The sequence below is a fragment of the Lissotriton vulgaris genome, chromosome 3_1 (genome assembly GCF_964263255.1).
Source record: "Lissotriton vulgaris chromosome 3_1, aLisVul1.2, whole genome shotgun sequence".
Lineage (NCBI taxonomy): Eukaryota > Metazoa > Chordata > Amphibia > Caudata > Salamandridae > Lissotriton > Lissotriton vulgaris.
The window spans coordinates 1221448955-1222025670 of record NC_141689.1 but is presented as its reverse complement, the minus strand read 5'-3'; the positions used below and the strand labels follow the sequence as shown (position 1 = coordinate 1222025670).

General features: G+C 44.0%; 1 protein-coding gene and 1 pseudogene across 1 annotated transcript; both read left to right on the top strand.

The window, feature by feature from the left end:
* The first annotated feature begins 112682 nt into the window (after nt 1-112682).
* Nucleotides 112683-495466, top strand: LOC147727675 (uncharacterized). Its single transcript, XM_086963156.1, has 7 exons — nt 112683-112778; nt 118211-118277; nt 226010-227364; nt 258563-258732; nt 441524-441650; nt 480325-480433; nt 494378-495466. Exons 3-7 carry the CDS (start codon nt 226226-226228, stop codon nt 494750-494752), a joined length of 1920 nt encoding a protein of 639 aa, XP_086819282.1. The 5' UTR covers nt 112683-112778; nt 118211-118277; nt 226010-226225; the 3' UTR covers nt 494753-495466.
* Nucleotides 157118-157720, top strand: LOC147727676 (zinc finger matrin-type protein 2 pseudogene; annotated as a pseudogene).
* Nucleotides 495467-576716: the final 81250 nt, after the last annotated feature.

Here is a 576716-nt window from a genome sequence, read left to right as displayed (position 1 = left end):
ACACCTTGCTATCCACTTATACATTGAAGACACTCAACTATACCTTAAAGTGTTATTGCCTAAAGACATCTCTAAACTCAGGCCCTGCTTGGATTCTATTCAAACTGTTATATCTGCATTGTATGTTATGTTATGTTATTGGCATTTGTAACGCACGCGGCTACTCAAGAGTGTCCCAGCGCGGCAGCAAACATGCAACATGAAACTGAGAGAAGCTCAGCTTAATTAAACAGCAGTCTTTAGATGCTTCTTGAACAGCCTGAGGTCTTGAGTGTTCTTGTCAGGTCCATGCCGGGCTCCATTAAGAGACCTCTTTCCGTCCCTACGGTTAAAAGAAGATTTACTGCATGGCAACCATTTCCACTCTGGGGCTCCATTCAGAAATTAGTTCATGTCCACAGTCAGAGGGAGGATTAGTTGCGCTTCCTGATTGTGCCACCGATTGGTAGGGTTAGCGTTCTAGTCTTTCCTATCAGTCCGCCATTTCCTTATCCCGCGCGTTCTATGTGGCGCACTTCAACTGTTCTATTCAGGCAGTTCGACGCCCTGATTTTGGCTCCCGTCAAATCACCGCGTAATTTCCAAGTTTTGCCCTATTCCCAGTCAGAATCCTTTGATACTTCAATTCGGGACTTTGGGAGCGTGTTTCGTTCCATTTCCAGTCTGATTCCAGCATTCCGGTACTTCAGCCGCAGCTCCGCTTTTCCAGTGTTCGGCGGTGTCGGCTCAGTTCTTGACAGCGGCATTCTCCAGAGAACTTTTCCAGTTGGCAAGTAATTCTTCCGCATCTCCTCAGACTTACGCGGTAAGAATATTCTATCCTCAAAGACTTCTGGTGGCGCTATCCTTGTCCAATGCTATTGGGTTTCTTCAGCGTCAGAGTTTCCTTGGTCTGAAGTGTAGTCTGGTTTCCAAAAAGAACTGTACATTTGCAAGGACATATTCTGTGCTTCAGAAAAGACATTTCAGACACTTCTGAGATTCAGTCCGCTTCAGTGTGATTCAACAAGTAAATGAGAGTATATATTATATGCATATGGTAATACTGTTGTCTACCACCTCTACTCTTCTCATCTCAACATTCCACCAATCGACACAAACAACAACAAGAGTCCTCAATCTCCCATATGAACCTTTTTGGGCTCAGCAAGAGAGCGGCAATTTCCACATAGAACCAGGTATGAGAGAAGTGAGCTGAGAGAGTGTGTGATGGTAATTTCCCCAAATAGGTTTGAACGTTAGTAATGATCTGTTAACTGTTTCAGGTGTTCCCCAGCTACTCATCCCAGAGGTAGTGACGAAGACACCAGTGTGGAAGCCTCTCTTTGTTGTTTGTTATCCACTTCCCCTTTCCCTTCCATTCCTGGGCTTGGAGCAATCCGGGTGCAGGGGTGATTGGGAATTTGGAAATAATCATCGTAGAAGCCTTGGCCACTCGCTCCCACGGAAATCAGGACAATTCAGGTACTGCTTCTGACAGTTATGTAGTTCGAAAGGGAGAGCATTCCAGGCTACAGCGGCCTTAAAAGATCGAGAGCTGCCCCCGTGCGAGAAAGACAAAAGCGGGGAACCACAACTAAATGTTGCGCAGCTGAGCGCAGTTGTCTGTTGGGCTCATAAAAGCTAAAGCGTCTTCTAAGGTAAGGCAGACCGTTCCATTCAGCGCTCCATGGGCGAGAGTGAGGGCCTTAAACTGGAAACGACTGGCCACCGGAAGCCAGTGGAGGTCCCTAAGATGTTGTTTCATAATGGATCTTACGGGAATTTATTTTATTTTAGGAGTTTTATATAGCGCTGACCTGACCCGAGGGTATCGGAGCGCTTTATAACAGTGTGATTTCAGAAATTGCAATAGTAGAGGAGTCTTAATCATAGAGATTCTGGATTCAACGAGTGCTGTGGATTCATGAGGTAGTAGATGGGTCCTGAGGTAGCTTCATTGAATGCATTCTTGAGGCAGTGCAAAAGTTTAGCAGCAGTCTCGCCTTCCCGGCTTATTTGTCTGGTGGTGGGCTTTCGTGGGTCAGTACGATGCAGGGTCAGAAATCAACTGGATCACGGTTGGCTTGGAGGTAGCAGCTATCCGTTTGGGAAGGATTTTAGAAGTTTTTTTAATTTTGTGAAGGACGGGGTGGTCCTGATATGTGCTGGGATGGAGTTCCTGATTTTGGGCACGTTTCCGCCAAATGATCTGGCCGCGTTTTTTTGTTTGCGTGCTTTCATGGGGATGAGAAGGAGGGAGTTGGAACTCCTGAGGTTCCTTGTTTGGCCAGCCCTCTTTAGTTTGGCGGCCAGGTAGTCGGGTGTTTCTGTGTGTAGGGCTTTGTGCGTGAGGCAGGCAGTTTAGAAGTTGCCCCGCTGTTCCACAAGGAGCCATCTTAGTTCTCTAAGGGCTGGTGAGATGTGATCATATTTTCTGATTCCGGTAACCATTCTGGCTGCCGCATTGAGGGTTGTTTTGAGGGGAGCTAGGTGGGCTTTACCAGTGCCGTTTAGGGTTGTGTTGCCATAGTCTGGTCTTGATAGCACCAGTGCCTGTGTAGCTTGTTTGAGGTGATCGGTAGGGATGAATGGTTTAATTTTGTGGAGAAGTTTCAGGTTGAGGAAGGCAGTCTTAGCAGAGTTTTTGATGTGGTGGGTCATTTCCAGTTTTGGGTCAAGGAGGATTCCCAGAGATTTTACTGAGTTAGCCATGGTGGGAGTGCTGCTTAGAGCATCCATATCCTTGAGCCATTCTGCAATTTGTTGGTTTTCTTCCTTGTTGGTGATTAGGAGGAACTCTGTTTTGATTTGATTGAGTTTGAGGCGGTTTTGAGACAGCCATTGTTGAATTTCTTTAATGGCCTTATTTAGTCTGGAAATGTCGTCTCGGGAGGTGGTTTCTAGATAGATCTGAGTGTCATCAGTGTATAGGTGGAAGGGGATTTTCCCGTTTTTGAGTATAGTGGTGATGGGTTGTATGTAATGTTGAACAGTGTCGGAGAGAGCACTGAACCTTGGGGTACACCCCTGCTGATAGGGCGAAGGTCAGATGCAAAGTCTTTGATTTTTATCCTTTGCGATCTGTTTTGTAGGAAGACTGTGAACCAACGGAGGACCTTCTCATCTGTGCCAACCCATTCTTGTAGGGCCTTGATGAGGAGCTGGTGATCAACCATGTCGAAGGCAGCCGACAGGTCTAGGAGAATCAGTAGGCAGCTGTGATCAGTCTCCAGTGACTTACGGATGTCATCTGTGATGTTGAGGATCTCCGTTCCAGTGCTGTAACCTTTTCTGAAACCTGATTGGTGAGGGTCAAGAAGGCTGATATTGTCTATTTGCTGAGTCAGTTGAGAGAGTGCGCATTTTTCTAGGATTTTGGATAGGAGGGGGAGATTGGAGACGGGTCTGAAGTTGTTTAGGTCTGTGCAGTCCAGGCCTCGTTTCTTAATTATTGTTGTTACTTGGCCTACTTTAAGGCAGTCAGGCATGCTTCCGGTTCGCAAGGAGCTGTTGATGATTCTGCACCAGAACAGGGCTATAGAGAGTTTGAGTTCTTTGGTCAGTTGGAAGCAAGCAAGACTCTTGCAGCCACATTTTGTATTGTTTGTAATTTTTTAAGTTAGTAGCCCGGCAAGCCAATGTATAGTGCATTGGCATAATCAATGCACGACAAGATAAGGGCTCGTGTCACCATCTCCTTTGCAGATCTGGGCAGAAGAGGCAAGAACTTTCTGAGAGATTGTAATATGCCGAAGCACATACCAGCAAGTCTCTTTATCTGAGAGGAGAACTGAAGGTGCTCGCTGAACCACACGCCCAGATTCTTAACTGGATTGGCGGTAGATTTTGGCATGGGGTACTCTGTAGGCCAGATTGACTCCCTGTAATGTGGGGGGAAAGCCGTACAGTAGTATCTCCAACTTGTCCTTGTTGCACTTGAGCTGAGCAAGTGCAAGCCATTTAAAAACGGGGGAGACAGCTCTTAGCTTCATCTGGGGACAAGTCATTTTCCTTCCAGGTAAAAAGAAACTGGGTATCATCAGCATAAGCTGTGTTCTTCGCTCCCAGTTCTTCTGCTAAGTAAATCAGAGGCGTAACATAGAGGTTAAAAAGGAGTGGACTTAAAGTAGAGCCTTGAGGAACACATTTGGTCACCCTTCTGGGGGCGGAAGAGAATGGAGGTACCCATACCTGCTGAGTTCTATCCTCAAGAAATTATTTAATCCAGCCCCAAACCAGACCAGAAATGCCAATAGTCGAGGAACGAGCAAGTAGTTGACGGTGGGGCACCGTATCGAACGTCGCAGAGAGGTCCGACAAAATAAAGGCCGCTCTACTGCCAGAATTCATAAAGTCTCTAATCGCCTCCGATATTTCAACCAGGACCGTCTGCGTACTATACGTTGCCCTAAATCACAACTGAGCAGGATGGAGGGCTCCGGATGTCTCCACAAAAGTGGGCAACTGCTTGTAAACTGCTTTTTCGCACACCTTTGCTACAGCCGGAAGAAGGGATATGGGTCGATAACTTGCTGGCGTATTGGGGTCTAGGGTGGCCTTTTTTAGTAAAGGTAGAAATTTGGCCTGCTTCCACTCAGGTGGAACTGTGGCGGTCTGAAGTGACATGTTTACGATGGAATTAACTTCAGGATTAAGCACCTTGGCAACTGTTGCAAGCAACCTTGCTAGACATGGATCCGCTGGGGAACCAGACTTCAAGGATTGAAGGATTGACAGAGAGTCCGGCAAGCCAATACAAGAAAACCCCACCAGGAGGACACCCGTAGATTGGACCCTGTATAGTTTATACAGGAAACAGTACCTGTTCAGGTGAACTAGATCCGAAGTTGTCCTGAATCGACTGAATCTTGTCGATGAAGAAGCAAGAGAGCCTTTCGCACCAGGTCACAGAGGAGGGTGAGACAATGCGCTCCGCTTCAGAGGTCAAAAAGCTATGCGCAATAGAGAAAATTTCCTTTGAATTATTTTTGGAAATAGCAATCTGTTTCGGGTAATAGCTGCCTTTAGCCTCCCTAATGGCAGCATAATGCTCTCTCTGGGCCTTCCTCAGCGCTGTTTTGGCCAAGGGACAGTAGGCCAATCTCCAGCTACGTTCTAGCTTTTTACAGAGCAGTTTTAGCTCCTTCAGCTTGCCAGTATACCAGGGCTTTGAGGGGGCATTTCTGACTCGTCTATTGGCAAGAGGCGGAGATAAATATTCAACTGCCTGAGAAATCCAATTACAAAGGCTCTCTAGAGCTCCCTAAAAATTTGTGGCATGGGGGGGGGGGAATGTCTAACAGAACACTGCTCAGAGCTGAAGGGTCAATTTTTGGCAAAGGTCTGCTTTGGAGATGTCCCTTTGTAAAGTGCGGCGTCTGAATGGTCCATGAAAATTGGATCAAATAATGATCCGACCAGTATGTTTGAATGGGTTCTTTGACATTGAGTGGAAAGTTGGAACGATTCAGGTCTAAAATATGCCCCCCACTATGAGACGAAGAGCTAGTCCATTGTGCAAGTTGAGCCAGGTTAAGCGAGTTCCGTAAATCCCTAGTATCACTTGCCTCCCCACGATCCCAGTGGATATTGAAATCACCAAGGAACAAAACATTTGAGAAGCGTAGAGCCCTGGGGACTATTACCTCGTCCAGAGCTTTCAGAAAGGCTCCCGAGGGGCCTGGGGTCTATACACCAGTGTGCCACCCATTGTAAAATGGGGCGATATGATGATGGAAAAATGTAGTACCTCACCATCACCGATTGCGTGGGAGTCCTCTCGGGTATCAGAACTAGCCCAATACAGACTGAGTTTTTTCCCCATAAATGGTGGAACCCATGAGCCCATCATCTGGGAGCAGCCTACCATTATGGACTTAGATGGTTTCTCGAACAACTTTCATTCCCCAACAAATCTTGGCATTTTTGGGGTGTTCCCACATTCAGACTTACTGGTCCGAGATTATTACAGAACTTAGCGTTATCCTCGAAGTAACGCTTCCAGCAGACCCTAACTATGTCTTACTGGGTATTCCGAACGATGTTGATGTTTCACGTCCACAGCTCATTTTCAGTGCCTTGGGGCTAGTCATCACCAAATGAGACACTACCAGGCAGTGAGGGGACGGTGGAAACTCCCATTATACATGAATGGAGGAGGGGATGGACCTCTACATGGCCGCTGAAAGGGTCACATACCACAGTCAGGGTGCCCACGAAAAATCTGCAAGGTATGGGGCCTCTGGATAGATTATCATAGACTGAGCCTGCTAGAGAGACTCAAGACCCCTCTACACCTATACAACTCCAAATGACTTGAGAAGGTGTGGGCCCTGACTGCCAGGTACAGACCACTTTGGAGGCAAATATGCTGATGATTTGGTCTATGATACAGTGCTTCATTCCAATTGTGCTCTTTTTCAGAAATAGAATTATTGCTGTTTCCATTACTCTGTACAAAGTAAATGTCCTCCATGTATTTGTGGTTAATGTTTGCAACACCCATTGGGTGTTTTTATACATGATAAAATAAAACATCTATTTGGTTTTTAAAAATCTTGACATTTTTTTTTCTCGCTTTTATCTAAGGACTGTATCGAGAAAAGAGAATAGCTTATACTGCTTCACAAAATTAAGCACATCCTCTCATCTGAGGTACTTCCAGTTGGCATTCCAGACCCTCACCTTGTCGTATATACACAGTGGTAAAGTTCTATTCAGTGGTCTTCAGGGATCGACACTGATGCCAACAATAGCAGTTCTTTATTCTGTGGCTCGACTCATGACCAAATAAAGAACATTTGAGCATGTCTCACATACTTTGAAATAACTGCATTTATGACTTCCCCGTCTCACAATCCACTCTGAAGCATTGCCTCACATAGAAAACACTCAACTTGAGAACACCTGACCATTTTACCTCTGCAATCAATGATCCTTGATGTAGGTGCACTACTAGGACACAGGTTAGAAATTCAAAATTCACAAACCGAACACATTTGCCAAATTACTTTGCAGTGCAAATCCCAAAACCAATCTCTTCAGAATATTCCAAACGTTTTAGTTAGTATCTCTTTCCTACCCCCACTGTGATATTCTGTATTCTTTTGCATAGGTCACTTATATTGTATTGATGTCCTATGGTTTGTGCATGTTGTTACAATGACCATGTGTGAGACAAATGTATGTAAACTTCACTCTCTAAAAACAATCAACAGAACATATCCATGAGCTAAGTGACTTACAGAAGATTGGTGGAACTGTGTTGCCAGTTCAGTCTCCATAGTGTTAAGTACATGAGAACAACCATAGGACTAATTGCATTTGTGAAATCTGAGGTCCCCTAAGATGTCTCTAAATTCTTGGTTTTCTTTTCATTTAGAGACACCTTAGGGACCTTAGATTTCACAAATGCAATTAGTAAACCTGAGCGTAAAATCTGCTCTGCTTGCAGTGTTTGTGGATTTTTGGCAACTCCGCGTTCCTCGTAGAACACTTAGTTACCAATGCCCTCCGCAACGGAGCAGAGTTTTTTTTGTGTTTGCGCACTCAAATGAGTTTTTGCGCGTGCGGCAGTGACATACCGGGATGCCTGTATTTGCCTACGTGATTTCCTATCCCTTCGCGAGCGCCACAAGATTTGGTAGTCGGCCGCACGGTCCTGTGAGAGTGTGCGATCGTGAACAAGTCATTCGGGCGCGTCATCGGACTGTGGAAGTTTTGTGAAGATCGCAATACCGACATGCAGAATTTGCAATCTGGAGAAGATATCTCTTGAGCAGCATCAACACCTTCTTGAAATGAAGATTTAGATTAAAAAAACTCCTCAGATTGACATTTGGGTGTACTTTTCTGTGCAAGGAGTCCTTTTTTACTTTTTTTTAAGAGGAAGGAAGTGCCCCAGAGTCTCCAACCTCCTGTTCCTGTCCAGCAGGCTCCTCCCAGTACTTTGTCTATCTCCTGTTCACTTTTCATTTGGATTTAGAGCTGGAAAGATCACTCTTTGTGTCTGCTGCATCATATATCATTGGATTTGAGGACTTTTGGATTTGAGATTTCACAAGTAAGTTGGAAAATTGGTGTTGTTTGTTTGATTGGGACATTGCACCTACATTTCTTTTTACATTACATAGTTTTAAAAAAAATGTATTGTTGTGGCCTGGATGGCCTGTAGTTTCAGTAGGGGCCTAGTTCGTTGTTTCTTTATATGTAATGTTGTAAAGTTCACTTCATTTTCTCCAACTTTTGCAATCAATCTGCAAAATGTATTTCACTAGCCCAGTAGTCTGCCAATAGGCCTTTCAGCCAGTAGGCCCAGAGCTACTCATGGGTGCATGAAAAAACTGTTTCTGTGGTGTCTGTTGAATTTAAATCATTTAGGGCCCGGATGGCATTGTCTTGAATTACAAAATGTGTTTTTTGGGGTATTTCAAGTTTTTGGTGTGTGTTAAATAAATGCCTTTGATGAATGTGTGCGTGTGGTTAAGGGAGAATTCCCTAGTTTGTCTGGCCATATAGGCCTGTTTGAGTTCATTGCTTTACAGGCCCCCTGCTTGTTGTGACTGTGAGTGACCATGTGGCTGGTGGCCATTTTGTGGTGGTAGTTAGTGTGCTGCTTTTGCCATAGGTCTGCATGTCTTTCCTTTGTTCCTCTTGTCTTATTGCTTCTTGTTGTTGTGGCCTGGCCATGTGGCTGGCAGCCATTTGTGAAGGCAAGCAGTGTGCTTTTGCCATAGGCCTGCATGTCTTTCCTTTATTCCTCTTGGCTTACTGCTTCCATCCCCATTACCAGCTGCAGCTCCATGAATGCTGCATCCCACGTGATGCACAATGCCAAACAGGTTCCATTACATTTTTGCTCTTTTTCTTTGCTATCCTTCCTGAGTGTACACAGTAGACCATGAAAGCCCTTGTTGTCAAAGTCTCACAAATAGCTACACTGTTGTTATGTTTTTTGTAATAACTGAACTGAGTTAATAAAATGTAATAATATTAATAATTACACTAACAAGTGTGACCACACACTAAGTTATATATTATATTTGTTTGTACTAGTAGTAATTGAACCACAACAACAAGTGCCATGTTTCACTGATGTTCTCCTGGCTACTTTGCTTTTAGGTGCACAAAAGACTGAGGAGGAGGTGTCATCATCACCCGTTGTACTGCTAGACATAAGTCCTGCGGCGCACGATGTCACATGACATGTGAACAGAGACAGATATCTCTTCAACTTGTGTCACTGCGTGCTGCTGACATCTGAAGAAGATGGCCCTCTAAGAAAGGTGCCAACCCCACTAAACGTCTCAAGAAAACCATCACGGGACTAGTTGAATCTTCAGAATGTCAAGAGTGGGTAAGCAAGATGGAAGCAGTCTTCCTTGTCAAAAAAGACCCAAGGACCCCCTATTGCTATGTACTCCCAAAGATCCATAAGGGGGTAAGGCCGGTACCAGGCAGCCCTATAGTCTCAGGGATAGACTCAGTCCTAGAACCACTGTTACAATTTTGCGATCATTTTATGCAACCACCAGTCAAGCACATCCCCTCATATATACAGGAAATAACAGATGTTCAACGCCTGTTTAATCAGTTCCAAAACACCAATCATATTGACTTCCTCATCACCCTAGATGTGGAGGCCCTCTACACCAACATCCCCATCCCACAGAGGGCCACACTAGAGGAGATTGAGGAAGTTCTCAATGCTACCCCTTGGGAGTCAATAACACCGCCTGCATTTGTTATGGAGTGTGCAACATTAGCCTTGACCGAAAAAAAATTCAAGTTCAAAGGACAATCTTACCACCAGACGCAAGGTACGTCAATGGGGAGTACCTTCGCCCCTAGTGTGGACTGCCTTTACATGGCAGAGTTTGAGGGAAAACACATTTTCCATGACACCAATCCATACCAGGCCAACTTCAGATTATGGAGACTTTTTATAGACAACATCCTGATCTTCTGGAAAGGAAATAGCGAGTCATACAATGAGTTTTTCCAATGGATTAACAATTTGAATCCACATCTCAATTTCACGATCACAGAATCCCCATCGCAAATAGCCTTCCTTGACCTGACCATCATGATTGAGGGGGACAAACTCACCACCACGATGTACAGAAAGAGTACTGACTGCAATAGCCTCCTGCATTTCACCAGCCACCACCCAAAAGCACTGAGAGAAAATCTGCCCTTTGAACAGTTTTTAAGGGTAATAAGAAACTGCAGCACCACTGAGAGATACAAATCTGAGTCTGCAACCCTAACTAGCAACCTCACAGCCAGAGGCTATCCCCACAGAAATGTTTCACTAGCCAGAAAACGAGCACAGAATAACCATAGAGAGAGCCTCCTGAAGCATAGAACACAGGGACCGAAAGAAAACGAACTGATGACATGTGTGACTATCTTCACACCAGCCTCTGACAAACTGAAGAAAATACTGATGAGACACTGGCATATCCTGAACACAGGAGTACTTAAGTTTGAACAACCAAGGTTTGCATTCAAACGCTCTAAGAACATCAAGGATATTCTTATCCAAACCAGGCCAAAGAAAAAGACAATGAACCACCAAACAACTTTGTGGCAATTACCTGCAGTCAATGGACACTACCCTTGCGGGACATGCAGCGCCTGTGCTTTTACTACGACACACAAAACTATCAAGCTAAACGACTCTTTCACCTGGGAAATGAGAGGTACTTGCAATACCACAAATTGCATTTATCTTCGGACCTGCCCATGTGGTCTGTACTATGTGGTCATGACAACACTCCCCATAAAGATACGGATTTCAGAGCATCGCAGTAACTTTCGCTGTAAAAAGAACAATACAAAAATGTGTACTCACTTTCTAGAAAAAAGCCATTCAGCTAACTCGGTGATATGGCTAGTTCTTGAAGCAAATCCCAAAACATCCAAACAGAACCTTTTCATCAAAGAGCAAAGATGGATACACCGTCTAGCCACAGATAGCACAGGCCTTAATGAGGAGATACCGTGGAGTGCCATTTAATCCTGATATAGAAAGGCCGTGCACCTTTTGTACTCACAAAACTCTACAGATTTGTTGAGGTAAACTATGGAATGACGCTCCCCACACATCACGTCCAGAGAGGCTACCTACACCTGGGTAAAACAAGACTGGAAAATATCTCAACAGTCATATTGAGGCAAATTATGGGATAACGCTACCCACGCATCACATACAGTGACACACATACATTATGTCCAGAGACACTACGTATATCTAAGTGTAATAGAACAGACCATAAGCCTTGTGGTCTGGGTGCACTACAACTCCCAGTTCCAACGCACATTGACAGTGGACACCAATTTCTGGGAAATCGACTTGGCTAATAGTGAGCCCTTGACTAAACATGAACCCCCATACATTGTGTCCAGAGACACCACATATATCTAAGTGTAACAGACATGCCAATAAGCCCTGTGGTCTGGGTGTACTCCTATTCCCAGTTCCAACACACATTTAGACAGTGGACACTAATTTCTGGGAAATCGACTTGGCTAATAGTGAGCCCTTGACTCAACATGAAATCAAGATAAGAAACCTCAACATGGGAAACAGTCGGGTAAGACATCTCCCCACACTGGGTCAGTACCGCTATTTTCTGTTTTCTGTTTACATTCAGGCCCACATTAATGTCATAGACTATCATCAGGAGCAAGATTGGTTACCTGCGGCAACATTATAACACCACTATGCGATGGTTGCATCATTCGCCATAGGTACAGATGTGACTCTGAACCCGTGACAAACTAGATCTAAATTTGTTGCCGGTAAAGCCTACAATATACCACGATATCAAGTTGTCGAGAGAATATGGTGATCCCCAGGGCATGAGTTAATTATATACGGTGGCGCCCGACACTCTGTGGTTTTACTTTTGGAGGGTTGTCGTGTCGTACACAGTGGACGCGCCCTATCTTTGTTTGTTGGGGATCTTTTCCGGGCCGCTGACAGAAAACACCGTTCTGTTATGGCCGCTCCATTCACTACAGTAATCCAAGTGACCTTCTAATAGAACACTCTCCTGGTCACATGATACAGGTTTCTGTTCAAATTCATGGCCGCCCTGGAAGCCGATACCTCCTGGACTCGGCGGCGTGGGTAGGTCGTAGAGCATCACACACGGCAGCTAAAATGTGAGTGATCAGATCCCGATGTATTTTTGGGTTAATCCTTACACCACGCGATGTCATCTCCGAATACGGACGTGTTTTGGGGTTTACTGTCCTCATCTTTACATTTCTCAATTTAACTTTGTTTTAATATACTAGCCCAGACTTAGATTGGTTAGCGAGTAGGTGACTTATTAAACCGATCGAGCGGCACCATTCTTTGAATAGGCTACATGCACGCTTACAGTTCATGTTATGTTATGTTATGTTAAATTTTATTTATTCAGTGCACGTACGCCCGTAGGCTTCATGGCGCTATCGGAAATTGTGGGAGCACAACATAACACCTAAAAGTACATTAGTGCAAGGGCACATGTTCCACCTATTTAAGAATAGGCTTGTCTAAACAGCCATGTTTTAAAGGTTTGTCTAAAAGTGAGAAGAGTATCACTCTGTCTTAAGGAAAGTGGAAGGGCGTTCCATAGAGAAGCGGCGAGATAATGAAAACCGCTGCCTCCCTGACGCTTTTTCTTAAATATTAAAACCCTTAATAGTTCTTGATGGGCTGAGCGAAGATTACGTGAGGGGGTGTATTTGCATACCAGATTCTTTATGAATTTAGGGCCCTTGCCCTGCAAAGCTTTAAAAATAATGCAGCCGGCTTTAAATGCGACTCTCTGGGCTACCGGCAGCCAATGTAGGTTTTCCAGTACTGGCCTAATGGATTGCCTTTTAGGTTGTTTGCTTATGAGCCTGGCTGCCTGATTCTGGACATACTGTAATCTCTTAAGCTGACCTGCTGGAAGGCCTAAATACAAACTATTTGAAAAATCAAGCCGAGATAGAACCAAGGCAATGGTCACTTGAATCAGAGCTGAATGAGTTAGGAAATGGGCAATTTTCTTTGTTTTTCTCATTTGGAAGAAACTGGGTGAGACTACCGTGCCAATATGGCTTTTAAGCGATAAATCCTCACTAACAGTTACCCCCAAGCTCTTCACAGTGTGGGATTTAGTGGGAGGAGTTCCCATGTCAGATGGCCAGAAGTGGGGTCCCCAACTAATTTCACTTTTCCCGGGCAAGATAAGTTCTGTCTTGCCCGGGTTGAGCTTAAGATGGTTCAGATTCATCCATCTCTGGATATGGGACATAGTTTTTTTAAATTCAGCCACTGCATCCGAAGAGTCCAATGAGAAAACAAGTTGCAGGTCGTCTGCATAATTAAAAATTGTAACCTTGTGGCTTCTCAGAGAATACAGTAGAGGGTGTAAGTATAAATTAAAAAGTAATGGGGACAAAGACGATCCTTGCGGGACTCCACAGATGGAAACAGTTTTTGGGGCTTTGAACGTCCCCAATCTAACAGATTGAGAGCGTACAGAGATAAAAGATTTCAGCCAGCTCAGGGCAGGACCCCTGAGGCCGGCCTGTTCGACACGGTTGACAAGAATGGAAAAGTCAACCGTGTCGAACGCGGCCAACAGATCCAGGAGCACCAGTGCTTGGTGAGCGTCTCTGTCTGCATTAGATCTCAGGGTGTTCTGAACCGCCAGTATCACTGTCTCGGTCGAATGACAAGGACGAAAACCAGCCTGATTCGGTTCCAAGTATTCAGTAGATTCAATAAAGTTTGACAGACAGATGGAGACATGAGCTTCCAGAATTTTTGATAACTAAGGTAAAAGAGAAATCGGCCTATAGTTCGTAAGGTCATAAGGGTCAATACCAGATTTTTTAGTTAAAGGGATCAACAAAGCGTGCTTGAACCCATTAGGTACCTTGCCTTGTGCGAGTGAGTCATTCAATAAAGTGAGAATGCTTTGAGGGATGGCAAGTCCTATTTCTTTAAAAATATAGGGCGGGCAGATATCATCAGGTGATCCAGATTTGACTCAGGTAAGAAGATCAGTCAGGGTTTTGAACTCAATGGGTGAAAAAGTATGTAGTGTAGAGGGATTATAAAATATATCATCTATTGGGATTGGGGTGGGATAATTATGTTCTGTTTTATACTGATAATTTTTTCCCCGAAAAAATCGTTCAATGAATCACACAGTTTTTGAGTAGGAATTATAAGAGGCGCTGTCCTATCATCATTGCAGAGATTGTTCACTGTGTCAAATATCTCTTTAGATTTATTCACAGAGTTCATCATTTTCGATGAGAAGTAGTCAGTTTTATGTTGTAGGATGGTTTTTTGGTATATTTTCCTAGCTGAACAGTACGTTTCTTTATCCTGTGGTAAATAGTTAGCTCTCCATTTCCTTTCTTTTTGTCTGGTCTCAAGTTTTAATTTCTTCAATTCTGGAGTGACCCATTTATGGGCCTCCCTCCCTCGTGATCTAAGAAAGTTTACTAAAGGGGCATGGGAGTCTGCGGCTTGATGCAACCATTGTGAAAATATCTTTTCACTGGACTCTATGTCCTCACTATGAGAGGGAAGGGTGGTAGCTAAAGTATTTAAAAATGCCGGTAAATCTAAAGATTTCCATTTCAGGATGTTCTTGCCAGCCTGTGATCTAGGTAACCATCTCCGTAACCAGGGATGTTAACCTATAACATCAGGAGCCATGAGATTAGGATCGACGGCCACTGGTTGTATCTCCGCCAGGGCTCACCAGGATACATGCGCCGGACAGAAAGCGGCGTTATTTAAAGCACAACGCGGCATTGCGCTAAAAGGTCACTGTGACAGCATCTGTTAACAGTTAACACCACTGATACCAAAGGAATAGCTGTATATTATAAGGCGCCAAAATCCTTTGGTTAAACTCAACATATATTAAGAGACTAATAACCTGTACTAAAGAGGACATGACATGAGGGGCTGAATATTTTAGTTATAAACTAATGTAACACCTGACTAGAACACTCTATACAGCCAGTCCAGGCAGTCCGACAAGAGAAAAACCTTACACCAGGATATAACTTTCAATTGAACACAACTCCAACTAGCTAGTACACAATAGCCAAACCTCATTAAGGAAAGATACAGACTTTCCACAGGTCACCACGAATATAATCTTCTTAAAGTCAGTGGTATTTTAGGCAAAATGTCTTTCAACTAGAAAGAAACCCCCTCTTTTCTCTAATGGTCTTTACCATCCCTCCATGCACAGCCTTAATATATGGAAGCAAAAGCCTGATGTGCTGTCCACCGGGTACTGGTTTTGCCTGAGAACTAGACCTATTAGGCAAATCCTACGTTTTTTAATACCATTATGTTTTCTGCGAATGACATTAATTATCCACAGGGGCAAGCAGTCCACCTTTGCTCACTGAGGATAGTTTGTCACTATGGTTTTAATCTCTTTTAATGTGTCCAAAACATTAATTGCACACTGAAGGGCATATTTCTGAATGATGTTAGAAGTCACTACATTCATTGTTTTTAAACCCACACCTGTTATGTATGCCTTTGTGTCTCCTTATTTTAGGTAGATCCAGCGCATCACAGGTACATTGACACATCAAGCACCTTCTTTTTGTGACACTTTGTGTAACCTTCTGGATACTGAGATAGATCCTTTAGTGTAGACAGTTCCTGCTCCTTTTTGTATGGTCCTGAAAAATCGCGAGTCATTGAACACTAACGCGAGAAACATGTTGAAAGTTAAATACACACACTAACTGACACATAAGCAGGAAACATTATATTCCATTAAGTATCGGTTTTCTTTCTTTTAATTAAGGCAGGAGACCCCCCGAATAAAATTTCATTCAGGTATTCCCAGCCTTATTTTAACTCACTATAACGTCTACACACTTCTGGCCCCACACCCGCACTTCACAAAACGGCTGTTGGATAGAAGATCTCGGGTAAAGTGCCCCTCTTGAGGTGAGCTAATTGGGTATTGCACCGCCGACCCAACGAGGAGCAGCCCATATGATGAAGCATGACACCTGAAAGGGTGTGTGAGGGCATGACATCCAACAAATGGATGCCCAACTGTAGATCTCAGTGAGACCCAGTGGCATCCAGACATTGTGTGACTTCTGCATCCCTCCTCTGAGGAACGGCACAGCACTCCATGCTTTGATGACTTGATTGGGGCAACCGCTTGTGTTGGACCTCCCACTCCTGAGCAGTGGAAGTTGCCCCCCTTCTCTCCCCCTTGTTGAACACACCCCTAAGAAAGGTACCAGGTCCTCCAGTACCAAGAAAGTTGCCAGTGTGAAGAAGGAACTGCTACTTACCAAAACTGGTGTGCCACCCAAGATGTTTTTTGGGAAACAAACAAATGTGCCTGCAGCAGCGGTGTCTGGGGAGCAAGCTGGGAGCAGCACCCCCAAATCAGTGGACCCATCCCTCAAACCTAGGCCCAAGCCCATGTCTGTCACACAGGCAGTCAGTCTAATCACGACAACGCCGGCGAGCAGTGATGTTGAAATTGACTTATCATTATCGCAAAGTAGTACCCAATCAACGCAGGAAACTCAAATAAGTGGACGATAACAGCCGCAACCACTGCCCGCAATAGCAGTGGTCCTCCCGAAGTAGGGGCAGTTCAGGAGATCGAGTTTCCTGCAGAGGAAGAAGGACAAGCCACTCTTTCAGAAGATCCATTGTCTTCCAGATTCCCAGCAAGGAAAAGGAGGGTTAGTCCATCAAGTTCTTCTGCAAGCCCCCCTTCTGATGATCTAGATGCCAATTGGAAGCCACCACCTCATTCTGAGAGTGAGGCACGCCACGAGAGAAGGCTAGGGAAAAGGAAGGTTCCAGAAAGCCTTAGAGTTATGAAGGTAGATGTAGAAGAGGAGGATGATGATGAGCCAGTCATCATGGACATTAGTCCAGTGGAGACCGACATTACCCCATCGCAAATTGCTGTGAGGGATGTGGCACAGATACCACCAAAACAGATAACACCAACACCACCTGCAGCTTCCATATCTGCATTTGCAGCGACCTACATCCAGCACAGCCACCTCAGTAGAAGTTGGTACTGCGTTTGCAGAGAGTCAAACTCAACAATGCCCACCTTCCAGTTCATCCGGCATTGCAAGTACCACCTCCAGCAGCACCAGAAATTTCACCTCCCCAGTTTGGGACTTCTTTTCGGTTAGCAGTAAGGAGGAGAACGTTGCTATATGTTCCATTCGTGGACAAGGTGTTAGTCGGGGTAAGCATGGTACAAACTATGGTACCAGAGGCCAAACAACCCATCTGAAAAAACACCACTTGATCCAGTCGGAGGCGCACCCTAAAGACCAAAAAACTGTACCCATTGCTGTTGGTGGTGATGAAGAAGTAGAAGATACAATCACGGTGGAAGGTGAACTAGAGGGAGACATTTTCTCTGGTACACAAAGTAGCCCTATCCCCAGCAGTGAAGTGGTACTGCCCACATCCTCATCAGCCTCAGCAACATCTCAGTGGCACAAAAAGTAAGAGTCAGGCAAGAAAGTACCACAATGAAAAAACATGCGGCATTGAGCCTAACAATATCTGGTGCCAAGAAGTCACCTGCATCAGTGGCACCAGAAAAGAAAAAAATACAGCCCACCATTCTCAGCATGTTTAGGTCGAAGGGGCAGTACGAATGCAACTACCCAACGGCAAGTTTGTACAATGCGAAGCTGGCTAAAATGTTAGCGCTGGACCTCCTCCCTTTTTCTTTTGTGGAAGGGGTGGGTTTTCTTGAATCTGTGACAGCCATCTGCCAAATATGGAAGGTTCCCAGCCGGTCCTATTTTGCCAGAGTTGCCAAGCCATTGATTACATGTGCATCACTGCACACTGGATCTCTTTTGTGGGGGTTAGAGAAAAGATATCTGCAGGTGTTGACACTGCTGTTATTTTTAATGCCACTTGGAAACATACAACCATAGCCATGTTCACCATGGAGAAATCTCATACTGCTGCAAACATTTTGGAAGAGTTTACCAGCAAGGTCTTTGAATTGCTGCACCCAAGAGGGCTTAACATTGGTTTTGTTGCCACGGACAATGGCAGTAATATAGATAGGACCATGTACGATGGTGACTATTTCCGGGTCCTGTGTTTGGCACACTGCATTAACATTATTGTACAAGACTTTCTGAAAAAAGAAGACCAAGTCAGCAACTTACTGACCACCTGCAGAAGTATTTTGCACACATTTCAGCCATTTTCTAAAGCCCTGAAGCAGCTGAGGATCATTCAACATGATCATAGAGTGCCAGTTAAAGCACTCATCCAGGAGGTGCCAACACATTGGAACTCAACTTTTGACATGCTTGAACATCTGTCTGAGCAGTACAGGCCAATCAATGAATATGGCATGCACAGAGGGGATGCTACTGTGAAAGGCATGACCATTGAGATGGACCAATGGGGCCTAGTTAAATGCCTGACAGAAATGCTACTTCCTTTCGAGCTCTTTACAGGTGAAGTAAGCAAGTGGGACTGTACAATGGGCCACCCTATCCCATTGTTGCACATGCTACAGGAACAGCTGAATGGGGTGTCTGCAATGTATGTAATGTGTGGAGGAAAAAAGAAGCATAGGAGTTGGTGGAGAGCTCAACCCTTCGCTTATCTGAAAATACAAGGGTGCAAAGAGACATTGTGTCATCCAACCATTACATTTCTGCCACAATTCTGGATCCACTGTACAAAGCATTGCTGAACACTAACACATTGATTCCTTTCTCAGAAGTGGATGTTTCCAAGTACAAAACTTGGATAGCTGCGGAAACCAGTCGCTTAGAAAAAGAACGTCCTGCAATTAGAGGCCCACTACTCCAGACCACAACAAGTACTGCAGGGCAGCCGGCATCAAATTCAACTTCGGAGCCTGTGGGCCATGAGGACCAACAGCCCCAAGAACATCAACAAGAACAGGAGCATCAGCCCCACCAAAATAGGCACAGGAATGATTTCTACAGCATGGTCTTGTTACGTTCAGTGCTGAAGCTAAGGCAAAAGAGGCCGAGCAAAGCGGAGCATCCCTGAGAATTGAGCGGACAGTCTAGACCTATCTGGATGGCCCAATAGAGGTCTACATTGATCAAAATTAATTGCTGTATTGGTATGGGAAAAGGCGCCAATGGCCAGTGCTCAGCATGCTGGCGATAAACTATCTGGCTTGCCCTGTCACAAGTGTCTCTTCTGAGCGTCTTTTCAGTGCTGCTGGTGCCGTTGTAACAGTGAAAAGGACCAGTATCTTGCCCCAAAACGTGGAGAGGTGAACCATGATCAAAAAGAATAAGCACTTTATACCACCGGATTACACTATACCTGAAGTAGCACAGCATGAACATGATGACGGCGACTTAGGTCATGGAAGTAGTGTGTTAGATGACCTACTTTGGGGTGAACCACCAGAGTTTGAGGACAAGCTCTACTTCCCTGACAACTAGGCTTTCAACTTGTTACTTTCTTCCTTATATACTTTTAATATTTGTTTGTGTCTCTGTCTTCCTGGTTCAAATCCCAACGAATCCATCACCACCGTCTTACTCTTTTTATTGCTGTATTGGAGTTGCATTGGTGTGCCTTTATTAAAGAAGTAAGTCCACTCCTCCGAGTCCTGCTTCATCCTGACTCGCAATAATTCCATTTCCCTCAAACCAGACATTGGATGGAGAATAGTACAAGAAATGTGTGACTGCCTCGTCGAGTCCCTCCAAAGAACATGACTATAGCTATCCTCCTTTCCGAGCAGAGAGAGACTGCCCCTTAAGAACAACAGGTAATGATGGATGGCATGCATTGGATGCTGATTCTGAGTGATTGGTGTCTGTGTTGTTGTGCATGAAGTGTGCTAGTATTTAATCTACACACTAAAAGTGACTCAAGTCAATGTTTCCCTTCTTGTTGTTTAATAACAAAATTGTACTTCTACTTCAAGCTGATCCATTGCATTTTTTTATATGGAATCTGGACTCACTCAGTACACTACAGAGTGAGTTGGACACCATGATGATGATGGCCATACTATACTCATCACAGTCAGTCAGTAGGATCGGAGATGATTGATGGAATAACTCTGGGCATTTCATGTAGTGGCCCAAAAGGTAAACAAGTCAACAACAACTACAGCAGACTACATGTCTGTGTAGTAGTGGAGTCGAGTGTAGTGGTATGACTGACAGCGCTGCATTGATTTAGTTACTTAATTTGGAAAATGCTATGTAGCTGTATATGTGTGCTCTGTCTGGCTCAAAATCTAAGCTAAGTGGAGGTTGGGTGGGCGCCGTGGGCCTGCTCTGTCCTGTTGTAGGTTAATACTCGAAACAGAGTAGACGTGATTTAGCAATGCTGCCTCTGATAGTGTTCTTGTTGCTCTCCTCCATGATTTATGCATTTCTTTTCTTCTTGATTTTTCAATATCCCTTTTGATTTTCCATCGACACTTGCAAGCCGGCCTTTACCCTGTGCTTACTTTACCAATCCACATCCGCCAGGCAGGCAGTGGCACCCCAGATTGACGGACGGAGCGTGCATGGTAGGGGGGACCAAGAGGAATGCCGAGATGCAACTCCCCAATTAAACCATGATAACATACAGTAACTTAGTATCATTCGTCATCTTTTAGTTTGATAAATGTTTTCTCTTCAATCATTACGACTGTGTTGTTGTTTATTATATTTTCTCTTTGCTTATAATTGATCCCTACAGCTATTTTTTAATTTTCTTTGCTAGCTTTAAAAGGAAGCCCAGTACAACAGAACATAAAATGTATGTAATTTGGGTCTCTGTGAGGCCAGACAGGCCAGGCAATTGCATAATAATAATTAATATTATACTGCTGTTCTGAAATGTCCACTAGTCTAGTTAGTACTACTTATCATTAACCATCAAGTCATCATCATTCATGCATTTCCTTTTTCTCCCTTAACAGATTTATGGATATGATGGTCGTCTACCAAGATTGTGTGTTGTCCAAGTGTAGTGTTTGTCTTTGTCAAACCTTTCCCTCAAATACCCCTTCACAACCATTCATCAAACACTAACCCTCTTCCCCCCGGCTGTGTGATTTATATTGAGGTGTGACTAAATTAAATTCATTTACACCAATAATTAATAATACACTTGTTGGGACAGATGTGGTAAAAGCAACACTAACTCAAGGCAGGGCGAGGATCTTCATCTGCTTGCCCAACCATGCTCAGTATTTACAAGGCAATTTTTTTTCCAGAGGAACATAATCAATCATAATTAATTTCCGGCATCGATCGATTCAGCATCCTTACAGCACTAAAGGTTACGCTTGTCCAATTCATAGGTCGACTCAACTACAGTTTGTAACTTGTACTATGATATGCCGACCACCAAAATGTTTTATTTTACTTGCGGTAAAAAGACATAAGGCCAGATGTAGGTGGCTAAATACCGATCGGTAACGCCGAAATTCAGTAAATTTCAGCGTTACCGACTGGTATTTAGCCATGTGCGATATAGGTATTACCGAATGCCATCGGTAATAAGGAACTGGTAAAAATAAGGGAAACCAGTTACCGATTCCTTATTTACCGATCAGCACATACCGAAACACCAAAGTACCAAATCGGTAAATAAGAAAATCGGTAATAAATCGCAAATGCAATGTACCAAAAATCGGTAATACCGAATTTGCTAAAAATCGGTATTTAAGAATCGGTAATTACCACTGACTCAAAGCAGGTGGTAATCAGGTGCACTGCATAAAAACAGCCCCAAAATGCAACAGTGTGAACACAATGGCGGCCCTCTACGTTATAGCAAGGCGGCTACGTTTGCGAGCAGCAGGACTGAGGGTCTGGGGATGGGAAGAGCAGGTGTACAGACTGCGTGTCACACTGTTCCAAATGACTGAGGCAGAAATACATGAGAGGTACAGGCTACACCCAAAAACCATCCTAGACCTGATACGGGACCTGCACCCATTCCTGGAGCATCAGACACCAAGGCCGCATGCCATACCAACACATGTGCAGGTGCTCTGTGTTAGATTTGGGGTCTCTAGTTGGCACAGGTAGGTAGGTGTGACAAATAGGGACCCTCTCCTTAAGTCAGGATATGGGATTATACTCCTAAAATAACCCCTACTCACCCCCTTGGTAGCTTGGCATGAGCAGAAAGGCTTTACTTCAGAGGCGTTGTAAGTTAAGCAGTTGTGACCACATACAGTAACCCAGTGACAACACTACAAATGGACCCCACACAGGTTTTATATAAAATATAAGTAGACTTTATATAATTACCACAAGACCATAAACGACAAAAATACACAATATGCTTACTTTAAGATGGTACATTTAAGCTTAGTTCAGTTCAGTTCTTAGATGCGGCACTCTGAGTCAATGTACCTTAGGTTGCGTTGCGCTTCCACGACAAGCAATGTCGCAGCGATGGAAAATGCAGCAAAGTTAAGATACAAAGAAATAAAGACGTGAAGATCTTCCAGATGCGGCACGCTTCTCGGAGAAGCGAGAAGTTTTCGGTTCATTGCTTGGACTGCAGCGGCGACACCCTTATGATGCGACGACAACAGCTCCAGTGGCAATGCTCTTCTCCCACGATGCGTGAAGTTTCCACTCGATGCGACAACGACAGCGGTGACATCCAAGATGCGACGGCAGCAGCTTCGACGGCGGCGTGCTTCTCGGGGATGCGAGGTGCTCTTGGTCGATGCGGTGCAATGTGACAGTCCCAGCGGCGACACTCTCCTTCGGAGTTGCGACGGAAGGCACAGCGATGGCCACACGCTCCGACCTCGTTGCGAGATTCTTCTCCTGACGCGGTGCAGTACGACAACTACAGCAGCGACACCTTCCTTCGGAGTTGCGACGGCAGCAGCGCGAAGGGGACACGCTTCCTCTTCGTTGCGGCACGCTTCTCTCTGATGCGGTGCAGTGCGACAGTTCTAGCAGCGACACCCTCCATCGGAGTTGCGACGGTAGGTACAGCGACGGCAACATACTTCTTTTCGTTGAGTCGCGCTTCCAGCTCTTGCAACACGCAGTTCCTCAGAAGGCCCAACAAAGCAGCAGGCACTTCCAAAAGAACTCTGGGGAGCTGGGGGGGTGAAGTATGTTATCCCTGAGACTCCAGCAGGAGGCAAGCTCTTTTCCAAGCCCTTGGAGATCCTTCACAAGTTGAAAGCAAAGTACACAAAGTTCCTTTCTCCTTCCTTTGGCAGTAAGGCAACCACTGCAGGCCAATCCCCAAAGCAGCACTTCCGCTTGTGAATAGTCTCTCCTCAGTTTCTTCAGGTTCCTCTCCTCAGTAACGTTTTCTTCTTGTAGTCCAAAAGTGATCTAATTTCATGGGATCAGGGTCCCAATATTTATACCCCAAAATCCTTTGTTCTCTGAGGGGAGAGGGGCCTTTGCCCAGTCCAAACCAGTTCTGAAGCACTCTGTTTACCAGGCTTCTCCTTTCCTTTCACAGTGCAGGGCATTCACATCAGACGCCCCACAGGAGGTGGAGCCAGCATTATGGAAGGCAAGTACAGTCCTGGAGCACTTTGTTTACAGGACTCCTTCTCTTCTTTCAGTGTGCAGGGCAGAAACATCAGGCGCTCCCCAGGGGGTGGAGCCAGCATTGCGGAAGACAGGCACAGCCCTAATCAAGGTTCAGGTGCAACTCCTCCCTCCCATTTAGATGCAGATCTCACTATTCACCACCGGGTGACTCAGCCTGTCTCCTGGAATTCCCCAGCCCTGTCTCTCACAAAACCATACATAGGAATACACAACCTAGCAGAGGCAGGTTTGAATGGTTAAACAAGCAAATACCTACTTTTTAAAAGTGGTATTTTCAAACACAGAATATTAAAACCAACTTCACTAAAAGATGTATTTTATTATTCTGAGTGCAGGCATACTAAACTCGAATTTCTACCAAGTTCTCCGAGACAGTTAGGATAATAAAATGTAATAACTCCAACAGCTCATTCTGGCCTATGGAGAACAGGTAGCCTTGCAATAGTGAAAAAAGAAAATGGCTGTAATTCACTATTAGGATATGCCACACACATCAGGGATTGTCCTACCTTATACTTACAATGCACCCTGCCCATGGGCCTACCATAGGGGTGACTGATATGAAGAAAAGGGAAGGTTTAGGGACTGGCAAGTGGGTGCACTTACCCAGTCAGCATGACAGTACCAGACTGCACACAGGCTCTGTAATGGCAGACCTTAGACACATTTTACAAGGCTGCTTCTGTGGGTGGCACAACCAGTGCTGCAGGCCCACCAGCAGCATTTGGATTTACACGCCCACGGGCACACTCAGTGCACTATACCAGGGTCTGACAAGTAAACCAAATAGCCAAACATGGAACCACTGATTAGTACATCAATTTACAGTAGGTAGCACTTGCACTGTGGCACTGGATAGCAGTGGCTCAGTGCCCAAAGCATCTAACACCAGCAAAAGTACATGAGGCAACAGCAAAAAAATGGAAGGGAGACCCACACCAATGGTGCCAGGTCTAACACTCTGTAGCCTGCACCTACTTGCATCAGGAAGTTACCAGGGTGTGATAGCTGTGGCAGGTGGTGTGTCACAGAGTTGCCTGTCCCGTTTCTTCAGCTCCTTTTTGGATGCCATGATGCAGAGAATGCATCTCTATATACGCTTCCCCAGTACACAGGCGGAACTGCAGAAGACAAAGCTGGATTTCTACCAAAAGGGACAGTTCCCACATGTAATAGGGTGCATTGATGGGACACACATACCAATCTGCCCACCTGCTGCTAATGAATACATATACCGCAACCGCAAATCCACACATTCCATCAACGTGCAGGTAATATGTGATGCAGACAACATCATTACTGACATCGTGGCCACATTTTCAGGGAGTACCCATGACTCCTACATATTCAGGAACAGTGGGATCTACACACCTCTGGCTGGTAGTGAATTCGGAAAAGGATATCCTGCTAGGTAAATCAATGTGACACACACTGATGTATACCTTGGATGAATGTATTGGTGACTCCAATTAATGGCACTTTCTTTCCCATTTAGGTGACAGCGCATATGCCGTGCAGTCATTTATCCTAACTCCATACCTCTACCCTTCCACCCCAAGTGAGAGGAGATACAATGTGGCACATAAATGCACACGCAACGTTGTGGAGCGCACCTTTAGACTCCTAAAAAGCAGGTTCCGTTGCCTCCACCAAAGTGGGGTGCACGTCAGTACCGCCCCATCATCTGCTGCAAAATAATAGCAACATGTGCAATGCTACATAACCTTGCCACAATGAAAGGAACAGCAGTGGAACTAACTGACTCTGAGGAGGAGGGTGAGGACTGTCCACAGCCAGAGCACAGCGCAGCAGGTGTGGCAGCAGCACCGGATGGGAGACACAGACGGGATGAGATAACATGCAACTATTTCTGAGTAAGTAAGGAGACATAGCCAGTTACTGTATGTGAGTGATGGTGTTTAATGATCATAGCACACCACCACAACTTGAAATGCATCACGTTAGGTCTAAATCGAATGCAGTGTCCTAACAAAAAATGGGTTACATCACCCAATTGAGTAAAACCATGTTATGGCTGTCTCTCATTCCTGCGCCCACGCGCTGCAATGCTGTGTTCCTTCTCACCACTGTCCGCACTGCCAGTCTGTCCAGTGGCAGCGCTGTGGCATTCGCTGCGCCTCCTGCACTCTGTGGGAAGGGGTGTGATGCTACTGCGGCTAGTAGCCTCTTCACTTTCACCCCCATCACCTGTAGTGGCCATCTTGTCAGTTTTAGCACTTCAAGTGTACTGGTCACTGTGACCAGCCGCCTTGCCACTGTGACCAGCCCCCTTGCCACATCACTGCTGCAGTGTGCCATCTCCTCCTGCATGGCCACCAAGTACCTGCACTTTTTATCAAAAGAACAAAGGTCCTAAGCCTAGAGCAGTATAGAAAACACAATGTAATATAGACCACACTCGGAAACTATATCTTCTTTTTCCTAAACCCAGCCGGGTAAGGAATTTATTTGTTAAATGTAGCAAATTTAGGTTTGAGATACAGTTTCACAACAAACATTACTGTGTGAAGTAGAGCACAAGCCTGTGGTGTACTAGAGGTTGAAGAAAAGAATGTAGAAAAAAGAATGTAGAAAAAGGAAAAGCAGTTTGCTTCAGGCAAAGGAGTGGAGCAAGACTGGATACTGTTTTACATTAAAATTGACAGTAATATCCAGAGTAGTTCATACATAAAAAATTCACAAGTTTCGCTGTATGTCTACTACAGAAAGTCGACGGCGTTTCGATCCTGTGCTCTGAATTTATAATGGGATCATCATCAGGACTTAGAATATGAATTGCCTGGTATTACAAATTAATTTAGCCTGTAGGAAAAAACAAGGAAGAAACAGAAAAGCAATAGATTTGATCACTATTCTGTGAAAAAAGTTCGAGGTCAACTTAGCCATATATAATACTTACAGTAGTTTTCGAAATCGCAGTGCAGTGGTGGTGCCAAACAGTGCTTATTTAGCTTATTATCCGTGTAGTGCCGTGCGTAGTACCAATGATTAAGTGGGCAATTTGGGACGGTGTGAGGAGTTCAGCAGACATGGATGTTTTTGGGCTTGTGCTACTGTGAGAGCGAGGTTGAAACGCTGCCGCCTCCGTGAAGGTGAGGAGGCAGAAGCCCGTGTTCGTATCGGACAGTGAGTGAAGATTCAGGCAATCTATTCGTTACGTGCACTGAATTGGGGGGGGGGGGGGCTTATGGCAAACCGCCTGGTGGTGGAGGGAGGGGTGTATTGAGAACATACCCGCTTGTAGGGGGGTTCTACTGGTATATGCGTACTGTCTTGGATCGGCGATATGGAAAGACCAGGGTGATCACTGGAATTCCGGGTCATTCTGTGGAAAAAAATGACGTGAATAGAAGTAGGAAACATGGTGAGCCCAATTTCCACGTAGGTGGTAGCTTACCGATTGGCGAGTTTATGCAAGGCTCGGTTAGGTGTACCGTCCTGTTGCTTTAGGTTTACGGTCGATAATTTATTCGATCCGTTAAAAGATTGAGAAAAAACTGGAGTGAGGAGCGTGCTCCATTAGGAAAGCAAGCTCAATGTGATGCCTTAGCCGGGGAGTCTCTTACCGGTATTGGTCGAAGCAGTTCGTGCGTCGGTCGGTAGAATACTCGATCCGCTGTCAGGGGGAGGGGGAAAATAAATTAATGAATTGCGGGTTGCGCTTGTACTGCAGCGAGAGCTGAGTTCACGCTTTTAAACCGGGCAGTAAGTTAGTTGGGACATAGTCCTTACCGCTGGTTAAGTCCGTAGGCGAAGTGCCGATCCACTGGTGCCCGTGGCTTAGGTTGCTTCTCGTGTTGTGGAAGCGCAGTCATTCGATAAGGCTGTTTGGTCAGGTGACACGAATCACGTGGCTCCGGACTGGCTGTGGGTAATGTGGCGAACATCTTGGAACGGGCCATAGTAATATTCGTGATGTGATAGGGACGACGCAAGTAAGGTGAAGGAATATACAGTGAATCAAGATCTGTTAAAACGTCGCATGCTGGGTGGTGACGGTGATTAAAAAGTGCAGCTATTGTGATACAAATCTTCGACAGATTACATTTACACAACTTATGCTCTATTAACCATAAGGATTAAATGCAAAATATGTTGATACGCACTTTCAATACTGGGTTAATGTTTCAGTATTACAAGACATATTCCTCTGAATTATCTGATCATTGTTTGAATTAGAGTAAATTAGTCCAGTCCTCGCTTTTGTTCAATTCCGTCCGGATAGTATTGAATTGGATTATGGACTTAAGTTCTTCTCTATTCAGAAGTTGAGAAAGATTTCCACCTCTCTGTGGGAGCTTGACAGCTTTCAGAATTGTCCATTTGATGTCATCCACTGTATGGTTCATCTCAACGAAATGTTCCACCAAAGGTGCATTGGGCGTTTTGCACCTGATTCGACTGCGATGCTGGCAGATGCGTGTCTTCGCCTTCTGACTAGTTTGGCCTATATACATTTTCTGGCATGGGCAAAGAATCGCACGTAAATGACATTACATGTATTACAATTCGTAGAAGATCTCATTTCAAAAGTGATGCCATTGTGACAGATATTCTGTGCCTCTATTGTGAACTCACAAACAATACATTGACCAAATTTTTCATGTCCCTGTAATGGTGGAAGCCCCCAATTTGAGTCTATAGTGGTTCGAGGGGTAGGGACTGGTAGAGCTGCCCTGACCAAATGATCTTTCAAGTTTTTGTTTTTTCGGAATGCGAAAAGTGGTTTCTCTAAGTTGACAAGGCCTGCATTTATGGTGGGCCAATGTTTGAGGATTGATTTCCGAATCTTGTTGGACACTGGACAAAATGTGGTCACACAGGCTATTCTGTCTTTGCTGTCTCGAGTCTTGGGTGTTAGAAGGACATCCCGCGGGCAATACCAAGCCCTTTTAGATGCTGCTTTGACCAATCTTCTTGGATAGCCACGTGTCTTAAGTTTATTTGATAAGACATTGGCTTCCTTAAAGTAGTCTGATTTTTTCGAGCAGTTACGCCTTATCCTAAGGAATTGGGAGTAACGTAAAGAATCTTTAAGTGCTCTAGGATGATTGCTACTGTAGCTCAACAGGGTATTACGCTCTGTCGGCTTCCTGTAGAGGCGTGTTAGTAACTCACCTTCACAGTTGTAGATTGTTAAGTCAAGAAAGGCGATTTGGGTTTTATTATGGGACAGAGTGAAAGTCAGGTCCGCACAATTATTGTTGAGCCAGTGTAGAAACAGTTTTAATGTGTCAATGTCAAGATTCCAGACCATAAAGATGTCGTCAATATAACAACGCCACAAGGATATTCCTGTGAAAAAAGGATTACTGTCTGTTAGAATGCTGCCAGTTTCTAATGCATCCATGAACAGCACTGCCAGGTTGGGAGCACAAATTGCCCCCATGGAGGTCCCCTTTATCTGCTGGTAGTATGTGCCATCAAAGGTGAAAAAATTCTTGGAAAGACACAATTCAAGTAGTTGGAGAATAAAGATAGTTGGGACCCTGTGTGGGCAAGGTCGTGTGTCTAGAATTTTTTGGATCACCAGTAGAGCCGCTGTTTGTGGGATGTTCGTGTAGAGCGACTCTACATCCATGGTACAAAGTGTATTGATGGCAGGATCAAATGGGTAGTGCTCTATCAGATTTATCATTCCCATACTATCTCTCACATAGCAGGCTGTGGTAGGTACGAATTCTTTGATGAAAAAATCCACATAGGTACCAAGGGGTTCCAGAACAGATCCACAGGCTGAGACAATTGGTCTTCCTGGAGGTTTGCTGGCGTTTTTATGCACTTTGGGTAAGGTGTATATCACCGGTAACCGTGGGTTTTTTACATTTAGGAAACAATGCTCTTTTTTGCTCAGAAAACCTTCAGTGCGTGCGTGCGTTGTGAGTTCCAGAATAGTGGCTTGGATCTCTTTAGTAGGATTACGGGGTAAACGCTGATAATGATCAGTGTTGCCTAGTTGGCGTAATACTTCCATTCTGTAAGTTTCAATATCCTGCAGAACTATCCCACCACCTTTGTCCGCACTTTTTATTATAAGAGAAGAATTGTCTTTCGAAGTACTGATAGCATCTTTCTCTAGCCGTGAGATATTATATGGAATATAGAGTTTTTTCTTTTCCAATTCAACCACATCTTTTATGACAAGTTTCTCAAATGTTACAATTTCTGATGGAATCATGCTGGCTGTGGGTGAAAAGGTAGATGGTGGGCGGAAAGGGGTGTTAGAACAGATGGAGTGTGGTGGATGCAGCTGAAAAAAGGACTTCAGGCGAATCAGTCTGAAGAATTTTAATAATTCTGCCTGTAATTCCATGAAGTTTGGACGGATCGTTGGAACGAATGACAATCCTTTTTTCAAGAGTTCAAGTTCAGGGCCCTGCAGTGTATGTTGAGACAAATTAAAAATGGGAATCATCTCAGGTGCAAGTTCACTATTGGTAGGATGTTCTACCATTGGTAAAAGTTGTTGCGTGTCTTGCGTTCGCCGGGTGCATTGAACCATCGTTGTGGTTTCTTCACCCGTCCACGTTGTGGAGTGTTCGGTTGGCCCCTGGATAAAAAATTAGACTGGGCTTCACCTCCACGCCTAGAGTTACTGCCTCCCTCTCCTGGGTCTGAGCTGTCAGAGGAGTCTCCTGAAGTGTCGGAGAAACCAACAAGGTTTTGTCGCTTATTATATCTTCCCCAAGGTCTAGTATTGGGGTTGAAGTGGGGTTTGTTGGTATAGAAGTCCTTTTGTAGATAAGGATAAGTATTTTCAATACTGTAGCCTTTTATATCTTTTTTAACTTTATTAGATTTTTTATTTTGTTCGATTCTGTGGAAATCTGCCACTGTCTTTTCAACTTGATCAAGGAGTTTTTTGCATTCAGCACTGGGGTCAGAGTCGTTAATTTGTTTAAGAACCTCTGCTATTTCTTTTTCCAAAGATTCTAATGTTTCTGAGGCTATATCTATGCCCAAGGCAAGCCAATGCCTTGCGCATATGGTACCGATGTAACTGAAATTAGAAGTGTATTTTGGATTATCCGTAAAAATGCCTGGAATGTTACAGACCTGGAGCCCAAGTGGAATGACCTCGGCTTTTAGGTAATCTGTCAGCATTAACACCATTAGCTGTCGGCGAACCTGTTTCTTTTTTAGCTTTTCTAGTTGGTCAGGTAGAGACCTGGTGGACGTTGTTGGGACATCTGGGGTCTCAGATAAGAGAGAAGGCTTGGAGCATAAGTGTTTTATGTAATCAGCAGTGTAAAGTGGGACATGAGTTGACATCTCAGGAAAAAATAAACGAGTAATGAAATAAGTAAAAAGGTTTTAGGGATAGGTGTACTTTGGCACTAGGGTGGCCAACCTCGTATATTGAGGTATTAGGTTTACAAAAAACCCCTGCAATCCAGCGATTGCGCTCAAGTTTTAACAAAAAACAAGGGGGACCCACTAGGTGGCTTTGGACCATGGGTATCAGGTATTTTCAAAAGAACAAAGGTCCTAAGCCTAGAGCAGTATAGAAAACACAATGTAATATAGACCACAATCGGAAACTATATCTTCTTTTTCCTAAACCCAGCCGGGTAAGGAATTTATTTGTTAAATGTAGCAAATTTAGGTTTGAGATACAGTTTCACAACAAACATTACTGTGTGAAGTAGAGCACAAGCCTGTGCTGTACTAGAGGTTGAAGAAAAGAATGTAGTAAAAAGAATGTAGAAAAAGGAAAAGCAGTTTGCTTCAGGCAAAGAAGTTGAGCAAGACTGGATACTGTTTTACATTAGAATTGCCAGCAATATCCAGAGTAGTTCATACATAAAAAATTCACAAGTTTCGCTGTATGTCTACTACAGAAAGTCGACGGCGTTTCGATCCCGTGCTCTGAATTTATAATGGGATCATCACCAGGACTTAGAATATGAATTGCCTGGTATTACAAATTAATTTAGCCTGTAGGAAAAAACAAGGAAGAAACAGAAAAGCAATAGATTTGATCACTATTCTGTGAAAAAAGTTCGAGGTCAACTTAGCCACATATAATACTTACAGTATTTTTCGAAATCGCAGTGCAGTAGTGGTGGCAAACAGTGCTTATTTAGCTTATTATCCGTGTAGTGCCGTGCGTAGTACCAATGATTAGGTGGGCAATTTGGGACGGTGTGAGGAGTTCAGCAGACATGGATGTTTTTGGGCTTGTGCTACTGTGAGAGCGAGGTTGAAACGCTGCCACCTCCGTGAAGGTGAGGAGGCAGAAGCCCGTGTTCGTATCGGACAGTGAGTGAAGATTCAGGCAATCTATTTGTTACGTGCACCGAATTGGGGGGGGGCTTATGGCAAACCGCCTGCTGGTGGAGGGAGGGGTGTATTGAGAACATACCCGCTTGTAGGGGGGTTCTACTGGTATATGCGTACTGTCTTGGATCGGCGATATGGAAAGACCAGGGTGATCACTGGAATTCCGGGTCATTCTGTGGGAAAAAAATTACGTGAATAAAAGTAGGAAACATGGTGAGCCCAATTTCCACGTAGGTGGTAGCTTACCGATTGGCGAGTTTATGCAAGGCTCGGTTAGGTGTACCGTCCTGTTGCTTTAGGTTTACGGTCGATAATTTATTCGATCCGCTAAAAGATTGAGAAAAAACTGGAGTGAGGAGCGTGCTCCATTAGGAAAGCAAGCTCAGTGTGATGCCTTAGCCGGAGAGTCTCTTACCGGTATTGGTCGAAGCAGTTCGTGCGTCGGTCGGTAGAATACTCAATCCGCTGTCAGGGGGAGGGGGAAATGAAATGAATGAATTGCGGGTTGCGCTTGTACTGCAGCGAGAGCTGAGTTCACGCTTTTAAACCGGGCAGTAAGTTAGTTGGGACATAGTCCTTACCGCTGGTTAAGTCCGTAGGCGAAGTGCCGATCCACTGGTGCCCGTGGCTTAGGTTGCTTCTCGTGTTGTCGAAGCGCAGTCATTCGATAAGGCTGTTTGGTCAGGTGACACGAATCATGTGGCTCCGGACTGGCTGTGGGTAATGTGGCGGACATCTTGGAACGGGCCATAGTAATATTCGTGATGTGATAGGGACGACGCAAGTAAGGTGAAGGAATATACAGTGAATTAAGATCTGTTAAAACGTCGCATGCTGGGGGGTGACGGTGATTAAAAAGTGCAGCTATTGTGATACAAATCTTCGACAGATTACATTTACACAACTTATGCTCTATTAACCATAAGGATTAAATGCAAAATATGTCGATAGGCACTTTCAATACTTGGTTAATGTTTCAGTATTACAAGACATATTCCTCTGAATTATCTGATCATTGTTTGAATTAGAGTAAATTAGTCCAGTCCTCGCTTTTGTTCAATCCCGTCCGGATAGTATTGAATTGGATAAAGGGGACCTCCATGGGGGCAATTTTTGCTCCCAACCTGGCAGTGCTGTTCATGGATGCATTAGAAACTGGCAGCATTCTAACAGACAGTAATCCTTTTTTCACAGGAATATCCTTGTGGCGTCGTTATATTGACGACATCTTTATGGTCTGGAATCTTCACATTGACACATTAAAACTGTTTCTACACTGGCTCAACAATAATTGTGCGGACCTGACCTTCACTCTGTCCCATAATAAAACCCAAATCGCCTTTCTTGACTTAACAATCTACAACTGTGAAGGTGAGTTACTAACACGCCTCTACAGGAAGCCGACAGAGCGTAATACCCTGTTGAGCTACAGTAGCAATCATCCTAGAGCACTTAAAGATTCTTTACCTTACTCCCAATTCCTTAGGATAAGGCATAACTGCTCGAACAAATCAGACTACTTTAAGGAAGCCAATGTCTTAAAAAATAAACTTAAGACACGTGGCTATCCAAGAAGATTGGTCAAAGCAGCATCTAAAAGGGCTTGGTATTGCCCGCGGGATGTCCTTCTAACACCCAAGACTCGAGACAGCAAAGACAGAATAGCCTGTGTGACCACATTTGTCCAGTGTCCAACAAGATTCGGAAATCAATCCTCAAACATTGGCCCACCATAAATGCAGGCCTTGTCAACTTAGAGAGACCACTTTTCGCATTCCGAAAAAACAAAAATTTGAAAGATCATTTGGTCAGGGCATCTCTACCAGTCCCTACCCCTCGAACCACTATAGACTCAAATTGGGGGCTTCCACCATTACAGGGACATGTAAAATGTGGTCAATGTATTTTTTGTGAGTTCACAATAGAGGCACAGAATATCTGTCACAATGGCATCACTTTTGAAATGAGATCTTTTACGAATTGTAATACATGTAATGTTATTTACGCGATTCTTTGCCCATGCAAGAAAATGTATATAGGCCAAACTAGTCAGAAGGCGAAGACACGCATCTGCCAGCATCGCAGTCGAATCAGATGCAAAACTCCCAATGCACCTTTGGTGGAACATTTTGTTGAGATGAACCATACAGTGGATGACATCAAATGGACAATTCTGAAAGCCGTCAAGCTCCCACAGAGAGGTGGAAATCTTTCTCAACTTCTGAATAGAGAAGAACTTAAGTCCATAATCCAATTCAATACTATACGGACGGGATTGAACAAAAGCGAGGACTGGACTAATTTACTCTAATTCAAACAATGATCAGATAATTCAGAGGAATATGTCTTGTAATACAGAAACATTAACCCAGTATTGAAAGTGCCTATCGACATATTTTGCATTTAATTCTTATGGTTAATAGAGCATAAGTTGTGTAAATGTAATCTGTCGAAGATTTGTATCACAATAGCTGCACTTTTTAATCACCGTCACCCCCCAGCATGCGACGTTTTAACTGATCTTGATTCACTGTATATTCCTTCACCTTACTTGTGTCGTCCATATCACATCACGAATATTACTATGGCCCATTCCAAGATGTCCGCCACATTACCCACAGCCAGTCCGGAGCCACGTGATTCGTGTCACCTGACCAAACAGCCTTATCGAATGACTGCGCTTCCACAACACGAGAAGCAACCTAAGCCACGGGCACCAGTGGATCGGCACTTCGCCTACGGACTTAACCAGCGGAAAGAACTATGTCCCAACTAACTTACTGCCCGGTTTAAAAGCGTGAACTCAGCTCTTGCTGCAGTACAAGCGCAACCCGCAATTCATTAATTTCTTTTCCCCCTCCCCCTGACAGCGGATCGAGTATTCTACCGACCGACGCACGAACTGCTTCGACCAATACCGGTAAGAGACTCCCCGGCTAAGGCATAACACTGAGCTTGCTTTCCTAATGGAGCACGCTCCTCACTCCAGTTTTTTCTCAATCTTTTAGCGGATCGAATAAATTATCGACCGTAAACCTAAAGCAACAGGACGGTACACCTAACCGAGCCTTGCATAAACTCGCCAATCGGTAAGCTACCACCTACGTGGAAATTGGGCTCACCATGTTTCCTACTTTTATTCACGTCATTTTTTTCCCACAGAATGACCCGGAATTCCAGTGATCACCCTGGTCTTTCCATATCGCCGATCCAAGACAGTACGCATATACCAGTAGAACCCCCCTACAAGCGGGTATGTTCTCAATACACCCCTCCCTCCACCACCAGGCGGTTTGCCATAAGCCCCCCCCAATTCGGTGCACGTAACGAATAGATTGCCTGAACCTTCACTCACTGTCCGATACGAACACGGGCTTCTGCCTCCTCACCTTCACGGAGGCGGCAGCGTTTCAACCTCGCTCTCACAGTAGCACAAGCCCAAAAACATCCATGTCTGCTGAACTCCTCACACCGTCCCAAATTGCCCACTTAATCATTGGTACTACGCACGGCACTACACGGATAATAAGCTAAATAAGCACTGTTTGGCACCACCACTGCACTGCGATTTCGAAAACTACTGTAAGTATTATATGTGGCTAAGTTGACCTCGAACTTTTTTCACAGAATAGTGATCAAATCTATTGCTTTTCTGTTTCTTCCTTGTTTTTTCCTACAGGCTAAATTAATTTGTAATACCAGGCAATTCATATTCTAAGTCCTGGTGATGATCCCATTATAAATTCAGAGCACGGGATCGAAACGCCGTCGACTTTCTGTAGTAGACATACAGCGAAACTTGTGAATTTTTTATGTATGAACTACTCTGGATATTGCTGGCAATTCTAATGTAAAACAGTATCCAGTCTTGCTCAACTTCTTTGCCTGAAGCAAACTGCTTTTCCTTTTTCTACATTCTTTTTACTACATTCTTTTCTTCAACCTCTAGTACAGCACAGGCTTGTGCTCTACTTCACACAGTAATGTTTGTTGTGAAACTGTATCTCAAACCTAAATTTGCTACATTTAACAAATAAATTCCTTACCCGGCTGGGTTTAGGAAAAAGAAGATATAGTTTCCGATTGTGGTCTATATTACATTGTGTTTTCTATACTGCTCTAGGCTTAGGACCTTTGTTCTTTTGAAAATACCTGATACCCATGGTCCAAAGCCACCTAGTGGGTCCCCCTTGTTTTTTGTTAAAACTTGAGCGCAATCGCTGGATTGCAGGGGTTTTTTGTAAACCTAATACCTCGATATACGAGGTTGGCCACCCTAGTGCCAAAGTACACCTATCCCTAAAACCTTTTTACTTATTTCATTACTCGTTTATTTTTTCCTGAGATGTCAACTCATGTCCCACTTTACACTGCTGATTACATAAAACACTTATGCTCCAAGCCTTCTCTCTTATCTGAGACCCCAGATGTCCCAACAACGTCCACCAGGTCTCTACCTGACCAACTAGAAAAGCTAAAAAAGAAACAGGTTCGCCGACAGCTAATGGTGTTAATGCTGACAGATTACCTAAAAGCCGAGGTCATTCCACTTGGGCTCCAGGTCTGTAACATTCCAGGCATTTTTACGGATAATCCAAAATACACTTCTAATTTCAGTTACATCTGTACCATATGCGCAAGGCATTGGCTTGCCTTGGGCATAGATATAGCCTCAGAAACATTAGAATCTTTGGAAAAAGAAATAGCAGAGGTTCTTAAACAAATTAACGACTCTGACCCCAGTGCTGAATGCAAAAAACTCCTTGATCAAGTTGAAAAGACAGTGGCAGATTTCCACAGAATCGAACAAAATAAAAAATCTAATAAAGTTAAAAAAGATATAAAAGGCTACAGTATTGAAAATACTTATCCTTATCTACAAAAGGACTTCTATACCAACAAACCCCACTTCAACCCCAATACTAGACCTTGGGGAAGATATAATAAGCGACAAAACCTTGTTGGTTTCTCCGACACTTCAGGAGACTCCTCTGACAGCTCAGACCCAGGAGAGGGAGGCAGTAACTCTAGGCGTGGAGGTGAAGCCCAGTCTAATTTTTTATCCAGGGGCCAACCGAACACTCCACAACGTGGACGGGTGAAGAAACCACAACGATGGTTCAATGCACCCGGCGAACGCAAGACACGCAACAACTTTTACCAATGGTAGAACATCCTACCAATAGTGAACTTGCACCTGAGATGATTCCCATTTTTAATTTGTCTCAACATACACTGCAGGGCCCTGAACTTGAACTCTTGAAAAAAGGATTGTCATTCGTTCCAACGATCCGTCCAAACTTCATGGAATTACAGGCAGAATTATTAAAATTCTTCAGACTGATTCGCCTGAAGTCCTTTTTTCAGCTGCATCCACCACCCTCCATCTGTTCTAACACCCCTTTCCGCCCACCATCTACCTTTTCACCGACAGCCAGCATGATTCCATCAGAAATTGTAACATTTGAGAAACTTGTCATAAAAGATTTGGTTGAATTGGAAAAAAAAACCTCTATATTCCATATAATATCTCACGGCTAGAGAAAGATGCTATCAGTACTTTGAAAGACAATTCTTCTCTTATAATAAAAAGTGCGGACAAAGGTGGTGGGATAGTTCTGCAGGATATTGAAACTTACAGAATGGAAGTACTACGCCAACTAGGCAACACTGATCATTATCAGCGTTTACCCCGTAATCCTACTAAAGAGATCCAAGCCACTATTCTGGAACTCACAACGCACGCACGCACTGAAGGTTTTCTGAGCAAAAAAGAACATTGTTTCCTAAATGTAAAAAACCCACGGTTACCGGTGATATACACCTTACCCAAAGTGCATAAAAACGCCAGCAAACCTCCAGGAAGTCCAATTGTCTCAGCCTGTGGGTCTGTTCTGGAACCCCTTGGTGCCTATGTGGATTTTTTCATCAAAGAATTCGTACCTACCACAGCCTGCTATGTGAGAGATAGTATGGGAATGATAAATCTGATAGAGTACTACCCATTTGATCCTGCCATCAATACACTTTGTACCATGGATGTAGAGTCGCTCTACACGAACATCCCACAAAACAGCGGCTCTACTGGTGATCCAAAAAATTCTAGACACACGACCTCGCCCACACAGGGTTCCAACTATCTTTATTCTCCAACTACTTGAATTGTGTCTTTCCAAGATTTTTTTCACCTTTGATGGCACATACTACCAGCAGATAAAGGGGACCTCCATGGGGGCAATTTTTGCTCCCAACCTGGCAGTGCTGTTCATGGATGCATTAGAAACTGGCAGCATTCTAACAGACAGTAATCCTTTTTTCAAAGGAATATCCTTGTGGCGTCGTTATATTGACGACATCTTTATGGTCTGGAATCTTGACATTGACACATTAAAACTGTTTCTACACTGGCTCAACAATAATTGTGCGGACCTGACTTTCACTCTGTCCCATAATAAAACCCAAATCGCCTTTCTTGACTTAACAATCTACAACTGTGAAGGTGAGTTACAAACACGCCTCTACAGGAAGCCGACAGAGCGTAATACCCTGTTGAGCTACAGTAGCAATCATCCTAGAGCACTTAAAGATTCTTTACCTTACTCCCAATTCCTTAGGATAAGGCGTAACTGCTCGAACAAATCAGACTACTTTAAGGAAGCCAATGTCTTATCAAATAAACTTAAGACACGTGGCTATCCAAGAAGATTGGTCAAAGCAGCATCTAAAAGGGCTTGGCATTGCCCGCGGGATGTCCTTCTAACACCCAACGTTACAAAAAGGGGGGTTGAACCCATGCAGTCGCGGGGACCTGGGCGCTATATGGTATGTGTAAGAAGGGGGTCCCCGCAAGGGAAACGTGTTATGTACACACACACGAACACTAACACTAGTTTACACTATATAAACTATATAAACATCAATCAGAAAAATTGAGAAAGGTATTGTCCTTTATTTTACAATACCAGATATCAACCATTTATCAGTACATTTTAAACACTTTTTGAAAAGCCCCAGAAGGGGAGAGGGGAAAGTGAGGGAAGGGGGAGTGTGCTCAGGGCAGTGTAAAGTCAAAGAAAAGTAGACATAGTCAAAAATGAAATCAATCATGAAAAATATTTACATGTGGATCAAAACAGATCTAACACAAAAGCCTAAATAATTGAGGCATCCATTTGAAGGTTGTTACACTAAAGACCTTCAACGGTCACATATAAAAGTTGAAACGTTTTAAGGACATGTGCCGGTGGTCCGCATCAAAGAACAAGAACCGTCGACGTTTCGACCCCTGGCCGTAGGCAACGTTAGGTCCTTTAACTGGGTCTTCATCAGGACAAGTGCAGGAGAGGGAAGGGGCAAAGTTGACAGGGGCGGTAATATCTGTGAAATTAAAACAATTGGTCAGATCACTATTTTTAAGACCTATAGAACGTCATCCTATTTGACAGAACTACACTACATTAACAAGAATTTACCATGGAGTCAGGGCCCACCGGGCCTCTGAACGTGGGAATTTGAGTGAGACCAAACATTAGTCACGGTCAAACTCGGCGATATTGATTCGCACACACACAGAGGAAAATTAAGAACGTTATCTTCTTTGTGAGGTTAACCTCAAGAGATATGGTCAGTTACAGGATTAAAAATAAACAACTCAACTCACATGAGTTTTCAACCAATCAGCCGAATGGTGAAGATTTCTTGGGTTTCAATCCCAGTAGTCGATAAACACAGGGGATAGGGTGCAATGAGTATGCACCAACTGTGAATGAAAATAAGTTTAAGACTAATTTTAGTCGGGTACTACTTGTAATAGGGACCCACATAGGTGCTGGTGGAGCCATGCAATTACTTACATTGGACGAGCGAACCTGGAAGCCACTAGGGGTCTTTACACATGGAACTTTGTTCCTGGTCTGACTTCACAATGTAAGGGGTCACTGTGAGAGTGAAAAAAGGGACAGGTTGCAAAACGGCTACATGAAATTACTGGATTAATCAAAGGACATTCTTAACAAGGGACATACCTCCAAAGTGAAAATTAATCAGGGAGCCGATCTTTCTAAACTTGGATATCGGTCTGTCTACGAGTCACATCAGAATACAGCGAGGGCAAGGGTTGGTCTGCCGTTCCGTCAGTCTCCGTGAAGTAGAAACCTTACGGGGAAAATCAGAAGGCTTACAGCTCAGATACCCGAACAGTATCTGTCTCAGAGTTGACAAAATAAGAGCGTTATTCAGCAGGAAACTTACAGGTCTCTCAGAAGGGCTGCTACCGTCAAATGGGCTTTACTGCGGAGTCCGCATTGTTGCTTCGCGGAGTTAAGGCGGGAACCGTGGTTGACAGTTTCCGTGGGTATTACATCCTATGGAGTGGAGAAAACCATCGGATGTCAGTAATTGGGATAACTCACGTCGTGGTGTGACAGAGTGTGAATCGCTCGGTGAAGGAGAGGCGCATAGTACTTACAGGCACTGCAAGATACTGCTGCAATCAATGCTTGTCCAGGGCAACTCCGCAAGACAGCTATGCGGAGTTGGGGGCGGAGTCCGCATTTGACTGACTTGCAGGAAATAGAAGAGTTACTTAATGAATCACGGTCTCGAGAGGGTGCAGTTATTATTAGAAAACATGATATGCCTCTAAATAAATATTTCAAAAGTCCCCTCGGTTATGGTGCCGACTAACACATAGCATTATTGATAAATAAATACGAGAACTTGTGCACTTCTCTAACATGAGAGTGAAGACGAGCAACATCAGACATAGTATAGCAATAACATGATATCAACTCAAGCACTTCTCCAACATGAGAGTGTAGATGAGTCTATTCGAACGCATTAAATGTTATACAGTTCAATGTCTGACCTGTGGTTGGATGCGGTCACCTAGTCTGAATCTACAAAACTCAAATATTCAACCAAGCGCTGCCAACTGTGCCAGACTGCTGTCCTGTTCATTGAGACCATTTTTTATCGAATCTAAAAGGGACATCCATTTTGATTCTCGTGTGTTGAGAGCTACCTGCAGATTACCTCTTCTTTTCCCCAAAGATACTTTCTCAATGACCAGCCATCTTAGCTCTGACACCATATGTCCTGCCTTTTGCCAGTGTTCTACTAGGGGGGCACCCAATACTTTGCATCGCAGTCTACTACAATGGGAAGAGATGCGGGATTTGATCTTCTGCTGGGTTTGCCCAACATATACATGATTGCAAGGGCATTGTACAGTGTAGATCACACTACTCGAGTTGCAGTTCGTGTAATGTTTCAGGGTGTAGATATGTCCGCCATGGGTAAATGTCTTAGTCTGAATGGTGGTTTCACAAGCAGTGCCGGTACCGCATCTGAAATGTCCCACCAGGGGAGGTAGGTTCCATAATGTTGTTAATGTGGGATGACTCTCTGGTTCCAGGTAGGAATGGACCAACATATCACGTATATTTTTAACCCTTTTGAAGGAGTGAAGGGGGAGATGTAGTTGTTTAATCTCTTCTGCTACCAGAGGCCAGTTCTTATTGATGATCTGTTTGACCTCATTGCTCCGTGTCGAAAAGGTTGTGACACAGATAATGCGGTCTAGCTCTGTTGGATTGGAGGGTTCAGGGTTCAGCAGGCTTTCCCGTGGATTGTACCACGCCCTTTTCCTGGCACGTCTGACTATTCGCACTGGGTACCCACGTGAGATGAGACGGTCGTTTAAGATCTCAGATTCCTTTATATAATTAGTTCGAGTGGAGCAATTCCTCCAGATTCTCAGGAATTGCCCAACAGGCAAATTGTCCTTCAGGCCTCTGGGATGGTGACTCCCATACTGTAGCAAGGAATTCCGCTCTGTGGCTTTCCTAAAGAGTGTAGTCTGCAGATGATCCTTGTCTACATAGATGGAAATATCAAGAAACGGTATGGACTCATTACTGGATTCCATAGTGAATTGAATGTGGGGGTTTCTGGAATTGAGCCAATCATGAAATGCAGTTAATTGTTGTTTGCTGCCCTCCCAAATGCACAGAACATCGTCAATATATCTGACCCATAGGGTCAGCCTGGTATGAAAAGGGTTATTGGGTGAGAAGACATGCTGGTGTTCAAAATGGTCCATATAAATAATGGACAGATTTGGGGCAAAGGTGGCCCCCATGGCTACCCCCTTGGTCTGGACAAAAAACTCTTCTTGAAAGATAAAGAAATTCTGCTTCATTGCGATACTCAGTAGCTCAATTATGAAATCCGTGGGGACTTGTACAGGAGCCAGTCTTTTGTCTAGCACCTCCCGCATCACATCCAAGGCATCCTGTTGGGGGATGCTGGTGTAAAGCGATACAATGTCGCACGTCACCAGAAGTTCCTTTTGTCGGTCAAACGGTCTTTCGTCTATCAGATTAATAGTTTGTGTGGTGTCTCGAAGATAGGCCCTGGTGTTGAGTGCAATAGGCTTTAGGAAGAAATCAATATATTTACATAGCGGCTCTAGCATAGAACCACAACCCGACACAATCGGGCGCCCAGGGGGGCTGTCCAGGTTCTTATGTACCTTTGGTAAGGTATAGATTGTGGCCAATCTTGGAAATTTTTGATTTAAGAATTTAAATTCCTGCTCACTTAGGAAGCCATCGTCCAAGCCTTTCTGCGTGGTTGCCAGGATAGTGAGAGCCAATTCTCTTGAAGGATCGCTCTGTAATTTGCGGTAACTGACACCGTCTGACAGTTGTCTGTGGATTTCTTCCTTGTATTTACGTCAGGTCTTGCACGACAATTGCCCCGCCTTTGTCGGCGGGTTTGATGACGACTTCTTTATTGGTGCCTAGATCAATCAGTGCCTTCTTCTCTTTTTTGCTTAGATTAAATTTGACAAACTTTCTCTGATCCAGTAGTTGGTCTACCGCGGAAGTCACAATTTCTTCAAATGCCAAGATCTTGTGGCTCATCGCATAGGTAGGTGGGAAAAATGTCGAAGGTTCCCTCAGGCCAGTGATAGAGCTTTGTTGCCTAGTTGTTTGGTTGCGAAAATAGTATCTTAATCTGATCTTTCTGAAGAATCTGTATAGTTCTGTTTTAAGCAGAAATTTGTTAGCTAGAGCCGTAGGGACATAAGAACCAGGAATACCATGCTGACCCTATGGGTCAGATATATTGACGATGTTCTGTGCATTTGGGAGGGCAGCAAACAACAATTAACTGCATTTCATGATTGGCTCAATTCCAGAAACCCCCACATTCAATTCACTATGGAATCCAGTAATGAGTCCATACCGTTTCTTGATATTTCCATCTATGTAGACAAGGATCATCTGCAGACTACACTCTTTAGGAAAGCCACAGAGCGGAATTCCTTGCTACAGTATGGGAGTCACCATCCCAGAGGCCTGAAGGACAATTTGCCTGTTGGGCAATTCCTGAGAATCAGGAGGAATTGCTCCACTCGAACTAATTATATAAAGGAATCTGAGATCTTAAACGACGGTCTCATCTCACGTGGGTACCCAGTGCGAATAGTCAGACGTGCCAGGAAAAGGGCGTGGTACAATCCATGCGAAAGCCTGCTGAACCCTGAACCCTCCAATCCAACAGAGCTAGACCGCATTATCTGTGTCACAACCTTTTCGACACGGAGCAATGAGGTCAAACAGATCATCAATAAGAACTGGCCTCTGGTAGCAGACGAGATTAAACAACTACATCTCCCCCTTCACTCCTTCAAAAGGGCTAAAAATATACGTGATATGGTGGTCCATTCCTACCTGGAACCAGAGAGTCATCCCACATTAACAACATTATGGAACCTACCTCCCCTGGTGGGACATTTCAGATGCGGTACCTGCACTGCTTGTGAAACCACCATTCAGACTAAGACATTTACCCATGGCGGACATATCTACACCCTGAAACATTTCACGAACTGCAACTCGAGTAGTGTGATCTACATTGTACAATGCCCTTGCAATCATGTATATGTTGGGCAAACCCAACAGAAGATCAAATCCCGCATCTCTTCCCATTGTAGTAGACTGCGATGCAAAGTATTGGGCGCCCCCCTAGTAGAACACTGGCAAAAGGCAGGACATATGGTGTCAGAGCTAAGATGGCTGGTCATTGAGAAAGTATCTTTGGGGAAAAGAGGAGGTAATCTGCAGGTAGCTCTCAACACACGAGAATCAAAATGGATGTCCCTTTTAGATTCGATAAAAAATGGTCTCAATGAACAGGACAGCAGTCTGGCACAGTTGGCAGCGCTTGGTTGAATATTTGAGTGTTGTAGATTCAGACTAGGTGACCGCATCCAACCACAGGTCAGACATTGAACTGTATAACATTTAATGCGTTCGAATAGACTCATCTACACTCTCATGTTGGAGAAGTGCTTGAGTTGATATCATGTTATTGCTATACTATGTCTGATGTTGCTCGTCTTCACTCTCATGTTAGAGAAGTGCACGAGTTCTCGTATTTATTTATCAATAATGCTATGTGTTAGTCGGCACCATAACCGAGGGGACTTTTGAATTATTTATTTAGAGGCTTATCATGTTTTCTAATAATAACTGCACCCTCTCGAGACCGTGATTCATTAAGTAACTCTTCTATTTCCTGCAAGTCAGTCAAATGCGGACTCCGCCCCCAACTCCGCACAGCTGTCTTGCGGAGTTGCCCTGGACAAGCATTGATTGCAGCAGCATCTTGCAGTGCCTGTAAGTACTATGCGCCTCTCCTTCACCGAGCGATTCACACTCTGTCACACCACGACTTGAGTTATACCAATTACTGACATCCGATGGTTTTCTCCACTCCATAGGATGTAATCCCCACGGAAACTGTCAACCACGGTTCCCGCCTTAACTCTGCGAAGCAACAATGCGGACTCCGCAGTAAAGCCCATTTGACGGTAGCAGCCCTTCTGAGAGACCTGTAAGTTTCCTGCTGAATAACCCTCTTATTTTGTCAACTCTGAGACAGATACTGTTCGGGTATCTGAGCTGTAAGCCTTCTGATTTTCCCCGTAAGGTTTCTACTTCACGGAGACTGACGGAACGGCAGACCAACCCTTGCCCTCGCTGTATTCTGATGTGACTCGTAGACAGACCGATATCCAAGTTTTGAAAGATCGGCTCCCTGATTAATTCTCACTTTGGAGGTATGTCCCTTCTTAAGAATGTCCTTTGATTAATCCAGTAATTTCATGTAGCCGTTTTGCAACCTGTCCCTTTTTTCACTCTCACAGTGACCCCTTACATTGTGAAGTCAGACCAGGAACAAAGTTCCATGTGTAAAGACCCCTAGTGGCTTCCAGGTTCGCTTGTCCAATGTAAGTAATTGCATGGCTCCACCAGCACCTATGTGGGTCCCTATTACAAGTAGCACCCGACTAAAATTAGTCTTAAACTTATTTTCATTCACAGTTGGTGCATACTCATTGCACCCTATCCCCCGTGTTTATCGACTACTGGGATTGAAACCCAAGAAATCTTCACCATTCGGCTGATTGGTTGAAAACTCATGTGAGTTGAGTTGTTTATTTTTAATCCTGTAACTGACCATATCTCTTGAGGTTAACCTCACAAAGAAGATAACGTTCTTAATTTTCCTCTGTGTGTGTGCGAATCAATATCGCCGAGTTTGACCGTGACTAATGTTTGGTCTCACTCAAATTCCCACGTTCAGAGGCCCGGTGGGCCCTGACTCCATGGTAAATTCTTGTTAATGTAGTGTAGCTCTGTCAAATAGGATGACGTTCTATAGGTCTTAAAAATAGTGATATGACCAATTGTTTAATTTCACAGATATTACCGCCCCTGTCAACTTTGCCCCTTCCCTCTCCTGCACTTGTCCTGATGAAGACCCCGTTAAAGGACCTAACGTAGCCTACGGCCAGGGGTCGAAACGTCGACGGCTCTTGTTCTTTGATGCGGACCTCCGGCACATGTCCTTAAAACATTTCAACTTTTATATGTGACCGTTGAAGGTCTTTAGTGTAACAACCTTCCAATGGATGCCTCAATTATTTAGGCTTTTGTGTTAGATCTGTTTTGATCCACATGTAAATATTGTTCATGATTGCTTTCATTTTTGACTATGTCTACTTTTCTTTGACTTTACACTGCCCTGAGCACACTCCCCCTTCCCTCACTTTCCCCTCTCCCCTTCTGGGGCTTTTCAAAAAGTGTTTAAAATGTACTGATAAATGGTTGATATCTGGTATTGTAAAATAAAGGACAATACCTTTCTCAATTTTTCTGATTGATGTTTATATAGTTTATATAGTGTAAACTAGTGCTAGTGTTCGTGTGTGTTGTACATTACACGTTTCCCTTGCGGGGACCCCCTTCTTACACATACCTTCTAACACCCAAGACTCGAGACAGCAAAGACAGAATAGCCTGTGTGACCACATTTTGTCCAGTGTCCAACAAGATTCGGAAATCAATCCTCAAACATTGGCCCACCATAAATGCAGGCCTTGTCAACTTAGAGAGACCACTTTTCGCATTCCGAAAAAACAAAAACTTGAAAGATCATTTGGTCAGGGCAGCTCTACCAGTCCCTACCCCTCTAACCACTATAGACTCAAATTGGGGGCTTCCACCATTACAGGGACATGTAAAATGTGGTCAATGTATTGTTTGTGAGTTCACAATAGAGGCACAGAATATCTGTCACAATGGCATCACTTTTGAAATGAGATCTTTTACGAATTGTAATACATGTAATGTCATTTACGCGTTTCTTTGCTCATGCCAGAAAATGTATATAGGCCAAACTACTCGGAAGGCGAAGACACGCATCTGCCAGCATCGCAGTCGAATCAGGTGCAAAACGCCCAATGCACATCTGGTGGAACATTTCGTTGAGATGAACCATACAGTGGATTACATCAAATGGACAATTCTGAAAGCCGTCAAGCTCCCACAGAGAGGTGGAAATCTTTCTCAACTTCTGAATAGAGAAGAACTTAAGTCCATAATCCAATTCAATACTATTCGGACGGGATTGAACAAAAGCGAGGACTGGACTAATTTACTCTAATTCAAACAATGATCAGATAATTCAGAGGAATATGTCTTGTAATACTGAAACATTAACCAAGTATTGAAAGTGCCTATCAACATATTTTGCATTTAATCCTTATGGTTAATAGAGCATACGTTGTGTAAATGTAATCTGTCGAAGATTTGTATCACAATAGCTGCACTTTTTAATCACCGTCACCCCCCAGCATGCGACGTTTTAACAGATCTTGATTCACTGTATATTCCTTCACCTTACTTGCGTCGTCCCTATCACATCACGAATATTACTATGGCCCGTTCCAAGATGTCCGCCACATTACCCACAGCCAGTCCGGAGCCACGTGATTCGTGTCACCTGACCAAACAGCCTTATCGAATGACTGCGCTTCCACAACACGAGAAGCAACCTAAGCCACGGGCACCAGTGGATCGGCACTTCGCCTACGGACTTAACCAGCGGTAAGGACTATGTCCCAACTAACTTACTGCCCGGTTTAAAAGCGTGAATTCAGCTCTCGCTGCAGTACAAGCACAACCCGCAATTCATTAATTTCTTTTCCCCCTCCCCCTGACAGCGGATCGAGTATTCTACCGACCGACGCACGAACTGCTTCGACCAATACCGGTAAGAGACTCCCCGGCTAAGGCATCACACTGAGCTTGCTTTCCTAATGGAGCACGCTCCTCGCTCCATTTTTTTCTCAATATTTTAGCGGATCGAATAAATTATCGACCGTAAACCTAAAGCAACAGGACGGTACACCTAACCGAGCCTTGCATAAACTCGCCAATCGGTAAGCTACCACCTACGTGGAAATTGGGCTCACCATGTTTCCTACTTTTACTCACGTCATTTTTTTCCCACACAATGACCCGGAATTCCAGTGAGCACCCTGGTCTTTCCATATCGCCGATCCAAGACAGTACGCATATACCTGTAGAACCCCCCTACAAGCGGGTATGTTCTCAATACACCCCTCCCTCCACCACCAGGCGGTTTGCCATAAGCCCCCCCCAATTCGGTGCACGTAACGAATAGATTGCCTGAATCTTCACTCACTGTCCAATACGAACACGGGCTTCTGCCTCCTCACCTTCACGGAGGCTGCAGCGTTTCAACCTCGCTCTCACAGTAGCACAAGCCCAAAAACATCCATGTCTGCTGAACTCCTCACACCGTCCCAAATTGCCCACTTAATCATTGGTAGTACGCACGGCACTACATGGATAATAAGCTAAATAAGCACTGTTTGGCACCACCACTGCACTGCGATTTCGAAAACTACTGTAAGTATTATATGTGGCTAAGTTGACCTCGAACTTTTTTCACAGAATAGTGATCAAATCTATTGCTTTTCTGTTTCTTCCTTGTTTTTTCCTACAGGCTAAATTAATTTGTAATACCAGGCAATTCATATTCTAAGTCCTGATGATGATCCCATTATAAATTCAGAGCACAGGATCGAAACGCCGTCGACTTTCTGTAGTAGACATACAGCGAAACTTGTGAATTTTTTATGTATGAACTACTCTGGATATTACTGTCAATTCTAATGTAAAACAGTATCCAGTCTTGCTCAACTCCTTTGCCTGAAGCAAACTGCTTTTCCTTTTTCTACATTCTTTTTTCTACATTCTTTTCTTCAACCTCTAGTACAGCACAGGCTTGTGCTCTACTTCACACAGTAATGTTTGTTGTGAAACTGTATCTCAAACCTAAATTTGCTACATTTAACAAATAAATTCCTTACCCTGCTGGGTTTAGGAAAAAGAAGATATAGTTTCCGATTGTGGTCTATATTACATTGTGTTTTCTATACTGCTCTAGGCTTAGGACCTTTGTTCTTTTGAAAATACCTGATACCCATGGTCCAAAGCCACCTAGTGGGTCCCCCTTGTTTTTTGTTAAAACCAAGTACCTGCACAGCAGAGAGGTGGCAATGGAGAGGCGGTTCACCGCCTTGGTGTAATTATCAAGTTTCTGCCTCTCCCTGCACCTTGACAGGTGGTCCTCATCTAATTTGCTGCACAGCAACATCATAGCCTCAGACACGTTCCGCATGCCCTCAGCCATGGTATTGTTGATGGAACTGATGCCCTTCTCAATACGGTGCATGTGGGCATTCATGTGTGCCATCTCCCGCTGCACTGACCTAATTGCTCTTCCTTGCAGGCGCTGGACCTTCAACATGTTACCTTCAAGGCCAGCGAACACACTCTCATCTTCGCCCTGAGAATGAAGATTGGCTACCCTTGCCCTATGGCATCTAGAACTTGTGTGGGCGCACTCTGTGGGGGACTGTGACCCTGCCTCGTTGGCATCTTCAACCACCTGGGACTGTTGTTCTCCTGTGCTGTCCTCCTCGGACACCTCCATCTGCTGGAGGGTGGCCACTGGATGCCTCCTGCCTCTAGGTGCTGGTGGTGTGGATGGTGGCGGTGGTGATGGTGACGGTGGTGGTGATGTTGGCGGCGCTGGTGGTGGGGTGGTGTGCCCTGCAGGCAACTGGACCTCCTCCTCTTGTCTTCTCTCTGTCCTGGGTGCCTTTACTTTGCTCCCCTCAGCTGCCCTGCGAGATTGCTCGCCAGTGAAGACAGAATGTACATATGCTCACTTATCTGGCAGCATTTGCATGTAATAAATTTCCTGCCTGCCAATCAGACTGACTGTCTTCTGCTTGCTATTTGCTAATTGGTGTCACATGCCTTTGGGTTCAGTGGACTGACTGTTCTGACGTGTTACTCCTGACTACATCTCCCATAATGCATTGCAGGTTTTAAGTAAAACATGTACTGGAGTGGAAGTCCCTATGCCTCTTTGGGGATTGGGGGTAGAAAGTGGGGGCCCAGCATGCTGTGAAAGCATCTTACCTTGTTTGTTGGCAGCTCTGGCTGAGCTGTCTACATTGCCAATCCCACTCTCACTCTCCGGCTGGAGGGTGGACTTAACCAGGAGTTCAAGAGCAGTTGGTGCAGGTGCTGTGTTCCTCCCTCCTCCTGTACGGTCGGCCTGCTTCTGCCTCTCTGCCATCCTCGCCTTAGCAGTCTTCCTTAGTTCATACCATCTTTTTTTCAGGTCCTCAATGGAGCGCTGGGTGACTCCAATGGCATTTATTTTTTCCTTAATGGCAAGCCAGATCTGCCTTTTTCTTTGACTCTGGCATGCAGGGACTGTTTTCCGAATAAATTATCGTGGTCCTTGGACACATTCTCAATGAGGTCCTCCAGCTCCCTCTCACTGAATTTGTGCTTTCTTTTTCTTTCATCTGCCTCCTTCTCCCTCTCCTGGTTGGCCATTCTGCTAAGTATTGGTTGCAAAATTCAGTTGGTTTGCTCCTGGCTTCTATGCTCTGCTCCCGGCCTCACAGTCAGCTCCAGGTTCAGTGCAGCTGCATGGGTTTGGCCACTTCCTGTTTGGGAGGTAATGAGGATGCACAGGATTGGATGATTCCACAATTACTGATTTTTTAAATGACCAAATCTCTATTTACCGATTCAGTATTGAGGATTCGGTGATAACGAGTCTGTAACGGGGATTCAGTATTTATTTTTTACTGAATCTCATTCCGAATCACTATTTTTTAGCAATTTTTAACGAACTGGAAATTTTGACAGAATCATTACATACATCTGGAATACCGAGTTCTTAATTATGAATCGGTAAAATTCGCTATTAAGGACTCAGTATTTCTGGATTACCTACATCTGGCCCATAGTCTTGCTCACAAGAGTGAAAACATTTTAACATAAATTAACGTTACAAAAATAAACAGGAACCCCACCCTTACCCACCCCGACCCTCTTTCCTTCTGAGGATGTCCATATGGTTGTGAGCCTAAGATGGGGAAGCCGAAATGTTGCCAGGAACCATCCCACGGTGACCTGACTACTCCCTAAGAAGGTGATAGCAATTTGAGGATATGCAAGAATGCCGGGCAGGTCAATTCTATGAATTCTTTAGGCAGAATAGATATGAAAGAGAAGCATATTTTCGCGTAGGTTGAGGTCTCGGTGCTGGCTGGCATAGACAATTGTTCCATGTACAGCAATTTGCACAACTGGTGAAGCCATTGCCGGTGTTCTGGGATTTTATTTAATCCCCACTATGCCAAGAGGATCCTGTGAGCAGCATGAAGGGCCATGGCTATCTGTCGGCCCCTGATGGATCGTAGTGGGTAGGTGAGAGCGTTGGGAATACCCAAAAGTGTGTATGCGGGGAGGCGTGGGATCTCTGTCTGAAAAGCATCATCTAAATCGTCCAACACCTGTTCCCAGTACCTCGTTAGCGTGGGACAGTTCCATAGTAAGTTTATTAGTCACCCAGGGTTTCCATAACCCCTGCAGCACTGGCCATCACAGCATGCGTTCCACTTGTGTAGGCGTAAGAGGTAATTTTGTAAGCTGTTTCCGTGTGGCCTTTATTGAATGTAGTGTGGTGAGCCCTGTAAAATATATCCCCCCACTCTTTATCAGAGAGGTTGCGTCCCTGCTCCACTTCCCACCGTTTTTGTCCCGGCGTTCTTTGGGTATGTGATGTTTTTGTTAAAAAGAGGTAGAGTTCAGAGATGAGTTTCATGTCGTCCGACTTTAAAAACAACCATTTTTTGAAAGGGGTCCAGGGCCTACCTGCGTTGGAGTGTCCATTGGGACCGAGTACCCAATGGGTGAGTTGAGTGTGCGTGAACCTATCTTGTTCCGACAGTGAATGATGGGGTTTGAGCTCCTCAAAGGGGATGAGGCCATCGTTATTGAAGAGGCAGCCCACTTTCTTACACCCACCTGCCAGCCACCGCTTATCCACCTGGGGCAACTGGCCCGGTGAGAAATCCGGATTAGTAAACACTGGGGTCAGTGGTGAGAGAAATGACGAAAGGCCTGTTGAATGCATCACTTTATTCCATATCTTGAAAGTTGTGCTTGTTACCAGGGATGAGTATAAACCCCAGGATCTGTGGACTCATGGGAGCCAGGCTTCCCTCCAGATGTGAGGGCCCACAACGGTTTGGTCCATGGAGATCTAGTACTTTTCGGTCATGGTACAGTTCCATTCCACCATAAATCTAAGTTGGGCGGCTTAGAAATACTGCATAACATTGGGGACTGCAAGACCACCCTCCAGTTTTGTGCATTGCAGTAATGTTTCTGCAGTCCAGGTTTAGACCCATCCCAGATGAAGCGATCAATGCTCCGCTGGAGCAGCTGTAATTCTCTGGGCGGGGGGGGGAGAGAGGAAGCACTGAAAAGACATATAGAGCCCTTGGTAGTACATTCATTTTGACTGTGGCGAATCTGCCCAGCCAAGACAATGGCAATCGTCTCCAATGATCTAGGTCTTTACAGATCATGGCTCCTAGATTGGAGCAATTAGTCCTGGCTTTTTTTAGGAAGGGTCCTGTCTACTGTGATGCCCAGATATGGGAGCACTGTGTCTACCCATTGGAACTCATACTGTGCGCGGAGAGCTTGTTCTGTGTCTGTCTAGACGGTTAGATTCAGTATTTGCGATTTAGACAGGTTCATCTTTAAGCCTGACACCGCCCAAAAAGCCTCCAGTTCAGAGATGATCCTCGTAAGCGAGGAACGCGGCTGCACGACAGTAAACTAATATAATTCGCAGAGGCTGATGAGATGTTGGTCCGCCCCAAACTTGATACCCATCGCCCCTGGTTTGTCCTGTAACCTCTGAGCAAAGGGTTCCATGTATATGGCCGACAGAAGTGGGGAGAACGGACAGCCCTGTTGGGTGCCTCGCTCCACCCGCAGTTCCTCCGAGTTCACCCCATTCACCCGAACCGATGCCCTGGGTGCATTATATATACTACGAGTCCTGTTCAGTAACCGGTCTACCAGCCTAAAGTGCTAAAGTGCTTAAGGGTTGTGAACAGATAGGGCCAGTGCACCCTGTCGAATGCTTTCTCCGCATCCACCGCTAACAAGAGGGCTTCTTCCCGCGACTGATTGACTTTGTCTATGAGGTGGAACAGACGCTTGGTGTTGTCCCTGCATTGACAAGAGAGGATAAATCCTGCTTGATCAGGGTCGATCAAGCCCGGTTTCAGTGTGTTAAGGCAATGTGCCAGAATGCCAATGAATAGTTTCACATCGATGTTGGGATCGGGCAGTAGGAACTGCACAGCTCGGGTCTTTCCCTGGTTTCGGGATCACCAAGATGGACGCCTGTAGCATAGTTTTGGTTAGTGACCCGGTATCAGCAAAACAGTTGAAGAGGCAGGTCAAAAAGGGGGCGTGTTCCGCACAGAAAGTCTTGTAAAAGATTGCGCTGAAACCATCCGGGCCTGGAGCCTTCATAGGCTTTAGTCTGGCATTTGCAGCAATTACCTCCTCGATCCTAAAGGGTTGGTCGAGTGCCTCTGATCCCTGCAGTGGCAAAGGGGTGATCGCGGACGCCTGGAGGTAGGGAAGCAGGTCAGGTGCCGCTGAGTGATCTTTTGTGTTGGCATGCTGAGTGCTACGTAGACAGGCAGCTAGCATCCATCCCCCCATTGTTGGAGCCAAGTGAAATTTGGGTTTGAGGCGAAGCATCGCAAATTTTGTGCTATGTAGCGCAAGGCGTTTAAGTTGGAGCCGAGCCTGCTCGTGTTCACGCCATACTCGGGGAGCTCCTGTACGCTTGTGTATGGACTCAAGCTCTAGCACAGTTTTCCCCAATTCCTTTCTTTTGTCCTTTCTGATTTTGTTTTTGTGTGCTGATTGCGCTATGAGGGCCCCTCTGGAAACTAATTTAAGGGCTTCCCAGACTGAAGTAAGCAGGACTGCCCCAGTATAATTTACAGCCAGGTAGTCAGAGATCACTCGCCTAATTGAGGATACTGCATCAGAGGAGTGCAGCAGGGTTTTGTGGAGGCGAGAGGGAGAGGGGCTTAATGGAAGAATCTGTGTTGAGCTCCCAGGCCATTGGGGAAGCTAAGAAATGGTCTAGTCATGCGTAGGTCTTATGTGCTGTGGAAAAGAATGTGTAATCCTGTTCTTCCAGGTGTTGGAGTCGCCAAACATCATGTAACCCACCGTTGGCCAGACAGGCCAGACACTCTGGTGTAAATGCCCCCGTCTGACCTGCCCGTTGTGCAGAGCGATCTATTGCCCCATTCTTGACTAAGTTAAAGTCCCCACCCACAAAAAGGGCCCGATCTGAGGTCTGGAGCACCCCGCTAGCTCTTCAGTTATAACAGTTTCTTGATGTTCATTAGGGGCATAAAGCGAGGCGAAAGTAAAATGAAGTGACCCCAGCTGCACCCGTATGGCCAAAACAAGGCACTTTTCAAAGCAAGTGCCAAGGACTACCCCCGAAAGCGATAAAAGAAACTAACTGCCACCCTGCCCCTCTTCCCTTTCCCAGACGACCAGTACTGTTGTGGGAACTTCCTAGAGTGCATTCTGTGGGTGTCTTGTATTAAAAGGTGCGTTTCCTGAAGCAGATAGATGTCGCTCTGCGAATGTTCCAGGAGGGAGCGCATCGCCGCTCGTTTGGTGGGGAAAAGGCGTTTCACTATTATGCTAAGAAGTATGATCCCCATGAAGTAGGTTAACCGGGGAGCGACACTGGAGTGGGTAAGCTAGCAAAGGGTTAGCTGGATGGACCTAGGAGACGCAGGTGGAGAAGCAGAGACATCTGTGGACGCCTGCGCGATCCTATTCCTAAACATGTTCCATTGGAAGGAGAGCCCCAAAACATTACCCCTACCCCTTAACTAAATACAAAAAATACAACAAACCAACCGCTCATAGAATCTTTCATGAAGAGAAAGTCTGGGTCCATTGGGGCAGTCGCTGCTATGGCAGACCGCTCCATAAATGGTTGGGCTGGGCCTCCGCCCCTACCGGTGTGTCAACCACCCTTCTAGGAATGAACAGAACCTCAGGTGGGGGGGGGGCTCATGACTTGAGACTCTCCTACGGAAAGGGAGAGCAGCACTTCCGAGTGCTTCTTCGCCGTGGCTGCCAGATCTGGAAGGTGGGATGTGGATTTCAGACCCCACCTGTGACCACAGCTGTTCCATCTGTGCGTACTCTCCTCCATAGATGATCGTTGAGTGGGGGGATTCCTGGGGTGCAATCTCGAGGATCTTATAGGTCTCAGAGAGGGAGCATAGTTGTGTAGCCCTACCATTCAGTTGGAAAATGATGCAGAATGAATGGGCCCAGGTAGGATATTCCACGAGAGCGAAGGTGACTCGTGATCGGGGGAAAATCTTTTCTTTTCAACAGTGTGGAAGCTGCTAGGTCCTGGAATCGCTGGAGGGGGTGCCTGTGGAATTGAAGCTTCTGGGCTGTCCGGGTTGCTCTAAGGATCGCCTCTTTTTCTGAGAAGTTGTGGACACAGACCAGGATGTCCATTGGTGTGTGGGGCAGTGCCCTGGGGGGCTAACTCTGTGACATCTGTCCAACTTGATGTACCTGGGTGAATTTTCACCCAGGACGCACCCAAACAGCTCCTGTTCATAGCCCTTCAGATCTGTTCCCTCAACGCTAGTGGGGGCCCCCCTGATGTGTATATTATTTCTACGTGACTTGTTTTCCAGGTCCTCAGCATGGGCTTGCAAATCGAGCTGCTGGTCCTGTGGGCAGATGATTTCTTGTTGTAATGCCTTGATTTTGGTGTCCCTCACTAGTGAGCCTTCCTCCAACAACACCACTCTCTCCCCCACCTCATCAATGTCCATTCGCGCTTCCCTGATCTCTGATGTGAGGTCTTTTTTAACTGTCTGGAGATCTTCACGAAGTGAGGCAAACAGGGCTTCAAGAAATTCGCGAGATACCCCACCGTTACCACCCTCTGCTCCACTCTGCAGCTTGGGAACCTCCACAGGGGCTTTGTCTTATTGGGTGACCGCCGTGCCCTTAAGCAACATTTATTTATCTGATCTGTCTTTTTTAGCCTTGTCGGCTACCATAGCTCCATACTGTCACAGGAATGTATGTAGTAGTTGGAGGGGGACGCTGACTGGAGCGCTGCCGAGGTCAGCGCACCACGGTCATCTGGGGTCCAGGTGAATGAGGTAGGCCGCTGCAAACAAGATGCAGCCTGTGGGGAGAGGCAATAGTGGATTCCAAAGGAAGACTGCTTGTGTAGGTTAGGAAGGCCTCGCCGGTCCCCACTCCAGGGGCTGTGAATCAGGGGGGGGATCCCAGAGCCAGCAAGGATTCACCTCTGAAAGGGAGCGATGCCGGTCTCAGTCAGGGAATCCCGTTTGAGTCTGTAAGCCGGAGCAGGCCTCACTTACATGTGTTCCTTGAGAGTCTCTGAAGTGCTGATGAATCCCTGGGAGGCTCACACGGGTTTAACCAGGCCCCACCCCGGCCCAAGGCAGTGTCTCTGGGGCGTAGGCGAGGACCACATGCGGCCAAAACAATGCCCCGGTGTTGTGAAGTTCCGGATGCTGGAGGTATTTGGGGACCTCTGGAGAGAGCTCTGCAAAGGTTGCTGCCTACCCTCGCGCTGGAGGACTGCGGATCCGGCCTGACCGCACTTGTCTCATGGACGGTAACTCTGCAGTCCCGGGCTGGCCTTCCCTTTAAGTGACTTATGGGGTGCTAATTGGGAGTGGTGCAATATCTGGGAGCCCGCAGTGAGGTCACACACTCACCCAAGGCTGGGTCGATTTCTCCATGGCCCCTCTGCCACAATGTCGCCAGATCTGTGCAGGGCTACCGCTGGTAGGGCCTCAGTACGATGCTTTCATACTCCTCTTAGTACTGCCCTGCTGGTCACATCAACGCTTCTGAACCTCTTTGATACCACCAACACCGTCAACACTCCTGCCTGCCTGTAAAGGTAATCCCTGGAGTGCCATTTCAAATTCCCCAATCACATATACAGGCAGCTTAGCACCCCACACACTAAGTACCTGCAAGCCTGCCCGAGCACACAGAAGTGCGCTACACCACATCACTTTCAGCCATATCGGCAATCCTAATCCTTACAAGTGATAACTGTCATGCTAAATTACCTTACCAACACTCACCAACACAACACTCTCTCCAACTCTAACTGCGCATGGATCAGGAGTTAGCCAAAAGAAGCTGAACTCCTGACTAGTCTACTATATACCTAAACCCATCACCTCACCTACCCGTAAACTATACGCATCTGACCTCTGTGGCTAGTTCCACCGGCTCGAAATAGCCGGGAGGAGTGGAGCACTTAGGCCCTGGTGCCCCTGAGCCCCCTCTGGGTGTCAGATACCAACTGGAACAAGGATGGTTAATTTTTAGGGGCATATTACCAAGGCAGCGATATGAAATTATCGCCGCTTTTGCGTCCATTTTCGGCTGAAACGCGGCGATAATTTCATCGCCTTATCAGCAAAGACACGCTATTGCGTGTTTTGCTGATTTAGCACCCCATTCAACAAAGCCCAGCTTTGCATCTCTAATGAGATGCAAAGTGGGCGTATCCTGCCAAAATAACTGGAGAAATGTCGCTAACCAACATTTTTCCAAATATCAAGCTGCACGCTAACAAGCAGAGCGTTAAGAAAAGTAGCGCTAACCACAGTTTACGCTACTTTCCTAATGCCTGCTTGTTACTTGACTTAGCCATATAATCCAATGGGAGGTAGATAACATGGCTAAGATAACCCTGCCCTATCAGCAAGGTTTCGCTGGTAGCAGTGTGATTATCGCTGTGATTATCGCTGGATTTCCAGCGATAATCACACTGTTTTCCAGCGAACGCATGGATTCCTATAGCTTGGGAGATAAGCGTTGCTGATAGCACGCTATCGCCACGATGGAATCCAGCGTTAGCCTGCGATAATTATCCTCGCGCTAAAAGCGCTGAGCGATAATTATCGCAGGAGATTGTTAATATGCTCCTGAGTTTCTTTGGCAACAGGAACGTGGCAAGAAATACTTCCTGCCATAGTAGGATCTGGTTGTTAGTATCATAAAGCATGGGCGTGATTGTCTGAGTGGATGACTGAAGGATTATGCTGGAGTCAGCTGGAAAGTAAATGTTCTGGTGTACAAGGCAGCATTCTGGAGAGAGACATGAGAAAGAGAACGGCCAATCAGGACCCAGAGGACTGTTAACCCTGCGCAGAGATGGGAATCCGACAGCTGGGAAATTAGCTCTATTCTAGAGATGGTTTCATTGTTTTCTGGGTTGCATGCCTACCTTCCCCACACATGTGTTCCATAACCTGTGAAATGTACATGAGGGGACACTAGGAGCACACTGAGGGAAGGATTTGGGCAGTTGTTGCCCCTGTTGATAGCCGATTCCTCATAGTTGCGCCATCACTGCATTCTGTAATTTAAAAAAAACGTAAATCAGCATTTGTAACTCTACTTCACGAACAGCCAATAAAGGTGTAGTCTCTATCTTTGGAAAACTTACCTAGAGCACGATGCAGAGTTGGTTGGGAAACTCAGGCAGCAGATGACATTGCACGCTTGCTTTAGTGTAATGTCTTTGGAAGACTATACCTCGTAAATTAGTTGTCCGAGCTAGAGATGCCCACTGTGGGAGGAGCAATAAATCCAGGTTTAAATGCAATAAAAGTACAAGTGGGCTGGTTCTCACAGCATACATGACAACACACCCAATTCAGGAAGTAGACTTCTGATTTTTAAAGCCAAAAATCGCTTTATTCTTGCTGCCTTTTATTTGCTTCAATGGAAGTCAATGGGGAAAATAAAGTCCTCCAATGTTTTATTAACAAGCTCCCTCTTTCCTCTTCCCAAATGCTGGCATGTACGTGACAGCCACAGTGCATATATGCATTGTTGAGCAGTAGAAATTGATACAACAAATTTCCATGTCTTATTTTAAGTATGGAATTTGGAAATGTATTTAAAAAGTCAATTGAAATATGGAATAGTTAATTTTTGTACACAATACTAACATTATATTTAGAACTTAAACTTTTTTTTTTGCTAACCAACTTTAATTAATTTTGCAGAGTGAAAACACACTCAGGAGACACAGGAAAGTACATATTAATTATGCCATAAGACAAAAGTACAAGGTACCATTGGGCAAGTGCCACATAAAAGACACAAACAGTAGAATGACATACAAACTTCATACCAGTTGCCCCAACCACTTCCCCCAGACGCGACTGCTTCATTGGGCAACCCCTAGCTTCGTAAACAGGCCTCTCTTGTCGTGCACACCAGTCTACATATCCTTGCCATCGCCTTACCCGAGGCGGCGGGGGGGGGGGTAGGGAGCCTTCCATCGAGCTCCTATGTCTCACTTTGCCACCATTGTGGCCATTCCCAAGAACGCCTAGTCTGCCCTCCAGGTCTCCAAGCAGCAACAGCAAAGGTGAAAGTAGCATCTCCCAACCCAACACATCCGCCAGTTCCCACGTTATAGTTGTCCTGTAACTCTGAATCACTGGACGGACACAACCACACCATGTGGTAAAAGTCGGAAGAAGCATGGGAGCAGTAGGGATAGGTGGGATCAGGAAGGAGGTATGCCGGTGTAATCGGACAGGACTGAGGTAAGAGCAATAAGGATAGTACGTCTGAACCAAGCGGAGCATGGACGATATTGTGATAACTCTAGAAGCCATTATGGCATCTTAACAGTTGACTTTGTCCATGGTACCTAACCATCTGTCCCAGCGGGATCTAAGGTCGTCAAGTGTATGAGGGGCATTAACGACAAGGGTACGAATCTTGGAGATGCCTCCCCTCCCCAATGGGCCCATTAGCAGTTTAGCCTCCAGAGGACTAAATTCAGTGTCCACTCAGCCCCGGATCTGCCAGAAAGAGAAGGACATTATCAGCATAATGTGCAATGCACTCTTCATCTCCCTCGTCCCATCACCATCTTCTTTTCTGGGCATCACAGCGGAGGAGACATGTGAGCGGTTCAACCGCTAAGGCAAAGAGAAGGGGGGACAGGGGGCAACCTTGCAGAGTCCCACGCCTGTTAAAGAGCTCAGAAATTACGCCATTGATCTAGACACGGGCGGAGCGTGTCGAATATATGGTGCAGACTAAACCACAAAAGCGGGGCCTGAACCGGGCCCTCAACAACATGCACTCAATGTACGTCCAGTCCACTGTGTCAAATGCTTTCTTGAAGTCAACGAGAAGCAGAGGTAATCGGGGCGGAAGCAGGTGACAACAGGCCAGGGCATCATGGAGTTTGGGGAGGCAATGCTGTGCACTCCTGGCCTGCATGAAACCACATTGGTCAGGATGTATAAGCGTGTGGAGGACTGGCTTGAGGCGAGCAGCAAGGATTGCAGTGAAAATGTTAGCAATTGATAAGGGAAATCGGATGATAGTCGGAGCACGATGTCAATGCGGGTTGTGTCTTCAGGATTACCACGATGGTACAGGTATCTACCTCAGGTGGGAATGTACCCTCCTTTGCCACTTCTTCATATAACGATAGGAGGTGGGGAGTCAGGACCTCACTGAAGGCAGAATAGTATTGAGCTGGAAACCTGCTAGGGCCAGAAGTCTTGAAGGCCATTGCAGAAATAGCTGCACCCACCTCTTCAGCCGATATTGGCTGGTCCAGCCGCTGAGCCTCCAGGTGCATCAAGCGAGGAAGGGGACTTCGTGCAGGGAGTGAGGATCTGTTTCAGTGTTTTGTCTTGGGGTCGCTGTGTATAGGCGGCTATAGCAGTCTGCAAATGTTTGCGCAATTCCAGTAAGGGACCTGTGAGTGTGGCTGTTCTAGTCTATGATTTCAGGAATTATCTTGTTTGCCAGTAGTCACGAGGCGAGCCAGTACATCAATTTTCTGTTCTTGTTCCCCAATCCATAGAACCTGGCCAACAATGCATGCTATATCTACTTCACAGCTTCCAGCGACAAAAGGAGAATTTCTACACATACTAAATCTACTTGCCGAGGGATATTTCCCTGGAGGTCGACTGTAAAGTGCCCCTCTAGCGGAAAGGCACAGGCATCTTAATGAGTGAGATGCTGGGAGCGTGTTTGTTTTAGCTTCCTAAGTTGGCCCTTGGCAAACCCACCTGATAGTCTCCTACCTGGCAGCCCATAAAGTGCAAACCGATCTGACCCTTCCCTCGTTGGCCAGGAAGTATGCTCTTAACTCACCCTCCAGCCCCTGCGTATAGGTTTCATCTTTGAGGCACCAGGAGTTGGGACTCTACATACATGGGGTGTGGGCCACCCGTAGGGGATCAAAAGTGCAGGAGCAGAGGGGAGTCGTAGGATATTCCACGTCAAAGGATCTGGATCACCTTGCGGCAGCCAGGAGCTGGCAGGAATATGAGATCAATGCAGGAGTGGGTTTCGCCTGTAAGTGAAGTGTGGGTATAGTGACGTTGACAGGGGTTCAACACCCTCCTTAGGGCACAGAGACCAAGGTCAGAGGTCCAGTCCAAGAGATGACAGGCCGGTAGCCAGGTAGCAGAGGGAACGACTGTGACATCTACGTCAGGTGCGAGGACTGCATTGAAATCGTCCCCGATTACCGTCGGCTGCTTGGGAGGGCCAACAGCACCCTGGCAATGCCCCCAAGGAGGGCAACTAGAGCTGCATAAGCACACACAAAGTTAATGGCCGTCCCTCAGCCGCACCAGTAAGGGCCTTAACATTAACAAAGACTAAATATAATTCCACTGATAGCCAAAAGGAAATAATAACTAAGGAGACATGAAATGTGCCTCATTTAAACTTACAGACAATATGGAAACTGCCAATATCATGGAAAGGTGGGTGCAGGATGTTTCCAACTACCTAGAAGCAAGTTTTATGATGGTTTTCTGTTCAAATATGGAAAAGCATTGTTAATCACTAATTTAAGTACTGAAGGGGAAACAGCTTTCTGGTTTTATCACAAATTTCCGGATGTAAAAGGTAAAGAAGAGTTTTGAGGGTGCAATCCAGTGTCTCAAACAACATTATGCAAAGAAAATAGGGTAAAACGTAATCAGGAACATTTTTCACACAGGGTGGGTAAAACAGGCCAATGCATTAGGGCGCTTTAAGAATTAGCTGTTGTTTATGACTTCGAAGGAATGAAAGAACAATTCAAAAGGAATCATTCCACAATTTGTTGTTGAGAAAGAAGATACAGGAAAAACATTTGAGTTGAACATTGATGTTTTAAGAGGCTCCAATGATAGCTAAAGTACAAGAAGAATCAACCTTGTCCATGAGGAAACTAGACGAAAGGAAAAATTACTGAGAAATTAATCAATGATAAAATGAAACAGACTGCACGGCAAACAAAGAAATGGTAACAGAAATGGAAGCCGATAAGCTAGGAAAAGTGAGAAAAAAACAAAGGCAGTGTTACAGGTGGGGTAGCACACCACATTTAGCATACGGTAAACAATTGACAGCTTTGGATAAGAAATGAGACAAGTACAAATGCAGGGGACACTTTGCAGTTGTGTGTGGGTTTACAAGTAAAGAGTATGGTGTTGTGGCATGTGTGGAAGAGGACAAGGACCAGCATATGAAAAGGTTCTACATTACTGTATTGTGTGGGAATTAAAACATCCTTAATGACTGTAATGTGTGGGGATGAACATGACACCGCAGAGCAAGAAAAATATTTACAAAAACCAAGGTGTTTTGTAGATATAGATAGAAAACAATGAGTTAGGAGGAGACTTCAGCTTGTTATACACTGTGATCCTTAAAGATATATTCAACATAGTAGGCCCAAAACTGAAGTTTAATCCAAGTAGCCTTTGCTTAGATCAGTGCTTCCCAAACCTATCAGAAACACAACCCAATTTTTTATTTTTAGAAGATATTGTGCTGCTAGTATCCAGAGCTCTTACAGTGACACAGATGAGATACTCCATAATAGGGCAGACAGGCTTATCTCAGAGGCAATGTGTAAAGCATTTGTGAACACATACAGTAATACGGTGAGAACACTATAAATGGACACCACACCAGTTTAGAAAAATAAGTAATCTTTATCTAAGCCAAAACAAGACCAAACGACAAAAATCCACAGTACAGTTTTCAAAATATGGCTTTCAGGTGGTAAAAATAGTTCAGTACAAAGCAAATTACAGATGCAACACTTTTCTCACAAAGTACCTGGGATGTGTCATGCAAACAAACAAAACGGGCAGCAGGGAAGGTGATGTGTCAGTTCCTTACACTGAGGGAAGGTGATGCGTTGGTTCCTTGCTTCTGGAAAGGAGATGTGTCGCTTCCTTACTGCAGCGTAGGGGAGGTGATGCGTCGCTTCCTTACCGAAGAGGAGACGATGAGTTGGTTTCTTACTGCGTGGGGAGGTGATGCGTCCGTTTCTTACTGCGTCCCCCAATGATGCGGCAAACTTGGTGCCTTGATGCGATGCGACGATCCGGGACCATGCGTGAACTTGTGCAGCCGCACAGCAGGCCTTGCGTCGAACTCGTTGCGATGATCTCGGACTTCAGAGATGGGTGCACTCGATGCAGCGATTGCTCGAGACGCAGCAGGTGCTGCAACAGTTTCTTCGGTGATGCGTCGGAAACAGGTGCGGATGCGCCTAGCTTCTTCGAAGTTGCGTGTTTTTTCCAGCTCCCACCGGAAAACAGCCTCCTGGGGTCCAGAACAGCAGTAGGCACCTCTTTGCAGGTTAGAATTCTCAGCAAGGAAATTCAGGGGAGCTGGTGGTGAAGTCTTTGTGTCCCTGAGACTTCAGAACAGGAGGTAAGCTCGTTTCAAGCCCATGGAGATCTTCTTCTAAGCAGGTGACAAAGCAAACAGGAAAGTCCTTTTCTCCTTTCCTTGGCAGCAAGTAGCCATTGCAGGCCAACACCAGACAGCAAACAGCACGGGGCAGTATTCCTCCTCAGCTTCTCCGGCTCTTCTCCTTGGCCAAGGTCCTCTTGATTCCCAGAAGTGATCTAAAAGTCTGGGGTCTAGTCCTCTCTTTTTATACACCAAAATCCTTTGTTCTCTGAAGGCAGAGAGTGTCTGTACCCAGCCAAAGCCAGTTCTATCCTCACTGGTGCAGCTTCCTGGCAGGAGGTGGAGATAGCATTGTTGAAGCAGACCAGGCCCATTCAGGTGAAAGGAAATCTCCTCCCCCCACTCTAAATTCAGCCCAGATCTATTCAGCCCGTCATTCAAAAGCCAGACATGCAACACACAAACCTAGCAGAGGCACACTGGATGGTTAGGCAAGAAAATACCTACTTTATAAAAGTGGTATTTTCAAAAACCGAATGTAAAAATCACCTTCACTAAACGATGCATTTTAACATTCTGAGTTCAGGCATACTAAACTTTATTTTTCTACATTGTTCCCAAGGCCAGTTATGTTTATAAGATGTTATAAACAAACTCCCCATTCTGTCCTATGGGTACAGGTAGCCTTGCGATAGTGAAAAAAGAAATTGGCCGAATTTCACTATCAGGAAATGCCACACATATCAGAGCATTTCCTACCTTTCACATACAATGCACCCTGCCCACAGGGTACCTTGAGCCTACCTTAGGGGTGACTAATAAGTAGAAAAGGGAAGGTTTAGGGGCTGGCAAGTGAGTGCACTTGCCAAGTAGACATGGCAGTCCAGACTGCACGTAGGCTCCCCAATGGCAGGCCAGAGTTACATTTTACAGGCAGCTTCTGTGGGTGGCACAATCAAGGCTGCAGCCCAATAGCAGCATTTGATTTACAGGCCCTGGGCAGACACAGTGCACTATACTAGGGTCTGACAAGTCAATCAAATATGCCAATCATTAAATCATTAATTCATAACACCAATTTACAAAGGGAGCAATTGCACTTTGGCACTCAACAGCATTGGTGAAGTGCCCAAAGCATCTAGACCAGCAAAACGGAGTCCAACACACAGCAAAAACACAGGAGGCAAAGGCAAATATGCAGGGGAGACCCACGCCAATGGTGCCAGGTCTAACAGTAACCAATTGACAGCTTTGTATAACATGAGACAAGTACAAAAGCAAGGGATACCTTGCAGTTGTGTGTAGGTGTAGAAGTAAGAGTATGGTGCTGTGGCATGTGTGGGAGAGGATGAAGAACAGCATATGAAAAGTTCTAAATTACTGTATTGTGTGGGGATTAAAATTTTCTAAATTACTGTATTGTGTGGGGTTGAACATGATACCACAGAGCAAGAAAAATATTTACAAACACCAAAGTGTTTTGTAGATATAGATGGAAAAAAATGAGTTAGGAGGAATGAATGAATGAATGAGTACAGATTTGTATAGCGCTGGCTATCCGGGGGCATCCCAGCGCTTTAGACTCATCTCAGACAAATCACTCAGCAGAACAGGAAGGTCTTCAGCCGCTTTCTAAACTGTAAATGATTAGGCTCAAGCCGCAGGTAATCGGGCAGCTGATTCCAACTTTTTGCTGCCTGTACTGCAAAACGTTGGCCCCCTGTACGAGAACGCTTGATCCTCGGGACAAAGAGCAAATTGCGGTGGTTGGATCTAAGAGCTCTGGGCCCTTGATGGTGCCTCAGGAGAGGGCACAGAATGGCAGGGCCCTTGTTGATTATTGATTTGTGGGCCTTACACAAGGCCTTAAACTGGATCCTTTCCTGAACAGGTAACCAGTGTAGAGCCCGGATGGCCGTCTTAGCCGAGCTGTGTCTAGGGACATCCATAAGCATTCGGGCTGCGCTTTCGGGCAGAGGAGACTTTGGCTTGTTATTCACTATGATCCTTGAAGATATATTCAACATAGAAGGCCCAAAACTGAAGTTAAATCCAAGTAGCATTTGCTTAGATCAGTGCTTCCCAAACCTATCAGAAATACAACCCAATTTTTTATTTTTAGAAGACCATGTGCTGCTAGTATCCAGAGCTCTTGCAGTGACACAGAGGAGATACTCCATATTAGGGCATAACTGAAATAGAAATCTTGGCATGTATATAGGCCGCTGCATATTTTAGAACTTACTTGTGGGGAAAATGCTTGATATTATTATACTGATCATAAATCTTGTTAAGGATATTGGAACCAGGAGGAGCAGATACGGTGACCTACAGTTTAGCACGATTCGCTTCATGTCTACAACAGTATTTGAATGTTAGTATCTACTGGGATCTCTAATAAGCTTTGATGACTGTTTGTCATGTTTGTCTTAGAATTTTATCAATGAAGGAGAAACCTGTCTAGGACGTTGAACTGTAGTAGTAAACTTGGAAAACGTAGAAGCAAGCTTGAATTGCATATCACTGGAAGAATGAAACAACAAACTCTAAATTAATATGATTTAATCATCTGTCATTCTAAGAACTCATAAACACCCACAAATATAGTGAAAACACTTTGCGTCCTGTATTGAAAGGAAAGAGATAAGTAGTTTCACCAGAACTGCAAAATGCGTTACTGTCTATGGCCTACCAGAAACATTTGAGGAAGACTTTGTCTAAGAGATGACTAAAGGGAACATGTGAGGAAAGAGGTTTGTTATATGGGGTGGTTGTGCGACCGTGTAATAAATTCACAAACTCGTTTTGGGTCCAGTGAGACTCGTAGCCTTGTGCAGACAGACTTTATCAATGGAACAAGTGAAAAGCATTTAGAATTATCAAAACAGTGGAATAACACGACACAAAGAAAATCCAACACCAATTTATAAATTTTAAACACCAAAATTAACAAAATGTACCACAGTGTTCCAGAGATATAATTTATCAAACAGATAGTAAATCACTGCTTTTCTTTCTTTTTTTATTAATTGTTATTGATCAGGGCCACACCATATGCATTAATACATTAGAAGCATAAACACCCATCATTATATTTAATTAATTAGTGATGTGTAAAATTCTTATAAGCATTCCAAAATACTATATCCAATAAAAAAGGAAAGGGAAAAAAGAAGATGAAGAGGGAAAACCAGAAAGAGGTAAGAAGAAAAAAATTGAATCCTCCTATTCATGGCAACCTTCCTCTATGTTACCCTCTCTGAAAAAAAAACAATTTCCCTCAGTTTTCTTGAGTGTGCCTACCCTTTGGGCATATAGTTCCTCATGTTTCCTAACCCGGTTCATTTGTAGCATCCAGACTTCATATGATGGTGGGTCTAACGATTTTCACCTTTGCAGAATCAATGATTTGACTACTTGTGAACCAATATAAAAGAGCTGTTGTTGTAATGTTACAGAGCAATTTGAAGGCAAGATCCCAAATAATGCCCAGTGTAGATCAGACTCAATTTGGACATTTAGTTTTTTTTTCCCAAACAAGCCATGATCTTGACCCAAAAGTTATACAGTTTAAGGGAAATAAAAATTGCATGTGCTCAGTCCCCACCTATGTGCCTGCATCTAAAACAGCTGGCTGGTGGGATGGTTACATCAGATGTAAGTGATAAAGGGTGCAGCATAAAGCCAATTTTGAGAACAAATGCTGTGCAGTTAAAATTGGCTCCGGCACATCCTTTTAGGCCAAAAGGTTGTATCTCCCCCAGCTTACAAGATCCCACTTTCCTTCAGGACATTTGGAAATTGAGGAAAAGGGTGTCCGGCAGCTGACTCATAGAGATTCAGGTATAAAATTAGGTACCAACTTCCTATCCCTACTAATTTGACTACAAAGCGAGATTTACTAATTTGTTCCCCAACTGTGTCTACCATCTGGACATGAGTCTAAACTTTTTTTTCATGATTTTTCAGATCTGTTTAAATTAAATTACACTGCTACTCTTAGTAAAGTTTGTGGATTGATAAATAGGTGGTAGACTCTACTTCTGTCCATCATTGGACGAGAAGCGATTTTCAAAGTGTCAATTCTTCCTTTATTTACTTTTGGTTTTTCTAATGTGATAATCCTGGTTATGCAGCCTTTTTGGTAGAGGTGGACCAATTGTTGCGTCAATTTTTATGGCAAGTAAAAAAACCTACACTACATTTCTGACTTTTTCAGCTGTAGGTTGCCGATGGAGGGCAAGCACTTCCCTGCATACGTAATTATCAAGCTGCCATTCTTGACTGGCTCAATCAGGCAGCGGAGGGGGGGGTCCTTCTTCGAGTTGTTTTTATCTTCAGCAGATACTGGGGTAACATGGAGTTCAGCTACCTGTTTTTTTAAGATTCTTAAGCTGCCCAAGTGCTCTTGGTACAAACTTCTGTACATCATAGCCAGGAGATTCAGGCAGCTTCAATAAGAATATAATTTTCCCCTGACTCACGCCTTGCTATCTTTAAATGAAAGTAGATTCTAGGCGTATCCTTCCAGAACAGGGTTATTAGGAAGTGAGAGATGGCAGGGCGCTGTACTCTAGGCCAATTGCTATTGGGTGAAAAACTTAAAACCTGGGCACTGATAGCAGTAGTTAGGGAAACAGAACGTCCGATCTTCAATTTTCCTTTCTTATTCAATTCAGTGCTTTTCATTCAAATCGCAAACTAGCATTCGCACTTACCATGGTTAGTGGTTATGTGACACTTTAGTAAAGTTGTAAATGTCTAATCTAGCCCGCTTTGGTGGACCAACTCTAGCAAGGAGCGAGTCACAGGGCCCAATGACGCTTGACAGGACGATTACCTTGCAGTCAATGCAGTCTCCAGTCCATTTCCTATGGGCGAACCGCCATAGACATCAATGGAGTGGTTCTAAAGGAAGCTGATTATGCTGAAGGATGCTGAGTATGATGATTCGTTAACTGGAGTCTTCCTGGGGCCACCCCTCGGTCCATAAACACGGCGGGCCGCCTTTGGCCACAGACGTGGTCTGAGGTCTGGGTGCCAGGGATACCACATTTATGCCAAGAACTTGCCCGCAGGGGATGGGGTGGCTACTAGCCATTGGGCTACCCTCCCGCCAGATGATATCTTTTTCTGCCTGATGACAATTTACTGTCAAGTGCGGCATCTAATTGCCCCAGAGTTAAATATTCTGCCCACTCACAAGACTGCAGGACCCCTTTTTGTGTGTGTGTTGAGCTTTGTAGCCTACCCTAGAGGTGTGGCTACCTAACTGTTAGAAGCCCCGAGGAAAACTAGTTTGACAGCTGTTTCTCCCTGTCTGTCCTTGATGCCAACCTGTCTACCAAAACTAAAGAGCAGCCCCTCTCCTGTGTGTCTATCATTTGCCTTTCAAAAGTGACTTTCCCTTAGTAGCTTGACTTTTAGGCTCACACCGCATTTGGCCTTCCAGCCAGGAAGAGATAACACCTCCTGCAATGGCAGCCTTTTTGTGTACCTTCTGTGTCGGTCACATCTCTTCCCAGGAGGGCTGATGGCTGTCTCATGCCAGCAGCTATAGATAGTCACTGGAAAAGCTGGGCAACACAGTGTCAACTTTATAACATTGACATTAATTTAAGAGTTACATTAAATTTGACTTGGGCATCAAAGCTGGTTTAATGTAACAACTCTTTTGATACTTTGAAGTACCAACTTAAGAAGCTCCATTCAGAAGTTAGCACAGCTGAGTTGTCAGCATGTAACCCGGTATTCGCCAATCAGGCTATTAGCCTTTTTACAGCAAAAAACACAATTTGGGTTCTTCACTGTTAGGACATGTTAAAACATGTTTTCAACTTTTTAATATACAATACCCTGCCTAAGGGTACGACAGGCCTGCTGTAGGGATGACTCATAAATATTAAAAAGGAAGGTCTGGACTGTGTCATTAGTTTAAAGGGCAAGGTCGAGTTAGCAGTTCTGAAAACTGCTCTGCCAGCTAGCAATGGCAGGCTGGCAGTCTTGCTTTGCTTTGTCACACTTGTGGTGGCACACAAGTGCTGCAGTCCACGAGGAACACTAACTTACATGCCCTAGGTATCTCTGGTGCCAAATTCTAGGGATTTATAAGTAAGTTAACTTATGCCCATTGTAGGGGAGTCAATCAGAAACACGCGTTTTAAGGGTCAGACCACTGGCAAGGAGGCCTGTTTGGTGGGGCTCAGTGCAATCTACAAGTAGAAAAACCAGCAGCATCAGTCAAAAACTTTGGGGGTGATCATGCAAAAAAAGGCACTTCCTTACTGGACAAAATACTGACCATGGATGAACTATGAGGTGGACAATCAGGTAGACAAACGAGTGGAATGCAAGTAAAGTGAGTCTTTCAACATGTTAACCATGTCGAATATGGGAAAACCTGAAGAGGTTTGTGAGAAGTTGCTCTGGATTATATTGGGGCCATGCTTACGTTTCGTTTAAGCAAGATTTCAGATTTGCTTCAGTGCTTTTATGGGAGAGAGAAAGTAGGATGAACTTAAGTCTATGAAAGAAATAAATAGCCCGTTTACAATAGAATTAAAGCTGAAGTTTAAACAATAAAAACAAAACCTGGCGTTTCCTTCTTCTAATCTGCAGTAATCAGAAGCAAGGCAATATTTATGGTAGTATGCTTATTTTTTCCACAGTTTAGGGAATTTATAGAAAAGAGAGAATGTCTATGTATGCTTCTACACTTTCTGAGCTGCAGCATTGTTTTAAATCTGACTTTCATTAAATTGATTCTAACATATTTTAGAAACAACTATAAAAACGCTTTTGGTGTGTTTAATTTTGCACTACAATTCCTTCATGTCTGCAAACATCCTAACTCTTTACTATATAAGAGCATAACACTAAAGAATTAAGCAGTTTGTGGGAAAATTGATGGTGTGGCTATGACGGGAGTCCTTTCGGGGTAGCTGTGTGCTATAAAAGACATCTTGACTAGAATAGAATGTATTATAAGTAGGGCTCACTATATTCCGTTTTTACTGATTTTTACAGATAAATACAGGCAGAAAACATGTATTTTCGTGTCTGTATTGATTTTTAAATGTGAATAAAAACGGAAACTGGCTTCTTTTTTGGGAGTAATTCTAAATTCGGTCTTCCATGACCACCAAGCCAATATCTGTGTGGGTTGATAGGAAAGTAGGTTAAAAAAAGGGATTTTAGTAAAGAGGCTTTAACAGTAGTAAATATACATAAGGTTGATACTGAAATGTGCGTGTTTTCATATAAGTGGATTGATTTAACTTCAGCAGGTGTTCACAGGACTGGAACCTGGCAGGCAGGGGGAGAAGAGACGGCTCGTAAACGCTGGGCAGTGCGGCCAGTAAATGCGGAGCCTGCACGAGCCGGGCACCCGAAACTACAGTGTGCGCCAGAGATGCGGCAGGAGACTGAGGTGTCCCGCATAGCCCACCAACACTAATTCAATACCTTTCGGCGGGTGAGGGCCGCAGCCCCCCCCCCCCCCCCCACAGCTTACATAGGCGATCACGGAAAGACGCTCTTTGCCACCTCACGGCATCACTGGGGGACACAACTTGGGGCAAGGGAGGTCGCACACCACTCACTGAGCTGACGTGGGGGCGGGAACCCTGGAAGAACGTGGGTGAAGGTAACTACACGTCAGGCATTGGCGTCTACTGTCACCCGCGTGAAACAGCAATATAATTGGGTGTGAGAGCCGCAATGGGGGGCTGAGGCCCAAGAACTCAGTCAGCCGTTAGGTTGGATAAGTATGCATACTCCTAAGAAACTGAGTGCTCACAAAAGGACAGGGCACATGCTGCTGGTCCGGCTGCTGGTAAATCCAACGCTCCAGAAAAAGTCACGCTTAAAGACGTGATGGCGGCCTTAAATAATGAACAATTGGCTCGATATCAATGGACATCTCCCTAATAAGGGCGGACTTTTCCAAAATGATGGAGAGGCTGGTAGAGGTGGAAAAGATGACGGCTGCGCTAACCACTGACACAACTGCACTACAACGGCAACTGAGGCGCCTAGAAGCCGACAATAAACTGATCTTGGCGAAATTGGACGACCAAGAAGGGCGTTCGAGACGCAACAATGTGCGCCTGGTAGGAGTGCTGGAAAAGGCGGGCAGGGCAGCATTGGACCTATTTGTAGAAGACCTTATCAAGAGGCAACTGCAGCCCCGAGGACTGTCCAGTTTTTTCTCGGTGGAAAGGGCGCATCGGGTGCCGGGTGGCAAACAGCGCCTAGGGGCCCCCCCCTCGACCTATATTAGCACGAATTTTCAAACTTTTGCGACCGCGAGGCCATCTTGCAGGCGGCAAGAATCGCACCCCCCAATACGGATCGACAATGGAGTGGTTCAGTTCTATCCGGACTACACGGCGGTGGTTACCAAACAAAGACGTGGTTTTACGGAGGTGAAAAAGGAGCTGCGCACAAGAGAACTCAAGTACTCCATGCTCTTCCTGACCAAACTGTGAGTGGAAGCAGAGGGGAAGACGTGTTTTTTTGCTACACCTGAGGAAGCACAGGAATGGCTGGAAGGTTGGCGCCCGGCGAATGGCTCCAGAGCACGTGGCAAGAACCAGGAATGCCGAGTGACCGACTCGCAACTGTCTGGGACCAGAGAGCAGAGCGAATTTGAGGTCTGACTTTGCCCGGGACTCCAGTCCTTGAGGCTGGGTGTGCCCGACTAGGAGTGGATGCCACTGCAGCCTGCGTCTCCAGACTGGTAACATTGCAGGCAGCTTGAACTACATAAGGACCATCAAACACCGTAAAGTAATGAGGGCTTGGGTGGGCGCTCCATAAAGGTATGAATGGACTTTCATTATTACTTTCTGTGGCGACTGTTACACTCCTGAAGGGGACTTTTCAGGATCATGGATAGACTCACCCACCTTATATGATGCTGGTTGTGGAATCAAAAACAACAAGTGATGGACCGAATGTGGATCAATGTCACACATTCCCCCAGTCAAAAGATCTGGGCCCAAATCCATCGTTTTTTTGCACTCCACACCACCCTGGGTTAGACAATGGCGATATGCAAATCAGCTCTGACCCTGTTGCCCCATGGGAACAGTCCAGTCCGAACTACAAAAGCCATGTCCTTCCCAGAACGGAATCAAGCATCCGAGGACCGGACCGGTTTCGAGGTAACACCTCTCCTCAGCCCGGCTAGCTTGACTTCAAGTGGTGTGGAGTGCCTGGGACCCACGTCTGGGCATCCCCAGCGCACTTAGGGCGGCAATTGCAAAAACAACAAGTGATGGACCGAATGTGGATCAATGTCACACATTCCCCCAGTCAAAAGATCTGGGCCCAAATCCATCGTTTTTTTGCACTCCACACCACCCTGGGTTAGACAATGGCGATATGCAAATCAGCTCTGACCCTGTTGCCCCATGGGAACAGTCCAGTCCGAACTACAAAAGCCATGTCCTTCCCAGAACGGAATCAAGCATCCGAGGACCGGACCGGTTTCGAGGTAACACCTCTCATCAGCCCGGCTAGCTTGACTCCGAGTGACCGACTCGCAACTGTCTGGGACCAAAGTTGGGGAGGCGGGGAGTTCTAATACCGCCGGGCAGGGAGGCACGAACTCTCTGCTAAGTTGGGGAGGCAGGTAGTTCTAAAACCGCCGGGCAGGGGGGTTGGTAATGGGCAGAAGGGATGAGATCAGTTAATGTTTAAGTTACTGACTTTGTTGCCAGTTTTTTGTTGTAAGGTTATCAGAAGAATTCCTCTTGGGTATTGCATGACATGCAGATCTGAAATGGCCCGGGACAACTCCACTACAACCAATGATTATGGCAAACACACACCAAGTTGACACGAACAGGGCCCAACAAGCGCAATCCACCCAGCGACAGGGACTCCCACTGACAGTGATCTCATGGAACGTAAATGGGGTGGGGGACAAGATCAAATGGGGGTTGGTATTACAATATCTCAGGCGGAAGTCTCCAGAGGTGGTACTCCTTCAAGAGGCCCACCTGCAGGGGACAACAGTTAAAGCCCTAGACCGCTGGGGCTTCCGGATGGTAGTACATTCGGACATTACCTCTGACTCAAGAGGGGTTGGAATTCTAGTGAATACGCGCTTTCCCTTGATAGTAACTGGGTCCCAACATGATGATCAGGGTAGGTTTGCCGCACTCACGTGCCAGTGGGATGGCAGGAAATACAATGTGGTATCAGTGTATATACCGCCTACGCTACATCAGATCGCGTTCCCAGATCTAGGGAAGTTCCCACTTACACTTCCCCAGGGCAATCTAGTAATAGGGGGAATTTAAATGCCATTATGAACGCGGACATTGATCGACATCCCCCAAGAACCACAAGCAGCGCCACCAACAGACTCCGAGAATTTGTGAAAGCATTTGGGCTATTAGATATATACTAGACACCCAGAAGACAGACAGTTCACATTCCATTCAGGAGTGCACAATAGCTTATCCAGACTCGAATATATCTTTACCCTGGCCAGAGGGATACATGGTCTGGTGGAGATCAGACACTTGCCTAGGGGCATATCAGGCCACTCCCCAATCTTAATAGAATATGCACCATATACCCAGCAAAGCCAGAGGCTATTCCCGATTCGCCCAGGGTATCAGGGTATCTCAAGGACCGTAAGATAAGTAAAGTCCTAGTTATGGCGACGAAGTGCTATTTCGAAGAAAATCAACACTCAGTTACATCTCCTACTACGCTATGGAAGGCATACAAGACGGTGCTCAGGGGACGGGCCATCTCCCTAATCACGGGTCATAGGCGAGAGTGGCAGAAGCAGATTAACAAACTAGAACTGGAGGTCGTGCAGGCAGAGGCGACCCTGGCGACAAGCGCAACTGAGGAGACCATACACAGACTGCGCTTGGCACAGGAGGAATATAAGACATTCGCACATGAAGAAGCCGCCACTAGACTAACCAAGACACAAAATATGGTCAATGAGCAGGGGGACAAGGCTGGTTGGTTACTGGCCTGGTTGGGAAAGAAAGGGCACATAATTGGATATCTCAGATAAGATCCACGAAGGGTGGCCTAGTGACTACACTACACCAAAGCACTGAAGAACTTACATGACACTATAAGAGAATCTATATGCCCCTTGCTACAGCAATGGTAGACGAGAACATAGCATTTATTCAGGAAATTCGTATGCCTGCGCTAGATGAGGAGTCCATAGCGGTCCTAGAGGAAGACATTACACAGGAGGAATTACGCAATCCATCAGAGCGCTAAACACGGGAAAGGCTTTGGGGCCCAACGGAATCCCAATTGAGTTCTATAAGCGGGCTGCCCCGCAGCTTGTGCCACACCTACAAGCCATGTACAGAGAGAGTCTAGATAAAGGGATACTGCCTAAGGACCAGAGACTCGCCACCATCGTTGCGATACATAAGCCCGGTAAGCCCCCCCATGAGTGCACATCCTATCGGCCAATCTCCCTCCTCAACGCAGAGGCCTAAATACTAGCCAAAATGTTAGCAACCAGACTGCAGCCGCACTTATCAGCGGTGATTCGTCCGGCTTTATGCCCCACTGAAACACAGCGCTAAATCTCAGACGGCTTCAGGGTGTAATGGAACGTAAATCGGTCATTGCAGAAGATGCAGCTGTACTCTCTCTAGATGCGCGAATGGCCTTTGATTTGGTTGAATGGCCTTTTCTTTTCGCAGTGCTTAGGCGTATGGGGTTCGGACCGAGGTTCTGTACTTGGGTCCAGCTAATGTACACGACGCCCGTGGCATGGGTAGTGGTGAACGGCCATCTATCAATGGAATTCCAACTAGGTAGGGGGACGTGACAGGGCTGTCCTTTATCGCCGCCCCGGTTTGTGATAGTCCTGGAACCACTGGCGGCATGGATTAGGCAAGACCTGACCATACAAGGGATGAAGTGGGCCGATGGATGGGAAGACCGCATCTCGCTCTACGTGGACGATATACTACTATACTTAACGACCCCGGCACAATCCATTAACTGCCTCCTAAACATTTGTGCGGCCCATGGGAGCGTATCGGGGTATATCATTAACTGGGAGAAGTCGCTTCTATATGTCTTGCACGGCCCTCCTCCACGACTCCCGCGTGGATGTACGCTGCAGATAGTAACGGACGGGTTTAAATACCTCGGGATATTTATCACACATGACCGCGAGCAGTTTACGGAATGAAATCTGATTCAACCCCTATTGTGATTCAAAAACGATGTCAAACACTGGCGCACACTACCCCTGACTCTCCTGGGGAGGGCCGCTCTCTTTAAAATGATGGCACTTCCACGGTTCTTGTATGCACTGCAGAATACACCGTTCCCTGTCCCCGTGGCCTATTTCACCGCAATTAATGCGGAAGTGACAACCTTACTATGGGACGGGAAAGCGCCCGGCATAGCCCTGCATAAACTAACCAGAAGCTGGTACGATGGAGGAGTAGCTCTCCCAGACATCAAAGTTTACTATTGGGCATCCCAGCTCGTGGTTATCAATCAATGGCTCCACATCCCCCAAGAAGATACAGCGTTTCAGTTAGACAGGCACCTACTGGCCCCATTGGGAATCATGGGCGCACTGTACAATAAAAAGAAGAGACACAATATAACAGGTCTAATGTCGCATGCACTACACATATGGTTTGAGGCGCAGAGGGCAATAGGCTGGGAAGGGGTAGTGACGCAAGCGACACCGTTATGGCACACAAAGAAACTAGGGATCCTGGGCAACACCAAAGGCTTCCGCGAATGGGACCTAATAGGTATAACCACAGTGGGTGACCTGTGGCAGAAGGGAAAAGTGGTCACCTTTGCTCACTTACAGGCCACCTATGGCCTAGCACAGACTGAACAGTTTCGATATTTGCAAATTAAGCATGCACTGCAATCCATATTACCGCCAGTGACGAGACCTGAATAATCCTCACCACTGGAGGATAGACTTCTAACAGATCACCTACACACAAAAGCGATCTCATTGACCTATCACAAGATAATTAACAACTACTCAGATCCCACAGCAACACTGAAGGTTACATGGGAACGCGACCTAGGGGATATCGAGGAGGCTGACTGGCGGGAGGCACTTGCGTCTCCAAGAGAGGTAGCAATCCCTTCGAGGTTGAGACTGGTGCAACTTAAAATCTTACACCGCACCTATTACACTAGAGCACTCCTCCACAAAATCCACCGACCAGACTCCCCCCACTGCCTTAGACAGTGCGGTGAAGTAGGCACATACTTCCATACTATCTGGCAGTGTCCCAGGGTTGTCTCTTACTGGGCGCCGGTGATGTGCACAATTTCACAGGTTACACATGTCACGCTATTGCCAGATCAGAGATGCTGCCTGCTCAACATTTGGGAACCCACAGATCTCACTGGGATGGCCCAGGATTGGGTGACACTAAGCATGACAACAGCAAAACGTAATATTGCGCAGCGCTGGGGATCCAGGGCCTGCCCTACTCTCAGCATGTGGTGTAAGGATATGGACTCAGCAATGGTGGCAGAAAAATCAGTCTATACTCACTGAGGATATCCGAAAAAGTGGGCAAAGGGTTGGGGAGGATGGAACAGTTATAGGGGTAATATATGCGAACCCCCCTAGGTGGAGGAAGCGGAGTCGGATACCAGTATATGAAGAGAAAAGGTTAAAGGGTCCTCACCGAATGTATGACCAAAGGGAACGGGAAGAACACAAAATGTTATTCATACTTATTTATTTGACTAGTGAACATTGTAGAAAAGAATGTAAACATAATATTAAAAGAATATCTGTATGTCATGTATATATCCTGTCAATGCAATACCATGAGAACGGTTTAATAAAAATTGTTTATAAAAAAAATTGCAAAAAATAAATATGGATACATATGGAAATGTCAAAAAAATAAATATCATAAAACCGGGAGCCCTAATTATAAGGGATAATATACTCCACCATAGATTATATAGATAATACAAGTCACCTTAGAGTTCAATTACATTAAGCCTGGTTCCTCTATATGGTCATGGAACTCCGCAATGATTTGCAATATCCTTATAATGCATAACAGGGGATACTTTAGCCCAAGAGAATTAACAGGTTGATTAAAGGTGCCATATGATGGATACTCTATTTATTATGTTGGTATGTGTGCTATTGTGCACACTTCACATACATGCCAACAGGCCAATTCAGGCGGGAGACTCCAGATTTTTCAAGCCAAAAATGGCTTTAATTTAGTTGATGGGCTATAAGTTTGATGAAAAAACAGGGGGTGTTTTTTTAAAAGGGACGTGCCGATGTAATTAAGGGCATGGCTTAAAAGCATGTAAGCTAAAAATATGTGCTAGCATAGTGTGCCGCTGGACTGGTATTTAGCTGCTTCTGTCATTGCATCCAAATTTATAATACAAGTAACATTACAACTACAACAAGTCAGGACTATTGGCTTTCTCAATGAATTTTATTGTATTTATTTTAAGGAGTTTTATAGAGCGGGAACTTGACCAGAAGGTATCGGGTATCAGAGCGCCTTACATAGCACCAGTTGCATTACATGAGGACACAATCATTAGGTCTCGCCTACACAGCGCGCATGCGCTGCTTAGGAGACTTTTAGTAATCGATTTTGTTTTGGCCCCAAAAACGTGCACGCGTTGCATTGTTTTCAATGGCAACACGTGCATGTTTGGTGATTTCCTCGCGGGAGCGACATTTAAAACCATCTGTTTGTAATTAACAGAAGGTTTCAAAGCTCGCTCGCGCAAGGGAAACAGATGCAGGCCCCCTCTTCTCTCCCCTCCCCCTGCTGCCTCCTCCGAGGCGCGTGCGCTTGTCTTTTTTGGATCCATTTCACAGGGAAGCAACTAAATGAAAGAAGGATAGAGAGGTTGTGAACTGTTTCTTCAAGTCACGGTTTTCAGTACACCTTAGGATAACTTACGCAACATACTCCGTCCTTTTAATGATGCATTAAGCTCACTTCACAGATAGGAACGAGCTGAACAGTCGTTTGTTCATAATCGCAATACCGATAAAATAAAAAAGCTCAGAACTGTGATGCTCACACCTTAAAAACCATACCAAAATACTAAATTTTAAACATACCTACATTTTTGTTATACATTAAAATAACTTGACCCAAGTTACTCGGTCACCTCTACCAAAGTAAAGTTGACACTCCTAGCACAGAAATAAAAAACTAAAAGCTATTTCTTCCAACAGCGAAAGCCGTTCAGGTTTGCATTAACTCACCACAGGTGAAAAAATGCCGAGCCTGACCATCCTAAAAGGGGGCATGTGGAAAGCCAGGTGGAGGCCAGCTGCAGGAAGACCAGCACCAAGAAGCACCCATGGCATATTCATTTATTTACATCCACCTCCTCATAAGATCCCTTCAGTCCGATACACGGAGCCACAACCGTGTTTTGCAGCTTGGTAGGACACAACCTACTTTAGCTGCTGCACTAGCCGGTACGCGCCAGTTCACATGTACAAGGAGCCCCCGTATACTGACATATACATATGGGCTGATCTACTGCATTCGCTGCCATTCGGTGATAAACATAGACGGACGCAGACGTCTTCTTGAAAATCCCTAAGTAAGTTACACTTTTTAGGTTCTCGGGCAAACTCGAGTTTAAATAACTATAATTGCCAAAGCATGACACTGTGTGATATAATTTTCAGTGTTCAATCGCAATGCTTACAAATGTGTCTTTTTAACTGCACGATTACTGGGCAATACGTGACCTCCACCCGGATTTTCACCGTCATGCGACTGAGCGCGCAGCCTCCCCCACCCCTACCCTTGACTAGCATGACCTCCGGGCAATCTCTATCACCAGCACGTACATTGGCACCTTTCCGCTCCCCGGTCACAAGTCAGTCTTAATCCCGCACACGCCCCGGGTGTTCCTAAATCATTATCATTGCCTACCTCAGGCCATTGAGACCTGGTGCTCCAGCAACCCGACGCTCCTGTTTTTTTTCCTTTGTGAATACCTTTGCTCGCAGGGTAATTAATTACAACTCAATTATGTATCTTTTACCGAATGTTCCACACACACCACAATCCCTTTGACACTCCAAGTCATGCACTAATCATCGTCGAGTACACCATGACGCTCCGGGCTCCCACTGTTCACCATGCATGCGACTGCTGCTTCACCTAAAAAACATTTACTGTACAGCATCTAGCACTTCTGATTGGCTTATCGGTTGCCCCCTTTACAGTCTTTGGTGATCGCTATGCGGCGCCCCACTTTAATCATTCCACAGGCTGGTGAAGACCATTTCCAGTATCTGTCAAGGTATGTGCATAGTGAGGTGCCGGGTTTTTAGGAACCCGGTGGTGCCAGGGGATAACACCCGAAGACCTCTGAGTTCTCCCTGTTCCGGACGACAGAAACACAGAGTCTTCTAGTTGAAGTCAGGGATCGAATTTTATTGGTTGCAACCAAGTAACATGTGTCCTAGACTTATAACAGCATGGGTCATAAGCTCTCAGGAGACTGTTCGTTTTTACAGAACCAGCCTTCCCCTTATATACAGAAATAACAGCTGCGGGCAAGAATTCTTGAGTTTATGATATGGTTATACACATATTTTTACAATAATACAAAGAGCGAAGCCATGCTGGTCAACACATATTTTAGATGTCCGGATCGTGATGGATGACCCAGCTCGGCCCAGAACTACCATCAGATATCGACAAAACCCCAATAAAACAGGGCACCTCCTTGTCATAAAACTGGCCATAAACAAGGAATATGGCCAGGTGTATGTGTGTAGAAAACATGGTCTGTATGTGGTGAATGGTTTATGGCATGTTGTGCATTGATGCTATCTCATTCGGCCACTGGGCGAGGAGCTGCCCGAACAGGTTTGGCTGGAGGCAGTGGAGTCAGTTTGGCCAGGTCATGGGGAAGTCAGCTAAGGTGGACGTGTCCTTTCAGATCAAGCTCGACCTTAATCGAGTGACTTATATGATGGCAAGGCATAAGATGGATGCTGTTCACAAAATGGAGTCCGAGGGTTCAGAACGGAAATCATGATTTGAGGGTGTTGGCATCGCTCAATCATGACGCAAATACATAGGGATAATGTCCTAATCATTACCGGTCTGCCGATACCAAATTTGTCATGGTGCGATGACATTTTGTGACACGAGTGTTTGGACCTCGGTACCGGTACTACAGCAGGGTCCAGAATTTCAGAACCACAGACCCTCCTTTTGCCCTCATGTAAGGCAATAAACTCATGCTAATCTGAGTCCAAATCTGTATTAATGAATTCATGGAGATGCTGCTGTAGCATCATTCTGTTGCTCAACTCGTTCCTTGACACAGGCTTCCTTACACATGAAGTAGCACAGAGGCCACATATTGCAGGAGCGCACTGCACAAACAGGCAGAATATAAACAGAATGGCTAAGATCATCCCAATGAAGATCAGAGTTTTCCATCCCCAGGCAGAGATCAGTTCCCAAAGCCACCCTAGCAGGGACCAATCCCCTTTCTCCACTTGAAGGGAATCAGAGATTTTGTGTAATTTGGAGATGGCCTGGTACACTGTCGGAGCATTATCAGGGATGAAAATGCAGCAACTGGATTGGATCACTCTACATACACCACCACGGTCTGCCAGTATGACGTCTAGGGCAACCCTGTTCTGAAGGGTCATAAGTCAATCCGACTGAAGCTCAGCTGTCAAGTTGCCAAGAGCACCGGCCGTTTCGGTCACGGCAGACTCAACTATCCTCGTCAACTGTCGAATGTTTCTGCTGTTCACCATAGGCCCCCAAAATGGCAGAAAACCCTTCGCGAAGTCTCCAAACTCTTGACCCGCAGTGTCGTCTTGACTCAAGACACCCCTAACTGTCCTTGTCCGATGGTAATCTGCCCCGGCCGTGTAGGTGGGTGGCAGCAGAAACGAGATAAAGCATGTGCCCGAGAAGTCAGGGGGCAACCATGTATAGGCTTTGTCATGGCAGACGAAATAGGTGCCTTTAGCTGCCAAGAATGGAGGGGAAGTTCGGGAAGCGAACACATACGTTTCCGTGCATACGCTCTTCCCCAACTGTGCTTTGGGATCCCTGCCAATACCCTGCAGACATAAGTGACCTCGGTGGGGTACTATCCAGACTGGGGAGGATTTCTTTGTTTTCTGGCTTTTATTCAAAGAGATCCCATATTTAGTTACATTCCAACGACTGTAGGGAGTGAGTTCATCTTTAGGAATAGTTTGATACGTGTCAATATCCCTACTCATATTTCTTATTCCTGCCACTAGTGCCTTGTTGCTGGAATCGCTCTCAGTGGAACGGGGCGGGTATGGTTCTAGGGCGAACAGGAACATGGTCTGGAAAGCCCACAGAGAACCGTGATAACTGAATGGCAGGGCGAAGTATGGGATACCCTTATCTGTTGTGTGCGGCATGAGTCCACATATCCAACAATTCGATGTGTTCATTATAGACTAGTGCTGGTGTAGGAGCTGGATGAAGGAGTTATTTACAAACTCTAGTCTTCTAGCAGACTCGTGTTCGGGTAGAGGGTGAAAGGAGTGTGAAGAAACAGTGGGAGGAGGTGTGGGCTGAGTGTTGTTTACAAAGGTGACTCGAAATGTGGATAAGGTACAGCCAACCAAGAAAATCGTTATGCTACATATCATTAGAATATATATCATCAAGAATCTTTTTCTGGCCATCACAGTGCATATTTTCTTTTTAAAGTTCATATGTCTAGCAGGTCTCTCTACCCTCGGAAACTCCATCCTCTGGTTGCTGCCCGCGGTGGGAGGTTGCTTCTGCCAGGGAGTGCGCTCCGTTCAGTCAGGGGTAATTCCCTCCGACTGACCAGAACCGTTGACCTAAACGTCCCCAGCTGTACTCCCCAGACTTCAACCGCGGCTTTAGCAGCAGAACCGGATGGCGGTTCGAAAATCAAAAATGAGCTAGTTCCCTGGGCGAGAGAGCTGTAAAATCAAAAATAGTTCATGGGAAAAAGGGAAAATCGCGCTAATTTGCTTTGGTTAGTCCCTTTGCCTTGACCTCAGATTGTATCGTTCTTTCCCAGGTACGGTGTGGTCTTTAAACAATGTTTCATGTTCTGTAGTGTCCAACTGCATTGACGGAGGCACAGATCCTTGCAAAATACAATCACTCTCCTTATCGGTACCAGTTCCTTTTAATCGTGCATCGCTGAAGGGGACAAAACGAGGTATGGACTCTGTTTCAGAATCAGCAACTCCTTCCTGGACCCACCGGTCGTATGGAAGGGGCAGCGGGACCCGTTTGCAATGGGCGCCGTGCACCCAGTGTTTTTTCCCGTGGACACGTACTGCAGAACGGGTAGATAGTAGGACCTGGAAAGGTCCGGTCCAGCGAGGCTCCTCGTTCTTTGTTCGCCTGAAGTTCCGGACTAGGACCCAGGAGCCAGGTTTGATGGTGTGGCCTGGATCGTCAGACGCCGGTGGAGAGGAGCTGTGGACCTGTTGATGTAAAGCATGCAGTTTAGTTGTCAATTCGTGCAAATAGTCAAATAGTGCGGGGTACTCTATTTCACTCAGTCTCTTGGGTCTGGGCACACCCCAGATGTTAGCCGGGCGGCCAAACACAATTTCATGTGGGCTAAGCCCTAATCTGGAATGGACAGTCATTCTGGTTTATAGGAGTGCTAGAGGCAAGGCGTCTGGCCACTTGAGACCTGTGCTGGCTTGGATCTTGGCCAATTTCAATTTTAACGTGCCGTTATAGCACTCTACTAAACCTGCCGATTGGGGGTGATTCGCAGCGTGGAACTTCTGGTGAATGCCTAGACACTCATACACTCTCTTCATCACTCGTCCCACGAATTCACTTCCGTTATCACCCCAGACAATCCTAGGCATGCCAAATCTAGGGAAGAATTCTTTGACAAGTACTTTGGCAGTTGACAAGGCAGTGTTGTCCTTAAGTGGGTACGCTTCTACCCACCTGGAGAAGGCGCAAACGACAACAAGCACATATTTCAGGTTATTGCACCTCTCCATATGGATGAAATCGAGCTGTCAGACCTCGAACGGATACGTTGGAGGTGCAAAATGACCAGCTGGAGTTGGGGTTCCCCTACCGGGATTATACTTCAGACATACCATACAGTTTCTGACCAAGTTCTCCGCACATTTTAGGATACCCCTATTCTGCCATACTGGGGCCAACAGCTTACAGATTCCTTTCACACTGATGTGCGCCATTCCATGGGCCATCGTCACCACTGCAAGCACATAGGCGTCAGGTAACATCCATCGCTGATGTTCCGACAGTTCGACCCAACAACCATTCGCATCTAATCTACCCTTGCTTTCTCTCCATTCATTCACCTCTTTCTCGGTGGCATCGGCTTGTATAGATTTCACGCTTTCAATGGTGTCTTCACACACACCCACATCAGTAATCCATCTAGCAGGACCTACAACATACATCCGACTCATTGTGTTCCTTGCAGTCTCTTTCGCGACCTCGTCGGCAAATGCATTCCCTCGACCAACATCATCTTGAATCTTTCTGTGTGCACTGCATTTCACAATCGCAACCTGTAGGGGCAAGGTCAGTGACTCGAGAAGGTCGTGTACTAGCTGGCCGTGTTGAATTTTTGCACCATGTGACGTCAGGAACCCACGTTCACACCACAATCTTCCAAAACTGTGGGCTACGCCAAAGGCGTATTGGCTATCAGTATACACATTCACTCGTTTTCCTCTCGCCAACACACACGCTCTTGTGAGTGCGACTAACTCTGCTGCTTGCGCGGAATTGTGGGGGATGCTAGCTGTCTCTACAATCGTGTGTAATGTTGTCACGGCATATGCTGCAGTCGTATCACCATTTGGCAACTTGAAACATGAACCATCAACCCATAACACATCATTACACTCAGGGAGGGGAGTGTCCTGCAAGTCTACTCTTCCTTTTGTTTCTTCCTCTGTCCTGAAGCAGCAATCATGTTTTTCAACCTCATCTGTCTCGGCCGGAATGGGTAATAACGTAGCGGGGTTGAGTATATCACACCTCTTTATGTGAATGTGACTTGCTAACAGTGTCAGTTCATAGCTGGACAGTCGAGCGCTAGTTAGATGTTGTGTTTTCGTTCTATTTAGTAGGATATTTACTGCATGTGGGACCATAACGATTAGCGTATTATTCATGACTAACCCAGCAGACTGTCGAATACAGACAGCCGCTGCAGCACTGGCCCTCAAGCAACTTGGTAATGCCTTAGCTACAGGATCTAGAGTCGCTGAGAAATACGCACATGGGAGCTGTTTGTCCCCAAAGTGTTGTGTCAGGACTGATAATGCGCAACCTTCCTTCTCATGGACATATAATGTAAAGGGCTTACTGTAGTCGGGGTTGCCCAAAACAGGAGCCGAACATAATGCATCACGCAACTCATGGAAACTTGTCTGACAATCTTCAGACCAAGGCATAGGATTGGGTGTGTCTTTGCGGATTAATGCCAGCAAAGGTTTGGCCAATAGTGAGAAGTTTGGTATCCATTGTCTACAGTACGATGTAATGCCCAAGAAAGCACGCACTTCTCTTTGTGTCCTTGGGACACTCAATTCTGCAATTGCCTGTATTCTTTCTGGGGTCAGTCTCCTTCCCTCCTTCGATAATATGTGACCTAAGTAGGTTACTTCTTGTCGACAAAATTGTAATTTGGAAAGCGAGACTTTGTGCTTCATGTCACATAAATGAGGTAACAACGACAATGTCGTTCGCTTGCAAATCTCTTCAGTATCTGCAGCGATCAGCAGATCGTCTACATACTGAATCAGAGTCGCACCATCATGTAGAACAATCGTGTCAAGTTGTGTTTTCAGAGCCTGGCTGAATATAGATGGACTTTCACAGTAGCCCTGAGAAGCGCGTTTAAAGCGGAAACTTCGTCCTCCTAAATTGAAGCCAAAAATATCTCTGCTCTCCTCGGCAATCGGGATGCTGAAGAAAGCGTTCTTCAGGTCAATCACCGAAAACCAATTGGCCGAAGCTGGAACCATTGTCAATAAGGCTGTAATGTCAGGGACGACTGGAAACTGTGGTACAACGTTCTTGTTCACTTCTCTGAGATCAATCACAAATCTGTACACAGGGGGCTGTGAAGGATCGGTACACTTTAAGACAGGCAAAACTGGACTGTTAATAATGTTGCCTGTTGTCTCTTCGATGACATCTTTCTCGTTCAGATCGTAAACGATCGCTAACAAGGCCTTTTCACATTCGTTTGAGATTCTATATTGGGGAATGCGTGGTAACCTAACATTATCTCTCAATGTTATGACATATGGCGCTATTTCCAAACGACCTACATCATTAGAACCAGTAGCCCAAACTGTATCCGGAAGAGATGACAATTCGGTTGGAATATTTTCCTTTGCCAAATACATCAGAGAAATAACTTTCCTTCCTAGGGTAAGCTGTACTCCCGAAGGGGAGCAGTACAAAGTTGCATATAATCTTTTTAACAAATCCAAACCTAACAAGTTTTCGCCACAACCTGTTGTAAGAATGAGGGGTGCTTCTAATTCGCATGGGCCAACAGAAAGGGGCATGGGACTAGAGATCGGGTTTGTAACAGGGGCGCCAGAAAAACCTACTGAAACATTCATTTCGCCAGACAAAGGTGCGCCAGGAAGTTTTGAGTGCATGATAGAACTCTTTGTAGCACCAGTATCCAGCAGAAATGGCTCTGACACTTCTGATGTGGTCACCTCGACATAAGGTCCATTCTGATCTACTGGAACTGAAACAACTCCCTCTCTTTGTCCATGGCTGTCCTAGCAATTATTACCCTCATTCTCGTTTTCGGCGTAATAGTCATCAGCATAGTACTGAGCTGACCTGGAAGACGCATTATTCTGTTGGTCGAAGCTGTTCATAGAATTCTGAGGCGGAAATGAAGTTGTGTTCTGGGGGAAATTTCCACGGCCCCTGCCCCTAGGAGCATGTTGAACACCTCTACCTCTTGCACCGGAAACACCGTTTAAGCGTCGCGCAAGAGCTGGGCAATTACTTTTGAAATGACCCTCTTCTTTGCAATATGCACATTGATTCGGGCCATACGGAGAACGCTGATGGGAAAACTCGTTTCCTTGTGCGTTTCTCGAATACTGCTGTGGTTGCTGATAATTGGGCTGACTACGAGTGTGAGGCGGATAGGCCTGCTGGAGAAGAACTTTAGTTTTTAACTCTTTAGTCTTTTTATCTGCCTTATCTAGCTCGTCTTTGCGCCTATTTTCGTAGTACTGGGCTGTGGCTAAAATCTGCGCTGACGTGGAAACAGCCCAAGCGCTCTCTGAATCTTTCAATTTATTGCACAGTTCAGGAAGCAGATTATGTACAAATTTGTCTACGAACAATCTTTGACCACCTTCGGTAGCCATATCTTGACCACTATGATCGGTGAAAGTCTCTTCAAATCTCGTGAAAAGGTCAGACACATTCTCGTCTTTCTTCTGCTTGCACGCAGATAGCTTGTCCCAATTTACGCGCAATTCTGGCATTAATGTTTTCATGTACGCGATAATCCTACCGGGAAGTTCGGATATTAAAGGCTCAGGTTTAGAACCACCGATTTGTCTAGCATCAGTAGCAGTAATATTAGCCCATGAGTCACCTAGTTCTTGATCATGATCCGTATGACGAATTTTACTCCATAAAGGATGCGGAACAACATTCCCAAACAACATGTCTACGTCCGCTAAATTCATTATACATGAGCTGGCAGTCTGTGATAACTCCTTATAATACCCAGTTGGATTTTTACGTGGATCAGGTAATGTCTGTTTGAGTGCTAAAACTTCAGATCTTTTCCAGGGGACATGCACCCATACACGCTGAAAATGTGGTAGAATTGGTGGATTTACAGTTGCATCACCTTCCCTCCATACTGGAGGAACCTCTCTCATTGGGTACTGTCGCGCCTTTTTCCTACCTAACACGTTATCTTCATACAATGATCTAGAAACATTTCCCTTACTCCTATAGGACAACAACAGATCTATTGCTTTTTCAACATCGGCACCTACAATAATACCTTCATAGAACTTAAAACGCATACGGAATAATTCCTGCATTTTGCGTTTGGGATCATTTGTCTCCAAATCTTCACAAAGATATACACACATCTCTTCGAATACGTATCTTTGAGTGGGTGCATCCCATTGACGGAAAACTTCCATAACAGACTGAACATCGTATCTAACAGTGTCAGTAACCCATTTGCGTGCTAACTCATTCAATACTACTCTCTCCTCGTAATCAGGCAGTTGACTACGCAAAGGTCTACGTCCTGTTTTAGGGGTCGTTTTAGGCGACCCAAAGAAGGGTGAGAACGGACCAGTGACAGTACTTGCCACTCTCTGTCTGACAGAAGGAGAAGCTTGCGGAGAGGCAGATGTGCTAGAAAAGACAGGCTGATGTAAAGAGGAAGTTGAAGCAACAGCAGAAGAAGTCAAAGCAGTAGCAGAAGTAGTATCGGGATAAATAGTTGGAGCAGTAGGCAAAGTTGTAGAAGAAGTAGATGGAGTATGTAGCAAAGGCAGCGGCCCTTGAGAAGGCTGCGCCGGAGAAGTAGGAACCAGCTGAAGAGGAGCTGGTGCTTGTGCAAGAGCTGCATTTCGTGCACCAGGGCTTGGTATAACAAAACGCTTCGGGGGTCCAACAATATTCGATGTATATGGGGGTGGTGAATTCAGCAAATGGGACATTAATGAATCTTTGTCAGATGCTCCCTTCGAATCTTGTCCTTCATGGGGCAACATCGGGTAGCATTTATCTACTGCTAGTTTCTTGCTTCTGAGCGTTTGTTCACTTTTTTGCTCTTCCTCATTATCCCTGTATGCAACGCCGGCTTGCACCATCGACATACCGCTTTTATTTTTCTTTGCTAATTTTATTTCTTTCTGTTTGGCTTCTTTGCGCCATAAGCGAAAAGAGTCAAACATCGCCGGTCGGGCTTTCTTTTTAAACAGTTTGACCTCGAGGTTGTCTAAAATTTCTGCGTCAAAACTACCATATTAAGGCCATTTTAAAACACCATCTTTGCGGGTGTATTTTATCCACACTTCATTATACGTGATAGGACCTACTCCGTGCTTTATATATAACTCATATGTTGGAGTTCCAATCGGAGGAACTGGACAAGAATCCTCTAATCGGGAGTCCCTACTAAAACCAAGACATAACAAGTTTCCAAGTCTGCTAAGACCAGGCATCTTTGCTCACTAGTCTAGCTTCAAACTTCAAAGGATTATCGATTACGATATTTCTCGTGAATACACGAGTCCTTCGGCTTTGGCGCTTGCAAGTTCCAAATCAAAGCGTATCTCAAGGATACCAAAACTAAGGATCAAACTAAGGACTGGGAGACGCTCCACTTATACTTAACTGAATATTGAAGATCGGTGACGTCACTAGAAGACTCGTCTATCGTTTCGCTCTACCAAGGATCACTGGGTCCAAAACAGGGCGATAGTCAGGGCAGCAGTTCTTCGTAGCCGTCGGGACGTGGGGAACCTCGCAGCAAAGACCTTCGGAACCACGTCGACATGCAGGGGTCGCTGAAGTGGCTGGCCTCCCTCCGGAATTTTCACACGAAGCTCCTCACGAACATCTGGCTTGGACCGTCGCCGCTTGATACCGCTTCGAGTTGGGCGCCAACTGAGGTGCCGGGTTTTTAGGAACCCGGTGGTGCCAGGGGATAACACCCGAAGACCTCTGAGTTCTCCCTGTTCCGGACCACAGAAACACAGAGTCTTCTAGTTGAAGTCAGGGATCGAGTTTTATTGGTTGCAACCAAGTAACATGTGTCCTAGACTTATAACAGCACGGGTCATAAGCTCTCAGGAGACTGTTCGTTTTTACAGAACCAGCCTTCCCCTTATATACAGAAATAACAGCTGCGGGCAAGAATTCTTGAGTTTATGATATGGTTATACACATATTTTTACAATAATACAAAGAGCGAAGTCATGCTGGTCAACACATATTTTAGATGTCCGGATCGTGATGGATGACCCAGCTCGGCCCAGAACTACCATCAGATATCGACAAAACCCCAATAAAACAGGGCACCTCCTTGTCATAAAACTGGCCATAAACAAGGAATATGGCCAGGTGTATGTGTGTAGAAAACATGGTCTGTATGTGGTGAATGGTTTATGGCATGTTGTGCATTGATGCTATCTCATTCGGCCACTGGGCGAGGAGCTGCCCGAACAGGTTTTGCTGGAGGCAGTGGAGTCAGTTTGGCCAGGTCATGGGGAAGTCAGCTAAGGTGGACGTGTCCTTTCAGATCAAGCTCGACCTTAATCGAGTGACTTATATGAGGGCAAGGCATAAGATGGATGCCGTTCACAAAATGGAGTCCGAGGGTTCAGAACGGAAATCATGATTTGAGGGTGTTGGCATCGCTCAATCATGACGCAAATACATAGGGATAATGTCCTAATCATTACCGGTCTGCCGATACCAAATTCGTCATGGTGCGATGACATTTTGTGACACGAGTGTTTGGACCTCGGTACCGGTACTACAGCAGGGTCCAGAATTTCAGAACCACAATAGTAGAACCTTTCTCCACTCCTAATCACCTGACATGTTCGATGGGTTAGAGTTCTGACTTGTGCCTTGTTCCCTTTGCTTCTGTTACAGAACAGACCATTTCAGAAGCAATTGAAGGGTGTCGGCTGACATCCCTACAAGTAGGACTCACGGAAGCCAATCACCAAACTTACATTGTGTTTTTAGGTGAGCATTCATCGGCCACATCGTGTTTTTAATCTATTCTCCTTTACAAACACACACACGGTTCTGATTCAATTCTTGAATTCACAGGCTGTCCTACCCCTCCCAGTCCTGATGAAGACCCGCCACAGATGCATATGAATCTGCACTACTTTTTAGGGTTGAAACATCGACATATTTATTACAATTTCCCCATGCAACTCCTCAACTAGAATAAGGAAATATTGTATCCTGTTGTGGCTTTTGCATTTAAGAGTAAACACTCATGAAATATTTTGTCCAGACTTTTTAATATATGGTATTTTTGTTATTTTTGTACAGCACTATGTCACCAATCACGACCAGTCACTAATTGTTTCACAGTCCACGTGCTTTTCTGTTTCGGACAGCCAGAGATCTACTGATTTATTTGAAAAAAGTATATACTAAAAAACAGCTTATGCTTACAACTTAACTTAGTGTTGTGTGTTTCTTTGAGCTTTTCTTTTGATGTTTGAAATAATATTCGTGAACCGTATTAAGTACAGTGAAACTAAGTATTAGTGACTCCCAACAGAACCATTGTTTTTGTTTAGCAGGAAGACCTGCAGCGTACAAAACAAGGATAGCACCTCATTAATGCCAGTTTAATAATCATATACAAAAATAAGCACCAAAGATGATCAGTTAAACTTCTTGGGAAGGGCCTTTTTTCTCTTCGTGCAAACGGGTCACCATGTTTGTTGTAACTTTTGATGTTTGAACTACATTTTTTTCAAAAGTCTGCAGTTTTGATGTAATGTATGGAAATTCTTTAATCATGCACAAAAAAAGCCACGATGCAGTACAGAATAATTCCAATGGTCCTGAGTATACGTTAAACTTTCTTGACACACGAGTAAATACGTCTCCATAGGTTAGTCGGGGCGTGGTTTTGGGCGTGAAAGTAATATATTTTTGTTCGGCACTTGCTTCTGTAGTTTTGGTGCTTCGTGGCGCTGTAATGATGGGTATTGCTATTGCTCTGCGTTAATAGGAGTCCATGTATCCAACTTGAACCCTGCTCACATTAAAACCCAACTGTAGAACAAAAAAGGTTTTGGATCCTACGTCTACCCAGCCCGGATCTCAACAACAAAGTAAACAGAACAGAATGGCTGGATAGGGAAAATTAGAATCGTGAGTATCAGTCACGCAGTCAATATGTACTACGTAACCAAGGTCTTCTGTACCAAAACAAATTTATTTAATTTTTATCTGGTTTTTCAGATTTTTCAAAACGCATGGGCAAACCAAAGACTGTCACGACAGTGAATACATGAATACAGTATTTACATTTATACACACATACCAATGTACATTATTTACAAGGTGAAAGAAACACAATTGAATAAAGACAGTTGAAAATGACACACCAAAAAAGCGATAACGTTATTCAATATTCAAACATTAATTGCATTTATATACAATGAGAAAATTCATACAAAACGCAAGGGTACAACCAGTCCATGGGGATGTAAAACCAAGGGACAGGCGGGGACAGATGGAGTAGTACGCCTGCCTGCCTGACAACACTGTGGTTGAATATTTGTATTGGGTTGCACCACTAGGGTCCCAGGTGGTATATACTTTCTCTTCCTATGTGCACCCTTTTGAATGACCACAGGGTGGGAATGTCGACGCGTTTCGAACCGGATTATTGACGGTTCTCTTCAGGACGGGGACTGGGAACAATGAGTCTGTAACAATATACAGAGTGGGTGTCAGGGTTAAATACCATAGTTGTGTGAAAAAACCTTTTTCAATGACTCCACACCATGAGATAGACTTTTACCTGCACGTGGCAAAGAATGTGCCTTGGTGTCGGTAAATCGCCGGGGAAGGGGTTGATTCTGTGAAAACATACAAAATTGGAGCTTAGCACCCTAGTCCCTTCGTGAAACTATCAAGATCTATGCTGATACAAATCACCTAGTGCCATCAAGGATAAGAGCTCGTACCTGTGGTTAGCCAGTTCGGATTCTTTTAGATTTGGTTGTCCGCCGCGCGGTACAAACACGTGAGTGGAACTGCTTACATATTGACTATGTTTCGTTGTGCAAGCTGAAACGAACACACAGAAATCGGTGCGCGAGATTAGACCACTACTTCAGTGTGACACAAAATATGTGAGTTATGAAGCCGAGTAACAATTCCTACCTGAGTAGGTAGCTTGTGAAACGTGTAGCGTTTGATGTCAAAAATCACTTCAGGGCTGGTATATCAATGAGCCGCGACCTGCGTTACAAAAAAGCAAAGGTAATTAAACCAAGCTTTCCCGTGGGACGGGTGGTCATAGCGATAAGGCGCTTAGCGCGTTTTGCAGGGAACCTGCAGTACACTTACTTTGTCAGTAGGATTCAATCACTCGGAGTATCTCGAGCTGGAACACGCACAATCTGTCAGTGTGTCTCAGCGTTATCTTGATTATTTGAAAACTCCCGGGCCGGTTGGCTTGTGGGAGTGGCTAGGAGGCGGAGTGAGTGAAGAATCATGGTCCGTGTAGTTCGGGCCATTTTTTAATAAATATTAACAGGCTTTTGTTGGGCACTATATCCACAAGACATCGTGAATTCAATGTGTGATCGTGCCAGGGCATAGGTATTTACAAACAGATTTGCAACGAGTTGTGCACTATATCAACAAGACATAGTGAGTTTGGAATACTCAGAACCTGCCAAATGGTGGACAGGGTGCCGAGGCAGTGCAACAGCAATCATAAAGGTACAACAGGTGCAGAATAGTGTAGAAAATGAACAACCGAGTTAAAAACAGCAGCAGCACAACCAAGCTCAGCCGAGAAATTAAAAAGTGGATCACAGACTGGAAATTTCAGACATTTCGTTCAGGCCAGTGTTGGACGTGTCAAACTTCAGAATGAGGTACGCTTCTTTCTGAGCTAAAAAACAGCTTATGCTTACAACTTAACTTAGTGTTGTGTGTTTCTTTGAGCTTTTCTTTTGATGTTTGAAATAATATTCGTGAACCGTATTAAGTACAGTGAAACTAAGTATTAGTGACTCCCAACAGAACCATTGTTTTTGTTTAGCAGGAAGACCTGCAGCGTACAAAACAAGGATAGCACCTCATTAATGCCAGTTTAATAATCATATACAAAAATAAGCACCAAAGATGATCAGTTAAACTTCTTGGGAAGGGCCTTTTTTCTCTTCGTGCAAACGGGTCACCATGTTTGTTGTAACTTTTGATGTTTGAACTACATTTTTTTCAAAAGTCTGCAGTTTTGATGTAATGTTTGGAAATTCTTTAATCATGCACAAAAAAAAGCCACGATGCAGTACAGAATAATTCCAATGGTCCTGAGTATACTTTAAACTTTCTTGACACACGAGTAAATACGTCTCCATAGGTTAGTCGGGGCGTGGTTTTGGGCGTGAAAGTAATATATTTTTGTTCGGCACTTGCTTCTGTAGTTTTGGTGCTTCGTGGCGCTGTAATGATAGGTATTGCTATTGCTCTGCGTTAATAGGAGTCCATGTATCCAACTTGAACCCTGCTCACATTAAAACCCAGACACGTCACACAAACGTATCGTGACACACTCTAACTTCACTAGGCCTGTGGCCAGCCTCTGGCTCAGAGTGGGCTAATGTTGAACTCGGCCTCGAACAAAGTAGAGCTGACGTCAAACCGGGCGCTGAGAATGGCTGCCCCAATCTAGATTTGAACCTTTGTGGCTAGATGTGGAAGGCTGAACTACTAACTGCAACCCACACTGCTTACAACTCCGACCTGGGCATAAGGGGAGCAAGCTAACCCTTTATGGGAGAAGGGCGGATGGTTTCTCTGTCAGACGGACGGTCCCATGAGCCGTGCAGGCGCCATGTCATCACAAGCCTGCGCGTTGCATGTTGTGGGAGCTGTGGTGTTGAAGTGTATAAGTGCCTGCCTTCCCTATGTGTCGGGGCTTTATCTTGATGCATATGTCAGTCTTGAATGGATTGTCTGTACTATCCTGTTGACCAGTACATTACTGCTTATTCTGACAAGTGCTATAATTGGAAATATAGAAGTGAAATTACTCGCTATTTAGAGTATCAATCAATCAATCACAGACATTTATAGAGCGCACTACTTACCCGGAGGGTCTCAAGGCGCTTGGGGGGGGGGAGATGTGCTGCTACTGCTCGAATAGCCAGGTCTTGAGCTTCTTCCTGAAGGAGAGGTGGTCTTAGGTCAGGCGCAGGTCGGTCGGGAGGGAGTTCCAGGTCTTGGCGGCCAGGTAGGAGAAGGACCTTCCTCCTGTTGTCGTTCTTCGGATGCGGGGGACGGCGGCGAGGGCGTGGCTGGCTGATCGGAGATGTCGTTTGGGAGCGTAGAAGTTGATGCGGTTGTTGAGGTAGTTCGGGCCTTGATCGTGTAGGGCTTTGTGTGCGTGGGTGAGGAGACGGAAGGTGATTCTTTTGTTGACGGGGAGCCAATGCAGGTCTCTCAGATGTCCGGAGATGCGGCTGTGTCGTGGGATGTCGAGGATGAGTCTGGCTGAGGCGTTCTGGATCCGCTGGAGTCTCTTCTGGAGCTTGGCGGTGGTTCCGGCGTAGAGGGCGTTGCCGTAGTCCAGTCGGCTGGTGACGAGGGCCTGGGTGACCGTCTTCCTGGTCTCGGTGGGGATCCACCGGAAGATCTTCCGTAGCATGCGCAGGATGTTGAAGCATGACGAGGAGACGGCGTTGACTTGTCTGGTCATGGTGAGGGAGGAGTCCAAGATGAAGCCCAGGTTGCGTGCGTGGTCTGTCGGTTTGGGTGCGGTGCCCAGGGCGGGGGGCCACCAGGAGTCGTCCCAGGCGGAGGGCGAGGAACCCAGGATGAGGACTTCCGTCTTGTCTGAGTTCAGTTTCAGGCGGCTGGTCGTCATCCACTCGGCTACGTCTTTCATCCCTTCGTGAAGGTTGGCTCTGGCTGCGGCGGGGTCGTTGGTCAGGGAGAGGATCAGCTGGGTGTTGTCAGCGTAGGAGATGATGTTGAGGTTGTGTTGGCGTGCGATGGCCGCGAGGGGGCTCATGTAGACGTTGAAGAGGGTGGGGCTCAGCGAGGATCCTTGAGGGACGCCGCAGATGACTTCGGTGGCCTCTGACTTGTACGGTGGTAGACGGGCTCTCTGTGTTCTTCCGTCGAGGAAGGAGATGATCCATTCCAGTGCCTTCTCCTGGATTCCGACGTTGCTGAGGCGCTGCACTAGGGTGCGGTGGCAGACAGTGTCGAATGCCGCGGGGAGGTCTAGGAGGATGAGGGCCGCTGTTTCTCCGTTGTCCATCAGGGCTCGGATGTCATCGGTGGCAGCGATGAGGGCGGTCTCGGTGCTGTGGTTGGCTCGGAAGCCAGACTGTGAGGGGTCGAGGGATCCATTCGTCTCGAGGAAGGCGGCCAGCTGTTTGTTGACGGTCTTCTCGATGACTTTGGCTGAGAACGGGAGGAGCGAGATGGGGCGGTAATATTTGAGTTTGGTGGGGTCCGCTGTAGGTTTCTTTAGTAGGGCGCTGAGTTCGGCGTGCTTCCAGCTCTCCGGGAAGGTGGCGGTGTCGAAGGAGGTGTTGATGATGTCCCGCAGGTGGGGTGCGATGACAGCGTCGGCCTTGTTGAAGACGTGGTGAGGGCAGGGGTCGGTCGGAGATCCGGAGTGGATGGAGTTCATCTTGCGGATGGTGTTTTCGGTGCTGATCGGAGTCCAGGCGCGGAGGGTGGTGGTGGGGGGCGGTGGTTCGGTCGTGGCGTGCGTCGGTTGAGTGCTGAAGCTGTTGTGTATGTCCGCGATCTTGTTGTGGAAGTAGGAGGCGAGGGAATTGCAGAGGTCTTGCGATGGGGTGATGTCGTTGTTTCCGGCGTTGGGGTTGGAGAGCTCTTTCACGATGTTGAAGAGTTCCTTGCAATTGTGTGCGTTGTTGTCCAGCCGGTCCTTGAATGCAGTTTTCTTGGTGGCGCGGATCAGTTGGTGGTGCTTCCGGGTGGCGAGCTTGAGGGTGGTCATGTTGTCCGGTGTTGGTTCCCTTCTCCAGGCTTTCTCGAGGGCTCGGCAATTCTTCTTGGAGCTCTTGAGTTCGTCAGTGAACCATGGGGCCTTCTTGCTGCCGGGTCTGCTGGGCGGGGTCCTCAGTGGGGCGAGTTCGTCTGCGCAGTTGCTGATCCACTTCGTGAGGTTGTCGGCGGCCTGGCTGGGGTTCGCTGAGCTGGCGGGAGGTGCTGGCTCAGGGAAGCGGCGAGCTGGTCGGCTGTGATCTTGTTCCAGCTTCTTCGAGCAACCTGTTGCTGGTGGTGGTGGATCGTCGTTTTTCTGAAGGTGAAGTGGACGCAGCTGTGGTCCGTCCAGTGGAGTCCGGTGGCGTGCTTGCTCTTGAGAAGTGCCGGTACTCTCCCATTTAATTTTTTGCAGCAGGCCTGGAAAGTAAGTGTGGGAACTCCCCCATTCAAATGAAAGAAGTACCAGGCAGTACCTGCCCAGATGGTGCACTGGTTCTGACACCGACGTGTGCAGCAGCACCCTTGCTTACTGAAGTACTGTACGCATCAATGACTGGGGAGGTGCTGCTGGTCCTTTCATTGTGATATGTTCACAGCCACTTAAGGCAAGTGTCGGTACCATCCCCTACCGTGTATCAGTCGTCACCGGATATGGCTGTAATATCACGCAGAGGGTAGTAAAAGCACTTCTGAAAGGGGTCCATTTCATTGATAGGTGCCAAAGTGCCCTTTAAGCACGTCAGCCTAGGTCCTTAGTGGGATGTGTACAGAAAAGTGCGGAAACTTCCACACTGAAACGTGCAGCATTAAGGCTTCACCTCTAAAATGCACGAAATGCCTCTAAGTGCAGCCTGCTAGCATCTGCTCATGTAAAGCCATTGGTTTCCTGGCCTGTGCTCAGCTCGCGCTGTAACGGGAGCGGGCAGCAGCTTCCGGCCAGCCAGGCCAACCTGGGGTCATCGTGAGGTCAGTGTGGCTCCTGATCTGAGATCAGCTGCTCCCTCCCTCAGATGGCTCTGCTGCGTGAGGCCCTGCTCACTCAGATGTCCGTCTTTCATTTATGAATCTTTTAGCTGTCTCCTGGTAGAATCTCCGCCATCTGATGAGAAGGCCTGTTGCGTGCACTCTGCCGGCGCTGAGAAGCAGGGGCCTGGCCTTCCCTACTGCACACAGTTGATGACGGTGTCCTGTGTGCTAGGTTGTGGTCTAATCAATGCTCCCTCCGGGTGTCGAGGGGGTGACTGATAATGCTGTTGTGGGACTTTGTATAACTTGCTATTGGTCACATTGTCGGTCTTTGGAGATGCCAACAAGCCTCAAAGTCAAACCAAATAGACAATGGAGGATTGACAAGTTCCGTTATCCTTTATTCCAGACAGTGTTTCTTTACCTCCTGAAAGGTCATTGCTCCGGAATTTGACCTGAAGCCGCTGGAAGAGACCAGCTGGAGATCTCCACTCACAGCCTTCCAAGAACAACTTGAGATCAGCCGGTTCAAGGCACAGAGTGGGTTCATCCCCGCAACATTACTCCATTTTCAGGTTCTTGCCTGTTAAGTGACATAACCCAGCTAGGGCAGCCCCTCTGAATGGGAGGGGACCATCACACCGGACCTTATGCGTCACGTGAGGATGGTGCTGACGTGCTCCTTGTTCTCACTGTGCGGTTGCTGATAGTGATGAAGAACGTGTAGGCATCTCCAGCATTCATTCCGTTTGTGTCTCTGGCTCATAACTTCAAGCCAACAGGGACGACCTAGTGAACATTGGTGCCTGCTTTAGGGCTATCCTACTCTCTAATCTAGAATGACAGGGCCCCAGAGATGCAACAGCATTTCTCTGGAGATTGGTATAGAGGAGGATTGTCCACTTGGCTGTTAGGTGGATACAATTGGCTGAACACAGTGGTATTCGGGGCAGTGATCTTGGTACCTGTGGTAGAACATTTTTGCTAGACGAGCATCTGATGAGTTGTGTATACATGAAGAGCGATTCTCTGCCTCTCAGTTGGGATCATGATTCGGGATGGATATGTGTGAAAATTAAATTGCGTTGGCAGTGCCAGGGTGATCATCACATTTCTGTAGCATACAACTGTCTCCAGAAGGTACCTGGGGGCGTGTGTGAGGTGTGGGTCAAGGAACCAGCATCCAGACTCAGGGTTTCAACTTCTGGTACACGACCTGCGAATAGTGAGCGACGTTATGTAACTGAGGTCCTACATTAATTACAGAAATATTGAGGAATGTCTGGTACCTTATTGTAGGACTTGACCCTTTTGGTATGTTCACCCCTGAACTTTTTGCCTTTAATAATGACATGATGTTAGTTGATTTCTGGTCTCTGCGCACTTTAGCACTGTGGCCCAGTGTAAAGTGCGTACGCTCTGAGTATGTGTGTTAATTTTGGCCTGCCCTCCCATGGGAATGCATGGGGAATATGTGTGTCCATGGTAGTTCCTGATGTGTGGGGAGTGCAGGGTCGAGTTTGGTATGTGCAAACTCGTGAGGGTAAATGCTGCGCGACGGTGTGTGCAAATTTAATGTGTGTAGTGGAGAAGTGCCACTTTTAGAAGTTGGCATGTCTGTGCAGTGAATGTGAATTGACTGTCTGGCTTGTGATTGGCTGGAGCTGGCTGGTGTGCTTGGCTCCAGGAGTCAGGATGGGTCTGCCCGGTTATGAATGGGGAGATCTGCATGTTGATGGGAGGGAGGAGTTGCATCTGGGACCTGAGTAGTGCTGGGCCTTCCCTCCACAATGCTGGCGCCACCCCCTGTGGTGTGTCTGATGTCCCTTGCCTGTCCTGTGAATAGGGAGAGAGGCTGAGCAAAACAAAGTGCTCCAGAACCAGTTGCATCTGGTTCGCCCCTTGCCTGCACCTTTGGAAACAAAGGAAATCTGTCTATAAAAGAAGGGGCTGTGACCCCATGAAAATTTTCTTGTTCCTGACTTGAATCTACCAGGGGCGTGCTGCTGTTGGGACCCAGGGGAAGGCTTGCCTCCCTGGGCCCAGCCCAGCCCCTGGATGCCTGGAGGATTTTCCTTGCTGGGAGCTGTGTTGCTCCATCCTTTGATCTCCAGGATTTATGGGACCTTTCTGGCTGCTTTTGCCCTTGCCAGGACCTTCAGCAGCCTTCCTGTGCCTTATTTTGGAACTGGGCACGCTTTGATTCCCCCCTCCTTGTTGGCTTATTGCGGGTGCCACCCCGCTTCTTTAATTATTTATATTACGGGAGCCCACCCCGTTTTTCATGCCAGTGGTAAAGTGGGTGCCACCCCGTTGCGCATTTTTTAATTATAGAGGGAGCCTACCCCTCGTTTTTGCCCCTGAGAATCACTGCCGTGGCCCTCGCCGAAAACCGGAAGTCAGGCAGGCCGCCCAGGACGTGGGCGGGCCCTACCCCCCAACCGGTAGAAGCCGGCGTGAGCTGCTACGCCGGGCTCCCATGCGGAGGGGAGAGCCCCGCAGTTGTGGCCGATGGCAGGAAGCCCTGGGTCCCAGGAGGAGGCCCGGGTGAAGCAGAAATGGCGCTGAGGCAGCCAACAGCAAAGCGGGGCTCCCAGGAGTGCGGCGGAGCCCCGCAGGAGAAGTACTGCTGCCGCCCTAGTGGAGGAGGAGTCCCCCGTCAGCCCCGGTGAGTGAGGGCTGGGCGGGAGACGTAGCCGGTGCCGCTCTTCAGAGCAGCCCCGCTCGACAGAAGGGCTGCCCCAACAGTTGGAGTCCGGGTGGGGAGAGAGACAGTCAGAGCGGCCCCGTGTGCTTAGTGAGCTGCTCCAGAGTGGCACAAGTTGCTTTTTGTTGTTTGAGCGGACCCGCCGTTGCGGGCCGCACCACTGATGCCCCTCTTTTGTTTCAAGGGCCCAGTGGGGGCCCGGAGGTCCGTGTTCCCCCAGAGCCATTGCGCTCCACCGATTGGTCACTTCTTTTACTTAGGGGGCAGTGTCAGGCCCCACAGTTATTTCCCGATACCGAGGGCTCCACCGATGGCACCATTATTTTATAGCTGGCCCAGAGGGGCCCATAATTTCCTCATCATTTCCGGAGCCAGTGCGCTCCTTGGGGGACATGCTTATTTTCAGAGCCTAGAGGGCTCTAACGCGTGGCACATTTGTTCAAGGGCCATGGAGAGCCCATGCCGCAGTTTTCCTTTTACAGCTGCCCAGCAAGTAGTGGGCAGCTGCACCGTTTAGGCATTTCTTTTAGGGGACATGTTCTTTTGAACCTAGGAGTGAGTTGCACTCCTTCGACCTATCTTGGCCTGCACAGCTGGGCAGCACTTAGTGCCAGCTGCCACGTTTAGGCCCCATGTTATTGTTCTCAGCTGTCCAGCAAGTAGTGGGCAGCTGCAACGTTTAGGTTTTGGCGCAGAGGCGCAACCTTGACTTTCACTGCCTAGGCAGCAGCCCTGACTCTCTGGACATAGGGCGTTTGAGCCCCCTTTTTAAATGGCCAGTTGGCCAGGGGGAGGTTTACATTTATAGGGCACCAGGCCCTAAGGTGATTTATGTGCTAATGCTTTTGGGGTGCTAGGAAATGTATTGTGTATAGTATGTTTTGCGCACCCTGTTTGATACCTCTAGATATGGTTAATGCTTATGAGGAGGTTTTTTTACCTGTTTAGGTTTGTGTTAGGGGGATTATACTTCCCTGTGTGATTTACGCTCCTAGTGTAATTCTTACTTAGGTGGTTAGGGTCTAATGTATTTAAACTTGTGGGATATTGTGCCTGTTATGATTTATATTTCAGGTTGATGCTGAGTATAGTGTCTGCCAGTGATTACTGCCTGTGTTCTAAGTTCATTTATATTCTGGTACTATTTCTTTACCAAGTTCACTCTGTGATGATTTTGACAGTGGTCCAGGTGGCCCTGTCAGGTGTACATAATCCCTTGTAAATATTGCCCCATGCCAGTTGGCACAATGTACATAATGTGTTTACTATCTGATGTGGTTTGAGAATACAAAGGCTATTTTTGATATAACCTTGTGTGGAGTTCCTTTTGTGGGGGCCTGGGATGTTGTTGCAGGTGGGTGCCTACACAAATGCTTTACACATTGCCTCCGGGATAAGCCTTACTGCTTGTGTCACGTTGCCAAGGGGGTGAGCAGGGGTTATTCTTGGCGTGTAACTTCCTTGCCCTGACTAGAGTCGTGGTCTCTGCCTGGCTTTGGCGCAAGCCTCAGCCAACCAGAGATCCCATTCCTAACACTTATCATGTGCTTTTTTTTAAAGTCTATTCTACTTGACTCTATGTAGTGGCACGACCCTGAGAAGGCACTGAAGTGCATTAGCAGGCTGGTGGGACACTGCACTGTAGGTGTGCTTGGCTGGTAGAATGTTGCACAGCAGTGTGGCATGGGTTCGGAAGCATGTTGTTTTTGTGAATGATGCCCACAGAGGTGCATCTTATTCTGACATGTCCCTCTGTACCAATGCGATTATTGGAGCCAAGAGGAGCGAGGGAGAGAACACAAGCTCTATATGAATGTATTGTAGGTGTGCTGGCTTAGGATGGGTGATGGAGTATTGATTGTATTTACTCGGTTTATTTCACTGGTGTTCTTTCTGCTCAGCATTGGTGCTCTGCACCAGTTGTGAGGCAGCGGGTACTGCCCTTTCTACAAGGCTGCAGTTCAGGTGCCCTCGGCTAAGGTGCTTTCGTTTCTTATGGAAGCACAGGCCCCGAGAGGCAGCTTGTGGAGTGGATGGATGTTCTATTAAATCTAGTCTGCCCAGCTGTACATGGGGGTCGAGTTGTGCTTTCTGATTCATGGGTAACACGTCTGTGGAGCCCTGATGAGGGTCCTCTCAGTGCCACTGAGGCACCTGTCTTTGGAAGTGTTCTAGGAAAGATATTTTTGCGAATCTATTCAGGCCTGGAGGAAATGTTTGAAGGATTGAAATTTGCCACATGTACATGCGCAATAGAAGTTCGTTTGACATTATCGGTAGTACAATGAGCTGAACATTTTCAGTGTCGTAAAGAAAGTTAAAATCAAATAATAAAGTCAGGCGCTGTCCTATGCTGACTCATCCTGTCTGTATGCAGGGAGTTAGCAGTGTTGGTCAGAAATGCCACCGTCCGGTGCTTCAAGACGACTCCTGTAAAGCTGTACATTTCTGTGGCACTTTGAAGCTGGATGTTTGGTGCTGAAGTAAAATGGACCCTGTTGTTTGTGAGACTAGCCACTGCCTTTCACAACACTGTGACAGAAGGGCTAAAAGGAAGACTGCTAACCAAAATCTGTCTTGCTACATTATTAGCACTAAACAAGCATTGGCAAAGTCAATATGCTTCAGCCTTTGGGACCTATTGGCTTTGCCTATGTTTTTAGGTAATGCTGTACAGCACGACCAAAACAGAAAAACAATGCAAAGAAAAAGTATAAGGTGCAATGATATGGCTGCTTCCTTTTGTAGGCACGCACATCAGCGATGACCTGCACAGGCATGCGTCAATACTCGTACACCGCCTACATTCCAACAAAATCACGCCATCACCATTTTTTGTGTGTAATTCTGTGATCCAATATGAATCTGTGTTAAAAAGAAAGTATGAAAGCACTTTTTTTAGGTGGAGGGTGGGTAGCCATTTGCTACCTTTTCATCCCCCCAAATAAATAAAACAAAATTAAAAAATATTGTGCTAGGCAAGAGAGGAGTGGGTGAGAGGAAGCAACCGGGCGAGGTTCGGAGGAGTGGGGAAAGCAGCACATGAGGGAGAGCAATGGGGAGGGTTGAGGGAGAAGCATAGGAGTGAACAAGCAACACTTGGCAGGAGGAGAGAGATATTTGGAGGGTCGACCAAACGAGTGAGCTAACAATACCAGGGTACAGATGGGGGAGTGGGCATTTGGATGGGAAGGGGAGAAGGACATGAGAGAGAGAACTGTAAAACCCATGCTTGAACAAAAGGAAACAAGCAATGGCAAAGCCACTAGAACTATAGGCTTTACTAATATTTTTTAAGGCCTGCTGTACAGCATTGTGACTGCTATGCATTGAGTATTAAAAAAAGTACGACACCAAGATTTTTTTTTTATGCTTGTACATTTGTTCAACATGCATGTGTGTGCCCCTACAAAAGGACTTTTAAAATGTTTAATTTATTGGTCGAAGATGATTCGTTAAACAAGCATCGGCATAGCCAATAGGTCTCGCCTTTGGGACCTTATAAGTGTGTAGCCATGCAACACTTGATGTTGTTGCACCAAGGATATTGTGCTGGATAACTAAACACTTATAAGGTCCCAAAAGAGATACCTATTGGCTATGCCAATGCTTGTTTTTGTTAGGCACGGACAGATTAAGTGATTTGCCCAGAATCAAAGGATGTTGAGCGTCGTAGCCGAGGCTCAAACCCAGTTCCCCAAATTCGAGGTTGTCTGCCCTAGCCGTTAGGCCAACTCCTCTCCCCCCAAATAAACACAATGCTATGCTAACCAAAAAACAACCAAGCAATCAAGTGCACTGCACTACGTGTTCTATCAATGGGAGTCGGCGGGTCTACACCTGAGGGGCTGTCGCTTCCGGAACCAAGTGGTCGTGAGTTGTTAGTTACAGAAGATAAATGTGCAACAACTACCGCTTCGTTGCATATAATATTGAAAATGCTTTAGGTATAAAGCGATGAGACTGCGAAAGAACTATAGCAAGTCTCATTGAAGTTACATTAAAGGCAGTGCAGAGTAAGATTTTTTTTTTTCACCCTGAGAGTGGGGTGGTGTAGGTCTAGTTGTTATTGTTTGGTCCTCCTTCCGATTGGTTACCAGGCACGCTCCAGACATGGAATGTTCAGCATGCATATAAGTGACTTCACACCTATGCAACTGGTCTTTCCCCGTGACTCTGCGTAGTCACCACTCCTTTCCCACAAGCTCTTATATTTGGAATAAAATATTCTATTTAACTTACATGTTTCCGTAATTATTCTGTGCTGTGTCACTACAATTGGCGACGAGGTACGGGATCAACGTACATTCAGAGCTTGTTGAGGAATTTCTTCAAGAGGGAGATACTTCATTTCAAGGCAAGTGTCTATTTTACTTTCAATTAATAGGAGCATTTCTCATAAATAATTCTGCTTCTTTTCTGTATTTTGAGCCGGTCGTGATAGTAGCTGATGAGAACCTCATTAATATACGTTGAAGTAATACGTTGAGGAAGATTTTTTTTGAAGTCAGCGAAGCCGTCAAAGGAAATTTTCAGGCAAGTGTGGATATTTGCGTTTGTGTAGAAACGCTTTTCATATCTGTAAACTGTTCCACATTGTGTTGCAGCGTTGCTGTGCGAGTTGGCAGGTCGCCGTTGAAATTGTCGTGCTGAGAGAGTTGCTAATCGCCGTTGAAATTGTTCGTTGAGCGCCCTCCGACTGTCAACTGTCAAAACTCAGCTGACGCCTTTACGTCATCCGCAGCTGCAATCCATCTGACTCATCCACGAGTTACAAAGCTGCGTGAGTACGTAAGCACGTCACTGACGTAAGCACGCAACGCCAATTTGGATTGGCATTCTTCATAGCAACATCGCTAATGACTTCATGCGCACAATTACGAACAGTTCGCACAGCAAGTTGTTTTTCGAGTTGTCTGAAACTCGAAAAGGTAATCAAGTGTTTTTATAAGTAAAAGGATGTAATTACTGTTTAAGAAAGTGTAGAGAGTCAAATCGTTTTCTACTGGCTACTTCAAACGAGGCTCTCTCTCTCTCTCTCTCTTTGAGACATTAATGTTTGAACCCTATTGCTTATCGATTACATTTCATGCGTTCTATTAGTAATATTGGTTCATTTTGCTCTTGTCATTTTCCTGTATTAATCCTTATGGTATAGAGCAAAACCGGCGACAACATTGATTTCATATTTAAGAAAGAGACTTTTGATGAAATTAAAGTCATGGCCAGTGAGAATAATTTTAATGCACCAGTACATTTCCTTGATAATCTAGGTAAACCCGTGATGAAATGGAGGAACTGGTATAGGGCTTTTGAAAATGATCTAGTCGCAATTAATGGCAAAAAATATGAGCCTGAACGGAAAAAAAAGCAATTCTTTTTGGGCTTCATAGTATTGCAGGACAAGAAATATTTGACAGCCTACCAGAATACGAGCCTGAACCGGGACAGTTTATTCCCCTTGACGAATTTCAGGAGGCTGTGAAAAGACTAGAAAAGCAGTTTGACGAAGAAGAGAACATTATGGTTGGCAGACATCGTTTCGCGATGAGGAAACAGTCAGAGTCAGAAAACGTAGAAGAATACATTGGTAGTTTGAGGGTCTTAGCCACCAAATGTAATTTTGGTGACTTAGTTGATGTATATATGAGATCAATTCGTCTTTTACTGTTTTGAGCACAAAATTCAGGAGCGTCTGCTTGCCTGTAAAAATCCCACATTATCTGAAGTAATCGATATTGCCAAAGGTATTGAACGTTCACTTCAAGGCAGAAATGAACTAGCTAGAGCCAATGATTCTTCAATTTCAAATGTTTCATATGTTAATGACAAAAGAAAGAAAGAATTCGGATCAAGTTTTTTCTACAAGTCAAAATATAATTCTAATTATTCCAATTTTGTATGTTTTAGATGTGGTTCAAATAACCACAAAGCAGATTCTTTGAATTGTCCAGCAATCGGAAATAAATGCACAAGATGCCAGAAGGTAGGGCATTTCGCAGGTGTGTGTGGAAATTTTGGCTAAAAACGCATTGTTAGATCTAACGTTGATATTGCCGAAGATTTTAATGAGGATATGTGTTCCAATATTGTTTTAGCCTTAGGTGATTGTGATAAGGAAATTAAAGGTCCTTTAGGAGTTGCAAACGTAGGAGAAGTTGAGCTTAGTATTATGGCGGATTCCGGATCGCCCATCACAATAATTTCTGACAGAAATGACTTGAAATATTGGCCTAATGTTGATCTGTTACCTTCTGATGTAAACCCCAAAGCATTCGGGGAATTTGACATTAATATGTTTGGATATTTTGAAGAAGTTTTGAATATAAATGGAAGATGTATAAGTACAAAGATATACGTAGCGGAGCGAGGAAGAGATATTGTAGGATTGATTGATTGATTGATAAAAATTTATATTGCGCAAAACAATAACCCGAAGGTATCAAGGCGCCTATCAATAACATAAAAAGTCTGAATCAATCATCCTTACACATAGGCCTGTAGGAAGAGGCGGGTTTTTAAAACGCTGCGAAAGGTCTGCAGGGAGGGGAGGGACCTAAGATCCAAAGGAAGATCATTCCACCATTTAGGAGCTAAAGTGGAGAAGGCCCTACCACCCCATTTAGCCTTTCGCACTCGAGGGACTGAGAGAAGCAATTTCCCGGAGGAACGCAAATTCCTTCCGGGGATGTAGTGGGAAATGATTGAACCCACTCCAGAGTCACTGTTCCTTGCGATGGCTCTGTATATCATACACAGGACCTTGAACCGTACTCGGTACTCCACAGGAAGCCAGTGCAATGTTTTTCTGGCCAAAGTGGCCGAGGAGCGTCTAGGAACATCCAGAACAAATCTGGCCGCGGCATTCTGGACAACCTGCAAGCGCTGCAGGAGGGTCTTGTTTAGCCCCGCATACAGCGCATTGCAGTAGTCCAGGCGTGAGCCAATGAGCGCGACCACTATTTGCTTTCTGGACTGCACAGAAAGATATTTCCTGATCCTTCGCAGGGTGTGGATAAGGCCCCAACAGGTGGAGATGGTCCTACTCACCTGTCTACCCATATCCAGGGCAGGATCTATCATCACCCCAAGATTTTTTGCAGATGTAGTGGGGGAAGGGCACACACCTAGCGAGTCAGGCCACCAACTGGAGGACCAGATATTTTCGTTCCCACCAAACACCATCACCTCAGTCTTCTCCCCATTCAGTTTGAGGGAGTTCTGAATCATCCAGTGACCAACCGCCTCCATACAAGATCTAGATTTGTGAGGATGGAAAGATCTCACAAAATTGAAGATAATATTATATGAAGGGTTCATATCTCTTGTTTCTATTCCTTCAGAATCCAGAAATGATGTAACAACAATATTGAGTAAGTATAATTCACTATTCGAAGATCGGATAGGGTGCGTGAAAGGTTTTGTACACAAAATTATACTAAAAAAAATGCCATTCCAATCAGACATAAAGTTAGGTTTATACCCTTATCGGTTCGTGAAGAGTTGTGGGTTTTGCTAGAAAAACTCGTCAATGAAGAAGTAATAGAACCAGCTGATTCCGCTGAATGCATTTCTGGGATTGTTTTGATTAAAAAAAAATGGAGAGTACCGTCTATGTGCCGATTTAAGATCTTTGAATAGAAATATTTTAGTGGATTGTTTTCCCCTTCCCAAAATTCAGGAGATTTTAGCTAACACCGCTGGATCAAAATATTTTTCTCTAATCGATCTTAAGTCGCCATACCACCAGGTTAAACTGGATGATGAATCTAAACTGTTAACCACTTTCATCACGCCACTAGGTGCTTACAGGTATGTTCGCTTACCATTCGGATTGGCATCCTCTGCCAACGTATTTCAGAAACTCATGGAAAATATGTTTGGTGATATCAATGGAGTACAGAAATTCCAAGACGATATTTTGATACACGCATATACAGAAAGTAAGCACAATGACATTTTAGATATGGTGTTGCTTAAATTGCAAGAGAGAGGTATGACAGTCTCTAGAGACAAGTGCAAGTTTCTGAAAACAGAAGTAGAATATTTGGGCCATGTTCTTAGTGCTGAGGGAATCAAACCCAAGTTGAATTTGATAAAAGCTATTACAGATGCACCAAAACCCAAAGGAAAAGACTCACTGAGATCATTTGTAGGTCTCGGCGAGTATTATTCACGATTTATTGAGAACTATTCCGGTATGGTTGAGCCTTTGAAGGCTCTTTTGCGAACGGGTCAAAGTTTTGAGTGGAATGAACAGCAGGATAATGCTTTTAAGGAGATCAAAGAAGCAATTTTGAAAGCACCTACTTTGAAACCTTTCGACGCTAATGGTGCTAATATAATTACGGTTGATGCAAGTTAAGTGGGAATTGGTGCAGTATTCACGCAAAGAGTAGGTAAGCTCACCCACACTGTAGCTTTCATTTCTCGCAGATTAAACGACACAGAGAGAAATTACAGCACCATCGAGAGGGAAACTCTTGCCTGTGTATGGGCTGTAGATAAATTGAAAATGTATGTATGGGGTAAAGAGTTTGAATTGATTACAGACCATAAACCCCTCACTTTCATGTTTGACGGGTATGGCAGAGGAAATGGAAGGGCTTCAGCTTGATTGGTAAGGTTATTGGCTAAATTGCAGGAATTAAATTTTTCTATTAAACACATTTCAGGTAAAAGTAAGATCAGAGCATATTTTCTATCTCCCTTACCAACTGATAGTTCAGAAGCACAAAAAGAAGAGGATATTGAGTGTGTGGTGTCAAATGTTGATATTATACAACAGGCTAACACTGTTATTTCGGATAAAGAGTGGGCAGATGCAATGAGTAAAGACTCAGTAATTTTGAAAGTTAAAAGGTACATGTCTATTGCATGGCCTCCTGTTCGCAATCTACCGTCTGATTTGAGAACCTTTTTACATGTGGCCAATGAGTTGAATATTTTCAAAGGTTTCCTTAGAAGAGGAGATTTACTTGTTACCCCCACTATGATTAGAAGCAAATTATTTTCAGTAGCGCATAAATCACATTTAGGAGCTACAATGACCAAAAGAATACTGAAAGAGCACTACTGGTGGCCCGGCATGGACCTTGATGTTAATCTTTTTATCGAAAGATGTGATATATGTACCAAATCTGACAAACATTTGAAACTTAGGGCTCAAGAAATGCAACTTGTTTCCATTCCCAACTCTGAATGGTTCAAATTTGCCATTGATATGGCTGGACCATTTCAACTTCTTGAACATGATTCCAGATTTTTTATTGCAGTTAGTGACTATTACTCAAAATGGATATATCACAAGTTTGTCAGTACCATTGACTCTGATGCAGTCATAAACTTTCTACGTACTTGCTTCTCCATTGAAGGTAATCCTCGAATCATCGTTTCAGATAATGGGAAACAACTAACTTCAAACAAAATTACTGACTTCTTTACACGGTGTTCGCCAAGAGAAGACTTGTTATACTCCCCAAAGTCAAATGGACAAATTGAAAGAGTCAATTGCTTCCTCAAGGACGGCATTCAACTAGCTTTGGCGTCTAAATTACCAGTTAAAGACTTTGTTCAGGAAAGAGTCTTCTCTTACAATACCACACCCAACAGCACCACAGGTTTCTCCCCTTTCTTTTTAATGAGAGGAAGATGTGACAATGATATCGTTCCTAAGTTTGAGTTGTCAGAAGGCGCCTTGCCTTCAACTATCGTAGTAAATGAGGATCAGTTACAGGTCAAAAAGAAAATCACAGATTGTCAGTTGAAATCCAAAAAGTATCATGACAAGGTGCACAGGGCTATAAACAAGGAGTTCTGCAAGGGGGAATGGGCTTTGGTCACTAAACCTGGTCATCATCTCAAAGGGGAGTCTAAATTCCTCGATCCTGAAGAAATTGTAGAGGTCTCTGATAGCGCTGTTCACCTCAAAAATGCTGGTTGGCGCAACAAAAGTGATGCAGTAAGGCTTAACAAAAGTCAGGTTGATATATTGCACAAGGGAAAGAAAGGGAATGCTGATTGTAACAATGAGTTTTCTTGGTTAAATACTTACCCGTGTGAAAATGAACAAGACTGTTCTACACAAGTAGGTGAAATGTGTATACCAGTTAACCTTGTACGTGAGAAGGATAGCTCTGTTGAAAATAGTTGCACTGATACTAGTAACCACACTAACAAACTTCATGTTAACGATACAGTTTGTTTCCAGCACCGTGGTAGTAGTGTTGATCCTAGTCACGCATCCTCCACTGTTGCTCCTGAGTCCTTGAGTTCTACGTATGTGCAGGGTGGTTTGGAGGGCACCTGCACCAGGTTTGGCAGAATATCCAAGTTGCCCAATGCATTTAGAGAAAACGAATTGTTGTAAACCTTTTCCCTACAAAGGGAGATGTTGTAGGTCTAGTTGTTATTGTTTGGTCCCACTTCCCATTCGTTACCAGGCACGCTCCAGACATGGAATGTTCAGCATGCATATAAGTGACGTCACACCTATGCAACTGGTCTTTCCCCGTGACTCTGCATAGTCACCGCTCCTTTCCCACAAGCTCTTATATTTGGAATAAAATATTCTATTTAACTTACATGTTTCCGTAATTACTCCATAGCTGCCAATGTTTCAGATTGCTATGTGTGACATTTTCAAAGTTTGAGTGTAATTATGAGTGACATTTCAACAACGATGAGTGACACTTTCATTTGATCAAAATCAAGCAATGAATACTACGGAAACTTATAAATAACAGAAATTACACCCATTTGAGCAACAAGAAACTCTAAGAAGAACTTAAAACTGGTGCAAAGTGCCAGAAATGGAAGGGCACTTAGTGTGAGTGTGGGAGGTGCTCTGCTTCCAAGTGCCTGGCATCACACTTCCCTCGACGACCTACAGCCCTCCATGGGTTCTGGGGAACTCTGTCCGCCCTATCATGACTCTCTATAACTGCCATGTTTTCAGTTTGATTTTGTGGTATTTCCATGATTTCAGATTACTTGGGAGTGACATTCTACGGCCAAAGCATTGACACTTTGAGTGACCATTATATACTGTGCGCATTACAATCACGTTCTGCAGTGCACCGAGAGGAATAGTGTGTTTGCAGCCCTTGAGTGTCATGCTACACTGCAGGCTGTTTTCTAGCGTTGCTACAAGGCCCTAGTGAACTCACGGTAACTGCAGTGGCCGGTGCGCGCTTGAGATGATTTGTCAGCTGAACAGGCAGACTGGCCCCAAGTCAGTGTGCCGCCACTCGCAAGGGATGTACATAGCCCACACGTGACTGGAGGCAGGAGGGCAGATGAAGCCTAACCGACCGAGTCCCTGTCCTCCACACACGGGGATGGTGGTGCTGGGGGCTGTTAGGGCGGGCTGTGGCTACAGGACTGGCGGAAGGCAATTAGCGAGCCCACTACTGGCTGCAATTATGTGCGTGCGGACATTTGATAAATTGCGGCCGCCGCCTGCATGCGAGCTCTGCCATAATTATAAATAATGTTGCCATAACTGTACCTAAAACGCTGCAACTTCACAAGAAAGCCGGTGGGGTCTGGTCTATCGCGTCGGGATCACACAATGTGCGGCAGTCTATTTTGCGAGCTGAGCTGCCATACCCATTGCATAAGTTAGTGCAGTTCATAGAGAGAGACTGTAAGGCGCCCGCACGCACCGCAGGAGTCAGGAGGCGGACAGTAGTTCCAAAGTAAACTCCCCGCCTTCGGCAGGCGCAGCAGGACGTGACGTCACCCGGCGGCGCCAGGTATGGCTTTATGTCATTGGGGCTCCCCTGCCTGTGATGTTAGTAGCCTTTGCGCACTACCATGCGAGAGCGGAGAGACACGCAGGGACATCATTTTCATACTTTGGAGCTGCCTGCCAGCTTTCAGCCTAGCTCAGCAGCTACAGCACCAAACCGGCAGAAGCAGCTAGCGCTGCAGTGCTAGCTGCCACACTCCATAATATTACCGTTTTAGGCAGCGCTAAAGTGACGCTCATACACTATGCAAATGCGTGACAATGCATTTCAGTGCGGTGATGCGGATCACCACACTGAAATGCGTTAGAGTCACGTGTGATGCGTGATACTTGGCAGGACTGTTATTCTGTGCTGTGTCACTACATGGGGGTAAAAATGGAGAGGCCGATAGGGACCTGTCGCAGCACCTGCTTTTTAGAATTGCTTGTGCTCAGCAACGGAAAGACCAGGTCCACTTAACGCCCTATTCAGCTGCTTTCCGTCTAAGACCTCCGCAACAATACTAGTCAATGGGGAAAATACTTTTTCCTGTTTTTTATTTCAGAATCTCCCACCTGCCAGTTGTAAAATGTTGGCACTTATGACTTCATGCAATGGCTCCACTAATTATGAGTTTACACATATTGCACCTACTTTGCCCAGATTATGGGAATAGGAAGGTACGGTTCAATTCTTGGGTCTCCCTTTACAGTGAGTAACTGGTCGCTGCCAACACTACGTTTACTTTACTTTCTTCAACTACAGAGAAAAGGCAAGGTGGTTATTCCAAAGTGACCACTCCACCTTTCGAGAAAGTATTTTTTTAATTAAAATGCCAGTGCGTTTCTCAGACCACCATAAACTGCGTGGTGCCAGTCAAAATCTAATTACTGCAACCGACCGATCCCTCCCAAAGGCCAAAAACAGGAACACCGTTGCAAGATGGCCACCAGCGGGGAGCAAGAAGACAGTCCGTTTTCTGTTTCATTATGCTGCGCGTCTGGTGTGGAGGTGGAGGCAGTTGATGGAGTCGACGAAGTGCGTATAGCAGAGATTGTACCTGAGGTCGTACGGCAAAGAGAGATAGGTAGACAATCCATCACGTGCGTGCGTAACTGGTAAAAATATACCCTGACGATTAGTTAGGGCAGCGATCTGTGTTCTGGCAAGCTCCTGCGTTGGTGGCGGGAGTGGGACACGCCCCATCTGTGTTTGACACTGTCACAGCAGTATTGATTGGGGAGTGGGCATGGGGCGGAGCTAAAAATGGTTGTAATGGGCCGTCCGCGTTTCTCTGATTAGGTCCTAAAGGGTGGGTGGGGATCTTGTCTATTGAGTTTGTAGAACATTTTAAACCACTGCCCGGCTTTCCACGCCAGGATTGTTACATTATTATGTATTTATTTATTTAATACATAGCTGCCAAGGTTACAGATTGCCATGTGTGGCATTTTCATAATTTCAGCCTAATTATGAGTGACATTTCAACAACTATGAGTGACACTTTCTTGCGCGCAAAATCAAGCAATGAAGACGAGGGAAACAAATATCAGAAATAGCACCTATTTGAGCAAAGAGAAATTCTAAGAAGATCTTGCTTGCCCCAAGAATAAATTGTCCTATACCGAATCTGGAAACCTCAGTGTTCTAATTGTGGTCTCTCCACTTTTTAATATTGTGTGATCCTTGTCAAATCACCGATCTTCATGTACTCCTCTGTTACCTACAGATTAAGATTGCTTAGAAACAGTTTGCCTGCCTGCTATGTAAAAAACACACACCCTCCCTCGATTAGTTATAAATATTTCTGAAACGCTCATCTTTCTAGAACCACTTCTAGGGAACTGTATGCATGAAAATATTTTAAAGGGGCTACTGAGGAAACGTTTCTAATAAAGGCTATCTCACCAGGTTTCAAGGTGTGTTTTTCGTGAGCTACTTCATTCTGACCTGTGTTTTACCTCCATCCAAAAGTTAGTTAATATCATATGCAAGAAAGAGGCTCTTTGCTCACGCCTTGGAATCTCTACTTCATAACTGTTGCTGTTTTTTAAAGAAATAATTTAGATTTAAAATGGTTATGAAAGATCAAAAAAGTTTTAAGAAACACTACCTAAAGCAGAATTCATGATGCGGGAGTCCACGGTATTATATATACCTTTTATTGGACTAGTTAAAAATATTATGCTTTAACATACTGTATTCTCTTTTCTGATTATGATGCTAGGCACTAAATTCCAGGCCATGTCTAATGTATTTCTAGTTCTCACATGCATGTTTGCTATGTATGTCGTTCTGTGTGTGGGCCAGGAGGAGGCAGTGTGAAAACCATGAACTAGTTTTCCTGTTCTTTCTGGCTGCATTGCATCTTCTCATCTTCTAGAACACTGTACTGTTGTACCGTTTTCACACATTATTTACACTTTGTCAAACAAAAGGTTTAGCCTTGTGTGTTTGCATTTCTCAGTGCCAGAATATAATTACGTCAAAACATCAACACTTCTGGACTGTCTCAGCAGAGAGGCGCGGTATTAATAATGAGCAATATTATAGAACTACTTGTCCCCTACAAAGCTATGTACGGCCAGATTTACTAATGCTTTTGTGCCGGTACAAGCGCCATGGAAGTGGTGCATAGCAGTGCAAAGTGGCGACAGGTATTCCCTTTTATGCACAAAAGGTGTTTTGCTTTGGAAAGGTGGCCTTTTCTCAGAGGCAAATCTACTTGGTGCTGCTTGGCGTCAAAAAGGTGTGTAGGGGGATGAATCACCGCCTAGTGGAAACAATGCCGCTCCTCCCCTCACCCCCTCCGATTCACACACACTGCACGCTTGCTGCGGTGCACCGTGCACTTCCAGTGCATCGGACCCTTCTACGGGTGTTTTACATAGAAATGTGTACTGGAAGGGTTTGCTTCCAGTACAAACCGTGCAGTGTGCAGGGCCTTTGCACTATGGCGTGATTCTGTGCACGGTGCAAAGCTGCACCGCTCATCGGCAGTCAGCCTCCTCCCAAATGTATTGAAATACGATTTCATCACCAATATTGTATTGTAAAATTGTATTGTAAAATTCATAACAATAATAATAAATAAAACACCTAATGCACACTCGATTAAAAGAACAGCTAGCCAAGTTGAGTGTATTTGGCTATAGGTTGTGTTTTGTCATTTGCACAGCCCATCCCAGCAAATTCGGATGCCACGTTGCGTGGAATCTAAGTAAATCTGGCTGCAGATAGCAGCCAGCAAGACTAGCGTGTTGTAGCAGTCACTGCTGTGGAGGACTTCGGTTTCTAGCACGTATATTGTACTCCTTTTTGTGGGTCAAAATCAACAAATGCTTACAAATGTGAAGCATAATTTAGATTCCACACGGGCTCCTATTTTCAAATGCAGGTGTGGTAATAGCATATCTGCAGTTTGTGATACTGTCAGGTGCAGCGTTTTGCTTGTGCACTTTTTCTGAGTTTTGTACCTCCAAATGGGAGGTGGGGGGGAGGGGAAGGTGCTTGTTGCATTAACTTTCATTCATTCTGTGTCTCAAAACCTGAAATGTATGCTGTGTACTAGCAAACATTTCACAAACGCTTTGAGGTAAAACAACATGGGTTGCGGCAATAGTAAAGTGAATAATTCTGAATCAAGTGTGAACTTTCATTTGCTCCCGATTCAGAATTTGTGCAAGAGTCGAAGTGTATGCTGGAAATACCACCCTCTTCACTCTGAGCATAATTGATTGTTACGGCCAGCGATAGGACCTAATTTTGACCTGCGTCGAGTCAATAACTAGCGACGTTTGGTAGGCTCAAAAAATAAATTGGAAAGATTGCAGCTGACTAAGGTTTATTTTAAGGCAAGGGGAGATTAAGTGATCTGCCTAGAATCACAGGATGGTGAGCGGACGCTGGGACTCGAACCTGGTTCCCCAGTTTTAAAGGCGGCAGTTCAGGCCATTACACCACATATCCTCACATTCTATGAAAGAGCATTTCTGAAAATCCACAAAGATTTCTGTCAGGCCGAGTGATCTTTCGGCTCTCAGGGCATCAAGCAGCCAAAAATACCTCTCTGGATGGCCGTCTGTCAAGTTTAAAGCAGTTCAGGCCTCCACACCGGGCAAGGCTCTGAAATCAGCTAGGCTGCTAAAGATTGGCCACTCCCAGTCCCGCCAGGCATGGTGGCTTCGGAGAAGGCCCCTGTGATGAGAGACTCTTCAATACAATGGCCTGCCTGCAGAGGCCTAGCGTCAGGAGACCCTCTGGGAGTCTGTTTTACCTCAAGTGCCCCCGCACGGACTTGGACACCTTCAAAATCTCAGAAGATTAAGTGTCTGACCACACAAGAAAAGGGGTAAAAGAAAGGCAAAATATTCAAAATGTCCGCAATCGTTAAAAAAAAATGTGTGAGTAGGCTGATAAAAAAAAAGGCAGCCAAATTACGGTCTAGACGACATTCAGAGATAAGCGATGCTGGGTCCAAGTCACATGGGTTTTACACAAATATGTGGCGCTTCAGAGCGCTAAACAGGCAATACCATTTAAAAAATCCACGTTGTGACTCAAAGAATCATCATAAATTATTGCACTTAAGATGCAGTGAATGGAAGAGGTTTCTCGGCAGGTAGAAAAAATAAATAAATGTACAAATGCACATTACTAAATGAGCCAAGTTGTTGAAGTGTGTACATCCACTTCAGTTCTGTCACTCTTCTGTGAACAGGGAAGATTGTGTCCCTGAAAGTGTGTGATCCCCGTCATTTAGACAAATGTGAGGCCAGCCCTTGAAATGGTGATTCACTAAACAGACTAAATGAAATGAAATAATATGAAAGTGAGACTTATAGAGCGTACTAATACCCTGAGGTGTCTAGGCGCTGGACTCGGAGCAAACAGGTAACCATCTAAATTGGTAAGCAGTGAAGAAAGGAAGCTACTGATTGAAAATCCAAGTGTTAATGCTTTTCTGAATGCTAACAGATTTGTTATCCGTTCAGGTGAAAGTGGAAGGGAGTTCCAGAGTCGTGATGTTCTGCCTACAAAGTTTCTTACACCCCATTGAGACTTTTTAAATTCAGGGACTACCAGATTGTGTGCCGCAGCCGAGCGGAGTGATCTTGGCGGGAATTTGGGGGCATGTCCTCTCATGGATATTTGCTCACCTGTTTTCCATTCCCTCCTCTTTTTGTCCATGTTACTGATATCCACATTAGTTTCCTTCAGTGATGCCAAATAACTAAGATCAAAAGTCCTGCGAAGTCACTTTCTGTGCAATTAGAGGGGCCTCACATCTTCCCTTTCACCCGGGGCCTCAGAAGGCCTAGGACCGGCTCTGAGAAAAGTGCACTAGTGTTCCAGAAATGTTATTTCTGTGTACAGTTTTACCCCCTCTAACCACAGATATGAAGTAGCATGACCTTTCAACCAGACACTTGTAGTGAATTCACAGCCTTTTGGCTCTGATGAAATCACGTTGAGGCTGATGCACATAATCCACAATAGTTTCCCCAAACGTCACAAAATCAGACCTAAACCATGTGTGAAAGTTGCACAAGACAGCATATGGATGTTAGATCCGCCCCCGCTGGCATCCTAATGATGCTTCTGACGATAGTGTTGGGCTACAGATTGTCGGGGATCAGCTCTGTATGTTAGCTGACAAAAAATAAACTTGTAATCTTTACACATTTATTTTTCACCAGTTCAAATAGCTCCAACCCTGTCTGGGTATACAAACAACAGAGGTTTAATATATAGAGTCTCGCCCACCTTAAGAGAGCTCATTTACCCAGGCAAAGGGCTGATTCCGAGAGTCTCTGGGCTTTTACACCGATCTTTTTGTGTCATCCAGCAGATCAGGTTGCAGTCTGACACCCTGCTGCACAACTTATTTCAGGAACAAGAGGCTACAATCATATTGCCATATTTATAATTTCATTCAACATGTGACTATCACCGTTTTAAACAACAAAGTTGAATGCATTTCTCACAAAGCCATTAATCGTGGCACCCCAGAATGCCTGGCTCAAAAACTCACCCCTACTTCTGGTGGATGCTCGTTATAAAGAAACAATAAACTCCCTTCTACCACAACCTATAAGGTTTAATAAATAAAACTCAATCTCTATTCGGGAAGCACGCCCAAAATATAAAAGTTTATCTCTATAGGAAATTGACCCAACCGCTCGTTCTAGACTATCAAAACGGATCCAAAAAACTTCTGGATCAAGAAACGGCCTTTGAACAAAGCGCTGCATTGTAACACGTCTATATTTTACAAACATGATAATGTGATGGCACATAGTGAACACAGCAATGTGACCTAGTTTGTCTCTAATGTTCACCCTCTGGTACATATCACTCGAAACTGCTCTGGTATACTAGCTTTCGCCCTCACATTTTCTTCACAATATTTTGCTACTTTTGTTGTATGTAATTTAAAGCGCTCTGACACCCTGTTGTCTAGTTCACGCTATACAAAACTAAGCCAACAAAAAAAAAGTACATTGCTATTTTTTTCAGAAACAAAAAGAAGAATCAGAAGCCCAAATCTCTGTGGAATGTTGTCACGGTACAGCTGAAAATCTCGGTAAGCTTGGCATTATCTGATGTTTTAAAAAAATATATATATTTTATTGATTAAGAACAGTACGTAAAACATACACTGTAGCAAGCATGACAATTAGGGTATAACACTGGTCTGGCCAATCAGGCATCGCATATCACATGTAATTGAACATAATATCAAGCATCATCAAATTCGGCCTAAAACATACAGTTGAGCAATCATGACAAATAGAATGTACCACTGGTCTAATCAATCAGGTCTCTCATTCCATATGTAATTGTCCAAATACCTCTAGTTTTGGTTAGAAACTCTAAGCCTATCTACCCTGCCCCTCCCTGACTCACTCTTCGACATCGTTCTCATCAAAATCTGTTTGTTCGTCCTCTTGCAGTGGTCACAAATCTCCCCCTGAACACGTTCCACTGGGTCCAAATCTTGGTCCACCTGCGTGGGCTCGCCCTTGCCGTATAGACCGCCCTTTCTGTAATCATCACCATATCCATGTTCTTACACCACTGTGCTAACGTGGGAAGTTCTGCTGCACCCCATTTCTGAGCTATGTCTCTCTTCGCTACTAGCATGCCTACTGTAGACCAGGTTTGACCGTATCTAGTGAGGTCATTCAGCTCCCATACGTTTAGCAGGCATTTGCGTGGCTCAGGGACAAGGGACACCTCCAGCGTCTGGGGGATGGTTCGCATTACTTGTCTCCAATACTCGGCTATACGGGGACATTCCCACATGGTATGTATAAATGTTCCCTCCTCCCCACATCCGCAAAGACAGTAGGGGTGTTGGGCCCGTTGTATTTTGTGTAGAGTACTTCTCGTGTAGTACACCCGGTGCAGGATTTTGAGCTGCACTAGACGGAACTTAGCCGAGATGCCCACCTCTTTCGGAGATGCCAGCGCCTCGTTCCATTCGGAATTGTCCATGTCTCCTAATTCAACTTCCCATTTCTCTCTCAATTTTAATGTAGGATCTGGTAGGTTGTTAATCAATTTACGATATGTGAGGGATGTGGCGTTGCATATAGTCCGTGGTAAGGCAGTCTTCAAGAGGGTTTGCCTCCGGGACCTCTGTGTCTGCTGGTATGGCCGTAAGCAGAGCATGCCTAATCTGCACATATCTATATGATTCAGTCGTTCCTAATTCATATTGTTGTTGGAGCTGGGTAAAGAGAACCACTGTTCCCCTGTCCCATAAGTCTCCTACCGTTGATATACCGATGTTGTCGCATTGTGTGAAGCCCTTACTGTGTCTCAGTCGCCCCAACGCTTTGGTGTCCCATAGTGGGGTAAGTTTGGTGATTCTACCTTTCCACCCTAGTTTAGCCTGTGCTGTATGCCACAGTGTGGTCGTGATTTTTGTGAGTCCCACCATCTTCGTTGCCAGTCTTCTGTCGTATAGGGCTGCAAGCATATTGTTGGTGCCCATCTGCGCCCTATCAGCCCTATACGCTGGGTCAAGGATGCTTGTTTCCGGTCCAGGGAAGACTTGGCTTTGCAGTTCGGGCTGGACTGTTCCCATGAGGCACGGGGTCAGACTGATTTGCATATGGCCATGTCTGAACTGGGGTGGTGGAGTGAGCTAAAGAATGAAGATGGATTAAGCCCAGATCAGTTGACTGGGGGTGAGTCTTTGATTTGCTCCAACGCTCCGTCCATCATCCCCTTTGGTATCGCTTACATTAGAACCAAGTACATTACATAAGGAGAATTACACACTAACAAGTAACAAATGCAATCAGGCTAATTGAAAAGCTAAATATAAAATAGGAAGTGCAAAAAATAGGTTAATACTGGTATAAGAGACATATTTACAGTGTTGCGTTCAAATGACTGCCAAGTAGTCTTGAGGGACATGAGAGAGAGAGAGTTGAATTAAGCCTGGAAGTGTCTTCTGAAGAGAAGAGATTTAATATCTGTTTTAAAGGTCCGGATTGAGGCTGTTGTTTGGAGGGTTGGTGGAAGTGAGTTCCAGATTCTAGCTGCATTGCCTGAAAAGGATTGAGCCATACATCTTCCCTTTTGAAAGTAGGGGACTTGAGCAGTAGTTTTTCAGCATTGCGTGAAGGTCTAGAGCCGCCTGAGATTTTGAGTTAATTTTCCAAATAGTGAAGGGTGGGAGAGTGAAAGGCTTTGTGGGTGAGATAGATAGTCTTGTAAATTGGTCTTACTTTGATGGGAAGCCAGCAAAGAGAAGACATTATGAGAGTGATGTGATCATATCATTTGGCCCCATATACAAAGCGTGCGGCTGAATGGAGTATGGATTTAAGAGGGAAAGGTGGGCTTAGGGGAGGCCAGCAAGGAGAGAGTTGCAGTAGTCCAATCTGGGGAGAACCAGTGATTAGACCAAGGTTTTTAGGTCTTGCACAGGAAAGAAACACATAACCCTCCAGAGAAGGCGCAGTCGGTAACTTGCATTCTTGGCAATGGTATTGATATGAGAGTATAGATTGAGCCATTTGTCAAGTATGAAACCTAGGGATTTAGCGCTGTTGACAGCAATAGGTTTGTTGTTAAGTAAGTTCAGATTGTCCATCCAAAGTTGAACAGGAGGAGAATAAAGAGAGGTAGAGAGAAGAAGGAATTCTGTTTTGGAAGGATTCGAATAAATTGATGAGCTGACATCCAATTTTGGATGGAGTTGAGAGTGGTGTTGAGGTGAGGATTGAGATGTCGTGTGCGGAAGACACCTTAAGGTAAATTTGGGTGTCATCTGCATAGAGGTGATAGCGGATCCCAGCTTCTTTAAGGAGATTTCCCAATGGTTCCATGTGAAGATTGTACAAAGTGGGTGCGAGGATAGAGCCTTCAGGGACGCCTTGTCCAATAGACATTGAAGAAGAGCGAGCGTTTCCTATTTTGATCATTTGAGATCTATCCGAAAGGAATGAATCAAACCATTTGCGCACTGTGCCTTCAAAAATCATTCTTTGTTTTAAAATGTTCAGAAGAGTTTTGTGGTTGATAGTGTCAAAGGCTGCGGATAGGTCAAGAAGAATCAAGAGACGAGACTCACCAGAATCAAGTATACACAGGCCATCGTAGATCACTTGAAGCAGGGCAGTTTCAGTGCTATAGCCTTGTATGAAACTAGATTGGAATTTGTAAAGGAGGTTGTTATTCCTGATGTGAAGGGAAAGTTGCTTTGCTACATAGATTTCTGTGATTTTCACAAGAAAGGGGAGGTTGGTGATAGGGTGGAAATTGTTGAAGTCATTCACATCAGCAGAGGGTTTTTTAAGAAGTGGGGTAGCTTGTCCTGTTTTAAGGGCAACAGGAAGTGAGCCTTGGTTGAGGAAGAGGTTTATCAGTTTGGCCCAGTAGGAAAGAGTGTGGGTCTAGAAGTCAATGGAGATGTCACTGTGTGTGGGGTCAAAAGAATGATTTGAGGGTTTAGTTTCTAGAATGCTTTTGAGGAGGGCCTCCTCAGTGATGACGTCAAATTGCTGCCACGCAACTAATGATTTATGAACCTCAAGGGGGAGTAGGGCGAATAACTTGATCCACAAGCAATTTCACTTTCTCATCGAAGAGTAGAGTGCATTCTGCTTCTTTCTTGGGAGGGTCGTCAAATTTGATGATTGAGATAGAGATGTTGGTGCTTTTGATGAGGTTGAATAACTTTTTAGGTCAGTTTTGGGCTGCATTGAGGAGGGTACTGAAGTGCAGCGCTTTTTCACAAAAGATGTGTTTGTGGTAACTCAATCTTGCTAAACTTAGATTAGATAGGTTAGTGATGGAAGGAGATTGTCTCCATTGTTTCTCCAGAAACCTCAAATTCTTCCTTTATTCATAGAGGGATTTATTGAACCATGGGGCAGAAGGAGTAGGTCTTTTCTTTTTACTTTGTAGTGTAGCAACCTTATCAATTTTGATTGAAAGACCGGAAAGTCATTGGGAGGTGAGATCGTTGACATCAGAGTTGGGGTCGATGATTGGAAGTGAAAACATAGCTGAGTTGCACAGCGTGTCATTGTTGATGTTTTTGGAGTTTCCGAACCAGGAAGTAGACCTTTTAGGTTGGGCAAGGGTTAAAGAGTGGGATAGGTGCAGACAAAAAGGAATCAAGAAGTGATCAGACCAGTCTACTGATATAGGGTCAGCAGTAGTTAGCATATTTGCTTTGGATATGACAAGGTCAAGAATGGCAAAAGGCATTTTTGGGGCGTCTCCAACGCCATGACTGACTAGCAGCGTTTGCTGGAGCTCCACCCGCCCACTGTAAATCCTGGTCCTTATCCTGTCTTTTAGCCACAACTGAAGATTACAATTCGCTGGCTGACTACATACCAACCCCCGGCTCACAGGAGAAACACCACAAACCGCCACCACAGGTGGAGCGAAGAGGCCAGCACAGCCGAGGGGAAGACTGGGCCCAGCGCCAAGATGGCCGCCTGGTTCCAGTGTAGATTCCGGCCCTGTGAGGAGCCCACCCGGAGGGGTTGTCATCCCGGAGCTGATCTGCAGTGGCCGCCTACCTTGCCTTCTGGCTGGATCTGGCATTGGGTGTAGTCCAGAGGCTGAGGGGAGCGTGCTGAAAGCACAAGACTGGTGCAGCTGCCCGCCCCGGTTGGGAGAGCGGAGGGGTGTCGCAGATTGTGTGCCGAGGTGGGGCCTCCTCGTTCAGTTCCTGCTGCAGTGAGAGGGGCTGCGCCGAGACCCTGTTGGCACCTGTGGCCACGGCTGACTACTCCCTAGACGTCGGAGCTGCCCACACTCTTGTCTCGGGCCGGATCGCCGGGGGCTGGAGGACGGTGGGTGCGGAATGGCTGAGCCTGAAGTGTGTGCGGCCCAGAGATCGCCGCCAGAGTCACCGCTGCTGCCTCCCCCGCAGTGCGGTAGCGGTACGGGCCTACCCGCTAGAAGTTCTCCGGACGTGGACCCCCCGCCTCCTGTGAATCCTGACTCAAGTGGTCGTCTGGTCATGGCGCCCAAGGTACAGGCAGGGGTGGGGGCCAGCCAGGGATGTACGCCTCCTGATGAGTGTTTCCCACGATGTGGAGACGAGACCGGTAGGCCCAGGGCCCCTAAACACTGAACACTGGCTTGAACTGTGCCGAGTTTGTCTTGCCACTCTACACACGTTGGCCGGAATTGACCCCCTGGGGGCGACAGGGTCAGGTGCGCCCCGTGTGTCTGGCTGCCCCCCCCTACCCCCAGGGAATGGGCAGCTGTGGGGCCCTGCTGTATTGCACGTCTGTGGGGCAAGCATACCATTGGTACGCAGAGGGCGCTGGACCCTTACTGCTGAGAGACCAAATGCGGCGTTGTAGAGTCAGTACTGCTCCAGGAGTGGGCAGGTGGCAAGCCACCCTTCTGAGGACAACAACATCGCTTCATCAAATGCTATGCTCCCTGCAGCCATAAATATGTGTTATGAAATGGGAGGTCCCCGCTGACAGTTACATCCACATGCTGAGAAGGCCTTGTGGGGGCATGGCTCGTGAAGACGACACTGAACGGTGGGCTCTGTGTTTGCTTTACATAGCGGGGGGCATGTTGTAACTGCCCCCGGAGTGCATCCTCCTGTGATACTAGCCTCGACACAAGTTTGTGCCTTTCCTATTGGCGTTTCTACCCCCAGGCGGGGTTGCTGGCTGGAGTACTTTCTCCCAGACTAGAGATGGCAAGGGACAAGGAACCTATGACGCACAGCCAGGGGAAAATGGACAAATATACTATGGTGCTCCCTGCGCACACAGAGCCAGAGGGAGACGCCGCAAGCTCACCTGACAATGCAGCTATCCTTCAGGCGATTCATGCCTCAAGGGAAGCCCTTGAAGGCAAAATGGCAGAGATACGTACGGCAGGACGTTCGCAATATTGCAGATTGCGTCACTCAAACGGAAGCCCGCATATCCGAAGTGGAAGATGTAACGCGTACCTCCAGGGGCAATATCCAGGAACTACAGGTTACCGTGCGGGAGCTCTTGTGGAAGGTCGATGACGCAGAAAATAGGGCACGGAGAAACAACCTCCACTTTATTGGTATACCCAAAGGACAGGAGAACGTCGACCTCGTTGCTAACTTGACAACATGGTTACGCGATGCCCTCCCAGGAGCTAAGTTCTCCACCTGCTTTCTCATTTAAAGGGCACCTAGGATGCTGGCTGTGAGACCTTCACCCCAGGCTCCGCCCCGTCCCTTGATTGCCATTTCTTTGAACTATCAGGACCGAGATGTAATCCTAAGGGAAGTCCGGAAAATGGGTGAAATTAAGTTGGCCAATGCCAGGGTCATGATCTTCCCTGACTATTCCAGGGAGGTACAGAAAATGTGAAGGTCCTTCGACTCTGTGAAAGTCAAACTTCGGGCCTTGCGCATTCAATATATGCTTCAATTCCCAGTCGAGCTCAAAAGATCTTTCAGGACTCGACTCAGTTCTTCCAAATACCAGAGGAGGCTTGTGCCTGGATTGAGGAACGCCCAAGACTTGGACCAAAGGCCAGCGGTACCGCAGCTCACTCAGGAGCTTTGCAATCAAAACGGGAGCCTTCACCGCAGAGGATGAAACCGCCACGGCGTCTCACAGCATGAAACCCGAGATGCCTGGGGTCAATGCAGCCAGGGACACCGTATAGACGGAAGGGGACAAGAACGAAAGAGGATTCGAGGGAGGGGGGGGGCAGGGCTGCCACTGGAGACTCAACCCATGGAGACAGCACGCATGCTGCCCAATCTGACCAGGACTCCGTAGAGGATACTGATGGTGACCACCCTCTCCTCAAAGCCATACACCAGGCAGAAGGGTCCGAGACGGCGGCCTGGAAGTGGAGCCAGATCATCAAATACAGCAACACAAAAGTGTCGAAGAAATGTCAATCTTGGGTGAGACGGAAGAACCAATCGGCGATTCAGCAACTGCACCAGGCCCACCCTGCCCAGGCATGCCTGAGTCAAGGAAGAGACTGTGTTAACCATCTTCTGGGAACTAGAGACATATCCTTTATAGTTTTGGTTGTTATTGGGGGTAGGGGAAGGGTGGGAGCGACAGACACCTCAAGGACACCTATGCTTGTTATGTTGGTGATTGTAGGGTCAAGTGTAGGACATGTGAGGATGTGGGGGGAACGGAGACAGGAAGGGAGGGGAGTTTGTGGGGGAGTTTTGGGGTAAAGGTATTTTGTTTTTTTTTAAGGGACTGATATGGGGCATTTACAGCACTGATACTTGCCTTCCAAAATGACACCATGGCCGTACAGAACGATGACAGATACTCCGTCCTCTCTTGGAACGTCAATGGGTTGGGGGGCAAAGTAAAGAGAGGCTTAGTCTTGGCATACATAAAAGGTTGAAACCCGAGATAATTTTTCTGCAAGAAAGGCATCTGAAAGGCAGGCAGTGTAAGTTTTTGGGTAGAGGCGCTTACAAGACACTGGCGCATACCGGCTTCTCTTCCGGGACGAGTGGGGTTGCATATTAATAAAGAAAGCCCGGCCTTTTAGAACTGAACACACATGGACAGACCCAAATGAGACATATGTGGCAGTGAAAGGCATATGGAATAGGAGGGACATTACTCTTATAAGCGTATATGCTCCTCCAAGACTATAAAAGCAGAAGCTGGATAAATTGGCAGGTATCCTCTTGGAGGCAGGCTCCAGTACCCACCTAGTCGGAGGGGACTTTATTGACCTAATGGACCCTCGGTGCGATCGTACTGCGGTCCCTCTTACAGGTTCTAGCGAGACACAACTCAAGAGATTCACAGACACCCTAGCACTGACAGACCTATGGCGTAGGCACCACCAAGGTACTGGAGCGTATTCCTTTTACTCCGGAGCCCATAAAACCTTTTCGAGAATAAACTAAATCCTGGCCCGGCGCGAGAGGTGAAGGAGATCCAAAAGGCAGAATACTTAGCAAGAGGTCTCTCTGACCACTCGCCCCTCTGGCTAACAGTGGGAAGAGGTGGGAAACCTTTGGGTTGGGTAATGACTGGAGGCTTAATGCCTGGGAACTTAAGGATCCAAAGGTAGCTCAAGAAATTAGAGTGGATATTAAGCTCTATTTTCAAGAAAATGTGGGCTTGTGGAGTCTGCTATACCTATCTGGGAGCCATACAAGACAGTCCTAAGAGATAGGGCCCGAACATAATAGCACATAAAAAAGGCCAGGCACAGAAAGATATTTCGTGAACCGAAACTAGGCTCCCCCAGTTAGAAAAGCAGGCCCTCACAAGCGAAGAACCCATATTGCTACGTAGAATGAGGACTCTACCCCAGGAATACTTGGCTATGGTCAGGGATGATGCGCAACAGGCGATTCTGACTATGCATTGGCGCCTCTACGATGTGGGGGATAAGACAGGTAGGCTGCTAGCATGGCTCAGTAGGAAAGAACTGGACAGCAGATGGGTAACCCAGATAGAGACCGATGATGGCCAGAGGCACGTGACCCAAATTAAGATATCCGAGGCCTTCACTCATTATTATAAAGTTTTCTACGCCAAATATCCCCTGGTGGGACCGTCAGTGATTGAAAGCTATTTAGAGGCGATAGAGGTCCCCAGACTAGGAGAAGAGGAGGCTTGAGCGCTGGAAGCCGAGATAACTCTGGAGGAAGTAGGGGCAGCTATCAGTTACATGAAGTCTGGGAAAGCTCCAGGTCACAACAGACTGCCTCCAGAATTCTTCAAACAAAACGCTGCCTTATTGGACCCCTACTGTTGAACTTATATCTGGAGGCGCAAGACGTGGCAGTTTACCAAAAGACCTCTGCACTGCCACAATAGTGGAGATACCCAAAAAAGATAGACCGCCACAGAAGTGCAGCTCGTATTGCCCCATCTCGCTTTTAAATATAGAGACAAGGATACTGGCCCGTGTCCTCAACTGTTATATCTAGTCTCATTCACCATGACCAATCTGGCTTTATGCCAAGGAGGTCCACGAGATTAACCCTGCGAAGAGTACACAATTGGCTTGAGGTAACTAGCAAGAGGGCAGACCCGCATTTAATACTCTCCCTCGATGCTGAAAAAGCATTTGATACTGTTCACTGGCCTTATCTCATGTCCACATAAGAAAGGTTTGGTTTTGGTCCCAAATTTAGGCAATGGATGACTCTTTTATATGAGAAGCCAATGGCCTGGGTATGGGTCAATGGAGCATTCTATGGGGAATTTCCAATAGAGCGGGTGACTAGACAGGGATGTCCCCTGTCCCCCCTTCTTTTTGCTCTTGTATTGGAACCTCTTGCGTGCGTAATTAGAGCGCATCCGGATATGACCAGGTTTCGGTGTAACAACACTGAGATTAAGAACGAAGGAATATCGTTATTCGCTGATGACTTTCTTCTCTATGTCACGAATCCCGAGGCAACACTCCCACAATAACTAGACAGTTTTGACTGCTATGGTAGACACGCCGGGTATAAAATTAACTGGGAAAAATCTTGCTTATATTCAGCAAATTAGAGATGGGAACCTTTTGACTGTGTGAGTCAGCTCCAGGTGGAACAAAATGGGATGAAATACTTGGGTATTTACATGACCAATAGACTGGAGGCCATACGCCATAATCTCCACAGAGTCCTCAGAAAGTTCAAAATAGATGTTGAAAGGTGGAAGACGTTGCCTCTGACACTGCTAGGTAGGGCCGCCCTATATAAAATAGTAGTGCTGCCCAAATTCCTTTATATCCTTCAGAACACGTATTACCCAATCCCAGAGGACGTCTTTATCGAGATTGATGATGCTCTTTGTACAGTCCTCTGGGATGGAAGGCCTCCCAGAGTGGCCTTAGCCACCCTACAGCGTAATCAATATAGCAATGGAATATTGCTGGCAGATATTAGAGCCTTCTATTGGGCCTCCCATCTGATAGTTATTAATGACTGGGAACATATGCCTGGGGATCACCCAACCTATGTGCTAGAATGCACGCGATTTGGAAAACACCCACACACCCACTACATTTATGAAGGGAAGGGAGTCGCAAAATTATTAGCAGCCACCCAGGTGGTGCTGGCCGCCTGGAAAAAAGCAGAAAGGCAAATTAAATGGATCAATATCATCACTAGAGAAACCCCCCTTTGGGTGGGAGGGAGACTCAGAATTCGCAAAATTGACTGGGTTTAAACAATGGGATCTGCTGGGTATCTTCTGAATCAAAGACATACTAGATCACAACAAACTTGTCACCTTTCCCGCCCTCCAGAGGGAATACGTTCCCATGAGGCACAGGGTCAAGACTGATTTGCATATGACCAGGTCTAAACTGGGGTGGCACGGTGAGCAAAAGAATGATGGATTTAACCCAAATCTCTTGACTGGGGGTGAATGTTTTAATTTGTTTTGCATCCGTCCATCAATTGTGTGTCTTTTGCTTTCTTGCCCCAAGGGCACCAGGTATGCCCAGACGTGTGTCCTGGGCTCACTGTGCCACTGGAATCAAGCTATCCTGGCTGAAGAGGAGTGAAACCCTGGAACCGGTCCTAGAATGCTTGTTTTTGGTCCAGGAAGGACCTGGCTTGGCAGTTCGGGCTGGACTTTTCCCATTAGGCCTAGGGTCAAGACTGATTTGCATATGGCTAGGTCTAAACTGGGGTGGCATGGTGAGCAAACAAATGATAGATTTAACCCAGATCTCTTGACTGGGGATGAATGTTTTGATTTGTTCTGCATTCCGTCCATCAATTGTGAAGGTCAAGAATGGAGCCCTTAGAGTGTATTGGTTTCATGCTGTGTTGGATAAGATCATTTCCTAAGAGAAAAGTGCCCAGCCTGTTGGCAGCTGAGTCTTCTGGAGAGCCCCAATGCAGATTAAAGTCTCCAAGAACAATCTGGCTGTGTATTTGAGAGTATTGGTCTCTGGCAAAGTCAGTGATTTCTCCAGTGAAGGCGGAATAGTTACCAGGCTGGTGATAGATGGCATGAAACCTGAATGGGGAGCCGCGTTGTACTTGGAGCTCCAGAGAGAGACATTCATATGTATGGAAGGAGTTGTTGGGAAGAGCCTTGAGTTGAAGGGAGTTTCTGAAGATAAATGCCACGCCTCCCCCAACTTTATCTGGTGTATCAATTCTGATAATGGAATAGTCGGAGGGGAGCAGAAGATCAAAAGAGTATAAGAGGTGTCATTGAACGGGTCTCAGTTAGGAGAGGTATATCTAGATTATGAAGATTGATGGAGTCTGAGATTTCCAACTTGTGTTTGTTTGCAGATCTGCAGTTGTGAAGCAAACAGCTCAATTCTGAAATGACTGTTTGGGTGAAGCAGGAGTTAGGGCTTTTATGGGTGATAGGGATGCAGTTCCTGACTGATAGTGCCTGGGTAGAACAAGCCTGATATTTAGTTTGGGCAAGGGAGATGGTCGGATTAGTGCAAAGATTAGAATTACATGGAGAGTAGAGTGTGAGGGGGCTGGAATTGGAGGTCTTGTAGCCAGCCAATAAATTAGAGATGTCTGTGGGTGACAGATTGTATGTGGCTCTTTTGGTGCATGGGAGCAGGGTGCTCCTCGGGAGTTTGGGGAAGTGAATGTTCATCAGGGTGATTGGGTAGTTGGGTAAGGTAGAGAATTTAGCATTTAGGAGTTAGATGGTGGCTTCAAGCTGGGAGATATAGGAGATGAGTTAACCTAGTTTATTTTCTAAGGAGAGTAGGGCTGAGCTGTTAAGTGGCTCAACAGGTTCAGAAGGGAGATCAGATTTAGAGGGAGAGCAAGGAGAGGGGTGTGGGGGAGGAAGGAGTGTTAGGGTGTAGAAGAGTATAGTGGAGGGGGACTCGTGTGATGTTGCTTGGTAGTGATTATCGGTGCAACTGTGGTAGAGAGAAAATGGTCTGGGCAAACATTGAACAAAAAAGAAGTATGGGGTTCAGGTTTAGGAACAGTCGGGTGAGGACAGTGGTGGGAGGACGGAATGAGGTGAGGGGATAGAAGGGAGTCACAGAAGGGCAGGAGGTCGGGGGAAGAAAATGGAGGAAGGTCTGGAGAAGGAACGTGGCCTGGGAGAACTGAGTATTAGGGGGATGAAAACAAGCACAGACAGGAGGGTTGACCCAGATGGTGGTCAAAGAAAGAGTATGACTCTTCTAGGCAAGAGGAAGGGAGAGGGGAAAGGAAGAGATTGCCAAGAGAGGATAGTGGGTCAAGCAGTATTAATTGAGAGTTGGTTGGTGAGGAGAGATGAAGGGGGTTGTGTAGTATTCAGGTTAAAGGGAGAGGGGCAAAACGGGTAGGGTGGAAGAAAAGGGATAGCATGAGGTGGACAGGTTGCTAAGTGATTAGGTTGGTCAGGTTGTTGGAAAAGTAGATTGGATGAAGGGGTGTTTAGCCTGGTGGGGGAGGGCTTCTTTGGGATTCCAGGATGGTGTTGAAGGGTAGATGAGAGTGCTGTCTATTAGCTTGGCTGGAGTGTTGAGGGGGACGTCACAATTGGAGAGCGGGAGATTGGGAGATGGGGAAACAGGGGTGAAGGATGGAACAGGTCTGCTAGGGGGGAGGCCTAACTATCATCAGTTACCTGTAAGAAGGGAATCACCCATCCTTCTATACGTCAGCACCTGGCTAAGAAAAGCTCACTTATTCCCTCCCAAAGGAAAACATGCAAATGATACTAATGCACATTGGGGTCTCTTTATTACATGATATTCAGAGTGACAAAAAGTTAAATGGCTGCATATTATCACAATCATACAAACATTCATACATATAAAAGCTGAAAGAAAAGAATATGGTTATACACAATATACTAACATGAAAGACCTCACCAATATGCGGGGCATGGCGACTTCGTCCTCCTCTTTCCCTCTGGCGTGCCCTGGACTCTCTGCTCTACAGTCGTAAGTACACGTCTGCACCACGCTGCTTCAACAGACCGCCATCGACAAAATCTCTTGTCAGTGAATCTCTCCCTTCACTAATATATAATGCCATTTCTCATTGAAGCTTCTAGAAAACTCCTCCTATAGTTCCCACTGAATTCCTGTACCACCTGGTACCAAGGCCACTCCTCAGGGTAGCTAAGCCTTTGTTATGACCTCGGCGCAGAGTGAGCACATTCCTTCGATAAGAACCGGCCTGTTCTAGTTCATAGCAAGAGAATAACACTTTGTAATGAAAATATAACCGTTCACCTACAAGCTGTGCAAAAGATCGGGTTTGAGCAGAACATGGCGTCCCTCATGCATAGGCCTTTAGGCCCGAAAAGGAGCAAAGATCATGAAAAGAAGGCATAAGATCATGCCAAAGCACATAGGCAAGCTCTGCCAGCAAATGAGACAAAGTCGGAAATAAAGTGAGCACCACGCATTCATAGACAATGACAATGTATACTGAGATGGTGATGGGTACTTGGTCAACATCATGCTAATGAGTGCAAAACCTCTATCATCACAGGGGGGTGAGCAGGTTTGCAGAGATCTTGGATCGGATGACAGACGCTGTACCTAGGCAGGCGTTCCGGCCTGTATGCAGATCGGTAGTATGGTGGAAACTTCGCTACCATTGAAAGACCCCAGACCTTTTGATGATGGGTGCCAGACCTTGCTGATGACTCTGGACAATAACCCTAGGCCCTTAGCGAGATAAACAACTGCAGATGAGGGATGGTGATGATGACCGGCCAACACAGGGATATTCACTGAGAAGTGATCCCAACCCGGGAGCCACTTTGCGGCTCGACCATCCAGTGGCCATCTTGAATTAAAAAAAAAGTGATACTTTGCATGAAGCAGAAGAGGCCAGTGCACTGTTTTCTGTCAGTATTTCCTTAATTAGGCTCCATTGACATCCCGCTTCAAACATTTATTGGGGAGGAGATGAAAGTGTTCTACATGATCGTGCTGTCTAAAAAGGGAAAAAACAATATCCTTTAGGTTGTTAACTTAAACCATTCCCAAAATCACGCAGAGCTAGGCAACACAGAAAGTGAACATGGGCCTTACTCAAGTGTGCTGGCCATCTTAAGGTCAGGTACTTGGTACTGCAGAGCGTCCACACCCATTCCAGCTCTTGTGCCTCTCAGCTGTTATTCGGTGCAGTGCTCTCTCACCCACATGAGCAGCCGCCCGATCTTCGATAGTGGCTCCTGCCGGTGATTGCCAAAGCCTGTCTCCTGCACGCCTCCTCCCCCCCCCCCTGCTCGCACCAGCATGCATCCCTACCAGTATGACAGCCCGGATCGGGCCCCTCAATGGCTCTGCATTTCCTGCTTAGCCTCTGGATCCAGGGGCTCATTCAATTCAGACATAGTGTTAATCGTGGCCTCCGCAGGTTCGTCTCAGTTGGATGATCGCCAGCTTGTCCGCCCCAAGGCCCCTCCTGCCGCAGCAACACTCAACTGTAGGTAGGTTACATGTGATCTTACCTGTCAATTTACCACTGCACACGGGATAGCTTTTTTTGTAATGTGCAGCAAATAGTCATAGGGAAGAGGGAGTCTCAGTACCTCATTAGAGGGGCCAGCCAGGGATGTACGCCTCCTGATGAGTGTTTCCCACGATGTGGAGACGAGACCGGTAGGCCCAGGGCCCCTAAACACTGAACACTGGCTTGAACTGTGCCGAGTTTGTCTTGCCACTCTACACACGTTGGCCGGAATTGACCCCCTGGGGGCGACAGGGTCAGGTGCGCCCCGTGTGTCTGGCTGCCCCCCCCTACCCCCAGGGAATGGGCAGCTGTGGGGCCCTGCTGTATTGCACGTCTGTGGGGCAAGCATACCATTGGTACGCAGAGGGCGCTGGACCCTTACTGCTGAGAGACCAAATGCGGCGTTGTAGAGTCAGTACTGCTCCAGGAGTGGGCAGGTGGCAAGCCACCCTTCTGAGGACAACAACATCGCTTCATCAAATGCTATGCTCCCTGCAGCCATAAATATGTGTTATGAAATGGGAGGTCCCCGCTGACAGTTACATCCACATGCTGAGAAGGCCTTGTGGGGGCATGGCTCGTGAAGACGACACTGAACGGTGGGCTCTGTGTTTGCTTTACATAGCGGGGGGCATGTTGTAACTGCCCCCGGAGTGCATCCTCCTGTGATACTAGCCTCGACACAAGTTTGTGCCTTTCCTATTGGCGTTTCTACCCCCAGGCGGGGTTGCTGGCTGGAGTACTTTCTCCCAGACTAGAGATGGCAAGGGACAAGGAACCTATGACGCACAGCCAGGGGAAAATGGACAAATATACTATGGTGCTCCCTGCGCACACAGAGCCAGAGGGAGACGCCGCAAGCTCACCTGACAATGCAGCTATCCTTCAGGCGATTCATGCCTCAAGGGAAGCCCTTGAAGGCAAAATGGCAGAGATACGTACGGCAGGACGTTCGCAATATTGCAGATTGCGTCACTCAAACGGAAGCCCGCATATCCGAAGTGGAAGATGTAACGCGTACCTCCAGGGGCAATATCCAGGAACTACAGGTTACCGTGCGGGAGCTCTTGTGGAAGGTCGATGACGCAGAAAATAGGGCACGGAGAAACAACCTCCACTTTATTGGTATACCCAAAGGACAGGAGAACGTCGACCCCGTTGCTAACTTGACAACATGGTTACGCGATGCCCTCCCAGGAGCTAAGTTCTCCACCTGCTTTCTCATTTAAAGGGCACCTAGGATGCTGGCTGTGAGACCTTCACCCCAGGCTCCGCCCCGTCCCTTGATTGCCATTTCTTTGAACTATCAGGACCGAGATGTAATCCTAAGGGAAGTCCGGAAAATGGGTGAAATTAAGTTGGCCAATGCCAGGGTCATGATCTTCCCTGACTATTCCAGGGAGGTACAGAAAATGTGAAGGTCCTTCGACTCTGTGAAAGTCAAACTTCGGGCCTTGCGCATTCAATATATGCTTCAATTCCCAGTCGAGCTCAAAAGATCTTTCAGGACTCGACTCAGTTCTTCCAAATACCAGAGGAGGCTTGTGCCTGGATTGAGGAACGCCCAAGACTTGGACCAAAGGCCAGCGGTACCGCAGCTCACTCAGGAGCTTTGCAATCAAAACGGGAGCCTTCACCGCAGAGGATGAAACCGCCACGGCGTCTCACAGCATGAAACCCGAGATGCCTGGGGTCAATGCAGCCAGGGACACCGTATAGACGGAAGGGGACAAGAACGAAAGAGGATTCGAGGGAGGGGGGGGGGCAGGGCTGCCACTGGAGACTCAACCCATGGAGACAGCACGCATGCTGCCCAATCTGACCAGGACTCCGTAGAGGATACTGATGGTGACCACCCTCTCCTCAAAGCCATACACCAGGCAGAAGGGTCCGAGACGGCGGCCTGGAAGTGGAGCCAGATCATCAAATACAGCAACACAAAAGTGTCGAAGAAATGTCAATCTTGGGTGAGACGGAAGAACCAATCGGCGATTCAGCAACTGCACCAGGCCCACCCTGCCCAGGCATGCCTGAGTCAAGGAAGAGACTGTGTTAACCATCTTCTGGGAACTAGAGACATATCCTTTATAGTTTTGGTTGTTATTGGGGGTAGGGGAAGGGTGGGAGCGACAGACACCTCAAGGACACCTATGCTTGTTATGTTGGTGATTGTAGGGTCAAGTGTAGGACATGTGAGGATGTGGGGGGAACGGAGACAGGAAGGGAGGGGAGTTTGTGGGGGAGTTTTGGGGTAAAGGTATTTTGTTTTTTTTTAAGGGACTGATATGGGGCATTTACAGCACTGATACTTGCCTTCCAAAATGACACCATGGCCGTACAGAACGATGACAGATACTCCGTCCTCTCTTGGAACGTCAATGGGTTGGGGGGCAAAGTAAAGAGAGGCTTAGTCTTGGCATACATAAAAGGTTGAAACCCGAGATAATTTTTCTGCAAGAAAGGCATCTGAAAGGCAGGCAGTGTAAGTTTTTGGGTAGAGGCGCTTACAAGACACTGGCGCATACCGGCTTCTCTTCCGGGACGAGTGGGGTTGCATATTAATAAAGAAAGCCCGGCCTTTTAGAACTGAACACACATGGACAGACCCAAATGAGACATATGTGGCAGTGAAAGGCATATGGAATAGGAGGGACATTACTCTTATAAGCGTATATGCTCCTCCAAGACTATAAAAGCAGAAGCTGGATAAATTGGCAGGTATCCTCTTGGAGGCAGGCTCCAGTACCCACCTAGTCGGAGGGGACTTTATTGACCTAATGGACCCTCGGTGCGATCGTACTGCGGTCCCTCTTGCAGGTTCTAGCGAGACACAACTCAAGAGATTCACAGACACCCTAGCACTGACAGACCTATGGCGTAGGCACCACCAAGGTACTGGAGCGTATTCCTTTTACTCCGGAGCCCATAAAACCTTTTCGAGAATAAACTAAATCCTGGCCCGGCGCGAGAGGTGAAGGAGATCCAAAAGGCAGAATACTTAGCAAGAGGTCTCTCTGACCACTCGCCCCTCTGGCTAACAGTGGGAAGAGGTGGGAAACCTTTGGGTTGGGTAATGACTGGAGGCTTAATGCCTGGGAACTTAAGGATCCAAAGGTAGCTCAAGAAATTAGAGTGGATATTAAGCTCTATTTTCAAGAAAATGTGGGCTTGTGGAGTCTGCTATACCTATCTGGGAGCCATACAAGACAGTCCTAAGAGATAGGGCCCGAACATAATAGCACATAAAAAAGGCCAGGCACAGAAAGATATTTCGTGAACCGAAACTAGGCTCCCCCAGTTAGAAAAGCAGGCCCTCACAAGCGAAGAACCCATATTGCTACGTAGAATGAGGACTCTACCCCAGGAATACTTGGCTATGGTCAGGGATGATGCGCAACAGGCGATTCTGACTATGCATTGGCGCCTCTACGATGTGGGGGATAAGACAGGTAGGCTGCTAGCATGGCTCAGTAGGAAAGAACTGGACAGCAGATGGGTAACCCAGATAGAGACCGATGATGGCCAGAGGCACGTGACCCAAATTAAGATATCCGAGGCCTTCACTCATTATTATAAAGTTTTCTACGCCAAATATCCCCTGGTGGGACCGTCAGTGATTGAAAGCTATTTAGAGGCGATAGAGGTCCCCAGACTAGGAGAAGAGGAGGCTTGAGCGCTGGAAGCCGAGATAACTCTGGAGGAAGTAGGGGCAGCTATCAGTTACATGAAGTCTGGGAAAGCTCCAGGTCACAACAGACTGCCTCCAGAATTCTTCAAACAAAACGCTGCCTTATTGGACCCCCAACTGTTGAACTTATATCTGGAGGCGCAAGACGTGGCAGTTTACCAAAAGACCTCTGCACTGCCACAATAGTGGAGATACCCAAAAAAGATAGACCGCCACAGAAGTGCAGCTCGTATTGCCCCATCTCGCTTTTAAATATAGAGACAAGGATACTGGCCCGTGTCCTCACTGGCAGACTCACAACTGTTATATCTAGTCTCATTCACCATGACCAATCTGGCTTTATGCCAAGGAGGTCCACGAGATTAACCCTGCGAAGAGTACACAATTGGCTTGAGGTAACTAGCAAGAGGGCAGACCCGCATTTAATACTCTCCCTCGATGCTGAAAAAGCATTTGATACTGTTCACTGGCCTTATCTCATGTCCACATAAGAAAGGTTTGGTTTTGGTCCCAAATTTAGGCAATGGATGACTCTTTTATATGAGAAGCCAATGGCCTGGGTATGGGTCAATGGAGCATTCTATGGGGAATTTCCAATAGAGCGGGTGACTAGACAGGGATGTCCCCTGTCCCCCCTTCTTTTTGCTCTTGTATTGGAACCTCTTGCGTGCGTAATTAGAGCGCATCCGGATATGACCAGGTTTCGGTGTAACAACACTGAGATTAAGAACGAAGGAATATCGTTATTCGCTGATGACTTTCTTCTCTATGTCACGAATCCCGAGGCAACACTCCCACAATAACTAGACAGTTTTGACTGCTATGGTAGACACGCCGGGTATAAAATTAACTGGGAAAAATCTTGCTTATATTCAGCAAATTAGAGATGGGAACCTTTTGACTGTGTGAGTCAGCTCCAGGTGGAACAAAATGGGATGAAATACTTGGGTATTTACATGACCAATAGACTGGAGGCCATACGCCATAATCTCCACAGAGTCCTCAGAAAGTTCAAAATAGATGTTGAAAGGTGGAAGACGTTGCCTCTGACACTGCTAGGTAGGGCCGCCCTATATAAAATAGTAGTGCTGCCCAAATTCCTTTATATCCTTCAGAACACGTATTACCCAATCCCAGAGGACGTCTTTATCGAGATTGATGATGCTCTATGTACAGTCCTCTGGGATGGAAGGCCTCCCAGAGTGGCCTTAGCCACCCTACAGCGTAATCAATATAGCAATGGAATATTGCTGGCAGATATTAGAGCCTTCTATTGGGCCTCCCATCTGATAGTTATTAATGACTGGGAACATATGCCTGGGGATCACCCAACCTATGTGCTAGAATGCACGCGATTTGGAAAACACCCACACACCCACTACATTTATGAAGGGAAGGGAGTCGCAAAATTATTAGCAGCCACCCAGGTGGTGCTGGCCGCCTGGAAAAAAGCAGAAAGGCAAATTAAATGGATCAATATCATCACTAGAGAAACCCCCCTTTGGGTGGGAGGGAGACTCAGAATTCGCAAAATTGACTGGGTTTAAACAATGGGATCTGCTGGGTATCTTCTGAATCAAAGACATACTAGATCACAACAAACTTGTCACCTTTCCCGCCCTCCAGAGGGAATACGTTCCCATGAGGCACAGGGTCAAGACTGATTTGCATATGACCAGGTCTAAACTGGGGTGGCACGGTGAGCAAAAGAATGATGGATTTAACTCAAATCTCTTGACTGGGGGTGAATGTTTTAATTTGTTTTGCATCCGTCCATCAATTGTGTGTCTTTTGCTTTCTTGCCCCAAGGGCACCAGGTATGCCCAGACGTGTGTCCTGGGCTCACTGTGCCACTGGAATCAAGCTATCCTGGCTGAAGAGGAGTGAAACCCTGGAACCGGTCCTAGAATGCTTGTTTTTGGTCCAGGAAGGACCTGGCTTGGCAGTTCGGGCTGGACTTTTCCCATTAGGCCTAGGGTCAAGACTGATTTGCATATGGCTAGGTCTAAACTGGGGTGGCATGGTGAGCAAACAAATGATAGATTTAACCCAGATCTCTTGACTGGGGATGAATGTTTTGATTTGTTCTGCATTCCGTCCATCAATTGTGAAGGTCAAGAATGGAGCCCTTAGAGTGTATTGGTTTCATGCTGTGTTGGATAAGATAATTTCCTAAGAGAAAAGTGCCCAGCCTGTTGGCAGCTGAGTCTTCTGGAGAGCCCCAATGCAGATTAAAGTCTCCAAGAACAATCTGGCTGTGTATTTGAGAGTATTGGTCTCTGGCAAAGTCAGTGATTTCTCCAGTGAAGGCGGAATAGTTACCAGGCTGGTGATAGATGGCATGAAACCTGAATGGGGAGCCGCGTTGTACTTGGAGCTCCAGAGAGAGACATTCATATGTATGGAAGGAGTTGTTGGGAAGAGCCTTGAGTTGAAGGGAGTTTCTGAAGATAAATGCCACGCCTCCCCCAACTTTATCTGGTGTATCAATTCTGATAATGGAATAGTCGGAGGGGAGCAGAAGATCAAAAGAGTATAAGAGGTGTCATTGAACGGGTCTCAGTTAGGAGAGGTATATCTAGATTATGAAGATTGATGGAGTCTGAGATTTCCAACTTGTGTTTGTTTGCAGATCTGCAGTTGTGAAGCAAACAGCTCAATTCTGAAATGACTGTTTGGGTGAAGCAGGAGTTAGGGCTTTTATGGGTGATAGGGATGCAGTTCCTGACTGATAGTGCCTGGGTAGAACAAGCCTGATATTTAGTTTGGGCAAGGGAGATGGTCGGATTAGTGCAAAGATTAGAATTACATGGAGAGTAGAGTGTGAGGGGGCTGGAATTGGAGGTCTTGTAGCCAGCCAATAAATTAGAGATGTCTGTGGGTGACAGATTGTATGTGGCTCTTTTGGTGCATGGGAGCAGGGTGCTCCTCGGGAGTTTGGGGAAGTGAATGTTCATCAGGGTGATTGGGTAGTTGGGTAAGGTAGAGAATTTAGCATTTAGGAGTTAGATGGTGGCTTCAAGCTGGGAGATATAGGAGATGAGTTAACCTAGTTTATTTTCTAAGGAGAGTAGGGCTGAGCTGTTAAGTGGCTCAACAGGTTCAGAAGGGAGATCAGATTTAGAGGGAGAGCAAGGAGAGGGGTGTGGGGGAGGAAGGAGTGTTAGGGTGTAGAAGAGTATAGTGGAGGGGGACTCGTGTGATGTTGCTTGGTAGTGATTATCGGTGCAACTGTGGTAGAGAGAAAATGGTCTGGGCAAACATTGAACAAAAAAGAAGTATGGGGTTCAGGTTTAGGAACAGTCGGGTGAGGACAGTGGTGGGAGGACGGAATGAGGTGAGGGGATAGAAGGGAGTCACAGAAGGGCAGGAGGTCGGGGGAAGAAAATGGAGGAAGGTCTGGAGAAGGAACGTGGCCTGGGAGAACTGAGTATTAGGGGGATGAAAACAAGCACAGACAGGAGGGTTGACCCAGATGGTGGTCAAAGAAAGAGTATGACTCTTCTAGGCAAGAGGAAGGGAGAGGGGAAAGGAAGAGATTGCCAAGAGAGGATAGTGGGTCAAGCAGTATTAATTGAGAGTTGGTTGGTGAGGAGAGATGAAGGGGGTTGTGTAGTATTCAGGTTAAAGGGAGAGGGGCAAAACGGGTAGGGTGGAAGAAAAGGGATAGCATGAGGTGGACAGGTTGCTAAGTGATTAGGTTGGTCAGGTTGTTGGAAAAGTAGATTGGATGAAGGGGTGTTTAGCCTGGTGGGGGAGGGCTTCTTTGGGATTCCAGGATGGTGTTGAAGGGTAGATGAGAGTGCTGTCTATTAGCTTGGCTGGAGTGTTGAGGGGGACGTCACAATTGGAGAGCGGGAGATTGGGAGATGGGGAAACAGGGGTGAAGGATGGAACAGGTCTGCTAGGGGGGAGGCCTAACTATCATCAGTTACCTGTAAGAAGGGAATCACCCATCCTTCTATACGTCAGCACCTGGCTAAGAAAAGCTCACTTATTCCCTCCCAAAGGAAAACATGCAAATGATACTAATGCACATTGGGGTCTCTTTATTACATGATATTCAGAGTGACAAAAAGTTAAATGGCTGCATATTATCACAATCATACAAACATTCATACATATAAAAGCTGAAAGAAAAGAATATGGTTATACACAATATACTAACATGAAAGACCTCACCAATATGCGGGGCATGGCGACTTCGTCCTCCTCTTTCCCTCTGGCGTGCCCTGGACTCTCTGCTCTACAGTCGTAAGTACACGTCTGCACCACGCTGCTTCAACAGACCGCCATCGACAAAATCTCTTGTCAGTGAATCTCTCCCTTCACTAATATATAATGCCATTTCTCATTGAAGCTTCTAGAAAACTCCTCCTATAGTTCCCACTGAATTCCTGTACCACCTGGTACCAAGGCCACTCCTCAGGGTAGCTAAGCCTTTGTTATGACCTCGGCGCAGAGTGAGCACATTCCTTCGATAAGAACCGGCCTGTTCTAGTTCATAGCAAGAGAATAACACTTTGTAATGAAAATATAACCGTTCACCTACAAGCTGTGCAAAAGATCGGGTTTGAGCAGAACATGGCGTCCCTCATGCATAGGCCTTTAGGCCCGAAAAGGAGCAAAGATCATGAAAAGAAGGCATAAGATCATGCCAAAGCACATAGGCAAGCTCTGCCAGCAAATGAGACAAAGTCGGAAATAAAGTGAGCACCACGCATTCATAGACAATGACAATGTATACTGAGATGGTGATGGGTACTTGGTCAACATCATGCTAATGAGTGCAAAACCTCTATCATCACAGGGGGGTGAGCAGGTTTGCAGAGATCTTGGATCGGATGACAGACGCTGTACCTAGGCAGGCGTTCCGGCCTGTATGCAGATCGGTAGTATGGTGGAAACTTCGCTACCATTGAAAGACCCCAGACCTTTTGATGATGGGTGCCAGACCTTGCTGATGACTCTGGACAATAACCCTAGGCCCTTAGCGAGATAAACAACTGCAGATGAGGGATGGTGATGATGACCGGCCAACACAGGGATATTCACTGAGAAGTGATCCCAACCCGGGAGCCACTTTGCGGCTCGACCATCCAGTGGCCATCTTGAATTAAAAAAAAAGTGATACTTTGCATGAAGCAGAAGAGGCCAGTGCACTGTTTTCTGTCAGTATTTCCTTAATTAGGCTCCATTGACATCCCGCTTCAAACATTTATTGGGGAGGAGATGAAAGTGTTCTACATGATCGTGCTGTCTAAAAAGGGAAAAAACAATATCCTTTAGGTTGTTAACTTAAACCATTCCCAAAATCACGCAGAGCTAGGCAACACAGAAAGTGAACATGGGCCTTACTCAAGTGTGCTGGCCATCTTAAGGTCAGGTACTTGGTACTGCAGAGCGTCCACACCCATTCCAGCTCTTGTGCCTCTCAGCTGTTATTCGGTGCAGTGCTCTCTCACCCACATGAGCAGCCGCCCGATCTTCGATAGTGGCTCCTGCCGGTGATTGCCAAAGCCTGTCTCCTGCACGCCTCCTCCCCCCCCCCCTGCTCGCACCAGCATGCATCCCTACCAGTATGACAGCCCGGATCGGGCCCCTCAATGGCTCTGCATTTCCTGCTTAGCCTCTGGATCCAGGGGCTCATTCAATTCAGACATAGTGTTAATCGTGGCCTCCGCAGGTTCGTCTCAGTTGGATGATCGCCAGCTTGTCCGCCCCAAGGCCCCTCCTGCCGCAGCAACACTCAACTGTAGGTAGGTTACATGTGATCTTACCTGTCAATTTACCACTGCACACGGGATAGCTTTTTTTGTAATGTGCAGCAAATAGTCATAGGGAAGAGGGAGTCTCAGTACCTCATTAGAGGTGGCCTAGCCAACAAATAAACCGGGATAGTCGAGCCAAGGGTCTGGCTTGTCTTTGGAGCCCGTGCGCGAGCCTCGCCTTGAAAATAGTTGGCATCTAAACAGTGGTCGAAATGGGGGGGGGACGTAGGGGAACTGTGGGCGGAGATTCAGAGTGGGAGTAACCCAAGGATTGGCTCCATGAGGAGAGTCAGAGGTGTGGTTAGAAAGAGTAAAACATCCCAATTTTTTGTATTTGTTTGGCTTATCACTGACCAGTTACAGCTTGTTACGTTATGTAATTTAACCAATGGATACACATGTTTATTTAAGGTTTAATATGAGTTATTGACATTAAAATACATTCACAAAGTAGGTTACGCTTCCACTCACAGAATGTCCCAAATGCGCTTAAAAATGAAATAACAAGCCATTTGTCTACAAGCCATTCAGTTTCTGTCATCAGCACTTCCCCCTCCCTTTATCCACAAAAGCAGTTCAGACGTGAATGGCAAATTTTTTTCCACATAATTATGACTCCGCAATATTTGCCACATAATACATCTTCTGCTGCATAATCTGATGATTTTAACTAAATTGTTTATGACTCAAACGGATCAGAAGTTCCTAAAAAATGTGACTTGTGATGCTGCGAAGTAGAGAACCCTTTGCAAAGGTTGACTGGTCATCTTTCTCACTGCTGCATTTGTATGTTACACTGTTACTATTGAGGCAACATATTTGGAGAAACTGTTAGTATGTGTAAAAATTTAAAAATAATATAGTATCAGAAAATGTACCTCATTACTCTTGAGCCTTGTTTGCTGCACAATTTAGTCAACAGTGCATCATCATTTTCTCCTCCCTTATTGCATAATTCCAGTGGCCACACAGCAGGCAGCACATGTTAAAAAAGCTTGTCATGAAGCAGAGAGACCTTGAAGTTTGCAAACTTAGTTTGGTGTGCGTGTAAATCCTGCTTCGTCAATCTCTGGTGAGTTGCACTACTACAGCTGAAACAAGGCCAATGGGGGTCCAATGGGTGAGGTGTACTGGGCTCAATGGTCCAGTGACCTTAGTGACAGAGCCACTGTTGCTCTAGGGTGTGCTGCTTCACAGGCCTGCCCCCAAGACTGGAGGGGAACTTCAGTATGTATTGTGGTGGACAGGCCTTGAAGGTTAACCCACACTTGCTACCGCTAGGGTCCACCTGCTGGTGCTAAGATACCAGGACTTCTAAGGTTTAGCGGGGCCTTCTCAGGTCTAGTGGCTCTTGCCATAAAGCCACTTATTCCCCACTGAACACCATACTACCCCACTGAGAGAAACTTGCTCTGCCTTCAGCTACCACCCAATTGTGCCCCGCTATAAACCCCTGGATATGACTCAATTCAAATTGTGCACTAGACAAGAGTAATATGCTGCTTGAAAAAAAAAGTAATAATATCCTCGAAAAAGTAAACACTCATACGGAAAGTAAGGTTACGTAAAGCATGTGAAAGGTAAACAAGAACAACATGGTTACATTAACACTTTTACACTCATTATTCAGAAATTAATGAGTGTTTTTACATAATAAGCAAGGACATGACTACAGGGCCCTGAAGGGACCCTTTTCAATGGACATTTTTTATATCCCTGTACACAGCGCCACCATACTCATTTTATAAACTAAAATAAGGAAAACAGCTGATAAAGATCACATTAAATAGTTTCCTCTCCACGCATCAACCAGATATTGCAGTGCCTTCAGGAATGGTGCACTCAGGGAGAACCCAGGGAAAACAATGCTGTTCAAACAAAAACAAGACAACAAAATTAGCACTTCACTGGCAAATTCTATAGAGTGGAGCTAATGGGTTTGGGTGTGAATAAAACCAACCTGGCCAGTTTGCAACCACTCTGCCTTGCTTTATGTATTTATTTATTTTGCATATTTTTAACCTTTTTATTCTCTACACCAATAGGTTGCACTTTGGAATAGAAAAATGTCAGAAAAAGAAATTTCCTGCAAAAGTGTTTCTTTCTTTTTTAGATCCATTTCACAGGGGAACAAATTAAGGAAAGGAGAGGAAAGAGAGGGTAGTAGCTGTTTCTTGAAGTCACGTTTTTCAGCTAGTCAAGTTTTTTCAGAAAGAGAGGGAATACGAGGAAGAAAGAGAGAAGGGGGGCAGCTGCCAGCGGCAGAGCAAGAGAAGTGGACAATGTCCTTGTGTTCTCTGGATAAAAAGGAAAAGACAGAGTCCCTCTCTGCCCACCTTGCCCGTCCCTGAATGGCCACAGCCACCGAGCTTTATCTATCCTGGCTATTTCTGCCGTCCTGGGATGCATTTTAAAAATAAAAAAGGAGGGAATGGATTGTATTAAATTACAAAAGTAGGGCACGCCGTACCCTGCCGACCCCACCCACTTTGACCACTGTATGTAAATCATACCACAAACATTGTGGTAAATATGATAATTTCTTTAACATTAAAAAAATATTTCTTTTACAAGCAGAAACCTTTCACCTAATACATCAGTTTATTTTAGCTCAGTGCACACATTCCATTTACATATTGGAAGGTGCTCCTATGTTATCTATATAAATAAAAATGTAAATGTTTGTTTGTTCAAAATCGCGAATCTCCGAAAGTTCTTCACCGATTGCTTTGAAATTATGACAAAACGTTGGATTCGAATACGCAAGTGTTTTTATATACACAACGTTGGATTCCAATACTCACGTGTCGAATACCCGTGTGTTTTTAATCGAAAGCCCGAACAGACACATAAAAATGTCAATGTTCGTTTGTTCAAAATCTTGAATCTCTAAAAGTTCTTCACCGATTGCTTTGAAATTTTTACACTACATTGGATTCGATTAAGCACGTGTTTATATATAAACAACGTTGGATTCGAATACGTGCTTGTCCAAAACGCGCGTGTTTTTAATCCAAAGGCAGAACAGATCCTATCGATTTGGTTGGTGCGCAACAACTACAAGGGACGCATAGAGACAATAGTCTACATATATTAGGATGGACAGTTGGTGTCAGGATGGCAGACCGGGAAGTGGGTGGAGGGAGGGGGGAGGAGTTGGTTCAGTTTGCAACATTAGAGCGTGTGTATATATACACAAAGTTGGATTTGAATACGCGCGTGTACAATACGCGCGTATTTTTAATCGAAAGGCCAAACAGACCCTATCGATTTGCTTGCTGCGCAACAACTACAAGGGACGCATAGAGACAATATTCACAAAAACATATTGTATACCCACAAGCATTGTGAAATTAAACATATTAGAAATGTGCGCTTACTCTTGCCTTTCTCTTCCATTTAACCAGACTGAGCCACAGCAATGCGTGGCCGGGTACAGCTAGTAACAAATAAAAAGGAGACTTTGCAAAATAAAATATTTGGATAGGATCTTACAATTTAGTCAACCGGGGTAGCGAGGATTAGTTCCAGTATTTCTGGTTTAACATTGTTATATACTCCCACTAGATGGCTACTTATTTCTCACCTTTTTAACTCAAAAGGTTTATACATTGTTTTTCATTCTTGGCTCATGATGGTAGAGCCTGGGTGCGAGGCCGAAACCCTATTAGCGCGTAGCTGTTTTGGGCTAGAGAGTCCAAGAGGACTCGAGCTGAGAAAGAGCCAGGCTTCTGGCTCGAGCCTGGCTTGAATCTTAAGTGGCTCACCCTCGTCTAGGTAGCCACCAACTTTATAGTTAGTCCGGGAGGCAAGCAAGGGTGTTGCACAAGGCAACTTATGTGCTGTACATCAGAAGAATTTTATTGAAATGTTGTAGCAGTCCTTTTTTAAGATTTCACCTACAGACGCTGTTAGGTGTCTTTCGATATGTGATCTCATCACAGCAAACAACATGCATATACATTTAGGTAAAAAAAGGGGATTTTGGACAGCCCCTTGCAGCCACTTTCTTCTGCGGTTCAGCTGACTTTAGGTATTGGCTAACACCAGGGTTGCACATCAAGCTTGGTATTGACCAATGGCATTTTGTAGATTTACAGATGCTAAAAGAGTAGCCCACACACACTGAGTTATTTTCTTTTTAAACTTCTTTTTTATTTTAAGCGCCCCACGCCCATCCTGACCTCCTTTTTTTCCAGTTTAGATTGTTTTTGAAGGGCCTCACTGTTGTAACATGTTGCTGGGTCACTTGCTTTCCCTTTTGCACTCCTGTGTACTTTATTTTTTAGTTGTATTTTACTGCTCACACTTGGCTTAGCCATGTTCGGATAATAATGTAAAAAGCAAAATGGCTGGCAGTGCGTCATAATGATACATGCTTCTTGATGCATGCGCATGAATGTGCCAGCACACAGTGGCAAATGTTTTGTTTTTACTTTACCTTTTCTACATGACCATTTGTTGGAGATTGTTGTCTTTTGTATGGTACTCTACCAGATTTTTGCCTCCCCTACCCTATTTTTGATTGACCTGTTTTTGTTCGAATTAGGACTCTGCACACTTTACTCCTGCTAACCAGTAGTACATTGTTTGTGCTCTCCCTTCCATACATAATACAATTAATACAGACCTAAATGGCACATTTAATTCCCCTACATGTCCCTATTAAATGGTACTACATGTACTCAGGACGGTATACAACCGTTACAACGCATCTTTTACCACGTAATACTATTACCACGCATCTTTTACAACGTAAAGTTTTTTACCACGGATACTTTTAGAACGCATACTATTACAACGCAAGTACCTTTACAACGCAAGTACCTTTACAAAGCATTTTTGTTTAAATATGCAAAAATATGTTAAATGTAAAAATAATATTAAATTTAAATGATACTAAAGATTTGTTAAAAATACTTTGGTATTTATTTAAAAAATAAAGGAATTTATAAAACTTTTGTTTTTGGTTAAAAATTACTAGAGTATTATTTGTAGTAATTAGTAGTAATAGTATTAATGTTTTGGACACAAATACTATGTTTTTAAATATGTAAATTCTGTATATTAAAGATAGTTATTATTATTCTTTTTTTTGCTTAAATATTAATACTAGAGTATTTTTTTGTAGTTATTGTTTAGTAGTAGTATTACTGTATTGAACATCAATACATTTTTTAAAATATGTAAATTATGTATAAGTAGTATTAATTTAGAAATATTTATTTTCTATTAATTAATATTTAAAACAAAAATTGCAGTATTAAAAAAAAACTTTATTTATTTTTTAAAGGCAATGTGTTTAATAATTGAAGAGTTTTTTAAAACAGTTTTCATTGTCATTAATTTTAAAGTAATTAATTATTATTAATATTTACTTTGTTTAAAGTAAAAATTATTTTTAAAAGATTATTTAGGATTTATTTAAAATTAAAAAAATGGTTCCATTAAACATTTTAAAAATAATACATATTTATGTACCAGGTTAATATAAGTTTTTAAAAAATATAAACACATTTTTACAAAAAAGATTGTTAAAGATAAAATTAATGAGAGATTTGGTTCCCACATTTTATCATTGAATCAAATGGCAAACATTGTCCTTCTTTTATTTTCATGTTAGATGCTATGACTCCCGCGGAACAGAAAAAGAATGTCGGAAAGAAGAAGAAAGAAGATAAAAAGAAGGGAAAAGGAAACAGAAAACAGGTAAGGAGACAAATATATAAATTTACAAAATATATAATAAGAATAAGAAGTAATGCATGTGAAATAGATTACAAATAAATAAAGATAACATTGTTTCAAAGTTTATTTTTTTTATTTAAACACATTGAAAAATTGCTAGTATTATTCTGAATTTATTACATATTTTTACACATTTTTAAAAAAAGGGAAACATTTTGAAATAATTTAAAAAAAATGTATTATATATTAATAAATAAAATAGTCTCTTTTTTTCTCGTAGCAGCATCCAATTACGTAATGACGTAAACGTGAGCGTAAGCGGCCATTTTGAAGAGCATCCAAGGAGGAAGCAGCTGGAAACTGATCTGCGTCCAGGTAGGAAACATTTTAAACTTTATTTTAAGTAGTTAATTTAAAAAGGTATAGATATATTGTAAGGAAAGGATAAGGAGAGGTTGCGATATAAGTAATTTACGAAAAAAAGCATGTCGCCGATCGTATAGCTAGAGTATTCCTATGTCGGGTCGGGGAGAAAAAAAAAGAAATGTTTATCCTGTTTTGAAAAAGTTGTCTTTATTTTAAAAAATGACCTTAGATGTTTATGTATTTTACTTTTTTTATTGGTACGGAAGAAAAGAAAAAAAATGCATTTTTGAATTATCGATTGTTTTTGCATCACTTTAGAAAGAGACAAAAGAGGTTAGATAATTGTAGAAAAAAGCTTCGATGAAAGTAAACCGTTGTTTTCAAAAGTTTTTGGGTACGGATACTTTTTTTGGAATTGTTGTCTTGTTGAAAGAAATTCTAAAAAATCACGTGGTTTGAAAGGGATTTGTAGGTTTTTTCGACTTATGGTTTACCAAAAAAAGAGTTGGTATTTTGTTGGAAATATTTTGGAGAGTTATCCATTTTGGCTTTTGATGAGAAAGTCAAAAATAAGTTTATATGGAGAAGAAATAGTTCAAATATATAAGCAGAGCTCAGAGTGAAATTTTAAAAAATTGTCGTAATGTACAGAGTTGGAATTTAAAGATGATTTAAATTATAGTACTGTTATAACTTTGTACTTTGCCAAATGAGAATTTGAAGATCGAAGAACATTTTTCTTTACACATGGAGTGCTTTTTGATAAAAAAAACGTTTACAAGTGGACAATCAAAATGGTATGTGGATTTTTGGGCATAATTTAAACCAACAAAAGATGGTTCTTTCCATTTTAGAAATTTATTTTTGACAAAATAGTAATGTCGTGGACTGAAGGAAGATGCAAAAGGTATTGTGTTTTTTAATTAATATCTCTTCAAAATTGAGATGGATTTTTCCTCACATTTTGTAAATATTTGGATTTTTTGGAAAAATTTTGCAGGATAATGAAAAATGGAATGTGATTTAATGGCAAACAAAAAAAAAAAAAAAGATGGATCTCTTTTTTTTTCAACATTTTTTCCATTCTAACTAATGTTGTGGGCTTCTAGAATATGCAAAAGGAGATGGGTGAATTAAAAAAAATCCAATCAGAAAAATGATGGATCACTTTTTTGCATTTGGAAATAAATTATTTTTTTTAAACACATTTTCTGTAATGAAAATATTTTTGAAAAAACATGCTTACTCATTTGAAGAAGCTTATTTTCCACAATTTTAAGAAAAGAGAAGAAGAGAAGATTTTTACTATTTTTCAAAAATGCATTTCTTTAAAAATTAAAATTCTGGAAAATTTAAAGAAGAAGAGTGGATTATTTTTTTTATAAAAAGGGAAAGAAGAAACAACTTGGAATACTTGGAGTTTTGGATTGATTTGCAACTAAGGGTTTTTTAAAGTTGCAACAAGAAGAAAAAAGAAAAAAGAAGACAACTAAAGGTAAGGAGACCCGACTTCATTTTTTTCAAATTATACATTTAGAAAAATGTAATAGCCTATTAAAATTAGAGAGGAAATAAATTTTGAGCAAAGCAGGAAAGTAATGTGTAAAAGATGATTAAAAACAAAGAATGTTAGCTAGATTTTCCAGGTAATCTAGAGCCACACACAACGTAAACTGTTGTAAAAGTGCCAATAGTGTCTCGGACATTTCCTTTGGTTTTTGGGTTATTCGTGGGTTTAGACTACCTGTAAGAGTTTGGGAAATTCTCATTTCCTGAAAACTTTGCTCCTTCTTGAAAGTTTCCAAAAAAGAGTAGAAATTAGGGTGGGGTTTACCAATTGTATGGTTGAAGGAGTTATGCCATCCCTCAATGGCATTATTTGTTTTTGCCTCTCCCTCTAAGCAACTCGAATAACAGTTCCACCACTCCACATGGAAACGTGGCTTCCTCCTGCGACCCGATCTGCTTAGGTGTCCAATCCATGTATCTTCCATATAATTTAGAATGGGTGCCAAATTTTCTTCATTTGCCATGTAATAATCAGACTCTGTAATGGCAGTGTAGTACTCGTCTACACTTTCGGGAGGGACAAAACAAAGAGCAGTTAGTTTTTTTTAACTCTACCTGTAGTTTGCTGTCAGAGGAGTATTCTGTAACCAGGGGTGTTTTTTGTAACTTACGCCAGAATGCCTGGGAAAAATTGAAAAAACAGCCCTGAATTTGGGTATCCGTGTACGTTTTGGTGATCACATTGATCATGCTCAATTCGAAATCAATAATAATTTTCCTAGGGCTTTGGTTTGTTGTTGATTTTATAACTGATAAAAGTTCAGTGTAGGTTGCAGAAGTCTTATCAGGCAGCAAACTATATACTAGGGGATCACATTATTGTTAATTTTTGCATGTATAGTATAAATTTGGGTGAATGTATGGGGCGTACTTTTAAACGTCCCATCCATCATCAAAATTTCACTAGTTTCAAGTTTAACAAGGTTGCGGGTGTACTAAAAATTAATATACGTTTTTGAGGGTTTTCATTATCATGCAGAAGGAAAGGTTCATCAGCAAAAGAAATAGTGAGTTTGTGAGGAATAACTATGTATGAAAAGGTATGAGGTGTATTTGTTTGTGTATTACTTGCCTGCTTTTGACGTTGAATAATTCTTCTCAAATTATGTATGGTAGGCATATTACTAGCTACATGACTAGGGACATGCTGAGCAACCTCTCGTAAAATGGATCCTGTAGAATCATTGGAGGTGCTTGCAAGCTCCTTCATTTCATTTACAGTTTCTCTGACATCAACCTCCATTGCAGAGGCAGAGTGGTTATGGTCAGTTGTTTTTATAATGATATCATCAACCGTAACCGCTCTGCCGCTGCTACGGGTTGAGAAGTATTGCACGCACCTCCAATGATTTCTAGGGAAACTTATCCTTTCCTTACAATATATGTAACCCGCATGATTTAAAAGTCTGTTTCCTTTTCGGGATTTGATGTAGTTTGCTGTGGGTTGAGTAGACATTATCTGTAAAGAATTTTTTTTTATTAAGTTTGTGCTTTTGTTTACTTTAAGATTATAAAAAGAAACCAACACTTTCCCTAATGCTGCACCTCCCTGGAGTTAGAATACTAATTGATTCCCCTACACTATCCAACACTTTCCATACTGTAGCACCTTCCTGGAGTTAGAAAAGTAATTGATACCCCTACACTATCCTACACTTTCCCTACTGCTGCACCTTCTTGGGGTTAGAATAGTAATTGATACCCCTACACTATCCTGCACTTTCCTTACTGAAGCACCTTCCTGGAGTTAGAATAGTCATTGATACCCCTACACTATCCTACACTTTCCTTACTGCACCACCTTCCTGGAGTTAGAATAGTAATTGATACCCCTAAACTATCCTACAGTTTCCCTACTGCTGCACCTTCTTGGAGTTGGAATAGTAATTGATACCCCTACACTATCCTACTCTTTCCCTACTGCTGCACCTTCTTGGAGTTAGAATAGTAATTGATACCCCTACACTATCCAGCACTTTCCCTACTGCAGCACCTTCCTGGAGTTAGAATAGTAATTGATACCCCTACCCTATCCTACACTTTCCCTACTGCTACACCTTCTTGGAGTTAGAATAGTAATTGATACACCTACACTATCCAACACTTTCCCTACTGCAGCACCTTCCTGGAGTTAGAATAGTAATTGATACCCCTACACTATCCAGCACTTTCCCTACTGCTGCACCTTCTTGGAGTTAGAATAGTAATTGATACCTCTACACTATCCTGCACTTTCCCTACTGCAGCACTTTTCTGGAGTTAGAATAGTAATTGATACCCCTACACTATCCTACACTTTCCCTACTGCTGCACCTTCTTGGAGTTAGAATAGTAATTGATACCCCTACACTATCCAGCACTTTCCCTACTGCTGCATTATATTGAAGTTAGAATAGTAATTGATACCTCAACACTATCCAGCACTTTCTCTACTGCTGCACCTTCTTGGAGTTAGAATAGTAATTGATACCCCTACACTATCCAGCATTCTCCCTACTGCTGCACCATCCTGGAGTTAGAATAGTAATTGATACCTCTACACTATCCTACACTTTCCCTACTGCTGCACCTTCTTGGAGCTAGAATAGTAATTGATACCCCTACACTATCCAGCACTTTCCCTACTGCTGCACCTTCTTGGAGTTAGAATAGTAATTGATACCCCTACACTATCCAGCATTTTCCCTACTGCTGCACCATCCTGGAGTTAGAATAGTAATTGATACCTCTACACTATCCTACACTTTCCCTACTGCTGCACCTTTTTGGAGTTAGAATAGTAATTCATACCCCTACACTGTCCTACACTTTCCATACGGCTGCACCTTCTTGAAGTTAGAATAGTAAGTGACATTCCTACAATATCTAGAACTTACCCTTCTGATGCACCATCATTGAGTTACAATAGCAAGTGACATACCTACACTATCCAGTACTAACTTTACTGCAGCACCTTCTTGGAGTTAGGATAGTAATTTATGCTTATAAAATATTCTACACATTACTTACTGCAACATCTTCCTGGTACAAGAATAGTTATGGATACCCATTAAGTAATCTAAACTTATTCTACAGATGCTCTATAGTTTTTTTAATACAAAATGTATCTACAACTGTATTTTATCTTTCGTGTTAAGTATGTTTAGATGTACCAATGGCTATTTCAGAATACCTGCTTGTTGCTATGTTTACAAATAAGGTGTGTATTTTTCAAATACCTTTTGTTCGTGCTGTTCTTTGGTTTTCTTGGATTGCTGTGTTTGGAAATTATTTTATCTTGGTTGTTTTCGTTTGCTGATCTTCTTGTTTTTCTCTTTGGTTTGTGTTTATAACTAGATAATTTTGAAATTCTAGAAAAAAAAAAGAAAAATGAGCATTTTGAAATGGAAAGAAAAATCATATTGTGTTTTTTTTGCTAATTATATAGTCACTCACACTTTACACACTGTAGCCCTTTCCTCGGAGTTAGTATAGGAATTGTCACTTTTAAAATAACCTACACTTTCACTACTGCAGCACCATTCTGGAGTTAGAATGGTAATTTAAAACCCCTCAAACTTTTTCAGACTTTCCTCACTGCAGTATCTACTTGGAGTAAGAATAGTAATTGATACTTCTACACTATCCCACACTTTCTTTACGGCAGCACATTATTGGATTTAGAATACTAATTGATGCCTCTACACTATCCTACACTTTCCCTATTGCAGCACCTTCTTGGAGTTAGAATACTAATTGAAATCTCCACACTATCCTACACTTTCCCTACTGCTACACCTTTCTGGAGTTAGAATAGTAAGTGATACCCCTATACTATCCAGCACTTACCCTACAGATGCATCTTCCTGGTGTTGGAATAGTAAGTGACACCCCTACACTATCTAGCACTTACTCTCCTAATGCACTTTCCCAGAATAAGAACAGTAGGTGACATTCATACACTATCCAGCACTTACCCTACTGATGGTGTGGTTTGTTTTTTTCAAATCTGGTCTTTTGTTGAAATTTGTTCTTTTTGAAGTTTCCTGTTTTGGTTGTGAGATTTTACAAGAGTTACAAAATATTCTGAAACAAAAGAAATGAAAATCAATGTAAGTTTCAGATACAATACCTTTACACTATCCAGCATTTAATCTACTGAAGCACCTTTCTGGATTTAGAACAGTAAGTTACACCCCTACACTATCCAGCACTTACCTTACTGACAAACCATCTTGGAGTTTGAATAGTAAGTGACACCTTTACACTGTCCAACACTTACCTTACTAATGTAACTTTCTGGAGTTGGAATAGTAATTGATGCCCCTACACTATCCTACACTTTCCCTACTGCAGCATCTAATTAGAGTTAGAATAGTAATAGATACCCCTACACTATCCTACACTTTCCCTACTGCAACACCTTACAGGAGTTAGAATAGTAATTGATACCCCTACACTATCCTGCACTTACCCAACTGCTGCACCTTCATGGAGTGAGAATAGTAAGTCACACCCCTACACTATCCAGAACTTACCCTACTGATGCACCTTCTTGGAGTTAGAATAGCAAGTGACACCCCTACACTATCCAGAACTTACCCTACTGATGCACCTTCTTGGAGTTAGAATAGCAAATGACACCCCTACACTATCCAGCACTTACCCTACTGATGCACCTTCCTGGAGTTAGAATAGTAAGTGATACCCCTGAAGTATCCAGCATTTACCCTACTAATGCACCTAATGGGGTTAGAATAGTAAGTAACACCCATACATTTACTGCACATTTATTGAGTTAGAATAGTAATTTTTACTTTTACTGTGTCCTACAGAATTTGAACTTTTTTCGACAAATTTGATAGTTTAAATTTGAAATTTTGCTATTTGCCTTGCAGACTAGTTAGGTATGCTATTTGGGGCCAACCTTACTTTCAATTACCTTTTAATGTTGATGTATACTTCTTTGTCTGGATCCTGGACGTGTTTCTGGATTTTAGATGGCTTTCTTTGTTGTCTGCTCTTTTGGGTTTTTCTTTTGGTCAGAGGGCTGCAGAAGATCAATTTGAGTATCTTAAAATGGTTTAAAATAATTTAATGTCATTATTGATTTCAATGTTTGCGATGCAGTAGAAAGTGACAACATTACTCTGTTTAAGTTACATTTAATTTACTGTTCTGAAAATATCTCACCCTTTCCCTACTGCCTCACCTTACTGGATTAAGAATAGTAATTGCAACACCTATATTATCCATCACTTTGTCTTCTGCTGCACCTTCCTGGAGTTGGACTAGTAATTGATATCTCTACACCATCCCACCCTTTCCCTTCATCTGCACCTTCCTGGTGTTGGAATAATATTTGATACTTGTACATCATCTCACACTTTCCCTACTGCTGCATATTCATGGAGTTAGAACAGTAATTGATTACCTTTACTATCCCTCACTTTCACTTATTATTTATACATTTATTTAATGAAAAAAATATTTACCCTCTTTAATACGAGACGTTTGTATTTCAATGTTGAAATTATTTTGTTTCATCGTACTTTGTTTTCTGTGGAAAAATAGGAATAAAAAGGTATGCACTATTAAATGTTTTGATGTGTAAAATAATAACAAATGATTTTTCAAAAAAAGTTTAAAAGTACCTCTAAATAAATGTTGTAGAGGAGTGTGGCTCTTTTAACAAAATGCTTTATTTTGCAAAGGTGGTTTTATCGACACACTTTGTAGGATTTAAAAAAAAATAAAAAAATTAGTGCCTTTAAACGAAAATTACATTAAACTTTTGTTTCGAATTTAATTTAACTAATTATTTCATTTAGATATTAGTCGGGTTAAATTGTTGTTTGCATTTTTTGTGATATATGTAGGTATTTCGTATGTAAAAGGTTAATACTGTTTTCTTTTAAATAATTAAGAAAGTTATACTTATTATTTTCAGCGTTTAAAATGCTTTAAGCTAACATTTCTTTTATTCGTTTCACAAACTTACTTGTATTTCTGTGAAAAATGCTTCAAAGTAGGCTACAGCTGTTATCACGTTGAAGGGGTCAGAGGGTCAGCTTTTGACGTCTGGTCACTCTGGAGTTGATAATCAACTGATTAAAAAATGGTGTCTTGCTTGTATTTATAAGTTTTAGTCAGGCTCATCGTTTTTTGTAAAAAATACACCGTTGGTAATCTATTTAAATAATCTTTTAATTAATGAAGAAAGTAATAATTTAATTTGTCGTGTGAAAAAGTGTTGTTTTGACATTTTCGTCCCGTTTTGGCATCCATTTTGAAAGTATTGTTGTGGTATGATTTCATGGAAAGAGTTGAAGGACAAATATTGAAACTACACAGTTTAAAATGGCGACTCTGTGTATGTAAAATGTTTTTGTTTACGAATATATATTGCTATATTTTTTAACTACATTTCTAATATATTAATTTCAGTAATTCGTCGCCTTGGTAAAGTATGTCATTTTTTAATAATAGTAGTATTAATTTTAATACTTGAGTATTAATTGTAATACTTGAGTATTAATTAAAAAAAAACCTTAGCATTTCGTAACATTACGTTCAGTTTTTTACCACATTTTAATACACTTCCCCACCCAAAACCCCCTAATTTCCCTGCATCCCGTGCCAGGTTTTATTTAACACAAAAGAAATATATATATATTTGCGTTGTAATGGTATGCGTTTTAAAGGAATTAGTTGTAATGGTAGTTTTTCATTAAAAACACTATATTGCGTTGTAACAGTATTCGTTGTAAAATAATGCTTTGTAATGGTATTTGCGTTGTAAAAAATGCGTTGTAAAAGCATGCGTTGTAAAAGTATGCGTTGTAACGTCATACATCCACTCAGGACCTATATATATATATATTGGAAATGCTAGAAGTGGGCTGCAGCAGTCATTCTGCCAACCATTAAAGCAGCACTGTAGAACATGTGTTAGGCCTGCCACTGAAGTGTGTAGTGCAGTTTTGGAAACTGCTATTTCGATTTTGCCAGGCCTAAACCTTCTCATTTAATACACATAAGTGACCTGTAAGGTAGACTTTAAAGTCTTATAGACCAGGGTGCATGGTGTTTAGCAAGTATGTACTTAAGGTTGACGTGTCCTGGCAGTGGAAAAACCCACAAAGTGATTTTCACTACAGCAAAGCTAGCTTTCCCTTAGACTAACACTTGGTCACCTTAGTAAGTTTAATACATGATAACTTCAGTTTGGGAACTGCTAAAGATATACTGAGCCCACACATTTTAATTGTAATTTAAAACCAACCTTAATGGTAAAGTCTGATTTTAACTTACTATTTTGAAAATGTCACTTTAGAAAGTGGTCGTTTTTCAACCAAAGCTAAATGTGCCTTTCTGCCAGTGTCTATGATCATTTGATTGCTAATGGCATCATTAGTTCTTCCTTCCATTGGTGATTGTTTGTGTTAGTGCCAGTTACCCACAGCTTCAAGATGGCCTTGGGAAGCTGGAAAAAGAATTTGGATTTCAGGAGGAAGTGTAACAAGGATGAATATGAGAACCATGCACAGAAACGAATCACAGAAGAAAGAGAGAAAAAAGATGGCAAGCCGCTCAAGGACCTGATTAAAAGGGAAGTCCTCTTCCACAGAGAATACAAAGTGGACTTGGAGTCCCCGTTGGGGAAAACTATTGTCATCACCAAAACAACACCTCAATCAGAAATGTGAGCCTATTATTGCAACGTATATGATCATGTTGTGAAAGACTCCTTTGACTTCTTGGACCGCATAAATAGCAAACAACATCAGAGAAATCTGAGGATGTCTATGTGGGTGGAGTGTTCGACACTTGATCAAATACAGAAACTATTTGAGGCCAACAAAAAAATAATGTAAGAGAAATGAAAAGATTACAACTTTCAGGAGACCCTGAAGGAGCTCTGAGAGGAATAGGAAAAGGCTAAAGCTTACAAGAATGAGAAACAGAAAGAGAAAAAAAGAAAGGCCAATGAAGATTTATCCTTTGAAGATGACAATGTAATGCCGGCTGTGATGGGGTCCTCTGAGTTTGGCACAATGAATAAGGGCCACTGATGTTTTTGCTGCTTCATCCTCTCATAATTTTTACCAGCCTAATGTTATTTGACACAAGGAAACCTTGAGCGGGGAAAATCCTCAGCTTCCAACAGACTTGAAATTAGTGTTCTCTGGTAACAATTGACTGATGGTGAAGATTTTTGTACTATATAGTAAAGCAAGTTTGGACTATGTGTTTTTTTGCTATACTCCAGGTTCTGAGGGTATTTCATTTTAGTTTGCCATAAAGTGTTTTGAGCCGAAAACGAAAGAGAAATCTTTGAATTAGCTGGAAATGCCCCATTTCTTGTGTTTTACAGTGCAGGTCCTGCCCACGCACATGCTTTCTAAATAAATAAACTCATTATCTCTGCCTGTTAATGGCTCTCCTGAGGTGGGATGTGTATTTCTCACAGACAGTTTACAAAGAACCTGGGTATAGGGAAGGGTGTTCTCTCCTGAGCAGGATTGCCTTGGGGTTGTAGCCAGTCCTTTCTTGAGCTTCAAAGCATAGCCTGTCCCCAACCCCTTCCTGACTTCTGGAGGGACCTGTCCTGTCAATGGCAACTGCAGGCCACACCTGGGCCTGTCTGGACTTTGTTTCCCTAGACAGATTAGAGCCAAACCAGGGAAAAGGAAAGAATTGCCCAGAAACCATTTAGGGTTAGATGAAGAGGGTACCCCCACATGCAGGGTGGCACTTGATATAAAAGTGGCACCGTCAAAACGTCTCATTAGATCACTCCTGGACTTGTGGAGAGTCGTAAGGACTGCCTCCTGTCTCTCTGAAGCCTGACGGAAGAGTGGACCTGCTTGCTTTGAACCCAGGACTTCAGAAGTGACTCCAACGGTCAGTTGGCTGACCTCATGTTTGAGCTAAAGAGGACAAAATAAGCTTCCAGAGCCCTTTCCCTGAAACTGCTAATCTGACCAGTACCAACTGGACCTGCCTGAACCATGCTGCTGGCCTCTGCTGGAATGAGTCCTATCCTCTAAGAGGTGCCCCTGCAGGTTGTGAACCCTTGGCTGCTGTTAGTTTACTCCCTCATCTCTAAGACTGCCAGAACTAGACCCCAGGTGAAAAACCAGAGGCTCTTCACGTCAAAAGGAACCTAGTGAACGCTAGCAGACTAAACCGAGCCCAGTGTGTGAACCACATCAGACTCTTGATGGGTCCTTCCTTTATACAGAGCCTGGACCTCGCTGCCCGTGGATCTTCATGGTGAAACCAACTACACTGGTTCCCTGCCAATGTAAAGTTCTGATCATCACCAGGTCTCCAAGCTGATGAGGACTGCACTGCAAAGGTGCAGGTCCGACCAAGACCCAGGACTTCAGCAATCCGCAGTAGACAAGCACTTCTCTGGATTCAGGCTGCAGCCCAACTGCTGATGAACTTGTCTATGAGTGCTTCTCGTGGGAATCTGGACTAAGTTACAAGGTAAACTTTCCACAGGGATGAACGTGGTCCACGTATCCATCGTGGTCAGCCTTAATGTTTGATGCTGACCAGGTTAAGCCTGACCAGTTAACCATAAATGGCACTTTGTGCTTTTTGGCACTGTTTCTACTGCAAATTCATACCTCCGGTTCCACTTATTGGATTTCTGTGATTTTGGTGTCATTTTATTTTTTTAAATTGAGTCTTTTTCTAAATTGGTTTGGTATTTTTCTTGCGCTGTGTTCTTACTTTATTATTGGTTGAGTGTTGCATAAACACTTTACACACTGCCTCTGAGTTAGACTGGCTGCTTTTGTGCCAAGCTAAAAGAGTGTTAAGCACAGGTTTATTTACTTGCGACTTTTGTTGTCAACCCTGACAAGGATTATGATTGTTACTCACCCCTCTCAAGTACTAACCCAATTTCTTGCACGGTCAGAGTAGTAAAATAAAAAAATAAAAGTGTGCAGGACCGTAAATAGCGAAGTGAGCTGCCCTGTAGAATTTGCAGAGGCTTGGCCATCAAAATAAATAAAAGGCAACAGAAAAAGCCAATATATTGTTATTCGTCTGATAAATGCAAGCCCTATTGGCTTTGCCAATGCTTGTTTACACATTCATACATTTTCAGTTTAGTACCATACATCAGTGGTTCCCTAGCTTTTTAGAATTACAACACACTTTTTAGAACAGCAAACGTTTGTGACTCACCTAGCTGTAATGGACATGAGTCAGGCACATTTTTTAATGTAACTGAAGCACCATGTAGTAGCACACTGTCATTTACTCACAGCATGCTTTCTATAGTTCAAGTTCAGAGATTTATATAGTGCACTACTCACCCAGAGGGTATCAAGGCGCTTGGGGGAGGGGGGGTGTTTTATTTATCGAATATCCAAGTTTTAAGTTGCTTTCTGAAGGAGAGGTGGTTCTGTACAAGGCGGAGGTGGGTGGGGAGAGAGTTACAAGTTTTGGCCGCTAAGTAGGAGAAGGTTCTTCCTCCCATGGTGGATCTATGGATGCGCGGAATTGCGGCGAGGGCTTGATTGGATGATCGTAGTTGGCGGGTGGGGGTGTAGAAGGACAGTCGCGTGTTGAGGCATTCGGGTCCTAGGTCGTAGAGGGCTTTGTGTGCGTGGGTGAGGAGACGGAACGTTATTCTCTTGTTGACGGGGAGACAGTGGAGGTCTTTCAGGTGACCGGAGATGTGAGCTTGACGGGGGATGTCCAGTATGAGTCTAGCTGAGGCGTTTTGGATTCGTTGGAGTTTTTTCTGTAGTTTGGCTGTGGTTCCGGCGTAAAGGGTGTTTCCGTAGTCCAGTCGGCTTGTGACCAGTGCGTGGGTGACCGTCTTTCTTGTTTCGGTGGGGATCCATCGGAAGATTTTTTTGAGCATGCGTAGGATGTTGAAGCATGAGGATGAGACGGCGTTGACTTGTTTGGTCATCGAGAGGGAGGAGTCCAGGATGAAGCCCAGGTTACGTGCGTGGTCCGTAGGTATGGGTGCAGTTCCCCGGGCCGGTGGCCACATGAGTCGCCCCAGGCGGAGGGGGATGATCCTAAGATGAGGACTTCCGTTTTGTCCGAGTTCAGTTTTAGCCTGCTGTGCTTCATCCACTCAGCTACTTCTTTCATTCCTTCGTGTAAGTTGGTTTTGGCGGTGTTTGGGTCTTTGGTGAGGGAGAGGATCAGCTGGGTGTCGTCTGCGTAGGAGATGATGTTGAGGTTGTGTTGGCGTGCAATGGATGCGAGGGGACTCATGTATATGTTGAAGAGGGTGGGACTGAGTGATGATCCTTGTGGAACGCCGCAGATGTCGTTGCTGAGGCGTTGTATGAGGGTGCTATGACAGACTGTGTCGAAGGCTGCGGAGAGGTCAAGTAGGATGAGGGCAGCTGTTTCTCCGTTGTCCAGTAGAGTTCGGATGTCGTCTGTTGCTGCGATGAGGGCGGTTTCGGTGCTGTGTTTGGCTCGGAAGCCGGACTGTGAGGGGTCGAGGGATTTGTTGGCTTCGAGGAAGGCGGCGAGCTGACTGTTGACGGCTTTCTCTATAACTTTGGCAGGGAATTGGAGGAGCGATATGGGGCGGTAGTTCTTAAGTTCAGTGGGGTCTGCTGTGGGTTTCTTCAGAAGGGCGCTGAGTTCGGCATGTCTCCAGCTTTCCGGGAAGGTAGCGGAGTTGAGGGAGCAGTTGATGAGTCACGGAGATGGGGTGCGATGATGGAGTCTGCTTTGTTGAAAATGTGGTGGGGGCATGGGTTGGTTGGCGATCCTGAGTGGATGGAGTTCATCAGGCGGATGATGTCTTCAGTGGTGATTGGGTTCCAGGTGCAGAGGTTGTTAGAGGGGGTGTTGGTTCGGAGGTGAATGCAGTGGACCGGTCCCCGGACTGGTTTTCAAAGCTGTTATGTATGTCGGCGATTTTGTTGTAGAAGAAAGAGGCTAGGGAATCGCACAGGTCTTGGGAGGGAGTGATGTCGTTGGTGCCGGCAGTGGGGTTGGTAAATTCTTTGACGATGTTGAATAGTTCCTTGCTGTTGTGGGCGTTGTTGTCAAGTCGATCCTTGAATGTGGATTTCTTGGTGGATTGGATCAGTTGGTGGTGTTTGCGGGTAGCGTTCTTGAAGGTGGTCAGGTTGTCAGTGGTAGGGTTTTTTCTCCAGGCTTTCTCGAGGGTGCAACATAACTTCTTGGATTTTTTAAGGTCGGGGGGCTTTTTTGTTACCTTGCTTGATTTGATGGTTTTTCAAGGGTGCTAGTTCGTCTGCGCTGTGGGTGATCCATTGTGTGAAGTTTGTGGCTGCTTGGGTTGGGTCCGATGATTTGGCAGGAAGGTTTTGGTGTAGCGATGTGAAGAGCTGGTTGGTGGTAATTTTGTTCCAGTTTCTTCGGGGAATAGGTTGTGGGGGGTTGTGGGTCGTGGTCCTTTTGTAGTTGAAGTGAACCCAGCTGTGGTCCGTCCAGTGGAGAGCTGTGGTGTGATTGAAGGAGATGTGCTTGCTGGAGGTGAAGATTGGGTCGAGCGTGTGTCCGGCATAGTGGGGGGGGGTATTGACAAGTTGTTCGAGTCCGAGGTTGACCAGGTTGTCCAGAAGGGTGGTGGTGTTGGAGTCGTTTTTATTTTCCAGGTGGTAGTTGAGGTCTCCCAGTAGAATGTAGTTCTCGGAGGGGAGGGCGTGTGGGCTGATGAAGTCAGTGATGTCATCGCTGAATTGTGTGCGGGGTCCTGGTGGTCTGTAGATGAGGGTGCCTCTGAGTGTGGTTTTAGGGTTGGTGTGGATCTAGAAGGGAAGGTGTTCAGCGTTTGTGAGGTTGTCGTCGGAACTGGTCGTGATGCGGATGGTGTTCTTGTGGACGATGGCGATGCCTCCTCCTGTTTGCTTGGTGTGGTCCTTTCGGATGATCTTGTAGCCGTCCGGGATGGCTATGGCGATGTCGGGTGCTGATGAGGCGTTCATCCAGGTTTCTGTAAGGAAGGCGACATCCGGCGATGTAGTGTCGAGTAAGTTCCAGAGTTCAATGGCGTGTCTGTGGACCGAGCGGGTGTTGAGCAGGATGCACTTTAGTTGGTTAGTGTCGGAGTTCTGATTGGAGTCTGTGGATTTGGTGTGGGTCTTGATGCAGTTGAACTTGCAGGAAGGGCAGGTGAAGGGTCCATGGGTGTGTCCTGGGGCGGCTAGGTAGCAGTTAGGTGGGCGGCCGGGGTTAAGGGCTGAGAGGGTTGCGGCGTCGTATGTTATGCCGGCGTTGTGGAATTTGTGGGGGCCAGGGGGTCTGGCGCTGGGCGCGGACCAGGCGCGGACGGGCGTAGACGGGCTTACCTTTGGCGCACCTTCGGCGCGCATGGGGCGCGACCGCTGCGCGTGAATGCTGCACGTCAGCTGTTCTGACATAAGTGGTTATTGGGGGGGCGGAGCGAGGGAGGGTCAGCTGGGAGGCGGGAGCGGGGTGGAGTGGCGGGCTGGAAGGCACAACAACAAGATGCCAGCAAAACGAAAGCAAACAGGACAAGATTGGGGTGGGCAGAGGCGCAGGCACAATCAGGTACAGATTAAATGAGAACACAATGCGAGCCTTCAAAAGCGCTACGATGGCACACAAGCGCTACAATATGCACACAATCTAATCAACTCGATGTGGGCTGTGCAAAAAAGCGTTACTCTATAAACAGGCAATGCGGCAATTTTAAGTAATCAAGACGGAGCGCAATCAGTAATGGGAGCAATATTAAAGCAGAATACAATAGCGTCTGAAATGGGGGCAGTTGCGATGAAGCGCTACGATACCAGCTGGAGCAAGGGAGCGAGGGGAGCGACCGCTTCTGACGGAGTCAGGACGGTCACAGCGCTGTGGTCTGCGAGATCGCCCTTAACTTTTCTGTGGGAGGGAGGGTCAGCTGGGAGGCGGGAGCGGGGTGGAGAGGCGGGCTGGAAGGCACAACAACAAGATGGCAGAAAAATGAAAGCAAACAGGACGAGATTGGGGTGGGCAGAGGCGCAGGTACAATCAGGCACAGATTAAATGAGAACACAATGCGAGCCTGCAAAAGTGCTACGATGGCACACAAACGCTACACTATGCACACAATCTAATCAACTCGATGTGGGCTGTGCAAAATAGTGTTACGCTATAAACAGGCAATGCGGCAATTTTAAGTAATCAAGACGGAGCGCAATCAGTAATGGGAGCAATATTAAAGCAGAATACAATAGCGTCTGAAATGGGGGCAGTTGCGATGAAGCGCTACGATACCAGCTGGAGCCAGGGAGCGAGGGGAGCGACCGCTTCTGACGGAGTCAGGACGGTCACAGCGCTGTGGTCTGCGAGATCGTCCTTAACTTTTCTGTGGGAGGGAGGGTCAGCAGGGAGGCGGGAGCGGGGTGGAGAGGCGGGCTGGAAGGCACAACAACAAGATGGCAGCAAAACGAAAGCAAACAGGATGAGATTGGGGTGGGCAGAGGCGCAGGCACAATCAGGCACAGATTAAATGAGAACACAATGCGAGCCTGCAAAATCGCTACGATGGCACACTAGCGCTACAATATGCACACAATCTAATCAACTCGATGTGGGCTGTGCAAAATAGCATTACGCTATAAACAGGCAATGCGGCAATTTTAAGTAATCAAGACGGAGCGCAATCAGTAATGGGAGCAATATTAAAGCAAAATACAATAGCGTCTGAAATGGGGGCAGTTGCGATGAAGCGCTACGATACCAGCTGGAGCCAGGGAGCGAGGGGAGCGACCGCTTCTGACGGAGTCAGGACGGTCACAGCGCTGTGGTCTGCGAGATCGTCCTTAACTTTTTTGTGGGAGGGAGGGTCAGCTGGGAGGCGGGAGCGGGGTGGAGAGGCGGGCTGGAAGGCACAACAACAAGATGGCAGCAAAACGAAAGCAAACAGGACGAGATTGGGGTGGGCAGAGGCGCAGGCACAATCAGGCACAGATTAAATGAGAACACAATGCGAGCCTGCAAAAGCGCTAAGATGGCAAACAAGCGCTACAATATGCACACAATCTAATCAACTCCATGTGGGCTGTGCAAAATAGCGTTACGCTATAAACAGGCAATGCGGCAATTTTAAGTAATCAAGACGGAGCGCAATCAGTAATGGGAGCAATATTAAAGCAGAATACAATAGCGTCTGAAATGGGGGCAGTTGCAATGAAGCGCTACGATACCAGCTGGAGCCAGGGAGCGAGGGGAGGGACCGCTTCTGACGTAGTCAGGACGGTCACAGCGCTGTGGTCTGCGAGATCGTCCTTAACTTTTCTGTGGGAGGGAGGGTCAGCTGGGAGGCCGGAGCAGCGTGGAGAGGCGAGCTGGAAGGCACAACAACAAGATGGCAGAAAAACGAAAGCAAACAGGACAAGATTGGGGTGGGCAGAGGCGCAGGCACAATCAGGGACAGATTAAATGAGAACACAATGCGAGCCTGCAAAAGCGCTACGATGGCACACAAGCGCTACAATATGCACACAATCTAATCAACTCGATGTGGGCTGTGCAAAATAGCGTTACGCTATAAACAGGCCATGCGGCAATTTTAAGTAATCAAGACGGAGCGCAATCAGTAATGGCAGCAATATTAAAGCAGAATACAAAAGCTAATGGCCACTACATTTGCACAGACATACAGTTTTATTGATAAAACTAAAACTGCACAAAAATGATTATGTGTGGGAATCTGGTTTCATTGAATATGTATCGTTTGTGCATTACCAAGTAAACTGGAGATTTGTTTGCTCCTATTAAAATCTTTGTTTGCATCCCACTTCGGAATTACTATTTCTTCCTAACTGCTGTATGTGTACATTAATTTCCAGGTATTTACATTTTGTTGTGTGTTAAAAAAATGACACCCTTCAGCCTTTCCAGCAAGATTGGCACATATTTCACTTTACTTTTCTTTCTATGACTCCAAAGTGAATGGAGTTTGTAAACACCAATCCCCAGGGTAAAAAATAAGCAGCGATTTGTCAGAAGACATAGTCTGACATTTGACTTTTTTTTTGAAGCACAGCAAATGTGATAAGATAAATACTAATTAGAAGGCATCTTTATTGCGTGGACATTTGCGACCGGGGCATGACCCACAGTCTGAGAAACACAGCCAGAGATAATTTTGATACACTGAGTATCAATTTTAAAGACTAATCATTTTTCATTGGAAACCTATATCAAGTCTTAAAAGAATACTCTGACGACGTTGCCCTGAAATCTGTTTGAGATATCATAACCAATCACGTTGTTGATGCCACACAGCCAGTAACTCCATTTCTGGACCTTCTCTAATTTCTGTACAAAAGCTATGCTACCAGCCTCGGAGATGTGTACACAATAGGTACAAGCACTCTTGCAAAGCTCTCCAAGTTGTACTACTGACAGCCTTGTGTGTTCTACTCACAGAATTTCAATACTTTCCAAATATTTTAGCTTTTTAAACCATGCATGAATAAGGATTTTGCTTTTACAATTCACATTCTGAACTAAATCCCTTTGCCAGACTTGTGTTGAGCGGCACTGTGAGGGCTGCAGCATGTTTTATGCCACCATCACAGACCCCTCATTGTAACACTCACACACTGCCACTGCAGGCTGTGTGTTGTGGTGCAGACCAAACTGAAGAGTCGACATGGTACACATCCTGTGTGCCATACTCCCGAACAGGACCGGTGGCATGGTAAGTAACTCCTCTAGCAGGCCTTACAGCCCTAAGGCAGGGTGCACCATACCACAGGTGAGGGCATAGTTGCATGAGCAATATGCCTCTACAGTGTCTGTGCCATTTATAGATATTGTAAGTGCGGTGAAGCCATTTTGAGTACATGGGTTGGAAGTTTATCATTGTGATCTCCATAGCTCCATGATGGCTTTACTGAAAACTGGAAAGTTTGGCACCAAAGATCTCAGCATAATAAACCCACACTGATTTCAGTGTTGGATTTATTATAAAATGCACTCAGTGTCAGACGTGCCACCTCAAGAGTCCAGGTTCTTTCCGTCTTGGAGATGACTAATCCCAATACCTCCAGGAACCAACAAATGTGACAAGGAGTATAGACACTGGTCACAAGTGCTGACCCCTAAAGGGACAGGGAAAAGGGGGACGAAAAGGGTAGTGGAATGGGGGACGGAAAGTGAGAGAGAGAAAAACAAACACAGGATCTCTTCTTGAGATGACTGCCTCGCTCTTCGAAGTACTCTGGGCTTTTGCTGATCAGTAGAGTTTGGTTTGATGCTGAACTGTTTTTTAAAAGACCCACATTAATTAACATCATACCTTCCTATACCATATTCAATATTGAACAATTATTCGCAAACATACCAACTATTTGTTAAGCCCATTCCTGTACTTCTTGCACAAGGTCTAAATTAACATTTGCTTCGTTGAAATCTTTTGTCACCTTTAAAGAATGATAAATATGCTCAGTGAATGTTCACAGGAAAATGAGATACATGAATATTTCGAACAATCAAATAACTTGTTAGTAGAAACTGTAACCACACTTGCATGCAGTAACCTCCTCTTACCTTGTACTTATTGTTGTACAACCTTGGAGGGGGTTCTGAAAGTAAACAAGAAAGAAAAAACAAGCCCCAAAAGAATCTACTTCTTAATCATAAACTATTGCAGTTTAGTTCACTACAAAGAATAATATTAGAAGCAAGATTACATCCATAAATCTAACTTGGCCAAGGGTCCTTCTACAAATTCTACAAGGTTCGTTTTGGATTTGCCAAGGTTTGTTTCCTTGTTAAAAATCACTACTGAACACCAAGTTTAACAATGTTCGATTTGGAATTGCCAAGGCTTGTTTCTATACCCACAACAACAGAAAAGTCTTACTAATCTCCTTCTATGAACCGGAAACTCAAGTTCTGAAGCCGGGTGAGTAAACAGGAAGTCCGACTGCCGAGATGCTCCGATACAGAAAACTGAAGTCTGAAAACTCGACTCTGCCGATAGCTGAAAACAGAAGAGGAGTCCGTGAATGCTGCTCTCCCACGGAATCCGGTAGGTGCAGCCGCCGTGTCAGGACCAAGGGCGGGGCCGGGGTGCTGGAATCGGAAGCCTGGAGACTCTCGAAGCGACGCGTAAGCTGCGAAGCGAAGCGTCTTCCTGAGAGCCGGTGAGCTTTTTATTGGCTGTGTTTCACGTGCGCGGCAGCGCCGGTTGGGCGCACCTGTCCAACGTGAGCCCTAATGAATATTCATGTCTCTTGGAAGAACAACAAGCATTGGGCCAAACAATAAAACACTTTTGCCAAGAATCAATACCAGTGTTGGTAGAAGCTAAGAAACAAGCATTGCTACCTCCAAGTCTTTCCTATGATGACCCAGAGAGACTATTGTTTAGGTTTTCGTGACAGTTCCCCCCCCCCCCCCCAAAGGTCTTCTTAGAGGTCTGGGTTTACTGGGATTCAATGCATGGAAAGAGCGAATTAAACGGGGGGCGTGGACATTATTCTCTGGTTCCCAAGATCTCTCAGAACTATCGTAACCTTTCCAATCAATCAGGTAATACAACCGCCCCCTCAACCTTTTTGAATCCAGTATTTTCTTGACCTCATACTCCATATGATCTCCTACAACAATTGGTGGGGGCGGAGAATCGGGACGAGTGTCAGGATTTACAGGTTTAATCAGGGACACGTGGAATACCGGGTGGATCTTGTAATCGGGGGGAAGATGTAACCTTACAGAAACTGGGTTTACAATTTTTTCAATGGGAAATGGACCAATGTACCTTGGTTTCAACTTCTTTGGTCCCTCGATTTGTATATTTTTGGTTGATAGCCAAACCTGATCTCCTGTTTTATAAACTGGCGCTGGTATTCTATGTCGATCTGCATAAAGCTTCATCTTTCCTTTTTGTTTTATTAAAATCTGTTTCACATTTTCTTGGAATTTATGTAAACTGGCTAGCCTATCTGAGACTGCTGGCATCACTGTTCCTTTCTCAGGGAATATAATTGGTAGAGTCCTGGGATGTTGGCCTGTGAGGAAATAGAATGGGGAACAACCAAGGGCAGAGTGTACTGTGTTGTTGTAAGTGAACTCGGCTAAGGGCAGGGCGTCTAACCATTCAGTGGACAGAGTGGTAGTTAAACAACGTAGACTTTGCTCCAAGTATTGGTTGACCTTCTCAGTTTGACCATCAGTCTGGGGATGGAAAGCTGATGATAACCCTGAATCTATTTCTAGTTGCGTGCTTAGCTGTTTCCAAAATTTTGATAGGAATTGCGGACCTCTGTCTGAGATTATTTTTTGCGCAAACCATGCAACTTAACTATATTAGTTAAAAACACGTTACTGAACTCTACTGCCGAAGGGAGTTTAGGTAATGGAATGAAATGTCCCATTTTGGATAGCAAGTCTACTACTACTAAAACAGTAGTCATTCCTGATGATCTGGGCAAATCTGTTATGAAATCTAGACTGATAGTATGCCAAGGTGTTGGGGGGACTTCCATTGGTTGTAACAAACCAACTGGAAACGAATGTGAAGACTTTTGTCGAGCACAGACCGGACAAGCCAGAACATATCGCTGTATGTCAGATTTCATTCCTTTCCACCAGAAATACCTTTCACACAACTCTACTGTTTTGTTGATTCCAGGATGAGCTACTAAAGCTAGATCGTGATTCCATTTCATGACCAGTTCCCTTAAATCCTCTTTTGGAACAAATATCTTGCCTTTTAAATAAAAAATACCATCAGATATTGAAGTTTGTCCTTGTGAAAGCCAATCTTCTTTATTCAGATCCTTGGTCTGGTTTCTGAGTATTGATAAAAAATCTAACTGAGTGATTTCTGCACAAATTTTTTCAACAGGTATTATACTCTGTTGTTCTTTCCCTGTTTCCTTAGTTTTGTCACAAACCAAACGTGAGAGGGTATCAGACAGCAATTGTTTGGTTCCTGGTCTGTACGTAATAATAAAATCGAACTCGCTAAAGAATTGTAGCCATCTCATCTGTCGTGGTGTAAAAGCTTTCACTGTAGAGTAAAATTGTAAGTTCTTATGATCTGAGAATATGGTTATTGTGTGCTTGGCTCCTAAGAGATGGTGTCTCCATTCCTGGAAAACCGCCTTGATAGCCAGAAGTTCGCGCTCAGCAATTGTATAGTTCTGCTCGGCAGGCAATAGTTTCCGAGAGAAAAAGGCAATAGGATGGAAATTTCCAGAGTTAACATCTTTTTGTAAAAGAACTCCTCCAATTGCTGTTTGCGAAGCATCAGCTTCAACAAAAAATGGTCTGTCAGGATCTGGGTGTGTTAAAATGGGAGCTGAAGTGAAGGCCCTTTTTAATATGCCGAAAGCTTGTTCCGCTTCTGCATTCCATTGAAATTTCTTTCCTTTCTGTAAAAGGCTAGTGATCGGTACTACTATTTCTGAAAATTTTGAGATGAATCTTCTGTAAAAGTTTGCAAACCCTAAAATTCTTTGAACCTCTTTGACCGAGGTGGGAGTTGGCCAATCGAGAATTGCCTTTACCTTTTTGGGGTCCATGACTACGCCTTCAGGTGACAACCAGTAGCCTAGAAACTCAACTTTCGATGAGTTGAAAACACATTTTTCTAGTTTGACAAACAAGGAATTGTCCCGTAACTTTTGCAAGACTGATCTAACGTGAAGCACATGATCTTCAGGAGTCTTAGAAAAAATCAGAATGTCATCAATATATACAATGACGCAGACGTCCAACAGCTCATGCAAAACCTCGTTAATGAAATATTGAAAGGCTGCTGGAGCATTGCAGAGACCGAAGGGCATCACTGTATATTCAAATAGCCCAAATTTGGTGCGGAAGGCCGTCTTCCATTCGTCTACTTCTTTTACTCGGATCAAGTGGTAAGCCCCACGAAGATCCAACTTGGTGTAAATGGTGGACCCCTTAACCTGATTTAAAAGCACAGGGATCAGTGGCAATGGATATCGTTTTTTAATTGTGGCCTTATTCACTGCTCGATAGTCAATGCAGGCCCTCAAATCACTTGTCTTTTTTGCTACAAAAAATAACGGAGACGAGACTGGGGAGGTGGAGTGCCGAATAAAACCCAGTTCCAATAGCTCATCTAGATAAGTTCGTAGATACTGGTTTTCAGGTTCAGTGAGTGCATAAATCCGACTGCAGGGTAGTACTGCTCCAGGAATTAAATCTATCCTGCAGTCATATACCCTGTGAGGTGGTAGTTTAGTGGCTTTCACAGGGTCAAAAACATCAGAGAAATCTTGAAATTCAACTGGCAAAACAACAGACTCAGGTTGGGTAGTAGCACAGACAAGAGGCAATTTAGGATCTCTGTACTCCTGATAACAATGATTTTTACAATATGTGGAGTCTAAAGTTACAGTACGTTGAACCCAATCAATCTTTGGGTTATGAAGTTCCAGCCAAGGGATACCTAAGATTACCCCAAAAGCCGGAGTATCAATAAGATCAAACACTGTCAATTCAGTATGCCCATTGTCAGATAAAAGAAGCAATGGAGGAGTGTGGAATCTGATTAAACCAGATGAAAGTGCTGAACCATCTACAGCTCGCACTGGTTCCGGTTCTTTCTTAAGAATCCTTTCCAGATTTAATTTCTTAGCAAATTCTAGATCAAAAAAGTTTCCGGTAGCTCCTGAATCTATGAGCACTGGAATACTGTGTCTTTGTTGGTTAGTTAGGATTAAAACCATTCTTATGGTGAAATGGCGGGGTACATGATTTACTACACTGGTTACATAACGTGAGATCTCAAACGTATCTCCTCCCGAGAGATCGATCTCTGCTTCTCTCGAGATTATTAGTTTTCCGATTCCTGGTCTTGAATTGTGGCCATTAGTCTCTTTTTAGCAGGCCGAATTGGGCACTCTTTGGCGAAATGACCTGCCTTCCCACAATAAAGACACAAATTGGCCTTCCTTCTTCTATCCTTTTCATCTTGAGATAGAGGTCCTTTAATCCCTCCAATCTGCATGGGCTCTACCTGGGCATTCTTGTCCTCAATAACCTTTTTCTCAGTTTTAAAGTGTAAGGTCCTGAAGTCTGACTTCGATCTTTCAGTCCTTCTTTCACCTAACCTGTGATCTAACTTGATTACTAGGTCCTGAAATTCAGTAAAATCGTCTGGTAAATTTACTATGTGTGCCAATGAATCTTTTAATTCCTTTCTCAACCCTCGGTAGAACAGGGATATTCTTTTTTCATCAGGCCAGTGAGTTTCAGCTAACAAACGGTTAAATGTGGTCACATAAGTGAGTAGGTCTCGGGAGCCCTGGCGCAGATTTAGTAATTCATTATCAGAGGCTTGAAGGAATACGTGTTTCGCAAATAAACCTGACATGGCAGCCTTGAAATGAATTAAGTTGTGTAACAGTGGATCATTCTTGTCCACCAGGGGCATGGCCCAATTAGCAGCTACTCCTCCTAAATAAGAGATTATGAAGGCTACTTTGAGGTGTCTGTAGTGAAAACGTGAGGCTTACATAGAAAGTGTAACTGACATTGGCTCATAAACGTAGTGTAATGAGCACTTTCTCCTGAAAAGCGTTCTGGATTGGCTAAGGGAACAGGCTGTGGAGAAATTACTGTGATTTGGGCTGGCTGACCTTGACCAAAACCTGAGGCCTGAGTTTGATTTTGAAACTGAGCTCCAAATTTAGGTGGTGTTAGAATTGGTTTTTTAGACTCTCCTTTGTCTCTCCAAGAGGTGAAGCCTTCTCTTGTGTTCTCGAACTCATCCCTAGAGTGATCTAGTTCTTGCCTGAGGGCTTGGTTTTCTAAACGCAAGTCCTGTATTTCGTCGTTCATTTTACGCACTAACTCAACTAACTGGGTGACATCCATGTCCTCCATGAGATTAGTCAAATTCAAGAGGAAATTAAGACTGTTTTGTGGCTTCGCTTTCTGTCAGACGTGCCACCTCAAGAGTCCAGGTTCTTTCCGTCTTGGAGATGACTAATCCCAATACCTCCAGGAACCAACAAATGTGACAAGGAGTATAGACACTGGTCACAAGTGCTGACCCCTAAAGGGACAGGGAAAAGGGGGACGGAAAGGGTAGTGGAATGGGGGACGGAAAGTGAGAGAGAGAAAAACAAACACAGGATCTCTTCTTGAGATGACTGCCTCTCTCTTCGAAGTACTCTGGGCTTTTGCTGATCAGTAGAGTTTGGTTTGATGCTGAACTGTTTTTTAAAAGACCCACATTAATTAACATCATACCTTCCTATACCATATTCAATATTGAACAATTATTCGCGTACATACCAACTATTTGTTAAGCCCATTCCTGTACTTCTTGCACAAGGTCTAAATTAACATTTGCTTCGTTGAAATCTTTTGTCACCTTTAAAGAATGAGAAATATGCTCAGTGAATGTTCACAGGAAAATGAGATACATGAATATTTCGAACAATCAAATAACTTGTTAGTAGAAACTGTAACCACACTTGCATGCAGTAACCTCCTCTTACCTTGTACTTATTGTTGTACAACCTTGGAGGGGGTTCTGAAAGTAAACAAGAAAGAAAAAACAAGCCCCAAAAGAATCTACTTCTTAATCATAAACTATTGCAGTTTAGTTCACTACAAAGAATAATATTAGAAGCAAGATTACATCCATAAATCTAACTTGGCCAAGGGTCCTTCTACAAATTCTACAAGGTTCGTTTTGGATTTGCCAAGGTTTGTTTCCTTGTTAAAAATTACTACTGAACACCAAGTTTAACAATGTTCGATTTGGAATTGCCAAGGCTTGTATCTATACCCACAACAACAGAAAAGTCTTACTAATCTCCTTCTATGAACCGGAAACTCAAGTTCTGAAGCCGGGTGAGTAAACAGGAAGTCCGACTGCCGAGATGCTCCGATACAGAAAACTGAAGTCTGAAAACTCGACTCTGCTGATAGCTGAAAACAGAAGAGGAGTCCGTGAATGCTGCTCTCCCACGGAATCCAGTAGGTGCAGCCGCCGTGTCAGGACCAAGGACGGGGCCGGGATGCTGGAATCGGAAGCCTGGAGACTCTCGAAGCGACGCGTAAGCTGCGAAGCGAAGCGTCTTCCTGAGAGCCGGTGAGCCTTTTATAGGCTGTGTTTCACGTTCGCGGCAGCGCCGGTTGGGCGCACCTGTCCAACGTGAGCCCTAATGAATATTCATGTCTCTTGGAAGAACAACAAGCATTGGGCCAAACAATAAAACGCTTTTGCCAAGAATCAATACCAGTGTTAGTAGAAGCTAAGAAACAAGCATTGCTACCTCCAAGTCTTTCCAATGATGACCCAGAGAGACTATTGTTTAGGTTTTCGTGACACTCAGAGGGCACCATAGAGATGCCCCCTGATAAACAACCAACTTCTAGACTTTTTGGTCTCTGCCAGCAAGCCACCACCAGACAGGTTTCTGACCTCATAGGGTGAAAAGCCTTTTTGCTCTCTGAGGTGAGGAACAAAGCCTGCTCCAGGTGGAGGAGCTTCACACCTCCCCTTGGCAGGAGGACCAACCCTTGGTGGTAAGCCTCAAAGGCTCTCACCTTGTGATGTGCTGATTTGGGCTGCTCCAACTAGTGGAGATGCCCATCCTCTGTCTAGTACCCACTTTTGGTGGCAGGGCAGGCGGGAAAATTAGTCAGTTGTATAGGAGTGTCCATTTTAGACTGGCACACCCCTAGGGTTGCCATGAGCTGAGGGGAACCCCTCTCTTAGAAATTCTCCATCTTGAATTGGAGAATTTGGGCCAATAGGAGAAGGGATGTTCCCCTCTCCCCTAGGGGACAGTAGCCCTTGGCTACTGCCCCAACCTCAGTAATGCCCTTAAATTTAGTATTTAAAGGCTCCCCTGAACCTTGTTTCTCAGATTCGCTGACCTAAGAAAAAGGACCAAAGAGCCTTGAAGCAGTACAGAAGAAGACGACGACTGACTTTTTCCCAGCCCTACCGGGCTGTCTCCTCCAGCAACCCTGCTTCAAACAACCAGCGTGGCCCGCAGGCAGCAAGCTCAAAGACCCTGGAGGACCTGTGCTGTCTTACAAAAATTCTCTTGTCTCCCGTGGGCACCTGATTTGTCCAGCAAAGAAACCAATTGCTAGACTCCGGATCCAGGCGGACCTTCGACACTTGCACCACTCTACACCCGATACCCAGATGGCCCACCGAACCAGTGAAGTTTCCCCAGTGATCCTGGCCTGGGATCCAACGTTGGACGACCTCCCCCTTGACGTCTTGAGCCTCAATCTGAAGAGCCCCCACAACCGCGACCGGAGCTGGTGAGAAAACCAGATGCCAGAAGACACCCCTGAACCCGCAGCACCCCGGCCGTGGTGTGCCCAACCGACAGTGTCCCGACATCTCCCCACTATCCAACTTACCTCTCCAGTCTTGGGATTCCTTCAGCCAATCTTTGTAAGCAAGCTTGCAGCCCTTTTGCTTTACTGAGGATCTCTATAGGTTTCACCAGGGCTCCTGATGCCTCCTTTGCACTCTGCATCCAGCCGCACGCACCTGTGCCACTGGTGGTGTGGTCTTAGTGCTCTTTGGTGGCCTCTCCAGTGCTGATTTTCACCCTCAAGGCCTGTGTCCCTGAGCCGCAGGTACTTACCTATAACCAGTGCCTCTTCAAGGTGCCCCCAGCCTCCTTAGGATAATATTGTGCCCAGTGACTAATTCACCCGCCTACCCCAGTGCCGCTGGTGGTGCAGTACCTACATTGGTCAGACCCAGGCCCAACGTTGACCCAAACCCCCGTAGACTGAACTTGAGAATCGTTTACTTACCTGTAAGTTACTCACCCATATTTTCCCCCATAGGATTGCATTTGTCTCTCACTGCACTGTGCTAAGAGTGATCCTGAAAACAAAGTATCTCATTCTGTATTGAAAAGCATTTCCTGCACATGTACAGTATTGGTTAATGCTATACAAACCTATTGCCAGTAATTTGAAAGTATTACACAAAGGTACTTAATTGTACCTGGTTTCAACTTGGTTCCTAGAAATAAAAACAAAATTATTCATTTAGTTTGACAGCTTTTTATTAAGGAAGTAAACAAGGTCTATCTACTGCCAATAGGGAAGGCTATTGTACAGGGCCGGTTAGCTAACTGAAGACAAGGCGGCCATCGTGTTCTCGGTCTTTTCCATTCTTTGCACGGAATGCTGGCAAGGGTGATGGCACCCTTTGAATGTTAACAATATCCACCTTGTAAGCACTGTAGCACACCAAAGCAAAGTCACTTTAAAGGTTGTTTGAACAGTTCAATCGTTATGAATATAAAAAAAAAGTTCAATGTTGTACTGTCCATTCAAAAAGTGTGCTCAATGACACCGCAAACTTCATATAATGATCGAAACCCCGTCGAGATTTGAGTAATCAGTCTTTATTCCACATTTACGCAGCAGCCGACACGCGTTTCACCCAGCATGGCTTCCTCAACGCTTTTTGGAATGAATAATTCTTTTTTTTATATATAATCAATCTGTCTATTACAGTGCACCAGTCATTGTCGCGATCATAGTTTTAAAATTCAAATATGCAATATGTGGGGGGCGTGGCTTGCAGCCGAACAAGATGGCCGCAGCTTAAAGGAGCTCCGAGGGAGATGTAGGTTCCCCTTGTGATCTGACACAAATCCGTGCATTTATCCTGTCCCAAAGACGCACACAGTGAGCAGAGTACAAGAGGTATCAACCCATACGGCTCCCGGCATGAACCGATACTCGGCGCGCTGAGGAGAGCCTGGAGAAGGGAGCGGCCTAGTTACGCGGCCGCAGCAGGGGCCCATCTGAGTAGGGCGAGACCCGGCGAGTTGCAGGCTGCGAGGTGGACGGCTCCGAAGGCGAACTGAGACGGGAGCGGAAAGCGCCTACAGTTGCCTCATCCGGACATCAATCCTGCCCCGGAGACACACACAGTGTGCAGAGTCAACAGAGCACACACCGAGCCAACTTCAAGCCGGAATCAACGCTCTGCACGTCCCGGAGGAAGCAAAGTAGGGAGCGGCCTTGTCACACGGCCGGAGCCGGTGCCTAAAGAGAAGCAGAGCCCACCCAGAGACGTGCGCGGCCCAGCTTCTGGCCAGAATCGACATTTTACATGCCCTGGAGACCACAGAGAGGGAAGCGGCCTAGTTACCTGGTTGAAGCAGAGGACTCAATTGCAGCAGAGGCCCATCTGAGGCGAACGGAACAGTGGGTGGAAAGCGCCCACTATTGCGCCCTCAACTCGGCAGGAGATTGCAGCACCGGAACCCCCGTGGGTGGCATGGGGAGTTGAGTAGCGCCCAGGACAGCTCCTGACAGCCTATGAGCACGTGAATTTAACGCGAATCGGGGGGAACATGGCCCCAGGGCCCCGAAGGACTCACTTACTGGCACCTGTGGCAGCAGTGCTTACAGGCACCAATCATCGTCCGAGGCTGCACATATAGTCAAGCTCGGACCCACTAGCTGGAGGCCCCAAGAGTCAGAGAGAGTGCTCACGGGGTGAAACTGTGTCACAACAGCATGAAGGCAGCCTCACTGGACACGCATTACCGGTCGCAGGCCCCACAAATACATTTTTGAGGCACAGCGGAAAAACCAACAGACTGCGTGTGGCTTGAGGTCTCACGGCAGGCGGCGACCACCGGCTAGTGCTGCACTAATTGAACGAGGATGGGGGTCAGAGGCCCACGCATGACCTCTCAGGTCAAGCTGGACAAATACGCTTATGCAAAAGACTTTCCTGCCCTGCTTGAGCGTAAAGGTCTCTCAGACAAGGCCCCGGAAGTGGAGGGAGTGTGCAAGGTAATGCTGGAAGATATTATGTCCGCTCTTACCAATCTGCAATCAACGGTGGGATCAATCTCCACTGATGTCTCCTTCTGGCTGCAGGTAGACTTCCAAAAGATGACCGCCAGGGTCACAGAAGTTGAACAGGTGACGAAATCTCTTACTAAGGACACCACCACCCTGCTCAAAAAGGTCAGCCATTTAGAGGCAGAAAATAGACTCATGGCGGCAAAGCTGGATGACCAGGAAGGGCGCTCCTGGTGCAACAACGTCAGAATTATGGGCATTTCCAAGAACGAGGGGGGCTCAGCCAAGGACCTTAACATAGAAGACCTCATAAAAACTAGACTTCAACCAAGGGGGCTCTCAACTTTTTTCTCTGTGGAAAGAGCACACAGGGTGCCGGGGGGTAAGCCCAAGCCTGGGGCTCCCCCTAGACCCATCCTGGCCCGCATTTTCAATTTCCGAGACAGGGATGCCATACATCAAACAGCAAGGGTGGCTCTGCCGCTACGCATTCAAAACTCAAAATCCTTCTTTCCGGCCTATACGGCGGCAGTCATTAAGCGTCGCAGGAGCTTCCTGGAGGTAAAAAAGGAATTTAGACACAGGGAACTACCATAGTCAATGCTGTTTTCGGCGAAACTGCGTGTAGTACCGGATGGAAAAACGTGTTTTTTTGAGACGCCGGAGGAGGCCCACGACTGGCTCGAGGAATGGCGACTGGTGGAGGGATCCAAACGGTCGGAAAGACGCCAACAGCAACACAGGGTGGAAGAGGACTCCAGGGATCGTGGACAGGGGCAAGAGGAAGAACATCCGCAGCGGACTTTACAGAGGAGAGAGACTGTGCGCATCGGTCAGAGGCCGAGGAATGCTGACAAGTGATAGTACTCAACTGGAACTCAACAAAACGAGGAGACGATTCCACAGCTTTGGCATACAAATGGAGAGGACTTCATTACAAAAGGGACTTGGAGAACCTGATTTTCCCCCCTCTGCCTGGGGGTGAACCAATGTCCACGGCAGCAGAATTGCCGAAAAGATGCTGTAGAACTTTGTTGAAAGATTGTCTTTGGGGTGGGGAGAGACTACGGACTTCTTCTGACTTCTCACCCCCTACACGCAAGTACTGTTCATGGAATTGGGTATTAAGCACTCTGCAAAGTTGGGGTGGCGGGCAGTTTTGATTCCGTCGAGCAGGGAGGCAAGGTGGGGGGTGGAGGGGCTGGGATTGCTCTTATGGTTATGTTTTTTCCTTATTTCAGTTTCCAGAAAGGCACTCAGGTATGAAGCATTCTTTAGACATTGGTTTACAGGTACATTGCGCACATGACTCCGTAACACTAATTATACATTATGCTAGGTATGACGGCACGGGATCCAACAGACCCTGATCCAGGGACGTTTCCCATGTCCCAAGTGGCGCCCCTGTCCTTGATTACATGGATTGTACATGGCCTGGGGGACAAAATAAAGAGAGGCTTGGTTTTACAATGTTTAAAGCGGTGCTCTCTGACGGTGGTCCTGTTGCAGGAGACGCATCTCACCGGTACCACGTGTAAGGCGTTGGACAGATGTGGGTTTAAAATGATTGTGCATTTGGAGTTCTCTTCTGGCTCAAGGGATGTATTTATCTTAGTCAGAAAACAGTCACCACTAATAATACATAAAACAAAGACAGACGACTACAGCCACTTCGTGGCCATTGTGGATCAATGGGAGCGGTGATATATCAATATAGTGTCAGTCTACATTCCTCCAGCCCTTCATGCTGTAATGCTCCCAGCTCTTAGTGACTTTTTACTTGACCTTGCGGAGGGGGAACTGCTGATTGGGGGAGACTTTAATGCAACTATAGATGGGACCCTAGACCGGTACCCCGTGAGGGCACACATAGCTGGCATATCTCGCCTTGAGAGATTTTTGGAGGCGCTTGGGCTCACTGACGTATGGAGATGTCACCACCCCACAGCACAGCAATACACTTTCCACTCTGGGGTTCACAATAGCTTGTCCAGAATAGATTACTTTCTCGCTTCAGCAGATACCTTGAGAAATGTTGAACGTCTAGAGATTAGGCCCAGAGGTATCTTCAACCATTCTCTGGTGCTATTAACGTACACGTATCGCCACAGGATGCGGCAGCGTGTCTATCCCATATATCCTGGTTATTTGCAAGGCCCCAAGATTAATAAGGCTGTCAATACTGCGACGAAACACTACTTTCAAGAAAATGTCCAGTCGGTCAGCTGCCCGACTACCCTGTGGGAGGCTTACAAAACTGTTCTCAGAGGGCAGGTAATTGCTTCTACAGGGGTCATAAGCAGGAAAAGCAGCAGGAACTGCATGCTATAGAGTTAGAGCTACATAACGCTGATGCCCATCACACTAACAACCCCACGCCGGCTACGTCCCAGTGTTTGCGTCTTAAACAGCAGCAGCACAGGGAGTATCTTAGGGAAGCGACTAAGTTGCGACTGACGGCCACACAACATAAGCTATACGAAACCGGCAACAAGGCAGGAAAACTTCTGGCGTGGCTTGATAAAAGGGAGCAAGGGAAAAAATGGATAGCGCCGATCCGGACGGGGAGGAACAAGTGACAACTGACTCACGGACATTAGGACACACACTAGCACAACACTTTCGGCAGGTATATATGTCATTCTCCGCTATGACGGTGGAAGAGGCACTGACTTACATAAAAGATATTGCTATGCCCAAACTCACGCCGGAAGCGGCTCTTACGCTTGAGGCAGATCCTACAGTTGAAAAGCTGCAAGTGGCGATCGGTTCACTGCAATCTGGGAAAGCGGTAGGACCAAATGGTATACCTATTGAACTCTATAAAAAGACGGCGGGGACTATTGCCCCACACCTGCTGCACATGTATTCCGATAGTCTGCAGGCGGGTGAACTCCCACTAGATCAACGACTAGCCACCATATTGGCGATCCCAAAACCTGGAAAACCCTCTGAAGAATGTACCTTGTATCGTCCAATATCTTTAATCAATGCAGAGGCTAAAATCCTTGTGAAACTACTTGCGATCAGACTGACGCCACACCTTACGACCCTGATACTTCAGGACCAGTCTGGTTTCATGCTGGGCAGAAACACGGCTCTGAACCTGAGACGCCTGCACGGTGTGATGGCCCGTATCCCATTTTTTCAGGAACCAGCTGTCATACTTTCCCTGGATGCACGAATGGCGTTCGATATGGTTAAACGGCCCTTCCTATTCGCTGGGCTTAATCACTTGGGCTTTGGCCCTAAATTCTACGCATGGGTACGTCTAGTATATACTAAACCGGTGGCACATGTTACGGCCAGTGGTCACATTTCCAACGACTTTCCACTAGCACGTGGCACATGCCAAGGCATGGATTACGTGGGGGCCTATAATCCGAGGAGTTAGATGGACGGAAGGGTGGGAAGCCCGCATCTCACTGTATGCGGATGATGTAGTATTGTATATGGCCTCCCCTAGACACTCCATACTGGTACTCCTGAATATATGTGAGCTCTTTGGGCGGGCGTCTGGGTACACCATAAACTGGTACAAATCCATCTTGTTTGTACTACATGGCCCTCCACCTCAACTCCCAACAGATTGCCCACTACAGATCACGGAAGATGCATTTAAGTATTTAGGTATATTCATAACAGCTAACCCAGATAACCTCTTCAAAAGAAGTCCCATGCCTCTCCTGGAGCATTTAAAAAGGGATGCAATACATTGGGGGACATTACCAGTGACACTGCTGGGAAAGGCAGCGCTTTTTAAAATGATGACGCTCCCTCGATTCCTGTACGCACTGGAAAATACACCGTTCCCAGTACCACTAAGCTACTTCAAAACGATAGCAGCTCAGGTTTCTAGTCTGCTGTGGGGGAACAAACCAGAGCATAGCGCAGAACAAGTTGGTTAAAGGTTAGTATGACGGATGAATAGCCCTCCCAAACCTACAAATATACTATTGGGCAGCTCAGTTGAAGGTCGTTAACCAATGGATACATAGATACTGTGCATGGGTTTTTTTAGAAAAGTAGGACTACATGGGCGCACTGCCTTGGTTAAACGTTACAAAGTGTGTAAGGACAAATGTATCTTTGTGTAGTGCGTAAAGAGCAGACGGAAAAACACCCTTAACCGTCTCAACAGGTCAAAAGACAAGACAATAGTACAACATATAAGCTCTCGCAACTACAATTGTGCATTACAAAACAGGGTTCAATGACCAACAGTAAAAGGAAACGCAGACGCAGGTTCTTTGGTGTGAAATTTCTTATTACAGCAAGACGTTGGTTTTTCTCCAGACTTAAGAATGATATCAAACGCCGACACGTGTTTCGTCGTGTACGGGTGAGTCAAACACGACTCTTCAGGGCTGATAATACAAAACATTGTAGGCAAATTTTAGTCTAGGTATGCATAGGTTAGGTACTGCATATGGTGACAAAAGTGTAGCCAACATGCAGTTTGACGTGCGTTTGTGTCGCACATGATGGGTGAAAATAAGTGACAGTACTTGCATATTCAGTCAAGTGCTCGGTCTATAGTGCTAAAGTGTACGAGTAAGTGAGAGATAAAACATAAGACCTTGGTGTGGTCATGAGTCACTCGTACACAGTGGTCCTAAAATTATGAGGGTGTCCGTCGTGATGGTGAGTAAAAACGTGAGATGCACTGCTTCTATTAATATTGAGACATTAGTGAGGAGGTGTTGTGTGACCTCATAGCGTGGCAGTGGCAAGGTGCATAAACTGACTAAAGATCCAGAGAGCACAAGTTCATGCAAAGTCTGATGTTCTAAGGATAATATTTATTACCTTATACTCCCAATCCACAGTGTGGTTGGAGTAAGTCTGGGTCTTTCAAAGCTCAGTTATAGGCTATATTGTGAGAAAAAGGAAAGAAAAGCAAAAAGCAAAAAGAATCATGAGGAGGCTTCTAAAGGAAATAAAGGGGTATCCGGTTGAATATTGTTGGGGCCAGCATAAAATACTATTCCTTACCAATAGGATTTTATTGTGTTCATATATAGATGAAACTGGTTGAGTAGATGGTTATTTGCGGTAAGAGAATGGAGTTGTCCACTCCCATTGGTGGTCTTTAACAGATTGTAACAGCGCTACATGTAGGAAAAAGGAAAAATATGGACATCATGTGTCACCATTATATAGCGCTAAAGCATTTGTTTAAAAGCAGCTATTTCTGTCTGTGGATATATTGTACAGAGTCAGCCCAGCCGATCTTGTACAAAACGCAATGTTGCGGATAAAACTAGAAGGGGGAGGGATTTGTTGGGGATCGGTTTGTCTTACCTGACACCTGTTTTGTCGTCAGGCGGTAAGCCGGGAGGGGATTCTTGAGCAATGCCGGTTTGAGGAAACGAGTCTGTCTCCTCTGTGGCGGTGCGCTGTCAAGTGAAGACAAGGCATCGTAAGGGTAATCGTCCATAAGGACCATATGTTAGGAGCGAGTATGCTCATAAATTACTGCGCAAAAGACGGGTTAACGCTAGTGAAGCAGAAAAGTCGCTCTTACCCGCTCCGTGTAATCCCTCCTCTGTTTGTTCCCGGCGGTCGTCTCTCGTGTACGAACACGTGACCCCGGGAGAGGAGGGATTAAATGGTAGAAAAACGACATAGAAAAGGTCTCGGCGGCGAGGCAGAAACCAGCGCCATTGTTAAGAGGTAAAAAGGTAAAAATTGCATGGTGAGAGAAGGGCATCTATGTTTTTGTCCAAAGTTCGATTTAAGGCGATTGGTGTGTAAACACTCGCGTGTGTCAATTAGACCAAGGTCCCGATATTACCAAAAAAGGGGGCAGTTAATTGACAAGACAATTACTATTATCAGCAATTATATATAACCTCATTTCTTGTATCAGAATAAAGTTATTACAATGACACTAATAATGTGTGTCGGTTTCATGAGTCCATTGTAAACTGTTTAGGTCTATTGAAACAACGTATAAAAGAAAAGGTATGGCGTAGAGCATGCATAATCACCCCAAATGTGGCCGGATCATTCATACATATGGTGCGCGTTTAGGAGAAAGTGTGTATAGGCTCGTGTTCAAGGTGACAAATTGAGGAGGATATATCATGCCCTTGTACATTTGAATGTATACAAATGTGTCTAAACATTGTTTCAACATGTGAAATCTTAAAACATGTATGACTGATGGTCAGCAAGTCTAAAAACGATGGTCTGCAAGTCAAAGATTTTGTGACAAAGAGACATATAGCCCTATGTATTATTAAACAATACAAATATAAAACAAGATTGTCTTAATGCATTAAAATACAGTGGTGGGAAACATGTCACTCCTAGAGAGAGAGGTCATTTCATTGTTGTCCTCAAATGTTATGCTCTTGGAATTCAGAATTACGGAGTGTGAAGAAGATGTTCTCACCAAAACTGTAAGCAGTGTGCACCAAGGATCCCCCCGGTGAGAATCTAGTCTCCCAGGAAATATTGCAGCTCAGAGTCGTAGTTAAGCCCATGTTCTACGCTACGTAAGCGCATGATCCATGTCGCCTCCCTGCGCCTGAGCAGCAGTTCCCGGTTGCCCCCTCTAATATTGAGGGGAATTAAATCAATTCCAAAAACACGTACTATGATGTCGTCCTCATTGGGTTGACACTCTGCGATATGAAGGGCTACTGGGTATCTAGCGTCCCTCCTTTGTATAGCTCTCATATGTTCAGCTATCCTCTCTTTTAGGGCCCTAATAGTGCTCCCTACATATATCTTGCCACATTTACATTCAATGATATACACTACGAACTTACTGAGGCAAGTGATGTTGTGTTTTATCTGGTAGACCATTCCATCATGATTAGCAAAGTTTATTGTGCCGTGTTTACCCCATCTGCACATAGTACAGAATCCACATCTGTAGAAGCCAAGGCCACGTGTGGATAGCCAGTTCTGTGCCGTGGTGTTGCGGGGAACGGTGGGACTCAGTTTATTCCTCAAGGTGAAACCTTTCCTGTAAGTGATGGAGGGTCTGTCAGATAAAAATTCCTTCAGTGTGGCATCCTCTAATAGAAGTTTCCAATGTCTGTTGAGACTCTTCCTAGTAAGTTGGTTCAGTTCATTGAATTCAGTTATAAATCTAACTTTTGGGTCAGAGGTTTTCACCTCAGTACGTGTTTTGAGACAATCAGGTCTCGTGATGGCCTTTGTTTTTGTCTCAGCTTTTTTGAGGGTAGTTTTGGAGTAACCCCTGTTAAGAAATCTGTTATTCATGCTAGTGATACAGTTGTCCAGTTCGCAGGCTTCACTACAGTTTCGTTTGGCCCTGAGAAATTCCCCATAGGGGATTGATCGTATTTGGTGCTCGGGATGAAAGCTGGAAGCATGTAGTGTAGAATTACAAGATGTGGGTTTTCTAAAAAGTTTCGAGTGCAGATGATTGTCCTTGACATAAAACTCCAGATCTAAAAACTCGATATTGGTTAAGCTATGATGCATTGTGAAACTTATTTCCCAAGTGTTGGTGTTGAGGTGTTCAAGAAAGGATTGAAGAAGTTCCTCGGTCCCGGACCAAAGGAGAAAACAGTCATCTATGTATCGACCCCAGAAGACTATGGAGTCAGTGTATTGTATCCCTTTGGCGCCCCAAATAAGATCAGCCTCTAATGCTCCCATAAAGAGATTTGCAAAAGAGGGTGAAAATTTGGAGCCCATAGCAACTCCTTTCTTTTGCCTGTACCATTTTCGATCAAACATGAAGAAGTTGTTCTCCAAGATGATCTTCATCATTTGAATCAACATATTGGTGTGTGCCCATAGTGAAGCCGGTCTGTTAGAAAGAACCTTGGTAATGGCTGCAATTCCTAAGTCTAAGTTGATGCTGGTGTATAACGATACTACGTCCATGGTGACTAGTATAGTGTCCTTCTGCCAATCAATATCTGTCATGATGTTCAATATATGCTTTGAGTCCTGAATGTATGAAGGAAGGTTTCTCACTAGCGGTCCCAGAAAGAGATCTACGTACTCAGCGATCCTCTCAGTGGGACCCCCCATCCCTGAAACAATTGGTCTGCCAGGTGGGAATGGTTTGTCCTTGTGTATTTTGGGCAAGGTGTAGAGCCATGGATGTGTGGGTTTGAGAACCTTAAGATACAGATATTCATTGTCATCTAAAAGGCCTGATTGTTTCCATTGTAGTAGTTGTTCATTTATCAACTTGGTAAGAGGACCTGTAGGGTTGTAGTTGAGTGACTCATAGCAAAGAGAATCACTCAACTGGCCAAGGATCTCGTTATTGTAATCCACAAGATCCATGACCACCACATTACCCCCCTTGTCAGCCTCCCTAATGATAATACTAGGGTTCTTACTGAGAGTTGAAAGTGCTGATCGTTCACCTCTGGTTAAGTTGTCCTTATATTTGAATTTTGTGTTTAAGTTTCTGGTATTTATTCTGTCTAGGTCATCCAAGACACGTTTATGAAAGTTATCAATGTTGTTGCCCCCTGATAGAGTGGGTATCCACCTGGATTTGCTCTTGAGACCACTCGTTATGCTATAGTCTGTCTCTACATCGAGTTCTTCCAATAACTGTTCCATTTCCAATGGACTGTCTTCCCTGTCAGTTAGAGAAAGAAGCAGGTGTGTTGCTTGTACATCTTTAATAGTTAGCGGTACATCATCAAATACATTTTGAACAAGGGTAGGTTGTCTTCGTATCTGTTGTGCTCCCACAAAGTGTTTCTTTAATTTCAGATTTCGTGTGAACTTAAAGAGATCAATTTTGGTTTGACATAAGTCACCTGTGGCATATGGATTGAAATTAAGACCTTTGCTTAGTAAGGAAATCATGTCTGGTGTCAATGAGATAGAGGAGAGATTAATAACTTGGACACCATCAGCAGTTGTAGCTAGTTCCTCTGTGTCCCCGATCTTAGCTTCCTGCGATATTCTTCGCTTGTTGCCGCGTTTGCCCCTATGGGGTTTGGGTCTAACGCGGCCTTTGGAGGTTGGGTTCTGTTGCCCTTCCTCACTCGCTCTACTTCTAAAAAAAAGTTTGAGTTACTCGGTTGTGCATTGGCAAGAATCTCGTTTTCAATGTCACTGAGTCCGGTAGAACTCAGAGAAGTGGTACTGGAGTGGGCGGAATTGGAGGTGTCAGGTCTGACAGGTTGAGAACTATTTTTGGGTCTGGGAATCAGTGAATCGTATTTACGGTCAAAGGTATATACCCTCCCATTTTTGTAGTCCGCCTCGTCCCTCTTGATTTGGCGTGCCTTTCTATTTTTTATTTCTGTCTGGTGTTTGAGCAGAATTTCATCCAATAGGGTGTAATTCTTTACAGTGGCCTCGGGTTTATTAAGATCTTTAATCTCTTGTTCTATGTTAGAGATTTCTGTCTGTAGCTTGGCGGTTTTTCGGTCAGCACTTTCAATAAGGATGTCCATAAGTGTGGTAGAGTTCTGGTTAAGAGAATCCTCCCACTTGACCATGAGATCCCGATCGAGATCATCATAGGTGGGGAAAATGTGGGACCGTAAACCCCTCGGAACTATCTTTAGTCTCAAATAGTGTTTAAGGGTGGCCCCATCCCACCATCGGGAATTTTCTAGTTTTTTTAGTTTCTCTAGTTTTACGAATTTGTCCCTAAGACCCATAGACCGAGCACTTGACTGAATATGCAAGTACTGTCACTTATTTTCACCCATCATGTGCGACACAAACGCACGTCAAACTGCATGTTGGCTACACTTTTGTCACCATATGCAGTACCTAACCTATGCATACCTAGACTAAAATTTGCCTACAATGTTTTGTATTATCAGCCCTGAAGAGTCGTGTTTGACTCACCCGTACACGACGAAACACGTGTCGGCGTTTGATATCATTCTTAAGTCTGGAGAAAAACCAACGTCTTGCTGTAATAAGAAATTTCACACCAAAGAACCTGCGTCTGCGTTTCCTTTTACTGTTGGTCATTGAACCCTGTTTTGTAATGCACAATTGTAGTTGCGAGAGCTTATATGTTGAACCAATGGATACATGCCCAGCAAGCGGACCCTGCACTCAAAGCAGACAGATTTGGATTAGGAGCAGAACATATGCTGTCTGCCCTTTATAACAAGAAGCAAGCTACCTCATTACTAGGGGCCCACAAAACATACAGTTACCATAAGGCATACAGCACATACTAAATTGGGCTGGCAAGGGGTTATAACCCAACGTACTCCTCTTTGGGATACGCAGCGATTGGGAAGGCTTATGAATAGTAAAGGATTCGCTCAATGGGACGCAATAGGCATATCCACGGTGGGCGACATGTGGAGCAATGGGGAAGTAATCACAATTGAAAGTCTTAAACAACAGTATGAGCTGGCACCCTCCGAAATGTTTCAATATATGCAGATGAAACACACACTGCAAGCGGCTTTACCACCTGGTACAGAGGTCCCAGAGGCCACACCCCTAGAGGATAGGCTACTCACAGACTGCATGCATAAGCGGGCTACCTCTCTCACCTACCGAAAACTAGTTAACAACCTGGATGTTCTTACTGTGACACTCAGGGAAAAGTGGTCCCGTGATGTGGGGGAACTTGACAACACCGACTGGCAGGAGGCACTAGCTTCCCCATGGGAAGTGGGAATACCTTCAAAACTCAGGTTGGTGCAGCTCAAATTACTACATCAAACCTACTACACTAGGCCCACCCTCTATAGGATAGGTACAACATCGCACCCATATTGCCTTCGGCGATGTGGGGAGGAGGGTACATTTTACCACACTTTGTCGCAATGCCCAATGATGATGGAATATTGGATAAAGGTGGTGAGAACAATATCACAAACAGAGGAAGTGTCATTGGTGCCAGAACCCAAGAGATGTTTGCTAAATGTTTGGGAACCGAATGACCTTACTCATCCACAAGACAGGGCCATATTGGGGATAATGGTTGCAAAACGTAATATCGCACAAAAATGGGGCTCAGCAGAATTGCCGACACTCGCCGCATGGTGCAAAGAAATGGACACAGCTATGGTGGCCGAGAGAATGGTGTTCGTCAGTCGAGGCTGTCCCCGAAAGTGGAGCAGGATTTGGGGGGGGGGGCCTGGAATAAATTCAGGGGATACATTTGTGAGCCGCCGAGGATGCAGGCGGAAGAGAGCATGGATAAAGACTATGAGGGAGGGACACGAGATTAGTATAAGGGATGCTGTTGATTACTATGCTGTGATAATTACCAATGAGAAAATGTTACAGGAATGCTTAATGCTGAATTGCAATGTATTTGTATACTATCTGAATGATCTGTGCCTGGAACGTAATGAATATAATAAAAAAAGAGTTACAAAAAAAATGCAATGCGTGGTTACAGACCCAATCACCGTCAATCTTAGTATATCAGTTCTGAGCCCGGTTAGGGACATACGAAGATAAGCTGTCAGGACATGGGACAGCAGTGAGGACTTAACATGGTCCTAGGAGTGAGGATCTTTTCACTTCATAACGGCTCAGAACTGATATACTAGGATTGATGGTGATTAGATCTGTCACCACGCATGGCATATTTGACACTTGAATCTTAAAACTATAATCAGAACAGTGACTGATGCACTGTAATAGACCGATTGATTATATCAAAATAAAGAATTATTCATTCCAAAAAGCCTTGAAGAAGCCCCGACGGGCGAAACACGCGTCGGCTGCTACGTAAATGTGGAATAAAGATTGATTACTGAAATCTCGACTGTGATTTGGATTATTATATATACGAGGTGGATTTGGATTCAGACTACTTTGTATTTGGATTCGGACTACTTTGTAGTTCCAATGGTGTAATACTCTAGGTGGATGAGTATTTGGCGTAGGTTTAGCACCCAATACTAAATGTTTGGAGAGTGACATATTGTATTATACATGACCTTTGTACATATGATGATGTGCAGATCAAGATAGCATATCCCCCCATTTGGTTAATGTGAACGAATGTTAACAATATGTCAACAACAACAATTAAGGAGTGGATGGAAGGCAGCAGCCACAGCCCCTCTGTAGTGAGAGCTGAAGGGAAGCAACCAACAACAGGGAAGGAGTTGCACGGCACTGTGGAGAAAAAAAACTGAGCATGTTGAAGAGCAGTGCTCAGCTCTGTCCCTTAAATTTAAAGTGAAAGCCGCACTGTTGATAAATAAATAAGGGTGCTAGGCTACGTTGTGTCAGGAGGTGGAATGGGTCTGCTTTGGAGGAAATCCCACAAACAACACTCCAAGCAGATGAGCCCAAAGTGAAAGCGGTGCTGCTAATAAATAAATAAAGACGCACGGCCATGCTGTGTCGGGAGGTAGGGTGGGTCTGCTTTGGATGAAAGCAAACCAAAATGTTTGAAGCACATGAGCCAAAAGTGATTGCGGGACCGGTATTATATAACTAAAGGCACGCAGACATGCTGTGTTGGGACGTGGGAGGGGTCTGAACAAATAACATTCTAAGCACACAAGCCCAAAAGGAAGGCAACGCTGTTATCAAATAAAGGAGCGGGCCATGTTGTGTAGGTTGGTGGGAGGGGGTCTGCTTTGGAGCAAAGCCAACAATACATTTCAAACACACGAGCCTAATTTGATTACGGTCCGTTATTAAATAAATAAAGGTGGATGGCCATGCTGTGTCGGGACGTGGGAGGAGCCTCAACAAACAACATTCCAAGCACACAAGCCCAGGCAATGTAAACGAGAAAGGAAAGGCAGCCATCAGCTGAGCACGAGAGCTGCTTTAGAACAGCTAAAAAAATAGTGCTTACAAGTGTAATAAATAACATGCAGCGTAAGAGCCCACGTTACAGGGGCAGTCCGTATGGGAGGTTACAAAATTTGAAAAGGAGTGACTAGTAATTAATTTCACTAATGAAATACAGGTATTTACCAAGGACAGTAAGAGGAACCAATAGAAAAAGATGGGAGGGGCTTTAAACCCAAATTCTGAACACAGCGTGTCTCTAAGAGAGCGCAAGCCCTTCCTAGGAGAGCCCTAAAAACTGGTATTGCTAGTAAAAAAGGGCCAGATAGCAACTCTAGTAACATGCAGAGCTCGGAATGGAGTTGCCGTTTAAATGTAATATAAGGCATAGACTTGTATTCCGAAGATACTTTTAAAATTATATGTGGAATTCCAGTGCCAGAGGCAGCTGCTTATGTTTCCAAAGAGGTATATTGGCTCAATCTACTTCTAGATAACTACTGACCTCATCAAAGAGCTAACTGTGATGGTAATATTGATGACACAATATGAGCTTTATATACAAAGCAATATTACAGTCACAAAGGTTAAATCAGAGCCGTTGATACCGCAAAATTGTATTTTTCAATGTACAAAACCAAAATTGTGATTCGGCAAGACATTACCAAATTGCAATATGGGTTTGCGAGTAAAAAAAGAAGTCAGTTTTTGTAAGGGGCATATCAAGGCCCTTCCACATACTGATTCCTTAAGCTAAGTAGTAATGTTTTGCAACCCAAGTACAGACTCAAAGCATTAATCTTTTACCAAGCCAAAGAAAGTGGTAGCCAGTTGCAAAGGGGAATGGGTCCCCAAGGGACATGATGCAGTATCAAAAGCAAAGGTAGAAAAATAGTTCATGGCCCTTGATCAGGAACTTCAGTACATCAACAACTGAAGCTATTCACTACTAGTCATCACTTTGCGAAAAATGTCAGATTCAAACTAATGATAAACAGACAAAACAAATGTGTGCAATGTACAGTTGGTAGCATTGCCAATAAAACAGAATAAAGTTGCAACTTGCACAAAAACTTCTTAAGCCAGTATCTGTTTGAAGTAAATTTAGGTCCCCATGAAATTCATAAACTGCTAATCAATTACCGTAATCCATAAGGCTTCAATGTGGCAAACAATGTTTCTAATGATAAGGAACCAAGCACGAGAAACATGGCCTCTGTATTGTGCTTACACTTTCACTAAAACCCCAAAAAATCATACCAGCACTATTCTTACATTTTCAAAAATAGTCAAAATATTATGTAATCTATAAAATGGAGATACCATTTACCTAAACATTTGTCATTTGTGTCTATACTTACATTTCATTCGAACTGGCTCTCTTGATTTTTCCGATACTTTGCAGTCATTCACACAGCAGAAAATGTTTTGCTGTGAGTGCTCAAATTATATGGAAAAGCTCTTTCTCTCTCTGTCAGTGTGCTCCCTTTTTCTTACAGAACAAGAAGCCTTCACAAGGATTGTCTTTTTCAAATTGGAGTGCCACATCTGATTCTGTCCTACATCCATGCTCTGCCAGAATTGGGTAAATCGTTTGAAGGTTTGACACATTTGCCCAATATAAAAATTCACCATTATTATTCACATAAAGAAGCAACAAGTCCTAACCAGAGCTAAACTGCAGAATTATAAAGATGGTGACCTTATGGTGCAGGTGGGCAGAAAAGTGGTTCAATTACTCATTCCTCTGCCTAAGCTTAAACCTTACCAAACTACATGCATGCAGTTTAAGGAATATGCAAATCATACAAAGGCATGAAGAAAGTTGTAGGGATGATGAATGTCACATAAAATGGATTCTTCTGGTCCTTTGAAATTTAGACAAGTGTAGAATCAACTAATGGCCTATGATAATCAAAAGCAACCATGAGATTTGACAGAGGAAGCAGAGGTGAGCACGAGGAACCTGGATCAGACGACAATGCTAGGAAACACACCCAGAATGGCAGGATTAGTGGTAAGGAAAATCCTTAATCAGAAACACCCAAGCCAGGAGCAGAAGATCGGGAAATACTCAGTCAGCAGTGACGTTGTTATCTAATCACAGACTTTTTGGGGGCTCTTTTTTTCAAGTCTTTGTAGATCTGATATCACAATTTCAGCTAAGTAACAGTCTTCCAGAATATTTCCTTTTATAAACTTGATTGTCTGTATGATCGCATATGCCCTAGAATATCACCTCATTACCCTAAGTTGTTCAGACCACACCAAGGGCAATAAAGACCTCATGAGTTTGTAAGATGATGTACTCAAACTTAGCACAGATAGGCCAAATCCCTCATATCAGTGGGCAGGAGCCAGCTTATGTGGCTTCTCTGACTTACGAAAGTCAAAACGTCCACCTCTTACACCATACCGACTACATCTCCAAGGAGGTCCACAGGGAATCCCGCTAGCTGATGTGAGTAGCTGTTTCCAGTCTGGAGTAAACTAGAAATTGCCCAGGCTGTTTCTAAAATTCATATTTAGGGCTTTTTTACGAGTTTGGCAGTAAATGAACAACTGTACCGGAGGTTGCGATCTGACCGCCAGGATCTCGGCAGTCCGACCACTGTATTACGAGTTGGGCGGATTGCTATTCCAAAGATGGCAGCTGAACACCCGGCCGCCAGCACACCACAGATTTCCAGGGTCACGGTAAGGGAAAAGCAGCTACCATAGGGCAGTTGACAGGCATTTAACCACCGTCCATATTACAAGTTGGCTTTCCAAGAAGCGGACCTGAGCGATGGGACCGCCAGCTTCAAGTTCGCGGAAACAAAGGATTTAGGGTGTGTACTCACCCCTTTCCTTCTCTTTCCATCAAAGTTCGACGTGGATCCCTTTCTCCAGGTCCCTTTCAACAGCAGCATCTTCACCCCGAGGATTACAACCCTGTTTGCGGCGATGAGTCCTTTTTGAGCCAAATACCCATTGCCTTGAATGCCCACATATGGGCCAGACTCGGGCAATGGGTAGGTGGTATTTTTCCATATGTATCATGCATATGTGTGCATTTGACACATTGAAATCAATATATTCACACAGGTATCAATACATATGGAAAACTAATCACCACAACACAAGATCTCCGCAGCCACACCGCCGGCACCTGAAGAACACCAGCGCTGTGGTCTACTAGTGACCGCAGCTTTCAGGCAGTCCGAGCACCAAACTCGTAATTAGGCCTTTAGTCTATTCAGAAATTAAAAACTCTTTTTCTTTTCATACATCTCCTATCGTTTCACATCCACCTACAATCCATTTAGACAGGCGCACCTCATAACAAAATTTACACAAATGCATAACAGTCTATATTTCAATGTCAGCCATAAATGGGACGCATCTCCTCACTCTCTTCACCAACCAGTCCCAGGCCAAAAACGTCCAACCAAATGTGGCATGCCAGGTTACTTTGGCAGCACCAACAATTCACCCAAAGCCCTCTGGAGAGGAAATGTTTAGCCACATTGCCTGCTGTTGCAGATGAACCTCAAGTGAGTAACATTAGAAATCTGGAACAGCAAGCCCTCCTTTTCATATGCCAATTTAGCAGTATTCATTTTATTCCTAGTGGGAACAAGAACAAAGTTATCAATGATCAATCTTCTGCAATATTATTCTGGGCCAGAGACACTTAAAGACACCCATTCGGTATTAGCATCTTTATCAGCACCACTCATTTCAGCAGTGACCGTGGGAGTTCTGATAAAAATTAAAGCAAGCTGCGTATGTGTCTAGGAACCTACCTATACTGAGAGTTGTTGAAAGTCATTCCGACTCAACAGTCGTGAGTGATCTGGATTCCTGTGTATTTCAGAGTTGTAGGCTGCCATTTCCTGCAATAAGTCCTCTCTACCATCGACCATGCCCCCGAGGCTCAGTAAGTTCTTAGACTGAAAACAAAAATTAGAAAGACCTCAAATTTGTCAGAAGCAAGTTATAAAAATACGACCCACTGTTGCTATGCAACCAGCTTTTTCGTTTACTCTCTTCGTTTGGCTTAAGGTATATTTGCGAAACATCCCGTACAATCAAGATTAGAAATACTGAACATAAAAGTAACATTTGTCACATTTTGAAAACATCCAGTGTCTCAATGCAGTGGCAGGAATATAACAGCATAAGTTTGGGACCCCCTCTAATGTTAATTTATGACCAGGGAAAACAGAGGACAACATCTACAAAAACATAATAACGTTCTCCCATGGCCTTATCATACTTTCTCATAAGGCGTAGCTTATATATTTAATCAGTAAGCCTTCAGTTTTTTCTATTTTTACTATTTTTCCATGTGTGTTCATCAATTCATCAATAATACTTATAATCATTTAGACATTAAAATTCGATAAACAGTTTCTTTGTCTCTACAATTCAATATATACATAAAAAGGAATTTTTACAATAGAAAGTAAGCACCCTGTCTAACACACACTTATCAACATTCACACCTGCTCATTCATACAAATACACACACTACTTTTTACACCCAAAACTATTTCTAAGGTTAAGGTAACACAGATATTAATCGTGAATCTCCACGCCTGGTGTACGTGCTTTTCGGTGGGCTCGTACCACCTTCCTCAGGACCAACAAAGAAAAAGTTTTTCTCTTCAACGTGTGTGCACAGGGTACTTGAAATTACAAATATAATATAATGTACCTGTGACAAATCTCTAGACATCCATCACAGGATTGCCCCCGATTTGTGGCAACCATAGATGATGTGGATGATGCCATGCATGTGATGCTGCAATAATAATGGACTCAATGAACTTTAACAACACGCAGGTTAATTTAAAATCATTAACCAATTGCAGGAGTAGTAATGTCATTTACATCATCATATGTCCATGTGGCCTCGCATATATTGGCGAGACTGGGCGGGAATTCGGCACAAGATTCAGTGAACATAAGTCAGCAGTAAGAATGAAAAAAACCTCAGCACCAATTGTGCAACACTCCTTAGACTTCAATCACAATGAAGTGGAATTACGTTGGTGTATACTTGAGAAAGTGCAGTATAAAATAGGACAACTGATGAAACATACTCGCAGAAAACGTGAGAGTTTTTGGATTTTCCATTTTGACAGCGTTCGAAGGGGACTTAATGAAAATATAGCATGGTATGTCACAAAGAGCGTGTGACATATCAGGTATATATGCTTATACCTCTCGTTCGCGTCAATCCGTAGAAATCGCAGACATATTTCATCTTGGGCAAAGGGAACAAAGAGATAAAGAAAATTAGATGTGGAATCTATACATTAAAACATTATTACACAAGATCGAAATACAACATTTTTTTTTAGGTCTATGTCATGTCCTTAATTAATAACCAACAGCTAAATTATTTTGATGGTACTACTCTCGGCCATTCGAAGATGGTACTTTTGGTATGGTAACAATAATGGTTCTGTTTTTATTTCTTGATCTATGCGTCATTCCATCAGACGTGCAGATTTACCTCTACTATTAGACTTTGAATGATAAAAGATAGTGAGTGATTATCAACAACACTTCACTATAACCTTTTCCGATACTATTTGTTTGGTGTTCAAAAAAATCTTTGACCATTCTTGCATCAAACAAATTGAATAAACGTGGAGAAACTCAGAAATTTTAATAAAATCTTCTTCTAGTCAGAACCTATATTCTATTATTTCTTTCTCCCCTACTTTGAATGCATAATGTAATTTTACACCAGGTTGATAGATTATTTTTGAACAAACACTACATCGTAAAAAGTATTTGATAGCTTTGTAAACCCATTCAAAGATGGCACCCGTCTTCCCACAAGGAAATTAGCGCTACCGATACTATACCACTTCCGGGTTAGATCACTTCCGGGCCAGAGTACCCAGAGAGTAGGTTTTCGCACTTTCACCGGTTTATAAAATGGATCCTTAAAGGACAACAAATAATACAGCGTTTTTCGACCGCAACATACGGGGACTGCTGGCTATATGATTTCACCCATGATTAGAAAGGTACATGCAAATATGTCGGCGTATTAGGATAGTTTGTGGAGATCCTGAGTTTTGTATTTTTTTAAGTATTACTTCTAAATATAGCGTCTTGAATTTTTGAAGTAGTATTCCTAATTAGATCGTATCCGATTGTAGGCTATAGGACATTGCTACAAAGGAGAAAACTTTAACCTCACCAGTTTAATAAACGGTATCAATTTATGAAAAAAATAGTTACCTACCAACAACTAAAGGTTATTTTGTATTTCGTTCAGAATTGTAATATACATAACATTTTCTGCCCGTTAATGGCTGTTTTGTAATATGTAGACATGGACAGAGCTTAGTATCTAACATTACTCGATCAGAAACATAGATTTTGTGAGACTTGTAGGACAATGTTTCGAATCTCGTAGACATATATAAGAGTACAGGTGGGATAAAAATATATATGAAGTATGTGTGCAAATAGCACGACTATACACTCTAGCATGGTACTGAGTTTTGACCCTGATAGTGTAAACAAAGGGAGCTCCAAGGAGTTCCAAGGGCGTCATGCTTAGAAACAAGAGGTAGATATCCTTTAGATTAATCATTTAATAAATCAGTATGGCACACAATAAAAAGATACTGTGAAGCCTTGATAGAGAAAGGTGTAAAATTTAATATCAGCACTAAATACCAACACAATACCCCCCCCCCCCCCATTTTAGATTATCGTGACTGAGAAACGGGTGCGGAAATAAATGAACACATAGAGATGTCTGACAAAATTGAAGACCATAAGCTGTAGAGATCAAGTCAACAACGGACAATAAGGTCAGTTATAAATATACCAACAATGACATTATGATATAAGGTAGACATCTATCTGAGAATAGAGAAACGTATGTGATTTAATTTGACTTTCAGAATTAAAACGGAGTTACCTTTTAAAAAAAATCCTTCTTTTTCATATTCTACATGAAGAAAGCTGACAAGTATAGGCACTAAGTCTATTGATTTGACTCATCCCTGGGTAAGATGGAATCACTTAAACCTTATTCATCTACTCCCATAGAGATCAAGAATGAGCCCTAAAACTCTCATGATTTTCTTTTTAGGCACATAAATTCCATCTGCCTGAATGATTAAAACTACATGATCAAATTGTACAAGTGAACAAATAGAACCATATACGATACATTTGGTCATATCTACAGTAAGGGTGAGAACATATCCCTATCTCCCTTACATCTTCTTTTGAGACAAAGAGTCTCATACCTTAGATTAAATTAAATGTCTGATAAGACCTATCAGAATGCTTTTGATTAGGCATCTAATGCAGATAAACATGTCAAATGTGACACCTTTTCAACCTAGTGTCACTTTTAAATAAGGTTAAACTTTGCTTTCCCATTTATGAGAGTGTTTCACACCCCGGTTGTGTTGGAGACTTTGGTGTAACTTGATACCTCACAATAATCATTAAGTGTTATATAAAGGAAATGTGTTAGATTAATTCAACTGTCCTTTGGATTACGAGATTTGTCACAGGTACATTATATTATATTTGTAATTTCAGGTACCCTGTGCACACCCGTTGAAGAGAAAAACGTTTTCTTTGTTGGTCCTGAGGAAGGTGGTACGAGCCCACCGAAACGCGCGTAGACCTGGCATGGAGATTCATGATTAATATCTGTGTTACCTCAACCTTAGAAATTGTTTTGGGATGTAAAAAGTAGTGTGTGTATTTGTGTGAATGAGCAGGTGTGAGTGTTGATAAGTGTGTGTTAGACAGGGTGCTTACTTTCTATTGTAAAAATTCCTTTTTATGTATATATTGAATTGTAGAGACAAAGGAACTGTTTATCGAATTTTAATGTCTAAATGATTATAAGTATTGGGGGGGGCGTGGCTAGGACGCCGATGGTGAAGGCGGCGTGAGCGCCTAGCTCCGGGCCGGATCCTGCCAATTATCCTGCAAAATCGGCCTGTGGTGCGGCCGTTTTCACATCTACGGGTGTCTGAACACTCGGTGATCCTGCTGTCCGACGGTGGTACCTACTGAGGGACGAGAAGTGCAGTTACGGCGATTATTGCTGCGGCTACGCTCAATAGCGGAGCAGCAAGATGGCGGCGGGGCTTGGCGACTGAGGCCGAGACGGAAGGCCCTAGGGAGTGCTGAGTTTTCTATGCTTGCAGTGGATCTAGAGGTGCAGACCACGGTGGAATCGGCGACTGCGGAGCCCACGGCGGTGGGAAACCCATGTTGACTGGCTGCTACGCACTTCGAACTTCTCAACTGAAGGAGGCCCCCGAGCCCAAAATCCAATATGGCGTGGAGTTGATGGACGGCCTGAAACGAAGGGAAAGATAGTGCAAACAAGCGTGGATACAGAGTGTGCGGAGCTGCTACCCGACTGGGTGATTTGCCGGAGGGGCAAAACGGAAAGGATCCGGTCGGCTGCGGTTTCTAGCATCCGGAGGTGAAGCGGAGGGTGGCCATCTTGTGCTGTCGAGCGGAGTGCATACTTGCGTAACAGTGGCCTAGGGTGTGGTTGGTACACCGGAGGAGTCCCTGTATGTGCTGTGAAACGGCGGGTAAGCGGAACACTGCCGAACGGTGGAGTACTGGACCCACCGTGAATTTGGGAAGGGTGCGGATCGCAGACCGCGGAAGTTGAACCTGGGACTGAAACTCCTGCGGGCCGCTGACCTGCTCTCTCTTCTCTCCCTCTGGAGAGCGGAACAGTCGACGACTAACCGGTGGCGGCCGACGGCCTGTTTATATCCTGGTGACAAGCTTCGCTGCTATGAAGCCCAAAGGCAAAACTGAGGAGGCGGCGGCGGCGGATGGAGCCAGGAGTGGCGATGCAGACGCGGAGGCCACGCCGGCAGAAAAAAGACTGGCTGACCATTTGGATAAAATCCTGGAAGCCATTGAAGCGACGAAAGACTCCCTACATCAGGATATATCGCAAGTTGCCACCAGACTAGGGCTCCTGAGAGCGGACCATGCGAAGCTGTTTGACAGGGTCAAAGATGCTGAATCCACCATACTGGAGCTGAAACCGGCAGTAGTAACGGTGGAACGCAAGCTGGAAGATGCACTGCAACGTTTGACGATCCTGGAAAGGAGAGCGGAGGATTCTGAAAGTCGTAATCAACGAAATAATGTAAGGGTAGTGGGTCTGCCCGAGTAAATTGAAGGAACAGACATGGTGGCGTACTTAGAGGAGTGGTTCAAGTCACGAGTAGCACCAGAGGGCCTATCATCCTTCTTTACCCTGGAGAGGGCGCACAGAGTGCCGGCCAAGCCGCCCCTGCCGGGTCGCCCCCCTCGTCCTGTGGTGGCCAGGGTGCTTCATTACAAAGACCGGGACTTACTAATCCAGAATGCACGGTCGAACGGGACCTTTAAGGTAGAGAACTGCTCAGTAACAATATTTGCGGACTATACTCAAGACATTCAGAGACGTAGAGCTTCCTGCCTAGTGGTTAAAAAAGAACTCAGAGAGGAAGGAATTCAGTACTCGCTGTTATTCCCGGCAAAGTTAAGAGTCATCGTGGATGGGGTGACGCAGTTTTTCCTAACGCCGGATGAAGCTTGGTCGTGGCTTAACACATTGTAATGGCCGGATTTTCTGATTAGATGGGATCAGCCCCTAGGGGCCCCTCCAACCCAGCCAGAACGTAACCACCTCCCTCCTCAGGACAATCTATCCAGGCACCTGGGTACCTACCTGAGGATGGGGAACTCGCAATATACAAGCTCATATTATTAGAAACACCACTAAATCTATAGGGATACTAAGAATACTCACTGATTACTAAGGATACCTTATAGTCTCGCGGCCACTCAGACCCAGACTAATCTACCCCAGGGCAGATATGACACACAATCCGGTGCGTCTACACATGGGCCTGCAGAACCCAATGCTCTCTTTTCCAAACGGTTTACAATCCGGCAAACCTACACGCCAGTATCCCCCCTGGCGCTCTCACTTACACAAGCCACAATCCTGTGGGTATACACGCTGGTCATCCACCCCAGCGCTCTCACTAAAGCCGTATATCAACGACGACCACATTCCTATGAACACCTTCAGTTATATGTTGGGAAGTCTCTCTCTCCCTATTCACTAAGGGCTTGCTACTACAATATTAGGAGTTAGCCAATTAATATAATGTACCTCTTATTCTTGGCATCATAGGTCCACTCGCTCCCTATTTATGTGATCACCACTTACCTGATTGGGGTTACTCATCCATTCATATAACTAATAATCACCTAGGAGATACATTTACCTGGATTGAACAAGAATACAAGGCACCTTTCAGTTTACTACAAACTGGGGGTTGTTTATTGTAACAATAATAAAGTACACATATACAAAACTATGGGGTCTCTATAACTAGCAGTAACTTTAACACACCGCTGAAAGAAAAGGATTAGACATACAATAGCCTAGGGAATAAAGACAAGATTAAGATGCAAGTGTAAAGTAAACTAATGTGACGGAATCAATATCATCTGATTAGTGTGAAGTCTTGTTCTAGCTGTCATCTGGGTTCCTCTCTCGTCTGTGCCTTGGCTCATCTCGGACTCTCTCTCTCTCCTGCACTCTTGGATACACCTCTGCGCTGATCACTTTGCACTGGACTCCTCTCCCCCACGAACTGTCTCCACCTTCCAGCTTCAATCTAATGGTTCCTGCCGCTCTAATGCTTTTCATTCCACTAGCGTGTTCACTCTGTCTCTGCGCCAATGTTCAATTAACTCCAGCTGCTCCCACAGGTTAGTCCACGATCTCTCCTCCGTCTCTTCTAAAAGGCATTACTTCAGACTCCAGCTATTCACACCTCCTCCTGATAAGTAACTGCTTCTGACTGCTTCCTTCAGTTCCAGCTCACTATTCAACTCAGCTCTCTCCAGCTTGAACCCTCTCTCTCTCTCCTACTCCAACACCTCCTCACTCTTCTACCACTCCAGCTTGACTCCTCTCCGCTCCGCCACCTCCACTCGACTGCTTACCACTCCTCCACCTCAACACGACTGCCTGACTCCGCCTCTGCACTTCACTGATATAGAATGCTGTTTCCTCATGGAAAGTTCCAGCCAGCAGCTTCCTCCCACCAATCCCATGCACCAGGCTTCTTGCGCTAGACGCTCCCACAGTGACCAGTCTGCTTGTTTCGTCTAGAGACCTGAGCCCGGGAACAATTCCTGATTAGATTCAGCTCTGGCCGGTTCTCTCTGGTTCGCTTAGGGCGAACAACAGCTTTAACTATAAACTTTACCTTTACCCTGAAAAGCCTCTCAGCTCCATCAAGATGGAGTCCCTCTAGTTCTAGGCCTGTAGGCCTGAAAGGGATGAAATGCCCCTTAGCTCTGCCAGAATACCTACATAAACCATACCAATGTGTCAAGTATGTCAAAGCCAATAGGCAATAGACAGGTTAGAGTCAAGAATAAGGGATCTATCATCATATTAAGCAGCTATCCTCTTCTAGGTCTGGAAGAAAGGGCTTAAAAGGGCCAACACAAGTTAAGAATACCTATCCTAGATGTGAGCAAGACTAAGATCTATATCACTGCTAAATAGAGCCAAAAACCCTGCCATTACATTCCACCCTTAGATCCTTATCTTGCGAACATCTATAAACAACAACATCCATATAAACAAACATCAACACAATCTATCAACAAACCAAAAACCAAGAAAACTCTCTAAAATGAATGACAACTTAAGGAAATTCCACCTGAAACTCAATTGTAGGGAATACAAATCTAACAACCAACTGAAAACAAATCAAAGCACCCTTGACTTGAATGCTGAAACATATCTGAGATTGGATCTGATAACAACAGAAACTAACAAAAGCATCCTCAAACTAAATGCGCCTCAACTTCTAGTGATATCTGGTGAAATCTAGTGATGTAGGGACTTATGTGTTGAATGAAAACAGCAAGGGGCCTAAATGGGGCCTACCTACTTCGGAACTAAATGTGTTTCAACTTCTAATGAAAAAACAACAAAGGGCCTAAATGAGGCCTACCTACTATGGTCAACTTAAGCTAATGATGACACATGAAATCTATTGGTGTAGGGGCTTGTTTGTGGGATGAAAATAACAATGGGCCTAAATGAGGCCTACCTACTATGGTCAATTTAAGGAAACATTTTGGTGAAATCTGAGAAATAGACATGACAAATTATTTTCAAGGTCTGGGCAAACATTAATACATAATCATACTAAAAGACACACCTCCCAGGACAACCTAAAGTCTAGGGTAACCACCCCTTTGATCAATTAAGGTGAAATTGTAATAACCCCATTTCTACAAGATAGCTGGTGTATATATATAACACCTAGTTTCTTCACACTGTGGAACACATGTGTGCACCACCATTTTTTTTTCTTTTTCTCTTCATACTGTTTTACCATGATGACATATTTTTTTTTTAAAGTGGGGCCTGTTCGTAGTGGTCGCAAAGAAAAACATGGGAATAATGCAGGCCAAGGAATTACATAACATATTCCCGTTGTGGGAAACATTATCAAAATCCAATAAAAATGGGTTCATGTAGAATACCATTGGCTTTGTCAAAAATATATCCAATCTTATTTGTATGGTGTTTGAACCTGACCGCTGAGGCAGCCAACATAGAACCCCTTCCATGCTCATGACGAGCTTAGCCACAATTTGTAAGTCCAATGTCCTAATCTCGGGGTTCAAGGCAGTCAAATTTTGGGACATCAGTGTAGGTCACCACCCTGCATCTTCATAAACACGTCCTCCTCCGTTGATCCACCACCAATCCGGTCTGGTCTGGTCTGGTTCCTCCACCGTTGGTCCACCACCAATCCGGTCTGGTCTGATCTGGTTCCATCTTCCAAAAATAATAAACTAACATAAAAACATGAAAGTAAAAAACTAAAATAAGAAAGGAAGTGGGGGGGGGGGGCGACCCACGCACCAACACCACAACCCAGCAATCCTAGGACAAGAAAACAAGTATCATTATTCTTGCAAAATAAAATTTTCTATTTAAAAAGCACCCCCGTGCCTTTCATTTTTGAAAAGAAAATATCCTAATTAATTAAAAACATTAGCAAAATCTAATTTTTAAACATATCCAAAATGGTCTAGTCATACTCTAATCCTCTGTGAGACAGCCCCTCCCTTCAGAATACGCAGGAGCCAGGCTACAGTGTGAAGTAATTTGAATCACTGCCAAGTGATGATCTCACAGCAGGAGCAGGGCGCTGCAAGCCTCCCTTTCCCTGATCAGGGAAGCCTGCCCAGGCCTACTGTATCTAACTAACTCCAAGGGCCAAGAGTCTGCAAGAATCCCTTATCAGCAGGCAATGAAGCTGCCTGCGTCGACAGCCAGGAAGAGCGAGTTCACCCCACCCTTACATAAACATTCCATCCGCAGAACAAAATTGGATTATGGCCAATCATAACAGGACAGGCCGTGTTCGGAGCCCGCAGAGGAAAAAACCTGTCTTCACAAACCAGCTGGTCTGCCAAGGTCGACAAACAAATTCCTTGTAAGCTTGTTCCCAGGCCTGATTTCTCTAACTAACGAAAGCTAGCATTTAAAAAAAAAAAACAATTCTGTTACAATGTACTGCTACTTAAAAGCTCCACTTTCTAAAAAGACTTTTGTCTAACTAATTCAGCTAAAGGCAAGACATTAGAAATATGAGCAGTTATTGAGCATGCAGATCAACATACAAAAAGGGGCAATTTACTTCTGCACACAAGATTATGCATTCTGCATTTGAAAAAACGAATTATCATGGACTATTGAGTTTAATATTTCCCTGCACATATCATTTACCGTGCAAGGTATTACCTTTCCATCAACAGCTTGTCAAAATACATAGGCGAGCCTTATAACTAAATGCAAATTAAACTAATGTAAGGGAGATGGTAGTGTGTTATAGTTATCATATTTAATAATATATTCTGCTCCACCCTAACTATACACACTATCATCCAAAAAAATAAAAATATATACTGTCAGCTGTTGAAAGAGAAATAATTTTAAAACAACATAAAATGCAGACACAGCCTGGAGTGGATCTACCTGGATAAAGTGTTAGAGAAGTTTGGACTTGGGGAACAATTCAGGAGATGGACGGCCATTTTATATTCATTAGCGACGGCTAGGGTGCAACTGGGGCCTGTTATCTCAGCGCAATATCCGGTGCAAAGGGTCACGAGGCAGGGCTGTTCACTCTCGCCTCTGCTGTTCGCACTGGCAATCGAACCTCTGGCGGCCCGTGCCAGAACAGGGGAGCCCTATGGCGGCATACTATGTAGTGGGGGACCACATCATATCTCGCTATATGCGGATGATCTGCTCCTGTTCCTGGAAGACACGACTGTGGCACTACAAGGAGCGGTGACCCTGCTGACAGACTTTGGGGCACTTTCGGGACTTAGGGTTAACTGGGGTAAGACATGTGTATTCCCTCTGAGAGCTGACATGCAGCAACCGCCGCTGCCCCCTGGACTGATATGGGAGAGGTCGTGTTTCACCTACCTGGGGGTCCGGATCTATCATGACTCGGAAACCATGCTGGAGGGGAATGTAGGCCGCTGTATTAGGGCTTTGAGGGGCTGTATAGCGTTCTGGGCTACGTTGCCTCTTTCGGTGTTGGGGAGAGTAGCATTGCTGAAGATGGTGGCTCTACCTCGCCTCTTATATTATTTCCGTACCCTCCCACTCTGGAAACCCCCACGGTTCTTCCGGGACATGACGTTCACAATAGATTTTATATGGGGACATGGGAGGAGACGGGTAGCGCTTGATACACTACTGAGACCAAAACTGGACGGGGGACTGGCTGTCCCCAATTTCGAATTATACTACTTAGCAGCGCAGCTACAGATCCTCATGCAGAACATTGCGAGGGAGTTCAGGGGACCAGAGGAAGTCTGTGGGATGGGCACACAGAGGCATGTACTCTCTTACATTGTTATGCAACAAAATCTAGAATTGAAAGAGTTGACATCGGAAGAAAGAACCCTGAGGTTATGTTGGAACAGGAGTCAGCGGAGAGCAGGAGTGCTCCATCCGTATGCGCCTGAAATCCCCTTGGGCATGTTGACGGCGCTACCACATGGGGGGGACTGTTCGAGATTGATGGAATGGGAGGACTTGGGGCTTCAGGTGGTGGGTGACCTGTATGCTGCAGGGGAGTTGTTGTCCTTCCCGGTACTACAGGACCAGTTTGGACTTCCGAATGGAAGTTTCCTGCTGCACATGGCTGTGGTATCCGCCATGAAGAAACACTGGAAATCAGGGCAGTTGGAACCCAAGACCATGCTGGCCTGCCAATATGTGGTGATGGCGGCGGGAACCTTCAAGGCGGTTACCTGTCTGCAGTCGCGCTTGCTACAGGAGGGTCTGACACCATTGGAGGCACTTAAGCAGAAGTGGGAAGAGAATGTGGGGAAACCCATACCGGATGTGACTTGGGCCCAAATACTAAAAAGGACGTGGAAAGGGAGCAGAAATGCGCGTTTCCAACAGGTGCACTTTTTTGTGTTACACAGGGCATACCTCACCCCGGGGAAAATGAAGAAATATTTCCAAGTACAAGATGCCGCTTGCCCCCGATGTTTGGCACCCGAGGTGGAGTTGGAGCATATGTTTTGGGACTGTCCCAAATTGGGGCGCTACTGGGCGGAGATAGGGGAACTGCTGAATGAAGCTACCGACAGACAGGTGGAGTACGACATGGCGACTTGCCTGCTGCTTTGGTTCCCCCATATGAGGAAGACCAAGGTATCCAGTAAATGTATTGACCTGGGACTTATGCTAGCGCAAAGGGAGATAACCTGGCACTGGAAGTCAAAGGAGGGCCCCTCTGTTAGGAGATGGGCGAGTGAGATGTGCAAATGGGCCAGTAGTGAAGGAGTGCTTCGACGCCGGCAGGCAACCCGCACAGCTAATGACAAATGCTTAGAGATGGCGAGAGCGTGGGAAGACTTAGTACAGCCATTTAAGAACAGCTTGGAACCTGAGGACGAATGCGTTTGTTGGGTTCTGCATTGCACTTCCGGGGAATACACTATATATGGAATGAGAACAAGATGATCTCAGCATTGGATCAGATCTTTAGTTTAGTGAGGCCCAAACCAGTTGCAGTTGAGGGGGGGGTGGCATAGGGGGGGTAAGGACGAGACGCTGCTGTAAATGGTGTTGATATGAGGGGGCGGTGTGAGCGGGCACCAGGCTCGGGAGGAGGGAGATCGACGTGCTGATTGGGCCCACCTGGGGGTCTCGGTACCCCAACACATCTGTGAGACACTTGGGAGGGTGGAGATGGAGGGAGATGTTTGGAGTTTGTGTGTTAGGACCTGCAAGGTGACCTACAGCGTGGATTGCCCATAGTTTGGGAGTTGGGGGGGGGGGGGAAATATTCAAAAAGCAGATATCAGATACTTGACTGAATGAAAATCCTGCTATCCCCTGTGCGGTTGCCAGGGATGAGTGTTGCCGGTCTGTGCGCCGCCCAGCCTCCGGGATGTGGGCTTTAAGGCTGTGTAATAATTGTTGATGGGAAGTATATGGCTGGGAGGACGGGCAATCACATCGGTATGTACAGCTGTATGTTTTCTACTTTCTGTCTGCGATAAAAATTATTTAAAAAATAAAAAAAATGATTATAAGTATTATTGATGAATTGATGAACACACATGAGAAATAGTAAAAATAGAAAAAATTTATTTTTTGATAGACTACAGAAAAAATGAATAAAATACCAAAAACTAGATAAAAAATATTTGTGTACCGGTAATAATCTGAAGGCTTACTGATTAAATATATGAGCTACGCCTTATGAGAAAGTATGATAAGGCCATGGGGGAACTTTATTATGTTTTTGTAGTGGCAGGAATATAAACATAATGTAAGAAAGTTGCGTTTCCAAATTTTGGGGTTAATCACACCAAACATGGAACATGACATCAACAGAAAGCTATTACAAAGAGAAAACAGTTGGATAAAACTGCTTAACACACTGCAACCCTTAGTTAGCTAGTTCTCCAAGTTAAGAGCTAGCAAGATAATTACACATCTCAATAAATCGTAAGTAGAAGAAGTTGTATCTTTCAAATAAGGGTGGGGATGTGTTGTATGACATTGGACAAGAGATTTGTTTAGAGTAACAAACCAGCCATCATAACGAACCAGCCAACATGTGTTTCGCAGGAGGCTTCTTATTCCGCTACGTCAGGGCTGGATAAGGAAAAACAAAAGTACGAAAGGATGTAATATAAGCAGAGGAGGCAAACATAGCAAGAGCAAATAAACTTATATTCTAAATGAATGTGAAACAATATTGATTGTTATATGCTCTGATACAGTTACTTGATTGAGCTCAGCTAAATACAATGTAATGGTCTTAGTACTTCATCTATAACTAATATGGTACAACCAAGTCCTTGGCACTCACAAACAAGAGTAACTAGAACAATTCTCTAATTGTAAGTCCAATGGGAAAATCCATCAAATAAAATCGCAGAGGAGTTGTTTCTTATTTCTTTTAATTTTCTTTGTGTTATCAACCGATCAGCATAAAACAGCCAGCCGACACGTGTTTCGTCAGGGTAAGGTAAACCCCTGACTCTTCAGGGCTGTGCTGGTGTAAGCAAGGCGGTGTAACCGAGAAGCCGGTGATAATTCCAACCCAGCAGGTCTATACCGCTGGGTGTATGGGAACTAGCCCAGGATGTACGGTGGTCTATACCGCTGGTTGTATGGGAACTAGCCCAAGATGTACGGTGATCTGAATCTACAGTAACGTGTTTAGTGGAGCCACGGTAGTATACATGGGTATGTGAGAGAGGGAAGGTTTAAAACGATGACACGGATATGTGTCAAATTCGGTATTTGGAATGGTGCAGGAACGATCCTCCGTGGTTCACCTCCAGTAGCCCCACCAATACTCTCTGGAGGCGAGCCACGGAGGATCGTTCCTGCACCATACCAAATACCGACTTTGACACATATCTGTGTCTTCGTTTTAAACCTTCCCTCTCTCATGTGGATTTGACGTGAAAACTGGGAATACTGCACACCATTATACACAAATCTAACATTTTGGAACACATACCCATATATACTACCTTGGTTCCACTAAACACGTTACCGTAGAATCAGATCACCGTACATCTTGGGCTAGTTCCCATACACCCAGCGGTATAGACCTGCTGGGTTGGAATTATCACTGGCTTCTCGATTAGGCCTTCTTGCTTACACCCTCAAAGCACTTATGTAAGGTTGTAGCTTGTCTACTATGAGCTTGTGTGAAACTGATTCTTAAATTCCCCCAAGCTTTTTTCCACTTGTTTGCTATTTTTTCAAAATTATATATTTTCTCTGAAAATGTTAGGTGCTATTGATAATTACTTTTTTATTCTAATATCCAAGTGTTGCTGACGTGTAAGTCACTATGCCTCTGTTTATTTCACTTTCACCTCTACTTATCACATATAATCACCTCTTAAATATGGCTGCCCGATACACTCCGATTCACTATCAACACAGGTCACATGACCTTGCTGTAACGGCTTCGGCGTTTTTAATTCGGCAGTATCTCCTAGCTCCCCCTTTTAATACAATATTCCATTGCTTAATTGTTGTTTACTGCGTCCTCATTTTCCATTAAATTGCAGTTTTTATTTCACTTTTCACGCTAATTCACTCCTTTAAGATGGCCGCCCGATATACTCTGAATTCCTATCTACACAGGTCATCACGTGACTTCGGTCACATGACCATGTTGCTATGCCTCCGGCGTTTTAATTGAGGAAACACCAACTGCCCGAGACGGACCGAGCATTGACTCGCTCGCTGTTGCTGACTCCCATTACGGAGTTTATCTGCTGACTTTCTGGTAAGCCGTTTGCCTCGCATGTCGCCCTTCAGTCCTTTCGGCTGTTGCTATTATTCAGAGTGTTCGCTATAAATTATTTTTTGTTTTATTACGCAGGGATCCATTCAATTCCCTCGACCGGCAACCGACCGCGCTGTTGGTAAGTTACTTCCCACACTCACCCCGACTCTAGCATCTCTGAACACAACTTTTAACTTACAGCCCCTTCCTTTATACGTAGGTGGCTTCTTATCCTTGATGGTTCCCCGCTACTCTGTGGAACGTGTTAGCGGTAAGTTTTGTCCACCGCTGATATCCCTTTAATCAAGCTCCAGTAACGGATGGGTTTTAATCCCCTTCCTATTCCTTTAGGTTACCCTACGCATAGGCCCATGTGCCATGCGACAATAGATGACTTTGCCTCTTTTTTTCACACCGAGGTATGTCTCCTGAAATTATCCTTCTGCTCACATCACTCGGTTATAATCGCCGCACCCACTCGCTATATCACAACAGGGCCCACACTTGATCCTTCAATTTAATGGCCCTGTGGCACCCGGTATATATTACAGTTCTTTACTCGTTTTTCCATCTAAATACGCTGCATGAATTATTCACTTGCGCTGTTAAATAGCACTGGTCTATTTCCCCCAATTAAACAACCCAGTCACATTTTCTCGCCGCTAATCGCTCAGGTTCACTTGGGTTTTGTGTTTGTCCCACATTTCACCCTGGAATAGAGTCAGACAATTAACAGTACAGTGATAATGTTTGTAATCTATGTGTATTTTCTTTTTTCTTACCCCTGCCCTACCCGTTTGCTTTCTTATGTTGTACATGTAGTTTTTATGTCTTTTATTATGTTGGGCAATTTTCTACAATTAGTAAAGGCATGAATCAATATGTCCTGATGATTATCCCATATTAATTAGGGATCGAAACTTTGTCGACAGCTTGCACTTGATGATTTAAATGCTTTATTGAAAAATCACACAAAGTGTACTCTAATACCAATTGTCTGTTTTAATTTTGAATAATTTGCAGACTGCCCTTCATTGCCTCTCACTTGCATATATGTCATCTGTCCTCGCATATGTGGTAGTTGGACACAGGCTGTGTCCCGCGTGGAAATTGTCTAACAACCTGGCTTTATTTGACTATACATGCTATTAAACCTGTCCGGTTGGACAGTTAATATAGATTTCAATCTTGGTCTATATTTATTTTGCTTCATTCATTCGTGTAGATGTTTGGGACCATTGTCTTTTGAAACATCCTTGCTTACACCAGCACAGCCCTGAAGAGTCAGGGGTTTACCTTACCCTGACCAAACACGTGTAGGCTGGCTGTTCTATGCTGATCGCTTGACAACAAAAAGAAAATTTAAAGAAATAAGAAATAACCCCTCTGTGATTTTATTTGATGGATTTTTCCATTGGACTTACAATTAGAGAATTGTTCTAGTTACTCTTGTTTGTGAGTGTCCAGGACTTGGTTGTACGATATTGTTGTGGGATCTCCCACACAAATATTGGGGTTACAGGGGTCTCCCCTATCTGGCTAGCACCATATCTACTCATAACGTCATTTACTCACCTGCAAATTTGGCTGAGCGCCATAACTTCCTACTTACTAAAAACCCTCTTTTGTGACTATAATTAATATGGTTATGATGGTTGGCTTGTTACTCTAAAAACATCTCTTTTCGCAGTTATACAACACAATACCATCTTCATTTGAAAGATGCTTCTTCTTCTACTTTGGATTTCTTGAGAAGGTGAACGATCTTACTAGCCCTTAACTTGGAAAACTACTCTAAATGAAGTGAATAGGATGGGCTTTGCGCCTTGTAACGATTAGGATTGCTTCTCATTAATTTCCAATAAAAATTTGATTTTGCAAATGTGCACTGAGGTTCCTAATCCTGATATCTCACCATAAGGATCTACCCTTCAATCGATGTAACAACCCATTGTGGTTTCTTGTATCACTTTATATGGGGTTCTGTTAGGCTTAACACTCCAGCCCAGATCATTCGTCCTTTCATATTAATTTTATCCTCCAGGCCTGATTAATGTCTTATTTATGCTAGTTGACGTACTGGCAGCACTAGATGCAGTCCCAAATGGTAGAGCCTCAGGTCCAGATAGTATTCCCGCTGATCTGTTATGGCAGGATAGGGACTATTGGTCATTTTAATCCTTGCAAGCGCTCTAGCTAATGGTGTTCCAATCCCGGATTCCTGGCAGGCAGCAGAATTGATTACGATACACAAAAAGGGGAAAATCCCTCCCAGCAAATTACAGACCAATTAGCCTTAAAGATTCAATCCAGAAGATATTTGCTCCTATTGTCCTATACAAGATTCAGAAGTGGATATCGGTTAAAAACATATTCTCAACACTACAGGCTGTATTTTGTGAGCTTGTAAGCACAATAGACCAGGTCTTTCGCTTTCAGCTGCTTTATTGGCAGACAGTAACCATCGGCAAGGGCAGCTTATATGATGCCTTTGTCGACCTTAAATCCTCCTTTGACCTTGTCCCATGCCACAAATTGTGATCGGTCTCAACATGAATTGGTTATGACCGAAACTCTGCTACCTCTGCTAATGTGGTTGCACGATAATAACACTGCTAGGGTTCGCTGGGGTTCCCAAGGTGAACATTACTGATAGCTTTGCAGTGTACAAAGGGGTATGCCAAGGGTGCGTATTGGTCCGACTTTGTTTTTCTTGTTTTTAAATGACATTGTTCAATTTCTTTCCTCTTTCTCCACTTACGCCCCGTCACTAGTAGGAATGAAAATTCCGATTTTAATGTTTGCTGAAGAACCACTGTTAATTTCTAAAACCCGAGTGGGCTATAGCATGATTTGTTTAGTTTCAAGGAATTTTGTGAATTGCGGAGTCTTGAAATCAATACAGAACAAGCATTTCCAAGGCAATAAGTCTTGCATTTGTAAGAGTTTAAGCTGTTGGCATTGTAAATGACAATGCCTTTTAATTATGTATTTTTAAAAACAACACATATATAAAAGGCAGTCATTTCTAATGTCAATTGTCAGTGGATGAAGAACAGCCGTTTAAAACTTAACTCGGACAAAACAGAAGTCCTCATCTTAGGATCATCCCCCTCCGCCTGGGACGACTCATGGTGGCCACCGTCCCTGGGCAGCGCACCCAAACCGACGGACCACGCACGTAACCTGGGCTTCATGCAGGACTCCTCCCTCTCGATGACCAGACAAGTCAACGCCGTCTCATCATCATGCTTCAACATCCTACGTATGCTCAACAAAATTTTCCGTTGGATCCCCACCGAAACTAGAAAGACGGTCACCCATGCACTGGTCACAAGCTGACTAGACTACGGAAACACCCTTTACGCCGGAACCACATCCAAACTTCTGAAAAAACTCCAACGCATCCAAAACGCCTCAGCCAGACTCATCCTAGACATCCCCCGACAAGCTCACACTTCCGGTCACCTGAAAGACCTCCACTGGCTCCCCGTCAACAAAAGAATAATGTTCCGCCTCCTCACCCACGCACACAAAGCCCTCTATGACCTAGGACCCGAATACCTCAACACGCGCCTGTCCTTCTACACCCCCACCCGCCATCTTCGTTCGTCCAATCAAGCCCATGCCGCAATTCCACGCATCCAAAGATCCACCATGGGAGGAAGATCCTTCTCCTACTTAGCGGCCAAGACCTGGAACTCCCTCCCCACCCACCTCCGCCTCACACAGAACCACCTCTCCTTCAGAAAACAACTAAAAACTTGGTTATTTGATAAGTAAGCTCCCTCCCTCCCTCAAGCGCCTTGAGACCCTCTGGGTGAATAGTGCGCTATACAAATTTAAACTTGACTTGACTTGAAACTCTTGCAAATGCAATTCCACTTTAATGGGGGCCGCGTCCCTTTCTTTAGACACTGCTCGCCATATTCAGGTTACAGTGAGGGGCGCGGCCAACATTAAAGTGAAAGTGCGGTATGGGGTGCTTTCACCTAAAAAGAATAAATAAATAAATCAAGAAAGCTTCTGTAGCACGGCCACTATTGTGAAAGTGGACCGTGCTGTAAATTAAATAAATAAATAAGCGCGGCTGCTAAAGTGAAAGGGGACTGCGCTGTAAGTTAAGTAAGCGCATCCACTAAAGTGAAAGCGGACCGCTCCGTAAATTAAATAAAAAAGTGCGGCCACTATAATTAAAGCTGACCGCACTGTAAATTAAATAAATACAATACTAATACCAATATAAAAGCAGGCGACGTGGTGGGTGGAATAGGGGAAGATCATTAAAGAGAATGGTGCTCACCGATTACATAAAGCAGACCGTGTAACAACACAATTAAAAAGTCCAGTCCTTATGGGAGGTTACAAATGCAGGCAAGGCAATGCCAAGGAGGGTATTCACCAATGAAAAGCAACAATTTTGAAAGGACAGTAACAGGAGCCAATTGAAAAGGTGGGCTGGAAATGGGCGGAGATTTTATTCCATACCTCAATACAGCATGCCTCGCAGGGTAGCGCATGCGCTACCCAGGCGCGCCCTAAACAACTAGTGGGTTCTAGGTTAGACTTTATGTACTTTAAGAAAAGAAATACATAAATATTCATTTTGTGTGCATCTGATGCACCAGAAAGACTTTCAACCCTGCAGGAAGTTTTGAAACAAGCACTGAGGTATGAATGCACACAAATATGGGCCTTCCTATAATTTTATTTTCACATATTACATCATCTGTCCGTGCTTGTATTGGTTCCTATTCGTGTCAAAAGGCTGCGTCCACAGCTCTGATAACTTGGGGATATAATGACTCCCAATGCAAATATCCATTTTCTTTGCTGCCTCTGGGTCCTAAAACCCTTCATTTGCTAATCCTCCATCCTTCATGTGGCTTCAGTCTGGGTGCCTGGCTTCTTAGCAATGTTTTCGCCAGTACATAATCTTGTACTTCTAAGGCTCACAGTGCCCTTGAAGTCACTCAGCTGCTCCACTTTACAGGTTCCCTGACAGCCTGTCTATATTGACTTGTAAGGAAAGGAATACATGCCTCAATGCATTTTAACAGACATTTGGCTATTCAAGTCTTCCAACTTCCTGAACGTGCAGTACAGGCTCTACAGATGTTTAATGAATAATTTGAGTATCTTTGGGTTAAGAAGCCTCGTGCTTATGTCCCCTTCCTTGGCCAGCCGCATGGAATGGAAGACCTATTGATGAGAAGTCCTCTTATTACCAGTCAGATGGAGAAAATAAGGAAGATGGATGTATTTCGTAAAATAAAAATTGAATGCAGGGAATTTGTCTTTTCTCTTTTAGAAACCGTTTCAGTAAATTGTCGGAACCTTGATAAATCAATGTACATTTATTCTATCCCAATGATAATATATTTCTCCGATTATTAGTTTATTGTATTGTTGCAGTCATAGCTTTTACATTGAAATGTAATGCTAATATTTAATGGTAGTATTAGCCATCGGACTATGCCTCTACAACATATTTTGGACATTGTTTCGAACACTGACTTAGCTGAGGCCGGTGATGCTTTAAAGTGGAATAATGACGTTGATGGAAGTTGCTGAATATGCAGTTGTGTAATTGTAGTTTACCTCTTTTCTAATTTGGGAACATATGCTGTACTGTACCATTCCACAGATAGCACAAGACGTAAATCTTCACAAATAAAGTTCGACATTCTGTAGGAATATTTGGATGATTAGTTAGCAGAGTATGGAGTTCTACTGGGAATTCAATTTTTTTACCTTAAAATTTCAATATGAGTAAGATGGCTTACTTTTTGATCTCGCTGACTGATAACCAAGAAAGTTTCTGTGTCGAGGCACGGTTTAAGGGTGATAAGTTGAACCCATTTTAGGTCGGTTAGTTCTTACTTTGCGTCAGAGATTCTTGTTCATTGTATACCCCAACAGGAGGAGCACAAACATGGTCCAGTAACTGACTTGTATTCCCAATCATATAATTGTCACAATTATTTTTGGGGGAGGGGGCTGAGGGGTCTTGTTGCATGTATCCATTTACATGTAGGCAATTAGCATTGTGTTTCTGGTATTGCATTGGTATGTACAGTACCTAAACCTCTTGGGGATCTGGCACTTGAAGAACATCCAACAGAAGAACCAGGGTGCGTGGGCTGTCAAGTGAAAATTGGTGTGTATTGCAGGTTAATCTATATGGGAACTTCCATTTAAGCCAGCTACCTTGTAGCTTCTGATTTTGGTGCATATACTGATAAGTGGTGTGTAGTTCCCCAGTGACAGTGCACCTATCCATCTCTAAGGGAACTCTTGCCTCCTCCATCCTCCCCGTGAACAACATTGTTGTCTTAATAACTGATAGAAAAAGTGAAAAGCTTGTGGCAACACATTGTGATGTTAAGCATATAAAGGTTATGATTGGATCAGCACTTAAGAGGCCATGTCATTCTGAAATGCATGGAAAGAGATTCCTATAAAATGTGGGGGAAAAAATACTTTTTGAATTACTTATGCAACTCAAAACCATTTAAAATAAGTGTTATCCTGTTTATTTATAGGCCGGAACACCTTTTTTCAAATTTAAACATAATGTTATTGTTTTCATGTAACAGAAAACACAAAGGACATTAGTACTTCAGAGACAGCCGGGCAGGCTTTGCATAAGGTGTGGCTAGAAACTCATACCATCCTAGTTTGTATTAAAGGGTGCATTACTGATGCCAGATTTCCCCGCATATCGCCATAGGTGCTCAGCACTGCTGTGTTGCAGCCTCGATTTTTCTCGTGCCTCTCTAGTACCCATCGTGCAGGCTGCTCCTGGGGCGGCCTGGCACAATGCGGCCACAATGCAGTCGTATGTGAAGTTTTCGGAAGCCTCACCCTGGATCTTTTCCCAGCACCCTGAATATCAATAAAGTAAAATTCCCAGAACCTTTGAGTTTGTTTTTACGTTTCCCATGTATGGTGGAGCTGTAATACAAAATTGAGGCTGCCCTGTGGCTTTCTGGCCGCAGTTATGGGTCGGCAGAACGAGAGGCCCTTGCATGTCTGCTCTTCTACTGATGAATACGGTTAACATATTTTTATGTCTGAAAATCCATCCAAATAAAAAGCATTTTTGTGCTTTTATTTGTCCCGCCCCTTTTCGGTCCAGTCAAAGGCACAGTCTGGCAAGAAGGGGCAGGGTCTTGACAGCGCTTTCCTGTTGGCATGGCTAAGAAGCATTAGAAATCTGTGCTGCATTTCTGCCCTTGAAGCACCTGCAGTGCCAGCCTTTCGGACTTACATATAATTGATTTTTATGTTTTGTTTACTCTGTAGAGCTTATTCTAAACACAGCAAAGTCCAATCTTGTTTGTATTCAGAGTGGCACTGGGTTTTAATTGGTTACACAGCATTAAAGCGACGCTGGTGGGAACCACAAACATTTGTCAGCGCGAGACGTGCAATCATCTGTACAGAGCCTTGCTCCTCCCTGCTCTGTTGTGGTGTTTGTAGTCATAGACACAGCCGAGTCCCTTGGCAGAGCCACGCACCAAATGCTAATAAAGAAAACCTTTATGCAAGTTAAATAAATTGAACTACGGCACCGCGACTCGCTCAGTGAAAATTTCATCTTGGAAAATGAGCTCTTACTGCATTTCTGGTAACTTTTAATAAATCATTAGTGTGTCTCCTTTGTTTAGTTAGATAGCACAGATATTACTCTAAGGTGTCCAGAAATGGATGCACAAAGACATATACAAACTCTACTATAAATCCATTTCATTCTTACAGAAAGGTACAGAAAAACAGAGTGAAAGGCGGAATAAAAAAGAGCGAGGGTGAGACAGGCAGGGGAAGAGCAAGCGCGCGGCCATGCTAATTACAAGGTGGATGCCGCCACATGCACGAGTGTGTGGAAAAGAGCAGACCCATTTCTAAAGGTCATCTCCTAGAGCAGCGCATGCGCACAGCACTAGGCTCGACCTAAACAACAAGGAATATGTCTTTTAACCAACAAACCATTTAAGAACAGTGCATCACTGGGGGGCACATTTTGGAGCGCACTGAAGTTTTTAGCTATCTGGGTATAACTCTGGCTTCAAATTTGCCTTGGAGCCTGCAAATAGAAGTAATGTCTCTCAAACATTGCCAAATTACTGGAATTTTACTGAAGGAGCTTAGCAGCTCCTTTACCAGACCAATTAGCCCGGTCCTCAATATGGCTGATGGAATGGTAGAGGGCTTGATTCTTTATGGTGCCGAACTATGGGGGTACTCTGACATCACTGCTTTCACTGATGCAGAAAATAGGTTTCTGAGGTCTGCAACACGGACTCCACAAAGTATTCCTTTAAAGCCTTTGTTGTTAGACCTGGGAATTAAGGCACTAGCCAGTAAAGGCCCATACTCTGTTGGTGCAGGCTCTGGTCCACTCCAGAACTGGCTGATTATGCAATAGCTGTTAGAGATGTTATAGAATCAGATCGATCTAAAAAGATAGGTTGGCTGTAAAAAAAAAAAAATCCCAATTAGATATGGTATCAGGGAGCTATGAGATGACCTCTTGTGATCTCCCTTCCCCACAGCTGCCACCCTAAAATAACAGTACTGGCAAGAAAACTTTGCCACTGAGGTCCGAGCAGTGGACAGCTCATCCCTGACCGAAAGGTTTATGGAATTTAAATTCAGCTGCATATTGAAGCCTTATTAGGATGCCATATTGATCCCCCATGATCCCTCCCAATTAAATCCTTATTAAAAACTGGAACTCTCATAAGGATGATAAATGTACTCATTGTTCATCTAGTTACGAAACTATTTAACATGTCTTGTTTATTTGTCCAGCTTACATAAACCCTGAAGAAAATGGATCTCATCTATTTGCAGACTAATGGCGACCAGATAGATAGATAGATAGTTTTATTATGCATGACTAATTAAAACCGTTGCATACAATGCATTTAACAATAAGATCAATCACATTACGTTAATACAATACATTTTTTTAAAAAAGTTTAAAATAACGCAGTTTTATATATATATATACGTGAAACTTTTAAGATAATATCAAAAAGTGCATGTATCCCTAGCACAGACAGCACTGAGTCCATTAGATGGCAGCTCAATAGGGAATTTCTTTTTTTAAACTTGTAAAATATTCCCTTGCAGCAAATGGGCAACCTGTAGCAGCTATTTTTAGCATCCAGATTCCGTTGTGAGAGACCGGTGTTACAAGGTAGATCAAACAGTTCCCAAGGATGTAGCTATTGCAGGTAGGCGTTTCAGCTTTGTTGCAGTCAGTGCAAAAAATGTTATGAGGCGGCAGTTTAGCTGTACTAAGGATGGATTGAATGTAAATGTAAATGTTTTTGTACTTGTATAGCGCACAGCTACCCGCAGTGGGTTTCCCGGCGCTTGTACGAATACCGCAAGGGAACCCTTCCTGGCTTTCCCTGTGAAGTGTCCACTCCTGGGCACCCCCATGGTGCAGACCAGGCACCCCTTGCGTTGTGGGGGCCATTGTGGAGACTAAGCAAGCTATTGCCCAGAGTTGCAGCGTGAGACCCATGATCGGAATAGGCACTGAGGTGAGAATATCCGGTCAGGGGAATTAATGAGCCCGAGACCCGCCGAGGCAGGAATCGAACCCTGGTCCCTGGCCAGAGCTCTGCATCGAGGTCTACCTGCTCTAATCATTGAGCCACACTTCTCCACACAGCATAACTGCCTGCCTACAAGACCTGGCACCATACTGGTTGAAGAATGGCCTTAGTAAAATGTTCCATAGGTCTTTTAACTTCTCACAGATGCATATGATGTGAATAAGGTTCTCCATGCCACTAGCGCACAAGCGACACAGCTGGTCCCGACAGTTTTTTTCCCAAGGTGGTAAAAGCGAGTTAATTACTCAGACTCCCAGGAGGAACCTCAAAAATCTTGCCATTGTCACGATTTTTATGCCTGCCCTTAGATAGAATTAAGGTTTGAAGACATCATAGTTATTTAGCACGGCCCAACCATGAGCTCGTTTAGAAAGCGCATTCCTTTCCTCTATGGTTGATATTAGTCTTGTTGTCTTGGTTACTAATTTCTTAAAGGCTGAGTTGCACATTGGAATATTCCAGGAGTGTGCTAATATACTCTTGAAGATACACGTTGGCAGGGACTAGAAGTTGCGTTGTAGCTTTAAGAATCTTAGGGGCACATGCATCAATATTGCTTTTTGCGATTCCTTAATTGCGAAAAATAAGGAATTGCAATTAAGGAATCGCAAACTGCAATGCATCAAGAAATTGCTAACAAAATTGCGATTTCTTAAAATTCCTTAATTGCGATTCTCTAATTGAGAATCGCAATTAAGGAATACCTCCCCATCCATTCCTATAGGCCTAGAGGCCCATAGGAATGAATTTTTAAGACATTCTTAATTTGCGATTCTCCATTAGAGAATCGCAAATTGAGAATGCATTTTCAAGGGTGCAGGGGTGTCCAAAGGACACCCTGTTGCACCCCTGAAATCTGCCAATAAGTACATCTTGCACACACACATGCCCCAAGGGCATATGTGTGTGTAAAATGAAACTTTGAAAAATACACTTAAGTGCATTTTTCAAGTTTGATGCATTGCAATTAAGGAATCTCAATTTGAGATTCCTTAAATGCAATTGCAATTTAAGAAATCGCAATTTTGCGATTTCTTAAATTGCGAAAAAGGACAAAAATGGTGATGCATCCCAAAAATTGAAATTGCATTCGCAAACGGCCGAATTTTGCGATTCACACCATTTGCGAATGCAATTTACAATGATGCATGTGCCCCTTAATGACAGATCCTAGCCTCCCAATTGCATGTTCTGTAGCCAAGTTGCTGAGATGGATGTGGGCTATAAAACAAAAAATGAACATTAAACGCACTTTACAAAATCATATTAGCACTTAAACATTTTATGGTCATGTATTGGGCTTATTTTATTTCATGTGCATTAATGTATAATGTATTATTGCACCTTGTCTTTGTTTTTTATACTTCGTCAAAATGAACTTGCTGTGTCTATTAATATTTTTCATAGAGCGCTAAGTCACCCACGTTTTTCTATTTTTTACTATGGAAGCTTTTGTACGTTGTATACTGCGTTCCAATTTTATAGGATTTAATTCTACTCTTTGTATATGCTGTGTTATAAATGCCTTTATGTCATTCTTTTGTCAAAATAAAACTAATTGATTGATTATTAGGCTTGTTATGCAGGGCCATTTTTGGGCTGTCTTTCCAAAAGATGTAGACTTTCTTAATTTTTAGACTTTAACATTTAGTCTTAGATTTGCACTTAGAGGCTGCCACCTTTCCCAGTGGTAACCTGGGACTAAACATGTTGTCACGAAACATCAAAGGCCTGAATGATTTAACAAGAAGGGGTAATAGAGCTCTCAATTCAGCATGTCATTTGTGAGCTCTTCAGCCAGTTCCCATATCAATGTGTTTGGGTGTTCACCGTACTCCGTGCATCACTTTACAGTACCTTCACAAATAGCAAACAAAAAAGTAAGTAAAAAACAATAGCATTTACAGCGCCAATAGTTCTAACTTTCACAAATGAAAGACCAATTGTATTGCAAATGCTTGTTTAATGTCCTGGCTGGTACAAAGCTTAGGGAAATGACCTAGAATGTGAATTTTTCCCTTCTCAGTAAATATTAAAAGCTGCATATGTAAGTAGAAAACTCTTTCAAATGTATTCTAGAACTGCATTACTGATCCCTGATTGATAACAAAATTAAACAAAGACAGAAAAGCCATGTTAAAAATGATTTTAACGATTTTATATAACGTCCTATTTAAATATCATGTCTGGGCCTTTGTCGAATCTTAACGCATGAGCAAATGGCTTGTATTTTCCTCTGGGAAAAGGGGCAACGCTACATGTTACATTTACATACAAGTGAATAGTTAAGAGTGACTGAATCCAAGCCTCCTCGGTGTCTATGGTTGCATGTGGTGGATAGCAAAATAGTGAGAAATGTAGAACCGAGTGATGTTAAAGAATGTACAAGAGTTAGATAAAGAAACAGGATGAGAATGCAGTGGTGAAGGCTGGGAGTCATGGGTCCTAGTGTTAACAATGAAACTCGGTCCCCCAGCTGGTATTAAAATACTGCTATTAATGAGGTGCAGCTCACCCATCACACCTCTGGACTCTGCCGTGACTGCACATGCAACACAAATGGCATTTATGGATCTCCAATTTCCTCATTCGAATCGTCTTTCCTTCTCGCCTCCCTATCTCCACCCCACTCTACTATGGTCTACTCCGTCTGTGTAACGCTTTTCTCTTTATCGCCTTCCTCGGTCTCCCGCTTCCCCCTCTTCTGTCTCGCACTCATCCTCTTCTTCTCTCCTTATTTCTGATTCCATTCTCTTCATTTTCCCTTGCCCACTTTGCTCATCCTTTTCTCTCAACCTTATTTCCTTCTCCCATTCTGTCACCTTTATATGCCCTTTCCCCCGTTCTTTTCCCCTCTCCTTTTTTCTCATCCCTTTCCTCTCTCTTCTTTATTTTTCCCTTGTCCTCTACTCCCTATGTAACCTCTCCTTTTGAAACATAGCCAAGCCCCTGGCATGCACTGTGGCAAAAAAACACACAAAACGCAGCCTCTGAAATAACATCAGCTGGTGCAGAACAGCCTGGACCCCTTCCTACATCTGTGCCCCGGTGCATTGCACCAGCTGCACCACTGGCAGTTCTGCCCCTGGGAGGATGGTAGAAGAACGAGGCACAAGGTGGAATCAAGACTTGGTAGCCTTAGTATTTGGCATCCTGGCATTCGGCTCTGCAACTTGGACTGCGAGCTCCTAAGAAAGTCCTTGGGCCCTGCTCCCCACACTTTATTTATTATCATTAGTGTTCTTTTTACAAAATTAAATACTGTCTGAATGCACCGAAAAAATCTGGAAAGAGGATAGTGGGAGTGCTTCAGGCCTTTATGCACAAATAAATCTTTTTTTTATGGTTGTAAATACAGCCGGAAAATGAGATAGGAGGCGCCTTTGGGCACTTGGATATTATATCCAGTTAAGATAAGCTCTTCAAGCACCTTAATACCTGTGCCCTTCCACCCCAGTGAGAGTTGCTCTAGATCGCCGTTTGGCGGTAGTTTTATTTTCATACACATGATACGATAATACTAAGATCTTATTCAGTGTTTGTGTACGCTGCATTAATTTACAATAATCCCTGATGGAAATTTTGCAGACTTTTTTTGATTCCAGGTTTCTGTGCTGCTTGCTGGAGGAAGGAGATTAAGGGCTTGTTTTATTTCCATCGATTTATTTCAGTATTCGTATTTAAGAATGAAACTCGTGCAATTTCTCATGCCTTGTCTACTGATATCAATTTATTTGTGAGCTGATGAGTGATCTGTCATCAATTTTTGGTTGGTGTTAGACATAAGGTAGGATTAGATAAGCTTGCGTTTATTATTTTCAGTGCTCTGGGCCAGCTGTACTAACATACTGTTTGCAAAAAGTCCTTGATAATTCAGCACGTTTACTGTGCCAGTAGGTTGCTTTGCAAAATAAAATGACCTGCCTAAATATTATTGATTAGGCAAGCCACAAGTTGCAACCTCCTGAAGATGAAACCATTTTTATTGGTTTTTTTCTCCAACAGTAGACAATTGCAGAGATAGCATGATGAGGTGGCATTCTTATATAGACATTAGCAATTATAGCAGATAAGAAACAGGTAGCAATCTTTAGACACATTTCAATTACAGTATATGAAAGAAATGAATAATAGGGTTGGGTTACAAAACTTGAAAAAAGGAACTAGGGGGTGCACGAGCGATAATAGTGTAATGACGCGAAACAGAATTTGGGGGGTGGGGGGGAGGGGGGGCGTTCATGGACCGGGTGTGAACTTCGGTGTATTGTGATGGACAGGGATAGTAGTCGAGGACCTGAGGACTACAAATTTAACACGAGTGGGGGTGGATTCTCTTCATCCAGATCCTTTAACTGCATAAGCATAGTGTCCTATGCGTAACAGTAGGGCGCCGGCATTTATGACTGGCCTCCTCCTGAATCATTGCAAAGTAATGCATTAGGCCATAGGGAGAGAGGCGGGGGGTGATGGGCCCTCCAATGCATGGTTAGTAGACGCTTGGCCAACAGGAGGGTGAGATTGGCGGATTGCACCTGTACCCTGTGATTGTTTTGTCTGTGGAAAATACCTAAGGCAGTAGCCTCCCATGAATATTATGTGGTGAGTTCTGTGACTGTGCTCAATGAAGCATGTACTGCATGACACAGACTTGCTTTATTAAGGCAGGACCAGAGCAGGTGCCAGAAGTCAGCAACCTGGGTAAAACATCTAGGACAAGTGAAATTGGCTGTGAAGGATCATATGTTGAATATTTTTTAAATGAGACTTCTCGAAACAGTCTTAGGAGACTCCAGGGCTCCGGACCACTTGGTGTTGAGAGGAGGTCTTATTAAGTCCTCCTCCCAGAGGCGGCAGAGGTGAACTAAAGATATGTCTGCATGTTCCTTAATAGATGTGAAGCCATTTGATGAGATGCCGACCTCCCCCACACGAGGTATAGAGTGTGTATCACCACATAGGTAGGCGGTGCTTCGTCCAGTGCTTCCCATAATGATCAGAGTGCCACCAGCAATAGCCATTGTTCACTTGGAGGCCAGCTGCATCCCCAAAGTCCGCAAAAGTAGATGATATTGCGGACATGTCTGCTGACCCGTCTTGGATATGTAACAAGTCATTCGCATAGAGTGACACAGCGTGTGTGATTCCATCAAGAGGGATACCCCACTGCTGGCCCTTCAAGCGAAGGCGATGAGCCAGCTGATCCATGGCAATTGTAAATAGGATAGGGGAGAGAGGCCAGCCCTAATGCATTCTATGACCTATTGGAAAGGGGGGCTAAATCAAGCAACCAATGCTCACCCTAAATGACGGGTTTGTGTACAACAGCTTTGTGTAGGTCAGCAAGCGTTCATCCTGGCCTGCTGCCCATAGAACCTTGAAGAGGTTTCTCCCAAGATGAAGAATCAAAGGCTTTCTCAAGGTCCAGTATAAGGCATGCTACCTGTGGGTATCGCTGCAAGGCCTGATTCATCACATGGAAGAGTCGCATAATATTATTAGACGTATTGCGTCCTGGAGCATATCTATTCTGGTTGGGGTAAATGAGGACAGGAAGTACAAACAAGTACCGATTTGCTTGAGAAATGCATCTAACTGAAACAGTGGTAAAGTGGTCGTGCAGCAAATGACTGTATATGGACTGGGTTTATTTGCACAACCTGCTTTGGACCTCCTGTCAAGGTTTCCTGGAACAGTTCTTCAACAGATGCAAGAGGGCTCAGTACTAAAGCAGGACAATTTGATTTGTCTTAATGATAAATTCTAATATGTCCTCTAAGACTGATGCACTCTTAGTCTGCATGCAAGCCAGCCAGCTCCAGAGGGACAATGTATCATTGGTGGCATACAAAGAACAGAATTGCATTGGAAGAGTGTCATCCAGACAAGAAATTGAGTGTAAAAGCTTGTTGATTTACTTCTTATGATGAGCCATTTCCATCAGCTACCAGCATAGGATGCCTGGTGACTTTATGAGAAGCAGGGAGCCTCACACGCAACAACAGCCCAGATTAGTGCACACAGCATCGACCACAGGCACAGAAATGAATATGGGTCGTTGACGCCACGACTGGTGGAGACATGGTAATTAAGATGGGACGTGGAAGCCTCGACTGACGGAGGCACAGTAATTATTATGAGCTGTTGATGCCATGACTGACGTGAGCCGTTAACGCCAGCCTCCTAGTCCTGGGCCCATCCAATGGAGGCTGCCTTAGTAATGGGTCGCAATGACCCCTGCCGTCTTTACAGCTCACTGTGGCGAGAACGATGGCCCCCCAGCCGCTCTCCAACCCGCGTCCCGGTTTGGCGCAACATAGTAGGTAAATGCACCATCTGGGGGCTGGAGCTCCTCTGTCAGGTGTTCGCCATCCACGACTGTAGAACGCCAAACCTCCAACTATTGAGTGTAATGACAGTGATTGTGGTCTGCAAGGGACAGCAGACCACCATCCATGCTATTCCATTTCGAAATTAAAACCCTTTTTTTAAGCACCCAATTTCCTTAGAAGAAACAGGATTCCTTTTTTTTTTTATAAAACACTTTCCATTTTCAAAAACTTATGTCAAAGTTGGCAGTGGTCTTTAGAACCACCGCTTCACCCTGGAAGCTGACACCATGATTACCAAAGTGGAACTAATCCAGAGAACATTTTTCCCTTTGTGAATCATTTACCACACCAGTTTGGGAGGCCTTATCTGATCAATGGTTTGCAACCATAGTTACAGTTACCATTGAGTCATAAGATACCGATTTACATTTTGGAAGGAATACCTAAAACATCCCACTTCCAAGTTGTGATTCAGTAAATTTTCTAAACCCATTTTGCCATTCGAAAAAACTCCAGAATGGCAACATGGGTTTTCTACATATGTAGTTGCAAATACAGTTTTTTTCACCAAATCAGAGGGTTTGTGACCTGAAAATCCCTTTGTACATCTAGCCACTACGTACAGTGTTTCAACCAAAAAGGTAATAATTCGAAATCTATTTTCACATATTGTTTGCTCTTATGTTATGCGGAACTCTGCAAAAAAGTAAACAAGTGAAAATGGTTTGTCTATATTTTCAGTTGAACATTGCTTGCCCATCCCCAAAGAGAATGACTGAGGCTTGTAAGTTAAATCTCGTGGCAGGGAGAATAGAAGATATATTTTATTGACATAGTTATTTTAGGTGTGTCAGAACAAACTATTGAACTTGCCTGTGGAGGGAATGTGTAATGTATATAGTGTTATATCTTTTACAAAATAGTGTGTTGCTGCAGCTGTTGGACAAGAAATATACTTTAGTTCACCTTTCCTTCTTGCTGTTCTTTTACAGAACATATCATATAAAGAGACCTACTCTACACCGAACTCCAAGTGATGGTGAAGCTTTCCCAGATGTTTCTGCCTTGTAAAGTTTCAACAGCCTGGAATATGAGTTCCTCACTTGAAGTTCATTAATCTGACAACTTGAGGATCTAGCAAAGAGAGCAAACTAATTGAGGATTTAGAAATGATGGTGTGAAAAGTGAAAGGCCTGTTGGAGTTTTAGATGTGGTTGGTGCTTGTCCCTGGCCGTTTTGAAAAGACTATGGATTTCCCTTCCCATTCACCGGCAGCCCATGGCTGGGCTGTTCTCCAGAAGCTGAATGAGCAGAAGTCCATGGGCCTGTTCTGTGATGTGTCAGTTATGGTGGAGGGGAAAATATTCCTTGCTCACAAAAATGTGCTCTCTGCCTGCAGTGGCTACTTCTATGCAGCCCTCAGCCGGAATGAGCAGCAGCAGTTCCTAGTGCTGGATAACGTCTATTTGGAAGGCTTTAGCCACTTGCTGGAGTTTATCTACACATATAAGATGCCTACCTGCCATGTTCGTGACTTTCTGCAAGCCGCTCAGTCTTTGCAGGTGAGTCTTCCACACAACTTGCAGGTCAGCAGTGCCATCGCCACGCCTGGAAACCACCAGGCTTTAAAAGAAGAGATTAGCAGCTCACAAGATGATCCAGCAGTGGTACACGATAGCGCTGTGGATATGTCTGAAGATCTCAAGATGAAGTGCAATTTACCTGAGAACTTTCGAAATAGCACTGTGTTGGCTTTCAGTGAGGCTAGACAAAAGTATGACTCTGTCTCCCAAATGAAAAACAATTCCATACTGTGTAAAAGAGTCACTCATGTTAAAGAGGCCTTTGAGGACAAAAACTCAGTATTTTTTCTAAATAAATCTCTTCCACAGCGTGAAAGAACAGGCCGAGTGGGTTCCTCTGGAGAAAACAAGAATGCATCTCATCTGAGCTCAAGCTATTCCAATCATGTGATCTCTGTCGAAAGCCCTGATACCACAAGCGAAGGAGCAGAGGAAGATGATGACATTGTTCTCTATGAGGACAGCAAGATATGTGTTGCCCCGCAAAGCTTTGATTCTTTGGCCAATTTGATCCAATCCCCTACAACACTCAATGATCTCAGGATATACAGCAGAAAAGGAGGTCCCAAAAGTGCCCCAAGTGAAGCTAGACTGGAAGACGAAAGAAGAAGCGATGGTGATGAAGATGGTGAACCCAATGAGGCGATACATAGATGTGATAGGTGTGAGTTATTACTAACATACACAGACTATCTCCTTCACCAAGATGATCCTGGACTTAGTCTTCTGCAGTGTAGTTACTGTGAAACACAATTCAACTACAGGTAAGAAATAGTTTACAAAAATGACGCAGAGATCTAAGCAAAATATAATTTGTAACTGAAGGTGTAGCGTCACGGTGCTTTGGAAAATGAGCAGTGCCTAATTTCAGTTGGTGGTTGCGGAATTGGTCCACTGACACTCATTTTTGGGACCAGCACTTATTTTTCCACATTAGACTTTGACTGAGAACAAGAGAGGGAAAAACACATGGGAGGGAGGGGTGTTGGAAGAAAGAAGAGTACGACGGGAAAACTATTACAAAGAAAGAAAGCGGGGAGTAAAAAGACCCTACAAGAGTGAAAAAAGCGGCAGGGAATGTATGGTGGTAGATAATTGAGGCATGAGGTGGGATTAAGACTACCAAGCCTTTGTGTTCTGACCAAAAAATTGAGTACCAGAATTTATTCTTTTACAAATTAACCATTGAAAATAAGTATGTAAGTAAGTATGACTTTATTCCGTTTAAATAACCATAAGGGTGCACGAAAGAGGTCACAACAAAAAACAAATTGCAAAATCAAATAAAACATTAAGACGAAACATTGCTCAATAAATGAGCGGTTTTCACATAGAGGATTGGCAAAACTGTCAAAGACTTACATAAAATTTGAAGATGAGTTCGCAAAAGCGTTTGTTCAGTGTGCAAAATAGCTAATTCATTGAAGGAAACTATAATCACACAAAGTTAAAAACAAATAATAAATCACTGCCACCAACATAAAACAAAAAAGAGACACTCTTAAAAGAAATCCTTAGCTGCCATCATTGTGCAAACATATATCTTAAAAGTGAGATTGAAAGGCCATACGACTGTCTTTAGGGCCTACAGGATTAATGAAAATCCTCCATTTCCCTAAGGCAAATCTTATAACAAATAAAATTAAATAAGATAAATAAGTCATAAAAATGATTCAACACCACTAAAGTGCATAGGTTTAAAGACTATCGATCTAGACTAAAGTGCAAAGCATCCCAGCTTCGGTTTACCTATTAATGGAGACAAATCTATGTACATATAAAGCGAAGACTCCCCCATGACATGTCTAAGTAATCCACCACTACCAAAAGGGATAAAGGAAAAAGCAGGCCAGTAAAATTAGCCACGTTTTTTTTGCTGTTGTGGTCGAACTCCAGTGCAAAAATGTAGCTATGCCACAGACAATCGATTCTTTTGTTTCGGAGCACAACAATCTAAGCGTCACATAGCTTTGTCTGATTCCAAGTTGTCTGCAAATGGGTGAAATACATTTCTTCCTTGGACGCTCATATCCTGGGCAAAAGAATAAGATATGTAGTATGGTTTTCTCTGCCTGTAAGCAAACTGGACATGCATTATTCAAATCGGAACTAGATTTCCATTTTGAACAAAATAATCAAAAGGGAGAGTACCATGGCTGAACTTAATGTGCAGCTGTTTGGCAGTTGGGACCATAATAGAATCAAGAAAATGTTCATACCTACCATAGTTTTTAAAATCGATAACATCTGAGTTAAGAGTCCCTTGATTTTTATTACACACTTCCCACCCCCAATTATGAGCCCAAAATGCATCTTTGATACAGTCCCTAGATAGGGGTTTCTGATGCGCCCCACATTTCCAGTGTTCATCAAGACCTAGTTGTGACAAGGTTTCCTTAATATTAAATAGCCACTTTATTTTCATGTCCTTATCTTGACCTGCTATTTTCTTAAAAGCACTATATTAATCTCCGAGGGCCGGGGTATGCTTCTATCTCCGCCGGTCTTAATTTGGCCTTCCTCGTGATAGATTTTGTACCTGTATCTCACAGCAAGGGAAGCAAAGGAGTACTCTTAGGCAAGCCCAGCAAGGATCTTAAAAGTAGTTTTTGTCAGTTTCCAACATAGCCTGGAAAATCCCCACAACTCAGCCGCATATAGGACACTACCTACTGCCTTGGCATGATAAACAGTTAGGGCTGGAGATACCTGTCTTGCTTTTGTAGAGTTATATATAGCCTCTACACCCCTTAGGCTTGTTGGCAAATGATTCAGGCTACTTATTTTGACCTTGGGGGCTCCAGCACATATTCGATGTTGATGTAATTCCCAGATAGTCAAAGTCAAACACCCTTTTCAGACTGTTGCCGCCCAGTTTAGTGTATACTTTGAATAATTTGTGGGGGCTAATGGACATAAATTTAGTTTTGGCTTGGTTTATCAATGTCCGGAGGCCGACCGGTGTTTTAGACACCAACAAGGTGTCATCCGCAAGCAAATAAGAGTGAAGGAGTCTTTCGGCCATCGATCTTTGGAGTGTCATTTTTACAGTCCTCTAACTGAGCTACCACATCATTTAAGTTAAGAGTAAAGAGGGTATGGGCAAGCACACATCCTTGCCATACCCCATTTTGGATCCCTATACAGTTAGATAACTCGCCTTGCTGCCCCAGAGTACTTGCACATAAGTATCTTAATGTAGTCGGATTAGAATGTTTAGCAGGGCTTGGAAACCCCCATTTTTGGTTCAATACCTGCCACAGCTTGCTCCGAGAGACTAGATCAAAGGTAGATTTTAAGTCTACATATAGGTGAGATTTCTGGAGAACAACTGTCTTCCAATAGTTGGTTGAACATCTAAACACTTGGTCAATAGTACTAATATGTTTTCTAAATCCTGCGTGCCAATGTGATCGGGCATTTATGATCTTCAAGTTTGCCCAAAATCTTCCTGCAAAACACCTTCTGAGTGGCAAAACTGAAAATAAGTGTATGCTGAGTTTTCCTGCTTTATATGAGGTTTTAATTGGACTTTGCCAGAGGCTCACAATGATGTTTTACACACTAACTTTGTTGAGTCTTCCTTTGGCAGGCCATATGTTACTAAAGCTGCAGTGTCACAGCGCTCTTGAATGTAAATGCACGTCATCTTTGAGTGTTGCTAAAATATATATAATTTGCCAATAGGTAGTTAGAGTTAGGATCTAGTTTCCATAGGAAAAGCATTTATTGTTTTGCTAATAACTTTGGCACTGTTTGACAAAATGTCATGTAATTTTCAAAACTAGTGTGCCAGTCTCTTTAGCTGCGGTCTGGAAAGTTTGGGGGTGATTCCTCAAGCAGGGGCCGAGAAAAAAGGGGGGTCACAAAATGTGTTTTCCCCATGCAATTTCCCATAGGGATTTTACACATGAGTACAGCCCGAACCACTGACATATGCTACAACACTGTGCATAAAGAGCATCTTCCTGTTTAGATGGTCAATAGAGCGGTAACCATAAACTCAATTATGTGGCTCATGCAAACCTTGCTTAATGTTGGGTTGTGGTTGTAAATCCAATAGCATGCCTCAGCAGTTTCAAAATCTTTGAGGAAAAGGTGAATACAGCAGATACCATCTGCACATTCCAGTCCCCACCTCTTCATGAATCCTGTGAACCCAAATGACACATTTCCTGTTTTTTATTGGCTGAGGAGGTTGGAACCTGTGGAGTCATTAAGTTTTTTGACCAAGATGGTGCAGGGGACTCTATTTCACTGTATTGACTACTACATCGTCATCCTCCACACTGGTATGTTACACAGCATCTTACCATTACATAGTCAATTTATACTTGGCATATGGTTTACCACTACATCTATGTCATTATGGGCCCGATGTAGGTAAATCTCATTTACCGACTCCAGAATATCGAATTTTACCGATTCGGTATTCTAGATTCGGTAAATGAGATGTAGGAAATAATTTGGTAATTTTTACCAAATCGGTATGATTCGGTAATTACCGAATCGATATTTACCGATTCGGTAATTGCCATTGATTCCTATGGGCCTTGAGGCCCATAGGAATCAATGTCAATTACCGAATCGGTAAATACCGATTTGGTAAAATTGCCGAATTGTCAAGGGGGACAGGGTGTCACTTTGACACCTTGTTGTACCCCTGATTCTGGCTTGTGTGCCATGTGACACACATACATGCCCTTAGGGCATGTATGTGTGCCACATGGCACAGGTGTACATGCACAGATGTGCATGTACACCGGAATTCGTTATTTACCACAAAATATTATTTCGTGGTACATAACGAATTCTTAAGGGCCTGTGGCACTGTTTTCAGTGCCACCTACATCTAGATTTACCTTTTCGGTAAATTTACTGATTCAGTATTTTACCAAATCGGTAAATTTACAGAATCAGTAAATTTTAGGCCCCCTACATATCAAACACCAAATACCGGTTGGTAACGGCCGAAATCGGCCGTTACCGACCGGTATTTGGTGTCCTACATCTGGCCCTATGTTATCAATGCCTTTACATCAGAGGGGCCTGCCCTGACTTCTGTGCCTTGCCCTAAGCATAACAACATCTCCTTACCCTACCCCAATCCATAATTACAGCAGTTTCCCCAACCCCTAACCGAAACTTAAACCGTTGACCCTAGCCCTTAATGTTAAATGACTATGTACATGTTGTCCATATAAATGGTGGTGATGTGAAAGCAGAACACAATGTAAATATGACTTTCATAGTTATATTTACTTACTCAGGGACCCACATTCTGCCTTGGTTCCATGCCAATATGGGACCAGACCTTCTCTATTGTGGTCACCAGTGTCCAATAACCACTGATACAGAGGTCCTCTCAGTTTTGAAGAATGGTTGTGCTCTAATATTCCCATAGTGACACCGATTCAAGTGACCTTTGCCCCGATCAGCAGTCGAATAACTTTAGTACACTGTTGAGAAGCTTCTCATTTAAATAGAAAAAAAGTTGGTCTCATCCATATCCATACTAATATAATAAATAGAGAGCCCAAACCTTTGAGGCGGGTAATCTCAGGAACCACAGCAACAATCACAACACCCAATACAGCGTTGGAAAGGGCAGTTGCAGCAGAAGGACATACGCTATGCAGACACCCACGATATACATTTAAAAGGTAAAAGAACTGTGCCAGCAAAGTAGTCCCTTGTGGGCGTGTCTGCGTTGTGCTGTGGGTGTGTGCTGGGGGCTTGACAAATGCTTGGGGCGTGTGGTACGTTCCGCCCTTCATGCCATGTCTCATATCGTGTGCTAATCCCACCCTGCTCCCTTTAAATACCCCTGCACCCCATAATCATAACCCACCCTTACTTCTTAAAATACCCCAACACCCTTAAACACTAACCCATCTTGACCCTATAAATATACCCTGTACCCCAAAGCCCAAACCTAGCCCTGAACCCTAAAAATACCACAGTACCCCATAACCCAAACCTACCCCTGAACCCTAAAATACCCCTGTACCCCAAAACCCAAACCTACCCCTGAACCCTAAAAATACCCCTGTACCCCAAAACCCAAACCTAGCCCTGAACTCTAAAAATAACCCTGTACCCCAAAACCCAAACCTACCCCTGAACCCTTAAATACCCCTGTACCCCAAAACCCAAACCTAGCCCTGAACCCATAAAATATCCCTGTACCCCGAAACCCAAACCTAGCCCTGAACCCTTAAAATACCCCTGTACCCCAAAACCCAAACCTATCCTGAACCCTAAAAAGACCCCTATACCCCAAAACCCAAACCTAGCCCTTAACCCTAAAAATACCCCTGTACCCCAAAACTCATACCTATTCCTAAACCCTAAAACTACCCCTGTGCCCCATAAGCCAAAACTATATCTGAACCCTTAAAATACCCAAACACCCCAAAACATATACCTCAGTACCCCAAAACATATACCCCTATACACATACTTACCGTATCCAAATATTTAAAAAAAACATGTTTTTACCATTCATGCATTTACAACGAATTTCGTTGTAAATGTATGCGTGGTGAAAGCATATAAAATGTAATGCTATGCGTTATAACAGCATTGCGGAGTCATGGTACTTTCTTATGAAAGTATGCGGAGTGATGCTATGCGGAAAGAAAGTTGCAGAATAATGGGTGTTTACTCTCCCCCGGTAAGTACATTGGTGGCACGGCGGCCCTCATCTCCAGCAACATACTCATATTTTTTCACCACCCATTTGAAAAATGCACAGGTCTCTCTCATTGATGGCTGTACTGACGGAGCCACCTGGCCCGTCCATACACACATTCAAGCACGCACGCACTCTGGGGGCAGGACCGTCCTCAGGGATAAATAAACGGGCGCAAGACCGCTCGAGGTCTTCGGCCCATAACGGTAGTCAGAGTCTGCGTGTCTTTTCTCTCACACAAGTTAGGCCCCAATCTGCGGCTTAGGTTGCCACTCCCCTCAAAGCTACCGGCACCACATGTTGGCGATGGAGGGCGGGATCTCCCATGCCTCGCCCAAGAAAAAAAAAAACGAACAGCTGTGCCGGTCTCACGCCTATTAAACTCGCGCCCCGGCGCTCGAGCAAGCGGCGTGAGGAGAGTTGCTGCGGGTGTGTAGTCAACTACACCTATCCACCGATCTGACCACTGCGGCAATGATTATCTCCGTGCTTGCCTGGCGCCAAGGTGAACCCTTCACAAGGAATTATTATTATTTTTTATTTTAAAAAAAACGTTGTATGCCATAGTAGTGGCCAACGCAGACCAGGGACAAATGTGAGAGGCACAACCCAAGCTATACGTCAATTGTCACTCGAAGATCCAGGACCCTGCAGTGACTCATCACGGTCCGTTTTCCACCTGGAAGATGACGATGATGAAGTTTCCTTCGTTTCATTTGTAGGAACAGAAGGTTCCAGAAGATGACCACCGCCGATGTGCGAAATCAGCATAGCTGGATCTCCAATTCAATCATTGATTGACACAGGAGCATCTGTGAATGTGATGGACAGCATTTAGTATGAAAAGCTTTCTCCGAGTCCACCTCTTGCGCTGTCAAAGGCCAAAATCTACACATATGATAGCGATGAACCACTTCCCCTGTGTGGAGTTATGGAGGTAGCGGTGGCCTGCAATGGCCAAGAAGTGAGGACAAAGTTCCATGTGACTGGTGGGAAACGCAGAACTTTACTCAGCTGCCACACGGCAGAAGACCTCCAATTGGTGATTTTTGCAAATCAGGTGCATAAACTCCACGCTGACATGCTGTTGAGAGATTTTCCCACGCTATTCAAAGGGCTCGGATGCCTAAAAGGAAAGACTTTCAAACTACATATAGACCACACGGTGGGACCAACAGCGCTAAGGCACAGGAGGGTGCCACTTCACTTGCGGCCGCAGGTGGAAGAAGAGTTGCAGAAACTTGAAAAACTCGGCGTCATAGAAAAAGTATCAGGCCCAACGCCTTGGGTCTGCCCTCTTGCCAAAGCAAAGCAACCTGGCGCTATACGACTATGTGTAGACATGCGCCTTCCAAACAAGGCAGTCAAGAGAGAGAGACATCTGACGCCCACAATGGATGACATTATAGCAGACTTAAATGGGGCTCGGTCGTTTTCAAAGTTGGACCTTAATGCAGGCTACCACCAGCTTGAGCTGCATCCCGACAGCCACAATATTACCACATTTTCAACGCATGTCGGGCTCCGACGCTACAAACGCTTGAGTTTTAGCTTATCCTCCGTTGCAGAAATCTTTCAGAATGCCATAAAAGAAACACTTTCTGGGCTGCCAGGTGTCATAAACCTAAGTGACGATATCTTAATCTTCTCCAAAACACTCGAGGAGCACCACGTCCACCTCCGGGCCACTTTGAAACGCCTAGCCGATCATGGGCTCACACTCCATCGAGCTGCATGCTCTTTCTACCAAGAATCGGTAGAGTTCTTTGGATATATCTTTTTGAGGGACGGACTGCAGGTCGATCCAAAGAAAGCGGAGGCAATAAGAACCGCACCGAAACCAACTTCAGCAACAGAGGTCAGAAGTTTTCTTGGAATGGCCAATTATTGTGGTCGCTTGATTCCAAATTTGGCGTCCCTTTCGGAGCCTTTGCGCGTACTGACCAAGACAGGGCATCCATGGACGTGGACGGCGAAAGAAGACGAGGCATTTATGGCCGTCAAAGTTGCGTTGATCAACGACAAGATCATGGCCTACTTTAGACCTCATCGACGCACAGAAGTTGTCGTGGATGCGAGCCCAGTAGGACTTGGGGCCGTACTTATGCAAGAGACAGAAGCACACGAGTGGGTGCCCACTGCTTACGCAAGTCGAGCTCTGACCCCAACAGAAATGAGGTATGCCCAGATCGAAAGGGAGGCTCTGGCCATTAAATGGGCATGCCAGCATTTCCATTTGTATTTATATGGCCATGCCTTTAAAGTTGTAACAGATCACAAACCACTAGTGCCACTTTTCGCCGGAACGATGAGACTTGCACCGCCGGGCATAGAACAGTGGGCTGTTCAGCTACAAACATATCAATTTGAAGTAATTTACCGCCCCGGAGCAGACAACCCGGCGGATTTCCTGTCACGCCACCCAAGTACCATGTCCCAAATGCAGGACAGGGAAGGAATAGAGGAGGTCGAGGAATTCGTCAGAATGATAACACAAGAGGCGTGCCCAGCCACCCTCACGCTGGAAGATATTGGGAAAGCCACGGAGGGAGATGAATGTCTCAGTCGGGTAAAAACAACATTGATGAACCGCAGCTGGAAACACTTCCTTGATGGGGCTAGCGCACTCACGACTGCAGAAAAGACATTCCGGTAACAGATCTGGAGGGCTCAAAGTGAATTAAGCATAGGACCCCATGGTGTAGTTCTCCGAGGCGCAGCCATCATGATCCCGCCAAGCCTCCAGAAAGAAGTCGTACGGCTTGCCCATCAAGGCCACCAAGGAGCTTCTAAAACAAAAGCGCGTTTGCGTACCACGGTGTGGTTTCCCGGCCTCGACTCTGCTGTGGAAGAGGAAGTTCGCTACTGCCACTCATGCACCATTACGAGTCAAGACCCCGTACCACATCCAATCATCACTGAAGAACCATGCCACGTTCCGTGGTCCAAATTGAGCATTGACTTTGGTTCTTTCCCAGATGGACGGAACACCCTAGTGGCAATTGATTCCCATTCGCGTTTCCCAGTGGTAGAGGTGGTACCCTCCACCGCTTTCATGCATGTTAAGGTGGCGCTGGAGAAAATATTTGCAATGATGGGTCTCCCAGATGAAATACGGTCAGACAAAGGCCCACCTTTTCAGGGCAAGGACTTCCAAACTTTCCTGGCAGCCAGAGGCATCCGGCACAGAAGAATCACCCCGCAGTGGCCTCAGGCAAATGGTGAGGTCGAAAGGTTCATGCGAACAATGAACAAAGCCATGCAGATTGGAGTAGAAAAAGGGGAAGGGGCAGAAGAGTGCCTGTCTAAGTTCCTGGGAGTTTACAGGCAAACGCCTCATTGCACCACAAAGTGCGCCCCAGCGCATCTGATGTTCCGAAGGGTACAAAGAGACTGCGTGCCAACCGGCCCCTTGTGGCGTCCACCAGTCCATGACCAACACGCCACTCAAGAGAGGAGACGACGCACCATTGAAAGAGCCAGTCGGGCCCGAAGAGCAAAGCCAAGGTCTTGCTGGTCGGCGACAAAGTAATTCTCAAAAACAGGTATCCTAACTGGAAGTATCAAACGGTTTACGAACCTGAAATATGGGAAATCGTGAATGTACAAGGAACGATGATATCTGCGACCCGTGGCACGAGAGCAGTAACAAGAAATGTGTCATGGTTCAAGCGTGTACCCAGAGAAGGGGGTACTACCCAGCAGAAGTCGGAAGAAACAGAGTGCGAAGACTGGGACAGAAGGAATAACGAGATACCAACAACTCAGAGCACAAGAGAGGAACCCTTACTGAGGCCTGAAACAGAACAAAACATTCACAGAGACAACCCCCCTGAAGAGACTGGAAGTCCACCAAGCCAGTCTGGAGAAGAGGGACCAGTTGAGAGGCCACGGTGCCAGAAGTATAACCTCCAACCTAAACCAACTCCCAATCAGAGACTAAAAGACTATGAGTGGGGTCTCGGCACCACTTCTGAATCTCCCTAGGTTGGACTGTTTGATCCATGAGTTTTGAGGGATGTACTGACGGAGCCACCCGGCCCGTCCATACACGCATGCAAGCACGCATGCACTCGGGGGGCGGGACTGCCCTCAGGGATAAATGAACGGGCGCGAGACCGCTCGAGGTCTTCGGCCCATAATGGTAGTCCGAGTCCTTTTCTCTCACACAAGTTAGGCCCCAATCTGCGGCTTAGGTTGTCACTTCCCTCAACGCTACCGGCACCACTATGGCCAGCACCGACATACACTTTTAGACACACCTCCCGCCACAAGTTCTAGAAATGCGAACTTTAGAGCTGGGGAGCTACATTTGAATATCAGCATCAGCTCAACAACCTGTGATTCCAGGCAAATCGCTTTGTCTCCCCGAACCTACCACAAATGAATGTGTTCTTCTGTAATGTAAATTGTGCTCATGCCATGTTGTCGAGTTCGCGCTATATAATATTGCAAGGAAAAATAAAGTAGGGAAACAGGAGTTCACACACTACTGAACGCACACTCTTAAGTGCATCAGCAGTGCACTGTGAATCAGAGCGTTTCACAGGCATGTTACAGATGAGAAATGCTATCAAAACGAAATCCTACAAAACAATATACTACTGTCCGGCAGCAATTCATACCCGGACAACGTCGGGATGGGCTGCTAGTCCTCTATAAAGCGGAAAGAGATACGAATGTCACTACCTGCTTGAAAGAAAGAGGAAGGAGGGCTCCTCCCTTTTAGATATGTGTGATATAAATTAGTTTGTTATACTCCTGAAATTCAAGATGCTGACTTGGGTTCTTGTAGTATTCTAAAACAGTGGCTGACTATTATTGTCTTCTTGGCAGTGTAAAGTACGCATGGTATTGGTTCATAACAGTAATACCAGCACATCGTAGCCGGTTGGTTTCAGTACTTCTGTTCTCTATTTAGCAAGACCCTGGCACCCGTGTCACAGTTTCTGTAGCATCAGCACTGGTACCCCTGTCTGGATCATTGTCTTATCCAAGTAACTTCAAAAAAGGAGGCAGAGTACACCCTAGGGTTGACTTGCATGAACCGAAAGAATCTGGGATTCTCCTTGAACTACACCATATCCTCCATTGTCCTCTATAAGAAAATTCTGTTCATCTGTTCAATAGTACTAGACTCTAATCTGGTGAAGGTGTTTTCCCTGTCAGAGGGATAACTTCTCACAACTGAGACATCTAAGAAGTGTCTATGGGCCCGATTCACAGAACTAACTTAAGACAAAATCCTAAACTTACTACCATTTTTGTATTCACAGAAGGCACTTACCCATTTTGGTATTCACAGAAGACACTTACTCATTTCGGTATTCACAGAAGTTAGGAGTCCTAACTTTAGGACTCCTAAATGCCTTCTGTGAATACCGAAAGTCCTAAAGTTAGGATTTTCTCAGTTAAGGAGTAGTAAAGTTAGGACTCCTAACTTTAGGACTTTTAAATGCCTTCTGGGAATACTGAAAGTCTTAAAATTAGGATTTTTCTCAGTTTAGTAGTAGTAAAGTTGAAAAAAATCTTAATTTTAAGACTTTCGGTATTTATAGAAGGCATTCATGAGTCCTAAAGTTAAGAGTCCTAACTTTACTACTACCAAACTGAGAAAAATCCCAACTTTAAGACTTTCGGTATTCACAGAAGGCATTTAGGAGTCCTAAAGTTAGGACTCCTATCTTCTGTGAATACCGAAATGAGTAAGTGCCTTCTGTGAATACCAAAATGGTAGTAAGTTTAGGATTTTGTCTTAAGTTAGTTCTGTGAATCGGCCCCTATGTTCTTTTTTTCAGTGTCGGTAACACCAGCCTCTTTAATGTTATTTAGAGACAGTCCTTTCACATTTTCCACCCTTGATTGTCGGTCCTTGCTCTTCTTTTCTTTTTTATGTAACAATTTTTTTACATATTTTTTACTGGAGACTTCTTTGTTCACGTTCTTGACTCTTTCTTCCATCTTCTTCATGTCCTGTCTGATTAGAGCCAATACAGGTCCAGCAGAATTAATGCTTACCTCTAGCATTTCCCTTGATTTAGGCATAGCTCTCAATAGGTCTGCTGTTGGTACCTTTTCTGCTGAGTTTGGCCGTCATCTACTCTCAGATCCTTCTTTCTTGCCTACTGTGTGAATTTGTTTACTGCACTGTGCTGGTGGCTGGCTTTTCCTAACCCCTATGTCTGCTTATAACTAATTAACCCCTCACTTGCCTCATGCAGCAATCATTCTGGTATGCAGTCTTTGCCCCGCAGTCTTTACTCTGCCAGATGTTGCAAGGCAGGTAAGTGCCACGCAGGTCCCTTTTTGATATTTTAGTATGTCATAAAAAAAGATTGAGCGTTACAGGATGGGTAAGGGTTTAGGAATGGTTAAGGGTAAGGGAGGGTAGAGGTAAAGTAAGGTGAAGTGGTAGGTTTAGGGGTGGGTAGAGGCAATGTGAGGTAAGGGATTTTTAGGGCACAGGGGAGATTAGAGCTAAAGTAGGTTAGAGTTTTTTAGGCTTCAGAGATGGGTAGAGGTAGAGAGACGTAAAGGGTTTTTATGATTCAGGAGAGAGTAGAAGTAAAGTGATAAAGGTTTTTTAGGGTTCAGGGGTGGGTAGAGGTAAAGAGAGGTAAAGGGTTCTTAGGGTTCCGAGGAAGGTGGAGGTAAAGGGAGGTTGGTGGAATAGAAAAGGAGGGATTGTGGGATAATGCCCCCAAAAATGAATATGAAAAAAATAAGGGCTTAGGGGGTCACAGCCATAAAATAAAAATAAAAATAATATATAAACACACACGCACACACCCAGCAGCGGTTGCCACTGGGTAGCTATATTTAGGTCAGTGTCTTCATTGGAAAGGCCTGTTTGTTTTGCTCATAACTTTGGCACAGTTTGGAGAATGTTCACAAACCATTTTTAAAAAGCTGCTCTTTTTTACCTAGTTTGTGCATTGAAAGTGTCAAGCTAGCAAACGCAGGCCGAGAAAAAGGGGCAGTCCCATAACCAGCTCTACTGTGGTGTCCTGGGGAGCTCACCACCAGATCACAGTTTCCCTTCCTGCTTGTGGACATGGAAACTCAGAATGCTCTTACCTGGCAGAAATAGGCATAAACGGCTGCTCCCGCCGGGCAGACACAATGCCGGCTTGCACAGCACTCATTATGGGTACATGGGGAGCCGGCGGGGGTGCGGGGGACCTGGGGCTCCCCTTGCAGCCCCTGCATAGTGTTCTATGGGTGCCCCAGGTGGGACCCAAGGCTTCCACATAAGCTCCTGGGGGAAGGGAGGCTGCTACCCCTAATAAATATAAAGAGAGGTCTTCTGGGTGGGCACCAGGGCACCACAAGGAATAATAAATGAGTGGCAGCAGCCACACCTTTATTATTAACTGCTCCTTTGAAGGAGTGCCCAATAATGCCCTGCAAGGGCTTTTTGAACATGTATTTCAGCTTGGAGGTGCCCCTAGAATAGGGAGGAGCACCACAAAGCCTTTTTTAAATGTTGTTGGGGATGCAGGGAGTAGGAGTCAAGCACCCCTCAGCAACATTTAAAAGAAGACAATAAGTCTCCTAGGTCATTAAATCCATGACACCAGGAGAACTTACTATGTTTTTTCTAAAGAACTCTTTGCTGGAGCTATAAGCTCGTCAGCTGGAGAGCAGGGCCTTCTTGTGGTTGTATTTATGATTACGTTTTCTGGGCTGAAAAATGTTGAAAAAAAGTCTCAGAGACATGTTAGTTTTATTATTATTTAAAAAAAAAATAATAATATGACTTTGACTATTTATTTTAACATTTTTGACCAGCAGACATGTATTTGGCTCTTGTCCTTCTTTGGCCTGGTGAAATTCATGCTTCTCTATGCACAACTTTTTGAATAATGATATCAGTATCAGGAATTTGATAAGCATAACTGGTACATACTTAATATGTTTTCTAGAATATCAGTGATTTCTGGAATGCAAATTAAATGATCAGCAATTTCCGGAACACCCATAATAAAAGAGCGTATAGAGCACAAGACCATCTTTTCCCACACATGGGTTGAGAAACAAATTTCAGATGGTTGGTTGAGGATGGGAGATGAACATGTAGATATATTTTTTCTATTTTTAAAAAAAAGTTTAATACACTTTTTAAATTTTACCTATGCTTTACCATAGGGAAATCTCTGCCCCAGTGGCAGAGAGCTCCCTGCGGTAAATTACAAGAAAGGTTAAAAAAGTTTAATAAACTTTAAAAGTGGAGTCAAAATATGATTATGTTACTGTTAAGGTCAATGTTATGTATTTATTTTAAATGTAGAAGAAAAACAACAAAAATGCTACAGCACCTTTAACTTAAATTTAAAATCTATTTATTTTGAATACATTAAATTAAATGGAATTAAAATTATTTTTCTGAAGTTTAAATAAAAAAATCCCACATAATAGAAGTAATAAGTAATTTCATTTAATTTTAATATAAATTCTTGTTACATTATTTTTTATTTCAAAACAGTTTATTACAAAATATTTAAGATTAAACAATAAATATGAATGATATTTTTAGAATTTTTATATGTTTAACTAGTTTTAATAATGTAATGTAAATGAACATTATTTCCTATAGGGTTTTATTGTACGGCACTACCACTAATGTTTTCTATGGGAGTGTTGCAGTGCCATGTGTGGTGCTGGATTTACTCTAGATTTGAGCTTGAGTACAATTACTATTGTTTTGGGTCTTTTTTGTCTGTAGTAGATTTAGAAATACAGTTTGTGAATTGAAATTGCCTTTTTTTTGTGTGTGGGTGCACATCCCTCCCTAAGCCTACCAAAACGCCTTACTCTTCCTTAAACCCCTCCCGTTAAGTAGTAAGTATGCCCCATTTTCAAGCCACTCCCCCCTCATCTCTCTCAAATTTCCTACTGAGTAGTACATTTAGGGCCAGATGCATCAACCAAAAATGCGATCGCAACTGGTGCGAAGTACCAATTGCGATCGCAAAGTAAAGAAACGGCATGCATGAAGTGAAATCGCAGTAAAATGCGAAATCGCAAACGCAAAATTGCGAAATCGCAATAAAATTGCAGAATCCCCTTTAGCGACTCGCAAGTAGCGAGAAACCAATAAATTGCGAATCATATAGCGAAATCGCTACATCCAAATAGCGATTTCGCAATAAAATCGCTTTTCCCATGCATGTAAAATCGCTATTTGCGATTCTGTCATTAATCGCCATTTTGCAAGAGCAGTTTACAGGGAATCACAATCAGGTGGTAAAAAAAAAAACTTTTTCCTACTCACCTGCCTGCCATCAGAGGTGTATTTAAACAGACCCATGAGGCCCCAGTGGCCTTCCACAATGGCAGGACTCTACATATTTGCGAGGAGGAGGAGGATACTTGCAGCAGGCCAGGCCAGAAGAAGAATCCAGGATAGAATCTTCCGTCTGCGCATCACATTGTTAAGACAAACAGCTGAGCAAATTTATGATAAGTACAGGATGAATGCTGCAATGATACTGGACTTAATAGATGAATTGGACCCACTATTGCAGCGCCAAACACATAGGAGCCAGGCTATACCTACTCATGTCCAGGTGCTATGTAGCCTCCACCTCCTTGCCTCAGGTAGCTTCCAGGACATAGTGGCAGAAGCAGGAGGGGTATCACAGAGCTCCCTTTCGTGGTTCTTCAAATCCTTCCTGGCCGCCATGATGACTGTCATCAACAACCACATCACCTTCCCCACCACCCCACAGGAATTGAGCCAAACAAAACAGGATTTCTACCAAGTAGCAAGGTTGCCACATGTGATTGGATGCATTGATTGCACCCACGTAGCCATATGTCCCCCTGCCGTGAATGAGTATATATTCCGCAACCGGAAAGCATATCACTCAATTAATGTTCAAGCAGTGTGCAATGCCGAAAACATCATTACCGACCTTGTCGCACAATACCCAGGAAGCACTCACGATTCATACATCTTCCGCCATAGCGGCTTGCACACACGTCTGCTCACAGGAGATATTGGCAATGGACACCTGCTAGGTAAGTGCAATACTATACACATCACTGACTTAGTCATGGCAATGCATGCGTGACTCTGACATCTTGCCTCTTACTCTGTAGGTGACAGTGCATACGCGGTGAGGCATTACATCTTGACTCCCTACCTGAACCCAGCCAGCCCACAACAACAGAGGTACAATGCAGCCCACATCAGGACACGTAAAGTAATAGACCGGACATTTGGATTGCTCAAGAGTCGCTTTCGCATCCTGCATAAAACTGGAGGAGCTATGCTGTACCAACCGGAAACCTGCTGCAGGATAATTGCGGCATATGCAATGTTGCGCAACATAGCAACAAGGAGAGGCATCCCCATTGAGGAATCCGACACAGAGGGCAACCAGCCCCCAGCACAACCACGCCGTGCACATCTTGGTAGTTCAGCGGAGGGACAGAGGAAACGTGCTGACATCACCCAGCATTATTTCTAAGGTATGTAACAATGACACACAACACTCATTTGCATTTAAAGGTGAACTATTTATTATCACGGCTGGCGGTATGGGGTGTCAATACAACCTGAAATGGTGTCCATTAGCACATTTACTCCATGCACCAATGGACAGAGGAGACACACTAAGGACTTGTATTGCAGTCACAAAGATAGTCTTGTACATGGTTACGTCACCATGAGGTCTAACACCCCTCCAATTTGGTTTACCGTCTCCTCCCTCTCACACCCAAATGTCTTTCTCCTGCTTCAGCATCTGCATTCCTAGATGCTGCGGGAGGTGCCTGTCTACGGCTACTGCTCCTCCTGACAGTGTTGAGTGGCGCAGTGATGCTGCTGAGGCTGGAAGCCTCACTACCCTCTTCCCCTGTAACGTCGCCCTGGACACCAGTGCTAGCCTGCATCAGTTCAACGGCTGTTGTAATTTGCCCCAGTGCCTTGGACACATCCCCACAACAATGGGCCATATCAATCTGCATTCCCACAGACCGACGTGACAGGTGTGACACGCTAGTGCTGATCTTGTTGTTTGACTTGGTATAGGCGTCCATGCTTATGAGAAACTGGCGATGCCTCTTCCTCTGTGTGTGCATCACACGCGCAACCTCCAGCAGGGCGTTGTTGGATTCCCTGTGAGCCTCCACTATTGCAGTTGTGAGCTCCCTCACACTGTCAGCCATTGCAGTAATGTTAGTGTTCATTTTTCTCATCTGCAGGTTGATTGCTCCCATGTGCCTAGCTTGCACGCGCTGCACCCGCACCATCTGTGACTCCACGCCACCCCACTGATTGTGACTTCCTACTTCCTGTGACATAGTAGGCTTGTAGTAGGTGCAGTAGATGTATCCTGTTCTACCTCCATTGGCTGTAGTGGTGCGTTTTGCTGGTGCCTTGCCTTTGGGTGGTGGTGACACAGGTTTTGACACCGCAGTCTCTTGATTGGGCTGTGTGCTGTCTCCAACATCACTGTCATCAGTGTTTGCTTCAGCTGCATCTGTGATGTGAAACAGTGCAATGTTATATACATGTGTTTCAATAGTTCAGCAACCTTAATTAAATTATACTTTTATGTTATAACTGTCTCTCATCTGTCACTGTACTGCTTATTATTAGCATTTGGGCTTACTGTGTTGGATTCTAACAGGCAAATGGGTACTACTGACTACAAGTCCCATGATGCATTGGTCTCCCTATGTTAAATGTGTGCTGGACTATTTTTGCTGTTCTTTTTGCTGGTTAAATCACATTTGGGCACTATCAGTATGTGCTTTGTGCTGTTGATAGTCATGCATCTTACCTTGTGTGCTACAGCCTGCCCCAGATGTGTCCAGGATCGTCACTCCTACCACTGCTTCTGGCTCAATTGTGGCCTCAACCATGTCCTCCTGGGGTGTGTTGTCTGGGACTGTTGGGCCTCCTCCTCCAGTCCCCTTCGCCTCCTTCAGCCTTTCAGCAACCTTCTCCTTTGCACGACTGCGCAGGTCGTACCAGCGCTTCTTCAGGTCATCGATGCTGCGGTGTGTGACCCCCACAGCATTCACCTTGTCCCTGATCCTGGTCCAGATCCTTCTCTTGTCTGCCTCTGGCACTTTAAGGGAGAGCTTGCCAAATAGCTTTTCATGGTTGTTTGCGACATCCTCAATGAGGATGCCAAGTTCACCCTCACTGAACTTGATTTTGCGCTTCCTGCCCACTGCTCCCTCCTCTGTGGCTGTTTGGGACATGGCTGTCTCCACCAGTTAGCAACCTGCAGTTTGTTTTCTTCTGCTCTCACTCCCTGCACTCAGCTTCTGCCTCAGTGTTCCACTGTGCACAGGTGGCAGCATGGGCTGATTGACTTCCTGGTAGTGATGTCATCAGCCTGCTCCCAATGCGACTCTGTAGTTTTCACGCTCCCGCTTTTTGCGAACTCGCAATTTGCGATCTCGCAAATAGCGGGATCGCAAATTGCGAGATAGGAGTTATTTTACTATTGCGATTACTTTACATGGAATCGCTAAAGTATTTAGCGATTTTTAGCGATTCCTTGTTTTATCGCATTCCACATCATGCATAGCCAATAGCGAGTCCTTTTTTGCGATTCCTTAATAATCGCAATTAAGGAATCGCTATTTCTTTGCATGATACATCTGGCCCCTACATGTGTGCATATCTCCACATAGAAAAAATAGGAGAGGTTGAGTTGGGGGTTTATACTTGTAGATTTATGAATTGCATTTTGTAGTAAGTGAGCAGTACTACTGTTGTACTACGTTACGTACTACAAAAAGTAGTTTGGGACTCAGGCCATATATCTGGAATGAAAGTAGTAAAATATAATTTTGTTTTTTGATGTTTGCATTTGTATTTTTGTAAAATACAAATATATGTAACTAGGCGACATAAAAATAGACATGAATTGTGATTGTGCTTCCATCAACCTGTGCCCGTTGGGATGCATTAATAGATTTAAGGTGTTCGCGCCTTATCAAGTCCCATTAGCCAGAGTTGCCCTGTGCTGCCAGCACCTTACATTAATATTTCTGTGACTGGGATTTCCTATGCCTATTTTCAACTTCTGTTGTTCATCGTTAGACTCTTAGAATATTCCTTCCCGGTTTAGTTCAACAGCACCACTCTATAAGAAGGCATCCTACAACCACCGCTTTAAGAGCCTCCTAGGTAGGTTCCAGACTAATTTAGCCTAATAAAGAAACAAATGAACCCCGGGCATTTCTTAACCTGAGCAAGAACAATTGTTACTTACCTGTAAACAGGTGGTTCTCCAGTATTGGTGTCTTTCATAGATTCACATGCTTGAATATTCCCCGTCGTCGAAGTGGGAGTCCCACGGTACATAAAAATAGCAATAAATGCTAAAAATATATATATGTGAGAACATAACATAAGAAAACAATAGAAGTAAATACATAACTGAAACCTCTAAAACAATTCCTACATAGGAATGCATGATAGAGAGAGAAAACACTTGTAACATATCACTGTCATTATGTTAGTCCAAACTACAGCCAATCAGGCGCCAGCACCCTCTAGAACCTTCTCCTCAGAAGCTCAAGCCCTCAGATTTTCGTAGCACCAAAGTGACCCAGAGTGCATGAGGAGAAGAGAGCCTCTGAGGGGAGGAGGGTGGGTCGCATGTGAGTCTATTAAAGACACCAATACTGGAGAACCACCCTTTTACAGGTAAGTAACAATTGTTCTTCTCCAGTATTAGGGGTGTCTTTCATAGATTCACATGCTTGAATAGAGTAGAGAGCAGTAACTTCCAATGAGATTGCTAAGCACAGCATGGAAAAGCTCAAAGACCGTAATAATACAGTCATGGAAGCTTAAATAGCAATCATTGAAAAAATATAAAGGAGGAGGGAACAGAGGCTCACCTTATTTGAAAAGATGACGAAGTACTGCCTGTCCCACTGCGGTATCCGCCTCATTGATGGTGTCCAAGCAGTAATGCTTGGTGAAGGTGTGCCTGCTGGACCATGTTCTTGCACGGCAGATCTGATGAAGTGGCTCACCAGCAAACAGGGCGATGGATGAAGACATAGCCCTTGTAAAATGAGCCCTCACCGAAGACTGCAAAGGCTTGCCAGCCTGTTGATGGCAGAAGGCAATGGCAGAAGAAATCCAACGGGCAATCGTTGGTTTGGTAACTGGATGCCCCTTACGCAGTCGTCCATAAGCAATGAACAGTTGGTCGGACCTGCGGAAGGAGGCAGTTCTGCTAATGTAAAATTTAAGGCATCGTTTGATGTCCAAGGCATGCAATTGCTGCTCAGCCGGAGACTTTGGCTCAGCAAAGAAAGTTTTCAAGAACACAGGTTTATTTAGATGGAAGTCCGTAGGCACCTTAGGTAGGAAAGATGGGTTGGTGCGAAGCACCACGCCGTCAGGTTTGAATTGAAGATAAGGCGGTTTGATAGTAAAGGTGTGGAGGTCACTCATACAACGAGATGAGGTCAGAGCAAGAAGAAGAACAACCTTCCGGGTGAGGAACTTAATGTCCGACCTATGGATGGGCTCAAATGGTGATTTCATAAGTTGCGACAAGACAACATTGAGATGCCACGGTGGAGGAGGGCGCCGAATAGGTGGGAACTTCCGGAAAAGCCCTTTGAAAACTGGCGGATAATTCTGGACGAGCAGAGGGAGGAAGAGCCATCTTGCTGGAAGCGAGAGATTGCAGCTATGAAAACTCTCAAGGTAGCATGCGAGAGTCCAGATTGAGCTAGACTCAAAAAGAACGGAATAAGCTGCTCCGGAGTAGAATGGATTGGATGGACATTTGCTGCCATGCACCAATGACAAAATCTCTTCCACTTGAGTTTGTAAGTTTTGATGGTAGACGGAGCCCTAGCATGAGCGAGGATCTCTCTGCAGTCTTCCGAGATATTTAAGTTTGCGAACTCAAGGTGCTCAGGTTCCATGCCGACAATTGTAGAGTGGATGGATCCGAATGGCAAACCTGGCCCCTGTCCATCGTCAGGAGGTCTGGACGAGGATCAAGAGGAATGGGCTCGCACTGGGACAGAAGGAGCAACTACGAGAACCACGCCTGTCTGGGCCATCGATGGGCGATCAATGGAATTTGGCAGGGCTGCCTCCGATTCTTCCACAGCACCCGTGGCACTAACAGGATCGGCGGAAAAGCGTAAGCGAATAGATCGCACCAATCAATCAAAAGGGCATTCCCGCACAATCCGGGGTGGGGATGCCAATTTGCGTAGGACGGGCATTTCTGATTCTCTGGTGTCGCAAAGAGGTCTAGAGATGGGCGACCCCATCGGTGAAACACAAGATCGAGAGTCGGTTGATGCAGCTCCCATTCGTGTGTCGACGATGTGGACATGCTGAGGGAGTCTGCCAGGATGTTTGAAACGCCCGGCAGATGCACCACCGTCAAGGTTATCTGATGACGGAGAGCCCAATCCCAAATCGACTGAGCCAGTCGAGACAAGCGTTGAGTCTTGGTCCCTCCCTGTTTGTTCACATAGTGAATGCTGGTGGTATTGTCCGTTTGAATAAGCACTGACTCCCCTTGAATTACAGGAAGAAACAACTTGAGTGCCAGAAAGATCGCCATTAACTCTAGCCTGTTGATATGCCCAGAGCGTTGGGGTGGAGACCATTTGCCCTTGATGGAGAGGCCTTGAAGATGAGCACCCCAGCCGTCCATAGAGGCGTCTGTTGTGAGCGTGAGATCTGGCGCGTTGATGAGGAAGGATGTTCCAGTCGCCAGGTTGGTCGGCTGTGCCCACCAGCACAGACCCTTTCTCATGCGAGCTGTAACGGCCACCAGGTCGTTGAAAGATCCGGAGACCTGACACCATTATACGTCCAGTTCCTCTTGAATGGGACGGGTCCGCAGTCTGCAATGTGGGATCAGCGCAATAGAAGATGATGCCATCCCCAGAAATTACTTTAATGTCCGGACAGAAATGGACTGCCTTGATCGAATGAGAGACACCAGGCGGAGGATTTTCTGTTGTCGTTAGTGTGAAACGAATGCCTTTGAAAGCATTGTGTCTAAGATCGCTCCCAAGAAATTCCTGGTTTGCGCTGGTGCAAACTGTGACTTGTCGACATTGATGGCCAAGCCGAGGGATTGAAACACATTTTGACAAAGACGAGTGTCTTGGCTCAGTTGATGGCGTGATTGAGACTTGAGATGGCAATCGTCCAAGTATGGAAAAATTTGGACGCCTCTGAGGCGTAGGTGAGCCACCACAGGAGCCAACACCTTCGTGAACACACGAGGGGCGGATCGGAGTCCGAAAGGCAACACCTTGAACTGATAATGTGTCTGCTCCACCCTGAAGCGCAGGTACTTTCGATGCTGTTGGAGAATTGGGACATGAAAGTATGCGTCCTGAAGGTCTATGGTGGTCATGAAATCCCCGCTGGCCAGAAGACGCAGGATCTCCAGTAGTGTCAGCATGCGGAAAGATTGGCTCTTTAGGTATCTGTTGATAGCCCTCAAATCCAGAATTGGTCGCCAATCTCCTGTCTTCTTGAGTATGAGGAAGAAACGAGAGTAAAACTCCTCTCCTTTCTGAGACACCGGAACCACTTCAACTGCACCTTTCTGAACAAGAAGACGGACTTGATGGTAAAGCTCCTTGAGATGGGGAGGAGGCGGGCCAGACGGTGGAGTATGAGGAGGAATCTTGACGAACTCTAAGGTATGACCTTTCAGCACAATCTCCAAAACACAGCGGTCCGAGGTGATGGAAGACCACTGAGATTAAAACAGAGAGATTCAACCTCCATCACTTTGGGGATGACAAAAGTCATTGGCGTTTGGGAGTGGATCCCAGATAGGATGACTTTCCCCTATAGGGCTTTGAGGACTGTTGTCGATTTGACTGCTGTTGCTTGGAAGAGTAACGTTGGTTGCTCTGATTGTAGGAGCGATATTGAGATTGTCCTCCTCGAAAAGTGGAAGAAGTGCCGCGTCTGCGTGCACCTCGAAATGGCTGCTTCCGAAATTGCAAAATGCCCAGTGATTTAGCCGTATCAGTGTCCTTCTTAAAGGACTCTAGAGCTTTGTCTATGTATGACCCAAACAGCGATTCACCATCATATGGCATATCAAGGATCCTGGATTGAACTTCCTGCCGGAAGGAGGTGGCCTTCAACCAACCCTGGCGTCGTAAGGCAGCCGCACTAGCAAGCTGGCGGAAACCAGTGCCCGCAATATCGACTGCGCAGTCAATCATCTCCTCAGATGCTCTTTGTCCGTCCTGGAGGATTTGCAAAGCGTCCGCTTTGGAAGCGTCAGGGATGAGGTCGACTAGGGCAGATATGCCCAACCACATCTGCTGGTCGTAGCGGCCCAAGATGGCTAAGGCATTCGCCGCCCGTACTGTAGTGGAAGCCATGGTGGAGAATTTTCGTCAAATGGCGTCTAGGCGCCAACCTTCTCTATCTGGAGGTGCGGTGATTGGAGACGCTGGATTACGGGCCCGACGCTGTGCTGCCTGAGTTACAACCGAATCCGGCTTAGGGTGAGAGACCAGGCATGCCTGTGAACCAGTTGGGGCCTTATATTTCTTCTCAAGGCGTGGCATTTGGGCAGGTAACGAATTCGGAGCCTGCATGAGCTTAACTCCCTCCTTTCATATAAAATCGATTATTGGAATCGTGTGGACTTGTTTGAAAGGCTGATTCTTGAAATCGTAGAGGAAACAGTCCTCCTCTCTCTGTGTCATTGGTAATTTAAAGCGCTGGGCCGCTCTATCCATCAACAGATGAAAACTGGCAATATCTACTGGAGGGGAATCCCCAGATTCTCCTGGCGGAGGGGAGGGCGTCTGCATTTGGTAGTCGTCCCACTCTGCCATGCAGGTTACGGGATCATCATTATCCGTATCATCATGGACCTCTCCGTCCTCCCGTTCTGGAATCGCCTCATCATCCGCATCCTGTGGATACACAGTTGTGTGAATCTTGACTGACGTTTGAACCTGGGGTGAAGGCGTCGGTGGCAAAATTGGCGGAACAGATGGCGGAGCTGTCGCAGTCGCAGCAGGTGATGGTCTAGGAGTACCTTGTGGTGTTGGTGGAAAACGCCGGTTGTAGTCGTCCAGCATATGCTGGAGATTTGAAATCAAAGACAAAGGCAAAGTAGCCATTGGAACTTGGATGAACTGTTCCTCAGCTTGAGACTCCTGGTCCCCGCGGTTGTCGTCACTGCCGGAATCTTGACATTTGATGATTAGATCAGACGGACTGTGGGCCGCCCCGAAAGTGTCATCCGCATCATTACCAGAGTCCGAGTCGTGCTCAGAGGTAGTGGCAAACATAGGTGAAGGAGGCTGCGGATCTGGAGCAGACAACTGGTGGCATGGCGTTTGACGGCGATGGTGTGAAAGATTGGTGGCGACAGATGCAGAACCTGAAGAAGGTAAAGGCACTAGAGGCAATAAGGCAAAGGAAGATGGTGCCACAGTCGACGGTGCCGTCGACGTTATCGTTGACGGTGCTGAAATGGCCATCGATGAAAATGACTTTGATGAATCCATCGTCGACGAAGCCATCATCGACGGAGTCGTCGTCGACGGAAGTATTCTAGATGGCAAAGCCGCCGACGAAGTCGTCGACGCAGGAGACACCCCTGTAGACGGAGTCCTCGTTGACGAGGCTTTAGTCGACGGAGTCTTCGTCGACAAAAAAACATTTTTTTGATGGCTTTCGTCAACGATGCTGGTTTCTTCGTCGACGAGGTGATAGGAATCATCGACGAGACAGTCTGAAATGCCAATGAAACTCTCATCGACGTAGAGGCCATCGACGAGACCGTCGTCGACGAGGTAAAAGCTGACATCGTCATCGTGTCGTCGTCGACGACGATGTAGACACTGCAGATCTCGTCGTCGGAACGCTTGTAGACGCTCCCGTCAACGACGAAGCATGTTTAGGCATGGAAACACGCTGTGAGGCAGCAGAAGACGCCTGAGAGCCAGGTCTCGTGAGCGCAGCAGTAGTAGGAGCTGGTGGGGACACCACAGAGGCCAAAGGCAGGGCCAGGTTCTTCATATTTAGAAAAGGAGAAGGCATATCCTGCACACTACCACACTTAGAGGCTGCAGTGGAGGGTCCAGATTTAAAACTCTCAGCATCAGACAGAGCTGAATCCTTGTCTTTAAGACGTTGAAGCCAAAGGAGGAGACGGCCTTCTCTGTCCTTTAGAGTCTTGTTAGAAAACGTTCTACAAAACTTGCAGCTGCCAACTTCATGCTCAGGGTAGAGACAATAAATACATTTCTTGTGGGGGTCCTCTTTAAAAAGACGCAACCTCCCACAAGATGAGCAAGGTCGGAATAAAGACTTCTTACTTGACATGATGAAAGTTCAGGAAACAAGAAGCAGATGAGAAAAAAACTGAGCAGAGTTCAGGGAGACACCCTTCACACGACGTGCGGTAGAAAATCTGAGGGCTTGAGTTGCTGAGGAGAAGGTTCTAGAGGGTGCTAGCGCCTGATTGGCTGTGGTTTGGACTAACATAATGACAGTGATATGTTACAAGTGTTTTCTCTCTCTATCATGCATTCCTATGTAGGAATTGTTTTAGAGGTTTCAGTTATGTATTTACTTCTATTTTTTTCTTATGTTATGTTCTCACATATATATATTTTTAGCATTTATTGCTATTTTTATGTACTGTGGGACTCCCACTTCGACGACAGGGAATATTCAAGCATGTGAATCTATGAAAGACACCCCTAATACTGGAGAATCACTGCTACATTGACTACCAGGTCTTTTAAGTAGCCTCTCACTTATCTTCAAGGTTCCTCCACGTCTCAAATTCACCAAGTTCCACTAAAGAAAGCAAATCACCCAGGATGATCAGATAAGTAAACACTCCATTGTCCTAAGCCACCTATCTATCAGATTCATCTCTAGTTTAGCATAAGACTTATGATCTGCAGAATAGTGTGAAAAGTCTATTTTCCCCTGATGGCTTGTTCTCCACCTATAGGCCAATCCAGTATCTGTTAACCACTGGGACCTTCTCTCAATAAAATCACAGAACTGTCTCCTCTATATCCAACAGCAGATTACACTCACCCGCAATCATTGGGGATTCCAAAGCCCAAGAGAAATCTTATGGAAGGTTGGAATCAATGGTTTGGAATCAATGGTTGCCCCAAGATAAACAAAATTAGAGACACGCTCCAAAATTGCTCCATCCAGCTTTATATTATTCTTAAAACATTTATGGGGCCTTATAGTCATGTATTTAGTTTTTAGTGGGTTTATTTCCAACTCCTTTTGTTTACAATATTGATTGAGCGTGTTTAAAAGATTTTGCAGGCCCTTCGGCGTTTGCGACAACAAAATTGTGTCGCCCGAAAATGTTAGTGCGCAGATGTGGTTCCCTCCTAGTTTCGGGGAGTCATGATTATATTTTTGGAGGAACTCAACCATGTCATTAACATATAAAAGAAACAAAGTTGGCGCCAGGACGCCGCCCTGGTGCACACCTCTCTTGACTGGTATCTCGTCTGTGAGTTCCCCCCCTTTACCCCAACGCACTTTTGCATAGTTGTTCTCATGAAGCCTGACCAACTGGACTATAATATGTTTTGGTACCCCCTGTCGTAATACGTTTAGCCACAATAGGTCTCTCGGAATTGAATCAAATGCGGCCTTTAAATCTATAAAGGCCACATGTAAATGACCAGATCTTAGCCTTGTGTATTTCCAGGCTATAGTTATCAGCCTGAATACGTCTATAATACTTGTCCTCCTTCTAAAATCCGCCTGGCATTGAGACAGTACATCATTTACAAGCATCCAGTCATTTAACCTTTCTAGAATCTGTCTGGCAAAGGCCTTTTGCAATATGTCTATTAAGCTGATAGGTCTATAATTAGCGAGGTCGTCCCTACTACCCTTCTTATATATCGGGACGATCTCCGTGCCCTTCCAGGATTCTGGAATGGGCTGACCTCTAGCGATTGCATTGCATAGGAGATTTATATATGGTGCCCACACCTCAGGCGCATGTTTGAACAGATCACCCGGAATCTTATCAGGGCCATGAGCTTGTGATGGCTTAACAGCTGATAGGGCCAGCGTAGTTTCTTCTACACTAAATTGTAGTGGTGCAGTCTCATTTGATGACATAAGGTCCTCGATGCTACATGGGAGCTCTCTAGCCATTGAAGCTGGAAGGGCATCTAGGCGATTAAAATGTCCATGCCAAGTGCAGGGGTCCAAATTATAGTCCTGGGCTGGGTTATATGCCTTGCACGAGACGCGAACATCTGGATAGAAGCGAGGTGCCCGATACTAGCACACCCTCATGGACGCTTTCATTTGCTGTACCACGGGAGATTGAAGATTGATAATATTGGATGACGGACAGATAGATACGTTTGGATTATGGTTGGCGCCTCAATAAGAACGATTATTTCTTACTGAATACTTTGCGTGAATACAGCGACATCATAAAGAGTACATTACTGAGCTGTTGATTTATTCCAGCCTTTCACCTCCTAAATAGGGGTATTGTGACATCATATTGATACGGATATTATTTAATGACCTAGCCAATTGAGGCTGGGACGGAATTACAACCAGCCAGAAGGCTAAACACCCTTTTGTATCTGCCCACCAGCCCTGAGGAAGTCGTTGGTAACTCCAAACGATGAAACACGTGTTGGCGGCGAGAAATATTACAAGATACCATACATTAAAGATCTCATGAAGAAAAATGAATGTTTTGTTTCTGAAAAAATAGTATTACTGTAAAATATTTTGCTGTGGTGTGCTAGGGACTTGGATTTTGCCTTGCTACTATTTGCAATAATCTGCCAAAACAAAAATTGAACGCCTGGCTTTGAAGCTGCTATCAGTTCTTCCCAACTTGCATCTTCCCAATTTCTGCGAGCTGATTTTAAGACTTTATTATACATGTTCCTTGATTGTCTAATCATGATTATGTCCTTAATTTGCAAAGCCCTAATTAAGCTTTGTTTGCTCAATACACATTCTTTATTAAACCATAGGTTTAATGACCCAATCTTGTTGGGATGTTTGGTCTTCCCAGTCACTGGTTTGGTTAGATAGAGTTTTATACCTTGTAGCAGCTTTTGATGGATCAGTGTTATAGATAAAGTTTCAGGGCACTCTTTTAAAAAGAGCAGTACGAGATCACTAAAAATGTTATAAATTCAAGTGATGGATTCTACCTTTTTCAGTATAGATGGCAATTTTAGTGCCCTCCTATTATTACTAACTATAGGTTGTATGACCTCTAGGTCCAGTCCTACTTGTGTCAGTGAGTGTAGCATAAAATGTTCCCCTGCAAGATCTAAGCACAAAGGGAAATGATCACTTTTTCTTCTCCCATCCACTTTAAAGTCCTGCACATGATCCCAACGAGCAGCACTTAGCATGATATAATCTATCCGGGAAGAGGAAAGGCCTCTTGAAAAGGTGCTTGAACATTTGAGATCAGAGGGAGTTCTACCATTGCATGACCCTTAATCCTTTCTCTACAGTGAAGTTAAATAATTGTAGTGCTGAGACAGAGCATCCCATAGTCTTTTCTATCCCTAAGGACGGGATACCCATTGCTAAATCTTCTTCTTCAAGGATTGTATTCAATCCCGACAAAGGTTTGTAACAGCAGTTGAATTCACCTCCAATTACAATGAGCCCATTAGATTGAATAGAATCAAGGGCTTCTTCCAAATGCTGTATTATTGGTGATTCTTTTGAACGTTCTCTTGGTCTTATATATAAATTAAACAGGTGTAACCAGGATTTGTTTGGGAATTTAAAACTCAAGGCCAAGATGTCGTCATAACAGTAGGTAGGATGTCTATGGAAGTATTTATATTATTGTTTATCCAAATTAAGAGGCCCCCAGATGGTCTACCTCTAATTGATTGGCGGGCCCCTATACTGAATGTCCTATAGCCTACTTTAAATAATGGTTCCCTTGCCAAGGTCTCTTGAAATCAAAGGATTCAATATAGTCCTGCCAGTCTGGTTTTGCAGTTTTTTTGTAAGGCCAGCTTTATTCCAAGACACCATCGGCACTCGATTTTGAATTGAGCTTATTGGTGTGGTGTCGGGGCGATCACAAGTAGATGCTTTAATAATAGGAGGACCAACACTGAGGGCATAATCAGGCCCTTCTGGCTGTGCAATATTATATATTAATCGATCATCAAGACTTTCACCTTCATGTGGTATCTCCACATTTGATTGGTCATCAAAATCAGTTACCCCACCAACCTGAACCATTGGGGACAGAATCCCCCTTCCTGGGAGGCACAGATTTTGCTCATAATGAAATCAATCTATGGCTTCAAGATTACTTTGCCCCCCAGAGGTATATATGGCAAGATTACAACTGGCTATACCAGTTTTATTTTGCCTAATGCTGATTTTGGAATTAAAAAGTGAATGATTTCTTAGATTCATAGTTATTAAATTCTCAGCAATAGATTTGGAGTAGAATGTTAAACTAATATCGTCCAATTCCCCCTTATCCTGTTGGATCCATTCTGCATTTTTTATATCTGATCTTATTATGGAGGGACACTTTCGTTCCTTCCTAATCCAATATATAGCTTTATTTACAAGGGAATCCCTGTTTTCTCTACCACCCGGTTTTAATCTTGGAACATTGGTGAGAAACACGTACATGTTATGTTCCTCCCTATTCGGAAAGGAAAATTCCTGCTCTCAGCCATTTCTTCATTCGAATCCCCTATGTCAACCTCAAATCTGTGGAACAGGGTGTGAGTCTCGGCAATGACGCTGAACATCCTGTGATTCTGGGTAAATCACTCAATCTCCCTGTGCCCAAAGAAAAAATTAATGTGTCCTCATGTAATGCAACTGGTGCTATGTAAAGCGCTCCGATACCCGATTCGGATCAAGTTTGCGCTATATAAAACTCTGTAAAATAAAATAAAAATAAAAAATTAAATCTACAGGGCCCACTGATTCCTGTGATTTCAAACCTGACCCACGTGAGCACTACAATGGTGGGGCAGGAAGACATGGAAGAGTCCACACTCCTTTTGCTGCTGTCCCCAGGCAAGAAAATATTCTGTGTGGCTTCAGTACTATGATCCATCAGCCCTGAATCCGGATGTAGTCTTGCTACCCGCCAATAGTCCCGGGACCCTTGTTTATGTCTCAGTATCTGTCTCTTAAGGGAATGGGTCTCATCTTTGAGATGGGTCTCATTTTTGCAGCAGCAATATTGGCCAGAATGTTTCCTTACTGATGGCCTTCCACTCTTCCACTATTATGGTTCCAAGCTCCTTTGGGGCCCTCCCCTCTATCTGCTTGTGTACGCCTCCCTTGCCATCTACTTCACAGTTTCCCGCGGGACGCAGAACCTTCAGCAAAGAGCTGTCAAAATGCATGCTGGTTCCTCCACGTCTGGCACCTCTTAAAGCCATTGATTCTCACTTTTCGTGCAAAACAGAAATGGTGCAAAGCAATGGGCCGAGATGGAGGAGAGGAGTAATTAATCTGCCTACAATATTTTCCTGGCTGCTCTCTGGGAACCCAGTCTCAAACACAGACACCTGAACAAAGACATATGTTGGGCTCAAATTTCATTTTAGTAGGCCTTCCATATTGAGGACCTAGAATGTCACATCTGGGTGTAGGAGAGCCTCTTTTCCAGAGTCAAAAATGAAATATTAAATTCTGCCATTACTGGTAGGATGGACTCTCTCCCAGGCATAAGCAAATAGTTATGAAGTACAAGATTTTGAATCACTACTGAATTTTGAAACACTCCTCAAACTAAAGTAAGATTAAGGCCTTGGGTTGAGTGGCAGTAAGAAACGTCTCAAAGTCTTTTACCACAAGTCTGGAAGTATATCATTTTTTAGAATAGGGTTGAAATGTTAATTTCTACTGTTTTGTAAAACCTTCCTTTATTATGTAGTTTCACTTTATTTGGATATTTGGGTGCCATAAAAAAACTCAACGTTTTTTCTTAGTTAACAATGTTCCCATCCTTGCAGGTATGTGTGTGAATTGCCAATTTTTAACCATAGAATTGGTGTCGCTAAGAACACTTCTTTACCTTCTTCTAACCATTGGCACATCATTTTGAAAGTTTTGTCGTGTTTGAACACCATTTTATAATTCATTGAAAATATTTTGCCCTTACTTCTAAATCATCCTCTTTAGTTACTGATTTTAAGCTTACAGGAGTTTTCAGTGCATTTTTGTTTTTTAACCAGAGCAGTGATTGTTTGTTTCTGCTTTTGTGTATTTCTAGCTGCCAGCTTGCAATGCATCAGAGTAGCCATCATGCCAAGAAACTCTATCAGTGTGATCAGTGCAGGAAAGAGCTGAGCTCGTTGAAGAAGCTTCGGGACCACATGGCTTACCACTCGGATGATCGACCCCATCAGTGCCGACTCTGTGACAAGGCGTACAAGGTGAAAAGTAAGTACTTTGTCATACAGTCCTATGATAGTGCATAAAGACATGAGATTGAAACATTTGTATGTATAGCCCTGGCATCTGTGTTCTTCACGATTTCTTTCTCTGGCCAGTTTAATTGCATTCTGCTATGTGTACCAGTACTCCCTGTGGGCAGTTGTAACAAAATACTGATTGAACTAAACTAGAAAGTTTGACTGCTTAAACCTTTTACGCTAGCTAAATTATTGAAGCTTGGAAGTTTACATACTAATGAAAAGTTTGTGGAACCCTAAAACACAGTCATTTATTTGTTATTGTGAGAAGAGACATTAACCTTAAATATGTACTATATTCTGTGACGTTACAAAACTATATTTTCAAGTAGACCAGTTCTCCCACGCCTGTGGGAATCCAAGTATTGGTGTTGTCTTGGAGCCACAGATTAAGGTACTACTGCAAGCTCACTGAATTGTCAAGTATTTTCTGATGGGTAGCAAGACCCAACGAGTCAAAGATTATTCTTGAAGGTGGGTGTTGGGCTAGAGTATAAAAGTAAGCTAAAATATGTACTCTGCACAATAAATATATTGTCCAGTGTTATGACTTTTTGAAAGAAATAATAGTGATTTATTAAAAACATATTTTCAGCTGCACTACAATATTGTTCAGTCAAAGGGAACCCTTCTTCAGTCTTTCCTCATCTCACCTAGTAGATGATGTCATTCAGAGATGGATCTCTTTAGGGGGAATGTGGCAATATGTGAGACGTTTTCTCTTCTCTCGATACGAAATTTGAGTAGAGCTAAAAATCAGCAGTAATACTACGCAACTCCAAGCTTCTCCCAGCAAACCTGGAGCTCCTGCCTCGAAATAAGGTATGTCTCAGCACCCCGATACGTCAGCCTCCTTATCCTTTCATATCAAAACAATAGATCTTTTCCTCCGTTCCGGTGTATGTTCCCATCTTCAGGTGAGAAACTAAAGTTCCATGCCTTTGGTCAAGTCTTTTCTCTCTCTGCTGGTGCGCAAAGCATCTTCAAGTAAAAGGGTAAACTTTGACCTGGTTCATCTGCTCAGTTTATGCTCAGAAACAAATGTACTGACTTAGATTTTAACTTAGATCTTAACTTTTGAATTCCAGCGCTATTTTAATATACTTGTGTTGAACTGTATGTCCTTTATGACTAGTTCAGTCGAATAAAGCTATCTTGATGATGATGACAATGGCAGTTGGGCACAAGCCCAACTTGTTGAGTGAATACAATAAATGTTTAACATACCCTCCTGATAAGCCTAACTGCTCTACCAAACTACCACATATAGAGCTGTTAGTGATTATCTAATTTAGCCTCTGCTATACCTCTTGGGATCCACTGGACTCTGTACACATAATACCTTACTTTGGTATAGCATATACAGTGGCAGCTTCCTACACAAGTCCTTTAGCCATTCAGCTGCAGCGAGTGCCTCCAACAGCTCTTTTTCCCTCCTCTGTTGCTCTCTTTCTTCCTGCGACCACGCCAAACGTGGAAGATTTCACTCCTGTTTAGATGACTCTGTTTCTGTAATCCAGAAGGTAGTTGTTTCCCAGGTATGTATCGCAACTTGAAAAATAGAGGCAGTATAACCTAGAACATGCAAACCATTACATTTTTTAAGCACAATGATAACCATACAGTAACATTATTACCAATCGAAATGGAAAAAGAAAACATTACTTACATCCATAAGCTGCTCCAATAACCCGGTGGGTCTTGATTCATCAATGGGTGGGCTAATCCTTTTCTCCGAGTCCTTAATAGAATTGAAACTTTCCGTTAGGACAGCTAGGAATATTTTAATTCTTTGGCAGGACCCGGAGGTGAGGATAAAGCTTATCCACCACTAGAGCTGCAATGGAGAGACTGGTTTGAAATAAAACCTTTTGAAGGTCTAATCCGGGGACCAGTCTACTGCAGTCAAAATATGCTCCAAGCGAGCTCTTAGATCAAAGGCTTTTGAGGCCATCGCTCCTCAGGTATAGTGCGTCTTGAAACCTTTGGTATCAGTACCTGCTTCTTGCATGATCCACCACACCTATCTTACAATGGTCGGTGACAAGACATCTTGAATGGTTTCTTTAAAGCTACCAAAAGTTGCTTTTGCCCGTGGGGATGAAGGTCTTCAGTCATGGTCTCATAGGCCTTGATACATCGAAAAACACACAACCTGGGTGAGTCCAGAAAGGCTGGATGGGAAATCAAGCAGGAATTACCCTTAGTCCGTTGAGCGACATGAAATGCGACACCTTCCGTGCGTAAAGGTCCTTCTATTAATGTCCATGCCTCTAACATCTGATACCCTCCTGCACGAGATCAGCCACAAAACAATGTCCAACTTGACCGACAACTGTTTATGGGAGAAGTAGCTGTCATTTGGCCATGAGGTAAGAAGTTTCAAGACCATATTTTAATCTCAAAGGATCGAGTATCATGGTTCTGGCGGAAGAGACAATCTAATGCCCCGGAGCACTTTCTTAAACATGGGGTGCTTTCCGACCGGCAGGCCCGTAATCACGTTGTGCCCTGCAGAGATCGCTGATGTAAATGTATTGACCAAGCTATAGGCCATTCCATCTGAGGACAAGTATGCTAGGAAATTCAGTATGTGTACAATGACCTCACCCATGAGATTAAAGCTCTGTTGTAGACACCAACCCATCCATCAAGACCAGGCTGATCAATACCCCTTGACCGTACTATAAGACCATGCTCGAGAGAGAGATCTGCTGTATCTCTCAAAAAGCCTAGGACTTGCCATTGAGAACTGTAATCCTCCAAGCCATAAACTGGAGGCTGCCATTAGTCACCAGATGATGGGGATTCCCTGAGGGATCACTGAGGAGTTGTGGATCAAGTTGTTGATGGTTTCGAGACTCCCAGGAAAGTTTGATCAGAACTGGAGACCATAATTCCGACTTCCACATCGGTGAGATTACCACCTGATCTGCCCCGTGTCTGCGCACCTGAGCTCCCAATAGTATAATAATGGGGAAGGGGAGAAGGGTATAGCCCTTTTCTGTCGACCAATCTTGGAAGAAGGCCTCGGTCACCACTGCTCCAGGATCCGGCATCCAACCGAAGTACCGGGAAGGTGACGGTCGAAACTGGAGGCAAATAAGTTGATCATCAATGGCCACCAACAGACAGAGAGGGCTTGTAACAGTGTAGGAATTATTTACCAAAGGCTTGTGTCCCCAAGATATCAAGAGTCCCAACCCGCAACTTGGTTGGCCAACCCCAGGAGATGTTTGCCTTCACCGAAACGTGGTGTTCTAGGTAGTATTCCCAAAAGTTCTTGACCAGATCCGAAAGGGCCAGAGACTGCATGCCTCCCAGGTAATTGATGAACCGGACTGCCACCACCTTGTCCATTTTCAGAAGGACACAATATTGTACCTGGTCTCTGGTCCAGCATTGGACTACGAAGGACCAACCATCAGTTCCAACTGGTTGTAATGCAGGGACTGTTCTGCGATGGACCATCTCCTGCCGGTGGTGTACTCCCCACAATATGATCCCCAACCTGAGCCGCTGGCGTCGAATTCGATCACTAGATCCAGTTGTGAGTTGAAAAGGGTGTGACCGTTCCACGCCTCAATGTGGTAGAACCACATTTTGAGCTCCTCTTTGGCCTCCTCTGACAGAGGAACGTATTGGGAGTAGTTAAGACGCTTCTAATCATTGAATGGCCCGAAAGTGAAGGAGGCCTGGGAAAATGGAGAAATCGGCGATGCAGTGAAAAGATAGGGTCCATAAGATAAGCATCCTTGAGGTCCAGCCGGACCATCCAGTCATTGGGACGAAGAAGGTCACGCAGGAGATGGATGCCTTCCATCTTGAAGTGGTGGTAAACTAAGCACTCATTATATTCCCGGAGATTGATCACCGGGCGCTGACCTCCGCCCTGCTTCTGAACCAAAAACAGGTTGCTTAGAAATTCAGAGGGATGTGGGTTGGATGGGCAGATTGCTCCCTTGGTAAGGAGTTCCTAAACCTCCACTTGAATAAGTGTGGCCTCTTGCCTGGAAAAATGGAGAGGGTGAGGAGTTAAAGGCTAGAAAGTGGACCCGTGGAATTCTATGTGGAACCCTTGAACCATTTGGAGCCCTCAAGCATCGGACATGAGGGCCCGCCAGTTGTCTACTAAATGCATCTGCCGACCCCCTCCCAAGTGCTTGCAGGGAATGAGGGATAGACTCACCGTGTGTATTGGAGTTAGCACCTCCACCTTGGGGTCCACTGCAGGAACCTTTGTGAAATGACAGTACTCTGGTCAGGTAGAATCACCTGAAGCAAGAGGAGTCCTGCCATTGTCCTCGTTGGGATGGTTGGCCCCCTACCGGAGGCAGAATATTGGGATCAGACGGCCGAGCGCCTCCTACCTAGGCGCATCGAAAATTTGCTTGATTGATAACTGGGCCTTGTCTAGAGAGTTACTCAACACAAATTTGTCAAGTTCCTTGATGAAAGGCTTGCTAAAGAGCCCTTGTTGTGCCACTTGCCCTTCCTGTGAGGTTGCCAATTCCCCTAACTTGGGGTACATTTTTAGCAGTAATGACCTGAGCCTCTCAGTAGAGATGGCGCAGTTGGCATTGCCAAGGAAAATTACTGCCAGCTGAGCCCATCCGGAAAGAACCTCTTGAGATGTCATGAGTGATGTCACTGACCATGTCATGAGTGATGTAATATGTGGGGTCATAAGCAGTGCAATGAGGGGGAGCGAGTTATAGTGAGCTCAGCTAACTATAACTGCTGAATTTCTCTGGCTTCGTGTGTGTGAAATGTGAGCCTAACTATAATGTCCTTGTAACCTATTTTTTTTAATTCAATTTCCTAACCTTAACAGCCTTGTAACCTTTGGCTTTTTCATTGAATTTCTAAGTTTTTTTAAATGCTAATTCCTAACTGTAACATCCCTGTAACCTTAGTTTTTTTCAGTGAATTTCTATGTTTTTTTTAAAGTAGCAATGCTATTTGCATAGTGATGGGGAAAGGCAGCAGGCCCTCTGATCACCTCTCAGGAATCCCGCCTGTCCTACAACTTGCAGAAAGTACCAGGAGGGCTTCTTGATCCCCAAGGTCCCTTAGCATCCAAGAGAACTTCATTTCCCAACCAGTCGTGTGCCAGGAGACGTGTTTGCAGAGTGGTACAGAAAGGGGGCGTTGACTCCAAAGACCTCTTAGCAAACTGAATGTGTGGGACTTGCTGGAGGTAACAGGAGGGGTTGTTGGCCCCAACAACCCTCAATAGCCAAGGGGACTAAGTCCCACATCTAGTACTGTGCCAGGAGGCACGTTTGCAGAGTTGTGGAGAAAGGAAGTCCTTCTTAATTGCGATGGTAGTGTTTGTGTGATTATATGAGTGCCATTGCCAAAGACATACTGCGTATACCGGGTGTTTTTGACAAAGTGTAAAATACATATATAGACATATTTAACATAAAGGTTCAGTGTAGCTATTTATTAAGAGACTAATTTAATTTTCCCCTTTGTATACATTTATCGAAATACCTACATAAAAAATGCATTTTCCTTTTTCACAGCAACACCGAAGGTTGCAATGACATCAGTAGTCACAAATACAAATGACAAAATGTAAAGCAGATATTTTAACATATTTTACACAATGTTTGAGTCTAGCTTTTTAGTAACATAATTGTTTAACTTTATTTTAACAGCACTCACGTATAAAACTTAACTTCTGAACACCTATAAAACTACCCATTCTTATCCAAACTCAACAGGAATCAAAAACTGCTCCATAATTAGTACAATGCACACGCTGTGAAAAGTTCCACTCTAGAGGGGCGAATAAAAAATATTCATGGGGGATGATGCTCATGGTCTATCATCTTAAAACCTAACATAGAAAACATCTCTAACTGACAATCAAGTAGATAAAGCTGGAGGACCATCTACATCAGTGGCACCAGCAACAATTCCCACCCAGAAAGTCCTTTGAGAGGTACTGACTACTGCAAAAGATAGGGCTCCTGAGTTTTCAAGAATAGCCACATACAAACCCACAAAAAAATGTATTAAAAAACAAACCAGAAAATCATGTCATTGAGAAATAGAGGAATATCATTGGCTAATGCACTTTTCAACAAAAAAAATAAATGTATCTTTCTTGAACATTCTCTAAGAGGAGTTCATAGTGAGCAGACATTTGCAATGCACAATTTGTGACACATGACATTGTCAAGGGGAACAAATAAAAAATATTTTTGGGGACTACTTCCATGTTTTAAGCTCTAAAAACATACCAAAGCAATAGTGTAAAAGCAGCGAGAAGGCAACGCAAGGCTGAAGGACCCTGAACTTCAATACCAGCCACAACAACACTGGGTCAAAGATTCCATTCAGAGATCCAATCTCAACTTCTAGATTTGGCTCCACAGTTTTCCTGGATGGCATCATACTGCTTGGATTGTGGAGTTGTAGTGAGTGCTGGAGAGCTGTCCATAAGAGCCCTTCGCAACGCTGCAAAGAATCATAAATGTATTTTTTAAAGATGTTTAGCCCTTCAAAGTTTTTCTACATTAGCAGGCATTTTATTGTCCTACAAAATGGGTATCTAATAGCTATGTGTTGTTAATTTTATTATATCCTAATTTATTGTAACACAAGTTACATATAACTTGCCCTATGGACAAGTCAAAGAAGTCCTCTACAAATAAATACACAGCTAATTTTTGCCAGTTATCATTATTTACATTTTCACTTTTTAAATACAAGTCAACAGTCTGTGTTTAAATCTTCTAGTGAGTGTGTCGACACATATACAAACATACTCTGTTTTTTAGACCACACTGTGTACAATGTTGTAATCTCTTCTTTAAAACCATCAACTGTAATATCTGTGTCCTGTTCTACAACTCCTCCTCTTAACAGCTCTTTATTTCACCTAGAATCCTGCTGAGGACCAAAGAAACAAAACTGCACATCATCACAAACCTTGTCTACATCTACCACAGTACCATACTATTCATTGCTCCTAAGCCTAAAGCAGGAGTTTTCACATAGTATAGCCTCCTAACTAAAGTTTGCATTGTTGAGTGGTGTACAACTTACATCCTGAAATGATGAAAAGTGCTTTGGCACACTTTGTTTGATAAACAAGCTAGTGAGTGATCCTGCAAGTGTGTATGCTTTTTAACCTGGCAAGAATCCAATCCTTGTAAAGTGCTTTTTTCTGTTTTAAACTTTACCTTGGAGCGATATGTAGAAATATTCTTAATATATCAATGAACTGCTGTTGAATACTACAAACACTACTACAATTCCACTTCTATACAGGCGTCTGACTCCACCTTCCTTGTACCTGTTCTCCAATAACTTGTTCTACATATGTAGGTACCATCAGCTCTTTCGCTACAGGAATGCCATTCTTCATTTCATAACATTGTTAAGCATGGGCGTAAAATCCGTTTCGTTTGTGAAATTTGTGGATTTTTGGCAAATTCGCGGTCCACGAATCGCGCGAATTTGCCCAAAAATCCGCAAATTCGCACGCTGCGGATTTTTTTGCTTGGTCCCGCTTGAAAAATACAATATCGCGCTCACTGCGTTGACTTACCGTGATTCTGAGTTTGCCGAGTTGTTTTTCCTCCCGGTTTGCGTGTGCTGCGCCATTTTGGATCTTGCTGCGTGATCGCGCAAGAGTTTTTCGACCGCGATTACATCATCGCGGCCCGCCATCTTGCACAGCGAGATTTTGACAACGCGAGTACGTCATAAGGGCCTGCGATCACGCATCGCGGGAGTAAACAATGCCGAACACGTAGATGCGGTGCGCAGCTGACTTCCGGCGGGAAATTTGAACAGCTTGCTTTCCCGAAATTGCAAAAATTGCAATTCTGCACAAGAAATCCACTGCAGGCAGCATAAACCTTCTGAAAATGATGATTTTGATCACAATAACTCCTCAGATTGTCATTTGGCTGCACTTTTTGGTGCAAGGAGTCCATTTTTGGGGGGGGGTGGGAGGAAGGAAGTGCCCCAGAGTCTCCTTCCTGTTCCTGTCCAGCAGGCTCCTCCCAGTGCTTTGTCCATGTCCTGGTCACTTTTCATTTGGATCTGGAGCTGGAAGGATTACTTTTTGTGGCAGCTGCTGGATATTTGTATTTGAGGACTTTTTGTTTGGATCACTTTTGGATTACTTTTCGATTTGAGATTTTACAAGTAAGTTGGTGTTGTTTGCTTTGGGCACTGCAGTTGCTGCAACTACAATTGTTAAACTTTTTCACAACTTTAAAAAATATATATTGTGCGTAGCCACAGTATGCAGTAGGCCCAGGGTTAGTCATGGGTGCATGATACAACTGTTTCTGTGAGTTTTGTTGAACTTAAATATCATGTATGTCATGGAATTGAATAGCTCACTGTTATATGTGGATTTTTAAAATTTATTTTGGGGTGCGTGTAAAGCCACACTAGCCAGTAGGCCCGGGGTAGTGAGTGGTGCATGGACCAAGTCTTTCTGTGGGGTGTCTTGAATTTAAACATCATTGAGGGCATGGATGGCATTGGATTGTGGTGATTTTTGTGTGTTTTTCGACTTTTTGGGATGTGTTGGGGCCTGGCCTTGTGGGTGGGGGTCATTTTGAGGCCTGGTCCAGGCAGGGCCTGGCCATGTGGCTGGGGGTCAAGGGGCCATTTTGAAGCCAGGCAGTGTGCTCAGGCCTGCACCCAGTTTGCCTTGCTGTCATCCATTAGGCCCAGGGTAGTGAGTGGATCATGGACCAAGTCTTTCTATGGGTTGTCTTGAATTTAAACATCATTGAGGGCATGGATGGCATTGGATTGTGGTGATTTTGTGTGTTTTTCGACTTTTTGGGGTGTTTAACTGATGTTCCTCTGGCTTCCATTGCTTTTAGGTGCACAAGAGAACCACCAGTGCCAGGAAGAAGTCCTGCAGTGGTGCGTGCAGCACAACGTCACGTGACGTCACGTGTGGCCACAGACAAGACAACTCTGCAACTTGCGCAACTGCGGCCTGCTGTTCTGACATCTGAAGAAGATGGGCCCAAAGAAAGGTTGCCGTAGCGCCTCAGCGAAAAAAGTTGCCAGTGCCACTGCTGGTAAAAAGGAGCAGAAGAAGCAAGTGGCACCACCTACCAAGGAGATTGGTGGGCCCACCGACCCCTTTTTTGGTAAAAAAAAATACTACGCCTGCAGCAGCAGCGGTGTCCGCCGGGGACCAAGCTGGAAGCAGCACCTCCGCTTCATTGGGCTCAGTTCCACCACGCCAAGTTAGGTCCAAGACCATGAGTGCTGCTGAGACAGCCACTTTAGTTTCTCAATCACCATCGACCAGTGATGTTGGCTCATCACAAGAAAGTACCATCCAATCAACGCCAGGTGTAACTCAGCTGACGAGTGTTCAACAACCACAGGTGCAACGACAACCACAGGTGCAACTAGTACAAGCGCAAGTACATGGGCAAGGAGAGGCGCAAGTAGAGGCGCAAGTAGAGGCGCATGGAGAGACGCATGGAGAGGTGCATGGAGAGGTGCAACTAGAGGTTCATGGAGTGGCACAACTGCCTACAATGCTTGTTCCTCCAGAAGTAGGGGCACATCAGGAAATTGATATTCAAGTGGAGGTATCATCCGAGGAAGCCACTCCTCCTGATGATGATTCATTGTCTTCCAGATCCCCAGCAAGAAAAAGATCAAGGAGGGCTACTACTACTACAAGTTCTTCTTCAAGCCCCCTTCATTCTGATGACCTTGATCTTGATTGGAACCCACCAATGCACTCTGAGAGTGAGGCACGCCATGAGCCGACAAAGGTAGCTAAGCCTAAAAGGAAGGTTCCTGCAAGGCTTCCACTTATGGGTGATGACGACGAACAAGAAGTGGTGTCTTCTGCTGCTGATGAACAGTCTGACGACAACCCAGTCATCAAAGTCGTCACTCCAGCCACAGCAGGCATGCAGCAGACAGACATTTTCACCCTATCCCGAATGGCTGCTGAGCGGGATGTGGGCGGCGTGGCACTGGTACCACCACCAACACAGTTAACTACAACACCAACACGACCTACAGCTTCCATATTTTTAAGTCAGAAGGGCCGGCAGGGACCTCCATCCAGCTCGACCTCCATTAGCTCAAGTAGTGGTGCTGTAAGTGAACAACAGAAACAAATTCAGCCACGCCCATTCTCCACTTCATCTGGCATTGAAACTCAAGCAGCACCTGCACCACCAGCAGACATCTCCAGTCCCCAGTTTGGGACTTCTTTACTGTTAGCCAAAATGCGGAAAACGTGGTCGTTTGTTCGATTTGTAAAACATTAGTTAGTCGGGGGAAGCTTGGTACCAACTATGGTACCGGAGGCCAGAGAGGTCATCTCAAAAAACATCACACTATCCAGTGGGAGGCGCACCTAAGTAAGATCTAGGAAACCAAAAGAAAAACAAATCCAAATGTATCCATTGATATTGCATCTGATGATGACGAGTGGCTGATCGTGCAGGGGGGAAGTGAAGAAGCGACAGACATTTTTTCTGGTACACCCAGTACCCCTGGCAACAGCACTGCAGTGGTAGCGCCCACACCCTCTACCCCTGCAACTTGTATGAGGCACACTAAGAGTCTGGGAGAGACACCAATGCGAAAAAGTACATCACTGAGCCTAACTGGTTTGAAGAAGTCATCATCATCATCACGTAAAACGGTCCAGCCCACCATTAGTAGAATGTTTTGGTCGGAGGCGCCATTTGAACGCAACCACCCAACGGCACATCTGTATAACGCAAAGCTGGCTAAAATGTTAGCGCTGGACCTTCTCCCTTTTTCTTTCGTGGAAGGGGTGGGTTTTCGAGAATTTGTGGCAACAGTCTGCCCTAAATGGAAGGTTCCTAGCCGGTCCTATTTTGCCAGAGTTGCGGTTCCAGCACTACATCAAGATGTGCTGGAGGTGATTGGGGCAGCTTTGCAGAAGAGTGCTGTTCACACTATCCACCTGACAACAGACTTGTGGACCAGTTGCCAAACCCATCACTGCACACTGGGTCTCTTTTGCAGGGGTTAGAGACAGGTTATCTGCAGGTGTTGACAGTGCCACAATTTTTCAAGCTAGTCGGAAACATGAAACAGTAGCCATGTTTACCATGGAGAGAACTCATACTTCACCTAACCTTTTGGAGGAGTTTAATAGGAAGGTCTATGAATGCCTGCGTCCAAGAAATTGCATAGTTGGTTATGTTTCCACAGATAATGGCAGTAATATAGTTAAGGCCATGCAGCAAGGTGACTATTTCAGAGTGCCGTGGTTGGCGCACAGTATTAACATCGTGGTGCAAGATTTCTTGAAAAAAGAAAACACAGTCAGCAAGTTACTGACCACCTGCCGAAGAATCTGCACACATTTCAGCCATTCTTTTAAGGCCCGGAAGGAGCTGAGGAGCATTCAACATGAACGTAGACTGCCAATCAAATGACTCATCCAGGAGGTGGCAACACGTTGGAACTCAACCTTTTACATGCTTGAGCGTCTGTCTGGGAAGTGAGAGGTAATAAATGATTATGTCTATAAACTGGGTTCTACTATGAAAGACATGAGGCTAGAGTTGGAGGAATGGAAGCTAGTTGCAAGCCTGACAGACATGCTTCGCCCTTTTGAGGTCTTCATGCGTGAAGCCAGCAGGGAGGACTGTTCTTTGGGCCAAACTATCCCATTGTTAGTCATGCTAGAGCACCAACTGAAGGCTGTGTCTTCAACGTTCCAAGATGTTACTGAAAAACAAGACGCATATCAGTTGGCGGAGAGGTTATTAAGCCGCCTAGTTGCCAATGAAAGGCTTAAAAACATACATACAGAACAACATTACATTTGTGCCACTATTCTGGATCCACGGTACAAAAAGGCAGTGGCCAGCATAGCATTCATTCCTTTTGATGAAGCAGATGTTTCAAAGTACAAACATTGGCTAGCTGTGTGAGCCACTCGGTTCAAAAAAGAGCAGCAGAAAATTCAAGGAGCCGGCAGAAGTACAACTGAATCAGCAGGCCATCCGGCATCAAGTTCCACTTCTGAATCTGTGGCCGAAGGGGGTCACTTTCCCTCACAGCCGTTAACGACACCAGCAACCGTATCATCATCCTCACCTGCACCAGGCCCAGCCATAATATTGTCAGAAGTGGATTGGCTAACTCATCAAGGGTTTGCTCGTTCCAGTGCTGCAAAGGCCGCAGATGGTACGCAAAGTGGAGCAACCATGGAGGACCTTGAGCGACGGTGCAGGCCTATCTGGATGACCCAACAGAGGTCTTTGTTAATCAGAACCCATTGCTGTATTGGTATAGGAAAAGGCCTCTATGGCCACTGATCACTAACCTGGCTCTAAATTATTTGTCTTGCCCACTCGCAAGCGTGTCTTCTGAACGTGTTTTCAGTGCTGCTGGTGCCATTGTAACTTCAAAACGGCCCCGCCTCTCGCCCAAAAATGTGGAGAAGTTAACGATGATCAAGATGAATCAGCACTTCATACCCCCAGATTACAAAATACGTGAATGCACGCAGGAAGAAGAGGACACCGACTTAGGTGACGGAAGTTCTTCCCTGTTAGCTGACCCACTCCCGTCTCAATTCACAGAGTTTGAGGACGAGCTCTACTTCCCTGACACCGAGGCCTGAAAATAACTTCCTTTTTTCGTCCTTATTCACTTTTATTCCTCTGTGTCTTTCTTTGTTTTGCAACTTTTACCACAACAAAACTCTAATCACCTAATCACAATTAGTCCATCTGCAGCACTGTCTCCATCTTATTTTCCTTATTGATTTGAAGGTGCCGCAGTCTGCATTCCTGAGGGTTCACAAGTTCACAACTCAATCATGCTCCTCTATCCTCCTCCTCCAGACTCCCCCTATCCATTTCCCTCAAGGCAGATGGATGGATTACTAAGAATAAAGAAACTTTGTCTTCGTAGAAGAGTCCCCTCAAGTGGGACTGAAATTACTGACTGACTACATGCTTGCTGATTGCTGACAGAGTTACTTCTAAAATTGACAGGAGAGGCTGCCCTGTTGGCCCTCACTTTCCGAAGAAGATGCGGACAAAAAGTAGAACAGGTAATGAATAATGAGAAGATGGCATGCAGTGGACAGCAATGGCTATCTGGCTCTGATGAAACCAATTGCTGTTTGTTTTTTGTGCATGAAATGAATCATATGTCTTGTCTTAGTTATTATTTAATCTTTTACACAGTAATTGTAACTCATGTCTACTACTTTTTTTTTACCTTGTTTAATTCAAATTGTACTTCAACTTCATAGGCCACTATGTTCATTTTCCAATATGCAAAATGTCCTTGGAGTGGACTCACTTGCCAATATACAATGATGATTGATTAAATAATATATCTTTTTTCTTTACAGTCACTCACTGGGATGGATGGATCATCAGCGTCGGTTTACGGAAGAACTATGGCCAATTTGTGAGTGGCAAACAGGTAAACCAGTGTATAACAACTACTATAGCAGAACTACATGTCTGTCTATTCGTGGTATGTAGTGGTCGAGGGCGAGGCAGTGTACTGTTGTTGTTATGCCAGGCAGAGTCCACTCCCCTCCAGACAGCAGTTCATGTAAAATTGTGGCTATGTGGCTTGCTGCATACAATTAGATATGCTTTGTCTGTCTGACAAAGAGCCTAGGTATGCTACATCAGGTTGCTTCACTCAGTGGTGCCTGCCTTGACCGTCTGCATGGCCCTGCCTCAAGCTTGGGCCAAACATCCGTTATGTTTGCAAATTTGCTGTTTTCCGGTTTTTCGCGAATCTCGCAAAATTACCAAAAATTCACAAATTCTTGAGCTGAACGGATTTTTTGCCCATGCTTGCGGTAGGGCCATGCAGACGGTCAAGGCAGGCACCACTGAGTGAAGCATCCTGATGTAGCATACCTAGGCTCTTTGACACAGACAGACAAAGCATATCTAGGGATTAGGGTTCAGTGCGATTTACTTAGGTTTTTGGGTTTAAGTTGGTAGGGGTCCCGCTGAGTCTAGGGCTCAGGGCCTGATGCAGGCTTGTTCATAATGATGTTGGCAAGGTTTTAGGGGGGTTTGGCGTTCTTTGGTCCAGAATTGGCAGAATTTTGGCCTTTTTTGGTGTTTTTCTGGCGCGTGTGTTTAGGTGAAAAGTGAAAACTAGTGGTACACCTTCTTCTTCTACTTCTTCTTCTTCAAAGAGCGCAGTGGTTTGATTTTGTTCCACCTTGCTGAGATTCTTGGGAATCGCTGGAGCAAGTGTCCAGGTACGTTTGAAGAGGATCGAAGTAGTGGCAAGCTGAAAACAGCAATTTTTTGTGAACAGCGCAATTTGCCATGTTTTGGATACACCAGTATTGCATGTTTTTGGGGGGCTGTTTGGGGGTGTTATAGATTTGTGGGGGTGGGTCGGGGGGTCTTGGAGCACTGCTGGGAAAGTCTAGTTTTGATTGCAAGTGTTTTGAAGAAAATCCATTGTGCAAAAGGGGGGTTGGGCCTAGCTGCAGACAGCGTTTTGGCACAATTTAAACTGAGGCCTAGCAGTATTGCATGTTTTTGGGGGGCTGTGTTGGGAGGGTCCTAGGTTTTTGGGGGTGGTCTGGGGGGGGGGTCTGGGAGCACTGCTGGGATAGTCTAATTTTGATTGCAAGTGGTTTGAAGAAAATCCATGGTGGAAAAGGGGAGTTAGGGCCTAGCTGCAGAGTGCGTTTGGAGTGATTTTAAGGTAGGCCTCAAATTTTCTAGGTGCAACATTTTCCATTTTTGCTTATGGCCTGTTTGGGGGTGTTCTACTTTTTTGTAGGTGGGTTGAGAGGTCTGGGGGCATTGCTGGGAAGGTCTAATATCGGATGCAAGTGGTTTGGAGAAAATCCATGGTGAAAAGGTTTTTCCTTTCTAGCTCACTTGCGTGTTTTTGGGAGGCTGTTTGGGGGGTTCTAGGTTTTTGGGGGTGGTCCAGGGGGTCTGGGACCACTGCTGGGATAGTCTAATTTTGATTGCAAGTGGTTTGAAGAAAATCCATGGTGGAAAAGGAGAGTTAGGGACTAGCTGCAGAGCGCGTTTGGAGTGATTTTGAGGTAGGCCTCAAATTTTCTGTGTGACATTTTCCATTTTTGCTTTTGGCCTGTTTGGGGGTGTTCTACTTTTTTGCGGGTGGGTTGAGGGGTCTGGGGGCAATGCTGGGAAGGTCTAATATTGGATGCAAGTGGTTTGGAATAAATCCATGGTGAAAAAGCTTTTCCTTTTTAGCTTACTTGTGTGTTTTTGGGGGGCTGTTTGGGGGGTTCTAGGTTTTTGGGGGTGGTCCGGGGGGGTCTGGCAGCACTGCTGGGATAGTCTAATTTTGATTGCAAGTGGTTTGAAGAAAATCCATGGTGGAAAAGGGGAGTTAGGGCCTAGCTGCAGAGTGCGTTTGGAGTGATTTTGAGGTAGGCCTCAAATTTTCTAGGTGCAACATTTTCCATTTTTGCTTATGGCCTGTTTGGGGTTGTTCTACATTTATGCGGGTGGGTTGTGAGGCCTGGGGGCATTGCTGGGAAGGTCTAATATTGGATGCAAGTGGTTTGGAGAAAATCCATGGTGAAAAGGTTTTTCCTTTCTAGCTCACTTGCGTGTTTTTGGGGGGCTGTTTGGGGGGGTTCTAGGTTTTTGGGGTGGTACAGGGGGTCTGGGACCACTGCTGGGATAGTATAATTTTGATTGCAAGTGGTTTGAAGAAAATCCATGGTGGAAAAGGAGAGTTAGGGCCTAGCTGCAGAGCGCGTTTGGAGTGATTTTGAGGTAGGCCTCAAATTTTCTGTGTGACATTTTCGATTTTTGCTTTTGGCCTGTTTGGGGGTGTTCTACTTTTTTGCGGGTGGGTTGAGGGGTCTGGGGGCAATGCTGGGAAGGTCTAATATTGGATGCAAGTGGTTTGGAGAAAATCCATGGTGAAAAAGTTTTTCCTTTTTAGCTCACTTGCGTGTTTTTGGGGGGCTGTTTGGGGGTTCTAGGTTTTTGGGGGTGGTCTGGCAGCACTGCTGGAATAGTCTAATTTTGATTGCAAGTAGTTTGAAGAAAATCCATGGTGGAAAAAGGGGGTTAGGGCCTAGCTGCAGAGCGCATTTGGAGTGATTTTGAGGTAGGCCTCAAATTTTCTAAGTGTGACATTTTCCATTTTTTCTTATGGCCTGTTTGGGGGTGTTCTACATTTTTGCGGGTGGGTAGTGAGGTCTAGGGCATTGCTGGGAAGGTTTAATATCGGATGCAATTGGTTTGGAGAAAATCCACGGTGAAAAGGTTTTTCCTTTCTAGCTCACTTGCGTGTTTTGGTGGGGCTGTTTGGGGGGGTTCTAGGTTTTTGGATGTGGTCCAGGGGGTCTGGGAGCACTGCTGGGATAGTCTAATTTTGATTGCAAGTGGTTTGAAGAAAATCCATGGTGGAAAAGGAGAGTTAGGGCCTAGCTGCAGAGGGCGTTTGGAGTGATTTTGAGGTAGGCCTCAAATTTTCTGTGTGACATTTTCCATTTTTGCTTTTGGCCTGTTTGGGGGTGTTCTACTTTTTTGCGGGTGGGTTGAGGGGTCTGGGGGCAATGCTGGGAAGGTCTAATATTGGATGCAAGCGGTTTGGAGAAAATCCATGGTGAAAATGTTTTTCCTTTTTAGCTCACTTGCGTGTTTTTGGGGGGCTGTTTGGGGGGCTTCTAGGGTTTTGGGGGTGGTCCAGGGGGTCTGGGAGCACTGCTGGAATAGTCTAATTTTGATTGCAAGTGGTTTGAAGAAAATCCATGGTGGAAAAGGGGAGTTAGGGCCTAGCTGCGTTTGGAGTGATTTTGAGGTAGGCCTCAAATTTTCTAAGTGTGACATTTTCCATTTTTGCGTATGGCCTGTTTGGGGGTGTTCTATTTTTTGCGGTTGGGTTGAGAGGTCTGGGGGCATTGCTGGAAAGGTCTAATATCGTGTGCAAGTAGTTTGGAGAAAATCCATTGTGGAAAAGGGGAGTTAGGGCCCAGCTGCAGAGCGCGTTTGGAGTGAATTTGAGGTAGGCCTAAAAAAAAGTGTGACATTTTCCATTTTTGCTTTTGGCCTGTTTGGGGGTGTTCTACTTTTTTGAGGGTGGGTTGAGGAGTCTGGGGTCAATGCTGGGAAGGTCTAATATCTGATACAAGTGGTTTGGAGAAAATCCATGGTGGAAAAGTGGGATTTGGGCCTAGCCCTATTGTCAGAGAGCGTTTTAGCACTGTTGAAAGTTAGGCCTAGTACTAGCATTGCATGTTTTGGGGGGCTGCTTGGGGGGGTTCTAGATGTTTGGGGGTGGGTTGAGGGGTCTGGGAGCACTGCTGGGAAGGTCTAATTTTGTTCTAAAGTCGCAGTTTACACTTTACACCTAGCTTGAGGGGAAAGATCCGCAAATTTCGCCCACACTTATTTATCCTTGAAAAGGAGACTCAGAGTATGCACTTTCAAAATGATGCTTGTATGTATTGTAATACTGTCGACTCTGAAACTGAAAGTGTTATTTTTGCACCGCACAGCGTACCTTATATTTTTTCTCCATGGTGTTTTAATATCATTTCCTGTTTTTCAATCAACAATTACAGTCCGGCTTTTACCCTGTGCAATGGCAAAAAGGATGAACTCAGGCTTACAATTAGTGACCCGCAATTCAGCATCCGCCAGTCAGGCAGTGGACGAGGTGCCTTCTGGTCCCCAACATTGATCGACGGAGCGTCAGATGGAATGGAGGAGTACCGCGAAAAAGAGGAATGGCTGGATGCATGCAACTTCCCAAATTCAACAGGACAACTACAACAACATACAGTTACAGTATCCATCTTCATATCTACTTATATTTTAAGTAATGTTATTGCTCTGAACTTCTATGAGTGTGACTCTGTGCATTTGTTTGCTCTCTGCTTCAATTCATCCCTCCAGCCATTGTATACTTTTGTCTTTGCTGTTTGTTAAACTAATTTAATGTACTAAGTGGTTCTTCTCTCTGAGGGCGGATAGACAAGTGAAATTGCGTAATTACTGCAGCCCTGTACTGTCACATTGTTTCTTCATAGTTAGTACATTGTAGAAAGTACTACTTACTTTTCAGTAACCTATCCATTTAGCAAACAACTTCATGCATGCAGTAGTGCATGCACTTCCTTTATGTCCCTTAAAAGATTTGTGGATAGCTTTGTATCCAAAGATTAGTTTATCTTCATTTGTTGTTTGACCATGCTGTGTTTTTTTTCCTCTCTCCACAAAACTTTCCCCACAAACCCCATTCCCATCCAAGTTTCAAACCCTAACCCTCTTTCCCCGGGCTGTGTGGTTTTCATTGAGGTGTGAGTAAATTATAACAATAATTCCACACACTTGCTGGGGAGGATAAGGTGCAAGCAACCTCCTCAAATCAATTTTAAGGCAGCTAGATGAATCCCAGGATATTGTAATTCTGATGAAAAAAACAACAATGAGTATTTTAAAATAAATTCTGAATTTCATGCCCACCATCGATTGGGTCCATCGTCAACATCATCCTCCTACATGTCAAGAAGACTTTTTGTTACGCTGCTGTGTCACTGTTCTTGTTGTAGCCATAATCATCCATGCAATTCTTTTTTCCCCATACTTATCTTCAGCATTGCTTAGGCTACTATTCCTTCTAATACTCCTATCAGGCCACTCAATGTCTCATTTTTTTACTTTGTTTTTCATATGCTGCTACTGCTAGTGTTTTACCTCTCCTACTAACACCACAACAACGGAATTTCGGTCCGGGGTGGCGTGATCACCATTTGCCATGCAGCCAGCACTGTGCCTAGCTCTATTCTCAAACACGAAGCACAGGTAAGATAAGCATTTTGGGGAGGTAGAATAATGGGCTAGGACTCGGAGGAGAGACTGACAGTAGTACTAGTAAAGTACTAGTAGGCCAAGTGAATTCACTAACTCTGTTAGTGGCACTTTTGAACATTTTTGGTCGTTTTAGATCATTCATGCTGGTAAGTTTGAAGAAACCAAACGTGCCGTAACCCCTGCCCACCACCCCACAAAATAAGATCAACGCGTACACTATGTTGAAGTATGTAAAATGAATAATGATATATTTCCCCTAACAAAATAAACTAGTCCCTCCCCTCCCTACCCCAAACAATTGTCCATTTCAAATAGTCCAGTAGTCCCAAATAATCCCCAACTCCCGATTCCCACCCCCCCAACAGTCTTTAAAAAAGGGGCAAGGGACACAGTTACTTCCGGCGGTGTCTGGACAGGCGGTCCCGCCGCTCCTTGCGGAGGTCCCGGAGTTGTTTTTCAAGGTCGTCCACCTTGCGCTCCAGGTAGTCCACTCTTAGGCTTAGGCAGCGCATGCGTGCCGTCCAGGCTCTGGAGGGGCCAGCTGCTGGTGTTCTTGCAGCTGAGCGGCGGCGGGGGGCTGTCCGAGCACGGCGCCGTGCTGGAGGCTGCTGACTGGTGGACACGGGGGCAGTGCTGGAGGAGGTTGTTTAATGCCCCCTTCTCCTGTTCCCAAGCCCACAGCCTGGAATATTCCACCTGAATGGCCTCCAGCTTCCGGGCCCTGGCCCGGACAGCCATCTCCCTTCTGGTGAGCTTTTTGGGAGCATCTATATGAAGAAAGAAAGAAAAATAATGTAACCAATACTCTTTAACAATAAGACAAAATAATTCAACAGAAAGTTGTCTCACAGTAAAACTAGCAATTTGCAAGCACAGTATAACATTTTGGCATGTATCTTTCCGCCGTCTTTGTAGGCCTGTAACAGTCGGAGTTTCAGGAATTCTACTACCAGGCAGCACTATGGACTCAATACATAGTCAGAGAGTCAGAGAGTACACCAGTATTCTTCTATTTTTCTCTACTTTTGCAAAAGAAATTACTTGTACATGAACTTGTGGTAGCCGGCATAATGCCAGCTCAGTCAGCTTGCACCCAAGAAAAAGAGACACAAGCCATGATGACGCAGACTTGCATGCAATACTTTAAGCAGTACATGCAGGTGGGGATAGGGAAGCTCTTACTTTTGTATAGGGGTGGCACTGGCCATACTCAGTTACATCAAGGGATACTGCTCAATGTAATTTATATTTTGCACTGCCCCCCCTGGGCCTTCAGTACTACAAAAGGAAAATGAAGATTATTCATTTCTGATCATGTATCCAGCCGATCACATGATCTCTTTGCTTATATGATGGATGGCTTTAGGTGCTTTGTTGTGATAGAGTGAACAACAGTGATAGTCTACCCATGATTAACACAGCAGAAAGAAAATTATGAACATAGGGAGTGAGTGTGGTAACCATAATTGCCGGAGGAAGGGACTTGACTTGATATATTTGTCAACGATACAATACATACACAATATATGCTGTGCTTGCAGAGCAAACTACTTTACTGTCACTTTGGGCAAGGGTGAGTTTCTGAACAATCACAACATGTAGTATTTGGATTTCCTCTGCTTTGCTACTCTGGGACGGACATGCTGTTCGAACAAAGTAACACTCTTCATGCGCTGAGCGTCTGCTCTACATACACCTCTGCTATATATGAGGAAGAAGATACCATCCAGGCTTCCAAAGTAAACGTCTATCATTCTTCTTAATGTCTCAACTGTAACAACTTTACTTTTTCTCAACAACCAAATAACACCCTTTTCATTTTATTTGGTAAACCACCGTCTTGACTTGCATTTGAGGTTCACCAAAATTATATATTGCAATGCACACCATACATAAATTTTCTGATTGACCCACACAGGCAGTAATTTTTTCTTTTTCTCCTCCAACCATCCTTGCTTCAAGCAGCCATGCATCTGATTCCTTCGTATCAGCCACCTCTGCCTGCATTCAAAAACACGTATCATTCTTTAGTCATAAATGTTACGACTCGCTCGTCCTTCCATTGACCCTAAGTTCTTTCCCTTTTCGTTCATCACATCCCACAAGTTCATCTGATATGACTTGGCTTCACGATAAAAGTTTCCCAGCTGATTTGAAATCAAATAGAGGGGGCCATTGCTTACTCGAGAACTACCACCGCTAATGCTATTGCTAAGTCAAGGGTGACTGTCTTCTCCGTGATAGGCTAAAAAAATGTAGTTCTAAATCATTAACTGTTCTTAACAGTACAGTGTACTTGTAGTAGTGTACTGTCTACTGTACAGTACATCATAAACTCCTTTGCTAGCCTACTCTAAAATATCAATAAGTAAGGAGTATAATAATAACTTTACGCCGTCCGCCGCTGCTGAGCCATCCCCCTCAGCTCCTCCTGGTGGCGCCACCGCATCCGCCGCTTGAGTGGACCCCTCCGCGCTGCTGGGCCGGGCACTGGTGGTGGCAAGTGCTGCATCAAATGTTGTGACGCCTAGAAAAACCATGTCATATTTTTAGATGCCATACACCAGCCCCTACTTCGTCTCGTAATGGAAGAGAAAATGTTAAACAATTTTTAATTGTTGGGACTGAAGAGAAGTCACGGTTTTGGGGAGGGTGTTAACTTATATGCTTAGCCATAACATGCAACTCTTTTTGGCACAACTGATGAATGCTTGCTCTTTAACGTGCAACATTTTTATAATTACCGACAGAACCAACTACTCCTCATCACCACCAGGAGGACTTGAAGTTCCACATGGTGAGGTCTCCCGAGTCCCGCACAGTTACTTCTGACTGAGGTATGTGGAAAGTCGAACTGCACCTATCATCAACAATGTCCTATTTCTCTTGTCCATACTTCTGTATGTGCAGAATAGTCCCTGAAACACTAGCGGTATGGTATGTGCTACTATCAAATCAAAAAGCCAACTACTAGCCTATTCTTGGTGGACATAGAGATTTTGTTGCTGGAAATTGTCAAAGCACTAACATTAAGAAGACTGGAATAGACAGCAAGGGCAACCCAGAGGACTGCACTGAGTGCCTCTAGAGCTATTGCTGGATCAGAGTTTTGTTTAACACCGTTTGCCGACTGGGCAAGCTTAGCTACCTACACAGACTGACTCATAAATAATAGTAAATAGTAGTAGCACAGAGAGTGATGGTATAGAGGCAGGATAAGAAAGTAGAAACCGTCTACAAGAAGATCAAATACTATTTTGTAAAAAATAGAATTAGGCAACAGTTTGGAATGAATAGGAGGTGTAAAAGTTAGGGAAGTTTAATAATATTAACAACAGAACAAGTTACTGGGGCCAGCAGAAGAGCCTGCAGAGGACCGTTCCTGCCCACTCTGTTCCGCCGGAGTCTGGGATGTTGCTGCCTTGCCCCTGGGAGGTGCTGATGATCATGGAATAAACACAAACATGGATGATTGTTTTTTGGAAATATTTGATTTCTTTGACCACAATCTAAAATTATCTCGGGGAAACAAATTAGCAACAATTGCACTATATGTATTGACCTATCTGATCTTGTTGACTAGGAGGATACTAGTACAGTATTGCTGGATTCGCAGACCGCCTACTTGGAAAGTTATGTAAATCACTAACTAAACCAACAACAAAAATGTTCTTCTACAACTGCCAGCACTCAGCAGCACGTGACGTGACAGACACAGTCCATCATCATGATTAAAGAGCACCAAAAAATGTCCTACTACTAATAACAAGTCATATTATACTCAACCTATCAATCCATCACTATCTCTTCTTTTTAGTGGCAGCAGGAGTACAAAGGAAGGACTAGACTTGAGTCTCTAGTCTCTCTAGCATTACGCAGTTCTGTAAAGTACTACACTCATACATATTCAGGCCAAATGAACACAAAGTTGCAAACAAGTAGGCATAGTAGCAACACCACTGAGGAGGCGATCACCTGCAATCACAGAAGCTATTTAAACACTATTTTACCTGCAATGTAATCGAATAGGCAGCATTCTTGCTCTTCGGGAAAAACATACATTAGTAAAATAACACAGAGCAGAAGAATACAAAGTAGTTATTAAATAGCTACTCACCAAGGCCAGGGATCTCCACGCCTAGCAGGTTGAGCAGGTCCTGCTCCCGGTCGAGGACGTCGGCCCACCGGTGCGTCGATTGGTCGTAGGTGCGCCGGACCCCCGACTCCCTCCGCATGGCCCGGCACACCTTAACCCACCGCTGGCAACGTTCCCGTAGGCCATACCCTTGACCGGGCCTGCCCCCTGCTGCCACGGTCTGAGGGAGGTGGCGCAGAACAAAAAATATAAGGGCGGCCACCTCCACCACGGTGAAAATCTCCCTGGCCACCACTTGCACCCCCCGCTTGGGAGCCGGGTGCGGGGTGCGGGACCTTTCCCCTTACTCTTCCCGGCTCCCTTTGGCATGGTCCTGGACAGCTGAAGAAAAAAAATAGGAAACAATAGGGAAAAAGTAAGGAAAAGAAAAGAGTTTTAAAAAGTAGCTTTAAAAGTAACGAAAAGTTTTAAAAAACACAAAATATAGATGTAGAAAAATAGAGGGATAGATAATGAGTAAAAAAGATCAAAAAAAGTTCAAAGAAACAAAGGATTGCAGAGATTAGGGGAGGATAGGAAAAGCATGCCCAGAACCATACCAATGAATGTAAAACAAGATGGCCGCTCCCATTGAGGACCGCGTGGGTAAGTTCGTGTGATATTTCCCCCTGCGAGCACGCAAAAACTCACGCAAACTCGTAATAGCGCGCCGCACACAACGCAAGCTTGCCAATAGCGCCCGGAAACGGAAATACGCAATGCGCACAAGATGTCCGCGCCCATGTACGACCGCATGGGTAACTTCGCGGTCGGTGCACTGCAAGCGGCCCGCGAATACACAAAAAACCCCACGAACACGCAAAAAAAATCCGCAAATTCGCAGATTATGCGGATCGCGAATTTGATTTCGCGCAAATTCGCGGACCGTGAATTCGCAAATTTCGCCCATACTTAAACATTGTCCTCTGTAATCAATAACATGAAAAAATGTATTATCCTGGAGATAACTTACTTCATTTAATACATATTCTGTACTAGAAGTATGCATGCATTCTCCACTAAAAACTGTACAAAAGGTACTTCTATTCACACATCTTTTTTTCTGGTTTTGTCTCCTCAAGTACAACACTATTTTGTCAAGACTCTTCATTCTATTTATAATCAAAATAAAAACCTTCACCTTCAAAGCAAAGTCTTATCACCTTCTCTCTCAACTTGTTCTTTCTGTTTCACCTCATGTGTCCTTCTACTATACTTCTTAATATTTCTCAGTCGATTTATAACTACTCTACTAAGAAACATCCTAGCTCTGATTTCCTTAAACTGCTTATATCTCTTGGTTAAGGTGTATACATCTTTGTTACATTCATTACTGTTCATGCTATATAGATTTTGTCCATTGTTATTCGTTCTCTTAGTTTGAATTTTATTTTCATTATTTCATAATTGTTGGAAATGTTCACATATATTTTTAAGAAATGAGTTTGTCCTCTTACCAACAGCTCTTTTTTATCACCATTTTTTTCTTACTTTTGCCTATTTTGAGTCTCAGTTCTGCATAGATATTGTACTTACTTCTGTTCCTTTTCCCTCCAAGCTTTTGTATGCAACCTGTTTGTAATCATGCAGATATTGTTCTGTAAAAAAAAAACTATATTTGATATCTTTTTCTAGCCAATGTACCAGCTACTTGACTACTGACTTACAGATAATACAAAAATAGTTTTAATGGTATGTTGCAGTTTTAAATGTACACATCAATCTACCTACATAACTATAAGCAGTTACTTTAATGTATCAATCACAAATGAAAACACAAAACTTTAGGGCCAGATATACGACCATTCACGTTTGTGAGTTGCAAATAGTGTCAAATTGCGACTCGTAAAAATGAATGTACAACATTGTCTCAGACACTGTTTGCGATTCACAATAGGGTCGCAAATTGCATGCCTCAATAATATTCGTGACGCTGTCGCAATTTACGACCCCATTGGGAATTGCTCTCACTCACGGGGATGGTGGGCTGCTGGGGTCAGCAGACCTTCATGTCTGTTACTGCTTTTTCAATAAAGCAGTTTTTTTTAAATGCAGCCCGTTTTCCTTAAAGGAAAATGGGATGCATTTAAAAAAAATAAACTTTTCTGTTTCTTTTTCTAACCGGCAGGCAGTGGTCCCAGGGATCCCTGCCTGCCTGCTCTTAAAGAATATTTTCACACCCATCCACAAAGGGGAAGGGAACCACTGGCAACCCCTTTCCGTTTACTAATGGTTTACCCCCGTTTTAAAAAGGGTGATAAACTGCAAGTGTTTTGCGACTGGAAATGCGGTCACAAAACAATCGTACATGCCATTTGCATTTGCTTTTAGGAAGGGACGCCCTTCGCACGCCCCTTCCTAATAGCGAATCGCTATCCATATTTAGTTAGCCGCTAATAGGTAAGCGGCTCGCAAAATAAGGTTAGTACATTGGGCAGACCTTTTTTTGTGGTCGTAAACAGGCAGAATTCCCCTTTGCGACAGCAAAAAACGGTCGTACATCTGGCCCTAAATGTATTAGTTACCTTTTAATATTATAGCACCCTCTCCTACAACAAAGCAGCATCATATCTCAGTTCTCACTTATTTACGCTAAAAGACCATTTTATCCCTTATGTACTCAAATTTCAAATAAACATCAACCAAATTGTAAAAGTACATACAGTGTCTCAATACTGTAAATCCAAAAACACTACATAAGACCTATTTCTGTGCCTCTCTATAACTGTGTCACCGGTACATTTAGTGTTTCAAACAGTGTGTGACGGGTACATATATAACTCACCAGATGGTTCTAAAAGAGTACATATTCCTCAATAAAATGTGTAAATACATGTGTTTCTTGTTGAGTACAACAGCACTCCCTGGATGAGTGGATGAGTGCATAGCTAGTGCCTACGTAATTTCCTCAGAATGTAGGTAGTGCCTGCTTGATTCCCAGGCTAGGAAGGAACTACATCAGTGGCTTCAAATCTGCATAGTTAGTGCCAGTGTATTCACATAACTATATTGCTACTATCTGGGTGTTTGGATGAACGCCTGGGTGTTGCCATGGGTGTTTTCTGCATTGTTGAATGAGTACATAATTAGTGCTCGTGTGATTGGAAGAGTGCATGTGTAGTACCTGAGGGATTTAATAAGTCTAGATATCACACTTGATATATAATGCATACATGGCTCTCTAAAGAGTATACATTGCTCTGTTACTCAGCGTCCACATGCATCATTAAGTTTCTAAAACTCAAAGCAACAATTCTCAACTTTTGAAAGCACAAAACCTTTCCTAATGGCATACCTACAACATTTCACAAATATTTCTTATAGTCAGAATTTATCAAAGAAACGTTACATGCCAAGTGAAGCTAGCACACACACTCTCAATAGACATTCTTCACTAGTAACCCTCCCCAAGTTTAACACCTTGGCTGCTAGGTGTTTTCCCCTCCTGTGCTCAAAATTCTTGATCATTATCGTTTCATGACGAGCTCAGCTCTTCATCAGCACAGCTCAACTGTGCCTCATGACGAGCTGAGCTCGTCATGAGCATGAAAGGGGTTAAACAGTGCATGTTGAAAGAAATGCACCACCCTCACTATATACGTGACATTTTCAACAGCCTTAAAGAACATAGATCACAATGTAAACATGTATGTGATTTCATAAAAGATATACACCTTCAGACCATCTTTCCAAAAATATATAGTTCTCTGAATCCTTAAGTAAACTCAACTGTCTCATCGTACATATAATATCTGCAACCAGAAAAACCATATCTCACCATCTAAACATATGCAAAACGATCATACAAGTTAAATACCACATTGACAAACACTTCCTAATACATACCTAACAAATAATACGACTTTATAATTTATATACAGGCACAGCACATTTTCTTCTGTTTTATTCATGACTACAGTACTCTTCTTTAACCACATGGCTGCTGCGGGGATTTTTCCCCTGTGCTGCAGATTGCACTTTTGGTGCAGTTATGACGAGCTCAGCTCGTCATCAGCACACGACACCCGTGGGTGACGACGAGCTGAGCTCGTCATCAGCAGCGAAAGGGTTAATAATGTGACTAAAACTACTACAACTCCCAGAATGCAAATAATATAGATGAATCTATTCCGCACATAATGCTTAGACATTTAAAACATTGTGATTGTTAAAGGCATTGATCATGGTAATTTTCAACAGTACTAACATCTTAAACATATACCCTCGGTCAGATACATCTGATATTTTTGTTCACATCGCTGTGATACTCTTTTTAATCTCCCTTCCTGTGACACAGGCAAGGTCCCGCTCTCACTCCCTGAAACCACCCCGTTACACCATAGGAATCAGAACGCTATAACAAGAACAAATCTTCACCTAACTTTCTTGCTCCAGCACAATGGGCAGGACGGACAACGCCAACAACTCCTTCCCTGTGGAACAAAAGACAAAGAAAGAGTTAAGCCACCAATGAAAGCAGAGGTCGGGGCTTCTGATACCGAGGACCAATCACAGAGGAAAGCGGGGAGCCCGTGGCGGACAAAGGGGGAGGCACATGGAAGACGCAGAGGGGAGCAGCGTGGAGCCCGACGCAGAGGAGACAGACCGGACCAGAGTGGTGGAAAACATCAAAGGAGCCAAGAGAGGAGACGGAGAGAAGTGATCAATCCCTGAAGACAACAACACACCAGAAACCTGGAGTGAAGAGAGGTGGTCCTCCCAGGAAGCCTGACTCCCCGCCGCTACTCAGGAGAGTTGTGGCTTTCATGGTACTTGCGGGTACTGGGAGGGAGAAACTAAGGGAGCGGTCTAGGGAGGGAAAGGAACAGACTGAGACAGGTGGAAAACAAAAGGCCCGACAAATCACGAGAGTGGGGGTAGCTGGAAACTATGAGTACATCCCATAATTCCTTTTGAAAACACATTTCTTTTGTCTTCCTTGTTTTATTGTCCCGCTGGTTCTGTATAATGTTTTTTCTTCTTTTCTTTTTGACTTTGAAAGGGGCATAACGATAAAAGGGACAGCCTCTAAAAGGACAATAAAAGTGCTTAAAGAGCGCCAAAGAGAGGGATATCGGTGATGGCAAAACTGAAAGAGATGTTGTGGGATAGAGCACATAATCACTTGATCCTCTTGTGCACTTCCCCATCCTCACAAAACAGTAAATGCGAGAGAACCAGATTAGGTCCTGCAAGAAACAAGGGGGAGGGAGGGAGGGAGTCAGGGTCCATAACTCACACATGTGTAATTTCCTACAACTTCAGGTGTGGTGAAGGCCTACATCCCTTCTAAATTAAATCCTCCAGACCTTTACTTACCTTCCTCTCCCTATTCTCTTTCAGAAACAACAAGGGATGACCAACCACGGAAGCCTGTGCCTAAAAGAAAAGAGAAACAGAGAAGAAGGTTACAATTGAAAAGGAAGAACCCAGGGAACCTCAACGGCAACCTTCAGGACTTCTTACTTTTCTCGTAAGACCTACTACTTATATTATTGTTTCTTTTTCTTTTTGTGGTGCTAAAAGGAAATAAACATCGAAATAGATATGCGCCTCAGACCTCCTAGATTTTTGTTTCGCCCATCCCTCCCACACTCCCATATACATCATCATTTCTAATGCACATTTTTTATATAATTAAAAAGTTATATACATACCAGTGAATTGAGCTTGTAGATTATATTGTTCTTTTAGCTCTTTATGGATAGTTTTGACAGTGTTATGATTTGCAAAAAATAAGCACAATGATGGTACGCTACTCTCATAGAAAGCATCTATAAAATGGCAACCTCTTAAACTTTCTACTGTATGATCATGAGAAAGGTAGCAAACAAAATCATGTCTTTCTTTTTATACTACTCTAGCTCCACTTGTGAATGGTTAATCTCTGTTAACCCTTTCCCTCAGTTTCAAAACAAGGTTCCTGTGAGCGCATCATTTTTGCAATGTTTTTGCGATCATTACCTTCAAACCTATATGTCGCTTCAATTATTTTTTATTTAAATACTACACAACAGTTTATTACATAGTCCTGAAATGGAAATTCAAACTTGCCATTACTTAAAGTATGTCATTACTCCTCAACTGTAAAAAAAATGTCTATCTTTGCAACACCCTCCACCCCAATACCCTCTTAGCTCAGTGTACCTAGCAACCCAGTGGAACCCGTTAGTTACAAGTTCACTGCATACTCCAGAAGGAACATGCTACTTCCAAATGATATACAGCAGGTGTGGTTTACTCCACAGATTCAAAAGCATGTCTGTCTGTATTACATTTCTTTTTTAAACAACAGCCAATAATAAGACTTCTTCCTAAGGCATCCAGCACACTACCTGATTGTATTCACTTTCATGCTGACAGCAATATATATAATATTATTTTAAACACCTCTATTTTAACTGTGTTTCCTTTGGAAAGCTACCTCATTCAGCCCCAGGCTTCTCCTAACTACTATTGCTCCTTCACTTCAAAATGATTAGAGTAAAAAGGCTGAACTATTGACAGGGACCTGGAGAATTGACAGGGACTTGGGTTCGCCAAAAGTGCAGATTACTTGGTTTGCTCAGAGAGGGTTAAAGTTCCATCAGTTGCAAAACTGATATTGTTTTATCCTCACACTATCCTGGTGCACTCTAATATATGCCAAAGGCATAAATGGAAGTGGTCAAATCAACTCTGTCCACAGATTGCCAAAGCCAGGAAACATGTTAATAAAAACTGTTTCTTCATCCTCTGATACAATTGCATGGGCTGTATCTTTAACAACAATCTGAGTTTTGACATGCATGGAATTTATATAAATGATAGAGTGCATTTAACTGATGAAGGCAACAGGGTGTTTCTAAGTACCCTGAAACTCTGCATCCAGATTTATGTGTAGTAGCCATGTACACATAACAATGCAACGGCTCTTGTCAGAGCCACCCTAGTACCCGAAATATTGTGAAGTTTTTTTCTAAAGGTTTTAAAAAAAACATGTTGAGGATCTTTGCAACAACATTAGGATCCCCGACGATACGTTGCAAAAAACGGAAAAAGCAGGCATTCAATGACCAACAACACATCCAAAATAATATGTAAAGATATCCACTCTGAACATTGCACTACACATATTACTATATCCATACTTTCTGTTTTCGTAGTTATTCGGGGCGTCGTGAAGTCGTCATTAACCGCGATGATCATGCCTTTTCCATAAAGTGAAAACACATATATGCACACATATTGCAGTATTTTACACTCTATGGGTTTATTACTGTACAGTCCAAACTCATGTTTTTCTAGTATATTTCTAGAACAATCATCTCTAGAACCTATTTTCCGTTTAGCAGTGACTCTGGAGATCGCTATGACGCCGCTATTTGCTATCCCCATGGTTACGTCGCAAAAGCAGAAAGCAAAAGCAGGAATAAAAAAATTATAACTATATAATTAATTCTGACCATTACCGTAGATAACTCACTATATAAATAACTCTATAAAAACATTTATCAGAATCTCAATAGCTATAGTAATGCGTGTTAATGATTCACTGATATATTTTCACCAATATTTGCGATGACGTCGCAACGTCCCGTGTCGGTACACTGGGGGGCGGGGGCGACATGCTGGCTGTCACGTGAATAAAAAAATACATTTTAGACACATAACTTGTGTCACTAACTGTTATGGCTGGATTTTCTGATTAGATGGGATCAGCCCCTAGGGGCCCCTCCAACCCAGCCAGAACGTAATCACATCCCTCCTCAGGACCAACTATCCAGGCACCTGGGTACCTACCTGAGGATGGGGAACTCGCAATATACAAGCTCATATTATTAAAAGCACCACTAAATTTATAGGGATACTAAGAATACTCACTGATTACTAGGGATATCCATACCCTACACCACACTTATATTCACATCAGTTGGTCTCGCGGCCACCCCGACCCAGACCGGTCTACCCTAGGGCAGATATGACACACAATCCGGTGCGTCTACACATGGGCCTGCAGAACCCAATGCTCCCTTTTCCAAACGGTTCGCAATCCGGCAAACCTACACGCCAGTCTCCTCCCTGACGCTCTCACTTATTCAAGCCACAATCTTGTGGGTATCCACGCTGGTCTCCTAAAATGTAAATGTAAATGTAAATGTAAATACCCAACGTTCTCACTAACGCCGCATATCAACGACGACCACATTCCTATGAACACCTTTATATATATATATATATTGGGAAGTCTCTTCACTAAGGGTCTGCTACTACAATATTAGGAGTTAGCCAATTAATATAATGTACCTCTTATTCTTGGCATCATAGGTCCACTCACTCCCTATTTATGTGATCACCACTTACCTGATTGAGATTACTCATCCATTCATGTACCTAGTAAACACCTAGGAGATATATTTACCTAGATTGAACAAAAGTATGAGACACATACCAGTTTGCTACAAACTGGGGGTTATTTTATTAGAACAATATAAACATTTACACAGATCTGTACCTGACAAAGACTATAGGTAGAACACACTGCTGAAAGAGAAAAGATTAGCAATGCAAAAGCCTAGGGAATAAAGATAAGATTAAGATGCAAGTGTAAAGTAAATTAATATAACAGGAGCGCCTTCACCTGATTAGTGTGAAGTCTTGTTCTAGCTGTCATCTGGGTTCCTCTCTCGTCTGTGCCTTGGCTCATCTCAGACTCTCTCCCTCTCCTGCACTCTTGGGTACACCTCTGCGCTGATCACTTTGCACTGGACTCCTCTCTCCCACGAACTGTCTCCACCTTCCAGCTTCAATCTAATGGTTCCTGCCGCTCTGAAGCTTTTCATTCCACTAGCTTGTTCACTCTGTCTCTGCGCCAATGTCCAATTAACTCCCTCTGCTCCCACAGGTTAGTCCACGATCTCTCCTCCGTCTCTTCTAAAAGGCATTACTTCAGACTCCAGCTATTCACACCTCCTCCTGATAAGTAACTGCTTCTGACTGCTTCCTTCAGTTCCAGCTCACTATTCAACTCAGCTCTCTCCAGCTTGAACTCTCTCTCTCTCTGCCAACTCCACTCCACTGCTTACCACTCCTCCACCTCAACACGACTGCTTGGCTCCACCACCTCAACACGACTCACTGGCTCCGCCTCTGCACTTCACTGATATAGAATGCTGTTTCCTCATGGAAAGTTCCAGCCATCAGCCTGCCGCCCACCAGGTCTCTGCATCACCTCGCATCAAGGACACACACCCAGCCGGCCGGCCTTTTGTTGTGTCTTCCACACAGAGAATAATACAGCCTACCGATAAGGGCTGGCCCAGACCGGTTCTCTCCAAGTGAAAAACAGCCTTAACTATAAACTTTGCCTTTGCCCTGAAAAGCCTCTCAGCTTCATCAAGATGGAGTCCCTCTAGCTCTAGGCCTGTAGGCCTGAAAGGGATGAAATGCCCCTTAGCTCTGTCAGAATACCTACATAAACCATACCAATGTGTCTAATATGTCAAAGCCAATAGGCAATAGACAGGTTAAAGTCAAGAATAAAGGCATATTAAGCAGCTATCCTCTTCTAGGTCTGGAAGAAAGGGCTTAAAAGGGCCAACACAGGCTAAGAATACCTATCCTAGATGTGAGCAAGACTAATGATCTATATCACTGCTAAATAGAGCCAAAAACCCTGCCATAACATTCCACCCTTAGATCCTTATCTTGCGAACATCAATAAACAACAACATCCATATAAACAAACATCAACACAATCTATAGACAAATCAAAAACTAAAAAACTCTCTAAAAAGAAAGACAACTTAAGGAAATTCCACCTGAAACTCAATTGTAGGGAATACAAACCTAACAACCAACTGAAAACAAATCAAAGCACCCTTGACTTGAATGCTGAAACATATCTGAGATTGGATCTGATAACAACAGAAACTAACCAAAGCATCCTGAAACTAAATGTGCCTCAACTTCTAGTGATAACTGATGAAATCTAGTGATGTAGGGACTCATGTGTTGAATGAAAACAGCAAGGGGCCTACCTACTTCGGACAACTTAAGCCTAAATGAGGCCCACCTACTTCGGACAACTTAAGAACAAAATGTGTTTCAACTTCTAATGAAAAAACAACAAAGGACCTAAATGAGGCCTACCTACTATTGTCAACTTAAGCTAATGATGGCTCATGAAATTTAGTGGTGTAGGGGCTTGTTTGTGGAATAAAAACAACAATGGGCCTAAATGAGGCCTACCTACTATGATTAATTTAAAGAAACATTTTGGTGAAATCTGAGAAGTAGACATGACAAATTATTTTCAAGGTTTGGGCAAACATTAATACATAATCATACTAAAAGACACACCTCCCAGAACAATCCAAAGTCTAAGGTAACCACCCTTTGATCAATCAAGGTGAAAATGTAAGAAAGTAAAAAACAACCCCATCTCTACAAGACAGCTGGTGTATATATATATCACTTAGTTTCTTCACACTGTGGAACACATGTGTGCACCACCATTCAAAAAAAAAGTCCTTTATTGGCAAAAACTGTTTTGAAGAAAACAGGAAAACTATAACGGGTGACATGTTTTTGCTTTTAAAAGTGGGGCCTGCTTGTAATGATTGAAAACATGGGAATAATGCAGGCCAAGGGATTACGTAACCAAATCCTTTTGTGATTCTGTCACAAATAAAACATGTTTGTGGTTTTTTTTTTTTTTTTTTTTTAAAAGTGGGGCCTGCTCGGAGTGATTGCAAACATGGGAATAATGCAGGCCAAGGAATTATGTAATCAAATCCATTTGCGAATCTGTCACAAATTAAAAAATAAAATAAAAAAAATGTAATTGTGTTCTTCAAAAAAAAAGTCCAATGTCAATTTTGTTGATCAGTGTAGGTCACCACCCTGCATCTTCGGTATCCGGACACTTCCTCCGATGCGGCCATTCACCACCCTTCCGGTCTGGTCTGGTCTGGTTCCATCATCCAAAAATAATAAACTAACATAAAAACATGAAAGTAAAAAACTAAAATAATAAAGGAAGTGGGAGGGGGGGGGGCCCACGCACCAACACCACAACCCAGCAATCCTAGGGACAAGAAAACAAGTATCATTAATCTTGCATGATAAAATTTTCCGTTTAAAAAGCACCCCAAGTGCTTTTCATTGTCGGGAAAAAAAAACTTAATTAATTAAAAACATTCTTCTAAAGTCAAGACATAATTAAAATCATATATTTTTTATTATTAGTTTGGGCAAAATCTAATTGTTTACATACACAGCCAGAAGGGCCTATTTCATACACTAATCCTTTATGGGACAGCCCCTCCCTTCAGAATACGCAGGAGCCAGGCTACAGTGTGAAGTAATTTGAACCACTGCCAAAAGTTGATCTCACTGCGAGGGGAAGGCACTGCCAAGCACTCGATGCAAGCATCTCTAGTCTCTAATCAGGGAAACCTACTGTATCTAACTAACTGCAAGGGCAAGAGTCTGCAAGAGTCCCTTATCAGCAGGCAATGAAGCTGCCTGCGTCAACAGCCAGGAAGAGCGAATTCACCCCACCCTTACATAAACAAACCGTCCGCGGAGCAAAAGTGGCTGGTAGCCAATCATAACAAAACAGGGCCGTGTTCGGAGCCTGCAGAGGAAGGAAAAAAAAACTCGTCTTCACAAACCAGCTGGTCTGCCAAGGTCGACAAACAAATTCCTTGCAAGCTTGTTCCCAGGCCTGATTGTACTAACTAACGAAAGCTAGCATTTCAAAAAAAAACAATTCTATTACAATGTACTGCTACTTAAAAGCTCCAGTTTCTAAAAAGACTTTTGTCTAACTAATTCAGCTAAAGGCAAGATAATTAAAATAAGGGCACTTATTTAGAAAGGGGCAACTAAGTTTTGCACACAAGATTATACAGTCTGTATTTAAAAAACGAATTAACATGGACCATTGTCAGCTGTTGAAAGAGAAATAATTTTAAAACAACATAAAATGCAGACTTTGTTCAACCAGGGGCATCACGTAATTTTGCATTACAGTGTAATTAAACATGCAAGCTATTTAATCCAACCTAATAAAAGGGCCACATTCATACATTAATAAACAGCTATTCATTTTCTAACTGAGTATATGAACTGACATTTGCATATTAAAATGTCCACATTCGAAAAAAGGTTCAGCTTGCATTTGGGAAAATAATAATAAGAACACACACATTTTGTTTTTCAAAAGCACACGGTTGCCTTTCACTAATTAAAAGCACATGTTACTATGCACTGTCGGGCAAGATTGATAATTCTCAACCTGTGATCATTGCAACCAGCACATTCCTTTCTAGATGGAAAACCCTCAAAGAAATAATTAATGAAAACAGCCCGTAGCGTGCGCACACCAACTGGGCCATCTTCTAATATTTCACTCATTTTAAATCATGCATTCCAAAATAAGTCTCCACACGTCTGTGGGTGCATATTAAGAAAGCACACTTAAAAGAACACAGCTCTCTCCGTGCAAACCCTTATCTCAATCCGACTGGTTGATTTATAACCGCATCAGTTCCAAGGTAAACCCACACAAATTCGTAGACGCATTTCAAAAAGAATGTGAAATGAACAGAACCCTTCGCAAAGCACAAGATGTTACCTTTCCGGCAAGAAGCTGACAAAGCACATAGGCAGACCAAGGAATCAATAAAAGTCAAAATCAAACCATCAATCCTTAAAATAATACACTGACTTTTATAGTCAGGTCAAAATAACCATGCAAGGTAAAACAGCATGTTTAAAAATAAAGACTGCCATCTCAATTCAAGATATTAACCCTTTGGCAGCACAAGCACAATCATCCCCCAATGACTCCGGATACATGGGAAAATCATGAACTCATCTCTTCACGTTTACAGATAACACGTACACATATTTTCAAAACGTTATCCCCAAGCACCCGAGAGAGATCCAGCTCTCTCCTGCCAAACGTAATGATAACATGCTCCATCCAAGCCATGACCACATGGCGCTATTCACAAGCCATATTTACAAGACAAGCTCTTCACAAACAACACATCCAAGGCGCAATGCACAAGGAACACAGCAAATCAACATAAGAACATGCACCTCACAAGCCACATTAAAATGGCGCTATTCACAAGCCATATTTACAAGACAGTAAACAAACTCAAAAAATGACACGCTTTTCACAAGGAATATATCCAAGGCACCTTTCACAAGCAACACAGCAAGTCAAAATGAGAACATACACCTCATAAGCCACATTAACATGGCGCTATTCATAAGCCATATTTACAAGGAGCTATATTCAAAGAACTCCACAAATCATAGTACAATGAACACATTTCACATTGCACAGCATAAGCAGATGCAGCAAGCAATTTAATGGGCAATTTAAAAGCATTTTTTACACACATTTATACAATAGGACCATCACAAAGATGTAACTGGCTCCCTCATGTAATGCCATCCTTCAACCCTGACAGTTTAAACACCAAGATGAAAACCATTCCTTCCACCCTGAATAAGCCAAATGCCATGATGTAATGCAATCTCCTCACGCTGCAACTGTTCAAGCCCATAGGTCTCACAGGCTACATAAACTGCAACATTACGCCAGATGGAACCGGCGCTCAGGGCACTCCCTCAGAACACATGGGAAACAATCTAAGCACATGGCAAGGTCACACAGGTTTCGTAAACTGTTCGTAGACGCCAGATGTTATTGGCGTTTAGGGCACTCCCACACGACACATGGGAAACTATCTAAGCACATGACCTGGTCTCCTACCCAACGTTCTCACTAACGCCGCATATCAACGACGACCACATTCCTATGAACACCTTTATATATATATATATATTGGGAAGTCTCTTCACTAAGGGTCTGCTACTACAATATTAGGAGTTAGCCAATTAATATAATGTACCTCTTATTCTTGGCATCATAGGTCCACTCACTCCCTATTTATGTGATCACCACTTACCTGATTGGGATTACTCATCCATTCATGTACCTAGTAAACACCTAGGAGATATATTTACCTAGATTGAACAAAAGTATGAGACACATACCAGTTTGCTACAAACTGGGGGTTATTTTATTAGAACAATATAAACATTTACACAGATCTGTACCTGACAAAGACTATAGGTAGAACACACTGCTGAAAGAGAAAAGATTAGCAATGCAAAAGCCTAGGGAATAAAGATAAGATTAAGATGCAAGTGTAAAGTAAATTAATATAACAGGAGCGCCTTCACCTGATTAGTGTGAAGTCTTGTTCTAGCTGTCATCTGGGTTCCTCTCTCGTCTGTGCCTTGGCTCATCTCAGACTCTCTCCCTCTCCTGCACTCTTGGGTACACCTCTGCGCTGATCACTTTGCACTGGACTCCTCTCTCCCACGAACTGTCTCCACCTTCCAGCTTCAATCTAATGGTTCCTGCCGCTCTGATGCTTTTCATTCCACTAGCTTGTTCACTCTGTCTCTGCGCCAATGTCCAATTAACTCCCTCTGCTCCCACAGGTTAGTCCACGATCTCTCCTCCGTCTCTTCTAAAAGGCATTACTTCAGACTCCAGCTATTCACACCTCCTCCTGATAAGTAACTGCTTCTGACTACTTCCTTCAGTTCCAGCTCACTATTCAACTCAGCTCTCTCCAGCTTGAACTCTCTCTCTCTCTCTGCCAACTCCACTCCACTGCTTACCACTCTTCCACCTCAACACGACTGCTTGGCTCCACCACCTCAACACGACTCACTGGCTCCGCCTCTGCACTTCACTGATATAGAATGCTGTTTCCTCATGGAAAGTTCCAGCCATCAGCCTGCCGCCCACCAGGTCTCTGCATCACCTCGCATCAAGGACACACACCCAGCCGGCCGGCCTTTTGTTGTGTCTTCCACACAGAGAATAATACAGCCTACCGATAAGGGCTGGCCCAGACCGGTTCTCTCCAAGTGAAAAACAGCCTTAACTATAAACTTTGCCTTTGCCCTGAAAAGCCTCTCAGCTTCATCAAGATGGAGTCCCTCTAGCTCTAGGCCTGTAGGCCTGAAAGGGATGAAATGCCCCTTAGCTCTGTCAGAATACCTACATAAACCATACCAATGTGTCTAATATGTCAAAGCCAATAGGCAATAGACAGGTTAAAGTCAAGAATAAAGGCATATTAAGCAGCTATCCTCTTCTAGGTCTGGAAGAAAGGGCTTAGAAGGGCCAACACAGGCTAAGAATACCTATCCTAGATGTGAGCAAGACTAATGATCTATATCACTGCTAAATAGAGCCAAAAACCCTGCCATAACACTAACACTCCCATTTCTCAAACATGGTGTCAGAGTACCTCTATTCTGACCCCCTTATGTTAGCATTTTCAGAAATTTTCAGACCCGGGACCCATTCCCTTTCAATAAAATGACAGCTGCAACTTTCTGTTCAGGTTCCGTCCAGCCAATCAGAGCATTCCTGTTGGCGCGGGTATTTGCAACTAATTGCGAAACCACTGCGAAATATTCGCGACCACAGATATCACTATAATTTTCGGCTTAAATGTCTCACAAACTACTGAACATACTTACACCAAATAGGCACAAGGCACTTCCTTGAATCAACATCTACCTCTCTGCCAAATTTGGTGTTAGTCCTTTCAGAAGTACGGGCTGGACATGTGGCTAAAAGTTCCTATGGGATTTAACATTACAAACTCATTCTTATTTCACGCCCCAAATTCTCGTTCCCCACTGCACGATTTACCCCCAAACTAGAATCTACCTTGACACTTTTTGGGAAAATTTCATGAGTGGTCAAACAACAACAAAAGTAATAGCCAAGTCAAAAAATGCTTTTCCTTCGAAAACTAGATCCTAACTATAACTACCTACTGGCATCCGTCAGTAGGTAATATATATTTATATATATACATATATATAAAGGTGGACACCCACCAGGTAAGAGGAATAAGGCACTGTGGGGGCTTGGCCCCAGGAGTATGGGGTAGCAGACAAAACTCACCCTCAGTATTTACGGGCACTTCACGATCAGTTTTACCAGCCTGGGCAGTATCTGCCCTTATATAGGAGTCACTGTGCTCCTGTTACACTCCTACCCCGCAGGGTGCCAAGGCTCCAGGCTGCCAGGGCCACCAAGCTTGATTCTACTAAGGACAGAGGCGCTCGTCAATTCAGGGGAAGTCCGACGTGCTCTGCAGTAGAAGAGAGAGAGAGTGCACCCTCTAGCAGTGGGTGGAAAACCATGCGCCTCTTGCCCGAATACCTCAGGAATGAGGGAATTGATTTTGACAAACAGCCACAAAGGCGTTCCCGTGGTCACTCAGCACAAGGCTAAAGCGTCATCTCAGTTAAAATGCCCTGAAAACTACTAAATTGCACAATAAAACATCAAAGGGGACCAGCGTCCCGATACACATCTGGGGCGGACTGTGAGCAGCAAAGAAAGAGGGCTAGAGAAGAGTGACAGGAGTTGTTAGAAGCACTTGCTGCAGCTAACTGGCTAATGAATTTGCTTTACTGCAACTTTATATTTCCCTGGGTTTTATGGGAAATTTAGTTTTTTGTTGACATGTTGATGTGACTGCTGTTAAAATGAATGAAGAGGGGGCGTTGCCAAGATGGTGGCAGTTTAGGAGGTGTTCTCCGCTCCTCCGCTGCCCAGGCCAAACGCAGATGTCGCCCATAGCGTTCCTGAGCAGACATTCTTCGGGCAGTCAGCCCCCTGTGGCACGCTGACCACACTGACTCTACCTCAGTGCTGCTGGGGTCCCCGGGAACCTGGTTTGTGTGGCACGGCATAGGGCGGCTGACTGGCAGCATCGCAAAATGGCGGTGCGCCTGAGCTCTGGAGCTGCTGATGGTGCTACGCTTAGGCCACCCACTGGGTTGACACCTAGAGACCACTTCCTACATAGAGGTGAGGTTGGAGGTGTCAAAGGTGCATCTGCTGCCCCAGAGACATCACCAAGTACTGCAGCAACCTGGGCAGCCTAGCAAGATGGCAGCCAGATAGGCACTGGAGTGAACGACTGCACTGCCTTACCTGCCATAGTGGTGCTGTGGGCTCCACGGGCAGCAGGTAATACTGGACTTAAACACGCCTTAATGCCCTGAAGTGCCTGTCTGTCCCCTCGCTACATACGTACATCAGGTCTACATCTGGTGGGCCGGTGCCGCAACACACTTGGCCCCAGATAGGCTGCCTCCAATGGACCTGCGCTGCTAACACCTGGCCTCCCTGCACCCAGGGGACGAAAGACTATGCGGTGAGTTAAAGCACTGCCAAAGCGACGACCCTAATTTGCTACTACCTATACATCTCCTATAGATCCCATTTTGGGTGCTGGAGGTGACCCTCTGGTCCTTGTGGGGCTGAGTGCAACCCGGGGCATACCCATGCATCTGATTGGCCTTGGACTGGACGCGTCACCGGGGGGTTTGGAGACCTGTGACCTGGGGTGCCTAGGAGTGGCTGGTACGACTTGTGGCCATATTGGGAGTGGCTCCCTCACCTTTGCTCAAAGGGGGTCCCTCTGCAGCGCCAGCATAGGGGTTTCCTTAACCCACTTTTCCCCAGTTATTGGAAAAGTCATGCAATGTAGTGAGTACAATGGCTGGGGACCCAAGGAGTGGGCCTTGAAGTGTGTCCTTACTGGGGTGGGGCAGACAGCCTTGCTTAACTCTCTAGTGTCTCCCCTGCCCTACATTAGTGTCTCATCCCCACAGGGCTCCTATTGTCTGCTGTGGTCATGGCCCCCACCTGCTTGGGTCCTCGAACCCACTAAGGAACGACTGGGTAGCGGCCATGTCAACGGGGCGGCGCCTTTTGAAATTCACCCCACGGAACCCTATAGCAAGTATTTAGGGGCCTGCTGGATGGCGCCTGGCCTCCCAGGATCTGGCTGCAGCTAAGGGTAGGCGCGACCAGTCTGTACAGGATATGCTCACCTGCTCTATGCCAGCTGCTTCCAAGGCCTCAAACCTGCTTTCATAGTGGCCCCCACAGCTGAAAACAGAGGAGACTCCCTGCTTGACTCTCTTAAAGATGACATAGAAGACCTCAAAAGAGACTTCTCAAGACTTGCGAGAAGTGTGGCAGGACGTGTTTTTATTAGGTGACCAGGTCTCCTTTCTGGAAGACAGCGAACAGGCAAGAGGCGAAGAGGTGAAGCTGCTCCAACAAGAGGTAATTTGCATTCATGAACAACACTTCGAACTCACGGCCCAGGCAGAAGACCTTGAGAATGGATCCCAGAATAATGATATCAGCCTCAGGGGGATACCCACGGGTTCCGAGGGTTCTGACATCTGAGGATACATACCGACCCTATCCCACTCGATTGTAGGTTGTGAGGAAGTCTCTGACCTAAGACTGGATAGAGTGCATTGGGTTGGTCACCTAGTGGTACCTCAAACCAGACCTCCGGACATCCTGGTGTGGGTACACAATTTTCAAATCAAAAAAGACATCCTGAGGAAAGCCAGAGTCCAGCAGCCTGTCCACTTTCGAGGGAACCAAATAGGTCTTTTCCAAGACATCTCCCTGCTTACTCTCCTAAGACGCCGACACATCAAGCCTATTGCCAAATTGCTGCATGACAAAGAGGTGTCCTACAGCTGGGGTCACCCCTTTAGATTGTTCTTTCTATGTGAGGGCCAACTTTATCAACCCAAGACACTTAAGGAAGCCTGCCATATACTCGATCTACCTGATGAATCACCTCCACACTCCTCGCCTGGCTCCCCCTAGGGCTCACCCACATGACTACCACACTGACATAAGAATAGCTAGCGCAGGAAATACTCATGCCCCAGCCCTAATGAACACACGCAAGAATGACGGCCTAATCTCTGGTACAGACAAACCCACTGTATGACAGTGGACCTTTACTACTTGCTGTGCCTACACCAACTGAATCATGCCAGGGATGGCTTTACTACATTTGACCTGTGGTTGTGAAGAGCGAACCTGGTCCATCCGACTGGCTCATGCCCACTTCACGATCTACCATCATTAATGAACTTGTTGCAGGCTGTTAGGGGGACAGTTGGGTAACATGTTTTGCTTCATCAACACCATATTGATGATGCTGGCCCCTGGGTTGTAGGAAAACAGCTGTGTTCAAGATTAATTCTCTTCTGTGATAAAAAATACATAGTTGATTCATTAAATAAATAAATAAAGAATAGTATAATCCTCACCTCCGGGTCCTGCCAAAGAATCTGTTTGGTCTGTGTGAAGTGCATCTTTCTACTCACAAGGTGTTGCCTTGCCCTCAAAATCAAAGTGCACCAAGTCTAGATGAATTATGCCTCCTATTTAAAGCCATGTGTCATCTTCTTAAAATTAGACAAGGCTCGGCCCCAAAATATCTACAGAGCCTAGTGCAACCGTATAGGCCAAGCCGCACTTTGAGATCTTCAACGAATTGTGACTTCACTATTCCAAGATTTAAACTTGTAAAGATGGGTGGTCGGTCCTTTTCCCACCTTGGTCCAAAATTTTGAAATGCCTTACCCACGGTTTTAAACAATTTTGTTTCGTTTCCACAAAGGACTCAAAACTCTGTTTTTCAATCAATGAGATGTCGTTATCAGCTAGCTTCAGTATGCCTATCCTTTTTCCTTCTTGAGTCTGTCCCTGGCGCCGGGAAACCCACTGCGGGTAGCTATTGCGCGTTACAAATTTAAATAAATAATAAATAATAATAATAATTTGTTTACTGCTACAAATTTGTAAAAGTTAAGATGCTATGAAAGTGCATGTGGCAGAGGTGTGGCGCGGCGGGTAGGGCGACTGACTCTGGAATCTGGGGATCACAGTTTGATCCCCGGCACCGGCGGCAGATTAGCCCAGCACCATGTGACTCTGGGCAATAGCTTGCTTAATCTTCCCGAAGGCTCCCTGCGCCTAAAGACCCTTGCGGGTGATTGTGCACTTTACAAATATGGAATTATTTATGTTAAGTGAAACACTGTGGTAAAACTAAAGTTCACACCATGCTGTTCACTGTAAACAGGCATTCGCACAGTCAGTAGGTAAAGGCCCTTCCTTTACCACAGCATTTATAATTTGGGTAAGAAGTGGCACCCGTTTTCTAGCTCTTTAAGGTACAAATCAGGATGTGGGCTTTGTTTTTTGACAGCCGTAAAATACCAGTCTATATTTCCAATAATAAGATGACGAAGCTGGAGCCACCCATACTGTAAAAGCTATCCTACTGGATAGAGAAACTATGACTTTAAATCTCTGTACAGTGTCTCACCCAGCGATCAGAGGTAATATGTGACCAAATAGTACCACTATCTGATTAGGAGAACAGTGAAAAATCGATAATCTCCCCCACTGTTAGCTAGACAGCTGGTGTCTACTAACTGATCCCATGAAACCTCTCTCAAATGATTTTTACACATTTTCAACTTGTGTTTATATTTTGAATGGCAGGTCACAGTTAGTAATTTGTTTCTGGGTAAGGTCTTTAGGGCCTACTGAAGGCTTCCATAAGCTTTAGACCAGGAGTTTTCAAACTCCTATAATGATTTGTCTACCAGAGCCTTGAGAGAATGAGCTGGTAAAAAGGACACAGACTTTCCTAACTATATATCTTTAACCTGTGCTTCTTCCGATAAACAAATCGCAAGGTCGGAGACACAGCAATTAAACAACTTTGAATGGACATCTATAGGAATTATTTTAGACCATTTTATTCTTGCCCCTGTCCTACAGGAGCCAACTCACTGCTTACTTTGCTTTGTTCTCTTTTGCATGACTGGTCCCAACCCAAGCAAAGACAGATAGGACTATAATCACTTAGTAAATTGTCTGGAAACCTTAAATCGGAGACAAATCTAAGAAGTGGAGAAGACACAAATATGAAATCAATTACTGTTGCACAGGCATGGCCAATAAAAGTAGAGGATATTATAATAGACCCTTAAATGCTTAATTTTTCTATAGAAAATGCTAAATTAAATTTATAGATTAAGATTAGATTTAAGATTCCCCCCTGGCATGTGTATTCCATGTGTAATATTAGCAGGGCGAATTATATTTACTGTAGGGCCTGACAAAAGTCCCTCACATAACTGTATATTAAAATCACCCAATAATAGATAATAAGTCAGAGCAAATTACGGCTCCGCTATACGGTCAAGGAAGAATGTAAGACTTCAAGGTTTGCTTTAACACATTAGCGTTAAAGAAATTGATCAAAACCAATTTAGCAATACATGAATAATGACTGATCCTGTGTCCAGTTCCATGAGCTTTGCCTCGAGTGATATAGTGAGCTCAAAGTTATCAGACCCACTTCGTCTCTACCAACATGAAGGGGAATAGTCAGGGTATACAAAGACTTGTATATCTAGATGATGGTTGAAATGTCCCAAGTCTCCTGAGGCAAATTAAGTGAAATGGTTTGATTAAATAAAACCAGACATAATCAAATGTCTTATCATTGAGACCTACGATGTTCCAACTTAATATCTCAAGGCAATCAATATCAAATCCCCTCCCTAGCACTGTTCCCAATAAGCCGGGCGGGCGCGCGCGCACGGACTTCACCGCAAGCGCGCAGTGCAGTGAATTTAGCGCGCACACAAGGACATCTAATCCTTCAATTCATGTTAATTTCGGCGCCCTTGTGCGCATCAATTAACACGAATACTACTTCAAAGGGTTCACAATCAGCCCCGCAACTTACGCTGTTAAGAAAGGAATAACAGTGTCTCCAACACTACGTGTGCTTTAGCACACGCTGTGTTGGAGACGCTTTTCTTTTCTTAATTGTACAGTCTCCCTCTGGAGCGAGACAGCTGGAGTGCAATCAATTCAGAGACACTGCAGAGGAATTCGACGTTGAGACAACTCCAGGAGGTCGCTGGGCACAACAGACCGAAAGTATTGCGAACACCAAAAGAGATGACAACTGTCAAAAACTGGAATATAGCTGAACAGGAGTAACTTCAAAGCTGCAGACAGCAGGGACGCCGGAGCTTCAAACACCAGAATATCCAGCCCTTTACTGGCGTCTGCTAGACTGCGCCTCACCATTGTCAGAGAGACTGCAGCGCCTGGAGCTAAGCGCCTCCGATAGTGGGCGTCGGGAGAGGCCGGTTCACACTGAAGGAGAAAGACTTTTCACAAGAGCCGCGGGTTGCTGGGCTCCTTCTGAGAGTTTTCACACAATCCTGATGAGCTGTCACTACTACCACGTGCAGGAACGGTCAGTAGTATCACAACCAACGCAGACCCGTTCACAAGAAATCACAGAGAAGCTCTACTTTTCACAAGCAAGTGCACGACTAAAAAGTGTTGTTAAAATGCTGAGGTCGAAACACAGGTGGAATTGAACTCAGGGAATGCGGGGTTATTGGTGAATATATCTGCACCAGGAAAGGGCAAATGTGCAAAAAGCGAGTCCGTTCATGATTTCACTAGAAAAAACAGTTGCCGAAGGGGAGAAGCCTCGCATATGGTGTTAGAGGCAAAAAAGGCGTTCAACTCATGGAAAGAACCTTTAATTTCTGAGTCCCCTGAGAACTTTGGGAAATTCCACACACCTCCAGCACTGAGTCACCTCCATAGTTGCGTACCTTTACCATGCAAACACATTTATTTTGGTGATGGCATTATGATTTACAGGAAAAAGATTTGTTTGTATGTAGCGCCAAATACTGCATCTAGAGAGCCGATGCCGAGAGCCTGCCCCACCCACGCATCATTGCCGCTGAGGGTGAAGGAGAGAAGGGAGAGGATGTGGCTTAACGGCTAGGGCGGCCGACTTTGTAGCTGGGGAACCAGGTTCAAGCCTCGGCGCCGGTTAAACATCTTGTGATTCAGTTAAATGAAGGACCTTCCGTTGTGCGCAAACACGTTGATGTGGTTTTAATATCTTTTGATCTGTAACTAGAAACTATTTTTTTGTGAAAATCTGCCGATTATGCAGCGGATGCCAGATTGTACCTAGAAGACCAGGCATGCCTGACAAAGGGTCTTGACAACTTTTATTATAATATGTTATCAAAAACTACTTTGCATTTCAATTGACTTTCCATTAATTCATATTTAAAAGACACATCAAAAGGTTCTAGAATGCAAAGAAGGTGTTAGCACAAAACCAGCGCTTGCTTATCCGTGCGATTTGCAGCTAAGATCGGGCATCAAACCTCTGTGTGAGAAGGTGCAGCTCCTGAGTATCAACCCTCACGTAGCTCTTCTCTATTGAAATATGTGAACCGGGATTAGAGGGAAACCAGCCAATCAGAATTAGTTTGCTCTCATTGGTCCGCAATCAGCGTTAGTTTGATAAAGAACGGACAACACCCAGGCTTGATATTGGAGATTGCATGAAACTGATACTTTAACAGTTTCCTCTCTGGTCCGCAAATAATGATTGGGTGTAACCATAAACTGAAAACAAGTTTGGGATTGAAGGCTTTCATCATCTAGCTTTATTTCTTTGTTTTCGATCTGGAATAAAAAAAAATTATTTATTTAAATTACCGCATTAAGGCTTGATATTAGATGGTGTTCTTTTCTAATGAGAGTGCCTACTTTCCGGTACTCTCTCTGGTCCGTACAGAATAATTGTTTGCAGTATACATGTTGATACAGGGATACGGATTGGTGGGTTCTAATTTTGCATCCTTCTACATAGTTGTAGTATTGAGAGTTTGAGGTAAAGTTCTCAACTTGAACAAAATGATTGTACTTGGAGCAATATAGATACAGCACTATGCTGCAATGGTATATTGATTGAATTGGAGGTAATAGCTCTGTTTTTGTACAAATGTTGTGCCTTAAGGGCCAGAGCTGCCGACTCTGAAGCTAGGGAACCAGCTTGGAGTCCGGTGGGAAGCTCAAACACCCTGTGATTCTGTGCAAATTACTTAATCTCCCCGTGCCTAAAGATGAAGGTGTCCGTCTGTAATGCAACTGGTGCTCATGTAAAGCGCTCTGATACCCTTGCGTCGAGATAGCGCTATAACAAACTGCAAAAAGAGACTTGCTGCAGCTGTCCACTCTTATTTGTTATCATCAGCCTCCCCTTCTACGCTCCTCCTCCAGCCTAATTTACTCCAGAGTATGTTTTCATGTGATGTTTACTTTTTGCTTAGTTTTCTACATAGCCTTGACTTGACTGGAATGTATTGGAGCGCTCAGCACTTTAAAGAAACACCACTTACATTGTACAAGCGCACGTTCATTTTGCTTTAGACACTGGGAGAATAAGTGACTTGCCCAAAAAGACAGGGATTGTACCGTTTTTTTACAAGCCTATCCATGCCCAGTGCCTGTCTGCTGACCAGACAGACGGCTTTGTCTTTGGCGGCTTTCCTGCAGTGTGCCCTCATTGAAGCAGCCGGCTGTGCACAGAGCATAGAAGCACAGGCTGCCTCTGTGCACCCCCTGGCACTTCACTCCTTGCGGCAGACACTTGTTGCAAGCTGGCCACACGCCACACTTTATTAGGAGATAGAAATCACGAAATCAGCCCGACTGATGACTGAAAAGGAGATTCCAAAATTATCAAGTATTATTGGAGGTATGAAGTTGCCCTTGCCTGTATGGTACTTTTTGTATTGGCTTTCGTCCAGGGGGGATGCTTTTGGGCACCTATCTTATGCAACAAAAATGGGCCTGATAATTTTTAACTTATGCTGCCAGCGTAAATCATGCCTGAAAAATCCCACATTTAGACCTAATTCCCTTTATGAGGACGCTTGGAAATGAAGACTTATAGCCCTATCATGAACTAAAGACATCTGACTGACAGGCGTGGGAGCTCCTTGTAATACTGTGCAGTCTCTTTAGTAGATGCCGGCTTAAGGAAATATAATGTTGGCCTACCCCGCATGAAGACATTGACTGGAGACATTCATTTATTAATGATGGACTTTATCAAATTCCATAGAAAGCGTCACAAACTCAACCTGCCACATAAAATGCACATCTCGCGTCCAAGGGCACAGTCTTATTCCAGTGGTCTGTAGTGATTTCTGTAACTTTGAGATAGAGAGCTTCCTCCTCACACATTAGCTTGTCGTCCACAGCCCACAAATATCACACATGTGGCTCTTGTGCCTCGAGTTCTTCGTGACAGTGAATAGAAGCTTCTGTTCTAAGTGGGCCGGACCTGCCCACTATGTACAATGGAAAATAAACAACTATTTGCAATGCAATAGTGTCACATTTGCGAGAGTTTGGGCTATTGGCATTGTAAATGACAATGCCTTTTATTTAAGTGTTTTGAAAACCTGCAAGCTGTGCGTAAACACACACTTTTTACTTATAGTCCTTGTGTACCAGGAGCAAGGCTGGCAGTAACTGCTCTGCTTTTACTGCCAGCCTTGCTTCTCGTAAGCAAGGACAGGACTATAACTACAAAGTGCGTGTTTATGCACCGCTTGCAGGTTTTCAAAACATTTAAATAAAAGGCATTGCCATTTACAATGCCAATAGCTCAAACTCCTGCAAATGCGAGACCAGTTGCATTGCAAATCCTTGTTATTTTAGGGTTTTAGTACAGACCTAGAACATGTCGCTTTGTAGCTACTGGCTGAGATGCGGCAGGTGCTGCAGCATCAAAGGGCATAGAAGAGACTACATTTCTTAGGGGACACGGACAGCCTTGGGGAGAGCTGAACCTTGGTCTGGCCTGGCTCTAAGAGCCAGATCACGAGCCGAGCCACAAAAGATGTAACTCGGGTAACAAATGTGAGGAAAATGGTAGACTAGAAAATAGAAAACCATGGATTTTTCATCATATTAAAGTGCTTCAATGGCGAGTAAACAATATTTCAAGGAACTGAGTGATATTTATTGAAAGTAATATTTTTTTGAACATGAAACATTCAAGAATACCGTCGTAGCCGTACGGTTTTGACACAAATTATCCAAAACTTGTCAGCTTCGGGTGAGGTCCTGCTATAAATTGAACCACAGCCTGGCCCAATTGCTTTGTACTAGTCATCTTCAAGTGAATCCAGTGATCCCACGCCCAGCAGCACTAATTTCTGAGGACCGTTGCATATTTTTCCGCAACAAACTTTCATCCAGAAACACAGACAGAAAACAATGCACATCTTCTGAGCTAAGCTTTGAACCCCGGCACTTATTGTTTTTCAAATTAAGCACTGTTTCCCGCAGTATTTGGCAATTGTTGAAGTTGCCAAATGAAGATGAACGCGGCAGTCTACAGCAAGAAGATTCCATCTTTTCACAAAAATTAACTTTGAGAGGTTGACACAGCTGCACATGACCAGCTTTCGTGGGTGGCACCCAGTACAAGATTCTTTTTTTGGTGCCCTCCTCTCATAGTCCTCTTTTCCACAAGTTCACCCACTGCCACTTTCCAAGAGTGCCCATCATCTCTCCATAGACCCTCTCTCATATATATTTCATTTATTTTATACCAGTGTAGGATGTCGGATGGCACTTAACTTGTGTGAATTGCCCTCTTCCACACTACATGTTTTCCTGGATGTCACACATTTCACAAACTATCTCTGACGGAATATCCACACATTACTCCGTAGCTTGCACATATAAATATGTTCTGTAATTGTGTATATATGCAATCTTGTATAGGCTCCTAACATTTCCCCACCCTATGAACAGTGCTCGAGTTGAGGATCTTTAGTAAAATCATATTACGGTACCACTATTGGAGTCCTGTGCTTTTCTGAACCCGAAGTGTACTTGCCTGTGTAACCAATTCATGTCTTGGCATGTGTATCTAAATTGAAAACCTGCTTTAAGACCATTCATGTGGTGCTGCATGTGTGTGTGTGATGCACTGTCTTTTCACTTTTATAAGCAAAAGTTTGGAGTGATATTTGGGGCAGCACCCCAACGCGTGGTCTGGTTCCTGGCGCACATAGTCTTGGTTGCAGCGCACAGAGACCTTACACTGTCGCACAGAGAGGAAAAAAATTAGAGGGAACATTGCTCCCTAGATATTTACCTCAGGGGGGCTGCGCATACCTGTGGTTTATGGGCTGTCAGTAGTAATGTAGCAAGGTGTTCAGCCGCTCAAACCTGTCACTCACTGGGATTATACCTTCGGACTTGGCCCCCACATGGCAGTCTTATGATCGAGTAACAGATGAAAAAGAAGAATTAGCTAGAACCACTTGCAGGTTATAAACAAATCCCATAGACAACACATTGATGACTGAGACAGACTTCTTATTAACAGCAGATAGAGCCAAAATTAGAGCAGCAACACCAGACATAATGAAATTGACACACATTCGCCATAAAAACACTTTTTATCAGGCTCAATTCAACCCACCCTCCTAACCATGATAATGTATTGGGCTAGCTAGGCACCATTTATTTTTTGGCTTCCTATAACTTTGCCGTTACCCCTCCTGTAAGGGAGGAACATTGCTCAAAACCACAATAGAAGGTGATACATCGGACGGGAGGTTAATAATTACTTTTGCCAGGGCAATAACTGGCGTACTATAGCTGTACGATTGACATCTTGACAACTCAGTTATCAATGAGATCAACTCGGTTAGTAGGAATGTTATGATAAGTCAAATGCTCATCCACAGGTTTTCTCAGGTCATAGGAATTTGTTCAGACTGGAAGAGATACATAGGCCACATCCCCTACAACATGACTGTGTCCTGTCTATACAGGCAATAAGACACCTCATTATCTCCATTACTTCCATTTGAGGTGTCAATCACACATGGGGTTGCCACCTTTCTGTACAGACTCTCAATATTTCCCATCATGGTAAAGTACTTCTCGATCTGAGAGGCTAAATCTTGCAAAACATTCTTCTTTTTCTTCTCCTATTCTTTTAAGACATTCATCAAATAACTTCTCCTCCAAGTGCTCTACTTTATAGTATGCATGATCCAACCGTTGACCTGAAAGGTCACAGATGATCTTTTTTTGTCTTGGCTTGGTTGTTATACAAGAGTCAAATGATGGTTTGTCACATGATGGTGTAGGAGGTACAGTCTCTTATTTTTTTCTTACTAGCTGGGAGATGAGATTCTAACACATTTTCCAGATGGTCAGAGTTGACATCATGAGAGGCGTAAACACTTTGGCTAGAACAGTTACTGGTTAGTCTCAGTGGTTGGGCCACTTATAGATTGGCAGCTACAGTTTATCCTAACAAGTGGGGTTTTAAGGTACAATCCTTCCTGAGGACAAGCACAGTAAGCCCCGGGACATGCAGTCCCAATTCGTAGTGATTTCCTCACTTAAGGCTCCCACCGCTGACATGATTGTGAATTTAGACCAAGTGCAGCTTTTTAATATTTTGCATTTTGACTTGAGGATGTTGACTCAGGTTTTCCCATGGCTGTAGGATATTCTTGGACAGATGATAAAAGGGGTGCTCGACCCGGTAACGCTTGGGTAAGGACAGGAGCCGATGGACCCATCTTTGTCCGGTCTTTACCCGGGCACAGCCCGGGGTGCATCCCATGCGTATCCCATGCTGCGGGACCCAAAAGCTCCTTTTGAGCGCTTGAGTCCCCCCTACCCCACCACTACCAAATGAGATACTTCTGGGCTACCGAGTCCTAGCCCAACACAAACAGCAAACAATCAGCGTGTCCTTCTCTACACCCTTAGAATTTAGAACAAAATCGCCATACATAATGCACCATTGAGTATGCAGATATAAAAGATCTGAAGACACCTCTTGAGAGACCATCGAATATACTGAGAAGTTAACATAACATCCTCTCTTCATATGCTTTCAACTTTGCACATCATCTTGGATTGTCTTCCCTTGCAGCTCTTGGACTGTTATGCCTTAATGCATAGCACTCTCTTGCTTTCAACTAGGTTTGATTCATAGCTGCCCATAGATACTGACTTCAAAAACCTATACAAAGAAGGGTTTGAAACAGGACGATAGAGTTTTGTTGAAAGACATGGGAAACTGACTGTGAGGTCTTCCAGAGACTCACCGGCATGGGTTCATGAACTTTCACATATTTTACAGCCCAAACCTCGTTTTGACTAAGAAATTCTCGAAACTAAAGCTCTCTCGGTGAGTTTAAAAGTAGGTACTGTGTAGAGTAAAAAATCAGGTTTTATTTTCTATTGGTCTATACTCAAATACATTTGAGAAATAAAACAAAGTCAACATTATTGTAAATGTAGCTTGTGATTGTTAAATAATTAAACTATTACACTTGGGCTACATGGGAAAGGTTTAAAGATATGGTTAACAGTGCATCATGAATTATATTTTGCCTTGACCACTTTAAAGCCTTACCTCTTTCTCATGCAACCACGTGTATTGTGTGAATTAACTGTCTCTTCGATCATTTTATGTCCCACAGCAATTGATAATCTGTACATTTTCTTTGTTCAAAAAGGAACACAATTAATTTGCTATACGTACAGGTGATAGATGCCAGAAATGACATGCTGAAAATCTCTGACAGTCAGTGACTGATTCAGCAAAGAAACCGGAGTGAGGGTTTTTTGTATTTCCTGTTTTAGAAACCCTTTGTTCTTACCACAACCAGGCACGTTCATGTATTATGTTTGGTACGTAAACTACATATCCCAATGCAGTGCCCAGCAGTAGGACAACTGAAGTCCAGAGCAGGACTGGGTGCACTACCAACTTTTTGTGGACATTTGACAAGGGACAAAGATAAGCCCAGGAATAGGAGCCTGAACTAGGGACCTTCCTTGATTTTTTCATTCAGTACACATCCATATCCTTTGAGGCCAAAGATGCGCTGTGATTTGTTATGTCAGCCTCCTAAGCCTGAAACCTTGCTGTCTCCTTGACTAACAACATTTTTTCTTTACCACTCCCAGATTTGGGCATGTACCTGCGCTCTTGAGGCAGTATTTCATTTCCTCTTTGATGTGTAAAGACGTTTTCTGCACTTCCATAGATGAAACGTTAACGAGTTGGAGGGCTGTGCACCTTTCTTTCAAAACCAGGATCAGTCGGCCCCAGTCGAGATGGACAGCCCTGAGCAGAGAGAAGGACATACCCCTAATTTATGGGAGCATTCCTCGGGCTCAGCTGTGAAGGCCTTCCCTGCTTGAGGATTAAGAGCTGTTTACCATCTAAAAATCAGCTTCCTGGCTGTTCGGTTCATCAATTAGCAAGACCACCCCAATCAGGCTTGAGGCCTGTGTGCGAGCCCCTGCAGACATTGTTGTGAAGCTGCTCCCATACTCATTGACTGCTGTGCTCTTAGACCTTCCACTTGTACAGCTGTCTTTTGCAGTCTTGCATTTGGGAAACTGAGCTTTGTGTCTCAGTGGTGGGCAAACTAGGGTTGCAGGATTCAAGATTTCCTTCATGGAGCCTAAGAGCAACCACAAAGAAAGTGAGTGCAGCAATGCCTTTGGGAGCACATTTGTTATTGGGGTCTGCTTGTTTGCAAACATCAAAGTTTGCAGTACTGGTTTTGTCTGCTAATCTACCAATATGTGAGTTAACATTTCCAATGACAATGTTGTAGAAATCTCTCTTTGCAATCGCATTGCTTTAGACACACCAGAAAAATCTCTGAAATTTGCTAACACCTTTTGTTTACGTCAAAGATTCTCATTTACTATTATTCTATGACGTAAATAAAGACTTATATCCTTAGATTCTGTATATATTTCTGAATTATAGCTCTGGTTGGACGTTGACCTTTATGGAATGTCATTATTGTGTCATCCCAGAGTTGTCGTTCAAATTTGCAACAGCCTCCTAGATTGACTGCTCAATCTTACTACCAAGAGAGTCAGATACAACTAGATGCCTAGTAGGATCCTTTGACACCTTTGAGTACTGCAATAGTTCTGAAGACGCTATTATTAACTTAAGAACTGTTATGTAGAAGCAGGCTGCCCAGCGACTAAGCGACAAGACATGACAGGGTCTCGAATCCACAATTAAAAATTGTTTGATTTTGCAAAAAATATAGGTAAGTAAGTAAGTAAAATTTTTATTGTATATGGTTAATAAAAACCTTTACAAAAAGAGAGAATTTAAGAGCACTTATTCCAATAAAATCAATAAGAATACATCTACTGACATGTGACCATTTCAGAGTAAAAAAAAGTCTATCTTTCATTGTTTTGCCTTCAAAGTCTTTTGTTTCAGTGAGACTTTGTATTTTGTCCCATTGGTTGCCTCATTTTCGTTTTTCATCAATAGGAGGCTCACTTTCTGAAAAAAACGGGTGGCCCTTCAAGCTATCTGCAGGTGTTCACTGTTCAGTACTAACATGACTGCCGACCGACAAGTTCTAATATGGAAGAGGCGGAATATTTGAAGTAGATAATACCGTCTCAGGTTGCTCAGAGCGGGACAAATGCACAAGACGTGGATCAGGGATTCTTCTGTCAGACCGCAAAGTCTGCACAATGATGTTGGCCAAGATTCCCGCCATGCCGGGATCTGGTCTTTTGTGGAATAGGTTCCCAGCCGCAGACGTAATAGCATTTGTTGCGTTGATGGTGTTATGTAATTGACTAGGTACGGTTGTGGAATGCTTCTGTCGTACGTGGCCAGTACCATCCATCCGTGTTTTTTCTTGGCCAATGTTGCTTTGTCAGCAATCCTGGATTTATGTTTCGCCGCACTATTGGCCGCTTTTTTAAAGGCTGCGAAGGTATGTTCATTGTTCCACGTCTGTTGCATGTCAAGATTTTCCAACGCTTCTTCCAGTGTTTTTATCCATGCCTTTTTTCCTTTGGTTTGATTATTGATTTCAGTCCAACAGTGACCCATCAGTGTGTCCGCTTGTGCTGCTCTTAATTTCCAGCACGTTTTTATTAAGGCGGCTTGTCTTGCGTGAATCTGGTTAAGTAATCCGAATTCAAGGCGTACCTGCGCCTGTGATGCAAACTTCGGAATTTGGTAGAGGTATTTGATCAGCGCTGACTGTTGGAGATTCAGGAAATTCGCATCTTTGCCTCTGTATAGGTCGGAGCCATACGTGAGGGAGGGTAAAAATTTGGCAGCGATCACTTTCAGCAAGTATTTGTTATATGGACATATTAGTTTTGTTTTTAGTATGTTTAGGGCAAACCGCAATTTGATTGCCTGAGATTTTCTGTACAAGGTGTGTTCTTTTAGTGACCATCTTGAATCAACAAGTACTCCCAGATACTTATAGGTGAGACATTGCTCTATGTTATTTCCCGCGATGTGCCATCTGAATGTTTGCTGCCCTTGGTGAGACGCGAAGCAAACCACTTTTGTTTTTTTATAGTTGAATTGCAGCCCATGCGTGCTGGTATATTTGTGCAACTTTGTTATAGCGCGTTGGAGACCCAGCGGGGTCTGGCTGCACAGGACAATATCGTCAGCATACTGCATACACCTTATTTTGTGTTGGGCTAGTTTTGGTGGATCGCTTTGAATCTCTGAGATGCTCTTGTCAAGGTCCGCAGTGAAGATGTTGAAAAGGGTGGGGGCAAAAACGCATCCCTGCTTGAGCCCAATTCGGGTGGGGATTTTTGATGTTGTCCTGTCCCCATTACCGAGTTTTATCTTGACCCAGGTGGATGAATATAGATTTATAATGGCCCGTAACAACTTCTGGGGGGTACCCCAGTTGGCCATCTTTTCCCATAGTGTCTCCCTTGGCACTGTATCGAACGCCGCTTTTAGGTCAACAAAACAGGTGTACAGTTTTGTTGAGTTGGCTTTTGCTCTCTCGACAAGAAGGTTGAGTGCTGTCAGATTGCATAAGGTATTGGTTCCAGGCCTGAACCCTGTTTGGGTGATTGGAAGGATGTTGTTACTGCTGATCCAATCTTCCAGCGCAATCAGGAGATTTGATGCGTATACCTTGGCCTCTATGTCAATGAGCGCGATCAGTCTGTAATTCGCTGGATCTGTGCGCGCTCCTGCTTTGAAAATTGGGTGCAAAATACTCCCTCTCCATGAGGAGGGAATGCTTCCTGATTGGAATGCATGATTGTACAATGGGGAGAGATATTCTGCCCAGAACGAGTGATCTTGTTTGAAGAGCCCATTAGGCAAGCCATTCAGGCCTGGGGCACCTTTTGGCCTCAGTTTGTTCAGGACCATTTGGACTTGGCATTTCGTTATCCAGGTTCCTTCAAAGGTTTGGTCTTCCTCGTGCTTTTCTGTCAATTGGATGATGAGAGGGTGTTCATTCCTTACTTTTGCGTCGGTCATTTGAGACTGCTCTAGATGGTGTATCCAGTCTTTCTGTAATATGTTTGCATTAAAAACTAGGGCTGCTCCGTTGGCTACTTTGTTGATTTCTGCCCAGAATTTCCTGTTGTTGTTGGATTTGCTGGCTTCTATTAGTTGTTGCCAGATTTCTGTTTGATATTTTTTCTTTAGAGTCCATACTTCTTTTTTGTATATTTGCCTTAGATTATGTATTTGCTGCCTGATGTGGTCACCATTCTTGGGGTCTTTTCCTTTGAGTTTTCTAAGTTCCTGATTGAATAACCTTTTTTTTTTCCCTATTGCACCCAAGTGAGCTTGTTGTGACTGACAGGGTTTTCTTTTGTTAATTTGTTTTTGTTGACCAAATTTGTCGGTTAGGAGTGCAGTCATTTTTTCCCAGTTTTCTTGATATGCAACTGGGTTTGTTGCCTCGTCTTCTGCCGACATTAGTTTCACATGAACCATGATTTCACCAGCGTTCTTTCCGTTCCATGCTAATCGCTTAAGATTATAAAGGGTCGGAGTTGTCATCAGGTCTTTTGTTGCTGGGGCCTTGGAGTGTTGCAATCTGAGCTCTATTGCTTGTAGACTGTGATCGCTCTCCAATTTGTGGATTATTCTGTAGGTGTCTACTATTTGGAATACTTCAAAGTCCACCATGGTATAATCCAGAATTGATTGGGCCTTTTTGACAATTCTAGTCGAGGATGCCGGCTGATCCTGCAAGAAGCGGCCATTCAAAGTGATCAGTCCGATATCGGCCAACATTTGGGTGCACATCTGGCCGTGTTTGTCTTTTTTCCGATGGTTTGTTATTGTTGGTGGTATTCTTTTCCCGTGCCGCTTTGTACGTTGGATGACATGAACGGGATCTTTTTCTAGTAGAAACATGTTTAAGTCGCCAGAAACCACCAAGCCAGCCTGTTGGTAAGTGGCTTGCAGGGATTTGAGAAATGCTTTTAAGGACAGAATTTTTTGTAATTTGTTCTTTGTTGCCGGATGAATATAGATATTACATATAACCAATGAGCGACACTCTATGGTAACGTGTTGTCCTGAACTGGTGTCAGTCGGGAGCGTGATTTTGATGCATTGAATCCATGATTGACCTGACTCAATTGGCTCAACAGACCATGGGATGCTGGTGTTTAGATAAATCGATAGGCCTCCCGCTGCCCTGCCGGTTAAACCTCTTTTGATGGCGTGTTGTTGTATTTCTTTAAAGCCAGTTATGTGGTCCGATGCAATTGACCAAGTCTCTTGGAGTAATATGATGTCGAATTGTTTGAGGAATGCTATTAGTTCAGAGTCATTTGTTTTGCCTGCCAGTCCATTTATGTTCCAAGAGCATACCTTCAGCTTTCATGCTTCCTCCCTCTTGATATCCACTGGGGTTGCCATTGGAGCTAGGACTTTCCGCACCTGGCTGACGACTCCCGTCCCTCCTTGTCGGATGATCCGTAAGTTGGACCATCCTCCCTTGCTGCTGTCCGAACGGCCTACCGCGCCCCAGAGTATTCCACTATAAAACTCTGGGCTTGCGTCTGCCAACGTGGATAACGGGCCCGGGTATCTTTCAATTTTGACCGGTCTGATCTCGATTCCCCATTTTGCAAACACTTCCCTCTGTTGCCAGAATTCTTTGGCCTTCAGATGATCATTCCAAGTTACCACTGTCATCTCTCTTCCGTTTGAGTTCGGGATTATTTTGAATTCGATGCTTTCGATATGGATGGTCTTCAGATATTTCAATGTTTCAATAGAATTGATAAGTTTTAAAATGGCGCTCCGGTTAAGAATGTCATGCTTACCCCTGGAGCTGTAGTGTGGGATGAGTTCGTGAGCAAGTACTTCAGCTGGATATGGTACCTCTGGGTCTTCTTTTGGCCCCGCCCTCCTGATTTGGCTGTTTTTTTGGGTGTGCTCTCTATAGCCCTGATATAGGATATTTGTGTGAGCTACTGGTTCGTTCTCAGGTCCTGGTTGGAAGGTACTTGATTGCTCTACTCCTTCTGTTGGGGTGCTAGGTTTGCATTGGAAGCTCTGCGGTGATTTAATTCACTTATTTTTAATATTTAAAAATGCAGTCCCTAAAGGAAAGCAGACTCTACTAGGAGAAACCTATTTGATGGAATATCAGACGTTGTAATGAGAGTCTTTACCCTGCGTGACTTAAGCCTGAAGGCATTACAATCTGTTGACTTTTACAACACAATCAACTTCAATCCTTTTGTAGAACACACTTCGCTGACGAAGCAGGCACGGACTCCTTAACGGTGCGATGTTTGGTTTTATTGACTTAATCCTTTAAACATTCAAAAGTTAATGCCTCGACCGCCTACTCACGGTCTTGATCACATAAACGCGCTGCAAATGCTCCCAACCTTTTAACAACTTACACCACGTGTGCTTCCTAGTGATAGACATAGGCACCTGACTTAGTTGAGTTGTCAATTTCACTGACTCATCTAACAATAGTTGTCTGTTAATTCATGTCTGATTATTTGCGTTATTACTGATTAAATTAATTTACAAATCAGAAATAAATGACTCTATCTACTTCAAAACATTTATCAGTTGGTAAAAATATATTCATTTACATAAATTGCACTTTCTTTCAATATTTACCCCCTATGAAACTTACGTGAAGCCTATTCATATTGCCCGAATGGTACCTACTGAACATCCCTTGATGCCCTGTAGCCATCCATAGATCTGTACACAACTATACAAACGCACCAATATACAATTTCACAAAGGGAAAATTTCCTCATTATACTGTGTGTACATGGTGCTGCCTGTGACCATCTGTTATATTAAACCAGGTTTGGTTCAGGTTAATCATCTTCGGAAATAGGCTCACATATGGATATATTATTTGTAATCCATGATTCAAATAAAATGTCATTAATGATAAATATCATATACGTATAGTTAGCAGGAACTATTCCTGGAATAATGTTCAATTGTATTTGATGCATGCAAACAATGTAAACGTATTTTTTTCTGATGCCTAAAAAACAGTATCTAAAAAAGTGCAATGTTCCAACAAAGTACAAAAAGTGTAGTAAAGGGCTCTAATGCGGAAGCTTAACAGCAGCATAGCTTGTCAAACATTAACATTATTGTATAAATATATTTGTCTCTCCACTTTATATTGAAATTTTTTTAGCGTGCTAATACTCTTAAAAGATGGCATATACCAAATTAGACACAAATATAGGTTAATTCTTCTGGAATGTTATTTTCTGGGAAAGTACCTCTATGGTATTTCTAATACCCTTACTAGATTTAACCCTTTGAATGCGGGCGGAATTCCCCCGCAATGTGCCAAAATGTTACGTATGCGCAGAACGGGCGGCTCCTGTGGGCACTTTAACCAAAGGGTTAAAGTGCTTATGCATAAATAAAATAAATAAACTGACCGTTGCCAAATGCCAGCAAAAAACCTTAAGCTGTAGACCTACTTCTCAGTTCTTGTGCCACAGTTAAAACGAATACATTATTTGAATTAACTATTGTATAGTTTGGTTTAGTTTCTGCCACAATTTTTTTGTTTTACCCCAATGTTCCTATCATAAGAAAGTATGTAAATACTCACTAGTAATTAGTCCATTTGGTATATTGGAGTCCAGCTCAAGAATAAATTTGTATTCCAATTGTATATATATATATATATATATATATATATATATATATATATATATATATATATATATATATATACACACGCAAGGATGTGGTGCTTCAGCCACTTGGAACGGCGGGCTCACGACGCGGTTCGCCAGCCCCTCAATGTGCACACACTCCTGGTTTGCAATCCTTCCTTCGGGGAAAAAACCAGAGTCGGAGCCCAAATGTAGTACGGTGCTTTCAGATTTAATCAGCAGAAAAAAACACCCAACACGTTTCGAGATCAGCTGATCTCTTGCTCACTGGTGGAGCTTACCAGTACCATCATTCATTTAAAGTGACATACTTTGTTTTGAATTACACCACGTGATCATAGACATAAAGAAAACATTAAGTTAATGCAGTGTCACCAATATTGTTTAGATAAAAGTTTTGTGTAAACATTCATATCGTATCATTGTCCAGGAAAGGAAAACATACAATTGAAGTCACATTTCATTTGGCAGCCGTATTTTCAAGGCAACAAGCAACATCAAGGTATATTAAGTGTTCAACAAAAGTTCATATTGTAGCCATGTGAAGTTTCACAATGCCATCCTGCTCGGGCTAATTATTCCCCGGCAACAGTTGCTATATTTGTGTTAAGGCACACAAACAATGAGCATATAAATAGTCCTTGGTTAACAATACCGCCCCAGTGGGCTTATGCCGCATAGCTCAATTTCGCCATTACAGTGACTTCTCAAATTCAGCCCGAGTGGGCAAAATCACAATAGTGTTCCAATTTCTGCAAGGAACGAGACGAGGACATTGCTGTATATAACAGTTATTTCTTTGCAGATCCGTGTACCGTTAAAAACATTATTAAAATACCAGAATTCAGTTACCTAAGAAGCAGCAGCTTCTCAATACACCAAGTATAACTCATTTCAATTCTGGAGGTGAATTGCTAACTCTTCAACCAAATTGTGTCCTACAGGCTGCATTGTGTTGTACATTATAATGTACTTCGTTTCCAGTTTTCTCAACTCCAACCACCTGTTACCTCCCCTCTCATTGCTCTCTACGCTGTCCAGGACACAGAATTTCATCAAGTTGGGATTCTTATTGTGTTTCTCGGCAAAATGCCTGGTTACGGGGTATTGTTGATTCACATTCCTGATGGCTCTCTGATGTTCCAAAATTCTCAGCTTAGCCTGTTTAGTAGTGCACCCTATATAGAATTTGTTGTACGGACATTCCAGTGCGTAGATAACATATTCAGTAGTGCAACTGAGATGTTTAGTGATCTTGTGTGCACAACGTTCTTTAGACAGTTGTATTGTTTCGCAATTGTTACTGTATATGCAAGCCTTGCACCTGCGACATGGATAGAATCCTTGTATTGTGTTTGTCCTGTGATTCTCTTTTAACAATGTGGTGCTCAATGCATCCTTTAAGGATTTAGCCTTCCTAAAGGTCAAAGAGGGAATGTCATGAATGACTTCTCTTACATCTTTGTCAAGTTTAAGTGTGTCCCAATACTTGCCTAAACATTAAAGCAGTTTCTAAGATTGGCTATTGTATGTAGTGATGAAACGTATTCTTTCATCTGTTGTGTGTTGTTTTGGGACTAACAGCCCATTTCTGTCCATAGTATTGACCCTTGCTAAGGCCTGCTGGATCACCTTTTGACTGTAGCCCCTCTCTGAGAACCGTTCCACCATTATCTTGCTCTCTCTGGAAAAGCTTTCAGCCGAGCTACAGTTTCTTTTGGCTCTGATCAGCACGCCTACTGGTATACTGCATATTAGGCTGGGGGGGGTGACAACTACCCGCATGGAGAAGGCTATTTCCTGCGGTAGATTTCCGAAATAAGGAACTTTTTAAAGTTCCCGCAATGACCTCAACTTTTATGTCCAGGAATTCCAACTGTTCATTACTGATGACACTGGTAAACCTCAGGTTAAGGGAATTTTGGTTCAGGATGGATTCAAATTCATGTACCTGGTGGAGGGTGCCCTTACAAATACAGAAAATGTCATCAATATATCTTTTCCAGAGGATGACGTGGGGACTGTCATGTCACTGACCATGTCATGAGTGATGTAATATGTGACGATTCAAGCAAGCCGGGCCGAAGAAGGCTGAAATGCCAGAAACCGGTCCCCGGTAGCTTGTCTCCTTTCTGGTGAAGAATTGGCTTGGTAGTTTAGTCTGCCCTGTTCCCATGATGCACTGGGCCAGGGACAGACTGATTTGCATATAGCCAGGTTCTGAGCTGAGATGGGGCAGTGAGATAAATAACGGTGATGGATCAAGCCCTGATCTTTGGACTGGGTAAGAGTGGTCTGTTTAACTCAGACACTCTGTTCATCACCACCCCCTTTTCTAAATCGTTTTTGGCCACTATAGGTGTGGCAGGGTATACTCAGACATGAGTCCCTTTCTCACTGCTCCATCAGGATTCAAGCAAGCCGGGCCGAAGAAGGCTGAAATGCCAGAAACCGGTCCCCGGTAGCTTGTCTCCTTTCTGGTGAAGAATTGGCTTGGTAGTTTAGTCTGCCCTGTTCCCATGATGCACTGGGCCAGGGACAGACTGATTTGCATATAGCCAGGTTCTGAGCTGGGATGGGGCAGTGAGATAAATAACGGTGATGGATCAAGCCCTGATCTTTGGACTGGGTAAGAGTGGTCTGTTTAACTCAGACACTCTGTTCATCACCACCCCCTTTTCTAAATCGTTTTTGGCCACTATAGGTGTGGCAGGGTATACTCAGACATGAGTCCCTTTCTCACTGCTCCATCAGGATTCAAGCAAGCCGGGCCGAAGAAGGCTGAAATGCCAGAAACCGGTCCCCGGTAGCTTGTCTCCTTTCTGGTAAAGAATTGGCTTGGTAGTTTAGTCTGCCCTGTTCCCATGATGCACTGGGCCATGGACAGACTGATTTGCATATAGCCAGGTTCTGAGCTGGGATGGGGCAGTGAGATAAATAACGGTGATGGATCAAGCCATGATCTTTGGACTGGGTAAGAGTGGTCTGTTTAACTCAGACACTCTGTTCATCACCACCCCCTTTTCTAAATCGTAATATGTGACGTCATCAGCAGTGCATTACACGCGCAAGTTATAGTGAGTCCAACTAACTATAACGTGGAATTTCAATGGTTTTATGTCAGTAAAATTTCCAGCTAACTATAACTGGTGTGAAACCTATGTTTCTTTCAGTGAATATATATATATATATATATATATATATATATATATATATATATATATATATATATATATATATTTTTTTTTTTCACTGAAAAAACCATAGGTTTCACACCAGTTATAGTTAGGAATTAGCAATTAAAAAACCTATTAAATTCACTGAAAAAAGCATAGGTTTCACACCAGTTATAGTTAGCTGGAAACTGTTTGTATATTTTTTGAAAACTGCATATGTGCAGGACTGTATGGGTGGATGAGTGTGTATATGTGTCTGTTAGTGTTTGAATACCTATCTCACTAGTGTGTTTATCAGTAACAAGATACATTTTAATCTAGTATATGTGAGTATTGATTTATATAAGTCAGTATATGTGAGAGTAAGAGATTGTAAGACTTCCTGTTTAAATAAGTCTGTGTTTCTATAAGTGATTGTTTAAGAGAGTACATATGTGTAAGTTTCCTTAGAAGTAAGGTGGTAGTGTGTGTAAATCTGTATATGCAAATAAATGGATGTTTATTAGTTTATTTGCATGTGTGAGTATATGTGTGAGTAACTTTTTGATGACTGTCGGTGTGTAACAGGATGAATAGGGGTATCACTACATATGATGAGTGAGTATATGTATGAGTGAATATATAAAACTGTTGGTGAATGTGTGAATTTGTATATAGATGGTGAAATTACTGAATTGGTTGTTGTAACTGGTATGGGTATATCCACTTTTTTGAAAATGTTAGTTTCTATTTTTGAATATGTGTTTCAAGGGTTACATTATACTGAGAGGAGGTCTGTCACTGTGTCACAAGGATGGTGTTATCAGTGATGTCATGAGTGATGTCACTGACCATGTCATGAGTGATGTAATATGTGATGTCATCAGCAGTGCATTGCACGCGCAAGTTATAGTGAGTCCGACTAACTATAACGTGGGAATTTCATTGGTTTTATGCGAGTAAAATTTCCAGCTAACTATAACTGGTGTGAAACCTATGGTTTTTTCAGTGAATTTAATAGGTTTTTTAATTGCTAATTCCTAACTATAACTGGTGTGAAACCTATGGTTTTTTCAGTGAATTTCATAGGTTTTTTAAATGCTAATTCCTAACTATAACTGGTGTGAAACCTATGGTTTTTTCAGTGAATTTCATAGGTTTTTTTAATGCTAATTTTTTACTTTTTGTAGGGCTTCATACCTATGTACTTTTTAGTGAATTTCTAAGCTTATTTTTTCACAATTGTCTTTAGCTGAGAAAGGTATGTTTTTCTAAAAATGAACACTATAATGTATATTAAGATAATATTTTTATTTTAAAATAGTATTTTCCTTTTTTTTATATTTGACTCTGGAGCGCTCCCGGTGCGCGTACCGATGAACGCCCCGGTGCGCGCACCGTCAGCGCACCAACAAAAAAAATAAAAAAAAATAATGAAGGAGTGACCATAAGGAATGGGGACAGAGAGAGTGGTGTTAAGAGAAAGAGAGCTAAAGGGAGGAACACAGAGGGACTGTGTAATAGATAGTAAGACAGAGAAAAAGTGTAAAAGGAAGTAAGTGAGAAAAGAAAAATGAATAAGGGAGCAAAAGAAGAGAAGAAATAGGAAGAAGACTAAAGCAGAGGTTCTGGGAGAATGTAAATGGATGATGAAAGTAAAAGGAAGGACAGTTAAGTATGGGAATGATAGGTAGTGACGGAATCAGAGGAAAGGAATAGTAGTGACGGAGGGAAAGTAAATAGCAGTAAATATAAGTAAAGAGGGGTGAAAGAGGGTATATGTAAGTGAATAAGGGTAAGACATGGGGAATAATAGAGAGAAAGAAGAGAGAGAGTAAAAGAAGGAGTGTCACAAAGGGACTAAGTGAACCAGTTAAAAAGGTAAGTGAAGGAGTGTGCATAGGCAGAGGTACTGAAAGAAGTTGAATGTGGTAAGAAGTAAACATGGAAGAAAACAATAAGTGAGGGAAGCAAAGTAAGGAAACAGGGGTGAGGTAGGGCGAGAGAAAAATAGTGAAAATAAAACCAAAGGTGATAACAAAAAACATTTTGTAAACACACTTACCATATAATCAATGCAAACTTGTATCTGTGAAAGATAAAAGAAAAAACACGTTATAATTACTTAAAAATATATAATAAAATAGAAGAAACAATTCAAGAGGTTTAAAAATCTACAAAAGTTTACTAAGAAATGAAGCAATAGTGAAGGATACAAAAACAGAAAGAAAGTAATGTAGAAAAAGAAAAAAAAAGGAAAAAGAAATAGAAAGAGAACAAATTCCTAAAGGTAAGTAAGATACTAAAAGAATGTAAATTATCAAAACAAAAACAGTAAAGATAAGAAAGTAAAAGAAAAATGAGTGAAAAGGAGAGAAGTCTGATTGAGAAACTATAAATAAAAAAGAGGAATAGAAGATGATTGAGAGTGAGTGAAGTAAAGTCACAGAGTGAAGGGATGAAAGGAATGAAGTTATTATAGAACGATGGATAAAACAGGAGTGAGAGAGTAAGTACACAGAAAGACAAAAGGAAGAACTAAGTGAACTACAGTAAAATGAGTGCGAAAGAAAAAAAATGGAGAAAAAGAAAGAGAGGGTAAGGAAACTAAAGCAGTGATACTGAGAGAATATGAAAAAGATAAAAAGTGGTGGAAGGAACAGAGGAAATGCAGACAGTTCCTATTAGATTGAGAAGTTGTGAATGAAATGCAGTAAAGAAACAGCGATGAAAAAATAGTGTAAATTAGTAAAGAGAGGTAAATAAGGGTGAAAAAGAAAATGAGTGTGAGACAATGTGAACACAATATAAATTACATAATGCAAACTACACAATAACTTCTACAATATGTTACATTATTTATTTTTGCTGTTCTCAGAATATATTGAATTTCACTTAAATTAGTGAGTTCAAAGTCTTCATCATATAACAGCAGGAAAAAAAACACAATCTAAAAGATTGTGTTTTAAAAAAACCATTCAAACATACATCTCATATATGTACAATAATCTTTGATTCACTTACTTTTCCGTGAGGCCAAATAGAAGATAGTGAAGGTCCTTTTGGTGGTAAAAAAGTCTGCTGTGCTCTATAACTTCCATTTCATCGACTTCCTATGAAAAAAGATCTAAGAACATCATACCTTACACTTTCCTCACGGCCAATTTGTGTCAGATATATCAGTATTTTTTACTTTGAGATCCACTTAAAGTATCTACATGAGATAAATAATTTAAAATATTAGATTAACTAACTAACTAACTTTTATTATCTATTCCCGTCTTCAAAGGCCAATTCCCTTTACTAAAACTTTGGTTTTAAAAACACTAGATAAGAATTTGTAGAGTCATAAGGCAAACGTTGTTTATAAGTTAAATGAGAATCATTGCAGTAACTCCATCCATTTTCAGATTTTAAGTAGCATGTATAATGTCCTGAGGTTGTCGAAGAACCATCATGATAAATAATAGCTTCAGTTGTAAAGGTTCTTCCTGAAATTGATAACTGAGAAGCTACAAAATTTTTGATAGAAGTTGTCAATTTAGTTCCATCAGGTCTACATCGTTGGAAAACTAAAATGATATACTGCCCATAACTTTGTATAAATAATGTGGACAGCATTGTACAGTTACATTGGGTACACACCATATTATGATCTGCTGCTTTAACTAGATTTTTAAAAGACACTGATTTACAGTCAGGTAAAGTCAAATATATAAATTTTTCAGTATCTATTCTAGTAGTACTTGATAAACTACAATTGTGGCAGTCATGCTGCCATTGATAAGAAAGGCTGAAAAGATTATCTACATCTACACCTTCATCTTCCAAAACACCAAACATATACATTAAAAATTCCTGACAATCCTGCTGAATGTTCTGTGAAAATTTATCTTGACCAGAACACATATCTAAAATATTTCGAATTTCTGTTACACTTTCTATTTGTGCTGTAACACTGCTACATTTCTCAAACACAGAATTCAATAAACCACACAATCTTTGATCCCGATTTTCAATAATCTGTTCTTGTAAACTTTTAAGAAAAAAAACAACATTAATCACTACATTAGCATAGCAGTTGACACCAGAACTATTTTCAAACTGAAATCCAACAACATTTTCTCCACAAATCTTTTTCTTCCAGTTTTCAATTACAGTTTTCTCTACTTTTTGTTTTTTTGCTACTACCTCACTGCAATTATTCTCATTTCTTCTTTTTCGGCCTACCACACGTTTTTCAAACAGAGGATATTGAGGCAAATGTGGAGCAAACTCTCTTCTTAACTTATTGTATTCTTTAACACAATCTAGATCTGCAGAAATCTTTGTCTCATTCCACGCAATCAAGTACAATCCTGATAAAGTTCTGACTCGTGATAATGCCACATATGCCATACCCTCTTTAAACACAGATCTTCCAATGTTCACCAAAGCACCATCTACACTTAAACCTTGAGATTTATGAATTGTTACCGCATACGCCAAACAAACAGGAAACTGTTTTCGACGAACATATAAGTCTTTTACAAGTAAAAATCTAGCAGAACCACGACTTATTTGTTGTACTTGTTCAATGCCATCAAATTTTATTTTTAAAAATTCAATTCCATCTCTATTTCTGTAATTCACAAAATCAACAACATAACCCATTGCTCCATTTACCAGACCTCTTTCAACATTTAAATTCCTTCTCAAAATGATACGACAATTTAAACAGACATTCAGAGTCTTTTCAAAACCAGCTGTTTTTGAAATACTTTTCTCCAATGAATCCAATTTAGTTTTCGAATTTTCAGACAAAACAATTGTTGCACCCATATGCTCTATTTTATCTATTGCTTCCAGTTTCACAATCTCTTCATTTTCTAACTCTAACATTTTGTTGTTGAAGATGGAACATTCTTGCAGAGTTGGCATCAAACATATCGCAGATTTGTAAAAAATATTCTCTGGAAGAATGTTTTCATTTGGATACAAATTTGAAATTAATTGACTATGCAAAGCTTTTTTCCCAAGCTCAGTCACTTTTCCAATTCTTACATCTTGTAGAATATTTTTATAATCTTCATCCTTGGCCTGTCGCATATTTTGAAGCAGTTCAGCATATTTAAAATTTAGCCATATATTAACGTTTCCAATGCTTCCAAGGGACTTCCTGGTATCTTCATGTGTGAGCATTTTAAACACTGGTTGTCCTTTTACTGGATTCAACTGCAATAGATCTCCAAAAACAATAATGTGTTTTCCTCCAAATAACACATCATACTCTGTTTTAAGAATTTCTTGCATTCTCAAGTGCACAAAAGCAAGCATTAGATTTGAGACCATGCTTACTTCATCAATGATAAGAAGTTTCATTTTCTTCAAGACTCTTGAAACTTCAGAACACGCATCTCCAGATAACTTGTTGTAATGCAATTTATTATCATGTTCAACTGGCAGCATCAGTAAAAGATGTAGAGTAATCCCTTTAATGTTATGTGCTGCCAGACCAGTTGGAGCAGTTACAACACAAGAGAGTGGTGAATCAGTCCTTTTCTGCAGATAACTTGCAATGGCTTTAATTAGAAAACTTTTTCCTGTCCCCGCTTCTCCACTTACGTATAGTCGGACAGAGTCAAATGATATACATGAGCACTCTTTTTTCTCATGTCTGAATCCATGTTCAATCTGCTCTGTGACTTCATCATATATCTTTTTCTGCTCAATGTTTAGTTGCTTTACCAAATCATCTAAGTTAACTCCATCCTCTTGAGCTTGTTCCATAGCTCTTTCCACCTCATCCATGGCAGTGGCAGCTTCATTTTGGATAATTGGTCCTCCTAGTGGATCCTGGCTCAATGAAGTAGAACTCTGACTATCTTGAGAACTGTCTCTAGCTATCTCTTCAGCAATTGTGGTTTCTTGCTCCATTTCTTCATTCAACATTTGCAGATAATTTTGAAAAATAGGACATTCTATGGTATCCTTAGTTGCATTAAAAGAGTCTTCATAACAGAGAAAATCTCCAAGTAGTTCCTCTTCTGTACGCCATGGCTTAAAGAGTTGCAAAAGAGCTAAATAGTAAAATTCTCTTTTGTCTGGGACTTCACAACTCAATTTTCGATGATTAATCAAATGGCCTTTTTTCTGCTTCACTAGACATCCTTCATAGCCAATGAGTGCATATTTTCCATTATTGATATCTTCTGTGATGTTCCTCTTATAACTGTAGTTTTGAAGAACTTCATATAAACAAGTGTTCTCAAGGTGAGTACTTCTATTTGGATAGTATGAATCCAACATATTTGTCTTCAAAATATCTGTACTGTTTGGTTCTTTCTCCGCCAAATATTCAATTTCTTGTACAGATTTCAAAACTCGGTTTCGTGTTGCAGCAAGACCTAGACTCACCCAAATGATTGTTCTTGATTTGGCATAGAGACTTGCTGATGATAACCGATCAGAACATTCATATGCTCCAATTTCTCGATGCGACAACATCTTCAGACTGAAACTGTATAATTTCTTGCTTAGACTCTTTTCATGTGAAATGTCCTCCCACATTTCCTTCAGTTCTGTCTTTTCTTTTTTTGTGATGTAAGATGTCACATATCGAGCCACAGCAATAGAGTTGTCAGCAACGAACTGAATATCCATGTTAGCATTCCACATGGACAAAATCACTGGGTTGTAATCGTTGATGTACTTAGATTCTTCATTTCTTTTCAAATTGTATGTATTTTTGGGAGATTTCCTCGTCACAGTATGTCGTAGAGATGACATCAAATTATTTACTCTTCCCTTAGAAATCACTGGTCGAGGAAACGCAAAACGACATTTCGTGTAGTACTTTTCCTTGTTTTTAAATTTTCGACGACAGTACTTTCCACAACGATGAGATTGAAAACGTAAAACTTGTTGCCTTAAATTGTTTTCTTCAGTAGATTTTGGAACAGCACATGTTGAATACTCTTCAATGAAACTCATCACTGGTTCATCTGAATCTGATCCAAATTTGGGTGCATCTTTAATCCACAACAACATATGTATATGAGGAGCACCTCTCGCTTGATATTCCTTCCTCCAAAAGAAATCCAAAACCTCTCCAAGGGGAGGATTTTTTTGTTGGTAATAAAAGACATCATAGATTCAAATCTATGATTAAAATATCTGCAAACATTCACTGGATCTAAAGAACAAAGTTCTCCTGGTGTTTTGAATTCTATATTTGGTATGTTTCCATTTGCCTCGTAGAAATTGAAGTAAATTGTCCCATGCATACTCAGCACAGCTAAGAGTGAGGAACCATGTAGGAGTTCCTAAGTTTCTTAGCATACATTTCAATTCTCCATGACGACGAAACCAATACTCATTGGTTCCACGTTGACATGCCATGAGATTGATTAGCTGAGATTCCAAAATACTGTCTTGCAGATTAACTTTCTCCATAAAGTCTCTTGCACAAACATTTTGCAAATGAGCTCCACTTTTTAATATATGATTAACTGCATAAGAAAGCCCAGACAAATCACTTTCAAACAGTAGATGAAACAAATATGGAATGCATTGACGAAACCTTGGATCTTCAGCATATAATCTTAGAGTCCGGTATTCAGCTGCAGGAATTTGAACTGGTCGATCATCATATCGTCCACCACAACCTGTTGGAAATAATTGTGGAAAACAACGAGCTTCCAAACTTTCTTCCCATACACTAATGGGACTTCGTTTTGCTGCTTTCATTTGAAACAAGTCAATTGCATTTCCCATTACTTCTTTGGAATGCAAAGGATGAACAGTATAATGTTCATATATTTATTCACTTCTAGACACATCAACTTTTTCAATTTGACCAACTGAAGAATCACTATCTTCTTCTATAGCTGTTTCCTCTGCTTCAACACTTACATCTTTATAGTACTCATTGTTTTTGACCAAATACAACGTTGCCTTTTTGACTTTTTTAACATCCACTAAATCTTGCCAGATTTTCTTACTCTTTGTTGGAACCCCATTAACTAAAATAACTAAAGGATCTTCTTCTACTCTTTCTACACCAATTGTATCAATATTTTTCTTTACATCTAGAGGCAAATAAACAACTCTTCCCTTTAATCCTCTCAGTAAATCTGATGGAGGCAATTTCCCTGTCTTAGGCTCCATGCGTGTACAATAGCCTGAAAAGGATGGACACATTGAATCAAAATAGATTCATAAGTATTTAGATCCATCAATTCAGAAGGAATATCTATCAACTGAAGATTATTATAAACTGCTCTAGCAGGCATTTTATTTTCATTTAATTTATTTAAACAATAATTACAAATACGCTGATCCAAACTCAAATCAAAAGAATTCTCCACCAACAAATAACTTACAAAATCCTTCCATTCACTATTATTTTCCAATTCACTTTTTGCATATAAATCAACTAACCTAGTCTGAATCTTATAATGAGTCCGTCGACAACACACACAAGTTAAATTAGGCCTTTCACTTGATTTCACCTTAAACTTGATAATTTCCTCATCAAACTTTTCTATACTTGAAATCTGTCCATTATGTTCTGCATTACCATCCATTACTATATCTATTTCTACACTGTCCTCTTTGTTCCCAAAATAACAAAACTCAATTTCTTCACAAATAGTCTTAACATCCACTTCAGATCCATGCAAAAGAGCACTGTTTAACTGTTTAAGCTTAAGTGCTGGACTTTTTGCATAATACAACTTTCTCACTAATTTCCTCACGTTATTATGATGCACTGCTAACATCCTAAAATGATGAAAAACACTCCGACAAACTTTTCTAGAAAGACAAGCTAGTGAATGCCCATGCAAACCTGTGCTTTCTCTCACTCTGCAAGGATCTAACTCTTGCAAGATCTTCATTTTTTGTTTAAGACTTTTCTTACTATATGTACGTAAGACATTTCGAAGCAAATCGATTGATTCCTGTCGCACACTACAAATACTACTGCATTTCCATGTGTACACTGGACCCTTAGTACGTCTCCCTAAAACTTCATCAGCTAACACCTCTTCTGCATCTCTAGATACAAGTTTCTCTTTTTCCATCACACAACCATCTTTCACCTCATATGCTCGACCACTGGTGTCAACTGCATGCACCAAATCATTTTCCTGAAAGTAACTCTCCTCATTGAAAAAAGGCTCAGAACTTGAACTATGCATCCATTCACCAGAAAATACTTCACAAAAATTACTCAGATTAATAATTCTTTTCCATCTACTGTTCGATTTGAAAACATCAATTGCCTTATTAAGTATCCTAATTCTATTGATTATTAAAATAAATCATTTTTTCTTAACTTCAAAAGCCTGATCAACAATCTTTTCTACACTTTTCTTTTTCTTGTAAAAAGCAGCTCTCAGTTTACTTTTCTTATCATTTTTTAGCAAATTTAAAACTACCCTATTGCGAAACATTCGCCTACGAATGTCCCTAAAAAGATTTACCCTTCTATTGCTATCCATTCTCTTCTCTCCTGCTCCAATCGAGACATTTTTTGTGGGCCTCTCCTTCCTTTTTAGATTTGTTGACTTTTTCTGAATATTCACATTAGCAATATCATTTTTTTTTCTACGACATATGTTGCGAAGAAAAGACTTAATTGGCTTACCAGAAGCTTTTCTGGTGTTTTTTGAAGTAGTTGTTGTAGAGGATTCCATAAACTCTGTTGTTGATGTTCTCCTTTTCCGTATGGTATTTTTGATAATTCTTTGCCTTGAAGGCATTTTTGCTTGCTTTTCAGAAGTTGATTTGAATCTGTTGTTCTGTTAAAAAAACACATGAAAGACCACTATTAGCAAACAACAAAGTAATGATAAAAAGCAAACAATATAAACAATAAATTGCAACATATTTAAGTTTATACAATAGCAACTCAGGGCTTTATTTATAAAGGCCTTGCGCCACCAGTGCGTCACTTATTACCCATGTTTAAAGTAATGCATCAGCTGCACAAGGCAATCATAAAAAAGGGCCAAATGCAAATACCAATCAATTGCACCCAAAAATCGATTTTTGAATAACATGAAAGAAACACTGCACAGAACCTATGTACAACCACTCAATATCAGCAAACAAAGTCAGGGCCTTATTAATGAAGGTCTTGCGCCACAAGAGTGTCACTTATTTCCCATGTATAAAGTGATGCACCAGTTGCATAAGGCAATCATAAAAAGGTCCAAATGCAAATACCATTCATTTGCACCCAAAATCGTTTTTTGAATAACATTTAAAAAATACTGCGCACAACCTATGTACATGCACAGAATATCACTTTTGAAACGTCACTGTTTCCCCAAATACAAATCCTTTATCTTTCAAATGTTGATATCAAGCATTATCAAAAATCCAAAAACAAATCAACAGCAAACAAAGTCAGAGCCTTATTTATGAAGGCCTTGCGCCACCAGTGCGTCACTTATTACCCATGTTTAAAGTGATGCATCAGCTGCACAAGGCAATCATAAAAAAGGGCCAAATGCAAATACCAATCAATTGCACCCAAAAACCGATTTTTGAATAACATGTAAGAAACACTGCGCAGAACCTATGTACAACCACTCAATATCAGCAAACAAAGTCAGGGCCTTATTTATGAAGGTCTTGCGCCACAAGAGTGTCACTTATTTCCCATGTATAAAGTGATGCACCAGTTGCACAAGGCAATCATAAAAAAGGGCCAAATGCAAATACCAATCAATTGCACCCAAAAATCGATTTTTGAATAACATGTAAGAAACACTGCGCACAACCTATGTACAAGCACAGAATATCACTTTTGAAACGTCACTGTTTCCCCAAATACAAATCCTTTATCTTTCAAATGTTGATATCAAGCATTATCAAAAATCCAAAAACAAATCAACAGCAAACAAAGTCAGAGCCTTATTTATGAAGGCCTTGCGCCACGGGTGCGTCACTTATTACCCATGTTTAAAGTGATGCATCAGCTGCACAAGGCAATCATAAAAAAGGGCCAAATGCAAATACCAATCAATTGCACCCAAAAATCGTTTTTTGAATAACATGTAAGAAACACTGCGCAGAACCTATGTACAACCACTCAATATCAGCAAACAAAGTCAGGGCCTTATTTATGAAGGTCTTGCGCCACAAGAGTATCACTTATTTCCCATGTATAAAGTGATGCACCAGTTGCATAAGGCAATCATAAAAAGGTCCAAATGCAAATACCATTCATTTGCACCAAAATCGTTTTTTGAATAACATTTAAAAAATACTGCGCACAACCTATGTACAAGCACAGAATATCACTTTTAAAACGTCACTGTTTCCCCAAATACAAATCCTTTATCTTTCAAATGTTGATATCAAGCATTATCAAAAATCCAAAATCAAATCAACCGCAAACAAAGTCAGAGCCTTATTTATGAAAGCCTTGCGCCACCAGTGCGTCACTTATTACCCATGTTTAAAGTGATGCATCAGCTGCACAAGGCAATCATAAAAAAGGGCCAAATGCAAATACCAATCAATTGCACCCAAAAATCGATTTTTGAATAACATGTAAGAAACACTGCGCAGAACCTATGTACAACCACTCAATATCAGCAAACAAAGTCAGGGCCTTATTTATGAAGGTCTTGCGCCACAAGAGTGTCACTTATTTCCCATGTATAAAGTGATGCACCAGTTGCATAAGGCAATCATAAATAAGGGCCAAATGCAAATACCATTCATTTGCACCCAAAATCGTTTTTTGAATAACATTTAAAAAATACTGCGCACAACCTATGTACAAGCACAGAATATCACTTTTGAAACGTCACTGTTTCCCCAAATACAAATCCTTTATCTTTCAAATGTTGATATCAAGCATTATCAAAAATCCAAAAACAAATCAACAGCAAACAAAGTCAGAGCCTTATTTATGAAGGCCTTGCGCCACCAGTGCGTCCCTTATTACCCATGTTTAAAGTGATGCATCAGCTGCACAAGGCAATCATAAAAAATGGCCAAATGCAAATACCAATCAATTGCACCCAAAAATCGATTTTTGAATAACATGTAAGAAACACTGAGCAGAACCTATGTACAACCACTCAATATCAGCAAACAAAGTCAGGGCCTTATATATGAAGGTCTTGCGCCACAAGAGTGTCACTTATTTCCCATGTATAAAGTGATGCACCAGTTGCACAAGGCAATCATAAAAAAGGGCCAAATGCAAATACCAATCAATTGCACCCAAAAATCGATTTTTGAATAACATGTAAGAAACACTGCGCACAACCTATGTACAAGCACAAAATATCACTTTTGAAACGTCACTGTTTCCCCAAATACAAATCCTTTATCTTTCAAATGTTGATATCAAGCATTATCAAAAATCCAAAAACAAATCAACAGCAAACAAAGTCAGAGCCTTATTTATGAAGGCCTTGCGCCACCAGTGCGTCACTTATTACCCATGTTTAAAGTGATGCATCAGCTGCACAAGGCAATCATAAAAAAGGGCCAAATGCAAATACCAATCAATTGCACCCTAAAATCGTTTTTTGAATAACATGTAAGAAACACTGCGCAGAACCTATGTACAACCACTCAATATCAGCAAACAAAGTCAGGGCCTTATTTATGAAGGTCTTGCGCCACAAGAGTGTCACTTATTTCCCATGTATAAAGTGATGCACCAGTTGCATAAGGCAATCATAAATAAGGGCCAAATGCAAATACCATTCATTTGCACCCAAAATCGTTTTTTTGAATAACATTTAAAAAATACTGCGCACAACCTATGTACAAGCACAGAATATCACTTTTGAAACGCCACTGTTTCCCCAAATACAAATCCTTTATCTTTCAAATGTTGATATCAAGCATTATCAAAAATCCAAAAACAAATCAACAGCAAACAAAGTCAGAGCCTTATTTATGAAGGCCTTGCGCCACTAGTGCGTCACTTATTACCCATGTTTAAAGTGATGCATCAGCTGCACAAGGCAATCATAAAAAAGGGCCAAATGCAAATAATATTCATTTTCACCCAAAATCGTTTTTTCAATAACATATAAGAAACAGAACACAGGACTTATATACTAGCATACCATTTGACTTCTAAAACATAACTATCTGCTTCTAAATATTCTCCATAGAGCAAACAAGTCTCTATCCAAATTAAATAAATCATTACTTACCTTTACAAATTCTTTGGGAGATTGAAAACAGTGGCAGACACACACACCAGTTTCTCTTTAGCAGAGCAAAAAGTGTGCACTCAATACACTGAAACCAAGACTGGCATAGAAAATCTCTAACTTTGTACACATATGCCTTAATTCAACCAATCAAAAGTTTTCCCTCACTATTTTCAAACCAACACCCTTCCCCCTCTCAGATCTTTCTATTTGTTACCATAGCAACTCCTTCCTAACTGAACTCTCAGGTTCAAAAGTTTATTGTACAATGTTGCAAATTAACTCAGCAAGGATGTTTGACCTCTCAATACACCAGCCTATCCAGGGTATTTTAGCTTTTAGTGACTTTTTTTTAACCATTCAAATTAATTCTTTAACACAACACAACCATGCACCCTAACTTTAAGTTTTCAACTATCTGAATCCACCAATCATTGCTTGTGGTTCAAAAGCAGTGAAACTCCACAATTATTTTTTTGTAAACTCCTACTGTTCCAACTGCCATTTCATTCCCACACATCATCTGAGTGCATCAGAACCTTCTCTCATCATGTTTTCAGTCTGGATCCTTGGACACAGCTACATCCACTGGGCTCAAAGGTATGCAGATAGCAGACATTTTCACAACCTTGATTTATCAAATGTGGAAATCAAGTGGATTGGCCAGAGAGGATTAAAATGTCACCAATTGATACCATTGGTGAAAACCTTTTTGCATCTGCCAAACCCTAACCTCTTAATAGTGCACTGTGGTGGAAATGATTTAGGCACTATGATTGGGGTTGGTCTGGAAATGCTCTTAAAGGACACCTTTGATCAATTAATGACACTTTTTCCATAAACTGCCTTGGTATATTCCAATATATGCCAAAGACAGAAATGGAACTGGTCCAACCAATTTTGTCCACAATTTGAGAAAGCACGGAAACATGTGAATAAATCTGTTTCTGCTTACATGAGAGACTATGGAATGGGTTCAATATACAATAATAACTTGCGTTACAACATGCAAGACATCTACAGAGGAGATGGTGTGCACTTCTCAGATGAAGGGAATAGAATATTCCTCCTGAATTTAAGAATGTGCATTGGAACCTACTTGTAGGTACCTAAATCAACCACAGAACCCAAAAGCTCTTTTCAGAGCTACCCTACGTCTGATCATTCAAAACGTTTATCTTTTTCTAACTTTTTTCACTATTTTTCACCAAAGTACGCTTTCCGGTACGCTTAACGGTGCGCGTACCAGGCGCTTCCCCCGTGGAAAACTAAACATTTTTTTTTTTTTACGTTTATGAGCCTCCAAAGCCCCCCTCAGAAAACCTAGAGGGTCAAGAAGTCTCTACCGTGCCCCCTTCTACCCATACCGAACATTGTTTACCCTCCATCTTGTGTCTCGATTGTACCGAAACACAAAATGGAGGACTCCCGTAACGCTGCTGGTGCGCGTAACGGAGCGCGCACCTGTAAGCGCTCCATAAAAAAAGGTGGGAAAGCAATTTACAAAAAAAACACTGGAGACACTTTCATCAAATATAGAATAGGCCCTACTACATAGCAGTCCCTACCATTTACCCAAATTTGGTGGAATTCCATTGAGACATTTAGGCTACAGGCCTGTCTAAATATCCTGAGGTAAATTACATGACCAAAACACATATGAAGTGTGAGAATTTACAACCAATTAAAACGTTTCTTTCATTTTCTACGAATATTTCCTGACGTTTCATTGGTTAAGTACAAGAATATATATAAAAGAAGAGAGAGAAACACAGCCATTTTGACTACTGCTTCCAGAAGTACATTTGAAAACAAATTACACTGACAACTTCAACTGATTTCTCCAAGGTAAATTGTTATTATGGAAGTATATTGTACACTTTAAGTTAATTTCTGAAAAAATATTCTGTTAGTTATATACTATCCCTCTGTAATAGTTATAGATTGAGATAGACTTCTCTGTAATAGTTATGGATTGAGTTAGGCTACTAATATAGTTAATTTGTATGCAATTTTCAGAAAGAAAATGGAAGGAGAAAATCAAGCAAATGTTACTTCTATCGAAATAAAGGTGGAAAAACCAGAAGAGCAAAAAGATGAAGTAGATTTCATAGATGACTCTTTGGATCAACAGTTAATAGAATGTTTGGAACAAATGGAATCATGTACTTATAATTATGAGGAAATTCCGTACAATATTATGTTAGAAATGTTATTAAATTATGAAAAAGAATCAGAGGAATACATTTATATTTAATAATTTTAAATTGTTTGAGACAATATTCATTTTTATATGTAATTCATAAAGTATTACCAAAAATGTTTAAAATATAAAGTGAAACTTATAGTATACTGTTCAACTATTTTTCTGTTACATAGTAAGTTTACTCATAGTTACTACCTTTCTCCCACTATATTATCTCCTATGTATATTTTACACCTCATTTTCATAAGGGAGCAGGATAGACTACTCATGATCCCCTAGAAATTCTCAGGGAGTGCTTAAAAGATCTGTTTCTGCTTTCCAGACAAACTATGTTATGAATTCCATATACCACAAAAAATACAATAACAACATGCAAGATGTCTACAGAGGAGATGGTGTACATAAATTTAAGTCTCTGCATTGGTATCTACATGTAGGTACTTACATAAAATAAAAAAAAATAAAAAAACAATTAATAAACATACAATTTTTTGAAGTGATTATTTTTCCATAGTACCCTCCTTGATACGCTCCCCGGTGCGCGTACCGGGCGCTTCCCCCGCGAAAATCGAAAAAAAAAAAAATGTTGAGACCCCGCGGGGCCCTTTAATGGCCCCCACATCAAACCTAGGGGTACAGGGGGTGTCTACTCTGCCCCCTTATGGTCATTTCCCCCTTTGTTTTGGCCACCTCTCATGTCTCGATCCTACCGAGACACAAGATGGCGGCCGCTCCGGACTGTTTAGAATGTTTACAGACAACTGAGAGCCAATCAGCTTTCTGCGCGCAAGTCGCGTGGCGCGCCTGGAGCGCTCTCCGGTGCGCGCACCGGAGAGCGCTTATAGATATATATATATTTTTGAACCTAAATTACTCAAAATCCACTGGAGCACATATCTTGAGACATAGCAAAGGCACATCGGGCTACCAGTCCCTACAATTTTGCCAAGTTTGGTGGGAATCCATTCAGCCGTTCGGGCTAAAAGTGAAATCAACCGCCCTATGGAAATTAACATGGGGAAAACGCGTTTTGGGACCCCCCTTTTATCTCGGTCCCCGCTTGACGAATCCCCCCCAAACTTTCAGGGAAGGACCGGAACGCCGCGAGGCCATTTTGAGGAAATTTTGAGGCAGATTCGTCAACCGGCGCCAAAGTTATTCCAAATAGAATTTTGAGATTTAACATTGAAAAAAATCCTAACTATAACTACCTACTGGCGACCGCCAGTAGGTAATATATATATATATATATGAGTATATGAGTATATGGTATGTTCCATGTATATGTCTGTGTACCATTTGCATCTTTTTTTAAAAAAACGATTCACGGTTTAATGTTTGGTAATGTTTCTGTGATCAAGCTCTGCGTGCAGAGCGAAACGCGTCAGGGAGAGCACTTGCTTGTCAAATGGCAGAACATTAAAACTGCACTGCTCACTATACTATGTGTGATGGCGTCCTAATTCCTGGATTAAGGAGTTAAAGTTGGAGGGAGAAAGAGGTCCGCACCCAACAGAAGCCGTGTCGAGAGCGGCTGGGATTTGTTTTTATATATATATATATGAGAATGGGGTAAAACTAACCTAGAATCATCAGCTAAACTGGTTCAAATCCTCATTAAGTATGCCTCCATTGATAGAGAGAATTTAATGAAGGAAATTAGTGAAATCAATGAACTGCTGGCAAAGTTTGGGCCAAGAGACATTATTACCAAAACACGCAAAGAAATTGATGAAAGGCTTTCAAAACAGGAGGAGAAGATAAAAGCGCGCAAAATATATAAATTCGCCCGAGACAAGGAAGATTATGCGCAGGGCAGAATCTACACTTTTGCGCGCAAATATGAAAAAGCCAAGAGTAATAAACTTGCACGGCTACAAACTAAAGCTGCCCAACAAACCAGCCAAGCAGCAGCTACAACATCAATGACCACTGACTCCATCAACATTGTCAGTGAAGAAGAAATACTTACCAGTGGCCCATCATCTGAAGATGGTGATTATATTGCAAGAAATCCAAATGCAATGATTCTGGGCTTGGGAGAGGAAGTTGATTTTTTAGTCTTGGACCGCCTGCAAACACTCAGGCCCCTAACGAGGCAGCAGAAAAAAAGTCAAGACGTAACAAAAGAAGGAGGGAACGCAGAAAAAAGCACAAAGTCGCCGAAAAAAACAAAAAAGCAATATTGGCGCAAAAAGCGGTAGAGAATAATGCTATAATCAATCTCTCCAGCCTGTCCCTCAATATGGCTGAGAAGCAACTACTCAGCCTTGGTCTCACTTACTGCCCGCCATCAGACTTTAACTATGCCAAAACCCGGGTTGATGTTTACTGTTTTATTAGAAAACTTAAGTTGCAAAAGTTTTTTAATATCAAAGATGGTCCTTCAGGCAACACCGCGAATAGCAATACCAGTGGAGTCACCGCAAATTTAAATGTGCCTGCTCGAGACACCAAAGCATTTCTCACTTTGCATCCACTGGCCAACAATGACACATCCAATTCTGTTCCAATCTCTACCCAGGAAGAACTAAGAGAGGCCTCTGTGGCTCAGATGGGCGCAAACAGCAGTCCATTTAAAGCTAAATCAAAGTTCATGCCTGTAATGCCAAGAGACTCGATAGATGTTTTTCATGACATTGTTGTGGAAGATCTAAAACAACTGCAATATAAGATCAAGCACAAGAAGCGTTATAAAAGTCAACAAGAGGAACAATATCTATCCTTGGTCTCGAAACTGAGTAAAGACTACAAAAATATTGTTACCACTGCTGACAAGGGAGGCAATGTGGTTATTTGGCCTCAAGATGCCTACATTGAGGAGGCCATGAAACAACTAAATGACTCCTCGTGTTATGTTAAATCTACAGGCAAGGACTACAATCTGGCCAAAGAATCACTTTTGAAATTGCTCCACAAATGGAAGAGGGAAAATATGATCTCAAAGCAAGAATTTGATTTCCTCTATGTGGAATTTCCTATAATACCAAGACTTTATCTCCTCCCAAAAGTACACAAACTAGTCACACCAGTACCTGGCCGACCGATTATCTCGGCCATCGGGGGAATGGTAGAACATGTTACCGAATATATAGATTACTTCCTACAGGACTTAGTGAAGGAATTACCAACATATGTAAGGGACACGGGAGACTTCATTGCTAAGATTAAGGATATTCTGTGGAGCGACGATCTTTTATTGATCACCCTAGACATTGAGTCGCTCTACACCAGTATTGTACATACAACTGGTTTGAGTGCATTAGAACATTTCCTTGGTAAGAGACCTGTTGAATACTATATGCATAATAAGATGATTTTAGAACTTACTGGTTGGTGTTTAAACAACAATTTCTTTCTGTTTGGTAACAACATCTACATACAAAAGCGAGGTGTGGCGATGGGCGCCTGTTTCTCCCCCAGCTATGCGTGCTTGCACGTAGGCTGGTGGGAGGAACAGGTCCTCATGCGCACCCATGGTGTAATGTACAGAAAACATGTCATACAGTGGATACGCTTTATAGACGATGTTTTTATTCTGTGAAGAGGCAATTTGGAAAGTGTCAACAATTTCCTGGCTTGTATTAATAACAACCAAGAAAATTTAAGATTCACTTCTAATGTAAGCGCAAATGAAGCTGAATTCCTGGATGTTAAACTATACGTTAAAGATGGCCGTCTTGTCACTAAACTACATAGAAAGAAAACTGCTGGCAATAACATCTTGCATGCCAGTAGTTCACATCCTCGACACATGATTGACAACATTCCATTTGGGGAGTTGCTCAGGTTGAAACGAATTTGTAGCACTGATCTTGATTTACAGGCCTGCACAAATGAAGCCCTAGACAGATTCAGATGTAGGGGATACAAAGAATCAGTCTTAAAAACTGCCATCCAGAAAACCAATGCTAGAACCCGTGAGTCTCTGTTTACTAACAGTGACTCAATTGCATCAACTGATTCAAGGGAGGAACAAACTCCCAGGCCTATCACCGGGTATAGCAAACAGGCCAGACAAATTAAATCCATCATAAAACAGCGCTGGCCTGTTTTAAAAACAGATTTGGTTCTGGCACCCAGGCTTCCAGATAACCCTGTGGTTACTTATCGGAGGGGACCCTCCTTAAAAACCCAGATCAGTCACGAATTCCCTGAGCTAGCAAAACAAGAGGATTGGTTGAAATCCCGGCCGGGATTCAAGCGTTGCTCAACTTGCAGAGCTTGTAAATTTGGAAAAAACACTACTTGACACCGTTCAGTCCTATTGCCAAAAACATCAAGGGCACATTTAATTGCAAAACTGATTTTGCTGTCTACATTCTGACATGCACCTGTGGCCTCAGATATGTGGGCAGCACTAAGCTACAGGTGCATGCCAGAATACTCCAGCATTTACGTGCCATCGTTAATAACAATGGCACTTATCCTGTTGCCAGACATTTCAAGGCAAGACATAACAACAACCTACAATGCTTGGAATATTATGTCTTTGCCTCGGTCCCTAAATCTAGACGGGGTGGCGATAGGGAAAAAATGCTCAGAAGACTTGAGTCACAATTTATTATTGAGTTAGAGAGCAGATTCCCCAATGGATTGAACACAACGGAAGACTTACATGTTTTTTTATAACCAATCCCTGTTCAATGATTTATTTTGGGCCATTATCTGCTTTCTCTGCCTTTACCCTGTTAATTTCATTATGAATTTTATTACACATACTGTATATCATCCCTTTTTTTAGTATCACATGCACAATTGATTTTTTTCACTGGTTCAATGGATTCACATTACTTTTCCCATTTAAGTTTTGGGACACAGACATCAAGATAGATTTTCTAGTTTGTTTCCTCCTTTTCAATCACGTATAGAATATTTTTTTGGAAGGTGGTCGATATTTGTTGCTTTATCTAAATATATATAAAGGAATTGATTGTAAATCATTACGTTCCATATTGTCGTTACATGTCTATTGCATTCATGCAGTTAATTGAGAGATTGCAAAAGAGTAAAACATAGATGATATTTTTATATGGTCATATGCCTAGCATCAGGTTTCATGAATTGAGAAGCTTAGATGATTTTAATATGAAATTATTTATAAATATTTATATTTATTTATATGCTATGCTTGCACAGAATATTTTGCATTATTTGCACAATTGCATTTGCACTTTATCTACGCGCATTGCACTTTTTCATGACAAATGACCACCAGTAACACTGTGCCTTTTTTTGCAATCTACTATATAAGCGCATTTATGCGGTTATCATGTGCCATTTTCAATGCACACTGACAATAATTGTCTGATATAAAATTTACAAAATATGTAACATGGCAACTCACAATGGAATGTTAACACAAATTTGGGCAACAAAATGTAAATATTGTAATTATACCTCCCGCTATTCGATTTATATATATATATATCAAATTGTGATTTAGAAAACAGACTATCTATGTTAGCTATATGTAGTGTGTCCTCAGTTTTCAGTTTCTAATCACATGGTGTTGCAAAAAGAAAAAAATCACTAATTAAATTTGTGCAATGTACCCTTTAAAAGGGATGTTCTTTCATTTGCCTGACGATCTGTGACCAAGGGCGGATGCCCGAAACGCGTCAGATTTGGTGAACTTGCCTTTTTAAATAAACTTGCCGAAAGAAGACTGGGACTTGCGTGGTTTTTCCTCGTTGCTGCCTGCCTGGTGGTTCTGTGGTGAAAGACTTCTGTTTGCGCATATATATATATATATATATATATATATATATGATTCCGATTCCCCTCTGCAGTGCCCAGCCGGAACACAGCCAAAGGAACGAAATACAGACTTCAATTTTTGTGGATTAGCAGGTCTTTATTTTGTTAAGTTGTCAGACGCGTTTCGAATACCTCCGTATTCTTTCTCAATTGACAAACAGTTAGTCCGCTTTTTATTTTTATACATTTTTTGGGGTGATGCTTTCACCTCATCTCAGTGCAAAAAGAATAGAAGAAATACTATGTACATGTGCATGCTGGGTTTTGTAGTTTCAACACCCAAGATTACCAAATCAATTACATAGCGTTTTTAAAATCAAGATAATATAACTGCATGAATGCCGGTTCATTGATGAAAAAATACAACGCAATGCACAAGTATGTTAATGTGTCAGCACAGAGCATATCATATCTTACATCTTTTGGTCACTTCTATATATGCTTTCATCGATATTCATGAATGTACCCGTAACATACAAAAAAATATATATATCTCTCCTTTATAAAAATATATATATAAATAAATATGCCTGTTATATACAATATAAAAATAGAAATATACTGTAAAAATATTGGTACTTCAATAATCGCTATACATATCTATCAGAATGAATTCCAAGATTATAAAAGGACCTGAGCTCATTGATCTTGAACTGATCAATAAAGAGTGGTGCAAAACAGAGCTATGTGCAAAAATACAAATTGAGTGCAAACGATGTATTTATAGCAGCATGAGAGTATGTCTTCAGCTAAAGTGCTCAAGAATTACTGTGATATTTTCCCTATACCATGATATTGATGCTTGCTTTTTTAAGGAAAAAAACTTCATTTTAATCAACTTTTGTATTTTTTTAAAATTTATAAGATAAAAATAATTTTATGCTTATAATGTGAAAGACTAAAACCAAAATTGAGATAAATGGAAAAGACACTGGGGCCACAGTATGATTGTTGGACTTCAGAAACAGGAAACAAAAGTTTGAAGGTACCTTATCGGGGACATCCTAACCAAGTGAAAGAGTTCTTTAAAGGAAATGGTGAAGATCCTCCGTATTATTTAGACCATTAGGCTGTGTACTATCTAATTCAATAATGAATTTCGATTCCAGCTGTCTAAGGCGCTTTTCTCTATTCCCACCACGCGGATTGTCATTCACTGCTCCAATTACAAAATATTTTACATCCTCTAAGTTGTTTTGGTGGACTACATTAAAGTGTCTTGCGACAGGATACGTGCTATCGTTATTTACGATAGCACGCAAATGCTGCAGAATTCTGACGTGTACTTGCTGCTTGGTACTGCCCACATATCGGAGTCCTCAAGTACACGTCAGAATGTAAACTGCATATTCAGTTTTGCAGTCATAGCATCCCTGAATTTTGAATTCCCTCGGGCTTAAGGGTGTGGTATATTTTTTGGTGGTTATGCCAAATTTACAAGCCCGACAGGATGAGCATTTGAAAAAACCTTGTTTGTCCGGTAGCCAAAGAGTGCTCTTCTTTTTGATACTAAGGTCAGGGACGCTTTTGGCTATTTCATTTCTCATCGAAATGTCTCTCCGAAAAGTTATTGTAGGTTTTTGAGGCAATTCTGATGTTATGACTGCATCTGTCTGCACTATCGCCCAATTTCGATTAATTATTGATCGGATTTGGCGATGCTGGTTGTTGTAAGTTAATATCAGCCTGGGCGTATTGGGGGTTTCCTCACTTTCCTCAGGGGTGTTTTCCTCTGTATTTGATAGTAATGATTCCCTAGATCTACTATTGGCTTTGTCCAAAGCCCTTTGTAGAATTTTAGCTGCGTAGCCTCTCCTACGGAATCTCTCCACAGCCTCTCGCATGCATATAGTTTGCTGTTTCTCATCACTTCATATGCGTTTTATTCTGAGAAGCTCACCATAGGGAATGCTATCAATTAGGTGTTTAGGGTGGGCACTGGAGGCATGTAACGTTGAGTTACCGGCTGTTGTTTTTCTATGTAGTGTTGTTTGTAATTCACCATTTTCTACATAGACCTTAGTGTCCAAAAATTCAACCTCATTACAACTCATGTTAGAAGTGAAATTTAGATTCATTTTGTTCACATTAATGTCCTGTAAAAAAGCATTTGCACTTTCATTGTCCCCTTTCCACAACAGAAAAACGTCGTCTATAAAACGTAACCAGATTATAATGTTGTTACCATATTTTGACGACAGTTCTTTTCTAAGTGTCTGCTCCTCCCACCAGCCAACCACTAAACAGGCATAGCTGGGGGAGAAGCAAGACCCCATCGCTACGCCCCTGCATTGCCTGTATATCTTTTTAGAAAACGCAAAGTAGTTGTTATTTAAGCACCAGTCAATGCTTCTCATGATTACTTTGTTGTGTTCGTAATATTCGATTGGTCTTGTGGACAAAAAATGTTTAATAGCATCTAGTCCCACTTGATGATCTATACAAGTGTATAGGGATTCAATGTCCAATGTTAACATTCTCATACCGTCTTCCCATTTGATGTTGCTGATTTTTGTTAGAAAGTCACCGGTATCCTTAACATATGATGGCAAATCCCTGACCAAATCTTGCAAAAAGAAATCAATGTACTGTGATAGGTGCTCACTCGCACTTTCAATTGCTGATATTATTGGGCGTCCTGGGACTGGTGTTCTCTCCTTATGGGTCTTGGGGAGAAAGTATATTGATGGCAAAACAGGTGAATCATTCCATAGAAAAGTATATTCCTCCTTGGAAATCATATTGTCTCTTTTACATTGGAGTAGGTGTTTCCGCAAAGTTTCCAATGCTTTTGTGTACTCTCTGTTGGTTGTTTCCACATAACACTCAGTGTCAGACAACTGTCGATTAGCTTCTCTTATGTAGTCTTGCTTGGGCCACAATACTATGTTGCCGCCTTTGTCTGAGGCTTTTATGATGATCTCAGTATTGTTACCTAGTTTGGTCATTAATCGATTATATTCCAGTTGGTTTTGACTTGGTTTTTTAGGGTGATGACTGACTCGATGATGCAACTCTTTTATGTCTTCTGTAACCCTGTCGTGGAATATATCGATTGCATCCTTGGGCATGATTGGTACAAACACCGATTTTGGCTTGAATGGGCTTTTGCCTGCCCCCAATTGGGATATTGAAGCTGATTGTAAGTGTTCTTGGGTGGGCATATTGCTTTCAATTGCTTCCTCAATGTTATCCTCTAGTGCTTGAGCTGCCACAATTCCTTCAACATCAGTGGCTGTTAATCTAATGCCCGATGATGGTTGTTGCACTGTTTGTTTATATATATATATATTTTGCCACAAGGTTGCCCTCCGTAGGATATCGCACACCTCCAGGTATCTGCACACTGCACCACAGGCGGCAACAGAACAGAAATGCCCCATGTATCACGAAGCCATACGCGTTTCAAGCTATGTAAGCTCTTGTTCACTGGCAGGTAATGAGGCAAGAAGCGCACTTAGAAGAACATGCTTTTAATTGAAATTCAAAGTCCCGCCCCAGTGGGCGTCACCAATGGCATTGTGGATAATGTAGTCCGAATGCTGCCACCAAAGACTTTGTTTGTTCACTCACCAAGTGGCTAGCACGCTTCTGTCTCAATAATAAAGTTCCATCAGGGTGAAAGGCATGTTGACACCCCTGTAAGTGCTGCCGAAGTCTTTCTGAGATGCAAGGCCCCTTCGGTCCCATAACGGCGCTTGAATTACAGGCACCAGGGAACGCCTCTTCGGCGTCAGGACATCCACGCGACCGGACCAGCCGCTAAACATTTTGCCACAAGGTTGCCCTCCGTAGGATATCACACACCTCCAGGTATCTGCACACTGCACCACAGGCGGCAACAGAACAGGAATGCCCCATGTATCACGAAGCCATACGCGTTTCAAGCTATGTAAGCTCTTGTTCACTGGCAGGTAATGAGGCAAGAAGCGCACTTAGAAGAACATGCTTTTAATTGAAATTCAAAGTCCCGCCCCAGTGGGTGTCACCAATGGCATTGTGGATAATGTAGTCCGAATGCTGCCACCAAAGACTTTGTTTGTTCACTCACCAAGTGGCTAGCACGCTTCTGTCTCAATAATAAAGTTCCATCAGGGTGAAAGGCATGTTGCCGCCTGTGGTGCAGTGTGCAGATACCTGGAGGTGTGTGATATCCTACGGAGGGCAACCTTGTGGCAAAAAAAAAAAATATATATATATATATATATATATATAAAACAATCCTCAGCAACCTCTCGCTCGGAGCCCAATGCAGGAACCCAATGCGCAGGAAGGAAGACGGAGACCTCAGGTGCAGTGAGCAATTATCATATTTATTGTACCCTCGAGGAAGCGGCACACAGCATGACGTTTCGGCCTACACAGAGGCCTTGATCATATATATATATATATGTCTGTGTACCATTTGCATCTTTTTTTTAAAAAACGATTCACGGTTTAATGTTTGGTAATGTTTCTGTATGTTGCATTACTTATTCAAAGATGGCGTCTGAACTTGACACTTATGGGATAGTCCTTTGTTTGTTGCCATTACAACTGTGAGGCTTTATCAGTAGTCGTCAAGAAGGAGGGAGGGAGATCAGTTGATCAGACGGGCACCGATTACCACCCCAAGGGAGGGTGGAAGGTCCAGTATCAGCGTGTGCCCGTGTAGAATACACGTTAACAACAAGAGAGGGTTGCTGAACTGTTCCTCAAGGGTATTAAAAGGAGAATGGCTTGACCGAAGGTGTGTATTTAACACCATTGGGCATCCATTATGTTGGACATGTTTGCCTCACACACCCCGAGGGATGTCATGCTTCATCATCGGCGGTTGCTCCTCGTCGGGGAGGCGGTGCAATCCCCGACGGGCTCACCTCAGAGAGGGGCTCTTTGGCGGAGATCTTTTTGTCCAGCTGCCTGTTGGTGAAGTGCGGGTATGTGAGCCAGGGCAATCGGTATCCTGAAATGAAAGGGTGATTTAAAATGTAGTAGGGGGTGCCGGAAAAAATACTTTATTCTGGGGGTCCTCCTACTACCATTAAAAAGTGTAATTAGCTCGTTGGGTCACGGAGATAGCTAATAGCCAATCTAACAACTTTTAATCCACTGTTTTTAATTCACTACGCACTAGTCACGAACATAATGTGGAAGAGTGTTCACTAGACATTGCACTCGACAACAACACAGGCATGTTCGTGTTCGTGTGATACTCCACACACCACCACCACTTCACTGCACTGAGTTGTTAGATTGGCTATTACCGTTTATATCTTTGCTAGAGAACGTGATACCTGCTTAACCATGTTCCTTTTTTTCCATCATTCAGGCATAGGATTATCCCCTGAGGTAAACCACACGAGACTCATGACACTAGCATGGTTTCTTTTAATTTAATTTTTCACTCACTACATCACTAGGTCCTGACGAATCGCGGGAACTTCCCATGCGAGAAACATGTTGACCGACCCTCACTTTAGTCTTGTTTTGGGTTACGCTACCTAACTCTCCGTGACCCAACGAGCTAATTACACTTTTTAATGGTAGTAGGAGGACCCCCAGAATAAAGTATTTTTTCCGGCACCCCCTACTACATTTTAAATCACCCTTTCATTTCAGGATACCGATTGCCCTGGCCCACATACCCGCACTTCACCAACAGGCAGCTGGACAAAAAGATCTCCGCCAAAGAGCCCCTCTCTGAGGTGAGCCCGTCGGGGATTGCACCGCCTCCCCGACGAAGAGCAACCGCCGATGATGAAGCATGACATCCCTCGGGGTGTGTGAGGCAAACATGTCCAACATAATGGATGCCCAATGGTGTTAAATACACACCTTCGGTCAAGCCATTCTCCTTTTAATACCCTTGAGGAACAGTTCAGCAACCCTCTCTTGTTGTTAACAGGCTTTATCAGTAGTCACGAGTCAAGTGTCATTGACACTGACGAAGGCTAAATGCCGAAACGCGTTTGTTGTACGAAAAATAAAGACCGTTGAAAATTGCCATCCCTGGAGTGCTGTTTTCCCTGCTTTAAGTGAAAGGAGATCGAGCGTTATGTTTTATGGTTGTCCACGACCCGCTGACAGCACCCGCTCCTGAGTGCACAAGACTGTTTTGTGTAGAACGAGCGTTGTTCAATTCTCTCGAGCACCGCCACAGCTGTTGGGCATAGAGGAAGCCGGAGGACTGTTACGTAGGATCTTTGCTTCAGCATTGCCGGTTCTGATCCCGACGCGCACGCCCAGCCGGTAAGCCCATCTTCTTACATTTGCAAGAGCTACAGCTGATTATGCGGGAGAGCGGCACGGAAGGTGGCAATTTCTACGGGGGAAGACTGGATCAGGAGCTGATCGAGTAGAGTATTAAATCAACTATTTGACTCGTGAAAATGTTCTGCGAGACGGAGCGCCGCGCTGCGGCTAAAGATATGTTCAGACGGCATGAGAAGCCGCGAGAATTACCAGCAACACTAGCAGAATCTGGCAGCAGTAAACTGAATGAGAACATGAATAAATTGGAGAGACTTTACGAACGGGAAGTTCGTAAATGGTGGGAGGCCACGAGTTTGACCAGCTATATTGAGGAGCATCGTGTACCCCGGGGCCTGAGGGTGTATACGTTCCCGTCATATGAACATCCAGATCCTCAATTACTTACTGATTGGCAAGAGCACACTGCATCGTACTGTGAGGGGACACTAAAAATCCTCGTGAAATATGCCTGGAGTGACAGGGAGAAGGCCCTAGCAGAGATAAAAACCCTGGAAGAAGAGATTGATAAGGAGGAGGATACTCCCAAGGTACAAGATCTAAAAGGAATGATGAAAGACCGCCTGCCAAAGTATGAACAAAAGATAAAAAATCGTAAGCAAGAGAAATATGACCGCAACGAGAATGACTATCGCCAAGGTCGTGTACTAACTTTTGCGAAAAAGTTTGATGCTCCTAGAAAAGCTCTCCGCCAGAATCCGAAAGTACCAACAGACCCCAGTGTGGCAACCTCTGAATCAGAGGTGACAGGCAATGAATCGAGTGATGATCAATCGAACCCCAAGAACGATCATAGGGGTACTGTGGTCCCTTTTCATGCCGAATTCAAACTAATAAGGCAATCATGGTTAAGAGGGGGAAAAAACAAGCCTCCGGAAACTGGAAGAGGAGGACCAGACGAGTAAGGGGCGGCTGCAAAAGGAAGAGGAAGAGGGAAAGCCCAGAGTTGGGCAAGCCGCAAAAAGAAGAAGTGAGGGATCAGGAGGAAGGTGGTGTGACCAATCTGACCGTGGTCAACCTTACAGATAGGACACTGATCGAAATAGAACTAGAACTTTTAAGTTTGGGCTTAACATTCTGTCCTAGCACAAATCTGGAATATACTTAGACAAGGATCGATCTCTTCCGCTTCAGCCGGAAGCTTAAGCTTCACAAACATTTTAAGCTGAGACCGCATACAAAGGAGATCAACAAACAAGGAGCAAGGCTTACAGCGACGGATGCGTTGAGCTGTAGAGATTTGCCTGGGTTGGAGGCCATGGAGTGTCTAAGAACTGAGCAGTACTCAAATCTGAATATGAATATGGACTTGGCACAACGAGCATTGCTGCAGGGAGTGGAACAGGTGACTTTCAGAACGGGCCTCTGCCCCACTTGGGAAATTATTTGCTGACATTTAAAGCGAGGAAATAACTACCCCACTGGGGAAGAACGCATTGCACTTCAATGCCCAGGATGCAAGAGTGTATGGCCACGCCCACTTGCGAGGGCAATTGACTATTTAGTGAATGCTTAAACAGTGCTTCCATTGCTTTACAGACACGCCACTGAGGAAGGGATTCTGATATCCCGAAACGCGTTTGGCGCAAGATAAACTTTGGGGACTGCTTTGAATTTGTTTCCTGTTTGCACGAAGTGAAATAAATGAATGAAAGGTGCTTACAACTTCCGTGTGGCTTTACTCCGCTTTGGGTTCTCCTGTTTGTTGGATGTGTACGGCTGTGCCAGCCGTGGAGTAAGCCCTCCGCCTCATGTGTGGATCCATGCCAGCTCAAATCTGGGTGCTGGCTTTGTTTGGACGGAATGAAAGTACAGCGCTGATACAGGACTGCGCTGACCTTCGGCACTAATGTTCACTCTGGCAAAGCAGAGCAGGTGACTTTCAGAACGGGCCTCTGCCCCCCTTGGGAAATTATTTGCTGACATTTAAAGCGAGGAAATAACTACCCCACTGGGGAAGAACGCATTGCACTTCAATGCCCAGGATGCAAGAGTGTATGGCCACGCCCACTTGCGACGGCAATTGACTATTTAGTGAATGCTTAAACAGTGCTTCCTTTGCTTTACAGACACACCACTGAGGAAGGGATTCTGATATCCCGAAACGCGGTTGGCGCAAGATAAACCTTGGGGACTGCTTTGAATTTGTTTCCTGTTTGCACGAAGTGAAATAAATGAATGAAAGGTGCTTACTACTTCCGTGTGGCTTTACTCCGCTTCGGGTTCTCCTGTTTGTTGGATGTGTACGGCTGTGCCAGCCGTGGAGTAAGCCCTCCGCCTCATGTGTGGATCCATGCCAGCTCAAATCTGGGTGCTGGCTTTGTTTGGACGGAATGAAAGTACAGCGCTGATACAGGACTGCGCTGACCTTCGGCACTAATGTTCACTCTGGCAAAGCAGAGCAGGTGACTTTCAGAACGGGCCTCTGCCCCCCTTGGGAAATTATTTGCTGACATTTAAAGCGAGGAAATAACTATCCCACTGGGGAAAAACGCATTGCACTTCAATGCCCAGTATGCAAGCGTGTATGGCCACGCCCACTTGCGACGGCAATTGACTATTTAGTGAATGCTTAAACAGTGCTTCCTTTGCTTTACAGACACGCCACTGAGGAAGGGATTCTGATATCCCGAAACGCGTTTGGCGCAAGATAAACTTTGGGGACTGCTTTGAATTTGTTTCCTGTTTGCACGAAGTGAAATAAATGAATGAAAGGTGCTTACTACTTCCGTGTGGCTTTACTCCGCTTTGGGTTCTCCTGTTTGTTGGATATATATATATATATATATATATATATATGAGTATATGGTATGTTCCATGTATATGTCTGTGTACCATTTGCATCTTTTTTTTAAAAAACGATTCGTGGAGAAGTGTGGCTCAGGGGTTAGAGGCGGCAGACCTGGAGCTTGAGTTCGGCCCTGGACCAGGGTTCAATTCCCCGCCTCGGCGGGTCTTGGGCTCAATAATTCCACGGGCTCGATAATTCTCGCTCCGGTGCCTTCTCGACTCACGGGTTCACACTCTGCGACTCTGGGCAATAGCTTGCTTAATCTCCACATTGGCCCCTCGCGGTGGGATGCCTGGCTTTCACCTTGTGGATACCCTGCCAGGGTTATCTCACAGGGGAATACCAGGACGGGTTCCCTAAGCAAGCGCGGAGATGCCCCAGGGTAAGTCATGCGCTATATAAGCTTCATACATTTACATTTACATTTACGGTTTAATGTTTGGTAATGTTTCTGTATGTTGCATTACTTATTCAAAGATGGCGTCTGAATTTGACACTTATGGGATAGTCCCTTGTTTGTTGCCATTACAACTGTGAGGCTTTATCAGTAGTCACGAGTCAAGTGTCATTGACACTGACGAAGGCTAAATGCCAAAACGCGTTTGTTGTACGAAAAATAAAGACCGTTGAAAATTGCCATCCCTAGAGTGCTGTTTTCCCTGCTTTAAGTGAGAGGAGATCGAGTGTTATGTTTTATGGTTGTCCACGACCCGTTCACAGCACCCGCTCCTGAGTGCACAAGACTGTTTTGTGTAGAACGAGCGTTGTTCAATTCTCTCGAGCACCGCCGCAGCTGTTGGGCATAGAGGAAGCCGGAGGACTGTTACGTAGGATCTTTGCTTCAGCATTGCCGGTTCTGATCCCGACGCGCACGCCCAGCCGGTAAGCCCATTTTCTTACATTTGCAAGAGCTACAGCTGATTATGCGGGAGAGCGGCACGGAAGGTGGCAATTTCTAAGGGGGAAGACTCGATCAGGAGCTGATCGAGTAGAGTATTAAATCAACTATTTGACTCGTGAAAATGTTCTGCGAGACGGAACGCCGCGCTGCGGCTAAAGATATGTTCAGACGGCATGAGAAGCCGCGAGAATTACCAGCAACACTAGCAGAATCTGGCAGCAGTAAACTGAATGAGAACATGAATAAATTGGAGAGACTTTACGAACGGGAAGTTCGTAAATGGTGGGAGGCCACGAGTTTGACCAGCTATATTGAGGAGCATCGTGTACCCCGGGGCCTGAGGGTGTATACCGTCCCGTCATATGAACATCCAGATCCTCAATTACTTACTGATTGGCAAGAGCACACTGCATCGTACTGTGAGGGGACACTAAAAATCCTCGTGAAATATGCCTGGAGTGACAGGGAGAAGGCCCTAGCAGAGATAAAAACCCTGGAAGAAGAGATTGATAAGGAGGAGGATACTCCCAAGGTACAAGATCTAAAAGGAATGATGAAAGACAGCCTGGCAAAGTATGAACAAAAGATAAAAAATCGTAAGCAAGAGAAATATGACCGCAACGAGAATGACTATCGCCAAGGTCGTGTACTAACTTTTGCGAAAAAGTTTGATGCTCCTAGAAAAGCTCTCCGCCGGAATCCACAAGTACCAACAGACCCCAGTGTGGCAACCTCTGAATCGGAGGTGACAGGCAATGAATCGAGTGATGATCAATCGGACCCCAAGAACGATCATAGGGGTACTGTGGTCCCTTTTCATGCCGAATTCAAACTAATAAGGCAATCATGGTTAAGAGGGGGAAAAAACAATCCTCCGGAAACCGGAAGAGGAGGACCAGACGAGTAGGGGGCGGCTGCAAAAGGAAGAGGAAGAGGGAAAGCCCAGAGTTGGGCAAGCCGCAAAAAGAAGTGAGGGATCAGGAGGAAGGTGGTGTGACCAATCTGACTGTGGTCAACCTTACAGATAGGACACTGCTCGAAATAGAACTAGACCTTTTAAGTTTGGGCTTAACATTCTGTCCTAGCACAAATCTGGAATATACTCAGACAAGGATCGATCTCTTCCGCTTCAGCCGGAAGTTTAAGCTTCACAAACATTTTAAGCTGAGACCGCATACAAAGGAGATCAACAAACAAGGAGCAAGGCTTACAGCGATGGATGCATTGAGCTGTAGAGATTTGCCTGGGTTGGAGGCCATGGAGTATCTAAGAACTGAGCAGTACTCAAATCTGAATTTGAATATGGATTTGGCACAACGAGCATTGCTGCAGGGAGTGGAACAGGAAAGGAAAGAGAGCCATTTTAAGCCGCTATCTGTCTTCATCCCACAATCACCTTGGGATGCCATTGATGTCTTCACTGAAGCAATGACCAGGGATCTGGTGGAATATAAAAAGACTACAAACCCCAATGCTCGGAATATCACTGAGTCCCAAAGGAAGGCGTTGCAAGATCTCATGAATGATAGCACCATGGTAGTGAAACCGTCCGACAAGGGGGGTAACGTGGTCCTGCGGAGTAGAGACTATTACCGACAAGAAGGGATCAGACAGCTGTCTGATGAAAAGTACTATATGGCCACTAGCAGTGAGGTGTATAATCAAAGCATCAAGGAGTATGATGCTTTAATACGCAAATGGTACGATCTTGCTATGCTGGGCAGGGATGAACATCTTTTCCTGCGCAGCAATAACCCAATGACTCCCATGTTTTACCACCTCCCAAAATTGCATAAGAACAACGTATGCCCTCCGGGTCGACCCATTGTCTCTTCGATCAACGGCCTTACAGAGAATATGTCTAGATTTGTGGACAGCATATTGTTCCCGTTTGTGATTAAACTTGATTCTTATATCCAGGACACCAAAGACTTTTTAAACAGAATCATGGACATCACCTGGAAGACAGACTATTTGTTGATGGTGATGAACATTACAAGTTTGTACACGAATATAGACCACCAACATGGTTTAAATGCGGTCAATTATTATCTAAACCAGTGTCAACTGCGCTATGCGCAACATAACATGATGGTTCTTGAATTCGTGGAATTCTGTTTAACGCACAACATATTCCTATTTGAAGAACATCTGTTCAGACTAGTGTCTGGGACGGCGATGGGCACCTGCTTTGCCCCCAGCTATGCGAACTTGTTCGTAGGCTGGTGGGTGGAGCAGGTGCCCAGGAGCTGTAGTGTGGGACAGGAGAGTGGAAAGGCTGTATATTGGTACCGCTATATAGATGACCTATTCATTGTGTGGCAAGGGGCCATGAATACGGCAGTAAGATACATTGAGATCTTGAATTATAACGAGTACAATCTGCACCTTTTGGGGTCCATTAGTCCGCTGGCAGTCGACTGTTTGGACCTGAAGGTGTTTATTGATAGCGGTCAGATCCACACATCATTATACAGAAAGACAACCGCTGGAAATTCCACTCTATTTGTCAACAGTAGCCACCCACCTCAGTTGGTCAGAAGCATCCCCTATGGGGGAACTGCTTAGACTCCAGAGGAATAGCTCGCGGGACCAGGACTTCGAGGCGGCTGCCTCTGACTGTCTGGCGCGATTCAGCCTCAGAGGTTATGATGAGATACAGTTGCAGAATACCTTAAGAAAAGTGAGGAGGATCCCGAGGGTAGAACCTCTGAAGAAAATAACGCTGAACAGGGAAGCGAGTAGAGAAGGTAAATTCAGAATGGTGACCCCATATTCGTCGGGGGCCAATCACTTGAGAGCCATGATGAGGAAGAACTGGTACATTCTCCTCACGGACAATGTGCTGAAAGATGATTACCGCCACACTCCTTGGTGACCTTTAGCAGGCTAGGTCATTAAGGGATATGTTGGTGAGAAGCCATTTAGAGAAACCTTGCGTGAAAACGAGAACCCTGAAGGAAATGAGCGGTTTCTACCCTTGTGGCCGCTGCAAGGCCTGTGCAGCAAGCAAAAGGGTCCTAAATTATGACATACAGGACACAGGGAGGTCTATGGAGAATGCAAAATTTATAACTTGTAGCACTATCTACGCAGTTTACTGTTTGGTCTGCCCATGTGGCTTACGCTACATTGGGAGCACGATCAACCAATTAAAGATGAGGATATTAGAGCATCTCCTGGTCATCGATAAAGCAGATCCTGCATATCCGGTGGCCCGGCATTTTGCAGAACATCATAGTAAAGATAGAAGTAAGCTGAAATTCTTCGGACTAGACTGTGTACCATATAATATAAGGGGAGGGGACCGGTTGAGGCGGCTGAGGAGGCTTGAATCAAGGTATATTATTGATCTGTCTACCAAACATCCCAGAGGTCTGAACAGTGGTGAGGAGATGGCAGTGCACCTGGGAAAATAAATTAGTATGGTCTGCTGTGATATGATTCTGCTAGATGAATTACTGAGTTGTGATTTTGAGTATCATGTAATCATGTAATGAGAATTTCTGTCCTTGTGAAGGGGTGGGTTTATAATGAAAATGATTTGAGAAATACCTCTTTACTTTATGCTTAAATGAACTTAAGAAATTCTGTGACATCTTTTTTTGAACACTGACGAGTTAGACAAATTTAGAATGAATTGGATTCATTATTGTCAGTTTTGCTGTTAGGAATGGACCCCGCGGTTAGGTGGATGTACTTACAAGGGACAATTTCCGATCCACGGCAAGAGTATATGGTATGTTCCATGTATAGGTCTGTGTACCATTTGCATCTTTTTTTAAAAAACGATTCACTGTTTAATGTTTGGTAATGGTTCTGTTTGTTGCATTACTTATTCAAAGATGGCGTCTGAATTTGACACTTATGGGTTAGTCCCTTGTTTGTTGCCATTACAACTGTGAGGCTTTATCAGTAGTCACGAGTCAAGTGTATTGACACTGACAAAGGCTAAACGCCGAAACACGTTTGTTGTACGAAAAATAAAGACCGTTGAAAATTGCCATTCCTGGAGTGCTGTTTTCCCTGCTTTAAGTAAATAAAGATGCGCGGAATCTTCCGTCTTGTTATCCAGCTGACATTTACCACTGACGAAGGGAACTTTCATAGTGAATTAACACATTATTTCATTAGCAAATCTATTATATGGGAAAATGAAAGTGTGTTTACAAACTCATAATGCTTTTTTTAGTAAAATAACGGTGCACTATACTCCCATGAACAGAACAGTCAGAGATAATATTGTGGTCGTATGGATTTGACTAGCTTATAATGGCTGCTATGAACTATCTGTTAATATGCCCACTTGGGCGGGACCTTAATACTCTTGAGCTACGCTCGCTGAACATTATTTTTGCTTGATAACCATACAGAAATTATATGTTCTTATAAGAAAGTTTTTGAACTAGCAAAGTAACGTCATTTAATTTTCCCATATAATAGATTTGCTAATGAAATAATGTGTTAATTCACTATGAAAGTCGACTACTAGGAGTTCATGGAATTGACTAGTTTAAAATGTCTGCCATGTAATAGTTAGTTGTCCTACCTCACTGTTTATGCACAAACATGTAAATAGGACTGGCCACTTTCACAGCTTTACCGTGAACAAGCCGTAACTGGCGAAACGCGTCGGTAGGCAGTTGCCACGTTTGCCTAAATAAAACATCTTTACAAGCATCCAGAGGTATCCTGCGTTATTTCCTTTTGGAGAGGGAAATTTTGTTGATTCGTAAATAGGGTGACCGGCACCCACGCAGGATCGCAACCGAGTGAGCGCCAGGAGCAACCGGACTTTAGTGGTTAAATATATATATATATATATATATATATATATATATATATATATATTACCTACTGGCGGTCGCCAGTAGGTAGTTATAGTTAGGATTTTTTTCAATGTTAAATCTCAAAATTCTATTTGGAATTACTTTGGCACCGGTTGACGAATCTGCCTGAAAATTTCCTGAAAATGGCCTCGTCGAGCTCCGGTTCTTCCTTGAAAGTTTGGGGGGGATACGTCAAGTGGGGGCCGAGATAAAAGGGGGGTCCCAAAACGCGTTTTCCCCATGTTAATTTCCATAGGGCGGTTGATTTCACTTTTAGCCCAAACGGCTGAATGGATTTCCACCAAACTTGGCAAAATTGTAGGGACTGGTAGCCCGATGTGCCTTTGCTATGTCTCAAGATATGTGCTCCAGTGGATTTTGAGTAATTTAGGTTCAAAAAAATATATATATCTATAGGCGCTCTCCGGTGCGCGCACCGGAGAGCGCTCCAGGCGCGACACGCGACTTGCGCGCAGAAAGCTGATTGGCTCTTGGTTGTCTGTAAACATTCTAAACAGTCTGTAGCGGCCGCCATCTTGTGTCTCGGTAAAATCGAGACACAAGAGGTGGCTAAAAGAAAGGGGGAAATGACAATAAGGGGGAAGAGTACACCCCCTCTGACCCCCTAGTTTTGATGTGGGGGCCATTAAAGGGCCCCGCGGGGCCTCCAAAAAAAATTTTTTTTTTCGATTTCCCCGGGGGCGCACCCGGTACGCGTACCGGAGAGCTTACTGGGGAGCGTACTATGGAGATAAAAAATGACAGATTTTTTTCACAAAAAAAATGCATTTTTTTATAAATTAGAGGTAGTTCTGAAAAGAACTTTTTTTTTTCTTCTTTTTGTTGTTTTATATTTTTTGGTGTTTTTTTGAACTTTTTGAACTTTTTTTGGCTTTTTAAAACAATTTTATAATTTTTTTGGATTTTTGTCAAGGGAAAAACAAAAAACAGGGATTCAAAAACGGCTCAACAGGAGCAAAAAAAATGTGAAAATTTAGGGACTGTCAGGGCAGCGGTGTTGCTGTTTCTTTAGGGCAATAAGTTCAACACTCTGCTCCCCATAGCAGAGCAGTTCGTTACACTCCGTGCACAGAAATTTGATGCCTGCAAACTCTGGCTGTATGTTAGGGACCATTCTTCTACGGGATGGTCCCGAAGGTGTTGCTCCACCAGTGGAGGTGCTGCCGCCATCTGTGGGTAATTTCCGTGCCAGGTCTCTGACACTCTCCCTCGCAAAGTTGTTTGGGTGTCTTCTTTTGACATGCCTGATTAAATTGGCATTTCCAAAACTATATTTTTTCAGAGGATTGCCTCTGGATAAAGTACTACCACATATTTTGCAGGTTACTTTAGGAGCGTTGACTTTTTTTTCACCTTCAGGGATGTTATAAAATTTCCAGATGAAATGGATTTTTTTCTTCTGCGTAGGAGGGTCCTCATCTACAAATGCATCTGAATCACTGCTGGATGACTCTCTTGCAGCCATTGCTGTAGATCAGGAAAGTAGGAGATGAAGATAGTACACAGAACAGCTCTTGCTCTCTCCAAGTACAAAGCAATAGTGAAGGAAATGGGTGGGGATTTCATTCTTTGTAAAAAAAACTGTTAGCAACCAATGAAAAGTGTTATTTTAGGGTCACATGACCCGACGCGCTTACGCTGCGCGCTCCGGAGCACTTCCGGGTGCGTTTACGCGGCGCGATCGGAGGCGCTTCCGGGGCGCAAACGTGGCGCGATCGTAGGCGCTTCCGGGTGCGTTTACGCGGCGCGATCGCAGGCGCTTCCGGCGCGCACACGTGACGCGATCGTAGGCGCTTCTGCGTGCGTTTACGCGGCGCGAACGTAGGCGCTTCCGAGGGCACTTACGTTGCGCGCCGAAGTGATGTCATCAAACTTTTACAGAAATGCATAATCATTTTCCTTATTAAAAAAAACTGATTTTATTTGTATAGTACGAAAAGTTTTGCATTATTATTAACTTTTCATTCATATTTTTTTTCACGAACGACAATAGCGCTCCGGGTGCGCTTTCTGCTAAGCTCACCGGAAAGCTTACGGGAGCGCTTAGCTGAAAGCTTCCCGGAGCGCGCACCCAGAGCGCAAAAGAAAAAAAAATATATAAAAAAATGAATACTTACAAAAAAACAGCAAATTGTAAAAAAAAAAAGGATACAAACTCGATATAGAAAGGAATTAGCATTTAAAAAACCTATGAAATTCACTGAAAAAACCATAGGTTTCACACCAGTTATAGTTAGGAATTAGCATTTAAAAAACCTATTAAATTCACTGAAAAAACCATAGGTTTCACACCAGTTATAGTTAGCTGGAAATTTTACTGATATAAAACCATTGAAATTCCCACGTTATAGTTAGTCGGACTCACTATAACTTGCGCGTGCAATGCACTGCTGATGACATCACATATTACATCACTCATGACATGGTCAGTGACATCACTCATGACACCATCCTTGTGACATAGTGACAGACCTCCTTTCACTATAATGTAACCCTTGAGACACATATTCAAAAATAGAAACTGAAATTTTTTTAAAAATGGAGATACCTATATCAGTTACAACAAGTAATTCAGTAATTCCACTATCTATATACACATCCACTCATACCTATACTCACTCATCATATGAAATGATACACCTATACATCCTGTTACACACCGACAATCATCGAAAAGTTACTCACAGACATACTCACACGTGCAAATAAACTATTGAACATCCATTTATTTTAATATAGAGTTATACACACACTTCCACCTTACTTCTATTGAAAATTACACATATTTATTCTCTTAAACAATCACTTATAGAAACACATACTTATTTAAACAGGAACTCTTTCAATCTCTTACTCTCACATATACTCACTTATATACATCAATATTCACATATACTAGATTAAAACATATGTCGTTACTGATAAAGACACTAGTGAGACAGTCATTCACTCACTAACAAACACATATACACACTCATCCACCCATACAGTCCTGCACATATGCTGTCTTCAAAACACATAGAAACAGAGAGTCAGTCACTCATGCATCTATGTGCTAAGTAATACCCCCACCAAACCATATAGACACTCATACTGATACTAAGAGAAACATCTAATAACCCATATACATACGCATGTAGCTACTTACCAATACATGTAGCCACTTATACACAAAGTGAAACACTAATATATATATTTAAATATTTAAACATTACTCACTAATATTTACTTTTTCAGAAAGACACATATTCACTGGATGGTGTCATCAGTGATGTCATGAGTGATGTCACTGACCATGTCATGAGTGATGTAATATGTGATGTCATCAGCAGTGCATTGCACGCGCAAGTTATAGTGAGTCCGACTAACTATAACGTGGGAATTTCAATGGTTTTATATCAGTAAAATTTCCAGCTAACTATAACTGGTGTGAAACCTATGTTTTTTTCAGTGAATTTAATAGGTTTTTTAAATGCTAATTCCTAACTATAACTGGTGTGAAACCTATGGTTTTTTCAGTGAATATATATATATATATATATTTTCACTGAAAAAACCATAGGTTATAGACCATATATAGTTAGGAATTAGCATTTACAAAACCTTGAAAATTCACTGAAAAAACCATAGGTTATAGACCATATATAGTTAGGTATTAGCATTTACAAAACCTTATTTTACTCGCATAAAACCATTGAAATTCGCATATATAGTTAGTTGCGCTAACTATATATCGCGCACCCGCAATCCACTGCTGATGATGTCACATATTACATCATTCATGACATGGTCAGTGACATCACTGATGACATCACTGATGACATCTCAAATGACATCACTGATGACATCTCAAATGACATCACTGATGACATCAATGATGACATCTTAAATGACATCGCTGATGACATCACTGATGACATCTCATTTGACATTACTGATCACATCACTGATGACATCATTCATGTGATTATACGATGAACCTCTTCAGACTCTGATATAACCTTAGATACACTCAGTGTAAACAGACACTCACAGACTGTCACTCATCCATGGAGTTACTCACACACCTAGTCAGTCATGCAAAGAATCAATCACACCTCCATTTCCTCAACTATACAGTTATACACACCTTACTTATTCGAACATATACTAACACATATTTACTCTTTTATACAATCCCTGATACAAGTTCACAATGATCCATACAGCCACTCACACATTCACTGGCTCTTATGCACAGTAATTTATATATGTGAACTCTCACATGTACTGTGTTTTACATATGTACTTACTTTGACTTGTAGCACTGAGATATCCATTCACTCACCAATACACTCGTACACAGTCAACCACCCATACAGCTGTTTCCACATGCAGTTTTGAACCCATAGATCTAGTGAATCAACTGTTCACACATGTATGCACAGAGTCACACACCTCTCAGCCACCCCCACACACACACTCACTCTCCCATACAAATACTTGGACAACCAATCAATAACCCATACAGTTACTCATATAGCTACTGATCAACACATGCAGCAGTTCATAGAACAACAGATATAATGATGCACAAATTAAGACAGTTTAGTCACTAACCCATGCACTCAGTGAGACACATTTAATCACTCTCTCATACAGTCAGTCATGCACCTAATAAAACCTTCATCCAGACACTTATACATCCACTCATTCTTCAATATGTAAGACATATTTTAACTTTACAGAAACATACAGTCACTGGATGATGTCATCAGTGATGTCATCAGTGATGTCACTGACCATGTCATGAATGATGTAATATGTGACATCATCAGCAGTGGATTGCGGGTGCGCGATATATAGTTAGCGCAACTAACTATATATGCGAATTTCAATGGTTTTATGCGAGTAAAATAAGGTTTTGTAAATGCTAATCCCTAACTATATATGGTCTATAACCTATGGTTTTTTCAGTGAATTTTCAAGGTTTTGGAAATGCTAATTCCTAACTATATATGGTCTATAACCTATGGTTTTTTCAGTGAATTTTCAAGGTTTTGGAAATGCTAATTCCTAACTATATATGGTCTATAACCTATGGTTTTTCAGTGAATTTCAATGGTTTTTTAATAGCAAATATCTATAGCTGTAACATATGTTCTTATTCTAATTCATAAATATATTTTATATATATTTGTATTATATTTTTTAAATTCAATTTATATTATAGTTTAAATGATTTTTTCTTGTTTCGCTGCCGATCCGCGAAACGGTAAACGTTCCGTTAGTGCAAATACCGCGTTAGAAAGGCACATCGCGATGCGTCCCGTAAACGCAACATATCGCGTTACTACGTAATGTCCCTTAAGACGTTCTGCATTAGCGCACCCGGAAGCGTTCTGGAACGCGAACCAAGGCGCGAAACGTAAAGGCTCGGAATCGATCCGAGCCGCAGCGCGGAACGCGGAACGTAAGCATAACAGGTCATGTGACTTGTTTATAAAACTTTTCATTGGTTCATTTTACTTTTAGTTTCCTAATGATGGAACGCTTGAGCATATGACGTAAAATAAACACTTTTCATTGGTGTAGAACATTTTCTTTTCTCAAATGATGAAAGTCCCACCTTTTTTCCTCACTCCGACTTTCATTTTTATGAGAGAAAGACCTGTTTTTGTTTGCTAAGACATGGCATTTGTATTAGCTGCAGCTGGTGGATCTCCACCACCTCCACCACCACCAAAGAAGACAGGACCGACTAGCCAGGTCATCTTCGACCAGGAAGAAGAAGAGGAAGACGAGGAACAGGAGCAAGGGACAAGTGGCTTTCTGAAAGAAATGCCAAGAACGTCCCATATCAAAGTGAATTTTATCTGGCAATTTTTTTCTCATCCTTCTCATGAAAAGAAAGTTAATGCCAGATACGTTACCTACCTCATCTGCAAAAAAAAACTCTTGAGAGGGACCGAAAAAAAATATAGCTATGGTAATCATACCATGCATCGGCACATGGAGAGGTGGCACCCTCTTAATTATTCTAAAGCACAACTTCGAGATCTGATGGATAACCCCCGACCGGCTAAAATATCCACCAATGACTTAGCAATAAGTCAGTCAGAGGCAAGAGAAACGGTCCCAAATCTCCAAAAGAACTTTGGGCAGATGAGATTTACATGTCTTGCATGTGGAAAATTAATTTCATGCGGAGAGATGAGTATTACTTTAATAAATACATCATTTGAAAATCATCAATGTCCAAAACGTCCAAGAAAGTAATTTTTTTTTGTTGTTGCTCCTGTTGAGCCCTTTGAAGTGAATCATTTTTGTTTCCCCTTCCTCAAAAAAAACACAAAAAAAATATAAAACATCAAAAAGAATAAAAAAAAGTTATTTTCAGAACTACCTTCCCTTTTTAAAAAAATTGCTAGAATGTTTAGCACTCTAGCATCCTCTATTTCTTTTGATTCGCTTCCCGGTTAGCGTTCGGGTACGCGAACCGGGAGCGAACTAAAAAAAATATTTTTTTAAAAAAGACGAAGAAATAAACAGAGAGTAATGTGAAAAGAAAGACAAGTAGAGGGAGTAACACACAGTTACTTTTGAAAAGGGGACTGATAGAAGAAGTGAAAAGAGTAGTATAAGTAAGTAAAAGAAAAAGAAATGAAGGAAGTAGCAAAGACAGGAAACTAAGGGTTAAAGAAAAGAAGCAGTGGAACTAATAAAAGTTAAATCTGATAGACATGTAACGTAAAGAGTACTAAACACTTACCTTTTAATTGTCATTACCGTACTAAATTATCTTTTTTATACTTTTAATCAGTGTAAGAAAGAACAAAAAAATTTAAATTAATAAAAGGTGGTAAAAAAAGTGTGAGCATGAGACAAAATGAATGTTAAATGTTAAATGTGGTATACTTGTAAAGCGCACAGCTGCCCCAGCAAAGAGGCGTCCCAGCGCTGTATACCGCTGGGGAACCCATCCTGGCTTTCCCTGAGAGATGATCCCTGCTGGGCATCCCCAAGGTGAAGCCAGGCATCCCCGGCGCTGATGGGGCCGTTAGTAGAGATTAAGCAAGCTATTGCCCAGAGTTGCTGAGTGGGACCCATGGTTGGAGTAGGCACCGAGGCAAGAATTATTGAGACCGCTGACCATGGCCCAAGACCCTGCCACGTCAGGAATCGAACCCTGGTCCCGGGTTGACCTCTGCTTCCGGGTCTGCCACCTCTAACCAGTGAGCCACACCAATCCATATATATATTAGAAATAACAATTCAAAGTAGAAAATTAATTAAACATATTTAATGGTTTATTTTTGCTGTTATCAGAAAATATCAAATTTCACTGAAAACAGTGAGTTGAAGGTATTCATCATATAACAGCGGGGAAAAAAAACACAATCAAAATGATTGTGTTTAAAAAACCCAAATAATATAATTAAGCAGAAATAGGAACTTCTCCAAAGTAACTTACTTTCTATGACGTCAAAGGATATCCTATGAACAGCTTATACTCTGTTGTGCTGTTACTATTTTCTGCCCGCCACTTTCTGAAAGATAAACTCAATTGTTTTAAGAAAACTGAGACATACAAAGCAATTTGAAACAGCACACTAAATTACAGCAACACCTGGAATCATTATAGTCCAATTACCTACCCTAAATTCTGACTTCAAAAAACAAGTCAAAAGGCAACATTGCTTCATAGTCAATTAGTAATGTTTGCTGAAAGACTAGCCATTTTATAAATTTTAAATAAGCTGTGTAATATCCAGATGTTGTCAAAGGACCAGTATATTATATAATAGCTGCAGTTGCAAATGTTCTTCCTGAAATTGATGACTATGTAGCCAAAACATTTTTAATTAGACTGGACAACTTATTTTCTTCCAGTTTATGTAGTTGAAATTCTAAAATGACATTTCATCCATATGTTTCCATAAATAATGTAGACAGCATTGCAGACTTACATTTCCTCTACTCCTTATTTTGATCTGCTACTTGACTTTGCTTATAAAAACAAACAGTTTTCGCTCTGTACTACAATTATCCACAAGGCCATATAGAGTAGGAGCCATTAGAACATCTTGAAATTCCTCTGAACAAATCCCAAGCTTTTTTTCCTAAAATTTTGGTTGTAAGAACACCAGGTAAGAATTTTGAAGGTGGAAAGGCAATCTTTTTTGGAAAGTTAAAACAGAATCATTGCAGAATGACCAGCCGTTTCCAGATTTCAAATAGGCTGTATAATGTCCTGAATTAGTTGAAGGACCATTATGAAATATAATTGCAGTAGTTTTAAAAGTCCTTCCTGATATTGACAACTGCGAAGCCACAAAATTATTAATTAAAGTTGTCAATTTAGTTCCATCAGGCCTACATCGTTGGAACATTAAAATGACATACTGGCCATAACTTCGTAAAATTAACGTGGACCGCATTCCAGACTTACATTGGCTGCACTCCATATTTTGATCGGCTGCCTTTACTAGCTTATTGAAGGATACTGATTTACTGTCAGGCAAAGTTAAATATATAAATCTTTCTGAGTCTACACTATTAGTACTTGATAGCCTACAGTTCTCGCAGTCATGTTGCCATTGATAAGAAAGGCCAAATAGATAATCTACATCTACACCTTCATCTTGCAATACATCAAGCATATACATTAAAAACTCCTGAAAATCCTGCTGAATATTTTCAGAGAATTCTGTTTGACCTGAACATTCGTCTAACAGAAAACGAATTTCAGACACACTTTCTACTCTCGTTTTATCAGCACTACATTTCTCTAACACAGAATTCAACAAACAGCATAAACTTTGTTCCGAATTGATCACAATCTGTTCTTTGAAAGTCTCTAGTGAAAAGAGAACATTAACAACTACATTAGCATAGCAGTTGACACCAGAACTATTTTCAAATTTAAAACCAACAACATTTTCAACAGAATTCATTTTATTCCTGCTTTCACTTTTGGGTTCATCGACTTTTGGTCTTTTTGCATCAACCTCCCTACTATTACTGATATTTCTTCGTTTCCGGCCTACCACACGTTTCTCAAACAAAGGATATTGAGGCAAATGTGGCGCATACTCTCTTCTTAACCTATTGTATTCCTTAACACAATCTAGATCCGCACAAATGTTTGTGACATCACAGTCAATCAAGTACAATCCCGATAAAGTTCTGACTCGTGACAATGCTACATAAGCCATACCCTCCTTGAACACAGAACTGCCAATATTCACCAAAGCAGTGTCTACACTTAAACCTTGCGATTTATGGATTGTCACCGCATATGCCAAGCAAACAGGAAACTGCTTACGCCGAACATATACGTCTTTAACAAGCAAAAACCTAGCAGAGCAACGACCAATTAGCTGTACTTCCTCAATGCCATCAAATTTAATTTTAAAAAATTCAATTCCATCTCTACTTCTGTATTTCTCAAAATCAACAACATTACCCATTGATCCATTTACCAGACCTCTTTCAACATGTAAATTCCTTCTCAAAATGATTCGGCAATTTAAGCATACATTCAAAGTCTTTTCAAAACCCGCAGTTTTAGATATAGTCTTCTCTAATGAATCCAATTTACATTTCAAATTCTCTGACAAAATAATTGTTGCTCCCATATGCTCTATTTTGTCAATAGCTTCAAGTTTTATAATGTCTTGTTTTTCTAAATTCAACATTTTGTTGTTGAAGATGGAACATTCTGCAAGAGTTGGCATCAAACATATTCCAGATTTCTTCTCAGTAATTTTCTGAAAAATATCCTCTGGCAAAACGTCTTTTTCTGGATATAAATTTGACAGTAAGCGTGCATGTAAAGCTTCTTTACCACGCTCAGTCACTTTCCGGATTCTAACATCTTGCAGAATATTCTTGTAATCTTCGTCCTTCGCCTGACGCATATTTTCACGCAGCTCAGCATAACTGAAGTTTAACCATATGTTAACGTTGCCAATGCTCCCTAGGCACTTCTTGGTATCTTCATGTGTAAGCAGTTTAAACACTGGTTGTCCTTTCACTGGTGTCAGCTGCAGAAGATCACCAAAAACAATGATGTGTTTGCCACCGAATAACACATCATACTCTGTTTTAAGAACTTCCTGCATTCTCAAATGCACAAAAGCAAGCATGACATTTGAAACCATGCTTACTTCGTCAATGATAAGAAGTTTCATCTTCTTCCGGACTCTAGATACTTCACAACAAGCATCTCCAGAAAACTTGTGGTATTGTAATTTGTTATCATGCTCCACTGGCAGCATCAGTAACCGATGCAAAGTAATCCCTTTAATGTTATGAGCTGCCAGTCCAGTTGGAGCGGTCACAACGCAAGACAGCGATGATTCAGTCCTTTTCTGCAGATAACATGAAATTGCTTTAATGAGGAAATTTTTTCCAGTTCCTGCTTCTCCACTCACGTACAGTCGGACAGGCTTCAACGACGTACATGAGCACTCTTCCTTCTCATGGCTTAATCCATGATCAATTTGGCTGGTAACTTCATCATATATTTTCCTCTGCTCAACGTTGAGTTGTCTTTCCAATTCTTCTAAGTTAACTGCATCCTTCTGAGCAAGTGCCATGGCTCTTTCCACTTCAATCATGGCAGTGGCAGCTTCATTTTCAATAACTGGTTCTCCTAGTGGATCCTGACTCAATGAAACAGAACTCTGACTGTCCTGAGAACTGTCTCTAGCAATCTCGGCTGCAATTGTTGCTTCCTGCTCAATTTCTGCATTCAACATTTGTAGATATTTTGGAAAAACAGGACATTCTATGGACTCCTTGGCTGCATTGAAAGAGTCTTCGTAAGAGAGGAAATCCCCAAGCAGTTGCTCTTCTGCACGCCAAGGCTTGAAAAGTTGCAAAAGAGCTAAATAGAAAAACTCTTTTCTTTCGGGAGATTCGCAATCCAATTTTCGATGATTTATCAATTGACATTTTTTTTGCTTAACCAGGCATCCCTCACTTCCAATTACAGCATACACTCCTTTATCAATATCTTCTTTGATGTTCCTCTTGAAAACGTAATTTTGAAGAACATCATACAGACAAGCATTCTCTAGGTGACTGCTTCTATTTGGATAATATGTATCCAACATGTTGGTCTTCAAAATGTCTATACTGTTTGGCTCCTTCTCCGCCAAATACTCAATTTCCCGTACAGGTTTCAGAACTCGATTACGTGTTGCAGCAAGACCAAGACTCGCCCAAATGATACTCCTAGATTTGGCATAGAGACTTGCTGAAGATAACCGGTCAGAACATTCGTAAGCTCCGATTTCTCGATGCGAAACATCTTCAGACTGAAACTGTACAACTTCTTACTGAGGCTCTTTTCATGGGAAATATCCTCCCACATATCCTTCAGTTCTGTCTTTTCTTTTTTGGTGATGTAAGACGTCACATACCGAGCCACAGCCATACAGTTGTCAGCCACAAACTGTATATCCATGTTAGCATTCCACATGGACAAAATCACTGGGTTGTAGTCGTTGATGTACTTGGACTCTTTGTTTCTTTTCAAATTGTATGTGTTTTTGGGTGATTTCCTCGTCACATTATGTCGCAGCGAAGACATCAAATTGTTAACTCTTCCTTTTGATATCACCGACCGTGGAAATGCAAAACGACATTTGGTGTAGTACTTGTCCTTGTTTCTGAATTTACGACGACAGTACTTTCCACAACGATGGCTTTGAAACCGTAAAACTTGTTCTCTTAGACTTTTGTCTTCGTTTGTCTTTGGAACAGCACATCTAGCATACTGTTCTATGAAACTCATCACTAATTCATCCGGATCTGTTCCAAATTTGGGTGCATCTTTGATCCATAGCAGCATATGTATATGAGGAGCACCTCTTGCTTGATACTCCTTCCTCCAGAAGAAATCCAACACCTCTCCAAGAGGTGGATTTTTCTTGTTCGTGATGAAAGACATCATAGCTTCAAATCTATGATTAAAGTACCTGCATACATTCACTGGATCCAAAGAGCACAGTTCTCCGGGTGTCTTGAATTCAATATTTTCAATGTTTCCATTTACCTCTCGTAGAAATTCAAGTAAGTCTTCCCAGCCATACTCAGCACAGCTGAGAGTGAGGAACCATGTGGGAGTTCCTAAATTCCTCAGCATACATTTTAAGTCACCATGACGACGGTACCAATACTCATTAGTACCACGCTGACAAGCCATGAGATTAATCAGGTGAGAATCCAAAATACTGTCTTGCACATTGACTTTATCCATAAAGTCCCTTGCCGAGATATTTCGCAGTTGTACACCACTTTTCAAGATGTGGTTCACTGCATAAGACAATCCAGAGAGATCACTTTCAAACAGTAGATGAAATAAATAGGGAATGCATTGTCGAAACCTAGGATCTTCTGTATACAATCGTAAAGTCCGGTATTCTGAAGCAGGAATTTGAACAGGTCGCTCATCATATCGTCCTCCTCGACCTGTGGGAAATAACTGTGGGAAACATCGAGCTTCCAAACTTTCCTCCCAAACACTAATGGGACTCCCTTTGGCTTGTTTCATTTGAAACAACTCAATAGCATTCCCCATTACTTCCTTGGAATGCAAAGGATGAACACTATAATGTTCATATATTTCTTCCTTTTTAGAGGCTTCTACTTTCTCAATTTGTCCAGGACACAAATCGCTGTCCTCTTCATCACTTACTTCCTCTTCTGCAACACATACATTCTTGTAGTACTTATTGTTTATTATCAAATACAATGTTGCCTTTTTGACTTTCCTAACACCCACTAAATCTTGTCAGATTTTCTTACTCTTTGTCGGAACACCATTGACTATGATAACCAGAGGTTCCTCTTCCACTTTCTCTACTCCTATTGTATTAATGTTTTTCTTCAAATCCAAAGGCAAATAAACAACCCTTCCCTTTAATCCTCTCTGTAAATCTGATGGAGGCAACTTCCCTGTCTTTGGCTCCATTCGTACAATAGCCTGGAAGGGATGGACACTTTGAATCAAAATAGATTCATAAGTATTTAAATCCTGCAATTCAGAAGGAATGTCATCTAATTCCAGATTATTATGAACCGCTCTAGCAGGCATCTGGTTTTGGTTTTATTTGTTAAAACAATAAGTACACATACGTTGGTCCGCTCCCAAATCAAAACAATTTTCTACCATCAAGTATGTGGCAAAATCCTTCCATTCACTATTGTTTTCCATATCACTTTTTGCATACATATCCACTAACTTAGTCTGATTCTTATAATAAGTCAGTCGACAACACACACAAGTGAAATTAGGCCTCTCACTTGATTTCACCATAAACGTGGAAATTTCCTCGTGAAACTTATCTGTACTGAAAATCTGTACACTGTCTTCCACATTACCTTCTTCTACTGGTTCAATATCAACATTGTTCTCTTTACCAGCAAAGTAACAGAACTCAATTTCTTGACAAATATTCTTCACATCTACTTCAGAACCATGCAAAAGAGCTCTGCTTAATTTTTTAAGCATAATTGCTGGACTCTTAGCATAATACAACATTCTAACTAATTTCCTCACTTTATTATGATGCACTGCTAGCATCCTGAAATGATGAAATACACTCTGGCATACTCTCCTAGAAAGACAAGCCAGTGAATGACCACGCAAACCTGTCACTTGCCTCACTCTGCAAGGATCTAATTCTTGCAACATCTTTATTTTTTACTTTACACTTTTCTTATGAAATATCCGTATAAAATCACAAAGCAAATTGATGGAATCCTGTCGCACACTGCAAATAGAACTACACTTCTAGGTGTACACTGGTTCCTTAGGACGTCTCCCTAAAACCTCATCACTTAACGCCTCTTCTGCATCTGCAGACACAAGTATTTCTTTTTCAACCGGTTGACCGTCTTTCACCTCATAAGCTCGACCACTGGTGTCAACTGCATGCACCAAATCATTGTCCTGAAAATAACTCTCCTCATTAAAAAATGCCTCACTATTTGGAAAGGGGCGACCGAATCGGTCCCCCCGAACTTATGGCCGAGTGCCTCGATCCCCCCGGGAAGCCATTTTGGGCGGGAGGCGCGTCTCAGCTGGTATGCCCGAAGCGGCGTAGCTGGGGCGCGCTCGTTCCCGCCCTAGAGTGGGCTGGCCTAGACACCGACGCAGCCAGCCACGCCCTCAGGGGCAGGCAGGGGCGGGTATACGCCCGCCCTGAAGACGGATAAAAAGGGACGCAAGACCAGAAGACATCCTCTTGTTCTTGTGCTCTGAAGCTGCACCTCCTCGCTGCACGTGAGCTCGGGACAGAACGAAGAGCCAATTTTGAGCGTTTTAATCTCTCTCTTTGTCTTTCAGATACTTCGTCGAAAGGATGCCCAAGAAAGGAGCAAAGGGAATGTCGACTGACCAGTTGGTTCGGGCACTCATGAAGGACATGTCCGAAATTAAGAAGCGGTTGGCGGAGCGAGACGGCGAGGAGGGATCGGGGCGTCCACCGGCCGGAGGGAAGCCAAAGAGGCCGAGAAGGGGGCCGGTCGGGGGAGACGTCCCGGTTCCCTGTTCTCCGCTCGAGGCGCCAGCCCCGGTACCGGCCCCGGTACCGGTTGAGGGGAATCCGATTCCCGTGATAGTCACCCCGACGTCTGCCGAAGATATGCCTCCCGAATTGGCGGCACAGTTAGCAGCATGGTTGGGGGACAGTAATGGGGGCGCCATGGCTACCGAAGCGCAAGCACTCATAAAGCAGTTGCGCGAGAAACGTGATGCAGCCAAGGTGCCCGCGCCGGATGCGGCGATAGACAAGCCACGAGGGACGGAAGCAGCGTCCGGTGCAGGTAAGCGGCCATTGCCGATTGCAAGGGATGAGTCAACACCCTCTCGTAGAGAAAGATTGGGGCAACATGTTCCTTTGCCAATAAAGGAAAAGATTTGGGCGGGGGAATACGTTAACATTTTCTCCCTGCTCGTTGATCACTATGAGGTCGAAACTGTTAAGGGTCAAAAGGATCTGATGCATCCGAGTGTTTGGCGCGCAAAAATGGCCGCCTTTAAAGTGAATGAAAATATTGGTAACTGGGGGAATGCTTGGGGAATTTTCACGGCAATTTTGGGGGAACGTAGGCCTGATTTGCTCCCTGAATTTCCAGTATATCAGTCACGAATTATGGGGTACTCGACATCACACCAAGGTAACCAATGGTTCTGTTATGATAACCTTTTCAGGAAAGCGATGGAGCATAACAAAAGTTTAACCTGGGACTGTTACGATTCTTTAACATGGAATAAGATGAAAGAGTCGGGAATGTTGAAAGTGCCATTGGTGGGGAGTGCTGTTAGTGAGTCCTCCCGCCAAAATGGGGGGACACCCTTTCGGTCGGGTACGGGTACAGACGATTACCCGAGACCCGCCGGCAATACAGGGAAGAGGGGGTTCTGTTTCAATTTCAACAGAAGCAAATGTACTAGGCCCCCGGGATCTTGTAAGTTCAAACACGAATGTAGTGGTTGTGGGGCACCCCATCCTGAGTCTTCGTGCAGAGCCAAATCGGGTGAAAATGGGGGCAGAGGAGGCGCTAAACAGGTCTAATATAGTCCGAGGGGCGCCTTTACCAACCCCGATTGATACCCTGGCGATGATTCCCTGGCTAAGAGCGTACATCAAAATTCGACACTAACTGAATATCTTTAATGGCAAACATACTCAAAACGATCATTCTTTATTAACTCAAAATCAACATGGCACTACAACCTGGAAACGAAAACAAAACAAAATTAATCAACTTTATTATACACAACTGGCTGTCTTCAGGGGCTGGTGGGTGGGTCAAAATTGGCTCTTCGTTCTGTCCCGAGCTCACGTGCAGCGAGGAGGTGCAGCTTCAGAGCACAAGAACAAGAGGATGTCTTCTGGTCTTGCAAAGGCAAATAAACAACCCTTCCCTTTAATCCTCTCTGTAAATCTGATGGAGGCAACTTCCCTGTCTTTGGCTCCATTCGTACAATAGCCTGGAAGGGATGGACACTTTGAATCAAAATAGATTCATAAGTATTTAAATCCTGCAATTCAGAAGGAATGTCATCTAATTCCAGATTATTATGAACCGCTCTAGCAGGCATCTGGTTTTGGTTTTATTTGTTAAAACAATAAGTACACATACGTTGGTCCGCTCCCAAATCAAAACAATTTTCTACCATCAAGTATGTGGCAAAATCCTTCCATTCACTATTGTTTTCCATATCACTTTTTGCATACATATCCACTAACTTAGTCTGATTCTTATAATAAGTCAGTCGACAACACACACAAGTGAAATTAGGCCTCTCACTTGATTTCACCATAAACGTGGAAATTTCCTCGTGAAACTTATCTGTACTGAAAATCTGTACACTGTCTTCCACATTACCTTCTTCTACTGGTTCAATATCAACATTGTTCTCTTTACCAGCAAAGTAACAGAACTCAATTTCTTGACAAATATTCTTCACATCTACTTCAGAACCATGCAAAAGAGCTCTGCTTAATTTTTTAAGCATAATTGCTGGACTCTTAGCATAATACAACATTCTAACTAATTTCCTCACTTTATTATGATGCACTGCTAGCATCCTGAAATGATGAAATACACTCTGGCACTCTCCTAGAAAGACAAGCCAGTGAATGACCACGCAAACCTGTCACTTGCCTCACTCTGCAAGGATCTAATTCTTGCAACATCTTTATTTTTTACTTTACACTTTTCTTATGAAATATCCGTATAAAATCACAAAGCAAATTGATGGAATCCTGTCGCACACTGCAAATAGAACTACACTTCTAGGTGTACACTGGTTCCTTAGGACGTCTCCCTAAAACCTCATCACTTAACGCCTCTTCTGCATCTGCAGACACAAGTATTTCTTTTTCAACCGGTTGACCGTCTTTCACCTCATAAGCTCGACCACTGGTGTCAACTGCATGCACCAAATCATTGTCCTGAAAATAACTCTCCTCATTAAAAAATGCCTCACTATTTGAACTATGCATCCATTCTCCTGAGAAAACATCACAAAAATTACTTCGATTTACTTCTCTCTTCCATCTACTATTTGATTTTAAAACATAGATTACCTTGTTTAGTTTCCTAATTCTATTAATTATTAAAATAAATAACTTTCGCTTAATTTCGAAAGCCTGATCAATAATTTTCTCTACATTTTTTTTTTCTTATAAAATGCCACTTTCTGTTGGCCTTTCTTGAATTGTTTTAGCAAATTGACAATTATTCTGTTGCGGAACATTCGCCTACGAATGTCCCTGAATACATTTTCCCTTCTACTGCCATGCATAGAGTTATCTACAGCTGTAGCAGAAACTTTTTTGACGGGCCTTTCCTTTCCATTTAAATTGGCTCTCTTTTTCGGCACTAAAACTTGTTCTGTAGTTATACTTTTGTTTCTACAAATGTTTCTAAGAAATGATTTCGTTCGCTTACCCGAAGCTTTCTTCGTGCGTTGAGGTGATTTAAATGTAGAGGACTGCTGCAAAAATGTAGTAATCTGCTGTCTTTGACGTTTCGTAGACTTTCGGATTCTATCTTTAGATGGCATTGTCTAATTTCTCAATAATCTGCAGTTGAATCTGTGGTAAAATATAATAAAAAATGCTATTAACCACTAATACCAAACAGTAAATCAACAGTAAGAATTTGATTCAGAAACGCTATAAAGATGATTCATTAAAATTTTTTTAATTTTACTGTGATAGTGATAGTATTACAGGACTTTCATGCAAATGACTACCCACCCTGCAAAAAAAAGCCCACATGAAACTTTACACACATTAAATTGTGTACTTACCTGCAATAATCCATATGCCAGTGTTTACGTCCCTCCACCCTGCCCCTCCCCCTCCCCGCATGCCTGCCCCACCGTAACTCCCTCCTCGACCCGCGGCTGCTGTTTTGCAACATGGTGCTTCTTGTAAATCTCTCCTGCATTACAAAAGTGATGCACCAACAGCACAAAAGAGGCGCACAACCATCATAAATCTGTCTCTAAGACTTTAAGGGCCAGATGTAGGTCGGTCGGTAACGACCGAAAAACTGTATTTTCGGCCGTTACCGACCAGATAACAACATTTGTCATGTAAGGGGCAATATATTACCGAATCGGTAAAATTACCGAATCGGTAATTTTACCGATTTGGTAAAATAAAACATCGATAAATATACCGATTTGAAGCCACCCATATGTAGGTAGGACTCTTCTGGTCATAATTTGAAAACACAGCACAGCTCCTATGTACATACACACCTTATCAGTACTAATACTTTACATTAACTACAATTACAATTGGTAAAAAAATGCAAAATCGCCTTTGACAGCATAATGCAAACACTTGACGCAAAACATCATTTAAAATATACATGTGGCCTTGGATTTAGGCCCCTACATACCGATTGGCCATTTACCGGTCGGAAACGGCCGAAATCGGCCGTAACCGGTCGGTAAATGGCCTGAAACGACCACCTACATCGGGCCCTAAGTGTGCATGCATTTGATTTCAAAAAAAGTTTTTAAACCTTTTATGTAAAACAATAATACACCTACATTCATGCGGAACAGACTTAAGACGCCCTAATGCACATGAAAAAGTTTTTTTAAGGAATTTGCACCTTTTTTTCAATAACTTTTAACATGGCTATGTAACTCAAACAATCAAAATGAAAATTTTTCAGGCACACATGGGGGCGTATTTACAAGGGCCTTGCACTACGGGGAAAGTGACTTCAAATGACCAGACACACATGGGGACGTATTCACAAGGCCCTTGAACCCGGGGAAAGTGACTTGAAATTGCTAAGCACACATAGGAGAGTATTTACAATGCCCGTGCAACACTTATGCATCATTTTTTACATATACACCGTAACAATACCAACACAAATGCATCATATATCTGTTCCGCAAAAGCGACGCATTGCAGGAGTCACATCACAAGTACATAGTTTCTTATAATTTTTTAAAGCATGCCTTTTCCTTAAAAACGATTTTCCGATCATAATTTGAAAACACAGCACAGCTCCTATGTACATACACACCTTGTCAGTACTAATAATTTACATTATCTACAATTACAATTGGTAAAAGAATCCAAAATCACCTTTGAAAGCAGAATGCAAAACACTTGACGCAAAACATCATTTTAAATACACAGCTGACTTTCTTATTTACGCAAAAAAGCATACTAGTCTTTATCTAAAATATATAAACGATAACTCACCTTTACAAATTCTTTTTGAAATTCAAAACAGACTCAGAAACACACCAATTATTCTTTAGCAGAATTAAAGGTATGCACTCCAGAGGCTGGAACCAACAAAGGCACTGAAACGCTGTTCATCACACATATCTCTCATGTCAGCCAATCAAAACTCTTCCCTCACTATTTTCAAATCAACACCCTTCCCCCCTCTGCCCTTTCTACCTCTTTTCCATAGCAACTACCGCCTGCCAGACCTCTCATGTTCACAAGTTCACACAACAATGTTTCAAATGAACTCTGAACTCCCAGTACACCTGCTAATCCACTGAAATCTTTCATAACATCATTTTTTATTAACCATTCAAATTACATCTTTCAAAGAACACATCCATGCACCCTAACTTTCTGTTTTCAGCAATGGAAATACACCAATCACTGCTAATGAATCATTTGCACTTAAACTCCACAGTTTTTTTCATTACAAACTTCACTATTTCAACTGCCATTTCATTCCCACACTTCATCTGACTGCAGCAAAAACTCCTCTAGCCATGTTTTCAGTCTGGATTCTTGGACATAGCTACATCCACTGGGCTCACAGGTATGCTGATAACAGAAATTTACACAACCTCAATTTACAAAATGTGGAAATTAAATGGATTGGCCGAAGAGGATTGAAATGTCACCAATTGATTCCATTGGTGAAAACCTTTTTACATTTGCCAAACCCTGACCTCATAATAGTGCACTGTGGCGGAAACGATTTAGGCACTTTGACTGGGGTAGGTCTGGAAATGCTCCTAAAAGACACCTTTGAGCATTTGATGACACTTTTTCCTCAAACTGCCTTGGTATATTCCAATATATGCCAAAGACAAAAATGGAGGTGGTCCAATCAATTTTGTCCACAAATAGAAAAATCGAGGAAGCATGTAAATAAGTCTGTTTCAGCTTACATGAGGGACCATGGAATGGGCTGCATCTACAACAATAACTTGCGTTACTACATGCAAGATATCTACAGAGGAGATGGCGTGCATTTCTCAGATGAGGGGAACAAAGTTTTCATACTAAATTTAAGAATGTGTATAGGTTCCTACTTATAAGTTTCTAGAACATACACAAAACCCAAAAGCTCTTTTCAGAGCTACCTTAACTTAGTGTACTCTTTTGAAATTTTGAATGTACCTTTTTTCACTTATTTTCACCTATATTCGCTTCCCGGTACGCTAACTAGTTCGCGTACCGGCAGCTAACCACGCGATAAAAAACAATTTTTTTTAACGACATATATGAGCCTCCTGAGCCACCCTCAGAAAACTTAGGGAGACAGGATACGTCTAAACTACCCCAATCTACCCATTCTGAACATTATTTACCCTCCATCTTGTATCTCAATTCTACCGAAACACAAAATGGAGGACTTCCGTAACGCTGCAAGTTCGCGTACCGGGAAACACACTGACAAGCACTCGCTCAAAAAAGGTGGGAAAGTAATTTACAGAAAAACAACTGGAGACACTTTCACCAATTAAACATTAGCTCATACTACATACCAATCCCTACCATTTTCACAAATATTGTTGGAATACCATTTAGCCATTTAGCATGTAGAACTCTCTAAAATCCCTGAGGTAAATTACTTCACAAAACATATCGGAAATGTTGGAAATGACAACCAATTAAAAGATTACTTTCAATTTCTACTATTATATCATGACATTTCATTGGTTATGTACCTGAATATATATATGCAAAGAGAGAGAAACACACCCATTTTGACTACTACTTTGTGAAGTGCATAACAACAAAAAATCAACTGATAACTTCAACTTATATTTAAAAGGTAAGATATTATTTATAAAACTGAAGTATGTTCTGTACTGAAAGCTAATTAGAAAAACATTTTCTGACAGTTATATTCTATCACTCTGTAATACTTATAGAAAAAAAATAGACTTCTCTGTTTTAGTTATGGCAGGGCCAGTCCTAGGATTTGCGAGGCCCTGGGCTAAAAGGGAACGTGCGCGAGGCCCCCTCCAATTTACATAAGTGGCCCCTTGCAAGGAGAACATTCACAGACACTGAGGGGGCCCCATTGTCCAGCATTTTGACGCCCCCACAGTTTTAACTTTTACTCCACACGCATTTCTCACACCTTCATAGGTGTGAGAATTGATTGTGGTCTAAAAGTTAAAACTGTGGGTGCGCACAAATGCTGGACAATGGGGCCCCCTCAGTGTCTGTGAATGTTCTCCTTGCAATTGAAGGAGCGTCTCCTTCTCCCTCCCCTATACCTCCTGACACCATCCATGGGAGGCCCAAGGAGGGGGCCCCCTCCAATGGACCTTAATTGCAGGCGACACCTTTCTTTATGATAGATCTCCAGGAAAACAAAAGGACACATCACCAGTGTGTGGCCCCATGCTGATGGGCTGAGTGCGAGACCATGAGCGGCAGCCCACGCTGCCCATGCCTAGCGCCAGCCCTGAATTAAGGATAGAGTTAGACTTCTATAGTATAATTCAGAATTGACTAAGAGTTTATTTGATAATTTTCTTCATATTTCTACTTCTAATTTGATACCATACACTGCCCAAAGAAAAAAACACTGTTTAAATAACCAAACTGCCTATCTGTACTGAAACCCAACAATGCCCTTTCTGTACTGATATATTTTTTAAAAATTCATTTTTCAGGATTGAAAATGGAAGAACAACAAAACAACATGAAAACTGAAACAGAAAAAAAAATTGAGACAGAAGTTGACATGGATTTCTACGACGACACAATAAATAATGAACTTGTGCAATGTGTAGATGCAGTAGATTTTCTACTAAAAAATGAAGAAAAAAATGATCACGATTTTTTAGATTTTCTTTTAAATTTTGAAAAACAATGAAAAATAAATTTTAATTTCTTAATTCAAAAATTGTTTGACACATTATTTATTTTTATATGTATATTGAAAACTAGTAGCAAATGTATTATAACGTGAAGTCAGACTTAAAATATACTGTGCAACTTTTTGGTGTTACATACTAGCTTTGTTCATAGTTACTTCCTTTCTCCCACTATATAATCCCCAATGTGTATTTAACATCTCTTTATCATCTCCTGCCACCATGTTGTTTCGGCTTTCCAGACAGACTATGGTATGAATTCCATATACCACAATACCTTCTATAACAACAGGCAAGATATTTACAAAGGAGACGGCGTTTATTAAATTATAGACTCTGCATTGGTACCTACATGTAGCTACGTAAATAAAAAAAAACAAAAAAAACCAAAACGAACAATCAATAAACATACAATAAGTTAAAAGTCAATCATTCTTGTTTCTTTATAGTACGCTCCCCAGACCGCTTTCCGGTACGCGAACCGGGCGCACCCCACGAAAAAAACAATTTTTTTTTTTTTTTTTTGGGACCCGCGGGGCACTTTAATATCCCCCTCATCAATCCTAGGGGGTCAGAAGGGGTCTACCTTGCCCCCTTTCCTTTATTTCCCCCTTCGTTTTGGCCTCCTCTTGTCTCTCGATCCTACCGAGAGACAAAATGGCGGCTGCTACGGACTATTTAGAATGTTGACAGACACCTGAGAGCCAATCAGCTTCGCTTCGCAAAGCTCCGTTACGCGAAAAGTACGCGAACTGGTGCGCTATCCAGGACGCTGTCACAGATATATAAATTTTTTAAAACGTTAATTTCTCAAAATCCACTGGAGCACATATATTGAGACCCAGCAAAGGCACATCGGGCTAACAGTCCCTACAATTTTGCCAAGTTTCGTGCAAATCCATTCAGCCGTTCGAGCTAAAAGTGAGGCCAAACGCCCTATGGAAATTAACATGGGAAAAACGCGTTTTGGGACCCCCCTTTTTTCTCGGCCCCCCCTTGACGTATCCCCCCCAAATTTGAAAGGGCTGCTCAGAAACAAAATGTGCCATTTTCCTGAATATTTCAGCCGATTCCGTCCACAAACGCCAAAGTTATTAGACATAGAATTTTCAAAAGTCCCATAGGAAAAAAATCCTAACTATATATACCTACTGGCGACCGCCAGTAGGTAATATATATATATATATATATATATATATATATATATATATATATTACCTACTGGCGGTCGCCAGTAGGTAGTTATAGTTAGGACCTAGTTTCCATAGGAAATCCTCAACATTCTATTTGGAATAACTTTGGCCCTGGTTGAAGAATCTTAGCGAATTTCTCAAAGAAGATGGCCGGTCCGCTGCGCTCCTTCCCTAAAAGTTTGGGGGGGATTGGTCAAGTGGGGGCTGAGATAAAAGGGGGGTCCCAAAACGTGTTTTCTCCATGTTATTTTCCATAGGACCTTTAGACTCGGCTACAGGTCGAACGGGTGAATGGATTTATAAGAAATTTGGCAAAACTGTACAGTCCGGCTCGCAGATTACGCTTCTTTTGGAATGGTGTAAATCCGTTCAGCAGTTGTTGAGGAAATTAAAGTTAAAGTCAATTATATATCTATACGCGCGCACATGTGCGCGCACCCAAACGGCTGCGCGCGCGAGCGGAATTTTGTAGCGTGACGTCTGTTAACGTTCGATTCGAAGGAAATCAGGAAGTGTTGACCGCCATTTTGTCATTGCGAGTAAATATATTGTTGATTTCAAAGCATTGGAATATGGAAAGGGGAGAAGGTAGAGATTGTTTTGCTGCGTAGGTTTTCTCAGGGTGTGCAGTAAGGCCCTTAAAGGTGAAAATATATATATATATTTTTTTTTAAGTTGCGTGGTGCGCGCACTCGGTCGCGCACACCTTTTTACAAGAGTGTGAAAATGGAGATAAATCAGAAGTTTGAGTGCTTAGATATAAGGTGGCTCTGAAAAGAGCCATTGTGTTAATTGAGTGTTTTCTGCATTTATAAGTAAGTACCGATGCAGAGCCTGATGTTGCAGAGGAAGATTCTGTTTCCCTCATTCGTGAAATGAACACCGTCTCTCCTATAGACGTATTGCATCTGGTAACGCAAGTTGTTGTGGTAAATAGAACCCATGCTATAATCTCTGAGGAACGCAGAAACAGATTTATTTACATGTCTCCTTGCTTTCTCAAATTGTGCACAATGGTGATTGGACCAATTCCATTTCTGTCTTTGGCATATATTGGAATATACCAAGGCAGATCGAGGAAAAAGTGTCATCAATTGTCGAAAGGTGTCTTTTAGAAGCATTTCCAGACCTACCCCAGTGATTGTGCCTAGATCGTTCCCACCACAGTGCACAATTATAAGGTCTGGTTCTGGGAGATGCATAAAAGTTTTCACCAATGGAATCAATTGGTGACATTTCAATCCTCTTTTGGAAATCCATGTTATGTGTACATTTGGTAAGCTGAGGTTGCAAATTCGTCTGCTTACTGCATATTTTTCACTCCAGTGAATATAACTGTGTCCTATTAGCCAGACCTTCATTTTCAAGGGATTTGTAGTCATCCTCCGATCGGTTCTGGAAGTGGAATGGTAGTTAGAAGTTGAAATTCTAAATAAAGAAAAAGGAAGAGGCTGGGTGTGGTTTAAAAAATAAAAATGATTGGTTGATTGTAAGAAGTGGAGATTGAACAGTACGTTGCATGTTAATGTTTATGTTAAACGAAAAGTACTATTGGGTGTGAAAAAAAAAGACATGTAACAGAGCTGTGGATTGGCAGGTGTTTCTGGAGGGAAAACAGTGTTGTTACTTTGCTGTAGAACGTTGAGATATGAACTTTTGACCTGTGCCTTCAGCCAGGTGCAGAATGAGGTGTTACCATGTAAACAGCCAGAGATGGCAGTGGGTGATGGGTGACTTTTATGTGACATTGAAAATATTGTGAGGGAGAACTAACTGAAATGTAATTGCTTACGTTACGCGCTCCGCATTGCTTCCGGGAAGCTGCGCTTCGCGCCTCGCTCACCGGAGCACTTCCGGGTGCGCTAACGCGGTGCGTCATATGACGGATTATGCAAGAACACGATACGTCGTTGGGGCTCCACCGGAACTGATCGAATTGGTAGTCTACAGTGTTTCTGGATGTTTCAGACTGAAGCTGGCGTCAGCATGAGAGCACCCCGTGGCTACGTCGTGGCCATTCCGCAAGCAATCATGGCAGTCGCTCCCCACCGGAAGTCTGCAGGAGTCGGGGGCCTCGGTGACTCTTGTAAAATCTTCAAGGCTGACGGGACGCTTTTGGGAATGGGGCTCATGCCCTAGCAGTCAAGCGTCCGAGTTCCAGGGTTGCCCAGAGCCATCCTTGCAGGCCAGGCCCAAGTCTGTGGAGCCGACCGCCATTTCCTGAGCTCCGTGGCAGCCGCCTGTCGCTGTATCGGAAGAGTGGGTGCAATTCAGCTGGATGGCGGGTGAGACGGTGTAAATGTGATGGTTGGACTAGGGCACCGCAGGACGTGTCTTCAGGTCAAACGGATTGTGGGACAAGGTCCAGAATGGAAGAGGCATCAAAAGGCAAGAAGTTCCGCCTGACCCCGGGAGCCGGCCGCCTATGTCAGGGGCGATCTTAGGCCATACCAGGGGAACAAGACTTGGGGAGGGGGGAGGAGCCAAGCGCCCCCTCCGAGTCCGCGTTTCTTGGACCCTGAAGTATGGCACTCAACATTCAGAACTTATGACATTTGTGCAAGGCAGGGACATCGAAGCCTCTCAGGGACCAAGTATATCGAGAGTCCTTCCTACAGAAGGTGGTGGGGGTGGCGGCATTAGCAAGGCATCCCCCCACACAACTTGTCGGACCCTGAAGTATGGCTCTCAACATCCAGAACTTATGACATTTGTGCAAGGCAGGGACATCGAAGCCTCTCAGGGACCAAGGATATCCAGAGTCCTTCCTACAGAAGGTGGTGGGGGTGGCGGCATTAGCAAGGCATAACAACTTGTCGGACATGACCTCTGGATGTACTGGGTGTTCAATTTCAGAATTGAAACTACTAAGAAGCAATTAGAAGTGTTGTTTTCATGTTGCAGTAGGTTCCATGTAAATAGTTATTTAATAAAACGTTTTATCCTGTTACTTTGCTGGTGTGTTGTATATATTTATAATATTTGCATAGTGTTTGTCGTTATTTTGGGCGGGGTGGGTGGCGGAGCCGAGCTGTCTTGCAGCCATCATGGCGTCGAGCTCGGTTCCTCTCTCTAGTTTCATGTTTTTTCTAACGATTTATATGTTATAGTTTGCTAGCACGATACAGCGGATAGTCCGCATTTTATATATATGTCCTTTTTATTAGGGGGGTCCTCCGGTGGAGTCGGACGATCTACCTCTAATAAACGGTCCGGGTTGAACCAACTACCAACAAACCGGGCAGAGATAGGCATGACGGTTTACAAAGGGGACAAAAGTGTGCACTACCTATCCTTCACTATCTGCAAAAACTAAATAGAGTATTGCGACTTTATGCTTATTTGTGAACAGAGAATGACCCAAAGAGAACCAATTTCGAACAATCATAGGCTATTGGCAGTGGGCAGAGAGGCCATGACACAGAAAATGGCTGTTACTTACGTGCATGATGGGGCCTAAAAGGGACTAGATGGCGTGGCCACTGTTTCGCGACTTTCACTTTACTTTTAACAATGGCTGTGGTGAACATAAATGAACGCCGCTTATGTATACCTAATTTTAGTCATTTTCCACAAAAAAGCTTTTGATATTTGCTATTAAAAAACCAAAGAAAATCACTGAAAAAACCATAGGTTATAGACCATATATAGTTAAATATCTGAAGTCCATCTCTGCACTCCATGGAGATACAGGTCGTCGATCAGAAGATGTGCTGGCCACCTCTAATGGTAATAGCGTGGCCAGGGCTCTTGTCGTTGCCTCTGCAAATTGCAGAGGGTGCACTTGTTTGACATGCCGCACCATGGTATGTATGGAAAAGAAATATTTTTTTGTTGGATTTCTTCTTGAGAGAACCAAGTCACATATCGTGCAGGTTACTTTTGGTGCATTCACTTTCTTTTGATCTTCAGGATAAGTGAAAAATTGCCAGATGAAAGATTTATTTTTTCTTATTAAAGGTAGTCGATCATTTTGGTCAGATTCGGAAGATGAATGAGATACGGTAGCCATTTCACCAAAGTCTTCCGAAAGATGTAGGACGTTGTTGTCTCTTGAGAGTAGAAAAGATAGTGAGGGAAGTGGGTGGAGTGCTGCGTGTAAATTCCAGAATTGAAACTATTAAGAACCAATTGAAAGTGTTGTTTTCATGTTGCAGTAGGCTGCCATGTAAATAGTTATTTAATAAAACGTTTTACCCTGTTACTTTGCTGGTGTGTTGTGTATCTTTATAATATTTGTCGTTATTTTGGGTGGGGTGGGCGGCGGAGCCGAGCTGTCTTGCAGCCATCATGGCGTCGAGCTCGGTTTCTCTCACTAGTTTCATATTTCTCATGAGGGGTTGTTCCTAATTTTTCTATTTTAGCGAGGTCAAAAAAAGATCTCATCAGTGGCCTACTGATTTTGCTCGATTCCTTTTGTTTTTTATAACGATTTATATGTTATAGTTTGCTAGCACGATACAGCGGCTAGTCCGCATTTTATATATATGTCTTTTTTATTAGGGGTGTCTTCCGGTGGAGTCGGACGATCTACCTCTAATAAACGGTCCGGGTTGAACCAACTACCATCCTGATTTTGTATATCTTCTGAGCTGGATTTAAGCACACAATTGTTAAAGTATGAAACGTTTTATATTTCTAAAAAAAATACCAAGGTGTGTACATCCGGTAACGCACGAAAGTTTAAAAAGACATTCGGCTCCATTTACTGAAAAGTTTCATAAGAATAAAAAAAAAGTCTAGGTACAGTCTCTTTGACGTAGTATAAGTTCTTTGAGGGGTGTATGAAGAAATTCAATAAGTTCAAATCGCAAGGTTTTTACGAAATATATAGGCCTGTGCGCGCACTCGGTCGCGCACGAAAGCCTGGAAATGCGATATCCATTTTATTGACAACTGTTGCCGAGAGTGCGCACACCGGGTCGCGCACGAAAGTTTAGTAAGGCTATTTTTATTTACAGACAAATTTTAATGTGTTTAAAAAAAGGCAAGGTACAGACTTTCGAATTCTGTATTGCTTTACAAGGAGTCTCTATGCAACTTGAACAGTGAAGAAAACGGCTTGTTTTCGAAAAAAATATTGCCAGAACTTTATTGCCAAAAGTATAGGTTGCATACACGACATTTTTCTGAATTAGCATTTTAAAAACCAATGAAATTCACAGAAAAAAACATAGGTTTTACACACGTTATAGTTAGGAAGTAGCATTTAAAAAACCTATGAAATTCACTGAAAAAACCATAGGTTTGACACATGTTATAGTTAGCTGGAAATTTTACTGACATAAAACCAATGAAATTCCACGTTATAGTTAGTTGGACTCACTATAACTTGCGCGTGCAATGCACTGCTGATGACGTCACATATTACATCACTCATGACATGGTCAGTGACATCACTGATGACACCATCCTTGTGACATAGTGACAGACCTCCTTTCACTGTAATGTAACCCTTGAAACACATATTCAAAAATAGAAACTGAAATTTAAAAAAAAATGCAGATACCCATATCAGTTACAACAAGTAATTCAGTAATTCCACCATCTATATACACATCCACTCATACATATACTCACTCATCATATGAAATGATACACCTATACATCCTGTTACACACCGACAATCATCGAAAAGTTACTCACAGACATACTCACACGTGCAAATAAACTATTGAACATCCATTTATTTGAATATAGAGTTATACACACACTTCCACCTTACTTCTATTGAAAATTACACATATTTATTCTCTTAAACAATCACTTATAGAAACACATACTTATTTAAACAGGAACTCTTTCAATCTCTTACTCTCACATATACTCACTTATATACATCAATATTCACATATACTAGATTAAAACATATGTCGTTACTGATAAAGACACTAGTGAGACAGTCATTCACTCACTAACAAACACATATACACACTCATCCACCCATACAGTCCTGCACATATGCTGTCTTCAAAACACATACAAACAGAGAGTCAGTCACTCATGCATCTATGTGCTAAGTAATACCCCCACCAAACCATATAAACACTCATACTGATACTAAGAGAAACATCTAATAACCCATATACATACGCATGTAGCTACTTACCAACACATGTAGCCACTTATACACAAAGTGAAACACTAATATATATATTTAAATATTTAAACATTACTCACTAATATTTATTTTTCAGAAAGACACATATTCACTGGATGGTGTCATCAGTGATGTCATGAGTGATGTCACTGACCATGTCATGAGTGATGTAATATGTGACGTCATCAGCAGTGCATTGCACGCGCAAGTTATAGTGAGTCCAACTAACTATAACGTGGAATTTCATTGGTTTTATGTCAGTAAAATTTCCAGCTAACTATAACATGTGTCAAACCTATGGTTTTTTCAGTGAATTTCATAGGTTTTTTAAATGCTACTTCCTAACTATAACGTGTGTAAAACCTATGGTTTTTTCTGTGAATATATTACCTACTGGCGATAGCCAGTAGGTATATATAGTTAGGATTTTTTTCCTATGGGATTTTTGAAAATTCTATGTCGAATAACTTTGGCGTTTGAGGACAGAATTGGCTGAAATTTTCAGGAAAATGGAACATTTTGTTTCTGAGCAGCCCCTGAAAATTTGGGGGGGTTTCGTCAAGGGGGGGCCGAGAAAAAAGGGGGGTCCCAAAACGTGTTTTTCCCATGCAATTTTCCATAGGGCGGTTGGCCTCACTTTTAGCCTGAACGGCTGAATGGATTTACACCAAACTTGGCAAAATTGTAGGGACTGGTAGCCCGATGTGCCTTTGCTATGTCTGAAGATATAGGCTCCAGTGGTTTTTATTAAAATTAACTTTGAAAAATATATATTGGGCTACATTGGGCTATATATATGTTGGAGCCCAAATGTAGCCCAATGTAGCCCAATGTAGCCCAATGTAGCCCAAAGATGGCCACCAGAGACAAAAAAAACAAATGTAGCCCAAATATCAGCCAGATGTAGCCCAACTATAGCCCAATGACAGAATGTCCCAGAGTGTTCTAAAGAACAACTAGAGTGCTAACAGTCCTACTTATTACAAAGGTATGGCACACCTGAAGCCATCTTGATTGGAATAAAGTGGTAACTCTTAAAACATTTAATTTAAAAAGGAACAAAATGAGGGGGTTCATTTTGCCATAGAAAGTATGATTAGCGAATATATGACGAAAACCCTAAAACACTACCCCCAGCATGACCCTACACTACACAAACAGTACAACACTACCCTAAACCCTAAAACACTATCCCCAGCATGACCCTACACTACGCAAACACTACAACACTACCCAAAACCCTAAAACACTACACCCCAGCATGACCCTACACTACGCAAACACTACAACACTACCCTAAACCCTAAAACACTACCCCCAGCATGACCCTACACTACACAAACACTACAACACAACCCTAAACCCTAAAACACTACCCCCAGCATGACCCTACACTACGCAAACACTACAACACAACCCTAAACCCTAAAACACTACCCCCAGCATGACCCTACACTACGCAAACACTACAACACTACCCAAAACCCTAAAACACTACACCCCAGCATGACCCTACACTACGCAAACACTACAACACTACCCTAAACCCTAAAACACTACCCCCAGCATGACCCTACACTACGCAAACACTACAACACTACCCAAAACCCTAAAACACTACACCCCAGCATGATCCTACACTACGCAAACACTGCAACACTACCCTAAACCCTAAAACACTACCCCCAGCATGACCCTACACTACGCAAACACTACAACACTACCCTAAACCCTAAAACACTACCCCCAGCATGACCCTACACTACGCAAACACTACAACACTACCCTAAACCCTAAAACACTACCCCCAGCATGACCCTACACTACGCAAACACTACAACACTACCCTAAACCCTAAAACACTACCCCCAGCATGACCCTACACTACGCAAACACTACAACACTACCCAAAACCCTAAAACACTACCCCCAGCATGACCCTACACTACGCAAACACTACAACACTACCCAAAACCCTAAAACACTACCCCCCAGCATGACCCTACACTACGCAAACACTACAACACTACCCAAAACCCTAAAACACTACCCCCAGCATGACCCTACACTACGCAAACACTACAACACTACCCAAAACCCTAAAACACTACCCCCCAGCATGACCCTTCACTACGCAAACACTACAACACTACCCAAAACCCTAAAACACTACCCCCAGCATGACCCTACACTACGCAAACACTACAACACTACCCAAAACCCTAAAACACTACCCCCAGCATGACCCTTCACTACGCAAACACTACAACACTACCCAAAACCCTAAAACACTACACCCCAGCATGACCCTACACTACGCAAACACTACAACACTACCCAAAACCCTAAAACACTACACCCCAGCATGACCCTACACTACGCAAACACTACAACACTACCCAAAACCCTAAAACACTACCCCCAGCATGACCCTGCACTACGCAAACACTACAACACTACCCTAAACCCTAAAATTCTACCCCCACTACAACACAACCCTAAACCCTAAAACACTACCCCCAGCATGACCCTACACTAAACAACCACCACAACTCTACACTACACTAACACAACACTACACTACACAACACTACACTACACTACACTACACAATCACTAACCCACGAAAAAATTAACACAAACCCACTTACCTCTCTCGTCATCGTGGTTTTCACAACGCAAATGCATTTACCATACATGCCTTTAAAACGTAATTCTTTGTAAAGGCATGCGCGATAAATGCACATGCGTTTTGAAAAAATGCGGGATAATGGTATGCGAAGTCAATGACCTTGCGGGATAATGGTATGCGGACTGAAAGTCTGCGGGATAAAAAATGCGGGAAAATGGCTGCAAACCATGATTAGCAGCAGACTTCCCTGGTGAGCACTAGCTTTACTACAGTGATCTAATGAGCAACTAGAGTGCTAACATTCAGAATTTATGGCAAATGTGTGAAACATCTGAATGCCTTCTTGATAGAACCAAAGTAAACAAGCATTGAAAATGCAATAGATCTCGCCCTCGTTTAAGTTAAAGCCATTCTGTTTGTAATGAGGTGGCTTTTTAGCTTTGCTTTTATTAGTGTTTTTAAAACTTTCATGTACATAACATGCATATGTATGCATGTATGTATATGTATGCATGCATTTATATTTATATAGATATGCAGATTATATATGTTTATATATGTATATTACCTACTGGCGATAGCCAGTGGGTATATATAGTTAGGATTTTTTCTCTATGGGATTTCTGAAAATTCTATGTCTAATAACTTTGGCGTTTGTGGACGGAATTGGCGGAAATTTTCAGGAAAATGGCACATTTCGTTTCTGAGCAGCCCCTGGAAATTTGGGGGGGTTTCGTCAAGGGGGGGGCCGAGAAACAAGGGGGGTCCCAAAACACGTTTTTCCCATTCATTTTTCCATAGGGCGGTTGGACTCACTTTTAGCTCGAACGGCTGAATAGATTTACATGAAACTTGGCAAAATTGTAGATATGGTTTGCCCGACGTGCCTTTGCTATGTCTCAATATATGTGCTCCAGTGGATTTTGAGAAATTAACGTTTAAATAAAAATATATATCTGTGACAGCGCTCCGGTTAGCGCCCCGGTTTGCGTACCTGACGCGTAACGGAACTTCGCGAAGCGAAGCTGATTGGCTCTCCGGTGTCTGTCAACATTCTAAACAGTCCGGAGCGGCCGCCATCTTGTCTCTCGGTACGATCGAGAGACAAGATGTGGTGAAAAACGAAGGGGGAAATGAAGGAAAGGGGGCAAGGTAGACCACTCCTGACCCCCTAGGATTGATGAGGGGGATATTAAAGTGCCCCGCGGGGCAACAAAAAAAATTATAATTTTTTTGCGATTTTACGCCGTAGAGGCGCGTCCCGGTACGCGAACCGGGCAGCTCACCGGGCAGCTAACCGGGCAGCTAACCGGCAGCGTAGCTGTCAACATTGTAAACAGTCCGGAGCGGCCGCCATCTTGTCTCTCGGTAGGTTCGAGAGACAAGATGTGGTGAAAAAAGAAGGGGGAAATGAAGGAAAGGGGGCAAGGTAAACCCCTCCTGACCCCCTAGGATTGATGAGGGGGATATTAAAGTCCCTCGCGATTTTTCGCGGTAGAGGCGCTTCCCGGTACGCGAACCGGGCAGCTAACCGGCAGCGTAACGGGAGTCCGCCATCTTGTGTTTTTGGAGCGTCCGGTTCGCGTACCGGGTAGCGTCCCGGTAAGCGTAACTAGGGGAAAACTAAGAGAAACAGTAAAAAAAAAATTAAGGGAAGAGATTTCCAGCAAACTTGACAAAATTGTAGGGACTGTTTGTTTGATGTGCCTTTGCAAGGCCTCAAGATATGTGCACGTGTGGATTTTGTCTAATTAAGGTTAAAAAAAAAATATATATCTGTAAGCGTGCTCCGGCACGCTTACGTTACGGGTTTTGTTTGCGCTGCAGAGCCGATACGTCACGGTTATGCGACGCGTCATGAGGCGTCTCACGTGGCTACGTGATACGTCACGTAATAAAGAATATATTTTACAGCTATAGATATTAGCTTTTAAAAAACCAATGAAATTCACTGAAAAAACCATAGGTTATAGACCATATATAGTTAGGAATTTGCATTTACAAAACCTTGAAAATTCACTGAAAAAACCATAGGTTAGAGACCATATATAGTTAGCTGGACATTTTATTGACATAAAACCAATGAAATTCCATATATAGTTAGTTGCACTAACTATATATCGCGCACCCGCAATCCACTGCTGATGATGTCACATATTACATCATTCATGACATGGTCAGTGACATCACTGATGACATCACTGATGACATCTCAAATGACATCACTGATGACATCACTGATGACATCTCAAATGACATCACTGATGACATCATGACACACCAATACCAGTTACTACATACGCACTCACTGATTCCTACGTCTACACACACATTCACTCATTCACCCATACAATCACTCATACATACAGTCACTCATTATTACAACACTATCATATGCACTCATACACCTATGCAGACACTCACACACTGCCACGCATCCATGGAGTTACTCACACATCTAGTCAGTCCTGTAAAGAATCAATCACACTTCCATTTCCTCATCTATACAGTTAAACACAGAACACCATACTTCAGTGACATCACTGATGACATCACTGATGACATCTCAAATGACATCACTGATGACATCTCAAATGACATCACTGATGACATCATGACACACCAATACCAGTTACTACATACGCACTCACTGATTCCTACGTCTACACACACATTCACTCATTCACCCATACAATCACTCATACATACAGTCACTCATTATTACAAGACTATCATATGCACTCATACACCTAGTCAGTCCTGTGAAGAATCAATCACACTTCGATTTCCTCATCTATACAGTTAAACACAGAACACCATACTTTTCACACATATACTAACACATACTTACTCTCTTATACAATCACTGATACAAGTACACATTGATATGCACAGTCACACACCTCCCAGCCAGCCACACACACACTCAGTCTTCCATACATCCACTCATTCTTCAATATGTAAAACATATTTAAACTTTACAAAAACACACAGACACTAGATGATGTCATCAGTGATGTCATTTGAGATGTCATCAGTGATGTCATCAGTGATGTCATTTGAGATGTCATCAGTGATGTCATCAGTGATGTCACTGACCATGTCATGAATGATGTAATATGTGACTTCATCAGCAGTGGATTGCGGGTGCGCGATATATAGTTAGTGCAACTAACTATATATGGAATTTCATTGGTTTTATGTCAATAAAATGTCCAGCTAACTATATATGGTCTCTAACCTATGGTTTTTTCAGTGAATATATATATATATATATATATATATATATATATATATATATATATATATATATATATATATATATTATGTATATATATTACCTACTGGCTATCGCCAGTAGGTATATATAGTTAGGATTAATTCCCTATGGGATTTTTGAAAATTCTATGTCTAATAACTTTGGCGTTTGTGGACGGAATCGGCTGAAATGTTCAGGAAAATGGCACATTTTGTTTCTGAGCAGCCCCTGAAAATTTGGGGGGGTTTCGTCAAGGGGGGGCTGAGAAAAAAGGGGGGTCCCAAAACGCGTTTTTAACATTGAGTTTTCCATAGGGCGGTTGGACTCACTTTTAGCTCGAACGGCTGAATGGATTTGCACAAAACTTGGCAAAATTGTAGGGACTGTTAGCCCGATGTGCCTTTGCTAGGTCTCAATATATGTGCTCCAGTAGTTTTTGAGAAATTAACGTTCAAAACAAGATATATATCTGTAACAGCGCTCCGGGCTGCGCTCCGGTCCGCTTACTTTTCGCGAAACGGATCTTTGCGCGCAGAAAGCTGATTGGCTCTCCGGTGTCTGTCAACATTCTAAACAGTCCGGAGTGGCCGCCATCTTATCTCTCGGTAGGATCGAGAGAGAAGAAGAGGTGAAAAACGAAGGGGGAATTTATTGAAAGGGGGCAAGGCATACCCCTCTTGACCCCCTAGGAATGTTGTTGGGGTTATTAAAGGGTCCCGTGGGGAAAATAAAAAAAAAATGATTTTTCACGGTAGAAGCGCTTCACGGGCCGCGAACTGGGCCGCAAACTGGTAGCGAAACGGGAATTCGCCATTTTGTGCTTCGTTTTAATTGTTTAGAGACAAAAATTATCGCCGCACATCGGCCACAATGCATGAATATCGCTGAAAAGTCAGCGATATTCATGCATTATCCAGCAAATGCTCTTAGCCATGTTATCCACCTTCCATTGGATAACATGTCTAAAAACTGCTCTGTGCGTGAGCTTTTTTTTTTTTTGCTGCGTGACAGTCCGGAGCGGCCGCCATCTTATCTCTCGGTAGGATCGAGAGAGAAGAAGAGGTGAAAAACGAAGGGGGAATTTAATGAAAGGGGGCAAGGTATACCCCTCTTGACCTCCTAGGAATGTTGTTGGGGTTATTAAAGGGTCCCGTGGGGAAAATAAAAAAAAATGATTTTTCACGGTAGAAGCGCTTCACGGGCCGCGAACTGGGCCGCAAACTGGTAGCGAAACGGGAATTCGCCATTTTGTGCTTCGTTTTAATTAAATTACTAGGTATAAGGGGGTGCGGGAGACGTATCCTAATCCCCTATGTTTCATGAGGGTGGCTGAGGAGGCTCATATATGTTGATACATGTCTTCCAGCGGCTGTGCGTGAGCTTTTTATTTTTTTTGCTGCGTGACGTCTGTTAACGTTCGATTCGATGGAAATCAGGAAATGTGGACCGCCAATTTGTCACTGCGATAAAATATTTTGTTATAAATGAATCCTTATTGATAAACATTGTCTGCGCCATCTTGCCTTTTTTCCAATGCCACAATTTTGTTGTGCACGGCAGCCATTTTAGATGCCAGGCTGGTCCCAGGCTATCACCTACCCCTGCGGATGTAGTTTATGGCCCCAGCTAAAGAGAATCCAGACATGCCAACCCTCCCGATTCAGGCGTGAGACTACTGATTTCAGTGCTAGTCTCCCGCCTCCCGATTTCTGCAAGCAAAAACCCGGGGGCATATTACGAACAACTAGCGATAATTTTTGTCTCTAACTTGTTTAGAGACAAATATTTTCGCCGCACATCGGCGATTTTTATCGCAGATAAACCTTGCTATTATCGCAGAAAAGTCAGCGATATTCATGTATTATCGAGCAAATGCTCTTAGCCATGTTATCCACCTCCCATTGGATAACATGGCTAAGAACTGCTCAGGGCAGGTGTTAGCTTTTGGAGATATTCGCGTTTAGCGCGAATATCTCCAAAAGTTGGTAATAGGAGATAGCGATGTTAGGGACTGTTTCCAGTCGCTAACATCTTGGCACGCCCACTTTGCATGTCATTAGTGATAAGTATCACTGACATGCAAAGCGGGGCCCAAGATGGTCGCTATCTCCTTTTAGCTGTCACTAACTGGTGTTAGCGACAGCTTGGTAATAGGGAGATAATTTTATCTCCGCTTTCATGGCTTTTAAAGCCAAAAAAGCGGAGATAAACCCCCTTGATAATATGCCCCACGATTCCTCGGGGGTTTCAGCTGACAGGGCTTGGTATTGTGTTACGTGGTAATTTTTCCAGGAAACGTCAGAGGGTCGATGCAGGTGTTCTAGAAGAGGTGATAAACCATTTAAGCCTCATGAACAAGCGCATGGTCTTTTAAAGATTTGTGAAGTACTCGGGGCGGCGGTGTGTGTGTGCCCTCTTTCAGGAGCGGGCGGGGGGGCACTGCCAGCAACTTGCCAGGTCAGGTAGTGTTCAACACGTGCATCACCCTTTCTCTGCCTGCTATTGCGCTCCATGCTTCGGAAAGGTAAGAAAAAGAACGTGCATTTGAGTTTGAAATGTCCGATCCTGTAGCAGTACACTTGCAAAGCCCACACATGACAATAACCCGATTCAAGGCCCCATTCACCCGTTTTTAAAAAAATTTATAACACTCCGACAAAGTAACATTATAAAACTTTATTAACTTTTAAATATAATGAACGGAACAAAAACTGTAAAAACATTTAAACATTTTTCACCCAAAAAAGCAACAATGGTCAGAAGCTGTCTTTTGTGCGAATAGTCCCAAGGCAGCACAACGTGCAGAGTTCTGGACGGCACCCAGGTGATGTCGCCTGGGTGCCGCACTGGTTTTGGGATCCTACAATGCTGCTCCGAAAATTGGCCTGGGGCGTCCCGGGTGGTGCGGGGGGAGGCCTCGTCAGTAGCGGTCTGTTGTGCGAATAGTCCCAAGGCAGCAGAACGCGCTGAGATGTTGATGGCACCCAGGTGATGTCCAGTAAACTGCCGCACTGGTTTTGGTATCCTACAATGCTGCTCCGAAAATTGGCGTGGGGCGGCCCGGGGGGGGGGAGGGGCGTGGGGGAGGCGGCGTGACCGGGCCTCCCCAGGTGGCGGCCATCCAGCTGAGTTGCGCCCGCTCTTGCGGCTACAGCGTCTCGCTCACCATGTTGTTGAGTTGCTCCCACTCTTGCAGTGCAGCGATAGGCGGCTGCCACATGACTCTTAAAATGGCGGACGGCTCTTCGGTTTTGGGCCTGGTCCACTGAAATGGCCCTGGGACACCTTGGAACTCGGACGCTTGCCTGCTAGGGCTTGGGCTCCATTCTCGAAAAGCGTCCCCTCAGCCGTGAAGATTCTACAAAAGTCTTGGGGGCCCCCGACTCCCGCAGGCTTCCGGTGGGGAGCGGCTGCCATGATTGCTCGCGGAATGACCACGACGGAGCCACGAGATGGTGGTGCTCTCATGCTGACGCCAGCTTCAGTCTGAATGATCCAGAAACAAGGTGGGGCTCTCATCGTTTGGGAAAAAAAAATGTTCTAAACCAATGAAAAGTGTTATTTTAAGGTCATATGACCAAGCCTTCCATCTTTAGGAAACCAAAAGTAAAATGAACCAATGAAAACTTTTATAAACAAGTCACATGACCTGTTATGTGGCATAGGGCTACAAAAAGCGTAGAAAATCCGTTGGCACGTGAGGCGGCGTCAGTAGCGGACCGATGTGCGAATAGGCCGAAGGCAGCACAACGCGTCGAGATCCGGATGGCACCGAGGTGGTGTCCAGCAAATTGCCGCACTGGTGTGGCCATCCTACAATGCTGCGCCGAAAGACGGCGTGTCCAGCTGAGTTGCGGTCACTCTTGCGGTACAGTGAATCGAACGCGCCGAGATCCGGATGGCACCGAGGTGGTATCCAGCAAGTTGCAGCACTGGTGTGGCCATCCTACAATGCTGCGCCGAAAGACGGCGTGTCCAGCTGAGTTGCGGTCACTCTTGCGGTACAGTGAATCAAACGCGCCGAGATCCGGATGGCACCGAGGTGGTGTCCAGCAAGTTGCCGCACTGGTGTGGCCATCCTACAATGCTGCGCCGAAAGACGGCGTGTCCAGCTGAGTTCCGGTCAGTTTTGCGGTACAGTGACTCGAACGCGCCGAGATCCGGATGGCACCGAGGTTGTGTCCAGCAAGTTGCCGCACTGGTGTGGCCATCCTACAATGCTGTGCCGAAAGTCGGCGTGGGGTGCCCCGTTGGCTTATGAGGTGATGTCAGTAGTGGACCGATGTGTGAATAGGTCGGAACCAGCACAAGGCGCCAAGATCCGAATGGCAAGTCCTGGATGTTGAGTGCCTCAGTTGAGAGTTCTGAGCAGTGCTTGTAAGACTGTCTGAAGCTTATTTGCACCTGCTGCAGCTTCACTATTGCCCTGGTGTGGCCAAAGGTCGCACATGACATAGGCGGCCGGCTCCCGAGGTCCGGCGGAACTTTTTTCCTTTTCCTTTCTGTTTCTTTTCCTACAATCCGTTTCATCTGAAGACACGACCAGGTCCCTGAATGTTTGCAGGGGGACGCTATTGATTGAATGAAAATGGCGGCTTGACACAAAGCTGACTCAAGCGTTGCTGTTGATGCTATACAGACAAAAATTGGTTTTCAGTTTGTACATTCTTCAGGATTTTTTTTTCCATCCAAGGCTGATTGAGAGTTTGTAGAAAAATGGCTTCAGATTTTCAACATACTACTCTTCAACATTCTTCCTAAATGTAACAATGTGAAACTCACTAGGAGAACGGCTGTTTCTGTTTCCTTTCAAAATGCTGCCAACAATATTTTCTGAATGGAAGACACCATCTTGTAGCATACAGGGCCGAAAGGGGTTCTAGTCTGGCCGATGGTTGGTGGAGACATTTTGACTATATCTTGGACCTGCCCGGGCTCGCCCAAAATGGTGCCGGTATAAATGGGACTCGTAACTCCTTGCCCGCAAATGTATATCTAGAAAATTTTATTGTAAGTGGCCCTGTCTTATTTTAATTACAAAATGTACGTCTACCGATTCCGCAACTGTTAGACACCTTAGTTCTTCCAACCTAATGGCCCGCTCGTTACGTTCCTCTACAGTGTAAATGTCTCCTCATCATATACGATTTCAGTTTGCTCCGTGGCCGGCCCACGTGGTTATAGGCCAGTATTTGTATACTGACATTTTCACAATAAAGGTTTTTAAAACAAAACACGGTAGTAGTATTTACATTGGTAAAGTTTTTACTTTTAGTCACTGTTTTCGAATCAGTAAAAGGCAAGTGAAATAAAGCAGTCCAATTACATGACGGATAAAAGGTATAATATGTAGGAACGCAGTAAAGATAAATGGTCAAGGGCAGTTTTTTTTTTTATTTCTGCAACATAAAGTGATCGATAAGAATCTGATAATCAGGCGTATCGGCGACTAAGACAGCAGGCCGAGTCTCTTTTACTCAACGGCTCCGTCATGGAACGAAGAAACGCCCTTTTTCTCGAAAAAGGAATATATTTTACTTGCAGGACAGTTGTAAATTTTCCGGGAAAGTACATTAGCCTGGAATATTATAACATATGTTTAAAAAAAAATAATGTTCGAAAACAATAAAAAGCGTAATTTTTAGGTCATATGACCAAGCTTTTCATCATTAAAATAACAAAAGTAAAATGAACCAATGAAAAGTTTTATTAACAAGTCACATGACCTGTTATGCTTACGTTACGCGCTGCGCGTCGCGCCTCGGATCACTTCCGGGTGCGCTAACGCGGCGTGTCATATAACGCATTACGCGACAACGTAGGTCAAGAATATAGTCAAAATGTCTCCACCAACCAGCGTTCGGAACACAACCCCTTTCAGCAGTCCAAAAAGTTCTGTTAAATGACAACAGAGGGGACAGGCAACAAGAACCATCAGTCAAAGAGGGGAGGGCAAGTTCTTCTCTTCCGGGTCATGTTGGGGCGCTACCGGAACTGATCGAATTGGTAGTCTACAGTGTTTGTGGATGTTTCAGACTAAAGCTGGCGTCAGCATGAGAGCACTACCATCTCGTAGCTCCGTCGTGGCCATTTCACGAGCAGACATGGCAGCCGCTCCCCACCAGAAGCCTGCGGGAGTCGGGGGCCCCCAAGACTTTTGTAGAATCTTCACGGCTGAGGGGACGTTTTCGAGAATGGGACCCAAGCCCTATCAGGGAAGCGTCCGAGTTCCAAGTAGTCCCAGGGCCATTTTAGTGGACCAGGCCCAAATCCGAAGAGCCGGCCGCCATTTTGAGAGTCCTGTGGCAGCCGCCTATCGCTGCACCGCAAGAGCGGGAGCAACTCAACTACATGGTGAGCGAGACGCTGTAGTCGCAAGAGCGGGCGGTAAACAGCTGAATGGCGGAAGAGGCACAGTGTAGCAAAAGCGGGCGGAATGGCAACTGAAACGGTAAAGGGGCGCCCCACTACAGCGTGTCTTCAGGTCAAACGGATTGTGGGACAAGGTCCAGAATAGAAGAGTCAACAAAAGGCAAAAAGTTCCGCCGGACCCCGAGAGCCGGCCGCCTATGTCGGGGGCGATCTCAGGCTACACCGGTGCTATAAGACTTGGGGAGGGGGTCGGAGCCAAGTGTCTTCTCCGAGTCCATGGCCATCACACCGCCCCTCGGGGGCCTCCGTCAAGCTGTTTAGGAAGGTTTCATATGACATTGTTTTCTAATGCAGTCAGGTCCACAAACGACACTCACTTACTTTGAGAATAGTGAAGCTGCAGTAGGTGGAAATAAGCTTCAGACAGTGTTACAAGCGCTGCTCAGAACTCTGAACTATGGCACCCAACATCCAGAACTTATGCCATTTGAGAATGGCAGTGACATTGAAGCAACTCAGGGACCAAAACCCTTAACGTACTTTCACGTATGAAAATCTTACTTTGGGAGGGGGCAGGAGCGAAGCGCCCCCTCCCAGTCCGCGCCACCACACCGTATGTTGTAAATCTGAAGCCATCGTTCTACAAAGTCAACCAACCTTGGATTGAAAAATCTAGAAAAATGTACAAACTGAAAACCAGTTTTGGTCTGCATAGCATCAGTAGCAACGCTTGCTATCAGAGTGCATGAGTTTCATGCTCGATCGATTGAGCTAGCCGGATCGGGCAATAAAAAGTATAAAATAGTTATGTAAATAGTTATTTAATAAAATGTTTTACCCTGTTTCTTTGCTGGTGTGTTGTCTATATTTTTAATATTTGCATAGGGTTTGTCGTTATTTTGGGCGGGGTGGGTGACGGAGTCGAGCTGTCTTGCAGCCCTCATGGTGTGGAGCTAAGTTCATCTCACTATTTTCGTATTTCTCATGAAGGGTTGTTCCTAATATTTCTATTTTAGCGAGGATTTATCAGAGTCTGTAGAGGTTCATCGTATTACCACATGAATGATGTCATCTGTGATGTTGTCAGTGATGTCATTTGAGTTGTCATCAGTGATGTCATCAGTGATGTCATTTGAGATGTCATCAGTGATGTCATTTGAGTTGTCATCAGTGATGTCATCAGTGATGTCACTGACCATGTCATGAATGATGTAATATGTGACATCATCAGCAGTGGATTGCGGGTGCGCGATATATAGTTAGCGCATCTAACTATATATGGAATTTCAATGGTTTTATGCGAGTAAAATAAGGTTTTGTAAATGCAAATCCCTAACTATATATGGCCTAAAACCAATGGTTTTTTCATTGAATTTTCAAGGTTTTGTAAATGCAAATTCCTAACTATATATCGACTATAACCTATGGTTTTTTCAGTGAATATATATATATATATATATATATATATATATAACAAATATGTGGTTATGTATTTTTATATAAAAACGCATATTTATATATAATAGATATGGTTTTGGGGAAGCCCCAAACCCCCATCTTTTTTATTGTAGGGGAGATACAATCTACCCTCTCCTTTATTAAACCCCCTCCCCTCTCTGTACCTCCACCCTTAAAAACCTGATTCCCCTTTACCTCTACCCGCTCATGAACCCTAAAAAGCCCTTACTACCCTTTATCTCTACCTGTGCCTGAACCATGAGAAACTCTTACCCCGTTTATCTCCACCCACACCTTAATCTTAAAATCACCATTACCTCCCTTTAACTCTACTCACCCCTTAACCCTAAAGCCACCCCTATTTTTCTTTACCTCTACTTGCAGCTTTATTTTTTGTTAAATAATATGCAGAGTAAAGTACCACATGGTAAAGGTGAAACCCATTATCTATACTTCCCTGCGTGGTAAATAGTGTGGGGTAAAGGCATTATTCCACTTGATGGAACAGTTTTCACTTTGAAATGTTAACTGGTTATTAATGTAGATACGTTTGAGTTTTGTGATAATTTGTATCTATATTAACTGTGAACCTATACTTTTTTGAGCAGTTGGTTGATTCTTATTCATATTTAGGGTCGAGCCTGTGTCAGCGTATGCTTCTTGCTTGTGAGACAGCTAAAAAAAAGGGCTTGGAGCCCGCTTTTTGTTTACCATTTGTTGGCTTGCGTGGCAGTCTTCTTAACAGCGTCATAATTCATTGAGGTATGCCCAACATTATTTCCGTTCCTCTCTGTGGAGCAGGGACCAAAATCTGATTGATTCAACTTAATCAGTGCCCGTCTACTGATCTCGACGTGATTGTCGTACTATTGTGTACTTTTCAAACAGACGGCATGTGACAGGCACAACAGGACAAACAAAATAGCAAAGGTTAATTTCTATAGTTAACATTATTTTATTTTGCCAAGTCTTCTTTTCTCACTTTGCACTCATGTTTTCTTTTGGTTTTGCTCGCAGGCGCTTTTCTTATTGCAAAGTGAATTGATGCTTTAACACATAATTGGGCAGTAAACCCTAATCCATCCTACTCCAATCCACCCCACCCAACTCCACTCCACCGCAAACTAAGCTGCCCAACTCAATCCATACCAATCCAAACCAAACCATTCCAATCCACCAGACTCTAATCCTCCCAACACACCCCACTCCAATTTGCGCCACTCCAATTCGCCCCACTCCAATTCAAAAAAATCTACCACACTCCAACCCAAACATTCTGCCCCAATCCAGTCTACCCCATTCCAATCCCAAACAATCTGTCCCATTCAATCCAAAAAACAATCTGCCCCACTCCAATCCAAAAAACCTGCCTCACTTCAACCCACTCTTCCCCACTCCAATCCAAAACAATCTGCCCCACTCCAATCTGCCCCACTCTAATCTGCCCCACTCTAATCCACCTCACTCCAATCTAAGAATTCTTCCCACTCTAATCCACCCCACACCAATCTGCCACACTCAAATCCAACACGATCTGCCCTACTCCAGTCTATCCAACTCCAATAAAAAACAATATGCCCCACTCCAATCCAAAACAGTCTGCCCCAATCCATTCCACCCCACTCCAATTCACCCTGCTCCAATTCAGAACAATCTATTGCACTCTTATCCAAAACATTCCTCCCCAATCCAGTCATCCCCACTCCAATTCAAAACAATCTTCACACTCCAATCCAAAACAATCTGCCCCACTCCATTCCAAAACATTTGGCCCCTCTTCAATCTAAACCAGTCTGCCACACTCCAATCCAAAACTATCCAATCTGCCCCACTCCAATCCAAAACAATCTGCCCCACTGCAATCTGCCCACTCTAATCTACCTCACTCCAATCAGCCTCACACCAATCCAAAACAATCTGCCCCACTCCAGTCCAAGACAATCTGTCCTACTCCAGTCCATCCAACTCCAATCCAAAACAATCTTCCCCACTCCAATCTGTCCCACTACAATCTAAAATAGTCTGCCCACTCTAATCCACCGACTCCAATCCAAAACAATTGCCCCCACTTCAGTCCATTCCACTCCAATGTTTCACACTCCAATCTGCCCCACTCCAATATTCCCTCTCCAATCCAAAACAATCTGTCCCACTCCAATCTGCCCCACACCAATCTGCGTCACCCCAAACCGCCCCACTTCAATTCATCCCACTCCAGTCCACTTCACCCCAATCCACCCACTCCATCAGAATTCACCCAACTCCAACCCACCACAATCTACCCTAAACCTCTCCAATCTAGAACAATCCAATGTAGCCCACTCCTATCCAATGCATCTCACTCAATCCAATCCAACCCACTCCCTCCTCAATCCCCTGTACTCTAATCCAATCCACCACAATTCACCCCACTCTAATCCAAAACAATCTGCCCATTCTTCCAAAACAATCAGCCCCACTCCAATCCAAAACAAACTGCCCCACTCCAATCTGCCTCACACAATCCAAATCAATCTGCCCCACTCCAATCCAAACCAATCTGCCCCACTCTGATCTGCCTCACTCCAATCTAAAACAATCTACCCCTCTCGAATGAGCACCACTCCAATCCAAAACATTCTGCCCCAATCCAATCCACCCACTCCAATTCACCTCAGCCCAATCTAGTCCACCTCACCCCAATCCAATCCACCCACTCCAATCCAACACACCCCACTCCAATCCAGCACACCCACCCCAATCCAACCCACCCCACCCCAATCTAATCCAATCTACCCCAATCCAGCCAAATCCACTTTACCCCACTCCAATCCCCCCACCCCATTCCAATCCACTCCACCCCAATCCGGTTCACCTCACCTGAAACTAAAACACCTGAATCCAATCCACCCCACTCAATCCAGTTCACCTCACTCTAATTCACCCTCTGCATTACAATTTTCCCCACATCCAAATCCACCCACCCCATGCCAGTCTAACCCATCCAACTCAAAACCACCCTACTCGGGTCCACCCCACACCAAATCAGCCCATTCCACCCCCCACTCTACACTAATCCACCCCACTCCAGTCCACACTAATCCACCCCAGTCCACCCCACCCCAATTGAATCCACCCCGCCTACCCCAACCCAATCCATCACACTCCAATTTAATCCACCCCATCCAGTACACCCAACTCCACTGTAATCCAATCCACCCCACTTTGCACCAATTCACCACACTATGCCCCAGGGTGGGTGGATTGGATAATCCACTCACCCCAGTTTAGTTGACCCCACTCAATCCACTCCATCCAGCCCACCACACTCCACACTCCAATCCACCCCACTCCTATCCAATCCATCCCCTGCAGTTCAATCCACCCCAATCAACTCCACCTAATTCCATTCCACCCCACCCCATTCCAATCCACCCCACTCCAATCCACCTCACCCAATTTCAATCCAACCTACTTTAATCCAATCCACCACATCCCACCTCACTCCAATCCACCCCACCCCATTCCACTCCAATCCACCCCACTCCAATGCAATCCACTGCACCCCAATCCAATCTAATCCACCCCACTCCGATCTAATCCACCCCACTCCAATCCACCTCATCCCATTTCAATCCACTCTACTCCAATCCAATCCACTCCATCCAGTCTACCCACTCCAATCCACCCCACTCAATTCAACCCACTCCACCCCAATCTACTCCAATCAAATCCACTACCTCAATCCATTCCAACCCACTCCACTTTATTCAACCCCACCCCACTCTGTGACACTACACTCTACAACACACTCTGCTACTGAACCACTGAACTCTGCTGTCCTCTACTCAACTCTACGACACTCTACTCCCCCACTCCACTCTAAGACACTCCACACCAATAACTTTTAGCAATACTGAACAGCAGCCACACTGGTGTACAACATGGCAAAAACACATTGACAAAGCCAATAGCTCTTGTATTGGCGAGACCTATTTGATGTGCCAGTGCTTGTTTTTAATTTGCATTTCTGACCCTGCTCCATCCTTCCTGCTATGCCCCCAAAAATGATTTCTTGATATTTAGAACAAAAAATAGGTCACGCAATTTTATGTCAAATATTTCCCCAATAATTCCTGGGAATACACGTAGAATTCCATAAATATATTCTGATGCAAATATGATCAGACCCCATACTTTGCTACCAGTAACGGCATGCACCCTCCTGTTTCCCCGGGCAGACCAGCAAGTGCTTAGATGTAATTTTTGAGGTTTTGCACGTTCTGTTTTTCCATTTGATTTTACTGATCTGCTGTTTTATTCATTTTTTTTGCTCGTGATAAATGAGCCGGGCAACATTTTCCCTCTACCACTCCTTCCCCGATTTCATTCCTGCGTCGTGCCTGTAGTTTTGTAAGAAATAACAGATTTCTATTAAAGAAAAAGGTCTTAAATACGAATTAATCAGAATTGATGTGTTGAGGGGGCAGAAGAGGGGCGGGCAAATCCCTGTCCCTCTGCGTTTAAGAGATAGCATGCTTTACATGGCAAAGGACAATTAGACACAGTCAAATATTGTCCTGGCTAAAGACTATTAATTTTTCCACGTCTGTCATGAATTAATCTCCTTTGCCTATTCAAACAATATTTTCTCTATAAATACAACGAGGCCTGTCCTATTTAAACATTACATTTGCTCTGGTAATGAACTGAGGGGCTAATAATCATTTTGCAATGCAAAAAAAGGCCAATTACCGACTGCGCCTTGCACTGTGTCACAGCGTTGCTCTGCTTAAATGTGCTGAAAAAACACTTTTCACGTGGGCGGGGTGAATTGTAAATGTAATTCTGGGAATCACATAATCGGATAGAAAACCGTAAAAGGAATTGATGCAGCTTCCTGGAGTTAAGCGAGTTATTGGAGCTGTCTGCAAAAAGCTGCCAGGGGTGTACAAGTTTTATCATGACTCTTCGACGTTGCTTCTAGCCTTGGTGGGGGCCCCTGCATATTTAGGGATAACTGGTAAACTCTGACGTATAATAGGTGAATGGTTGTTTGATAGGAATGCGATTCCGCTGGGTTCCTGGTATGGGTTAGAATTAACCCTGATCAATAACATGTACAGATTCATTACCACACAGACTTCAACAAGATTGCGAACCTCTGTTGTGCATGTAAAAATAATAGGGCAAACTAATTTGCCATGATTTCCTTTCCACTTTAAACAGCACTAAAAGTAAGTGATATACACCATATGTGCTCACTTGAAATTTAGGTGCCAAGGATTATACATCACGCACAAAAGAGAGGAGTCCCCAGATGAGAGTGGTGTGGTGTTCATTCCAGAGTGCAAAAATGGTTTTATATTCACTAATATCGCAGATGTTTGGTGTGTCCGCGCAGTGCTTTAAATGGGATGAAGAAGAAGGGGGTCTCTGAAAGGAGCGTGGCCTAACGTGCATCTAAAAACTGGGTTAAGAGTTGTTGCCTTCTTAAAAGCGTGTCCTGGAAATTTTGATTCTGCTGCTGGTCCTTCACCCCCTCATCCTGACCCTTTTCCCCTTTTCCTACTCCTTCTGCTTCTTGTTCTGAACATATTTCTCCTAGTCCTATTGGTCCTCCTGACCCTCGTCCACCTGATTTTTATCTTCCTCTTGGTCCTTCTGCCCGTTCTGATGTCCCTGGTCCTGGGGGTGGTCCTGGTCTTCCTACACCTCCTGGCCATCCTCTTTCTCCTTGTCTTCCTGAGCACCCTTCCCCTGGCTCCATTCTCGTCAGATGTATAACAAAGGAGGGAGGGAGAGGGAAAGTGGATTCGATCTCCCCTGACAGATTACATAAACAAAATGGAATCCACTCTGGCAGTGGTAGTGGTCCCTACAATGGTGGGGAGCACACAGTGTTGTTTTGAATACCCCTCACACACCAACAGGCCCCTTGGTGCCATGCTTCATCATAGGGGTCTTCGCACCCCTCTACGGGATGCGGCGTGCTGCGACTCACGTCTGCGTAGGAGCACTTGAGGTGTACTATGTGTTGGTGTGTGGAGGGTGATTGAATGTGAGTGGTGAGGTGGTGAAATGTGATAGTTAAAAGATACCTGGCTCGTAGGATGAAAAATAAAATGTATTAAGCCCTCGGCTGGTATCGTTAAAAGGGGTACAAAGTGAGGTTGCTACTGTGTATTAAGGTACATCAACCTCAGAAAGTGCGTCGACATGTTTCGGAGTGTAAAAACTCCTTCAGGACGAGGATATGCACAACTCTCCTCACCTTACTCACATGTGGTGTAGGTGTGAAAGTGAACTCTACAAAAAATATTTAAAATCAACTATAGGTGTAATGTTCCTAATAGTGTTTCAGTATAATAGTCTGTTGCGCCCAATTGGCGTTAATAGAACAAGACTTATAAGCTAAGGCTAGATGGCCTCATGAGCCTTTGCGTGGTATTGGGGGTTGTCTTCCAGCTGAATGCGGCAACGGTTTCTGCAAGACCCGGTAGGCTGCCTTCCCTTAACGCTGCTCCGACGTTATCCTGTTCATCCTCTTCCTAGTCATGTTCCTCCTTGTTCTGGTCTCCTGGTGGTATTGGTCTTCACCCTTTTATTAATTCTAGTTTTCCTGGTAGATTGTTCATCTTAGTCATCCTTGTCATTTAGGTTCTTCTGCTCCTTCTCCAAGTCTTCCTCCTTTGCATCCTGGTAATCTGGCTGTCCTTGTGTTCCTGCGCATCCTGTTCCCTGACTATACGTTTGAAACTCAGAAACTGCGTGCCTCCTTTTTATTGATCAAGCGGGAACTGCGAGCAGAGGGCATAAAATACTCGCTCCTTTTCCCAGCCAAGCTCAGAGTGGTGGTGGATGGCAAGACGCTCTTCTTTCCTACGTCAGCGGACGCCTGGGCGTGGTGGGACACTTACAAGGCCGGGACGGACGGGGCAAAATTCAGAGCCGAAGAGGAGAAGCGTCAACAACCGGTGCAGAAATCGCAGAGGCTCCGGAGGCATCGGCAGAGATCTAGATAACCCACGGAGTCTCAAACGGAAGAGGAGAGAAGAGCAGCGCTGCAAGCAGTGGTGGATTTATCGGGGACTGTGAGAGCCCATTCACGCAGGGGCTCGGACTATGAGGGCCATGTTACTGGCTCGGAAACGGACCTGTCGGAATTTAATGGCGCCAGGGGCCCAGTGGTAACGCCGCAGATGTCGGAGGAAATTATCGAAGCTTGAAGAAGGAGAAGGACAGTGCTAACTATATATGATGCCTGGGGTGGCCTGTGCCTACCGATACTGAAGCATACAACAAAGCAGATTGGATGTTCGTGAGTGTTTATGGGGGGTTGTGGGGCGGGGGGGTTGGGACTGTAGTAACCACCTTCGGAGCCGAGTTACGCCCTATTGGCCCATAAGGCCACTGTAGTGCAGACTGCGGAATAGGTGGGCAGTTGAGGGGGTTTCTCTTGCCCTTTTCTAAGTTTGGATGGGAGCTGCTTTTGCAAAGTTAGGTCCTGTTCTGGGGGGGAATGAGCCGAGAGTAGTTGGGGGGACTCGAGGCGAGGGACATAGGGAGGGGGGGACAGTTGCTTTGGGGATGGGTTGGGAGGGTGCCACCACGTGCGCTTGGATGCGGACTTATGCTACCTCATGTCGGTTAATAGGGGACTATGGCTAATTCTGGAACAGTGAAATGTGTAACCTGGAACGTGAGGGGGCTACATACTATGGTAAGGAGGCATAAGGTTCATGCTTATCTAGTTCGTAGAGGGGTTCAAATTGCGCTATTGCAGGAAACACATCTGACAAAGCAGGAGGGTGTTGCACTGCAGCGAAGGTGGAGAGGGCAACTGTTCAACACCACGTATTCTTCATTTGCAAGGGGCGCGTTGATCTGGATACGGGCGGGGACTCCTTTTCAAGTGGTTAGGCATACAATAGACCCAGAGGGTAGGTTTGTGGCCGTAGATGGGAAACTTAAGGGCCGGGATATAGTGCTTTGTAGTGTGTATGCACCCAATGTCGACCAATCGTCTTTCCTTATGAGGCTCTCTGGCGCGCTAGCGAGCTACTTAGCGTGCCCCGTCGTCATGGGCGGGGACTTTAATTCAGTGGCATACACTACACTGGATAGGTCCCATCCACCTCTAGGAACATCCCCGGTGCACCGACTGGCGAAGCGTAGGCTTGAATGGCAGGAGAGATGGGAGTTGGAGGACGCTTGGCGAGCGCAACACCCAACTGTGAGGGACTACTCGTATTATTCTAGCCTACATGACCTCCATGTCCGCCTTGACGCTTTTCTGTGCTCCCCGCTCGTGATCTCTGCTGTGGCGAGTACTGAGTACTTAACTCGCACGCTGTCCGACCATAACCCCTTGTTGCTAACGCTAAATTGGATGACATAGATCTCGCGAGTCCCGACGTGGCAGGTGCGACCCGACACACTGGACGACCCACTGTTTCGGGAGGCGTTGGGAGAGAGGATTACACATTATTTTGAGGAAAACGACGGCATCAGGGCATCCAGAGCAATGGAGTGGAACGTCTTCAAGGTTGTTATCAGGGGCCACTGCATAGGGAAATATGCAGGAGTGCGCAAGGCTTTACTAGATGATTTGGATAAGGCGGAGAGGACATTGCGGGAGGCCGAGATGGCACGACCTAATCATCCTGAGCTACAGGATGCTGTATGTGAGGCCAAGGAAGCAGTGGCGGTCGAAATGGAACAGCTTTGTAGCTTCGACCACAAGACCTATTTGACGAGGGCACACACTGAGGGAGACAAGGCTGGGACGTTGCTCGCTTGGCTGGCTAACCCCACTGGACGTAGCCACCCAATCTTGGCCATAGAGGGGGAAGGGGGCCGCATATACAACACCCAAATAAGAATATTGGACAGCTTCCAATCGTACTATGAAACGCTTTACGAGAGTGCGTTGGAAGGACAGGAAAGTGAAATTGACACCTTCCTGGAGGGGCTGCAATTACCGCAGCTAGACCAGGAGCAGACAGAGACCCTGGGCAGGGATATTGAACTAGGGGAGATCGGGAGTGCTGTGAAGCAGATGGCTCGTAATAAACCCCCGGGCTTGGACGGTTTGCCCATAGAATTTTACAGTAAATACCTAGGGCAACTTGCTCCGCGGCTCCAAACGGTATATAATGAAGCCAAGGTTAGAGGCAGGTTACCTCAGTCCATGTGTGAGGCTCTGATGATCCCGTTGCTGAAGCCAGGGAGGGAGAGCTGCAGACCAGCATCCTACCGGCCGTTGTCCATGCTAACAACGGACTACAAAATCCTGAGCACCATACTGGCGACCAGACTGTTACAGCACATGTCGGGGCTGATCCATAGTGACCAATCCGGTTTTATTCCCACACGAAATACTACTATCAATATATGTCGACTGATACGTTTGCTGGGAGACCCAATGCCGAGTGCGCGATCGCCTTTAGTACTATAAATCGATATTGAGAAGGCGTTTGATAGCTTAGAGTGGGAATATCTGTACAGGGTCATGCAGCGCTTTGGCCTTGGAGAAGGTTACATAGGTTGGACGAGAGTGTTGTATGCATCAGCGATGGCACGAGAGCGGGTGGGCTCCCTCATATCGCACCAGTATCGGGTGTGCCGTGGCACTAGGCAGGGGTGCTCACTATCCCCCCTATTGTTTGCATTAGCGATAGAGCCCTTTGCGGCGGAAGCCAGGACGGGACATTATTACAAGGGCCTAGTCTACAGGGGAAGCCCACAGGTTATCTCGCTGTACGCAGATGATCTCCTGTTATTTCTAGAGGACGCAAGCGATGCGCTGGAGGGCGCAGAGAGACTTCTTTCGCTCTTTGGTAGGCTGTCTGGTCTAAAAGTCAACTGGGCTAAATTCTGTTTATTTCCACTGCGACAGGGAGAGATGCGACCTACCACCCGCCCGCTGCTCAATTGGGAGCCTAATTGCCTGAAATATTTGGGAGTACATGTGTACCACAAGACTGCGGATATGCTGGAGGGCAATGTGGGCCGCTGTATCCGGGCACTGAAGGGCAGCATGTCCTTTTGGGCCACCCTCCCGCTTTCGGTAACGGGACGCATTTCATTAGTGAAAATGATAGCTTTGCCACGCCTTCTTTACTACTTTCGCACACTGCCTGTGTGGATACCCGGTTCTGTCTTTCAACAGCTGAGGTCGATACTAATATCGTTTCTTTGGGGCAGGGGCAGGCGTAGGATAGCGTTAGCTACGGTGCTCCGACCGAAGGATGAGGGAGGCCTGGCGGTCCCGGATTTTGGGCTCTATTATCTGGCGGCTCAATTGCAGATTTTCACGCAGGAAGTGGCGAGGGTGTACCGAGGTCCGGAGCACGAGAGGAACGGGGGCACCCCCGCCATGTTTTGGCGTACATCACCTTACAGCAGAGGCTCGCCCTCCGGGATTTGTCTCTAGAGGAGCAGATGTTTAGGCTCAGCTGGAATCGATTGCAACGACGAGCGGGGGTGCGGCGTATGTGCGCACCTGAGATACCACTGGGAATGGTGGCGGCGCTCCCCCAAGGCGGCAATTGGTCGCGATTACAGGTGTGGGAGGACGCAGGGCTGCAAATGCTAGGGGACCTATACGAAGATGGGGTGCCTAATCCCATACCAAACCTTGCAAGATCGATTTGACCTTCCGAGGGGAGATTTTTTGATGCACGCTGCTGTGACCAGAGCTATGCAAACGCACTGGGGGGGAAGGGCTTTTGGAGCCCGCTACATCCATGGCTTGCCAATATACTATGATGGCAGCTGGTACTTATAAAGCGGTAACGTGCCTTTACTCTAGAATGCTGCGTGAAACTCTGCAACCTTTAACAGCACTGAAAGCTAAATGGAAATTGGATCTCCAGATAGAGATCCCTGACACCACTTGGGTGCAAATAGTGAGGCGAGCAAGGAAGAGCACGAGGAACGCACGCTTCCAACTGATACATTTTTATATCCTCCATGGAGCCTACCTCACACCAGGGAAAATCAGGAAGTATTTTGGAGTGGAGAACGCGGCATGCCCCAGATGTAACACAACAGGGGCGGACCTGGGCCATATGCTATGGGACTGCCCACACCTACGGGACTATTGGCGGGAGATTGGCAAGACATTAAACGAAGTAATGGACAGGGATTTACAATATAACAAGGCTATTAGCGTATTGCATTGGTTTCCGCACACACCCAAGAATAGGATCACGAGTAAATTTATAGATATGGGTCTGGTCCTGGCCAAGAAGGAAATAACAAGAAATTGGAAATCGAAGAAGGGTCCCACGCACAGGCGGTGGGTTAATGAGTTTCTCAAATGGGCGGCGAGCGAAAGTACACTCAGGTATCAGCTGGCTCGCCGCAAGTCCGACGACAGAGCACTGTAGGCGGCTGCGACATGGGAGACGTTGGTGCAGACCTTGCGAGACAGCTCGTTGGAGGAGGAGGAGGGACTCTCCAAATTAGGTGCTGAAACTCCCATAAACACACCAGGTGCACTTTCTCCATAGTTAATCAGTTACTCCTGATAGTACTCTTACACACACACTAACAGCGAGCTCAGGCATAGGTGGGGGCACTTGTGGGTGGGCAGCGGAGGGAGTTAGGGAGTTCAGAAATTGGGGGGAGATGGGGTTCGGGGTGGGGGATAAAAAAGTAAAAGCGGACTGCAGAAATCCTGGCATGAAGATTACTAATGTCTAAAGGTTGCTGGGAATGGTGATCCATCGCTTGACGCCGCCCGACCTCCGGGTTGTGGGCTTACAGGCCGTGATCATTTGAACAAGAAATACGCACTAGCGTTGGCAGTGCAGGGTCCTTATAAAAGTATGCTGTATATCTTGGTTCTGCAATAAAAACGGTTTAAAAAAAAAATCCCTGACCATAAAATCACTCACTGCCCCAAACTTCACCCATCCTTGAACCCTAGGAAATTCTCACTGCCCTTAAACACCAGCCACCCATGACCCATAATAACTCATCACTCTAAACCAGGGGTCCCCAAACCGGTCCTGGAGGGCCGGATCCATGGCAGATTTTTGAGATATCCCCATTGAGATACATGTAGTAATTTTGAAAATCTGGCATGGATCCGGCCCTCCAGGACCGGTTTGGAGACCCCTGCTCTAAACTACTCATCCCTAAAACTCCATTCTACATCTAAACCCCACCCTTCTCTGAATCCTTAAAACCCCTCACCACCCTAAACGCCACCCGTTCTGAACCCTAAAAACTCTTCACCACCCCAGCGGCTACCCATATTTCAACCTTCAAAACCCTCACTAGCCATAAACTCTGCCCATCCATGAACCATAAATCCCCATAACACCCTTACACTCCACCCATCCGTGAAACCTAAAGAATATCTCACACACCCAAACACCACTCATCCGTGAACCCTAAAAACCCCTCACCACCCCTACACTCCATTCATCTCTGAACCCTAAAAACCCCTTTCTATGTCCGAACTCCAGTTATTCCTGACCCCTAAAATCCCTCACTAATGTAAACATTACCCATCCATAAACCAGAAAAACCTACAGTAGTCCTAAACTCCACCCAAGTTTAATATTATTTGGGATTTTTCCTTAAAATTGTCTTTCCTTAAAATTTCTTTTCTATGATTTGGTTACCTCCACTGTGGTTCCTCATTTTGCTTTTTCCATTACTTTACACACATCTTAGTTCTCCTGGTCCTCCTTGCTATTCTCCGTCTTATGGGCCTTCTATCCCTCCTACTCTCCCAGTTATTCTTTTCCATGTGGTCCTCCTCTTCACCCTCCGCCTAGTTATGTTCCACCTTCACCTGGTGGTCTTGATCCTACTGATGTATCCAGTCCTCCTGTAGGCATCTCTGCCTGTTCATTGCTCTCCATATCTTGGGCTTCTTAGCCCTTCTGGAGGTCCTATACCTCCTCATATTCTTTTTGGATTTTCTCAATTTCCAAGCCTGCCTCTTCATTATCTTTGTGGTAGTGCGGGTCCTCCTGTGTGCCGTCCTCCTCCTAGTTTTGCAGCCCCGTCTAAATCTCTAGTACCTGATCCTTCTTGCTATTTTCTTCCTGCTTCTGGATCTTCTGTTAGTGGCCCTCCAGTTAGTGGTCATCCAAGTCCTTTGTTGAACCCCCTAGTGGTGTTTCCCCTCCTGGTAATATTTACTCCATCTGTGCTTGGCCTTTCTGGTTCTCCTTGTTGTCCTTGTACTCCTAATCACCCTGGAGGTCCTAATCTTCTTAATTGCCTTCTGGTTCCTCCTCTCCTTCTTGGGTTTCAACCCTCATCCTCTGGGTCCTCCTCTTTGCTCATCCTGGTCCTGATGGTCCTACTATTAGTCTTGCTCCTCTTGGTGGTTCGGGTCCTGGCGGGTCTGGTCCTCCTAGTTGTACTCTTTTTCCTGTCCCATTGCTTTCTGTTGATCCTCTTGATTCTCCCTCTGCACCTCAACTTCTTAGCTATCCGAAACCTCCTGGTCACGGTGGCCAATAGTTTGTAGCCCTCCTAATCCTGATCCTCATGGGTCAGGTCTTCCTCAGGGTGCTAGTGCTACTAGTTCTCTTGCTGAACTTGGTCCTCCTCGTACTATTCCTTTCCTAATCCTCCTCCACCCTACTCCCTAGGTCCTCCTCTTTGTCCTCCTTGACTCCCTGGTCCTGGTTCTTCTGGTTGTCACCCTACTAGTAGTCCTGCTCTTCATGGTGCTTTTGTTGTCCCTTTCATCCCACTCCCGACCCTCCTACCTCTGCTGGTCTTAATGGTACCCCTCCATCTCCTTTTCTTACTGCCCCTTGTCATTGTTTACCTCTTAGACTTGGTCTTTCTGGTTGTGTTCCTCTAGGTCTTTGTTCTCTGAGTCTTCAGGTCTTGACCTTCTGCTGATCCCAGTGCTTCTTGTCCATCTGTGGTCCTGGTTTTCCTCCTATTACTAATACTCCTACCTCTTCCTATTGCCCCTTCTATACCTCCGTATCCTTCTAATTCTCCTAAATGCCCTGGACACTCTGATACTCATTGTGGTCTTGGCAGTTCTCGTTGTGATACTCCTTCTCCTTCTGCTGATATTCCAGATTATTATCTGCTTCTGGTTCTCTTAAATCTCCTGGTCCTGGTTCTCCTTTTACTCTGGTCTTACTGGTACTCTTATCCTGGTACTCTTCCTAGTCTTTATTGAAGAAGCCACCATAGACAATGTATGTTTCCTTGTAACCCCAGAACAAGCATAAGAAAGATAATTCCACCTAGAAGGCAAACTAAGGAAAAACCTCTAACACCAGTTTTTCCTTCCCCGTTGTAGCACTCATGTATACCACTTTGTGACCATGAGGTATGTCTCGGGCCAGGGCTGCTGAGAGGAAGCAATGTACAAACTCCTGGTTTCGAAAAGGTAACATGATACAAGCACTTCACCTTGCCTCACCTGATCCTTTTCATTACAAACATTTGGTCCTCAAAGTTAGGAAGAAAACATCTGGCTTTCCGGCTGCACAGAAATAAAACAAAACATGAACCTATTGATTGATTGTCCCATTTCTGTACCCGGTATGCGAATGAAGGAACTCCACACCAGCCTCCGGTTGAGAGAGGCAAAAGAAGCCCTCATTTTTCACCCTCGGGCTTGCTAAGAGTCAGAAGAATGCCCCTGGTTCTCTCAAAGTCAATTCCTTCTTTATTGTTTTGTAGCTGCTGTCACCTCAAGCATAGAGCTAGACTTACGACTAAAATGACTTGTACATTTGCTGCCTTCGGACATAGACCTGCCCTTTGTTCGCTTCCCTTTGAGTATCAGTGCCCTAGGATTCAGTAGGTGTGCCAACACTACTCCAGAGACTCGCCCACATCCAAGGACCTACTGGTTGGAAGCCTTGTGCCTGTAGTATTGGCATAGTATCGCTTGTTTTCAAATTGATCGTGGTCGTAGTATGTGGACCCAAATGATCAAAACAAAATAAAAATGTTAATATTTTACTCACCTAGATCAATGTAGGCAATTGATAAATCATAGATTAATTTATTAGCAAGGTCTGTGTTGAATGCACTTAATGGAATTCTGGGAAAGTGTGATCTAGATATGGTGCTGTAGCACTAATAAATGGGCAGGTTTACTTTGAAGAAATGCTGGCTATACTGCTACATAAAAGGCGAATGGCTTCGCTGGTATGAAATGCATGTTTGATCTGAAGTGAAATGAGACACTGTCGGCACAAGTATGTGATTGCTCTGAAGGAAAGTTATTCCCAACCTACTCAGAGTATAAGGTGGACTTGTCTTGGCTAGCCTGACAATTTTAAAAATGAGTCCCCCAGTCCGATGTTCTCCATCCACGATATAAGCTTGCCCACAGACACAATTTTTACTCAATAGTAAATGATGAAATGAAAATGAGAGGGCTTCATCTCTTCATCTCTTTGTAATTGCTCTATTTGATGATACTCAATTCGTAAGAGGCACTACAATTCTGTGGCGGGCAAGCACAGCCTGGAGAATTTATTACTAATTGATCAAATGAATGCAGGTAAGAGCGGTGGGGCCAGGTGGGGGGAGATTTCGACAGACGACGACAAGGGAAAATTAATTACTTATTTCATTTTCCCTTGTGGTCGACTGTCGAATCCCCCCCTCTCCCCCCAAACGTGGCCCACCGCTCTTTCCTGCACAGGCCACGTCTGATGTGCCTTTTTAAAAACATCTCTAAATCCCTACCCTACAAACATTTATAAACAAAATTAAAACACTGATTTTAAAGTAAAATAGAGAGGGAAAAAAAGCAAACTGTGAAAATAATAATAGTTTACACGTTCTGGTATTAAGTAGGCACTGATGTGGACTCCTGATCCTACCCAGGACCCTGATTGAGTATGGTTCAATTGTTATTTTTCTTGGAGAAGCTTGGAATAGGGGCTATTTGCTGCATCTGATGTGGATAGGCGCTCTGAGACTAGTTAGCAGGCATTTCTTTTTTTGATTTCAAAAGTTTGTATTATTAGAGGAATCCTAAAATTATTAACGTTCTGAAGAACCAACAGAAATTCCAAAATAGTGAATTTTCGAAAGGCTTCCAAAGAGAGGTATTTCACCAGCAAATATTACTCTAACCTGCGTTTTTCTCATGTTTTTCTCTTTATGTTGTATTACATATGTGGTTCCTCGTGGGGGTTGGCACTAGGTAGCTGATGTGTGAATGGATTTTGCAGCTGCAGTTTGTTTTGAAGCTTTGCCTGATGAACATAACCTCTAATCTGCTACTTGTTTTCCACCAATTTCGACAGTTGTTTGAGATTCAGATTAGTGGAATTGAGGAAACATAGACAGAAACATTAATCGGTTTCGTGTTCGTAAAATATTCAATTCATTCATAAATGAATGTTGACTTTTTTGTTTTTCTGGCTTTCAAAACCAGTAGTGTTAATGTCACAAATTATTCCGTGTAGTTTTTCGAGAATGATTTCAGGAACCTTGCACATGAAGGAACCTAGATTGTTACCATCTAACAAAAAAATAACAAAGGAGTTTGGCCTCTCATCCTTCTGTCCAATGCACCCTCCCAACACAAACACCTTGGCGAGGATAAACCCACCTCGTGCCCTCCGGCTCCTACTCTCATTAGATGTGTGTCCTAGCTGAGCATGTGTGTGAGAAGTCAGAGGGAGCACAGCTGAATGCTGTCTCACCCACCACTGATGAACAGAGGTATGAGTGTGATATATTGTATCTGGTTATCTGAACAATCGAACGATTTACAAAATGCAATTGTATGAAATAGATCTGATTTGCCATTCATCTCACTTTGAGGTTGTTTTGCTTATGGAAATTCATGCGTAAGTCATACATAGGTCTAGAGAAAAACAATACTATTGGCAGAAAAATAGTTTTGTGAATCATGCCTGGTGTGACCACACTAGGCCCACATAATCTGCAAGATAAACACCCCATCGTGACTTGTACCTCACCTCTTTCCATGAATGGGCATGCTCTCATGCCCTTTATTTGAACATGGTGAAAAAAAGGGAAAAAAAGCACACACAACCACGCACGCACACACACACTCACATACCATTTTAGTTGAGATAAAATGAAAATATCAGGCAAGAAATAGAAAACAGGCTTAAGCAGCGACAACTTGTGCAAAGTTGTCAGCAATGTCTTAGAGAGTGAGTTGTGCTTTGCATTGCTAACCATTATTGGACAATTTCAGTCGGTTTAGGTTTTGTTTTAAAACTAAAATGTTGCCCTAAGTATATATAGGGAATTTCTGAGTTTTTTTTTTAAACATACGTTACTGAGCTAAATATAACTATAACTTAGAGTTGACAAAGTACTTTTCGGTTATTTTTTTACATTTTTGAATGACATTCTATCCAACTCCCATTTTTGATGTGCCCGGCCCTTGAGACCAACTACTACAAGGCCTACTCCTGCTTGCACTCGCTCACTGAGTATAGTCCATGCCCTGTGTCCAAAATCCAATTGAACTAAGCCCCTCTGCGCATGGCCTTTGTTGGTGTGCATTGGGGTTGGTTATAGGGCATGACCTAGCTGCATTGTTTTTTTTAGTTTCTTTTAATATTGTGTTTTCGGGTATAAGTTTTGTATACCCTCAACCAAATTTATGGTTAGATTTCCCTAGCCCTTTGTGGAGAAAGGTAACAGGTCCATGACCCACCGAACCCTCTCACTGTGCCCAAAATATTTTAGAGGGAGAGATGCTTGAAGGACAGCAGACCTGCTCGAAAACTTTGAGGGATGAGAGTGTGGGGGGGGGGGCAAGCTCAGGGGGCCCCCTCAGCACAGTTCTAATTCTGAGGCAGGACTCAAGTGTTAAACGCATCTCAAAACCTTAGCACAGTGTCCTTGGAGATACAGCTTTATCCTGCTACTGACTACTTCCAAGGTGGGGGGCACCTATGTACTTTGTAGGGGGGGCTCTCAAGTTTTGTAATGCTACTCGGGCAGACCTCATTTCAGGACCATATCCAAATCATTACATAAAAACTCACAAAATTAGTGGTGGTGAGGCTGGTTAAACCCCAATCGAGTATAACACTTATGGGGCCATATGTAGTTGGCCCAAATACCGATCGGCAACGGTGAAAATCGGTAAATTTCACCATTACCGACCGGTATATAGGCATGCGTGATGTAGGGAAGGAATTCGGTAATAAGGAATCGGTAAATACCGATTCCTTATTACAGATTTCTAATTTACCGAATCGGATTTACCGAACACCCAAATAACAAATCGTTAGATAAGAAACGGTAAAAACGAGAAAAGAGATGTAGAAAATTTGATAAGACTGAATTTTCTGAAATTCGGTATTTAGGAGTCAGTAATTAACACTGACTGAAAGCAGGTGGTAATCAGGTGCAGTATATATAAGCAGTCTTAAAATGCAACATTGTTATCACTATGGCGGCCTTCTATGTAATTGCAAGGCGGCTACGGCTACTGGCAGAAGGAGTGAGGATCTGGAGACGGGAAGAGCGCTTTTACAGACAGTGCATCACACTCTTCCAACTGACTGAGGCGGAGATCCATGAAAGTTACAGGCTACACCCCCACACCATCCTGGACCTGATAAGGGACCTGCACCCACTCCTGGAGCATCCATCACCAAGGGCACACGCTATACCACCACATGTGCAGGTGCTCTGTAGCCTACACCTACTTGCATCTGGCAGTTACCAGGGGGTGATAGCTGCAGTAGGTGGGGTGTCACAGAGTTGCCTGTCTCGTTTTTTCAAGAAGTTCCTGGATGCCATGATGCAGAGAATGCATCACTACATAAGCTTCCAAAATACACAGGCGGAACTGATGGAAACCAAGACAGACTTTTACCAAATGGCACAGTTCCCACATATCAAAGGGTGCATTGATGGGACACACATTCAAATCTGCCCACCTGCAGCCTCTGAGTATATCTACAGAAACCGAAAATCCACCCACTCCATTAATGTGCAGGTAATCTGCGATGCAGCCAACTAAATCACCAACATTGTGGCCAAATTTCTAGGGAGCACGCACGACTCATACATTTTCCAGAACAGTGAGATCTACACACGGCTGGCTGCGGGAGATTTTGGAGAAGGATACCTGCTAGGTAAATCACTGTGACACACCCTGATGGATACTGCAGATGAATGTGTTGGTGATTGTAACTAATGGCACTCTCTTTCTCACTTAGGTGATGGCGCTTATGCTGTGCGGTCAGGTCATTCATCTTCACTCCTTACCTAAACCCATCAACCCCAAGTGAGAGACGATACAATGTGGCACACAAATCAACCTCGCAACAGTGTGGAGTGCATGTTTGGACTATTGAACAGCAGGTTCTGCTGCCTCCACAAAAGCGGAGGAGCACTTCAGTACACACCCATCATCTTCTGCAAAATCATCGCAACTTGTGCTATGCTGCACAACCTTGCCCCTAAGAAAGGTACAGAAGTTGAATTAACGGACTCTGAGGACGATGATGATGAAATTGCACAGCCAGAGCCCAACGCAGCAGGAGTGGTGCCTGCACCAGATGGGAGACAAAGACGGGCAGAGATTACACGCAACTCTTTTTGAGTGAGTAAAGAGACACAGCCAGTTGTTGCATTTGAATGATGTAGTTTAATAATTTGGCACTACGCCACTACACGAAGGGCTCAACTTGCCAGTCCTATTTGTAACCACCCTACGAGGATGTCATGGGTTAAGTCACCCAGTGAAGTACACAAAGTGTGGTTCGCGTTAACGCCTGCGGCCACGCTCAACACTGCTGGATTCCCTTAGCAGACTGTCTTCACTGGCAATCGATCCAGTGCCAGCCCCATGACGTCTGCTGCTTCTCCTGGTCTCAGTTGCAAGGGGCGTTATACTACTGTGACTGGTCGTCTCCTCACTGTTCCCCACATCACTTGCACCAGTATTGGCAGCCTGAGTAGTTAGGAGCATTTCAAGTGCAGTTGGGACTTTAAAAAGCCCCCTAGAAACATCACGGCTGCAGTGTGCCATCCCTTCCTGCATGGCCACGGAGCACCAGCAGAGCAGAGAAGTGGCAGTTGAGAGGCGGTTCACCGCCTTTGTATGGTTCTCCATCTTCTGCCTCACCCTGCTCCATGCCATCCTGTCCTCATCAAGTTTGCTACACAGCAGCATCACTGACCGGGACATGTCCCTCATGCCCTCAGCCATTTCCTTCATGCCCTCAGCCAGCGTGGAGGTCATTGAGCTGATGCCCTTCTCAATGTTCTGCATGTTTGTATTTAGGTGTCTCATTTGCCGCTGTACAGATTGTATTGCCTTCCCTTGCAGGCGCTGAACCTTTACCATGTTTGCCTCCAGCCCTGCAAACACACCATGCTCCTCACCCTGCAAAGGTGGACTGAGTTCCCTAGCCCTGCAGCATATGGCACCTGTGTGTGTTCTCTCTGTGGTGAACTGCGATCCTACATTACTGCCATCCACTGGGACAGTTGAGATTTCTCCACCCCTGGTGTCTTCCAAGGACAACTCCATCTCTTGGAATCTTGCAACTGCATGCCTCCTGGATCTTGTACTGCAGGTGGTGTCGCTGCTGGTGACACTGGCAGTAGTGGTGATGCTGGCAGTGGTGGTGATGCTAGCAGTGGTGATGATGCTAGCAGGGGTGGTGATACTAGCAGTGGTGGTGATGCTGGCAGTGGTGGTGACGCTGGCAGGGGTGGTGATGCTGGCAGGGATGGTGATGCCGGTGGTGGTGGTGTGGTGTGCCCTGCACTTGCAATGGCCTCTTCCGATCTCTCCTTCCGGGGGTTCCCTTCCTCATTGTCATGTGCAGACCTGCACGATGTCTCGCCCGTGGACACAAATTGTACATTAGCTCACTAGTCTGGCAGCACTACGCAATAATACATTTTCATTTATGGCACACTATCTGTCTGTCCTCTGCTTGCTTATCACTGATGTGTGTCACATGCCTTTGTGGTTAGTGGGATGACTGTCATGATTCGTGTTACACTGACTACATCTCCCATAATGCATTGATGGTGTTTAGTAAAACCTGTACTGGAGAGGGATTCAAACAGTCTCATTGGGGAATGGGGATCGGGAGTGGGAGGCGCAGATTGGTGTGCATGCTTTTTACCTTGGTTGTTGGCAGCTCTGGCTGAGCTGTCTGCACCCCCGATTCTGCTGACGCTGTCAGGCTCAATGGTGGACTCCACCAGCTGTTCAAGTGCAGTCAGTGCAGGTGCCCTGTTTCTTCCTCCTCCTGTCAGGCTGGCTTGTTTTTTCCTCTCAGCCATCTTCTTCTTTGTGAGGCTCCTGACATCGTACCAACTTTTTTTTAGTACTTAAATTTTCCGGGGGTCACTCCAATTGCATTCACTTGTGCCTGTATTCCCAGCCAGATTTTCCTTTTCTCTGATTCTGGCACTTGCAAGGACTGTTTCCGAAACAGCTTTCTGTGTTGTTTGACCCCCACCTCAATCAGGACCTGAAGCTCCCTTTTGCTGAATTTTAACTTTCTTTTCCTTTCAGCACCTTCTTTTTCTGTCTCCTTGTTAGCCATTGTGCAGGTTTTACAGGAAAAGTTCTCCCAGTTGCTCCTGTGTTCTCCTCTACACTACCAGCCTCTCCAGAAGGTTCGGATTCAGTGCACATGCATGGGTGTGACCACTTCCTGGTTGGGAGGTGGGGTGGATGCCCAGGATTGAATGATTCCTCAATTGCTGATGATTTGAGTTAACTATTCGGTATTTACTGATTCGGTAATACAGATTTGGTAATACTGATCGGTATTCAGGAATCAGTAATGTTTTTTCCGATTTTTACAGATTCGGTAAAAAATACAGAATTTTTACCTACATCAGAAATTCCGAAATCTTAATACCGAATCGGTAAAATTCGGTATTAAGAATTCGGAATTTCACTTTTACCTACATATGGCCCATGGTGTAGAACAAACACGATCATAATACAAATACTAGCAAAAGCGAATACCACGAGTGGAGGAAACACTATGCACATAGCAAACAATATGACTAATAGGCAAATCCTAGCCAGCATTTGTTCTCATTAGATGTGCTGAGTCACATAAAATATTCCCGCATGACTCACTATGTACCTGGTGACTGTGATGCTAGCTTTTTAGTTGTAAAATGTTTAGTTCGGTAAGTATGGCTTACAGGCGTATTGTGGCTGGTCCTCCTTCCTCAGAGGAGAGACAAAGTAATATGATTTTGTGTCTGGGTACTTTTGTCGTCTAGCATCGATTGCTTGGCAACCTCGTACTGGGCAAAAGCACCCTGTAACCTTTCTGCAAAACTTGGATTTCTAGAACCTCACCTCTTAACTGGGTTTCCTGGTAACGTAACACTGCTAAGTTATTAGCATAAGAACAGCACAGAAGGTGTTAGTGTATCCCATGTCTGTCTGTGAGGCCCAATTTCATTACAGTTAAGCCAAAATGGTGGAAGTAAACTAGAAATACCATTAATTAAGGTGGTTAATGGATGTTAAGGCACGGTGACACTATTTCTTACCTACTGGTTCGTTATACGTAAGAAATTATGTATTATGTAAACTGCTTCCCTCGCTGCCCAGAAAGTTGGGACCCCCCTCTTGTTCTTCGAGTTGCAGAAAGTGTATACTGGTGTCCCCTTCATGTATGGAAGAGATTTAGTAAGTATTGCACACTATATAAACCTACAAAAATAAAAAGTTGGTAAACACTAACAAAATATCATTCATAAAATCGAATCCGGTGATATAAATTTGGGAAAATTATGTTCAAATGGCCATTCTTATATTGAAAGAGTGCACAAACAGTGGACGTGGTAGCAGAGATGCCAGAGGCGGGGCTAAGCTAGACCCGTGCTCAGTTCCCACAGCCTAGACAGCAAGATTTACATCACATATGTATCAAACGATTTTTTTGTCGCAAACGCTGCGATTCAGTAAAAAGCAGCGTTTGCGGAAAAAAATCGGAAAATGGAATGTATCATTTAAAACACATCGCAATATTAAGGAATTGCAAATGTTGCGATTCCTTAATATTGCGTAAGCATTTAAGGAATCGCAAATTGCGATTCCTTAAATGCTATGTAAGAAGTAATTACGTTTTGCGAATTTACACTAAGAAATCACAAATTACCACCAACTTGTAGTTGGTGGTAATTTGGGAATTCTTTTGCAAATGCACTTTTAAGCATTTGCAAAGATGCCATGTGGCGCTCATACATGCCCTTAGGGCATGTATGTGAGCCATATGCGCACACATGTAAATTTCAGGGGTGCAGCAGGGTGTCCTTAAGACACCCTTGAAATTATTGTCAATTTGCGATTAGCAAATTGCGAATCGCAAATTGAGAATAACTTCCCATTCCTTCCTATGGGCCTCCTGGCCCATAGAAATGAATGGGAAATTATTCCTTAATTGCAATTAGCAATTTGCTAATCGCAATTAAGGAATTTTAAGAAATCGCAAAAAAATAGCGACTATTTATATACATACCATTTTGCAATTCTCAAATAGCGATTCTCAAAAAATCGCTATTCGAGAATCGCAAATAGGTATTTTGATACATCTGCCCCTTAGCTCCTGAATCCTTTCTTGCTTACTCTGTTCTTCGTGTTCACTGCTTTGCTGCATGGACTCCTTATTACCATCCTTAAAGCCTTCCCTTTAAAATAACATAACGTGTCTTTGTAAAGCACACGTTCTCTGCGATGGGTATCTTGGCGCTGAATAACAAATGCATATTGTTACCCAACTCAGTGGTACTCATTTTATCGAACACAGAAGGATGAAAGGCTGAGTGGATCCACCAAGATTTGAACCTGTGACCATGGGGATTTAAATGTCTTGCACTTTCTTTTATGACCTTACATAGCCGAATAAATATTCTTTGAATTTTATTTGATAATAAATCATTCGTAACTATTGTATGTGCAGATTCAGTGATCTCAGACACAGAACATATCTTTTAAGGCACAATTTGCACCTTAATATCAATCACCTTTAGTGATATTTTGGAATAATTCGTTTCAATTTCTCTGATCCATTTTGCTTCTTCTTGACATAGGTAAGCAGGTTTATGCATAAGCAAAAATCGAGTAATTTAGAGAACATGCTTTACTATGAAGGGCATCTGCGCATTCATATGTCATAGATAACGTGCTGATATAAGGTGTCTGCACCCTTTAGACTTTTATGAACTCCATATGCTTCAGGAATGTTCTCTTCTGCCGATTCTTCTTCCTCCTTAATGGGATTCTTCTATGAACGTTGTACATTTAAACAGCTGAGATTCTGCACACTATTCCCTCGTTTGTGAGGAACACACTGTTGCATACAGTAATCTGACATGAAGCTGATGGTGGGAAGTTCCCAATTAATCTTAGGGTTAGGTTTCCTCAACCACATGGTCCCAATAGGATGGACAGTGATGGTGCATCAATAACATCAAAAACAATGGCTCCACATGCCCTGATTGACTTCACATCTACATTGTCTGGGTTTCTTTGCATATAGTCCTGACATTAACTCAGTGCCATCAATCTCTTGCATTTCTACACATTTCTCAAGCAACTTAGGTGCTAAACCTTTCCTTTCACTGGACAGTCCATGTCCTTAAAAGGTCACTTTTTAAAAAAACAGACTTCTTGAAAATAATTGTATACCCTGTGTTAGCCAGAGTGGTGACCATATTAGTTGTTCTTTTTAAATGTTTCACAAGAGAAATGTCTGTTATGTAAATGTCATCAATGTAGGACACTGCCTCAGACATTCCCTGTCGGTGCACTATGATTCTTACAGCCAACGGGCTATATCTGTAATCCTGGGCCGTACAAGTGAACTCATTGCTATTGAATTTGCCTGACTGTACTTGTGGTCAATACAGCGATTCAAGAACTATATTTTGAGAGAAAAAAACGAATATTGATGTCAATTGTTTTGTACTTCCTTCTGTTTAGCTGGGCTAGAAATCTGTTGCATTAGTACAGCTTGAGGTTTACAAAGAAAACTTAGGTTTCTAAAGTCCAAAACTAAACTCCTGGACATGTCTGCTGTGTTCATGGAAGTTTGACAAAGAGAATCTGTGCCATTATATGATAACTTATTTAAAATCCACTATGTCTTTCTTCGCTTTGGGGTTTAAGGGACATTGGTGTTAACTGTAGTATCGTAGGTTAGAATACAAGTGTGGCCGCACCGGGTGACACCAACCCTAGTGACGCCACTGGTGTTCACTTAATGGTATTGTTGGAATGGAGAGTTGAAATTCTAAGAATGTGGTTGACTGGGAACCTAAGTGGGAGCCAGTTGGAGGTCTGTGGAAGTTGGTGGTGGCTGACACGTTTTATAAGGGGAAGCTTAATGAATTTATTATGATGAAACTGGATCATCAACTTTTTCACATTACCCATATGGCTCATAGCACAAAGAAACACCATGTAGTGTTGCTACCTTATCTTAATGTGCTTGATTCTTTATAGAGAACAGGAGCTAATTGTAAAGCTCATTTAGGAGAGTATCAATTATGCAAGGCATTAGATACTAAAGGTGGAAAATCCCAGGACTGATCTTTGTATGATGCTCTCTTTTGGGACGATTGTGCAGTCCTGTGGTCCTTTTGACAGGTAATTGTTTGAATAGCAGGTTTATTTTTAGCTTCTTCTAGCACCTGGATCCTGTAACTATTTAATGTAGCACCAATCAGAATATTGTTGTTTCCCCGGGAATTAATCTACTTACAGTGTCTTAACTTGTATCCGCCTTGGTGCACTGCTTTACTCTCCCACTTCACTGCTTTTTAGCACACTGCTTGGAGTTGAACTGTGTTTTATAGGCATTTTTAGTCCTTCTCTGTTTTTAACAGTGAAATGTTTCATTGGCTTTAGTATATATCTTTAAATTTATAAAAACCATACATAATAGTTATAACGTTGATCGGACAATCGCATATTATACATAAAAATCATAATTAGTAACTTCCTACTAATTGCTCATTACAAGTTTGCATCTACTATTATCCCCACTGGGCCCAATATAGTCTCAAAATCTTGTCTGTTTTCTTCCCATTTTCTACTTAATTTCTCCATAGATAAGAGGCTCAACAGTCGAACATACCAGTGTGTAATAGGAGGAGGTTCTGAGCTCTTCCAATAGGAGACAATTGCAGTCTTTGCCGCCCTTAAGTTCTAGAGAATTGTCCTATCAGCTCAAGTCTAGTAGGGTAAGGAGGGGAGTCACATACCCAGTATCACTGTGATACTGTCTCTTAGTATCTGGTAGTCCAAAATATTCATAAGTGCCTCTAAAATCTCAGTCGAAAAAGCTGAGACATATGGGTCTCCCTCCAAATGTGCTTCAAGTCTCCTATGTCATCACAACCCCTCCAACATTTTGGGTCTACTCATTATTAGAAGTGATGTAATTTCGTCTGGTTTCTATACCAGTCTGTCAAAAGTTTGTAATGTGCCTCCTTGCCTGAAACCCTCTCAACAATTTGAAGGAGATCTCTCCTCACTCTACTTCACTGGCTCTCTTTGATTGTCTCTCCGCCAAATGCGTTCCATCTATTTCTCTGAGAATCAATGGCATACGGCTTGGCCTCTAAACGATTGTATACAAATGAGAGATCGTATTTTAGAGCAAGTGGCTCACTTCACCAGTATTTCTGTAGGTGTCAGGTCTCGAGTTGCTGCCTCTTGAGATTGGGTATAGGGAAACCTTTCCTTCTCACCTACATGAAAGTCAAATGTAGCTGTTGTTGGGTGACATCCAGCGGCGGCTCCTCCGCTAAGGCAGCGGAGCGTCGCCCCACTGCTTTTCAACATTGCAAAAAAGGAAAAATAAAATGATAATATCATAAAGTTATTATCATTTTATTTTTCACTGCTGAAGCAGTTTTGCAGAGCGGAGCAGGGCTGGGCTGCTCACAGAGCAGGGGAAGGAGTAGTTGGGGCAACCAAACAGTTATGCGCACTTTGCATGTCTGCCACCAGGCTACATTACGGCCTGGGTGAGAACAAGCACAGACTTGTACTCAGACAGTCCCTGTCTGAGCACCGAACCATGGTGCTTAGACCAATCACGATGTTGCTGTCATGGTGATAGCAGCGTTGTGATTGGCTTAGGGGAGCCGGTGTGCTTCCTGCTTCTGCTCCTGGACTAGTCGGTAAGAGAAGCGGAGGAGAGACATGGCTGATACAAGGTAAGTGTTTTTTTCCCCTCTTCTCTCCTCCCCCTGCCCCGCCACCCCCAATCCATGCCAGGTGCCACAGGTGACATCAAAGGTCTTCAGCCATTTGACTGTAAGTCCGCTTAAATAGGTGATTGGTCTTGGTTTGGTTTCCTGGACTTTTCTTTTATCTGAAAGTCGTGAAATTTGACCAGATCATCTCTTGGTCTCTGGGTTTCGCTGCCTCTCCATGGGCCCACTCTGTGTATTCTGTCTAATTTCTGATCCATACATTCAGCCATATCATCCATTTTTTAAGGTTCTCCAGCTTTAAAGTTGATGTTTCTGTTTGCCTCTGTAGGGTATGTACTCAACTCTTAAGGCTGGTTGAATTATTGGCTATATTTTGGATCTTTTGTTCTACTACAATCACTCTCGTGCCAACTGCAACTACGTCGCCACGTAGGGTGGCAATTCGCTCACTGAGTTCTGTGCTTAGATCCGCCAGCTTTTTTGCAAGATCTCTTTTTATCTCTCTTTTCAGTTCCTTCTTGAATGTCTGTAACATGACTATGAGATCACCTTTTTAGTGCTATGCATGTTGTCACTGGTGAGTGAGGTGTTATCTGTCTGTGGCATCTGGGGGAAACGTTTGCTATCTCCTCGGGTCTCAAAGAAGCTCTTCACTGACTTCTGCATAGTTTCTTGGGTGACGTTTATTATTTCAACGTCTAGAAATCCAAATCCCCCGGGTACATTGATACAGTTCGCTCTACATATTTGGGTAGGACATCTAGGCACAGTTATAAGCTGGGGTGAATGAGTCAGCCCCTGTGGTCACCAGACTGTTATTCTGCTCATTGCTGTTTTGCTAGTATTCTGATTTACTGCTCTGGACCATTCTGTTAATTGAGATTAGAGGTATTTTCTAATGACACTTTGGCGTTTGTTCCGTAGGGACTAACTCCCTGATTAACCTTTTATTAACAATAAGTTTGTTTCAAATCAAATCCCTTGTAGGCTCCTTTTACCTTTCATTGTACTGCCCAAGTCTCCAAGGGTACCTTGGGTTTCCCAAACTATTGACCTTTTGACACCCTAGCACCCTTGAAATAGCGCCCGCTATTTGCAATTCACTAATAGCGAATCGCAAATGGAGAATATCTTCTCATTCATTCCTATGGCCTCCAATCCCATAGGAATGAATGGGTAGGTATTCCTTATTAGCGAATCTCAATTAGCGATTCGTTATTAAGGAATATTAAGGATTCGCTAATATTTTAGCGATTCCTACCTACCTACCTACATTCAATTTTGCGAGTCCTTAATAGAAAATCAGTAAAATTCTCTAAGGAGGATTCGCAAATTTGATTTTACCTACATCTGGCCCTTAGAGAGAATGCTGGCATAGGAAATAGGCCATGGTTGTTATTCCCAGTACTTTCTGATGCCAAAAAAGAATATACTAGACCTGCACCCTCTCAACTACTTCCTGAAAAAGAGAATTTCTAAATGCTCACTTTGGCTCAGGTCCTGTCTGCCCTGGACCTTAGAGACTGGATGTTAGCACTGGCCTATTTTCACATGCTTGTTCTGCTGGCCCGCAGACATTACCTGCAGTTCACAGTGGGCCAGAAGTGCCCTTCCCTTTGTTCTTACCATCACCCCTCAGGTGTACACAAAGGTGATGGTTGTGGTTGCAGCCCATCTGTAGAAGTCAGGTATTCCAGTTTTCCCTACCTCAACAACTGGCTGCTAAAGGTGGGCTCACCCCAGGCAATCGTCACCCACCTCCAGACTACGGCAGACTTCCTGCATTCTCTGGTGTTCACTATTAACTTCCTGAAGTTACACCTGACTTCCTTTCAGATGCTCCCTTTCATCGGAGCTGTGAGGAAATGGGATGTATTATATGATGTGGGTGTGTGACTTCACCATATATTACACTTCCAACCCTGGGTAGCTGTGGCTTCGAGCAGGCAGGCTTCAACAAAGGAACAAGTGTAAAGCATTTAAATAGCACCAGAACAACTGAAGAAGAAAGTAACACGACTCTCAAGAAATCTGACACCAATTTATAAAAGTAAACTGTATTTTTATGAATTTATGGACACCAAAACTAAAACATTCCACCACATGCTCCAGACATATAGCAATTAGAAGGTATAGTAAATATGCACCTTTTCACTTAACAGCGAACACGCACTGGCAAATTCAACTAATTTGACACTTTGAAACTTTTTCAAGAAAAACTTGGGTAAGTATCAATGAAGTTACTTTAATACACTTAAGGCGACCAACTCCGACAGGGAGCCAGTCAGAAGGACCAGCAAAGTTTAAAAAAATATATTTTTATTAAAGTTTTATACCATGTTATGCAAACATATCAAGCAATGTCAATACTGTATCATAGGCAATATAATAGTTACGCTTTGAAAAAAAACAGAAAAAGAAAGCATAAAAGAACCAATTCAGTGACCAAAACATCATACCTCGAACAAATGGCACCTACAGTAGACTTTATACATGGCTATAGGCATAAATAGCATCAGGTAACAGTGTCTGGCTCATGGGGCACTTGTATTACCTCTGGAAATCCAGTTACAATCTCTACTACGAGTCAGCTAGGATCAAGTATACCGAAACCATGGGTTTGAACTGTTGCAATCGTATGGGACATAAAATACAGTTCTGAGAGATTCATGTCTATATCAATAAACAGTGGCTTGGTGTCTGGCCCAAACCCTGCATCTACAATCAGGTTTTACCAACACATGATGTTCAAGTTCCTGCCAATAATCGACTCAGGGGCATTTGATACCTTTCCTGCTAAGTAATTCTGATAAAGTCTCCAAATATTTTTGGGGCGACTCTGGGGAGGAAGTAGTTTGCTGTATACCTCTGTTTGTGTGTTGCAATAGAGCATATCTCTTGACCATTCCGCAAAGGTTGGAGGCAGACCTCGCTCCGAGCGTGCTGCAACTATACACTTTGCAATCAACAACCCCATCTATACCAAGCTTCGAATGTCTTTCTTTATCTGGTTAAAGTAGCCCTAGAGGGCCAATGGAGGATCCGGTGATATTGATGTTTCTGCAATTCTGTTCAATTCTTGGAAGATCAGGCCCCAGAAATTAGCTATACCCGGACATAGCCACGCTGCATGTAAAAAATCAAACGGGGAGGCTCTACATCTATCACACTCCGCTGTTTCCCGCAGTCCATATCTATGCAAACGGGTGGGCGTATAGTACAAGAATTTAAAGTGGACAAGCCTATGTCTCCCGTTCAATGAGATACGCCTCGTTGCCTTGCAGCAGTAGCTCCAGGTGTCATCATCAATAGTTATATCTAGGTCCGACTGCCATTCTAGCCACGATTTAGTGTAAATGTTCCTGCGGTAGCTCTGAACTGTGCCACAGATGCTAGACACTAGTCTGCTAGGTGATTCAGACTTTAACAGTATGAGAAGGGAGTGACCTGAGGTGGCTCTGCAGGGTCCTCCCCAAGGACTTCCCGCAAGGCGTGCCAGGCTCTGTGGAAGTGAAAATGCACTAACGTTGTAACATCTTGATTTGCGACTCCAGTCTCAGCCCAAATACGTACATTTCTGTCAAGGAAGAGGTCCCCAATTTTAGTGATATTAATAGACTTTTATGCCTTAGTCACGTCCCTGTCTCCAGCAATGGGCAGCCAGTCGCACGATTCAATCGGGGTTAGTGGAGAATATAATATAGTACACGCTTGTCTCTTCACCAGGTCGTGCCAGGCATGAATCGTGGAATTGACTGAGTCAAGAATACCAGTTCGGCGATCAGGAGCATGAAATAATCCAGAGGGCAGTGTGGTGGGGAAGCAGATATCCTCTATATGTAGGTGAGGGGGATCCAGCTGCTGATGTATTCAATCGTAGGTGTGTGAACTTTGTGCAACTCTATAATAAAGCTACAGATCTTGGGCACCTAGCCCGCCCAGAGTATAGGGAAGGGCGAGGATTCCCCATTGGACACGCGGTTGTCTCCCCGACCATGCCAGTTTCATCAGCGTTTATCTTATGGATTTAAAGAAATGTGATGGAAGGACCATTGGTATATTTAAAAACAAGAACAAGAACCTGGGGAGTATCACCATTTTCATCAGTGATATATGGCCAAGCAGGGACAGAGGAAGGCGGGCCCATCGTTCCACATCCTCCTCCAGTTTGGTGAGCTTAGGACAACTGCTGTCAGTCTTCCAATGGCCAGGCTTTTTGCAAGCATGGCAATAAGGTTTCTTTTGGGTAGAGGAAGTGTCATGGGACCCACCCCCATCCTAGGAGTTTTGGGGCCCCGGGGAAGTATTGTCTTTAGATTTATCCCCACCTTTTTCTTGAGGCTTGGTAGACTCCTTCTTCTGGTCATTACCCTGATTTCTAGGCCTAATCCTGGTTCTGACCCATTTGTCTGCCCTCTTACCCAATTCTTGTGGAGAGGTCAGATCTGAGTCCACCAGGTGCTGGTGTAAAAGTTGGTTTTGACAATTACTAAGGATCTGCTCCCTCATAATCAAATTATACAATCCTGTATAGTCATGTACTTTGCTGCCAAGCAACCAACCTTCCAGAGCCTTGGTAGCACAATCTACAAAATCAGTCCAGTCCTGCTTCTGTGTCTTCTGGGTATCTCTGAACATTAACCTGTCCTGTTCAGTGGTTAAGCCAAACCCATCAATTAGAGCACTCTTCAGGACAGTGTAATTCTTTGCATCCTCATGTCTAACAGTGAGGAGCTTGTCTCTCCCTTTTCCTGAAAAGGAGAGCCACAAGATTGCTGCCCACTGATCTTGGGGAACCTGCTGTACCATGCAGGCTCTCTCCAGAGCAGTCATCCATTTGTGGATGTCATCCCCATCTTGGTAGGGGGGCACAATCTTACTCAGGTTTCTATGATCATAGGACCTGTCTTTATCCTTAGGGATACTGCTGCCACCAGTGGAATCTAATCCACTTAACTTTTGCTCCCTTGCCAAAGCAAGTTTAGCTTGGGCCAGGGCTATCTCTTCCTTCTCAATCTGAAGTTGGACAGCTCTCATCCTAGCCTCATGTTCTTTTCTCTGGGGTCGAAAGTCATTCCCCTTTGAGATCCCCTGGAGGCATTAGACTGGTTAGATCCCCTGGAAGGAGATCTAACCCTTCTATTGCCAGGGTTAAGTCTACTGTTAGGTCTGGAGAGTTGGGACACCTCTCCATCCCCATGTAGGCTTACATTGGCCCTGCTCAAGCTTCTAACCTGAACTTGGTCATACCCCTGATCATCGGACTCATCTCCATCCTCCTCCTCATCCTCTGGAGCAATGGTGTCATCTTCTCTGGGGGTCCCTTCTCCTATCTTACCTGAAGGACCTGTCTCAGGCTCCTTCTCGAGATCAGCTTTCTCTAGGATTGATATGAGTATAGGATGGTGGGGTTGTGACCCCTTTTCAGCCCCCTTGCAGTGCATAGGGCACTCAAGTCTTTGAAGCTGAGTTTTTCATAACTGGATGGTGCCTTGGGGGGCACCCACAGGTAGAAAACTGGATGGTTCACCTGTGCCAGGCATGACTAGTGAGGTGTAAGTGGTGCACTTACCTACACTATGTGTTTACCTACTTGAACCTCTCTAGAGGTTGTAGTCAGGGTGTGCTAAGCCCTTTGGTCTACAACCAATAAGTTCAGTAGAACTTAAGTATGTTAAGCTTTGTATATATGTACCTAAGGTACTTGATGTGATCTTTCAAAAGATATTATCGAAGATTACAATTGGTAAGACAAACAGCAAGCTCAAATCCCAACTGCTGCACCCCAATGTGAGAAGTTGGCCTGGTATATGATGATCACTAATTCTAGTGAGCACTTTGCACCAGTCCAAACGACCCTTATGGTGATTGGTTGTAAGTCAACCTTATAGACCAGCTATCCTAGGGGTAGCATGGACAAAAGCAGTCTTAGGCTAAACTCAAGAGGGCATGTGAAGCCAGCTGTTTTACCATATGCAATCCTTTTAAATACCAAATGAAAGGACACCACATAAGTTATATATTACATAATATATGTATTTATTTCTAGAATAATCCCCTATACTCTTTATGAGCACAGAAGCACAAGCGTTAAACAAAGAACTCAGTATAACATACAATAAGCTGCACAGTTTTGGATAGGCCGGGTGGCCACTCAAACCATATATTAAAAAAGTGGTATAAGTACCACGCCACGAACAATGGTAAGGCCTAGGGCCTTGGGAATCGCTGGGCCTACACTGGACTAACGAAGATTAGGACATAGGAGGCCCACAGGATGCGGGTGCAGTGTCTATAGGCAACCGCGTTTACCATACAAGTCAATGGGGCGTAAAAATCAGAAAGTTATACGTTTAGGAGACTTCTGACTGGACTAGAATTTAGCCACTTGAAACTAGGACACTAGGGATGTAAATCACTACAGGGGCACCGGAGTACCCTCGTTACCTCACCCACAGGAAGCGGGTGCATAGGTGCCAAAGTGCGTCGGGTTTCTTCGTGAAGTTCTATTGAGCCTGGAGGAAAAGATGCTGCAGGGGGCCTGGAGAGAAGGGTCCGGTTGGATCCAAGGGTGGATCGAAGATGTAGAGTACCTGAAAGCAGAGGGAACAGAGTCTAGGTCACTAGCCAGTGACCAGGATGGAACCAGGACGGAACCAGGCAATGTTGGGTTGCGATCAGGGGCTGTCGAGTAGTTTGTCGCCGCTGCCATGTGGACCAGGAAGGATTGAGGATGACCAGCTAATGAACACGAGCTGTGCCACAAAGGCTCTTGCTGTCAGCGGTGTCAGTTCGCGAATCGGAGTCACCAAGCCTTGGCAAATGCAACCCATGCAGGACTCGAAGATGTCTTGTGGATCAGACCGGGAAGGTCAGATCTGTGGCTCCTTTTCAGAGGAGCTAGGGCCAGTCTGGAGCAACCAGACCAGCAGTATCGTTTTGATGGATCATTGTCACAGAGGCCACTAGTCAACGGGCAAATGACCGGACAACGCATCGAGCAGGAAAAGTGCAAAAGGGACCCACGCAGCACTCGGTGAGTGTGGAGAGGTGATCTTCAGTGCACAGGCTGCTCGGGGCTGGGGCTTCTTAAACCCCTAAAGCACAGCATCGAGGGTGCCTCGGGAGCTGCACAGGAAGCACTTCGTTGACTTTTCAAGATGGCCGGTCCTACGTCTCGCGTCGCCTCCACGGGTCTCAGCTTTGCTATGACTGTGGATCGGGCTGTTGAAAGTATGGGAGTCTAGGTCTTGTTGGTCTCTGTTGATGGAGCTCCAGCAGGAGCAACGGCAAAGCAAGTCTTGATGCGCTGATGGTGCCTGTTTGCACAGGGTGGCCACTCCTTGACCACAAGGGAGATTCTTCAGTCTTCTACGTTGAGTAGGATGTCGAAGGGTCCAGAGTTTCATTTCAAAGTTTCAGTCACGATGATCGGAGGTGCATTGGCACCGCTCCTACCTTTATTCCAAATCAAGGGGCTGGATCACCTGCTAGGTCCCTCCTATGGGTGGGACCCAGAAAGTGGGTGGTTACACCCCTTTCCCTTTGTCCAGTTCCACACCAGAGCTGAGGCTGGAGAGCCCCAGCACCGGTTTGAACTGAACTTTGCATGGGACACCTTGTGTGCCCCAGGCAGTGTCTAGTTTCTTTCAGCCCTCCCTGCCCCAATCCACTATCTCCTGTCTGGGGTGGTGTAACACCTCCCTGTGACAGGAAACCTATTGTCCAGGCCTCCCCCGCTGGAGTTTCGGTCAGCAGCAGGAGGCCAGACTCGTGTCTGTGGCAGCAGCATCCATTTTGTGATGCTGAGGCTCTGGTTAGATTTAACCGCGTTTAAGGAAATTAACATGTCTTCTCCCTCTAGAAGGGTGAAATGCTACACCCGTCGCCAGGACTGGCGAGGGGGTAGTATTCCAAAAACTATGACACCTTACACAACATGTTTCCATAAAGCCAAACCAAAGATAGCATTTAACCGCGAGGTTCATAATGCACCTAAGAGTAAATGGTATGGCAATATCCCAGAACAGCTAAGGGACATAGTTCCGAAAGCTGCAGACAGGCTCAGCTTATGCTAGAGCACCATCTCACATAAAACCAAGCACTCTGCCTCCATGATTGTTAAGGCCTGCCTTAGGAGTGACTTATAGGTGTATATGTGTCCAGATATAGGTTAAGATATAGGTATACTATATCTAAGCAAGGGGTGATTACACCACCTTGCCCCAGCTGAGTGATCAGCCGGTTGTGTCATTTTGGATAGCCAGCCAGGGGTGGCAAAAGATATGCTGCAGCCCAGGGTAGGCCTTGGATGCACCTATGTCCTGGGAACCTATAGTACACTGTACAGGGGCTGATAAGGTGACCCAATGTCCAATTGGAGATGTACCTAGGGTACATGGAGTCCATTTTTAAGAGAGAGCAGATAGCCTGGGGCCCTGATTAGCAGGATCCCAGGCCAACTAAGTCGAAAACCAGCTAAACACTAGGCAAAAAATCTGGGGTAACCATAGTCAGGTATCCACCTTCCTACACAGGGGCATATGACATCTTGGATTGCACCCCATATCAGAATGGCTGAATAATCCTCATACTCGTTAGGGAGTGGCTGTCTAGTCAATCCACACTTACTTGTATGTCAAGAACCGTCAATCCCCTCAAACGTTCAGGGTAACCCCACATCTCTACATAGTAGAGCCCTCGGCTGAAAAGCTGTTTATATACGAAAGAGACCCTCGCCGTTCCCATTGATTCCATCTCACATGGTAGCACGTCATCAGCTCAAGTCTCTAGACTTGTTCATCCAGGTTGCCCCCGGCTGCTTCTGGCAGTTGTTCCATATCTCCCTTGCTCTTTTGCGTTTGGGAGTAGTCCTTCAGAGCTTTCTGTAGAGATTTAGGGTCCATGAATATCTTTGATACGCCATTCATCGTTACCCTGAGTCTCGCGGGATAGAGCATGGCGTACTCCAGGTATTAAGCTCGTAGTGTGCATTTCAATGGGGTAACTTGCCTCCTTGCCTCCTGGACCTTGAGAGTAAAGTCAGGGAAGAACGAGATGGAGGAGCCCTCATATTGTAAGTCCCCTAGTTCCCTAGCCTTCCTGAGCGTCGCATCCCTGTCTCTGTAATTCAGGAATTTGGCAATAATCAGGCGCGGAGGCGCTCCCAGAGGAGGCCTAGGACCCAGAGAGCAGTGGGCTCGCTCAATCACAAATATGGAGGAAAAAATGTCCCGGCCCAGGAGGGTCACCTGGAGTTTTTCGGTGAAGGTCTCCATAATTCCTGGGGCAGTGGATTCGGGTAGTCCAGTAATTCGAATATTGCTCCTTCTAGACCTGGCCTCCAAGTCCTCTGCTTTGTCCTGTAGTTGTGTTAAGGCCTTATTAAGTTGTTTTTGTGTGCGTCAGTCTCCATATGTGCCTCCTCCATTTCTGTCACTCATCTCTCCACCATGTCCAGCCTCTCCGCCTGCCCATCTAATCGCTCAGACATACGGTCCTTGCGAAAAGCCAATGAGTTTATTTTGCCGTCAATTGTGCTCTGGCTTAGCTGCATGGTGGCTAGGATCTGACACAAATCAGCAGGTGCGTCTTCAGGCATGTCGCACTGTTCAGAGGAGAGCTGGGAGTCACCCCTTCATGGGTCCTCATTTTCCACTGTTCGAATTGCAACTTGGTTTGGGCCTTGTCCACTTTCCCCATCATTGTGAGGCCCCCGTCATCCCCTACCTCACCGCAGGCACCTTATGAGGGGCTCACACAGCTTACAAGCGGGTCTGATTGGGCCGAGAGCAATCCAGGCACACACTCCACTTCTAATCAAAGTGTGCAATGTTTAAGCAGGATGGGGCAAAAGAGCAGTGCTTCTAGCTCCTACTCACTTGGGGCCGTCAGTGGGTTGAGTATTCATCTAGTACCGTCCAGCGCAGGAGGCCATTGTTAGGGAAAGGGAGCACGCACTCAAAGAGCTCCTATTAGCAGTGTCTAGTTGTCGCAAGAGGGGTGCCACTGATTACTTTGGCTGGAGCACGATAGGGAATGACTGCAGCATCTGCAGGAGGAGCGCAATCAGAGCTTAGCTGGAGCTCCAGGGAAGATTGCCAACATTACGACTCAGCCCTTCTCTTGCCATCAGCTTCACAGGCTTGCTGCCTCGGGTATTCAACCTCTCCTCCCGCTTACCAGTTTCTGCAGATTCGGCTCCGGGTCAGAGCCAGGCAGGGGTAATCATCTCGCCTCTCTTGTCGGGAGGCGCCGGTCTGGGACCAGGCCGCGTCGTCTGCCGGAACGCCACCAGCACCGTCGCAGGCCACGTGTCTGGCTAGGCAGAGAGGAGACCGGTGTGGATCTTGCAGCAGGTGCTGGGGCCCCAGACAGTACCAGCACTCCCCCCGGGACTCCACTCGTCTCACCTTAGACAGAGCAGAGTGACCGAAGGAGGCTCCGCCGAGGAGTCGAATTCGGGCGTCTTCTCCAGATCGGCTGCAGGCCTCAAGAACAGGCAGGGCAGACTTCTCCTTCTGACACATTTTATGGCGCCTGTTCTCAATTTTCAGGGGCAGTAGAGGTACGTGACAGCTCAGTAGAGCTTCCTCAGCTGGAGCAGCCCATACAGCAGCCGAAAAGGCAGCAAGGTGCTCGGATAAGTGACGGATAGTAGTGGGAGCTCTGTTACTGCAATGCCATCTTCAGAGCCGGCAAGCTCCACCCCCAAGGACCAGCAAAGTTATCAGAGACAGTTACCTCAAAAGAAGAAACAGTCTTCAGTTAGTTCTTGGCACGTTTTCCTCCTTGCCATAGACTCCTACGGAAGTAGTCCTAATACAGGGAATAAGGATGCTGAAGACGCTCCTCGTTGGATTCACCAGGGCAAAGAAAGGAAAAGCCGAGCAGAAACGGGCCACCCCTAGATGGACTGTGCACTGCATTAAAATCTGCTATGTATTGGCCAAGAAGCAACTCCCTGAGGCCTTATGGACTCATTCCACCACAGCCAAGGCTGCAACCACTGCGTTAGCTCGCAGAGTCCCGTTCCTGGACATCTGTCAGGCTGCTAAATGGGCATCTCTTTACACGTTTGCTAAACACTACTGCCTCGACAGTCAGGTCTGTTGTGATGGGCATATTTGCCTATTCGGTCCTCCAGGACGTGTTGATTTGAATCTGTTCGCAGACCCTCCTCCGGGGTGGCATTGCTTGGGTGTCTACTATAAGGTAAGGAATCCAGGGCTATAAGTCTCTATCAATGAATAAGTTACTTATCTTCGGTAACGCCTTATCTGGTAGAGTCTTTCTAGCTGCAGAGTCCTTCCCGACCCATCCATCATCCCCACTTCTGCAAACAGCATTTTTTATCTAGACGGGCTCCCGTTGGTCCTTAGTGTCTGCTAATTGGCCAGTCAGCTTTCTAACGTGGCTCCATGCTTCTGGCACGAAAATGTCATGAAAAGAAACTGATGTCAGCCCTCTGGAGGGGGGGGGGGGTCTAAATAGGCACTACTCACGTCACTTTGGGTGCAGACAATGCTGATGACGATACGTCTGATGCCATCTGCCAGCACTCAAAGGCACTGCTCAAGATTTTTCGGATTCAGTCTGACACATTAGGAATAATCTAAGGTAAGGAATCTGCGACTAGGCAGAGTGTATACCAAATAAGGGGTTACCGAAGGTAAGTACCTTGGTCTTCTTGGCAAAATTCCGACTTCAACAGGAGGGATTGCTGTCGGGCACCTCTTGGAGTGATCTCAACCAATGTTTAAATTTAAATTATAAATCCAAAGTGAAGTGGATGTGATCAGATATAATTCTAGGATGGATATTTATCTGCTGGCAAGCACCACCCCACGTGTGGAGGAACTATGTTGGAAAATGAACTGATCAAAAATGTTTACTATATGGATTATATGTGGAATAATTGGATACATTTGGAACAATTAGATGACAGTCCATGTGGGCGCTTTTAGTTGTGCGTTTGGAGGGGGAGAGTTCTCGCCCCAAATAGAGATGACCACAAGTAAACGGTCACATGACAAAATTAACTTAACCTTTCCAAGTCCACCTATCACCACAAAAATGTCCTATTAATGAGTGAAGCGTTATTTTTTGGCAATTTTGATGTAATTTGTTTCAGTCGTTTTGCTGTAGTGCACCCTAAAAATTCCTCCATATATTTGAAAAGGAAACAACTTTTTTATTCCCATCTTAACTTTCTACCCTGGATGAATCTGCGTGGCACGTGGCAGGCTATAACCTAGCCAGTTCCGTAAATTGTATGCTTGTCAAATGGCGCTCGAATGGCAGTGTGGTGAGTTGCTGGAGATTAGTGGCTGTTTTACATCCTGGATCATAGGGCCTAGTGAGTGTCACCAATCGGGGACGTTTAGAAGAGAGGGGGTACAATATTCTGGGGATTTGAGGAGGGCAGTGATACCTGGGTGTGTGAGGGGCATAGGGGGCATCCTGGAGAGTAAGGAAGATGGGCAGGGAAGGTTCTTGGAGAAGAGTGGTGCTGAGGATGACTTCTCTTAATGAGACAAGTAGTCAGTCACGGGGTACCTGCTGAAGAGAGTGTTGTGCCCTGCACATCTGTTGTAAGCAATGTCAGCGCGGTGAAGGGAGCGCATTGGTCTGAAGAAGGGCTAGTGCTGAGAGAGCCTGTGTTTTATCTGCATGAAGTCCAAGGGAAGGATTTTGTGAGACGACCAGGAAAACCCTGATTGTCCCATTATAGAGCGTTGTGAGTGCTGGCTTCATGGGGGAGGGGGAGTGCCTGTCTGTGTTGGGTATATGCTGTGGGTGCCAGCAAATGTAGGCTGCCTGCATGGGGGATATTCTGAGGGATTGTACTCCAGAGTATACTTAGCTGAAGAAAGATGTCAATGTTCTCCTCCCTGTTTGCTGTGCCCTTGTTGACATGTTAAGCAGTAACAGCAGGTACAACAGTGAACATGGGCTCGCCATCTGGAGTAACTGTATGTGCAAGCGGTATGTAACTAGCGCAGGAGCTTGGTATATTGCATCATGTACTTAAACTAATACTAGTTTATTGGTTGCTATTGGTACTGTGTCTGCAGCTGTTCTATTTACCGACAAAAGGGACTAGTGGCAAACTATACCCTGTTGGTACTGCAGATATTTTTGCTGCTGCCGAGGAACAGTGCTCCGTCATACTGTGACCAAAGGTGAAATATTGAATTACTTACTTAACATGGTCCCCTTCAAAGCTGTTGCTAAAATCCTACAATTTTGAAAATGTAATTTGGAAAATAATAATTAAATAAACAATTCTGCTTAATGTGTTATTACATTCTTAGGAGCTGACCTCTCACATCCTTGTGAAAGGAGTGGATTGCTGGTTTCCTCCTTGAGCATCCGGAATGTCATTGTTCTTCTAAAATGTCTACATTTGAGTCCTGGGTAGTTTGCCTCTGCAGCAGTCTCTGCTCGCTGAAATGTTTATTGTGTGTAGGAGGCAAGCAAATCAACATATGTGCAAGAGGAACGCCTTCACTTGGATGCTTTTGTCTTGCAAACCCATTTCAAGGTGTGAAATAATAACTGTTACTTATTGCAGATGACCTGACACAGCACATCAGAATGAAGCACTTGGAGGCATCAACAGGAAAGCCACCTCTGATTCAATTGTGCGAGTTTTGTGGACAAGCAGTTAAGCATTACAAGAGCCACAAGATCTTCTGCAGGTAAGATGATGTGTACGTATTTGTAAGAAGGAAGTATATGTATGTTGCATTTCAATGCTGGCCTTGCACCTTTTAGTTTACAGTATGGCTTCTTTCTGGTTCTAGATTTAGAGTGTTGATTAGACACACATTGATGACATTGATTTAGTCGGATCTCTCTGCTCATAGAGTTCATATCGAATAAGCTTTGCGGTATCTGTCACAAGGCTCTGCGAAGGCCAGAGCTCCCTCCATATGAGAGTGGTGAGACTTTTACGTCTAATTGGAAGCCCATTATATAGAAGACTACACTCAAGCAAGTTCTCATCTCTCTAGGGAACTCAAAGGCAAGTGGGTGATCCGTGTAACAAGCATTGCCTGTTGTAATTGGAATCTCAGAAGCAAGGTACGACTGCAAGCTCACACAAGCCAAAAACTTATTTTTTCAGTTTTGACTTTCAGGGAGTAGTATGGTCAAGTCAATGCTCACTCTTCAAAGGTGGTGTGGGGTTTGAAACCCAGATCCATTCGACACATCAATAGCCGGTTCTATGACTTCTGAAGAAATTAGACGGACTATTATCTTTTAAGTTCAATAGCTGAGTATAACTGCAAGCTCTGCTGTTTAAACCCTTCGATGCTAGTGACGGAACCATTCTGTCATGCCTCACGGTTGCAAAAACAAGATATGGCTGTGTAGTTCGGACTGGACTGTTCCCATGGGGCACAGGGTCAGAGCTGATTTGCATAAAGCCATTATCTAACCCAGGGTGATGTGGAGTGCGAAAAACGATGGATTTAGGCCCAGATCCTTGTACTGGGGTGAATGTAAGACATTGATCTACATTCTGTTCATCAAATTGTTTTTTGTAATTTTCATGCCTCACGGTTGGGCTGTGCGGATGACGGAATGGTTCCGTCACGACCACACCCGCAAATGGAATGTTCAGCACTGGGGGAGAATCGGCGCGGCAGGCAAGGTGTTAAACATTCATACCCAAATGAGGGTGAAGTTTCAATTCTGTATGGTTGCAGAGGGTTCTCTATCTGAGGAGCGATGTTTTGAGAGTAGGGAAAGACAATCATATTTGTAGAGCACCACCTTCCTCTCTGCAGGCAGTGTGTCCGCATGGCTGTAAGACACAGTAGGTGAGGTGAAACAGTTCTTCAGATTAGTACAGTCAGGTCCTCAGCTTGCTTGGTAGTCTAGCTCCTTTTTTTAAGGTGCAAGCAACAGCTGACTCATACAGAGAAACAGCAAAAAAGGCCTTGGTTCCAATCGTTTCCCCTGTATTGATGCACAGAGCTCCACCAAGTCAAATGGTTGCCTGAAATTCTGGCTCACGGAGAGAAGAGCATCTTCCTTCTGATACATTCCAATCATGTGGTAACCAGCAGTCTCATGGTGATGTTGGACATCTCATCATACTGGCAAGGAACATCCATCTCTATCAAACACTCCCTCAGCCAGTATATGGTATTTTTCTTATACAGACCTCTAGCTGCTGATTCCTCACCTTTTGAATGCTCCCCAGGCATCAGACTGTATCTGTAATTGCAACGTGAAGGTGCAGACTGGGGGTATCACTGGAGGACAGGACACATGTGGTGTCCCAGTAAGCCAGTGATCTTCTCATCTGTGTGTGGGACATTGTGTTTGACATCACCCGCTTACGCGCAATGCTCAGCAAGTTCACAATGGCTACAGGACTCTGCGTCAATTGGGAAAAATCGGTAATATATCCCCTGCACCATGATCAGTCGCCTTGATTCATTTAGCTAGGCTCTACATCTCTGCGATAGCACGGCGCAGTCCAACGTTACTGGGGATTCGCCTTTACCATAACTCTTAGGATTTTCTCGATGGGAACCTCTGGGTAGCACTACAAGGTATTGAGACACAAATGCAATTTTGGCGCTTACTACCTTTTGGCCCGATAGGGAAAATTGCCTGGGCAAAAAAGATTATATACATAGTCTGCTCTATCATTTTGCCAATCTTCCTGTGCCCCTCCCTCCCCTCCCCCCACCATTCTTCCAAGAGCTCAATTCCCTGCTGAGGTCTATCATCTGGGGCAATGGATAGCATTGTGTGGCACTTAGCAAGCTGCAGCTCCCGCTGAACCGGGGTGGCTTGGGGGTCCCATCCTTTGTGGCATATTACCTGGTGACACGGTTGCAATAGGTATCCCGCTGGACTGACAAAAGATACGTAGGGGGGACGTGCAACGCAGACAGAGTGATAATGTTCCAGGCTATCCTTTGTCTCCTTCTACCTAAAACGCCACCACTCCATCCATACAAGTGGGTATAGCTCTCACATGAATGGAACACATACATCACATGTCACACAAATTTCCAGCATATGCCCCCGCACTGCCCCTTAGAGTACTCCCTAAATTCCCTGAATACTACACCACACTTGATATGAACCCTTGGTCCAACTGATTGATCCACACTGCTGGTGACCTCTTCCAAGATGGACAATTTTTCATTTGACCAGCTAGTAGCTGAGTATAGATTATCACCTGGGCAGTTTCTCTTACATTGCCATCTCACACACACTTATCGTACTGCATGGAATTCTGCAGTGACTGAGCCTGTAGCACACCATGTGCTGCAGACAATCTTAACCATGGGTTCTGGTCGTCACATAATCACCTGGTTGTATAAAGCAATACACGAGCTGACTGCACTTTCTCTAGACACGCTCCGACATAAACGGGAGGGTGAGTTCGATCATGCACTGCACGGTAAGGAGTGAGAAAAAGCTTTACGGTTTCAGCTACATGTACCCTGTATTTCTCGTTTTAAGAATTTACAATTCTTCATGCTGCACAGCACATACCTCACATTGGCCCAAATCAAGTGAATTGTTCCCCAAGCGGCCATTGGATGCCCTAGATGTCACACTTCGGGCGCAGACCTACAACACAAATTTAGTCCTCTCCAACCTTACACTGCTATTGAAGGGAAGTTGCACAAACTTCTCGTCACAGAGCTTTCTGGCATCCACACATGGGAAGCCTGCTCACTTGGCACTTTTAAGCATTGTAAGCCTCACAAAATACGCTCCAGCTTTTCCTCTCTGGCACTTCCTCTTTCCAAGCACACTATCACTTTAAACTGGCGGTCCTTGACAGCCCCCTTGCTAGAGGCTTGGTGTGGTGTGGCCCTCGGATGGAGTGTGGTGGAGGAGGACGCTTTTTGTTGTGAGGAAGTATGCGGCCTGTGCAAAAGAGCCATCTCCCCCCTCGAAGTTTGTGCAGTTCACAAACAGTGACAACCTCCCCCGTAGTACCCTACATTATGCTGTTCTCTTCTGATAGATACATCTGCCGTGTGGATTCCTCACCTTGTGAATATCCCCTTGCGTCACCAACATTCAGAAATTCTTTTTGTAGCTTCGCACCGACGTGGACGCGGACGTCACAGAGACACGGCTCCGCTCGCGACCCCGCTGACGTCACCGACGCCTATAACAGGCCCACGCCGGCGTGATGACATCAGTTCCCTTTTTTCCGCGTCGTCGACGCTAACGGTTTTCAGGGATCGTACTGTAGCTTTACATTAACTTTGTTACTATTTTCCTGTTATTCTGTTTAACTTTATATTCTTCGAGATGTCGTCGAAGAAGACTGGTTTTAAGGCTTGCGGCAAGACTATGTCTATCACCGATCCTCATGATTGCTGTGTTTGGTGTTTAAGTTCCGACCATGACGTCGAGGACTGTCCTTGCTGCAAGAAGATGACTTCGAAGGCGCTAAGAGAAAGAGAGGCAAAGCTCCTTGTGGCTAAGCTTAAAGATAAGAAGTCTTCGAAGTCTCGAACTCGTCGATCGAGATTGAGATCGAGGTCGAGGTCGAGTTCTCGATCGAGGTCACGCTCGGAGTCGTCTTCGGCTCACGCTTCGAAGTCTTCGAGGAAGAAGCACAAGAAGAGGAGCCATGAGTCACGTCATCACTCCGAAAAAGACTCTAGTTCAAGACCGAAGTCCCAGGTCAAGCTTCTGAGTAAGGAAGTGGTGGTTTCGGAGTCGGAACATAACTCTGATGGTGAGGCTTCACATCCAGGTTCACCCGAATCTCATAAGCAGGTCCATTCTCCAGTTCCATCCAATCCTTCTGGTCAGGAGGATGAAGGTGAGGAGCAGGGGGCTGGTGAAGTCGAGGTTCCCGTGCCTGCGGGTTCGTCGACCCCGGTTCCTGGACTCGGTGAAGAGGTCGACGTCGTTTCGACTCCGCCTCCCCAGGAACGACCCAGAGATCCATATCCTGAGTTTCCAGCTCCAGGTCAGGATCCATCTCAGTTCTTGAACGCCATGTTTGGTGTCTATTCTAGGGCAATGTTCCCGTCTGGTGCACCTGTTGGTCCCACGGGTCCTATGGCATTCAACTTGGGTGTTCCCCAGGCTTACGCCCCTGCGCCCCTCATGCCTTTTATGCCGGCTATACCACCGCATTGGCATTTTCCGACACCTCCGGTGTCGTCGACGCCGAAGCGCTCGACGCCGACTCCGTCGACGCCAGTCACATCGACGCCGATGCCTACGACTCCGAGGCAGGATTCTGTCCGACCTCGTTCTGAGAAGCCTCGTCCGACTTCGGGTTCGACGCCGGCTCCGACCCCGTCGGAGTCGATTCCGAACCCGTTGGCTTCTGCTGTGAAGGAAAGGTCTCGGAGAAAGGCTCAGAGACTTCTGGAAGAGGAAAGGTATCAATATTTGGATACTGAAGAGGGGGAGTTTCAGGGTTCTGAGGATCCTTTTGAAGATTTGTGTGAGACCAGTGGGCTTGAACTGTCGCCTGAGTGGGAGTTGGCATCAGTGTCAAATGTACAGTCAAAGGATGTGGTGCCTTATCACACTGTTATAAAAAAAGCAGCGAGTCTATTGAATATTACTCTACCTATTGCTGACTATAAACCTAATATCTTAACTGAGGTTTTTCATTCTACCTCGTCAGTAATTGAGCCTGTGTTACCTTTCAACAAGGCCTTATCAGAGCCCATCTATGAGGTTTGGAAGAAGCCTTTATCTACTCCTGCAGTTTCAAGAACAGTTGCGAGGAGATACAGGGTGGCACCTGAGGACCCTGCGTTTTTATCAATTCATCCCTTGCCTGAGAGTTTGGTGGTGCAGGCTGCTTGCTCGAAGAAATCTGCTGGTGCTTTCCCACAGGTTCCTGGGGATAAAGAATCCAGAAAGCAAGATCAGAGTGCCAGGAAGGTCTTCTCTTCAGCCAGTATGGCGTTAAAGTCGACCAACGCAACGTGCCTGATGGGGAGGAATATCCATGCCTTGATGGATTCTGTCAAGCAGCTAGTTCCGAAAATTCCTGAGGATGACAGGAAGGATTTTCAGGAAGTGATTTCAGACACTCAAGCAGCTGCGAGACAGGTGATTCAGAGTGGCCTGGACACTGCTGATTCGGTGGCAAGGGTCATGGGCTCCTCCGTAGCCACCAGGAGGGCTGCCTGGCTTAAGTCATCGGAGTTCTCTGCGGACGTCCAGTCTGCTTTGTTGGACTTGCCTTTTGATGGCTCAGGATTGTTTGGCAAGAAGACTGATGCTGCCTTGAAACGTTTTAAGGACAGTAGGGCCACTGCAAAATCTTTGGGTCTTCAGTCCAGAGGTACTACTGGTAGACGCTTCAGGGGGTTCGGAAGATCTTCCTTTCGCTCTTACAGACCATCCCAGCAGCAGCCTCAGCAGCAACAGAATACGCTGTACAAGTCGTACAGGGGCAGGCAAAGATCCCGCCCTAGAGGTTGTCAATCCTCCTCCTCCTCCTCCTCCTCTCCTTCCCAACCCCCAGCCAACGCAGCAAAGCAGCCCTAGATCCGCCATTCCGGATCATGTGGGCCCAGTGGGGGGTCGGCTTACTCATTTTCTACAAGATTGGGAATTAATAACATCGGATCTTTGGGTTCTCAATCTTGTAGAGAATGGGTATGCACTTCCTTTCCAGGAATTCCCTCCCAATTGCCCTCCTTGCCAGGGATATTGTTCGGAGGACCACCTGCTTCGCCTGCAGGAAGAAGTCCTGGCTCTTTTGAAAAAAGGTGCCATAGAGGTGGTTCCAGAGCAGGAAAGGGGTCAGGGGTGCTACTCCCGGTATTTCCTGATCCCCAAGAAAGATGGCAGGCTTCGGCCAATCCTGGATCTCAGGATCTTGAACCTTTACCTGAAACAGGAAAAGTTCAAGATGCTCACTCTTGCGCAGGTTCTTCAGGCGTTGCTGGAAGAAGACTGGATGGTGTCGATCGACTTGCAGGATGCGTATTTTCATATTCCCATCCTGAAGTCGCACAGAAAGTATCTCCGTTTTACGGTTGGGTCACAACACTACCAGTTTGTGGTCCTTCCATTTGGACTTACTACTGCGCCTCGAGTCTTCACCAAGGTGATGGCGGTGGTGGCAGCTCATCTCAGGAGAACGGGGATACATGTGTTTCCGTATCTAGACGACTGGCTGATCAAAGCGGAGTCACCGGAGAAGGTGCTCCATCATCTGCAAGAGACAACTCAGTTGTTGCACAGGTTGGGTTTTTCAATAAATGTGCCCAAGTCTCACCTGGTGCCCTCACAGCGCAACCTGTTCATAGGTGCGGTACTGGACACTACTGTATGTCGCGCATTCCCTCCGCCTCAAAGGATTCGCAACATACAGGTGATGATTCCTTTGTTTTACAACGGAGCGGTTGTTCCAGTCCTGAAGGTCCTTCGCCTGCTCGGTCTGATGGCTTCACGCATCCTGTTGGTCAACCATGCACACTGGCATCTGAGGGCGCTCCAGTGGTGCCTCCGCAGGCAGTGGTATCAGCACAACGGGGATCTCAGGGAGTCAGTGAAGATCTCCGGAGAAACTGCAGCGGATCTGTCTTGGTGGAGTGTGGAAGGCAATCTGTCTCAAGGGAAGCCTTTTCAGATTCCTCCATCGGTGGCCACAGTGATAACGGATGCTTCCACCCTCGGGTGGGGTGCTCATCTGGGGGACCTGGAGGTCAAAGGTCTTTGGTCTCCAGAGGAAAGGTTGCTTCACATCAACCTTCTGGAATTGCGGGCAATACGTCTGGCGCTCAAGGCCTTCCTCCCTTCCCTTCGCGGTCAGTCGATCCAAGTCCTGACGGACAACACGACCGTGATGTGGTACATCAACAAACAGGGAGGAGTAGGGTTGTAGTGTCTCTGCAGAGAGGCTCTGCGTCTCTGATCCTGGGTTCAGGACCATCAGATTTGTCTGATGGCAAATCATCTGGCCGGAGGTCAGAACGTTCGTGCAGACAGTCTCAGTCGGCAGTTCTCTGCCGATCACGAGTGGAGGCTCCATCCAGAGGTAGTTCTCAACATCTTTCGGATGTGGGGGACTCCTCGGGTGGACCTATTCGCCACTCACAAGAATGCTCACTGCCTGTCATTCTGCAGCCTCCAGTTTCCGATGCAGGGAGCCTTGGGGGATGCGTTTCAGTTGAGTTGGAGCTCGCAACTCCTTTACGCGTTTCCTCCCATACCCTTGATTCCTCGGGTTCTGAGGAAAATTCACCAAGACCGGGCCCGAGTCATATTGATTGCCCCGGATTGGCCAAGAAGGGTGTGGTACTCAGACCTTCTCCACCTCTCCTCTCACCCGCCGCTCCGTCTCCCTCTCAGGGCAGATCTCCTCTCTCAGGAGGGGCAGGTTTTACACCCCCACCTCCGGACATTGCACCTTCATGCCTGGAGATTGAACGGGGCAACCTGATTTCTTTTTCTCTCCCTCACGATGTGGTGGATGTCATTTTGTCAGCCAGGCGTGACTCCACTAAGTCCATCTATTCTTATAGGTGGTCTAAGTTTGTTGTTTGGTGCAGGGAGAAGTCCATAGATCCTATGAGGGCTCATTTATCTGATGTTCTCCAGTTTGCCCTTTCTCTGGCACAGCAAGGGCTTGCTGTTGCCACGGTGAAGGGTTATCTGTCAGCGCTGTCGGCGTTTATCTGTTTGCCTGACCAGCCTTCTCTGTTTAAATCTCCTATAGTTTTGAGGTTTTTGAAGGGCCTCACTAATAAGTTCCCTCCTATCCCTTTTATTGTGCCTCAGTGGGATTTAAATCTAGTTCTGACATTTTTAATGGGTGCTCCTTTTGAGCCTCTTCACAAATGTCCTATGAGGCTCCTGACTTTCAAAACTGTTTTCCTCGTTGCAATAACCTTGGCAAGGAGGGTAAGTGAGCTTCAAGCTCTTAGTTCCAAGCCCCCGTTCCTGTCCATTCATGCTGATCGAATGGTTCTTAGGACCAGGGCTGCTTTTCTGCCAAAGGTGGTGACTCCTTTCCACCTTGGTCAATCCGTTACCCTCCCTTCCTTTTATCCTCCCCCACACCCTTCCAAGGAGGAGGAGAGATTACACCGTCTTGACACCAAAAGGGCGGTGTCTTTTTATTTGGACAGAACTAGAGACTGTCGCATGGATGACCAGCTCTTTATTGGCTTTGCTGGCTGCAAGAAAGGAAGAGCGGTCCATAAGAGGACTTTGTCGAGATGAATCGTCCTCTGCATTAAGATCTGCTACTCTTTGGCCGGTAAGGAACCACCAGAGGGCATAAGGGCTCATTCAACTAGAGCTAAGTCTTCGACCTCTGCATTGGCTAGAGGTGTGCCTGTAGAGGATATTTGTAGGGTGGCAACTTGGTCTTCCCTCCACACTTTCGCGAAGCACTACTGCTTGGATTCCGAAGTGAGGAGGGACGGTCATTTTGCGCGCTCTGTCCTTCAGGATTTCCTGGTCTAGAAGAGTGGACACCCTCCTCCGGGAGTGGGGACTGCTGTGGGACTCTATTCACAAGGTGAGGAATCCACACGGCAGATGTATCTATCAGAAGAACAAGTTACTTACCTTCGGTAACGCTTTTTCTGGTAGATACAATATCTGCCTGTGGATTCCTCACTGACCCACCCGCCTCCCCGTTGTCCACTCTTCTTTGCCAGAATATCATTAATGAATTATTTATTGTAAAATGTTTTATTGCATTTACTTCACACTGTGTGTGTTACCTTGATTTCTATACTGTGTATATTGTGTATATATCTACTGTCATCGGTCCGTCCGTGTGCCTCGAAGGCACGGAAAAAAGGGCGGAACTGATGTCATCACGCCGGCGTGGGCCTGTTATAGGCATCGGTGACGTCAGCGGAGTCGCGAGCGGAGCCGTGTCTCTGTGACGTCCGCGTCCACGTCGGCGCGAAGCTACAAAAAGAATTTCCGAATTTTGCTGATGCAAGGGTATATTCACAAGGTGAGGAATCCACAGGCAGATATTGTATCTACCAGAAAAAGCGTTACCGAAGGTAAGTAACTTGTTCTTCACTACTGTTCTACCCCCCCACCCTCCCTGCATAGGCATTACTGGATGTAATGCTCGTTTCTAACTAATCATATCCCGCTCACACTATTCCCATCTCTTTCCTTCCATGGATAATTCTTTCACCAAATTAACCCTGCTGCCTTACCCCTTTGCATCTACCATAAGAACACCATCCGCATCACGACCAGTTCCGACGATAACCTCACTTCCGCCAAACACCTTCACTTCCAGATTCACACCGACCCCAAAACGACACTCAGAGGCACCCTCATCTACAGACCACCAGGACCCCGCACACAATTCAGCAAAGACATCACTGACTTCATCAGCCCACATGCCCTCCCCTCCGAGAACTACATTCTACTGGGAGACCTGAACTTCCACCTGGAAAAGAAAAACAACAGCAACACCACCACCCTCCTAGACAACCTGGCCAATCTCGGACTCACACACACAACCAACAATTGAGGAAGGGTCTAAGGGCAAGTTTACCGACCAACCAGGTATATGCCCCGAACACAATACTACAACAACAAATAATACCTGGGGGTCAAAGTAATAGTAAGTCAAACAGAATGGATCACAAAACCAAAACTACGTAAAAAACACCAGTGAGAATTTCATGCATGCTAGTAACTGCAGGCCTAGTCAAGGCTCAAGAGCATATGGAGAAAATAGTTCCCATCAGAAGCCACACTGTACCGCCCTCTTTCTCATCATTTGGGTTCTCCTTACCCAGGAGACAAAACGGCCGGTCTGATGTTACCGTGACCGATAAATGTGACAAAAGGGTAGTATGTTTTGTACAGAAATTAATTCAAGTGGCTACTGAAAAAAGCAGTGTATGGTGATAAAAGTGAAAAGTGAGGGGTTGTAGTAAAATTAGGTGAATCGGGTAGAAAAACTGAATTTATTAATATCTCCCAATCCCTAAGATTAAAAAGCAAGTGCGAGTGCGGGTTTGAAATAATAACCGCACTTAATGATGGTCAACATGTTTCTGCATTACATAGAACAGTTTCAAAATGCATTCTTCAGGACCTTGTTAGAAAAACACTACTGCTTTGATAAATAATAATGAAAAAATATCACCTGAAAGTTCCAGGTGTACTCAACCGTATACTGTTAATGCATAGTACCCAGTGGCATCGGATCCAAACAGAAGGACAAACAAACAAGAAAAAACAGAAGAACATGAATGATTCATATTCAAATAGTTTTTAGTAAAACCATAGTGTGATGAAGACGCATTCACACATACTAGGACATAGTTTCCAATATACACACTCACCCAAATATGATGGTTGAGAGGCTTCACCCCACCTGGCTGCAGCGCAGGTATAAGGAGCACCGCTCTAAAAACAATTATGAGTCACTTTTAGAGGTGTATCAATAAAGAAATAAATAAAGGAATGGAGTTTACACGGGGGCAAAAGATGACTGGGTACCTCCCTCGACTGCTGCGTGGATTTATTGCGGATAACCCGCCAGTACTGTGCTACAGCGATCAGAATAATGACTAGGATCAAGTAGTGACACGTATTCTAGTTGCGTCAAGCAAAATTTGGTTAAAAGGATTTTTTGGCTTTGCAGTGGGGCAGAGTGCGAGTATACTTTAAGATCAGCGCCGCTTTTCGCGGAGAGCGAGTGTACTTTAAGATCAGCGCCGCTTACCGCGTGGGTGTTGACAGGCTTGCAGCGTGCGCGCCAGAGAGCGAGCACTGTGCGGCCCGCTTACCTGTCCGTCGGTGTCTCCTGGCAGTCATCCGTACTGTCTGGGGGGCACCGGCGATCGTCAGCGGGAGCTGTTTGTAAGATCGTGTTGAGTTCAAACAGCATCACGTGATCCAATACGGTCACGTGATGTGAGGGAATGCTGGGACATGTAGTTCCATGCGGATCTTTTTAGATACCTCCCTGTTGGCAAGGCAAATTACTCTCTGGGCAATAGTTACACATAAAGATGACACCATTATATGCCAATATTATTATTAATACTGGAAAGTACCCAGAAATTGATTTTTGGTTTCAAAATATATTGCCGTTTTGGTGATGACTATTTTAAGGGCTTTTCTTTGTGTAATGGAGGCATTGATTTAAAAGTGAGATGGAACATCTAGCAATAGTCTGTGTGGTTATAACGAGTATCTAGCCTGATGTGAGGATTCATCATGTCAGGATTCATAGTGTCAGTAAAAGATGACTGAGAGTATAAGTATGTAATGACATCATTTAGAGGGACATCCGCGGTATTGGCTCATTGAGGCCCTCCTTGTCGCTATTCAGGCGGTAAATCCATTTCTGTTCGATTTTAAACAAGAAGCGACTAATGTCAGCACAAGAATCAGGGATATACGGTTGTTCCAGGACTGTCCAGGAGAAGTCTTCGGGGCCATGTCCTTTCTCCAAAAAGTGTGCCGTAAGGCGGGTAGCCTGTTTTCGACATCTTACTGTACTTTTATGCTCTTGTATCCGTGTACGTATTCTCCTGGTGGTCATCCCAACATATCGTAATGGGCACGGACACGTTATCAAGTAGATGAGGTTACTGCTGTTGCAGTTTGTGAATTTGTTTTGTGTCCATGGGCGGTTAGTGCCTATGTCGACCTCGGTGGATTTACAGGTTTGGGGACAGACAGTACATGCCCCACAAGGGTGATGACCAACAACGGGAGGCAAGTCCCACAAGGTGCCCACTTGTCTTGATTCCTTGTTACGTGGGCATGTGTGGACGAGCTGGTCTTTTAGATTGGGTCCTCTTTTGAAGGCAAAGATGGGTAAAGCGATGTCATCACCTCCGGTTTTCAAGATCGACCAATGTTTCTTTATGATCCTTTGTACTTGGTTTGATCGACTGTTAAAAGTATTGACAAAGGCAATACGATTGGTCTTTTCTTTAGGAGGGAGTATTTCCAGTAGGGACTCTCTGTTATTATTAGACGCCCTCTTTTTAGACTGACGGATAATTTGCTTAGGATAGTTTTTCTCGCTCAATTGAACCTCCAGATTTTTCGAATGGATCTCAAAGGCCTCTTTGTTAGAGCAGTTTCTTTGTACCCTGAGGAACTGGCCGAAAGGCAAATTGTCCCTCAGTGCACGTGGATGGCAACTATCATATCGCAGTAGTGCGTTTTTAGCCATCGGCTTGCGATAAAGCTCTGATTCGATAGCAGTTGTAGTTGCATGTAGTCTAAGGTCAAGGAATGCCAAGGATGTCCTTCTGTATTCGATGGTGAATTTGAGGTAGGCGTTTTTACTATTCAACCATCCATGAAATGACACTAAGTCTTCTTCCGTGCCTCGCCACACCACCAGGATATCGTCAATATAACATTTCCATACATGTAGTGATGGTAAGTATGGATTGGCGGGCGTTAGGACATCCTGCTGTTCGAAATTATGGACGTAAAGGTTCGCCAGACTCGGCGCGAAAACGCTGCCCATACTGGTCCCGGATGTTTGCAGGTAAGTGGTATCCTCGAAACGAAAGTAATTCTCTTTCATGGCAATCTCCGCTAGATGCATAATAAAGTGTGTTGGGGTGATGGACTGGTGGTTGTTTTGCTCCAACAATGCTCCTACTACCTCAAGGGTTTCGGTTTGCGGGATTGACGTATATAGAGACTCCACGTCAAACGATACTAGAATATCTGTATCGATGTCGAACTGTATTGTTGGGAGGAGTCTTAGCACATCTTTCGTGTCCTGCAGGAACGTGGGCATTGCCTTGACCATAGGATTCAAGAAATGATCGACAAAGGTCGAAAGAGGTTCCAAAACCGAGCCGATCCCTGAAATAATAGGCCTGCCGGGTGGCGGCCTCTGAGATTTGTGCACTTTGGGAAGACAATAAAAGTACGGGATCGTAGGGTATTTGGTAACTAGGTATTGTCCTTCCTGTGGTGTTATCCAACCCTCAGTTGTTGCTTCCTCTACCAGGTTGCTTATTTTAGATTGTAGTTTCTCTGTTGGATCTTCTCTCAGTGGCAGGTAAGACTTCCGGTCACTCAACTGTCGGAGGCATTCATTCCTGTATGTCTCAGTGTCTAAAATAACAGTAGCACCGCCTTTATCGGCCGGCTTGATAGTAATCTTGTCATTAGATGATAGTGAACGCAAGGCCAGCTGTTCGTCTCTTGAGAGATTCATGAAGGGTTTAGTCTCTGTTTTGTAGAGGCGTGTAATGTCATTTTCCACGGCTGTTTCGAAAGTCAAAACCTTAGGAGGTAAGACAGCACTTGGTGGATTAAATGTGGATGGCTTCTTCAGTCCGGTGTTTTTATCTTCAATGGCAGTTCCCATGTTTGATGGTTTAGAAAAGAAATAGTGTAATCTTATTTTCCTGAAGAGCTTGGCTAATTCAATTTGGGCTATGAAAGGATCCCCCTTCTGGGTGGCCACAAAACCCAAGCCTTTATTCAAAAGACGCTCTTCGTTGGGAGAGAGTGCATATGAACTAAGGTTCATCACGAGGCTGTCTGGTTGCTTGTGCCTGCCGTGTCTTGTGGGACTTTCTTCCCGCTGCGGAGGTCCATTCTCGATTGTGGTGGAGTGTTCGTATTCCAGTGGACCTGTTGTGTCGTTGTTCCTTGTCTCCTCCTGCCCCTGCCTCGTCTCGGGCCAAACCCTAAAAAAGGGAAAGAACCAGGGCCTTGTTGCATCTGGGGGGGGCCAAAAGAAGGGCCCATTTGAGGAGGGCAGTTTGGTCCAAACATCCAAGGATCTCGGACTCAAACAACTGATGACACCCCCACCCACCTTGCCGGACACACCCTCGACCCTATCTTCACCTCCAGCAAGCACATCTCCTTCGATCACACCACAGCTCTCCATTGGACGGACCACAGCTGCGTTCACTTCAACTACAAAAAGACCACGAACCACAACCCCGCACAACCTATTCCGCGAAGAAACTGGAACAAAATCACCACCGACCAGCTCTTCACATCGCTTCACCAAAACCCCCCTGCCAAATCATCGGACCCAAACCAAGCAGCCACCAACCTCACACAATGGATCACCCACAGCGCCGACAAACTAGCACCCCTGAAAAACCATCTAATCAAACAAGGTAGCAAAAAAGCCCCCTGGTTCAACGATGACCTTAAGAAATCCAAGAAGCTCTGTCGTACTCTCGAGAAAACCTGGAGAAAAAACCCAACCACTGACAACCTAGCTACCTTCAAGAACGCCACCCGCATACACCACCAACTGATCCGATCCACCAAGAAATCAGCATTCAAGGATCGACTTGACAACAATGCCCAAAACAGCAAGGAACTATTCAACATCGTCAAAGAATTTACTAACCCCACCGCCGGCACCAACGACATCACTCCCTCCCAAGACCTCTGCGACTCTCTATCCTCATTCTTCCACAACAAAATCGCCGAAATACATAACAGCTTTGAAAACCAGTCCGAAGACCAGTCCACCCCACCCACCCCGAACCAAAACCGCACTCTAACAACCTTTGCGCCTGGAACCCAATCTCCACCGAAGACACCATCCGCCTGATGAACTCCATCCACTCAGGATCGCCAACCAACCCATGTCCCCACTACATTTTCAACAAAGAAGACTCCATCATCGCTCCCCACCTCCGCGATGTCATAAACTCTTCCTTCCACTCCGCTACCTTCCCGGAAAACTGGAAACATGCCGAACTCAGCGCCCTTCTGAAGAAACCCACTGCAGACCCCACCGAACTTAAGAACTACCGCCCCATCTCGCTCCTCCCATTCCCTGCCAAAGTCATTGAGAAAGCAGTCAATAGTCAGCTCGCCGCCTTCCTTGAATCCAACAAATCCCTCGACCCCTCACAGTCCGGCTTCCGAGCCAAACACAGCACAGAGACCACCCTCATCGCAGCAACAGACGACATCAGAACACTACTGGACAACGGAGAAACAGTTGTCCTCATCCTACTTGATCTCTCCGCAGCCTTCGACACAGTCTGCCATAGCACCCTCATAAAATGCCTCAACAACGTCGGAATACAAGGAAAAGCATTGGACTGGATCATCTCGTTCCTCGCTGGAAGAACCCAGAGAGTTTGCGTCCCCCCCTTTTAAATCAGAGGCTACTGAAGTCATCTGCGGCGTACCACAATGATCATCACTCAGTCCCACCCTCTTCAACGTATACATGAGTCCCCTCGTATCCATTGCGCGCCAACACAACCTCAACATCATCTCTTACGCAGACGACACCCAGCTGATCCTCTCCCTCACCAAAGACCCAAACACCGCCAAAACCAATCTACACGAAGGAATGAAAGAAGTAGCCGCGTGGATGAAAAACAGCCGTCTAAAACTTAACTCGGACAAAACGGAAGTCCTCATCTTAGGATCATCCCCCTCTGCCTGGGACAACTCATGGTGGCCACCGGCCCTGGGAACCGCACCCATAACTACGGACCACGCACGTAACCTGGGCTTCATCCTGGACTCCTCCCTCTCGATGACCAGACAAGTCAACGCAGTCTCATCATCATGCTTCAACATCCTACGCATGCTCAAGAAAATCTTCCGCTGGATCCCCACCGAAACAAGAAAGACGGTCACCCACGCACTGGTCACAAGCCGACTGGATTACGGAAACACCCTTTACGCCGGAACCACAACCAAACTACAGAAAAAACTCCAACGCATCCAAAACGCCTCAGCCAGGCTCATTTTGGACATCCCCCGGCAAGCTCACATTTCCGACCCCTGAAAGACCTTCATTGGCTCCCTGTCAACAAGAGAATAACGTTCTGCTCCTCACCCACGCACACAAAGCCCTCTACAACCTAGGACCCGAATACCTCAACACGCGGCTTTCCTTCTACACCCCCTCCCGCCAACTACGATCATCCAATCAAGCCATCGCCGCAATTCCGCGCATCCACAAATCCAGCATGGGGGGAAGATCCTTCTCCTACTTAGCGGCCAAAACCTGGAATTCCCTCCCTACCCACCTCCGCCTTACACAGAACCACCTCTCCTTCAGAAAGCAACAAAAAAACCATGGATATTCGATAAGTAAAGCACCTCCTTCCTTGAGACCCTCTGGGTGAGTAGTGCGCTATACAAATTTTGGAACTTGAACTTGAACCCTCACCATGGACAGGTGGGGCCTCCAAATTGTTCACAGAGATTACGCTTTAGCTCTCCTTTCATTGCTGCTGCACCTTCCACAGTCTACCTAACGACTGACAAAGGACCATCTCTCCATTTTGCGGCAGATCGTGCATACCCTTTTTGCCAAAGTGTTTATTGAGAGGGCGCAACCACCAGAAGTAAGAAGTGGTTTTTACTCCTGCAACTTTCTGGTGCCCAAAAAGGATGGAGCTCTGTGACCTTTTCTGGATCCAATTGCTCTCAGTTTTCTTACTCAACAAAGAGAAGTTCAAAATGCTCAACCTGGCCAGCGTCTTGTCTACCCTTGACCCTGGCGACTGGATGATGGCATTGGACCTGCAGGATGCCTATTTCCATATTCCTGTCCTGCCTGTTTATTGGCGCTACCTTTGGTTTGTGATGGGAAAGGAGCATATTCACTGTGCTCTACTTTGGTCTCACCAGTGACCCTTCTGTATTCATGAAAGTGATGGCGGAGGTCAAAGGTACCAGTCTTCTCTACCTCAAAAACTGGCTGTTGAAAGTGGGCTCGTCCCAGGCAATCGACTACGTCCTCCAGACGATGGCGAACCTTTCTGTCATCTTTGGGGTTCACTATCAACGTGCCAAAGTCATACCTGACTCCTCAAACATTCCCTTCCGAGCCATTCTGGACACTGCTCAGTTTCATGCTTACCCTCCAGGGAAGAGCATCCATGACATTCAGGCTACGATCCCGATCTTTTAGCCTCAGTCCTGCATTTCAATGAGGTTGACTCTGAGGCTGATGGGACTAATGACCTCCTGCATCCTACTGGTTGAGCATGCAGTTTGCATATACGGGTTCTATCGCGGGATGTGAAACCCCAGTGGCCCCAACTTCAATGGGATATCTCAGACCATATCCAGATCTTAGAGGAGTGTACAAAAGATCTGTAGTGATTGCCTTTCCCACCCAGAACTGACAGTTTTGACTGATGGATGGCTTCTGGACTGGGGCAGCCATCTCCGAAAGGTGGAGATCAGAGGCCTCTAATCTCTCGCGCAGTACCAGCTCTATATCATCCTTTTGTAGTTGAGGGCCATCCCTTTCATGCTGAAAGCCTACCATCCATCAAGAGGAGATTGAGACAGGTGCTCATCGACAACACCACCAGCATGTGGCACTGCAACAAACCGAGCGGGTGAGGCACAGACCTTGTAATAAATTTAAAATCCAAACAAGGGGGTCCTTGCTGGATCCAGAGGGTAGGGAGGACCCTTTTTAATTGAAGGGGATACAGAGGGATACGTCCTCCCTAGTAAATCTGTTTTACCAACAAGTATCCCACCAAGGACCATCAGGATGGTCCTTTCCAATACAGAGGGACAGGGGATAAAGGGTTGGGTCATCCCAAGTGGGTTCGATAGCTCGGCATGACTAGTGTGGGGAAGGAAAAACCTCCTTGTTTTTATTTATAACCCCCACACTCTATAATAGTGTTGTGCTTCTTCATCGGGTTTACCCTGACTCCTAAAGGTCAGGGTGAGCTCAACCATATTCTAGGTAGCACTTATTAGAAGGAACATATGAATGAAAAGATTTTATAAGGCGCATGATTACCCTGCGGTATCTTAGTGCTATAGGCAGAACATCAGAAACCAGTCCGAGACTGAGACGCGATAGATTGTAACTGCCAAATTAATCAACTGCTTTGGTTACATATTATCCAGGGCTAACTCTAAGGCACGGCAATTCTAGGCAGTAGCTTAAGGTGCACCCAGGTAATGGTAAACACCTTGTCTAGAAAAGTATCAAATGTTGCTCCACTGCCTCTTGGCACCCCAGAGCACAACAAATTCAAATATCAGTCCAGAAAGAACAGCTTGTATGGAATATTGTAAGATGAGAAAACAGGACTGTTGCTCTGAACAACATCTTATTGTAGCTCTAGGTGTATACACAAAAACAGCAGCACAGTTACCGTCCTGCAGAATTTTTAAAAAGTCACATTTATATTGGTTTATAGGGCTTATAAGAAACAGTGGACTATTTTTGAAACTCAAATCAGCAGTGTTTAATAAAATAAATAAACTAGTGCCAGTGCCATGTTGCTGAATTTAAATGCCAAAAGAAAAGACCTCTCCGTCTGTTCATCAGGACATCAGTTGCAGCTGTCTCATCTGTCTACTACCCTGCACCCTCCACACATCCAACAATTAAAGAGATGCCAACCATCTTTGTTTAAATAGACGTGCCTGCTCACTGTGGAATGTTCATAACACCCCAATGAAAGAAAAAAAGGCTGGCAACCATAGAGTTTCCTAAGAAACCTTCTGGAGTTGCATGATGAGCAAATTATTCTGCGTCTTTTTATGTACGATCAACACTCAATATCTAAAAATCCTCCACCATTCAGAAGTAGAGGAACGTGCCATTGAATGTCTTAGATTAGTGCAAATTCAATGCAGGACTGCTAGTGTTTTTACTTTTTGTACATGCATATTATATTGCATATTCCAGTGTCTTATCTTTCAGCTCATCGATTAATTATTTTAGGCCATGTTTGACTGTTGTTACATCTCTGGGCATATTTTTGCATATGTGGAATATGTGAGCAAACAAAAGATGGATTTAGACCCAGATCTATGTACTGTTTGCATTCAGTCGATCAATTGTTCTTTTTGTATATGCAATTGAGGCATCAAATGTTAGGGCATAGTAAACACCAGTAACCCATGTTCTTATGATGCCCCCCCATGTCAGGTATCCATTGGGGGACCATCTTCTGTAAGTGCTGTGCACAGTGTTTATCCTCATTTATCTACCACTGGATAAGTATTCCAGTGCTGGTATTTAGAGTGAGGAATCCTCCTTTTTAGTAGGTTAGGGGCCTTCAATAAGCATTGTAGCTGTTTTGCAGCAATTTAAAGGTTGTTTCTAGATCATTTCATTGAGGAAGAAGAACAAATTACTTACCTTTGGTAACTCTCTGTTGTATTCTTTATCTAATGTAAAATTCCTCAGCTTACAATAAGTGCTTTTAGCAATGATTTGCATGCCTCTGGGTGGCACAGTGCTGCTCTGTGCTGGCTGGATCCATACCACCCTGGAAGCATCAGCCCTGTCCAGTTTCTTGCTAGAGTCTTGCTGTGCCCTCAGACCTACAGCATGAAACAATTGCTTGTACCAGGGTGCCTGGTCCTAACTAGAGACCTTTTTAGATGTGAAAAATAGGCCACTCCACAGAATGGGGAGGTGGGAGGGCGATGAAATATCTGCAGTTTGATAGAGTAACCACCGAAAGAGTGCTACCAAAGGTAGGTAATTTGTTCATCTGATGGGTACTTCTAATTGGACAGTCCTCACCTTAGAATAAATACCAAAGAAGTACATCCCCATATATGTCAAACCTTCGCTAAATCAAAATAGGTGATTTGAACAAGGACGGCTGGTCTAGCAAACATAAAAAGGCAGACAACCTTTAATAATGCCCACTTCAATGTCTTGCTGGGCCAAAAACAAAACGAACAAGAGAACATGGAACAGCTTGACTTAAATGGTCTACCTTGTGAAAGCCACAAAAAAACACAAATATGTCCCAGAGCCTGGTGTAAATGGATTCAATGGAAGGCCGCCTGTTTGTGAGTGTAGGAAGGTGGATACCTGACTATGGTTACCCCAGATTTCTTTGCCTAATGTTTAGCTGGTTTTCGACTTAGTTGGCCTGGGATCCTGCTAATCAGGGCCCCAGGCTATCTGCTCTCTTTTTAAAATGGACTCCATGTACCCTAGGTACATCTCCAATTGGATATTGGGTCACCTTATCAGCCCCTGTACAGTGTACTATAGGTACCTAGGGCATAGGCGCATCCAAGACCTACCAGGGGCTGCAGCATATCTTTTGCCACCCCTGGCTGGCCATCCAAACTGACACAACTGGCTGATCACTCAGCTGGGGCAAGGTGGTGTAATCACCCCTTGCTTAGATATAGTATACCTATGTCTAAACCTATATCTAGACACAAAAGCACTTATAAGTCACTCCTATGGCAGGCCTTAACAATCCTGGAGGCAGAGTGCTTGGTTTTATGTGAGATGGTGCTCTAGCATGAGCTGAGCCTGTCCGCAGCTTTCGGAACCATGTCCTAATAGCTGTTATGGTATATTGCCATACAATATACTCTTAAGTACATTATAATCCTCGCTGTTCCTTGCTAACTATGGTTTGGCTTTATCAAAACATGTTGTGTAAGGTGTCATACGCTTTGGGATACTACCCCCTCGTCAGTCCTGGTGAAGGGGGTAGCATTCCACCCTTCTAGAGGGAGAAGACATGTTACTTTCCTTAAACGCGGTTAAAACTAACCAGAGCCTCAGCATCAGAAAATGGATGCTGCTGCCACAGACACAAGTCTGGCCTCCTGCTGCTGACCGAAACTCCAGCAGGGGAGGCCTGGACAAAAGGTTTCCTGTCACAGGGAAGTGTTACACCACCCCAGACAGGAGATAGTGGATTGGGGCAGGGAGGGCTGAATGAAACTAGACACTGCCTGGGGCACACAAGGTGTCCAAGGCAAAGCCCATTTTAAACCGGTGCTGGGTCACTCCAGCCCCAGCTCTGGTGCGAAACTGGACAAAGGGAAAGGGGTGTAACCACCCCCTTCCTGGGTCCCACCCATAGGAGGGACCTGGCAGGAGATCCAGCCCCTTGATTTGGAATAAAGGTAGTAGCTGTGCCCATAGACATTAGATCATCCTGACTGAAACTTTGATACGAAACTCTGGACCCTTCGACATCCTACTCGACGTAGAAGACTGAAGAATCTCCCTTGTGGTCAAGGAGCGGCCACCCTGTGCAAGCAGGCACCATCAGCGCTCAAAGGTTTTCTTTGCCGTTGCTCCTGCCGGAGCTCGAACGACAAAGACCAACAAGACCTGGACTCCCAGACTTCCAACAGCCCTATCCACAGTCCTAGCAAAGCTGAGACCCGTGGAGGCGACATGAGACATGGGACCGGCCATCTTGGAAAGCCAGCGAAGTGCTTCCTGTGCAGCTCCTGAGGCACCCTCGAAGCTGTGCATTGGAGATTGAGAATCCCCAGCCCTGAGCTGCCTGTGCACCGAATATCACCTCTCCACACTCACCGAGTGCTGAGTGGGGCCCTTTTGCACTTTTCCTGCTCGACACGTTGTCCGGTCACTTGCCCGTTGGCTAGTGGCCTCTGTGACGACGATCCTTCGACTTTACACTGCTGGTCTGTTTGCTCCAGACTGGCCCTAGCTCCCCTGAAAAAGAGCCACCGATCTGACCTTGCTGGTCCGATCCAGCAGCCATCTTCGATTCCTGCGTGGGTTGCATTTGCCAAGGCCTGTTGACTCCGATTCGAGAACCGACACCGCCGACAGCGAAGCCTTTGTGGGACAGCCCGTGTTCAACTCCTGGTTGTCATCAATACTTCCTGGTCCACGTGGCAGCGGACACAAACTACTCAACATCACCTGTTCGCAAACCCGACATCGCTTGGTTCCTTCCTGGTTCCAACCTTGTCACTGGCTAGTGACCTAGACTTTGTCCCCTCTGCTTTCAGGTACTCTACATCTTCGATCGACCCTTGGATCCAACCGGACTCTTCTCTCCTGGTCGCCTGCAGCATCTTTTCGTCCAGGCTCCATAGAACTCCACGACGAAACCTGATGCACTGTGACACCTATGCACCCGCTTCCTGTGGGTGAGGTAACGAGAGTACTACGGTGCTCCAGTAGTGGTTTACACCTCTAGTGTCCTAGTTTTAAGTGGTTAAGTTCTAGTCCAGTCGGAAGTCTCCTAAAACAGTAACTTACTAACTTTTACGCACCATTGACTTCTATTGGTGCAACGGTTGCCTATAGACACTGCACCCGTATCCTGTGGGCCTCCCCCGACCTAACCTTCATTAGTCCAATGTAGCCCCAGCGATTCTCAAGGCCCTAGCCCTTACCATTGTTCGTGACGTGGTTCTTATACCACTATTTTAGTGTATGGTTTGAGTGGCCACCCGGCCTATCCATATTTGTGTGACTTTTGTATGTTATATGAAGTTCTTTGTTTAACGCTTGTGCTTCTGTGCTCATAGAGAGTACAGGGGATTATTCTAGTAATAAATATATATATTTTATAATATATAACTTGTGTGGTGCCCTTTCATTTGATATTACAAGGATTGCATATGGTAAAACAGCTTGCTTCACATGCCCTCTTGAGTTTAGCCTAAGACTGCTTTTGTCCATGCTACCAATAGGATAGGTGGTCTATAAAGTTAACTTACAACCAATCACCATAAGGGTCATTTGGACTGGTACAAGGTGCTCACTAGAATAGTGATCATCATATATCGGGCCAACTTCTCACAATGAGGATGACATGGACCACTTCAGATGGAAGATCAGATTAAATTAACTGCTGCAGCTCTGACTCCACACATGTAGGTGTAGATTGTACAGATATTGATGAAGGAGTCTGCCCTGCTGCTGTAACATATCACCCCGAGGTTGTAGCCTATAGGATGGTATATCCTCTTGCAAGGAAGTTCCAGCTACCACACTCCTCTTGACCTATCTTTTGCCACTAGGAATAATTGGCACCAGTTACTACTTATCTTTTGCAGAACTCAAGGCAGGAGAGGCTGGAATCCAGTGTTCCATTCTTTTCAGAATGCATTGCCTGGCATTCAAGAATCTGTCTAAGTGGTTCCTGATCAGAGAAATGCCCTGACACTCTAGTCAACTCATGAGTAGCAGCACCCCCTGGCAAAGGACCCAGGACCCCATTCTGCCCTGCTTGTTGCAGTACCATGTTGCGGTGGTGTTGTCCTTGAGAACCAGCACCAATTTATCCTTCATGGATGGCAGGAAGGCCTTCAACACCATGCGAATGACCCGTGACTCCAACAGATTGATATAGGGTCGGGTCCCAGCCAAAGACCAGAGCCTTCTTATCTTCAACTTCCCACATGACTTTCCCAACCCAGTTGTGACATATGTGTCACCACCGTCAGCCCTGGGTGGGGAAGGGAGCGGGCCTGCCACTGGACATTTGCATTTGAGCAGCCACCACTGCATGCTTTGAGTGGTGCATTTAGAAACCTGGATGGCATCCATCTCATTTCCATGGTGCTGGACCCACTGAAGCTTCAAATTCCATTACAGAGCCTGCATGAGCCACCTGGTGTAGTCAACCAGTTACATGTTGGAAGTGAAGAGGCCAAGAATCCTCAGAGCTGCACTCACCCAGATCCATGACCGAAGCTGAAACAGCAGGATCATAGCCTGAATGTCCCAGGCTTGCTGTAGCGGAGGAAAGGCCTTGAATTGCACTGCGTCCAGGGCAGCTCAAATGAACGGCTGCCTCTGTGAAGGAGTCAGCTGCAACTTTGATTCCTGGATTGTTAACCCCAATGAGGTTTGCCATTGTCTGCAGGTGGTCCATAACTGAATTTGTTGAGCACCCTTTCAACAGCCATTTGTCAATGTAGGGGAAGACTGGTATTCCCATCATCCAAAGGTGTCCCATTCTCACTGCCATCCTTTCGTGAACACCTGAGGGGCACTGGTGAGGCCAAAGGGTGAAACTGTAAACTGTAAATGTTCATTGCTGACCTTGACCTTGAACCATAGGTAACACCAGTGGGACTGCAAAATGGGTGGGTATATGAAAATACATGTCCTGCAGGCTCAAGGACAACAGCCAAGGTTGAAGGTACAATATAAGCCAGAGGCCCCTCCTTTTTCGGCACATTGAAATAGTGAGAGAAAAAACCCTCTTCTTTTCCGAGTCTAGAATTCTCTCTTGAGCTCTTTTAGATAGCAACATGCATACCTCCTGCTGCACAATAGAAAGGTGCTTCTTCAAAAGTTGATTGGATGTGGGGGGAAGATTTAGCAATCTAAACGGAAAGGGTAAGGCATAACCATGCTGAACTATCTGTATCACCCATCTGTTGAACTTGATGCATCTCTATCCTGGGAGGAAATACTGAATATCCCTCTATCAGGATAGGTGTGCACTAGTAAGGACAATCTAAAAGGGCTTCTAGGCAGTTGCCGAAGGGTTGTACGACTGGGAGGAATGTGCAGTTGCTGGTCTGTGAGAAGCCTGTCATACCTCCATCCCTGGCCTCAAAAGGACTGAGGTGAGTGCTGCAATGGTTGGGCAATTGACGCTGTCTATACGCCATCCCCTTGGAGTAGCCCCTTAACTTCCTAATCTAATGAAGGAACAGCTCGGTAGAAGTCAACATTCACAGGGAGCGTGCCATGGCTCTACTGGTCTTAAGACACTCCAAGGTCAAATCAGATTTTTTGCCAAACATGAGTCATCAAAGTGCACACACATGAGCAAGGGTTGCACATCTCAGTAAAAGACTGTGGAACGCATCCATGCGTGGTGGCGGAGCACAATACTGGTGCCAAACACCCTCCCCAAGAAGTTAGTAGTATCCAGGCCAGCAGAAACCACTTACAGGGTCTCTTCCTGTCCATCATGAATTGTTTGGGTCAGAGAGACCTAGGGTCATCTGGGACAACGGGCAAATTCTCCCTTGCCATATCTCAAAGGGCATATGTACGGTGGCCCAGCAAACTGACTGCATAGATAAATCTCAGGCCAAGGTAAGGTGGCCGAGGTGAACATTTGTTTCCCAAATATCTCAATCCGCTTGGACTACCTATACGGAGGAATCATGAGGAAAGATTTGGGATTAACCATACTGATTGGATCCTGCATCACCAGCTCTCTCTTTCTCTCTCTATATCCCCCTATTTCTCTCTCTCTCTCTCTCTCTGTCGTGAGAGAGAGTAGATTGTTTGGTATGAAAATCAGGGTACCCAGACACTGGTCTGTGATGCCTGGCCACCTTCCTATTGACTTGGAAGGAGGAATAGAGCTTTGATAAAAGGCCCATCACTGTATCAGTGGGGGCCTTGATGAAGGGGAGCCAAGGCTCAAACGTTACAGGCTGAGGCTGCAGACTGAAGTCGGCTCTGTGTCAGACATTAAAATCAGAATTGGATCCTCTTTAGTGATGTTGGCACCAAGCATTGAGTGACGGCCTGGTGCAGGTCCAGGTGCAGAGTAGGCGTCTGGTACTGGAGTCGGAACTGAACCCGGACCTGACAAATTTCTAAGGGGTCATTTGATGCCGAGTAAGGGTGCACCATCAGTAACATGACTAGAAGTCCTGCAGTCCTGGGGGCCTAAAATTGTGCCAGAGGGAGCCAGAAAAGAGTCAAAGATCTGCAGAATGACCTCTATGAAGGCCCAAATGTGTTGCAGCATTGCAGATGGCCTGGGAAACTCAGGGTATACTGTGATAAGCTGGGGGATTGGCTCCATTCTTGGGGATGAACTAACATCTTGACACCCTCTTGCCTTCTTCTTGGACAGGAAGTGACCGGTTGGGGTTTAGTTCTGCTTTCCTTTTTATGTCTGTGTTTAGACTTCAATTTGGACTTACCAGAGGAATGCATCCGCATGGTAGGCCTCTAGCAAGAAAGGCCCCAGGAGCGAGACTGAGACCATGGCTGCAACCTAGAGCAGGACTTACGTCAGAGTCTCAACTTCTTCTTATGTTTCTTGATGTACAACTTGGCCACCCTGTCATTGATCACGTTTGAGTGCATGAGGCCACACTTGTTGAACGACTTGAGTCATGTCCAGAAAACAGACACCAGAGACACACTTTCTGTTTTCTGCTATGAAGTATGGCTTGAAGCATGTCATTTTAGAGGGGGATATTGTTTTCTAGGATAATGGTTTTTAAAATTTAAGAAATCATAGTGAGCCAACAAATGTGGGATCAGAGCTCCAGATCCACATCGGAAGTTGCAGAATGAAAGGAACTGACATCAGTGGAAACGGGTGTAGCTTATAGATGGCTCCACTTTATCATTTCTAGGGTGGTATGGCACCAGTACGCAACCTCTAGGCTCCACGTATGGTGTGTAGGAGCATTGCTGAGAGAGTTTATGGCTTCAGTCTGGAGCCGGGGGAGTATTCTTAGGTCAGGAATCTGCAGCTAGAAGTATACATCAGAAACAGTAATTTGTATAACTCATCTTCTTGCCTTGACTTGATTATTTAATTCTGCTTGCAACAAAGTGTCACTCAAAATAGCACATATGCATTGAAATGTCACAGAAACACCAACTGAAAACATGGAAATTTCACACAATATCAAGTAGCTAACTTGACAATGGTGTTCAATATACACTATTAGCCGTTGATATGTGTGCCTCAACTTGTAATAGAGGGATGCTGGAGGCCGGCAGCTGCACTGCGTAGTCTGTGGACAGAGGGAAGAGATGGACAGGTGGGTCACATTTTCTCAGATGATCTCTTGCGGCGTGACTCGTCACTAGTTCATCCTGTCAGTGTTTATTAGTGATGTGTTGGCATAACCAGCTGAAGGTCCCAGTTCCCAAAAACGAGTGACAGTACTGAACAGCTGCAAACACCTGCACAAATTAAGGCCTGCAAACTGGTAAACATATGGGTACTTAGTAAAAGACTTCAGTCACAATAGGAATAATTTAATTGAAACTTTACTTTGGAAGCAAGCTGAGGGAGTGGGTTCTCTCTTCATTTGCAAGCAATTTGTAGTAGATATAATTTGGGGCTGACAAAACAATGCCTCTGCATGCCTTTCTGAGGGCTTTCTGTGTCATCAGAAACTCTACATCTTCATGGTTCCTTAAATACTGAACTTGAGAAGGCACAGTTATGAACTGAAGTGGATATTTATTTAGACTATCGTTTGTGAGTTAAATATGTATCTTTTCAGATCGGTCACGATTGAGCTCCCCCATAAACGAAACTGTACCAGTACTGGTAATAATGATGGATGTGACAATGGAAGATGAAGCTAAGGCTCATTTAGAATACATTGTGTACTCTCTGTGGTGTGTGGGTATACCAGGTGGCTTACCGTATTTTCAGATAGGACACTAGCCAGGCAGTGGTTTTTGGTGTTAGTTGATATCTCTACACAGTGTGGATATATAGGAAAAAGCAGGTAGTGGTGATGTTTTAATTAGATATATACTTGCTTTTATTATTGATTAGTACTCTTGCATATGTCCCATGATGCACCTGGGATGATGTGATTTGGTTGCTACAGCACTGTACTTTTATTGGAAACATGTCAGCTGCTATATATATATATATATATAATTTTTTTTAGACGAAGCCACTTTTTTTATGGTCAATTACCTGTTCAGTAGTGATGGGCAGTGTTTGGGAACCGATTGTTTTTATCTGTTTTACGTGATTCTTCTGTTTGTAAAAATGGTTTTATGATTCTAACTATTTTTAACAAATCAAAATCCTATTTGGCAAATGTAATTGATTCCTTGCCTATAATGTTTGTGTGAGATGCTGGCTTAGTATATTGTGCACAATTATGTAAGTGGGCACCCTGCACCAATCCGTGCAGCCCTTATGGTGATTTTAGTGGTTTTAAACAACCATAGAAAGCTCTCTAAGTGGTAGCTGTGGAAAGAAGTCTTCGAGCTTAGTCCAGAAGGAGTGTAAAGCAGCTTGTTTTACCAGAACATAATCCTATTGGTATAGATTAAGACAGTGTATTTATAAAAAATATATATTTATTATAAGACACTCACTAACACATACAGATATCCTGTACCCAGAGATATATACAATGCACACAATGCTTTGCAATAAAAATAGGTAAGTAGCGCAAATACACAATGGTCGCCAGGGAGAGACCAGAACATATACTAAAATAGTGGTATGCGGACCACAACTCGAGTCAAGCCTATACCCAGAAGATATAGAAGTGCCGAGGACCCAAGGAACCACTCGAGGTAAGTAACCAGGAACCCCACGGAGGCTGTGTGAAGAGTGGGAGCACGGTCGCGGGCTCAATACAAGTCAATGGGTAAGTTGCGGATGCAATATTAAAGAAGAAGGGCCCTTCCCAGTGGACTCTGAAGAAACCCCATAGAAGACAGAAGGTTGGAGAGCCACCCCAGCCGTGGATACCATAGGAACCAGAATACCTACATCAGGGAAACGTCAGAAACCACAGTCAAACTCAATGGAGGACTTCTGGAAGATGCTGCTGTGGGAGAAGGTGAAAGTGTCCGGTGGAACCCAAAGGTGGATTCAAGATGAGAAGTACCTGCAAGCAGAGGGGACAGAGTCTATGCCACTCAGGAGTGACTAGGAGGCACGGAAGATGAATGCCCACCGATGTCGGTGTTGCAGGAGAGATGACGGTGCTCTTGTAGCTGCAGCTGTGAGGACCAGGTGATGCTGTGGAAGACCAGGAGCTATTCACGAGCTGTCCCACATCAGATATCGAGCGTTGAGGGGTCGGTGTCCGTCGAGAGCACCAACAAGCCTTGGCAACTGCAAAGAACGTGGAACGCGAAGAAGGTGCAGTGTCGGGACCAGCAAGGTCCAGGTGAGTCATTACAAGCAGAGGAGACAGGTAAGGCCCCAAGCAATCAGGGGAGCCTGCAGAAATCAAAGGAGACCCTCAAGAGGACCCACAGGCCGGAAGCACTGGAGTTACAAGAGGACCTGGAGCAGCTCACCAAAGATGCAGGCCCACGGTGCAAGTTATGCGGTGAGGATGAAGATCTTGGTCACAGAAGATGCTTGAGGTTGGGGCTACTTGGAGCCCAAAGATCTTGGTGGAAGGAAGCCAACAAGCCTTTGCAACAGAAAGTCAATGCGGTACACAGGGGTTCCGTTCCTGCGGCTCAGATGAGGGATACTGGCCTCAAACTTGGTGAAACAACAGGGCAGGTCTCGAGGAATGTGGAGAACCACCTGTGTTGCTGAGCCTTTCAGAGTCCATGGGAGCTCAGGATCTGCAGACCGGTCAGCTTCATTGCTGTTCCTGCAGATGCAGGGAAGTGACTCCTTCACTTCAAGGGAGATTTCTTCACGTGTCTTGGATGTCCACAGGCCTTGGAAGGTTCCTGTATGGAGCACGGGCAAAGACTTGTGGGGCGACAAGACCAGGAGTAGCAGGAGCCTTCCCTGTTGCAGTCTTGATACCCATAGCAAAGTGCAGAGAAGTCCAGAGTGCTCAGACGGTCGAAGAAGTGGTGTCATGAAATTAATCTTGTCCCACAACGAATCTAGAGACCCACCTACAGGTAAGCCCTTATGTATCCTAGGAAAAGGGTTTGGATGATTCAGGGTTCCCTCCCAGGAGAAGAGTTGAACTGTGAGGAGGATACTCCCATGTCCTTTGACCAGTTTCGCGCCAGAGCTATAGCCAACCGCTCCCTGAGCTGGTTTGAACTGGACTATGCAAAGAGGGCACCAGATGTGATCCTCAAGCAGAGTGACGCTGGAAAGCCCTCCCACTCAGCCCCAATACACTAAACCCTGTCTGATAGTTGGTGTCACCTCCTGTGATAGGATACCTATTGTTCTACCTTCCCCTGCTCGAGCTTGGCTCAGCAGCAGGAGGTCAGAATCGTGTTTCTGGTCGGCACGAGCCACATTGTGCTGTCCGGGTCAAGAAGACTGGACCTGGAAGCACTGAGGGCCTCCGGGGGGGTGGGGGGCTTTATAGTGCATGGAATCACACCTCCCATGGGGTATGATTCTAACACATTGATATCAAATGTGAACGGGTTAATCACAGAAAGTTTAGAGATGATCATTGCGTAATGACACATGGCCACTATCGTAATGGCTGATGCACTTACAACCCGGGAGAAAGTACTCCGAATATTGTAGGGGTGTCCTGCTCATGAAGGGGCACCCTCACACTTAGAACCAAGCACCCTGCCTTCAGGATTAAAAGGCCTGCTCTAGGAGTGACTTATAGGTTTTAAGTGCAGTGACCACAGATATAGGGAATCCTATATCTGTTGTAAGTGGTGCTAGCACCAGCCTACACAGGCTGCAATGGCAGGCCTATAGTTACAGTTTTAGTGATCCCCCATGGGTGGCATAACGCATGCTCCAGCCCATGGGGGAACCCTGGGGTACCTATGCCCTGGGTACCTTAGTAACATATAGTAGGGGCTGATAAGGATACACCATTGTCCAATCTGAGATGTACCTAAGTACTTACCATACCAGTTTAGGGAAGAAAGCACATAGACTGGGATCCTGATTAGCATGATCCAAGTCAGACTAGTCAGAAACAGCATAGCACCAGACAAAAAGTTGGGATTAATACAGTTTATACATGCTTTTATAGTCTAAAGAACGGAAATAAAGATGAACTGAACTGAATGTTGTGCATTCCTTTTCACAGTAGTATGGTAAATGTGTGTCATCCCGTGTTTTTCTTTATATGATAGTTTGGAATTTTCTGTGCACCACTACCAGATATTATCGTCAGTGGAGAATTTACTGACAGATTTAAAGGGTTCCCATCCTTGAGGCAGCCCTGCCTCCAAGTGAAGGTGTAACCCCGTGTAATCATAGCTCTACTGTCTGAGTATCTACCTCATGTTCACACCCTGATGAATACGTCCTTTGAGCGGTGAAGACCCTGGAGCACTTTTCAAACTGATAAATAATAATCAGAGATGAAAGATCATGAGGGGAGGGGAAATCAGGATCCTCTTCTTTCTGGGAATCTTCTTGTTTCATATTGTGTAGCCCTCTGGCAGCTAACCGTAAGCTTACCCGAAAGTGTCTTTGTAGGACAGTGGTCAGTTCTGAATTAACAATGCCAAAATTGCCATGATAAAACACTGTCCTCACAGGTACACTACTTTTCCTTTTCTGCCATGGAATCTCTTCATGCTCACAATCTTTTAAGTAGGATAGAAAGTAAAAACAATATACTAATAGGTGACTTTCATTGACAAAATAAACATTCTTCTCCACCAATAAAATTAATTTGTGAGAATATCAGACTGAAGTATCTACTAAAGGGTCGGGCAGACTTACAAACCACTTACATAATAGAGCTGTCAATGCTGCCTTGTCTATTGTGGAACGAGAATGGAAAGACCTGGTAAAAGAGAAAGTGCTTATAAGTGATTAAAATTAATGCAAGAGACAGCCAGCCTGCCAACCTGGAAACAGCTCAGCCCCTTGTGCTGGCTCCTAAAACCGTAAACAACAAAAGGACACTCTCCTAACTTTTGTCAATAATGGCTACTAATGTTAAGCTCGTCTTACATCCAAAGATTGTAGTAATATCTTTTTTAGTAATAGGGGTTTGTAAAGAACACTGGCTTATTGTCATAGAATTCCAAAATTACTTGACTAGAAACCATGCCAAGGTCATAACTACTGTGCTCCTGTAAACAACTGTTTAAGACTTATATTGCATTGTCTTCTTGCTTCTTTTAGCATTCACAGGCATTTATTTGGAAGGAATGCTCTCCATAATAAAGGATTGATGCAACCAAAGCAGTTTCCACATCATGAGGAAAATATTTTCCCTCCCATAAGAGAGAGGATGTCTGGTCTGAGTATTCACTGACTCAGATCAGAACATCTGCTTGCCACCTTTGGTGGGTTCCTGTTGTTGCTATGAGTATCATGGATGCAACCTACTTGCTCACCTTCCAGATGTCCCTATGCATTCAATAAATTCTGACGAACCAGGGCTAAAACAGCATTTCCTTGCGAATTACATTCTGGAAATCAAGATGCAAGGCAAAGTCTGGCAATGCAAAGCTTCTACTGCGGCAAGATCTTGGTCCAGAACTTGGCACTTCTGACTAATGTCTTGCATTACTTCTGCTTGGAGCCCCCAGGTATAATCTTTCTATCGTGCTTTGCTAACTGCAGCTTCCTTTGTGTCATCTGTGTTTGGATGGTGCACTCCAAATAGACATTTTATGCTTAAGGGGCCAAAACCGAAGATCCTATATGTAAGTCCTCGCAGCGCATCCCTACACATGCCCTTCATTGCCTCTTAAAGTGATGTAGGTGTGAACCAACTCCTTCAGTTTTACCATAGGCAGAAATTATCTTGTTTGTCGGCTAATATGCATTAATGTGCAATGTAGATTTTCCTAGTTATTATGACGGAAAGTCTTAATTTTATTAAAGACACGGAGGCGAGTATTATGCTTTCTTATCTTGCATTTTATTCAATAGCAGCCAAGATAAGTGTAAGAACTACAGTTCCCAGAGGGCCAGGCAACAACTGGGCCATGGGAATGGGGAAAAACAAGAGTATAGTAACCAATCAGCAGTCACATTATAGATAAGAGAACACACTGACTGCGCAGCTTCCTCTTTTCGCTGAGAGCCAGTCAGATAACAATAGAAAATAAAGGAAATATAGCCATAACCAGAAGAAACGCCAAAGTCCAGGAGCAGAAATCCTTAATTACTGGGATCCAGAGCCAAAGTCCAACGAAAGCATCCGAAGAAGGAACTGGAAGGACCGGAGGGGAAATCCAAGCAGGAGATGAACGAAGCCGTTGGAGAGTAGATCTTCTATGATGAGGCAGGCGGGAGGGAGAACACATGTTAATAGTGTAGCGGCGGGATAATACTCGCCTCCGTGTCTTTAATAAAATTAAGACTTTCCGTCATAATAACTAGGAAAATCTACATTTTATGGCAAGACCGGAGGCTCCTATTATGCTTGTTCAAAGCAAATCAATAACATCAGAAGCAACAGAATGAATAGGCTTGCAGTAAAACATGCGGAAAATATTGTCATTGGACCAATCTGCTGATCTCAGTATGTCCTCTAAACGGGAGCCAGCCCAAAAGGCCTTAGAGGCCATGGCTCCTCTAGCCGAGTGTGCTCCGAAAACAGAGACATCAATACCGGCAAGGGACATAACCCAGCGAACCCACCTGGCAAGGGTAGGGGAGGAAACCGGGAGGTGGGGTTTACGAAAGGAAATGAGGAGTTGGGAACAAGAGGGCGTTCTGAGATCAGCGGTCCTTTGTTCATACATTTTCAAACATTGACCCACACAAAGTTGGGGTTGATCGGGAAAATAGGGATAAAAAACAGAGTCTAAATTAGTCTTTGTGCGCTTGCGAATCTGGAACAACACACCTGTAGGGGAAAATTGGCGAGAAGAGACATCCAAGGCTCTAACATCAGAAACTCTTTTGATAGACACTAAGCAAAGTAACATAGTAAGTTTGGCCGATAACATTTTGAGAGACAAAGCAGAATTACAGGGCCAATTCAAAAACAGTTTAAGTACAACAGAAACATCCCATAAAGAGGTATACTTAGCCAACGGTGGTTTTGAGTATCGAACACCTTTGAGGAGGCGACAAATCAGAGGATGAGCACCTACAGGTTTCCCGTCAATTTGAGAGTGATTGAGGGAAATAGCCAAACGATAGAGGTTTATAGTGCGATAGGCTTTCCCAGCGCTGGCTTGAGAAGCCAGGATGTTGATAACAAAACCTAGAGGGGCTGAAAAGGGATCGAGAACCAGCTTGCCCAAAGAGATCTGGCGGATTTGTAGGCTTTGGAAGTGCCTGGAGCCCAGGCTTGGCTGATAAAGTGAGCAGCCTCTTGTGAAATGAGGACGTCAGAAGGGGGAGGCCGGACACTTTCCAAGCCGACAGAGTGAGGGAGTTGTCCAAGATCAGACTGTGACGCTCGCCCTGAGGGTTGAGAAGAAGATCGTCGAAGGACGGCAGAAGTACAGGAAAATCCATCGCCATCTCCAGAAGAACAGGGAACCAGATTTGAGCTTGCCAGAAGGGAGCTATTAGAACTAGAGAAGTTTCCTGACGGCGGACTTGCGCCAGCACTCTGTTGATCATTATGAAAGGAGGAAAGGCATAATTGAGTTGACGAGACCAATCCTGGAGGAAAGCATCCGTGGCTAGAGCTAGGGGGTCTGGACGCCAGCTGAAAAACTGGGGCAGATGAGAATTGAGGCGAGAAGCAAAGAGATCGATGGAAAAGGGACCCCATAAAAGAGAAAGAGAACGAAAGACGGAGGGACAAAGCCTCCAATCGCTGGAGTCGCGCAGGAACCTGGAGTGCCAATCTGCCACAGAATTGAGGTCGCCTGGAAGGTACTCCGCAGTCAAGGAGAGATGATGAGCTAGGCAATATTCCCATAGGCTTTTCGCTAAATCTGCTAGAGGTTTGGACTTGGTGCCGCCGAGATGATTTATGTAGCGAACCGCAGAAACATTGTCCATGCGTAAGAGTATGGAACAGCGGATCCTGCGTTTGGAAAGACTTTTGATCGCAAAGGAACCAGCAAGCATCTCTAAACAATTTATGTGCAGTCTGGACTCCTCTTTTGACCATGCTCCTCCAGTTGAGATTGGACCACAGCGGGCGCCCCAACCCGATAGACTGGCATCGGATTCTAAAACAAGATCTGGGGATGTGGCGAAGATAGTGCGCCCGTTCCATGCATCTAAATGGTCTATCCACCATTGCAGTTCTGTGCGGGATTCCTGGTCTAGAGCGATGACGTCTGAATAAGCTAGACCTTGGCGAAGGTGCCTGATCTTTAATCGTTGAGGGGCCCGATAGTGCAGATGGCCCGGAAATATCGCCTGAATAGAGGATGAAAGAAGACCGACAATCCTGGCCAGAGATCTGAGGGAAATGACAGAAAGATGGAGCACAGATGTGATCTCCGCCTTGATTTTGGAAACTTTGGAAAGGGGAAGGCGTAAAGACGCCGCTACCGAGTCCACAAGGAAGCCCAGAAATTCCATGTTCTGAGAGGGGACCAGAGAAGACTTCTCGAGGTTCACAAGGAAACCCAAGTCCTGAAGAAGACACTGAGTAGTGTGAAGATCTGCAAGGAGACCCTGTTTGTCCAGGTTCAGGATAAGAATATCGTCTAAGTAGATTATGAGTCTGATACCAAGGGAGCGAAGAAAAGCGACCGCCGGCTTCAGAAGTTTTGTGAAGCACCATGGTGCAGAAGAGAGACCAAAAGGAAGAGAGGTGAAACAATAGTTCACTCCTGACCACTGGAATTGAAGGAATTTCCAATGAGATTGGTGGATAGGAACCGTAAGATAGGCATCTTGAAGATCTAAGCGGACCATCCAATCGTTCGGCCGAAGGGTATCCCTCAGATGAAGGATTGTCTCCATTTTGAAATGACGATAAACCACGAAGTGGTTGAACCATTTTAGGTTTATGACAGTGCGTAATTTCTTGTTTTTCTTTTGGACTAGAAAAATGGAGCTTAAAAAGCCTATAGAGTCGTAGGAAAAAACTCGGATGGCTTGTTTCTGTAAAAGGGACTGTATCTCAGTTGAGATGAGGTTTGCCATGTGGGAAGAGAACACCAGAGGAGGAGGGAAAGAGGTCTGGACAGGAGGAGAGTAAAATTCTATAAGATAGCCTTGAACTGTGTTGAGGACCCACGGGTCTACACTTATGGACTGCCATTTTGGAAGAAACAGTTTTAATCGACCCCCGACAGGAGGTAAAGAAGAAAGGCTTACCTTGTTGATTGGAGTTGGTGTTGCGATAACCTTTGCGTCCTCTGCGCGGAAACCCCGTCCTCTTTGTGGATAAAACTGCGGCTTGTATTCTTGGGAGTTGTCGTAAGAACCTTTGGAGCCTTGATTGTAGGGACGGCCGGAAGAGCGACCCCTGCCTCGTCCGGCCCGTCCAAAAACACGAGGGGCGAAAGTCTTTTTTATGGATTGTTGAGCCTTGTCAAGAGAGGCAAAGGTAGAGACAAAGCGACTGATGTCGCGAACCAAATTCTCCCCAAAGAGGAGGCATTTGCCTTAGAGCCGGGGTCCATAGGAGCGAGGTTAGCAAGCTTGGGGTCTAACTTGATCAATAGACCCTTACGACTCTCGTGGGTAATGGCTGCGTTGGCATTGCCCAAAAGGCAAAAGGCACGTTGAACCCACATGGAGATGTCATCAGCTGAAAGATCTGAACCATCAAGACGGGCAGACTCTGCCATGTCGAAGATACGGGCCAAGGGACCAACAATGTCCAGCATTTTGTCTTGACATGTGGACCATGCTTTATCAACCCCACGGCGAGGGTCTTTACCAAATTTAGAAAAGAAGGTAAGGAGAGGTTGGTCAATGGAAGGGACAAGGGGGATTTTATCAGGGAGGGCAGGTTTGGGACATTCAGACTTTGATCTTGAACGGACAGATGCTTCCAGAGGGAGACGAAGACGGGCAGAAATGTATTCCCCAACGTGATGTGATGGAAACCATTCAGTTGAGTTGGGATGACGGATGGAGGACGGGTCAAACATAGGGAGACCCTCCGAATCATAAACTGGGTCAAAGTTAAAGGAATCACTTTTGGGAATTTTGGGGGGAGGGGGGTCAGTGACATCAAAAATATCGCACAAGTCGTCAGCATCAGGCATCTCATCATCCGTGTCCAAGATGGTGGAAATTACTAATTTCTTAGTAGGAGACTCTGTGTGCTTGGATTTCTGTTTTCTCTTGCCCTCTGTACCGACAAACCCCTCCTTAGTAGGAGGCCTGGGAGGCACTTCGTCCTCGTCCATAGGCGAGTAGGACTCGCTAACCAATGCTGACGCCTTTTTAGGCTTTTGCACAGAAGCAGAGTGTTCCACCTTGCGTTTTCTGCTATCCCCCGCAGATTGGGCCAAAATCTTGGACAACATACTGACCATAGAGTTCTCCATATTCTTAGACATTCTTTTTATGGAGACTTCAACTGCCTGTTCGACAGAATTATTAATAAACTTGTGAAGGTCCTGTTTAAGAGACCCATTGTCCATGTTAGAGGGATTCTCCTCAGAGGAACTCTCATTCTCCATTGTAGTGGAAAAAGTGTTAGGTAAGGGTTAAATTTGTGAGGAAAGAGAGGGGGATGTGTATAAGGGGCGTGAACAGGGGCGGGTCGAATGCAGGACACGGAGCGAGGAGACCGGAGAAGACAAGCTGAGGAGAAGGGCTCCGGAGTGCACAGAAGCAACCGCTGAGGAAAGCGGTGGACAGAGGCGGCAGAAGAAGCACCAGAGAACAGCTCCAGAAGCTGTGAGAGGCAGTGCGAGGAGCGCGAGGTCCGCGGAGCAGGGAAAAACCAAGTAGAAAGGGCGGGGGGGGTGGAGAGAGAAGCCGGTAAACAGATACCGGATAACGAAGGAAGCGCGCGAGAAGCGCGAACCCAGAGGCGCAATAGCGCTAAACGAGGCAATGAAACAATACAATAACAGTGAATATAATACCAAAGTCAAAACAGTCAAATATCAATAATTAAATAGCGAGCATAGATAAGGGAACACTTATCTGACTGCGAGCAGCAAGAAAAGAGGAAGCTGCGCAGTCAGTGTGTTCTCTTATCTATAATGTGACTGCTGATTGGTTACTATACTCTCGTTTTTTCCCATTCCCATGGCCCAGTTGTTGCCTGGCCCTCTGGGAACTGTAGTTCTTACACTTATCTTGGCTGCTATTGAATAAAATGCAAGATAAGAAAGCATAATAGGAGCCTCCGGTCTTGCCATAAAATTTCATGTCTAATCATTGATCTTTCACGATCAACAAAACCATGGAAGTTACCATCCCCATTGTAGTTTTCCATATCGTTGCCAGTCACACAGTCTGTTTTTTTTAAAAGAAGAGTCTGCTCCACTAGTTCAAGAATTGCTCTGCTTTTATTGATAGTGCCCAGCGCTCTATTTCCATTGACTTTCTGGACATCCTATATGACCTTTGTGCCAGTAAGCCGGTGGAATCAAAAAGGAGGCTTAGTATAGGAGGATTTCCAACATCACTTATTGACCAGATGGAAAGGCCTGACCATTTCTTACAAGGTGCTCCAAGCATGTTCTCAGAAGAAATCCCCAGTAATTTGCCCTGTCTTGCTCACCCAGAATTTGAGATGTTAGATAATGTCTGCTGACCTGGCCTGGACCTCCTCTGCTGACCCAAGAAATATATTGCTTTGTACCAGGCGGTGCCAGCCTTCACAGTTCAACCTCACCTACTATTTTGGGGCATCATCCTTCCCAAATTGCATTCCTCTAACCATCGTATTTACTTGTTATGCATGAAGTACAGAAATTATTAACGTTTTTCTTTTGTGCTTGGACTGTACCTCTGAATTCGCTTATTGTTCTCTCAGCCATTAGGATGGACATATTTATATATTTTGTAATCCTCTGCTTGACACTAAGCACATTTGTAAAGCTTCACAAATAACGACCAAATAAAAAAAAACATTCCACTTTTAAGATATTCCAAAAAATGATAGAGATGACCACTGATGCAGTTCGCTGTGTATTTTCTAGCACGTTGAGCCACAAGTTGTTGAAGCCCCTACCTCCCCTGACTATGAACACTTTTTTGTTTGTTTTAGTGGTGTTAAGAAATACAAGTGTGACTACTGCGTGCAGACATTCCACCGAATCTCTGAGTTGAAGCGGCACACGTGGACTCATACTGGCGAGCTGCCCTACCGATGTAAAGTAAGTTTAAAGACAAATAAATAGCTGTTTTGTAGCTTTTTCTTTAAAGTGTTTTAGATCTTCGAATGATCACAAGTATCTGTTAAAGTGTTACACAACAGTTCTTTAAAAATACAAAAGTGTATCATACACATTGCTTACATCCGGTCTTTTGTTTGGGTTCTTTAACATCATGTTATATAAAGAGGCCATGAACTGGCTAGTGTTCGTTTTCATTTTACAGTTACATGCTTATTGGATCACTTAACCTTTTTTTCCAGAATTTGTTCTACTTTAACAAAGCACAGTGCTGTTTGTTTATTTTTATTTATCGTATTTTAGATTTGCTTTTTTCTGTTGATTCTATTTTCGTATTTTTTTATTTAGTTGCTTCTAAATCTGACGCTGCTATGTTTCAATACACTTAGTTTAATATGTTTTCATAGGTTCTCGACAGTGCTTAATTTGTGCCGGTGGTTTCTGGTGATTGGCACCGGCACTTAATTGTCAACACGGAACTTATTGCAGTCTGACACAGGATAGCAAAGTTTTTCTGATTTATAGATCAGCACAGCAATAGTTGTTTATTACTTCAAAATACATTAAAAATGACTAACTGCTGCACCAGCCATTCTTATAGTTTTGGGGTGCTGGAATAGTCTGAAATGGCACACTTGTAGGATTGTAATGGTTAGTAGTTGTGTTGATGCTGTTGTTGGCAGCACTAGCTGGGGCAATGGGTAGTGCGAGCTGTGGTAACCTCCTGACAAGAGCCCTGGCCCTTATTGTTTTCCAAATTAAGCACTGGACTTATCGAGTAAGTGCCTTTCAAGTAAAGTACTGGACACAAAAAGAAAAGCCAAGGTAAGGCCTAGTTGATTATTAAGTTTTGAGAAATCTGGTAATGTTTTAAAAAATATGTATTTTTATTGTCATTTTCCTTGATAACACAGCATGGACGAATGATATAAACCACAGTTGTGCAAGCCATTCCCATTTTTGGCATGCTGATAACAAAAACACTCTAAGTCAAGGATACCTTCACCACCCGGGAGCACTTCTGCCCTCCATGCGTGCCGTACTTGTGCATATTTTAGGAATTAATTTCCGTGCATTCCATAATCTCGCTGACGTGAGGAGAATGGCATAATGTTACCATATTTAATGAGATCTACCAATTTGGAGATGCCTTTTAGATCCCATGTCCTAAATCCCCTCAGTTTACGTATTTTTGGAAGTATTCCCCCCCTCATATTGGCAACCTCAATATAGATATTGAAGGCAAGATCTCGAGGTCCACTGGGACCATTCCAATCTCAAAGTGGAGTGATCTAGGGGAGTGTAGAGCCAATCATTAATGGTAATGAGGTGGGATGCCCAGTAATAAGCATGCACGTCTGGCAAAGCAATGACACCGCTATATTGGTTACATTGGAGAGTTGTTAGGGCCACTCTGGGGCATTTACCATATATAACAATGTCCATAGGTCCCCTTCTATTGTGGTGAAGTTCCCAGGAGGGATCAGGTAATATGTATGTTGAAGGGCATGGAGTAGCTAGGGCAATGATACCATCTTAAACATAGCCGCCCTCTCTAGCTATGTGAAGGGTAGTCCTTGCCATCTCTCCATGGGCCAGATGTACAACCCTATTATAAAATAAAATAAATGTGGGATTCTTGTAAAGCGCACTGTTACTCTACCCGAGTGTCCTGGCGCTGTAGACCGCTGGGGAACCCGTCCTGGTTTTCCCTGTGAGATGGTCCCTTTCTGGGTAACTCCAGGGTGAAACCAGGCATCCCCGGCGTCTGTGGGGGGCCGTTGTAGAGATGAGGCAAGCTTAATGCCCAGAGTTACCGAGTGTGTTCCCTGGTTAGAGTAGGCACTGAGGCGAGAATTATCGAGTCCGTTGACCCCTGGTCCACGACCCTGCTGCATCGGGAATTGAACCCTGGTCCCGGGCCGTTCTCTGCTTACAGGTCTGCCGCCTCTAACCAGTGAGCCACACCTCTTTATTATGCACCTCTCATTATGCATGCGCAAACGGGTTTGCAACCCGTTTGCGCATGCAAAATACTGTTTGGCCATGTACAAACCCTATTGAGCGCAATTTGCGAGTCACAAAGTGCTATGGTCGTACATCTGGTCCTGAGTCCTTTAAGCAGGTACGAATAACTCTTCCTAAGTTGCGTTCAAAGCATTCCCCTTTTTGTAGTGTCAGAAATAATCCCAGATGTGTGAACCCCAGGGCAGTATGGGTCAAGTGATGGGGCAGAGTGGGAACTACGGCCTTCTCCTGTGGAAGATAAAGTATTGACTTATCCCAGTTAAGGCAATAACCCGAATAGCCCCCATAGTCCTCCATTTTTATTTTTTCTGAAAATACTAATGCATTTTGTGTAACCGGGCATACCTTGAGGCAAGTTGTCATGCAATTGAATAGAAGCACAAACATTCAAATGAAACTGAATTCCAGTGCACAGTTGAGGACCAAACAAGATGTTTTTCCAAAATTTCTCAGTGAGTGTGGAGAGTTGCATGTTCAGAGAAATTCCAAAATGCGGGTAGTTTATTCAAAAGATCATTGTATAACAAATATGTATGTTCCATGGATATTTACCTAAGTAGAGTATAAAACCACAAAAATTTAAAGGAACATACAATTATATACAAATCTTAAGTCAATCACAGTCAGTATCACAAGTCCATAATATCCACAAATATTATTGAGCATGGAGACTTGGAGTATCTGTTTCCCAGCCTTTCTTTATTTTTCGTAATAGTTAACATGCGTATATCAGCCCAGCCAACACGTTTCTTCCAACATGGACATCCTCAGGGTTGGATAAATCTTGTCAAAGGTACTGGTGAATGTGCTTGTTGCTGGATATACAGAACGGCACATGTGCTGGAACGTGGAACATGGCAGATTAAAAAAAAGGCATTTATCCTTTTCAATAAATGAAGACCCTGATTTTTGGGGAAATCACAGCACAGAACAATATTGCGGCAGCAAGCACATTCGCCAGTTCCTTTGACAAGATTTATCCAACCCTGAGGAAGTCCATGTTGGACAAAACTTGGTGGCTGGGCTGATGTACGCATGTTAATTATTACGACAAGTAAAGACAAACTGGGGAAAAGATACTCCAAGACTCCCTCCTCAATAATATTTGTGGATCTTATGGACTTGTGATACTGACTGTGATTGACTTAAGAACTACATAACTGTATGCTCCTTTTCATTTTTATGGTTTAAAATGTGATTATTATTGTGACTTCTATGCAGTGGGGTCACGAAAAGTTTGAGCATTGTGAACTAATATACCAGGGTAGCCATCAGTAGCCTACACTGCCGTTAACTTAACCTTATTGATCTAAGTAAAGTATATTTTCATGAACTCTTCCGGAAATGCCCCGATACATTTCTGGATAGGCACTTCATCAGGGATTCTTACCTCACGAGCAAAAGTTTCATCCCAGACTCCCCAGTCCAGTGAGCAGGTAACTGGCTAAAGGACATATTTCACATGCCGTTTCCACACAGACAACCACTCATGTGTATTTTGCATAATACACATCATTTTCGTGAAAATAATGTGTGTTACTCATGGAAAATACACTTTAGCTCGCTTCTTATCATAGCATGACAAGTTCTTGTACTCCACTTTTAAATGGCTACTTTAAATTACACCACAAAAACGGAATGTTGTAGCTCACATGACTGGTGAATTCAAAAGTAGCATTTAGGCGAGAAAATACCCATAGAGTGGGTTTCTGTCCTTTCTCCTTGTTTTGTAAGGGGGAAAATTAGATTTTGACATATGATCTGAGTGTTTGAGAAAACCTGGAATTGCAGGAGAAGTGTAGTAGGTATCGTTTTATTTATTTGCAGTTTTAAACAACACAAACCAGAGTGAGTGGCCCTCAGAATAAGATAAAAATACAGAAATGTACAGATTTTGTTAGAGATTCACAACATAAATATTTCAGAAATCAAAATATAAATATTCAAAGCAAATTTGTTTCAAATAGTTCTATATAAATTTAATATAAGATATGACTTTCTCTAACAGGAGAATAATATATTGTTGGAAAAGATATTGTAATACATGAATAGCTAGTCCATTATTTGGTGGGCAGACAAAATATCGAAATTTAAATATCGACCTACAATATTATCGATGTAAAAATATCGAAGGGACAGAAAATAGAAGGTAAGTAATATCGATTTTTTTAATATCGAAGTGATAGAATTTCGAAGGTAAGTAATATTGTTTTTAATAATATCGATGTAAGTAATATCAATGTTACTAATATCGATGTTAGTAATATCGATGTTACTAATATCGATTTTTATATGATTTTTATGTATATTATTATGTATTTAATATGTATGTGTTATTTTTTTTAATGTTATTTTAAGTTAATTTTGTATTTTAGTACTGTACCGGGTTGTGGGTTTATAGGGGAATAGGGTGGGAAGTAATTTAATTATACTAAATTCATTATTAATTTTTAGGGATTATAAATTAATTTTAATTAATTTTTGTGTGTAAATTCTGTAGCGGGCTCTGGGTTTATAGGGGAATAGGGTGGGAAGTAATTGAAATGTAATTAAGTAATACTTTATTGTTATTAATTGTTATTGTCAATTATATTATTTTTAATTAATAATTGATTGCCAATGAATTTTTATTAATTGGTAATTCATTTTTATTAAATGGTTTATCGATAATTATGTTCTGTAACGGGTTCTGGGTGTATAGGGGAATAGGGTGGGAAGTAATTTAAATGTAATTAATTAATAATTTATTTTTAATTATTGGTTTTGTTAATTATATTATTGTTAAAATATTATAATTGGTAATTAATTTTGATTAATTTGTAATTAATTGTAATTAATTGATAATTATGTTAAGTGTATTCTTTTATTATTGGAGTTTGTTGTGTGTTTATAGGGGAATAGCGTGTAAAGTAATTGATATGTATTTAAGTAATTATTAAATTTATGGTTGGTATTGATAATTAATTTATTGGATATTAATTATTAATTGGTAATTATTTAAAAGTATAATTTTTGGTAATGAAAATTAATTTATTGTTGTTTAACCATTAATTGGTAATTAATTGGTAATTAAATATTACTAAATAATATGCATTGATATTTTAAATAATATATTAATAAGTAATTATGAATTGGCAATTCGTGTTTGATAATTCATATTTTTGGTTTAACACATTATTTAATTGTTCAATATTAGTTAATTGGTAACTACTTTTTAATAATTAATATGCTTTTGTTATAAGAAATATTTTATTGTTCAATGTTAATTAATTGGTAATTAATATTTATTAATTGGTATTTATTATTAATTTATTGTTACTTAATTATCGATTGGTAATTATGTTTTTAACAACTATTTATTGGTATTTGTAAATAGTTTAGATTTATTTAATATATATATATATATATATTTGTTTAATATTTTAAAATATTAATTTATTTATAAGTATGTTATTTTTAACTTCTACGCTATCCAACACTTTCCCTACTGTTGCACTCTCTGGAGTTGGAATAGTAATTCTTACCCCTATGCTATCCAACACTTTCCCTACTGTTGCACTCTCTGGAGTGGGAATAGTCATTTTTACCCCTACGCTGTCCAACACTTATTTAATTTTAATTTAATGTTTAATAGAGCGCAAACTTGATCTGTGAAGGTATCAGAGCGCTTTACACAGTTACACTGTAAACAAAGCTAAATAGTCTCAAGTACAGAAGTATACAAAGTTTGGGGAGGGGTAGGGTCGCTGAGGAACATAGAGAAAAGGGGGCAAAAACAAATGGATACAGTTACAGTGGGACCAGTAACAACAGAACAGAAGCCCCACAATTACTTATCAGGGCGAGTTGGTAAACTGCGGAAGAGGCAATAGTCATGGATTCGACAGACACAACTGTGGTAGATGCGAGCATGTCATTAGCCTAGGAATTTACCCATGAGGAAAGGTTTGGTCTCCTTCTTGAAGCGTGCTAGAGAAGGGAGTTTTTGGATGTTTGGCAGGAGAGAATTCCTAATTCTTGGTGCTGCACCGGAGAATGCCCTATTGTGGGTTCTTTTTTCTGAAAGCGAGCAGGTTGGAGCAAGAGGTTTCTAGCGGACCGGGAGTTCCTAGTTCCTCCAGACATCACCAGTTTCTTCTCCAGATAGGCAGGGGAGTTTGTGTAGAGGGCCTTGTGAGTAATGCATGCAATTTTCAGCTGTATTCTAGCCTCCATAGGGAGCCAGTTTAGTGCTTTCAAATGTGGAGAGATGTAGTCAAATTTCCTAGTGCCTGTGAGTAATCTTGCTGCCGCATTGAGGCAGGCTTTTAGAGGAGCCAGAGAAATTTTGGGTAAACCAGTAAGGGTGGAACATCCATATTCCAGTCTCAATATGACTAGTGCTTGGACTGCCATTTTTAAGTCTGAAGCATTGATGAAGGGTTTTAGCTTCCACAAGTAGCTCAGGTTGAATCTGGATGATTTAGCCATTGAGTTAATGTGGTCACGCATGTTCAAGTTACTGTCGAGGAGTATGCCCAGGGATTTGACAGAGTTCACAATGGTCGGCGGGCAGTTTAAGGCTGTGATGGCTTTGATCCAAGTCTCGATCTCCGGGTTGGCTTTAGAGGGGGAGATCAGGAGTAATTTGTTTTCTTTGCATTGAGTTTTAGTTGGTTAGCGGCTAGTCATTGGACAGTTAGTTTCAGGATCTCGTTCAGGGTAGTGATGTAATATTGATGTATATTTGGGTGTCGTCCGCGTACATGTGGTAGGAGATGTTGGCGGCGCGAAGAACTTCAGTGAGTGGCTCTAAGTAAAGGTTAAAGAGGGTGGGTGATAAGGTTGAACCTTGGGGGACACCAACTGTGACTGGGGTGGGAGCTGATAGGTTGCCGTTAATGAGGAATCTCTGAGATCAGTTGCCGTTAATGAGGAATCTCTGAGATCAGTTATGTAGAAAGGACCTAAACCATTCTAGGACAACGCCATCGAGCCCCATCCTGAGATTAAGACGTTTGAGTAGTTTATCATGGTTGACCGTATCGAAGGCAAAGGATAGATGTAGGAGGATTAGAAGGCAGGATTTGCCTTGGTCAAGGGCTTGGAGGGCATCATTCACGATGTGGAGCATAGTGGTTTCCGTGCTGTGCCCTGGTCTGAAACCAGATTGGAAGTTATCCAATAGGTGGAAGTTACTGATATGCTGGCTTAGTTGCTGTTGGACACTCTTTTCTAACATTTTAGCTAGCAAAGGGCTATTGGAGATAGGTCTGATATTGTCGGGGGAAGAGGGGTCCAGCAATAGCTTTTTTAGGCTAGGAAGGACTTGGCCGGCTTTCAAGGGGTCCGGGATCGAGCCCTGCTGAAGTGAGGTGTTGATTATTATAGACCAACAGGGAATAATGGTTTGGGTGACAGCGGCGAGGCAGTTAGATGGTAGAGGGTCATTGAAGTGGTATTGGGGTTCAAAGTAGAGAAGATGTTGGAGACTGAGTCTTCGTCATAGTATTCGAAGTCGGTTCAGTGAGCTTGGTTTTTAGGTGAGGCCAGTGTGGGTAGTGCAGAAAAGGGTGAGGTCAGGAAGGGGATGAAAGTAATCGGCGGTATTGAGTTCAATTTCTAGTGCCATGGTTTTATCAGTAAAGAAAGAGGAGAATTCCTCCGAGGATAATAGAGAGTTAGGGGATTCTTTCTTAGATATGGCCAGTTTATTAGATTGGTGTTTGACCAGATCGAAGAGCTTGCGGGGTCTGTTCCTGGCATTCCCCAATTCCGATCTGAAGTATTCTTTTTTTGAGTTCAGGATGTTTGTTGTAATAGTTTCTTGCCTGGCGGAGAAGTTTAAGGTGCTCAGTGGAGGGGTGCTGTCTCCAGATTCTTTCATCTTGTCTTAGGGATCTCCAAGGGGTTTCTGTCTTTGATTTGTGACCTTTTTAGTTTTAGAGGGGCCAGGTTGTCCAGGATGTTCGATATGGAGGTAGAGTAATGATCATTGAGGTCAATGACCGCAGTTATATGCGAGGGGGGGGGATCAGAATTGCAGCGTGCATCCCGTTTCATAAGGTCAAGGTTTTTACTGTCTCTGATCCAGTGCTTGGGAATCACCGATTGCGGTGTCTTTGACTTGCGGGTCCCTGGTAAAACAAATGAGATGGTGTGGTGGTCGGACCAGTCACATGGGTCTATGGAAACAAGTTTGGCTGCGGATTCTTTGGAGATGATTCAGTCCAGGTTGGCCCCTTTTTAGTGAGTAGGCAGAGAGCAGGCTTGGGACAAGGCTTGATCAGTAAGGCGGTCTTTGATACCGTTAACGTAGGGGTCTTTAAGGTCTGCAAATGCAGGTTAAAGTCACCAAGGAAGATTTCTTTGGTATTGGAGGGAATCTTAGTTGCCATCGCACCTCCTAAAGGGACCGCCCGCAATAGTTGCGGCGGTCCCACCAATTCAATTATGATGCACCCTCCAGTGTGGCGGGCGCATCCTGTATATTTTACATTACAGCGGGCGGTGCTGCTAGCAGCACCCTCCGCAATGTAAAATAAACATGTTGTGCTTTTACATGCACAATGTGACAGGCACAGCGCGGTGCCTGCCACATTGCACATGTAAAAGCAGAGGGGTACCATAGGTATCCCCCCATGTGCACCCCACATCCTGGGGGCCTGCAACGGGCCCCCAACAGCAGGAACCGCCAGCCTTTCTATGGCGGCAATGCAGTCATGGAAAGGCTGCTCTGATCCTGCATCATAATATGGATAGCGGTGTCTTCCAGACACCGCCACCATATTAAACCCCTTTTTCGCTCGAAAAGCGGCGGACGGTCTTTCCGTCCGCCGCGGTGCCCTTCCTATTCCCATCCTAATTTGGCGGTGGGAATAATCAGGACGATGGTGGCAAATCTGCGACTGCCGGGCCGGCGGTCCTCACCGCCGGCCCGTCGATCGCAGATTTCCCGCCATCGTAATCGGCACCTAAGTTTTTGTTCAGGATGAGGTCAGCAATATCCGAGGCACGTTTGACTGCCGATTGGCAATTAAGTAAGAGGCCTGATAGTGGGGAGTCTGGGGGAGTGTCAGGGGTCTGGGCGGATAGGAGCACAGGCGCAAGATTGCTTTTAACCACACTTCTGTTGTGAAGCGTAGCTGGTCTGTTGGGGTTGATGGAGACTGTGCATATGTGCTGTTCAGGACTCGTATCTTGAGGGCAGGGGATGTCTTGGGCAAGGTTGTGGTCGTGGTGGATTGCTAGGATTTCCTCTCCCGTGCGGTCCAAGGCAAAGGAGGTGGCAGTGGTGGAGTTGTAAGTGAGTGCAAGAGCTAGGGATTCTAGGGCGGGAGGTTCGGGTGGCTTGAGGTTAGCAAGGGTGATTCCGGTGAGGCGAAGAAGGTTCATAAGATCCAGAATGGAGCTATGAATGCTCTGGATTAGATTAGTCGCTATGGAGTGTACAATTTCGAGATCCGTAAAGGCTGGGGGTGCTAGAGTGGAGGGGTGCGTAGGTTCGGTAGCAGTGTTGGTAGCACATGGAGGTGACAGCGGAGAAGGGTTTACTTGAGCGGATTCAAATGTTTTTGGAGGGGTTACCAGCTCGCAGTTAAGGAAGATGGTTAGCGGGGAGGTGAGCAGAGATCCGGGGGCGACTCTGTTGGAGGAGTGAGAAGGCGAGCTGTCATGGTTAGGTTGACCCAAATGGCGGGCCGTTGAAGGGCAAGTTTGAGCTGGGAACGGGGTTTTTGGGGGAGAGCCAGCCTCGCGGTTGGCGGGGGGATCAGAGGTGTGGTGGAGAATCCTTGGCCAGGGTCAGTGGATAAGGTGGGGGGGGTAGGATGAATAGTGATGAAAGCCATAGGGGTGGGTGTAGGCGAGTGGATAGGCAGAGTAGACTGGTAGGACGGAGGGCCTATGGTGCGGGAGTTGGATACCTTATCCATGTCGTGCACATGCTTTCTAAGCTGGGAGAGAAGATCAGCAAATTTATTGAGGGTATTGGATGAGGCTTGGATCAGAAAGATGCCATTTTTGTAGAGGGTAATGGTAAGGTCCGCTCGGAGCGTAGAGGAGGGGGCAATTGAGAGTTTGGTGCCATATGGGATGTTTCTCATTGAGCGAACGTTAAGGAGGTGTGTTAGGGTTTTACGCCAGGCTGTAATTCTTTTGGAATAGAAGATGAGGTTATTTATGCAAGTACCACTGTCCGTGTTAAATCTCAAGTCGGTTACCGGCATCTCTGGGTGGCTTATTAGGATGGCGTGCTTGAAAGATTTTGCAGCGGTTTTGGAGAGATAGGTGGGGTAGACCAAGATAATGGAGTTTTCCCTAGTCCACGTCAAAGTGGGATGTGTCATGTTGATTTAGGGAAGGGCACTAGTGTAAGTTAAAGGTGTAGTAGGGCGGCAGAGGGGAAAGAGCATTTCTCCTAGGTCATCAGTGCGCTGCTGCTACAAGGGTGCGCAACAGCTGTTCAACTAGGAGAGGAGTGTAGTCATCCAGGCACTGAGAGTTGGGGAGATCTTTAGGTAAGCAATCATGGACGCTATTGTAGTTGGGAGCAACTGTTGTAGAGGACATTGGAGTAATCAAGAGAGAGAAATGGGGTTTGTTGCTTGCCGATCGACCAAATAGTTGAGTTTTCAGGCCAAGAAACTGAGCTGAGGTGTAGGGCGGGATATTTAGGAATTGCGCCATTTGTAAGGTCAGGGCAGGCAGGGCAGGTTGAGGATGTCTTGAGCGGTCGCCATTTTGGAGTCAGGCAAGGGGTTTTGGGCCAAATTTTTACAAGCTGTGAAAGTAATCATAGGGCCAGAGAATATTCAAAAGGAAGAAATGCGCTTTTAAATTAATGCAATTGTAAAGCAGCCTCACTGGGGGTGAGATTCCTGGGTGGGGGCGGAGGGGAAAGGCTTGGAAATAGATACAGGGTGCCGCCATTTTAGATTGTGAGCCCAGCTCAGGAGTCAGAAAAGTCTTGGCGAAGGGTGTATCTGGCGCGTCTTTGGCGACGCAGGTGTGTGACAGATACAATGTAGAGGGGACAGTGCGGCAACAGCAGAGGCCAAAGGAATTGCGGCAGCATAAACAAATATAAGCGTCTCAGAACCTTTGTGGATCATGAGGGTCCGGGCAGTGAGATACATCGAGGGGGCGGCAAAAGCTCAAGGCATCAAGTGTTTCCCAGGAGCCTCCTGAATGGTGGTGTGAGCCCCAGTGGGTGAGCGGTGTGCTCAAGTTAAGTCTGGGGGCCTCTTTTAGAGTCGCGGGTCAAGCCGCAGTTCAGTGTGAGATCCCGCCCTCCCAAAGCTGAGAATGAGGCCAGGCTTGAGAACTTCCTGCAGCTGCAACAAAAGGAGTAATCACGGCAGCTCCTGAAAAGCGGCGGTGCTGCGGGCGAGTCTGTGGGTGCTGGCGAGACCAATGTTGCAAGATGGCGCTGGGAAATGGACGGTGTCGTCGGAGTCGATTCTCCGGGCTTGTCGGCCGTCATAGACCTCCCTCAATAGCAAGGGACCTCTGGGGCAGAGAAGATCTGTCCTCCGGTTGATTGACCACCAGGCCTCAGTCAGGACTTCCAGAGCGTGAGGCGACCAAGACGTGCAGGGGCTTGCGGTCTAGCTTATCCGGCAAGGGTTAAGAGATAGCCATCCCTCCAAAAACCGAGGGGTTATCCGGGATGAAGGGTTCAGCCTCATGGTAGCCTACAGCCAGGCTCCGGTCGGGTTCGGTCCCACGGGAGCCCACAGCCATGCTCCGGCTGGGCACAGCCTCACAGGAGCCTACAACCAGGCCACACCTTCCCTTCTGTTGCACTGTCTAGAGTGGGAATAGTAATTTTTACCCCTACGCTATCCAACACTTTCCCTACTGTTGCACTCTCTGGAGTTGGAATTGTAATTTTTACCCCTACGCTTTCCAACACTTTCCCTACTGTTGCACTCTCTGGAGTTGGAATAGTAATTGTTACCCCTACACTATCCAACACTTTCCCTACTGTTGCACTTTCTGGAGTTGGAATAGTAATTTTTACCCCTACGCTATCCCACACTTTCCCTATTGTTGCACTCTCTCAAGTGGCAATAGTAATTTATTTTATGTATATAGATGAATTTGTAATTTATAATATTTTTATTTATTTATAAGTTATTAAAATAATTATTAAAACTGATTATTAAGAAAGTATATATATATTATATATTATATGTATTGTTTAATTAATTTGTTATTAAATTATGTATATTACTTATTAATTTTAAATATTATAAAATATTGTAACTATGCTTATCATATTTTTAAGTATTATTTAATTTATTTTACATATTTTTTAATTTTAAAAAACTATATATTTTTTTAAACGATATTTTAGACATCGATAATTTTTTTCTTGATATTTTTGTACTTACCTTGTTGTAGATAGTATGTCGATATTGTTGACATCGATAATATTGCACCGATATTTTTGTATCTCGAGTTTTTGTCTTTCGATATTTTGTCAGATATTCCCAATATTTAAATACAAAACATATAAGAAGCTTATAATTCCTTGTAGGAAGCACATAATTCATATCAGCTGCAGGGAGAAATATATGGCTAAATTACAAAGAGTGAAATGCTGAACGCATGTACAGATTCACAGGTTTCATTTCCACTTCTTCACAGTTTCACTGAGAAAGTGCAAGTCAATGTAACTGTAGCCATTGGGACAGCAGGTAGACGAGATTGAAGTTGATGAAATGGAAATGCCATTATTTTGACCTAATACCAAAAAGTAACATTTCAATTATTATTGCCAGATGTATTGCTGTCAAAATTCCGTTTTTAAGAAGTATGCCTGGTTACTGCACTTTCTGCCGGCTCACCATCTAGGCTCTACCAGGATCACGGATGTATCTGTGTGTTCTCAAAGTTTCGTGCCCATCTCGAAGATTATAGAGCCTGCTTGTCGACTACTTCCACAGGCTTTGCATGAAATAAATTCTTGGAAGCTTCTTCCAGATGTAATGCTTCTTTTGGCAAACACACAATATGAATAGTCGCTTCTCCTCTGTCTGTTCATGCTGTGAGAACAGTTATGATGACCTAGGATTGCCCAAGAGCAGGGCACTCTGAAAGGGAAAAAGTATTTTCATGATGATTCAGGTACTCTTAGTTGCTGCTCTGCCTTCTTCAAAACACCTACCCACAAGCACTCAGAAGCCTATCTTCCAGTCCGATACTACATGACACGAAAGTTAGGAAATTGAGGAACCAACATCCACTAGCAGGAATGAAGCATTTCAGGCACACGACCACATGTGTGGAAGGCCTCCTAGGAGTAATTAAAGTAACATCATCTTTTGAGAAGAAAGAAGATTGGTTTTCACTGTAGTTCTCATGCAGCAGAATTGAGTTCCCAATCAGATGTACAGTGGAGAGATGAAGGAGTAAAATATCCTGGGTTGAGGTTGTGGGGTGTCTGCCTCAAGTGGGATATTTGGCAGTCATTGTCTAAAATTATAGATGCACTTATCACCATAACTTATTTTGTAAAATAAATAAGTGCAGAAGCTGAAAGATGTTCTTAGAAGGCTGTCACTGCAGAATACAAAGAATGCCCAGCATTTATTCCACCTCAGGTCTCATTTGCTGATACCCCTGCACTTCCTGTCTGTTTCACTCACGCATGTTCTTTTTCATTCTTGTTTTCTCTTTTTGTTACTGTTTTCCTGTATTTCTTTTCCTCCTCCTGTCTCCCTTTCTGCCTTTCTTGCTCTTCCTCTGGGTCCGATGATGAAAAATGTGTCTGGTCTCCAAAACTGAGTGCCTGTGCTCACCAGTTTTAACCGTCAGAACAAATTAAGTACTTCTTACCACTATTTCTGCAGGTGCGTCTTTGCACTTTCAATAGATCCCTGTTTGTAACCACTTGTGTTTTCCTCTATATAGATCTGTGGGAAGGGTTGCCGGCACCCTAGCAATTTGAAGAAACACATCCGGACTGTGCACAAGGAAGATATGCGAGTCCAGATCAATAGGGAGCACGCTTCTCCCAGATTCTACAAGAACATGCGCCCTCAAGCAAGGACTAACAACGATCTGCTTCAACAGATTCTGTCCACCACACTTTCAAAACTGCAGTCTGCTTCCTCTTCCTACCACGGCCCAGCTGAACAAACTGTCTCCTCTACAGCCACAGCCTCCCCAGTGACTCTTACTTATCTCTCCATGTCCACCCTCGCACAACAGCAACAAGCGCAATCATCAAGCCAGCTCCCTCTTGACCACATCAGTGCTACCCCGGATACTACTGGTGCCATGTGATGACTGGAAGAAACTGAGAAAATAAATTGAAATGATTCATCCAAAAAATTACAGATTGGTAACATTCATTATTTTGAATGAGGGAGCTATTTAAGCAGCATTGATGTCATAATGGGGGGTATGCTGCAGGTATATGTACCCAGCCACTTCCTGCTCACCCATAGCCTGTACTATCAACGACTCCTGGGGAGTTGTGCGTCCCCGCCTTTAATCGCAGTAGTCTTATTTTTTCTTATGATAAGTTGCCCTATTCTGTTGCATATGTTGGTATTGATATTTTATATTTACAAAACTGAAGTGATCAAGTTGTGCAAGTTAAGGACTTCAAACGTCATCACAACTAAAAGGTTTCACTTATTTTTACATAAGATGAATTTCGGAAAAGGGGATTGGCGTGCGCAAGTGCCCAAAAAGCGAGTGGGTACCATGCTCATTTATTTGCGCACTATTCATACAGATATGTTGATTTAACGCTTGTGGACGTAAATTGCTTATATCGCATTATAGGTATGTTCCAGAGCATACTGTGCATCTGATTTGTAAGACTTGTGGCCGAGAAGTTGAGAAGCTGAGTTTGGGTTCCAGTTTCAGAGGATGTGAGCAGCTTTTTGCAGCGTAACCTGTTCTAGATTCACATTTTATGCATTATTCCACCATCTAGTTCTTATGGTCTCGAGATGTATATAAAAAGAAATGTTAGCTTTGGTTGTCTACAATAGGTGTAGTCAATATGACTTTTTACGTATATATCTGATTTGTTTGACTTCCTGATGACCAGTTCATGATTGTGCAGATATTTCAGAAAGAATCCATGAAACGCCTTTTCAAGCTCCGTACTTTGTACTCCAACCTTTTGATCTATAGATAAGTCTTGCAAGGGCATTACCGCAATACTTTCTTGTTTGCAATTGCACATTTAGTAGTACAGGCCAAAATTGAATTCGGACTTGTTACCAATTATTTACATGAGCAAAACACCTTTTACAGTCTCACAGAGAGAACTTGGCAATCTATTTCTTCACAGAAAGACCTCTCCTAATACTCTAGGGGTCTCCAACTTGATTTTAACTTGGGGAACCCATTTAACACCTTGCATTCTGTTTTTGGTTAAATACCTTTTTTTAAAACCAATGCACATACAAATGCCATGGCATAAACCATTTATACAGATGCTTCATAGTATAAAATGTTAATAATTATGGCATAAACCATTTATACAGATGCTTCATAGTATAAAATGTTAATAATTGCTTTTGTTTAGGAAGAGAATGGGCATCATGACTCACTTGAGCCTTTGCTTTTCGTGAGGCTTGGCCCCTCCCCACACTGAACAATCGTAATAAATAAAGTATTAAAGTATTTACCTGGATATATACCCTCAATATAATATATATGCAGATGTCCCTCCACTCCCTCAACAGAGGCAATAATCCGCATATAGCCATCATGTTGATGATCTGAAGTTTTTTCCGGGACAGGATAACGACCCCCAGACTTCTCTGCTTACAGGCAGCATAGGCAGGTGTTCTATAGGGCCTGTTAGGAGTACAAGTCCTGTTTATGGCGTACATTGAATACAGTCAGTTGTGGCTGTGCACTATTTAATAATTTCTGTGTTTTACTTTGGGAACTGACTTTCTTCCTGCACCTGTCTTCAACCAATCAATCATACCAGGCTTATAAAGCACTGCTAATCACCCGTGAGGGTGTCCAGGCACTGAGAATCCTGAAATTGAACAGCCAGGTCTTCAATCTTTTCCTGATTTCCAGTAGAGAGGATGAGGTCCGGAGGTGCAGGGGAGGTCGTTCCAGGACTTTGCAGCGAGGTAAGAGAAAGAGCATCCTCCACTGTTGCTTCGGCATTTGCGGGGCTGTGATAGAGGGAGGTGATGCGGAGGTGTCTGGAGGGTTGGTGGAAGTTCGTGCGATGGTTGATGTATGCTGGTCCTTGTTGTGTAGAGCTTTGTAGATGTGGATCAGCATCTTGAACTGACGTCTCTTCTGAATGGGGAGCCAGTGGAGCTTCTTGAGGTGGGGGTAATAGGGGTTCACTTTGGGAATCTGAGGATGAGTCTGGCTGCTAAATTCTGTGTGGTCTGCAGTCTTTTCAGGAGGTGTGAGGTGATTCGAGGTTATTCCTACTTAGAGTGCGTTGCCTTAGTCCAGCCAACTGGTGACTAGGGCTTGAGATACAGCTCGTCTGGTGTTGACGGGGAGACATTTGAAGATCTTATACAGCATGCAAAGAGTGAGGAAGCAGGCAAAGGAGACCTTGTTGATCTGACTCTTCATACTGAGCTTGATGTCCACGCCCCAGGTAAACCAGTCTGCACCTATCCATGCCATGGACCCTGGTTCTCGGACCATCCACTGCTACGACTCTAGCACCTTCCACGCCCTCATCACTGGACGTTCCACTGCCTACACCTTGTGTCACCAAAGAACGCACAAGGCCAGTTCACCTGCAGCAACTGCAATTAAACCTTCGCCGGCTCACCACAGCAGACCCATTAACCGCACATGACTGGACCACCTCAGAAGCATCCTACTCAACACCCGCTCCCTCAAAAGACACACTGTGGAGAGCTAGGGTCCTACTGGACTCCTTCTCCCCTGACTTCGCCTGCTTTACAGAAACCTGGATAAACCCCACCTCAGCCCCAGACAAGGGAACCACCTTCCCCGACATCTACAAAATCATCCACAAGGACCGCGTCAACTGACGGGGAGGAGGCATCGCCATTGTACACAAAAAAAACCTCTGCCTCACAACCAGCTCCAAAGACCACTCACCCGACATGGAGCACCTCCACTTCCAGATCCAGCCCCAACCTGAAAGCCACCCTCCGTGGCACCCCCGTCTACAGACTAACCTCGGGCGGGTAACTACGCTCTGCCTGCAGAGTTTGGCCTATTCCGCATTCCGCTTTGAACGCGCAGTTCAGGCGAAACTACGACTCTGTGGCGGAGCGTAGTTAGCCGGCCCCTCCACCCTCCCAAAGTTATTAAAAATAATAATAAATGCACTTATGTGGTGTGTCTGCCTCGGCTGCCTCCTCCTTGCAATGGCTACTCTCTCCTGCCTTCTCCTCGCACTGCATAACCCCCTACATTGTACGTCTTGCATCAGGTAAGTGCCTTTTTAATTATTTTTAATAACTGTGGGAGGGGGAGGGCGCGGAACGGAGCATAGTTCCACAGAGTTTTTTTAAACTCCGTGGAACTACGTGGAGCACCACTCCGCATACTCTGCCCAGGGCAACTACAGACTTCCGGGACCCTGCCCCTCCCCTTAATCGCTCACCGCGCTCTCACCTCAACGGACTACATCCTCCTCGGTGAACTCAATTTTCACCTGGGCAACCTCAACGACCACAACACTTCATCCCTACTGGAGAACCTTGCCACCTTCGGACTCAAACAACTGGTCACAACGCCAACACACTCAACAGGACACACGCTCGACCCCATCTTCTCCGGAAGCTACATCACTGCAGCCACACCTCCGAGCCACACTCTCTCTGACTGCACCCACACTCTGGCTGTCCTCAGGAAACCCTCAGGCAAGCAGCCCTCCAAGAAAGCCAGCTGGTTCTCCCCCACCCTCCAAGAGTCCTGGTGCACCAGCAGACAGCTCGAGAAAAGATGGAGGAGCCTTCAAATCCGCCATCACCGCACAACACCACCTCATCAGAACAACAAAAAAGGCAGCCATCCAGGAACGAATCAACGCCAACACATACAACAGCAAAGAACTCTTCGCCATGGTCAAAGAATTCACCAAACTCAGAATTGAGACAGCAGACAGTCCCCCCTCTCAAGACCTCAGTGATAACCTCGCCACCTTTTTCCACTGCAAGATCAAGGAGATCTACAACAGCTTCGCAACCCAAGAGCCGCCCACAACCACCGCAACCAATGGCTCCAGACCCTAGAAAACCTTGCCCAACTGTACCATCTTCACCTCTGACAACACCCTCCGGAACATGAAGAGCATCCACTCCAGAGCCCCCTCGGATCCCTGCCCTCACAACATCTTCATCTTCTTCAGAGCCGGCACCTCTATTGCACTCTTCTTTCTGCTCCCCTTCCCACCCAAAGTCATCAAGAAAGCTGTTAACTTCCAAGTCTCTAAGTTCATTGAAATAACCACATCCTGGACCTCTCCCTCTTCAGAAGCAACCCCAGCCCCAAGACCGCTCTCCTCGCCTGTTACAGACATCTGCACCCTCCTTGACCTGGGCAAAACTGCTGCCCTCATCCTTCCAGACCTCAGCCGCCTTTGACACCATCTCCCACCATACCCTCTGGCAAGACTCCACAATGCCGGCCGCCACAGCAAAGCCCTAGAATGGATCCGTTCCTTCTTTATCGGCCGAATGCAGAGAGTCAGACTTCCACCATTCAGCTTAGAGCCTATAGAGATCAGCTGTTGAGTTCCTCAGGGATCCTCCCTGAGCCCCACCCTCTTCAGCATCTACATGGCCCCGCCAGCACCCATCCTCAGAAGCCACGGACTCAATATCGTTTTGTACGTCGATGACACCCAGCTAATTCTCTTCCTGACAGACCAACCCACAGCCGCCAAGAGCAACTTTCACAATGGGATGGAGGTACTCTCCACCTCAATGAAGGACAGCTGCCTCAAGCTTAACTCAGACAAGACAGAAGTCCTCATCCTGGGCTTCACCCCCTCTGCCTGGGATGACTCCTGGTGGCCCGCAGCGCTCGGAACCCCACACACAAAACCTAGGCATCCTCGTAGACTCCTCGCTCTCAATGAACAGCCAAATCAACGCTATTTCATCTTCCTGCTTCCACATGCTCCACCAGCTTTGTAAGATCTTCAAGTGGATCCCCACTAAGTCCAGGAAAACGGTCACCCATGAGCTTGTCAGCAGCAGACTCAACTACGTCAACACCCTCTACCCCAGCACCACCTAAAAACTCCAAGAGAAACTTCAGAATATCCAGAATGCCTCCGCCAGACTCCTCCTAAACATCCCACGCCGCAGCCACATCACTGTCCTCTTGAGAGATCTTCACTGGCTACCTATCAAGAAAAGAAATATCTTCAAACTCCTCACGCATGCCTACAAAGCCCTCCACAACGCTGGACCTGCATACCTCAACCACCACCTCTCCTTCTACACTCCCACCAGACATCCCTGCTCTGTCCAACTAGCCCTGGCCACCATCGCACGGATCCTCAAGACCATGCTAGAGGAAGATTCTTCTCCTACCTCGCTGCAAAGACGTAGAACTCCCTGCCTCTGCACCTCAGGCAATCACCATTGCTGCCGCAATTCAGGAAGGACCTCAAGACCTAGCTCTTTGACTGAACTGCAGATCTACCACCTAGCGAGAGGGTGATCTGGGTGTCGTTGGAGTAGTATTTAGTCGGGCTGAGGGATGAGCCTTGAGGGACACCTCAGATTATGTTCTTAGGTTCCGAGGTGAAAGTTGGTAGACAGATTCTCTAGGTTCTTCGGGTGAGGAAGGAGGCAATACATTTGAGGGCACCTCCTTGGAGTGAAGCCTCTTGATAAGGGCGGGGTGGGATACCGTGTCAAGCTCTGTTGAGAGGACGTGGAGGTTAAGGCTCCCCGTTTCTTTCCGTTCAAGGAGGGTTCTGATGTTGTTGATGGCAATGCTCATGGTGTTTTCAGTGCTGTGGTTGGTGTGGAATCTGGATTGAAAAGTATCCAAAAGATTGTCGTTCTCTAGGTGTTCCGTAATTTGGCTGTTGTTGGCCTTTACGAGGACTTTAGCGGAAAAGGGGAGCAGAGAGATGGGACAGAAGTCTTGGACCACTCTTGTATGGAGAGTTCCCTTCATGAATGGAGTTTTCAATTCTGACCTCAAATGTTGTTTGGTTTTATGTTGCCAAGATGCCAGATAGTTCTTTATCCTTATTTAGTAAAAGCCAGGTCTTTACTCCTACCTCAACCTCAGATGATGTTGTATGTTTTTTATCTTAAGTGCTTAAAATTTCCAGAGTTCTGTCTCCTTTACTGAGAATGATGTTACATCCCCAGCTTTTTTCTTCTAGGAGGAAATGATTAGACGGGGAGTTAGTTTTGAGCTTAGTGTTCTGTTCTGGGATCACCTTTGGATTTTTGTTAATAGGAATCTCAAGCCGTTCTCTGACTGGACCTGTGGAGAATGCATAGTATAATAAAGGCAGAGCATCTAGCTACTGGTAGCCAGTGGAGTGGATTAAGCATGGGAGCAATCCGTTCCCCTGGAGGAAGATAAGTTCCCTTGGATTAAAATGCATGTGAAGTCATCAGTTTTTTTTTCCTATGCAAGCCCTTACCAGACCCTTAAATATTTCCCCTCCTCATTCCTTTTTTTCACTTGCTCAGAACAAAAAAGTTGTGAATTGAATGAGAGGTTTGAAGGGGATTAATAGAGTATTGGATTCTAGTTCCTAAGACAAATGCACAAGAGATGGGTAAAAGTGATAGTGAGAGAAATGTTAAAGGCATAAGAATGAGTGAGAGGGAGCAACATGACAAAGGAAAAGTAATTCGAGAAATAAGAGGCACAGATATGAGAGCGAACCATTGGTTTCGAGGGACACCTGAAGTGCGTAGTGTTATGGCATGGGGCTTCCCTACTTATGCAACCTGGCCTGTCGGCATGTGTACACGGCATATCACTTACTGCTCACGCCCGCATCAGCCACATATTTATTTTATTTATTTGTAAAGTGCATGACTGTCTATAAGGCTTCTTGACTTTAACCAGCAGCAGAAACTATAAACACCAAACCCAGACTGCATTTGACGGACTTTAAGAGATTAGAACTGTTGCCAGGTCATGCTGGAATCCTAGATAGGTCTACATCATAGGATCCTCACTGATAGTCATAAACATAGAATTTTCCCTCCCGTCTGGGGGTACCACAGAACACTTTCTTCTTAATATTTAGAGTCAATCTGTAGGAAGTCAACACGTCAATGCCCATAGTCTGGACATATCCTATTAATGAGCTAGACAGGTCAGCTTTTACTGCATTTTTCTAATTTAGCAAAATGTTATTCTTTAATTCACTAAAACCACATTGTGGCACTTACCTGAAAGCAATAGCAATGTTGTACTCTATCCAAATTAATATGTAAACTAAATTAGGGAGAGAGAAAATTGAAGGAAACAGGTGCTGGTCTAGTCAAAAATGCAGACACTGCAGAGAGCAATACACTGATACTTTAAGAATCCAGCAGCTTCTCCTTCGTAGCATGCATTGTACTGGCAACTTGTACAGCGTTGCTTGATAATGTCATTTGCCAGCGATAACTTTTTTTAAAAAATCTGGTTATTCATTTAAAATTGACCAGACTGTGGAAGGCGGGGCTGATCGCCTCCCCAGAGTGCCTGAGATGTGAAAATGCAATAGGCTCCTTTATTCATACGGTGTGGGAGTGTGTGAGACTGCAGGGATTCTGGACCGGAGTGTGGAATTGCCTGGAGGAGGTGCTGGGCTGGGAGCTTCCCCGCTCGCCGAAGTTGGGCCTCCTGCATGTCATGGAACAAGTGGGGGGGAATATATACAAACGCCATCTGCTTCTCTTGGGCCTTATAGTGGCCAAAAGAGATATAGCCCGGGCCTGGAAGGCTCCTAGAGCCCCGTCGCTGGAGGTGTGGAAACGGGGCATGGACTTTAACATGGGACTAGAACGCCCAGTATTTGAGGCCAGGGGGTGTCCCACAAAACATTTTAAGATCTGGAAGAAATGGGCGGACTACAGGGGCCTTCTACTGGATCCCCCGGCGCCTCAGGCCACCGACGCGGATCGCGCCCTTACCGACTATGGGTGAATTGGTACACATGCAGCTATTGAGATTGCTAGGCTCCTTTTGATGGACACTGTAGACACCGTGCGGGGTGGAGGGAGGGCACCGGGTGGGATAGTGGAGGGTGGGATACTGGGGGAATGTTGACTGAATGTTTTTGGAAATGACGCTTTTATAGGCACACTGCCTCTCTGATTCTTAGGGAGCGGTGTTTTATTTCTTGTATTCTGTCAACTGCTAAAATCTAATAAAACTTTGTTCTGAAAACAAAATTGACCAGACTGAATTAATACATAAGACATCAAATAAGCGGGGGAGTGGTTTGGACGCCGGGGAAGATGGCAGCCTAGTGCGTATCTCCTCCCGTGGCGAAATACCGAACAAGGGACTGGAACCCCTTAAACCGGTCGAAAACTGCTTCTGACAACAAATAAGGGGATTGGAAGGTGAGGGTTATCCATGGAGGCTACGTGAAGGCGTGTGGACCCCTAGAAGTGCCCGAAACATGATCTCTACGTCGTGACCACAGCCGGCGCAGGATAAGAGTGGAGACTCAGCGGCTCCGACGGCGGCAGCTTCGGCGGCTTTCGGCGGCTCTGGCGGCTCCAACGAAGAAACAGACGGAGTAATAGACCAATTTGCCAGACACGAAGCGACATCATAACAGTGAGTACAGCCTGCCCCTACTGCACACCGGCATCCCGAAATCGGGACGAGGAGCGAAATACAAAATGGCGGGCGCTACTCCTCCGAGCCTGTAAACAGAGCGCAAGCCATATCGTGCAAATAATGAACAGTCAGGCTCTTGCAAGCAAGGCAGTGCCAAGGAGCTTAAGCTGTGCCCAATCGACTATGAACATGTCTCATTCAACCTGAACCATGCGGGGAGCTTACAACCGAACCACTTCTCGGGGGCAGGCACACTCACCTAAAATGGCGAGCGCGCCCTTTACACAGCGCAGGTCTGACCTTGGAGCGCAGGGAAAACCGTCTATGCATTGGTCCCTCTATGCATTGGACCCGCTTATGCAATGGACCCACCTTATAGGCATTTGGTATTACGGGATGACAGCACTGAGAGGTGGCGGTAAGAAGGAGTAAGAAGTACAGCTAATACATGCTGCATGACTCATACCGAATATGACCACATCAATGCATTCAGTGCAGACAGCAGTGTGTAGATAAAAGAAAGTTCTGAGCCCACAGTGTAGCCCGATTCGGAGCAGTGTACCGGGACGTTGCCAGCAGCGATCGCAACAGCCTAGTGAAGTCTAAAATGGCGACGAAGTGAGTACACAGTCCTGCTACTGTACTACAGATCAAGTGCACACTAGCTGTGGGAAGCATAATAACTGCAACCGACTGTGCTATCTACTAATCAAACGTCTCCATCTCCAGCTGCACCATGGGGGGCAAGGAGCATTCGAAGAGTCTCAAGAGACTCAAGGCTGAACAATCAAGTCCTCTTAAAGGCAGACAGGAAAAAGGTGACGCAATTGACATGATACTGATCAGATTAGACGAAGTAAGAGACCTAGCAAGATCAACCAGAGACGAAGTCGTAGCCATCAGACAGGACATAAGGGACACAAATATACGGTTGGCTGAAGCCGAGTCAAGGATTAGCCATATAGAGGATACACAAACTACAACATGCGGAGCTCTCAAACGATTGTCTATAGCATCAGATCAAATCATGAGAAGACTGTCTGAGTTGGAGGATAGGAACCGGAGGGGGAACCTCCGAATTTTCGGAATTCCGGAGGGATCTGAAGAGTCTCACAGCTCTTGCGTACAGTTTCTAGAAACGTGGTTCACACAGGCCACAAACATCACCTTTCACCAACCGCTTGAGTTCGATAGAGCCCATCGTGTCCCAGGAAGGATAATGAAAAATCAGAGAGGCCCCAGGCCTATCGTCTGTAAACCGTTGAGATACCAACACGTGGAACAGATCCTGGCATTCATCCGGAAGTCCAATCACATCCTGTGGAGGAATATGAAAGTCTACATCTCACAGGATTATTGCAAGGAAACAGTCAAATTACGGAAGGCGTTCCTGGCCCTTCGTCCACAACTTCAAGAGAGAGGCTACCAATATGGATTCACTGGCCCTTCTAAATACAGAGTGTCATTGCATGGATCCACACAGGTCTTCACGGATCCACTAAAACTTAAAAGACTCCTGGGCAACCAAGATATCCAAGACATGGACACTAACGGTCCAACTGTTGGGAATGCCCGGCTTCCTCTTCAGCTTCAGCTTCAGCTTCAGCGACTACTCCTGCGACGGCATCCGCCTCTGCCTCGGCCTCTGCTTCTGTTCCTGTCCTACATTGAGTATCCTTTGTTTTACTACGCATCATGTACACACATTTTTGACAATACCTTTGCCTAAAGTCGTGTACGCCAATGTTTGGTTGTCAGTCCTGGTTGTCACCACCTACTACATATATGATATGAGGGAGTCTGCAATTACCAGATTCAAAATGTGATTATGTTCCCATAGAATAATTGCATGAGTCCTAGGCTCCACAAACTTTTGCATTAAGGGAACGGTCTCTAAAGTCTATACGATGGAGAGGGTAAATATTGCAGTTGCTTTCACGTTTTCAAATTAGTCTCAATAATGCTGTTGTCACGGGCACGGACACGTTAATTACAACTTTTCGCATGCAGAACTGGTATGATGGCAACCATTGCCTTCTATTATACACAGTCTATTGCAAGACTCTGCTGCAGTATGTTACATTATATATTCTGCTATACTACGTTAGCCTGTTACTATATTAGGCCTGCCTTGTCACTGTCAGGAGGGCTAGTATTAGTTTGTTCAAAGTTATGGTCACACCTGTTGTGATAATCTGTTATGATTGGTACAGAAATCCAGTTCCAGCATTTGTAAAGTGCATTATTACCCATGGGAGGATAACGCTGTTGTTATTTTTCTCAAGTCACCATGCCTACTAGTTACTTTTAGGGAGGGGTGGGTGGGGTTCAGGGGTTGGGGTTGGGGTATATGTGGGGTTATTTATCTTTTTCTTTTTCTTTTAATTAATGTCCTAATTTTAAGCAGTGGTTGCATTCCGTCGTCAGTCTATGCGCACTTTCCACACACTGTCACAAGGAATTGTCGTCCATTTGCATACATTCCGCTGAAGGTCACGCTTACAGCCAGTATAGTCGCTATCTTAGTGCCCACACAAACAGGGGAAGTCTATCCCATTATGAGGTACTCCAGCGGAGCACCAATGAGAACAAGAACACCGACGAAAAGGGGAATAACAAATCGCAGGATGTCAACCTACATAAATGGCTACTGATGATCATACACTCTAAAAATGACTACACCATTGCCAGTGTTTAGCACACCTATGGAGGTTACTCAGATGGGGAAGCTAAAGGTACTCTCCCTTAATGTCAAAGGCCTTAACAACCCAGTAAAAACGCCAAAAAATCTTAGACTATCTGCGCAGGCAGAAGGCAGACATAGCACTGCTCCAAGAAACAAAACTGGAAGCTACACAACTATATACACTTAGGAATACATTTTTCAGGGATGTCACGGGCTCAGATGCGGTAGGGAAAAAGAATGGAGTAGTAACTCTGATCTCCAAAAAATCTAACATTGACCTCCTCTCATCAACGAATGACACCAAGGGGAGATGGGTCACAACCAAACTCCTAAAAGATGGGACGGAATTCTACATTACAAACATATACGCCCCAAACACATGCGACTTGAAGTTTTGGTCGGACCTTACGAAATAAATTGAAAAGATCCCGGACTTGGCAGTCCACATTCTCGCGGGGGATTTTAATCTACCATTTGACCCGACCCTGGACAGAGACGCACGTTGTCCCTTCAATAGTAATAGGTCTCATAGAGCCTTCAAAAACCTATGTGAGCAATTCCACCTGGTAGACTCTTGGCGCCTGCAAAACCCGGTTGGCAGGGACTACTCATTCTACTCCTCGCCCCATGACTCGTTCTCACGGATTGATTATTTATTTATCACACAGAACGCTACATCCAGAATAGTAGAAACCTCAATAGAACCAAGGCTTGTGTCCGATCATTCGTGCATTACACTCACCATCTCAGACATAAAACCATCCACCCGTCAGTCAACATGGCGGCTCAACGATGAGGTTCTTGAACACAAACAACACCGAGCAACCATTGAAAGCGCTATCAAAGAATATCTGGTCCACAATACCAGGGGTGATACCTCTGACTTAACTAGGTGGGAAGCACTAAAAAGTACTTTAAGAGGTGTAATTATCAAGATTAAATCTGCCGTGAATAAGAACCACAAGGGGAAATTAGAGGATCTAGAGAAAGAAATAGCAATCCTAGAGGCTAAGCACTTGCAGGACAGAAAAGCCGAATCACTAAATAAGTTAGCCAATAAGAAATACGAATATAATAAAATTGTAAGTGAAAGGGCAGGGATCTGGCTAGATAGGAGGAAAAGGTTCAAACTGTGTGAATCAAACAAAGCAGGTAAATGTCTGGCAGCGTACCTCAAATTTAAAATACAAAAGAACACGATAAATTCCATAGCTGACCACATGTGAGTTGCCCATTCCGACCCAGCCAAAATAACAGACCTCTTTAAAGAATTTTACGAGAAACTCTACTCCAAGAATGTAGAAGTGGAACACCAAAAGATAAATGAGTATTTGAGTAACTACGATCTCCCTTCCTTGTCTGAGGAAGAGCAAACAGACATAAACGGCCCGATCTCGCTACTGGAACTTCAGTCTGCCATTAAATCTTTGAAATGTGGTAAAGCCCCCGGTCCGGACAGCTTCTCCGCCAAATTTTACAAATGCTTTTCCATGTCAATCACGCAACCTCTGCTCAACATGTTCGAGGAAATAAGTGAAACAGGGGAAGCCAAGGGCACCATATCAGAGGCCACCATCGCGGTTATTCGGAAAGAAGGGAAAGATCCCACCTTAACTAAGAACTATAGGGCAATTTCCCTCATAAACCTTGACTGTAAGCTCTTTGCCTCCATCCTAGCGGCACGCCTACAGAAAATACTACCAAATCTCATACACTCTTCCCAAGCGGGATTCATGAAAAACAGGTTGTCTAGTGACAACACCAGGGCTCTGGCGCATGTATTAGAGAAAGCTAAACTCCTACCCACCCCCGCAGCAGCAATAACATTAGATGCTGAAAAAGCATTTGATAAAGTAGATTGGAGGTATCTGGAGGCCATGCTCCGTGAATTTAATTTAGGCCCCTTAATCATAAAGATGATCATGTCCCTTTATTTCTGCCCTATAGCGAGGGTCAGGGCGGGTGGGTCACTCTCGTCACCTTTTTGACTATACCAAGGCACGAGACAGGGAAGTCCCCTCTCCCGGTCACTATTCGTGTTGGCTATCGAACCATTCCTGTATCAAATTAGACACAACAAAAATATAGCTGGAATCCCCTTCAACGACTGTGTCATAAAATTAACAGCATATGCTGATGATGTATTGGTAGTCTCAGAGAATGCGAATGAAGCAATACCGGCCCTACTCACGACGATTGACAAATTTTCTAAAGTATCCGGCTACAAATTAAACAAAGACAAGACAGAAGTCAAGTCGCTCAATAATCTTGGGACTAAAGACATGATAGGAGACTCGGGGCTAACATGGCAGCCGGGCTGCTTTAAATACCTGGGGTTAGACTTTGATAGCGATCTAATCTCTACAGTTCACACTAATGAGAACATAGCTCTAAACAAAATAAAAAAGCTCCTAGATGGTTGGTCCCCTAAATACTTATCCTGGTGGGGCAGGGCTGAAACCCTGAAGATGATGGTAACACCTTTAGTTAATTACATAGCATTTATGCTCCCAATGACTTTCTCCGATGACTTTATTCACAGAGTAGAGAAGCTGTTTGGTACGTTTCTGTGGCAAGGGTAGAAACCAAGGATATCAATGAAAAAGCTACAACTAGCTAAAGATAAAGGCGGCCTGGGCCTCCCGAACTTCAGACACTACCAAACCGCGTTCTTATGTAAACAAGGAGCTTTATGGCTAATCAAAGATTCAGGCTATACTCCGCTGTGGTTGGACATCGAGAAAGCGATATTGGGCAATATCCCACTCGTGGCCCTACTCACCATGGAGCTTACACATATAACCCACTCCAAATATATTTTTTTGAACACAAGAAGGGCTCTCCTGAAACTTGATCAAGCAAACCACAAAGGCCTAAATATCAAAAAATCCACATCAATTGCTCTCTGGTACAACCCATTACTGAAAATCAACGGAGCACCGCTCCAGTGGCTTCACTGGTCTGCGAAAGGTATTAACTTAGCAAGTGATCTTTTCGAGGGGACTGACCCCCTACCATTCTCGTCCCTACAAGCCACACATGCCCTCACGCCATTAGATTTTTATGACTTCCTGAAGTTAAAAACACTCCTCTCTGCACGCTCATAGTCCTCATCTGAACCATGGATATGGGGCTCTGTTCCACGCATCTATAAATCTGGGCATTTCGTTTCAAAGATCCATAAAATGCTCCTTCTCCTCCCTCAGAAAGCAAGCAGGAAGAATGAGAAGAGATGGGAAACAGAATCAAACACGACAGGTATGATCTTTGACTGGGATATAATACACACTACTGCATTTAGAAATAAGATTTCGCCTATTCTGTCACAGACTAAATTCATGTTAATTAACAGAACGTATTGGACACCTGAAGGACTCTATAAAACAAACCTAAGGGACTCCTCAACTTGCTGGAATTGTGAGGCAGAAAAATTGCCCTTTACTGAAGGGCTACTGGAGCAGAATATTTGACTGTATTAAGCACATCTTTGGCTTCAATCCACCTAGAGAGTTTGTGTATGTTCTACTGGGGGTACAAGACCCACATCTGACAAATCCGGTGGATCGTCAACTTCTTGATCTCCTCCTAACCTTGGCATGCAAGGTTATTCTGTGTAAATGGAAGAATCCTTCTGAGGTGTCATTCAAAATGTGGCAAGATTGGCTGTCCTTTCTAAGATGTGCAGATAATCCTGCATTACACTCTTCACCAAGTCGCATCTCCCATAAAAAACTTTGGAAGGCCCTAGACGCTTCCTCCTTCTTGTTCGATCCCCCTTAGGGCAATGAGCTATTCTCAAGTCATCCTGTTCTAACCAGCAACCCTCCGAGTCAAGACTTGTTCCTAAGCGCGTCACTTGATGGTTTCGCAATTGCGATTGTTTTCATATATATGTAATATCTATGTAATTGCATGACCACTGCTGATGTCTTTTTTTGTTTATTTAGGTTTGTCCGCTACACTAATGAGTCAATGAATCACTCACCATTTTCTTTTTTTTCTTGCATGTTCAGGTCTTGCATATGATGAATCATTTGTAATATCATTTTTGCCTTTTTGATCCTTATTGTATTGTATTGTCTTGTACTTTGTTTTTATTTCTGATTTGAAAATAAAAATGATTTGTAATTAAAAAAAAGACAGCAAATAAGCATTTACATTAAGTGCAACAATGCTAACATCATGCCACTAGGTGATATACCTTAGCCAAGAGTTCGGATAATAAATAAGACAATAATAATCAGCAAGATAAAGTGCAACGATGCTAACTTCATATCATCGAATAGACTAGGAAAGCTGAACACTATAACTCATATTAGTGTAGAAACGATTGGCTATTTATAATCTAATAATATCCCAGACTTTGAAAGGATAGGTTAGGTTGACCCAATTATGTTCTCAGCTAGCAGCCTCTCACCTTTTTTTAATTCACTTGCAGGAACTTGTACTTTGTTCAGGATTTAAGTTGTATGGCCTTGACAAAAATGTAATACATTTGCCGTTCAATTGAGGGTCAACAGGATTGACTGTCTATTATCGCTGCTCTGCATGTACGAATGCCTCTAGCATTAAAACTCTGTAACGTGGTTTGTGTAAAAAGGGGCATGTGAAAACCAAGTGTATAAAATCCTCTTTCTCAGCACCACAAGTATTACATATTTGTTGAACTGTTAAGTCAGTTGGCTTACCTTCGCTGGTAATTGGCCAAAACAAATGCCCATCAACGTCTTTTAATTTGTGACGAAAATGTAAGACTTAAATATGGGTCTGATTTCAAGCTATCATAGATAGGAGTTAAGTACCATCCTGCCATGAGATCGATGGTTAAGTCTATTTTTGTCATCCAAATACATGTGCATCTTTGCAGCTTTATTTACCCCTTGCTTGAAGACCGAAAAGGGCAAGTTCTTGTTCCGGAGTTCAGTTAAGATTGTCAGTTGTGATGAAGTGTAGAGGTATTTATAATAAGTGGATGTGGATCTTTTTCCAATGCTGTCCATAATGAAATATTTAATAAGCTTTCTTGGTCTGCCCTTATTTTGCACCAGCACTTTATTTTGGTGGGCATTCTCCCCAATACATGCCTGAACTCTAGTGGAACCTGTGCCGGGGAGGAACTTTGGGCAAGACCGAACACCAGCTTAACAGCGCTGACATGCAGTCTGTCAAGAAGTGCTGCATCCTGGCATCACATGGCAACATTTGCATATGCCATGTTTGGTAACAGCTTGACTGCTATTACTGTAAGTAGTGGCTTAAAAGAGTGACCATCCAATTTCTTTGCAAGTGTGTGGAAAGCAAAGATAAGCGCATTCCCTTTCTTTGCCATATACTATTTTTGCTCACTGAAGTATTCTCTATTGTCTATATACTCCCAAGTATTTATAGCTGTTGACCTCCTACAATGTTATCTCGTCGAGGCAGATCTTGACAGGGGGCCAGGATCGATTACTGATGGTCATTGGTTTTGTTATACTTGAATTGATTTCAAGTTGTTAGCATTAATTTTTCAGTGTAGGTACTAACCTTTGTAAATCAAACTTTTGTTGAACTGAACAGTAGAAAATCGTCCATGTAGGACAAGTGGGATAGACATTGTGAACCCAGGCGTGGTGGTTGGAAGTTTACCTGATCTAACTTTGGTGTCAAGTCTGCCATAAATAGATTGAAAAGAGTTGGTGCCAACACGTCCCTTGCTTTAGGCCTTTTTAAGTAGCAATCTTCCTCAAGAGCCCGGTATCACATCCCAACTTAACTTGAATCCAGGTTTGTGAGTGTAGTTGTTTGATGGCTCGTAGTAGCTTATCTGGGATATTCCATTCATTTAGTTTTCCCCATAAGATCCTGCGATCTACATGGTTGAATGCTGCTTTAAAATCTATATAGCAAAGGTGCAGTTTATTTTGCCTTCACTTGCATTTATCTGCAATTAGGGAAACTGCTAAGATGTACGTTGTTGTACCAAGCCCATTCCTGAATCCAGTCTGGTTTGCTGGGACCACTTTGTTCTTGTTGGAACACTCAATGAGATCTATACCAAAGACAAGTGATTGAGTGCACACCCGTTTTTGTGAGTGCACGCCGGGAACTACGCCGTTGAGCATGTCATAAAACTAACGAACCTGAATAAAAACGGGAGTACACTCAATTACTTGTCTTTGGTATAGTTTATTGCTGTCCCTTCAATCATCTTCACCCCAATAAAAGAGATGAAATGCATAGTGTGGGACTTGGGCCTTTTTTGCAGTTTCACCCCTAGACTTTTTGCCTTTAGCCTCTGGCATGGTGGTAGTGATTTTAGGCCTTTGCACACTTTAGCACTGAGGCCCAGTGTAAAGTGGGTGCGCACTTTGAGTGCGTATGCTGAGAGTGGCCTGCCCTCCCATAAAATGCATGGGGGATATGTGTGTCCATGGTAGTTCCTGATATGTGGGGAGTGCAGGGTCGAGTTTGGTATGTGCAAACTCGAGAGGACAAATGCTGCGCGATGGTGTGCGCAGATTTATTGTGTTTAGTGGAGAAGTGCCACATTTAGAAGTTGGCATTTTTGTGTGCTGTGAGATGTGAATTGGCCGTCTGGCTTATGAGTGACAGGGGCTGGCTGGTGTTGTTGGCTCCAGGTGCCAGGATGAGTCTGCCCGGTGGTGAATAGGGAGATCTGCATGTAGATGGGAACGAGGAGTTGCACCTGGGACCTGAATAGGGCTGTGCCTCCCCTCCACAATGCTGTCTCCACCCCATGTGGTGTGTCTGATGTCCCTGGCCTGTTTTGTGAATACAGAGGGGAGCTGAGCAAAACAAAGTGCTCCAGAACCAGTTGTATCTGGTTCTCCCCTTGCCTGTCCCTTTGAGAACAAAGGATTTAGCTGTATAAAAGGAGGGGCTGTGACCCCGTGAGGATGTTCTTGTTTGTGGACTGCTGCTGGGGCTCAGGGGAAAGCTTGCCTCCCTGGGCCCTGCCCTACCCCTGGACACCTGGAGGACTTCTCTGTTGACCCTTTTGACTGGCCCGGGATGGCTGGAAGACTTTCCTTTGCTAGGAGCTGTTTGTCTTCCATCCCTATGCCTCAGGACTTCCTATGCTCTTTGGCGCCTTGGGAGCGCTGTGCTTAGTCCCCTTTTGACCCTTTAAGAGGGAATACTCACCGTAGGGATTCCCCTGTGACACCGGCAATGTGGGTGCCCATCCCGCTTATTTTAGGATTTTTTAGTGTGCAGGTGCCCACCCTGCGTCTTCGCTTTTATTTAATAAGTAATACAGGGTGCCCACCCCGCTTATTTTAGTCCACTGTGGGTGCCCACCCCGCCTCTACCATTATTTTTAATCTCGAGGGAGCCTACCCCTCATTTGCGCGCAGAAAAGAAAGTCACCGCTGCGGCACCGAAGAGCCGCTGATGTCACTCCGGCGCCACACTGGGATTGGCCCCAGCCATCAGGGACTCCTGCAGCATTACCGGCATGCAGCGCAGGGATTTGCCCATCCTTTAGGGCTTCCCCACGCTCTGCGGTGGAAGCAGGAAGCAGCGCGGATGTTGCGTGGCACCCATGTACTGGGGGGAGCCCCAGAAAAGCAATTCCCCCAGAGCCTTGAGAGCTCCCTACCTGAAGCCCCGGTCTTGAGATGGGGGACTGGGTGAAGCGGGCACCGCCCCCCCCCGAGAGAGGGGTCCCACGGTGGTGGCTGCCTGAGTGGAGGAATCCCCTTCGCCGGAGCCAGGTGAGTTAGGGCTGGGCAGGGGACATGGCCACATTCCCACTCCCGCTCCACGAGGGAGCAGATTGTGTTGTGGTGCCAGTGCGAGGCACCGAGGCAGAGAGTCCCTGTCTGTCAGCGGGCCGCTCCAACGATTGGGCATGTATTACTTAAAGGGCCAGAGTTGCCCAGGGGCAGTTCCAGGCGCCACAGTTGTTTCCTGAGCCCAAGGGCACCATCGTGGGGGCATAATTTGTTCTAAAGAGTCTAGGCGGCTCCAACGTTTGGCAACATTATTTCAGGAGCCAGAGTGCTCCCAGAAACATGTTTTTCTAGAGCCTAGAGGGCTCCCACATTTTGCACATTGTTGTGCTGAGGGCCACTGGGAGCCCATGCCGCACTTTCTCTACTTCCCAGCTGCCCAGCAAGTAGTGGGCATCTGCACCGTTTAGGTCTTTTTGCATTTTAGGGGACAGGTGTTGAATCCAGGAGTGAGAGGCACTCCTTTGCCCCATCCTTTCCTGCACTGCTGCGCAGCACTTAGTGCCAGCTGCAATATTTAGGCCTGCATTTGCGACTCCCAACTGCCCAGCAAGTAGTCGGCAGTTGCCACGTGTAGGTTTGCTCCAAGTTCGCACCCTTGACTGTCGCTGCATTAGCAGCGTGCCTGGATTCTGGACAGAGGGCATTTGAGCCCCTTAGAGATGGCCAGTTGGCCCTGGGGACTATTAGGTTTATAGGGCGCTGGGCCCTAGTGTGAGTTATATAGGTGCTAGGAAATGTGATGTTTATAGTATGTGTTATGCACCTTGATTTTTGCTTATATATCTGCTTTTAGGCTTATTAGGTTTTACCTACTGTCTTAGGTTTAATTTGAATCTCTACTGTGGTCTAGGTTTGATTTATTCCCTATTTCAGGTTATGTTATTACGTTTATTTTCTAATGCAAGGTATGTTTAGGAGATTGTGGTCTACTGCATTCAGACTTATGAGGCTGGCGCAGAATAGAGTTCTCGCCTTATGTGATACTGTGCCTGTTATGATTTATGTTACAGATTGACGCTGAGTATAATGTCTGCCAGGAATTACTGGTTGTGTTCTGAGATTATGATATGTTCTGACTTTTACTATTTTTACCAAGTGATGATTCTGACAGTGGCCCACGTGGCCCTGTCACGTCTAAATAATCCCCTGTAAATATTGCCCAGTGCCAGTTGGTACAGTGTATATTGTGTGATTACCCCCTAATGTGTTTTCTGATAATACAAAGGCTATTTTTATATATAACCTTGTGTGGAGTTCCTTTTGTGGTGTGCCTGACTGATTGTGTCAAGCTACCAAGGGGGTGAGCAGGGGTTATCTTTGGCGTGTAACCCCCTTTCCCTGACTAGAGTGGTGGTCTCTGCCTGGCTTTGGTGCAAACCTTAGCCAACCAGAGATCCACATTTCTAACACACAGTAACTTCAGAGGCAACGTAGATACTATGAGTTGCACAGAGGTCATCAGTACGAGTCACATTTTTTGATAAAGAACTGAATAATTCATCCATACAGAACTGTTTTTATGTTTTCATGTCAAAGCGAATTTCGCAAAAGTACAATATGAGTAGATTGAAGTTTTCATTTTAATGTTTAATTTTGATGCATTTTTCAAAGAAATATAACCCCATTAATTTTTATATGTTTGTATTTAAACATGGAATAATGTAGTTTCAGCATTTAGTAAGCATGGGCGGCACAACGGATTAGAACACAGTGTTTCTTTTATGTTTATTTAAGGTGGGGTTGGGGGACACATATTTAGTTTGTATTTCACAGCATGTTTTGAATGGATTGGTTGCACCAGGGGGCACATTGGAAGTTCAAAGAGAAGCAGTTTTCTGCATACGTATTTGAGATAATTAATTAAAGGAGTCACGGGGCTGAATACGGTGTTGAGATGTTCGACAAGAGGATTGTATTTGTTATACTCTAGGTGCACTTTTTTAGGCTTGTTTTGGGTTCTTAAGCACACAACTTAGCATGGGAGACTCTGCACGAAAGTCACATTTTTTTCGCAGATTAAATAATTCTCTGATTTAGGTTCATCCTTTAGCTAAAATGTGGGTTAGACGGCTTTATTTAATGGGGTGTTTTCAGTTTATTTTGTGGATTTTAGGATTGTTTTTGGCATTAACATTATGATACAGTCAAATGCCATGCAAGTACACAAGAACACTGATGTTTTTTTTTATATCACAGCTACCTCTAAGAGGGGCGCATTGCCTGAAATGCATTGGGTGAACCCGGGTATGGTTACCTAGGATGAAAAGTGGATTCTAGCATGCCGTTATAAATGGTCTGGATGGGCATTCATGCTGCATTTTAACGTTTGGAATCACATTGCCTCCACTGTGAACATAAAGATTATCGTTGAATAAATATGAATAAATATGGATTACTTTGAATTACGATGATTTATTTTGAATTACGCTGTTTTGATGCTTCAGCATATTTTTGGGTTGTGCGGCTTGGAACTGAGCGAGACGGCGCAGCAGTTTAATGGCGGAAACTCAATGGGATCTGCAAGAATTAAGGAGGCATAGTATTTGACCTCTGAGTCGATTAGCGCTATGGCCCTGTAATTTGCTGGATTGGCTCTATCCCCTCCTTTGAAGACTGTGTTTATTATATGACCACCCCAGCTCTCCGGAATGGAGGCTACTAATTGGACCTTGTTGTATAGTGTATATAACGTGTTTGCCCAAACCTCAGGGTCCTGTTTAAAGATGGCTTGTGGAATGCCATTTGGTCCTGGTGCTCCATCTTGCTGCCCAGCAGATATAACTGCATATCTTCGGATGTATTAGGCCCATTATTTCACGTATAATTTAAGTTATCTTTGTTGTTTATTGTAGTTATTTCACCTTTTTGGTTGATTTCTAAAAACACCTGTACTCCTTGTTTTTTAATTTGATAGTTTAATTTGTTGTAATGATTTTACCTGTTTCGTTTTATTCTTCTATCCCCGGTTTTTCGAAACGGGCTCTACCGATTAACATTCCTGCCAGGGACAAATCCCATGCTTCCTTTGCCATATTTGAGTTGCTTATTAGGTTAATTGATCCCATCAAGCCCATTGATAATCTCCCTGAAAGTCCTGGAGATGGTCTATGTCACCCTGTATATCAGCTTTGCTCATAATGCATCTGTCTTTGATTCCCGATCTTACCAAAGCTGCTTTTTAAATTGTTTTCAATATTTGTAATTTTTCCCATGGATAGGATTGACAATTCATTTTCCTCAAATTTATCATTAACTTTCTTAGCTCCTTTTTTAAGATTTTGCAATTAAACGTGTACCATTATTCGGACTTCTGTGAGTTATTTTTGACTGGAGTTACTTGCGTCAACAGGCTGATGGTAAATTCCTGATGCGGCCATTGGATTGCTTGAGGTTGTGATGCTGATCTCCAGTAATTCTTTGGGTAGGTGAGACAGGGTGGCTATTGTATTATTACTCCTCCTCAAGTGCTTTAAATTGGCCGTTTTTTTTAATCCAACATCTGCTGGGACACAGATATGCATTGGTGGACTTATTCCCAGTCTGAGCAGCTGATAGGAGTGATCCCTAAGAGTGGTATATTTAATGGAGTATTCCAATAAATATGGAATTAATAGGAGTGATAAGATTGTGTAGTCTATGATAAATTTGAGTATTTTATCATCCTTTGAGCTTCCATTTAATACTCTCATGCCTAGAAATTCCAAGGTCATCACTAACATGTGTCCTTTTACATCACAACGTTTTTGTGTCGGACATGACTGTGGTTGCACATTACAGTATGAATTCTCTACTGTTAGTTTTTCATCTTCATCTGAGATGTAGATTAGGTTGGAATTGAAATCCCCTGTCAGGATTATCTCCCAAAATGGATTTGTAAACCTGAGATCTGTTAGTCTGAAGATTAGCATTCCGTGGAATGCTTGCTTTTTCTTCAGGTTGGGATGTGCCTAAACATTAAAAAGAAAACAGGCTTTATACCATGCTTATTCAATATGCTGAACTTAATTATTTTTATGCCAGGATCTGTAGAAGAAAGCTATTTAGAAATAATGTACAGGGTTTGCAACACATAAACTGAACTGCAAGCCCACTGTTTAGTCTCCTGTAACACTGTGGTTTTATGACCATAACATAATGTGTATAGCCTTCTATTGGCAAAGTTTCAGTTGGCCAGGTCTCTTGTAATGCAATCATTTCAAATGTCTCCCATTTCTTTGGGGGATTCCATCTTGTATTAGGGTTTTGTCCAAAGTGATGTTCCATGAGAGGAGATGTAATGCCACTCACAGGGAACCCGTTGTCTGGAGGTAGGTAAGTCATTCTTTGCTAGAGGTATTTATCTCTGATGATATCCAATTTCACTGATGCGGGTTCGAAATATTAGTCTGTTTTGTTTTAGTTAATGCAGCACGGTTGCAGGGCTTATTTCCTCGAGCACTCTGCAAAACTGGGTAAATTGGGGCTGTTTCTGGGGCAGCTGTTTTCCAGATGTCCCACAGCAAAGGAAAATAATATTGTTGCTGTGTATATTTTGTTAGTATTATGCCCCAACTTTTCTAAGAATGTATCAAAGTTCAGAATGAAATATGCTCTCTCTTCCGTTCTGCAAGTAGTAAAGGTCTGCTAAAGCTCTTTTCTGTTTTGGTTCATCATTTGAAATAAATTCAACTGATAAAAGTTCTGAGGATTTTATGTGCTTCAGGCCAGTGATTTCAGCTAAGAGTCTCATTAAATTTCCTCTATTGAGGGTGTCCTGTGGGCCTTGAGAGACGTACTCTGGTTTTATAAGAAGTTGCTGAGTTACTTTCTCCTTCAGTGGGGAGGAGCTCCTACTTAGAGGAAGCTTTTGAAAACGTTCTTGACACAAAAAACTTTGTTGAATATATTTTTGATCCACTCCTGCTGACTGGGGACTGACACTATGTTTGTTGATATTAACTAATATTTTTTCAATGTTTATACGGCTGTCAGAAAGACCTACTTGTTTGCTCCACAGTAGGGCTTCTACTGAGTTCCTTTCTTGTTTACTATTAACTATTGTATCGTTCTGATCAGGAGATGTACTGATAAAAGTCCAGAACATTGATGCAAGAGTTCTGTTTTAGGATAAAATCAGTTTATTAGCACAGCCTGAACACAATGTACACAGCAAGTCACCTACAACCCAGCCAGGCCAGCCGCGTTCAATTGAATTGCATGTATGTTGCCTACAACCCGGAGGCGGGCATTATAATCTGGACTGAATTTTATAAAAGGGAAGAGAAGAAGAAAGTAACCATAGCTCCGCCCACCTGCGGTCCCTCCAGTCAAGCATATGATTTCTTTTACGATTCAAATCGTTTATCTATCTATGCGATCTTACAGAGTAAATGGCAATCAGTGTACAACATGTATATCATGTCTACAAGGCAGTGGGGCTACATGAGAGAGTAAAACCTGTAAACAAGAGTAACAACCCATACCCTCTCCCCTCCCCCCAAGAAACACGCAGCTTGCTTCATGGCAGCATTATTCACTGTATTCAGTTTGTTTTATGGGTCCGTCCCTGAGTCAGGTGGAGCAGATAGTTCGGAATGCCGCAGAATGTGGAGGTACTTAAGGCATGTGTGGTCCTGGAAAACTTGAGAAAGAAGGGATATGTGTGGCCTCCAGAGGCCCCCATATGACAGATCACTGTTCCTAGTGGAGGGTGTGATCTTTTCCTTTTTGAGAATATACCACAGGCGATGGAGCCTTTCCAGGTGGGTAGGTGTGTGCTTCGTCCCCCAGTGTGAGAGTATGTTTTGTATGACTGCCTCTAGTGCTATTCGAATTTGCCGTCCTCGTGCGCATTTCAAAGGGTACGTAAGGGGGTTGGGAAGGCCCAATAAAATATAGGCGGGAATCTGGGGAGATGGGTATCCAAGTGGTGGTCAATATGGTTAAGTGTTTGTTTTCAGTATTGTTGTATCTCAGTGGCGGCTGGTGACATTTGAAAGTGGTGAGGCGTACAACTATTGTCATACGGCACAGCAGCGCGTGAGCGTAGAGTGCGAGCCCGAACAACATTACATTGCTGAGTAATATCAAAGGAAACTTTTTTTTATTAGCCACAGTGCTGTACCAAGACTCAAAGAGGCAATATGGAAATATGAAAACCATGAAAAAGGATCAAGGTGCTGAAAATGCCTGGGACATAAGCTTCCCAGCCCAGAACATGAGCTCAGCAGCACCCACATGTTTAACGGGCATACCTGCCTCGCCCAGGGAACTGGAAAAGAAACACAGGGAGTATTACATGTTTAACACGCCAGAAACCAGCTCCCCACCTTCAGTCTTCATGCTGAACAAATCAGCATTCACTCCCAGTCACAGATCTTGGATAAATCCCATTTTTTTGCATGCCAGAACGTTTATGATCTGGAACAGGCCACTTGCTTATAAGAGGTACACATGACAACAGTAATCGCCATATCCGGTTGCTAATGCCTGCTCCAGAAAGTAGACTAGGTTCACTAAGTGTGACTAGGTGCCAAAGAAATCAAAGAAATTAGCAAAATCCACAAAAAGGATTTCCATACAGGTAAAACAGATGAATAAAAGTACAAAGAAAACATGGAAGCAATAAGAAGGTCACCAAACACCACAAATCATATGCAAAAAAGACCATGCACCATCTTTCAATAAAGTAATTGCACATTTTAAGTAACACATAAAAATGCATTTAACATAGTAAAAGCAGCACTGGGCTTCCACACAGAGAGCCAACACTCTCCACTGGGCTTTCATTAACTGCTGCCTCCACCCGCCAGTGGCCTAACTCAGGACTGGATCAATAATGCCTGCACTCACTCGCTGACAGGTTCGCTCACTTGCAGGCGCACGCTATGTGCTCACTCAGTGCCATGCTTACTCACCACTGGGCTCACTCCATATCATGCTCTCTGATTGCACTCGCTCAACAACAGCCTCACTCAACGCTTTCTTTAATAATTGATGTACTCACTCACCGCCCGGCAGGTTAACTGAACTCACTTCCTGGGTCCCGCTATGTGTTCACTGCGAGGGTGTGGAATGATGTCATTACCCACTCTAGGCGTGGCCTCTCGTGATTCGCGCTTAGGTTACGGCTACTCTTCGCCCACCGCACGCACATTAGGAGTCCGAGGGGCTCCTAATGGGCATGCGCAAACAAGTGCAAACACAAGTGCGAATGACTGGGCACGGGCTAAAAATTCACCCTCCGTCCCCACTCATGCGCACTTGTGGTGCGGCCTGCTGCCCCTGGTGACAATCATGTTAGTCAGCATGATGCCACCCCGCCCACCCCCTTCATGCTGACTGGCATGGTTGTCAGTTCTCCCTCGGCGTCTTTGAACTTAAGTAAACTGATTCAATTTACTTAAGTTCAAAGACGCAGAGGGAGCTGCGGGCGGCGGGCTACGCCCCCACGCCCCAATGGACACACAGCGCCTGTTGTATCTGCAGGCATTCCCACAGGAGATGTATCAGAGAGCTCGCTTTCCCACAGCCTCTCCAACAATTCTCATTTTTGTATAGGTCAATCCTGTGAAGCCACTAGGGGGTGAGATACCAGTATGTCTCCACCTTGATGAAGGTTTCAAAAGTTCTTTTTTAATGAGTTTACTTGCTCTTCTATCACTGGTTCTAGCTACTTCACTGGCCTTGCTTCTTGTTGATTCCGTTTTTTGAGGAGTTAATGGATTTGGTACCCCTGGAAAGTATTCTGATGTTGAGATGTCACTGATATTGGATCTTTATGGAAGGGGAACTTGTGATTCAAGTTCGCTTTTCCTAAGAATTTCTGAATTGGTGTTATCAGTGGGCTGCTCTGAGCTACTCTTGGTGTAGATAAATTAATTGACTTATTACTTTTATTATTCCTCTTTTGATTCAGCCGTTTAATGACAAGTTGTTGCGTGATTTTTCCTGATCTCATTATTTCTCCCAGAAATTATTAATCAGGAAATCAAAAGTTTGCACATCAGGCACTACTGGCTCCCTTTCTCTTGTCTGAATGCCTCAACGAGAGAATGCTCTGTAAGGGGCCAGCCATACTTTGGTCTTTCCCTGCCTCCTCTGTGCCTCAGCGGCTCCAATTCCGGCCCTCATAATTCAGACTGCTATACCGCTTTCCTCGCTGAGCATGTACGGCTATATGTTAGGGTGAGTTAGGCTTTAATTACTTAGTTAGTCAGAAGTAACAATGTATGGTCAAGTTTATATGGTCTGCAGTTGGCATGAAAGACAGCTGAGCCGCTGAACTGGGGATGAGAGAGCAAACCAGGGCAGGCCAAGATGAATTTGCTTCTAGCCTGCTTAGTTTGAATTTTCCAGCCGTGTAGTTGCTTGTATAATTGTTTGTTTGGGTGCATGGCAATGGTCAATGTGGCACACTTATTCTGCCCAGCTGGGTCTCAGGTTGCTTCCGTGTTCCCACTATGCACAGCACTCAGCTCTGAACAAGTCAAGAAAAGCTGCCACACGTCCCCCCTATGCTGGAGATGATGGATCCGTCTGCAGTGTCGTATTGTTTGGGAGATACTAGGAATGAAATGGAGGGTGGGGGGGGGTAGCATTCACAGGCCTCACAAGCCACACCCTTACCTTATGAATTTGCCTCCGTGTGGTTGGGCTAAAACCAATGTGAGGCCACTAGGCGTGCTGCCCTACCACATCACCACCACTTTGCACTGTTTTCAATCTCCAAACCTCAAAGTTGAACTTGGTTGTCACTAATTGACACGGATTAATCAATGAAACCAGTTTGGGGCACTATGTGTGCTATATGGAGCACCCTATTCCCCGTCAAGTGTCCTCAGTGCCTTGGATACCATCAACCGCCTCTTACTCACATGGGGCAGACATCCCCGACAGTGCCACGCAACCAAGCAGCCTGAGTTGCCAGATCACCCCAGGCAGCGTCAAGTGCAAAGACTGCGGGTGCTGGCACTGACCTCACTGCTCTCTCTGGCACAAGCTGCACTCGGGAGCACTCCAGGGACCCTGTCAGGGTATGTTGACGAGCGATTGGTGCACCGTAGCCTCCCCCCTTGGCCACCTCCGCCACCCTGTCATGTCTTCTATTGCCCTCTCAGAATTGAGGCAAGAGAGGTGGTAGGGGCGAGTAGAGCAAGAGAAAAGCCAGGAGAGGATGCGGAGGAACAATAATGGCAACGCGAGCCAGCTCTCCCGTACCTTTGGAGCCAAGCCGATGTACTCCGCAAATCCACTGATGCTCCAGAGCTCTGCCTCGCTGTGCTGCACTCCGCACTACATGTATCAGGTACCACCCAATGGAAAACAGGAACAGCATCACAGGAAATCAAAATGCCAGCCAGATCATGATTCAAACAGACAATATGACAGCGATACACTATTAGAACAAACAAAGTGGCACTAGATCAAGTATTCTTTCATTAGAGGGCCAAGCAATTTGGCATTGGTTATTGGCAAGAAATGTAACAGTTCAAGCAATTTATTTGTTCGAGGTCTTTAACATTGTCAATCAGATCTTCTAGCAGATGCTTGATAGAGAGCCTCAAATGAGAACTAAACAAACAGTATTATTGGAATTTTTTCAAAACAGGGTTTTCCTGTCATAGATTTATTTGCCATGGGAAACAAATTCTAAGGCCCAAACTTTGCGTAGAGAACATGGTAATCAGCCTTGTTGGGCTATGCTATTTTGATCAATTGGTCAAAACGTTTTCTCCATTCTTTTCCAACAATTTTGTGGATTCCAGCAGTGCACCCGAAACTGAGATTGCCACATGCAAAGATGATTTTGATAGTAACAGAGTGGCCCTGACAAAGGTGATATCCAGAGCTACTTCACCTCTCAATTAGGCATCACAAGAAGCTGCCTTGCAAATTGAAACTTCTGCTGAGACTACAAGACAAAATTATCACCCCCAGCATCCAATCCTTACATTTGGGAATTGGCTTCTGAGGTAATCAATATCTATGATCCCATAAATTGTCGAGTGAATGTAATTTTGCAACATGTACTTAATTTGCCTCATTCAAAACTTCAGTTCACTTCCATTAAAGTTCATCTTGCTGCTATTAAGGCATATAGAAAAGGACCAACACGAAGATCCTTCTTTACTATTGCAGTCATAAAGGAATTCTTGGAACTATAAAAAAAATCCTCCAGTTAGACATCCTCCTGTCTAACTGGAGTTGAATATGGTTTTAGCTAAATTAATGGCTCCTCGATTTGAGCCCTTTCAAAAGGCCACAATGCATCACCTTTCATGGAAGATAGTTTTTTGGGTAGGGATTACCTTGGCAGGGAGATTTAGTGAGCTTGAAGTTCTTTCCAACATAAAACCATACATAGTTGTTCACAACAAAAGGGTAGCATTAAGAAAACTATGTTCTTCAGTCACCTAAAGTTGTCTCAGATTTTCATATCAAACAGACAATTTCACTGCCAGTTTTTTTTTAAGTTGTATTTGTACAGAACTAAAAAAAACTGTCAAACAAACCAGTTGTTCATTAATTATGGACCTCTTAGAACTGGCATGGATTCATCAAAAACAGGATTGTAAAAGGGTCTATGTATGTATTTTATTTGTATCAACCGAACTTTACTATTTATGGACACTTCTTTATTATTACTATTTATAGCACTGGTATGTTCCAAAATAACTATAAAGGTGTAGGGAATGATACCATTTTAATCAGAGCTACTCTACCAGCAACTGACAGTGGAAGTTTCATGCATTTCTCATCTAGCATGATCATTCAGCTCATATATTTCCCATAGTTTTCTTGCTTATCATTTCTATGTTTTAGTGGTACTAGATACCTAAGTATCTGCTTGGTCCAAACTGCAATTAAATTGAATATTCTAATTTTGTAGGACTGGTCTTTGAAGTTCGAGGTATTAGTCAGATTTGATAACTCTAATGATAGGCCAGACCACTCACCTAACGTAATTATTTCTTCTATAATTTGGTTTGAGTTTTAATCTGGGTCTCTTGACAACAGCAAGATATCATCTGCATACATTGATAGGAATGTTTTCTGGATGCCAGACTTTATACCTCCAAAATAATGATATTACTTGAGAATAGTGGCCAGGGGTTCCAACGCCAAAAACAAAACGGATCTGCGGCATGGGATATCCTTGGCTCGTACCCCTACTAATAGTTATTGGAGCTGATAGAGGACTATTGACTTTAATTCTCGCAGTCAAGTTGGGAATATAGTAGAGTAATCCATTTAATCGTGCCACCAGTCATTCCCATCTGTTTCAATACAGTAAAAAAAAAAGACATCTTAATAGAGTCAAAAGTCTTAGCAGCATTCAGAAAGGCTGCCACTGCTGTTAAGACATGGTTCAATTTTATGGGTTACTGCAAGTTAGTGACTGTAGACCTACCCGGAATAAAGAAGGATTGATCAGGCCAAGTAAGTCCATGATGGAGTGGGAGGATCCTATTGGCCAACAATTTGTCAAGTATTTTGTTTTTGATTCGTTGATCAAATCAAGATGCTTTGAGTCACATTGTTTGAGTCACATTGATTAGACTGCTTACCAGGCTTAAGGGATGTTACAAAAATAGCCTCTCAGGATGAAGGCTTCGTGCCCTGCTGAAAAGCCTAACTGTAAACTTCTAATTAAAAGGAGCTGGCTCCATTGCATATATTTTATAAAACCTAGCCGGGAGTCCATCACTGAACCCTTTTTCATGGAGCCAATCACCTGTTTAATTTCCTCTAATGTGATTGGGCAGCATAGAGGTTTCTGTTGCTCTCTCTAGCTATGCCAATATGTGTTTCTCGATAGTTATTGAAGTCCTGTGTGTTTAAGTCAGCTTTGGCTGTGTGTAAATCTGAATTGTATTTTGTAAATGTATTCTGTATCTCATTCATTCCATATTGGGGCCTGCCCTCCTTAGACTCTATTTGGATGATATCTGATGCTGTAGAACCTGGTTGAATCATTCCAACCAGAGTGCATCCCAACCATTCTCCTTCATAGAATCTCCTGGCTGCTGCAAATATCTATTTCTGTCACATCTCTAAATTCCACCCTTTTTAAGTCAAGTGTTGAGAAGCTGGTTTCATCTAGTGCCTCTAGTAGTGTCTTTTCAAGCATACTTATCTTGGACTTAAGGTTGTTTTAAGTACTCTGAAGTGCTTAGGGGATACCATGTCCCTTATCTATGCTCTCCCCCCTAATTAGTCTTTTTTGTTTTGTAAAATATTTGTATTTAATTACCAAGTGACACGAAATTATCAAACAAAGATAAACAACAGAAATGCACAAATGTGTGCACCCTTTGTCCCCACTATCACCCTGACCACCCTTTCCCTAATTAAAGTCTTAAATGCCTCCCATGATGTAGCATATGTTTGAACGATTCCTTAATTAGTTCCAAAACAGTTCTTTATGGCACTTCTGATTTCATCTTGAAATACTTGATCTAACAGTACCATTGGCTGCAATCTCCATATCCTACCTGGTCTCTTTGTTTCAGGCAATACAAAAGTCAGCATCATGGACAAGTGGTCTGACAAGGTACAGGGCAAGTGGTCAATAGAGTGCACCCACCACTAACATATTTGGCCCCAACCAGAAGTCTATTCAATGAACTGTGGAGTAATACGAATATACCAGGGAATCAGGATTTTGTGTGTGTAACAAGTCTATCAATTAAAAATGTATTCCTTATAGAGTGGCTAATGCTAGTCCATGTCCAATCATACCAGTTCATGTGCCCAGGAGCGTAACACAGGCCCCCGCAGCCCACGCGGTGCGGTGGGGGGGCCCATAGCTCCAAGGGGCCCCCTTGGCACTGAACTCTGGCCGGGAGAGCTCCTGATTGAGCCCGGAGGGGGCCTCCCTAAATATCGTGCAGGGAGGCCCCCTCACTTTTCGTTACGCCAGTGCATGTGCCATCAATACTTAGCTGCAGTGTGAGAGTGAAGTCACCTCGACGTATAATTGTGCATGGATCGTAGGTGATTAAGCTCTGTCGAACCTTTCAAAGCATTCGGAGCCTTCACATGTAGGCCTATTTATGTGCACTGTTGTTTTTTGAAACATACCTATCCAACCTTGAACTTCAACACTGCATCCCATCATATCCGACTCAGCCTTGGTTGGTCTGAATCGTACCGCTCTTCTAACCAGAAGTGCCAATCCTCTGGAATAAGCTGAATAAGCAAATAAATAGCTATATGCTGCCCACTTGCGCACAAATTGCATGGGTAGTTTGAAGTAATGTGGGTCTCCTGCAATATGCCAAGTGGGTGCCTATCTAAACCTGTTGAGCCCTGCATTCATTAAGAATTCCTCTTACATTCAATGTAATTAGTTTTAAAGTATTGTCATATATGTTCCTGTTTTTATTAACAAGCATAGTTACCAGCATGACTCATTGCTAAATTATGCCTTTTGGGTGTTTGCAGATGTGTCCTATTTTGATGGGATGTATGACGTTACAACGCATACTTTTACCACGCATACCTTTACAACACGGTATTTACAACGAATACCGTTACAACGCATAGCGCTTAGAGGTGCTGGATAGTGGTAAGTATAATTTTCTATTCCAACTCCAGTCCCCGTGGACACTAGGGAATGTGTTGGATAGAAAATTAAACTTATTCCCTATCCTAGAGCGCCCCCCCAGCGCAATGTGGGGTAATGGTATGCGTGGTAATGCCTGCGTTGTAATGGTAGTGCGTTGTAAAAACGTTGTTGTAAATGTTGCATACCATTTTGATGACGTCTACCAACGTGACTTCCATACCCACCCACACCAAGCCCCAACTTCTCAATGACAACACCCTTTGTGACCAAAATCAAACAGTGCTATAAAATGTAGATATTCAATTTCAAAACAAATTAAGCTAACTCTTGCATTCTTGCTGGGGGTAGCCCGAGTACAGAAATAGACTTCCCGGACATACATATATATCTCGATTTGACCTGTTAATTTTTAATAAATCCTGTTCTTATCTCGTCATGGCAGGCAGCTTACATTATACTTATAGCAGTTAAGCTGCTTTGGTCCATTATTTGGCTTGGCTAGTACACTATCCATTTTCCAAATCGGAGTTAACATTTGTATAGGTCTGATACCATACTTTGTTTTTAAGTTCACTGCACATCTTTACAAGCTTCATGACCACTTATAAATCACATCCTTTGGGTGAGCATGTATCACTTAACGTCATTTTGCTGATTCTCCATCAGTTGGTTTTGGTGCTCTCCTAGTCCTTTTAAACCCTTCCGCAGGTACTTCTCTGCTTACTTCGGCTCAGTGAATACATGTGCTGTTCCATTGTGTTCAAAACACAATTTACCAGGGTATAACATTGCATAACATATGTCCTAGTGTCTCGGTTTTGTCTTTACTGGTCTAATTCTGCCCAATTTTATCTGGCAGAATAGGAGGGTCCAATTAATCTATGATAAGGAAGGAGAGCCAGTGCTACATGAATAAGCACAAAATGAGAGTAACAGGAGCAGGAAAAAAGCGTATTCGGCCTGAGAAATCATAATGCTGCAATGAAGTAGACAAAGCCACAAGCGTAGCAGCTACACCAGCTACCAAAAATAAAGTAAGGGTACAGAGTCTCCCAAAGTCTGAAATGTACTACCCGGTGATACCTCCCTTCTCCCACAGATATACTGATGATTCCAGTATCAATAACTCTTGGGGATAAAGTAACCCAGCACTACACAGGGGGCACTGGTATGACAAGAAGAATCTAACTATAACTGCAGCCTTAACATCCGGCTTTGAGGTAATCAGCCTTCAACATATTGTGTCTGGCTCAAATCACGCCATGAGACACCCTGAACGTCATATGCGGTCCCTTGGGGCAACCCACAATAACTGAAAAGTTTCCTGTAATCTGGAGCAACTACAGTTTCATTACCTTCCTCATCAACATACCCATCAACAACAAAATATTATTGACAGCGACAACCACAAACAACAAATGCACATACGATTGAAAAAACTAGACCTCATAACATTCAATTTTCATCTCAGAAGAACACAAGTTGATATGCAGCCGTAAGACATGTACACCTTTTGCAAATGGATCTCCTTTGCATTGGGCAACCAGTTGCCAATATCCAGGGTTAAACACAAGAAGGAAACCACGTGGCTTGATGACAACATCAAAAGAATGAAAGCACAGAATGCAATACTACAACACAAGTGGGCCACAAAGACATGTAAGCATGATGACCCTACCATCTTTAACATGAGCAACCACACCCAAGTTTGCGATGTCCCTCAGGGGTCCAGCATATCCCTTCCTATATTCACCATCTACTTAACCCCCGTACTAAACCTGATTAGATTAGTCAACCTCACCTGTTACAACTTTATGGAGATAATACGCAAATCATGCTAAAAATGTATAGCCCAGAAGACCTCTACAAGTCAAAAATGACGACTGTCTCTGTGCCTTTAATGTACAAATGATAAGTAGCCACCTAAAGTGCAACACTGCAAATACAGAGATCATGATTTGTGGACAGTGGCACAAAAACAAGTCTACAGCCATATAGTCCAAGAAATTCGATGCCCCTCCAACTACATCAATAGAGGTAAGAAGCCTAGAGATTTAGAGCTATGCTTGATACCATCAACAAGGTCACAAAAAGGAGCTTCTATATAATGAAAATACTGGGGCACAGCTTCCCATAACTTCGAGAACATTAGCTACAATGCTTTTTCAGTATAAGACGCCCACCTCTGGAACTCTCTACCAGTCAAGAATCAAAGCATCCAGGAGCATTTACAATTCGGAAGAGAGGTGAAACAATATCTGTTTCCAAGCAAGCTACCAATCACCCAGAAAGGGTCCAGGGACGCTTGTAGGTCCAGCATACATAACCCTCAAATTAATAATTCTCAAAACAAGCATGCAGTCTCTTTTAGAAAAATTAGAAAGAAGAGAGAAATAGAGTGGTCAGTTAATGTCCAAGTCGACAGACAAGGGGCCAGTTCCTTTTGGAACTGAAGCACTCACACACCCGAATTGATGTCATACCTCATTATAAGGTGTTGCTCTTCATCAGTCCGGCACTGCAATGCTCAATGGGCAGCCATAAAGGGGCTCTTAGTCGGAGATCTTTTGTTCCAATGCCGCATGTGAAGTGAAGTGTAGGGCTAACAGTGTAGATTGGTGGTGTAGTGAGTGTCTAAGGTTATAGTGATGTTAAACTAGACTAAGTAGGTATCTAACGTAAATTTTAATAAGTGACTCTACTTGTCTAGTTCAAAAATTGTGGCCATCACTCGAAAGCACTCAGAGGGAATCTGTCTTTTGGACAGTTTTAATGATTGCATCGCAATTGCAGTACTCCCCATGACTACAACAATGACCTTATCTCCCTCCTCCCCCTTCTCCCTACCCTCTACCCCTTTCCGCCCTACTCTTCTCCTCTTTCCAGCTATTGACCTTTGCCCTCACCCGTCCTTTCTCATAGTTCCCACCCTGTTTATCCTCTGGACTTTTTTCTTTGAACTTTCCCTCGTCAGCTGAGACCTAGCTATTTGACTGATGCCCGATGGAGCTGCCTTGTTTAGCCAAAGGGTAGACGGGCTGCGGATTCCCTCCTCGGACGTCACCTACCAAGTCGGTCTTTGGGCAGACTTCCTTTCTTTTCCCTCATCCTCCCGCTTCATACTCCCCCCCCCCTCCTCCGCTCTATTTGTCTCACCTTTCTTTCCTCTCTCAATGTGTTACCTATTTTTCATGCAATGTGTAATTGTTATCAGTTTCTGTAACATTGTGTTTCCTAATGTAAAGCGCACGGATACCTACGGGTCTAGTCAGCGCTATATAAAACTCATTAAATAAATAAATAAATAAAATACAACACACAAGCAACTCAGCTGACAATCTCGTGAACAGAGACTACCCTTCACATTGTGTCAAGACTGGAAAAAACGTGCAAGAAATAACAATAGGGATGCACTCGTGGAACACTACATAAGGTCACCAGATGACATACTGATGTGTGTAACTACCTATACACCCAATTTTAACAGAGTATGTAAAATCATAAGAAAGCACTAGGGAATCCTCCGAACAGGTGACTTGACTATACCTGAACCCCTTTTTGCCTTTAAACGTACATCTAATCTGAAGGACATATTGGTACACACTAGGCCACGCATGCCTTTAAGAACAAATGAAAGATCCCTTTGGGATTTACCCCCGTACAGGGCCATTTCCCTTTTGGGTCATGCACAGTCTGTGCTCTATCTACCACCACCGGAAAGGTGAAGTTGACACCTACGTTCACTTGGACACTGACAAGCCACACTAATTGCAACACTAGTAATTGCATTCATACACTGACATATCCTTGTTGCAAGAGATGCATAGGGATGACCACTAGGCCAGTCAAAATACGCATGATGTAACATTGTTGCAACATACATTGCCAGAAGATTAGTACTAAGATGTTCACACACTTTACTACTCATAGACACTCTGCCAATGATATACAATGGAAGGTTCTCGAGGCACACCCTAGTATTTGTAAGGGTGCACTTTTCAGAAAAGAACAAAATTGGGTCTTTCATCTGTCAACTCATGTGAGTGGACTGAACAAAAACATTCTGTAGAGCAAAGTAAATCGCAAATTTTTTTCTGACATACCCCACAAGATCTACTTGTAATCCTTCAGATATTCCCTTGTTACTAAAGATTTATGAGGCCATCGTGTGGTAGTGCCACATCCAGCGGACACTTTGTTACAGTCACTACATTAGCCACTATGGCCCTTTACTGAGCCTTTGTTCACCCATGGTTGAATGACGAACCTCCTAGCCATGCATTACAACATGCTTCCTGTAAGCATGCTCGCTTAGTTTGTTTTGAGGATAGTTTTCTCTGTTTTGCCTCTTCCCTTCACCCCCAACTGGGTACATAGGGTATGATACTGGTGTCTAGGGGAGTTTTCATGCTTCACATGATTTTTACTTTTTGGTCCAATACTGTGGGCTGCTATGCTGACTTTATCCACTAACATCCCACCATTGTGCAGGGGTAACCATTTCTTTGTTGCCCCTTTACGGGATGCCTCTCGCTGTAACACATTGACCCGTGCCATGCTTCAATACGGCATGGTCCTTCAACTTGAAGGGCTTCCATGTGCGCAAGCACACCTGTCTATGGGCCAAGACTACACAGCTATCAGAGTGTGCATGCCCTGCTGACTTGGCACCGCACTTAAGGTGTTGTTGCTTTACATTGGGCTGTGCTGGGCCCTGGGGGATCTGATCTAGTATTGCTCATGACGACTTGACTCCCTCATCTGGTCTTACTATCGGGCCAGGTGCTAAGTTTGAACAATAACCATCCAGTAAAGTACTCCCAATATGGCAGCCATTATTCACAGGCCATTCGGGTGATTCAACGCTCATCACAATCACCTGTGAACCATTTAGTAAACGTATATTTTCTGCAGCGACCAGTTCTTCCAAGTCGGCAGAGTATGGGTAAGTTGTCCTGTACTGTGTGACCACGACACTATGAGTATCTAAAAAACAAAGAAGCTTTGTTTTGACTTATATTCTTGGGCATTACCCTTGAGTATTATATTTGTCTGTTCCTTTGTGCTTCCAGCACGCTTAATTAAGCGTTTACTCTGTACCCACTCGAGGACAAGCAACCCTAATTGGGTGAGATATGTGTCCTCCATACACTGTGTGTGAAATCCCATTGCCTGTCTTTACCTTTAAGTGTGTCACGTTTTTGCTGTGTGTTTGTGTACTTCACTGTGCTAATTGCTCTATCACCTTAGCATCATGTTGTGTATCCTTCGCATGCTGCACTACAAAGAAATGTTGTCTTTGTTGGTGTGTCCTTGCAATTCCACCTGTTTGTTATTTTATTTTCATTCTATGTTTGTTCTTTTACAAATCACTTCATTAAGGTACACCACAATTAGATTTACTGTGTTTAGATTATTCTGGACAAGAATTAGATTCCGTCCACTGTGCAGATTAGATCCTTTCTGGTCCTGATGAATTGCCACTTGATTATTTCTGACTAACAGGGCAAGAAACATATAGACCTCTATTTTTGGGCTATCAGAGATCATTGTATTTACTGCTGGCCATAATTATTAAACATTCACTGATGTGGGCAGACATGAATATCCAACCTCCATCACTAGAGGTGGTACAGTGGAAAATGTTTTAACATTGCCACTAGGAGACTAGACGTTTAATCCTGCCTTTACCACATTGCCAACATATGCTAGTTGTGAACTCTGTTAAAAAGTCTCGGCAGGTTCACAAACCAGTGGCATTCCTTTGATGAGAGTAGCCTCCGAGTCCTACCATTGGAACTACTCTCACCCCAGTTGTTTAACTTGCAAGATGAAATCTATGGAAACAGAATACATATTTTCTTCATTGATCCCTGCCTCCTTTTGAGACAAATTGTGTGCTCTTGGACACTCACTTTTTGAAGATATGTCACTGCGGCTTTTTTTTTTACAGAGATAGGAAGAACATAAACTAAACTAAATACTCCTAGTATGTGATAAGAAAACAGGACTGTAACCCAAATATACTTTGATATTACCCATGGGGAAAATAAAACCGAGTCTCAGCCCACTCACTAAAATGTGGAGTTGTGAGAAGATTAAGAACCTTTAAACAAGGAGTCCTGCACTGTGACGTTGGTAATCCTGCTTCACAAAATTGTTTGATCATGACCTTCCTATTCCTTTGTCCCCTTAATTGCCATCTTGTGATAGAGGTGGGCGATCCAATACATGCTCAAGCGTTAATGTTTGATGTAAAGAGGGAGAAAGAGATATCCATCTAGTGACATAATTGCACAATGTGACACCAGAACACCTGGTATCAATCCCAGCTTCCCTGCTTGACCAAATTGTTTTATTTCACCTTATCTCCTTTAATTCATTATCTCTTATTAAAGCACCTTGAAATACATTATTTCAGAATACGCACCGTACAAAAACCTCTCTTGTGTATGATTTAATAGACCATAATGTACTGATTGGCAGAACAAAGGGACACTATCGCAGTGGCCCCAATGGAAGCCACACCCTGATTTGAGAAACCCTAGACCAGTGAATGGAGAAAAACTGCAGCTACAAATTAATACGACCATTATTTCTTATTATAACTAAACACCTGTGCTTCGAGCCCCTTTTCCATCGTGCATTAGATTTATGACATATTTCTTTGTCCGGAATATTAACACATAAACAGTCAAGGCATGCTTAGTAAATTAATTCTTTTAGAGTGGTAGTCACCCTTGAAGAGGTCTGACAGGCCAACTCTCTAATTAGGAGTTTGTTCCATTTACTTCTGCATGTCCGTATTCTTATCTAATGGGGTTATTTAATGGCATCTAATTTAACTGTAGCTCAGAAACTGACATGTTTAATGAAGTGTAATCTTGAAAGAGCCAAAGGGAAATGAAGATCAGCTCAGGCATACTTCTGCGTTGATTTCATCCTTTAGAATTTACTTTCTCTTTATAGGAAATTGGACTATCCCCCTCTTACCCTTTGAGCGTTTTTTTTCAAATTTTAAAGTAAACACTGCTTTTCACAGGTATCATCTTTCCCCAACTGCTTATTCGTCAGAGCAATACACATAATGATTAGGCCTGGGTGAAATTTCAATCACGCTGGCATAATTCGCATGATTTCTGGCATTTGACTTTGCATTTCTTATGCACAATTCTGGGAAATCCCTCCATTTGGTTTAATTATTTTTTTAAACAATTGAACAGGTTATTTTTTATTTTCCAACATTACATATATATGTACATGTGTGTGTAGTAGAAACTACCTACTGACAAGGGCCAGTAGGTTATATATATATATATATACATTTTTTTTCCTTTACTCCAATCCACTAGCCGATGCTCCACAATACCACGGGTGCTTACTCAACGCACGGTGGAGTACTTGATTACTTTTCCAACACTTGGTCGCCATTCGTGTGTGTGTGTGTGTGTGTGAGACTTCGGCGCATCTTGACGAATCTCAACAAAATTTTCACAAAACTTCCCTTTTGGCTCAGCTGCCGTATTGAGATTTTCGGGGTGATGGGGATTTTTCATTTTTTGAACACGACTACAGCTCCAACTGCTGAACAGAATTACACCAAATTTGGCAGAAAGCTAGATTTGGTGTAAATCCATTCAGTAGTTACAGAAAAATTAAAGTTGAAAAAATATAGATAACTGGGGATGCAAGTCCTTGAAGTGGTTTTCAGGATCCTACTCCAATTTGATTGGCTGCCAACACCATCCAGTTAGTGTTGGCAGCCCTCTTGGGACTCGGCTCAAAGCTGAATCCCAGGAATAAAAAACCAAATAAAGAAAAGAGGGCAATGTAGGAATACCCTGACCCCTCCAGAAATGGTGGGGGGATCCCACAGGCACCCCGCCACATTTTAAAAGCATTTTGTTTAATTTTGCGTCGGACTCGTGGTTGGATCCATGTATCCGCGACAAAAAAAAGTCAGGCGTGCTCCCTCACGTCTTTTTTTAATGCCCTGAGTGGACCAAATCACAGGGCCATGTATGAGGGGGGCTCAGGGGGCCCTCATCTTGGGCTTATGCAAAGCCCCAGGGACTGCCACCTCCCCAGGGCTGTAAACAACAAAAATGCGGGAGCCTGCTCAGCCCCACACAGCCTGGGGACCCCACCTCCACAGGGCAAAGAATACTCAAAATACGGGGGGCTCACTCAGCCCCCCTCCCTTGTTGCCCTGGGGACTGCCACCTCCCCGGGGCAAACAGTTTTTAAAAAACTAAATGCAGGGTAGGCCCTACAGCCTCCCCCACTGCCCTGGGGACAGCCAACTGCATGGCCCCCCATAGCCCTGGGGACTGCCACCTCCACGGGGCAAAATGTGACAAATGCGGGGGACCACATGACCCCCCTGCTACCCTGGGGACCGCCACCTCTACGGGCAAAGATATGCAAAGTGATGTGGGGGTACTGCACAGCCCCTCGCAGCCCTGGGGACCGACACCCTCCCGAGCCTACAACAAAATATTAATGCGTGGGGGGCTGTGACCCTCCACACAGGCCCGGTGACCGACACCTCCCAGGGGCATGTCTTTAAAATAAATAATGGGGCCGCACAACCCCCAAAGCCCCGGGGCCCACCACCTTGGCTGCTGAGGGGCCTTAGGGGCCAACACGACCTGTTACCTCTAGTAAGCCCAACACAGTGAGATTGCTGAGAGGTGGTCCAAGGCCATGCCCCTATCTCCACCACTCTGCAAACGTGCCTCTCGGCACACTGCTTGTGGGGGGATGAGGCCCCCTTGCATCCTGAGGGCCTCAGAACTAAAATGGACTTAATCCCCAAGCTACAGTGCACCAGGAAGTACATTTGCAGAGTGGTGGAGGAAGGGTGTATGGCCTCTGATGACCTCTCAGCAATCCAGCTGTGTGATTCTTACTGGAGGTAACAAGAAGGCTAGTTGGCCCCCAAAGACCCTCAAGAGCCAAGGGGACTTCATACCCCAACCAGCAGTGTGCCAGGAGGTGCATTTCAGAGGGGTGGAGAAAGGGTGTGTGGTCTCCGACAACATCTCAGCAAACCTACTGTGGCCCTCAACAGCCAATGTGACTTCATCCCCTACTAGTAGTGCGTGAGGAGGCGCGTTTGCACAGTGGTAGAGAAAGGGGGCAGGCCTCCTACCAGGTCTCAGCAATCCTGCTGTGTGTGACTTACTGGAGCTCACAGGAGGGGTAGTTGGCTCCCAAGGACGTCCTTGGGGCCATCTACCCCTCCTGTTATCTCCAATAAGTCCCACACAGTGGGATTGCTAAGAGGTCTTTGGAGGCCATGCCCCCTTTCTCCACCACTCTGTAAAGAGGCTCAAGTTGCACTACTGGTTGGAAGATGAAGTCCACTATACTCCTGAGGGACATTGGGAGCCAAGAAGCCCTCCTGGTTCCTCCTGTAAGCCTTGCACAGCGGGATTCCAGAGAGCTGGTTGAAGGCACATCCCCCTTTCTCCACCACTGTGCAAATGTTACTACCACAGACATTCACTGAAAAAAACAAAGGTTATAGGGACATTATAGTTAGGCTCAGGTGTCACTTGTACAAAACCAGAGAAATTCAGCTGTTATGATTAGTGAGCTGCTTATAACCTCACATATTACATCACTCATGACATGGTCAGTGCCATCACTAATAACATCTCAAATAACATCATCCTCAGAATCTCTGACGCACCCACTCACACCACATACAACCTTTCAAGCACGCACTTACCACACTACCATTCTCAAACCCATTTCCACACACATACCAGTACTTATACAGCCACTTACTGATTTATAAATCAACACACACATGCACTCACTCACCCATACAGCTACTCATATACCCACTCACTAATGCAGCCACTGACATATCCACTCATACAACCATGCACACAGTGAGTCAGTCACCCATAGAGCTATGGGAGAGTGAGTCGGTGTATGAGACACCTATACACTCACTCAATCATACAGCAACGTACTCACCTATACAGTTACACACACACTCACTCATACTAACATGTACTCACTCACCTATACAGTCACTGACACAAGCACACACTCATCCATACAGCCACTCTCACATTCAATCACTCACTCAGTCACTCTTATACCCCATCACTCACCTATACTGCCTTACACATACCCAGTTACTCACCCATATACCACTGACACATGCACTCACTCACCCATATAGCCCCTCACACACACGTACTTACTAACCTATACATCCACTGACTCACTCATCACCCACCTACATAGACACTCAGACACCCTTAGAGTTCAATCATCTCTAACAGCATATGATTATGTTGGTCATATTGAATATTTTGTTTCTTTAAAAAATATTCACATGCTGTTATACCTATTTTGTTCTCAATGTTGGTATAAAGGGAAATCACATCCATCGTGGTTAACTTGTAAGGTTCCTGCCATGGTGTATCTTGCAGGTGTCTGAGTAGATCACTTGTATTTTTTATATAAGACGTTAGAATTTGCACAAAAGGCATCAGAAAAAAGTCCACTTAGTTTGCCACTGGTTCGAATGATGAACCCCTCGCTGCAATTATAGGTCGACCCAGTGGTTTTGTTGAGTTCTTGTGGATTTTCGGCAAAAAATAGGTGGTTGCCATGATTGGATATTCAACTGTTAAATATTTTACTTCATCATCATTTTGAAGATTCACATTTAACCACTCCCCTAGTTGTACGTCCCACTCTCTTTTTGAAATTTGGTGTTGGATTCATCTTTAGCTTGGCATAATATTCCAGGTTATTTAACTGGGAATGAGCTTCTTTTATATATATTTTTTTGTCCCAGATAATGATGTTTCCTCCTTTATCTGCAATTTTAATTACAATTTGGTCATCCTGGGTGAGATCTGCTAATGCTTTTCTTTCTTGTTCATTGAGATTATCAATGTATTTAGATGTTTTGATATTGGAGATATCATGTATCCCTGTCTCATGGAAAGTATCTATTTTATTACCATGTTTTTTTTACTTTTTTTTTATATTCTTACATGTTTTGGTTTTGTGAGAAAAAATGAGAGAATATAAAAAAAAACAACTTCTGAAATCACTGCGAACGATGCAGCACCTCTGCTCACTCTATTCAATTTGGATGCAACAAACAATGATGATGGGGTGGACCTCAACAAAATATGTCCACAAATAGGATCAATCTTGAGTGGAATGAAACCTAAATCTCGCTTCTATCCACAACTTTCGCCTGGTAATAAAATAGATACTTTCCATGAGGCGGTGATACATGATATCTACAATATCAAAACATCAAGGTCAGGGAGGGGGCCCCCGCAGCCCCTCCCCTTTAAAAATAATACTACCCAGGTGATTGGGTCCCCTGCCCCTATAAAGAATTGGGGATTAGGGCTGTATGCTTCACTCCCCAATAATTATAAAAAAGGGTGCCATTGGTGGACACTGGGAGAAGAAAATGACTAATATATGAGCGTCAGGAGCCGCTCATTTATTATTTACTGCTTCTTGAAGGAGCGCCCGATAATGCCCTGAGAGGACATTTTTGTTTATATTTTCTGGATCTACCCCTAGAATTGGCAGAGGCACCATCAGGCCTTTTTTTAATGTTGTGGGGAACTGCAGGGAGAGCAGCAGCCCTGCAGCAACTTTAAAAAAAACAGTACGTCTCCTGGGTTAGCACTCTTAGCTGGAGCTTTATGCTCTTCAGCTGTAGTGCAACACCCTCTTATGGTTATTATTATGATTGCATTTTGTGGGCTGAAAAATGTTACAGGAAAGACCTAGAGACATGTTGGTTTTGTTAAAAAAAAACAATATGTCTGATTCTTTTTTTAACATTTTTCAGTCCCAAAAATGCAATAATAAAAACTGTGTTAAAAAAAGACTCAGGTGTTTTTTATTAAAACTTTATTAAACATTTGTATAATAATCTTTATTAAACATTGCATTGTGTGAATTACTGAACTGTACATTAAATTAAAAATATTGGTAAGTTTTGGAGAAAGGTGATAGATCTGCTTGGAGAGCAAGTAGAAAATTGCATTAACTATTTTAGCCCAGGGGCCGCGAGGCGCAACAGGCATTTGCACCTTTGTGCACCCCCTGGACACCTTGGTATTATAGAAGGGGGCGCAGAAGCTTGTGCGTCCCCTTGTATAATACCGATAGCGCTGGTGCACTTAAAGCGCCAGCGCTATCAACCTAGGTGTGTTCCCTCATTTGCAAAGGGGCGTGCCCTATGCAAATGAGGGCATTCCCTTGACTCTGCACCCGCGCCATATTACAGGTGCGGGTGCAGAGACAAAGAAGCTCTTAGGAGGCGCACTGACAGTGGACTGTTTAAAAGCTGGCACACTGTCAGTGCACACCCTGAAAGCAGCCCTCTGCAGGGGGTGAAGGGGGTCCCATGGACCCCCCAGACATCCCTTTGCAGACAGGTACTGTCACTGATTGCACCCGCCTGCAAGGGGATCTCTAATCCTCTTTGAAAGTGCAGGCGGCTGCTGCCTGCACTTTGAAAACACGGAGCAACTGCTCCATGTTTTCACAAGAATGCACTGCTCCCAGGGTAGCGCATGTTCATGGCTGCCACCATGGCAGCGCATTCACCATATTGGGGCGCATTAGCATTGCTTGCGCCCGGCGCACCTTTTCAGAGATGCGCTGAGCATATACAATGCCAATACGTAATACGGCCCCAGGCCTCTTAATGAATTTTTTTTTTTACCCACTTTTACTTATATCTAACTGATGTATTACAGTTGCCAGTACCTGAAGACTGAATTTGTTCTAGATGTTTTTTAATTATCTCTGTGTCATTTAATTTGATGTCATTTCGATCAACCACACTTTAGAGCCGACTGATGACTATGCACTACCATGGAGTGGTTTCTTTGGTAATTTGGATTGTTTTGAGTCTCTTTATTGTGGCTATGCACTGGCACTTCTCAGTTGATCATCACCAAGAGTGTTTTTTATTGGTAATGTAGACAGTTTTTAGGAGTGTCACTATGTTGTGACCATTATGTATCAAATATTACATTGTATATGTCTTTTATTGTATATTTATAGCCTGTCTCTCACAGGCTGACACAATAAAGTGTTACTGACATTGGTCATTTGACTTTACATATATTGCTATGCTCACCCCTTGATATATCAAATTAGTTATGGCCTCTGCACTACTAAGTTGCAAATGTTTAAGATGGTCCCCATATTCTCTATCCAGATTAGTCCGTCTTATAATCACACTGCTGTTAAGCATTCATTAAACACCTCACACCAGCCACGCCTGCCACTTCAGAAACAATCCACGCTATTCGCACGAACACTCCCGAGCAAGTAGTCATTCTAATTTCACATAACTTTTAGACATCCCATATGAGCACGTTTATAACAGAGCATTTTCATGATTAACAGCTCATTTTTACACACACACCGCTGTAGTCCCGAGCACTTTGTTTAACGAAGCTTTTAATAGAGCACTTCTTCTCCTTGGAGCTTCGCTTTTTGCATAACATTTGCCGAATTGTGACGCATCACGTTAACCACCGGTAGCACAGTACCACCACGGCTTCCCATTCCACCTGACACAAAATCGTTCTTTTAAAATATATCATACATTACTCCGACTTACCGATTTTCCAGTGGCGGCTGGTGACATTTGAAAGTGGTGAGGTGTAAAAGTTCAGGATGAGCGCCATGTAGCGAGCGAGCGGAGCATACCTTCTAATTACACTTCCACCACACACAACACAAGGATGCTTTATTCCTTCTTCCATCATTGGTACCACACACAGCAGAGTGGTGCCTCATCCCTTCTACTTGCACTCAACTTCAAACATTTGAGACATACTGCATCCTATTTCCATTTCTATCTTATACAGAAGTAAGGTACTGCACTCCTAATTGCACTTCGACCTCACACTACTGAATCACACTGCATCTTTTTGATTTCCAGTTCTAGCTCACACCGAATGGTGGCCCTGCATCCATTACCCAACACTACACCAGACACCCACACACACATACACCAGCTATGCACCCAGCACTACACCAGACACACACACACACCAGCTGTGCACCCAGCACTACACCAGACACCCACACCAGTTTTGCACCCTGCCTCTCATACAGGCAGCACTACACCAGATAACAGTCCTCCTCCCCTTGCTCTACACTAAACACCTGCTAAACAATACTGTTCTACACCAGACCATCAACTGTGCATCCACCTTTCTTACAAACTACTCTACACCAAACACCACCCACCCTAGGTGTGCACCCAACCTCTCTTTCAAACTTCTCTACACTAGACACCCCCCACACGACCCCAGCTGTGGACCCTGCAAGTCATTGGCTCTACATCAGACTCACACCCACCCCGGGTCAGCCGTGCACCCTGTGTGTTATATAGCCTGCTGTACACCAGACACCCACCCAAGGTGTGCACCCAACCTCTCCTTCAAACTTCTCTACACTAGACACACACCCCCACATGACCCCAGCTGTGGATCCAGCGTTTCACTGGTTCTACACCAGGCACACACACACACACACAGTCACACCCCAGGTCAGCTGTGATTCAAGCAGTTTGCTGTACACGAGACACCCACTCAATTCAGCTGTGCACCACCAGTGTGCAAGGCTGTTTTATGGCAGACACCCACCCATCCCAGCTGTGCACCAGTGTGTCAGGCAGCCTGCTGTACACCATACACCCACGTGCAGCAGGTGTCCCCTAGTCCCTCTGGCCAGCTTTAAGGCGGGCACCCACCCAGCCCGGCTGTGCACAAAGTATCTCAGACACGCACCCCAGCTCTAAGCCGACACCCCTCCACAGCAGCAAGCGTCACAGGTTGGAATCTACTGCTCAAGCGACCATTCGGCATGGGTAATCTTTAGCTCAAAACGTGTTTAATTTTTCTCACAGGCAGGACAGTTATTTGTCAGTTCTAAGTGATTCTATTTCAGACCAATATTTACATTTTAATTAAATGAACATTAGTTATTTTAGGGTTTCGTCCAGCCCTGAATCCAGTCAGCAGCAACATTGTGAGTGCAGATGCTTTTAACTGAAGCTAAACTTTGAAAAACAAATGCCTCGGCCTTGGTGTTAAAATATATCCGAAACAAAATCTGTGATAGACTTAGCTGCATCATGTTTAAAACAAAATGAGTTAGTGTACCTGCAATGTTTTATATTTATTCAACACGTGGAAGAAGTGGGAATTGTAGCTTATGCAAATACAGCTAGCTAAATGTATGAATTAGAACTACTGCAGCGTGACTTTGTAAAGTGAATGAAGTAAGTTTATTTTGCGCTGCCTAGAAAGCAGCACAGTACGAGCAAATTTTAAATAAGGCGTAGTAAAGAAACACTGCGTGATTCCTCCAAGATAGTGAACAATTGTATTCTCAACCCAGCTCCGTTGCTCTTCTGCCATCAACTCTCCTAACCACTGCTTCTAGGTGCTCCCCCAACCATCTCCACAGATTTGCATCACGCTCCAGACCCCCCCCCCAACATAGCAACCGCCTAGGAGGTTAAATCAGGCTCCTGCGGCGCGGGGTGGGGCCGGCTGAGGAAGGGGCAAACATTAAGAGCCCCCCAACGCATCACACGACAAAATAATATTGTGAGAAACGGAAGGCTCGGGCAGCTCATCATAGTCAGCAATGGGTGCAACATTTGCTTTACGCCAAAATATCTCTCACCAACATACACAGGCGCCCAGAATGTGATCTCTTGGGGCTATAGACCCGATCTAGGAAAAATGGGGTTGTCGTTGCCGAAACAAGGGTTTAAGTTTCTTCTAAAATCTGAGTTTATACTTTCCTTCTTAATTTATACAAATCCCAACACGCCCTCCCCGTCTGTGGCTACTTTCAGCCACATTCGCCATTTACCATACTGGTGCTGCCCAGCTTCAGAATCAGGCAAACTCTGACTCCCGCCGTTCTGTCTTTTCCTGCATCGTTATCAGGAAAGGCAGCCTCCTTCCCCTCTGCCATTCACAACAATGCAATGGCACTGTTGTGATTGGTGTCCCGCATCGAAGAGCTCCCCACAGGCAGGCCATTTTCTCTACATAGAGAAAATGGGAGAATGGCCGGTCCTGCTCGAGGGCAGGGGGAGTGGCTTGCCCACTGTTGTACATACTGACTGTTTGGTCGTCCCTAGGGTCGGCCAAACAGTCAGTATGCACAACAGTGGGCAAGCCACCCCCCTGCCCTCGAGCAGGACCGCCCTCCCCCAACCAGACACTTCTGCTTTCTCGCAGCGCAAGAAGCAGAAACGTAAATGGTAGTCATTACCATTTACGTTTCTGCCTTCTCGCACTGCGAGAAAGCAGTGGGGCAACTCCCCCACGCCCCAATGGGGGAGCCGCCACTGCGATTTTCGTTAGGAACTTGTCATCCACGGTCGTACTAACTGTGCATTCACCCTTTTTAGAAAGTACTTCCTTAACTGCCCCACTTTATCGGTGACAGGTAATTTTTTGTATCTATCTAACACGGTATTAGCAGATGTTTTCTGGGTTCATCCCAATTACTCAGTTTATTTTCATCCACACCTCAACCCGAGAAGCATGATACACCCTTTTCACGTTGAATTTCTTAAACTTGGGTCACAATTAAGTTTTTTTTAACGCTTTTTTCTTTGATCACTTATGTTAACAAACCAATGAATACTAGTTGCAGTTATTTACACCTCGCATTATGTTTACAGAACAGATTCTATCCCCTGATGAAGGGCAGTGTGCCCGAAATGCATTGGGAAGATTAAAGGGAAAGCCATAATTGTGAAAAATTCTACTGATGAAGCTAAAATTCAAATGCATCATGGACATTGTATGCTTCATTAAAGAAGTCAATTTATGTAACAATGGCTACAAATAATCAGATGAACCAATTTCTTTTTGAACTTTTGCCATTCTTTATATAAAAAAAGGATTTCAAAAGGATTTAAAGCCTCCGTTCGAGGATCTTTGGTGCTTAAGGGGACAGACCCCTTGGGGGAAGTGCTACTTTAATTCACCCCTTAATATAGCCACTTTTTATATTTGACTTTGACAAAGCCAATAAGTCTGCCTAAGGGCAGCCAGGACTTGTGAGAGCAATTGCACACTGTGCGTGTCATGGGGTAGATTGCCTATGAGGGGTTGGTCGGTGTTGGACTTGGCTCTTTTTGCAGGATTATCCCTGAACTTTTTGTCTTCCTCCTGCATTTTTTCTGACCTGTTGTTGCCTGTTTTATGACTCTAGGCACTTTACGACTACTGATCAGTGCTAAAGTGCATATGTTCTCTATGTTAAATTGATGTATGGATTAGTGACTCCATGACTGGCTTGTTTGGTTTACTTGTCAGACCCTAGTACAGTGCACTGCGTGTGCCCAGGGCTTGTAATTCAAATACTGCTGTTGGTGGGCTTGCAGCACTGTTTGTGCCACCCCCAGAAGCAGCCTGTAAAGTGTGTCTCAGGTCTGCCATTGCAGAACCTGTGTGCAGTCTGGTACAGCCATGTTGGCTGGCAAGTGCTCCCACTTGCCAGCCCCATAACCTTCTCTCTTCTGCATATTAGTCACCCCTGTGGTAGGCCCAAGGGCAGGGTGCATTTTAGGTAAAAGGTAGGGCATGCCCTGGTGTGTGTGGCTTGTCCTAATAGTGAATTACAGCCATTTTCATTTTTCACTATGGCAAGGCTACCTGTTCCCTATAGGCCAGAGTGGGCAGTTTGATCATAACATCTTATAATCCTAACTGACTCAGGGAACTAGGTAGAAATTTGTGTTTAGTATGCCTGAACTCAGAATGATAAAATACATCTTTTAGTCAAGTTGGTTTTAACATTCTGTATTTGAAAATACCACTTTTAGAAAGTAGGTATTTTCTTGCCTAACTAGCCATTTCATTTCATAAAGCTTTATTCGGAACAATTAAAACATGTCCATAAAAGCACAAATACAGACGATTCATACATTTCTTAGAGGCAAGCATACATATACATACAAATTAACTAACAAGATACACATATAACATATAGCAAAATATCCAGAGGGGGATGGAATAAATATTTAAAAATGTGCAGAAATTTTAATTTAAAAAACACATACTTTTTCTGGCGCTAATCGCTTTATATAAAAAGGATGCAGTGAAAAAACAAATGTCCGCATGATTCAGATTAAAAATCAATTTCATAGCCTCTGTTGTGTCTCTCACTCCAAATCTAATGAATAATGGCTTCAGATAGAATTTCCTTAGCTCAGTGTACAAATCACAGATTAATAAAAAGTGCTTGGTGCATTGTTTAGACTTGTTGTCACATTTGCAGGGGCCAACAGGGCGCAATTTGATGTTAGGCCACGCGACCAGATGGTGTGCTATACCCATCCTCATTCTGGTCAATACAAACTGGTGTGAGGATCTAGTCACCTCTGATAAATACGGTCTAAAACCGGTAAATTCATTCAGGCTATTGAATAGTACACAAGTTGATAGTTTAGAGTCCTCCAACTGATGCCTTTTGTTACAATTATTTAAAAATATTGTTTTCACGTCAGATTTGGAGATTTCCGAAAGCCTGTAGGGGTCCATTAAAACATTAATACCAAATAGATTTTGCACACGGTCAATAATGTAACCGATCCAAGGGATCTTCAAGTGTTGGTCCAATAGAAGGCAGTCCTTAATAATTGCTCTGTTCAAAGTGGTACCTTCGCTGAGCCAGATCGAGCGCCACAATAGAATGGGCTTTAGCATGATCAAATCGTTTAGGGCTTGGGTCCCAGTTTCATTGTAAACCATGGAATTGGAGACAGACCTGGGTAAGCATAGGAGCTTTTTCAGGAAGAGGTTCTCCTCTACCTGCAAGCTCTTAGCAGATATCACCCCCCAGACTCCTGCCCCATACAGGGCAGCCGAGCGGCATTTAGATTTATAGATATTTAACATATCTTTAATGCGTCTGTTCCCCAGTTTCTTGGCAAACAGAAAGACCCCATTGGCGCTCCTAGTCATCTTAGTTCTGACCACCTTACGTTCAGTGGCCCAGCTCCCGTTATACGAAAAGGTAATTCCCAAGTAGCAAAAATTTTCGACTTTTTTCACTGGTTCACCATCGATAAAGTAGTGGGTTTTCCCGTTTCTTTTAACTTTTCCAGAGCTACATTCCATTACATAAGTCTTAGCCTTATTGATCACCAGTTTCCTATTCTTAATGAAGGATACAAAGCAGTCCATTAGGCGTTGGAGACCCAATGGTGTCCTTGACAGTAACACTGCGTCGTCCGCATAGAGTAAAACTGGTATGTTAAAATTATTAACTCTAGGGGCGTCTGCAGCGACTGCCAGTAGGGCGGATTCAACCTCATTGATAAAAAGGGTAAAAAGCAGGGGCGCAAGAACGCACCCCTGCCTGATGCCCCTTCCTATCCCGAACTTGGTGGTGCACTCTCCATTCGGTCCATAGCGAACACTGGTGCGAAGTTTTTCATATAGACGGGCTAAGAAGTAAATGATCCCCTCTGGAGCACCCATCTCTAGTAGTTTGGCCCATAGTATTGCATGATCTACCAGATCAAAAGCACTACTAAGGTCGGCGAAACAGAGATAGAGCGAACCGTTTTTTGCCTTGGTGTATTTACCCACCAATAGCTCTAAATTCAAACACTGTTCAATGGTACCACGGCCTTTTCTAAAACCGAACTGACAATTACTTAAAATCTCATTAGATTCAGCCCACTCTTCTAATCTTACAAGGAGGACCCTGCTCATGATTTTAACAGATGAATCCAACAAGGATATAGGTCTATAGTTTTTAGCATCCCCACGATCTCCTTTTTTAAAAATAGGGATGATTATTGACTCTTCCGATGTAGACGGTATGTTACCGCTAACAGCTATATTAAAGATTTTGGTGAGCATTGGCCCCCAAATAATCTGGGGCGGTCTTGTACACGTCTATGGGAACGCCATCTGGCCCCTGGGCCTTGCCTCCTTTGCTAGCTCTAATACTAGCCATGGTTTCGCTGATAGTTATATCTAAGGCAAGGATGGGCCACCTATCCACATTAATATCTTTTAAATTACACGAATCAAAAATTTTAGAAAAATGTTGGATCCATGAGTCCATACTCACGTTGGAAGTGAGTTCAGGAACCCTATCATCTTTTAGAAATGGGCTATTTACCGTGGACCAAAACAGGGTACAATTGTTCGTGTCTGCCGCTAGGGTGAGGTTATCCCAAGCCTCTTGCTGCAATTCAGCTTTCCTACGTTTCAGGGTAAAATTAAAACCCTGTCTAAGTTGGGCCACCAAAGCTTTATCCCTCGGTTTGGCTGCAAGGGCCTCTTTGAGTTCTTTACGTGCATTGGAGCATGCATGATCAAACCAGCCTCTTGGACACCTTGCATTGGACCCCGCCTTTTTGGTGAATTTTTTGTTAATAATGGAATTAATATTATTAAAGTGATCAATGCTGTCGGACGAGGTGTCTACACCTTTTAAGATTGCCACAATATCTGTCACACAACTAGATATAATTAGATCTGAAGTTATGGCGGCTTTATCTCCTTTCCACCTCAATCTATAACCATTTTGTCTATGGGGTTCAATGTTGTTGATAATACCACTTCCACAGACATGGTTTTTAACCCAAAAGGTTAGTTCAGTGGTCAGACAGTTATGGTCACTCAGCATATTATCAATCACAATAGGCATCGGACATAACCGGGCAATAGTTGCTGACATACATATAAAATCAATAACGGTATTAGCACCCCTTCCTTTAAAAGTTGGAATATTACCACCCACATCATTTTTAACATTATCCAAAATTTCCAAATCATAATGGATCATAAAGTTATTCAAGCTTTCCCCATAGGTGTGGTGTGGAAAATGGGTTTCAGCTTCCCCCTGTCGGTTATACACACCACAAACTGTCTGGGTGGATAATGGGCATACAGATACATTAAAATCCCCCACAAAAATAAATTCAAATACATTTTTAAAATTCCTCACGAAATTGTTCACCGCCGTGTCTAGTTCATTAATCACCAAATGTCTAGTGTTGTCAAATACATTATTGTAGAAATTTATCAATAGAATATTTCTGCCTGGTTCTTGAGTGAGCCATAGGATTTGTGAATGCGCACCCACGTTAACAAATCTTTTAACAAGGATAGGTAGTTTGACAGAAATTAACACCAACAAACCCCCTTTAGCTCTGCCATGGGGTGAGGGCAGAGCTGGGAGCTCGTAAGACACATACCCATCAATACCATTAAATTTGTTACTCCATGTTTCCTGGAAACATAGAATGTCAAACAGATGCACAAAATCTATCCAGCCTAAGGCGTCCTCCTTGGCCCCAATACCCGCGATATTCCAACTAGCAATGTGACAAGTTAAATTCTCTCTTTCATTGCTAGCGTTTGACAAATCCACACTAGGAATGGACATGTTATTATCAATGTTAAAAAGCTCTATGTTAGATATAGAGTTTAAGGTGTCTCCCCCATTTAACGTACAGTTCAAACTTACATTGCTTATTTCATTACTTAACAATACGGCCGCTACATTAGAATTCCTAGACTCAAAGGGCCAGATGTAGGTAGGCTTTTACCGGGTGGTAACGGCCGAATTCGGCCGTTACCACCCGGTAAAAGAAATTTGACATGTAGGTCCCTGTAATTTACAGACTCGGTAAATTTACCGATAGGTAAATTTACCGAGTATGTAAAATACCGAGTCGGTAACATTATGGCTACCGGTAAATTGGTATGTAGGTGGGACTCTTCTGAGTCCCACAAGCAGTACAAAATCGGTATTTTACCATCAAATAATACTTGATGGTAAAATACCGTTTCAGGTGTGCATGCACATGTGTGCATGCACACCTATGCCATATGACAGGCAGACCTGCCCTTGGGGCAGGTATGCCTGCCACATGGCACCCGAGCCTCTTTAGGGGGTGCCAGAGGGTGTCAAAGTGACACCCCCTGCACCCTTGTGGCTATCGGTATTTACCGATGAGGTAAATACCGACCGGTAAATGCCCGTTCATTCCTATGGGCTTCAAAGCCCATAGGAATGCATGGGCATCAACTGGTCGGTATTTACCGCATCGGAAATTACCGACTGTTTCCGATTCGGTAATTGCACATCTGCAATTACCTACATCTCGGTATTTTTATTTTCCGACCTCTGAAATACCGAGTCGGTATGACTCGGTATTTAAGAGGTCGGAAAATAAAAATTACCTACATCTGGCCCTTAGTCTCTAGGGGGTTCAATCTCATGTCAATCATTCTGATCTAGGTGACTCAAGGACTGAAACCTATTTTGAGTAGGGACCTGGTACACCATTCCATTATCAAACAATGGGGAGTTACCAAATGGAACAAAAGGGTTAGGGGTATGCATTAAAGGGACATTCCCCCCAAACATAGGGTTCCCCATGTGTGGCGACGGAATAAATGGGCCTTGTTGTGGACCAAAAAATAGGTTAGGCAACAAAGGCCTATTTACCAAATGAGGGTAGGTGGGTTTGCTCAGAACCTTTTCCTTACAGTTAGATGGAGTTTGCCTGCCAAGGTGATTATAAAAATACCCCAACGGCCTAGCAATTACTTCAGTCTCAGACTGCGTAATTGAAGCTGCTCTAAGCAGGACCGTTGCCACGTGTTGAGGGTGCTTGAAGTTTATAATCATGCAGTCCCCTCCACCTATTTTTTTGGTGTTAACTATCCAATTTACTCTCCTAATGGAGATTATTTGGTCGGCAGGGCCGACTGGATATCCACAATGACGGTTTAGCCAGGAAATGGTTTTGTTTCTCAAAGAATCAGGTGTCTCATATTCATTTGGGGACTGGGCAAGAATAGGGACATTAGTTAAAACCACCACGTAAGGTACACAGTCGGGTGGTAGATCAACAGGGCGTCTGCAGATCCTGGTGGGCTCCCCATTTAATCCCCCCATCGTATCAGTTGGAATTGACACCGTGGGTGCTGATGTTTGCGTAGGGGCTTGCATAGGTGTTAATGATTTAGCACCCATTGAATTGCCTATAACCCCTTGGTTGGGTGGATTTGAGGAACTCCCTTCCCCCTGTGACAAAGTAGGTGGTGGCCTCTGTGATTTCTTCGGATCTTTATTAGGGTGTTTCCTGGCCAAAGTGGAACTAGCACTGGTGGAGGCTTGTGGCTGCTCCCTATCTCTAGTGGGAGCAGTGACAGGACCAATTAACTGTTTAATTTCAACTAAGGACTTTTCTAAATTGTCTGCGCGATTACCCACCAAACCACTTAACCTGGTTACTTCCTCCTGCAGATCTCCTATCTTAGTTATCAGTGGCTCTATAACCATACTAAGTTTGCTAAGGATTACACTTGTTAATGAGTCAATTTGATCAGGCTTCAGAGAAACATAATTATCAAGGTTCACAGATACTAGATCATTAGTATGTTCCACTTGGATCGTGTCTTTTTTCCTTCTGGAGGTGTGACTATTTTTCTTAGGGATTTGTTTTCTACAGGCACGCATACATTTAGATGCCCTCCCAGCTTGCTGAGGTGTCCCCTCGAGATTATTACCATGATTTTCCTCCCCCATTATAGATTGGTCTAATACATTGGTTACTTCAACATTAACACTAGTGATGCTATTGTTAAGTTCCACAGGAGCGACCATCTCGTTAGCAGTATTGTTAAGAATTTCAGGGTTTACATGATGGATTACATCAGCGGGAAGTGGATCAGGGATAATACATTTTCCCAATGACTTCCTCCTGTCACTGTTGATTTTAGACACCACTTTCAATAAGTAGTTATCAGGTAATGTACTTTGGACTGACATTGCAGGGGTTTCAATGACAATAAACCGTTTAACTCAAGTTAAAAAATACGTGGGGTAACAATGACTTGTAGTGGGTTTGTCCTTCAATAGTACTCACTGTTCGAGCCAAGGGGGATGGCCCTGCCCGGCCTCCTCTGGCCCCTGACGGCCACAGACGGCCCCGCCCTTGTCCCGGGCTTCTCCCGGTCGCTCCCGCGCGTGACTCGCGGGGCGAGAGGGGGTGTCAGCCTTTATTCTGCGCCTCCGGCGCTCGCTGCGCGTCACGGGCGCGCTGGTTGCCTCAGGGAATGCTGGGGAGTGTGGTCCGATTGCACGGGACGCCTCCCTCGCTTCCCGGCGTGTGCCGCTGGTTGCTGCTTTTTCTGCCGTTCCCCTCACGGCGATGCCCGATGGCCAAAGCGTCAGGTAAGCCTGTTGTTCCCCCACTGGGCTCCCGGGGGGTCAGCCTTTATTCTGCGCCTCCGGCGCTCGCTGTGCGTCACGGGCGCGCTGGTTGCCTCAGGGAATGCTGGGGAGTGTGGTCCGGTTGCACGGGACGCCTCCCTCGCTTCCCGGCGTGTGCCGCTGGTTGCTGCTTTTTCTGCCGTTCCCCTCACGGCGATGCCCGATGGCCAAAGCGTCAGGTAAGCCTGTTGTTCCCCCTAACTAGCCAAGCCTACCTGTGCTAGGTTGTGTATTCCTTGTCTCGAGTTTAATTGGCAGGGGCTGGGGGATTCCAGGAGATGGGGTGAGTCAGCACAGGGCTGAAAATACCTATCTATTTAGGGTGGTAGGAGGGGAGCACCTGGGACCTGAATAGAGCTGTGCCTGCCTTCCACAATGCTGGCTCCACCTCCTGTGGTTGTCTGATGTCCCTGGCCTACACTGTCAAAGGAAGAGAAGGAGTCCTGTAAACAAAGTGCTCCAGGACTGCACAGAACCTGTTTGGACTAGGCACAGACACCCTCTGCCTTCAGAGACAAAGGATTTTGCTAGTATAAATATGGGGTCACAGACCCCAGAACGTTAGATCTCTTTTGGGAAACAAGAAGAACCTTTGTTGAGAAAAGGAACCAGAGAGAAACTGAAGGAGGAGACTATCCCTAAGCTGAGTGCTGTTTGGGGGATTGGCCTGCAGTGGTTGCCTGACTGCCAAAGAAAGGAGAAAGGAACTTTATGCTACTTTCATCAACTTGTAAAGGATCTCCAAGGGCTTGGAAATTGAGCTTGCCTCCTGCTGAAGTCTCAGGGATAGCAGACTTTGCCAACCAGCTCTCCTGAGTTCTTTTGAAGTGCCTGCTGTTGTGCTGGGCCTTCTGAGGGACTGTGTGTCGCAATGATCTGGAAGCGCAACTCACGAAAAAGAAGCGTGATGCTGCCGCAGCCCATGTCATTGCATCACTGAAGCGGGGGTGTCGCCACCCCCACTGTCGCATTGCATTGCAGAAGCGCCTTGCATCGTCGGAGATGAGTGTCGCCGTCTGATTACCAGAGAAGCGTGTTGCCACCGCAGCCGCTGTCATCGCATCACTGAAGAAGGGTGTTGCTGCTGCCACTGTTGCATCACATCACCGGAGTGCCTCGCATCACCAGAGAATAGTGTTGCCGTCGCAGCAGACGCCTTCGCATCACCTGAGAAGCGTGTCACAGGGCCTGTTGCGGCTTAGAAGATTTGTTGAGTCACCGCACAGCCATCGGGCGTGCCCGCATCGTTGTCACATCTAAAGAGAACTAAGCTAATTCTACCATTCTAAAGTACAGTATTGTGGATTTTTGTCGTTTGTGGTCTTGTGTTCAGTCTATATAAAAATACTTATTTTTATACTACAACTTGTGTGGTGTCCATCTGTAGTGTTGTCACTGGGTTACTGTATGTGTTCACAAATTCTTTACGCACTGCCTCTGAGATAAGCTTGCCTGCTCGTGCCAAGCTACCAAGGGGGTCAGCAGGGGTTATTTTAGGAGTGTACCCCCTTACCTTGACTAGACGCAAGGGTCCCTATTTGCTCAAAGGTACCTACCTCTGCCAACTAGAGACCCCCAAATCTAACAGTCGGGCAGAGGTTATGTGCAGCAGGGGTTGGCTGCTCGCAAGGCATTGGATGGAGGGCCTGGCCACAGACCAGGCCCTGTGTCCAACCCCTTGCCGCACATGGTCAAAGGCCATGCATAGCCAGGGGTTGGCTGCCCACGGGTTATTGAATGCATGGCCCGGCACAGCGCGGCTGGGGATTGGCTTTATGTATGATAATAAAATATTACTTTACATTAAAAAATAGAAATTCACAGAAAAAAAGAAAGGTTAAAGTGACATTTTAGTTAGGAATTATAATTATATCTTACTTTACATTACAAAGAAGGCCTACAAATTCACTGAAAAAAACAAAGATTAAAGTAACGTTTTTTATAAGTGAAAATTTCAGTGACAACATAACGTTTTAAACTACAAAATATACGGATATTCTCCAATTATGCCCTAAAGTAACTATAACTTGCACCCTCACCATGTACTGCTAATTACTCCACATATTACAACACTCATGACATGTTGAAAGACATCATTGTTAACATCACTGCAACATTTGAAATGACATCCTTGAAGACAAACTGCATTGGGGGGGCGCGAGTTATAGTTACTCGCTTTCACTCACAAACACTGATTCTCACACACATGCAGGCTCTCACTCGCACATTCATCCGCCTGCAAGCATACAACGTATATTTAAAAGCATTGTCTTTGCCTCATCTGCCAGCAAAGGTCCTATTGTGGCTCTACTTTTTGTTGCACTAATAGTGTATAGCAGACTATTATTGAGTACTAGTATAATACAAAAATTGACAGGAAAAATAAAAGGTGGAGCAGTGACGCCCATAAGGTTGAGTGGCTCCTGTGCTCATAGACAGATTTTGCCACTCTGAGGCCAGGGTTAGCAGAGCAGATCCATGGGTTGCAAGTGGCAAACCATGGTTTGCAGCAGCAGCAACCCTGGGTTATCCCTAAATGACGTCCATGCTAGTAGGTAAATTTGATGACCCGCCAAACATGTTCACCCTTTGATGATATTGTTCTTTCTGTGTGACTGAGGTGGCAAGACAGATGCATGTACCGCTTTATCTAAACTACTTGTCCTGGCCTGAACGTTGTGATTCGACCGGTTCCAAAGCATGCAAATGTATTTCAACCAATGGTGCAGCTACGGCGGCCATGTTAGATCATTGGCAATTCTGCAACTCCAAACTTTGCGATGGCGCGAGAAGAGTGGAGTATTTAAACATGCTTGCTTTACGTCGTTTTAGAGCTCTTTCACATGTCAAAATGCTGTACATGTCATAGGCTGAAACAAGAGATTTTAGGTTGTGCTGGTCGGGAAACATCCTTTACACCGCAACTTTTACCACGCAGTGCCTATACCACGCAACTTTTACAACGCAAACCATTACAACGCATTGCGCTGGGGGCGCTCTAGGATAGGGAATAAGTTTAATTTACTATCCAACACCTTCCCTAGTGTCCACGAGGACTGGAGTTGGAATAGTAAATTAAACTATTCACTATCCAGCACCCCAAAGCGCTATGCGTTGTAAAGGTTTTCGTTGTAAATTCCGCGTTGTAAAGGCATGCGTGGTAAAAGCATGCGTTGTAATGTCATACATCCGTGCTGGTCACCACATCACTGCTGAAGTGCAGATATGGTGCAGAATTACATTATGTATTCTTTCCCAATTATTATCTTCCCATTTTGTTCTTCCGTGTACGTTTTGCTCCATCTCTCAGTTTTCTACCTCAACATAAAATACTTTTGCTGATTTTAGGTGATCTCATGATGTGTGTGAGGCTAATTGTCTTTTGAAACAATTAGTCGATGGAGAGAGCAGAAAATACTGGCCAAGTAATGACAACAGACGCGCTCGTATGTTAAAGCTAGACACTATACAGCATAATCTAAAAGCAGGATGCTAGCAGAACTGTAATAATAGAAAAAAAAAACAAGAAAAGCAGTTGACAGCAGTCTTTGCCTTCCTGTCACTTTTAAAGCACATTGATAAATTCTATACATGTACAGCTCAACACGAGAAAAAGTGCAGCAGCCCCTAAGCTGGTTTCTTCTTGTTTTTTTCTCTTTTAAACGTCCAAAAACATTATTGTTGAATATGTAGCAGTAGCACATCTGCAACACCGGTCTAGGAAGGGCTTACCGTGCGAAGGCTTTGCTCGCCTACTGTGACATCTCGGTGAGCTTTGTTGCCTATGGAACAGCATTCTTAGCGACGTGAGTGGGGTCCATGAACACAGCCAATGAAAGCAAATGGGCGCCGCTCCTTGAAGTGTGTAGTGACAGGGCAATGGTAAGTTAACACATTGCTCCTTTGTCTTACAATGTAAATATAATTGTAAACATGGCGGTAATTGTGTTCATATACAGGCACATGGATCAAGGTAGGATTTTGCGAGTCCTTAATTGCGTATATTAAGGAATCGCAATTAAGGACACGCAAAATCCTATGCATGTTGGAATCGCTATAAAAATAGTGATTCCTACATATTCCTTATTTGCGACTCGCAAATTGCGAGTCTCAATAAGGAATGGCTTTCCATTCATTCTAATGAGTACTCGCAAATTGCGCATGCAATTTCAAAGGTTCAAGGCTGTCAAAAGGACACCCTGTTGCACCCCTAAAAATAATCAGTGCACACATGTTGAGCACACACATGTCCCAAGGGCATGTGTGTGTAACCAAAAACTTTGAAAAATGCACTTTAGTGCATTTTTCAAAGTTTCGCTATTTACCATCTGGTATGATTTCGCAGTAAATAGCGGGCCAAAATAGCAAAATTGCTATTTTACAAGGCATCCTGCTTTGCATTTAAGGAATGGCAATTTGCGATTCCTTCAATGCAATCGCAATTGGAGAAATCGTAAAATATGCGATTTCTTAAATTGCGAGTGGCAGTTGTTTCATGCATGCAAAAGCTAATTTTGCGATCGCAGTCGATTTTTGCTAATCGCACTGTTTGCGATCGCAAAAAGCTTTGATGCATGTGCCTGATAGTGCTTACTACACCTGATAAGGCTTCGAATCGCTTTTTGGCGAGGAGCACCCTTCTCCGGAACCATTAGTACAGGGAAATATGAGTTAATTTGAGTGATGGACATGCAAGCCTTTTAGTTGGATTGAATAGGATAATGGAGGGATAGAAGACGCCCTTAACAATGCCTAACCATCAGGAGATACCCAAATTATGTGGTACGGTGGACTAAATTATGCGTCAAGAAACGGTAAATTATGCAGCGCAACGCAGCATATTTTGTGACACTATTGCTTAATATTTTTTCCTTTTTACTCTTGCTGAAACGGTTTTAGTAAAGGATTTACCTCATTAATATCGCTTTAACATTTAAATATAGCAATACGTTATGGGAAGATCACTAGTCATCCGTAGTGAAGGGCCTACCACTGCATAGCAACACATCACTGCATTTTTAGTGCGTTTTCAGTAATTGTTTACCCTTTTTTGTTAAAATCTGGAAATTATGCTGCAGATGATGGATTATGTGACAAATACAACAAATCTGCAGTTATGCAAAAAACGCTGCGGAATCACATAATTGCAATGGCCCTGCTTATGACTTTTCCAATAAGAGCCCTATAGCACCCTTTACTTCCGCCAGCTCAACCTCTCTCTCTTCCCCCGCCCCTGGGACTGGCATTCTTGGCGAACCTGGCTGCACCTAGGCCAAAGCTGGAACCTCTCAACTTATATCTGTGTTTGCTCTAAAGCCTCTAGCCAACTAATAGCCAACTAATATGCTACATGTACTTACTGGCAATTGAAACATCTGTGCCTGCCTCCTGCAATAACTGCATAAAGGTAAGGCCCTCATTAACAAAGAATCCAATTAAGGAGATGTAAATTGCAACAAATAACGATTCACAATTTGCAATTTCTGAAATGGAATGTAGAAAAATTGATTTGCTTGAAATTGTTGCAATTTGCCCACGGACTTCTAACGAAGCCATTGATATTTTGCAAGATGACCTATGTATTAATAGATTGTTTCTCAAAATATTGATTTGTAGTGGGTCTTTATTCGACCTACTCATTAATATGCATGAGATAGGTCACAAATTCTGACACGCTACGATTCACTACAATGAAAGGCAAGGTGGGCTGCTGGGGCCAGCAGACCACCATGTCTGTGATTGCTTTTAAATAAAGCAACCTTTTTTTTTAAATGCAGTCTGTTTTTCTTAAAGTGAAAACAGGATATGTTTAAATCAAAAAGTAGAAAAATTACACACACCTTTTTTATGAGTAGGCAGTGGTATTATGGAAGACGGCCTGCTCATAAAAACTTTTTGAGAACATTCAAAAAGGGGAAGGGTCCCACGGGAACCCGTTCCAATTTGAGAATGGCTTACAAGCTCCTTTGAGGAGGTGGTAAAATATTAATGTTTTGCAATCGGATTTTGGTTGCCACAGATTAATATATAGCTTAAAGATTAAGAGCCTAATTATGAGTTTGGCAGTCCGATGGACTGCCAAACCTGTGGGGGCGATGCGAGCACCATCGGTCTGACCACCCTATTATGAGTTTGGTGTTCAGACCACCAAAGGACCACTCCACCCGCCGGGGATACGTGATCCCTCGGCGGTGTAGCAGCGGTGTGATGCCGCAATATGCAGGCGGTGCCGCTGCCGCTCCGCCTAGTATATTACGAGTTTCTTCACAGCGACCCTCTTATGGCAGTGAGCCCACCATGAAAAGGGTTGCGGTGAGCAAACTAAGGTATTGTCTCTGGAGGTACATGCAGGGGGGAACATGGTGTGCCCCCTGTCTGTTTGCACCCCCTGTTCCTGCACAGCATGGACTTCACAGTCCATGCTGTGCAGGAACACGCTTAGGCGGTGCAACAGCGCAGCCTTTCCAAGGCTCACATACCAGTCTGGGTAATAGTAACTAAGTCCATGCTAGTTCTTTCTTAGGACATTTATGTCTTACCTTGAGCAAGTAATTCTTAATGTGTTTAATTGTCTCCACTCGTGTAAATTATATCAGGCCATTCTCTCTCAGGCATTGCAGAGCTGACACCAGGTATAGGTATTGTAGATACAGTTCTTGCCTTTCTTCTCTCATTTCAAACAACATGGACCCCCCATCGTGCCAGGTGTGCCCTTTTCATGCCCCTCGACCTAACAAAATGCCAGAAACCGGTCCCCGGTAGCTTGTTTCCTTCCCAGTATAAGAATTGGCTTGGTAGTTTGGTCTGCCCTGTTCCCATGATGCACTGGGCCAGGGTCAGACTAATTTGCATATAGCCAAGTTCTGAGCTGGGATGGTGCAGTGAGCTAAAAAACGTGATGGATCAAGCCCAGATCTTTGGACTGGGTAAGAGTGGTCTGCTTAATTCAGACACTCTGTTCATCACCGCCCCCTTTTCTGAATCATTTTTGTCCACCATAAGCGTGGAAGGGTATACTCAGATGTGAGTCCCTTGCTCATTGCACCATCAGGATTCAAGCAAGCCGGGCCGAAGACGGCTGAAATGCCAGAAACCGGTCCCCGGTAGCTTGTTTCCTTCCCAGTATAAGAATTGGCTTGGTAGTTTGGTCTGCCCTGTTCCCATGATGCACTGGGCCAGGGTCAGACTAACTTGCATATAGCCAAGTTCTGAGCTGGGATGGTGCAGTGTGCTAAAAAACGGTGATGGATCAAGCCCTGATCTTTGGACTGGTTAAGAGTGGTCTGCTTAATTCAGACACTCTGTTCATCACCACCCCCTTTTCTGAATCATTTTTGTCCACCATAAGCGTGGAAGGGTATACTCAGATGTGAGTCCCTTGCTCATTGCACCATCAGGATTCAAGCAAGCCGGGCCGAAGACGGCTGAAATGCCAGAAACCGGTCCCCGGTAGCTTGTTTCCTTCCCAATATAAGAATTGGCTTGGTAGTTTGGTCTGCCCTGTTCCCATGATGCACTGGGCCAGGGTCAGACTAATTTGCATATAGCCAAGTTCTGAGCTGGGATGGTGCAGTGAGCTAAAAAACGGTGATGGATCAAGCCCTGATCTTTGGACTGGGTAAGAGTGGTCTGCTTAATTCAGACACTCTGTTCATCACCACCCTCTTTTCTGAATCATTTTTGTCCTCCATAAGCGTGGAAGGGTATACTCAGATGTGAGTCCCTTGCTCATTGCACCATCAGGATTCAAGCAAGCCGGGCCGAAGACGGCTGAAATGCCAGAAACCGGTCCCCGGTAGCTTGTTTCCTTCCCAGTATAAGAATTGGCTTGGTAGTTTGGTCTGCCCTGTTCCCATGATGCACTGGGCCAGGGTCAGACTAATTTGCATATAGCCAAGTTCTGAGCTGGGATGGTGCAGTGAGCTAAAAAAACGGTGATGGATCAAGCCCTGATCTTTGGACTGGGTAAGAGTGGTCTGCTTAATTCAGACACTCTGTTCATCACCACCCTCTTTTCTGAATCCTCGACCTAACAAATGCGCCCTTGGTACCTCAAAGGGACTTCCCAACTATCTTCATTAATGCCTCCTACATATGTGTTTTTTAGACCACTTTACAATTGAATGGCCATAACTGCTTTGGCCTTTTCTCCCTAGTGGCACTAAGCTACCGTACAAGATCCTTTGCCCAACAACTGTCCTGGCTCCAATTACCTCTACTTCCTAACATAACCCTTACATATCTTTGTTCACTACATTCCCAGTCTTTTCATGGCCTTGGGGCCCATTTATATCTTGGCTCTTCAGTGGCTTATATCTTAAAAAGTATCTCCCACAAAAGCTTTCCTTGACAACTTTCCGAAAACAATTGACTAGGCCAATTCTTTATCAGTTGTATTCTTAGTGAATTCTATTAAATCATGCTTTCTCTGCTTCTGATCTTCCACGGAAATGTCACCCTTGTTCCCCCTTTGTAATAAAAACTATGCAAGTCTTTTCCTTACATTTCTGCATCAACATTGCTAGCATTGGTTCCTGTGACTTTATTTTCCTACACTATAATTGTATATGAGGGTACACAACACATAGAATTTTGAACACTCGCTGAAATATCCAATTAGCTGTGCATATTTCCAAACCAGGGGAACACCCTAAACATTATATTAATTTCAGAACTTATAGTACCAAGATTCTCAACGACCAGAGAACCCAGTGGTTCTATGCACAGAGTATGTTTATTATGCTTTTAAATGTGTCATCAATGAATCAGGTCACAATTTGCTTGGCCAATTCTTTACCCCAAAGGTGTGTGGAAAGTCCCACTGAGGCTACTCCACTGCACATATTCTACTTTATCATAATAGTCCAAGCTGCCTGCTTCTTCTGATTCTCAGGAACATGGGTCTGTAGGCAGATACATAGACAAGCAATTTTACCCATCTGAACCATTGCTAAGTCATCCCTGATCTTTTTTGGTACTTTGATCTTGTTTAGTTGGTTTTTCTGCCCTTCTTTTGTTGTTACAGTTTGTCAAGGAGTGCTTTCCTTAGGCCCCACTTTGCCTGAAATGTTGAGGAGTCCGTAGAGTTGTTGTATCTGCCTTAAGTCAAACCTGACCGTATCCATCATCTGCTCCAGTCACCTAGATTCTTTGCCTACACATTCTTATTCAATTTTTAGGAACTTCAATACCATGCTGGTTCTTCAATTTTCTATGGTGTCTTTGGCATCCAGATCTCTGTCCCCCAGGTTCATAAAACCATTGAGGTGTTCCTATAAGGTAACGCACAAAAATTCCAGGTGAAATAAGTATTTATTTCCTTAGGCAGACTCTATTCACAGGTCCAGATCCTCCAAGTCTCCAGGCTAAACTGATCACTTAAAATTCTACAAACCAACCATAAACACTAAAGGATTGCTCACCCGCAAATTTATTCCACATTCCACTGCATTTCCGTGCTAAGGCAGAATGCCACACATCTCCTCTCCTTCATCAAACACCCACAACTATAAACAAAATAATAGAAAAGCATATCGTACTAAACAGTAAATTATCTGTACATTAATAGTCCTTGAATCTCCAGGTTTCCTTGGTTTCCCGTTTTGCTGCTCTCCTGCAACCAGCATTCCTGCACATGTCCTTGTTGTCACAAATGTCTTCACAACCCAATTGTTCTTCTCCTATACCACCATCTACAACGTGTTTAAAAACGTTAACAATCCTATTAGGATTCCAGTTTCACCGCATTGTTGAAAAACTTGATTATATTCATAGAACGGCTGTATTTCGAGAACATTCCATGTGTGACAGGCACTTTTACTCGGACCTCTTCTCCCTTCTTTACATCTCCACTTTCTGCAGCTTTGTGTTTGTCTGCATATACTTTCCTAGCAATTGGCTTTTCTAGCACTCTTTCTTTCCATCCATCATCCTCTGTCTCTTCATTTGATTTAGCTCAGTCCTTAATCCATGCAGGTGACAAAACAGAAGTAGCCCTCCTTCTTCTCAGTAATTCAAAGGATATCTTCCCATAGGAGTCACCCTATATACTTCCAACCATGTCCACAACTCACTCCCCCAATTCTATCCTGCACTTCTCGACACCTGTATGGCCTCCTTAATGGTATGCATCATCCTCTCCTCAGCACCACTCTTTTCTGAATGATATAACATAGATTTTCTTTCCTACATCTGCATAAAAACTCCTCTATCTCTCTTGATATGAATTGCACACCATTATCCATCAGTAGGGTACTAGGCAACCCTTCACACGGAAACACATGAGACAAAAAAACTCAATCACTCTCGACTACGTTATTTAACACCATTGCAATCTTAGGTCACTAGGAATACAAATCCACCAACTCAATAATGGATCTCTTCTGCTCCTTACCATTGAGATGCACCAAAATATCTAAAGACAGTTCAACCCATGCTCATTAAGGGACATTTTTCACAACCATTAGCTGCTCCCTACTCTTACAAACCCTGTCACTCATGCCACAGTCGATGCATTCATGCACCTCTGTCTCTACTTCTCTATCCATCCCAGGCCACCAATAGTCTGCATGCACACCTTATTTAGACCTTGAAATACCTTGATGACCTCCATTCACCGTTTTAATCAATTTACCTTTCATCACTACAGTAGGGACCAAATGAGTTCCTCTAAAAACTAGCCCTTTGTCACTTGATAGTTCTCGCTTGACACTCTAATATGACCTCAACTCACAGTCCAACTTATTTTCATCACAACCACTTTCTAACCTACCGATCACACTTAGTAACACCTCATCACTTCCCACTTCTTTCTTTCTCACAAATTATACCCTCAGGCACAAAACAGACCTTTTTATCCTCCAAAACATTCTATTCACAAATGCAATCACCTTCATTATCCTTCACTGTCCTAGATAAGCAATCTGCCACTAAATTGCTTTTCCCAGGAATATATACAACCTGAAACTCATACTCCTGTAACACCACAGCCCACTTTGCAATCTACTCGACACATTATCTACCACTTTCTTCATAAACACTTCTTTAAGTGGTTTATGATCTATCCCAATAACAAATTTCTTGCCCCCACAGAAAGCTCTTCAATTTTTTCACTGCACAAACACTGGCAAGAGCCTCCCGCTCAATCACTGATTCCCTACATTCTGCTGGTTTTAAGGCATGGGAAATGAGTCACTGTTCTCTCTTTTCCTCCATCTCTATGAATAAAGGTTGCCCCAAAACCCTTCACACTTGCGTCTGTGCAAACTATGTTGTCTAAATCAGAACAATAGCTCTTCAAATTGTGGGCACTGTGCAACTCTTTCTTCAACTGACAAAACTCTCTTTCACACTCCTCATACCACTTAAACTCCACATTCCTTTTTAGCAAACCTCTCAACTTAAAAGTCTTCTCTGAAAACACATTCACAAGTTTACTGTAAAACTCCACATGTTCTAAAAATGATACCAATTCCTCCTTGTTCTGAGGAATCACCATCTCCACAATAGATCTCACCAACTCAAGCTTTGGTTTTAAACCAATCTCCGATAAGGTGTGTCCCAAGACCTCCAACTCCTTCCTGTGAAACTTGCATTTCTCAACCTTAAACGTCAAACGATATTCATGTAGTTTCTGAAAAACAGAACACACATGTTCATCATGTACCTTACAAGTATCACCGAAAATCAATATATCATCTTGATATACCTTCACACCAGATAAACCACCTAAAAGGCTTTCCATAGCTCTCTGAACGGATGTCACCAATACCAAGCAAAACGGCATCCTCCTGAACCTATACGTACCATTGATTGTCACAAACGCTGTTAAATCCATAGACTCCTTACTCAACCTTATCTGGTGGTATGCTGAGGCTAAGTCCAAGGTGGAAAACCACTTTGCATTCCCCGGCATGCACACCAATTCATTAATACCTGCAATGGGAAACCTGTCTACTACAACCACCTATTAAGACCTCTAAGGTCCACAACACACAAATCTCACTGTTCTGTTTCCTTGCTACAACCACCGGATGTAACCGATCCATTTCCTCAACCTTCTCAATAATGCCTGCTCTGTCAAGCTTCTCCAACTCCCCAGGCACAGCTTCCCTGGCCTCAAAGGAGACCTTACATACTTTGCTCACCACAGGTCTGATCTCTGATCTCTGACCTTGATAATATGCACATACCCTTTCAAGCACCCAGGGGAATCAGCAAAAACTCCAGGGAATTTGTCAGAAATCTACTAGATTGACACCTCATCTATTTACTGCAATCAACAACTCTGACAGTCACATTATCTCTTAATCTAATGGGTGGATTGGAATTTGGATCCAATATAACACCCAGATCCCGTTGGTCAACTTTTTCCGCAACATAAATCTTTCCTCCAGCCATACGCCACCATCCCTTGAAAGTAGCCGACCAATTTAATAGGCTCACCACCCTACCCTGTTGGTCTAACATCAGGCTTACACAAATGCACCCTTCCTTTTATCACATCAACAAACACATAATTAGAACTAATCCCCAGTTTTGCCCCTAAATCATAAATCATCATCACACGTGTTCCTTCTACCATAACAATATCATGTGGCCCATCACCTCCTTTGTTCGAAATGTTAAGATTATCTCCTCACAATCATCTCCATCCTGCAAAACTTCATTGATCCTACTTTCATTACCTTTGCTTCTGCAGCATTTTCTGAGATGTCCCTTACACAAACACAATTTAGACTTAACGTTCCTTCCCAGAAATTTCTTATCATTAGCCAAATGCCCACCAGCGCCACATCAGAAGCATTTTCCAGAGAATTGTTTAACCTTGTTCTGACTTCTCACCACTTTGTCCTTTCATGTTCTTGTCATTCAAATCCATTTTACCCAAAACAGAAGGCATTTTCCTTTAAGACCTCCATGCATGCTAGGCTGTGTTCAAGCCTTTTAGCCAAATTGATCATTTCTGAAAGTGAAGGGTTATCCCTGTACTACAACTCTTCCCGCACCTTATCATTGTTACATCCAAGCATAAACTGATCTCTCAGATGCTCATCAATGGACAACCCAAACATACACGTTGCAGCAATCTTCCTCAGTGCAATAATACATTCTTCCACAGACTCCCCTTTGTTTTGCATGCATTTTGCCAAAATGAAAATGTTCAAGAATGGACAACTCTTTTGGAAGGAAATAAGTATCTAATTTATCAAGCAAATCTCATACTCACTCAAACCATCTCTTTTCCTCAAAACCAATTTGGAAGATGATCATAAATTCCCTGACCTTCTGCACCCACACAATTTAACTGCAACCACGCCTTCCTTTCCGCAGTCATATTAGTTCCACTGACTCTGGCATACCATGAATTTTTTTTTTCTTCACTTTTTCCATTTAATTAAAGGTTCACCTGGAGATGATAAAAAGAAATGAAGTGGAGCAACATGCTCCATTTTCCAGTAATATACACAACAATACATAAACAGAAAAAAAAATTAAGCTTGCTTCTACTCACACAATATCAGCTTACAAATGTCTATGTACTGTCATTTTAAAGACACAAGGTAAACTTGGTGGGAAAGGTTACCCTATAAACAGATATGCTACAAAGTCATTAGGAACAATCTCCCATATTTCACATCACACAATATCAATATGCCCAAAAATAGTTATGGTGTGCCTGGCACAGAGAAATGCTTTAGGAAAGCTACACAGGATGACTGCAAACTGTCTTGTGCCATTCGCACAATGCTTAGAGACGGTGTGCCTATCAACGGAAAATGACAATCTCAAAAGACGACAGGCAAAGTGTTTCAAAGTACGAAGCATGCTGATGGCTCTCAACTCCTAACCACGATCCTGACATTTACCCAGGGTGTGCCTGTCACCGCTAACATGTTTTTTTAAGTGCTGCTGAATTTCAAAACAGGCAACAACTCAATGTGTGTCTTCCAAATGCACTCCGGCAGCATGAGCGGGATGACGTACACACTGAGTCTTACAAATGCACTCCGGCACCAAACCACAATTGCACTACGTACAGTGTGAGCGGGATGGTGTGCAGGCGGCAATATGGCCTGGTACTCCCTAAGTCCCCTATTTACTTTTTGGACCCACAGCAGTCCTTGTACGGATGGGGTCCCCCTCCCTCCTTCAAGGCAAGTAATAAGACCATACCATCTTAGGGGGTGTAACCCCCCCTGCTGTATTTATTACAAAATTAAAAAACACATTACTTATTCACATTATGTACAATCACTCCGAAAGTCCGGATACATTGTTAGACAGATGATGTAACATGGCTAACCTTAAACTCTAATACACATGACACTCCTACCGTAAATCTAACAATGCATATATTCACTAAGAGACTGTTCTGCTTCCCGCACCCCCTTTTAAGGGGGGGAGGAGGCACAGGCCTGGCCGATCTGAACCTGTCGGACCTCAAGGTTGGACTCCCCCATGAACCGGAAGGACTAAAGTGCTTCCGGTTCACGCCCCTCCTCATGCCGCTTATTGGCCGCTCAGGGGAGGTGGGAGTGGTCCCTCCTCCTCCTCCTTGTCCCCCGGGGACTGGTGAGACCGCCATAATGGTGGCGCGAGCTAATTTAGCGCTCAGCCTTGCCCATTAGACGTGATGGGAGAGACCACTTTCCTACAATACAAGAACGGTCCACCTGGGCCAGCTCCACGTTTATTAGGCAGCACCATGCGCCATACAAAATGCAAATGGCCGCCGAGAACAAGACAGACGTGAGCATGCTCGTTTTGAAAAATGCAGTGGTGCCAACGGCATTGCACTCAAACAAAGTTCATAGTTATAAGTTGAAGAATCCAAAATCTCAAAGTAGACTGAGAGGTACAGAACACATCTCCAGGGTATGTTGGACACCCTGAACTCACCACTGCTTAAATTAGGACAGACTAGAAATTCCAGCCGATGAATATAATCCTGTTTTTAAATTGTGTTAAAGTCTGCTTAAAACTGCAGTCCAGTTTTCCACTTGTCACCAAAATGAGGTGTTCCAATATGGCAAAGCACAAGAAGTCCATGAGAAAGAAGTATTTATTTCCTTAGGCAGACTCCATCCACAGCTCCAGCTTCTGCTTTGCCAAGTCTCCATGCTTTCTACAAGCACACCATAAACACCAGAGGAACACTCACCCACATTTTACTGCATTCCCTTGCTAATGCAGAATGCCACAACCATGTTGCAACATTTCATATTCTCTCTTTGCTTCTTTTCTGCTTGCTCACAAAAAAGACGATATTGTGTCAATGCAGCATCTTCTTAGAGTCCACATTTCGCTTCACTGCCCATTCTAAACAAGCATTTGCAATGTAATAGGTCTCGCATTTTGAAAGTTTGAGCAATTGGTATTGTAAGAGACAGATATTTTATTTATGTGTTGGTTTTGTAAATAGCGATAATAATAGCTTTGTCATTTACAATGGCAATAGTTTTAACTTTCGCAAACGTGACACCTATAGCATTTGTAATGCAATCAGTGTTGTATTTACATGACTTAGATGTATTAATATTACAAATAACAATGGCTTTTATTTTTTTTTTAATAATTATTACTTAAATAAAAGTTATTGTAATGTATAATGGCAATAGCTTAAACATTTGTATATATCTTTTGGGAAGATTGTGTTCATTGTATTTTATTGTAATGCAAATCCAATAACAGCAGTGAAATATTAACATGTTTTTGTGACATTTGTAATAAAGCTTGAAACATTGAGAGAACATATTAGAACCAGTTGTTGTTGAATGGTTGCACAGAGTGATGCTGTGGCGTTCAGTGGTGCTGAGTGATGCTGTGGCCTTCAGTGGTGCTGAGTGAAGCTGTGGCCTTCAGTGGTGCTGAGTGAAGCTGTGGCGTTCAGTGGTGCTGAGTGATGCTGTGGTATTCAGTGGTGCTGAGTGATGCTGTGGCATTCAGTGGCGCTGTGGCGTTGAGTGGTGCTGAGTGATGCTGTGGCTTTGAGTGATGCTGTGTCGTTGAGTAATGCTGTGGTGTTGAATAATGCTGTGGCGTTGAGTAATGCTTTGACGTTGAGTGATGCTGTGGTGTTGAGGGATGCTGTGGCGCTGAGTAATGCTGTGGCACTGAGTGGTGCTGTGGTGTTGTGGCATTGAGTGGTGCTGGTGCATTGAGTGGTGCTGTTGCATTGAGTGGTGGTGTGGTGTTGAGGGGTGCTGTGACTGATATTTTATTTATGTGTTGGTTTTATTTATTTATTACTTTATTTCGGCCAATTTGGCCATAAAAGTCACATACATACATAAAAATCAAGCATTAAACATGACAATATTTAGGAAAGTGGTGCACGGAGAAAGAATAGCTTTTACAATTCATTTTTTAGAAACAATCACGCGATATATTTCATTTCAAATTTAAAAATTATGTAAAAAATATTAAAAAATGTAAGGGTTATGTAAACATATACACTTTTCCAACTCAGAGACAATGTCCTTGTTTTTTACGGATTATGTAAGCAGAATATAGAAATTTACTTATGCTAAATACAATGTACTGGGTTGAATTACTTTTCATGATCCTAAAGGCTATTGAGCAGGACCTAGTTCCCAGAAGGTTACACATTGGTTTCAGCCATTTCTTTCTAGGATTCATATATGCGCTACAAACAAAAAACATGTGAACCTCATTCTCAGAACAGTCATTGGAACACATAGGGCAACACCCAGTTTTAACATTCGAAGCTCCCAGTCTTTTTTGTGCCCATCTTTCGGTATTGTAATTCAGCATAAGTATCCCGTATCTGAACTTTAAGTAAAGGGTTTTTGCAATGGGTGGCTCAATCTCGTCCAGGAATGATTCAAAACGGAACTCATCCTTAAATGATAAGAAAGCCTGGACTGCGGAACCAACACTAATTCCATCCACTAATTTTCCACTCATATGGGTCCAGAAGGCTCGCTTAACTACTAGTTTGGAAAAGGTAGGCATTTTGTCTGGAGTCTCCCACATTGAATATAGGCCCAAGAGTGTAAGCCATTTTTTAATATGCACTAGCCAATGGATGGAGTTAAAAGAATCAAGAGTCATCAATTCTTGCAGGCCATTTCTATAATCTATCAGCTCAGGAGTAGTCCAAAGCCTAACCCAGAATAATAATGGCCTTAAGATAACTAGATGGTCTGTTCTCCTAAAGTTTAGGTCAAGTTGGAGAGGTAAAAGGGGTGTACTATTAGGAACCCTTACAGAAGCCCGCATGAATTTATTGTCCAAAATTTGAAAGCTATTCTTTGCCCACGGGCCCCATATCTCTGCTCCATATAGCACAGCAGATTGTATTTTGAATTTAAAAAGTTCTAAAACCGGGGTTACACTTTTGCTTGTGCTAGAATTCATTTTACATAAAATTGGTTTGACATTTTGGGCATATGTTATCTTACTTTTCTCGATTTGGGGTTTCCAGCTTTGCTTGGAATCGAGTACAACACCCAAATAGGAAAAGTTATCCACAGTATCTAGTTTTTGGCTGTTCAAGGTCAAAAACCCTCTGTCTGGCATACTGGGATTTAATGACATGCATTTTGTTTTATTAGCATTAATTTCCAAGCCCTTTGTCTGGCAATAGCAGCTGAAGGAATTAAGGAGTGCCTGGAGGCCCTTTTTTGTTTGGGATATAAGTATAGTATCGTCTGCAAAGAGCAGCGCAGGCACCCTTACACCATTGAGCTGCGGCGAATCATTAACACAAGCATTTAAGTAATCAGGGACATCATTAATAAACAGGGAGAACAGGGTAGGGGCCAGGACACATCCCTGGCGAACCCCACGTTCAATGGGAATGTTACGTGTCAACTCGCCATTTGGGCCCCACCTGATGTTTGCGAAGTTATCAGCATGTAGCTCAATTATTTGGGCTAAGAGGCATCCCGGTAAACCTATTTCTTGTAAGGTTTTCCAAAGTAGACTGCGTGGGACTAGATCGAATGCAGCCCTCAGGTCAACGAAGGCTACATACAGGTGACCTTTTTTCAGCTGCACATATTTCCAAATCAAACAGCAAAATCGAAAAATTTGGTCTGTTGTGCTGGTCTTACTCCTGAAACCAGCTTGGAATTTGGAAATTATATTCGAGACTTCAAGCCAGTCGTGATCCTGAATAGCAGATGTTTGGCATATCATTTTTGGAGCGTGTCCATCAGACTAATTGGTCTGTAATTAGAGGGTATCAGTCTATCCCCCTTTTTAAATATTAGCACAACCTCCGCTGCCCGCCAACTGTCTGGAAAGTTGCAATTTGAGGATAAGACATTGAACAGACGGTTCACGTAGGGGGCCCAGACGTCAACTTCGTGTTTGTAAAGATCCCCCGGTATTTTATCCGGACCAGGGGCTTTGGAGTTTTTAAGTTCGTTGATCGCCCTCACTGTCTCTTCCAATGTGAAGTTGAGGGGTTCAATAAGGGGGGGGGGGACCTTAAGCTCCATTGGCTGTCACTATCATACTGTTTGTAGAGATTTGTAAAGTGAGTTACCCAGGTCATCTCATCCAGGAATACATCTTTCACAGCTCTCCCAGCATGCCCCCCATTGGCCACTAGCCTCCAGACGCCAACATTATCATTGATTTTTGCAGCGGCTAGCATTTCAGCCCAGATTGATTCCTCCCAAAGTTTTTTGGATGTTTTTAATGTACGTTTGTATTCCACCCTTGCAAGTTTTACTTCTTCTTTTGTCTTATTTTTAATGGCAAGCAATAAGTTTCTTTTAGCAATTCTACACGAGTGGTCATACCATAACTTTCCGTGGTTGGCCACTCTTGAGTTTTGCTGCTTCTTTCTCGGCATTTTTGATAGATACGTTTTTAGTTCGGAAAAGAAGACTTTGTGTAGATCGACAAAATGTTCAAAGTGTTCAGGTAAGAAGGCGTAGTCAGCTATATGTGCAAACGTTTGGTCAAAAAGAGAATACACCAACGCTATGGCATTACCATCCGCCAAAACACGTGGCCATCTTACTGCACGTCTGTTGTTGTTTATGTGGACGTCCTCACATATGCTGACATGGGTGGATTCAGTTGTTGTTAAGATGGTGTCACTAACCATGTTCATGTTGATGTAAAGTTCCAAAGGATAGTGATCACTTTCCCCCCTGCTTACTACTTTCAAATCAATCAAAAAGTGCCAGATGCTAAGAGAAACAAGTACAAAGTCTAGATTGCTTTTAGCTTTAGGGAAGGTTGGTTGTTTTTGCAGGTCCGATGGGAGACGGCCATTGCCTGCTCTAAGGCCGTAGTCTGCGGTAAGTCTTAATAGTTGGCTGGCCAATGTAGAATATTTAACAGATTTGGTGGTTTCAAGCTGGGGGATGTTGTACGCTTTGTCCTCATCTTCAAACACATCAGAGATGCCCAGGACAGGTTCGAAGTTACAATTTAAGTCTCCTCCCAAGATGACCGGGGTATCTCCAACTACGTTTTTCAATAGGAGATCCAGGGCTTCAAGTGTTGGTGACACCTTGGAGTGACTGATCGGTCTGTTATAAACATTGACGATGTAACATTCGTTTCCACAGGGTGGAGTGACCCTTAGGGCCAAAATGTCCGGAGAGCCTGTATCAACAAATTCAACCTGCATGACCAGGGTGATTTTTAGCCAAATTAATAGGCCCCCTGATGGTCTTCCTCTATCAGACTGGACGGCCTTGATACCATAAGTTTTGTACCCTACCCGGTGAGGAACTTCTATAGCCCAAGTTTCTTGTAGTAGACAAATGTCACAGGTGTCAATATAATTTGCCCACTCAGGGTCTTTTAGGTTCTTGCAGACACCTGCGATGTTCCATGATAGAATGAGTAAGCAAGGAGCAATGCTCTGAGTGTCAGCGGAAGGATTGGCTACACACTGTTTGGGTAGGCTGCCTACCTGCAGATTTGATATATCTTTCTCTGCAACCCTGGCTTTTTCTCTAACTGCAGTAATTAATCCCCCATCCCGACCACCCTCAGCTGTACTATAGCGTGCATTTCCAGCTTTATAAGGTAATTCCATTTTCTGGGGATCTGAGATGGTCCTATGCAACATATCCTTATTAGTCTGGTCATCATCGTGCAATTGTAGGACATTTTTAGGTTTGGAATTGCCTTTGCCCATTCTACAGAAGGTGTCATATAATTCATAGATACAGTCAGGCATAGTGCCAAGTCAATCGACAGCATCTAGGCAACTAAATCTATTGAAGGTGGGAATGCCAGACCACATATTATAATCACCATGTCTAGCCAAGTTTGGAGCACTGCCATAGTACTGGTTGACAGGGTTCCACTTGGGGCCATGATGAATGGGTCTAGGTGGAGGGTAGAAGAATGATAGGGGTCTGGCTTCGATAGGGGGATTCGCACCGTGCGATTTCCAATTGCAGATTTGTTCAGCACTCTGGGGTTCTTCAAAGGATATGACAATACAGTCACCCGTGATTGTTTTGGCGGTTGGCCCTACCCATGGTACCCTCCTAACCATAAGGATCTTACTTTTCGTCTGGTTAGGAATGGGTTTATATTTATTTAGCCAAAAAATCACTTTATTTTTTAGCGATTGAAAATTTTCTTCATATTGACTATCCAATTCTGGCACACCTGTGAGAACAGCTACAAATGGACTAGCGTCTGGTGGCAGATCTATGTACCCTCCTCTAAAATTATTGTGCGTGTGGCTAAACAGATGGTTCGGCTTATGGGTGGTATTTGAAAAGGATTTGTCAGGCAAGGATTGGATGCATGCAGAGTTAATGTAAGGGTAAACAGGGGGATTGGATTGAGGTTTGTTTGAGGCTAGTGCACTCTGATTAGAAGAGTGGGAAGAGGAAGGAATTGGCATTTGGGAAGTGTTACTGTGGACCTGATTTTTCTGCAAGGATTTACTAGTAGTATTTAAAGCTGTGGAAGTTGAGGGGGTTGGATTCGATTTGTTTTTAGTGCTAGTTGATTGGTTAGTATTTGTATTACTTGCTATCCCCACCTTTTTTTGCTGCACATCCAATAGATTAGTATGTGAATTTGTTGTTGTAACCGGGACGGGGACTGGAGCTTGCTGGGTGACTCTAGGCACTTCAGTACAGTTGAGGCTTAAGCTTGAGAGGGTGATGACACTTTTCTCAACTTCGAGAAGCTGGTTCTCAATACCAGTTAGCCTAATTTCTAGTGGTTTTGTAAATAGCGATAATAATAGCTTTGTCATTTACAATGCCAATAGTTTTAACTTTCGCAAACGTGACACCTATAACATTTGTAATGCAATCAGTGTTGTATTTACATGACTTAGATGTATTAATATTACAAATAACAATGGCTTTTTTTTTAACCCCTTCGATGCTCATGACGAGCTCAGCTCGTCATGAGGTACACCTCTCGTACACTCATGACGAGCTGAGTTCGTCATGAACAATGGGAATTGATGATGGTCAGCGCACAGAGTAAATCTGCACCGCACCGATGGTGTTAATAATTAATACTTAAATAAAAGTTATTGTAATGTATAATGGCAATAGCTTAAACTTTTGTAAATATCTTTTGGGAAGATTGTGTTCATTGTATTTTATTGTGATGCAAATCCAATAACAGTAGTGAAATATTAACATGTTTTTGTGACATTTGTAATAAAGCTTGAAACATTGAGAGAAAATATTAGAACCAGTTGTTGTTGAATGGTTGCACAGAGTGATGCTGTGGCGTTCAGTGGTGCTGAGTGATGCTGTGGCCTTCAGTGGTGCTGAGTGATGCTGTGACATTCAGTGGTGCTGAGTGATGCTGTGGCATTCAGTGGTGCTGTGGCGTTGAGTGGTGCTGAGTGATGCTGTGGCTTTGAGTGATGGTGTGGCGTTGAGTAATGCTGTGGCGTTGAATAATGCTGTGGCATTGAGTAATGCTGTGGTGTTGAGTAATGCTGTTGTGTTGAGTGGTGCTGTGGTGTTGAGTGGTGCTGTGGTGTTGAGTGGTGCAGTGGTGTTGAGTAGTGCTGTGGTGTTGAGTCGTGCTGTAGCGCTGAGTCATGCTGGGTCGTTGAGTCATGCTGTGGCTTTGAGTGATGCTGTGGCATTGAGTAATGCTGTTGCGTTGAGTAATGCTATGGCGTTGAGTAATGCTGTGACGTTGAGTGATGCTGTGGTGTTGAGGGATTCTGTGGCGCTGAGTGGTGCTGTGGTGTTGTGGCATTGAGTGGTGCTGTGGCATTGAGTGGTGCTGTTGCATTGAGTGGTGGTGTGGTGTTGAGGGGGGCTGTGGTGTTGAGGGGTGCTGTGGCTTTGAGGGGTGCTGTGGCGTTGAGGGGTGCTGTGGCATTCAGTGGTGTTGAGTGATTCTCTGGCATTGAGTGGTGCTGTGGTGTTGGGTGGTGCTGTGGAGTTGAGTGGTGCTGTGGTGTTGAGTGGTGCTGTGGTGGTTCAAATTGATAATGTTATGGTGTTGATTTATAATGTTGTGGTGCTGAGTGATGCTTGTGTAGTGTTGAGTGATGATGCGGTGATGCTGAGTGGTGCGGTGGTGGTGCTGAGTGTTGATGTGGTGGTGCCGAGTGATTATGTGGTGGTGCCGATTGACAAAGTGGGGGTGCTGATTGATATTGTAGTTGTGCCGAGTGATGCAGGTGTTGCGCTGAGTGATGCTTGTGTTCCGATGAATAATGCAGGAGTTGCGCTGAGTGATGCTGGTGTGGTGCTGAGTGATGCTGGTGTTGCGCCGAGTGATGCAGGGGTCGCAATGACTGATGCAGGCGTTGGCTGAGTGAATCTGGGAGTTGCGTTGACTGATGCAGGGGTTGCGCAGAGTGATGCAGGGGTCGCGCTGAGTGATGCAGGGATTGCACTTAGTGATGCAGTTGTTGCGCTGAGTGATACAGTAGTTGCACTGGTGGTGAGTGATCCAGGGGTTGTGCTGAGTGATGGTGGGGTCGCACTGAGTGATGGCGGGGTTGCACTGAGTGATGGCGGGGTTGCACTGAGTGATGCATGGGTCACACTGAGTGATGCATGGTTTGTGCTGAGTGATGCAGGGGTCGGGCTGAGTGATGCAGGGTTGTGCTTAGTGATGCTGGAGTTGTGCTGAGTGATGCAGGGGTTGCGCTGAGTGATGCAGGGGTTGCGCTGAGTGATGCAGGGGTCGTACTGAGTGATGCATGTGTTGCAATGAGTGATGTAGGTGTCGTGCTGAGTGATGCAGGGGTTGCACTGAGTGATGCAGGTGTTGTGCTTTTTGAAGCTGGGATTGTGCATAGTGATGCAGTGGTTGCGCTGAGTGACACAGGTTTTGCACTTTTGGTGAGTGATACAGGGGTTTCACTGGTGGTGAGTGATGCAGGGGTCGCGCTGAGTGATGCAGGGGTTGCACTGATTGATGCTGGGAGTTGCACTGAGTGATGCAGGGGTCGCACAGAGTGATGCAGGTGTTGAGCTTAGTGATGCAGGTGTTGTGCTTAGTGATGCAGTGATAGCGCTGAGTGATGCAGGGGTTGTGCTGAGTGATGCAGGTGTTGTGCTTCTTGATGCAGGTATTGCACTTAGTGATGCAGTGGTTGCACTGAGTGATACAGTAGTTGCACTGGTGGTGAGTGATGCAGGGGTTGTGTTGAGTGATGCAGGGGTCGCACTGAGTGAGGCAGGGGTTGCAGTGAGTGATGCATTGTTTGCACTGGGTGATGCAGGGGTCGCGCTGAGTGATGCAGGGTTGCGCTTATTGATGCTGTAGTTGCGCTTAGTGATGCAGGTGTTGTGCTGAGTGATGCAGGGGTCGCACTGAGTGATGCAGGTTTTGCGCTGAGTGATGTAACTGTTGCGGTGAGTGATGCAGGTGTTGCGGTGAGTGATGCTGGAGTTGCGCTGAGTGATGCTGTGAGTTGCGCTGAGTGATGCAGTTTGTGCGCTGATTGATGCATGGTTTGCGCAGAGTGATGCAAGGGTCGCGCGGAGTGATGCAGGGTTCCCCTGAGTGTTGCAGGTGTTGCGATGAGTCTTGCAGTTGTTGCGATGAGTGATGCTGGTGTTGTGCTTAGTGATGCATGTGTTGTGCTTAGTGATGCTGTTGTGCTGTGGCGGAGCTTTCCTGATGTATAGTGATGCTGTTGTGGTGTTGAGTGGTGCTGTAGTGGTGCTGAGTGGTGTTGTGGTGTTGGTGATTGATGCTGTGCTGGCGCCGTATGAGTGTATTGTAGTGGTGCTATGTTTAGTGTGTGATGTGTATTTTTGCTGAAGTGATGGTGTGTAAGTGTGTTTTTTAGTATGTTATTATTTTTTTTTTTATGTTAACATGTTTGTTTATTTGTGTGTGTTTTTTTAATATTTTGTGTGTGGCGTGTGTGTTAGTGTTGTGTTGAGTGCTTTAACATACTTACCTTTTTTTTTTTTAAATGGCGGACGCAATGCGTCTCCTTGACGCTACCTACGTTTTGTAGGTTAGCGTTCTAGTTATTTTGTTTTCCCTGCTACTTCCGTTTTTGATTTTGGATTGACGTTTCTTCCGGCCAATCGCAGCGCTACGTTTTTGACGTAGCATTGCGATTGACGTGCGTCACCTGGGAATTTCCCAGATCATCAAGAATCGTCGTGAGCGGAAGGCGTGTTGTGCTTCCTGTGCTGTTGCTGCGTCGTTTGACAGGTAAGTGTCCATTTTAATATTTTTTTTGAAGTTTTGTGAATGTAGTATTGATTGTGTGTACACATTATCGAATGTTTATTACTGTTCATGTGTTATTTCGAATTTTGTGTATCACAACTGTATTTGGTTTAGCGTATGTACTTAGTATATAGGAATGTAAATGTTTTTAAAGTTGATGACTTATGTATATGTTTTGGAGAAATGATTATATTTGAATGTATTGCTTGTATGCGACGTTTTCCCTACATATTCCTTTTTTTTCGACTTTGGGTATGTACTTTGTTTATATTTATAGAATATTTTGATGTGCTATGTTTTAATGTATCTTTTTATAAGTATATTATCTTGTTTTTATTGCTTGCATTGTATTTTATACATATTGTGACAGTTATTTATTGTGCGTATGTACATTTTTTAATATTGTAAAGGTATTATCTTATATTGTACTGTAGTATTTGATGCACAGTGTTTATATTAAGGTGAATAAATGTTTATATTAGTGAATGTGTTTTTATATTCTTTTTGGGTGAAATGAAATATGAGACTATCGTTATGCAACAAATTTTAAAAACACCTGTTGCT

Bases quoted from the DNA above. Each gene is read 5' to 3' on its own strand.
- LOC147727675 (XM_086963156.1), top strand. From the start codon at position 226,226: ATGTGGTTGGTGCTTGTCCCTGGCCGTTTTGAAAAGACTATGGATTTC. The intron at 258,733-441,523 runs GTAAGTACTTTG...TACTTATTGCAG, and splicing joins CAAGGCGTACAAGGTGAAAA to ATGACCTGACACAGCACATC. The intron at 480,434-494,377 runs GTAAGTTTAAAG...TCCTCTATATAG, and splicing joins AGCTGCCCTACCGATGTAAA to ATCTGTGGGAAGGGTTGCCG.